Raw genomic sequence first — 576,716 nt, forward strand, 5'->3', positions numbered from 1 at the left:
CCCATGTTGTTCTGATTTGATGGGCATGGCTAATAGATGGCCTGACCAGAAACATCTTCTACTCTGATCACCACAAAAATGGAAGTCCTTGTTTTGATCCTTTTATGGAGAAGAGTCCTAGAAGAATTTTTCTGAAAACAAGAAGTGGGTGGAGTATGTTATACATCATTCACAGGTACTGACGATTAGCAAGGCCACATGAATCAGTTACGTGGTCTCTATACCTAAGAACATTCTGCAATGGAAGGATAAAGATTGATCTGGGGAGGGGAACAGGGATGTTAAAACAGTCAAGAGCCTCAAAGCTAAACAGTTCACCTTGGATCATCCCTGCATTCATCTCTTGGGAATGAGAATCCCAAATTAAGCCAGCTTTGAGATTTCTTGACAGCCATTGCCTCCCTCTAGGCATTTGGCTACACATGGAAGGAAGAAAACTGACAAGTCTTCATTCTGTTAATTATGTTATGAGAAGTTCTTATCAACAGTGCTACACTTCCAGAGGGAAACACTGGTGAAAGTTGAGATCTACAGTGTCTCTATAGGCTGACCATGGCAAGAACCATTTTGCTTAGCAAAGCCAAAGAATTCTGTTCCCATTCTTAAGAGTCAAAGTTTTCTGAAGCAAAAAAGATACTCTTAGCACTCATCCCTAAGAACCTAGGTTTCCTCAATTTGCATAGTTACCTGGCCCACTAACGTCTCCTCTCTAGACGTGCAAGTGACACCTGTCTCACAAAGTTTTGCATCTTCCAAGATTGGTACAAAGGATTTTGACCCACCTGTATGTACCTGAAACTCTCACTCGCTCTGCTACTCTCTCCTTCCTCCTCCTCCATGAGTCGGCTCCTTCCCCTCTCCAACTCTCTAAAACATTTATTTTTCTTTCCATCCAGCCATTTTCTAAAAATACTTCTCTACCTAGAAAATGGATCATTGGTACACATGAATGTCTCCCACAAACAAAATGCCATCACCTTTCCTGAATCCAGTTACACACTTGCCATCCCATCTGGACTTCATGAAGCCTGCAACCATGTCACCCCAGACACTCTCACCATCCTAGTCTGCTCTCACTTCCTCATGATGACGAGAGAGTTCCAGACCTCAGGCAGGCATTGCCTACCCCTGTCCTCCTTGGTCTCGACAGGACTGCCCAAAAGAAACATGACATGAACCATATCTGTAAATTTAAATTTTCTGATGGTCACATTCCAAACGTAAAAAGAAATGGGTAAGATTAACATAAGCAACACATCTCATTTAGCTCAAGGTATCCCAATTTAGGGGTCAACATGAATCAACAGAAGGAAATTGGGGCGCCTGTGGCTCAGTCAGTTAAACATCAAACTCTGGTTTCTGCTCAGATCATGATCTCACAGTTTTGTGAGTTGGAGCCCCATGTAGGGCTCTGCACTCGAAGTAAATATCTTGCTTGGGATTCTTTCTTTCTGCCTCAGCTCCCCGCCACCCCCCCCCCAACTTGCACTGTCTCTTTCACAAATAAATAAACTTAAAATTTTTTTTTAAAGGAGAGAGAGAAGAAAATCATTAGTGAGACGTTTTACATTCTTTCCCCACTTACTCCTCAGAGTCTGGTGTGTATTTTACCTTTACAGCATATTTGTTTGGATGTTTATGTTTTCGTAGGAATGTCTTGGCCTTTAGCTAAGTTTCATATAATCTGTAATGGAAAAGTAGATTCACACATCCAAGGTGTTCAAAACAGACAAAAGGTTTGCCAGTGACTGAATCAGTGTCAATTGTAAAATTTCAATTATTCAAAATTGAAAATTCAGACCTACCTTCAAGCATCCTCATTGCAGAGAACTTCAGGATCAAACGGTAGTGTGGCATTTTTCCTTGTTCACTAACGACACTTCCAAATATCAAATGCCCTCTTCTTGGAACTCATACCACCTTCTCCCCTCATGTTGCTTAGCACACCCTAGACGTCCCCCCACATCTGTCAGACGCTCACAGCTGGCTCCCGCTCTCGCTCTCCACCTCCATCCCTTCCACACAGGATCATCTCAGGGGTGTGTGATGTCCCAGCCCTCAGACTGTGCTGACCTCTGAATTCCAGTGACCTTCAGTTCTTTCCCATTTCTGCCGCTCACACCCACGGCTACCTTTGAGACTTTGTCATAACCCCAAACTAGTCCACATCTCAAGTCAAACACCCCACTCCGTGTCTCCACTCTAATTTTCTCGTCTACTCATTCCTCTGACTTTATAAAAACCTTCAGTCCCCAGAGGCTTCCCTTCCCTCCCAGTCCACCGCCATTACTTACTCCTGTCCTCAAAGGACATGGTGGGGGGTAAGAAACAGAATTCTGGAAAGCAGACTCCCTGAGGTTACTCCTAACCTCTGCCCCTTAAAGGCTATGTGCCCTTGGGCAAATTATTCAACCTCTGCACCTCCACCCTGCCCCTGTCTAAACTGAGGGCAACAACTCTGTCAAACTGGTTGTGTGACAACCAGTCTGGTAACTGCTTTATCAACTATAAAGCACTTAGCACCATGTGGTCATTATATACATTTGTTAAATAAATGTTTTCTTCCAAAAACAGTACCTTCCCCAGCACGCCCTTTGTCCTTCTGCCCCAGCTGCTGGGCTAAACCACACCCAGATCAACATGCTGTCTGCCTTCTTACTATCTATACTGTGGCAACTAAGTCCTACTGGGGAAACCGATAGCCTACTGCAAACTGGCGCCCCTACAAATGCTCTCTCAGACACCAGCATTACTGCTAGAGCAACTTACTTGTCTTAGGTCAGCCCCTGCTACCATCCCACAAGCCTAACAGGCTTTTCTCCACTAAGAACTAGAGGCTATGAAGGCCAGGGTAAGCACCAGCAAATCTCTAATGAGAAGCTTCTGGAAAACTGAACACTAGCCAGAAACTAACGGGTTTTTCTATTATTATGTTGCTTGACTTCAAACTGTAGTAGTAATGTTATAGAAAGATGTAAATGGCCTCTGCCCAGCCTAACTCCTATCTAGAGGGTCAAATTTGTCCCCTAGACTCAAGGAACTGGGATTTTAAAATCAAAAGGGAGAAGTGGGGGAGCAAAAGCAACTTGAAGAAGACTTGGAAATGAAGTTGAAGGAAGAAAGGAATGTCCTTACGACGAAAGAGAGGCACTTAGAGGCCAGACTGGGAAAATCCACTTTTAAACCAGCAGTGGGTAGGCTGAGTAATGGCCCTCAAGGATATCTGCGTGCAGAGCCCAAAAACCTGAAAGTATTCCTTAAGAAAATCTGCAGGGAGATTGAGGATTAAGGATATTGAAATGGGGAGAATATCCTGCATTATCTGGTGGGCCCCAAACATAATCAAAGGTGTCCGAAGAGGGAGGTAAGATGGAGATTTGATGTTGAAGGAGTTGTCGCAATAGAAACCAGAGATGAGAATTATGGGGAAAAGGGCATGCCAGCCAGGGAATGTCAAGGCAGCTTCCAGAAGCTAGAAAAGACAAGGAAATAGATCTTCCCTAGGGCCCGTAGAAGGAACCAGCCCTGCCATACCTTGACTTTAGCTCAGGGACACTGATTTTGGACTTCCAAACTACAGAACTCCAGCAGGAAAAAAATTCTGTTGTTTTAAGCCATCAACTTTGTAGTAACTTGTTATAGCAGCAGTAAGAACCTAACACACACGAGGCAGTGAAGAAAACCTCAGATGCTCTAGGAGCATTTCGAGGGGACAGGCATGGCATGTTCCATGAAGGGAACACACTCAGACTTGGTCATGAGGGCCTCTGCCCTGCTGCTCAGACCAGCGTACAAAGGAGACTCCTCAGGACAGCCCTTGCTCAGTGCAGCCCTGGGTTCATCAGTGCTTTGGAAGGAATCAGCCTGCTCAGAGGGGGTGGTGAGTAGGATTTGTTTGAAAAAAAGATGCTCTGGGTTTTCCCAGAATTCGTGGACTTTTCACAAATCTCTAAGTATTAGAGACCCCACAGAACCAAAATGGATGGGGTATGTTAGGAAAAGAAATCTCTGTATAGATCTGTTATGGGTTGAATTATGTTCCCTCAAAATTCACATGCAGTCCTAACACCAATACTTCAGAATGTGACCTTATTTGGAAATAGGGTTGCTCCAGTTGTCATCAGTTCAGGTGTCAGTGGAGTAGAATGAACCCCTACTCCCGTATGACCGGTGTCCTCATAAAAAAAGGAAAATCGGACACAGCAACTCACAAGAGAACACCATGTGAAGACTGGCATTCTGTCACGAGCCAAGGAACTACCAGAAACAAAGCGAGTGGCCTGGAACAGATCCTTTCCCCATCGCCTGCAGAGGGAGCATGGCCCTGCCCACACCCTGATCTTGGCTTTCTGACCTCCAGACTCATGAGACAATACATGTCTGTTACTTAAGTCACTCAGTTTGAGGTACTTTGTTATGGCAGCCATGATGGGCTCATACAGAACCCTGAAGGGACGGAAGCTTACTAAAGCTGCCTGCCAACGCTGGCCTGATGCAGAGCAAAGAAAAAACAGGCCGAAAGGAAGGAGCTGGATGCAAATGGTAAACCTCAGCTGGGTCGGCTTCCAAGGGAGCAACAAATTTATTTTTATGCCTGTCTTCTAAAACTGGAAGGTTACTTGTTTTCCACATAGAATGGTGCTATAAAGTTTCCTGTTAAAATAAATGTCTCTAAGTCAAAAGGTTCAGTGATTTAAACAAAAATATTAAGTATAACCATACAGGCAATACTTCAAATGTTTCTTTCTTTACTGCCTGTCTCTTTCAACAAGAATGTAAGCTTTTTAGAGGCAGGACTCTTGTCTGTCTTAGTTACTACTGTATTCCCAGTTCCTAGAGCAATGCTTGGCATGCAGTAGTTGCTCAATAAACATTGTTGAATTAAGTCTAAAAACAAAAACAAAAAACAGGGGCACCTGGGTGGCTCAGTCAGTGAAGCATCTGACTTCGGCTCAGGTCATAATCTCACGGTTTGTGGGTTTGAGCCCCGCATCAGGCTTTGTGTTGACAGCTCAGAGCCTGGAACCTGCTTCAGATTCTGTGTCTCCCTCTTCTCTCTGCCCTTCCCTGCTCTCGCTCGGTCTCTCTTTCAAAAAAATAAATGGTTAAAAAAAAATTAAAAAAAAAAAAAAAAAAAAAGAATGCCTGGGATCTCCTGAGGATGAAGACATTCAGAAAGGCTGGGACAGAGGACACCATGAGTAAATCATTCACATCTGTGCTTTACTGAAAAGTTCCTGGCAAAATACCTCACTTCCTATCATAGCACTTCTGTGTTCTTTGCCCACCTCCACTGAGAAAATGCTCTTACAAATTGCAGCATATCTGCTTCCACAAATTACTTATAGGTTTATAACCATTGCTCTAAGAATGAGAAAAAGAACAGTTTATACTAAGAATCAGAAAAGAATTTTAACTGAATGAGAGAAAAGTGACTTCCTAACCAGATGAGAGGCTTCTTAAAGAAGAAAGAGACTTTGAACATGTAGAACCCCATTCAGTTTTCACCTCAGATTCCTTCAAGTAGTTGTGGGTGCAAGCCTGGTGGACCGTTGAACCACGGATCAGCCCCAGGCCATCTGTGCTTACCGCCAGGCCCTCCCTTAGCTTGTGGGCTCACAGATAAAAGACGCTTCTTGTATCAAGAAGGGTCTCCACATCTTCCTTATCACTTATTTACAAAAACAGAAGCACTAAGTCATACCAACTCATCATCATTAGCCCAGAGGTACCATCCTTTAAAGGATCAGAGACAAGGAAAAACTCTTCATTATTGTCACCTTGATTTCTTAACAAAAGCATCATTAGACCAATCTTTGAAGGGACAAAGCTGAGGGAACTCAGGGAAATGGAAGTTTGATCGAGAGAAAATTTTAATATTGTCTTTGTTCCCTTCACTGTCTAACTCACTAGAAAATACTGTCTTGTCCTTTGGTATTTAAAACACGTTAATTCAGGTCCCTTTTCCCACACACCCCACACTCCAGGGGCTGTATTCCCAAGGTCACCACCAGCCCTCAAGTTCTTTTCCTTAGAGACCCTCCACCTCTTGTAGACATCCCTCTGACGGCTGTTTTCTTGGAAATTACTCATTTCCCCTTCAATTCCCCTGCAACTTTGACATTGCTACCACCCGTACAAAAAAATACAAAACACCCACTCACCCAAGTCATTAGCACATGCAGGGCAAGGCTCCAAGAGTTCCAAGGGGTTTGCAATGTGACAAAACAAACAAAAAATAATGTTAAAGTGAATATAAAAAAATCCCTGCTCTTAAAAGGGCTTGCCCACTCCTCTGTGGGAAGACCTCTTGGTCCACCCCTTCCAAGGCTCCAAGCTCCTACGCTGTGGCCTCACCACCCACCCCAACACAAGGTATGCGTCCTACAATGATCGATGATCCTACTTCTCCCAGCTTACAATTCCAGGGAATCACCTTCTTCCCCTAATGGCTCACAAAGGTTTTTCCAAATTGAGACAATGCCCTCCCTAAGATGCCTTCTGGTGCCAATTACTAAGAAGGTAAGTTTTCCACCCCAATACTGTTCAGATCTGGCTAAAACTGGCTCCTTATTTTTTTGTTTAATTCTGCCTGGTTCTCCTTATTTTTAAGAACCAATTAATGTGATTTGTTCCATTTTTTTTAGTTTACTGCTGCATTTGGCTCGAGTTCCTGCTTATAAATAAACCTACTCTGGTTCACCTACTCCATGCATTTTTGCTTTATATCATGTTTTGACAAATTCTGACAAAGTTAAAAAGGAATACGAAGCAACCAACTGCCTTTACTTCAAGCTTAAGAAGTTCAATTTTATTCTTGCTAATAACAACCCAGGAAATGGATGCTTACATGAATTTGAAAATCTTGTTTTTCTAAATACAATAAAAAGTTTTCATTCCTATTCAGAAGTAATTGTAGTGACAGAGTATATGAAGAATTTATATTGAGTTATTAAATGAGTAACAAAGGTATTTTCTTCCAATCCAGGAATAACCTATAAAGGATTTTACACATACTTAGACCCCCACAGCGCCTTTAAATTCATTTTGCCTCACGGAAAATTTTAAAAAGCAGGAAGGAGACAAGAAATATATATTTGTTAATATGTTTTGCTAATTTAACTCTTCCCTGATCTGTCCCACATCCCTCCAAGACCAGGAGCTCCTTCTATAAACTCTAGTCATCTAGAGTCATCTACTCATCTAGTTATGCGTGGGCATTTGAATTCTGGCTCTGCCATCTCTAGGCATACAACTCTGCTCAAGTTATTTAGCTCCCGTGAGACTCAGTTTCCCTATTCAAACCTTGAAGTTCTTGGAAAATTTATCCAAAATCTCAAAATAGGCAAAGGGATTACTAGATGTTCTTTCAGTGTGGTAGTGGATTGGCCTTTTTATTGTCTGGAATATTTTTCAACTCTGTAGGAGCAGAGTTTAACCTGCAAATTTTTATCTATTTATTTTTATTTTTTAATGTTTATTTATTTTTGAAAGAGAGAGAGTGAGTGAGGTAGGGGCAGAGAGATAGGTAGACACAGAATCCAAAGCAGCTGTCAGCACAGAGCCTGACATGGGACGGGAACTCACAAGCTATGAGATCATGACCTAAGCTGAAGTCGGATGCTTAACTGACTGAGCCACCCAGGCTCCTCCAAGTGATTACTTCTGTTAAGGCATAATTTCACATACATAATCTCATGAGTTTCATGCAAATGTAAAATGAACACATATCAAATATTGTAGTTAGCTCATTAATTAATGAAAGGACCATTAAGATGTTAACACTAGTTCAGAGAGCAGTTAAGAAGCTGGGTATTCTGAAGGTGGGTATTTTGTATGGGTTAAAACCCATAATATTGGTGGTTTTATCTTCCACTATATAGAAATTATTTGTGTCTTGGGAAAGAAAGTTTTCCTTGACCCTCTTAAAGTCCTGGCTGGGTCTGAAAATTAAACTGACAAAGGAGATTGACTGATTATCAGGAGAAAAGTAGACAAATTTTATCAAAATTTTAAAAAACATTTATTTATTTAGAGAGAGCATGCAAGCAAGGAGGGAGAGAGAGAGAAGAAAGAATGCCAAGAAGACTGTGGGCCGCCAGGGCACAGCCTGATGTGGGGCTCGAACTCATGAACTGAACTGTAAAATCATGATTTGAGCCAAAACCAAGAGTCAAACACTTAACTGAGTGAGCCATCCATGCATGTCTTACTAAATATTTACTAAAGGAAGCATCAGACTTTGGCTCAGGTCATGATTTCACAGTTTGTGGGTTCGAGCCCCACATTGGGCTCTGTGCTGACAGCTTAGAGCCTGGAGCCTGCTTCAGATTCTGTGTCTCCCTCTCTCTCTGCCCTCCCCCTACTCATGTGCTCTCTCGTGCCCTCTCTCTCTCACTCTCTTTCCCTCTCAAAAATCAACAAACACTAAAAAAAAAAAAAGAAAAGATAGAAAGTAATCACTTCTATCTATTTTGGTTATAAGAGGATTCAATGAAATGAAATTAATAACAGTTTACATTTTATTGATCACTTATTCTGGCCAGTACTGTTCCTAAACATGCACTTTACATGTACTAACCCATTTAATCCTCACCCTCCTGTATGGTAAGCATAATCTCAATTTATTTATTTATTTTTTTAATATATGAAATTTATTGTCAAATTGGTTTCCATACAACACCCAGTGCTCATCCCAAAAGGTGCCCTCCTCAATACCCATCACCCACCCTCCCCTCCCTCCCACCCCCCATCAACCCTCAGTTTGTTCTCAGTTTTTAACAGTCTCCTATGCTTTGGCTCTCTCCCACTCTAACCTCTTTTATAATCTCAATTTATACACAAAAATGTAACATAAAATAGTAGAGAAAGTCACCCAAGTTCGGGGGGCTAGTAAATGTTAGAACTGATGTACAAAGCCTTTACAGAAGGTAAGGAACCTGAGTACCTTCTACATGGTGATAGACTTCCTCTTCCTTTTCTAGGACCTAAGAAGCACCAGGACCTTAACATACAGCCTGTAAAGAGACTATGGTAGTCTGCAATCCCTTGCCAGCCAAGCATTTGCTGAGGAGTCAGTAGATTATTTGAGTGGGACCATCTTCCCGCCAGTCTCACAGCCAGACTATTCCCTCCAATCATCCTTCCTTCATATTCAGAACCACATCACCACCTCCAGGTGTCCCCCTAGTGTTCAGGAATACTCCTTCCTCTTGAACTCTGACACAGGTCTTTCAGATACTAAACTGACTGATGCTCATGGTTAAATTATTTTGGCCAGTGCCAGGATCCCTCTTGAAACAGTCTGGTCCTTTGAGGCTTGCAAGTAACTTATAAGAAGAAAAGAGAAGTCTGGAGATTGATCTTTAGGTCACGGTTCTTGTATAAGAAGATTCCCTCACAGCTCAAAAACCAGGTTATTTTGAACCAAGCTAACATGAAGGAAAGGGAGATAGAAAGACAAGACAAAAATCTCTTTCCCAAGGGCAGGACACCATCATAAGCACCCACACCAGGGGAAAGAAGAAATACAACATTACCGAAAGATAGAGAGAAAAAGGCTGGTTCTAGTAACCTTCACTTAGAATATTCTAGAGATCCTTTGCATTTTCTCATTGGTACCACATAGCATCTGTGCCTTGTCCCTAAGCAATGAAAGATCCTGACTTTTCTAGATATCTTGGTATCTGGTTCCTCACCTGTGCTCAGCATCAAAAGGCCTGAAGGAAAACCATGATTCCACGACTTTTGCACATCATCTGAGGCAAGTAAAATACTCCAAGTCTCAGTTCTCAGAGTCTAGCGCACAAAGCATCCAGGGTCCCTGAGACCCTGTCAGGTGGTCCATGAGGCTGAAATTTCTTAATTATATTTGCTTTTGACATCATTTGCTTTCTTCGTGGTTTGACATTTACAAATGCAGTGATAATTAAAACTGCTGGCATTTTAACACAAACCGAGGCAGGCAGCAGCCCCAACGTGCACTAAAGTTCACTGTATTCTTCAGGAGTATATATTCGCAGTTAAACCAAAACAAAACAAAAGTCTGTTGGGGGCGACTGGTGGCTCAGTCGGTTGAGCATCCGACTTTGGCTCAGGTCATGATCCCACAGTTCATGAGTTGGAGCCCCACGTTGGGCTCTGTGCTGACAGCTCAAAGCCTGAAGCCTGCTTTAGATTCTGTACCTCCCTCTCTCTTTGCCCCTCCCCTGCTCACATTCTGTCTCTCTCTCTCTTAAAAATAAATAAAACATTAAAAAAATTTTTTAAAGTCTGTTTCACTTAAAAATCTCAATGAATCAGTTAAAGAAATACCAATTTTATTCATCTCAACCCTGAGTACACATCTTTTTAATAAGCTCGTGTCAAAATAGGAAGTGCACATACAGCACTTCAGCTATCTTGGGGTAGTCTCTAGGACAGGCAATTGTAGGATTGTTCGAGTTTAGAACTGAACCACTTGGTTCAAGGAACATCTTACTTGAAGGAATGACTGACAGACAAACTGGTTGGTGGACATTTTTCCAAAAACAAATCAAGTATGCCTGTCATTTCAAGAAAAAGTAACAGTATTTGTTAGCAACAATACAGATACGAGCTCTCAAGCAAGAATTAGAATTTTAGGGGGTGCCTGGTGGCTCAGTTGGTTGAGTGTCTGACTCTTGATTCCGGCTCAGGTCAGGAACTCATGAAATCAAGCTTAGTTCTGTGCTGAGCATGGAACTTGCTTAAGGCTCTCTCTCCCCCACCCATGCTCACTACATGCTCTCTAAGAAAAAATAATAATAATAGAATTTTGAAAAATTTCTATCTACCACTATGATATGAACAGTTTCCAAATGCTTAAAAACTTCTGTGATAAGATGGATGGTGACATAAACATCTGTGATTTTCTGATACCATATAACAAAATGTGTCAGCATTGGGAAGACCTACATAACTTAGTGACCTAATATTTTCCAAATGACCAATGCATCATGCTATAAAATCATGTATGGAAAAATGATCCATCCAAAGTGCAAGATACAAATAACAATAATAAAAAATAAAAAGATAAAATAAGAAAAAACAAAGTGCAAGCTAGACCAATGGATTTTAATGTGCGGTGGAAAAAAAAATTCATTGATGTGTTCTCAGATTCTCTACTGCAACTCAATGTGAAGACACTACCTCTTACTATGGTTGAGTTGTGGGTGAACATCAAAGAAGAATATTCACAATTATCTGAAAAGACTAACAAAATAGTTGTCCTTTTTCCAAACAGATATTCAGGTAAGTTCAAATTTTCTTCATACGCTTCAACCAACACAACAGATTGCAACAGAGTACCATTCAGTTATCTCTCTTCAAGCCAGACATTATAGAGATTTGTAAAAACATAGAACAATGTCACTCTTCTCACTCAATTTTTTGTTTTGGATAAAGAGTTACTTTTCATAAAACACCTGTTATTCATGTTAACATGCAATGGATTTATTATTGTTATACTTAAATAAATATTGCAAGTATTTTAATTTCTATTATGATAAAGATGGATAGATAAAACAAAAGTTCTTTAAAATCCTCAGTAATATTTAATAGTGTAAAGGGACTGAGATGTAAATGTGGGAGAACTGCTCTCTAAGCAGGGGGTTGAGGTTAGCCATAGATGGCTCTGTTTGTTATGTAAGAGAGGACCTTCGCAGATGGAAGCCTGACATGGTCATATCCTGGAGCCTGCCTGTCGGCAGGGTCCTGTCCTTAAGTGAGGGAGTAAGAATACTTCCCATTCGTATCAGAAACTACCCTAACACAATCTCCTTATGTATCTACACCACATGCTTCTCTACCGCGAAGTGTATGCATCCTAGTGAATAAGAGCCATAACTTCAGAGGAGCCAAGCATGGAAGGTTTTTGTGGGTCTCGCATCCATGAAATACAGCCAGACCAACACTCAACCATCCTACACACCTAGAAAACTGATTGGAAGATTAACACAACAATCTGCACAACCTGAACCACAGAATTCAGCAGGTACGCAACACAAAGAACTGAACTTGGGGAGCAAGAAGCCCCAAAAGGTAGGGAACCCCACAAAAGGGCGGAGAGAGGACAGAGGCTGGGGAGGGGGAGATCATACAGGAAAAGCACCCCTCCCCAAAAGCAGCTGGAGAGAAAGTGGAAAATTGGAAGCAGCCGCAGGGACTAAACTAAAAAGGGAGAAAGGAGAAAGGAGAGGGTTTAAATCCCATTAAGACTGTAAACAAGGGGGAGCGCAAAGGCTGCAACTCCGCAGCTCAATACCTGGTGGTGCTCTGGTTGGAAAGGCGAATCCCCAGGAACAGAGTGGGGTCCAGGAGGTTCTCGGGCCACACGGGGAAAAGCGGTTCCACTGCTGGAAGGACATTTGGTAGAGACTGTTGAAGCCACCTGGTCCCAGCAGACCCCGGAAGGCAGCCACATTCGCTGGTGCTGGGGCAAGGTTGTTGAGGGTGAAGCCTGGTGCCAGATGTGGGTTGCGATTTTCCATGGTCCCTGAAACGCTGAGGCTACACAGTCTCGATTTTTTTGGGGGGCAGGCTGGCACCTGGCCGCAGTCTCAGGGCACAGGCAACAGCAGGATCCAGCAAGCGTTCCTAGGTGCAGCCGACATTCGGCCATTGCTCGGTGAGACCCTCCCGCAGAGGGGCAGAGTGGTCAAAGCCAAAGTCCTTCGGAAGTAAGGGGCCGGGGAAAACAGCCGCATCTGAGACAAAACTTGGGAGAGAGGTACTGCCTGGGGCCTGGTCAGGGAGAGTGAAAAGCGGGGAGTGGATGAGAGCTGAAGACGGAGGACCGGTATGCGACTGCTGATCTGGGAGAAAAGACTGGGTGGCTGAGTGACGCCATTTTTCACCGCTCCCGCGCATGCACACCAACAAGCACCGCAACAATCCACCTCAGTAGGCTAACAGCGCCCTCTAGGGGAGAGCGGAGCTGTTACACCGACCCCCCCCCAACTGGGCCAACTTCGATCTTCAAGAACACAAACCTCACCGCCGGCTTAATCTATGCACTATAAAGAGCTACATGGACTGACCTCTAGGGGAAACAAAGCAATTTCAGTCCTACTTCAATCTGTTAGCAGGCTCATCTCTTCAATTTTTTTTCCTCTCTTCCTCCTTTTTCTCTTTTACAATTCTTTTATTTTCTTGAATACAGAAAGAGAAAAAACTCATTTTTATTTTCAATTTTTATTAAAAATATTTGTCTTTAATTTTTATTACTATATTTTTTACTTTTGTGTAATTTTTTTCAAATTCTACTTTACTTCCATCATTTTATTTTAGTCTACTTCAATGTACTCACCTTTTCAAATTTTCAAACAATTTCCAGGTTTTTTCTGTTTCTTTCTTTCTTTTTCATTTCTTTTCATGTTCTTGAATGCAGAAAGAGAAAGACTTCATTTTTACTTTCAATTTCTTTTAAAAATATTTTTATTTAATTTTTATTACTATATTTTTTGCTTTTATGTAAATTTTTTCAAATTCTATCGTAGTCCCATCATTTTATTTCAGTCTACTACAGTGTATTCACTTTTTCAAACTCTCAAACGATTTCTTTTTTTGTCTTTTCCTTTTTTCTTTTTTTATCTTTTTTTCTCTTTTTCGTTTCTTTTCTTTTTTCTTAAATACAAAAAATGAAAAAATTCATATTTCTTTTTAATTTTTATTAAAAATATTTTTCTATAATTTTTTTCTACTATATTCTCTACTTTTGTGTATTTTAGTTTACTTTAGTGTATTCATTTTTTCAAATTCTCAAACGATTTCCTTTTTTTTTTCTCTCCCCCCCCTTTTTTCATTTGTTTGTTTGTTTGTTTCTCTAATCTGTCAAACCACTTTCTACACCCAGACCAAAACACACCTGGGATCTAGCATCATCTATTCAATTTTTGTGTGGGTGTGTTTTTAATTTTGAAATTTAATATTTTTTTATTTTTTTAATTTCAATTTTTCTACCTCATTAATTCCTTTTCTCCCTTCAAAATGACAAAACGAAGGAATTCACCCCAAAAGAAAGAGGATGAAGAAACGACAGGCAGGGATTTAACCAACACAGACACAAGCAAGATGTCTGAACCAGAATTTAGAATCACGACGATAAGAATACCGGCTACAGTCGAAAATAGATTAGAATCCCTTTCTGCAGAGATAAAAGAAGTAAAAAATAGCCAGAATGAAATTAAAAATGCTATAACTGAGCTGCATTCACGGATGGATGCAGCAGTGGCAAGGATGGACGAGGCAGAACAGAGAATCAGCCATAGAGAGGACAAACTTCTAGAGAGTAACGAAGCAGAAAAAAAGAGGGAGATTAAGGCAAACGAGCACGAGTTAAGAATTAGAGAAATCAGTGACTCATTAAAAAGGAACAACATGAGAATCATAGGGGTCCCAGAGGAGGAAGAGAGAGAAATAGGGGTAGAAGGTTTATGTGAGCGAATCATAGCAGAAAACTTTCCTAACCTGGGGAAAGACACAGACATCAAAATCCAGGAAGCACAGAGGACTCCCATTAGATTCAACAAAAACCAACCATCAACAAGGCATATCATAGTCAAATTCACAAAATACTCAGGCAAGGAGAGAATCATGAAAGCAGCAAGGAAAAAAGTCCCCAATCTGCAAGGGTAGACAGATCAGGTTTGCAGCAGACCTATTCACAGAAACCTGGCAGGCCAGAAAGGAGTGGCAGGATATATTTAGTGTGCTGAATCAGAAAAATATGCAGCCAACATCCTTTATCCAGCAAGGGTATCATTCAAAATAGAAGGAGAGAGACAAAGTTTCCCAGACAAACAAAACTTAAAGGAGTTTGTGACCACTAAACCAGCCCTGCAAGAAATATTAAGGGGGACTCTCTGAGGGGAAAAAGATGAAATTATATACATATATAAATAAATAAATACCAAAAGCAACAAAAGATTAGAAAGGACCAGAGAACACCACGAGAAACTCCAACTCTACAAGCATCATAATGGCAATAAATTGATATCTTTCAGTACTCACTCTAAACATCAATGGACTCGATGCTCCAATCAAAATACATAGGGTAACAGAATGGATAAGAAAACAAGACCCATCTATATGCTGTTTGCAAGAGACCCACTTTAGACCTAAAGACACCTACAGATTGAAAATAAGGGGATGGAGAAACGTCAATCATGCTAATGGTCAACAAAAGAAAGCTGGAGTAGTCACACTTATATCAGACAATCTAGACTTTAAAATAAAGACTGTATCAAGAGATGCAGAAGGGCATTATATCATAATCAAGGGTTCTATAGACCAAGAAGACCTAACAATTGTAAACATTTATGCACCAAATGTTGAACACCCAAATATTAATCAATTAATCACAAACATCAAGAAACTCATCGATAGTAATACCATAATAGTAGGAGACGTCAACACCCCACTCACAGCAATGGACAGATCATCTAATCAAAAAATCAACAAGGAAACAATGGCTTTGAATGACACATTGGACCAGATGGACTTAACAGATACATTTAGAACATTTCATCCTAAAGCAACAGAATATACATTCTTCTCCAGTGCACATGGAACGTTCTCCAGAATAGACCATATACTAGGACACAAATCAGCCCTAAGTAAGTACAAAAAGATTGAGATCATACCATGCATATTTTCAGACCACAATGCTATAAAACTCGAAATCAACCGCAAGAAAAAATTTGGAAAGGTAACAAATACTTGGAGACTGAAGAACATCCTATTAAAGAATGAATGGGCTAACCAAGCAGTTAAAGAAGAAATTAAAAAGTATATGGAAGTCAATGAAAATGATAGCACCACAACCCAAAACCTCTGGGACACACAGCAAAGGCGGTCATAAGAGGAAAGTATATAGCAATCCAGGCCTTCCTAAAGAAGGAAGAAAGATCTCAAATATGCAACTTAACCTTATGCCTCAAGGAGCTGGAAAAAGAACAGCAAACAAAACCCAACACCAGCAGAAGACAGGAAATAATAAAGATTAGGGCAGAAATTAATGCTATCAAAACCAAAAAAACAGTAGAACAGATCAATGAAACCGGAAGCTGGTTCTTTGAAAGAATTAACAAAATTGATAAACCACTAGCCAGTTTGATCCAGAAGAAAAAGGAAAGGACCCAAATAAGTAAAATCAAGAATGAAAGAGGAGAGATCACAACCAACCCAACAGAAATAAAAACAATAATAAGAAAATATTATGAGCAATTATATGCTAACAACATGGGCAATCTGGAAGAAATGGACAAATTCCTAGAAACATATATATTATCAAAACTGAAACAGGAAGAAATAGGAAATTTTAACAGACCCATAACCAGTGAGGAAATCGAATTAGTAATCAAAAATCTGCCAAAAAAACAAGAGTCCAGGGCCAGATGGCTTTCCAGAGGAATTCTACCAAACATTTAAGGAAGAGTTAACACCTATTCTCTTGAAACTGTTCCAAAAAATAGAAATGGAAGGAAAACTTCCAAACTCTTTCTATGAAGCCAGCATTACCCTGATTCCAAAACCAGACAGGGACCAACTAAAAAGGAGAACTATAGACCACTTTCCCTGATGAACATGGATGCAAAAATCCTCAACAAGATATTAGACAACCAGCTAATTATTCACCATTAAAAAAAATTATTAAATACATTTAAAAAATTATTCACCACGACCAAGTGGGATTTATACCTGGGATGCAGGGCTGGTTCAATATCCGCAAAACAATTAACGCGATTCATCACATCAATAAGAGAAAGGACAAGAACCATATAATCCTCTCAATAGATGCAGAGAAAGCATTTGACAAGATACAGCATCCTTTCTTGATAAAAACCCTCAAGAAAGTAGGGATAGAATGAGCATACCTTGAGATCATAAAAGCCATATACGAGTGACCCAATGCTAATATCATCCTCAATGGGGAAAAACTGAGAGCTTTGCCCCTAAGGTCAGGAACAAGACAGGGATGTCCACTCTCACCACTGTTATTCAACATAGTATTGGAAGTCTTAGCCTCAGCAATGAGACAACACAAAGAAATAAAAGGCATCCAAATTGGCCAGGAAGAGGTCAAACTTTCACTCTTTGCAGATGACATGATACTCTATATGGAAAACCCAAAAGATTCCACCAAAAAACCGCTAGAACTGATTCATGAATTCAGCAAAGTCACAGGATATAAAATCAATGCACAGAAATCAGTTGCATTCCTATACACCAACAATGAAGTGACAGAAGGAGAAATCAAGGAATCGATCCCATTTACAATTGCACAAAAAACCATAAAATACCTAGGAATAAATCTAACTAAAGAGGTGAATAATCTATACACTGAAAACTATAGAAAGTTGATGACAGAAATAGAAGACACAAAGAAATGGAAAAAGATTCCAGGCTCCTGGAGAGGAAGAACAAATATTGTTAAAATGTCGATACTACCCAAAGCAATCTACATATTCAATGCAATCCTTATCAAAGTAACACCAGAATTCTTCACAGAGCTAGAACAAATAATCCTAAAATTTGTATGGAACCAGAAAAGACCGCAAATAGCCAAAACAATCTTGAAAAAGAAAACCAAAGCTGGAGGCATCACAATCCCAGACTTCAAGCTATACTATAAAGCTGTAATCATTAAGACGGTATGGTACTGGCACACGAACAGACACTCAGATCAATGGAACAGAATAGATAACCCAGAAATGGACCCACAAACATATGGCCAATTAATCTTTGACAAAACAGGAAAGAATATCCAATGGAATAAAGACAGTCTCTTCAGCAAGTGGTGCTAGGAAAACTGGACAGAGACACGCAGAAGAAAGAACCTGGACCACTTTCTTACACCATACACAAAAATAAACTCAAAGGGGATGAAAGACCTCAATGTAAGACAGGAAGCCATAAAAATCCTCAAGGAGAAAGCAGGCAAAAACCTCTTTGATCTTGCCCGCAGCAACTTCTTACTCAACACTTCTCTGGAAGCAAGGGAAACAAAAGCAAAACTGAACTTCTGGGACCTCATCAAAATAAAAACCTTCTGCACAGCGAAGGAAACAATCAGCCAAACTAAAAGGCATCTGACAGAACGGGAGAAGATATTTGCAAATGATATATCAGATAAAGGGTTAGTATCCAAAATCTACAAGGAACTTATCAAACTTAACACCCAAAAAACAAATAATCCAGTGAAGAAATGGGAAAAGACATGAATAGACACTTCTCCAAAGAAGACATCCAGATGGACAACTGACACATGAAACAATGCTCAACGTCACTCATCATCATGGAAATACAAATCAAAACCACAATGAGAGGGGCGCCTGGGTGGCGCAGTCGGTTAAGCGTCCGACTTCAGCCAGGTCACGATCTCGCGGTCCGTGAGTTCGAGCCCCGCGTCAGGCTCTGGGCTGATGGCTCGGAGCCTGGAGCCTGTTTCCGATTCTGTGTCTCCCTCTCTCTCTGCCCCTCCCCCGTTCATGCTCTGTCTCTCTCTGTCCCAAAAACAAATAAAAAACGTTGAAAAAAAAAATTAAAAAAAAAAAAAAAAAAAAAAAAACCACAATGAGATACCACCTTATACCTGTCAGAATGTCTAACATTAACAACTCAGGCCACAACAGATGTTGGCAAGGATGTGGAGAAAGAGGATCTCTTTTGCATTGTTGGTGGGAATGCAAGCTGGTGCAGCCACTCTGGAAAACAGTATGGAGGTTTCTCAAAAAACTAAAAATAGAACTACCCTACGACCCAGCAATTGCACTACTAGGCATTTATCCAAGGGATACAGGTGTGCTGTTTTGAAGGGACACATGCACCCCTATGTTTATAGCAGCACTATCAACAATAGCCAAAGTGGGGCGCCTGGGTGGCTCAGTCAGTTAAGCGGCCGACTTCAGCTCAGGTCACGATCTCACGGTCTGTGAGTCCATGAGTTCGAGCCCCGCGTCGGGCTCTGGGCTGATGGCTCAGAGCCTGGAGCCTGCTTCCGATTCTGTGTCTCCCTCTCTCTCTGACCCTCCCCCGTTCGTGCTCTGTCTCTCTCTGTCTCAAAAATAAATAAACATTAAAAAAAAAAATTAAAAAAAAAAAAAAAACAATAGCCAAAGTATGGAAAGAGCTCAAATGTCCATTGATGGATGAATGGATACAGAAAATGTGGTATATACATACAATGGAGTATTACTCGGCAATCAAAAAGAATGAAATCTTGCCATTTGCAACTATGTGGATGGAACTGGAGGGTATTATGCTAAGTGAAATTAGTCAGTCAGAGAAAGACAAAAAGCATATGACTTCACTCATATGAAGACCTTAAGAGACAAAACAGATGAACATAAGGGAAGGGAAACAAAAATAATATAAGAACAGGGAGGGGGGGAAACAAAAGATACTCATAAATATGGAGAACAAACTGAGGGTTGCTGGAGGGTTTGTGGGAGGGGGGATGGGCCAAATGGGTAAGGGGCATTAAGGAATCTACTGAAATCATTGCTTTACTATATACTAACTAATTTGGATGTAAATGTTAAAAAATAAAAAATAAAGTTAAAAAAAAAAAAAGAACTTGTTCCCCAACCTCACTGATCCCATGGTGATACCTTGTCAAGACAGTATAACAAATGAGTGGACTGTACTGAACAGCCTTTTCATTTAGGACCCATTCAAGTACCCATTATGGAGCTGCCATAGCCAGGAAGGCATCACCATGCATGTTTGATTTCCTAGGTTTATCAGGAGCTATGAGAATAAAATCTGAGTTTCTGCTTTGATTTTACCACAGCTGGATATCATATCCTCATTTGTCTTTTATCTGGACAAATAAAATCAGTTCCATTCCTTAGTGCCAAACTGTCTCCCATAACATAATGGCCCTCATTTTTCTGACGGGACATAGAATCCCTGGCTACTAGTCTAAGGAAACTTCCCTTAGAAGCATTCTCTTTCCTACCTGAAAGCCTGTAAATACTTCATTAAAAAATCCGATCTGTTGGGCTAAATGTGTAAAGGGACGTTAAGGAATCTACTCCTGAAATCATTGTTGCACTGTATGCTAACTAATTTCGATGTAAACTAAAAAAAAATTAATTAATTAAGAAAAAAAAAAGACCCATAACTTCTACCCTTTAGTAGAGGGCGCCAAGGGGGACAGTCTGATATCCAAGCTAAGGGGATGGGGAGAAGGGGGAGGGCACCAAGGGGGACGTGGGAAGAAACAGCTGAAAGAATAAGAGACCACTAGGGAAGATTTTTCCAGACAGCCACAGCATAGTTTATGCTGCTAGAGCCCTGGCTGGAACACCATCACCTGGTCAAGAAGTGAGGGAGCTCCAGGTGGGAGAATGTCCTGACTTTTCCTCCACTTTCCTCAAGGGATCCTAGTTATAGGAAAATAGCTGGTGGCTGACTTCTAGTGTGTGCTGCCACCTTCTGGAAAAGGCATGAATTTCACCTCCACATTACCCCTTAGTGGAGCATAGATCACAACCCAACTTAGAGGTGAGTAAACTGAGCTTCTGAGAGGCTGGTCACTTAATCGGAACCAAGATCAACCTCTAATCTGTGTCTTCCAAGTCCAGTGTCACTTCCAGGCCCCTCACACATGATTAATATAATTTTTTTTTCTTGAAAGCACAAATCACATTCACAGTAGAATCACAGTAAAAGTAAATTAATATACTCGCTCTGAAATCACAGTCGGAGGCTGGCCCAGCATCCTTGGCTGGATTTCAGGGTCTGGCTGAGTTCTCTGAGTGGCTGACACCTTTAGCTAATCCAACTAGCTTTCATGGACTTGCTTCCTACCTCAGTGAAAAATATTCATTATTTGGATTCAGACACAGTCAGTAGAGACTTGCCATGTGGGCCTCTTTTCCCTTCAGGCCCACCTTAAATCTCTTACTCTCAGACTCAAACCCCCTTCCATCTCGATCTGGAAGCATCTAGGCCCCTGTTCACAATTTATCCTTTTTTTCTGGATTTTCCCTTCTCTGGCCTGAGATAGCACCCTTCTTCTCAAGATAGGAGGGCAATGTTGCCTCATCCTGGCAGACGTGGGAAGTGCACCCACTGCTCCACATCTGAGGAAGATGAGAAGGCCCCTGGAGAGCCACCCAGGTCCAACGAGCCTTCAGGGAAGTCACAGCACCAAGTCATGAGTACTGAGTTCACCGACATTGATGAAGAGAGTCAAGGAAAGAGAAGGCTCCATCACACCACCGACAAAGCCTCCACCTCCGGGACTTTATAATCTAACAGGGTAGGAGAGAGGATCGAGACTGGTAGTTTTGGGCCCTCACCATACATCAGAATCACTAGGCCCCACTGCCAGAGATGCTCATTCCATTACTGTGGATGGGACTCAGCCATCAGTACCTGTTTAAAGATGCTGGGTGTTTTTTTTTTTTTTTCCAATATATGAAGTTTATTGTCAAATTGGTTTCCATACAACACCCAGTGCTCATCCCAAAAGGTGCCCTCCTCGATACCCATCACCCACCCTCCCCTCCCTTCCACCCCCCATCAGCCCTCAGTTTGTTCTCAGTTTTTAAGAGTCTCTTATGCTTTGGCTCTCTTCCACTCTAACCTCTTTTCTTTTTCTTTCCCCTCCCCCATGGGTTTCTGTTAAGTTTCTCAGGATCCACATAAGAGTGAAACCATATGGTATCTGTCTTTCTCTGTATGGCTTATTTCACTTAGCATCACACTTTCCAGTTCCCTCCACGTTGTTACAAAGGGCCATATTTCGTTCTTTCTCATTGCCACGTAGTACTCCATTGTGTATATAAACCACAATTTCTTTATCCATTCATCAGTTGATGGACATTTAGGCTCTTTCCATAATTTGGCTATTGTTGAGAGGGCTGCTATAAACATTGACGTACAAGTGCCCCTATGATGCTGGGTGTTTCTAATGCAAAGCCAGGCCTCAGATCCATTGAACCAGACAAATGCAACCAGAATAAGAGAACATAATACTCACACCTAAGAAGGCGTCACTGCATGGCTGCCACAAGAAGATGCTAGACTGGTCAGGGCGGCTGGAACAGCTGGGGTTTACATTCCAGGAGAGCTTTTGTGAGGCCAGGGGGCAAAACCTGCTTTGAGGAGCTCTGAGGGTGTCCAGAGGGGGAAATAAGTCATGTGCCGGGGAAAGAAGAGACACAGCCGGGAGTCAGCGGGGTGCTGGTGGTCTCCCTGAGACCTCTTATTTGCAGTTGTTACAAGCTGACTGAAAAGATGACTGTGACAGAGGAAGACAAATACCATATGATTTCGCTCATATGTGGAATTTAACAAACACAACAGATTAACATAGGGGAAGGGAAGGAAAAATAAGGTAAAAACAGAGAGGGACCTAAGAGACTCTTAAGACCCTAAGAGACTCTTAAATACAGAGAACAAACTGGGTGGCTGGAGAGGGGAGTGGGTAGGGGGATGGGATAAATGGGTGATGGGCAGTAAGGAGGGCAGTGTCGGGATGAGCACTGGGTGTTGTATGTAAGTGATGAATCACTAAATTCTACTCCTGAAACCATGACTACACTATATGTTAAGTAACTTGGACCTAAATACAATTTTAAATATAATAAAATAAATAAATAAATAAAAAGACGACTATGAGCTATTTATCCCAGGTGAGCTCTTCTTTACCCTTCCTTTATTGATCTAAGGCTTTTCTAGAGTTCCAACTATAGCAACCCTCCCTAACTTGTTCACATCACAGTAGGTGGGGGAAGCCATTTTTCCACCTTCTGTCTTACCATTTTGTTCAAACTTGTTAGGTGTGGCGACTCAGTTGTTTGGAAATCAATATCCCTGAGCCCTTAAGTGGGCTTCTCTTGTGGCTTTTGCTCCAAAGCTCGATAGAGCCTCCCTGTATGTAAGGTAGGCTGAACGGGGTAGAGTTGGAGCATTACAAGTGGAAGCAGACCTAAGACCCACACCAGCTTTCGAATCAGCCTATGGCTATCCAAAGCCTTCCAACCTCTTGTTTCTCTGTCTGTCTTCCCTGCTGGGCTGCAAACACCTTGGGAAGTAGAACAGCCTTCCATTTCTTTCTTCTTTTGTGTCCCTGCTGCTTAGTGTCTAGACCTCCCAACTTCTAGTTCCCTGACTGGCCCAGGTCTTCAGCCTGTGGACCCCTGAAGGAAGGTGAGGCTTTCTCCAGCCTCCTTCATGCCAACCGTCTGCATACTCTGTCCTCAGACCCACCTCCTAAGCCTGAGTCTGATCCTGGCCTCATGGGGTAATCCCCAGAGATTAATGAAGTCCTCCAGGGAAAACTGTTCCTGGTCCTAAACATTAAATTATAGAAAACGTTGGTCCCTGATCCATTTTCAAGAGAATTACAAATTTAAAATATGCAAATAAAATCATGTCCTTGCTACATACATAAAGCTTGGTACTGTGAGTTTGTCAAAGAAGAGATTCTATAAAAATTTAACAGTCTCCTTCAAAGAAGTGAGAAATGCCTTTCCATGACAGGTGACTCTGAGAGATACTAAAGCAATTCTCTGAATTTTTTCTGAGATTTCCCCCTGAGCCTCAAAATCGGTAGAACCTGGTTTTCTCTTTGTATGAAACAGCAAGCTGAACATCTAACAGGCTGGAGTTATTTCAGACACGGAAATAAATAACCATCTCTCATCAGTTGTCTTTCCATTTCACATGGGTCTCAGTGGGCCAGTCTTTATTGAGCACCTACTGTGTACACATGATACATCTCTTTACCCACAATTCAGCACTTACTCGACTCCTATTATCTCCAGACAGAATTGAATTCTTTGAGAAGACCTGAGTTGTTCTCATAGTTCTTTCTGACTTTCCAAAGCTCAAAGCTAGCCTTGAGTAGTCCCCCAACACATGTTGATGAAGTCTAAGGCCTCCCTAAGACAGAATAAAAAAACACCCATTTCCCATTTGGTAATTTACGTGCAAAATAACAAAATGAGAGGATATTAATCATATGTGCTCGCAGGTATCATTAAAGCATCTCTGTGAGGCCAGATCTACCACAAGCAGTCATATGAGACAAAACCTTTATAACGGAAGTCAGGAAAAGCATAACGATGCCAGCCCACTCTTGGTTATGCTTCAAATCAGTAACCTCTCACTGGGACATACTGATGCCAGGTACACAGCTCCAGGTCTGGAGTGGGAGACATAAAAAAAAAAATCATTTTTAAAACAACATGGAAAGGACTGTCGAAGAGGCGTGTGCAAGGGCTATAGAAGCCAAAAGGGAGACTCATGGATCCTGAAAGAGCCAAGGAAGTCTTCACAGTGAGTTGACATCCGAGCTGTGGTGTGGAATGCATCAGGACTTACTAGGCAAGAAGCAGGGGAGAAGGCAACATATGTCAACAGAAGAACGCGGGGGCTCTCGCAAGAACAGGATGCATTCAGATCAGCTGGAGTAGGGTACATGGTGAGAAGTGAGGCATCCTCTAGCAAGCAGGGGAGGAAGCCAGCCCATGGAGGCTTTCAGACAAGATATCCTAGAATGAGCTTTGGTGCCCAGAAAGACCTCCCTGGCAGGAGTGTGGGGGATGAGCCAAAGAGAGAAGAATGTGGAGAAAAGGAGCAGGTACAGCTCTGTCCCTTTCTTCCTCTAGAAGACATGCGAACAGTGTCGTGAGGTGTCATGTTGTCATGGGGAAGCAGTGTTGACACAGCCTGGGGAAGTCAGACCTTCCTCATAAAGTCTGCACTTCAGCAGCCACCACATGGAACTCGATTCAAGACAAGGGACACTGCAGAGGCATTTGTCTCATTTCCATCTTGGCCATTCCTTGCGCACCAAATATGGTAAGACAAAATGTGATGGATTTATTGACAAATATCCTGTAGAGAAGACTCTAGTTTCTCAACACCCCGAAGTGCCAATACCTCCCTTGATGGTTTTGAAGTACGAGTGTCTGTAGCAGCTATTGTCACATTGTCTGACAAGGTGAGAATTTAACTCCTTCCAACGACAGAAAGGTATCTAAAGGCATTTGTCTCTGATCCTATAACCTGTGGCTACACAGTTGGGGCTCAAGTTTTGCAGCTCTGGTGATCAAGCCTGCATTGGAGGGAGATGAAAAACAGGGAGCAGAGCTGTAATTTCGGAAGAAGCAGCACTCTGCTCCCTATTCCCTTGCAGGTCTATGGAATTCCTTCCTTATCTTGTTTCTTTTTCTCCAGGGAAGAATAATCGAATTGGTCTGCAGTTTCTCCTTACTCCCTAAGGAACAACCCATTGTTGGGACACCTGGGTGGATCAGTCGGTTGAATGTCAGACTTCGGCTCAGGTCATGATCTCGCGGTTCACGACTTCAAGGCCCACATTGGGCTCACTGCTGTCAGCCTGTCAACGCAGAGCCCACTTCAGATCCTCTTTTCCCTTCTCTCTGCCCCTCCCCCAGCTACACTGTCCCCAAAATAAATATTAAAAAAAAGAAAAAAGAAAAACCAATTGCTCTGAAGGCAATTTTGAACCCTTCCGTATTTTAAATGATATCTCCTGTGAAACCCAAATAGACTTACCTGGTCTTTCGGCTTAACACCTTAGGGGTACAAAACTGAGTCAAGCCACCTCCTTTTGGAGAAAGGACTGCTGTTTTCTACTCATAGAGGCTGGAAAAAAAGAGGCATCTGCTGTCAGACAATGAGAACACACACAAGAAATCAGGGAGTCCCCTTGTCTCCTGGCAGTGGGGATCCCCTGTGCTGGGGGCTGGTTCCTCATGGACCCATCAGGCCTGCTGTCATTCCTGGTTTCTTGTCTGTCTTCCCCTCCGCATCTCAGGCAGTCTGAGTCTTACTCATCTCCTCACCAGCACTGCCTATCACCGTGAATGTCATGCCATCATAGGGATAACTTCAATCAAATGAGGGCTCACTCCATCCTGGAAATTGTGCCAATTGCTTCAGATACATACGAAGTTGTTTAATTTACTCAATATCCCATTTTACATATGTAAAACTAAAGTTCACAACGTTTATTCAACTTACTCAAAGTCACATGTCCAGGAAGGGTCAGCAGAAATTTGAGCTCGGTCCCTATGCCTCTTCCATTCACCATGCTACCTTGAAAGGGGAGAAATGCATCATGCGACAGCTTCAGCTCTTCCATGAATTCTCCAAAGTCCAATTTGTGTGTATGGACTGATGGACTTGCCAAATTACATTTTAAAGCAAACCCAAATGTCCATTTGATCTGCACTATAAATCAAAAATATATATATTTCCATTGGAAAAAGTTCTTCCGTAAGACCAAGGTGGACAGTTTTTAGCACAAGTGTAACAGACTGTTAGAACATGTTACTATTCAGAAGGAATAGAACAGAACTACCTTTACTGTAGAGTAATGGCCCCAGTACCTGGTCCCTCGGGTAAAAAGAGACGTGAAGATGTGAAATAGTTACAGCTGGGGCACCAGAACTAAAAATGCCACATTCAAAAGTGGATGGGAGACTATCATCATGTAGGATTTACATTAGTGGGTGATCAAAGTCTGTTTTTCTGCCTTTTAACCATGAACCCCTCTTCTGTCTCACATCCAGCCTTCTCAAACAAAAGACTAATGTTAGATTTAGGGGAAACATTTATGAGACAGTTATTGCTACTCTGAGTCCAGACATCCTGTCAGGGGTCTCTCACTTCAAGCCTAAGGAAAGAGACCACAATAAGACCACTTGGAGAGCCTGATATGTGTCTTCTAGTTTAGGGGACATTGTGACTCCCACATGGAAAATCTGGCTGACTGCTTCAAAGGCAGAGCAAAGGATGAGGGTGTTAGGCCACTGCACATTTGCCTGAACACATTCTTTTGGACTAGATGCAGGTGACTCACGTGAGGGAACCAATGGAAGGCTTCTTAGATTCTCTCCAAGATGGCTGCCTACAGAGGCAAGTAGTCCTGCGCAGAAAGATGCCAGGGGTCCCACCAAATGCCTCGGGCTGAGCAAGAGGAAGCAACCAACCACAGTGAGAACATCACCCTCACTAAAAGAAACTGCAGGTGAGAGATCACCAGCAGAAGCGGGAGAGGAAGAGGAGGTCTCTAAAGAGCCTAAAAAGTACAGCTAAGGAAAGCGTCCACCTTAAACATCCACCAGACCCGAGAACAAAATGCCAGTTCCTGACAGTGTTAGTCAAGTGTGAATTTTCCTGGCCTTTTCTTTTCACCCACCTCCTGCTACTGCCCTTGAGGGTCAGAAAGGGAGGTGAGCAATTTGGAGGAGAGGCAAAACTATGAGGCTGGGGAGAAGTGAAAGGGCAGCCCATAGCAAGCAACCCAGCTTCAGTGGGTCTTTGCAGGGGGAGAAAATCAAAATTTATTCTCTCACCATTGTGGAGGCCAGAAGTCCAAAACCAGTTTCACTGGACTGAAATCAAGGTATGAAGAAGGCCACAGTCCTACTGGAGGATCTAGGAGAGATTCTGCTCCTGACTCTTCCAGCTCCTGGTGGCTCTGTCTTCCTTGCCCCGTGGCCGCATCACCACTGTGTCTGTCTTCACGGTCACACTCCCTCTTCTCTTCTGAATAATAAAATCTCCCTCTGATTCTCTCTTACAAGGATATATGTGATTGCATTTTTGGCCCACCCTGATTATCAACGATAATTTCTCCATCTCAGAATCCTTACTTTAATCACATCTTTTGCCATATAAGGTGATATTCAACCTTTTGTCATACAAGGTAGTGTTCACAGGTTCAGGGGATTAAAATATCTCTTGAGGGCACATTATTCAGTCTACCATAGAGGGTCCAGGAAATTAATGTGTTTAGGGGTTAACACCTAATGAATAATGAAACAGAGCGTTTAAGTAACTTTCTTAGAATCACACAGCTGAGTAGTGGGTGAGTTAGGTCTTAAAGAAGCAAAGTCCCCTGACTTCTGGTCAAAAGCTTTACCTTCTACAATACACAGTGACAAATGCCATTGGAATCCTTTATATGCTATAGCTATTTTAAAGTTTTATTCAAGCATCTGATAACAGGTGGTTTTTTTGATGGAATTTATTTTTTTTATTTTATTTGTATTTTTACTTTTTAAATTTTATTTCAATCCAAGTTAGTTAACATACAGTGTAGTATTGGTTTCAGGAATAGAACTGAGTGATTCATCACTTCCATATAACACCAAGTACTCATCCCAACAAGGGTCCTCCTTAATGCCCATCACCCATTTAGCCCATCCCCCCACCCTCCTCTCCTCCAGCAACCTTCTTCAGTTTGTTCTCTGTATTTAAGAGTCTCTTATGGTTTGCCTCCCTCTCTGTTTTTACCTTATTTTTCCTCCCCTTCCCCTATGTTTATGTTAGGTTTCTTAAATTCCACATATGAGAGGGGCGCCTGGGTGGCTCAGTCGGTTAAGCAGCCGACTTCGGCTCAGGTCATGATCTCACGGTCCGTGAGTTCGAGCCCTGCGTCGGGCTCTGTGCTGACAGCTCAGGGCCTGGAGCCTGCTTCGGATTCTGTGTCTCCCTGTCTCTCTGACCTTCCCCCATTCATGCTCTGTCTCTCTCTGTCTCAAAAATAAATAAACGTTAAAAAAAATAATAAAAAAAAATAAAAAATAAATTCCACATATGAGAGAAATCATATGATATCTGTCTTTCTCTGACTGACTTATTTTGCTTAGCATTACACATTCGAGTTCCATCCATGTTGTTCCAAATGGCAAGACTTCATTCTTTTTGATCACTGAGTAATATTCCATTGTATAACAGTTTCCTTAAAGAAAATCTCCATTTGGAGGCTTCTAAGCAAAGATGAAAGAAAAAAGATGGCATCAGTCAGCTTACTCTCACCCATTCCCACTCCGGTATTGTTTAGGGACCTCACAGAGCAAACATGAGGTTTCTTTTCTGGAAGGAGAAGTGTTGGAGCCATGATAGATCACCGCCTGACAGTGGTCGTGAAGTCTAACTGTGCAGAAAGTGCTCAATGAGCCCCTATTTTGAGCAGAAACACGTCTAATTACTCACCATGAAATTACAGAGTAGAAGGGCCAGCATGCGATTGCTTCCAACCTTTTTCACCATTTAAGTGTAGCCAAGGCACTACAGGCACACTTCTGGGTGTGGCACTTGACTTTACTGCGCTTCACAGATAACTGCATTTTTTACAAAGTGAAGGTTTGCAGCAACCCTGCATCAAGCAAATCTACCCGCGCCATTTTTCCTCGCGAATTTGCTCGCTCTGTGTCACATGTTGTAAATTCTCACAACGTTTCAAACTTTTTCATTATTATTATTATATTTGTTATCCGTGATCAATGATTATGACTCACTGAAAACTCAGATGATGGTTAGCTTTTTATTAGCAGCAAAGTATTTTTAAATTAAGGAATGTACATTTTTGTAGACAAAACGGTATTACACACTTAATGGACTACATAAGATAGTGTAAACATAAATTTTATACGCTCTGGGAAGCCAACAAATTCATTTGACTTGCTTGATGGCAATATTCGCTTTGTTGCAGTGGCCTGGGACAAAATCCGCAGTATCTCCAGAGTATTCCTGTACTTGCTACGGGTCCTTGTGCCTTAAATGTGTGAGCTATGGGGGCGCCTGGGTGGCTCAGTCGGTTAAGCGTCCGACTTCAGCTCAGGTCATGATCTCACGGTCCGTGGGTTCGAGCCCCGCATCAGGCTCTGTGCTGACAGCTCAGAGCCTGGAGCCTGTTTCAGATTCTGTGTCTCCCTCTCTCTGACCCTCCCCCATTCATGCTCTGTCTCTCTCTGTCTCAAAAATAAATAAACGTTAAAAAAAAAAATTCCACATATGAGAGAAATCATATGATATCTGTCTTTCTCTGACTGACTTATTTTGCTTAGCATTACACATTCGAGTTCCATCCATGTTGTTCCAAATGGCAAGACTTCATTCTTTTTGATCACTGAGTAACATTCCATTGTATAACAGTTTCCTTAAAGAAAATCTCCATTTGGAGGCTTCTAAGCAAAGATGAAAGAAAAAAGATGGCATCAGTCAGCTTACTCTCACCCATTCCCACTCCGGTATTGTTTAGGGACCTCACAGAGCAAACATGAGGTTTCTTTTCTGGAAGGAGAAGTGTTGGAGCCATGATAGATCACCGCCTGACAGTGGTCGTGAAGTCTAACTGTGCAGAAAGTGCTCAATGAGCCCCTATTTTGAGCAGAAACACGTCTAATTACTCACCATGAAATTACAGAGTAGAAGGGCCAGCATGCGATTGCTTCCAACCTTTTTCACCATTTAAGTGTAGCCAAGGCACTACAGGCACACTTCTGGGTGTGGCACTTGACTTTACTGCGCTTCACAGATAACTGCATTTTTTACAAAGTGAAGGTTTGCAGCAACCCTGCATCAAGCAAATCTACCCGCGCCATTTTTCCTCGCGAATTTGCTCGCTCTGTGTCACATGTTGTAAATTCTCACAACGTTTCAAACTTTTTCATTATTATTATTATATTTGTTATCCGTGATCAATGATTATGACTCACTGAAAACTCAGATGATGGTTAGCTTTTTATTAGCAGCAAAGTATTTTTAAATTAAGGAATGTACATTTTTGTAGACAAAACAGTATTACACACTTAATGGACTACATAAGATAGTGTAAACATAAATTTTATACGCTCTGGAAAGCCAACAAATTCATTTGACTTGCTTGATGGCAATATTCGCTTTGTTGCAGTGGCCTGGGACAAAATCTGCAGTATCTCCAGAGTATTCCTGTACTTGCTACGGGTCCTTGTGCCTTAAATGTGTGAGCTATGGGGGCGCCTGGGTGGCTCAGTCGGTTAAGCGTCCGACTTCGACTCAGGTCATGATCTCACGGTCCGTGGGTTCGAGCCCCGCGTCAGGCTCTGTGCTGACAGCTCAGAGCCTGGAGCCTGTTTCAGATTCTGTGTCTCCTTCTCTCTGTGACCCTCCCCCGTTCACGCTCTGTCTCTGTCTCAAAAATAAATAAACGTTAAAAAATTAAAAAAAAAAATGTGTGAGCTATAGTCTGAACTGAAAGAAGGGAGGACTAGCCCAATTTGGTGAAGGATGAGGGCAATCACCAACATTTGGAGAAGTCCCCAAAATAACAGCTCGCTAAAACCTCTACTGGGCAGAATCTGTCCACCTCCATGTGTCCACAAGCCCAGGGTTGACATGGAGCCATGCTCTAGAGGTGGAACACAGCAAGCCATCAGTGGTGTCACAGAAATCCAAGAACCCAAGAAAATGGAGCATAGGCATCAGGTAGGTGGTGACAATAGAGGGGCTGGAGAGAGAACACATGGGAAAGAAAAGAGGTAGGACCACAGAGGAACCATGAGGTGGGAGTGGGTTACTGGTGATAATGGGAGAAAACAGATGACCTGGAATAGAACAAGATTCATAGAATGGTGCAGGGCTTGGCACATCATAAAAGAGTAGGAAGCTTCATTTCCCTTACAGTTTTTCATAGAGAGGCCCTGAGGAAAAGCCAAAGGCTGTTTAGATAACTTGAAAAGCTCTTGTCTTAGACATCAAGAGACCAGTGGGACTCACAATCTGTACTTATTTTAAAACCAGTGGCTGTCAACATGCTAAGTGCTAAAAGTATGTTCACTCCCCTTTGCCATATTACAGACCTGAAAATATTGAAGCTATAAGGGTGTTTCCACCTCTGCCACCCACTTAGTGTCAATTCAAAGGTGAAGCTGTTATAATTAGTCCTTTTCAAACGATCTTGACTTTCTTCTGCCATCTTCTAAAATCAGGAATACAAAATCTGTTGAAGGGGAACTTGCCTCTCTCAAGAAAACTTGTCAGCTAATTATATCCTTGATTTGAGCAAATCTTCGCTGCTTTCCTCTTTGTGAAATCAGCAAACTCACTCCTTCCCTTCCTGAGGGGCACATGGGGTGGTTACACTTCCTGGATTTCCTGCTCAACCCTGACCTCTGAGGTCTCCAGGCTGACTGTCTAACAAAAAAAAGAGAAAACTTTGCTTTTACCGATTTTGCACAGCTTCAGCCCAACATGAAAGCTGACACAAGGGACTTGACCCTCACACACAACCCAAAGTGTTTGACAACGGCAATAGAAAATGTCTGAGCTCACTTGAACCAGTGGGGCAACTCCCACTTCAATCCTGACCTCACTCATTTTATAGGAGCTACAAAGTCCTGCTTAATCTGGTTCCCCTGCCAATCTGCCCCATATCATTCTGTTTTCCATGACAGTTTCCAGCAAGGTTTCAGGTCAGAATGATGTTACCTTTCAAGAGCCACGCCGGGATTGTGATGCAGAGCCACTTCAGGCAGAAGACAATACCTGCTAACATTTTAGCCCAACCTCTGGATCATACATGGCAATCCTATCTGCTGCAAACACTGATGGAATTCATGGCTTGGCCGGCACTGCTGGGGAAGATTCTGAGGCTACAAAGCGCCTTAATGTAAAAGAACACCATGATAGATCAGCAGAGGCACAGCAGCACCCAGGGCCATATATTTGCCAACCCCGTTCAAGGTGGAGACATCAGTGACACAGTGTTTATTGGCCTGGTACGCAGACTTCTGGAAGCTCATCCCGGAACTGTGGTTGACCTCCTGTGATTTCAGACAATATCTCTTTGTTTCACTTCCTCCTGCAGGAAAACATTCTGTTGACAGTAATCCCTCTCAGGGGTGTTTGAAGGTGAACAGGTCTACTTAAAAGCACTTAGGGCTTTTTGAAAGAAAAGCACTACATAAATCCCAAGCAATAGTACCATCATTGTCTGGATTACTTATAAAAGAAATAAGTCTCTTAGGTCATTGAATTTCTTTGACTAGATTTCAGTCTGTGTGAGGTGGAAAAAATTGCTATCATACGTGGCTAAAACTAACTGAGCAAAAAGAATACTATATATAGGTTGAATTTATAGTTGAAGACTTTAACGTGCTCTGTCAATAGCATTTGGTCCAATCTCTGGCGTGCTGACAAACAGAAGACAGTAATACTGGACATGACCGCCTCAAGCACAAACAAGACATGGCTTTTTACTTTCATGCTGTGAGGCTAGCGGAACCTGGTGCTCCATCGTACGTCTCACTGGACCATCACTGTGGTCATCATCACTATTTCCAGCCACCCGAGTTAGCCCTGCACCCAAGGAATGGAGTCATTGGATTCACCAAAAACGTAATCCCATGGCTTAGCATTAGCCTCAAAGCAACAGATTTAGTAACTTCTGTAGCGGGCACCCGGGGCAGAAAACAAATATATCTGTAATGGCCTACAACGTGTGTCCCACAGGCTTTGGGCAGAACAAGAAGTAGGAACAATCTGCCTTAAAAATTCTATGTTATTAACACAGTGACAACAATGGAAAGTGAACACAAATAATGCAGCATTGGTGGCACAGTGAGCGGGAACCCCAGAATTAGACCGATGAAACCCGGATTCCTGTCCTTGCTCTGCTCTCTGCTGCTAGGCACCCCCGACCCATCACTTTACCTCTCTGTCTCCTCACTGGTATGAGAGGAAATTGGACTAGATGACCTCCAAGGCTCTTCCAATTCTAGGTTTCCAGTGAATCCATGATTCTAGTTGTAGGTACCCGACTAGCACAACAGTTAGCCTTCTGAAATCCACGTGATGCCTTTTCACCTTGACCGTATTCAGACATAACAGGTGCACATTTCTGAGTGTCAAGGCCACCTGGGGGAAGAAAGTATCAACACAGCCTCCAGGGCCTTCAGCCTTCATGGGGCAGGAGGCCACCCTGTCCTCTCTCCAGACACTGGAGCCAGTAAGACAGGAGCATTGTTCAGACACTGTCAAGGATGCCGATGAACAGGTGGGTCCACCTCTGCACTTTCCAGTGACATCCCAAACCCATGGGATTTGGAGAGATCCATGATACCAAGAGTTTCATGAACAGAAATAAGAAATTCAGAGACTGAGTACACCAGAGCCCCTTGGAAGTGAGAGGGCCCCTCTGTATACACTTTCTGTTCTTAAAAGGAATTCAATAGCGGGAGTTCCCCCTGACCATTCCCCCAATGGACTTCCACTCTCAAGGCTTAGAGCTTCCGGAAGGAAGAGAGCAGCCTCCATAAGTGGGCAGAGGCTCTCTGGCCTTCTGCTGAGGGAACAGCACAGGCACAGACACAGACATCATATCATGAATCTTAGAGATACCAGGGAAGACTTCTTTTGAAGCAAGGATCCACTTTGGCCACATTTACTGTCAGGACGCTGGGCCCAGAAGACAGCACCAGCCTTGGCATTGCACAGGTTAGGCTTCCTAAATAATAGCAGTGTAAATAAATTGAGATATCACTTAATTAAGCCTTTGTGCAGTGCTTCAGCACAAGTGGTCTCCAAAAAGTGAAACAACTATTTTGTAAACACCTTGTAACAAATGCCCCAAGTCAGCTGATCTACTTCCAACGTTAGAGAAGTTCGGTGGCTTTTCACCATTCTTTCTCATCCTGAAGAGCTCCCCTGAACTTTTGTTTTCAATCAAGAACCGAAGCTCTTTTCAACTGCTCCACCTTTGAGATGTTTTTTAATTTTGTTTTATGGGTTTTCACATTTGATTCTGAAAAAAATATTTTCTCGTGATCTTCCAAAGAACTTTCAGGGACTGCAGATGTGGATACAGGGCCATATAGTTAAAAAAAATTTTTTAATCTTTATTTATTTTTGAGAGAGAGACAGAGTGTGAGCTGGGGAGGAGCAGAGAGGGAGACACAGAATCCAAAGCAGACTCTAGGCCCTGAGCCATCAGCACAGAGGCTGACGTGGGGCTCAAACTCACAAACTATGAGATCATGACCTGAGCCAAAGTCGGACGCTCAACTGACTGAGCCACCCAGGCGCCCCATAGGGCCATATGGTTTAAAGGGCACTCCCCAATGACTAGCTCATAACCACACTCCAAAGTAGCAGACTCTGCTACAAATGCAGAATGACCCTCTGTGAGGCTTGGTGGCTTCACCCCGCCAAGCTGGATGCTTCCTTTGCTCTAAGGTTACCTTCTGAGAACTTCAACTCTCTTCCTGTCCCCTAAGGAAATCCTGGAATGGCTTTGCCAAGAAAGTCCCATACCAGCATTTATTTATACTTATTTCTGGAAGCTACAGGCTGAGAAGGAAGAGCTGTGCTCACGACCAATTTCCCTTTTGAAATAAGCGCACGATAATCACATGGACCTGGGGGCTCTGGCTGGCTCAGTCGGTAGAGCCTGCGATTCTTAATCTCTGGGTTGTAAATTCAAGCCCAGGTTAGGTGTAGAGATTACTTAAAAAAAAAAATCTTGAAAAAAATAACATAGACTTGACTGGCCATAGATATTGCTATAACTGTTTTTTGAAGAAGGATGGGAAAAAAATGTGAGTCAGCAAAACTACCTGAAACTTCTGTGTTACGGATAGGGTGGGCCAACTCTCAACCAAACTGCTGGGTGTTGGTGATGCCTCCATTCAGTTTTCTTGTGCCTTTCAACTCTCATATCTCCAGATAATGGGGGCCCTTCCTGCCCAATGAGGCCTCCACAGAGCTACCCATATTTTATCAAAATCTGAAAAAGAACCCAAATAATCCAAGCCCAGTGGGATGGCTTTTCTGATGTGTCAACTTGGCTGTGTTAAAGTCCCCGCTACTCAGTCAAACTTTAATCTAGGTGTTGCTGGGAAAGCATTTTTTGGATATAACTGAAGTCTCTAATCAATTGATCTTCCAATAAGGAAGATTATCCTGAAGAATCCAGGTGGATCTGACCAATCAGTTGAAAGGCCTTCAAAGCAGGACTAAGTCTTTCACAAAAAGAGAAGAAAGCTTCCTTTGTATAGTAGCATCAGCTCATGCTGTGGGTTCCAACTTGTCCAGGATCTTCCAGGCCCTGGGGTCCTGCCTGATGGATTTCAGACTTGTTCTGCCAGTTCCAATTACACTGGCTAATTTCTTGTAATAAGAAGATGAATAGATAGATAATTAGCTAATTGATAGATGATAGATACATAGATAGATAGATAATAGAAAGAGATGAATGAATGATAGATGAATAGATATACAGCTATGAAAAATATAGATACAAATATAGGGATAAACAGATATACAGATGCATAAATATATAGCTGTAAATCTCCTACATGTGGTTCTGCTTCCCTGGCTGAACTCCGACTAATACAGATTTTGGTACCAGGAGTGAGGTTTGCACACAGGAAGTCACGGTTCAACCCTGCCTTATATACTCAGGGCTCCCTGAGGTCCACAAATCTAAAACTTGCAATGAAATGAAACAAAAACAAAAGTGAGAATAAAGGAGAGGAGAACAGCCTCACATCATCATTTCTGGGACTTTGAAGCAAGATTGCAGTGATTTATATCAAGGCTAAATGATACTGTAAAGAGAAAGCAATTGCAAATCCAGTAGCTATTTTTCTCTAAGCCTCTAAATCCTAGAAATGTAGCATGCTCTCCTCCCAGGGGAGGAAAAAAAAAAGGCTGCTTTCATTACAATGCCAGTGAATCCCGTAATAATTGGCTGAATCCTGACAATTGAATCATTCCTCAGTTGAAGGAAAAGACACAGTCACAATCTGGAAGTTTCTATCATCCAGCAAATAAAAAGATCTGATGACTGAGTTTCCCTGGCTTCTGCTCATGCCTTTCTCCCAAACCTCCAACCCCAGAGCCCTCCTGCCTTTAGGTCTCAGGGCAGGAGTTTGGTTTATGTGTTCATGGTTCTGCCTCTCCATTCCCATAAAGGTGGCCAAATCCACTGTCCTGGAAGTGTTTCGGCTAACAGACATTTATTGACTCTTACTCAGTCCAGGTACTTCTCTGGGGGCTGAAGATAAGCTATTGCCATTAAGAGCTTGCTTTGTGGTTGGAGAAACGTTATTTTTTTTACTTTTAAAAAACGTATTTTTAAAAAAACGTATTTTTTTTACTTTTAAATATATTTTTGGGGTGCCTGGGTGGCGCAGTCAGTTAAGCATCCAACTTCAGCTCAGGTCATGATCTCACAGTTCGGGAGTTCGAGCCCCACGCTGGGCTCTGTGCTGACAGCTCAGAGTTCAGAGCCCAGAGCCTGCTTCGGATTCTGTGTCTCCTTCTCTCTGTGCCCCTCCCCCACTCGTGCTCTCTCTGTCTCTCTCTCTCTCTCAAAAATAAATAAACACTAAAAACTTTAAATGTATTTTTACCTTATTTCCTCATCTTACTTTAATATATGCCTGCTTTGGCCATAAGACCTGATTTTCTTAATGGGGTGTTGCAAACGTCATACAGAGACTTGAAAAGCATGGGCCTGTCAGGACTCACTCTCTTGCTACTCCTAAGGACCTGGGACTTCCAGCATGTGAAGACACCCAGACCCACCTACTGGATGACAGAAGACACTTAGCTAGTTGCCCCCGTGGTCCTGTCCAACAGTCTAACAACCACCACTTCCACCAGCTGAGGCCAGCTGAGCCAGCCGAGTCAGGCCCGGAAGAACCACTCAGTCAATCCACAGACTCCTGAGCTAAATAAGTGGTTGTTTTAAACCACTAAGCTGTTGGGGCATTTGTTAGATAGAAATGTTCACTGATATGTGGGGGCAGTGGATACTCACTTGTTACACTGGAGATGGGTCCTAGAAAATGTCATAAAGCCCGTGGTCTCCCTCAGTGTTCAGCTTTATCCACAGCTCCAGGACCATTCCCTGTTATTACTGACGTACTCCAGGGGTACTGGCAATATCTTACGGGTGGCTCACCTGACTTCCAATCAGCGGTACTGGAATCACCTGACTTCCAATCAGTCTTTGTTCTGGAATATCTTTTCAAGGATTTCTATTTAGTGCACAGCCTTGGGAGAGGCCCTTCAGAGCACACTGTAAAAGATTCGAGATCCCTAAGCTCAGAGGTCCTCTCCTGTGACACATCCCACTGCATGGGCAGGCATCACCGGGTCCTGTTTGTGTCACCCATGAAGGCTGGGGCTTGGGTGTGCAAAAAGTTGCCCATATGGCCACGTGTAATAAAGGCCTTTGTCTCCCCCTCGGGAGTCTCTGGTCTTTGCCAGCATCCATGACGCTGTGGCAGACAAACTTGTTAAATTACAAGAGGGCCAAATCTCAGACCTTTCTCAGTTCCTGAGAACCAACTAACCAAAATTCCCGTATATAAAACTATCAGCCAAACTCATATAGGGGATGCTGCTTAGTGCCTATAAAAGTCCATTTCTCTGCAAATGACCCTGGAAAAGCACATGATGTCCCTGTTCCCAGAAACTCCAGGGTAGGGACATCTGTACACATCCTTCTTGTTCTTTTAAGGGACATGGGATAGAAGTATGGGGCCAAATCCATTTTTCAAATCATTGGAGAAACAGGAAATGGTGGGCTAGATACAAATATAGTAAAAACATAGAGCTTTCAAGCCACGAGAAAATATAGCTGGTCTGCCCTCTTTCTGCTTTTGCTACCCACAACACCCAGCCCAGCCCAAGCACCCATCAGAAAGGAAGTTAACCTGAGCAGCCCTGTGCACACACTCCATCACTGGGGCGCAGGGATTCAGAAATCAATGAAGTCAGGGGTGCCTGGGTGGCTCAGTCAGTTGAATGACTTCGGCTCAGGTCATGATCTTGCGATTGGTGAGTTTGATCCCCAAAGTGGACTCTAGCTCAGAGCCTAGAGCCTGCTTCGAATTCTGTCTCCCTCTCTTTGCCCCTCCCCCGCTCGCTCACGCACGCTCTCACACACTCTCTCTCTCAAAAATAAACGCTAAAAAAAAAAAAAAATCTAACAACAACAACAAAAATAAATGAAGCCAAAATACTTTTTAAAGCCTTTGACATGACAGCCTGAGAAAAACAATTACAATTCTTGCTCCATTGGCTACCTACACAGAACTTTCCAGACATCCTAGCATTTTAACACCATTCAAAATTCCATTTTCAAGGCAAGAAAGATTATATTTGTTTCTAATCCCTCTGTCTTCAATGCAGCATTTCCACCAGGAAGCTGCATCTGCACATTTAACTCATTCTCAGGTTTATCAGATAAGCCACTGACCTTACTAGAATATGGGAAGGAGAAAGCTGATGTAGGAAAGATGCTGAAGCTCCTGGAAGAAACTACTTCCAGCATAAGTTAAATGCCCGCTGAGACGTCCTACAGATGAGCAGTTACCTAACCAGAGCACCTTAGCAGAGCTGAGCCCCTGAGATGAGCTTCCAGAGAATGTCCTCGTCTTTTGTTTCTGGGTAAATGGTTTGGGGAGCCATTATCTTTTCCCCCACAAGGCCCAGATTCTGCTGGACATGAGCCATCCACGTGCTCCAGCAGCTGTAGGGTACTACTCCTCCAAGTACGTGGAATGGTGGTTTTCTACCCTGACTGCTCAAGAGAAGCACCTGAGGACTTTTAAAAATAATACTGGTTCCTGTAGGCCCACCTCAGGCCAATTAAGTTAGAAACACAGGGAGAGCCAGGAATTAAAACCTTATTAGAACATAACACGAAGGTACAGTTCTAGGCATTTAAATATCAACTCCAATGACCTTACTCCCAGATTTGTTCCACTCTCGAAGGGAAGATAAAGTTTAGTTTTGAGATATTTATTTATTTACTTATTTAGCCTGAATTGGAGATCAGAACTCTCATTCATTCATTCATTCATTCATTATTTGTTGAGTACTTCGTAAATGGCAGGTACCATTTACCTCACAAGGGGTCACAATCCACAGGGGAAGACAAGAGAACCAGCAACTTTAATGCCTCAGAAGGGGAAATGCAGAATACTACAAGAATACAGCAGAGGCGCTCCCACTCTTCATTTGGGGGGCACATGTCTTTCTTTCTTCTGCCTACCTCAGTCCTTGTCCTCCTCACTTTCACGTCTGTAACTCCCAGTCATCACTCACTTGTGGCTATGGGGTCTGGGTCCTAAGGGAACCTTTAACCTTCATTTGCAATCCTTTTCCAAAGCTAGATGGCGCTTTTCATGAATCTTGTGAACACCTGAATGGCATTTTCCTCTCTGATTTGGAACAGAGGCTTCCAGAAAGAACAGGAAAAAACAAGTGACATTCCTAAACCCCAAGGTTACACGGAAATTCAGAAATGACACATTCCGAGTGGGTTTGAAGATAGTGAATGAGCTGACAAAATGGGTGCCTGGTACCATCTACATGGAGGAAGCAAATGCCACGGCAGAAACTTCTTTGGAAAAGTATCTTCCCAGAGCAGAGATGGATGCCAAGGAGCACACTGCAAAAATCAGAGAAAACAAGACCATGCTCAGATCTTGAACTACAAAATATTACTTATTCTTAGGAAATGGGTAGTAATGGAAAGTAACTATCTTCTTTCAGATTATCAGCGAGTATAATTTGCCTTTTTTTTTTTTCCATGCACTACCAAGCATCCTCCACAAAATGAGCCATACAGACCAACCTCTTTTCTGGGAATGCCGAATCCTGTAGTGCACCTTTTTCGGTTTTCTAGAATAAACACTACTGTGTGGGTCGTTCACGCTGTGCTGTGACTAAGACAGGAAAACTGGACTTGAATATCAGTTCCGTAGCTTGAAAGCTGGATGATTTCAGGAAAGTCATTCAACAGCTCTGGAAATGTACATCCCTGGTCTGTAGACTAAGGATGACGAGTACAGGATTGCTGCAGAGAATGAAGGAAATGATATGAGCAGAACCTTTAGTTCACCATCTGGCACACAGTAGATATTCAGGAAGAGGAGCTACCGGTCCCTCCATGATCCAAACCCACCCTGGGAAGGGGACATAACATAGCAACTTGGAATTTCTGGCTTCCTGCAAGCATGCCCTGTTGTTTCTCCTTATCTAACAAGTGAGAAAGCAAAAATCCTGCATTTAATAAACAGTATCTCACAGATCAGCACCGTGTGACTGGTTCTGAGCAGATACGGGACACTATCAGGAAGCTGACACGCCAAAGCCCAGCTCTCTCACACATTGTCGAATTGAAAGTGTCTGTAATATCCTGTTGCTACGCATCTATCTGGACTCTTCAACGTTAGCACTTTTAAGCCAAGTTTTCAGAAAACTCTGGTAGGCAAACGAAGAAAAATGCGACTTCCTCTCAAGTTCGACAAGGTTCTTCTAGTTCAAAGCCCTTTTCCAGAGTCAGGCGGGCCACTGTGAGCTGATAGAGAAGAGCAGGGAGGTGAGATGATGAGGCTAAGAACCCTTTAAGAAGCATCCAAGTCAAAGAGAAGAAGGGTCTGCTGTGGACACCCAAACGAGGGTGCATCTGGGGCCCGGGTCTGCTGGGCTTGGGGACGAGCAGGGACAGCTGTGTCAGACTGCAGGAGTTTTAAATGGCAAGCACTCACCTCCAGGGCCAGCATCCACTTCCTCAGTTCAACAGAATGGCTCTTCCCGATGCAGAAGGACCAACTAGGACCATTTACTGAGAGCCACTCTGACAGGGACTTCCAGTGGCTCACCGGCTTGCCAGAATTCTAGCTCCTTTGTGCTGAGTCTCCAAGTAAAATGGAGTCATCTGGACTTGTGTGGCAGGCATTGTGTGGAAGCAAAACTGGACCTGGGAAGCACCTTCTCATCATCTTTAATCTTAGCCTTTTCTTCTTTTGGCACCAGATAGGGAGTAGGTAAATGTAGATATTACTGTCTTCCTGACTTACCTCAATCAGTTGGCCACATCTGAAGCACTGAGCTAACTCTACATTTTCTTTTAAATTGGGACAGTACCTCAGAAATACATATGTAACGTCAAAATGATTTGCGGGCACTCAAGTAGTCTGCCATATTCTTGAGTCCCAAAAGTGAATATAAAAGGAAAATGAGGGATATTGAAGAACCTAGAAAAAGAAAGAATGCAAAGTCCTCATGTCTAACTGGTCCATTAATTTTAAGGAATGAAGGCTATAAATCATGAAAACAGATACATCTTACCATAAACATGTTATTTTAACTTAAAATACAGACATGCACAACACCTCACTAAGTCCTTCCCACTGGATATAGGTCTATTAATTAAAGCTTCCCATTGTCCTTTCTGCAAAAATAAAATAAAATAAAATAAAATAAAATAAAATAAAATAAAGTAAAATAAAAAAGACATATCACTCTGGTGGAGATTGCTGGCTCTTTACCCAAATTTATTTTCTCTCACTCCATAAGAAAGGGATTGGAGTTCACTGTGTTTCTGGCCCCAAACCATACATTTCCTGGTCTCTCTTGCAGTTAGGCATGACCACGTGACTGAGTTTGTGTCAATAGAGTGTCTGCAGAGACATCGAGGCTTTTCTCCATGCTCTCTTGCCTCTTCCAATTCCAGAACCTGTAACAGGTTTGCAACCACTTAGATAACAACAGACCTTAAGGGCACACAGGTCAAAATGATGAAAAAACTGGACTCCTGAATGCCTGCACAGACTTCCGTAGAATGCTAGGAAATGATCTAGAATGCTCACCATGGATTACTAGGTAAAAAAGCAAACAAGCACATAAAACTTGATCTTCTGTGAACCATGGAATTATTATGAAGCATCTTTGTTCACCAGCCTTAGTGTTGCCTCCACAGTTCAATCATCTGTGGTGTCCATTTCAATTTGTTAAGTTGGACTAAAAACGCAAAAAAATATATATATACAGGAAACACTCTGAGGGTAGAAACCATCATATTTTAATGGCTCTCCCTCCATTTTTTACAAATGTCTCACCACATCTTACTTGGCCTTTTTTAAAGTACTTATTTTTACCAAGTTTAGTTTTCAATTTAGTTTTCACAGAAACAGTTTGCTTCATTTTCATGCTTATATTTCAGCCTTTTAAAGTAATATTGGACTAAATTCTTTTTTTAAGTTTATTTGTTTCTGAGAGAGAGAGGGCAAGCAGGGGAGGGTCAGAGAGAGAGAGAGAGAGAAAGAGAGAGAGAGAGAGAGTGAGAGAGAGAGAGAGAGAGAGAGAGAGAATCCCAAGCAGGCTCCATGTTGTCAGCACAGAGCCCAATGTGAAGCTCAAACTCACCAACTGTGAGATCATGACCTGAGCCAAAATCAAGAGTCTGACGTTTAGCTGACTGAGCCACCCAGGTGCCCCTTGACTAAATTCTTAATCACATAACAACACAGCCGGCAGACACATGTTGTGGCCCATGCTGACCTTTGGTGTATCTGCCACTGCTTGAGTGCAAACCATCCTCCAACTCACATGTCTTGCCACCAGCCTTTCAGGCTGGGTTCTGCTCAGTGCCTTCCAGGCTCAGCTATAAGTCAGCCAAGCAGCTCTGTTTCTGGGAACAGTACAGTGTTGCCTGAGGCGAAAGGTGTCACTGGGCCATCATCCAGCAAACTACCTGGGCTTGTTCTAAGATCCCCAGTGTACAAACCCTCTTGAGGGCACGTGTCACATCGTTTGCATCCTGTGGTCCAAAGCAAGTCCCAAGGCCAGCCAAACTTCAAGGGCAGGGGAATGGATGTCACCTCTGGATGGAAGAAACTGCAGAGTCACGTTGCAAAGAGGCACAGATCCAGGAAGAGAGTTTATCGTGAACATGTTTTCTCAACAGTCTTTCACACTCAGTAAATGTACACCCGAGGGGTGGGAACAGAAGTGAACAAGAATACCTCCAGAGGACCCCACTAGCCAAGACTGTGCCAGTGGGTGCCAAGCATGTCAGTCAACATGATCTGCAGTCGGAATGAAGATCACTTGCTGTTCTAGGAAAACCATGACGGGGACACCATTAAAGAGACCTCCTGCTATTCTCAAAACTTGAGAAGCTTTCAGAGCAAGATGAACAGCTTTTGCCTTGCAAGTTACAAACACTCTAGGATAAGAATTATGTGGCAGAGAAAGCTGGTCGGTGCTCATTAAATGTCCCATGTGCATACTACATTTCCACACCTCCCTGCAGTTATAGTGGGGCCATGGGATTAGTTCCGGCTATGGACTATATCACTTCTGGGCTGAAACACTAGAAGCCAGTATGCCTCCTCAATTCCTCTTTTGCCTTTTAGCAGTGACCTTGAAATACACATAGACCAGATGGTAGAGCTGTAAGATTAAGGAGGGCCATCCAGTCTAGACTAAACTTCACCTGAGTGAGTAACAGCACTGTGCTGAGTCACACCACTGAGACTTCAGGATTTATCTTTAACATATGCAGGTCCATCCCGATTTAGTCAAACGGTAATGCTTGCTTGAAAATGCACAAGAACTCTTGGGAGGCCAAAATCATCAGTGGAGTGCATCCATGCTCCAGAATCAGAATTCAATGATTATATCATGGAGTTCTTAAAAGAGTGTCCCAGGAACACGGAATTACTATAGTGTTATGTCCCAAAAAGGAACTCATTGTTTTTAAGAGAGAGTTCTTTGACAAGATCCACATTTTCCAAGCGTCAGGAAAAAAAACTCAAAGACCATTGTATGAATGCCCAATGTCACCCCCAACTCTGGAGCCTTGGTGGGAGGAAAGGAGGTCAAGTCCCATGGTAGGTGTAAGGTATTCAGTGTGCCTATTTTTATTTTACTTGGAATAAAACTCATTACTCAGGACCACTGAACACTGACCCAATCTGTAGACCACCCACCATTCCCCCAAACGGAAGAGCAGGGAGGAGCCCCCTTTCACATGAAGAGACTGAGAGTAGGAAATACTCTAGTTGTACCACAGACCCTCTGACTAGGAACCTGACTCCACTCCAACCATCCTCTGAAGGGCATGCTATTCTCACATCCAGAGCTCTCTGACTATGAGTGGGAAACACCTTGATCAAACCCTGGAAACCAAAGTTCCAGATGCCACGTTCTGTGGAGAGTCTCAGGGAGGCAGACACTTCATTTGAGTCTAAGTGGGCTCTACTCCCTGGGATGCCTTTTGTCTCCTTGTAGGTGGAGAGAGATGGAGTGTCACCTTCAATATCATGATAATTAGCATTGTAAAGAGCAGCAGATAAATGTGTTTGTTCATACTGTATCATAACAGTACAACAGTTACAAGTATTCTGAACACTGAAACTAAACACACATTTAGAAACATGTGTAAGTCCTCAGGGGTTTGAGCTTCTTCCTCTGACACGACATCATTTGGGGTGATATCCCTCTAAATCTGTAATACCCTCCCAGCCTGACAAATCTGATGAAAATGGGGAAAAGGTCAACCATAACGTACACAGGTGAGGTGCTTGGGTGGCTCAAGCATCCGACTTTGGCTCAGGTCACGAGCTCACGGTTCATGGGTTCGAGCCCCACATCAGGCTCTCTGCTGGCATCTCAGAGCCTGGAGCCTGCTTCGGACTCTGTGTCTCCCTCTCTCTCTCTGCCTCTCCCCCACTCATGCTCTCTCTCTCTCTCTCTCTCTCTCTCAAAAATAAATGAACACTAAAATTTTTTTTTATAATGTACATAGGTTGACAGAGCTGTGCAATGAAAAAAAAGGGAACTAGTTGAGGAGGCTTGGCTTGGCTTAGAGGAGGATTAAACAGAGAAGATAATAACAAGCAAGTGAGGAGGCAAATGATCCAATTTTCATATGCTGAGAATCCACAGCCTAGACTCTTCTCTGACATGAGGCTCCATGATTGGCTCTAGAGCCCAACATCACAAATTGCACCTCAATTCTTCTTAAATTATAAGAAATGCTAGTGTCCCTTCTCCCAGGGATCATGACTGAAAATCCTAACTGGTCAAGCACAGGCAGTGGTGAATAAAACACAATTGAAGACCAGTAAGGCGCAGGCATAGATCAGTCCAGAGCCCTGCCAGCCTCAACCTCCAGGCGGCCCCCAATCAGCTGTCTTCCTTCACATATCTGGGCTCCACACTGGTGGCCCTTGTCCTGCTTCACCCAGCTCAAGCACATTCACTTTTTAAAAAATTTGTCTCATGCTCCTAGAAAAGGAAGTATCAAAACCATCTTTCAAATTGGAAGGGAAATAGGCCAGGTATGTTTTACCCTTTGGCATCCCCCTTGGCATGTCCAGCTCTCTGAGTATGTGGATTAGTGACTGGAGCCCTAAGGATCTGGAGGAAACGGAGGACCCTGAGAAGCCGGGGGACATTATCAGATTCCCCTGTCCAAATCCTTTCCACTCCTGAGAATCCAGTCTCGTATGAATTCTGTAAAGTTGCCTCAAACACCTTGCCTCAAACAAAGGACCAAGGGACCAAAGGACCTCATCGGAAGCTTTCTTTGGGCATTCATGATGTCTTGCCTCTTAAAAATGGTTTCTCGCGGGGCGCCTGGGTGGCTCAGTCGGTTAAGCGTCCGACTTTGGCTCAGGTCATGATCTCGCGGTCCATGAATTCAAGCCCCACATTGGGCTCTGTGCTGACCACTCAGAACCTGGAAACTGCGTCATATTCTGTGTCTCCCTCTCTCTCTGCTCCTCCTCTCTCTGGAGCTGTGCTCTATCTCTCTCTGTCTCTCAAAAAAAAAAAAAATTAAATGGTTTCTCTCTCAGACTTCAAACTCTGGGAAGGCAGGGCTCACACCTGTGTACTCTTTGGGTTCCTGGCAAAGCTGAGGATGGTGCCCTACACCTCACCAAGTAGGTCAGTGCAGGTAGCACAGGCCAGCCTGGAGGACAGGGGATGGAAGGGAAGGTGACACAGGAGAGATGCTGGGAGGATGAAAGGGAAGGAGATCCACGTTTAGAGCCCAGGAGTACACATGGCCAGACTCTATAATGCCAAGTGCACTACTGGGCAGGATTCTGACCCTGCCTCTGGGGACGTGCTGCCCTCCTGGGAAATCTGATAACATCTCCTCCACATTTTCTCACTTAACCACCCCGTTTACTTTCCTTTTTCCTACTGTAGGTACTATGGCCTCTGTATAGGATGAATAGCACTACTGCTACAGGTCACAAAATTAAATGAGTAAGTTACTGGATACCCACTCTGGGAGGCATTCTATGAAACTGCAGGTCATGGTGCTTCTAGGTTTTACCAACGGAGTGTGAAATAAAACAGGGAAATTCTGCAACCCGGGAAACGATCAAGTTCATTCCACATTACACTCAGAGATGATTTGTCATCACTCAAGTGAACACTGTCCTGGGACAAGCGCTCTTGTTTGTGAGTAAAAGCCATCAGATGCTCAATGTTGACAAGGGTACAGGGAAGACGGTAGATCTGAACACCGCTGGGGGCACTGCCACTAGAAAAAACCATTCATTTGATCATGTAATTCCAATCCTGAGGCTACATTCTTCGGCAAGAAATCAAAGAAGAAAAAATACATACATATTGTCGAACCATGTTCAATATCCTAAAATGGAAGCAACCCAAATGTCAGTAACAGAAAAATTATTTCAGAGCTTTGTGATGAGTTTGATTACAATGTATTATACATCCATAAGAAAAATTGTAGATATACAAAATATTTGTACATAATATTAGCTAAGAAAAGCAGACCTCAAAGTGTTAGGAGTAGTAGGGATAGGACTATGCAAAAATCTATGTGCATCTGAACAGGAACAGAAAGATAATATTCAAAGACAAAAGCAGATGTGTTAGGGTAATAGATTATTTTTAACTTAATACCAGTGAAAACAGGGGTGCTACTTGGCGGCATTCCACACCAAGAGAAGGAGAGGAGGAGTGAGAAGACTAAAGGCAGAAGAAAGACGGACTAGCCCAAGACAAGATTCACCAACAACATAGTTCATATTCTCAGAGCTGCACTTCATATTTGCCATCAAGTACTTTCACTAAGGGTAACAATTAGATCAGCTGTAATTTGAAAGCATGCTCGTGAATAGAAACTATTCAGAAAGATGCTCGTTCATGAATTCTTTCCTCTAACTCAATCCCATGCATGCTTGGCTGCATTAGATATTCATGGAGGGGGGAAAGTAATTTCAACTTAATGTAAAAATGTGTCTGGAGGGGGCCATCGGGCTGTGGCCCTGCCAGTTGACCAGCTGGGTGGAGCTGAGGGATGATTAAGGTTCCCCCGGGGCCCAGATTCTCAACACACAACATGAAGGGGCTGAACCACAGCTCTGAGGACCACTGGGCTGTGACATCCCATGAAACTGGGAACTCTTATCCCATCTTGGGGAACTTGATGCAGTGTATAGGTGCAGCTCTATGCTCGATTTAGCAAGGGCCACATGCTCCCCAAAGGAGAATTAGGCAGAGGATCTGCCTTTGGAGATCCATACCTCACTAGGGTAGCAGTTATCACCACCTATAGTCATTTGCTTTTGACTCATTTAATCTTCACCCTAGGATGTAGAAAATACAGTAAAACCTTGGTTTGCGAGCATAACTCATTCCAGAAACATGCATGTAATCCAAAGCACTTGTATATCAAAGCAAATTTCAAGAACCACTGGTGCAGTTGTGATCATGTGACATTCAGCACCACGTACTACTCATATTGCAAGACATCGCTTGTTTATCAAGTTAAAATTTATTAGAAATGTTTGCTCGTCGTATGGAACACTCACAGAACAAGTTACTCACAATCCACGGTTTTACTGTAGTATATACTCATTTTACAGATTACGAAGCTGAGGCAGTGAGAGGTTAATAATTCCTCAAGGCCACTCAGCTGACAAATGGCAGAGTCAGGACCCAATATCAGACAGTGTAGCTCCAAGTTGATTGCGATGGTCTAGACTATTCATCTGACACTCCCTTCACCAACTCTTCAACCAAGAGCTGAGAATTTTATAGGAGGGAAAAAAGTCTCAGACGTAGAATTTTCAAAGTATCCTGCCTAAGAATGGCTCAGAATCCTCCAGCCATTATCATCAGCCCACGTGTTACATAAGCCCTGATGGATCCTTGTGGATTAAGCAGATTTACAACTGTCTTCTGTGAGTCCAGCATTGAGAACATACCCCAGGGGATTTGGAATGAGACGAAAGGGCAGGTGGACAAGATCAAATACCATCCAGGGTGGGCCATCTCAGAACACACGCTTAAACAATGCGGTCCTCCTCAGCATCCAAGGGCCAGGCCTGGTTTTGCCAGAGTCCCAAATTTTCCCCTACCATTCCTAGTTCTTAGGGATCCTTCCTTCCTCTGAATCCACAGGGAGGGATTCTGCAAATACTTGTATGTACAAACAATATGATCTGTGAAATAATAGATTCAATGAAGGGAGAATTTGGTAAAGTACCTATTTGCTGGGTTTTGCTCATTTAGGCAACAGATCTTTTTGAAATATAATCTTTCCTTCCCTGATTATAGTGGTAATACATGTTCTTTATAGATATTTTAAATGATATGGTAAAATAGAGAGAGAAGAAAATAGGTAGCCACAATAGAACCAACCACAGTTAACCTTATTGTGAATATCTGCTCATCTTTTTTTCGATGTATCTTCATAAATTTTTAATACAAAATTGACAGATTATTCAATAGCCTGCTTTTATTCACTTAATAACACAGTGTCATATATAATGGCTATCTGAAATCATAAAGGAGTAGCATGATAAAAAATAAATATACAAAAAAACACAACTGACAGGGGATGCTTCTGCCTTGTAAGTAGGGGAGATTACATAATTTTTGGAGAAAATTATGCCTTTTGCAGAGACTGGTTGGAGAACTAGAAGGTCATATCAAACCCTCCCAATCCCTTCTGCATTACAAAAGAGCTTGAACCCAGAGGAGACAGATCCTTTGTGAGTCTTTGGATCTACAAGCAGAGGGCTAGAGTCACAGAAGGGGAAAGAGGTAGAACAATAATGTGGGGGTCTGGAGTGAGTTAAAGAAATTTTCAGGAGTCTACAGTGCTGCTAACATAACAGGAATACCCATCCCCAACCTTGAGTGGAGGCTGTTATATATCCAGCTGCCTTACCAGCATGGTTTGAGGACACTCCAAGAAAAGGGTGTCTGGGCTGCCACACAGCCTGAGTTTTGATAGAGCCAGAACTCACCACTGAGAACGCCCATAAGAATTGAACCATGGAAATTCATGAATCCCAGAGAGGATATTGACATCTCCACTGCCTGTCAGAAAGCTTAAGCCAAATTCACTTCCATCCCAATGGATTGGGAAGCCTCAGATGCCATGTAGGTTATATTGATATCCCATAATTTATTTATCCAATCTCCAAGTACTGTTCATTTAGACTACTTATGTTTTTTCACTTTTACCAATGAAATAATGATAAGCACTGTAGCAGAGACTGCTAGCTAGTCCCTAAAATCCACATCCTCCTCCTCTTCCTGGGCACACAACTTGACTACACTTCGTAGCTCCATGACAATTAGTTGTGGTCATGTGACAGAGTTATAGCAAATGGAACATGAGTGGAGGTGATATGGCATCTGTAGGCCAAGGCTTTTCAGTAATGGTGTCGTCATGCTTTCCCTTTCTCCTTCTTCCCACTAGTTGTAAAAGATGACAAGGTCCTAGGGAACAAAGGAGCCACAAGATGAAAGGATGTTGGATCCCCAAATTACTTCATGGAGGGGAGCCTTCTGCCAGTTTGGAATCCCATTCCAAACTGTTTCATGAGCAGGAAGGAGCCATTCTACATTTTGTGGCTTATCTGACACTAGATTATTAGCCTATCCTAACTATACAAACATCTATAAATAGAAATGCTTGTGCATCTATCTGATATTAGTTAGGATAGTCGCTAACTCATGTTCAAGTTTAGAACATTTGAAGGTATTTGATAAAACATTGCTAAATTGAACCTAGAATTCTGACTCTGATAAAATCATTTAAAGTCTGTCCAATTCCTATAACAATGTTTCAAATGGTTCTTCAACTCACCCCTTTATAAGGAAATTAAAATGTTGAGAATGACTGGACTTTCCCCCTGTATTAAGCACACTGCCTATTTACTTTACTACACACATTTAACCACAAAGAATAACATTTCATATTAGTTTTAATTCCTCCTCATTAGGAAACCACTTGGCACTCTTACTCTACATGGCACATCTCCATCCTCTTGTGCCCGTACATTGCTGTGATCCAGCACCATCGTGTCTGACCTAGAATGCATGCCTCTGACTTGAGAGCCTTTGATATCCAGCCATAATTTTTTATGCTTGTTTGTTCCAAGTGATTTTTTAAGTGCTTTTATGTATTGTCTATATAGGAATTCCTTTAGAGAAAAATAATTTTTAGTGGCTTAACTCATATGGGTAATTAGGTTCTAAAATCAGCCCTTAAAAGAAAAATCTTCAGGGGTGCCTGCATGGCTCAGTCGCTTAGAGGTCTGACTTCGGCTCAGGTAATGATCTCACGGCTCATGGGTTCGAGCCCCGTGTTTGGCTCTGTGCTGACAGCTTGGAACCTGGAGCCTGCTTTGGATTCTATGTCTCCCTCTCTCTCTGCTCCTGCCCCATTCGCTCTCTCTCTCTCTCTTTCAAAAATGAATAAACATTAAAATATATTTTTTAAAAAAAGAAAAGAGGAGAAAAGAAGAAAAAAGAGAAAAGAAAAGAAAAGAAAAGAAAGAAAAGAAAAACCTGCATATGTCCCAATCCTTGCAAATCTCACTGAATCACCTACAAATAAAAATGTAAGATTTGACATAGTCAACCCTGTACAGAATGAGTATGTAAAACAAAGGGTATATTGTATATAAGAATATATGGCATATAATATGGACTACCTGAGTCACATCTTTCTCAATTTTTGTTATTTTACTTTCCTTCTATACTTAAAATATTGACAGTTAAGGGTTTATTTTTTTCATGACTGCTTCTGAAGGCTGACCTCCCAGAAAAAGAGCTGCTGTTCTGCAGAGCCTTGAGAAAACTGGCTCAGGCCCACTGCTTGAGGCAGTATATCCTGGTCAAGCACAAGGTTTGGACTTCGGTTCACCATCTTGCCAGGATGGAGCTGAGGTGCCTTATCCTGCTATTAGCTGGCCACAAACATTCCAAGAGGTTTGGCCCATGGCCCCTCTCCCTACCACATCAGTGAAGAGCTAGTGATTCCCTGATCATGGAACTTAAAAGCCCACAGCTTTTTTTCCTCTCTCGAGCCTGATCCTGCCAGATCACCAGGCCCAACCTAGATGGTCAAGAGTAGACAGACACATTTTCTACTACTCCTGTCTGCATGTGTTTTCCCCTGTGAACACAGCTCCAGAAAATCTAGCATGTCTTGCTTGACCATTTGCTTTTGTTGGCATGAAAAGCATATACTTGAATTTGTAGAAGTTAAGATATGACTCTACTGTACTAGATTTCCTCTCTCACCTTGTCTTCATTTTTGTTAATGTGACGAATGACATTTAAAATTTTTTTTTTTTAACATTTATTTACTTTTGAGAGAGAGAGAGACAGAGAGTGAGTCGGGGAGGGGCAGAGAGAGAGGGAGACATAGAATCCGAAGCAGGCTCCAGGCTCCGAGCTGTCAACACAGAGCCCGACACGGGGCTTGAACTCACGAACCGTGAGATCACGACCTGAGCCTAAGTTGGGCACTCAACAAACTGAGCCACCCGCGTGCCCTATTATGATGAATGAACAACATTAATAGCTGTTCTAGTATTCAACCATCTTTGCATTTTTACGTTAAATGAAATCAGGTCATGAAAGCTCTAGCTACACATATAGGTATACATACATCATAAACTGTTGGATTTTCATTCATATCTGACTTCTTTAGTTTGGATCCCAAGATTATACTAATTTTATAAGGTGAATTAAGGAACATTTACCTTTTTGCACTCTTAAAGAATTGGTTCAAGCTTAGAATTATGTTCCACAAATATTTGGCAGAATTCACCTATAACACAGGTGGTTTAGGAGGACTGTAGAACTTTTACTACTGATTCCATTTCTGTAAGACTGTAGTCACTGCCACGGCATTCCCAGAAGCCTTAGGTGACAAGTTCTGTTCTCATCATTACCTGTCATTGTATATTTCCCAATCAGACTGTAAGCTCGTAAAGGAAGCAACCATGTCAGTCACATTAACCACTGTGTTTCCACTTCCTAGTACCAACTTGAAATATATTTGGTGAATGAATACACTGTTAAATAAAACACCAAGAGGATCTACCAAAAAGCTATTAGAAATACTAAAAATATTTAATAATATTAAGTTAGCCCATTACAAAAAAATTATGTAAAGCCTTCTTAAGTATCAGTATTTACTAGTTTAAAAATATCTTGGAATCCAAATTTCCACTTACATTCGCAACAACTACAAAGGGCCTAGGAACAAAATTAGGGAGAAGTATGAAGAAATTATAATAAAACTAAAAACATGTCTGAAGGACACAGAATATTTAAATAAATGAGCAGACATACACATTCTGAAAGCGGAGGGCCGTATCTTGTAAAGAGGTCAGTGCTCTCCAAATTAATCCACATGTTTAAGTTAACTTCAAGTGAAACATCCTAAAGAAGAAGAGACAAATTATAGAGGTTTATGAGACTTGAAAAAGTATGATAAAACCTGAGAATAGAAAAACGGATAAACGGGACAAAAAGAGAAAGCTCAGTGGAGGCAACAACGATAGCAGATAGGTACACAGCGCTTACTAGGTGCCAGATACTGTTCAACATGTTTTATGTATTTTATCCTTAAAACAACACTGGACGGTAAAGTACTATTATTACCTTAACCCCAGTAAGATAGAAAAACTGAAGCCAAGAAGTGGAATGGTGGAAGGGGCCAGGGGCCATATGTAGACCTTCATGTAATCTCTGTGTTTATATATCATGCTCGTGTCCTCCGCCCAGGCCAACGTCGCCAGCTGCTGTGAGATTAAAGCTCCCATCTCCTGGATGATAGTGGTCACCTGGGATGGTGGCGGTCATCCAGAGGTCCCACTTCTTATACAGGCTTCCAAGCACTCCTGCTCTCAGCCCCCACACTCCTCTAAGACACGGGACACCTCCAATCCCTAAAGTTTGCAGGGCTTCCAAGTTTACCGGCCTCCTCCTTTGCAGGCAACTTAGGTTTCGATGTTCTTCCCTTTGATTGATCTGTTAACATTTACCTTAATATTTTTCCATCTTCTAAAATGTCCATGAAAGTCTCATTCATTGTTGCCTCTAGGATTAAGTTTGTAGCTTTTGACTTTGTTGGTCTCTGCATTTTTTACTGAGGTGAAAAACTTGTATTTGCAATGTACCATGTGCATCCAGAAGCCTGCATATTAATTGATTGCAAGGAAGTTATCATGAAGAACACAAAGATTTATGTCGAATAACGTTTATTGTTTCATAATGTATAACGGCAACAAATGAGAACGGTCAAAATAGCTAACAATAAAGGGTTAATTCAAGAATTTTTGCTACCTCTGCGGTGACAGTGAACTGTTCCATTCAGATCTTCTTCAACACAATCTCCTGTGGGGGTAGCATAGTTGACCAGAAGCCTCCAGCTGTCATCCCTTTGGATCCACATCAGCGTTCATGTGGACGCCATGCTTCCTGCCCATTGCCCCCAGCCACTGAGTGAACATGGTGGGTGTGCTAGATCCAGGCCATGCTGGCCCAATACAAGAATGGCCCAATAGGCAACCTTTGCCCAGGTACGACTCCCCACCAGCCCGGGCAAGACCTTCCCAGAACTATGCTGCTCTTCCTACGCAAACCTTCCTTCCACTCTCCGTTCACACCCAGCCTTTCCTGCTCCTTCTCCCTTTGTCCTTCACAGGGACTGCTCTTGATACGCTCCCATACAGTGAGTCCTCCCTTGGCATCTGCTTCTTGGAGGGCCTGAACTGACAACATTCATCCGACAAATATTAGGGCAACTGTCAAATACTGTATTTGTAAGAAATACATAAGGATAGAAAAAATAGGATATGGTGCTGTCAAAAAATCCCAGTATCCCAAATGTATGTACAACATAATCCTAGTTTTTTTAAGTTTGTTTATTTATTTATTTAGAGAGAGACAGAGACAGTACAAGTGGGGGAGAGGCAGGGAGAGAGGGAGAGAGAGAGAATCCCAGGCAGGCTCCGCTCTGCCAGCACAGAGCCCGATGCAAGGCTTGAACTCATGAAAGCATGAGATCATGATCTGAGCTGAAACCAAGAGTTGGAAGCTTAACCGAGTGAGCCACCCAGGTGCCCCAATCCCAGTTTGGTTTTCATTTAAAAAAAGAAAAGAAAAAAGGACATACAGATATAGAGCAATAGGGGTGTGTGTGTGTGTGTGTGTGTGTGTGTGTAAAAATAAAATCTTTTACACATACACAACACTGAGAACGGTTACTTCCAGTTGAATGGATTATACGTGTTTGTTGCTGCTTCTACACCCTTTTCCTTTTATTTTCCAATGGTTCAATAATAATCATTATTACCTTTATAACCAGAAACAAAAATAAAGTGCGCACGTGTGTGCGCGCGTGCGCGCGCGCATACACACACACACACACACACACACACACACACACACACACACACACAAGTGCCCATACGCATTGTCAAGTCCCCCCGAAGTTGGACACCATCTGAACGGAGTGCAGTGGCTGGTGTCCTCTCTGGAGGTTAATGCACGGTAGCCAGGCACAGCTGAGTAGCAAGAAATACAGATTATAATGTCACTGCTAAACAGCTTCAAAACTGTGCTTGGCTGATTACAGATGTTTTGAAAATCCAGACTGCATTTAGGAGTCTTGATGGAGCGTCAGAAGAGAACAAAGCAGATGGAGTGCCAATCCTACCGGGCATTGCTTGCTTTAGCTTCATTATGTTTTAAAAGAATTTTCTACCAAGGCTGTATCTAACCAAGCTCCTTTATTTTTTATTTTATTGCTTATTCTGTGAGCAAGAGTGGTGTCTTACCGTCTTTGAAGGACAGATAACTTTCCTCCCCAGTCTGCAAAAAGTACATCAGGGAACAATAAGCTGACATGGCACACACACACTATGCCTCCACCTGGCCACCATCCAACTTGCCCTCTGTCCCTCCACCATGGAGCCACCTCTGCACTTGCTGTTCTTGAGGAACTCCAGGGAATCAAAATGTGAGAACAATGTGACAGCCACCAACACAACAGCATGAACTGACACTTATCAGACGACTCTTGGGCGCTAGTCAATGTTCTAAACACCTTCCATATATTAAATAGCTCATTTCAATCTTCATAGGAATCTTACAAAGAAGTACGGATAACATCCTTGTCTAACAGAGGAGGACGCACGGGGGTAGAGAGGTAAAGCAACTATCCCAGAGCCACAGTGTCAGTGTTTAGTGGAGCTGGAGTTTGAACACAGGAAGTCACAAAGGAGAAATAAAAGACCAAAATCCAAGTATGCAGCTCAGGTATACAGTGGCTGTCCTTGACGGAAATGAAAGTTGGACAATGCTAGATAAGCAGCACGGAAAGTGCGATTTCACTGGGGAGCAAATCAGTCAAAACAGACAAGAGGATATAAAAAAAAAAAAAAAAAAAAAAAAAGAAAGAACAAAAAACAAGGGAGGATGTCACGCAAAGGCCACTAAATGTGCACTGAAAGACAAACAGATAAAGTGATGCAGATGTGCACAAAGTGAATGGGCTGGGGGACAGCGGAACAAGTCAAAGCAGCCATTCCATGACGGAAAGGGCCATTGCAGAGGAAGGGAGTGAGCATGTGAAGACTGGGTAAAAGGGATACGAAATAAACAGAAATCAGCGACAGAGAGAGGGACTGTCAGCCAAGAGGAAGGAATGCAAATGCAGGGGTTCAGATATCTCCACTCTAGACAAGCAAGAGGCAAGTAAGGGGGAAGGAAGGGATTTGAGAGTGTTTTGCATCATTTCTTGTTATTTTAACCCTTGCATGATGCCTTCCTCAGCTGCCCTGCCAAACAGGGAGCGATGAACTCCTCCCTCAAGGCTGCTTCCATTAATGAAAGGACACCACGCCAGCCGCCCATGTCCCACGGTGCACTGAGTTAGGTTGGATGGTTGGTTTTCTGTATGTCCTTTATGTTTTTAGGGATTCCTGCCAGGAATAAGGTGTGCTTTCAGGTGAGGAGGTGCCATTTGAGAAGGGGATTCTCCTCTTGCAGAATTATTGCAGCCATAAAATAGAATCACATATGTAAAGGAGATATGTATGGGCTGGACACTTAGAATGTGTTCAATGCACAGTGGTCATGAGGAGGGGGTGTCTCCCTCCTATTCAGAAATAGTCGGGGTGCCTGGCTGGCTCAATTGGTGGAGCATGCAACTCTTGATCTCAGCACTGTAAGTTTGAGCCGCATGTTGGATGTAGAGATTACTTAAAAATAAAACCTGAAAAAAGAAAGTCAAGGGCTCCCCAGTGGAAAAGGACCCAAGTCCAGGCACGCTGGCCTGGCTGTGACAGCTCTCCATTGGCTAGCCCTTTACTTATCTGTTTGTATACCATTTTGTAACATTTGTAACAGAATTAATTCACAGCACTTACATCGTGGCAGCTTTAGTCCTCCTTAGAAATGCCCAAACGCCTCTGCAAGATTTACGAATTAAATGACACAGGTCCCCTTCATCACAGAGCTTATTCATAGATCACGGAAGTTTATCTACCAGTTCAGCCTTCCAGCTCCAGGTAGGCCAAATGAGGAAATATCTTAAAGCTGTATCCTCAAACATCAGTCAAGTTGGGATAAGACGAGATGACAGGCCTGGGTCATTGGAGAACAGCTTTCTGTTCAGCCAGTAGCACAATAGGAGGGAGACACTGGAGAATGCAAGGTCAAAGGAACAAGAAAGGAGAGTAAATGTCACATAATTTCAATTAGAAAAATGAAGCTGGCATACCGTGTTTTAAGATTGATGGCCATAAGTGGTCGGGCTTAAAAATACGTTAACTGCAGCGTGAGCAGGGCCCGCTTGGCAAAGTCTGAGGAATGCTAGAGCAAGTAAGAAGAAAGCTGTTCCTATATAACTAAGACTAAACATCACTTGGGTCTGTATTCCAGACACACAAATCTCATGTTTACCAATCACTTTGTTGGCTCAGTACAAAGAAGCTACTTTTATTTTATTTGTTTTTTGTTGGTTTTGCCCTTCTTCTGGCAGTTTCCTCCCCTGCATTCAGTCCACATCCTCATGATTTTAGCCCCAGTTCTAAATGGAGGCTTGAAGACTCAGAACACTACGTTCATTGGCCCCAGTGGCTGGTTCGGGGTTAAGTCTGTGACCTAGTAAGAACCAATGAGATATGACAAGACCTCTGCTGGGCAGCAAGAAAAAGGATCTTGGTTTTTTTCTACTGGAATTGCCGTAAGTAAGATAACACATACGTGGGGCTGCCCTGGAAGCCAACACTACAGAAAACAGTCAAGAAGTGGCAAGAAAGCAGATCCTCACAACACTGTCTGAGCCCTTGGATCAGACTATACCTGAAGCCAACATCTCCTAACAAAGTTAAACTAATCAATGAACTCCCATTTTTCTTAAGCCAGGTTGAATTGCGTTGAATCCTCAAAACCAAGAGAGTCTCAACCAATGGAGAAACAGTAGCTGAGGCTCAAAGAAACTTATCTCAGCCAGGGAGGTGGGATGGCCGCCAGACGGGGAGGGACTCTCGGATTCTCTGTACCTGTCCAGCATGTAAGAGCCTTAATTCAAAGGCTGTGCCTCACCAAAGAGAGAGATGGCATGGACTCCCAAAGCCCCAGGCAGCCCTTTGCTCACACCTGCTGGTAAATATCCAACTATTTTTGGATACAGGGAGGCATCAGGCAGCCAGGAGGGAAAGTTAGCTGTAGGAGGCCCTCTCTGTGGTTTCTGTCCCATAATCCTCACCATAGGATGCCCTCTTGCCCACTGTCCTCCAGCTCAATCCACCATCTCCAGTGGAACTGGTCTCACGGCTGTGCCCAGACCACATCAAGCAACCTCCTGACTCCACGGATGGACTCTTCCCCGCCTGGCTTCCTTTAGCTCCTCCTGTTCAGCCATCTACCTTGGCCCATATTCCATGACCTGGCTCAGATCTTTTCCATTTTCTCTGGCCACAACAACCCACGCTTGCACTCAGACTCCCTATCCCTGAAGGAGGACAATAATCTGTTAGAGATTTAGCTCTTAAAACATGTTATTAACATTGTTATGTTAATTATAATAATTGTAAGAGCCAATATTTGTGGAGCATTTTTAAAACTTATTTATTTTCAGAGAGAGAGAGAGAGAGAGAGAGAGAGAGCACAAGTAGGGGAGGGGCAGAGAGAGGGGGAGAAAGGGAGAATCCCAAGCGGGATCTGCATTGTCAGTACAGAGTCCAATGCAGGGCTCGAACTCAACGAACTGTGAAACATCACCTGAGCTGAAATCAAGAGTCAGATGCTTAACCAACTGAGCCACCCAGGTACCCCTGGAGTTCAATATATGTCAGGCGTTGCATAAGTCCTGTCCATGAATGGCCTCATTTAACCTTTGTGCACCCTTACGAGGAAGATAGTGTTCTAAAATATGTTTAGGCAACAAAGGCACAGGAAATTCAGTAACTTGCCCAATGTCATACAACTAGAAGGTGACAGAGCCATGTTTCCAACCTGAGCAGTTTGGTGGCCGAGCTGTCATTCTTTTTTGTTTTTTTAAATTTTTTTCTAATGTTTATTTTTGAGACAGAGAGAGACAGAGTGCAAGTGGGGGAGAGGCAGAGAGAGAGGGAGACACAGAATCCGAAGCAGGCTCCAGACTCTGAGCTGTCAGCATAGAGCCCGATGCGGAGCTCGAACCCACGGACTGTGAGATCATGACCTGAGCCAAAGTCGGACGCTTAACAACTGAGCCACCCAGGCACCTCTGAGCTGTCATTCTTAACAGCTACACTCCAGTGCTCTGAATGGTATCAAGATGAAGTAAAAGGATGGGTTATGGGAATGTGAGGACACTGCCCCAAAACTCTTCCACCCTGAACTGTAAATCCCCTCAGAGAAGTACATCTACAAGTAACAAAGGCAAAATACCTTTTTTTCCAAATTATCATTTTATCACTTGACATCTAGGAATGAGGCCTAAGAAAAACTGTGCTTTCCCCTAAACCTAAATACAGGTCTTGCCTACCGCCAGCCTGCCGCCCAAGTCTGAAGCAATGGTAACTTTGCCCCTGGGGAACTCGTGACAGAAGAGCCAGGGCTGGATTAGGACCATCTATCGTGGAACCAGGAACTATAAACTAGCATAGCCAGAATTCCAATTTTCCCCAACAGTCCTGGCTCCTAGCTGTCGCCCTGGCATAGATATGAATAATTTCATAATCTCCATAATCTTCGTAATTTGCTTTGGCCTATAGTGACTTGGTCGCTGCAGTTGGTCAGTGGCCTACCTATATGCCAAGTAACAGAGGGAGGGCATTGTATACTTCTTACCTTTCCCCGTATGACTACCTCTCTGACTCATGTCCCGGCTACGATCTATCTTCCTGGAGCTAGGGAGATGGCCTTCCAGACCTGTAGGGATAATTTCTCGAGCTTATCTCCAACAAGTTCTGAAATGAGTAAGAGCAGACATTAACTCAACAAGACAAAAGTCAAACTATATTAGTGAGCTTGGGTTGCTGTAACAAAATACTACAGACTGGGTGGCTTGAACAGCACATATTTATTTCTCACTGTCTGGAGGCTAGGAAGTCCCAGATCAAAATGCCGGCAGATTCAGTTCCAGTGAGAGACCTCATCCTGGCCTGTAGACAGCTGCCTCCTTGTGTCCTCACAAGAGAGAGCAAGAAAGAGCTCTGGGTCTCTTCTTATAAAGGCACGACTTCCCTCCTGAGGGGCTCCCGCCTTCAACCTCATCTAAACCTAATTATGTCCCAAAGCCTCCACCTCCAAATACCTCATGTTGTGGGGGGCGGGGCTCCAACACCCAGACTGGGGGAGAACACAAGCATTCAGTACATAACACAAAAAATTCACCCCAATTTCATTACCCATTTCAAACAGTATTTAGCCGTGCTTCCTTTCACTCAGATATTTGCTTAAATATCACCAGCTGTCCCTGACCAACCTTTCTAAAACACAAGCCACCAGCTTCAGCCTTTTTAATCCTCATACACAGCTTAATCTTTCTTTTTAGCAACCCTGCGTGTGTGTGTGTGTGTGTGTGTGTGTGTGTGTGTGTGTGTAAAAACTATTTCTGATGGTCTCCCCTTGTGAATATGTTCTGTAACAAGTGGTCCCCAGAGAAACCTACCTGAAATTTCAAGAGGTAAGCTACCCCACCTACTCTTGTCTCCCACTGACATTGTCAAATCTTCCGTCGGCCAACATGAAACTTCTTTTATTTAACTGTGTGGTCTTTCCTTAAAAAGGGAGCCCTGCTCCCACTAAGCAATGGGAAAATGAAATCTGTCCCAATCCGGGAAATTCAAACACAATGGTATTTTTTTTTAGTGACTGTTTGAAAATGTAGTCCTTCTTGGGTAAATATTCAAATTGAGGTACTTTTGCTATGGCTGCATTTCCAGCCGAAAGTGCTCCCTTGGATCAAACTCTACCTTACCACCTCCCTCCTCTGGTCCACCTCAAATCACCAGAAGATCCTGCCCCTGCCCATCACTGGGCAGCAATGGCTGCTGGGGGAAGGTGAGAGTCACTTATTTGATCAGTGGTTCAAGTTTGCTCCTGGCCTCACCCGACCTCCAACAGAAGACAGCCCCCTTGCTTCCAGAATCACCCGAGCCTCAGGAGAGAATTCCCCAGGCTCTGCTCTTGGTGGGGGGTGGCAAAGAGCCCCTCCCACACACTTGACCTCTGTCCTCCAGGAAGCTCACTTCTCTTTCTAGGAGAGGCTGCAACAGGAGGGGACCCACGGGCCACCCACAAACTCGGGCACCTTCTCCAGGCTGCTCCCTGGTTTGATCCACTGCTGTCCTCACCTAATCATCTGTGGGGTCTTTGATCTCAGAGATTTGAAGGGGCCGGTCATGAAAGAAGGAGGGCACACTTCATACTCTGTCTCAAGTACAGCCACAAAAAAATACCTTGTATGCAACACCATTTTCCTTACGTAACACGCAAAGGCCCACCACCTGTGAGGGAGTGTCGGTGTCTGGTTCCAATCATTCCTGATTTCTTCCCGCCTTGCTTCGATAATATTTTATCCTGTGGTGTTTGCTGTCTGCAGCGATGAGAAGACAGGAAGCGTACGGATCCTGATTTATCCTTCTCTGCGTGGATGCTGGAGTTGGAAGCCTGGCTTCAGAGCTTTGCTTTGCCACTTGCAGTGTGACCTTGAGCGAATCACTTAACTAGTTGTATGTCTTCTCTACAGAGGGGGTAGTCTCATGAAAAGTAAGTAACTTAATACATACAAAGCACTTTAGGACTGTCTCTGGCACAGAGGCACACAGTAAGTGCCAGGCCATAATTACTCACTGAACAAGGCTAGTCTCTGGACGTGAGGGCTGCTGCTGTGTCTGTAGAGGGTCCAAATGATTCAACCAATGTGCCACTCATCATCACTGCACCTCACCTGCAGGCTGTCCCCGCGTGGTCCAGGGGGATGACATTAGCGGCCTTTAGCAGGTCAGGAGGCCCAGCGACCTCAGAAGAGACTACCTGACTTGGGTCCCGAGATGATTGCTTTTCAGAAATTTGGCTTGACCGTTTTTAATTGCTCAGTCTTATTTTTTTCCCGTCAAAGAACAGACCTTCCTGGCTTGACAAGGAAGGTCACTGCTCACGAGGGGTTTTTCTGCATATGTGAACATCTGCTTCCAACAAACTCAGATCAGGCCATCTGCATAAATCACACAGACCTGGCAAGTGCAAAGGGAATGCGGGGCGACCTGAGCAGGATCCTTTACCTGTTGGAAGGAAGCACAGTTCTGGCATTGTGCCCTTCTGGGCATGGGCCTGGACAGTGGTGAAATGCAGACGGTCTCGGCGGGCAGAGACAAGCCAGGGAGCCGGAGCGGGCGGCCCTCCAGAGCCCAGGCCTGGCGGGCCACGTGTACACCCGCACACCATGGTGTGAACGCTGGCAAGGGTGGGCTCAGCAGCTGGAGAAAGAAGCACCTCTCCGTTGCTGGGAGTTTTTAACTTACAGACCCATGAAGCAGCCAGGGTGGGCTCTGGTGAGCCAGACTTTGTTTCAGACAACCCGTGATCACGCACAACCTTAGAGAGAGACTGCACATGTGCATAGGGATGGGCGTCCTGGGAGAGGATGTGTGGGAAGGCCGGGGGAAGGACAGCTCAGGGCAGAGTTTGAGAAGGCTGCGTGGCAGAAGAAGGAAGGCAGGGCTGGTGGCCTGGTGGGTCTGGGGAGGCAGGGGAGAGAGACCGTGGATGGAGAGCAAAGGGGGTGTGTGACATGGTGAAGGGCACGTCAGATGTCAGGCAGCCTGGTTAACACCACGGACAACAGTGACCATGTGACCTGGGGCAGACTGCATGGCCTTTCTAAGTCTATCTTCTCACCCAGAAAATGGAGGAAACTGCACTCTTCAGGGTATTGTGAGAATCAAATTAAATAGTACCACCGTCATAATTATTTTTGTTGTTGTTCATTGCTGGGTTATAATCGTGGATCTAGAGTGAAGAAAGGTATTCTTTAAGAGGACCACCTAGGCAGTGGCTCTCAAACTTAAGAGTCTAACTTTTATATAGTTTGTGCTCCAACAAGGGACCGGCTCCGAAAATGGGTTCTAGGGTGATGAGAGCCCTGTTGTGTTGGCCCAAGGTTCTCTCCCCTGGACCCCATGGCACTGACAACCCCCACCTCTGGGGCGCCTGGTGTTCTGGTAGCACCTGTTGGAATCGTACAGGAAGTTACAGAGGGGGTGGTGTGTAATTTGATATGATTTACAGGTATTAGACAAGAGTGACTTTGGACTCGGCATGTAAGACCGAAGAGACAGGGGAAGGGGCAGTAGAAATGAGAGACAAGGGAAAGGAAAGAGAGGAATAGCAGAAATATCCCAAACCTGCGTCATGAGGAGACTTTGAGTTGACTAGCCATGAGCCACAGCCAGCCAGTAGCACAGAATAAAACTCAGTCAAGTGTCCAGTCAGCCCCTGCAGCCTGTGGTAAAACCAGATTATATCTTCATTTTCATACCACATGGGGTTTCTTACAGGTCATTTTAAGTGGCTTATTGAGGGAAACAGCAACCCTAATGAAAGAATAGGTATCATATACATACGTCAGGACTCTGAAAGAAGTGTGGAAGGAGGTATGTCTTGTTACTTTTCTTCTAGCAAAAATGGAAAATTGTCATTTCTGATCATAAAAAGGCTGTCACAGGGTTTTATGTTCACGGGGGAGGCCACCCCAGAAAGGCTCGCCTAGGACTGCATTACCAGACTCTCCCACAGATGCTTGCCCCTGGGCACAGCTGTTAGGCTCCTGGTGAGCTGGGCCTGGGGGTACCCCACAGGACCACTTCCAGAGCAGGGACATCCTCGAGGGAGCGTGGTTGTCAGAAGCTCTTGTAGCCAGCGCGCTGGGTTGCAGAGCCCTCGCTGGCTACGGTGGTGAGTTTTCTCTTGAGGCCCCCATTGGCTGGACGTAGGTCCCAGTTCATTCTGCTTCTCATGGTGGAAGCTCGAATTCCCCAGAGCTATTTGTGGCAATTGTGTGGGCAGCTTGTCACTGTCTTCCTACCCCACAGCCCTTGTCCCCTGGTTTGCGCTCAGCTCCTCATTCTCGATTTTGACCCTTGTCTATAGCCCTCATCCAGATGTTTGGATTGGGAGCTCGCGGGTAAGAGTCTGAATCTGAACGCTGTCTCTGGTTCTTCTGCCCTGGGTGTGCTGGAGAGAAGCCATGCTGGTTTTGGTTCTTGGAAAGCAACGCTGTGCTCGGGGTCGTGGCCACCTGCAAGTGTGGCTGGGCTGCCCTAATGGAACTGCCGAGCTTTCTCCTTATGCTTTTGTCTATGGAGGAAGGGGTGCACGTGCTCCTACGATGAAGAAAGCTTGCCAAATACATTTGCTGGTCTTCTGATAATAGTAAGAAGTCTTTAGATCTCTCTTGCTAAAGAGAAAACAGCCAAGAGTTTTTAAATGCCAAAGTTGCACAGTCATAGAGTTATCTAAGAAATACTCCCTCTAAGTGAAGCAAAGTTGGATGAGTCTTACGGAAGAAGTCTAATTAAGTGCACACGATAAAGTTAGAATAGGCATCAGGACAGTGAGAAAGTGTCTCTGCTGTTCTGTGATGTTTTCTCTTTTACATATCTTTTTAAAATGTAGCACTCAGCAATACTTACATAGCATGGCTGTTTGCCTCAGAGAAAAAGGTATTAATTCAAAATTTTACAGTTCCGATTTGAATCTCACATATTAAAGTGCATTTCTAAGTAAGTATTCCAGTAGTCATAACCTTCCGTGCATTAGAAATAACTGGAAAGCATATTAAAAATACAGATAGTGAAGCACCACCCCCATAAATTCTGGGCCCAGGCATGTGTTCTGTTGGCATCTAGGACGTTTGAGAACCACCAGTCTGGTATCCCTCAAACTTTAAAGTGCACATGAATCACCTGGGGATCTTGTTAAAAAATACAGATTCTGACCCCATGGATCTGGGGTGAGGCCTGAAGTTCAGTAATTCTAACAAGCTCCCAGATGACGCTGATGCTCCTGAACCACACATCACCCTGTGGTGATGTGCAAAGACCATGGAACATGATACAGCCACTCATGTGATGGCAGCTGGGCCCAAACTGGAGTTAGGTAGAAAAAGAGAAAATTGCCAGACTCCTCAGGACTGGACTCCTAAGTCATGAAGTGATTAACAATGGATTTGATCATATATCACCTCAGCAGATCTACAAATAAACCACACAAGATTAGTATTATTATATTATCGTTTATGGATGAGAAAACCAAGACTCAGAAAGTCATACAGTAAGTGGGTGTATTGGTTTCCTATGGCTGCTTTACAAAAGACCACATGATCTTTAGGTTCTAGAAGTCAGAAGTCCTGAAATCAAGGCATTGGCCCTAGGGGACTCAAGGACAGAATCTGTTCCTTCTAAGGGGCTCTAGGACAGAATGTATTTTCTTTCATGTGCAGCTTCCAGAGGCCACCTGCATTCCTCAGTACACGATCCCATCTTCCAACTTTATTTTTTAAAATTTTTTTTTAATTTTTTTAACGTTTTTATTTATTTTTGCGACAGAGACAGAGCATGAACGGGGGAGGGGCAGAGAGAGAGGGAGACACAGAATCGGAAGCAGGGTCCAGGCTCTGAGCCATCAGCCCAGAGCCCGATGCGGGGCTCGAACTCACGGACAGCGAGATCGTGACCTGAGCTTAAGTCAGATGCTTAACCGACTGAGCCACCCAGGCACCCCCATTTTCCAACTTTAAAGCCAACATCTCTGACCCTTTTTCCTTCATTACATCTCCAACCACAGCTGGGAAAGCACTTCTGCTTTTAAGGACTCACTAACTATTGTGGGCCTATCTGAATACTACATGGCACTCTCAGGTCTCAAGGTGTGAAACTTCCATCACATCTGCAAAATCTCTCTTACTATGTAAATTAACACATGCGCAGTTTCCAGGGATTAGGGGACAGACATGTTTTGGGGGCTACTATTCTCCCTGTCACGGTAGGAAAACCAAGATTTGGAACCTGGAATCCAATTCAGATCTGATTCCAAAGTCCACGTTTCTTCCAGCACACAACTCAAAAAGCAGCCAAATTGAATGTTGTTGTTGTGTTTCCTGGAGACCGGATGAAGAATGGAGCACAGCCTGAATTCCATTATCATCTTAAAGTGAACTAAAATAGGGCTGAAGTGGATTTTGTTTATTGCACTTCATTTTGCATTCTCCTTAGACTCACTGAAGCCCAGTCCTTCTGTGCAACAGCAGTACCTTGGGAAAAGGCACAAATATCTATCGTTCCTACTCGTTATTTAACCTAACTAAAAAATAAGATGGAAACCAAGGGATATCTTTAAGATTTGGCAGTGAATTACGTATACTTCCAAGCAAGCACTTTGAAGCAAGATTAGTAAACGAGCCTCGAACACTCAACTCCCTGGCACAAAGCTTGATGACTACCGAGGGGCTCTGATCACCTCATCACTTAGACTCCCCACTGCCACAGCAGCCAGGCACTCCTGCCTACAGAGATTTAGCCCTGAAAACGAGCCAGAACTCACTCTATACTTCGTGAGTGCATGCAGAACTTGGCTTTATTTTGTGAGTAGCAATTCCACGCACTAAAGTAGGGCTTATAGTTTCTAGACACATCATCAGGACAGTATGAACACGGGAATATTTAAAGTGAGTTCTTTTCCACTCATCTGTTACAGGTTGAATTATGTCTCCCCGCCGAAAAAGGAACTGAAGTTCTAACCCCAAGTACCTCAGAATATAGTCTTAATTGAAAACGGGGTCATTGCAGATGACTGGTTTCCTCCTCAGAGGAAAGAGGCACAGGGGGAGGAGGCACCCAGGTGATGACAGAGGCAGAGATTGGAGTGACCCATCTATAAGACAAGGAACACCAAGCATGCAGCAAACAGAAGGTAGAGGAGGCAGGGAAGGACTCCTCCCTACAGGCTTCAGAAGGAAACCTACCACACCAACTCTTCAGTTTTGGACCTCTAGCTTCCAGAACTGTGAGAGAATCACCTGCTATCGACTGAAGTCCCCCAGTTTTGGGGTTTTGCTCTGTCAGCGCTGACAAAGTGATATATACCATCTCTTGGGATGTTACAACTTCTTCGTCTCACTTGACATAATGGCTTTATTTCAGAACAGGTGGATGGATATAGACCAAAGAGTGATCAGGATAGGACTTAAACACAAGAGAAGGGGTCCCAGAGAAGGACTTTAATTACAGCATGTTATCTAAACCACACCACAGAAATCTTGCCAGAACACTATACATCATAAAGTTCACAGGTGTTTCTAAGCCTGGTTTCAGGAAGCTCTAAAGTAACTTGAGAGCATGGGCCCAGGAGACAGCTCAGCGACGGGAGCCCACAGGCCGAAGAGGACCCGCTTGCGTGTAGAGCACCCACCATGCACCAAGTACAAACTTTTCCAGAATATTACTCCTCCCTTTTGTGAAGTGAAAACAAGCAAACAAACAAACATTTTTCTCTGACCTCCTGCAGAGGGTAGGAGGAGAGGAATGCCTAACACAAGCAGGTACAACTGTCCTCCCTCGTCCCACAAAGATGCTTGTCATCCCTAACATGCTCCTCCTTCTGAAGCAGGAACAGTGCCTCTCTCACTGCCTCCACCTGCCCGTCCTTCCGAGTTGCTTATTGACCTCTCCAGCTGCCACTGTTTTCACTGCAGTCCGTCGAATCCCCTCTTCACCGCTCCCTGGCCTTCCCCTATCTTCACTTCCTTCTTATCCATCTTAGGATCCACTGTGCATCACGTGGCCCACAATCAGGGCATCCTTGCACCAAACTTGCCTCAGTGGCTGCAGGGAAGCCGCGCGACATCGCTGGGGAGAGCCGCGCACCAGAGAGCTTAGTCTCCGTCTGAGTTCATCAATTCCTACTCATATCAGCCCTTAAATATTTATCTAATTACTCACTTCCCTCTCCTTTGACCATTACTACTGTGAAAAATGATTAGAGAAGACAATTTAGGTGACAGAGAAAAACTTTATTTAATATGAAGCATTCAAGTTCCAGAAGGGGGCACTGTCCCTTTCCAGGTACAGAGAAGTGCAAAATGGGGTGGAAGGCAGGAAGCGTTTACAGGATAATAAATAAGGAACAAGGAAGAGAAAAAACAGAAACTGAAGAAGGAACAAGGAAGTAGGCACAGAGCCCCGAGTTGGCTTGGTGTCTGGGCACTGGCTGAGTTGATATACTGTGTCTGGTCAAGCAGAGCATGTACAGGAACATTCATGAAAGCTTGCTGATTAAGCACCGCAGGCAGAAGCGCCTCCATCTTGGGGCTAGAAACTTATTTCAGTACCACTTTCATTCAAGCCACCATCATCTCTCTCCTAGACTAGCCATAATTTCTGCAGGCACTCATCAACTCCCTCCAACCGCACCGCCCCCCATGTGTTGCACTCCGGCAACGTTCAGGATTCTGGACTTGAAAATTGCAAATCTGTTCTTGTTACCCTTCCACTCTCCCTGGAATTCCTATTGTTCTTAGAATAATGACAGAATCTGAACTTGACCAACAAGACCAAAAGGGAGACAGATCCACTCCTGCCACGTGGGCCTTTCCATGCACTCCCTCCTTGATGCTGCCAAGGAACCTTTTCCTATGTTGCTCCTCTGACAAGAACACTCACTGTCATCCTACACGCCATGCCATGCAACCTCCACATTCTTCACGCCGCCCCTTCATCATCACCTTCACAGAGTGGCCCAGCTTTCCGTAACTCCTGAGGTTGGATCCACCTATCGGATGCTCTTAGAGTTCAAGCCACAGTTCCGTTGTTATATTTATTTGCGGGCTTATTTGATAGATGTCTTCCCCAGTAGACTGAAAATTCAAAACAAAACCAGGCTTATGTGTTTTTATCATTGTATCCTTAGCACCCAGCATACGTCATATTCAGGCACTCAATTATTTGTTCAATGAAAGCTGGATGAATATTTAATTTTCACGACCACCTGGAAAGGAAGCAATTATTCCCATTTTACAAATGAGAGAAATTAAGAAGCTCAGGGAAGTTAAATTACTTAAGTTGTAGATAATCAGAGACTCACCCAGGTTGTCTGATTTTTGGAAAGCTCATCTTCTTCCCTGTGTACTCTATTTCTCGTAATATCATACTTAAATGTCAGAAGATATTCTGTGCTGACACTGTCAGAGGAGCGATCAAAGGTAGCATCCCCGTGGTGCTAACTGAAGGTGAGAAAACCTTTACCACCCAAGAGCAATCGGCCTATATCAAAAGTGCAAGAATATTAGTATTTCCTCCGTATCAATAGTTCTTCCTCTAGTAATTCTGTTTTTTCATAATTGTAAGGAAATTTTAAGACATGTACACAAGAATTTGTGAATGATATTCACCACAGTACTAGGTTCAGATAATCAAATTTTGATACATCCTTACAGCGAATTTTTTATGCAGACACTAAATATGTATTTTTAAAGAATATTTAAATGAGGAGAAAATGGTTAAATAGAGCACTTCCTAATGAAAAGGGCAGCAGATTAACAAAAGGACACTGATATGATCCCAATTTGGGGGTATGTGTTTCTATCCACACATAGCAAAGAAAAAATACAGCAAAATGACAACTGCTTATCTCTAGGGAGTAAGATGATAGGCAATTGCTATTTCCTTCCATATACCTCAGTGTATTTTCAACTGTTTACCATGAGCACACACTGCTTTTATGACGAGGAAGAAAGTCGCTTTATTAAAAAGCAACGGACATGTAATTTGCTCAAAGCTTTCTCTGGTGTTTTACCAGCTTTTCAACTGCTATTTCTGAATTATTTCAGGGACAAAGTTGCTAGTCTTCTGGGGAATTTTGCTTGTCCTAACGTTCATCCTTTATATTTATGTAACAGAAGGGTGTATGGTGAGTACACTGGACCAAGTGCTCCAGCCCCACCACATAAAGGGCTCAGAAGTCATCACTCAGGGCCTTACAGCGAGACACTAGACAAACTGAAAAGCAGTGACTTTTCTTGGACTCGGCAGAGTCTACTCCTGCAGGGGGGTGAGGGGGTGAGGGGGGTGGGGGAGAGACTTTACAACAAGGCTTCGCCCTGAGGTCCTGAGAGAATGGCATTCCTCTCATTCCAGCACCTTCTCACCTTCCTGTCACCTCAGAGGGATGGGGAAGCTATAGAAGAAGAAACACAAGCACAGGTGGCAGGCCAGAGACTCAAGCTCACTAAGAGACTTGAGGTTTAATCCTAAGATTAGAGAAACTCTCTCCACACACCTGAGAACCACACACACCAAGAGGGCTCCAGTAAAATGGCGGATTGCTGCAAGACACAGGCTCTCTGTACGGAGGAGTACTTAGGGAAGTCCGAAGGAAGGAAATAAGAACCCCAGAATGTGAAGCCTTGGACATCAAGAGCTACAGCACACAGTAATCATAGCCTAACTCTTAGATGAACACAGATGGTCACACTAGACAAATGTTTATCTTAGTTCCTATTACCTAATACAGTATGTCCAGCTTTCAGTAAAAAATTACAAAGTGTGCTAAAAAGCAAACAAAACCCACAGATCAAGTTCTGTGATCCAGTAAAAAATTAGAGAACATCTCAAGCAAGCATCAAAATGAGACTCATATGTGACACAGAATTCTCAGACAAGAAACTTAAAATGACAATCATTAACATGTTGAAGACTCCAAAGGAAAAAGCAGCCAAAAAGTAGATGGGTAATTTAAGCATACAGATGGAAATTCTAAGAAAGAATAAAAAATGGGGCACCTGGGTGGCTGGCTCAGTTGGTTAAGCATCCAACTCTTGATTTCAGCTCAGGTCATGATCTCGTGGTTTGTGGATTTGAGCTTCACGCTGGGATCTGACCTGTCAGCATGGAGCCTACCGGGGATTCTCTCTCTCCCTCTCTCTGTCCCTCCCCCACTCTCTTTCTCTCAAAAATAAACAAACTTTCTTAAGAGAAAGAATCAAAAGTAAATGCTAGAAACTAAAAAGACATCCAGGAGTATCATATTCAACCTACAGAAAACCAAAGACAAAAATACCTTGAAGTCAGAGGGAAGGAGGGAGGGGAAACCATTTTACTTACAGAATCCCCATATAAAGAATAAGGAGAACAGTGGGATTCTCTTCAGAAACCATGGAAGCAAGGTGGCAATGAAGTGAAATATTTAAAACATTGAAACAAAAACCCCCACCAACTTAGAATCCTACATGCAGCAGAATACCTTCAAAATTTAAAGATGCTTTCTAAGACAAGCAAAAACTTGTCTGAGGGACAAACTGAGAGAATTCATCGCCTAAAGACCTATGCCCTGCAAAAAAAAAAAAAAAAAAAAAAAATGTTAAAAGAAAAATCACATACATCAGAAATTTGGGATTTCTGAAAGGATGGGGGCTGGAGAAGAAACAAAGATAAAATCAAATCTCTGATTTTTAAAATTCTTAATTGACCTATAAGGTAACTAATAATATCAGTGTATGGGTGATTATAGCATCTGGATTGAGTTAAACAAGTAATAGCAATATCCGAAGGGATGGGGGAGGGGTTGGGAATACTTTGCTCCAAGGTAGCTATACTATACACACTACACATGAAGAAGAGTGTTATATGAAGGTAGGCTTAGGTTAAAAATGTACAGTGTAAACCTGGGCAACCACTTATTATTATTTTTTAAATATATAATTGAAAGTACATTGGAAGAGACACCAGGGACCCAAGGCTGTATGCCTCAACTTCTGGGCCCATTTCTTCATCTGTGAAATAGTAAGGTTAAGATAGGTCATGTCTTCCTGATTCCCTTCCAGCTCTAAATTCTGTGACTAAAGGAAAAAAAAAAATAAATTAAAAAAAATAATAAATAGCCCACCTGCTTCCTATAAATCTATCTATGAGGAGTGATATCTACAAAGAGGAACTTTTATAAGTATAAAAGCCTGTTAAAATAATCAGTTCCCTAATCTATTACTTCGGTAAGTTTGGGTTTCCCTATTTCCATACTGTGAGTTGCCTTCAGCAGGCTTATCTGGTAAGTATTATAAAATATGTCACAGATGTTAGAAACTACTAGAATTAGCAGACAGGAAACTTACTATTGCTCACCTGGTTCAGCATTTCTCAATGCGTTGTGCCAGAAGTAAAGAACCCACCAGGCCGAAAGGAAAAGGCCATTTCATGGTATTGATTTCACTGCCTGAGACGGCATGAGGTATGTGCCTTTCAATCCAAAAAAGAAATAAACCAAGCTGCCTGCCTTGCCTAAACAGAACTCATGCTTCGTTTGTGATTACGTCCAGATCTGTCAATAGACTTTCTTGCTCTGGCTGGCTCTCAATACACTTCTGCGCTCGGTGTATGTGGTTATGAGCTACAACTTCCTGTCCATCAAAAAGTGTTGCTCTTCTGGATTACTGCTTAAATTGCAGAGTTCACTAAAAAGGAGTGGTGGGGAGGGGAGTCACTCTGGGCCAGCCTGGAGAGCCCTGGGAAAATGGCCTGCCCCTTCTGAAATGAGACAGTGATCTCGCTTCTGGTTCAAGCTACTGAGAAAAATGAAGAGCTCACTTCAAGGTCTACTCACAGTCTCATCTCCAGCCTTTTCTTCTCTAACCCCTGGCAATAAAAACCCCCAACTGGCAGACTTCTCGTCCTAAAGTCAATTTCCAAATTTAAAACCATGTGCCTGGTGCCAGACAGATATAAAGGTGCCAAGCCTCACTGGACTCATACCTGTTCTGGCAGTTACTTCCATTCCATTTCTGCCCTACTGGGAAATTAAAGTGGCATGAAAACCAATACTTCATTTTGAAGGGAAAGAGGGCCGGATGACCAGACATCGATACATTCCTCCCTGGATTAGACAGTTCTTCAAAGCACACTTGACTGAATCAATTCCAGCGGCCCAAATGAGCTGGCTGCAGGCATTAGCTGGAACTAGGAGCAAAATCTTGCTTGTTAAGATCTTTGGCTAATTGGGGACTCTACTTGTTACGGTAAGAAAGAATTCAAGAGAAAATGTAGCCAATGCGTCTCAGTTTTGAATTTTATCCAAGTGCTTCAGACCATAAGGAGTCCCTCAGGCCAGGAATTCAACTGCCCCAAAGTAAAGATGGAGAAATTCAGACTAATAGCTACAGCCCTGGGTATTAGGGTATTCACCCAAGGCCTCTAACACTCAACTCAGAAAACAGCACTGGCTGTGGAATAAGTTCAAACTTCCAGGGCTAGATGGATCAGTTTGCACACCCCTTCACGGAACGTCAGGATCTGTAGAATTTCGATGTGATTGGGACAGAGTGCATTTCTTAAGGAGAAAAAGGTGACCTTAAACTCCTCTTTCAGATGTCACAGTCTTATAGAGGTACCAAGATCAAAGCCTCACATTTCCAGAAATGATTATTACATTTTCTTTCCCCATTTTGCCAGCTGATAACGTACAAGTGCTTCTCATCCTAAACCAAACTAAAAGAAAACTCCCTAAAGTCTGGAATGGTTCTGCCTTTTAGGCCTAGAGCAAACATGATAAAGCATTTGTAAAGTAAAAAAAAAGAATTTTTTTTTTTTTTTTTTTTTTTTTTTTTGTCTCTTGGCAAACAGCTTACAAACTCAAATGAGAAATAGGAAGGCAGTGCTTGTCTTGATTTCTTCCTGTTCAGTGGTGTGTGAGTTCAGGTTATACTGGTATTCACTAAGATCTACATACCTCTCAAAAACAGGAGGAAGTGGAGGGGAAGAAAGAGAGAAAAAAAAAAAAAGGAAGGAGAAGTAGATGTTGGCTGACAGGTATGCCATAACAATAATGGATTTTCAGAACTTATAAAGGTTGATAAAACTCATACTAGGTTTAATATACCTTTTCCATAGCTCAGCCGCATGACCTCCCTAGGTTAAAATAAAATTGCAGAACCTTTTGTAAATGAAAAGGCAAGCTGGTAGTGGGTTAAGGACTCCAGGGCAAAAACAACCAACAAAAGAAGCAAAACCACCACTGGAAATTTCTAGGACTGTACGGTTCTCTTTGAAAACTTATCCTTATAATGGGGAGGCCTGGCTGTGACCATTCGTTATAATACGAATGGAGAGACAACCTGACGTTACATGCCTCAGAATGTGATGTCAGGGCAGGTATACAACATTAATGATGGAGTTTCATCGCCAACAAATGTTAATCTGAATCGAACTATGAGGAAACAATTAGAACACTAGACCATAATGGACATTCTACTAGACAACTGTTTGGGATTCTTCAAAAAGTCAATGGTATGTTAAAAGGAGTATTCTAGATTTAAAAATTGAACAGCCAAATGCAATGAATAAACATTCAATGGATCCTGGATCATATAATGAATGGGCAGCATATAAAAGACATCTTCGGGACATTAGGGAAAACTGGAATATGAACTGCTTATTAGACGTGATTGCATAACCCTTCTAATGTATTGGTGGATATGTAGAGAAATGCCCTTCTTAGAGGTACACTGGAGTATGGGGGAATGGAGTGTCTCTGACTTACTTTCATAAGGTTCAGCATAAGTATATATATACTATACATATGTGGGGGTGTGTATGGAGAGAATAAATGTGTTAAAATTAAACAATTTGGTGAATCCAGATAAAGGATATACTTGGTTTACTATATAAAGGATATACTTGATATACTACTGGTCATTATACTAGTCTCTCAATGCTTCTGTAGATTAAAATGTTTTTCCTAAAATTGAGGGAAGAAAGTATTTTTGTTTTTCATGAGAGACACCTCTGGTCTTTATCAGTTCTCCAAAAGCTTACAAATTTCTCTTTGTGTGGGATTTATAAGGTTTGTAGAACAGAAGACCACTACCCCCAATAGGTGAGCCTTACGTTTCAATTCATGGAATGAGGGATCAGTTGCGAGGCTGTCGAACTCCAATATTTCCAAAATTTCAGGGATGATAGCATGTCAGAGTCATTTCAAGTGCTTCTGAGCTTGACATCACAGGGTCCCGAGTCCAGCCTAGTGCCAGTGACTTCTCCATAACCTCACCAAACTACACTGTTTAAGAGTTTTTAAATAACTATCAAATTATACAGTGCCAGGATCATTCTTCTGTATCTGATCTCCCTGCCCTGCACTCCTGCTGCTCTAGGACATATGTTTCCATTAGATCCACTAATTTTTTTTTATATCATGTTGGCAAGTATGTGTTCCCACTGATTTATAAAATTTTAGTAAGGTAAATACCCTGTTCTAACTCCAGAATTCAGTGTAGCACCATGGCACAAAACAGGAACTCAACAAATACTAGTTGAATAAAGGAATCGGTAAATAAGGATCTACGGTGAAGCTTTTTCCAGGGAAGCAATAAGTGTGTTTAACATGTAAAGATGTGGTTTCTCTAAAATGACTGGTAGGAGACAGATGGACAAGGGACCACTTATCATGAAAACTTGAAAATGTCCTTGTTGGCCACACGGGCCTTTGTTAGAGGAGTGGGAGAAGTGTCTGGAACATAAAATAAATAGAAAAAAAGCTACGTTTATGGATGAGAAATGATCAGGAGCCACAGTTCAACCAGCAGCCTGGCTGAGAGGACTCATTTTGTCCAAATGTGTGCCTTAGGCTGCATTAATGAATAGACTTCTGTAAATTAACACGTGTATTTTATCTCTAATTGAACACTTAAAATTTCAAGATACATGATTTTTTTCTGACCTATTTTAAACATTTCCTACTTAATATTCCTTAAGTAATGTTACTTAGTGTTCCTACTTAAAGCCTATTTTAAACATTTCAGTTTTTTAAAAAAATGAACCAAACTCTTTCCCTGAGGTTAAGTTTTTAACTGTTTCTGCAAGGTAGCTATTTTAGTAAAATTTGCTATAACACTATAATGAAATCTGTCAGGAATTGGAAAGAGAAGTTATTTTACTATAAGTGAAAAGCTGGGGCACGTTTAGAATTTCTGGTAACGTTGGGAATAATGCCTTAAATGAAAATAATTACATCAACAAAAAAATTCTTCTTACATCAGTCCTGAGAACTGAGTAATAATGGTTAAGAATGATCACATTAAAGAAGCTTTTGGTCTTTAAATGAAAAGAGAAAGTGAAACAGTAGCTAGGATTTACTACACACAGTACCACCACCTACTAGGACAGGACCAACACCAGGGTCTGGAAGAAAACATCCCTTTCAAATCCACGGGGCAATTTTTACCAACTCATTTTTCATGGAGCAGGAAAAATAGTCAGACAAATCAAAGGTAGGTATCTTTGGAAAATTTAATTTGGACCATATTTTCTTTCTCTTGCTCAAAACACCAAGTAGTTCCGTACATTTTGGGTTCCACAGCTTACAAAGGGGCAGTGGGTTTCCTGCAGTTACATATACTGTACCCAACTTTCTATAGAAAGATCAGACATTTCCCAACCTTGCTTTGAGTATTTCCTAAAAAATGCTTTAAAGGTTTCTTACAATAAATGGCAAGTGAAACGGTAAGGCTTTATTTTCTCCTTTTTCCCCTTTTTTGGTACTGCGTGTTGGAGGAATAAGGAAGGAAGACTTGTCCTAACAGTGTGGTGCCCCGGGGGATCGTGACTGTGCGGAGGCGCGCCCTCACACTGCGGCTGCGCCCCCACGGGAGCCCTGCGGTGGGTAAGGACCTTGGGACCGGGTAGGGCAGGTAGGGCAGAGGGAGGGGGGGAGGGTAAGGGCAGCACAGAAGGGCGTGCGGGTGGCCGGCTGCTGTCGGCGCTCTCCCGGCCTCCGGGAGTAACAGAGGGGCAAGAGGTCTCCCCCGGGGCCACAGTACCACAGGTTCCCTTCCGCGGGCCTTACGAGATGCATTTAAACACTAAAGGTAATTTCTGAAAATAAAACGAGGAAAAAAAATCCCTTCACTAATTTTTGTATCCAATTACTAAAATGAAAATAAAAGCATTTGATAAAACACATATTCTACGTCAGATGAAAGCAAATCCCTTGCAAGATAACCTTAGTAATATATATTTGCACTATTTATATTTTTGTCCGGTGCACACCCTTCTTTAATTGCATCATCTGAACAGCTTTGCCATTTTTCAAACTTGCAGTTTCATTAGCTTAAAAAAGGGATACAGCAGCCAAATTAATACTAATTTTGGTTGCAGAAAAACAGCAGACATTAACCTTCATCTTCTCAAGCGTTAAGAGCACATGATTAAAAGGTAATCAAACGGTGTCTTCTCTTAACAGAAAACTAAGCAGCTAGTGTCATCAAATCTATATCTAGTAAACACGGGGCCCCTCTTAAATATAAAATTAAATTCTTTTGAGGAATAGGTTTGTGATTTTAGTTGTGCGGGATTTACATTTATTCACTCATTTTGGTAGTAAAAATGTATGGTCTTCACTTCTTTATAGGCATACACGAGGGAGTTCTTCATCCTCTCAGCAGGCTGGCACACACCAATGGCAGGCTGGGGTCCTTGGCTTGTTTCAGAAAGGGGAGGCAGCCACACGCCACTTGCTCTCAGAAGCCCTGCAAAAACTCCTGCAGCTGGGTGACGATCTCCGTGTCCACGGTCTCCATGAGGGACTGGAAGCCTTGCTCTCCCAGGAGCTCCTGCTGTGCCTTCAGCTTCTCGTAGATAAACTGCTGCAGCGACACTGTGTGCACCGGGTCCTTCAGAGCCAGCTATGGGACAGAGAGGAGCCACACTGCGTCAACGAGGCAAACACAACTCCCCCTTACACGGGACTACAAATCTCGTAGTCTCTTCCGCAGCCGCAGGACTGCTTCTGCCTCCCTTCTCACAAGAGATCCTCAAATAGTCACACTGTGCCAAAGTCTGCCGAAGGAAATTTCAATTTGTCTATCCTCGGTTCCCTAGGGCCTCTGAGCCTAAGTTGCCTGATTAGCCCAACTCTTCAACAGCGCAGGCTTCATCCATGTAAAGAACTGAAACCTGGTACAAAGTATTCTAGACAGAACATGCCGAAGAGCATTTCAACACAACTGTCCAGGGCTCCTCTGAGGAAGATAAGGTGCTACTGAGGCAGCTCAGGGAGGCCCTCGGGGCTGACAGAGGAAAGCGCCCTATCCTGGACGGCTCTGCTACTTACCTACGTGCTTCTGGTAACAGAGAGAGAGAGAGAGACAGAGACAGAAATAATAAAGAAAAACATTTATAAAACCAAAACAAGCACATACCCCTCCTCTCCCACTGGGATATTTGGAAAACAAAAGAAATACAATTGAAAATAACCCATCATTCTGCTTCCTAACAATAACAATCACAACAGAAAACACTGTGGCCTCCTTTGCTTTTCTGTGCACGTGATCCACAAAAACACAATATCACAATATATACAATTAGTGCTGCTCTTTGCATTTGTATATCACATGAAAATTCTACTCTAACACATTTTAAGAACTCTAAATCTATATATGTTATCATCTTTTTGGTTATAGGTGTGTTGAAATGATCATGGTATAGTTAAAATACAATTTTAACTAATTTTCCTGAATAACCTATCACAAGCACTGTTCCTCTACATATCAGATTACTCCCTTATGCCTTTTTCTATTTTAGAAGAATTACTAAAGGACACAGACGATTTTATGACTCCTGATACACATTATCAAGTTGTTTTTCCGACAGTTAGTACAAATGTAAAAGGTAAGAGAGTTTTCAGCTTGTGACATTGTTTTTACCACTGGTATTAATTACCATTATTTAAATGCTTTATAATTTAAGAAGTGAAAAATAATACACTCTACTTTAAGCTGTACATTTCTCCCATTATCAATAAAGGTGAACATCTGCAAGGCGTCAGTAAAATACATGAGTGTGTGTGCCCAATATGGCTGCACAGAAACTCTTGTCCTTCCTTACGGATATTCAATTTTAGGTAGATAAAACAGTTGAATCACATCTGCTGTTTGAGCAATTTAAAGAAATTTTAAAATAATGACCACAAATGGAAAATCTAACTGAGAGGCAGAGACATACATGGCATGAATTTGAAATGAGACCCCTTAGGGACCATTCCAGAGCTACATGATAAATCCAAGGCAAGGATACATTCAGTATTCATTGCAGGTGAAGAGGAGAAAAGAACTCTCAACACAAACCCCTGCCTTCACAAGCCTGAAGATATCACTGTACAAAAAGCACAGAAATTGAAGACGAACATTTAAAAGTAAATGTTCTCTTAAGCAAAATGCAGTTATGTTCGATATTATTTTCATTACTATGAAATAGATTTTTTTGCTAAAGAGGATGTGCACTTTGTTGAAATATCATGAACTATCTGTAACTAAAACCATCTGCTACAATATGAGGGAAACAGAGCTGAGCTGGAAATTAATGTTCAAATAAGTTACCCCAACTACTGAAATGAGCTTAGGAGAGTAGTTTAAATGCTGTTTCAATCTGCTATAAAAAACTGCAAACAGTTAATGTATCAAATCTCCACCCTTTAACTTTCAACTGACTAATAAAAAGGAAAACTACTGCCATACTAAATCCCACCAAGGCATCAGTATAGTATTTTTTAAAGTATATTGACCAGTCATGCAAAGATTAAAAAAACCATTAGTCTCTTTTGAAAGAAAAGTTGTTGAAGGGAGAAGGAAGGGAAAACAAAACACACAAGATCTCCAAATGCACATCTTTAAAAAATCTTAAAACAACCACCACAACAACTATTTTCTTCAGTTAAAAATATCATGTAAGCAAATAAATGTGTATTTTGGCTTGTGGTAGATAGTCATAAATCACAGGTATGAATACTTTCTTTTTTTGTTTTAATTTGTTTAATGCTTATTTATTTTTGAGAGAGACAGAAGAGAGTATGAGCAGGGAAGGGGGCAGAAAGAGAGGGGGACACAAAATCTGAAGCAGGCTCCAGGCTCCAAGCTGTCAGCACACAGCCAGATGAGGGGTTTGAACTCAAGAACCGCGAGATCATGACCTGAGCCAAAGTCAGATGCTTAACTGACTGAGCCACCCAGGTGCCCCAATACTTTCTTTTGAATAAGTTTTTTGAAATACATTAATAAAATGATTCTCTCGAGAAAAATCACTGCTGCATACCCACTAAAACTCCAGATATAATTTCTTTGAATGTTATAGTGCCATCAATAGAATTAAAAAACACTCGGGGCGCCTGGCTGGCTCAGTTGGTTAAGCGTCCGACTTCGGCTCAGGTCACGATCTCGCGGTCCGTGAGTTCGAGCCCCGCGTCGGGCTCTGTGCTGACCGCTCAGAGCCTGGAGCCTGTTTCAGATTCTGTGTCTCCTTCTCTCTCTGTGACCCTCCCCCGTTCATGCTCTGCCTCTCTCTGTCTCAAAAATAAATAAACGTTAAAAAAAAAATTAAAAAAAAACCACTAAAGTCACTAATTATCATTTTCACAACTGTTGCTTTTATACAGTTAATACATATATACTATATAAATAATGCCCGCATTACATAATAAACTCAATTATATGATTTAACGTGAAAAAATACAGAAAGCTTACATGTTCATCAGGTGGTATGCTCCTGAGAAAATAATTAGTTTTATAGTGTAATAAGCAAATTATAATTAGGAAGATAACTCTGCTGTTGGAAAACCACATTGCAAAAGTAGATGTGAAGTAGACTTCTAATTCCAAAATAAGAGTAAAATATTCTTCTAATTCTTTCAGGTAAGTACAACTAAAACTCCTGGACATTACGTGTGTGTGTGTGTGTGTGTGTGTGTGTGTGTGTGTGTGTGTGTGTGTGTGTGTGTGGAGACACCCAGAACTGAAGGAATGACACAGTACTGAGTCCCAGGCTTTCTTCTTGCATCATATACCCCAAATTTGGGCCTGAAGAAGCCAGCAACCTGGACATGGTAACAAACGTAGACCAAAAAAAGGTTCCAACAAAAAGCCTGCTCTCTACCCAAGGGACCAAAAAGCAAGACAGAAAACTTTAGATGATAACTAGTCTATTTCACTCAGCCCAACACCAAGACTAAACTATGGCCCCACCTCTACTCACACCAGGCTGTTAAAAGGATTCGAACCACCCATCCCCCAATAGCGTGTGTGTGGCGACACTCGGGGAGCTTGAACTCTCAGTTCCTCTCACGGGGAGAGGGGCCGAGTGGAGAACTTGGCTTTCTGCACCCACCTGACAGTAACAAAGTGGCACAGCCACTTCTGCCACAGCACTGTCAAAAGAAGGTGGCTAAAACAGAATCTGCAGTAAGATTCAGTCTAATAAAACCAAAAATATCCAGGTTTCAATAAAAAAAAAGTCATTCATAACTAAAGGAGGTATCAGAGGCAGAAGGGAAGTGGGTTTAATTATAAAAGGGCAAAATGAGGAGTCTTTGCAGCCACGGAAATGTTCCATATCCTGACTACTTTGGTTGTGATGTTACAGTTTTGCAAGATGTTATCACTGAGGGGTCATGGACAACAACACATCACAAACCAGAGTGAGCTCAGTATCTGGCAACCTCAGACACCAAGAATATATTGGGAGGCATGGAATTAATTTCCCAGAGGTGAAAGACCCAAACAGTTTGGTAATCCACATTCCCAAATTCAAACAAATTAATCACAGAAGAATCTTACAAATTCAGAAATTGTTTATTCTTTTTTGGAACACATCTAACAAGTGTGGTTATCTTTGCTCAGATGTACAAATATGAGAAGGTAAAAACCCTCTACAGAAAAAACAAAGCCAACAGTACTGAGGCCCAGCTGACAATACAGAAATACTGGGAGTAATGGGAAGAGACACAAAACTATTAAAAACGCAATTTTTATGAGACGCAATTTTTGGTACTCTGGACCACATCTTGCAACTAAGAGCCTTAGTGGAAAACCAGCGATATCTCAATAAAACCTGAAGTTTAGTTAGCAATAATATACCAATGTTGGTTTCCTAATTTTGACAAATGCACTCTGATGTAAGATGCTGACATTACGGAAAAGGAGTGAGGGGCACATGAGAAGGAAAGGTCTGTACTACCTCTGCTACTTTTCTGAAAACCTAAAACTCTTCCAAAATAAAAAGGGTGTCTGTCTTTATGCCAGTACCATACTGTTTTATTTACTTTGTGATAGATTTTGAAATCAGAAAGTGTGATGCCTCCAGCTTTATTCTTTTTCAAGACTGTTTTGGCCACTCAAGGTCTTTCCTGGTTCCTATGAATTTTAGAATTGTGTTTTCTATTCCTGTAAGACATGCCATTGGAATTTTTGACAGAGTGCACAGACTCTGAAAATTGCCTTGCGTAGTATGGAAATCTTAATATCTAGTGTTCCAAACCATGAATATGAGTATCTACTTGTGTCTTTAATGTCTTTCATCAACGTTTTGTAGTTTTCAAGGTACAAGTCTCTCACCTCCTTGAAGTGTATTATGTATGCTCAATTGTTATATTTATGTTAAATTTATGCTCAGCTATTGTATTCTTTCTGATGCAGTTCTAAGTGGGATGTGTTTTCTTAAGTTCCTTTTCAGATAGTTCATTTAGTACAGAAAATACAACTGAAGTTTTCATACTGACTTTGTATCCTGCAACCTTACTTAATTTATTAGCTCCAGCAATTTTTTTTAAATAGGTCTTTAGTGTTTTCTATACCTAAGATCACATCATCCGCAAAAAGGGACAGTTTTACTTCTACCTTAACATCTGGATTCTTTTTATTTCTTTTCCTTGCCTAATTGTTCTGACTAGGATTTCAGGTACCATGTTGGGTATACAGAGCAATAGACAGAACAGGAAGTTCACAAATAATTCCACACATATATAGTCAACTGATCTTCAACAAGGGCACCCAAAAGTAAACAATGAAAGGACAGTCTCTTCAACAAATGGTGTTGAGAAAAGTGGATAGCCAAATGAAAAAGAATGAAATCCTTCTCTTTCACCACACAAAAAATCAAGTCAAAATGAGTGAGACTTAAACATAAGACCTCGGACTCCTAGGAAAAAAACCCACAATTTTGGGAAAAGCTTCATGCCACTGGGCATAACAATGATTTCAAAAATATGACACTAAACGCACAGGCAACAAAAGGAAAACTGACAAGAGAGACTACAATAAACAAGTTTTATAATATATTTAAAAAGAGGTACTAAAAGGGGCACCTGGGTGGCTCAGTCAGTTAAGCATTTGACTTCAGCTCAGGTCATGATCTCATGGTTCATGGGTTTGAGCCCCGCATCGGGCTCTGTGCTGACAGCTCAGAGCCTGGAGCCTGCTTCGGATTCTGTGTGTGTGTGTCTCTCTCTCTCTCTCAAAAATAAAAAAAACATTAAAAAAAATTTAAAAATACAAATAAAATTAAAAAAGAGGTACTAAGAAGCTAAAAAAGTACATCCCTCTGTGGCCATCTGGTACGAGGACAACCTGCTCTGGATGCCTCAATTAACTTACCCAAGTGTTCAATTATAGAGCATCTAAATAGCAAGGCGGGCAAGTTCATTTCTGAAATGAGGAAAAAATGATGTCCCTAGGCTGTGAGTGACATTCAAGGTTGATTTTTCTGAAGTTAATGACAACAGGAGAACTGGCATACAGACTTCCAAATTCCTGGTTTTGTTCTCTTTCCATTACATCCATATGCCTAACCGCTCTCTCACCCTTCAAGGAAGGACATAATATTTAAATATTTCCATTAAAATGGTTAAGATAAAATTAGAACCCTTATAATAGATTTGTGATATTAGAAGATAATTACCCAGAATTCCTGACTCCAAGACAATGCCAAATAAATTAAGTACTAATATTCTGACTCACTTCAAAAGTCCATACATTGGATTTTAATAAGCAAGTAGTTTGGTACTCCTTGACTTTGAAATTATTACTTTAAGAAAGAATGGTTCTGGATGAACTGTGTATCAGATTCCTCTGTTGGTAATTATAGCTTTCTGACGTTTGCTTCAAACCATAAGGTAGTTAGTCTTTAGAGTTGGTACAAGATTTTAGCTCCTGTGGTGCTACTTACCAGAATGTCCATTTCTTATTCTTTGAGATTTTGATTCCTTAAAACGAAAAAACATTTCACTGCATTAATCAGCAATTTCACCCAGCAGGAATTTGATAGCTGAATCCTTTCTTTTTCTTAGGTCATGTGGCCTTTCATATTATTGTTCAGTTTATAAGCCTCCATAGACCCACGATAATTTTTTGGAAATTATTTACTGTAAAGTTATTTCGGTTGGAATTTTGCTAGAGAGAAAAAGTTTCCTACCCTAGAAAATTACAGAAGATTTTTGTAAGAATAGTGATATACTTTCCATGAAACCTGGTAGATTATGTATAACCACCCTAGCAACGCAACAGACCAAAAATCTTAAAGGAAAATTTGCCTATGACAATGTATTTAACCCTGTGGTCTTCAAATGTTCTTAGTTCGATTAAAATATCTTTGGCTTGAAATTCCCTTTTTTGACCTCTGTTTCATACAGGGAATTGTCAATTTCTGAAATACATCTACATCTAAATTTTTAGAATCTGTTGGATATAAACTCTCCTAACCAGTGGCTTACCAAGGAGTTTGAGTGCTGTAGATGCCAACCAGAGCCCATCTCATCAATAAGGCTCAACAATGCAAATTCAGTCACTAATTAAACCCAGTGTGCAATCCAAATTCCAAGGCAGCGAGTGAGATTTTATCATCCCTGCTGTAGCTGTCCATCGAGGAATTTAGACTACAATTTCTATTTGACGAACCTGTAAATAAAGGAGCTATTTTACATTGCTATGTCTAGAATGACTGAAACCCAGACGTCATGAGATAAAAGTAACAATGCATACATACATGTCTCAGGGACAAAAATGCAATTGCAATTTAGCAATTAGCTTATTACCGAGGTTTTCTGATATAATTATTTTTTCTCTCCATCAGTCCCAGACCATTACTAATTGGGTATTTTTACTCTAGTTTCAGTCTTACTTTGGTTACGCCTTCCAAGGTGCTTTAAATCTACAAAGTAAGCGTGAGCAAAACACACAATTTAATCAATGAGCCAAAGTAAATATGCCAAGCCCAGATATGAGCAACAGAACATCTTATTTCTTCACATTTGTTTCCGTAGGGAATGTTCCTCATCAGAGTGATTAAACAGCAATCAAAATATTCTATCTACATTTACTAAACTCCAACCGCAAACAGGGCATGTACTAGGCACAGACTAAACCTTTTATGTACATTTTTTTGTTAGTTTATGTTGAGAGAAAGAAAAAGTATGTGTGCAAGCGGGGGAGGGGCAAAGAGAGAGAGAGGGAGGGAGAGAATCTGAAGTAGGCTCTGCACTTTCATCCCCCAAAGCGGGGCTTGACCCCATGAAGCCTGAGATCATGACCTCAGCCAAAATCAAGAGTTGGATCCTTAAATGACTAAGCCAGCCAGGTGCCCCTTTACATAAGATTGTTTCATTTAAAACTCAAAATAAGAAATTCTAAAGAGAAAAGGAAACCCACAGCAATATAACTAAATATGTTTACAGAGTGTTTTTCACCCTTAGCAGCATACTGGGAACCATTTGTAGAATATTAAAAACTGCTGATGTCTAAGTCCCACTTCTAGAGATTCTGATGTAATTGGTTTCAGGCACTCGAATTTTTAAAAGCTCGTAAGAATCTGATACATATTTGAGTGAGGAAGAGTGCTAAAGAAAAATTTGGAAAAAACGGTTTTGAGGACTAAGATTTCAAGTAAACCCAACAAAAATCTCTATAGATATCTTCATATTCATTAACATAAATGCAAGTAACAGACTCAATAAAATACATGACACTTAAAAACTCTTTGGTACTTCCAAGCCCTACAGACTTGATTCCCATAGACCACCACCTACTTCTACATGCTCTTCAGGGCTTTCTTTCTCCTTTGGTTTCAATGAGACATTTTTGGGTTCCTTTTGCTTTAGTGTATGCAAAACAGAGAAAGTCAGGATCCTTTTTTTTTTTTTCCAAACTGTATGACTCCTTCACCATCCAAAAGTTTAATCCTCTTTTGAGCCTTACTTTTGACTCTAGAATTCCAAAGGATTCCCCAAATCACATAAAAATCCACACTATAAGGATTTGGACTTTGCCTGCTTTTCCTAACTGGTTTGCTAGTAACACCAACATACATTTACATGTTTATCATTTAATTGGTTACCTTGTTAAACTCTCTTCATAGCTGGTTTGTTGATTTTCCTGGACTTTTCTGGCATAAACATTCATTTAAATGACTAATGACTCGCCTTTTCTTTGCCAGTACTTAATACCTACACTCACTCAAATACACCCTTGCTTGTTCTCATCACATTGGCTAAAAATTCTATGTGACAGACTATCACTGAAAATTTTTATCCTGCTTCCTAGGTACCCAGATAGACCACAACTCCCAGTCAAGAGAATGTGAACAAAAAAGATGTGTCATAACCCATTCTTTTTCTCTCCAACTAGACAGAAGAATCATCAATATATCTGGGTCATCCCTGAATGACTCTGTGAATTACATACCCACTCATAATCTTCTTTTTGTACTTTCCCTGAGTAGGAAAAAAAACAACAACAAACTATTATATTGAGATTCCAGGGGTCTGTTCTAGAAGGTGGCACTCTCACTTTGATCATTCTCAACAGTGGTATGTTTGTGTTTAGTTTCAAACAGTCATTTAAAACATCACGTTAAAGTCATATTTTTTTTTTTAGGGATCCCTGGGTGGCTCAGTCCGTTAAGCATCCGACTCTTGGTTTGGCTCAGGTCATGATGTCACGTTTCGGGAGTTTGGGCCTGCTTGGGATTCTCTCTCTCCCTCTCTCTGCCCCTCCACTTGCTGTCTTTTGCTCTTTCTCAAAATAAATAAACATTAAAACATTGTTTTTAAAGAGTCCCATTACTCTATTCCTAATTCAGTAAGAGTTTTTACAGGAATAAATGGTGAATTTAATGCTGGGTTAAATTTGCTAATGGTAACTTACTTCTCTGCATCTATTTTCATAAATACAAAAATTTACTATTTTCTTTCTTCTGTTTATTATTTTCCTGACATTCCCACAGTTTTTTAAGTTCTATCTTTTCCTTAAAATGTGACAGCCCAAAAATAAGAAAAAAAGGACTGAAGGAAAAATGGGGAGAAAGAAAAAGGAAAAAGGGGAGAGGAGAGAGAGAGAGAAGATAAGCTGCTGCTGAAAGGATGTCATTAGCAATATTAAATGCATTAAACTACACATTTTTGTAAATTGATAGTACATTCTAGTAAAACCATTCAGAAAACGAGCAAATAAGAAACACTGTTAATGGAAAAATTTTTGCTTGTTTTTAGAAAAATGGGGAATCCACTTAAAACTTTTCTTTCATGATTTTTAATTGTTAACTTGTTTGGCAATTATATTTTATGAAAAACTTGTCCATTCTGACAAGATTTTCCACTGACTAGCCAGGAACTGCATGTATAATCCCTGAAGCTATATGTGACTTTTTACCTAATATTTTATATTTATGTTCACCCCCCCACACATACCTCCTCTTTATTCATATTTCATGAACATTTTAAAAAGGCATATTCTATTTATAGGATAGAATTTTTATTTACAGGAACTAAATTAAGCTTACTGGTAGTATTGTTCAGTTCTGTCATCATATACCCAGTAGGAGACCGTCTTAGGTTCAACTAAACCTAGAGATCACAAGACCACCACTGGCTATCCTTAGCACCAGTTTACTCAGAAGGCCAGAGGGATGATAAGATACCACAAAATGGTAATGTGTAGGAGAATAAGTTTTGTACCAATAAAAAAGTTATGACCATAGGTGTGTTTTTAGAATCCTATAAAAATATGCTGCCTTTTGAAATGAACCTTTACCTGTTTTATAAAAGCATTTCTCCTGTAAACCAATCATAGCAATAAATTAAGGACTATCTTCATGGAGTTATCTCTAACATTAAAAAAGATCAATTCTAATATATAACTAAATTAATAATAAATTCTATAGAAATAATAGAAATAAATAATAAATAGAAACATGTCCTCCTTCCGTTCACGTTATCATCAAAGTAAAAATGATTATATAACAAAGTGTAACAGAATGTTTAGGGGTGTGTGATCAGTATTCCTAAATTAAGAAACAGCAGCCTCCTAGACATATCTAAGTGTGTTAGTGCTCAGCACTGCCTTTGATTCTACTTCCTTTCCAGAAATGTCATCACTACTCCTGTTTGCCCGTTCTGTGAGACAATAGACTATAAAACCAAACATATTCTATAAGACATTGAGCCAATTATATGTAGTTTCCAGGTGATACAGAAAATGGAAAGAGGACAAAGAGAAATAGGAAAAACCAGATGAGATTTCTAGTTACAATTTAAATGTCACCTTGGATTACGTTTTCTGAATATCACTTATTTTTGCCTACACTGTTATTAAAGGTATTGAGAGATGCGAACATCACAAGTGTAAGCCAACCTCACACAGGACACACCTGCTTCCTTATGTCTCCTTATTGTTCCAACTGCCTATTTGGTTCCAAGAAGTGAGATCACTGAACACATCTTAGGAGAATCTCAAGTCTTTTGATAAAATGCTTCACAAGATCAAGCTATCAAATGAAAGGTTAAAAAGTTAAGTGCTATAAATAAGAAATGCTAAAAGGGAACCTGTAAAGGCAATAAAGTTTAATAACGAGTCAGTGCTCTCAATCTATTTCAAAAACTGGGATGATCACTTCATCAAATTGTAAACCATCAATAATTTATAAAAATGACAGAATATGATGGGAATGAATGAGGGCACAAAACTTGCCATCATGACCATCTGCTGATACAGCAAAATCATTCAAGAAATTGCAGTATTTTAAGACCTGCACTAACCCACTAGTTCTGGAAAGGGAAATACTGTTCTCTGTGGCTATTTAGCCTAAATTGACTAGAGTACTTGAAATGATTTCATGCATGATTTAAATAAACTATGTTGTGTATTTATTTGTGGAAGGAGGCCTGGTGCAAAACAAGGAACTCACAGCCGGTGCCTGTACTACTGAATGATACATAAAAGCCAAAAGGAAAACTAAACAAAACACCACCGTTGCACGAACAAAGATGTAACACACTGACAAATAATTAGAAAACACCACAATTCAAGCATTTCAAAATATCTGCCCCACTTTCACCAGTATAGTTTACTTAAATCTCAGAGAACTAAACCTATTAACGTTTAGATCACAAAAAATGAAATAAACGACAATCAGAACATCTACAACACCCGTGAGATTTAGAACTATAAATGAACATGTACCAATCTCTGAGGGTTACCTTTGGTTTTTGTTCAAGGAATACATCCATAGTGAAATAAGTACACGGAGAGCTTTAGAACCAATTACAAAGCAGTGAGTTAACATGGAGGTAACCAAATGCCAGATCTTTCCTGAATGAAGGTCACCCAAATCTCCAGTAGATAGCTCATGTTAACTGCTGACTTAAGGATTTAAGAAATTTGCTAACACTAACATCTAATTCGACAAAAAGTTAGTGAGAACCCATTTTGTACCATTCTAAGTGCAGGGATTCAAAGATAAAATAAATCATGGTCCTTGTAATGCTAAACGCAATGAAAGGGGGAGGTTAAGGTAAGATGAAAATTAGTGGTGCAACACTATTTTTTATATTAAATGGTAAAAGGGCTGCTGCATCACCTGCTTTTTGGAATGGGGTAGTTTGTGTGTGTGTGTGTGTGTGTGTGTGTGTGTGTGTGTGTGTGTGTGTGTGAGAGAGAGAGAGAGAGAGAGAGAGAGAGAGAGAGACACACACACGCAGGGGGAGATAAAGGGAGAATGTGTGGAGAGGCAAAGAGGACAGACAAGAAACAGAAGATACTTCTCTCAGTTACTCAGGTTTAAGGAAAGCTAGCTGGACATGTGGACATATCAAATGGCATCAGTAATCACTGAGTGGAAGCAGTTAATTTGTAGTGAAGTGAATGGGGAAGGGGGCTAAGATCCTGGAAATGGAAAATGCTATAAAATTCTCTTAAGTAGCAGCAAGCCCAGCAACACTGAAAGCTTGCCTCTTTCCCACCCTATCAGCGTGGCTACGCATGCTCACCAGCACTTGTCATTTCTTGTCTTTCTATTCTAGCCACCCTGACAGGTGGTGTCTTACTGTGGTTTTGCTTTGGTGACAACTTTCTGATGGCTGCCTATTCCTACCAAACAAAATCCAAATTCCTAGCTTCCTATGGTTGCCCTAACTACCACACATTTATTATTTTATAGTTCTATACATGAGGAGTCCAGAACCATCTCACAGGGCTAAAATCAAGGTGTGTCAGCAGGGCAGCTTTCCTTCCCGAAGGCTCTAGGGGAGAATCTGTTGTTTTGCTTTTTCCAGCTTCTAGGGGCTGTCTTCCTCTGTTTTCAAAGCAACAGCAACACCTAGATAATCTCCTTTACAATCACCTGATGAGCAACCTTAATTCTACTTTGCAACGTAACCAAACATATCCATAGGGGGATGTAACCTATTCACAGGACCTAGGGATTAGGACGTGGAATTCTTTGGGGGATGAAAGGGATTATAGTTCCCACCACACTTATCTGGCATATCGGGCCCTATACAACTTGGCCGCTATTTGGTACACAGTAGGTAACTACATCAATGTTTCTGAAGAGACACTCCTCCAACTACCCAATGTTCAGTGGAATAAAATGAATTATTACTCAGTTATGAGTACTGTAGGATGCTTAGCAGCATTCTTGGCTCCCACCCACTAAATTACAGTAGTACTTCTCAGCCTTGTGACAATAAAATATATCTTTAGACAATGCTCTAAGTCTCCTGGGGGGTGGGGGAATAAAATAACAATCACTTGAGAATCACTCTTCTACAAGGACCCACTGTTTGCATTAGAAGCAAATGTAACTGCGTGTAACTCGCACAAGGACATAAAGTAATTTTCACTGTAATGGGTTAGTAAAGAAACTCATTAGTCTCTTCATTGAAGTTTCTTCCAGGTCAGAAAAAAAGTGGTGGGGAAGAAATTAATTCAGCTTTAAGTTGAAAGAAAGTCTCAACACTTAAATAGTTTCTATAACAAAAGCCTTCTCCCTTTCTATTTGTTTTACTTTAAAGTGTTTTATTTTAAGGGGACAATCCAAGAAAAATTGGATGACTTATTCATAGGATATTCACATAGACTATCACATGTGAGATACAAAATAAGTATCAACTGATTTGTGCAAAAGCAGTATTAAGGTCTGTCACAGATCATTTCACCTTGCTTGGGTTCATGTAAAAATGAATGACAGTGGCTAGGAGAGGGGCGCCTGGGTTGCTCAGCTCAGGTCACGATCCCACAGTTCTTGAGATCGAGCCCAGTGTTGGGTTCTGCGCTGACAGTGTGGAGAAGTCTGTTTGGGATTCTCTCGCTCTCCCTCGCTTTCACCCTCCCCCCCCCAGGCTGTGCTCTTTCTTTCTCTCTCTCTCAAAATAAATAAAACTGAAAAAAAAAAAAATTGGCTAGGATATAGTGACATCCAAACCATTTAATAAGTAAATTCCTTAGTTTAATAAATCCCCTTTCAGCAGAAGTAATGTTTCATTTTTGAACATATCACTGTATACAGGAGAATTAAACTATTTTTAGATAGTTTTAAATTAATGGAAATAGACACGTTCTTTGATTTTCTTCATTTGACCCTGAATCACGGTAGTACACCCTAGCTTTTGATACAAGGTATGTCTTTTATTTCAGTTAGGCTGAGACCACAAAGAAGCAATTGTTTTCAATGCATGCTTGAAAGAACAAGGTGGAGTATTATGAGATTGATCTACAAAATATCCTAGAAGGAAAATAAACCTGCAATTCTTAGCATTAAAATAGCCAAAGTCTTAAGTCTCTGACTTTCAAACAATATGGTTTTTGGTGTTTTCTAATTAGCATTAACTCCCATTTTCAATTGAGATTTTTAAACAATTCTTTAATAAAAGTGTTCAGTTTATTTTAAAAATTATATAATGATAAATTTTCAAGTAAAATAACCTCAGAAACATCATTAATGTGTAAAAAATACACTGTTAAACTGGAGTAATTAAAATAGTAAGGTCAAGGGACTACAAATATGGATTTCTGAAATAAATCTAGGCAAATCTGGCATTGTACTATCTGACAAAGGTGGTATTTCAAAACAGCAGAAAAAAGATACACTTTTGATTAGTTTTGTGGCACAGGAGAGCTGTATCGAAGAACAATGGACACTCTCCTCCACTCCTTTATCAAAAACATTTCCACTTGGATTAAAGATTTAAATGAAATCAATAACACGAAATAAAAACATGAGAAATGATGTTCTTGAGCATGGGGTAGCGTTTCCATAAAAACCAGATAAAACAAAAGCAAAGTGAGAAAACAAAGTCAAAAGTGAACAAACTGCTGACGATTAAAGAAGATGACAACTACCACCACTGAAAACTCACTCACACAATGAAGCCCTCTCAAAGGGCAGTGCAAATCTACACTGTTTACGCCCAAAAGCTAACAGCTCATCTTTCCAAAAATGAGTCTGATGAAGTAGGTGTGGGGGTACGCGTGGGAGTGAGAAGCCCCCTGATAGCTCTAAGGGAATATCTGTGAAATGCAGGAGAGACCACAATGTGCAGAACTTTACCAGGACTCAGAAAACAGAAAAACTACCCTAAACCATGATACGCAAGACAAGCAATGTTTATCTTGCTCAGTCTTTTAAGACCACTCATTTAGGTCCATGCATTCCAAGCGAAGACAAGTGAGGAACTGACCTGACGGTCAGTTGGGACTTAAGGACTTAAAATTAAGACCACTGACTGTCCCTGTAACACGAATGGTTTGTAAATTCTGACCAATCCCTGACAAGACCATTCTAAGACTAACTCCAGCACTCTCAATCTGATAAAACCCCTCCATGATTTACCCACTGAGACACAACTTGTGGTGCCACCAAGTGTGCACTCACCCCTGCAACAACAAGCTCATCAGTTTAATTCTGCTCCTGGTTTAAAAAACAAAAAGCAAAAACCAAACTGAATGAAACACGGATGAAGAATGAAGGGCTGATTTCTGCATCTCTAATGAGCTTCTTCAGGTTTCTGATTATACTCTAAACTAGGTGGCATAAAACAACTAATTTTTAAATTTTGAGGAATTCTGTGGAGAAGAGTAAGAACAGATGGTCTCTTCTCCACGATCTATGGGCTTCACTTGAGAAGACTTGAAGGCTGGAGGGGAATGACACTCTCCTGGGGAATCATCTATAGCGTTACTCATTTGTGTGTCTAGCAGTTAATGTTCACTGCGTAAAACAAGACTCACATTCTCTTTGTGGACACTTGGTACCTGGGTTCCAAGAACAAATGTTTCTTGGGAACAAGGCAGAAGATAGATCTTATGATTTGACTCGGAGGGCAGAAAGCATCAGCAAGACTGACCAACTTCAAGGAAAGGAAATAGAGACCCAGAGAGCGTGCAAGTCACCCTGCCAAAACAGCATGTGGAATGGGACATACTATTATGGCCATTCTTGGAAAATACAATGTATCACAGAACTCTTACTTTAAAGCAAAAAACGAACAATCAAATAAAATTTCTAATAGAAAAACTGGGGTGAAGAAGGTAAGAAAGGAATATAAACAAACTATAAACATCTGGAAAATGCTCAGCCTTGTTCATAATTAGAAAAAGTACATTAAAAAACAAGTTACTGCTTTCTAGCATATTGTCCAGGGTGTTGAATAACTCATACCACCAATGGGCACATACTTTTAAATTCTTAGTTTTTCCTTAAAGTGAGAGCCTGGCTTTTGAGAAAATGTATGTCAAATACCCAAGTCTAAATCACCATGTTTCCCTGTCAGCCATTCTTCAATGTTCAAATGGTATTGCATGACAAAGACGGATGATTTAGCTCACAACTCTATTGCAAAAGTACTTTTCCTCATGACAACCGATGTCACAGAGAACATTCCCCTCGTGACACAGAAAGTATTTAAAAATGCATACTTGAGAGTGGTGATGTAATGAAACTGGTCATTTGTACTACTTCATCAAGAACATTCCTCAATGAAAATGGCTTTAAAAAACAAACAAAATGTGAGTATACGGTAGTAAAAAAGAGGCTGATTACTAGCATAGTTTGCTGCCATCGCCTTTACTGATGCTCAAGGGCCAGCTGTTATACCTGCCTTTGGGTGGGGAATGTTGTTTTTCCACAACCAGTGCAAATGCCCACACGATGACAAGAAAAATACTATCTTAGAATGGCAAATACTGTCATCACTCATAGTACTGATACATAATATCACTTATGAAATAAGAATACTCTTGGGGCACCTGGGTGGCTCAGTCGGTTAAGCGTCCAACTTCAATTCAGGTCACGATCTCATGGTCCGTGAGTTCGAGCCCCATGTTGGGCTCTGGGCTGACAGCTCAGAGCCTGGAGCCTGCTTTGGATTCTGTGTCTCCCTCTCTCTCTCTGCCCCTCCCCCGTTCATGCTCTGTCTCTCTCTGTCTCAAAGATAAATAAACGTTAAAAAAAAATTAAAAAAAAAAAAAAAAAAAGAATACTCTTGAGCCCCTAGTTGTTTGCAAACTACCTTTGGAAGTGCTGTTCAAGAACTGGGTACTGTATGCAAGCGATGAATCACTTAATTTTACACCTGAAACTAGTATTACACTGTATGGTAACTGGAATTTAAATTAAAAACTTGATAAAGAAAATTAAAAAAAAAGTGCTGCTCAAGAAACGCATATGATGGAGATCCATTCAATGGAATGTGATCAAATACAGCTACTCAAAGAAATGATGCAAATCTAAATGTATGCATATGGAAAAATGCTCATGCATTTACCACATTTAAAAATAATCAAGGGGCGCCTGGGTGGCTCAGTCGGTTGAGCATCCGACCTCGGCTCAGGTCATGATCTCACAGTTTTTGAGTTTGAGCCTCATGTCGGGCTCTATGTTGCCAGCTCGGAGCCTGCTTCTGATTCCATGCCTCCCTATCTCTCTGCTCCTCCCTTGTTCACGCTCTGTCTCTCTCTCTCTCTCAAAAATAAACATTAAAAATATTTTTTTAAATAATCAAGAAGCATAATCTTTAAAAAAAAAAGATTTTATTTTTAAGTAATCTCCACACCCAACATGGGCTTGAACTCACAACCCCAAGATCAAGAGTTGTGCAATCCACTGACTGAGCCAGCCAGGTGCCCCTTTAGTGTTTACTTATGAACTACATACAGATGTTTATATATGCAAATGTTTGGAAAGAAATATGTCAGTAAAAGGCTATCTTGGGGAAAGGGATTTCATATCATATAATTAATTTTGTGGTTTTTAAAAGAGTATAGGTTATTGTTAAAATTAAAAACAAAATCTTCAGGGTGCCTGGGTGGCTTAGTCTGTTGAGTGTTTGACTCTTGATTTTTGGCTCAGGTCATGATCCCATAGTTGTGGGAACGAGACCCGCCTGGGGCTCTGCGCTGAGTGTGGAGGCTACTTGAGATATTCTCTCTTCCTCCGCCCCTCTCCACTACTCTCACTCTAAAATTAAAACAAAACAAAACAAAAAAACACAAAACTTCAAAATAGGAACTTGCTACGCAGAAGGATTCTTTGTAAAGGCTCTTTAATTTCCCCTCCCTCAAAAGACAGGCTCCTTCTAAAAACATAATTAGCATTACTGATAATTTATTAATAAAAAGAAGAAGGAAAAAGGAGGAATAAAAGAAAGAAAATAGTCTCATGTTCACTGGAATGTTACCTAAGTTATTGAAAATGCATTCTCCGAAAGGAGGCCATATTCTTCATGGATAAACACGAAGACTTTACTTAGCGTTGAGTCTAATACCACACTGCCAAAATTTCCAAATGCACATTGGCAAAGTTACTTAACTATTTTTGATTAAGGTTTTTAGCAATAATTCAGGTAAATAAATTCAATTCAAGAAGCAATGAGGTTGCCTATTTTCTAAAACTCAAGAACAATATTGAGGTCAGCAAGCAATTAATCTGAAGTCTCATCTAAAAACAAAAACTCAGAAGCCATTACTTTATTTAGTTTCAAGGGCATTTTCAATGGCACTTTCTTTTCCAGCATCTTTTGATTGTGATTATGTAGCCTACTGTGAAAGATCTCAACCTCTGTATCTCAAACTATTTTTTTGATTAACATTTTAGCTTGATCACAGAAAGAACTGCTTTCTCAGGAGGATGCCTGGTTATCAATTTGTGTCTTTATTACATCTCTGTTGAATTATTTCAATTCATTGTTGCCCATCCTCTTGAACTGTTTTAATGTCATTTTCAAGCATACACTTTGTAAGAGCTGAATTACCTATTAAAACAGTGTATTACTAAGATTTGGGTAAGTTTAATGTTGATTTTGAGCATCTCACTTATAAGGAATGCTACGTTCAATCTACAATTTTGAAATATTTTATACAGATATCCTTAGGTAAAGTTATGTGCCTTAGGACAACCTTTTTTACATTTCAGCATCATCTGGAAATGAAGATAAGGATGCATTAACAACAGCATTAATAGGTAATTGAACTTAGAGAATGCAGACTCAGAGAGAAACATACATAAAAAGGAAATCCTCTCATTGTACGAAACCGGCTTTGTAATAAGCTAATGGTATTCAATGTCTGTAAAGAATATGTATTTATTACCAATCAATATACACCAGAAGATAGGTTCTGTGGGTATACATAATAGTAGAGGAAATACTAATTATAATGATCAATACTTTGGACATGGTGAGCATACAAAAATGTATGTTGAATAAACACAAAAGAGAAACCATCCATTTTGAAGAAGGTACTCTTGCCATTGTGTTGAAGTCAAGAGCAAACAGTTGCATAACTGCAGCAGGCAGGAATATAGTATTTGACAAAGAGTTAACAGAAGTGTTTTCAAGAGAATGCAGAAGGGTGAGGATCTGCACACAATTTTAATAAATTAGATCTTCTATAATCAGATTTGGCTGAAAATATGTGGGTGACAACCAACACAGAAGTGACAGCAAATAAGTCATATGGATAAAAATTACTTTAATAGTACAAATGCTTTCTTTGCAAAACCGGAAGCAATAATTTGTAATCAGAACTCTGCAAACTGCTATTTAATATTAAAATTTAAAAACTAAATTTCTACGAGGCAGGGGCACAAACACAAACTGTACTTCTTCATAACAGCTTCATGAGACATCAATAAAAACAGTCACAATTCACAACTGGGATCTACTTGATGTTCGTAAAAAATCAGTTCTTGAGTAGGACTGCTTTTTCCTACTATCGATCTACAGACTTTAAAGACCACTATGTATCAAAGGCTGAAGAAAAAACTGAAGTCATCTCAGCAATTCTGAAGTGAAAAAGGAATCACAGGGCAAAATGGAAGGGAACAAATGTGAGTACTTCTCCTTTGATGGTTATAAATAAAGCACTCATGCCTACCCTTTTGTGGCTTCATTCAAGCAGTAGCATGAAATACACCTAGTAGTGTAAGATAAATCTGACACTATCAGAGATTTTCTGTGGTCATCTACAATACTGTTATGGATTACGCAAATGCTCTATAAATACTCTGCATTAAGTAAAAAAAAAAAAAAAACAACAAAACACAAAAACAAACAAAAAAAACACCTAGAAGACAGAACGCTATCATCCACTGTCATCAAAATAAAATTTGATTAACTTTACAAATTAACTACTGAGTAAATACAAACAAAATAGTTTTTACTTTCAATTTTATTCTAAAAGATTCAGTAAAGAGAAAATTTTAAAAAGTTTTCTTTCAGTATTTTATTTTTTTTCACGTTTCAGAGCACAAGCGGGGAAAGGGCAGAGAGAGAGGGAGACACAGAATCTGAAGCAGACTCCAGGCTCTGAGCTGTCAGCAGAAAGCCCGACGCGGGGTTCGAACCCATGAACCATGAGATCATGACCTGAGCTGAAGTCAGATGCTTAACTGACTGAGCTACCCAGGTGCCCCGCTTTCAGTATTTTAAAGATGCTGTTCTGTTGTCAGCCCATCTGCATAGTTTCTGATGACAAGTTTGTTATCATTCTTATCTCTTATCCTCTCTATATAATGCATCTTTTTTTCCTCCCTGTTTTAAGATTTTCTCTTCAACACTGGATGTAAGTAGCAAGTTGATTGTGATATGCCTTGGTCTACAGTCTTTTTTCCTGTGCTTGGGGTTCTCTGAGTTTCTGGGACTTCTGAACTCATAGTTTTCATTAAGTTTGGAAAAATTCTGGCCATCATTTCTTCAAATATTTCTTTTGTTCTCCTTTTTGTCATGCGGGGACCTGTGTGACTTGTACATGAGGATGCTTGCACACGTCCTACACAGCTTACCTCCCTTCCTTTGTTGGGTTTTTTCCTGTTTCTTTTTGGAGAGTTTCTATTTCTGCATCTTCAAATTCACTCATCTTTTGTTTCCTAATACTTCATCTACATTAACCCCACCAGATATTACAGATTTTAATCGCTACAGGTTCATTTCACTTTTTAAAATATCTTTAACATTTCTATTTACCAGATTAATCTTTCCTCTAGCTTCTCAACTGAGGGAACACAGTTATAAAAACTGTTTTAATGATCTTTTCTACATTTCTACCATATGTATCTATTCTTGGGAAGTTATAAGTGATTGACTTTTCCCCCTCAGTAGGGAGACTTTCCAGCTTCTTTGCATGCCAGTAGGTTTTTACTGGATGCCAGGCATCATAAATTCTGCCCTATTAGATACTGGAAATTTTTCTAGATGACAGTCATGAGTTTTGTTCTAGGATGTGATTACATTGCTTGGTAACAGTTCAATCTTTTCAGATTTTGCTTTTACCTCTGTTTGGCAGGATCAGAACAATACCTAATATGGGGATAATTCTGTACCAACACGGACACACACTTGTGAACCCTCTACCTAATGCCCTATCATTCCTGAGGGTTTGCACTCTGACAACATTATCTATTCCTGGCTGTGTCAGCTCAGAATCCCGTTCCCCTCAAAATCCTTCCTAGAGGCTCTTTCCCTGGCCATGGGTAACTTCTACACTTCTATGTGCTGATCAGTACTCAGCTAAAGACTCAGAAGGGACCCTCCCAAGATCCCCCAAGTTCTAAGTGGGCTACTCCCTCCTCTTTGGTAATTCAAGCCACTCTGGCGTCTTCCAGCTTCATCTCCTCAAATCAGAGAGACCAGCAGGCTCCCTGTGCCCTCCCCCCGCCCCAAGTGGGCTCCCTGTGCCCCTCCTCTCCCTCCAGGTAGCAAACTGTGGCAACCAGAGGGTTTGCTTTCTGTTTCCCAGAGATCATTATGCTTCATACTCTAATTTGCAGTATCTTAAAAAAAAAGCTGTTTCACGTAATTTTGTCTTGCTTTCAGTGATTGTAGGTAGAAGGATCATTTCAAAGCCTGTATCTCCACCTTTGTAAGAAACAACCCCAATTTAACAAATTTACAATCTCAAAAAAACAAAGGAAATTATATCTCTTGTCTAAAGCATCCATGATGCGGGGCAAGGCTTCTCTCCTAAATCTGCCCTTCAGACCTCATCTTCGACTCTCTGTCTTCTTCCGACACATAATACTCAGTTCACACCAGCACTGTACCTGATGCATGCTCAATGATTTGTTCAAGAAAACAGATAAAATATGTATTAACCTGAGAGTCATCCTCTTACTTTTAGGACACAGAAAGCAAACTGGAAAGGAATCTTTGGAAACATTGGCTTGTGAAAAACATACTCTTGCTATGGAAACCATGAGCGATATATAAGAACAATTCTCAAGTGAATTGGAAAAAAAAAAAAAAAAAAAAGCAACAAGAATAATCCCAAGGTTCTCTTACTTTTGGGCACTATCTGTCTCCCTGGCCCCCTAAGCCCAACCTAACTATTTCTCTCGGCAGCCTACATTTCATTTGGCTCGTGGCACGGAAACACTATGCATAACCAACTAGCCAGACTTAAAAACAATTTGGTTCTAAGTGCTTCAGTGTTCGCTCACTATCTATTCGAGACAAAGAAAGCCTGTGGGCCAAGTGAAGGAAAATCAGGATGGGAAGACAACACATACTGCGTATCTGAAAAAAACCAAAGTTCCATATCTAAATCCTACAGGGAAAAGTAGTAGAAACAGTCAAGAGGTTATCTTCAATTGATCTTTTATTAGCCCCTAAACAAATCTTATAAAAGGTATACATCACCTCTTCCCCATAATGTACATCCTCACCCAAATCTGTGTACAATCTCAAGGTGTTTCTAAAACTCCCCTGGAAATCAATAGACAGGCTGAATTTTAGGTTAAAGATTTCCGCCTAAATAAATACAATACTGATCCTAAAATTTACCTCGTCTTCCAGCTTCTGAATTAATAGTTGTGAAACTAGGGACTTTGGATGTTCCCAAAGCCAAATGTACACTTGGCATTTTCCCAAGTCTTTATTTATACGTTGTTATTAGAACACTGTTTTTAGGGACTGATACTCGTATACCCTGAAACATTCCCCCCATCCCGAGGAAAGGTATGGTATAAATGCACATAAGGTCTTAAAAATCTCCAGTTTCTATTTATCACATAATTTTTGGCACTAATTACTCATAACAAATAATATTAAATACTGTCATTCCCTTAAAATATTACTTACAGATTACAAAGTAGCTTTTTACAAGATGTCCTGTCGGGCACATTGTTAAAGCAATAAAAAGCTTGAAAAGACTAAAAGCCACATGAACAACAACTTTGGATGAGGATCAGGTTAACGGCTAATAGTATTCTGGAGTGTTTCCTGGATTTTATATAAAGACCACCGATATGATGGACCACAACACACAGGATACACAGTTCTTGCCAGGATTAATTAGCTATAAAGTCAGTTAGGAAAATTATGCCTGCATGGTATTGCTGCTACTTTCCCATTGGTGCTAATAAGCTTCAAGAAGAGAAAGGAGACAGTAGGTTATGGATCTAGATTTGTTTTGGGAATGAAAAGAGGAGAGATTTCTGTCATCTTAAGGCAGAGGGAAACAGATCCGATGACACTACCCTCACTAACTTGAATAGGTGTCCAAGGACCCAAAGAAAATGGGTATATTTTAGAGTCAATCTCTTCAAATGAAAGGGAAAAAAAGGGGAAAAAAAAGTTCTAGTAGTATATTATACATAGTATGTTAAGGTGCTTTAAATATTACAGAGAATGCCTTAGTTTAAGAAACTTTAATATGTAATATAAAAAATGCTTACTCAACAAAGCTTTACAGAAATATACAAAGATATAAGCACATACACACACAAACATAAGTGACACATGTATCCTAATCTCAAGGAGATCACAGATGTGAGTTGCTAGGTTACATGAAACAGAAGATGGTATAAGCAGTTGACATGTACAGAGAAGATGCTAGGTAAATCCAGGAGAGGGAGAGATTACTTCTATACCTGGGCATGGGTGAGAAGGATGATCAGTGAGTAGAGACAGCGTCTCATGAGGAAAACAGTAAATAAGTAAGCTGAGGGAAGGGAAAGAGGATTAAGGGGCTACTCCACATGTAAGGACAAGTCTGAGAGCTCTGTAACAGAAGCAAGAAACCCTCTGATACTCATGGAGACAAGGCGTCTGGTTTAGGAGACAGAGCAGGGTGAAGAAAACAAGGCGCAAAAGGCTGGGTGGAATCACGATGTCTATAAAAGACGGTCAGGGAATTTCATTCCTATTACAGCGGTTCTCAACCCTGGCTGGACACCAAAATAACAAGTGAAGCTTTTAAGAAATACGTAAGCCTGATTTCTAGGCCCACAAACTTAGTAGGTCTAAAGTGGGGAGGCAAAGATTATGACTATGGCTTGTCCAAAGTTAGCAGCAGCAGAAAAACAAGAACATTTAGGTTAAAAGGTGGGAAAGTTAGTGAAAATAAGAGAAAGTTGATAAAAAGAGTGTGAAAATGAGAACAAATTACAGGACTCCAGATATAGGTACACCACAGAATTTTCAGGAGACATGGTATGGTGAAGAAGAAGAGGTTGTGATGGGAGAGGAATGTCAGAGTTCAGGATTTTGGATAAGGATCAGTTTCTAATTAGGATGAAGTCAAGAGGTAGCAAGAAAGCAGGGGTGAAAAGTGTCATGGAAGTGGCATGGTAAGAAAAAGCAAAAAGAAAGCTCTCTAAAGTCATAACCAGCCTGACAATGCAGGCAAGTTGAATAAGAGTATTTTCAACAATCCTATATTTACCTTGATTACTCAATGTGATAGGGCAAGGAATCTCAAAAGACAGTTCAGAAATACCAGTAAAATGATGCCTTAATTTCATATTACTTGCAAAATAAAGTGTTTTGTTTATAAATCATGAACTTCAAGATTACTGTTAGTTAACTAAGAAAAAAAATCATAGTACCTTATCAGTGACAGCCAAATACAATTCTTTTACTAGGTCTGTTGAGTTTTTCTAGAGGTAAATAAATGAGAGCAGGAAACAATCATCTGACTGATTCTTAGTGGTTAAAATCACACTAGGAAGGTTTACAACCTCCCAACTCAATCACTAGCCTAGGATGCCCTTCCAACATTCTATTTTGACTGAACATTTATGAAACAACATCACAGAGTATTTTCAAATGAAAATAAGGTAACTTTCCTTCTGGCAATGTGCTCCAAATTCTACTAAGTAAAAGTCTAAAGGAAAGCTGATGGATTTAATAGGCAAAGAGAAGTTCTGGGGGAAGAGGTGATGACAGGAGGAGCTGGAGGAAGAGAAAGGAGGGCAGGAAGGCAGAGGTGTAGTGCAGGCTGAGGTGGTCTGGTCTATCTACTCTGAGAAAGGGGAAAAACATGTTAGCTACCTATAAGGCTCTGATTTTCAGACAATTTCATTCCCATAGTGCAGCACTTCTGTCCCTTTCTGATCCAGTGCTATATCTGACAACAGCAGCACAGGAGACAATACTCACTTGAAGGCAATATACAAGGCCTATTCAGGATTTATGGTATTTGCCAGGAGACTTAGGGTCTGGATATGAATTTAGCAAATAAAATACAACCCAACCTAAAATACAATCAACTTGCTTAGATGTGCTACAGTCAAAGCGGAAAACTGTGATGCCAAGTTTGCCAATGTCATTCAGCCCACAGACACCTGATTGTATCCGAAATTCAGTTTGGCGAGACTGCAGATTCTGCTTGATTTATATAAGGTACAAGTTAAAATTTATTTAAAAAAAAAATTTTTTTTAATGTTTATTTATTTTAGAGACAGAAAGAGCACAAGCAAGGGAGAGGGGCAGAGAGAACTGGAGACAGAATCCGAAGCATGCTCCAGGCTCTGAGCTGTCAGCACAGAGCCTGACGCGGGGCTCGAACCCATGAACCGTGAGATCATGACCTGAGCCGAAGTCGAACACTTAACCAACTGAGCCACCCAGGTGCCCCAAGATACAAGTTAAAATTTAAAACTCTGATAGTCACATAAAAATTTGAGGCTATCAAAAGCTAAAGACTTGATTACAAACCAGTAAAAACGTCACGTGCAGAGCTCATTCAGCAAACAGCAACTTAAAAGTACAATGTGTTAAAATGATATTTTCACTGGTTTGTAATATGGCATACGTGTTTTCAATTCTAATATACTTCTTGAGACAAATAATGGAAAAACAATAGCTCATATTTTTGGACTAGAGGGAAGATAGTTCTAAATATTTCTTCTAAAATACATTAAGATATAAGATATATTCCCATACAGGGGGCTCCTGGGTGGCTCAGTTGGTTAAGTGTCCAATTCTTGATTTCAGCACAGGTCATGATCTCATGGTTCATGAGACTGAGCCTTGCATCGGCTCTGAGCTGACAGTGTGGAGCTTGCTTGGGATTCTTGATCTCCCTCTCTCTCTGCCCCTCCTCTGCTCTCTCCCTCTCTCAAAATAACATACTAAAAAAAAAAAAAAAAAAAAAAAGACATAGTCCCATAAGTGTACCTAAAGATGAAAAACAGATCAAACTCACTGCAAGTATAAATGATCTTAAAAAGTGTTGGTCAAGAGAAATGGTATTTCTCTTGAAAAAATTAATCAAATAGGAGGCCTGCAAACATCTATTAACACTAGGAAAAGAGAAAAAAGTTGTTGTCAAAGAAGTGAGAGGGACAAAACCCCAGCTACATTCTTTAACTGATTTATTAAAACAGGGTAAAAAATACTTCTTAGGAACACTATATATACAGAACTTCCAAGTTTCATGAACATGCTACAAATTTAGAAAACTACTGTAATATTTATTACTTAATCTAATAAACCTTCATAAACTTGACATTGTTAATATACATAAATAATTTCTTAAAGACTATAAGCTCCATTACCCTTAGGGTTTATATATTTTGTTCACTCCAATATCCTCAATTTCAAGAATAGTGTATTATGTAGTGGGCACTCAACAAGTACATAAAGATTTAATATTTAAATATAGTAAATACTCACTGTTACAAAATAATTACCATCTGTGTGAATTATCATTAATGCCCTCCCTGAAATTGGGCATTCCTCACAGTCATTTCTTTAGCTCTGGGTTACAGTTGTGTCAATAACTGCAAACTACGTTTAATTGTCAAAGTAAAGCAAATGTACAAATTAATTAACTACCTGTTTCCTAGCCACACCTACCACAAGACATGACAAACTATACTAACTCTACAGATCTAATTCCAATTCCAGTGACTTATGGTAGCTGAGCTGTATTTGAAGCTGGTAAATTTCCCCTCAAACGTGCAGTTCTCATGCATTCTGCAATTTTAGCAAAATGGTATGTGGGATTTCTGAAAACATTTAGAAAACCTACAGAAATTTTAGAAATCAAAATCATAAAGAATGCCTCAGGCTAGGAGTCAAGAAAGCTCAGTTCTAATTTCAGGCTTTACCTAAATTTGTAACTCTTGAGTAAGAGGTTACTTCTCTGTGGCCTGGTTTCCTCATCAGTATCTGGTCATTAAACTATTTTAAGGGTAAATAAGATGAGATTCTAAAACATTACTTCGGAAAAAAAGGATAATGTTATGTAGATACGGTATTACTATTATTACTTCAAAGTCACGTGAAACAATGATGTTTGGATAGACCGTTATTTGTGCTACTGCACTATCAGCACAGGTAAATGAGAAATTAGTGCAGTTTTAATAACGTTCAAACTTATTTATATTGACAAACTTATTCATATCAACTAAAGCATCTAGTAAGTATATTAGTAAGTATATATAAAATTAGATTATTACATACAGAAGCAGATCACCAAAGTATTTCTGGGGCTTAAACTGAGTAATACTAAACATGAAAGAATGATCAGAAATACCTCATTAACACAGGCTACTTACTATATATCAAATGCTTCCTTAATGCTTTCTTAGCCACTTCCATCAACTAGCCAGAAAACATTAATATGCTCAAAAACTTCAATTTGGAAAGTACACCTTACAAATGCCTAGTAAGTCACACATCACAGAAAAGAAATTATAAGCAACTTAAAATGCTAATGTACTAGCTTAATTTTTTTTAACTTTTTTTTTTTTTTTTAATGTTTACATACTTTTGAGAGAGACAGAGAGAAAGAGCTCAAGCAGGGAAGGGGCAGAGAGACAGAGAGACAGAGATACAGAATCTGAAGCAGGCTCCAGGCTGTAACTGTCAGCACAGAGCCCAGCGCAGGGCTGGAACCCACAAATGGCGAGATCATGACCAGAGCTGAAGTCGGACACTTAACCAACAGAGCCACCCAGGCACCCCTGTACTAGCTTAATTCTTTATGGAAGAGGTCACAAAATTGTCATTCTACTCCTAGAGCATACCAGATACAGAGAGACCTTAGAAATTAAATGAAATGCTTTGAGCTGCATTTGATCTTCTGTTAATTCCCCCCAAACAGGTAGTATAGACAGGAGATGAATGAAAGTGGACAAAATCAAAAAGTCTGGACAGCTTCATAGCTTTCCTGAATGGCAATTCCATCCTTATTTAAAACGAACCATGAGAGGGGCGCCTGGGTGGCTCAGTCGGTTAAGCGTCCGACTTCAGCCTGGGTCACGATCTCGCGGTCCGTGAGTTCGAGCCCCGCGTCGGGCTCTGGGCTGATGGCTCAGAGCCTGGAGCCTGCTTCCGATTCTGTCTCCCTCTCTCTCTGCCCCTCCCCCGTTCATGCTCTGTCTCTCTCTGTCTCAAAAATAAATAAACGTTAAAAAAATAAATTAAAAAATAAATTAAAAAAATAAAACGAACCATGAGAATGGTCATAATTCGATGTAAGCTGATCAACCACTTTCCTGAATTTCCATCACTGCCGGCTACCCTCTGCCAAAGCAGCTACTGAAATGGCAGACACCACATTTTAGGGACCACTTGAAGACAACAATGTCAGTTAATGAATCAAACTTTCAATCATGCAGTCTTGGAACCAAGCAGCTGTACTTTTTCTTCCTTGTAAGTAAATATTTTCACTTAATATGAAAAACCCTTTGACACTAGACTGGTTTTTCTTTTAAATAACAATTCAGAATCATTTACCAGCAAACACCTCCACTTTTTAAAATTATAACCAAGGGACATTTAGCTAGTTCTTAAAAGATTTCTTATGATAAACATAACACAGTCGAACAATATAGTTACTGAAAGAAAATGCATTATTTACACTTGTAACCCTGAAGATACAGTGCAACTAATATTGTTACTGAAAAGTTACTGAAAAATTCTCATGGTATTCACAATTAGACTTATTCAAGGCTAAGATATGTGATCCCAGCATTAACCATCAATGCTGTGGTATCCTCAGCATTAAGACTAAGATATAGCTTAGTCCACCTTAGTAGAGATGACAATATAAATCTACACTGAAAAGCTACTGTGACGACTGATTTCAAACAAAATCAAACATTTGAAAAAATAATGATTTTTCTGTAAATTATTACTGCCTATGATTAGAACAATAATGGTAAAATAATCAGCTCTCAAACAGTATTTAAAATCACAAAACTGAATCAAGGAACTTAAAGTGCTATTTCTGAAACTATGCTCTTACACTGCTCTTTAAGATAATGTTTCACTTGCCTTCAAAATCAAGTTAGGATTACAATTAGTACTATATGATGTTACTGAGGATTCCTACAGGATGAAAAACAGATCTGAGTAGATTAATGTGCTAAGAGTAGATCTACCAGACTACAGGATGTTAACAGAGTGTGCACAAAAGCTGACAAATGAACAGAAGCAGAATACCCATTACTCATTACAAGTTTAGAATCCTATGAAGGAAGACGTTATATTTTTCTGTAACACCAATTATATTTTTAATGCTTAAAATAGCGGAGGTGAGAAAAGAGAAAAGACAAACTGTTAGATGATACTGAAAGGCTATCGTCACCCTAATGAAAATGCCAAGTAAAACGGATTAAACCGTAGCACAGTTTAAAAGCAGGCTGTCAGAGCAGCGCAGCACCAGCTATACACTGAAGATGAAGCCCCTGAGGGTTAGTGTGGCGTAAGTAATTCGAGGAGGGAACATCGCAAGCAGCCTGAAATAATGACAGCTAAAATAATGAGACACCCCTAATTACTAGCTGTTCGGCATCATCCCATGTCCATTTCATATATTAATTTAGTTACTCTACTTTCGAGGGATATTAGCGTCGTTCTCAAGTACAAATGAGGAAAGAAGGCACAACAAGATTAATATTGGTGAGGCCAGGAGACTAGAATGGATTCCAAGAGGAAATGGGAAGAAGTTTACTTATGTAGCGATTTTTATATTCATGGGTCACAGTAAATATTTAGAAGTTCAAGATTATAAATAATTTTAAAGGCAAAATATTTTAGATGTTTCTGATTTATTTTCCTACCTAGCAGTTAATTTAAGGTAATTTTTATAAAGGCCTGTGATTATCTGAGAAAAAATTCATTGCGAAAATTCATGAAGCAATTTCAGTAATTCTCCTAAAAACAGAAGAACATGCATCACAAATGTGTCGAGGGTCACAGGTTTTCAGTAAGTGAAAGAGTAAATCTTCTGTTCTCCTAAGACAAGAAAAAGTGATTTCAGATTAACAGTTAAACTCTACTTCATGTACGAGGAGCAAAATTTATCTGTGTTAGGAGTACACTCCAAATTTCAAAGCTCAGCTTACATTAATTCTACAGTAAGGGATGGAAAAAGAGATCGAAAGGTGGATGAATGGACCAACAGACAGTTTCTTTCAGACCTAAAGAATGTGATAATATATAGCTCTCCCAAATTTTAAAAGCAGCTTTGGTAACTTACCATTTTTTTTCTCTTATCCTGTTCTGTGGGTGGTTCTTCATCTTCTGTTACTTTTGGTTCTTCAAGATGAGACATTAACATACAGCTACATTAAAAAAAATGTTTTAAATAAATAAAAAATGTCCATAACATGTTAAAACAAACCCTGAAAATCACTCAGAACATTGTTTCTGTGTCCGAAATCTGAGGAATAGCTAGATAAGTTAGATTCGTAATTTTAAAAAATATTTAACTGCACACAAAGACTTAACTACAAAAATACACCTCACTTTTAAAAAAAAAAGGGTCACACAAAAATACCGTAGAACATTTTACTTGAGAATTTAAGGTAGCAAGTTGCAAGGAATTTATATATACATGATTTTTAAACCATACGTCACTTGTCATAATAGCAGTAATTTAAACAATACCATCATTTAAACAATACTAATTATGCAATAAACTACTCTGCTCTTCAAGTGACATTACTATGCTATAAGGAACTTGCCCTTGATGGCACTTGTACATGCAGGACAGTTATAAATCATTTCATTTTGATTATCTGCACGACTGTTCTTCACCATTAACAGAGATAATAGAAATATAGTTTCCTATTCAGTTAATAGTTTCTCTCTTCCAGGGAGATAAGAAATAAATATTGTCTAGTGAATCAAACTGATGGAATAAACCTCACTGCTTCCTAATTTAGAATAGTACAATTCAGTAATTTATCAGTCATAGGTTTCTAACTAATAAACTGGGGCAAAGAAAGCTTGGTTTCTCTTCTATCTTGTAGTATGTACAGAAGAAACCTAATTCTTAACTCAGTTGTATAAATAGCCTTTAATTCAAGGTTAAAGACAAGTGCTGACACCAGAAACTTGATCAGGCTCACTCTTGCAGGGGACATGAGTCTCCCTTCCCATTCCTCACCACTAAAGAAAACAATTTTTGCAACAACTACCTATGACCCAGTCAGTGCACACCGGTACGATAAAATGGTAAGAACCTTAAACTGCAATCAGGAACAGCAAGAGCTTAATCTCTAACTCACTGACTGCATGGTCTTAACCTCTTGAAGCTGCAATGCTTTCATCCACCATGATATACTATGATGTAACACAACTAGTTGGCCAAGGAACCCTAGCACAAAGTGAGAAATTATGAATTATCCCAGCCCAAACACGATTCAGTTAAGTGAAATGTGTAGTAAACAATCTCAATCCCAGTTTGTATTTTAGAACTGAATAAAAAGGAGTTCCTATACTAGCTATTTTATGTCTGCTGCAGATCTGAATTCTAACTGCAATGAATGTGGATCTCCTTCCTTCATCATATTCCAAAATCTGCTCATTCACTTGTAGAGTAAAAAAATCTCAGGATGTCTGGGTGGCTCAGTTGCTTAAGTATCAGACTCTTGAGTTAGGCTCAGGTCATGATCTCACAGTTCTTGAGTTAGAGCCTGCATCAGGCTCTGCACGGACAGTGAGACCCTGCTTGGGATTCTCTCTCTCTCTCTGCCCCTCTTCCGCTGTCGAAATAAATGAACTTAAAAAAAAAAAAAATCTCTGCTCTCTCTTCTCTAAGTTAAATGATTTATCACATAAATAATGGAGTATATTCTGAATATAAATATACATTTACACATATATTTTCTCTCCACTGACTAAAAATTACTGAGAGGGCAGAATATTTTTCCTTTGCAATTCTGCAAACTGTATTCATTTGGGTCTCTGGAAGGTGTAAAGTGGGGAAAAAAAGTGAATCTGAAAAACCCAAAGATGAAATTCTTTCCTGCAGGAAAATTTCTAATTAAAAGTCAAATCTTATTTTTTTGACAAAGATTAAGGATAAGGAATCATGATTTATATAAAAGGCATGTGGGCCAAGAATGTAATAATAGTAATAAAATAGTAACAGTCTAAAATAGGGAAGACTAATATGAGAAAACAGGCAGCCAGCCACCTCTCACAGCGCCCACCCCCTCACTGAACAGATTCAGGCACTGTAGACCACTAAATCAGAAACTTTCCCGGTAAGAAACGCCAACCAATGAAATACAACCAATTATGTTAGCATGCAACATGGAACCCTTTAAATCATTTCTAATTTAAAAGGTACATGCAATAAAACAAACTCACTTAATCTAAGCAAACTCACTTGTAAAAAGTCACAATGAAACTCAAACTGACAATATTATTCAAGTGGTCTCTGGAGTAGACACTTTGGTTGATTATGTCTCCTTCCTAAAAGAACCCTGAATTTGTCCAGTATCTTCTTCTTCCATGCCACTAAATGCTTCGACATCACCATTTGCTTCAATAAAAGCTGATCCCAGAGCCAGTGCCTCCAGAAGCAATCACAGCAGTCCTATTCCCCTGGTCTTTCAATAGAAGCATGTTTAAAAAATTCTAGCCAATTCTACATGAAAATGCTGGCTGAATCCTGTCGTTCTTTTTACTTCCTAACTTTGGCAAGGGGGTGTCAATTTCATTTCCAAATGTGCCTAAAAATGAAGTATTTTTTCAGGAACAAAAGGGAAAGCACTCTCACCAAAGACAAGTAGAAGGCAAATCTCAAGCCTCAGTAATATATTTTCCTGGTTTAATGAATTATTTCCACTAAAATACAAACATATAAAGAAATGCAAAAGAATAAAACTGAACCACTATCTTATGCCAGACACAAGAATTAACCCAAAATGGATAAAAGACTTGAATGTTAAGACCGGAAGCCATAACTCCTAGAAGAAAATGTAAGTGGTAAGTAAGCTCCTTGACATCAGTCTTCGGATGATGACTCTCTTTGGAGCTAACTCCAAAACAAAGACAACAAAAGCAAAAACACACAATTGGAAGTCTACATCAAACTAAAAACAACATTCAGAGAGAGAACAGACTGGTGGTTGCCAGAGTTGGGAAAGCGGTGAGGGGTGGACCAAAATGGGTCACGGGGGTCAAATAACACAAACTTACAGTTACAAAATACCTGTCATCATTTCTTCCCAGTCCTTCCTCTACAATCTACCTCAAATTCGTATCAACAGTGCTCACCAGGAGTAGTACAACACTTACCTGAAGGGCTTCCCCATCTCCCAGGCAACATATTCACAATTTTTACAGGGCATATGACTCTCCTAGGTTCCTGTTTACCATGCAGGTTCTACTGCCTTAGCCCTAGGAATTTGGATATAATGGGTCTGGACTGGGGAAGGGAAGTGTGCTATCTTAACAAGCATCCCAGGATGTTTCACTGATCTAAGACCACTCACTTTGAGTCTTTCCATCCCTCCCAGTCATCCTCTACACTGCACTCAAGTGACCCTTCTGAAGTATACATCTGTTCTCAGCACTGCCAATGAACCTCCACTAACTACACAAGCTACTCTAAAATCCTTTTCAAGTTACTTTACTAGTTGGTTCTAATCCACTACATTTTCTCTGGAGTTATTCGCAGTTTCCCCAGAACCCTTCTTCACCTGTAGCTGGTACTGCTCCACAGGTCACCATTTCCCCTTCCAGGCAGGGAACGCTCTCAGGAAAGAGCCTCAGTGCTTCCTCACACAGTACACTGCCTGCCATAAACAAGTCTGAATAAAGAGATGAGGTGTCAACCAGGCTTCTTTACTGTGGACCAAAGGGCACCCAGGTATTTGGTTAAATATTATTCTGGGTGTTTCTAGATGAGATTAACACATGAATGTGGACACTGAGTAAAGCAGATTGCCCTCCCCAGTGTGGGTGGGCCTCAATCCATCACTTGAAGGCTTGAACAAAAAAAAAATGTCTAATCAAAAGAGAATTCAAACTCTCTTTTAGTTGGAACATCAGTCTTCTCTGGTTTTCTGACTTAGACTAGAACTTACAACACTGGCTCTCCTGCTTTTCAGGACTTTGGACTTGGACTGAAACTATACCATTAGCCCTCCTAGGTCTCTAGTTTGCCAAATGAGGATCTTGGGACTTCTCAGCCTCCAAAATCACATGAACCAATGCTTTATAATATTGATATTTATGTGATTCTAAGCATAGAACAATAAATGTAAGTCTCTCTGGCATTCTCTCTCTCCCTTTAATATATATTGGTTATGTCTATATGGAAAACCCCGACTAACATACTACTTGCAGAGGTGAAAAAAACAGGGTTTTCTTTCTTCCTTCTACTTTACTCTATACTGAGACTACAATGGGAATTCAACAGAACTAAAAATATCAAATAAAGTTGAATAAACTGTTCTGATAAACTGTTCCAATAAACAGGAAGGGAAGCTGGAGGCTAAGTTAGCTACAGAAGTAAATATTTCATGTTTCTCACGTGCCATTTTCTGAAAGTCTACTTATACCCTACAGTTGAATGAACTGTAATTTCTAGAACTCTATTTAATACACAGAATTACAGAATAGGAAGATTATCAGAGATCTTGTCTAACCTCTCTCAGAAACTTAGAAAAGTTAGGAAAACAGTTTCTACACTGTGCTTCCACATGCCAAATACCAGCCCCAGGGAAAAGGCAACGACCAGACAATTCTGGGGAAGAAAACAGGGGTTTTACATCCCAGCTACCCAGGCACCCCAGCCCTCAAGTCTAGGCCTTTCTAGTCTGGATCCCCATAACAGTGTCCTAGTCAGTCTGCCCTCCTTACGTTCAACACTTTCCTCTTCCAAACCAAAACCTTCTTCCTGGCTGAGTGGACATCTTGAGTCAGAACAGCATGATTCTAGTTTTGACAACTCCACTAAACTGCTGGGTCACTGCACTTTTCTGAGTCTCTGTAACCTAATCTTTAAAATAATGAAATTACACCAATTTCTAAACGTTATTCCTAACAACTTCCTGACCCTCATCCTTTCCATTTGCACCATTCTATCATAATGTCCACTTCCTATACCCTAAGTCCTATCCTTTCCTGAAGACTCTAACATACAGTGCCTTTTCCTTGTCTTCCTATTAAACCACAACCCAGAATTCTACTATTTTGTGTGCTTTATTCAAAACAGATATAATGGTCTTTACTCATTACCAGTGTTCCATTTTACACCCTCCCCCTAACTAAATTATATATTCCAAAGAGGACAAGGAACATTTGTTTATATCCTGAACACTTCATAAACAGTTGCAAACTTTGTCACATATTATGCATAAATATACAATATTTATAGTCATGTGGCATAAACCCTATGTTAACTTTAAAAAAACCTGCCTACACGCATGGTTTCTTATTTTGGTTGTGATCACAAAAGTTTGAACGTTCCACTTCATCTGAACTCCTACATTCTTGAAAGCAAGTTTACATGCCAAACCCATTATGTCTACGTATGTTGAATAAGATTCAACAACGTAGATTTGCTTTCCATGTTTTTCAACAAAATATTCAATGGCAACCGTTCCCATTACCTATAGATTGTTTATAAAGAACAAAGAAAACTGACTCAATATATTACTGACATAAAGTCTAGCGGTCTTAAAGCTCATTAAGTATTACTTATCATAAAACACATGCCCTTTATTAATAACAAGAAAAGGTATAGCAATTCTATTAACTTCAAAGGATACAATGAAATGAAATTTCCAATTTGTAGTTACATGAGAGTGTCAGCATTTGTGATAAAATGATTTTAACTATTCTCATAAAAAATTAATTTTAACCGTTCTCTTTTAAAACTGGTCGAGTACCAGATAACTCTAATATTTAAAGGTGCCAGGGGTACTTCTACCAGACAAATACAACAAATACAGGATGCTTTTCAATCATCTTTCCCTCATAACTTGCCTAATGGACAGGGGAACTTTGTTAGTTAAAAAAAAAAGGACATATTCAAAACATCTTAAAAAAAGGAATTTATATGCTAACATACACATAGATTATTTTTTAAAAACTTCATGCCACATCATGAACTGATTATTGGACCAAAGAAGTCCAATCTATCATTTCACTTTAACAAAGTAAAGCTGATCTCAAGATCAAACTAATTATAAGCAAAAGAAATCTACTTTTTCTTTTTTTTAATTTTTTTTTTTTTTAACATTTATTCATTTTTTGACAGACAGAGAGAGAGCGTGAGTCGGGGAGGGGCAGAGAGAGAGGGAGACACACAATCTGAGGCAGGCTCCAGGCTCCGAACTGCAAGCACAGAGCCTGATGCGGAGCTTGAACTCACAGATGTGAGATCATGACCTGAGCCGAAGTCAGACACTTAACCCAAGTAACCACCCCAAGTAACCCCCCCACTTTTTCTTTATGAAAGACAAAATTAAAAAGCTACCACACTGTGCTTATATAGTAGTAGTGAACAAAAATGATTCAGGATATAATTAATTACCACCCTCCTCAAGTTCAAGTACAATTAAATGATCCACCTACTCTTTGTAAGTTCCTGTTTCAGGATCTTCTGTCATGACATCATGTAAGCCTTCCACTGAGATGTTTATAATCCCACAGAATTTATCTTGGATGACACTAAAATAAGAGAAGAGCAAAACAAATTAAACTGGAGTATTTTAACCAGTAGTTATTTTTTCTTTTCTTTTCTTTTTTAATTATCCCTTTAAACATCAAGAGAAATTTTAGTAGTAAAATAAAAAAGGAAAGCAAACTTCCAAAATATTTCTTATAATAGAAAGGAGATAGGAAAAGATACACTTTAAAAAAGTATATATAAAAGAGATTTTTATTTATAAAAAGTATTTATAAAAGTATTTATAAAAAGTATAAATTATAAAAAGTATTTATAAAAGTATTATAAAAAGTATTTATAAAAGAGATGGGAAAGATATACTTTAATATTCTCTAACTTATTACAATAGTCCTATGCTGATTTTATAACTAAAAAGATAAAGATAACAAAAATGTTTAAGATTAAAAATCTCTTTTCTTCTGAAGACAATGCCAAGAAAAGACAAGCCATCGACTGGGAAAAAAGTATTTGTAAAACATATGATAAAGGATTTGAATCCAGAACATATAAAGGCCTCTAAAAGCTCAAGAAGACAACCACTCAATTTCAAAATTGGCAAAGACTTTCACAGACACTTCACTAGAGATATAAAGATGGCATACGAATACTTGAAAATATGTTCAGTGTTATTAGTCATCAAAGAAACGCAAATTAAAACCTCAGACATTTTGATTAAAAGTTAAATTAAGAAGAGCGACAATACCAAGTGCTGACAAAGATGAAAAACAATGTCATACACACATTGCTGCAAAGAATGAAAAAATGGTATCCATTTTAGAAACCACAATGGCAGTTTTTATAAAGTTAGCACACTCCATGCAAATCAGCAATCCATTCTTATGTATTTACCCAAGACCAAAACAAGTCCTTCAGATGTGAATGTAAACATTTATGGTAGGTTTATTCATAATAATTCCAACTACAAATGACCCAAATATCCATCAACTAGTGAATGGATAAACTGTAGGAAGCTTATTCAAAGAAAGTTGTCAGCAATAAAAATAAACTAAAGATACATGCAACAACTTGGATAAATCTCAAAAACATTATGCTAAGAGAATAAAAGACTCAAAATGCTACATATTATAGGACTCCATTTATGTGACTTTCTTGAAAGGTAAAATTATTTGTTCAGTGGTTGCTAGAGAAAGAGACACAAGGGAACTTTTTGGGGTGACAGGAGTGTTCTATATACAGTGTGTACAACTGTGAACACTTTAAAGCTTAAAGGAGTTTTACTCTGATACTGTATTTTTTTTTTTAATATTTTCTTGGTTTTTGTTTGTTTGTTTGAAAGGGAGAGTGTGAGCGAGCATGGAGAGGTGAAGCAGGCTCTACACCGAGCAAACAGCCAAGATGGGGCTTGATCTCACAACCCATGAGACCACGACCTGAGCCGAAAACAAGAATCAGATGCCCAACAGAATGAGCCACCCAGGTGCACCATATGTAACTATACTTTCTTTAATGATTCTGACTTTTAAATTTTTTTTAATGTTTATTTATTTTGAAGGAGAGAGAGAGCATGAGCAGGGGAGGGGCAAAGAGAGAGAGGGAGACATAGAATCTGAAGCTCCAGGCTCTAAGGTGCTAGCACAGAGCCTGACACAGGGCTCGAACTCGCCGTGAGATTGTGATTTGAGCCAAAGTTAGATGCTTAACCGACTGAGCCACCAGGCGTCCCTAATGAATCCAACTTTTAAAAGGGAGAAGTCCATAACCATCCACTGAAACACTCAATTATACTATTGGAATTTAAAACTAACTGAATAAATTCTAATGTTTATCACCAGGGAACTTCTACTATCATTTCTATAAGAGATATACCATGTTTCTCATTCTGCAGTAACATGAATGATTGCTTTAAATGTTCAGTAAAGTAGATACCAAGTAACCATATTTTGGGTCATGTTCCTGCCTTTGTAAAGTCAAATGTTTTATATGCACATTCAAATGGGATCAGATTTTAGACAAGTCAGCAGTCAAGCAAAAGTAATAACTAGCTGATGTCATTCTAAAAAAATTTTTTTTAATGTTTATTTATTTTTGAGAGAGACAGAGACAGAATGCAAGTGGGTTGGGGCAGAGAGAGAGGGAGGCACAGAATATGAAGCAGGCTCCAGGCTCCGAACTGTAAACACAGAGCCCGACGCGGGGCTCGAACTGATGAGCTGTGAGATCATGACCCGAGCCGAAGTCAGACGCTCAACCTACTGTGACACCCAGGCGCCCCTGATGTCATTCTAATACATTTTAACGTACATATTAACACCCTATTACAGGAGTATGTATTTTTTTAAGTCACTCTATTTCCGTCATATAAGAACTAAAAAAAAATCTCTCAAGAAAGACACATACAATATACCTTATTCAGTTCAGGGAACAACCCCTAGGGGAAAAAAACAAAACTAGAAAACGAAAATTGTGCCTAAAGTTTCACCCACTAACTGTGTGATCCGACTGCAGTTAATTCATTTCTCTAAGTATTGGTCTCCTTGTTTGCAAATGGAAGGCTGAACTCAAGGATGGCAGATACATGGAGGGAATATAGACATTTTCACTTCTGACTGCAGAGTAAATCACCCCTGATCCAATATAGAATGCTAATAAGGCAGGCAGGTTCTGAGATTCCTTTTTAACACAGGAGCATTCCAGAAAGCTAGCAACAACTGATTAGTTGAAAAAGACAAAAATCCTCCAGACTACAGCTTTCAAGCTTGTTTACCAGGCCTTTATGCCAGCATTATTGAGGGACAACCCATGCAAGCAGCTGCCTTCTCTACTCATATCACCTACAAGCATCAACCCCAACACGTTCTAGGAAAACTGGTAATTTTGCCAGAAAATGAAATGTAATTCTGAGTACTGTGTACTTTCTCAAAAGACTTAACATGAATTTTCCTAACAGATATCTCGCAATCTGAATGTGAACATGATCTACTGGTGGGTGGAGGTTAAGTAGGAGGGAGGGAATTGTAGAAGGAAGAGAAAAAAAAAATGGTATATATTTGACAACCAGCTCATATCATTATAGGTTTTACTGCAAATTATCATATTCATCAGTGATGATGTTACCAGCACAGGCACATGTTTCTGAGAAGAAGGCAGGAAGTTCTATCTCTGCCATAATTATAAAAAAAGTAATTAGCAATAGAGTGAATAAACGATATAGTTCTAGAGTACTGAGCCTCTGTGGACATGCACATTCACTACACGAGAGCATTCAAGGCTGAGGACAGAGCCTTCAAGGCTGATAATCACACTGCTGCATGAATAGGGTCAACTTCTGACTGTACAATTCTTGCCAAAAGGCATCACTTCACCTCTTTCTCATGAATGTTGAGTTTGTTTAGATGACACTCCTGGACCCAAAATGAAGCTTGAAAAGTTCTGAGAGAAATCTACAGAGTTCAGGAACCTGAGATTTAAGTGAAGCCAGGAGCTAGAAATAATCAATGACTGAGATAAAGAAGAAAATTAGAAGAATGGAAAATGATACCCATAGAAGAAGACTGGACAGAGCTCAGAAGATACAGGTCCAAACTCCGCTCAGCTTGCACGTGCTTATTCAGGCTTGGAGGAGAAGCCAGTCTGGCAATCAGTGGTGTTCACCCTCCCTATTCCCTCCGCTGTCCCCACCTGGATATCCAGCTCTACCAGCAGACTGTCTAGTAGGGTTAAGTGAAGTGAGGCAACCTCAGTCAGTGGGCAGTCACTTTTTTTTTTCACTGGAACTTGACTCGTTCTGCACAAAAAGGACACAAGAGGCAGAGACCTACGAATGGGAGGGGGATTAAATTCCAACAGACCAGGAAAACCATACTTGCACTGGAGTACCTATTAGGTGCCAAGATGGGGTGACCAGAGACTACAAGTTCAGAAAAGAGAAAAATGACTAAAGCCCAGAGTAGAAAGGTACACGGGCTGGCTCTGAATGGGAAGAGAGGACTCTCAAAAAGGTCTCTGCTGACTCTTAAAAACTGAGAACTGAGGGTTGATGGGGGGGTGGGAGGGAGGGGAGGGTGGGTGATGGGCATTGAGGAGGGCACCTTTTGGGATGAGCACTGGGTGTTGTATGGATACCAATTTGACAATAAACTTCATATATTGAAAAAAATAAAAATAAAAAAGGTCTCTGCTGTCAGTGGAGAGCCCACTTCAGATTCCCTGCTCCCTCTGCAATACCCCCACTCAAAAATAAACATTAAAAAAAAGAGAGAGAAAAGGAAGGACTGAAGAATGGAAATGGAAGTATCCATGCCGTGTCCTGGGGTCAGGAACAGAAATTATTTTACACAAAAATTGTTTTCAAAGCATTCAAGTTAAGAAACAAACAAACACATAAGATGTACTGCCATTACCACTCAAGAGTCAGTTTGGGAAAAGTACCCCAAATATTAGGGATAACAAAGAGCCAAAAGAGGCTTCCACTTACTGGCACGCAGAAGACATATTTATTTAAAAAAAAATAAGCATTAAGAAGTTATCATTTTTTTTCTCCTTTGTAATAAGCTGTTATAAAAACATGACCTCCAAATGCGTAAATGTAACATGTTAAAACAAAGCCTCTAAAATAGATTTCTTGGGATGCCTGGGTGGTTCAGTCGGTTAAGCATCGACTTCAGCTCAGATTATGATCTGGCGGTTCATGGGTTCAAACCCCGTGTCAGACTCTGTGCTGACAGCTCAGAGCCTGGAGCCTGCTTCAGATTCTGTGTCTCCCTCTTTCTGTACCCCTCCCCCTGCTCGTGCTCTGTCTCTCTCTCTCTCAAAAACGAATAAACATTAAAAAAAATATTTTTAATTAAAATATTTATTTTACCTACAGTATTTTTAAAAATCTTTGAATATTCATCAAATTGTCACTTTGCTTCGCTTTTTACTCACACAATACTCTCTCAGCCCTTGTCATTTACAAATTAAGAACAAATCTTATTTTTCCATACTAGACAATCTTTCTGAATTAAATGCTTTAAAATGTGATTAGACATTTAAAATAGAAACAAATCAAATGAGAGCTATAAGCCAGGAATGAAAGAAAAATAGGTTTGGAGGAGGAAAAGAAGGGAGAAAAAGGCACTGCACTCACTTAATCTTATACATATAACCTCTCTAGCAAAGGACAACAATTAGTTGGGTTTTTTTTTTTCCCCAGTGAAAAACAGCCGAGTTTTTTCTTTCCTCTGAGCTACACATTTAGTTATATTTAGCACTTCATAAGTATTCTTCTCAGTGTGCCATCGTCTAATGTCCTTTGTGCACATCATTCAAATGTAGTATCAAACCTAGCATATAATGTGGAAGAAGTGAAGGTAGCTAGAGTGAACCAGGTGTGTTTATTTATTTAAACATTTACTCATATTTGAGGGAGGGAGAGAGAGAGAGAGCAAGTGGGGGAGGGGCAGAGATAGGGAAACAGACAGAGGATCTGCTGTGAGCAGAGAGCCTGATATTGGGCTCGAAGTCATGAACCATGAGACTGTGACCAGAGCCAAAATCAAGAGTAGGCCAGTGAGTCACCCAGGAGCCTCACCATGTAATTTTAGATCTCACTCTGTTCTTAATCTCTTAAACCCGTGCTTACCAAGAAGGGACAGTTCACATGAACAAGGATGCAACAATCTAGACTCTTAAAAGAATAGCTAAACTCCATGCTAGTCTGTATACAGCTTCCACAGCACACCAGAAGAGCAGAAAAAACAATACTTAAGAGATTTTAAAAAATTAAAATGCTGACTCTGGACAAAACTTGACATCTTGCTATTATCACTAGGGCAGATATGAGAAGACTGGCTCAGTGAGTATTAATAAATAAAAGGTAGGCTTATACCAAGATACCAATTTATTTTCAAAACAAAATTAAAAAAAAAAAAAATAAGGACTCGAGTAAGTCATTTTACCCTAGCCGACCTTTCCTGGTGAATGGATCACCACAGTTAAGTAAACATTTTATGAGTCCCTAATTTATTTTATTAAACATTCATTTTAGTAAATGAATTCATTTTAGTAAACATTTTATGAGTCCCTAATATGTGTTAGACATCATGATAAGCACTGGAGATCGAAAAAATGGCTACCTCCAAGATTACGTAACATGAAAAAAAACAGTCTCCTCAAAAAGCGGAATTGGAAAATTGGACAACTACATGCAAAAGAATGAAACCGGGCCACTTCCTCACACCATGCCCAAAGATAAACTCAAAAGAGATTAAGGACCTAAATTTAAGACCTAAATCCATAAAAATCCTAGAGGAGAGCACAGGCAGTAGTATCTCTGACACCAACCAAAGCAACATTTTTCTAGATAAGTCTCCTGAGACAAGGGAAGCAAAAGCAAAAATAAACTAGTAGGACTACATCAAAATAAAAAGCTTCTGCACAGTGAAGGAAACAATCGACAAAACTAAAACCAACCCAATGGGAGAAGATATTTGCAAATAACATATCCAATAGAGGGTTAGTATACAAAATATATTAAGAACTTACATAACTCAACACCCAAAAAACAATCCAATTAAAAATGGGCAGAAAATGCGAACAGGCATTTCTCCAAAGAAGACATCCAGATGGCTAATAGATACATAAAAAGATGCTCAACATCAGTAATCATCAGGGAAATGCAAATCACAACCATAATGACATCATCACCTCATACCTGTCGGAATGGCTATAAAAAAACAACAACACATGAAACAACAAGTGTTAGTGAGAATGTGGAGAAAAAGGAACCCTTGTACACTGTTCATGGGAATGCAAACTGGCCCAGCCATGCGGCAAACAGTCTAGAGCTACCTCAAAAAATTAGAAACAGAATTACCATATGATCTGGTAATTACACTACTATTTACCCAAAGAATGTGAAACACTAATTCAGAATGATATATGCACCCAAATGTTGACCGTAGCATTATTTATAATAGCCAAATTATGAAGGCAACCCAAGTGTCCATCCATAGATGAATGGATAAAGAAGATGTGGTATATATACACAAAGGATTATTACCGAGCCATGAAAAAGAATGAAATCTTGCCTTTGGAAAAAAAATGGATGCATCTACAGAATATAACACTAAGTGAAATCAGTCAGAGGCAGATACCATATGATTTTACTTATGTGAAATTTAAGAAGCAAAACAAAACAAAGGAAAAATGAAAGAAACAACCCCAAAACCGGATTCTTAACTATAGAGAACTGGTGGTTACCAGAGGGGAGGTAGGTGGGTGGATGGGTGATATACGTGAAGGAGATCAGAGTATATTATCAAGATGAGCACTGAGTAATCTCTAAAATTGCTGAATCACTATAATGCACACTGGAGCCTATATGACAGTGTATGTTAACTATACTGGAATTAAAATTAAAAAAGAAAAAAAAGCTTTTGATATTGGGGGGGAAAAGATGGCTACTACAAGGAACTCAGAAACTAAAGGAAGCTTTTAACTTTAAAGGAAGCAGATAACTCTGAATGCTCACAGGGTCATGTGTTGCACATCTGAATGTTACCTGTCCTCTAATTCAGAGGAAAAGACTGAGAAAGGCTGTGCTGTAAGTGCAAAAGCTCATTATTGACTAACAGTCTGCAGGAAGGACAAAGAAATCAAGCAACAAATGAGATGTTCTTTTTTTTTAAATGTTTATTTATTTTGAGAAAAAGTGGATGTGCATGCGGGGGGGTAGGGAGGAGAGAGAGAGAGAGAGAGAGAGAGAGAGAGAGAGAGAGAGAGAGAGAAACCCAAGCAGGCTCCCCTCTGTCAGCTTGGAGCCCAATAGGGGCTCAAACTCACGAACCCATGAGATCATGACCTGAGCAGAAATCAAGTCAGAAGTTTAACTGAGCCCCCAGGTGCCCACCCTTTTTTCTTTTTAATCAAATTATGATATCCTCAGTGTCTTTCTCCATTTTACAGGTATCTCTGATTTATTAAGTCGCATTTATCTTGAGAGCATCCTGTCACATGGACAGACAGGGCTAAAGAAGCAGTGGCAAATTATCCCTCTCCAATTCTCATCACTGACCCCCAGAATCCTTATCACTCCCATCACTTGAGATCTTAACATTTTCAAGTTAACTCATTTTGCACTGATATCATTAGGATAGTTGCACCTCGTCAATAGAAAAACCCTAATTTTGATATAAATTTATTTTCATTTCACAACGTTAAGTGGGATCCAACTGATGTAACTCATTTATTATGATGACTTCAAGGAGGCAAATGCGTGCCTGCTATTACAGTCTCTTACATTTCATTCTTTCTCTTTAAGAACTTCAAGTTCTAATAAACCCGCCTTTCCCAAGTTATATTGCATTACTCCTCCTTCCGTGGCTTTCAGGCAGTTAAGTCATCATCTCCTGAATAGAAAAGCTGCTCAGAGATCTGCTTACTCCCTTCCTGCTCCTCACAAGGCTCTTCCTCCCTTTTCTATTCACCTTAATTTACACTTCCTTCTTCAGGAGGTCTTCCCTGGCCACTCTAACTCACTGTAAGTAAGCGCCTTGTCCTTGGAATTTCCAGTAGCATAAAACGTCTGCACGTCTCATTTACACACAACTCCTGTGCCATCTATTACTTTCTCCCAATGTCCTTTAATTTTTCATGCCTACATGTCTGCTCTAAGTTAACTGTAAGCAGAGCCCATGTGTTATATTTTTCTATGTCCCACAGGACATTATGCATAACGTGAACACTCAATAATCATGGGAATTGATGATCCCCCAAAGCTCAAGAACTGCCCTCCCCATTTTCTTTTGGCAATATTATTTTTACTTATCTTTTTTGGAAATTACAAGTATGGATAGTTGAGTTATAGATAACACATTACAATTAATTACACTAAACATGAAGCAGAAAAGAGAATAGACAGGGCTGTGTTGGAATCTATTTCTGAAACACTCATTTCAGAAAATGCAAAGAAAGGTTAACATCATGGGTGAAAGAGGAGAATGAAAGTAAAACCAAAGGGGATAAAGTATTAGTAACCTGAACGTTTTTTTCCTTTTTATTTGTCACAAATACTCTTCCTTTTCCTATTTCACATACTTGGTAGATACAGTAATTTATTCACACAGACACAAACTACAAATATACTCCAGAAAAGAAAACAGGCTTTTTTAAACATCCACTTGTTTTGTTCTTTAAGTGCATTATAAATGACGTTACACACATATAAACATTAAATAGAGGAGAGCATGAAAAACAGTATTAAATATTATTTGTTTAAAACAATTCCACATAGCTTTCAATAAACTCATCTTTTTCAGTGAAAGACACATGAGTAAAACTATAGTTCTTAATCTTGTCTTAGTATTTTCTAAAGCTATGGCATCTTAAGGCATTTTCTGGGTATATAAAAGTACCTGTAGAGTATGTGAATTGCAGGAACTTCACGCAGACTGATCTTTCTTTGCCTCTGAAAACTAATCGGTAACAACAACAAAAAAATCAATCCATCTTTTTATGTGTTTACTATGCTGGTTTAAGATTACTTCTATACTTTTGTGTTATTATGAACCCGACTACACGGGTTCAAAACACAGTCTTTGAAAAATGAAAGTTTTAATCCCCAAAGGTACAAAAGAAATTTATAATATTCATTTGATTACCCTAAACAACAAATATTAGACTTAATGAACAGTTTCTTTCTAACTAGCCAATTTTTATTAGCATCTTTGTATTGAGTATTTTATAGTTCTATTTTTCATTCAAATGATCTATTCATCATGGGCCATGTGTTTCAAACTCTGTTAAGTGATGGACTCCTATATCTCTATCATATCTTCATCCCCTTGGACCTTGCAAGAAAACAGGCATGCAGAAACACAAAATTATCAGTTACTTTTTCTGAATAGTTCTATAATCAAAATTTGATGATTTAATAGCTTTTCATAGAACGCCCAAGAAAAAAATAAACCAGAATCTTAGTCATTCTAGCATCTTCTCTGATCTAACCAGACCACAATTACACTATTTATCACACACAAATAATATTTGAAGTAATTCTTGCATTCTTATACCTTAAATACAGGGGGTCAAAGAAGCTATTAGGGTAATTTAAGAAACTCATAAACTTTAAGCTTTCAATAAGGCACAACTAAATAAAAAATTCTCCTAACTATACTTCTCTGGTAATAGTTTAATAGGATTAAGCAAAGAACAGCAGTTTATTGAAAGAAAAAGGCAAAAGAAGAAAGCCCTTACTAATCAGTCTTATCTCAGAATTTCTAGCACACTAAAGGATACAAAACTGGTGACTTTTATACTAAGGTTTTTTTCCTCTCTAGATATTTTCCAGGACCTAGCTGCAAATACTTTTGTCACTTAAATGGAAACATATATCCTTTCTACACAGCAATTCTCTACATGATCATGGAAAACAGTGTTAATAAATCTAGTTCCCTTGACAAATACTGGCAAGGAAATAGGATAAAAAATTCTTAGTGGAAATTCACGAAGTTATTTTAAAATGAAAGTTGGATTTTTACATCCAACAATAATCTTTACAAAAGCTTTTTATATTATAAATTATTCCAATTAATTTTTTGAGTGCACATATAGAAGCAAAACAAAAAGGCCCATTATCTTTAAGACAGTAAGAAATAACTATAATGATCTACATATGATGACATGAGAAGAAACTGCCACCTTCTGTGATTTTTCAAGAGAAAGACTATGCTTTGAAAAACAATATGCAATGACAACACTAAGTTTCCATAAAAAGATGATGACTGATGGTACAGAACTGTGTGGGAAAAACATCAGGCTAAAAACTCCCAGCAATGCTTCTTTTGGATGCTTATATGAGTCACTTGACAGAGCAGTTTTGGATTTTAAAAAAGGGGTATAAAATAATTTAATAGAGATTTCAGAATTATGTGGTTGGGGATATGACTGCCTATTGTAAATGCTAGACACTGTTAATGATAAAGCTATACAATATAATCATGAATACACACACACACACCCACACCTTCCAGACATGTGAAAAAAGCCAATGTGCTGTCATTAAAGTTATAAGAAAAGATATTTGTGGCTTGGAGTTAAATTCCTGCAAAAGTGCTGTATGCCACACAGCTCAGACCAAAATGAAGATAATGTGCACCAGAAAACTGATACGTGATCAAAAGAGGGCTTTGGTAACAAAAAGCAAGTAAAGGGATCCTTCTAACAAGGAACAAGAAGTCCAACAGGGCATGGTTAAGTGTCTGGGGGACCAATTTGGTAGGAAGGCCTAGCATTAAAGCTGTTTTTCAGAACCTTGTAAAAGGTTCCTCAGGGTTTTTTTTCTCCCATTTTTGCACCCCTTAAAAACAACTATAGCGTATTTTATTGTTATTGTTGTGATGCAGGAAAGATAACTGAGTAAAAATGCCCTAAGTACATGTGGGTCCTCCTCCATCTCAAAGCTTAAATACTTTGGTGTTTATGTAATTGAGAAGTTCAAGAAATGTCCACATATACGTCATGTTTCAAGGTTCTATTTCTTGATGTGAGTGGTGGCTACACAAGCGTGTCTACTCCTGTAGGTGCTTTATGTATCAATAAAAGTCTTAAAAAATGGGTGTGGGTAGTTTAAGGGCAAATATGTGTCATGTATTAACATTAGTGTCGGTGAGATATAATTAAGTTCTACGCTACTTAGAGCACCCCTAAAATAAAATATAAGACAATTGGAAAGAGAATAAAAATCTGTCCAACTTTTGCTGACTCAAGACACAGGTATGAGGAACAATGGATCAATAACATAACCCCAGAACTTCACGTATGAGAAAGTCGAGGACTTCACTGAGAGAAAAAAGGTGATGGAGAACAAAGAGGTATCCAAAAATCCTCTTTCCCAACTACCACTGAATTCTGCCCAATTCCTTCATTCCCTCACAATGTCCACCCTTACCCCTCCCCACCACTTAGTCTCCAGGTATCAACACTGGCCGCCCCTCACCTGCAGAAGCCCATGAGATACCTCAGTCTTCCTTGACTCCAGGTTCCCACTCCATCACCTGTGACCTTGATTTCCTGCCTACTCTTGAAGTGTCTTGTACTTACTGATCAAGTCCTCAAAGACAATCTAACACCAAATCTCTCTACTCTGATGCTAGGAGGGAATTGGGGGTAAGTTCCCAATTAAGTTCCTAGAAATGAGATTCATATTTCTGAACACACTGGAATTTTCAATGTATTCTCAAAGTACAGTACCATAAAAAATTGTAGTTGAGTTCTCTACTTCTCATTTGTTATGGGAGAGGGTTGAGGGGGGGAGCTTTTTTGGTATGCCTTACAACCTTGACCAACTTTTACAAAAGTCAATGGAAAAAATGGATCTGTACCTAAAACTATCCTTCTGAAACACAACAATTTTATTCTTGAGTGCTCTATTCAAAACACTTTAGTCAATGGTACATAAATATAGAAATCTTAAGAAAAGTTCCTTTAGCTGTATTAATTTAGAATATTACTTAGCTTTAACTTTGCTGTTTTGCTCCAGGTAGAGCTGCTTAAAATGTGAAATAATCAAATGCACAAATTATAGTGCTAGAAGTTTCTGTGCATGTATCACTTTGAATCAATTTTACATTAAATAAGTTTTTAAACAGTGTAAGAGTGTCATACACGCTAACATCTTTAAAAGGAAAAGCTGCTGACAGAAAGGAGAACTAGTACTTAATACATACCACTGTGCACAACCATAGTTCTATATATAAATTGATATTAACAATTTCTAGTTAAGCCTACATCAATTAGAAGTTACACATAAAAACAAAAACAAATTCTTGATAAAATTACTAAATTACTTTCTTTGATTTCGGGGAAATTTTGTTGTGAGGTCAAGAAAAATACGGTTTACAGATATTTCCTAACTTCATATAGCTACGTATGCTGCTTCTAACGTCTTCAAGAGGACGTGGTTTAGGTGGTGGGAAAGGGGAACATGGAAGGGTTTTTACCTTTAACTTTGAATATTCCATTAAAAGATTTTTTTAATGTTTTTAATGTTTGAGAGAGAATGAGTGAGCACAAGCAGGGGAGGGGCTGCGAGAGAGGGAGACAGAGGATCCGAAGTAGGGTCTGCAACTGACAGCACACACCATGGGACCATGACGGAAGCCAGAGTCGGATGCTCAACCAACTGAGCCACCCAGGCGCCCCTAGCTTTAATTATTTCCCTATTGTTTGAATTCTTCTTGTTTCCAAAGAGTATGTACTTTTAGTAATTAGTGAAAACAATCAGAGTTGTGGGAGTTGGGAGGACACAAACACAACAAAAGAGTATTATTAAAAACATTTTCAGGATGAAACATACCACACGCTCTTCTACAATGAAACAATTTATGTAAGAATAGATTTATTTAAAATGTATTCAGGTTTTCTGCTAAAATCACAGTCAAGGGCAAAACTTTATGCTAGGCAGGGAAAAGCAGAAGAGTGAAAACTCTTGGGGTGGCAGGGGCAGGGGCAGGGGAGGTGTGGCTGTAATTTCTCTGCAATCTCTAGTGCATCTCAAAACCATTCCTTAGATCCTTTTCTGCTTTTCAAGTATCTTACATCAGCAGCTCTCCAGTCGAGGTCTCCAGACCAGCAGTATCAGCAAACCTGTTAAACTGTACACTCAACAGGCCCCGCTCCAGACCTACTGCATCAAAAACTCTGGGAAGGGGGTGGGGGGCGGGGTGGGGTGGGGTGGGGTGAGGGACTACAATCTGTGCTTTAACAGCAGAGTTGATTCTGAGTTTGAGAAGCACCATGTGCAAGTACATTGGACAACGTAACACATTCTTATAGTTACTTCAGTTTCACAACACAAACTCAGTAATTATCACTTGATTTATACACTCCTGGATTGCTTCAGGCTAATTTCATATGCAAAGTATTAAATAATAAAAAATAGAAATCTGAGGGAAGAGGAAGGACAGCACAAACATGAAATACATAATGCTCAAGAGAAAAATTTTAAGATATATTTGTGGTTCAGGTCGCTGTTAAAAGATCAAGCATGGGCACTTAATATATGCCCAACATTCTGCAGAGCGCTACACAAGTAGAAATTAAGCTAATAAAGAAAAACATGACATAGTTTCCATGGCTTGAATTACCATCTATCTACACTAAAGGTTCTCAGTCAAGGCTACTAATGTCTCCTGGGGGCTCTTTCATCTTATTCTTCCTCACTTACCTGTCTCCCAAAATCATGGCCCAAATGGTTGATGTTACTGTTAAGAAAGTATCATATACTTCCGGTGTACGAGACAGATGGAAGTTTACAAATTACTGACCTTTACCAGACAGATCTCTCCTAATCTTCTACTTGCAGGATATTTCCACTTGGGAGACCAGATATGAACCTCAAATTCAATGTACCTAAAATCGACCTCATTATTCTGTCCCTGCCCATATCCCCACTCCTTTTCCTTCCTTTGCTCAGTAAATTTAACACAAAGAAAGCTAAGCCAAAAACTACCATCTTTGACATACCCATCACTTACCACCCCATAGCCAATCACCAAGGCAGTTCATCTTACTTCCAAAGTAGCTCCAGAACCCATCCGTCCTGTTTCCCACTATCGTGGCCCAGGCCTCTAGTACCTCTCCTCAGGATTGGTGATTCATATTCCTGCCCCATTAACCCTGCCTCTCGTCTCGTTGCTCCTTCCAGAAAGAACGTATTCTCCAAACAGTAAATCTGGTTATGCCACTCCACTGTTTAAAATCCTTCCATGGCTTCCTGCTGCCTTAAGGAAAAACGTGAAATTACAACATCCTTCATCATCTGATCTTTCTCTCCAACTGTAAATCTCACATCACCACTCACAACTCTGGCTATAGTGAATACAGTTAGTTGATGAAATGCAGGATTCTTTCTTTCTTCACCTCCTATGATATGATGTTACCTTTAAGTATTATTAAACTTTCTTCATTTCTATTTACCCTTCACGATCCAGTCGCAACGTCTCTTCTCTCATAAAGCTATCTCTCACCTCCACTTATGTTATATCCAACAGTACCCTGCAAATACAATACTTACCAACCTGTACAGAAACCATGTGTCTCCTCTAGATTTCAAGCTTTACCGAGAAGACAAACCATGCCTATGTCATTCACAATTAGCACCAGGCAGCAGTATAGCATGAAATTAAAAGCATGGGCTCTGGAATCAGACAGACCTAAAATGTGTCAAAAGCAGTGAGAGTTTGGACCGTTTCTTAAACTCAATCTCCCTAGGTTTCCTTACCTATAAAATGTACAACTACTTTAGAAGGATTATAAGTGATATGTGAAGTATTTGTTACCATAGTGCTTGGTACACAGAAATATTAGCTATTATTATTTCATATGGCAACTATTAAGGGAGATGTATGCTGAATGAATACAATATTCACAAATTATTAAAAACATGTATTTATTAATTCTAAGCTCATATAACTCATTATATTTCCAAGTAAAGTTTATATTCTATAAGGAGGCTTTAGTTTAATTCATGTCCACGGCACCAAAGTTTTCTTACAGCTAATAATAGGTTGAATTATAGAGCAGAATGTTCAAAGAGAATCACCTGTGCCTCAGTTTCAGGAACAATTTGTTTGTTAAGTCGAATCTGGTCCAAACCAGGGCTCTCTAAAGAATTTGGGGAAGTGTTACCAATCGGGGCAGTTACATTATACCTTGCTGACTGATAAAAGCTGTAGTATTCAAGTCTGTTCTCCCCTGAGTTTTCTGGTGCCTTTACTTTTTGTTTAACTTGAACAACTTTGTAGATCAAAAAAATGATTAAAACACAAGCTAAGATGAAAAATGCTAGCAAAATGTCAAAAGCCTCATTCAACTTTTCAATTTCTTGTGCACAAATAAGAGATGTTCTCCCTGACACAGAAGCAGCATCGATCGGTAGAGCACTGTTTTTTTCCGAGTTCAAGTTAACAGAAGTAGTAAGCTGTATTTGCACAGGCAGCACTGCAGTAGCCTCTAATGGATTACCAAAGGTATTCTCTTGAAAGAATCTACTGGCAGGAGAAGTACGACTTCGTTCCCAGAGAGTAACACTCTCGGTATTTTCCAAATGTTTCTCATTTGTGGTTATTTTATGCCAGGCCATCATTAACGTTGTAGTCTTGTGATGAATATGAAGAGATTTTACAGCCCAAGCTCTGGATACATTTGTCGAAGATGTAACACAATTTGTAAACTCAGTCCATTTAATGGAGTGCAGTGCTCTGCCGCGCAGGGATAGGGGATTCTGACACGAGATGTTCAGCGTAATGGCTGAAGACGCTAGCCAGTCCCGAAGGCCCAAGAGTTTGCAGTTACATTCCCAAGGATTAGAATTTGCCTGCAGATGAGTCAGTGAAGACAATGGCTTAAGGACCCTTGGATGTAAGTCTGTAAGATTATTAAATGACAGATTAAGGATCTTCAGAGACGCTCCCATGTTTTCAAAAGTATCATTATCAATACTGATTATTCTGTTTCTATCTAACTTCAGGTAAATTAAATTCTTTAACAAGCTAAATGTGTCGGAATTTAAATTTTCTAAATTATTATGACTTAAGATCAAATGTTTAAGATTATTAATTCCACTAAACCCATCCCTAGTAACATTTTTAATTCTTGAATTTTTCAGGAGGAGATACTCCAAGTTGACAAGTCCTTTAAATGCAAAGGGCTGTATGGCTTCAATGTGGTTATGAGACAAAGAAAGTCTTTTAAGGCTTTTAAGTACTTCAAAAGCATTTGATGGTACTCTTGTTAAATTATTACCTCCTAGATACAAACAATCCAGGTTTCCAAGATGCTGAAAGCCTAAGTCTGATATCCTCAAAATTTTATTATTTGATAAATCAAGTATCCGAAGAGCAATCATACCAACAAAGGTACCACGCCCCAGGACAGTGATGCGATTCCTTTGTAGATTTAAGTACTGAACTGAAACTAAATCATTAAATACTCCTCTTGGAACAAAAAATATTTGATTAGACTGTAAATATAAATTACGAAGACTGGAAAGTCCCTCAAATATTCCAGGATCCAAGCGTTTCATAAAATTATTATTTAGATATAGAAAATATAGATGCCTCAAATGAACAAAAGCTTTTGGATATACATAAACAATGCCAGAGTTATCCAAATACAACGCTACAAGAGAATGAAGTCCTGTTAAATCACTGTCATTTACATGAGATATATTGTTTCCACTCAGGTACAGAAAAACTGTACTTTCAGGAAAATTCTTAGGAATACTTGAAAGGCCTAAGTTACGGCAGTTAATCTGTCTCCCAGTGCAGAGCTGGCAAATGGACGAACATCCAAGAATCTCTTTATGGAATAATAATACAAGATAACAGGTAACAAGTAGAATAAGTCGTAGGCAAGGCAGAGAAAAATGTAATCCACACATAGCCCTGTTCTTGGTTTTTCTGTTCATATCAGAATTGGCTATAAAAAAAGAAGGTAAAACTTTAAATCATCAAAAAGTTCTCCAAATCAAAGTTTTACAATACTAAAAAGGCTGTATCTTGCTTATTTTTATTAACATCAGCCAATAATACTAGGTATCATAAATCCTACTATGGTGATAGCATAAAATAATGAGTTTGGACTGGGTTCTAGAATTAATACCTCCAGGCCATTAACCTACTGCTTGACAAAATGGTAATTCAAATTGAACAAACTGCAAAATGTTTGCTAAGCCAATTTAAAATATTATAATTAACAATAACAAAAATAACAAATGGTGACGTAAGGATAATGGTCAATATGTCCCTTTTCAAATTAAGGTAATATCAATTAAATAACATTATAATTTACGAAAATACAAATTCATTACAAAACAACAAAACTACAGCTTTTCACAAAATCAAATTACTTTTTGTTTCAGCTAAAAGTTCATATTTAAATAAATAATCTTACCAAGAACAGGAAATTCATATTATTGACACCCGGCTGATTCAAGTAAAGGTTTGCTTTCTAAATCTGAAGAGCGACATTTCTAAGCTCCATCTCTTTCTGTGGCACTGTTGACCTCCCCCCACTCCACTGTTTTTTTTTTTTTTTAAGTCACAGTTTGCTCAGGAAACACCACTCTTCACATGGGTTCCTCCAGAGTCAGTGAGTAAAACAAGTTACCATGGATACAGGAAACTGAGAGAGAGGAAGTAATTTTATCTATGTTTCAAAGGTATTGTTGAAAGAAAATCTCAGGAACTTATTTTTTTCAGAAACCATTAATTTGAGATTTACTAATGTACATACCTAAACATCTTAGAATTAAAAAAATGTTTTTTAAAAGGATATCTGAAAATTGTAAATATTCAAAATGAACAAACTTCAGGCATTAGCAACAGATAGCTACTGAGTAGGAAAAGTGAGTTAAGATGTAAACAGACTAACATAATTTTGGTGAATTTAGCATAAAATATTTACACTGTTTTGAATACATATTACAGACTTCAACTTTTATTCCTTTAAAAAAAACAGGTAGCAAAAACAATTAAGCAATTTAGAATGGTGAACACAAATGTCCTTACACTAACCTCTGTGCTCTTCCTTTTTAATTTTTCAAAGAGATTTTTGGGTATAAAGAATAGTGAATACCACCAACTAGCATCTTAATTTATTAAGGTATATGCCTTGCATTGAAAAATGATATAAAGTTGCATACCAAATTACTGGCAAAGATTACCTTTGGCAAGAAAAGTTGGGGAAATTGAAAGAAGCCGTTTAATGACTTTTCAACTACACACACACACACACACACACACACACACAAAACACACACACACCCCTGAAATAGTGTGAATCTTTTACAGTAAAAATCTATGTATACTGTAATATTTTAAGGTAATGATTTAAAGAGTTAACTATAGGAGCACCTCGGTGGCTCAGTCAGTTCAGTGTACAACTTCAGCTCAGGTCATGATCTTGCGGTTTGTGAGTTGGAGCCCTGGGTTCGGCTCTGTGCTGACAGCTTACAGCCTGAAGCCTGCTTCAGATTTTGTTTCCCTCTCTCTCTGCCCATCCCCGGCTTGCACTCTGTCTCTTTCTTTCTCTCTCTCTCTCTCAAAAATAAATAAACATGAAAAAAAAAATTAAATATAAAGAATTAAGTATAAATTGTTTATATTATTTGTTTAGTCATTAATTTTCCATAAAGCTCATTGTTTAGATTTTCTAATTCTGTCATTAATATTACCAATGCTCTGACGATACAGTTCAAAAATCAGTAGTAATAGTTGTCAACTCTAACTCCCTTTTGATACTAGACCATCTTTCAGATCAAGACAATTACTTCATATAATAATATGAATTATTTCCATATTAAATATATACCTAATAGTGTGGATAGATAGGTAGATAGTATATACTATAATAGGGAATATAAATATATACTATAATCGGGAAAGATAGGATAAAATAGGCAGAGAGGGAAAGGTTAGGACCTGAGGCCCCTGGGTGGGAAAAAACACATATTTTGGAACAATGCTGGAAGCGGTTTACCACAGCAAACCCCTAAGGGTGTAAGGTCCCTCTTAAGAATATAACCTGGTCCCCTCAGGTTCCCCTCAGGAATTTAACAATAAAAATACTTAGCTAAACCATAAAACTTACGTTATACATGGGACAATATGACCAGTCTAACTCCTTACACAATGGAGCCGAGCCAATCAGGAATGGACATCCCAGTGCCTAGAGTTATCCAGCTAGCACGGACAGAATCTGAGAATGAACGAGGTGGAAGAAAACGGGGTGCTGACCAGAACCTTATAAAACAAAGACCCTTGCCTGTAGATGTGGGTTATTCACCTTTGAATGTCCCCTCCCTGTAGAACTTTCCTATTATTCTTCCTTTCTGAGCTTATACTCTAATAAACTTTGCCTGCTGCTCATCTTGTGTCCACCTCTTCATTCTTTGAAGTGACAAAACAACGGACGCCAGGAATTGAGGTAAAAAATCCTGTAACAATACTGGGTAACAGATTTTTTCTCAAAATGATTTACATTTCTCACAACTATCTTTTGTGGCTGGCTATTGTTATTGCTATTGAGTGGATAAAGCAATTAGAAAACCACCACCAAAAATTCCAAATGACAGAGAGATGACACGAATTAGAGGTAAAGATGGAATAAGAGCTAGATTTCTCAAGTCTGCTTCGTGTTTAGTATTTTCCAAAACACGCAAAGTACAATGAGGTACATCTATCTCATGGTGTTTTCAATTGCGTCATACAACTTAAAGAGTTAGGATGGGATTCAGGACACCATATCCCAAAATACAGCACCCTGACATACTAAATATTCTAAACTGAAGGAGTATGAGAAAAAGGGAGAAGCAAGAAGGACTCTCTGTGACCTTCCCTACACCCAGTCACACCCCATTATCATCTGTCCTTCACTCTTGGAGGAGGTCATGAAAACTTCATTTGAGAGGTGCCCTCCACTATGGTGGGAGAAAAGGAGCATCCTTATCTCCAAAGACAAAGGGAACTGTGATAAGAATCCAAACAAACAGGCCTTGCAAAATTTCCATTTTGCTACACTTACTTCATACCCGGTGCCCTATCATTATCTTTCCACAACTTTCCACTCTGCATCAAATCTAGCATAAAAACACATAGGTTTAACAAATCCCTCGGGATCTTCATTTCCTTTCGAAGGCTTCCGTGTCATGAAAAACTTAAATTTGTATGCTTTTCTCCTGTTATCTTGTCTTTGTCAGTTTAATTTTCAAATGCAGCCACAGAGTATGAGACAATGGAGGAAAACTTTTTCCTCTCCTACAGTTTGGAAGAAGTCAGAGAAATGGTCCATCGACATCAAAGAAAAATTTAGAGGAAAAATTACAAGGTAATAAGATCAGAACATTAATTAATTTTTGTCCTCCATTCCAGAAATATCCAAAGCAGACAAAACTATTTATTCTTATTAGGTCTTAGAAATAAAATGCAAATTACACACTAAATAAAAGTGACAAAATAAAATACATTTTGTATTTCTCATATTGTACAAACTGAGATAAACTTAAAGTGACTACAACCAATAATAACTCTAAACAATACATCATAGGTCTCAGGATGATATCCAGCAAAAATCTAATATCCAGAAAAACAAAGTTTATAGCCTTTCTGTTCATAGGGGCTGCAGCTGTTAGAAACAAGTGATCACACCTACAGAAGAACGCAGAAATCAAAACCTCACAAAAGGGTGATAGAGTAACAGAATTCAGAGACCTCCTCATCTTACTTGGTATTGAGCACATCACTAATTAATGGCAAAACTGGCCACTAAAGTTTTAGATTAGAACTCAACTTTCCCAGCTTCCCACTGCACTTACTGGAAGGTATATTTCCCCCTACTTTAATTAGTATTATTTCACAGCCAATTCATATTGTTAAGGTAATTTAAAATCTTCTCATTAGCTGTCAATCCTCTGGTGAAATCTTCATATCATCTCCAAGGGATAATAATCCTCCCCAATCTGAACTGCGACATTTGATTTTGCTCTAGAATAATACATCAAAATGGGTCCTCATATTCCTTTTCTGATTCCTAGTGATTTTCATTAGAACTATTGCTGACCGGGACACTCAGCCTCCTAAAAGGGCTTCCTCCTTTTTCCCCCCAGGAAATTGACTCAATGAATGATTTTTCCTCTCACACCTCTTGTAGAACCTTCATTAATACTGCCTTCAAATAACCTCCTACTTCAGGTATCAGTACAAATCTATTTTCTTTTCCATTTAGAAATTCCATTACAAGAAGGCATAAATAAAAGAACAATTATTCTATTACCATCTTTTCAATATATAACCACCTATATTATGTAGCTACTGATCTTATGGATCTTAAAAGTTCTGGTCTTATACATCATATAGATCTTAAAAGTTACTGCTTTGGTGACAGATTAAATGAGGATGCTGAGAGGTAATGTTATCAAAGACAATTTCCAAGTTTCTGACATGAGTAACTGGGTGTTCAGAAGTGTCCAATATCAAGCAGAGCACAGTGAATTGGTTACACTATCCCCATGAAATATATCCAATTCAGTAAATTACTGAGAGCCCACTAATGTGTCAAACATTGTGCTAGACTCTAAGGGTACTGAAGATAAACAACATCTGGTCCCTGATCTGAAGGAGCTCAAAGGGGTCCTATAAGACAATGAATGTTCAGTTGACATACTCGTTATAATAATACCATGTAGGCTATTCTGTAAGCAAGTACCCTATGTCTGGTGTTAAGCAGAAAAAAAAAACACAGTAACAACAAAAACGTGTACAACATTATCATCACCATAGGCAGAATTGATTTACTGAGTATATACCACTTCCTAGGCATTGGTCTAAGTATTTTACGTGTATCAGATCACTTAACACACAAAACAATCCAACAGTTTAGCTCTATTTTATAGGTAAGGATAGAAATGTGTCAAATACCTTGTGCAAGGTCACACAGTGAATCCAAAAGCCAGGATTCACATCCACCCAGTGTGGTCCCAGGGCCTGGACCTTAAGCCTTTCACTGTATGTTCTCAACACATGGGCCTAACCTCCAAAAAGCCCAGGAGGTGAGATATGTAAAATGCAAGCATAGAAGCAGAGTACACAACAATGAATGTATGATTCAGTAAAAACATTTCAAGAAGGCAGAAATCACCTGTAGGCAGAGAAAGTGGAAGGAGTTTCACAAATAAAAAAAATGGAAGACAAATAAAAAATGTCAAAGGATGGCAAAGATTTCAGGTAAGGCAACCAAACTGGGGCCCTTTTACCACCTATAATTCTACCCTCTTTCTCTAGTTTCCTTTCAACCTATAGCCTCTACTCTAAACCTTTTGCCATGACTTGTAATAAATATGGGGGTTTAAGGGCTCCATCACCAATGAGTGCTAACTGAAGTAGCACATGCTGCTGTCTGGCTGCACATTCAACGATTATTGTAAATGTCTCGCAAATACAAACTGAGGATCAACTCTATACAACCACTGCATAAAGATGGGCCAATGAAAGCTTCTTCCTGGCTGAAAGCCTGCCAATTTCTGAAAGGTGAAATGGAGGCAACAGCAATGACGAATGAACAAGAAAAATGAAGAGTGTCGGCAGGCATCACATGGAAACAACATGAATGGAAGAAAGCCTCACACAATAAATGATGGACAGCTTCAGGAAAGCCTAAATTGCTACCTTCACACACTTGGTCAAAATAACTGATAGTAATAAAATTAGTATTAGCAGTATTAATAGATAAGATTAGAGCAATGATTGAAAGACTAATATTTCACCACTTACCATTTAACACTCCTATGCCTTCAACATTTTAATGGGCACGGTATATACAATGTCCAATTTAGCCTCCAAATAACCCAGAGCTGCCGGTTAGTACTACTGCCGCACAGGAGACATGAAAAAAATTAAGAACCAGAAAGCGAAAACGGGTCCGACGTCACATCAACAGTAGGTGGAGCAAACACCTAACCCAAATTTAGCTTTCCTCTCCATCACACCATGTCTTTTTCTCTCTGAAACTGCTGTATGGAGTGAAAGCAGTTCAAGGAAAGAATCCGCCAAAGTACGATGCTCCTCAAGCGACAGAGGTATACTGGCTGCACAAGGAACACCAGGAAGTACACAGGACTCGTGACTGTACTCCTTTTGTCCCCTTGCTGGAGCTAGTGCTCTGGGACAATTATTTTCCTTTAAGGCTTCAGCCACTTTGAGGGCCTGCACCCAATAGCTCATTCTCATTCACAAACTTCTCTTAATCTCATTCTAAAACAGTTTGAGATCCTGCACCTTTAGAGTCCTCTTATTTGACTATAGTTTGGTCTCTTGCGAGTGATGTTTAAAATAAGTTTACTGCTATACAATGGTTGCTGATCAGTTAAGAGTACTGAGTGTGAGATGAGGGCCACCTTATGAAACCGGTTTGTCAGAAACCTTTAATTTGTAGACAGGGCACTGGTCCTAGATACAGAAGATATGGAGAGTGTAGTCCCATATTCACAAGCATTCAAGAGCTTTCCCTAGTAGTTAGGACAGGAAACAGAAGACACAAAGAGTCCTTCTAAGGCGCAAGGGTACACTGACCAGCACGCCCACCAGCACCCTCAAGGTGCAGTGGCACCTATCACCACTGCACAGCAGGGTGCTCCAGCACATAATCAGAATTTTAAAAATACTGCTGAATGTTTGTTTTATCAGTACCGCAGGCTTTATATCAGGAAAGGAAGGTGGGGGCATTTTACTTCTGCTACGTTTTAAGAGTAAAGTGGATTTTTACTGGAAACAAAAACCAAAATGGACTATTTCCATTCAAATTCTAAGGTAAGGGGACAAAAACACTTCAAAATACTTTATAAAGGGTGGATATTTTGGGGGTAAGAAGGGAGGGACAAAGGGATTTCGAAGCACTGACAGAAAAACAAATTCACGTTTAGCTTTAAAAAAGAAGTTTTTAAAAGGATTATAACCCTTCAACAACAACAACAAAATCAGCAAGCCCAGGAATAAGTCATTTACCTCTTTTTTCTCAAAACTGCTTTGTATACAGATAAAGGCAGTGAACCTGCGATTATGGCATCCATCGTTCATCTTCCTAAACCACCGTATCTACATCCTCCAACTTCTGCTAGATTACAGCTAACAAAATTCAGTTTATGAATATTAATCAGCTCAAAAGTAGATATCTTATTCAATTTATGTCTGCAAAGGAAACCAGCCTATAAATTCACAGCAAGACCCAAAAAAATACATATGCACAGCCTAGTCAAATTACAAAATCATTAAAAGCTGCATCACAGAGGGGTTTTCCCAGATGAAATGAAATGATCATAACCAGTCATTACTACAAACTATACTGGATTGCATACAAAGGAAAACATTCATAAGCCAAAGATTATTTTTTGAAAAGCCAAGGGTATCTATCCCATTTGTAAACCATATAGTCAAAGGGAAGACAGGGAGTAGAACCTCACCAGGCAAGGTCCTGAAATTCCCAAGTACTCTTACACATGTTTTATTTTCCTTATCTAACAATGAGAGAGAAGTAAAGAGTCACCAATTCAATACATCCTATAACGATTGCTCATTTTATGTTCGACTCTGACAATATAAAATTTCTAAACAACGTTCCCAGTGACACCTTACTGCCCTTTGCACAAACTTCTATATGTATTGAGATAATACACACTACGTTAGAAATCAGTTCAAGCAAATCTTGACGAAAAAATTAATAATAAGAGCAACCATCACTCGCACACACACACAAAATGAAAACCCTACACTTTAAGTTCCACAAGGGTAAGGACTGCATCTGTTTTGCTCCTCACGGTAATCTCACCGTCTAGCATTGCAGAGATGTTCAGTTAAGTATTTCATGGAAAGGGAGGGAGAATAATCATTCAACTCTAAGGGCTAGAGTTATCACTAAGGGTGCTTTTTGCCAGTCCCACTGTGAACTTAGTGTAATATGTACACCTGAAATACCACTGCTTGATCATCAATTTCACACAAGAAGTAGAGGAAAAGTATGTTTCCCATCAGTTAGTCTTCTCAAATTGGCCTCTCTTATCTGGACTGTAGAGTTTGACACAGACACTTACACAGCTTTTCTGTTGCAACAGAGACAATGTAACTTTAACTGGTAACTTGACTTCCCATAATAGCTCAACCTACTATCAGGAACCCATTTATAAAATCAGACCTATACAATGTATAGGAATCTGGTGTTTTAATTACCTATCACTCAAAATAAATACATAAATAAATAAGTAAAATTACCCATCACTCTAATCCAGCCCAATAGAATGAGCAATCCATTAGCAACTGAGATTTTGATTAATCAACTTTAGAAACAATCAATCTTGAAGACTCTCATCTTTTTGAAATTGACACAGATAATTAGTATAAACAAACATGTCCACTAATAGCTTTTCATTTCAAAATTAACTAGCATTACAATGAAAACAATTAACGATGCACAAAGATTTTCAGCATTTATTTAATGTTTGTTAAATGGCTTAGCATTTAATTATACTCTTTGTATATCATATGCATATTTTAATTGTAGCACTACAGAACAGTATAAATTATCTTATTCATTATATAAACTGGTTTTCAGAGAGACTCACTTCTCCCAAGTGTTAGAATGAAACCTTAATCCCAAATCCCACAATCTCACACTACCGCTTTTCTGAATTTATAAAAACATATTTAATGCTCAAATGACTAATTTAAATGTTAAATATACATCCTTTTCAAAGTAAATACATCTAGATTCATTTTATACTCTTGGAAAGGGTATTGACAGGCAGATAACAAAATTTATATATACAATTAATTTAACACATTAAAATATTCCTAAGCAGCTCCATTCAAAGAACCCCTAATTTGCAACAACACAACAAATCTACAAATCTACAAACTTTCCTTTTTAAGTCTGCTAAATTAGGTGTGCTAATAGGGCAAAAGTGAAGAATGATCTATCTACCTCAAATAGTACTTTATACAGTGACCAAAAAGTATGCTACACTTCCTACCAGGACTGACAAACTGAGAAATCAAATTAGCCCAATTTTTCAGGCACAAACATTCTTTGGAAGTTCAGAAAAATGTTATTTAGTTGGGAGAAAAAAAGGCCCATGACTGTAGTGTAAGTATTACATTCATTCTTCATTCATTCAATAAACTTACTGTGTACCCCTTAAGGTGTTAAAAGCATGGTGTTAAGAACAAAAGTTGATTCATACTCAGTGTATTAATCATGGGTTATTTTCTGTATGCTGATGGTTTGACGGATGCGATCTTGATGACCCTGGAAAGAATGCCCCTCCCAGGGCTAGCCAATTCCTAGAGATAGTAAATGACTGCCTTCCGACATACATTTCATACGCAAACCATCTGATCCAGAGCCCATACTCCACTACTTCTTTCATCAGGCTCTTACACTTAGAGCCACTATCCCCCTGCTCTAATCACCAAAGAGCCAGGTAACACACAAATGGCAAAAGTGCCTACACCCTAGAGCCTACTGAAATTATTTAAACTAGCCCATCCTAAACTTCCCATCCTAAACCTCCTCGCCCTCGCTTTCCCATTCCTTCCCATGGAAACCACAAGAAAGGTTCATGCCCACATTGTCCCCCGACTCCCTGTGCCTCCAGACCAACCTGGTGCTTCCCTGTGGTTCTGTGTGGTGTGGAGTGCATCCTCCCCTTGGGAACTGCTAAAGACAAACCATCTTTCAATGGCCATTTCCCCTGATCTGATGGCCTCACCATATCTAAATAAAAATAAAACCTGCACTTTACTTAAAGCACTCAGGACCTACTAACAATACACTCATATTTAGTAATGTCTCCTGGACCAATAAATGATTGAATAAGCAAAGCATGAATGCTGGCAACAAACAGGCAAGCAAACACTAGAACGCAATTTCAAGACCTGAATCCTAGCATTTTCAGCATGTGACAAGTTGGGCAGGACTGAAATGGATTTTTAAAAAATCCCCACAAGACAATGAGTAGCTTATCTTTAACAGTATTGTTTAGCAATACTGTTAGATGGAAACTATTAACTGCATGATTCATTGCAGAGAAGAAAAGTGAACGGTACCTTGCAGGCCTGTCTTTCTAGGATGTATGTTCTACTCTCCACCCAGCTCTGTCCTTACTACCCTCACCGCCCTTGCTCTAAGGCCTTGAGCTGGGGGGATGACAGAATCAAGACTGTAAAAGAATACAGGCTTCCTTATGGGAGTGATGAAAATGTTCTAAAATCAACTATGGTGATGGTTGCAGGACTCCGTGAAAAATTCTAAAAACGACCGAGTTGTACCCTTTATGTGGGTGAATTGTATGGTCTATGGATTACATGTCAATAAAGTTGTTACACCCCACCCCCCCACACACGTTTCTAAGACATTTTTCTTGGGAAAGACAAAAAACTGAGAACTGATTTTCACTATAGAAAAGCTACTGAGATCTTAGGCCAACGATTTGCAAATAAAAGAAAATACTATAAAGTATTAAAAAAATATATGACCTAGAAGTAAAAAAGAAAAACACATCCTATTTTAAGGGATGAAAATAAAATTCTATAAAGTTAAATACTCATTTAGAAATGGTCAGTTTAAGCCAAATATAACTCAGGTAAAGCAACATGTCTACAACTTAAAAACTGTAAACTGCCTTCAATTTAAGTATGTTTAAACTACCAAAATAGTACTCTTTGGAAACTGTTACCTTGATTCAACTAGTCTAACGTTTTAAAAGTCGTAAAATGACTTATCTTAGAAACTGTATTAAAGTTTTCTTAAATAATTAATGTTCAAGTATAGATATTATATATACTATTTTTGAGATAAACGAGAATTATGGAGAGGTACCAAGTATCAAATCCAAGCAGATTTAGTAAATCTGATACTCAGAGGAGTATATTATAAAGGCAATTTCTCCCGGAAAGCAAGCTATCATACCTACAAACCACGCAGCTTTGCCAATCTCTTTAATTATTCAACTAGCTTATGTTAAATATTCCCCATTGGTGACTTCCTTAAATCTAAAAATAAAAGTCAAAATTCTTGCAATACTTGCTCTCAAAGAACACTTACATCTGAAATGCTTAGAATCGCATTATAAAAACGTGTCTTTGAAGGTGGAAGATGAATTGCTATTTTAGAGAAGACAGTCAAAGTGAAGTTTGATTATTCTCATTTCCAAGTAGTAGTTTTGTTTAATCTATGACTTTGGAAGAAAATTTTTTGGAAAATATTAAAGGAGATATATGTAAATAATGTTATGGTCATATAAAAATGAAATGAAGAAAATACTGCCTCCTCTACATATAAATATGACCCTAAGAAAGGCAGGATATTCAAACCTGGAATTATTCCAGCTAAAGAAAGGAAGAGGGAAACAAAAACGACTCAAGACAACTGCACTGCATAAGTTTAAAAAAAAAAAAAAAAAAAAAGATTGCACTATGTTAAGAAGGTGATCAAGACAATAGAACAAGAATGTACACAGCAGATATCCTTAAGCTGGGGATAAGGCAGAGTACTATAAAACATCATCAAGCAGAAAGTAACATTCCTTAGAACATATGTCACTGATACACATTTTAAAAATGAATTAATGAACAGGAATACAGACACTCAATAGACCTGAAAATGTACTTAATTAAAAATGAGTGCACGTACACACAGAGACTTAGGCTTCTTGAACTCTTTCCTGCAGTAAATGGATGAATAGGTGAGAAAAGAAGAGAGAAAGAAAGGAAAGAAATAAGAACAGCTAGCCTCATCTATCCAAATAGTCTGACCTTACATATATAAACTCATTTAATCTTTACAATACTCTCACTAGGAACGTATCTGCATTTTAAAAACAAGGAAATGTAGGCACAGGTAAGTCAAGTAAGATGGTCATGGTCATCAGCAAGTCACTACTAGCAATGAGATTTCAATGTAGTTCCGAAGTCTATAGTTTTTACCAAATTTCTCAACCAGAACTAGATTAGGGTAAAGGAGAGTTTAACAGTTTCCCAAATGGTCATTCTTGAAAGCAGTGATTCTAAACTGGAGGTTAGAGGTTCACTGGTATCTTTCTGCATTTAATGTGTGTTATCTCTAATCTACCCTCAAGAATTTCAGTACTTGGTTAGAGAAAACTCTAACATGCTTTATTAACCTTAATATTTTTTCCATTCATTAATTTATTCAACAAATGTTTACAGTGTTGGCTACTGTCCAAGACGAGGTTCTTTAACACTTCCATGTTAAAGGCCTAAATACTCTCAAGTCACTGTTCTCCAGTAAGAAAGGAAAACAGAAGTAGAAACACAGGTAGCTGGAATTTGGTCTTCAGAAATCAGTAAGATACCACTCAATTTCAGAGTGAGGAAATATGTTGGTCTTGTGCATGTCCGCCTAAGAAAGAGCACCACCCTGTATTTAAAGGAGCAAGTCCTGGCATCCAGTGGGGCCAGCTCAAAATCTGCCTTATGTTATGTTATGCCACATGCCACACACAAGGAAAGTTAGTTTACATCTTCAGGTTATTTCTTTGCTCTATAAAAAGAAAATATTCATGCCTATACCTCAGGACTGTATTAAAAATTGAATGAGATGTAAATGTGAGGGGCGCCTGGGTGGCTCAGTCGGTTGGGCGTCCGACTTCAGCTCAGGTCATGATCTCGTGGTCCGTGAGTTCGAGCCCCGCGTCAGGCTCTGGGCTGATGGCTCAGAGCCTGGAGCCTGCTTCCGATTCTGTGTCTCCCTCTCTCTCTGCCCCTCCCCCGTTCATGCTCTGTCTCTCTCTGTCTCAAAAATGAATAAACGTTAAAAAAAAAAAAAAAAAAATTGAATGAGATGTAAATGTGAAACATGTGGCAATATATAAAGACATAAAGCATTACAGTATGTGTTCAATAATTATCTATTGCTATGGTGTTAGGACAAAACAACTACCTGTGGGCTTATTTCAAACTACCGTATCAGAAATAAACAACACCTGCTAAGTGGATTTATTTCAGTTATTTATAGGATTTAGTTTATCCTAACTTATCATTAGGATACAAGTGTTCTTAAAGTTCCCTAAGACATAATGATCTAGTTTATTATTCTCACACAAAATCAATTTTAAGGCCTGCTTTACACCTTTAAAATTAAAAGTACAAAAAAACCAGGGGTGCCTGGGTATTTCAGTCAGTTAAGGGTCCAACTCTTGATTTCGGCCCAGGCCATAATCTCCCAGTTTGTGACTTTTGAGCCCCACATTGGGCAATGCGCTGACAGTGTGGAGCCTGCTTGGGATTCTCTCTCTCCCTCTCTCTCTGTCCCTCCCCTGCTGTGCTCTCCCTCCCTCTCTCTCTAAGTAAAAAAATTTTCAAATAAATAGAGAGAGAGAGAGAGAGAGAGAGAGAGAGAGAGAGAGAGAGAGAAAGAAAGAAAGAAAGAAAGAAAGAAAGAAAGAAAGAAAGAAAGAAAGAAAGAAGCAAGCAGGTAATGCCAAACTCCACAATGACAAGGGGTAAAAACAAAAAAAACTGATAGTGGTGTTTAACGTCCAAATCAAAGGATTTTATATTTGCTGTATGGAAATGGAAGTTTTAACAAAGTGTGTAAACTATAACAAAATGACTTTAGCTATGCAAAGAGAAAAAAGAAATTGCAACCTTCTTTAGAGATAATCCACAATAAGTAACAACAAATTATGTAACATTCTTTTGAATTACCAGGAGGATACTTTATAAAGTGCTACTGACATAATTTTACACGTTGACCTTATACAAAAAAGAGGACCTAAAATAAGTAATAAAATCTGATTATAAAAAAAAGAAAATTCAGACAAAAGTGACATAAATTATGAAATGAACATGACCAAGTTGAAGTGAAGTGCCCACCGCTCCCATTCACATCTTTTTTAGATCTAGACCAACACTTGTCCCATCACGGTCTACTAACAAAATTAGCACACATATATATAATACAACACTGCCCAGCAACATGCAGCAATACCAAAGGCCAAAGATAGTGCTAATATTTTGATGCTTTAAAGAAACAAAAGTATTAAAAAGCATTTCCTCACCTATTATCAGATGGCAGAAGAGAAAGCAAAGCCAAAGCTGAAAGTTTTCTTCTTTCAGGCTGCGTAATGTTGTCCATTCGATCAACCCACATTTCAATCATATTTCCCAAAAGCTGATCCATCTGAAAAAAAGAGCAGGAGGCATCTTAAAATAGGTGAAATGCTATTTACTCGTGCAGCACTACTGTTAAAGGCTAAGACCTCACAAGGTGTGGTTAAAGTTCAACTCCAGCAAACGACAGAACTGAAATACAAGAATTTGGGGCAAGCCTGGAGCTGGAACGGAATAATTTGAGCAAACCGGAAAATGACTCTCATTAATCTTGAGAGCCAACTTATTCCGAGATCTAAATAGATTTAGATTTTAGTAATTTCATTTAATAAATCACCAATCCAATACACTCCTGGCGCACTAAAAAAGTACACTCATTTTTCAAAATTGTCAACTTGTACTTAGGTTATAGTTATTCACTTGGGTGATTAGATGTTTAAATATTTAAAGCGTAATTTGCTGGACTGATTTGTTGCTACTTTTAGAGGAAAGGATAGGTTGTAACCTCAACCTGCAGTATTTCAAAGAAAAATAAATCAGTTTCCAGGACATTTATATGCTACATTAAAAATAATCAACATAATACAGAATTGCTAAGTGTGCTGGTTAATTGTACCTTTCAACTCCGCCAGGCTAAGGTGTCCAATTGTCTGGTCAAATACTAGTCTAGATGTTACTGTCAAAGCAGTTTATAGATATGATTAACATGTACCAAGAGTTGACTTTAAAGAAAAGAGAGATTACCCTAGACAATGTGGATTGGGCTTCATTCAATCAGGGGAATTTCCCCTTAAGAGCAAAACTTAAGGTTTCCCAGAAAAGAAGAAATCCTGCCTCAAGACTATAACCCAGAAATCCTATTTCAATTTTCAGCCTTTCCTAAAAAATTAGGACTCACCAGCGCCTACAATCAAGTGAGCCAATTCCTTAGAATCACTCCCTCCCTGCCTCCTCCCCCTCCATTGTCTCATATTCTCTCTCATCCTTGTGTGTGTGATGTGTATACATGCACACACATCTCTCTCCACACAAAAGATTCTCTTTTTTCTGGAGAACGTTGACTCAAAGTGTTAGAACCTATCAAGGAAAACACAACCAACTGTACTGATCATAGTGACTGAAAGTCAATCTCAGGGTTTGCTTATAAACACTTGTCCACTTACAGTACTTTTGAAAAAATGCAATTACTATCAACATCTCTACTTCATGGATTTGGGGAATATAAAATCAACCTTAAGCTCCCACACTGTTCTTCTTATATGCCTCTACATGTTTTCCTAGAAATATTTCAACTTTGTACAAGTAATAAAGTCAAGGAAACACATGTTCAAGACAATTACTTATATTTGAGTTCTGCTAACTGTGTGCTGCATCCTAGGATGCAATGAAGTCACAAAAGGCTTATAATTATTCAGAGACACAGAGAAATATCTGTCAGATACCACAGGAATTCTTCTTTATGATGACTTTCTATCTTTGGGAAGTACTACTCAGAAATCCAGGTAAAACAAAACGAAGTTGCAGGTGTCCAATCTGACTCCAAAGTTTGAGAATCTGAGTGGTGCCCAATAAGCATACATATTCCATTAGTAAGTAATTGTGGCAATTTAAGAATGAAATAAATATATTATTCTTTCTTTAGACTTATATATTGTTTTTCAGTTAACTACTAAATTATTAGGACTAAAGTACATATTAAGCTGCATGGAGCCAACCAGTTAATAAAAGAAACCATGAGGTATTTTTATTTCTTCTGGCTTATGAGCACTGTGAAAATATTATAGACACACTAAGGGCGCCATGAACCATGACAATTTGGTAACTTCTGATATATATCACTTGTCTTCAAGTCACATTTAATTTGGAAACAAATGGTAGAGAGGCTCTCTAGACTTCCTACAATTAATACCTAGTAAGCAAGATTTAAAAAATAAACCATAACCATTGTAAAAGCAAATATCAAGTTAACATTGAAATGTAATGTATACAACTAAAACTACAATAAAGTATCTGGTTGGAATAAGGATGCAATCAGCAAAGACAGATGTCTCCGTAGTCTATACATTTATTTCCTTGATTACAAAAATAATTAACAGCACAAAACAGTGAATGTGTGGGGACTTTAATTAAATAAGCAATTCGAACACAGGGGCTCAGCAAGCTTTTTCTGTAAAGGGACAGTTAGTAAATATTTAAGGCTTTGTGGACCTTACTGTCTCAGTCATAAATATTCAACTCTCAACATTAGTCGTAAACAATATGTAAAGAAATGCACATGGATGTATTCCAGTACAAAATTTTGGAAAACTTCCATGTGTCAGTAAACACTACTATTCTTTTTTCAACCATTAAGAAATATAAAACCCATTCTTTTTCTTTGTTTATTTGTTTATTTTCAGAGAGAAAGAGAGACAGTGTAAGCAGGAGAAAGACAGAAAGGCAGAAAGAATCCCAAGCAGGCTCTGAGCTGTCAGCACAGAGCCTGACATGTGGCTCAATCCCACGAACTGTGAGATCATGACCTAAATCGAATCCAAGAGTTGGATGCTTAACCAACTAAGCCACCCAGTTTATAGACATCCCTATAAAAACCATCCTTAACTCATAGACTTTACAATAACAAGCAGCAGACTGAATCTGGGCCATAGGCCATACATAGTCTGCTGACCCTGTGAACACATCAATAGAGCCAAAACAAGGATGAAGCAAAAAAAGTGTGTGGGGTCAAAATTTAAGGAGGTGCTCACTCTCAGCACCTCACTTGCCTCATCCAAACCTGGCCCTGATGATAAATGCGTAGTTCCCAATACTATAGGAATACCTAAGAAAGACCCAACTAAAGCTTAGGAGACTAAGGCAAAGTTACCTAGAGAAGCTTAGTTTTTTGTTTGTTTTTTTTTTTTTAAGTTTATTTATTTTGAGATAGAGAGAGTGTGTGAGCTGGGAAAGGGGAGAGAGAGAGAGAGAGGGAGAGAGAGAGGGAGAGAGAGAGGGAGAGAGAGAGGGAGAGAGAGAGGGAGAGAGAATATGAATCCCAAGCAGGTTCCACAATGTTAACACAGACCTCAGCGTGCAGCTCAAACCCATGAACTGTGAGATCAGAATCTGAGCTCAAACCAAGAGGTGAATGCTTAACCAAATGAACCACCCGGGAACCCCTAGAGGATTTTAGTTTTAAGGCAGAAGGAAACAAGATGAAGAATCAAGCTAAGGAAGGTGAGAAACTGGGACGGGGTGTTTGAGGGAGAGGGAATGAAGAGCCTGTAGGCAAGTACTCTGGAGCAAGAGGAAGGTAAGTGCTCTCAAGAAAGTGAAAAGTGATCTGCGCAGTGAATAGCTGATCATGAAGTTCCAAAAGGAGGCTAAGGGATGAAGCTAAAGGAGTCAAGAACTAGATTATGGTAAGCTTTTGTAGGCAAACCTATCCTGGAAGCATACAGACATTTTATTTTCATAATGTAGTATTATCAATTAGTACTGAACATAGGCATTTGTTGGACTCCCCCCTCCCCTAAATCCCACAATGAAAGTAAAGAAATATAAAAAGCAAAGGATTAATCCCATAGAGTCCAAGAGGAGAAACTACACTAGGTAAAGACAGCAACAGTGTTTGGAGGATGGCCGGTGCATGAAACAATCTTAAGTGACTGGGCAGAACAGCAAAGCCTGAAGCCAAGCTGCCTGCCAAGGAAATAACAATAATGTAAGCAGATGTGGTCCTCAGAATCCTGCAATCATCATGCCTCAAAGAAGGCAGAGGTGAGGCACAGAGCTCAAGACAGGAAAACTGGCTGAGAATATGTATAAGAAACAATCAGAACCTTGTAGATCCCCTTTCCCACTCCTGAAATAATTCAGAGACACAAAATCTGAACAATTAAAATCAGAGAAGCTCCAACTCAAGAAACCAAGAAGAGAGGAAGGCAAGGTGAGGTATAAAGTCAGAGAATTTAAATGAAAATCTAGATGCTGAATGGTGAAACATTCTCACCAGCAAAGCCCTTTCCCCCACCCTGACTTCCACAACAGTTGTTCATACTAAAAGAGAGGCTATCCCTCAGGAGAAAAAAACAAAAAAACAAAAAAAACAACAAACAAACAAACAAAAAAAACCCACCTACAAATACTGTGACTTTCTAGTAAATTTCCCTAGACCACGCAATATCCCCAAAGTTCTAAGCTCTAAATTAGGTGATTAGTCTAAAAAGTTTTCATCATTCATTCAATATAAACAAGTAACCCTGAGAGACTTTGCACAACAAATGCTTAGAAGAAAAAGTACTCTAATGGTGGCTTCTGCAATAAACCCAGTTCCTTTCCCAAAGATACGCTATCATTCTTAGTTTAACTTGGCCTACTCTACTATCTCATACTGTTCTCAAGTGTTGAGAAGAGACAAACCTATCTCCAAAACCCTTGCTTGCTTCAAAGCTATCTGGATTTACTGGAATTCATTTGCCTAGCCCTAATTAATTCCTGCATGTATTTTTGATGTTCTTCAAAACTGCTTAGAGTCAAAAGCAGCCATCTGAACTGGAATACTATTTTATTCACTTTCATTCCCTTCGTCTCTACGCTCAAACATGATGGCTTGACATGTTTTTGTTGAATTCTTTGAGGAAAAACAAATGCCCTCTTCGTCATGAAAAATGAAAAGAGAAAAGATAAGAAGGGTTCCATAAAAGGCTTACGCTCTAAATACCAGGAATGAAAGAAGTCTGAACCAATAATAACAGCTCTTTCCTCAATCTTTCACACTGTCAACGGGCTCCAACAGTCCCAGCAATAGCCACTGTTTGTGATTTCTCTTTAATATGAAATTTAACACCATGGAGGTGGCCTTTTCTTCTCATCTATTTTTTTTAAATGATGATTACTTGAGATAACATGGAAACATAGATAGGAAATTACAGAAAATTTTCTGTACGACTTTTTAATGCACCGTGTTAAAAAAAACAAAACAAACAAAAAAAAAAACCACAGTAAAAAAAGCTTCCCCACGTTGGATTTGACAATGATTTCTCGAATATGGCAGAAAGGCATAGGCAATAAAAGGAAAAGAAAGGCAAACTGGACTTCTTGAAAACTAAAAATTTTGTGTAGCAAAAGACGCTATCAGCAAAGTAACAAGGCAACCCACAGAACAGGATAAAATATTTGCAAATCATTTATCTGGAATTAATATCTAAAACACATAATATCTAGGAATTAATATCTAGAACACATAAATAATTCCTCAAACTCAACAACAAAACACAATCTGATTGAATGAAGGGCAAAGAACTTGACTAGACATTTCTTCAAAGAAGAAAAACACAAATGGGCAATGAGCATATGAAGAGACAGTCTACATCACTATTCATCAGTCTACATCACTATTTATTCACAAATACACGGAGATACCACCTCACACACATTAAGGTGAACACTCTCAAAACAACAACAACAACAAAACAGAAACAACAAGTGTTGGCAAACACTGGAACCCTTGTGCACAGTGGGCAGGAATTTGAAATGGCACAGTTGCTGGGGAAAAGAGTATGGTGGTTCCTCACAAAATTAAAAATAGAATTACCATATGGCCCGGGGATTCCACTTTCAGGATACCAATCCAAAATAAGTGAAAACAGTGACTTCGAGAGGTAAGTGTAAAGCCATGTTCATAGTAGCTTTATTCACAGTAGCTAAATTGTGGAAGTAACCCAAGCATGAACAGATAAGCAAAATGTGGCATACACATACATTGGAATATCTTTCAGCCTTAAAAAGAAAGTAAAATCTGACCTATGTTACAACAAGGAAATTATGCTCAGTGATGTAAGTTAGTCACAAAAAGGCAAATACTTTATGATTCCATTTACATGAGGTACTTAAGAGTAGTCAAAATCACAGGCATAGAAAGTGTAATGGTGGTTGCCAGCAGCTAGGAGAGTTATGGTTTAACGGGTGTAGAGGTTCAAGTTTTATAAGACTGGAAGAGTTATAAAGATGGATGGTGCTGATGATTGTACAACATTATGAATATATTTAATACCACTGAACGATACACTTAAAAATCACTGAGGGTAAATTTTATATGTATTTTATCACACACAAAAAAGGAAAAAAAATGTAGTAGACAGCTCTCTTCTCGCAGCACAATGAACACATCTCTAACATAGTGCTCACACTATTATTGTGAAATTACCCATTTAAGTATTCTCTCCCTTAAGATTACTCTAAGCTTGTCAAAACAAATGTCTCCAGTGTGTAGTGTAAAAGTGTCTGATCCAGGATGGATAGGAGGCAGTGTAGAGTGTTCACTGAGAGATGAGGCTCCAAAGTTAGGTTGCTGGAGTATACACAGCAACTCCATCACTTACTAGTTGTGTAAAATTAAGCAAGCTCGTAAATTTCTGGAAGCCTCGGATTTCTTATATGAGACATGGAAATAAAAATACTATTATTTCAATAGGTTGTTGTAAGGATTTAATATAATACATGACACTTATATTGTTGTTAAATATACTGTTATTTTAAAAATCACTCAACAAATTTTGCTGAACTGAACTAAATAAACTCCTTTAACTGTTTTAATATTATCCCATCACAGCTAAATTTAATGAAGGTAATGAAAAATCTTACATATCTATTCATCTAAACAAAGGCTAGGAGTTCTAATGATATTTAGATATTATCTAGTGATAATATCTAAATGAAATTCTGGAAAAGCCATATACATTCTCAAATTTGCACTTCCTTGATCTAGATTTCCTTTAAAAAGTGGAAATAACACATCTGTTATTCTTTGTTTTATTTCACAGAGATTTTACAAATTGCCTCCATTCTAAAGACATCGTTCAAGTACTTTCCACATTCTGGATCTTACAAATCTGAAAAGATTAAGGACCTAAAACACAAAAACCATATTTTAACATAATGTATATAGTCTCAAGGAACCAACTCACTTAAGAACCTTATTCCATACTTGCCCTGGTGGCTGGTTTCAGTTACAGATTTTTTTTAGTAAGCTTTTGCTGATAACCTTATTTCCCACAATAATTACGAAGAAAACTCACTGCATGACATTGCAAGAGAGCAAATAATTTTATGTCAAGTATTTCTGCTTCAAGTATGAATAAATAAAAATTGCAACCATAAACAAATGAAAATTCCATCCTATGGCTAAGCAGAATACAAGTGTCTATTATGAAGAGAACAAGGGTAAATTTCAGTTGCCATTCACAGATTCCTTTTTCCTTCTTCTTCAAAATTACAGGTATAATGTAAGTTATTAAAAATTTTAAATATAAAATTTTAAATACTACAAGACTTTTATAGAATTATTTCACCAAATTATTTCCAATCCTTATTTGAATTAAGACTGAATTTCTTTAATTTAACTAAACTGATTCTTACCTCTTGATTAAATTTATGTGCCATCTCATTAAGAAGCGAAGAAAAAAAACTAGTATTTTGTAGCAGGACTCGACCCATAACTCCAAGATATGTTGACATCACGACAGGATACCTCTGTAAAAATAAATGACAGCACACATAAAATTATGTCAGGAGTATAGGTAGGAGTCAAAATTAGGTAGGAGTATAAATAAGAACAATTACAGACACAGTAACAGTCAACAGGGATATACAATAACATTCTACATCAAAATCCCTTCTTTAGGATAAAGTGCCAGTATTATCTGAGTTTGAAGTAACTTACTAAATATATGTCATACAAGGTCAAATAAATGTGTTACATATATGTTATATGGATTATAAACAGAAACACAGAAAGAATATTTACCGATGGCTTATTTATTCATATTACTGTGAATACTCCAAAAGTACATAGTTACATGGATCAACTTAAAAGAGTGACTTCAAAAAAAAAAGCATTATTTGCATATATTTAATAAGTGCTACAACTAGCACTGTTCTTTTCCATTCCTCTGCTTCAAATCTTTGTGGATGAATACACATGCATATGAATAAGAGACATACGTTTAAAAAAAAAAAGCTATACTTTGTGGAGAAGGAAAATGCAAAGTTGGATAACTACCCTGAAAATTACTTGATATACTTCAAAACACTCCAATTATAAGAAAAGGTCTCTGTTTATCTGTAATAATAAAGAAAAAGTATTTTTCCAACGAAGAAGGAAAATAAAAGTAGATGGCTCAGGCAGTTAAGCATCCGACTCTTGGTTTTGGCTCAGATCATGATCTTGCAGCTCCGTGGGCTTGAGCCCCACGTCAGGCTCTGTGCTGGCAGTGTGGAGCCTGCTGGAGAGTCTCTTTCTCTCCCTCTGTCTCTGCCCCTCCCCCACTCATGCGCGCACGCTCTCTCTCTCTCTCACACACATAAATACATACATACATACATAAAACTTAAAGAAAAAAAGTAGAATCCTAGAATCCAATACTACTACTCTTAGAAGCTTAAGGAAAATCTTACCTCTCCTTCTATAATACCTCTGAAAACACAGGGTAGAATTGGTTGAAACATTTGTGGGCCTAATACTGGGTTCACTTTAAGGGCGTTTTCCACAACCTAAAAATCAGAAAGACATACTGGTAATACTTAATAATGCAAGTAAATGCTTCATGCAAATACAGGTAAAGAAAACAATGAATTAAAGAACACACACTAAATCTCAGAATACACAAACACATATGATATATTCAATATTCCAACACTAGATGCACTTTTACAATCCATTAAAAATCGATTTGATAAAAAAAGTGATATAAGGTGTATAATATATAGACATAGCTATACATATCACATAGAATAATTAATCACATTCTAATAACAGATATCATTCTGTTAATGTATCACATTTGCATTATAAAAAACCCTTACAAAACGTCACACCAACAGAGGCAGCAAAAGGCATTTCCTAAGTGTTTGCTTTTTTGTAGTAATTAAGACAGTATGGCACTGGCACAACAACAGACACATAAATCAGTGGAAGAGAACAGAAAGCACAGAAATAAACCCATAATTATATGGTCAATTAATCTTCAACAAAGGAGGCAAGAATATGCAATGGGAAAAAGACTGTCTCTTCAACAAATGGTACTGGGAAAACTCAACAGCTACATGCAAAAGAATGAAACTGGATCATTTTCTTACACCATATACAGAAACAAACTCAAAATGGATTAAAGACCTAAATGTGAGATCCAAAACGATAAAATTCCTGGAAGAAACATAGGCAGTAATGTCTTAGACGTCTGCTGTAGAAACACTTGAGTCTCCTTTGGTGAGGGAAACAAAAGCAAAATGCAAGCATTGGAACTACACCAAAATAAAAAGGTTTTGCACAGCAAAGGAAACCATCAACAACAAAAAGACAATCTACCAAGTGTAAGAAGATAATTGCAAATAATGTATCTGAAACGGGATTAATATCCAAGACATATAAATAACAGACAATGCAATACCACCACCACCCCCAAAAAACAAATAATCTGATTAAAATGAGATGACAAATAGGTATTTTTCCAAAGAAGACATATACATTGCCAACAGACACATGAAAAGATGTTCAGTATCACTCATCATCAGGGAAATAAAAATTAAAACCAAAATGAGGTATCATGTCACACCCAAAAAATGGCTAAAATAACTGAGGATGTGGGGAAAAAGGAACCCTGTTGCACAGTTGGTGGGATTGCAAACAGGTGCAGCCGTGTGGAAAACAGTATGGAGCGACCTCAAACAATTATAACTAGAAGTACCTTATGATTCAGTAACCCATTACTAGCTATTTACCCAAAGAAAATGAAAACACTAATTCAAAAAGACATACGCTTTATTCTATGTTTATTCTAGCATTATCTCCAATAGCCAAGATACAGAAGCAACTCAAGTGGCCATCCACAGATGAAAAGATAAAAAGGATGTGGTACAGATATACAATGGAATATTACTCAGCCATAAAAAAGAATGAACTCTTGCCATTTGCAACAACACAGATGGATCTAGAGGGTATTATGCTATATGAAATAAGTCAGTGAGAGAAAGACAAATACCATATGATTGCACTCGTGTGGAATTTATGCAACAAAATAGTTTACAAAGAAAAAAAGAGACAAGCCAAAAAAATAGTCTTAAATACAGAGAACTGGTGGTTACCAGAGGTGGTAGGTGGGAAGGTGTGTGATATAGGGTGAAGGGGATTAAGAGTACACTTTTCATGCTGAGAACAGAGTCATGTGCAGAACTACTAGATCATTATATTATATACCTAAATAATGTATGTTAATTATTTTTAAAAGTATTGGCTTTTAAGCGAGAAAAGGGAAGTTAATAAAAACTATACTCACTCTCCAAAGGTGAATCCACCTTCCAAGTTTATCAATAAATTAGACAAAAAAGGCTTGTTGCATACATACTGTATATTTATTAAGTGAGAAATAATCTTATTTCATTTATAATATAATTATGTAAGTTACCAATCATCAACACTGATTGTTACAGGTGAAAATTTTGAAGTGTGAGTGAAATGGGTTCCCTCTATAACAAAGATAGGTAGCATGAAATTCAAAGTAGAGTGAGATTTTTTGTTTGTTTACTTTTGTTATATTTTTTAGGGAGCAAGAAGGGCAATAGTCAGGAAACAGCAATGAGGACCAAGAAGGAATTTCCCATGCTTATAGTACCACTGCTGGAGAGGTAAGAATGAAACCAGACACCATTTGAGAGGTTTGTGGGCAGGTAGTAGACTCAAGGCAGAGCCAAGCTGCCCTTAAAACTTGTAGCATTATTTCTCAAGCATGATGACTGACATTCTGAGTGGGATAAGGATTTACTGTTCAGGACTACTCCATGCATTGAGGAGCTTTTAGCATCTCTGGTTTCTGTTCATTATCTGCCAAGAGCATACTCCAAACACGATCACAATCAAATACATCTCCATGCATTTTGAAACATTGTCAGGATTAGCAAATAGTACCCATGGATGCTCTAATTTTGAGCAAGAAGTAAAGGGAATGTCCAAAGAAAAGTTTAAAAATACAAAAACTCTGTGGGCCAAGCAATATTCTATCTACTAAGAGATATAGGATAAAAGATATCACAGCTCCTGATTAAAAGCAACCAGAGATGAAATTCTGAAGATAATTCAATCTAACCACAATAAAGTGTATTTAAAAAAAAAGAGAGAGATTTGGAATAAAGATGGGGAAATATGTAGATAAACTAGTAAACTGAGAGAATCTCAGAGGTAGATGCTACCACCAAGTCTCTACTTTAGCTATGAATGGAAAATAAATCATCTGCTGATGTTAGACAAACATTTAACTTCATTCCCTCCTGATACTCTGCTATGATTACAGTACAAGGATTTTAAAGGGAGGGAGCATAATTTTAAAAGGACCACGGGATGAGAGATGAACACTGGAAGACACAAAGAAGAAATTAAAAAAGTAATTGACTTATCAGGTCACAAAGAGCTAAAAACCTAAGGTTGCAATGGACAGAGTGGAGAAGCAACTTAATTTACACCATCTATCTTCTTGCTACCTCTCATCAAAACCCACAGAAATTAGCAGAATCTCCTTTGGAAAATAGAGTATAGAAAAAGCTAAAACTAAGACTGACTGAAAGTCTATTTATGGAACAGATTGCCCGATATTCCCAAATCTGCACATCTTGGGCAACTGACCATCTCTCTCCCCATGGAAGACAGTGTATTATCTTGAAAGGCTCTAAAAGAGTTTCCAGACTAGGAGACCCCAGTAGTGCCTAGTACAATAAATTAAAATCAACTGACATCAAGGCACATCATTGTAAAATCTCGGGATACCGGGAACAAGAAGCAGCTACAAGCCTGGGGCAGAAGAGGAAGGCCGGGGAGTGAGGATAGCTCTGGAAGAGACTTCATCAAGAAAATTAAAGTAATAAAATACCCGATGGGTCAAAGCATCTGAATGTATTGAGCAGAAACTACTGGCAAAGAAAGTAGTGCATATAAAAAATTACACCAAAAAAATTATTAATTCCAAAGATTACAGAAGCGTGTGCAGAAAAGGAGTATCATCACACATTTAGATCGTTATGATTTTCAAAGTATAAATTCACTTAAATGTATCATTCAGTACAAACCAGCCGTCAGTATGCATTTTCTTTATATATAAAGACAGTTACTATTGTATAAAGGACGCACAAATATTTCAGGACTAAAATGGAATCTTTGTATTCAAAAAGGTTAGGAACCATAGCTATGGAAGATGAGGTTGTTTCTGAAAAATTATGTACCAAAATGCTATTATGAGACTTGGAGCAGGGATTGTGAAACAGAATCAAAAGAAAATTTAAAAAATAGAACTGATAAGATTTAGAAAACCAATTGAACAAGTTAACCAAAGGTGAAAAAGTCTGGAATTAATCCTAGTTTTCATGTTTGACCAATGGTACAATTGTGGTCCTGCTAATAATAATGAGGTTTTATTGTGGACATGATGAACCTGAGAAGTGAAAATCCATGGAATGGTCCTTTTTAACTTCCACACATGATATTTCACAGTCCACTTTCCAAGTAAGATAAAGCAGTTTTGACTTAAAAGCCACAGAGCTCGAATTATGACTATTTCCACTGAAGAAGGCACCTCTATAAACCTAGGATCAAAATCCTTCCGAACATTTTGATCAGCAGCACTGCCTTCCATTCTAAAAAAAATTTGAAAAATCCATCTAATGATTTCAGGGGTAATAAACAATTCTGTATATATCAAGTGAAATGCAGGTACACACAGATGGCCAAACAGAAGAAAATAACTCTAAAGACAACTAAAGTAATCAAAGATACTTTAAAATAAGGTAATATACAGATATTAATAGAATTTAAATCATAACTTACTCTTCTTAGGAGGGGAATCATTATGTTCTCAGGAATTCTAGCTTGTGTGATGTGTTTTAATCAGTTCAGTTTTATTCTGATGCTCAAACTGTCCCATCATTAGCCAAGTAGGAGCTCCTTCAAATTGATTCCTGTATCCTTTTCATAGACTCCCACCTTCTCTTCCTTCTGACACAAAGAGATCTCTCCATTTTATCTTGAGTATCTCTTGTCTCAACTCTGGAGCCAACCAGCAGGAAACAACATTTACAGGCCACAATCTATGTTCTATGATTCTATGCCACAATCTATGCCACTGGATTAACACTGCTTCTAGGTCTTTCCCTTAGACAGCTTTAAGAAATATTTTCTCTTCCAAAAAGTATACACCATAAATTCACCAACTCCAGCTAAGATTATAGTGTTTGACATAAATTCTTTGATTTTGTATTTCCATCTTTCTCTTACAGTGAAAAATCTCAGATTGTAATAACATTAACTTGTTTCTTACTAATAAATACAAGATTCTACATATATACTTACAGGTTTCAAAATAACCATACTAATAATTACTAATGACAATAACACTGTTGAATGCAATTTATAATTTCCGAGTGTTTCTTTTTGGTCTAATATTGTATCCCACCAGGGATACACATGTAAAATAGTATGTACTAAAGTTACTTGAAATATTCTTCTCAGATGGCTATGGCACCAACATAATAATAGATGCAAATGTTTTACCTGTTTTTGATCTTTAGGAACTACTTCTGCTTTATTATTTTAAATCCTGTAAAGCATCTATTTGACTCCAAAACCTAAAGCAAACAACAGGCATACAACCTGAAAGATCTACCTTTTACCCTCTCTCCCTCTTCCCACTCCATAACCACCTTTATTAATTTGGTTTATTTGTCCATTGTTCTGTATGTTGTACTCTTGAAACAAGAAAATTCCAGACACTAGTCGTCGCTTATAATCTCAAAATCATTTGAACACTATTATACAGAGGTCATCTTCATTCCTTTTTAAGCTGCACAGTACTTTTCCATGTGGTTTAATAAGCTGGTGTACCTCCAATCATCTAATTACCTATTACTAATTATTTTTTATCATTCTGCTATTATAAATTGAACTTCTACACTTTGGTTTTAATCCATCCCTTTTCTGAATATACTTGGAACAGACTATATTTTTTAAATCTGTCAAAAAAATGCAGGCTTTTAGCTGGTATCTTCCACTCAAACCATTTTCTTGTTTTAGGCTTACACTGCAAACACAGTGGTTAAAGGCATGGATCCTGAAGTCAGAATGCCTATGTTTATATTACAGATCCAATACTTAGTAGGTGTGTGACCTTGGACAAAGTATTTACCTCTTTGTGATTTAATTTCTCATCTGTAAAATGGGGAAAAAAACCAGTACTATCATCATAAGTTTATGTGAGGACTGTTATGTGCTTAGCAATGTGTAGTATATATGTTAATATTACATCTATTATTATTATTATTATTATTACAGAATAAATTATACCTTAAAAATATTTGTGCCATCTTAAGTCTTACTACAGTGAATGAAAGCAACATGACTCATTACTGGTTGATAAGACCATGACAAGAGAGTTTCTAAACTCAAAATGATATGTACTCATATAGACAAATTTCAAATTAAAGAGAGGTTAGTAATTCAAATTTGAGTATTTTTAGAATTGTATTCACCTAGATAACTTGTTCTGAGTCACAAAATATAATAAAGTCTATTTTTGCTCTTAACCATTTGCTTCTAAAGCAGGTATACTTGTCTCTCTAGCCAATTTTTGTAACATTATAATTTTCTGCTTCAAAGAATAAAGCAGCTACTTCTAGATAGTGTCAGAAATTAGTGTAACAGTGACATTTAGCCAAAAATGTATTAAAAATGTTATATGGCTTACTATATTAAGAAACAGTATCTTAGAGATATTAAAAATGAAAATAATGAGCTAATATTAAATATTATTATAGCTTTACTGGAACTCTGAGAATAGGAAAATGACAAAAATTTTGAGAACTCTCTCAGTTTTCAGGTACAGGCATAAAAGCACCATTGTCCTAAAATATTCCTTCATTTAAAAAACACAAAGAATTTATTCCTAGTTGCCAAACTCCTAGTATTTATCGTCAATTAAATAAGATCTAGCCTCTGAGATTTCAAATAAAATACACAGGTTTAGTTATAGCAATGTTTACACAAAAATAGTGTTAAATGTTGTATGAGATGGCCAATTTTTAATTCAAGTACTCATATCCTATCAAGGAACTCCTGTCGCTGTATGTCCGAAGAAACTGGTTTAATCTTTAACTTTTGTTAAATGGTACAAATATTTTAAATTTTTTTTTTCAACGTTTTTTATTTATTTTTGTGACAGAGAGAGACAGACAGAGCATGAACGGGGGAGGGGCAGAGAGAGGGAGACACAGAATCGGAAACAGGCTCCAGGCTCTGAGCCATCAGCCCAGAGCCCGACGCGGGGCTCGAACTCACGGACCGCGAGATCGTGACCTGGCTGAAGTCGGACGCTTAACCGACTGCGCCACCCAGGCGCCCCAATGGTACAAATATTTTAACGTACACTTGCATGATAACTGATTTGTGCTGAATTACTAAATCAAATATTATTAGGTACAATTAAGAAACAATGATATCAGGGGCACATGGATGGCTCAGTCAATTGCTGGGCGTCCGATTTCAGCTCAGGTCATGATCTCACAGTTCCTGAGTTCCAGCTCCGTGTCAGGCTCTGTGCTGACAGCTCAGAGCCTGGATCCTGCTTCAGATTCTGTGTCTCCCTCTCTCTTTGCTCTTGTCCCACTTGCGCTCTCTCTCTCAAAAATAAACATTAAAAAAAATTTTGTTAATAAAAAAACCAACAGTGATATCACCTTTCACATGAAAGGAAAAAGGAGAGGCAAAGAAATTTTTTTCTAGTAAATTTGGTAATTTCCACAATAAAAATTTTTTAAAAGACTATGCTACTATTTTGGAAAGCCAGAAAGAATTAAATAAAATTAATTTCAAAGAGCCAGCTGAGATATATAATTCTTGATAAAAAATGAAGCTTTATCATTGTGTAAATAGCCTTAGTTTTGAAGTTTTAACTAATGTATTTTTTACTTTAAATAAACACTTATTTAGAAGAAATGTTCAATAGAAGAGGTGGAATAACTTGGTTTGTTTTGGTTTTCTTACAGCCAAAAATCTTAACCAAATGAATTATATGGCCTACAAGTATGGTAGCCTAACTTTCTCCGAAGGGAGATATCGGACGAGTACTTAATTATATAATTAGGTAAAAATAGCCAACACTTATACTACCTGATTACATGGTAGGCACTGTGGTGAGTTCTTCACACATGTACGCTCATGTGATCCTCCTCTCAACTCTAGGATACAGGTAGTTTTCCTGCCCATTTTCAAGACGGAAAGTGAGGAACACAGTAACCTGCTCACCTTCCACAGCTGTGAAGGAGCAGGGCCAATATTCCAACCCTGGCAAGTTTCACTTCAATCTGGAGTCTCACCCACCATGCTAGACCGCTTTAATTATATTATTTCGTTAAGAATAGAATTAAAAATAGTCAACATTCCCCTTATGACACATCCTAAAAATCTGCATCATTTTTCAAATGAATTTCACAATACCCATTCCATATGGCTCAGAACAATTTGTCCTTCAGAAATTATTAATACCACGACAAAGCAGGAAAAAGCAAAAACATTCCAATTCAAATTTTTTGGGAGGTGTTTAAAACTAAGAAACAACTTCTTTTCTTAACCACTTAAAATATATCCATTAAAATTTAGCACAGAGGACTTCAGATAATGCAGTTACGAATTATTAAAATTTCATGTGGCACAACTCCTTACATTAACAAATGAGAGAAGTTAGGCCCAGAATATACTCCAGATGGATGTGCAAAGCACAGGCCAAGAGGGAATGTTGGTATGTTTCAGTTGGTATTTCTGCTGGACATAGGGATAATCACTGTGCAATCCTTAACGTAAGAATTATGGATTCCCTTGCTTCCAAAACACACTGTATGCATTCAGAGAAAAGAGAATACATAATTTATTGAAGTTAGGACCATGGAAAAGCTTAGTCTCCTAGAGGAGAAAGATAGATACACGCACACACACACTCCGAGAGAGAGAGAGAGAGAGAGAGAGAGAGAGAGAGAGAGAAAGAGAGAGAGAGAGAGAGAGAGAGAGAAATCTATAAAGATACCATCAAAATGAGAAGGCAATTTCCTTTCAAATTTCTTTCACTCCTATATTGCCAGTCATTTTTTCCTCAGGTAGAATTAAGGCCCAGTGTTGACTTTTTTTTTTTTTTTTTTTTTAAATATCTTCTAGTTCTAGGGAAGAAATTATCACCCAGGCAAAAGATGAGGCTAGGATTACCTAAGACAGATGAAGTTTCTCAGTAAAATTATATATTGCTGCTACATCAGTTTGGTAAGGGCATAAATGCATTAAAAATTCGCAAGAACATTTTTGTACACAACATGTCCAGTGTTACTTAAAATCTTTGCAGCTGAGGGGCGCCTGGGTGGCGCAGTCGGTTAAGCGTCCGACTTCAGCCAGGTCACGATCTCGCGGTCCGTGAGTTCGAGCCCCGCGTCAGGCTCTGGGCTGATGGCTCGGAGCCTGGAGCCTGTTTCCGATTCTGTGTCTCCCTCTCTCTCTGCCCCTCCCCCGTTCATGCTCTGTCTCTCTCTGTCCCAAAAAAAAAAAAATAAATAAAAAATAAATAAATAAATAAATAAATAAAATCTTTGCAGCTGAGAGAATCCTTTGAAAGTAGTGGGAGTGAGGACTGAGAAAACACATGGCAGCAGACCAGGCCTCAGGCATCCAGGGTCTCTATAAGCCACAGATTCCTATAATTACCCCTTCAGAGCCCCATGCTTCTTTTCCAACTGTGGCTCACATTCTCACCCTTTAACCCTATACTAAAAAAGAAAATAAATATGAAATTAAAACCAGAGTTCTGCCATATTTTTGTTCTATTTGCCCTATTTTTATTTTACAACATTATCTTGGCTTTCAGTTTCTATAGTGATTTCAAATCCAGAGCAGCAAAAATTGGACAGTGCGATGAAGAAAATAATGTGTTTGATAAAGGGACTTTGTGTGAAGAATCAGAATTAACCAAAGATCTTCTTATTTCAACTCCTGTTAAAAGCCTTTCTATAGTATAAGAATTCTCTTAAAGCCTAAAGACATTGTTCTAATATATAAATGAACCATTCGTATCTATTTTAACATCAGCAATGTGTAATTCATTTAAGAATGGTCAGATGAATAATACTCATAGCCCCCCACCCTGCCAGAAAGTACAAATATACACATCATCTTGCAATTATATCTCTGCCTCAAGAGTGACAGGCATCAGGCAGCTCTAACCTTGTCTCTTCTTTGACTGAAAACACCAAGGTCACACGTCAGTTTGCTACACTTCTCACCTAATATTATTATCTACATCTTCTATTATTGCCATTTTGCCAACTCTCTCAGAAAACAAACTCCTGCCCCCCCCCCCCCCCCTTAAGCTAATCTTTCCACAAACGCTCTAGATTCGAAATCCCAATCCCTTCTATCATCTGGAGCCATCCTTCCTTCTATTGGGTCACTTTCATCTACAAAACACTCAGGTCAAGTTCTCCTTGCTGCATCTCCACACACAAAAGACATCTTTTTAACAGTAAATGTTACAGGTTGAATTGCTCCTGCCAAAAAAATACGTTCTAATCCTAGGCACCTGTGAATGTGACCTTAGTTGGAAACAGGGTCTTTGCAGATATAAATAGGTTAAGATGATACAATTAGGATAGACCCATAATCCATTATGACTGGTATTCTTACTAGAAGAGAAAAAAGAGATATAAGGAGAATGTCAAGTGACAATGGAAGGCAGAGATTGAAATGATGCATGCACTAACTAAGGAAGCCAAAGATTGTTGGCAATCACCAAAAGCTAAGACAAAAACATGGAACATACTCTCTCCCAGAGTCCAGAGAGAACATGGCCACGCCAACATCTTGATTTTAGACTTCTGGTACGTAGAACCCTATGAGAAACGTAATTACTATTATACGTTGACTTCTATTGTTGTAAGTCACCCACACTGTGGTACTTTGTTATAGTGGCCCTGGGAAATATATATAGTCCTTAATGATATGATCCGGTACCTCCCTTGTCTGATCATCTGATAAGTGAAACCCTCAGTACTACGGCATAGGACACCTTCCAATTTATAGTTACTATATGTTTTAAATACCACCATTATCTTCACCTTCAATAGACAATCATCACAGTATTTTCTCTGTTCTTAGTCTTTCTCACTTCTTTGTGTTATTTAACTTGGTATTTGTCTAATTCATCCTAACCTAGGTTGCCATAATTTGCAAATAAAAAAACTGTGTTTTATCTGGAAACCATAACCTCTACTAAACTTTTGAGATACCTCTAATGCAAAGCCACTATTTAAATAACACTGAATAGGGACTGTTTTGTTTACTTGCCACTCCCCTCCAACAAAATGAGTTAAAAGCAGAAACTGTTTTCCTATCACCTATGCCTAGTAGAAGAAAGCAATAAATACCAATACCAAGGGTTGGCACACTATGCCCATGAACCATAACCCTATCAATAAAGCATTACTGGAATACAGCCACACTTATTCAATTACATATCATTTATAACTGCTTTCAATTCTATAATGGCAGATACAAATAGTTGAGACAAAGACTCTATGGGCCCACAAACCCTAAAACATTTACTATCTGGTACTTTACAGAAAGTTTGCTGACCCACTTGGTGAATAAATGAAAATCACCAAAGATATCAAATGCAACCAATATGAAAGTAAAATCAATAAGCATATTAACATGGATATCTGGAGTTTTATAAGTGCGTGTATACAATAAATGTCTGAAGAACACTTTAAATATTATGATGCTTCAGTAAATTCACACTGATAATTACTCTTATTCGATGCATAGCAGCTATCACAGTGGTTAATACAGAGGATTTTACCATCTGCACATTTACCCGCTTAGTACGCCCCCACCATTTACACTGTGGATTAGTATGACAATTACTTTCATTAGTTACATACAGCTGACTCTCGAACAACATGGGTTTGAAGTGTGCAGTTCCACTTTTATGCAGATTTTTTCAGTACAGTAAATGCATTTTCTCATGTCTTTTCATTTTATCTCATATGATTTCCATAATAACATTTTTTCTCTGCCTTACTTTAAGAATACAGTATATAATACAGATAAACTTAAAACACACTTGTTAATGGATTATTTACATAAGCTTTTGGTTAACAGCAGGGTTTATTAGAAGTTTATGGGGACTCAGAAGTTAAACCTGGATTTTCAAATGTGCAGAGCATCACGAACTTAAGCCTCTGCCTTATTCAAGGGTCAATTGTACCTTTCTTAAAATGGACCTCTTTGAGCAAACACTTTTTATTTCACTGGGGGGAAATCATATAGTTTTTAGGACCTAAATAAATGCCATGGTTTCCATACAATAAATCATACTTTGTTATGATAATTAACACTTCACCTAACCATCTCGCATATCTGACCGTATCTGATCTAGAACACAGCTAAGAAATGAGGGGGATAAAAAGGGGATATACATTCTTGTGAAGTACAAACAGAGCACATGTGAACGTTATGTATATACACACACATACATGTACATGTAAAGATATATTTCACTATATATTTATAAACACATCTATATATTTATAAACACATATGTGTTTATAAATATATATATTTCACTATATATTTATAAACACATATGTGTTTATAAATATATATATTTGAAACTAGTTATATCTTAAGTACATAAATATATACAACTCGGAGCCTGTTCTTAATTATACAAAATTATATGCAACGTACAAAGATCTTTAACCTGGAAAGATATAAGGCATAAAGATTAACTCAGTTTATTTTTAAAGTTTTTTTTTTTTTTAATTGAGGTATAACTGACATAGAACATACATTACTTTCAGGTATACAACACAATGATTTGATATTCATTGTAAATTATACACAATCTATACAAGTTAGTAGTGTAACTATGATAGCCAACACAAATTAAAAGTTCTAAATTATAATAATAAAATTTCTTCCTAAAAGTAGGCTAACCAACTGGAGCAGTGAGACGTATCACATGACACCGATATATGTTTACAATTCATAAACATTTTAAAGCCTTGCTACACAAAGTAAGGTTTCAGAATGGGGGAGGAGGAATGGGCCTTGATTAAGGTCCCATCAGCAGGGACCTTGTCAGAAACGTGGAATCTGCATTTTAACAACATCCTCAGGAGATCTGTATGCACATTCAAGTTTGAGATCCCTGGTTCAGAGAAATTAAATAACTTTAAAAGAAAAAACTGTCTAGTACTCTTGCCAATCATCCAAACCCAAATGAAGGTCCAATTTTGCAAAATACAGATGGAAAACTTACAATATTCATTTAACAGAGGACAATACCTTGAGCACTTGAACTTGACCTTCAGTAGTAATTTCCTTTAGCAGCTCACAAAAGGATTGACATAGACCTACTGCGTATGTCTGAAATTCAATCAGAAGTCAAAATATACATATGAATACATTTGCAGTATTAAAAAAGGCAAAAATTCAATGTGGAACTATCACCTATTTGTGCATTATATACTTAAGGTCTAATCATATAAAGTTTCAATTAGAACTCTTAAGAAGGAAAAGCTTAGAAAATAAAAATACAGTTCACTGCTTTACTGATTTTTACAGAAATATAAGGATACATTTATCTGCATCCTATCTGCCTTACAGGGCTTACAAAGTTTTTTTCTCTCTTTAAAGTAATAGAGCGATCTTTAAAATTTGTAAAAGGTACCTCTTGATTTCAAATGAGCAACAATCAAATAACTACATAAATTTTTACAACGCAGAAACTACTAAACCATACCTGTAGAAATTCTGTTGATGATAAAAAGATATAACCATTGATGATCTTAAAGCAGGTTCTGAGGTTTTCTGAACTTAGTTCTGCCAATAAATTTATTTGAAAAAGAAAAAATTAATTCAATGTTCACAGTTTAAATGAAACAATTTATTTAGAACTAAGTTATATACCCTTCTTTACAAATCTTTTCTGAGTGCTATTCAGACTACTAAGATATAGATAGCTATCTAAAAACTGACATCAACCTATACCTGAGTACTTTCTCATACACCTCCACTAGTTAAAACAATTCAGAAAAAGATATTAAGGACCAGGCTTTTTTTCCCTTCAGAAAAGAATTATGTAACCAAATGAACCAACCTTTTGTTTCAAACTACATTTCTACTGCTAGTGCCCTACTTATGGAAAGAGTCCCTGTTACACTCCAAAAACTTAAACCATTTAGATAATTCTCAATCCTTGATCATCTTCAAATCTCCTCCCCTATAAGAACTTACACATAAAAGATGTTCTTAAAATGTAACTACCAGGGGCACCTGGGTGACTTAGTCCATTAAGCGTCTAACTCTTGATTTCAGTTCAGGTCATGATCTCAGTTAATGGGTTCAAGCCCCACATTGGGCTCCACACTGATGGCATTGAGGCTGCTTGGATTCTCTCTCTCCCCCGCTCTCAGTCCCTACCCTGCTCATGCAAGCTCTCTCAAAATAAATAAATTTAAAAAACTGTAACTACCAGAATAGCACAAGGATATTGTGTTTTAGCTATTCGAGTAGAAAGCTATTTTATTAAAATTGTATATCATCAAATGTTCATAGTGTTATTTTACATCTTATCACGTATAATACAACAGACTACAGATCTTATGTATATAACTATACAGATCAAAACATGACCCCAAAATCTACATTTAACATCTGCCATTCTTTGTTGCTAATATTTTCAAAATTCTACTTATAATACGATTAAAAAAGATTTTTTTTTCTGACAAAATATTGGCCTAGGCTCTGGCACTCAATTAATTCCCATCCTAGCAAAGTGAGAAGACATTCTATTTGGATGAGAACTTCCCATGTACTTTCAAAAGTATCGGACCATCTTACTTCCAGCTCAAAACGTCTTTTAAAGGCACATTCAGTACATACTTTAGGATTCAACAGACCAGTTTAAAATGAAAAAAGTGGAAGGGACAGAGATGGATGAAATTGTTACCATACTAATGAAAAGACATAGAAATAATAAAAGCTATCATCTAAATATTTTTCACGTAAGATGACAAAATCTCTGGATAAAGGAGCACGCCTTTATATTGGATAAAGCTGTTGTTGTTGTTGTTGTTTTTCAAAGTTTATTTATTTTGAGAGAGAGAATGTGGGAGCAGAGGAGGGGCATAGAGAGAGGGAGAGAGAGAACCCCAAGCAGTCTCTGAGCTATCAACACAGAGCCCAACATGGGGCTCGAACTCACAAACGGTGATATTATGAACTGAGCTAAAACCTAGAGTAGGATGCTTAAGCGACTGAGCCACTCAAGGCACCCCTGGATAAAATAATTCTTACAAGAAATTCATTGTCTTTTTCTCCTCAAGGAGAAAGTCAAGTCTGGACTTGGGCACACTGTTTAGCAGACCAACACTGAAAAAGAGATGGGCAATGATTACAAGTAAGGCAGAAAGGTCTTGCTTAAATAAGAGCTTAAAAAGGCCACAGTACAGGCACATCAGGGAATGTAATTTCTAAATCACTGACATCTAAAATCTTATCAATATATACCATGAAGGGAACAATATTTAAGAAGGATTAATTTCCAAAACCACAGTGTCCATCTCTTCTTGCAGACACTTTAAACACTATTCCTGGGTGCATCTAGAGAGGCAAACACTCAAGTGACTAGTTCACTTCATACTGTTTTCCATGCCTCTATCATGCCAAGGTTAGCTTTGACTGAATTTTCTAGGACATGCTATTATCAGCAAGTATTAAATACTGACATTAAAAATACACTTAAAATTAATAAATTTATCTAGTTTAAAGTATAACGAATGTTATTCATTATATCCATGAGTTCCTACGGACACTCTGAAGAAAAATTACTGTCCAGTCTAATATCAGAAGGAGCTATGCTTTAAGGTGGCTCAGTCAGTTAAGCATCCAACGCTTGCTTTCAGCTCAGGTCACCATCTCATGGTTTGTGAGTTCGAGCCTCGTGTCAGGCTCTGTGCTCACCGTGTCAGAGCCGATTTCAGATCCTCCGTCTCCCCCTTTCTAGCCCTCTCCCACTGCTCTTTCCCTCCCTCACTCTCAAAAATAAAGGTTAAAAAAATTTTTTTTAATAAAAAAAAAGAGCCATACTTCAACCATGCAAGAGATCGTATTTATTTTATTTGTTTTATTTTATATATATATAGAGAGAGAGAGCACACCCGAGGAGAGAGGAGCAAATGGAGAGAGAGAATCCCAAGCAAGGCTCAATCCCAAAACCTTGGGATTATGACCTGAGATGAAATCAAGAGTTGGAAACTCAACCGACTGAGTCACCCAGGTGCCCTGTATTTACTTTCAGACCCTGTGAATAATTTAAATCAAATGCTATCAAGCAGGGGCTACTGCCCTCCCAGGAGATACATGGCAAGGGCTGGAAACTCTGGTTGTTACAACTGTCTAGTGGAATGAGGTTAAGGAGGCAACTAACCTTCCTACAATGCACATGACAGCACCTCAAAGCAAAAAATGACCTGACCCAAAATGTCAACAGTGTCCACACTGAAAACGCCTAACTTAAGTGGTCAAGTGTTTCTCTCATAGCTTGTGAATGAAATCAGAGGCAAATCTCTGACCCATAGTATCTAATTGTGCTATGTCTATATATGATTTGTATCTATTAGTCTAATTATAATTTATACTCTGCAAATCCTTTTTTTTACCCCCTCTATTCTTTTCCTCCTGTAATCTGCACCTTCATGTTATGTTTTATTTATTTTCTTAAAGTCTCTGTAATAGGACAAAGAGAACAAATTACTGAATAATGTTAATAAAATTGAGTAGAAAACTCTAACCATACTACTTAATGTTTATGTTTGGAAATGTGACTATCACAATTTCTTTTTATTTCAAGTTGTGATAATATATGAGGGCTAAAATGTGTAAAAGAGCCTACATTATCATGAAGTTAGAGAGGGAAAAGTCCCTTCCAAATTAGAAAGCAAGTTACCAGCAGAAAAATTTGATGGGTCAAGGAACATTAGTTTGACATTTATGGTAACATGGACAAGAGCCAGTCAGATATGTATCTTGTAAGTAATGAGAATACTAAGTTAACACTATAAAATAGATTTAAAGGATTTTAAAAACAAGCCTTTAGAACTACATTATCTGAATTACTTTTAATTATAGCCTCTGGTTCTACTTTAAATTCCTCTGATTCTACATATATTTAGGAAAAAGGATATAAAATGAATTTTAGCCCTGGATTTATTTACACTTAATTAACATATCTTAAAAACCATTAACTTAAACATCTAATAATATTCAATATTGTTGGTTTTATGGATTTTAAACGAAAATGAGAAAATTCCTGCCAATAGCTTTATTTCTACTTATAAAAATGTAACAGCTATCATATTGACTAAGTAACTTTTTAAAAATCACAGATATTGGAGCGCCTGGGTGGCTCAGTCAGTTGAGCATCCGACTTTGGCTCAGGTCATGATCTCGCAGTTTGTGAGTTCGAGCCCCGAACTGAGCTCTGTGCTGACAGCTCGGAGACTGGAGCCTGCTTCGGATTCTGTGTCTCCCTCTCTCTGCCCCTTCCCCGCTCATGCTCTGTCTTACTCTGTCTCTCAAAGATGAATAAACGTTAAAAAAATTTTTTTTAAATAAATAAAAATCACAGATATAAAAAGAAAGAATGTGTTTTCACTGATAAGATAAGCAAGTTTTCTTTTGATCTGTATTCTTAAATGATTAAAATTAATACTCTGGTTGGACTTCAAAGTAAATTTTAAACCTCATATAAAAGAATGTATACGCAAAATGCTGTATGTGGAAATTAGTTTTACAATACTCAAAAAAAAGTTAACACTGATGTCAAGGTTACTAAACGTGTAAACATGATTTCTTCATATTACCAAACCAAATATACATACCATAATACATAAAACAAATTACACATAATGTTTGCTTTCAAAGAGAAAAGCAGGGAATAAACTAATTCAAAAGCATCTATATCATCTATATTCACTGCTACTATCTGTAAAATACAGAATTTTTAAAACTTTTGAAAATTAAAAAAGTTTACATCAAATATCAATATCACAAGGATGAAATCTCACTAGTTCTTTTTTAAACAATGTTTACTCATTTTCAGAGAGAGGGCGTGCGTTTGTGGGGGAGGAACAGAGAGTGCATGTATGAGTACTCTTGGTGGGTGGGGAAGAGCAACAGATAGGGAGGGGGAGGGGGAGGGGGAGGGGGAGAGGGAGAGGGAGAGGGAGAGGGAGGGAGGGAGGGAGGGAGGGAGGGACAGAGAGAGAGAGAGAGAGAGAGAGAGAGAGAGTGGGGGGGGGTGGGGGAGAGAATATCCGAAGAAGGCTCAGTGCTGTCAGCACTGAACTCAAGGCAGGGCTTGATCTCACCAATAGTGAGATCATGATCTGAGCTGAAATCAAGAGTCAGATGCTTAACCGCCTAAGCCACCCAGGTGCTCTACAATTTCACTAGTTTTTGATCCAGTTAAGTAACAAATCCTAAAAAGGTTGGTTAGCTTTTCTTTTAAAACAACAGTAATATTAACAGTAACACATATAATTGCAAAATACTTAAATAATCTTTAGTATGTGCCAGAGAATGTTCTTAACACATAGAAGTCCTTACTGATTTGGAAAGACTATGCATCAACTACAAAGCTTTCTATGGTAAACTGTACCATAGTGTTTACCTAAATCTACACTCAAAATACTGTCATAAAATCACAGTAGGGTTAGTCAATGCTTTTATGTCTCTTTTTCCAGTGTACCAACCCTTCTCCTGCTATACTGTAAAGGTCAGGTATGCTGAATTTGGGGTCAAAGAACACAGGTAAAGTGAAATCACTGTGACTACCCACTTTGTCGTGAACAGGAGTCAGCCATTTTTACTTAAGAAGATATCCATAAAGGAAAATGTCTGAATCCTGTTCATGACAACGTTGATAATGGCTCCAGTTGAGGTTTCTATTCCTCGGTCAAATATAAAGAACAACTGTGGATTACCCAGAATGGCACTGTATGTGGTCTCCAAGTTAGGAAGAATAGAACTAAAAGGCCTCTGCCAGAGTTAAGGGAAATGAAAGGATTCCCACTCTATTTCTCTGTGGTGTCTTAAAGACAGACACAACTTTTCTTACAAGACTAGCAATAAGTGGTCTATTGACACAGTCTTCATCTTTGGGAATTTTTTCAACATTTTTATAAGGACACTTTATGATAAATGGCAAGTGGCTCTTTAATGGAAAACAATGGGTATTTTGGTATTATTTGAGATTTATATGAAGAACAGGATAACAGAAGATCTCAGAAAAAAACACAAAGGACTAGTTATATTATCTGCCCACTAATACCACCCAGCAAATGAGATGTTTTCTAATCAGTTTTAATAGTGTTTTAATCCACATTTGTTGATACTTTCAAAAAGTTTATCTACTTTTCCAGTGCATCATTGTACCTCAATATTTCTGCCTCTAATAAAACTGCTCACTACAAATAAGTTCCCAGAAAAAAGTCTTCAGATATTGCCATAAATGCCCTCTCCTGACAATATTCAGTTAGTGTATACAAAGTTCTAATGAAGGAATTAAAGATGCTTGAAGAATACTATGAATGGAAAAAAATTTTTACATTTTATAAATAAATGATAGTATTTTACAGACTGGAAAAGAACCAGAAAGGTGACTAAATAGCACCGTATATAATCCTTGTATTACTCCATGAGTTGATGTGGATGAAACTCGACTGTATTATGCTAACTGAAGTCAGTCAGTCAGAGAAAGACAAATATCATATGATTTCACTCACATGTGGAATTTAAGAAAAAATACAGATGATATGTGGGGAAGGGAAGGAAAAATAAAATAAGATAAAAACAGAGAGGCAAACCCTAAAAGACTCTTAAATACAGAAAACTGAGGGTTGCTGGAGGGGAGATGGGTGGGCAGATGGTCTAGACAGGTGATGGGCATTAAGGTCGGCAGTTGTGACAAGCACCGAGTGTCATATGTAAGTGATGAATCACTAAATTCTACTCCTGAAACCAATACTACACCGAATGTTAACCAACCTGAATTTAAATGAAATCTTGGAAAGAAAAAAAATGTGAATCTCCAATGATTAAAATCCCTCACGAAGTAAAATCTCCATGAACAATTATTCATTTTTTCAATGTAAAATACTACATACTTGTGAATGGTAGTGATATCTAACAGAAAAGTATTTATTTCCTTGAGAATTATCATCATAATCCATGTTCAGATTGAAAAACAGAACAACAATTAGATCTCATCCAAGGTGGCTGAAAGAAACTAAGGCCCCATTCCTTGCAGAGTGTCCAGTTCCCCTATCCCATGTGCCACAAGTGATGCTCCAGGAACATCAAGCTTCGGGATAGGGTGCCTGGGTGCTCAGTTTAGCATCCAACTCTTGATTTCGACTCAGGTCATGATCTCACTGTTTGTGAGCTAGAGCCCCACGAATGGCTCTGCACCGACAGCTCAGAGCCTGCTCAGGATTCTCTCTCTCCCTCTCATTCTGCCCCTCCCCTGCTCGCATGCTCTCTCTCTCACAAAATAAACCTTAAAAGACAAAAAGAACACTAAGCTTCATGATGTCACATCTCTATACATAAGTAACACATCAACAAACAATAAATATTTGCCAGTAGTTAACAGTCTTCACATTGTTGCTTCCTTAGGCTAAATTAGAAACACGTATGGGGGCTCAGTCAGTTAAGCATCCAACTCTTGGTTTCAGCTCAAGTCATGATTTCACGGTTCATGAGTTCAAGCCCCACACTGGGCTCTGTGCTGGAAGCTGGGAGCCTGCTTGAGATTCTCTTTCTCCCTGTCTCTGCCCTCCCAACTCACACTGTCTCTCTCTCAAAGTAAATTTAAGAATTAAAAAAAAGAAAAAAAAATATTTACAGAGCTCCTTTGTGATAGCATAAATCTGATAGCATAAAATCACTTTGTAAAACAAACTGGATGAAACCACGGTATACAGATGCAGTTTTATAATATTGTCTTTTAAATACTTTATAGAATCTGCTATGAAACACAGAAATTTTAACAAAGTTAAAACTAAACACAGAATTAGATTTCCAAGAAGACTTTTTTTAGTGATTTAGTAAATTTAGTGTTCACTCTTCACAAAGTAGAAATGGTTTTACAAAGTTATGTAGGAAAAAAAATCCACAAACTATTAAAACACTATTAAACTTGTGAGTATCAGGAACTTGTGTAAAATGGAAGGTATAATTTAAAGTCACCCAAGGGGCGCCTGGGTGGCTCAGTCGGTTAAGCGGCCGACTACGGCTCAGGTCGTGATCTCGCGGTCTGTGAGTTCGAGCTCCGCGTCGGGCTCTGTGCTGACAGCTCAGAGCCTGGAGCCTGTTTCAGATTCTGTGTCTCCCTCTCTCTGACCCTCCCCTGTTCATGCTCTGTCTTTCTCTGTCTCAAAAATAAATAAACGTTAAAAAAAAAAAAAAATTTAAAGTCACCCAATAAGGCCCCAAAGGAGGGCTGCATTCAAAAACAGTATTAAGTTTACATTTTAATACATACCAAGAAGGGGGGACATATTCTGAAATATGCGAAGCAACTCCGGTGTAACACATGGGCTGTTTTCCAAAGTCACTAACCTAGGAAGAAAAAACAAATAGCTGAATCTCTTTCTATAGCCATTAAGCTCTTAACAATACAACTTACTAAAAAACTGTCCCATCTAAAGGAAGAAAGAAAAATGAACAATACAGCAAGTTACAAAAGTTATCTTTCTGTATCAAATGAAAAACGTATCTACACATCGCACATTATTATTTTCTATATACACAGCAAAAATAGTAAGGGAAGTAACTACATATTAAAATATTTACAACTACAAAATGTCTTTACAATAAAATTTTAATGATACAGCAAAAGCATGATTATTATGGAATGGTCAAGGAAACATAAAATTGTCTTGTTCTTTTTATATTGTTCTGTCACATGTAACTGATGTGCCCTTTCAACAAGACACTGGGCAATATGAAAGAATAAATCTATAAAAAATAAAATATATATGGGTTGTGGTTTATCACCTAAGTGTGCATTTGGTTTACTTCCTCACCCCTCACCCAAAGAAGTTAAAGGAGAAAAAAAACCATGATTGTCACAATAGTTGCAAGAAAGGAGTAGGAGGGGATCCTATTCAAAATCTAACATTCATTATAAAAACGCTTATCCTATTACAAACAGAAAGTAAATCCTTAATCTGGTAAGAGAGGACCTATCCAACACTCAAAGAAAACACACCTAATGATATGTTGAAGCCGTTCTCTGGAAAAACAGAATCACATCTCAAAAAATTTCTTCTATTACCTTGCCTACCTTCCCATCTACTGAGTGTATATATGGACGGTTCCTCACATGATATGCCAACTAAGTTAATAAGACACAAGGGTGAGAAGAGAAAGTTAAATAGGCTTTATTTACAACAGGTGTGACAGACAGAAAAGAGAGAAAGAATTCATGAAGTATTTTAATCACTAAGCGACTTCAACAAGGATGCTGTAAATATCAATACACTGCATACAAAAATGAACTCAGTTTCTACACTCAAAACAAATACTTAAGATTTAAATAGATGTTGGGGCACCTGGGTGCCTTAGTCAGTTGAGTGTCCGACTCTTGCTTTCAGCTGGGGTCATGATCTCCCAGTTTTGTGAGTTTGAGCCCTCTGTCGGGCTCTGTGCTGGCAGCTCAGAGCCTGCTTGGGATTCTCTCTCTCCCTCTCTCTGACTCTCCCCCACTTGCAGGGTCTCTGTCTCTCTCAAATAAAGTAAAACTTAAAAACAAAATAAAAATATTTAAATAGATGTTATTATAAGAAACACTAATACAAAAATCTAGCATCATAATCATGTCAATTCTCTCCCCCACTTACAGTGTTTCTGTCTCTCTCAAATAAAACTTAGAAACAAAGTATTTAAATAGATGTTATTTTAAGAATCACTGATACAAACATCTAGCATCATAATGATGTCAATTCTCTCTAAACTGTTATAGAGAATCAATAAAACTTCAACTCTCCATAGACTTTCCCCTAGAAATTAGGAAGATGGATTCTAAAATGATTTAGAAGGCAAATGACCAAGAATAAACAAGAAATTTATCAAGAAAAAAAACATATGGCGGGGGGGGGGGGGGGCACTTGCTTTATGACTCACTCTAAAACTAATGTATTTAATATAAAAAGAATACCACAAGAAACAGACCCACTCATTTATGACAGAGGCGGTTCCTAGGTTAAGAAAGGTTGGAAAACTCAGGCATTGGTGGGAAGCTACTGGGCCTCTACCCCACACAAAATACAGAAATTAATTCCAGTATTTATATGAGAAGTGTAAGTCTTTATTTTATAAGATGTTAGCAGTACATACTTATAGCTTTAGGTTTAAGAAAGACTACAGAAAAAGATGAATAGGACTACATTAAAGTTAACAATTACTCTATGTCAAAAGATGTCTCAAAATTGTCAAAATCTAAGTCACATGGTGGGAGAAAACTGTTTCTAATATATATATAAGTGAAAAGGGAACAGTATTCAAAGGAATATACAAAAGAGGTTAGAAAGAGAAAAACATATAGAACAAACGAACAAGCGATCCAGAGGATACAAAAATTGGCAATAAACTTGACTATTAAAAGTATAAAAAGATATTGTACCCAACCAGTAATCAAATCACAGCCAAAATTACAAATGCAAATTATAAGCAAAACAAGGTACAATTTTACCCCTACCATATTACCAGGATTTTCAGTCTGACCTAATAAATACTGGCAAAGCTATAAAAAAGTGAAAACTCTTGCACACTGCTGACAGGATGAAGTTGGTATCAAGACTTGGAAAGTAAGTATTATTATCTGAACTAGTGAAATATGTCTATGTGCACACACCTATGACCTCATGAATAAGGCCTCATACATCTGCATACTTTTTCATGTACAAAAATGTTCAGGGTGCATTATCTGAACATCCGACAAAATGGCATATGAGTAAACGAACTGTTACATTCACACCATTAAACTCAGCAATATGGGTGAATCTTAGAACAGGGAGCTAAAAAAATTAAGTTAGAACACCTATTGTAAAATTTATATGAAGGTAAGATACATTGTGTAGAGTCACATACAAACGTGATTGTAAAAACAGCAAGCCACAAGAAAATAAACCAAGGAATGAAAACAAAAAATACTGGTACACCGGCTCATCCCTGCAATGAAAACAGGAGAATCCAACAAACATCCCACACCATGGGCTTCACAGACATTCTTACTCTCCCACAGCTTCACCAGGGTACAGAAAATGGATTTTCATTTTATGTAAGTTATAAATAATTACAAACAATATGACTTCCCTATTACTTTGTATCTATGAATTATTTCACAAATCTTAAATGTCAAAATTAGGAAGAAGAAGGGGGACATAGAAGAAAGCAGCCACCCACAAAATGAAGTACAGGCCACACACACAAGCAGTGGTAGCTTTAGATACTTTGATCAACAAGAAGAGGATTTGATTCCATGATTCCATTTCTCAAGAATAAAATGAAAGAAAAGATTTTTAAAATTCTTTCCTATTCCCCTTTAAAACAAAAATGAAACCGAAAGAAAAACCATAATCCAGTCATGATATTTCAGTGAGAAAACAATTGATGGGCATCTTCTAAATCTCAGAATACGTTTGAAGCTCTGTCACTGGGCCCAAATTAAGACTCCATGTGACTCTTTCCCTCCCACTGTCATTATCTTAGTAAAAAGAGCATTCAGGTCATTGTCACTCTCACTACCTACCTATGCTAGCTTCCCAAATACAAGCCATACTATTCTAAAAAGGAAGAAATCTTGGGGCGCCTAGGTGGCTCAGTTGGTCGAGCGTACAATTCTTGGTTTTGGCTCAAGTCATGATCTCACGGTTTGTGGGTTACAGCCCCATGTGGAGCGTGCTTGGGATTCTCTCTTTCTTCCTCTCTCTCTGGCTATCCCCCGCTCATACTCTCTCAAAATAAATAAACTTAAAAACAAAAAGGCAAAAAAATCTTGCAGAGTTTAAAGTACTTAAAAGTACTATGACATGGCGACCACTCCAGATTAAACAAGTGAATGCTAAGAAAGGAAAGAAAGAGAAACAAAGTCAAGGCACTAATGGAAAGTTAAGGGACAAGTTATGCTGATGAATAACTAGACAAAGTTGTATATACCAACATCTTTAGCTAGAGAAATGTAAATTTTAATGTTACCCCTCTAAATAAAATACAGAAAACAAAGAGCATGAAGTAAAAACACAGGCATAGCAATTCAACAAATAAATATAAGAGCATGAAAATTCTTTTGAGGCAAAGCCTCTCTGGTTAAGTGAAATACAAAATATAAAAATTTTCTCTGTATAGGAGATACAACTAAAGTTCTAATAGAAAAGCTAAAATGTAAAAGTTGAACAAAAAAAATCAAATCTAAACAAAATAAACCATATGACAATATTAGTATCAAAATTTAAATGCAAAACAATTAAAAGGTGAAAAATTAATCAATACATACATGTATCAAATGACACTTCATAATATTTTAAATTTTAAATACTGTGTTTTATTTGTTAAATTCTTTAAAACAATATAGAAAAATACCAAAACTCTGTGCAGTGAATAATAATTTTATTTCTAGCATTCAAGTATAAAAAGAAATAGAAATAAAAAGGGACACTGACACAAAGCAAACTAAGTAGATATTTTAATAAATCACTGTCAAGATTAAGAAGTGAAACACTGATTTGAACCATACAACCTATTAGTTAGAAAGAATAGATATATATAAAGTCTGCATCTTTAATATCATCACTATTTGAGACTGTTACAAAAAGACAGCCTCAAGTCATTAAAATTCTTAGTAACTTAAAAATTGTACAAGTGACAGGTTGTATTTACAATGCAATAAATCCATACCTGAATCATGTACTTTAATATCAGCAAAAAATAAATGAGGTTGCGTCAAAGAAGACATTAAAAAACTCTAATGCTACTACCAAAATAACAAGACTTAAGGGAAATAGGCCATTACAATGGAAGGCAAATTCATAGCTTTAAATGTTTTAGCACTTAAGAAAAGGTAATGAAGTAACTATTTTTTTATAGCTTTAAAAAATACACCCAGTTAAGGGTAGGAAGTAGAAAATATGAAGCAGCAGTAAAGTAACAAAGGGCAGAAACAGAGAACTCATAAAATGCAACATGTAGTTCTTTCATATTAATAAGAAGAAAAATCTCTAATATACTTTTTTTTTTTACATCTCTAATTTTTATTGGGAAAGAGAGTAGCCATTTTCATAACAAAGCCTATCAGAAACATCCACCAGCTTTGCCCAATGTATTTTCATTACATTCAGAGTATGCAATACCTGATGCATACTCTATTCTAGTTGGTAAGGCATGTGTTGAACCTAATTATGGTACTGGGCCCAAAGCACAGAATGTTTCTCTTGGTTACCTTTTACTTATCTTGTCAGTTACCTTTTAATTATGAATCCGTACTAGCATATAAAGTGCTGCTTCTACATCTTTGCCTGACTAATATATGTACTTTAAAAGAGATAATAAATATACTTTAAAAAGAGATAAATCAAAAATAAGACTACAAGTAACAGAGATAAAGCACATACCTGTATGTTTTGTTTTTTTTTTTTTTTATTAGTATCTTAAGGGAGGAAGTACCAAAATTAACAGACATGGAAAATCAAAACTAAAGTATGGACAAACTAACACCTAAGAAACAACCTGAAAATATTACCAAACTGTGAATAACTTCCCAGCCACTGCCATGAGTCCATTTCCAGTTCCCTTTTCTACTCAATTTTCAAATCATCCAAAGAATAGTTACCATATCACAGAGATCATTCCAGTATGGAAAAAAACCCACGTTTTTTAAAATAGTGAATTGGTAAAACACACATGACACTGATATGAAATCAGACAGTATCACAAAATATGGACAAGAGATCTTAAGAGTTCAGGAAAAAATAAAATCTGATAAAATACCACAGAACAACAGAAAAGACTTGTATAATATATCAAAAGTAGAATTCACCCTAGCAAGAAAAGTTTATCTCAGAAGTCAGCTCTTTAAAAAGAGAGATTTTGAGGTTTTAAGATGCTAATCTCCTGAGTAGATGGCAAAAGGCAGTCACATCAGTTGTTGTTGTTGTTGTTGTTTTTTAATGATGAAGACCATATTACATTTAATGGCATATAGCCCACGCTTATTGTGGACCAGCATCCATTACCTGATCTTACTTCCTTTAACAAAGAACAAAACGAAAACAAAAAAACTGTTAATGCAAGGTTTGTTCAAATTCTACTTAAAAATATTTTATAGTAATAGGTTTATTATATTAGGAAAGAAGATGAAAAATTATTGAGCCAAATCTCAGAATATTAAGTCAAATGACAAAAACAAACTTTAAGTAGAAAAAGAGGAAATGATAAATATAAGACCAGAAACTAACAAATAGGTAACAAAAATACAACAAAGAGAAAGCCAAAGGGTGGTTGTTTGAGAAGATTAGTAACACTGGCAAATCTCTAGCAAGCTGGATCAAGAGGGATGGGGGGAGGGGAACATGGGGGAAAAAACACATAATCACTCTAAAAAGTTTTCCTTTGTGTATGGGACCTCAAACATCTCCTACTACTAATTATCCCCTAGTAAGTTCAAATTCCTATTCTCCAAGATAACTATTTAAATCTTTTTTCTCCACAAATCCCTCTATCCTCTATGTACTTCCATTTCAGCCAATAATATTAAAGTGATGACTATGCTTCATATTTGAGAAAACAGAATCTATTAGACCCAACCCCTTCCTATCACATCCCACTATAATACAAAAATCCATCTTCCTGCCTCCAGTTAAAATGGATGAAGTATCACTGATGTTACTTAAAACCAAAACCAACAAACAGCTACATATGCTAAATCGCATCCCTTCTTGCCTCCAATTAGTCGTTCTCTGGAACCTCATCCATCCCTCTAGACTCTGCATTCCCCACACCAGCCAACTGCTGCCCTATTTCGACATTCCTCTTCATTGTTAAGTGCTCCCAATGTTGTCACAGTCTGTAATTACTTAATTTCAATTCTACTCAGTTCTTACTACTTTACTGAAACCTTTGCTATCATCTCCATGTGGCCAAATTCACTTCTTTGTACGATTCTACCTAGAATAATCAGCAACGTTTGACGTACCTGACCACTCTTTCAGGAAATATTCTTTCTTGGCTTGGTTTTCCTCCTCTTATCAACAGACAGCTCTACTCTGTCACCCTTGATGGCGCCCCCCATGTGACCTCACAAATGCCTTAAGTTCCTTGGGATTCTGCTAGGAGCAGAATGTTCCACATCTGCCCTTCCTTCTTAGGCAACTTTACAGACTCTCATATGCAAAGAGCTAACCATTTAACACACATTATCTCATCCTCACGACCATGTGGGGTAGGAATTATACTTCCTAATTTTACAGATTAAGAAAGTCAGGCTCATAGATGATGATTACATACCTCATGCAGTGGCATAATTGGGACTGGCACCTATATCTGATTCAAAAAATGAGTTCTAACTCAGTATACTCTAGTTTAATTTAAAGAATCTAAGCTATTAAGCATTTGAGCTAAAAAAAACAACAACAAAAAAACAAAAAAAGAGAGAGAGAAAAGAAAGAAAAAAGGTATTCTAATAATTTCATTTTGTTTACATAAACTAAAGGCTAAGAAAACAATAGATAACAACAGAGCAATGTACATTTATTACTGCCTGTTCATGTAATCCTTAAAAAATTTATATACCTTTAATAAACACATTAATATGCTAAGTCTATAATGCTGTTAAGTATCAGAGACTATCTCTTTACTGTAAGTAATACTTTTAATTTTTCTAATAGTCAACATCATATATTGTCTACATATTTATAGAAAAGTATGTGTCTGACACTAGTCAGAGACTAGTGTCTTTTTTTTTTTTTTTTTTAATGTTTATTTATTTTTGAGACAGAGAGAGACAGAGCATGAACAGGGGAGGGGCGGAGAGAGAGGGAGACACAGAATCTGAAACAGGCTCCAGGCTCTGAGCTGTCAGCACAGAGCCCGACGCGGGGCTCAAACTCACGGACCGTGAGATCATGACCTGAGCCGAAGTCGGATGCTTAACCGACCGAGCCACCCAGGCGCCCCCAGAGACTAGTGTCTTAATTTGTAATCTAGAGTAGGCATTGGCCAGCTAGAGTTCATGGGTCATATTCAACCCACACTCAATTTCTATAAATGATGTTTTACTGGAACACAACCATTTTACATATTGTCTGTGACCACTCTCATGCTAAAACAGCAGAGGTCAATAGTCAAGACATCACACAGCCTGGAAAGCCTAAAATATCTACTATCTGCCCCTTTACAGAAAAAATTTGCCAACATCTGATCTCGAGTAATCCATCCTGTACACACAAAAATACATGAATATATATTTTCAACACATGCTAATTTATGATAAAACCACCCAAAGTCATTTAGGTTCCAACAACACAACCTAGAAAATATCAGAAAGTTAACTTGTAAATCGAGTATCTACCTAACATTTTAAAATCATTCATGTAGTATTCTGCTACAGATCATTAATTTGTAATTTGCACCAAAGACAGTTTCTAAAAAATAAAAAAAAATGTTCATTCCTAAACATCTAAGAAAAACTAAGGCAAGAAGGAAAGGAAGGAGAGAAGGAAGAAAAAAGGAAACCAGAAATGTTCATTTTTTCCATGCTTAATTATTGTGATTTTCTTTTTTAATTTCAATAGTCAGTTTATATATTACAATGTTGGAGCCTTTCCTGTATTATAATTGACCTGCAGAAATTTGCTGTCATCAGTAAGATAAGCTTAGTAAAGCCAAAGGATTTTCTAGCACAGTTCCTTACACAGTGGGCAGTCAATAAAGGTCTGCAGCAGTGAGCTGCCTCAGAAACAGAGTTTTTCTTTTTTAACTTTTAACACGACACACTACTCACTTGGCAAAATAATTAGTCAAGGCCAAGAAGCCTCAGCATTTGGGGCTGAGATATATTATCTGAGTATGTAATAGGTGAAGTAGCAAGAGGCTGAAAAATGAGTCAACATCCCCCAAAACATCTCATTTAACAGGCTGCAAGTTTTAAGTCATTTTTAGTTTTGAAGTTTTATTGAACTCTCCCCATTTTACATTTCAAATTCCAAAGGTTAAAGGCAGCTGAGTCGTTACTGAAATTTCCCCTTTCAACTTTGACTACTATGAGCCTATACTGAGCGACAGCTGCCAAGAATAGATGGAACTATGATGTTACCCAATTCAGGGAAAACGGTTTTATGTTTCTGTTTTTAAATACTGGGTTTTCAAGGCCTGTTACATGACCTTTGCTTTATTGGCATGAGAGTAGGGAAGGCCAGGAAAAAAAAAAAAAAAAAATCCAGGGAATCAAATTTTTCCTCTTACCATAATTCTAAACCATCTTCCAGAAGATAAACATGTGGAGGCTGGGAAACATCTGTACTCAGTTGGATAACTGGGAGCAGGAAAGGGTACAGGTTCTTGCTGTCTGCTCCTAATCCCTAAGGGAAGTATAAATAAAACTTAACGTAAGACACTCTAAGATCCCACCCCCACCAAAAAATAACCTATCGTATAAAAATGTCCTAAAATGAGCTGATAAAAAATAAATCCAAGATTTTCTGGGATGGTCCTAACTATAAGCACTACTAAAACAAGGTTAGTTCTGTTTACAATTGAACAGCAAGTAGCAAAAAAATACTATTCAATTGCCCAGTGGTAGTAGAATCATATACACCAATGGTATAAACATCTGTTTTAAGAGATTCCATATGTATCTTCCCCTCTGACTACTAAAGTGGTACTAACACTGCTATATTAAATTCCATAAATTATCTCACCTAAGTAATCTAAAATGAACCCAATCAAAATGTTCATTAGTAAGATAATTACATCATAGTACATTCATATTCCAGAATAGAGACTAGCCAATGAAAAAGTATTAGGCATGGAATAAAAACAATCTCAAAAATAATTACAAACTGGATTTAAAAGTACAGAAGAAGTGTGTATATAACAACTGCAAAAACCCAAGAATTTTTAAACATACCTACCACATGCAAAGAGATATACACATAAAAATGTTTCTTTGGAGTATACAGAAAAAATTAACACTAATTAAATATGGGAAGGGGGAAAGGATGCTGAAAGAATGTAAAAATTATTTTTTTCTTAAGCTTTGTTTTAAAAAAATGCACAAAATTTTTTTAATGAACAATTTTTGCTAGTATTTTTAATGACCCAAAAAATGGAGGAAGAAGAGGGGGGTTTATCTAAAATTCTAGTTTACCTAATTATTGTTTTATGGTGATTGACTCAGTGTATCACACTAAGTCCAAGCACTCTGAAAGGAAACATAAAGGATAAGAAGCCAATTTTTAATCCATAATAATCTCTGTAATCTGACAAACACAGAAAGGAAACCAATAAATATCAAACATCTCCTCATTTAGGAAGTAATTCAAATATCAATAGCTAATGGTAGAATACCTTTATGTTAAGCAAAACAAAATCCGTATGTATACATCTTCTGATGCCATATATATACTGAGTTCAATCTTTATTAGTGGGACAGATACCTAAATGGAAATGCATAAAGCTTATCCTTAAGTTTGGTTCTTTCTAAAACTAAAAATCAGTTGAAAGACCTTATTAAAGATCTTTTTAAAGGAAGATAGTTATTAAAATGTCACACTTAATAAAGTAGTACACTGTGTCTTAAAATTAAGTTCAATTTCACTCTCTGTAGTTCAATCTTTAATACAACAACAAAAGAAAAGGAACATTAAACTAGTCAAGTTCATTTTGATTATTAAGTAGACTTAAAATTTCCTAGAAAAATTAAAATCTATCTACTTACTTAGTGCACATCCCAAGAAGCATGAGATGCTAGCTTTCGCAAAACTAAAGCCTCTGCTAAACATGTAAGACTCTCGGCCAAAGCCTGAAGACATTTACCTTTGTAGTCTAATGGCCTGAAGAATGTGTGCAATCCCAGATATACAACTTTAAATGTGAACATTCTCTCAGCCCACAGTCATAACTACAAGACATTGTCTACAACATTATGAAAAAAAATCACATAACACATTTTCTACAACAGTATGAAAGCTCAAAATTAAATTCATCAGTTATTAAAATGATCAGAAATGCTTCAAGAAGCAGAAATCTTATTGTATAATAATTACATAAGACAGAAGGGAAAATGAGGTGAAGGGTATTCTGTACTATCTTTGCAACAGTCAGTGAATTTATAAGGTTATTATTATTTTTTAGGTTAAGGGAAAAAAAGAATAAAACCCCCTAAATATTGGCATTTCACAGGATAACGTATTTGACTGCCTTCTCCTGTGTCATGTGCATGCGGAAAATGTCCCAAAATATTATCTCCAAACACAGATCTCTGAACTCCAGACACTGAATAACTACAGGACATCATCACCCAGAAGTCATCTCAAACTCTTTAAGGTGACCACTGAACCAATTCAGTCTTCCAAAAAACAGTTCCTGTCCGGCCTTTCCAAACTCAAGTGACCTGTACGACTACCTATTTAGTGGTAAACAGTCTCTCATCCTCCTCCTAGTTCCTGTTCCTACTCACCGCACATCTCAACAATCCTTTATTCTACTATTTTTCAAATCTTTCCCCTTCTTTCCATGCATTTTACTTCAGAACTGCATCATCTATTTTCATGGTTAACAGAAAACGTACCAACCACTTCCCCTGACCTTAGTTTTACTCCATTCCAAACCCTGTCTCCACTGGCACCCTGATTACCTTACTAAAATAAAAATGTTAACACTCCTTGCTCTGAACTTGAAGAGATGTTCTTGTGGCCTTCCTGACCAGGCCCCTATAACCATGTTCTGTACTATGCTCCGGCCACACCATACAACTCAGTATTATCAATCACAATGTTAAAATCTGGAGGAAGCGGACAGATTTAACGCATGCATTTACTACTCTTCTCTGCCAGGATCCACTTAAAGAATATAGGCGGATGTGTTTAAAAGATCCATAACCATAAGTACAAAGATAACGTAAGAAAAGATAAGGACTGAAAAGACAAGCAGTAACTTAGCAAACTTAGAAAACCAAGCTCAAAGTCAGCTGTAAGAAAAGGTCAAGAAGCAACTTGATTTACATTACAGAAACTCCAAAAGACACAGGAACTGGTAGCACCAGGTACTTTGGGAAGGGTGACGTTCAAGGTCAGGTATTAAAACTAAGAGGGCCTCTAGAGTTTTACAAAGCAGCATGATGCCAAGATCTCATCCAAGTCCACAAACAACTGGTCCCGTTTGATTCTCTGATAACGTAAAACAAATTATCTCAAGACAAGGAGATACCCGGTAATGAAAAGCAGGGATACATTAAAAAAAAAAGGGAGATGTAACATGCAAGAGACAGGAAAATGAAAGATCTTTTACTAAGAAAAGACATCAAAAACAAGGATGGTTCCCCTACAAAACTACCCAGCTAGATTATATCCAAAAGGAAAAATTTGCAATTTACTACTGTAAATGTAAGTTCCCCATACATTTTCAACTCTCTCCATTAGCGTTTTTGTTTTTTTGTTTGTTTTTTTAAGTAGGCTTCTGGTCCAGCCTGGAGCCCAGTGCAGGGCATGAACTCATGACCCGGAGATCAAGACCTGAGCTGAGATCAAGAGTCAGACACTTAACCAACTGAGCCACACAGGAACCCCCCAATTAGCTTTTTAGTGCCCTAAATTTATATTGACAAAATGTTGATGATTCTGGAAGTTGGGTGATAGTTACCTAAAGACGGATTATATTGTTCTTCCTTTTGTGTATGCTTCAAATTTTTCACAACTTAAAAAGTAATAACAAAAGCAGGCAATCAAGGATCAAGAGATGATCTCTTCAACCAGAGACTACTAGTCTGGGTTCCCAGAGCTTAAAAAATGAAAACAAAAACATACAAATAAACTATTATCTCCCTCTCAAATCTGAAAAGCCCAAAGATGGCAGTGTTTTCTATAAAATGAACCTTAACAATAACCCTTAGTATAATTTTCTCAAATGACTGAAAAACACATTTTAAGCTATAATCTCAACTTTATATTAAACGTCGTATGCTTTCTTCAAGAAGGCGATGAACACTTGGCTGGAACCCTGCACCTCTGGCCTAAACAAATACAGAGTGCGAATGGATCGCAATGGAAGGAAAAGGCCCTATCCACTCCAAACATTCCGAGCAGGTTACTGTGGCTTCCTCAGACTTCCTGAGGTAATCCTACCTAAGGAGACAGAGAAGCTGGGTTTTTTCACACCTCCCTCACAAAACTCTCAAAAGGAGTCTAATAAGAACACATTTTGGCAAAGATGTAACACAAAAGAGGTGGGATCACAGTTTGTTCTGTTATTTCTGAGGGCAATCTCAGGACAGTCAGTAACCTTATCCTAACCTTTGTACCCTTTTCTATAAAAGGGACATAATCTTCGCAAGAGATCACAACAATTAAATAGTAGATAAGAAGAGATGCTACATGAGAGACTTATTAAAAAGAAGGTGCTTTCACAGGAATTTTGTATCACTATTCATTTATTTGAAACTGCCTTACGTAGGATTTTTTAACTATAAAATTCATCCATAAGGTTTACTGAAAGAAAAAAAATTGCATTTCAAAAAAAGGATGTCTGAGAAAGGTTTTTTAAAAACTTGTGTTCACGTGTTTTTCCCCCCCTATTTTTAACTTATTCAAAAAATGGAGAGTGGTAACTATCAACTCAGAGCTCTCTCCATTGGACAATCTATCACAATTTGGGGCAAGGCCAGTAAAACTGAGTTGAGCATACCTGGATGCAGATATTAGACTTGGCATTAAAATCTTACCTTTCTGTCCTCTCGCCGTCAGACTGTAAGTCACTGTAACAGTTCAAATGACAACTACAGCCTGTTCATCACTCTCTGAAATCTGAGATTCCTCTCTACCTGCTGCACAACCCTGACACCTCAAAGTCACGAGGACAAAAACCATATTCACTCCTTCCCTCAAAAGTAACTCACCTGATTGTCTACCTTCTCACTTTATGAAAGAGTAAAATTTTGATTTTAGATCACAAAAAAAGGGTGAAAATGAAGAGCAAGTTTATACAGAAAAGCTCTGAATACCAAGCAAAGTGCATGGAAAGTATAACAGACTGCACAAATCATGAGCCTATCACCATGAGAGACCACTTCATCTAATGAAAGAAACGTCTTTAAAAAGGAGAGAGTATTTCCTACATGTCAAAAAATGTCCGAAGCCAACACACTAAAGTAGTTTTTAAAACTGTTTAAGATAATTTATGAAAAAGACATAACTGGGAGGCCTTTCACTACCATTAAAATAAAGCACATGAAAACAATGAAAAATTTGTAAAAAGGAAAAAAAAAGCAAAAACCCAGAATCTTAAGCACAGAGAACTGGTGGTGGCCAGAGGGGAGGTGAGGGAGAGGATCGGTGAAATACAAAAAAGGGATTAATGGGTACAAAACTCCATTTATATAATAAAGAGGCCTCAGGGATGAGAGGTACAGCACAGGGAATACAGTTAATAATACTCTAATAACACTGTATGGTGACAAGGGGCATCTATACCCCTTGTGGTGAACACTGAGTAACGTACAGGACGGTCCGATCAACTGTTGTACACATGGAGCTAACAGAACACTGTATGTTAATCAGACTTCAATAAAAAAAAGAAATATACTAAATTCAGAAAGTGGAAAGTAACTTACCTGAACAAGATGAATAAGTGTTGTCAGAATAGCACATCTCAACATATTGTGTTCTTCGCTCTGCTTCCAAAGAAGAGGCAAATACTGTACCAAACATCCTACATACGGTCGTATCTATCACAACAGAAGGAAGGGAAGCAAAAGACTGTATTAGGAAAGAAGGCAATTTCCTTCAAGACACAATGACAGAACATTATTAAGTCCCAGGAAGGAAGTATTTAATATTTTCTAGATGAAATATATTATGCATCTATCTTTTTAAAAATAAATCAGAGACATAAAGCTCTACGGTTATTATTTTTCAAGAATTTAAAATAAGTACCAAATTTACTGCATGAAATAAAATTTAGGAAAACAACATAATGTAGCCAGTTATCGAGAGCTTAACAGAACACATTATTATACCCTAGTTCTTTTTTAATGAAACAGCTTACCTAACTGGAAATTACACTGTTTTAAAAAGTCAGCATTTACTCATACATTCAACAATTATCTGATGGCATCCTCCAGTAACAGGCCCTGAGGACAAGGCACCAGAAAGAAAAGAATGTAAAGGTACACTTACAAACCCTTACAATGAAAAAAGTATAATTATAAAGGTGTACAGGAGGTATAATGAAAACACAGAAGAAAATCCTTTAAAAAATTTTTTAATGTTTATTTATTTTTGAGAGAGAGAAAGAGACAAACATCAGAGTGTGAGTGAGCAGGGCAGGGGCAAAGAGAGAGGGAGACACAGAGTGTGAAGCAGGCTCCAGGCTCTGAGCTGTGAGTACAGAGCATGATTCGGGGCTCAAACTCACAAACCAAGAGATCATGATCTGAGCTGAAGTCAGACGCTTAACTGACTGAGCCACCCAGGCAACCCAAGAAAATCCTTCTTAAAAGATATGATTCTTAAAACCACGTGGATTAAGCTAACCAGTTTTAAAAATTAAAAATAAAAATATTTCTTTAAAAATAAGCCCTGAGAGACAGCACAGCTTGACAGTGAGTTTCTTAAAAAATAAAAGGGATCTACACTGAAGCTGGACCGCGCTCCAGTGTCTCAGTTGGTTTATGGTCATTGTATTGGGAATTGCTCTGATGAAGAGTAGGCTCATGACAAACAGAAATACTACACCTTCACAACTTCAGCAATAGCTATTTCAATCCCACGTATTAAAACTAAAAATTACTCCCAGAAAAATGAGATTCCCATTTTTGCTTACAAAATGCCACACACTAAACAGGGAGAAAAGGTGTAGAATCTGTTGCCCCTGGGGATGCGAGGAAGGTTACAAAAGACAAGTTAAGTATTTGCCCAAATATTTAAGCGAAATAAAACTGAAAAAATATTACAAGCCTATTTATTATATATCACCTTATCTTCAAATTTTTAATTACACTATTATTTATTGAGCACTTAATCTTGCTAAGTGTTCTTTATCTCAGAGATCACTCCAATTAGCTTATAAAACAGACCAACTAGTACGTAAAAACACAGGTTTTAAAGTACCTAGCTCATTCATACTTAACTGAAAACAATGTATAACAGCATGTTCTACTGACATGGAAAATAAACCAATTTTGGTTTTAATATTCAAGTGAGAACACTTTCCAAGGAAGGGCACAAAGGGAGTACATTCGAAAGTCAGAAAATATTTACATCCCAAACGTAGCTGTACACTGGAATTGATGATATTCTAAATTTAAATTATTGCTTCAAAAATGAATTTCAATAATCACCCAGAGTTACTGTTGCAAAAGATAGCCCCCCAAAACAAGGGTGCAGAGCTGGAGATCAAAAAACAGTGAGGGGGCGCCTGGGTGGCTCAGTAGGTTAGGCATCCCACTCTTGATTTCAGCTCAGGCATGATCTCACAATTCATGTCATGTTCTGGGCACTGACAGCACAGAACCTGCTTGGGATTCTCTCTCTGCACCCCCCCCCCCCCCCCGCCGCCCCCCGCTCACACTCTCTTTCTCTCTCAAAATAAATAAAATAAATAAACTTTAAGAAAACAGAGGGAGAACATGAGAGCGAAATATGTTCCCTGAGGCTGAAAGGGAGGAGGTTAAAAAGTATGTTATTGGGAAAACTGAGAAAATCTTATATGGACTTGATATTAGATAATAATATTACATTAATGTAAGTTTCCTGAGTCTAATCATGGTTATGTTAAGAAGAGAAGTCTAATATTCTGGGACAAAGTGCCATGATGCTTGAAACTAAAATTCAAAGAGTTTAACAACAAGAATTTGTATATGCACACAGATAAAAAAAAGAGAAAATTCAGTAAAAATTAAAAACTTAAAGAACTAGGTGAAGGATATATGGGTGTTGATGTCTTGTAACTTTTCTGTACATTCAAAATATTTCAATGAAAAGACTTAAGGAAAAATATTGCTCATATACAATCCTGAAAATGATTACCATCTATGGGCTATTTCGGTAGGCCAATATCAATTATTTGGTCAACACCTAAAAAATCACATGGAATTAGCAATGTTTACTAGACACTGGGCTAAATAACAACCCTATAAAACATTAAACTATCAGCTTAACACAAATGAGATGAAAAAGTACACCAAATACACTCATCTTTTGGCACCTATACTCAAAAAGAAAAGAAAATAGAATATGAGTTAAGTCATCATATACAGGGAGGTATCCACTTTCCTTCGTAACACATTACTGAAAATCAAGTATGTGACAGCCTAAGAAATGTTCTAAGAAGATATTCCATACATGGGGACTTTAAAAAGTAAGTACCAATGACACCTCGTCTTTTAGATATAATTTTCATAAAATATTTAATACTTCACACAGGCCCTTTAATTTTGTTCTTTTTCTTCAGAAATGCAGAAGTTCAAAGACTATCTGCCTGACATCCAAACCTGATGATTACCTATTTCTTCTGTGTATTTACTGGATTGCCACAATGGAATAATTTATCAACTACTTTTTCAAAAAGTAGAGAAAATATAATCTTTAAATAATTGTACATTATATTATAAAAATGGTGACACTTCACTGAATCTTCAAAATTAAACCATTATGTGTTATCTTACTGTTTGTTGTTAAGATGGCTCAAACTGTCTGTAACCCAAGGGGCAAAAATCAAATTAGCATATGAAAGACAGGTGAATGATATATAAGCGGTAGGACTGTTCAAAGGTTAACATAGGAAATTTAAAGAATCAGACTACTGAAAATACTTTTCATGATGATTTCCTGATTTCTGAAAACACAAAATACTACTGGATTAACTCTATCTATTTACTGGTGACAGAGTCACCTGAGTTGCTTAGGCTATCTGTGTTCTAAAAAGTGCATATGGATTAAAAACACAAAAGCACTTTTAAAATTACTAAGCATGAAGGGACACCTGGGTAGCTCAGTCAGTTTAGTGTCCAACTCTTGGTTTCATCTCAGGTCATAATCTCATGGTTCACGGGTTCAAGCCCCACGTGAGGCTCAGCAGTGACAGTACAGAGCCTGACAGGGATTCTCTCTCTCTCCTACCCTCTGCCATTCCCCCACACTTGCGCACACACAAGCACACACTCTCTGTCTCAAAATAAATAATAAATAAATTTTATTTATAAATATAAATATTTATATTTTAATAAAGTATAATAAATATTTATAACTTATTTATAAATAAATTAATTAAATTTAAATAAACTTTAAATTTTACTAAGCATGAGGAATTTCAACCTAGGATTAAAAAGATTAGAGATTTGGGAGGATGTAGGTAAGAAAATTCATTTCCACAGAAAGAAATCTTTAATACATTTCTGTTAGCGAGATGGTATCTAAATAAGATTACAAAAAATGGTCATATCTTGTTTCTACAATTTTTTAATGAACGATAATTTACTGCATTTGTATAATGATCTAAAGCATACTGCATATGTGTAATAATTTCATACTTAAGACACCTGTGAGTCAAGTGATTTCAGAATTATCTTTATTATTTTAGACACAACGGAGCACCTGGGTGGCTCGACTAGTTAAGCATCTGACTTCGGCTCAGATTATTATCTCACCACTCCGTGAGTTCAAACCCCACATCAAACTCTGTGCTGACAGCTCAGAGCCTGGAGCCTGCTTCAGATTCTGTGTTTCCCTCTCTCTCTACCCCTCCCCTGCGCACACGTGCGCTCTCTCTCTGTCTCTCAGTAATAAACATTAAAATGTATATATATATATGTACACACATAAGGACACAAACTTAAAGACCTTCCCCAAACGACACAGGAGACACAGGCACTTGAAAGGAGTTTAAAAGAGTCTCAATTAACTATCTGGATGATCAAAATCTCTCAGTATTCTTTATAAACAAGTATCAAAATGAAACAACGTAACTAACGTAATAAGAATCCCAAACACTAAGGAAATTGTAAGGTAACACTATTTTTAGACACTCGAACCCAGAACTGCTCAAAGTGGTTAACAGTGACTCAAAACTGCCGCTGGAGCTGCATGCTGACTGTGAAGGCTGGTAATACCACAAAGATGTATGTACTTTGACAAGTTCCTTAAAATCTCAAACTGTTCGAGATGATAAATTCCAACCCTCACCCAAAGGTTTTTGTGAGGATTAAATGAGAAATATATGCAAATTATTTAGCACGGAAGTTGGTAACTTAGTATTATTCAGTAATTGATAGCAATTCTCATCAATTACTTTAGAACAAGCTCAAGCAATCAGAATTCACTAAAAGACACAGGAACAAACTCCAAATCTGTGGACATGAATTCAGTTATCTTTCCCTAGTAACTCACAGATTTACTTCAGTACTTTTCAAACAAGGATATGAAGTGGGGAACTAGGATATGAGAAACCACAAGGATAATTAATTATAAGGTAGTTTCTTGGATTATTAGTTTTTCACACAAATTAGGAGACATAGGGAAGCTGAATAACTAACTTTACATTTAATATCTGTTGAGAACTTTACATATCATTTTTATATTAAGCTAAACATGGACATAATGTGGACCAAACTGCAAAACACATTAAATTTTGAAGGTAAATATAACCGACCTCTGAAAATAGCTGCATTTGCTGACACACTTGTGGCTATGTCCTCAAACACACTGAATTTTAAGAAGTATTATTAAATATAAACTGGATCTACTAAGACAGATAAAATTCTGCATTCTGAACCCCTCTACATTACTGATCCCATTTTAAAATTTTTATATTTTAGATTTTAATATTCTCAAGTCATTTTTTAAATTTTTTTTTTTTAATGTTTATTTATTTTTGGGACAGAGAGAGACAGAGCATGAACGGGGGAGGGGCAGAGAGAGAGAGGGAGACAAAGAATCCGAAGCAGGCTCCAGGCTCTGAGCCATCAGCCCAGAGCCTGACGCGGGGCTCGAACTCACGGACCACGAGATCATGACCTGAGCCGAAGTCGGACGCTTAACCGACTGAGCCACCCAGGCGCCCCTCTCAAGTCATTTTTTTAAAATGCAAGTACACATGTCAATATAAGCGAAATCACAACCGTATAGGTTATAAGCATTTTAATGTGTTAACTTTTAAACAATGTAGATAAAGCAAAGCTATTACTGCAATCCTACATACACTCCACTCACCTGACATTGAATGTTTTACATTAAAATTACCTGTATATTGACTCTTTCAATCACACAGGAAAGGACATGCAAAACATGCATCTTTGTGTCACATTCTGTAACTTGCTGCAGCAGCTGAAAAAGTAGTGTGAACATGGTTTCCAAATACTGCAGGTAAACAGAAAAAAAACAAAGGGTTATAAGAGAAATAGAAACATCTTCACAAACTGAAATAACAAAATTAAATCATAATGTCAAAGCAATAAATAAGAGATCAGCAACCAGAACTCCAGCATTACCTAAAGAAAGCTGAAATTGTTCAAGTTGCCAACATTTAGGAATCGCATTCTTTTTTTGGGGGGGGTGAGGGGGATTTTCTTTTCTTTATTGTTCCTTAATTGGTCCATTTTAGAATTAAACTCATCCACAAAGTGAATCATGTTTTCAGTGGAAAACCATGTGTAAATTTTGTGTTTAAATTTTATATCGCTAAACTAAGCTGCTAACGTTGTCTGGTCAGTGTCCTTGTGTGCCTGTTGCCAATCACAAGATACTTTGTTTTGCAAAGTCTACTCATTGAAACAAAAGAAATACCAGTAAGTATACTCGCATACCAGCTCTCTGATGTGGCCCTTAAGATACGCTGCATGGAGATCTCACTTTCCATAGATATATATCTGTTATTCAAAGAATGACCGAATATTTATTATTAGGAAATAGGAAACAAATATCCATGTCTGGCCGTTAACGCCTAGATTACAAAATGACAGTAGGGATTAATAGGTCACAGAATGCCACATACTTAAATAAAACACACATCTGATCTTTCAGATAGTTCATTTTTAAGCAGATTTCTAAAACATATTTATTTCATCCCAAAATACCTAATGATTCTTTTCCTAATGAAAATCCTCTCTACAAGTTTGTCCATGTACGACCTCCACAAGAAGTACACACAGACACTTTATCATGTAACTTTCTTCTTGCCTAGTCTTCCTAAGAATAAATACTACCGCCATAGTCTTATTAACATATTTAACAAGTGCTTACTGAGTACCTGTTAAGTGAAACACCATGTGGGCTTCTGGGAATTAAATGAAGGGTAAAAAGATTGGTGTTCTATTCAAGTAATTTACAATCTAATGCAGGATACAGGCATATATACACAAAGAAATAGTTGAGGACTATAAGTAACAGACACAGATAAAACGAAGTTACTAGATGTTTTGTAATTGGAAAAAAGGTTAAAAAAAAAAAAAAAAAGTTTAACAGTCACCTCCAAAACAGTTAAGATAGCTAAAAAAAAAAAAAAAAAGCAGAATATAAGTAAACAGTTATGAATTAAAAAATTACCAATAAAGGTAGTAAACTTCCAAAATCATCTTAATGTACTTTTAAATTTGGCTTCAATAAGTATCACATACATATAATTTCATTTATAAAATAACACTTAATTTGCAAAAGACATAGCAGATTGTGATCAATCTTAAAAATATTCTCACCGGCAGAAACTGATCTGTTCTAAATTCAAAATCATCAACAGGTAAAGAGCAGTTAAGGAATACTGAGGATGTATGAGGTTAATCAGAATAAAATAGATCTAAAACCCAAATATGATACTCAAAAACTATATTTTAAGCGATCTAACAAATTTCACAAAAAAATCAGTTACTTAAAAGTGTTAAAATTCTTCACAATGAAATATTTTTTATTTTAAAGATTTTATTATTAAGTAATCTCTACACCCAACATGGGACTGGAACTCACAACCCTGAGATCAAAAGTCACACACTCCACTGTCTGAGCCAGCCAGGCACCCCATCACAATGAAGTATTTTTAAATTCTTTAAAGGATATTTAACTTCAGTGTTGTCGCTGTTTCAATACGGACCTAAAAGAAAGTACATCATGAGATTTTAATAATTCTGAAACTACTAAATATCATTAATATCAAATGGCAGGAAATTTATTCCAAATCACTTTTACTTTTTGCTAATATTAAAGTCACAGAGGTTATTAACATCTAGAAATAAAAGAATATCCCTCTTATTTTGCAACAAGACTTGAAAAAGTCAACTAGTGTCCATTCCCACCCTTCTCAGTTTCTCATAATTTGTTTCAACAGTCTTTAATCCAGGGGGTGCTTCCAGGAAAATGGATAATTTGCTCTAAGTGTGAGACAAGGGTGGGACTAAGAGAAGAGTACAAAGGTGCTGCCACACGGGGAGAGAAGGCTGAGATCACAGATGAGAGATAGGCAAATGGGTGAGGCTGGTGAAGCTGGCAGATGTTTGGTGAAGAGGAAGGGAGGAGAAAATGGAAAGAGGAGGGAGAAGGAAGAACACACATTCCCATCTGCAACCACAATTACAGGAAATCCGTGAAATATCCAAAGATCTATTTTGAGATTTTCTAAACTCCAAAGTTCACAAATACACAAAGATTTGTACAGGTTCCTGACACTTCCAAATCTTAATTTCTTTGTGTGTCAGCATGTTATGCGGGCAAATCACACCACAACAGCATCATCCCTATCGCTCTCTTTCAAGGGTTATCAGAGGGAAAATCCTCTGATTTCCCTCTTTCAATCCCCTTGAAAGAGGGAAATCCTCTTTCAAGGATTTGGTCAGCTAAACTGGCACAGGCTACGATACCCAGAGTTTCCACAAAACATAACATGAACTCAAGCCATGACTACATTCTATATCTAGTTAAATGTTTCAACTAAAGGAAAGAAATTCACTCAATATGCATTATACTCCCCCAGATCAAATGACAATGTGAAAATGTCAGGCAACTATCAGAGATAGAGATGTACTCCACCCAGTGGCCTTGGATACTATAAAATTTATGGAGTCCTATTTGAGAAGTTGCTTTCTCCAGTAACTGCATTATATATTTTTGTAAAGATTTAGCCTTTTTAAAATTCAGTTATTCATTCATTTATTTATTAATTTTGGGGGAGGGGCACAAGTAAACAAGGGGCAGAGAGAGAGAGAGAGAGAGAGGGAGAGAGAGAGGATTCCATACAGGTTCCACATTGTCCACGTAGAACTCGAAGTGGCTCGAGCTTGCCTGAAATGTGGCTTGACTGAACTCATGGACCGTGAGATCATGAGCGGAGCCGAAGTCAGATGCTTAATTGACTGAGCCACCCAGGTGCCCCCGGTGCACCTGCACTATCTCTACTCTGTTGCAGCCAGTCTTGTGATGACGTGGTTATAAGATTAGGAAACCACATAGATAACCGTAGTTGCTCAGGATTAAATCTATCCCAACCCTGTAAAAGCACTCAAGCAAGATAATGTAGATAATGAAAGCCAGAGAACATTTAGATTCAGCAGTATCTATATAAGCACATGCATATATACACACATGAACACATCTACACATATGTACATATCTACATGTTTGTATACTGCCGTGTACATAAATATGTGTATAAAGTATCCTCCCACATTAGCCAGCATTTCTCACAAGTTGAAATTAAAGATCTTATATACACTAGAAGGCCAAAGTGTGCAACCTTAACTTGGTACCTTACTAAACAAAGTCTTAAGAAGTATCAACAAAATATCGGTGGCAGGATCAAACAAGTGTAGAAGATGTAAAACTGAGATGAAATCACCAGAAGATACACAGGAAAAGGGCAAAAGCTGAACCTACAGCAGCATTCCCTCTAAGAGTATTCCTTAGATATTAGTGTATGTGTCATCTTGGATAGTCACTATTCAAATGTATGTTTCAAAGGTTCTCCTCAGTCCTAAAGCAAAGAGGACTACTGGAATATTTAGCCCAGTGTTTTCCAAACTTATCCAGCCATGAAACCCTTTTTCTCCAGTAATACTTATTGGGATGTAATTAATGTTCCACTCTTAAAGTGCAGAATTAAATTTCTCTTATTTCTTTCTGAACAGATACCTCAAAAATGAGTAAAAGATTCAAAAAATTTCTCGATTTCCCTAAGAAAACTTAAGTGAAATTTAATCCTTTTGTAACACTTTCATAAAACATTTAATGTCTTCTGTCTGATACCTCTAAGAGCAAATGTTTCCAAGTGGGAAAAGAAAAACTTTAACCTATAAATACTTTAAAGGTATTACAAAAGTAAACTCATTCCAGCAAACAGTAATCTAAAGTTTTATTTATTTTTTTTAAATTTTTTTTAACGTTTATTTATTTTTGAGACAGAGAGAGACAAAGCATGAACAGGGGAGGGTCAGAGAGAGGGAGACACAGAATCTGAAACAGGCTCCAGGCTCTGAGCTGTCAGCACAGAGCCCCACGCGGGGCTCGAACTCACGGACGGCGAGATCATGACCTGAGCTGAAGTCGGCCGCTTAACCGACTGAGCCACCCAGGTGCCCCTAAACAGTTTTATTAATAAACTTTTAAGAATTTAGACATGGTAAAATAAAACTGGATTCCCTTGTAACTTCCCATGTTTAAACTATTTAATAGTTACAGCATTATATTTAGAGTAAATTCCCAACTATTTACACAAAGTAGATAATGGCCAAGTGACAAATCCAAATAACAGTTCTATCTGCCTTTGGAATACATTGAGCTTCTACAATGGGTTTATTTATTTATTTATTTATTTTTAATTGGGAGAGCAATAGAGAAAGAGAGAATCTTAAGCAGGCTCCACACACAGTGCAGAGCCCAATCCGGGGCTTGATCCCACAACACTGGGATCATGGCCTGAGCTGAAACCAAGAGCTAGATGCTCACCCGACTGAACCACCCAGGAGCGCCGACAGGTTTACCTTTCTAATTATGTTTTCCTTCACAGAACATTATTTTTCTGACCCTCTCTGACTCTTCAAAAAAAAAAAAGAAAAAAGAATATTATGTCAACACTTATTATAAAGGAAACAATTCCAAAGGCTAAAACACACACACACACACACACACACCAAAAATCCCTTCAAAAATGAGAGACAAAGAAAAAATTAACAGTCAAGATGAACTAGATGGTGGTACCTCAAGTATGAGAATGACAAAATCCATACTGAATAAGAAAAAAAAAATATGTAAGCTAAAAAAGAATCTTTAAAAAAAAATGTCATCTGACTCTACAAAACTAGAATTTAGTTAAACGTCTTTTCACTGACTCTTCGTGATAAGGGTAAATAATAATCAAAGAACTTCCCTCCCTTAAGTCAAACTGCTCGCCAAGGAATAACTACAAGAGTGAAAGGTTACCAACATGCTAAATCTATAAACTATTCCTGAATATGAAGCTTAACATAAATTAAACTTATAAAAAATAGTCTTAAAACATTTAAGGAACATACCACTAAGTCTTGATCTTGAAGCAAGTTACAAATTGCCTCATATAACATGGGTCTTAAGTCAGACTTGAATTTCACAGAAATCCACTGACCGATGAGCCAAATCACCCTGCGTCGCAATGGCTTATATCTGAATAGGGAAAAATCATGAAATTAAAATGGTAAATATTCTACAAAGTATATTTCATTTAGTGTATTTTATCATTTAAATTTAAAATATAGTAAGGAAGCAATCTGTATTGTTTATATAAAAACTTAAAAGCCACTTCTAAATGTACCACAGTACACGTACTACAAAACCACCTAAGCTCTCAAATTTAAGTATCCTCAAAAATAATGATATTTTTAAAGTTGTAAACCATTTTCAGTAACATTATACACATTTCTTTATGATCATCTTTTCTAAAGGAAATGAAGGCTCTTTAAAGCAAGAAAAAAAAACCCACAAAGCTATAAACAATTATGTTTAAGAATTCTACCCATAAAGTCTCTTACTGATACTATATAAATTTTAGTGGCGAGATGCTGTTTTGTGCATAAATGGAATAAGCTAATGAAGATTCCACATTTTTTAGAAAATTATAAAATTTTAAGATGACCAAGCACATAGAAAGAACTGCTCATTAAAGTTGAAAAATAGTTGCTTAAGTATTCCCTGCCCTCAAAACGTTTACAACTCACCTAAAGGAATTAAAGAATGTAAAGCTATATACTAGGATTTCAGAAAAGGAAGAGAAAGGAGTGGGTGGGGGAAATGGGATCTGAATAGCCTTTAAGCTAAACAATACTTGGGTAGAAAATCGAGAAGATGCTATTTGAAGGGACGGGGACTGTTTAAACGAAGTCACAGAGGTGGAAGTAAACAAGACTTGTATACAGTGTAATGGAGGAACCATAGACCCATCAATTTTGAACTGAGATCTCCGAGACTGCTACAGTCAACATTCTATTCCGGATACACAGAAGGAAGCTTAGAAAGGTCAAATTCTAAGTTCACTTAGATCACAGTCACTTCTGGGCACAGTTAAAATTAGAAGTTAGTTTATTCCCCAAAATATGGTCCCTGGACCAGCAGCATCATTATCCTGGAAGCGTGACAGAATCATACAATCTGACCCAGACCCTAAAATATAACCTATATCAGGACGTGCATCTCAACAAGATCACCAACAGATTCATACGCATGTTTGAGAAATACTGGTCTAGATCAGCTCAGTCCAGAAGAAATATAATGTAAGTAAATATGTGATTTTACATTTTTTATTACCCACATTAAAATAAGTAAAAAGTAAAATTTTCATATTTTTATTTATCTCAATACATCCAAAATACGATCATTTCAACATCAATACATATTTTACACTCCCCAGGTTTTCAATTTAAAGTCATTTCATCACTTTTATTAAATTCATTTCAACTATTCATTAGCCATATGTAGCAGGTACTGTACCTGACAACACAGATCTAGAGTAAATAGCCTCTAGGCTTTAAGGAAAATCAAAGCACACATGTGTCTTTCTACTGAAGGCTTTCTCTAGATCAAAGGTTCACTAACTTCCTGTGGGCAGAGTCACAATACATCTTATTCACCATACACTTTAAGGGGCATAGCAAATTCATGGCAAACTGAAAATATTCAATGACTGAATAAATGATTAACTCAACCAATAAATAGCTACTTATTGGGCAAAATTACTTTTTAAAAAAAATGTTTATTTCGAGAGAAAGCGAAAGCAGGAAAGGAGCGAGAGAGAGGATAGACAGAATCCCAAGCAGGCTCCACGCTGCCAGTACAGAGCCTGACTTGGGGCTTGGCTCGATCTCATGAACTGTGAGATCATGAGCTGAGCCAAAATCAACATGGAAGCCTTAACCGACTGAGCCACCCAGCCACCCATGGTCAAAATTACTTTTAAAGCATCTCCAACTCTACAGTTCTATGGCTCTCAAGATTTATAAAATGAGCCATACGTGGATGTCTTCTATTCATTCATTATTGTAGTTAAAAAACGCTATCTGATCTAAGACTACATGCGACACATTCTGATAGGCACCGCATCTACAGAAATAAATCAGAAGAAAAAAATTACTGAAACTATGAGAGTCCTTTTCCCTTACATTTTGGTCACTCGGTACCTAAAATCAAGTAGTCAAGTACTTAAATGTATATGAAACCTAAGAACTGGGAAAAGTCCTACTAAGTGTCAGGTCTGTCCTACTCAATGAGGCAACACAACACAGCCCTAATGTGTGTCCAAATTCTTTCCGCCATGGTGTCCCTTCGTCCTATCCACCCCCTTCCAGACCTGCAGCATGCTGTGTGGTCCCAAGACAGTCAGTCACTTTTCAGGGCTACCCCTTGTGCTAGACTACTAGTCACACCAGGCTCAGCTCAGGCTAAGTATCCCACTGGCTTTCTTTTGTACACATTTTCTTCCTACATTTCAGCGACCTCCATCTTCCCTTACCTTTGCATAAAATTTCCTCCTGCAAAGTATCTTATCTAACAACAAACATTTCATACTTGTTACAATTCACATGTGAAGTAAAATAACATAACTGTCTTTATTTTTCTTAGCTGTAAACAGCACGTCTTTTTTTACACTTGATACTACCAGCTAAGTCATAACTTTTTAAAAATTTTATGCAATTTTAATGTCTTGTCTTCATCAGAAAATTAAAAAGTAAAATAAGTATATCATAAACACCAAATTTTATACTTGCCTATTGTGAATGACTTGTAATTCTGGAAGAAGTTGGTTTTTAAACCACTGATCAAAATCAACACTGTCAAACAGCTCATAAGCTGCTAATCCAACAGCATTATACACTACAAAGAAGATTTGAGAAAAAAAAAAATTTAATTTCAGATGCTGGGCCAAATGTTAAGTATCCTATGTAAGAAACTAATCCTTAGGAACTACTTTAAAACATGTAATATACTAATAAGGGAAAATTTACAATGTTAATCAGACAAATCACTTAAATAGCAATTTCAGAAAGATTAAAGTTTCTTTAGACACTTTTTCCTAAACAGCCCTTAGTGCTTTCAAACAGAAAATTGCATTCAATTAAAACTATTCAAATCAAATTATAAAAATTAAAAAGCAACATCTGCTTCCAAAGGGTCACAGTATTTTATGATCTGGTCCCTACATACCTACCTCTCTCCATCCTCATCTCTCAGCACAAACCGTTAGGCTTTATGTTCCGTTCTGTTTAAACCAAAATACTCCCAGTTCAAAACTTAACTGCATTTGCTCCCTTTCTCTTCAAGTTTTTGTACATACTGCTCCTTCTGCCTGGAACTCTCTTCTCACACAGGCCCCCTCCCCTTGCTAACTCCCACTGATCCTGGTGTTCTCGCATTACACTTCTTTAGGAGCCTTTCCCTAGGCATACCAAAACTCCTTTTGGTCTTCCAATGTACTACTTAACTGCTACCTATTTTAGAATTAATCAACTGGTACTATGTTATAATCAACTGTCTGCTTATCTCCCCCACCACACAGTTCCTAAATTGTAGGTACCCCTGTATCCCAACCTCCCAGAGTAACACCTGCCACAAACTAGACATACCAAACATTTATTACTCAAGAAATGTTTTAACATCACTTTAGTTTAACATACCAGCATCTTTGATTAATAGTGCATTCATATCTTCCACATTAGTGGGCCCTGTGAAAATAAGTTTTAACAAGGGTAAATCAAACTAATTTTTAAAAGATATTTGATTTCAACTCAATTTGCTAGTTTCCCATTTCAGTTAAGTACAAACAATTTCATGATATTAAATATACATGGACATGTAAATGGAAAGCCTAAGTTTTTAATCATCATGGAGAACACAGGTACAAGATGTAAAACCTTATTACAATTTTAAAAATCATTATAACATATTTGAAAAATGTTATGTCAGCAACATTCTAGCAAAGTACATGCCACAAATTGCTAACTAACACGTAATACCTTATTACACCCTGATTAAAAAAAAAAAACAAAAAAAAAAACCTCTTAAAAGAAAGAATAAAAAGATGAATCCCACAAAAGAAAAATTTTTAAAAAGAACAAGCACAAGGGTACCTGGGTGGCTCAGTGGTTAAGAATCTGACTTCAGCTTAGGTCATGATCTCGCAGTTTGTGGATTTGAGCCCCCTATCGGGCTCTGTTCACAGCTCAGACAGAACCTGGAGCCTGCTTCAGATTCTGTGTCTCCCTCTCTCTCTGTCCCTCCCCCACCCATACTCTATGTGTCTCTCAAAAAAATAAACATTAAAAAAAAAAAAAAAAACAAGCACAGGCTATTCACCCAAGCAGCTCGAAATAAGTCAGATCATTACAGTGTATTAAAGGATGACAACACAACGAAAAGTGCAAACAGAAACAGGAGAGCCATCATATAAAGTGGAACCTTCAGAATAAAAAGGTGGCAGTCTCTGGGGCACCTGGGTGGCTCAGTCTTAAGGTTAAGCATCCAACTCAATTTCAGCTCAGGTCATGATCTCATGGTTTGTGAGTTGAAGCCCCACATTGAGCTCTGCACTGACAGCATGGTGCCCACTTGGAATTCTCTCTCTTCCCCTCGCTCTCCCTGCCCCTCCCCCACTCTCTCTCTCAAAATAAAAAAATAAGCATTAAAAAAATTTTTAAAAAGTTGGCAGTCTCACACTATTGTCCAGAAAGGAGTGTGTGATGGTTAAGCCATGAAAAGCAGTTTACTTAGTAAGTCTATTGCTCTAGGATACAAAGATTTTGAACAAGTTTATCAAAGCACTCTTCTGCTGTTAAGTATGAATTCTTAAGCTCACCAGGCTAATACGCTGGAATAAATACAGCCCTAAATAAGCAAACTGCTCCACAACTAGGAAGAAAACTAAACTTAGTAATCACTGAAAACCTTACGAGCATCCAACAACTTATCAGAGGGTAACCTAAATAACTTATCCACTTTACTACAGTGGTTTAAACAAATAATAATAAATGCATGGGTGAAAATGGAAATGACATTCTCAACTCAACAAAAAAAAGTAACTTAAGCAGTCTAAATACCATCAAATTTAAGAATTTAGTTCATAACTATACCTTAGAAATCAATCCATATGAAAATACAATAACACTCAAATTCAAAACCTGACTGAGAGTGTTCTTGCTTAAATTATAAACCAAGGGAAAAAAACTATCTATTAGGTTTCTGAGAGAACAAAAGCCTGAAAAGTGAGCTACTCTCGCACAACTACAAACAAGATCAGGCATCTCCTTCCCTATGGCAGCTTCTCTTGCTGTTATTTCCTTGTATAATCACCTACTCAATCCTTCATCCCTTACAATGTGATTCCTGCCCCAACAATTCAAATAATCTTTTGTCTCAGGGGATTTTACTGCCTTCTGCCTCTTCTATCACTGGCCATTTCTAGTAACATGCTCTTCTATCCAGGATTCACCCCCATACTGTTTCTTACATCTTTGCATTAGTTTTTTACCTGGCTTTTTTGTAGGACCTTCACCTCTTCCTATGCCTAAAGGTGAAAATCTCAGTGTTCAGTCTTTAAACTTGCTTTTCTTCTCCCAAGCCTCCTTATACACACACTCCAAAAGGAAAACTCTATCTCTAACCACTACTAACAACTGTCTCCCTGTCATTAAGATTCTAAAGTTCAGGATCATGTCTGACCACTTTCCCTTGCTCAGTAGTCAATTAGGTGCCAAAAGTCAATCAACAAACAGTTACTGAGTGTACTAGGCACTGGGAATTATGTGTGAACAAGACAGATATGATCAGTGCCCTCGTCCTGGAATTTACTATATAGCAGAGAAGTCAAAAATGATAAATCGCAGTTAATAATTAAGTAATTACTTGTGTAGCTGCAAACAAAGATCAAATAACAAAATTTTCCCATCATCATTCTCTCTTAAATCCATTACCTTCTTTCCATTCCCACTACCACCATTCTGAGTCTAACATTTGTTACTCTCATCTTTTTTCCCCACTGCTTTCCACAGCACGCTCCAGGTAGACTATTTCCCCATCCAATATACTTGACCATGTAAAGCACTATTCCGCTTCTGAGGCTAGTGTGTTTATGAGAACAAAATCCAACTATCACGTTCAATGCCTATCTCAAGGTTGCCTTCGTCAGTTGCCCATTCTTGTTCTCCGTCCTGAAAGCCATCCAACAGAAAAGAACACATTGCGGGAAACATGGATGGCTCAGTTGGTGAAGTGTCTGACTCGTGACTTCGGCTCAGGCCATGATCTCATGGTTTGTGGATTAGAGCCCCACAGATTCTCCCTCTCCCTCTCTGCCTCTCCCCTATTCTCTCTCTCTCTCTCAAAATGAATAAACTTTAAAAAAAAAAGAAAAGAAAAGAAAAGAAAAAACAAAAGAACACATTCGGGTCTTTCTCAGATTTCTATTATATGGTGTAGGAAATAGTGCATTGCACATAGCAGGCATTCAAACTATTTTAAGTCAACATGCATTAATAGATAAAGTATCATAAAATATGCCTCACCTTGAAGTGTTTGCATCATTTCTAGAAGTACAGGAGTAAGAGTCTGATTATATTCATGGAATATATCTATAAATAGTACTTCAGTGCAAGGCTAGAGAGGAAAAAAACCAAATTTCCAGTGACAACAATGGTATATTGTACTGATTAATTCTACAATAAAGAAAAGAATACCCATTCTTAAAATCCTAAAACTCCAAAAATGTTTCCAATTTCTGGTATCTTTACATAAAGATTACAATTTTTATAAATATACTGCGGGGGGGTGGGGGGGACTCAAAATTTAATTTGATTCCTAACATAGAAAAAGTTTATTTCGCTATTTGAATCATTTAGCATTACGTATTCAAAAAGTAAAACTACAAAGAGAAAAAAAACATTTTTAATTAACAACTCCTTAAATTAAAAAAGCAATCTGAAGCCACATTCACTTGCAGATTCAGTGCTGTAACGGACTACCCAGGAATTAATACATTAAAAATTATAAATTTTGTTAGCAATGACATAACCACAACTCATGAGTTCAATTCACTACACAGAATAGCATTCCTTTTAACAGACACAAACAGTAACAGAAGTCAATGTTAAGTATATAAAAAGAATGATTCTTTTTGGTTCTTAAAAGTACTGAATCACTACATGTTTCATGATATAAAAGAATTACACATTTTGAAGGTACTATGCTTTATGTTTTAGAAGAAATCTTCTATACATACTGAAGCATGTACAGATGAAATGATATGTCACCTCAAATACTTGCTTTAAAATAATCCAACTGGGGTTGGGGGTTTACTTATATGAAACAAGACTAGCCATGAGTTGATGACGAATAAATGAAGTTTGGGATACAAAGTTTAAAAAAATTAAAGTGGTTAATTTTTTTTTTAATTTTAAAGCACTAATAATTTTTCTAATAATCTCTCTGGTTTTCCATGTAACCTTATATAACTAAAAACATTTACATTTTTAGAAAAATTAAAAAATCATGTAAATTATATAAACACAAGTTTTCATTAAAAAAATAGTTCAAAGACTACATTTGATAAAATTTTCTCAAATGTTGGCCATACCAATAATGCATGCTTAGAAAGCGTTCTAAAATTAAAAACTGTAGGCTGGTCTCTGAGAATCACACCAGGTGGTATAAGAAACAATGTATCAAAAAAAGCTTTAGAATTACTGAAATACTTAGGAGAGGGAAAAAATCATTCCAGCCAAAAAGACAGTTTTCATTTTCAAAAACATTTATTTCTGCAGTGACAATTATTTTCCAATCAGTATGACTGTAAAATAAAGAAAAATTCTGTTTCCAACCCCCAACTTAACAACAAAAAAATTCAGGTTAAAATTCATAATTTAATTAAGTACTTTCCTCTCAATTTGTCTAGTTTAATGCTTGGAATCATCAATAGAATATCATTCTCTACTAAGAGTTACAGAAATATTAAGCATATTTTTGCACAATATTTTAAGCAGGAAATTGACAATATTTTCCTGTCAATTTTTCTTTCCATCAATACTTACCCTCAAACTGTATTTCCAAGAATCTCCCCCTGTTTCTTCCACTGCTGTAATTAAAAATATGACCAATGATGCTCTCCAGAAATGCAATAATGATGTTTCCAAAATCAAGGTTTGGAATATCAAGATTTTAAATAACCAGTCTATTCCCATGAGTGGTTTTAAACATTTTACCGAAAGCAAATCCTTGGGAACACAACACCTTACACATATTTATTATACACTACAGATCATATCTGTGAATATCAGTGTCCTATCAAGTGCTGACATAGCATTTGCACTTTCATTAAAAATTCTGTATGCAGGAAAGCTCAAAATGTTTGTCACTTTCAAAGTATCTGATATCATCTGATTGTACATAGTATAAGCATTCAAATACAGCTATAATCCTGGTATTATTTCATCTCAATAATTTTTTTCAATGTTTTGTAAATTAAAATAGTCACATTTTCCAAAAATTCCCAATATTTAAAGAAAAATTTTCAAAAAATAAAATACTTTAGGGGACTTTTACAGATAGAGGAATTCAGTGATTCATATTACATTACTATATATACTACCCAAAGAAAGCAATATGAAACAGAATATTTTAGCTAAGAGAAAAAGCAAAAACACAAAAGGATACACTGTAATGCTGTATTTTCTAAATGAAATAAATTTATTTTTACATAACAAAAAGAGGGAGAGGTCTTCCAAAATGTTTAAGGCATTCTTAAATTATTAGGGAACACGAACAGAACTACATAAAGTCACCCAAAGGGATGAAAAAAGGTTAAAATTTAGCCTATGTTTGACCATGGCCGAAGTAATTTGCACATAGGCACTTTACAGACACACACCAGGTACTTTATTTATTAAGCAGACAATTTCTTGATTTTCTGTAGGAATGACTCAGATATATTTATTCTATTACTAAAATTCAAAGAGATAAAAAAGATCTCCTGGAAAAATATTTTAATCATCAAAAGACTCATTTTAAATTAAAATTTAAATAGGTGATCCATTCAGCAATTCAGAAATTTTCCAAATTTATTTTTTGAAATAAAAATTTCTACAAATAAAGTATAAGATGGGATGAATCACACACCTGATAATTGAGACAGGAGGTGTTTTTGATTTAAACTATATGATATGTTCATAGGAACATCTAACAATTTTAAAAGGTCTATTTCTGGAGAAAACTCCACATATTTGAAAAAATCATTTTCTGCTTTTGTTCCAATGGATAATAAAGAGAGGATATATTAATTTTTAAAAGCCATGATTCTCAGAACAAAAGTTTTATATTAAAAATACAGTGTTATATATATCACTCAAAGAGACGATATGTATTTAGGAAAGGGGGAGAAAAGCCATGGGAAAACCGAAAAACTGATTCTTACTAAAGCCTTCTGGGTCTTCTTCCCACATTGTCAGTTCTTCCTCAGTTAACAGAAAATAATGAGAGACTAATCTTCTACATATCTCTGTCAAAGTGGGATATGTAAAGAATGCCATCTTGATCTTATGTGCTTCTAAAGTTTCAGGACTGCTGTCTAGAAAACATAAAATTTCCAAGTTAATCATACAAACATTTTACCAAAATTGGATTATGTAACTAAATGAATTAAAAATATACCCTTGGGGGAAAAGAGCAAGTGGTGTACGGATTTTCATTTTTATCAAGGGCAAATTTCAAAGACAATTCTTATTTGCCCCCCACACACATCATCTTGTAGCCATCCTCTCACTACAGCCTGTACATTACCATGCTGTATTAACACACCACAGTGCAGTGACTTATATACATACATCTCTAAGATAATTTCTCATTCATCTTGTATATACACACACAAATGAATTCCGTGTCTAGAAGTAAACTCACTTCATATCAAGTCAGAGAAAAATTTTAATTGTGCAAATAAGTACAACATTAACTGCAATGGTTACTGGAGTAATTAATCCTAAACCGGCAGGCTTCAACTGCTCTTTGTGCTACAAAAGATAGTTACTAAGTGCATTATATGGCCTTTAAAGCTGGCACTCACATATTAAAGTCTCTAACACTCATCTCTATTTCATGTGCCAGCAACATTTTGTTTTTCAGACTTAAATAAGATTTCAAAAAAAAGCATAAAAATACCAATTATTTCACATATAAAATAAAGAAATAATAATCATTAAAAAAAAAAAAAAAAAACTACCAGTAAGGCATTACCTTCAAAATTTTTGGATGGCTTATAAGCATAATTTTTTACAATCATCTTAATAAGATTCATGCATTGAACAATGAATCGCTCAAATGTAACGCCTTCACCAACTTCTGTAAATACATAGCTTACAGAAAATTCCAGTGATCTCTGAATTAGAGGAGTAAATGAAAACGGATGCTGATCCAAGAAGTCCAAAAGCTATAAAGAAAAAAAATTAAAGTGTATTTACCCCAAATTCATATAGGAATATAATTATCCATAAGTACATCTTATAACTTGCTAATATACATCTGTAAAGTTTTGAACCTTGGTCACAAGTCCACATACATGCAGTTTTGCACGTAATACACATGTAATTGATTTCTTTGGGTATATCATATAATGTGGATTATGTCAAATTACATCTCATGACAGGTATTTCTATTACTTCTACTAGAGGGTCCAAAACAGACCCACTTCATAGTTAATTAAGAATGGGTAAATATGAAACAAAAATTCTAAGTATATAAAAGATAAGACTTTAAAAAGTATTAAGAGGGACGCCTGGGTGGCTCAGTCAGTTAAACGTCCGACTTCGGCTCAGGTCATGATCTCACGGTCCGTGGGTTTGAGCCCCGCGTCGGGCTCTGTGCTGACAGGTCAGAGCCTGGAGTCTGTTTCAGATTCTGTGTCTCCCTCTTTCTCTGACCCTCCCCTGTTCATGCTCTCTGTCTCAAAAATAAATAAATGTTAAAAAATAAAAATTAAAAAAAAAAGTAGTAAGAGCAAGAAATTAAAAAATTATCCTGCCTTTCCTGCATGAATTGTATTTCGATTCAACTTATCAAATAAGTTGATGAGTCAGATCTCTTCTCCACAGAATTTCTGCTAATAAATGCAAATACAATAGAATGTCATCATTCTGTAATCCCTTACCAAAAAACAGATCTAGGCCATGATCATGAACAGCTTCTAAAATAATAGGGGAAAAGCTGCTGGGGAACTTTAAAGAGCTCCCTCATCATTTTAAACAACTCAACATTGTACCTCCTGATGTGATGCAATACAAGATATACACAGCACCACCCGTGGAGTATTCTTGCTGTCCTCGCCCTCCTCCATGAAATAAAGCTCAATATGATCAAGCCTCTACAAATTTACAAGAAATATTGGAGGAGGAGGGGTAGAGAGACAAAGGAACATGGTAAGTAACATATTAGGATGCAAGAAGCCAAATTCAAAACATGAAAATCCTACAAGGAAATTACCTATTACCTCAACAAATAGCAACGAAAAAAAAAAATGGAAAGAGAACTTGGACACTATCAAATCCTGATTCAAACAAAAGAACTATAAAAATTTTGAGAAAAACCAAAATAATGACTAAATATTTAGATGATAACAAAAAGTCACTCCTACTTCTTACATTGTGTTAGATTCTTTTTTTAAACCCCTTATCACTTAAAGACAAATATTCAAGAATTTACAGATAATACTAATATGGTATCTGAGATCTGCTTTTAAGAAACCAGCAAGGAGGGGAGAGAGATAAAACAGTTCATAATTCCTGAAGCTAAGTGATGACTTCATGGGGACTCAAAGTCACTCAATTCTACTTGGAGGTATGTTTGAAAGTTCCAATTTTTAAAGTTTTAATCAAGTCAGAGATTATAAATATGAAAACTTTATAAATAAAATTATTCATCAACACCACACAGCCCCACTAATCACATGATGTCATTTTACTTTGCTTTGTATTTTTTTAACTTAAAATACCTGAGTCAATTTTATACTGGATCTTGGAAGATTAGGTGGACTTTTGCTGTTGAGGCTAGTTAGAACATAACTTGGAAACAAGGAGAACTGAAACCAAAGGTAACTGCTACTTAACCACAGCAATAAGAACAGCTCATTTCTACTTTTTTTCTCCCCTCCCAGGGAACAGACAACAGGCTACAAATTTACATACTGCTGTCTTCAACAACCTGTTTTAGTTCAATGCAGTTCTCAAACCAGGTCTTCCTGATTGCTACAACCCAACTATATATACTTCTCCCAACCATCCTCAGCCCAAAATTTCAGAAACATCAGTTTCTATAAAATTTAGTTTTATCAGAAATTTAGACACATTGCCTAGCACAGTGTACTCATATAATTCTATTCAAAAGGTGTTTGATATTAATGATGACAATGTCTTTATGAATATAATAACTTCCTGATAATATACTGCCTGCTATATATGATCTATTTCCTGATTAGCTACACTGTTATCTTCTTTATCTCTGCTTTCATCCAGTAGGCTTGAGAATAATAAGCTTCAGAAGACTCAACCTCTCTACTATTTATTAGGTTTGTGGTTTTATTATTTTTTTTCATCAAAGTGACTTATACTGATATAGCATATAAAACTTAATTATTACATTCATTCTAAATACTTAGGGGCGCCTGGGTGGCTTGGTCGGTTAAGCATCTGACTTCGGCTCAGGTCATGATCTCACGGTCCGTGAGTTCCAGCCCCGCATCGGGCTCTGTGCTGACGGCTCAGAGCCTGGAGCCTGTTTCAGATTCTGTGTCTCCCTCTCTCTCTCTGCCCCTCCCCTGTTCATGCTCTCTCTCTGTCTCAAAAATAAATAAACGTTAAAAAAAAAATTAAAAAAAAAAATAATAAATACTTCAAGATACCATTTTTTTAGCTTTGCTGTAGTCAGAAAATAAGGTACTTTACACTAAAGTGAGAATGCATGCTTATGTCATTTTCCTTATCAAATCTGAGTTATGTATATTTTATGTAAGAAAACATACTTAAGGTAAAAAGAAAACTTACCACTTTAGTAAAAAGAATGATGGTCTTTTCCAGTCTGTCTCTACATACATTATCTGTACCTATACTTCTACCTGTTAAAAATACAATCCAAATACTAGTACAAGTTTATAATACTCCATAAATTCACAATCAAAACAATGGCAAAACTTGCTGGAAAAATACGGTCAGGCATGTTTTCACCTATTTTGCATTATAAATCCTGTACTGTGCTTTCCCAACTCTAAAAAATTAATCATAAAACTAAAGTTCTTAAAAAGCATTACCAATGTTTATAGTTTTCACACACAGTAATTTGTAGTGCCATGTTCACAAAATTAATCCTAAAATACAAACTAAGTCCGTGTTAAAGGAAAAGGATAGTAGCAATTTTAATCTGTGAATAGCTTATCATATTCTCAAAATTTAAATTAGTTATAGTTGAAATATTTTTCAAGCAAAGTAAAAACGAAGTACTGAAAGATTAAAATACTCATTATTTTTCCTAGATCTTCTGACAATTTTCTTTGGAAAATTTGCCTAGCATAATTAATTTTGTACATTCAGAACACTGTCCACTAGCCCATTAACTGCTCTATAAACAAATTCTTTCTATTCATCTCATCATTTACGTTAGTCTCTCCTGGGAAGACTCCTACTCTTCCCTCTGCATCTCCACAAGGTAACCAAAGAAAATGACTTTTATTAAAATGAATTACTTTACGTAAGTTGTCTTAATCATCTTCGCATGCACAATACCCAGAACAGTGTCTAGAAATAGACTCAACAATGCTTTTACTGAGAATTACTGACATCAAATAATCAACAACTCCCTAAAAGTGAGTACACTAAAGTATCTTCTCAGAGTATTAAATCTTCAAATACATACATATATACAGGATGTACACATGTGTATGTGGGCATGCAAGCACATGGGTGTGTATTTTGTGTCTGTAGGTGTGTTTATCCTCAACAAAGGTGTTCACAACCACAAGGAGGAGAAAAGGTTAACAATAAGACCACAGTATAACACAACACAAATATAGATGTTAAATTCTCTTGTGTGGGGTAGTGAATTAGAGAGGGTCCTAAAGAGAAGCCAATGAAAATTCTGAACCAGAGATCTGCAAAATTAAAGTACCCCTTAAGGTAGTAATTTATATAATACATATATGTAAAATGTACTGAAAGAAACAAAACTGGGTGACTCACTCAGTTTAGCGTCTAACTTCAGTTCAGGTCATTATGAGGCAGTTTGTGAGTCTGAGCCCCATATTGAACTCAATGCTGTTAGCACGGAGCCCACTTCAGATCCTCTGTCCTGCTCTCTCTGCCCCTCCCCAGCTCACACTCACTCACTCCCTCTCAAAAATAAATGAACATTAAGAAAAAATTAAAAAAAAAAAAAAAAAGAATCTATACAAAGTCTAAACAGCATGTGGCAGAGGAGCTACATTTAATAAGTATTTGTTAAATATATGACTGTTGTACATGTTTGCATGGAAAAGAGCAATAGCAGTAAAAGCACCTACAAAGAATGGACACAAAACAGAATTTTAAAAAGTTTCCTCAATACTCAGGACAAGACAGATGTATCAAGACAAAGATGAGCTCCAATTTAACTTCAGAGAATTAACCATCAAGACACAAGATTTTAGCCTCTCTCCAGATTTCTTAGCGCAGAGCAGAAGCAATCCATGAATAAAGATTCTACAAGTAAAATCTACTGTCAAAGAAGTACTTACTGCATTCCAGAAATTGTTTCAGACGGTCAAATATTCCATGTAAAAAACCCTAGGAAAGATTTTTTTAATGTCTCAATTTATCATCGTAAACATCTCCCTTATACTTTTTACAAGACTATTAAGATTTATATCATTTTAATAAGTTAAAATTATATAAAGTAAAAAACATTCTATTACTATAAACAAACCTTTCAAAGAAAATAGAACATTTCATCTCCCAAAGTCTCATTTCAGTTACCTAAATCACTTTACAATAAAACATTATTTATTATTTTATTTCTAAGTAATCTCTATTCTCCTGTTTTTCCATCTTCACAGCTCATATAATCTCGACATACTGTTTGTGTAATATGTGCCTCCTCCCACTACAATGTTCACTCTCTGAGAACTGGAACTTGTCTGTGTTTATTGCTCTACCCCAGAAACCAGAAGCAGTATTCAGGAACAGTAAGTACGCAGTATGTGGATAAATGGTACCAATTACTGAAAGGAGAGGTTCTGAAGTTCAAGTATTAAATATTATACTTAATATATAAATTATAAATTAAATATAATTATATAATAATTAAATATATTAGCTTTCAGATATAAGACAAGTATCACCATTTGTCATCTGGTAAAAATCTAAACAACCCTTATTTGTTAATAGGTATTTAAGAAATATTATAAAAATTTTACAGATATAAAGGGATAGTAAGAAACAACTTCATTAAAATTTTTAAGGGGCGCCCAGGTGGTTCAGTCGATTAAGCAACTGACTTCAGCTCAGGTCATGATCTCTCAGACTATGAGTTGGGAGCCCCACGTAGGGTTCTGTGCTGACAGCCTGGAGCCTGCTTCAGATTCTATGTCTCCCTCTCCCTATGCCCCCCTCTCCTGCCCAACTCTCTCAAAAATGAATAAACAGGTTTTTTTTTTTTTTAATTTTTAAGAATTTAAAAATCTCAGACTTTCTGGCTCCATAGATTTTGGTGTATAAACATCATACAAGATGTCACATGTTCTTTCAACAAACAGGATGGTCCACCTTTTTGTCACAAAATAACCACATGATAAAGGCCTTAATTACAAATGACTAGAATAGAATGTTATTTCCTCTTTGTTCTTAGAGATACATTCTTCATTCATTCATTCTTCAGTTTGAGACCATTTAACTAGGATATCATCATCTGAAGACTGAGAAAGAGATTTCACTTGGAGAATTTCACCGTCACACTTAGGGTCTAGAATGCTGCTCTCAGTCTGTCTGAAAGCATCCATCTTCTGACTCATGTAAAAATTATGAAACCTCTTTCTCTTGTCAATTTTCTTCTCTGCCACGTGGACAGGAAATGAATTTTGAATTCTCAGTGTGTTACACAAAAGCTGAAGGTACAATAAAAAGACAGTGCTTCCAGTCTTCTTTTATTCCTTCTTGAAAGATGGAATGCAATGCACAACACAGTAAGAAAACTACAGGATGACAATTTCACTACCGCTTCATCCTCTGGCAATTTCATCATTCTTCCACTTGCACAGTATTTCAATCTTTTTAACCACAATTGAGAATAATTGAAAAATATTAGGTAAAAAATAATAATAAATCCTAAGATGATAAAAGAGCAAAAGGTTTCATTATAGGAAGAATAAGATCATCGAGATTCCATACACATTTTAAATTTATACAGTAGTCCAATGGTCCCTTAAAGTAATGACAACATAGAAGGAATTTTATTCTATTACTTTTAAATAAAATTAGTTTATCAATAGGGGTACTCCGAAGAAAGTAGTAAACTATAAAAGCCATCAATTTTAGTAAGCTGAAGAAGAGAAAGAGGAATTTACAAAATCAGAGAGAGCTGACTAATTTGTAGTACAAATAAGTTTATGATTTATTCTGTTTATATAATAACAGAATAAGAACTCAAGTTAATCATTAAATGGTAATTTACAGAGTGCTTTAATTAGCTGAAACTAGTTACAAAAATCATTACCTCTATTACTCCCCACAACATTCAGTAAGGTAGGTAGTATATTTCATTTCCATATTACAAAAGAAGAAAGGGAGTACCAGGTAAGATAAGAAAATAGCTGGAGGCCATGCTAACCAGGAAAAGGCCAAGTCAAAATTCAAATCCAAGTTTATCTGCCTCCAGAAATCAAAATCTCACCACTATCATACAGTGCTTCTAAAGCATCTTTTAAGTTCCATCTGATTTTTAAGATGTTTATGTTCCATCTTATTTTTAAGATGTTTATGTTATTTGAAAAACCATCCTTAACTTGTTAAAATTCTATCTTGTTTCCAACTACTCAGTATAACCTTAACTGCTACAAGACAACATTTATAACAGAGTGAAAGTTGATACAGTTTCAGCAGACAGAAGAAAGACTCCTAAGAGAAAGCCAAAAGGCTCACAAAACACTGATAGTTTTCAATGAAAACCACTATTCCAATTTATGGTAATGTGATTCAAATCAACAATTCATTTTTACTAAAAAACAAAAAGAACCCTGATGAAATCATCAATATTTTGGTTAACATAATTTTATGACACTCAGAATATTACATACAAAAATAATTACTGAGCCATGTGACCTAATGTTTCTACTATATAATATATTCACTCATTTTAAAAATAACTATTGAGTTTTATTACTGGCAGAGACTGTTCCAAGCTCTGGGATGAACAGTGAGTGAAATATATATGTACACATACGCATATCCATCCAAGTGTTCATTCCAGCATCATTTACCAACAATTAAAAACTGGAAACAACCTACATATCCACCAACAGATAAGTGGGCAAGTAATTTACAGGAATCCTATATTAATGTTATAATTTAAAGAAAAAATTTGCTCGCTGACAGTAAATGCATGGATTTACCAAAGAATCATTAAAAACATAACATATAATATTACTGACATAAGAAAACTATCATACTAAGTGTAGGAAAAAGCAAGTGAAGAAACAGCATATGGGTACCTTTTACAGAATACTGAGGAAGAGAGAAAAGCATAAAATGTCTTAACGTATACTTACAAATTTTACCAAGATCTCTGATAGCAAGTTTTCAAATGATTATTTCCTTACTTTTTAACTTTAAAAAAAGCATGTAAACCCTTTTACAGAACAAAATAGCACACTGAATGATTCAAATTACCAGCTTTTAAATTCTTTTAACGGTAAAATCATTACTGCAATCTAAATCTGATATACAAAACATACTAAAGATTTAAAACAAACAAACAAGTAACTCGAGTCAAATAGAGTAGGTCAGACCCAAAGACCAATTCGATGTACTTTTTTCAAACTTCCTGTTCAGTACCCCCAAAGCAATCCACAGAAAGCAACATTTTAGCGAACATGAACTTTCCTGAGAAAACTAACATAGATCTGGGTAAATATATAATATAGTATCATTTTGTTTTGGGATAAACATATACAGCTATATATTTTTGTATACAGAAAAAGCAGATGATGCTATACCAACCATGAATATAATCACAAATGTTGGGCTTATCAAGAGGGCTTTCCCTTCTTGGATATATTTTTCAGTTGACTGCAAAGAGCATGGATGTATGTTATGATTGAAGAAAAAAACTCATTTTAAATATATAACATCAGATGAAGAGAAATATCAAGGATATAAATATCCACAATGGAACTGGAAATTTGTTAATAGCATTCAAATTCAAGAGGTTCACCCAAATTCAAATTGAAATGAACACTCTCAATGTATCATCATGGCCCTTGAGAACTGTCCTAGGCCTATTTCCTTCTCTTCACAAAGGAGCTGCTTTGATATACTGAAAAAAGGCCACAAGTCAAAAAAGGTATAGTGTAACATATACAAATGGTAAACGGTCACTTTATAAAAACTTACAAATCAATGCCAAGTAAAAAGAACAAGCTTTAAAACACTGAGGAAAATACCAAGCACTTTCCCAAAGCCACAATCAGCAACTTCTTTCACTTACCATCACCTCCATATTCTTATGAGGTTCCACAAATCCATTAACAGTTAATTTACGCAGCACTGAAAAGTAAAATTGAGCTTTACTGCATCTGATTTTCTCACATTTTATCCTATTAAAATCATAATCATAATAAAGACTCAGAATCACAAAGCCTCATTAAGACTGGGGGTTAATCTAACTTAATCCTTTCATATAATAGATAAAGAAAAGTAATCCCTGGTCACTGGTTCATTTCCAGGTAGGCAAGCTGGAATGACAGCCAAGTTTTTTTTAACTCAAAAGCTGAGTTCTTCTCACTTATCTTAACTACTTAAGTTTCTAAAACTATATTGCAACATTTAACTTCTCTAATTATAAGTATTTCTCACCTGAAATAACCCCTAGAGGTTGAAACTGAGATGGTCATCTCTATTCCGCAACCTTGAAAATAGGTCTCAACAGTGACCAAAATGCTTCATTTAGTTTTAGGCTACATTAATGAAAATACCGTATCACCTAAAAGGGATATAAAAACTCAACTATTTCTAAATCCGGAATAGACTACAGTGCTCAAGTATAAGCATCACATTTTATGTGTAACTGGTGTACACAAGGAGACGAGCAGGATAAACAAATGGAAGTCAGATCTAGATTTAAAAAGCTAGCTCCAAGGTCTACCACTACATTCTTTTGAACAACTTTTCTAGATCTCACATTGCTCGTCTGTAAACTGGTTAACAAGTGCTACTTCACAGCGTTATTAAAGGATTCAAGAGTAAAACACTCAGCACAAATCAGTAACACAAAATGATGGCAGCATGAGACTACAAAATTCTAAGCCACATCATTTTAGGAAAACACAGACACCACCGTGATCTTTACAACTCAGAGTTAGTGTTCATGAGGTGCAGCCTAAAGGCAGTATATTAAAAATAGGTTTAGAATTCAACTCTCTATAGAATCATCAGTTTCACACATCCAATTATATACAACTCAAAAGTTACATCATCACAAAAGGAGAAAATAGAATTCATAATGAGTCCCTTATTCTGCATTCACTCGTTCCCACAAAAGAACTTGGTCCACATCACCTGAGAAGGTCCTCTCTTCTCCAGTCATCACGTCGTTAACTTCTATTTACCCTAGGATGATTCTTTCTCAAGGAAGTCCTTTCTGACCATGTTGCCAGTTATCATGACATTCTAAGACCACTGTCGCGAGTGACTTTACATGTATTTGTATGACCATTTTATTATGCCTGTCTACCCAGTGTCAAACACCTAATTTATTTATTGAATGAAATAATGAATATATGCATGTCTAAAAGATACTAAATGCACACAGGTATAAATTCAGATTATATATAACAAAAACTGTAGTCTTAAGCATTGCTCAAGGCACAGAAATTTACAGCTAGGCAGAACAAATATTTTAAAGGAAAATACTATGGGATTGTAACAGGTTAGGATACCTTAAAAAGGGTGAGGTGTATATCTAAGACCCTGAGATAGGGAAGTAATGAAAAGCTAAAAAGCAGGCTAATGGAGAGTAGGGCTGCATCCCTTTTGTCAGGAAGTACACTTTGAAATCACTAAGGCAAGAAAATCAACTGAAAGCACTCATGAAAATTCCTTAATCATCAAACACAAAACTGACACAAGTTTTGTATTTATGACCTTATACCAGTTTCTCTAGTTCTTTCTGGATAAATGTTTCTCTCTAGACCCTTTTAATTTCTTCTCCAGAATGGTCACAAAACCATCTCCACTCACTTGTGTAATGAACCACCAGTACAATGAACTGTATTTGTCAATAGTCCCTTAAAATAGTCCCACTTTTGTCTACAAAGTTCACCAGAATGTGCCGACAACCTGAAGTCTGTACATCCACTGTCTAGTTAACATACGTGATGCAGGAGAACAGTACCAAGAGTGTACAACAGCATCCTAAGGTACTAAGGGAGTAGGATAAAAGGGTTTACAAGTAAAGCAAAAGGATTCGAAATGAGCCACAGTAAGAGAACTAAAGGCAGCCTGAGATCAAACTGAAAGAAGAGCTCAAACTAAAAGAGCGTAAGCAGAAGAGGAGAGACTGGAAGACAGATAAAGAGCCAAAACAGTGTTTTACCAAGGAAAAGAATCTCAGAATACCTTCATCAAGATAAATAGTTCAGGGCAAGTAAAATGAAGATTTATGCTAAGAGAATACCTACAAGCAAAGCACAGGATAACCGAGGATAACAGGATAACTGATGACACACGGTCAAGCACCGTTGAAAACCCAGGTGGGCCTGAGATCAAACAAGAAAGACAGAAGCTGAGTTCTCAGGGCAGAGCTGGGACATAGCATTCAACTAATGCTTGAAGTTTAGTAAAGTTAACATGACAATGATAAGGGCAGAACGGGTTTCTACCCAGAAAGAGAAGTTTAAAGCAGAAGCAAGGTTTCTACCCAGACAGAGAAGTTTAAAGCAGAAGCAAAAAGAAGTACAATTATTTGAAAGGTATGTGTCCAGAGCCATGAGACCTCAGTAATGTGAATATAATAGAAAACTATCCCACACTTTTACAAATTAGAGAGAAAGCTATTCTCACAAAAGAAAAACCAACCACAAGTAACACCTTGTCTGTGAGGGAGAGATTAACCCCTCATTCTCCCAGGGCAAATGAGAGCAGAAAATCCACCAGAGGAACTATTTGGTGACTCTTCTGAGATAGGTCATTTCCGAAATGAACATGTCAAATTGAACAGTACCTTTCAATGACAGCAGAGTTCGTTCTAATGAACTTAGAACTGCAGCTTCATTCCCAGAAGAAACTTGTTGAAGGAATGTGTCTGTATGGTGATTCCACAGAGAGCAGGCAAAATTATAAATTCCAGAAGCTAACTGCAAAGAAATATCAACAAATTCACAAAAAATATTGATTTCAGTAACCAATTAGCTCTATATAGTAATACATTTCAGTTTTAACCCTGAACACACATTTTCAGTAAGATGTGAAACAGTTAAGTCACTTATCACATTTCAAACTGTATTAAGCCAAACACACAGCAGCAAGGACCATTTGCTGGCTGCTGGTATGAACACACATACACACACCTTAACAGACTCGTTCTTCTCAAACCACTAGTCTCATGCCTGCATTGCAGCCTGACATTTTCTTTTTTTCTGGCTGGCTCGGTTGGAAGAGCATGCGACTCTGATCTCAGGGCCATGAGTTCAAGCCCCACAATGGGTATCCAGATTAGTTAAATAATTTAAAAAAAACTTTATAACACTGACAGACTATCAGTGAGAACAGCAGATAAAACAATATACTAAGAAACAGAAAAGATTTCGGTGTCCTGCCAGTTCTACCCATGTGGTTTGGGGGCATTTAAAAGCCAGGAACATACAAGCCACAATGCTTATCATGCTGCTTTCTGATTTTGTACTGGTATTTAAAACATCTGACTCACACTGGGATGCAGTTGGCCTCTGCCTCCCAAGTTGAGGCAGAACCATTTCTAATGGCATCCTGTATTATTTTTTTTCCAGAAGGTCTAAGAGTAATCCAACTGAGTCTACATGGACATTTACTTTAAACAAAAATGAGATGAAAGTACTTATGACTAGTTATCATTAGCACACTTCGGAAAAGTTTTTCTCAATCCAGACAAGTCTATCATTTCCACTCAATACTGGATTTGTGATAAGATTAGGCATCAGAAACCAGTCAGGAATGTAATCCTGCAAACAAAATAATACTTCCATGAAAAAAACAAATTCCGTTTCTGTTATTTTAATTCAGTAATTTTTTTGTTTTATTTATTTATTTTTGGAGAGCGAGCGAGCATGTGGGCATGCAAGCAGGGGAGGGGCAGAAAGAGGAGAGACAGAATCCCAAGCAGGCTCCACCCTAAGCACAGAGCACAACATGGGGCTTGATCCACAACCCTGAGATCACGATCTGAGCTGTTGAGAGTTGGACACTTAACCAAGTGAGCCACCCAGGTGCCCCTTAATTCAGTCATTTTAATGACTTGCGTGTGCTTACAGGTATAGGCAAAGAGCTCTGTCAAATCTCCCTAGTGATTTTGCATGTACCAACAAAGGCCACACAAAGGCTTGAACCCCAAAGAGGATTATCAGCACAACATATTACAATCCTCCTGAAAAACAAGAAATGGAAGGCTTATAAGGAACTGCTACAAGAGCATCTCCTGCTCACCTCCCTATCTCCTCAGTTAAGCTGTCATAAAACAGCTTCTCACCTCCTAGGTTCTGGTAAGATGTAGAGTTTTCTAACCCATTTCTCTCAAACACAGCTGTAGAAAATGAAACCAGTTATGGTCTAGAACTGGCTCCTCAGCAATGGTGCATCCCACAATTTGCACCTGAGTCATTCGCCCATATTGCTTTGGTCATTCTTTTTGGTGTGTATCAAAAGCCACAGGGAGTTGGTGGTACCAATCTCTGACTCCTTTTCTCTAAGTAACAAACTGACTGAATCTAAAAGAGGTCCTATCTTCACCAACTGATCAGTCAGGGCTAGCAGTTGGCCCACCCTTGCCTTGTGTACATGCTCGACAACAGGTACGACAACGACTACTTATTAAGTAACTTCAACATATTCTCAAGTAATCAAAATATTTAATCCCAATATTTCTTGATCGCCAAAATACAGTAGTGATAATTACCTCACCATATTACAGCACAAGCAGCAGTATCATAAAAAATTAAGGATCTGGGGTGCCTGGGTGGCTCAGTCAGTTGAGCGTCCGACTTCGGCTCAGGTCATGATCTCACGGTCCGTGAGTTCGAGCCCCGCATCAGGCTCTGTGCTGACCGCTCAGAGCCTGGAGCCTGTTTCAGATTCTGTGTCTCCCTCTCTCTCTGCCCCTCCCCCGTTCATGCTCGGTCTCTCTCTGTCTCAAAAATAAATAAACGTTAAAAATTAAAAAAAAAAATTAAGGATCTAAAACTGACATCATCTCATGAAACACTGCTATGACAGAGAAGTAAATAATCAGAAGGGATATAAGCTGAAAACCAAAATCAAAAATTTGTCAGATTTTCTAACTATAATGAACTTCAGTATTTTTCTTAGTAAATCGAATCCTTTCTGAAAACATGAGGCTAAAATATATGCCTAAGAATCAGAAAATACATCTTTTTGATTTTTATTACACTTGCTGTGTAATTGTAAGTTAGAGCATCATATACTTTTCCAAACATATAAATCATCAAAGTATTTATCTGCCAGAATAAAGTGAAAGAAAACAAAGAGATTTAGAGATAGGAAAAGGGTAGGAATTGTACATAGATCTGAAAGTAAAGCTTTAAGGTAAATTTCTTAAGGTAGCAAATATTTCAACCAGGTTAACTGAAGTCTATAGCCTTGTCTATAATTTTTACATCCGTTTTATACTCTCTTTAGTAAATAAAATCTAACGGGTGCCTTTCCCAAATTCCAAATACGAAAACAGTAGCATTCTAAACCAACCTCTTGCTTACAAATTATTTTCTAGTCTCCTTCACATCTCTATTTTTCTTGTTTGTTTAACATTTATTTATTTTTGAGAGAGAGAGACAAAGCATGAGTGGGGAAGGGGCACAGAGAGAGGGAGACACAGCTGGCTGGCTCCAGATGCTGTGTCTCCCTATCTGTTCCTCCCCTGCTCAGACTGCCTCTTTCCCTCCCCAAAATAGGGATTAAAACAAAAAAAATGTTTAATGTGCAGGACTGTCTATACAAAAAAAATTTTCTATCACTGTTATGTGAAGTCACTTGAACTCTTTTCTGTTTCATAAAAAACAAGTATTTATGCAGATCATGTTAACTATATGATAAAAATAACAAAGCTAACATTATAACTTAGACATTCAGACATTTCAACATTCAGACATTTACTGAACCCTACTCTGCACTAGGCAATGCTCTTGGTTTACCTTCATCACCTTATTTAACCATCAACTCCTACAAAGTAGGTATTATCCCCATTTTACAATAAGAAAACTGAGGTACAAAAAGATGAAGTAAACTTGCACAAGAGCAAAGAGCATAAATAATTAAGAGGAAGAGGAAGGAATGAAACCAAAGAAGGTGCTCAGAGCTTATTACCTTTTTAATAGCTATGTTCTAATATCTCTTAATACCCATATAGGCAGAGTCAATAGAGTATATCCTATTTTCCAAAAGTTATATAACAATTCAATAATGGTAGAATGTTATTGTCATAACAAAAAGGAAAAAAATCCCCAAATTCACTAAGATCAATAATGCTCTTAATATGGATACAATAAATTGTGTGAATCAGAATCTCACCTAAGGTTCTTCTACAAATCTCACCCTTTCTACACCACTCAACAGAAAAACATGTACTTTTGTTCCATTATTTACATGGAATACCTAATACAAACTGAACATTCTTCTTATATATTTTTTATATACATATAAAATTTGGAGCAAGTTCCATTCATTAATCCTAAGAGTCATGGGGCCTTCTAATTCTCAATGCCCTCCTCAAACAGTACATGCCAGACTCCAGAAAGAAAATAGTAAATGAACCATTCCCTAGTTCCTTAAAAATAAGCTTAAGCTTGAGCAAAAAAGTTGACCAAATGGAATCTGACACCAGCTCAAGAAAAAAATATATAACGAAAGGCACCTGGGTAGCTCAGTCATTTAAGTGTCCAACTCTTGATTTGGGTTCAGGTCATGATCTCAGTTCATGGGATCAAGCCCTGCATCAGGTTCTGTGATAACAGCAAGGAGCTGACTTGAGATCCTCTCTCCCTCTCTCTCTGCCCCTTCCTGGCTCAAACGCGTGCGCTGTCCCTCTCTCTCAAAATAAACAAACATATATCATATATATATGATAACCTGTCAGCCTAAACCATCAGCATATTTTCAAACTGTGACCCTATTCGAGAGGTCCACTGCTTGGGAGTGCATCAAATGGAACACAACCCAAGGAAGTGTTGAAAGTAATGAATTCTATATCACTTGTTACAAGTAAGAAGACAGGGAGATGGCTCTCAAAGAACTCGGTCCCTGTGGGGTTAGTGCAGGAAGCCTTTATTCAGTGTATCAAGGGCAGTGGCAGGGAGCTCCCATACGCACCTTGGTTCAAGTACACATGCACAGCATGTCGACATGCTTGCTAGTGCATATATCCCATGTTCAAAAAATGGGAGAAAACTCTGCCCATAGGAGACCTTAGTATTATAATGAACTAAATGTAACTTCAGGACAACTCCGAAGGGCTTCTGTGCAGGTCCTCAGCTCCAACCCAGCTCAAACTGACTCATGTAAGGGGCTATCAGGGGAGATACACAAAGCAAGGAGCTCTCAGATCCAACACCCAGTTGGGAGTCTCCTTGGCTAGAACTGCTGGTTTGGCAAAACAGAACACATTTCTTCCCTGCTTTTGTTCCTTCCCCTCCTTCCTTCTACTGTTAACTTTTAGCCCTCTTTGAGTAACTTCTCCTTGCATCTTAGCTAGCAAAAACACGTCAGATTTATTTTTAAAGGTGTTTTATAAGAACAATAGCAAAATGGCATAACTATTTTACTGTTATAATTTTTTCAGGCACTACTTCTTATTACCAGGAGAATATCCCTTTACAGAATGCTACCACCTGCATATGCACAATGTAAATTACAATATACATACCAAACATAAAATCCTCCCCACTCACACCCAACACAAAAAACAAAATATACCACAGAACAACTGTGAATACTGAACCAAAGGTTCTCAATGTCAGAAAAGTAAACAAAAGGAAGTATTTCATCATGGTAGAATCAAAGTCATCCTAATAAAATTCTATGTTGCTCCATAAAATCATCCTCTTTTCCTTTTTTAAACATGTGTAAGAAAGTTGCGTAACTCAGAATATCCAAAGTTCTACCATTCTGCCTTAAGAAACTTTCAACAACGTTTGGAATTTGCATCCCCATTTCTAAAAAAATAATGCCATAAGGTTTTTAGATATTAAGGACACAGATCTTTATTTATTAATTCTTCCTTCTTTCTAGCCCTGAAAAGTTAATAGTATGAAAGTGCCCCTTTAAATCGTCATAAAATATGAAAAGCACCTAAGTAGCTTTGGCACACAGCGCGTATTGCTGAATGAAGCCATACAGCATTGAAGGCACAAATCAAGAAAAAACCAGTAGTATATGGGGAAAACTTTTAATCAATATTCTCCTTTGTCTTATGTTCCAGGTCTGGAGCTAAGCACGTGGTTAAGGGCATTAGGCATCTATCAAAGCTCTATTCAAGATTCTTTTTAACTAGCCTACAAAAAAAAAGGTCTCTACACAGAGATGGCTGAAATGAAGAGGCAGCAATGGCACTACCCTCTCAGCCCAACAGTAAAAGGACAAAGACAGATAATTAAGAAAGAGACCAAAAGAACTTGGGAAGAAACACTGTCAGCTATCCTACACACTCAAGCTTCTACCTGCTCCAGAAAACACCAACTGATGTATGCTTATAGAAGGCTCAGTGGGAAAAGGGGAAAAAATGAAATAGGTGAAATAAAAAATATTTCTTCTACATTTTCTTCTCAAAAATACAGAGGCAGAAGGGAGACAATTCAGTAAGACAATATGAAAATAAGCTATTTAATGAAACATTTTAGGTACTGGTTTACAAGATCCATCAATACTTGCATTTTCTTTTCCTAAACCACAAGAAACAGCGCCACCCAATGGCTGCTGAGTGATTTTAACTGATAAGTCCCAAGACTTGATTCCTTGAATGTCAAAAGGGAACCATTACAGGACGTTTGATTTCTTCTGGCATTTAAAATATTCTTATGCTTGTTTACCCTCAAGACCACTGTTCTAACAACTTTCCCGCAAGAAAAATTAGCCTGAAAAACTTTAAAAATCAATGTCTTGTAATTAATCACCAATAGTGGGGCACAAAATATTACCCATAATCTAATAGTGGTAAAACCTGCTTAACCTCATTCTAATCAATAAGGTGTAAAATCAACAGATACATAATGTACAACATCCTGTAAGACATTTGAACGAAATCTTTTACCGAGTGGCATGGAAAAAAAAAAGGGGGAAGGAAATGAATATTATTCTAAATTAAAACACACTTAGGAGACAACCAAATGTATCCACCTCAGTCATTCTTCTGGCTCAAACCAACCACTTGTTAAACTATATTTGAGAACAATGTAGAAAATGTGCTGAAAGTATCAAATGGTATTAAATCACTATTTTTACTTTTCTTAGGTTGGTAAAAGTTAAATGATAATAAACAAAATAATCTTTTTACAGATGAATACTCAAGTATTTCATAATAAAATCTCATGAAATCTTTAAATTACTTTAAAATACCTTAGGATAAAAGTGATAAAACAAAAATGACACAATGCAAACTGCTACATCTTGGTGATGGGTACATGACAATTTATATTAAGTATTTCATAACAAGAAATTTTAAAAACACCTGTATGTTCTCAATGACAAAAAAGGTAGTTATTTTGGTAGTCATTTTTTCTTTAATATAAGGCTTAAATAAAAATTTGCTTCCATTTACTCATGATATAGATAGATATATATATATATATATATACATATATATATGTGTGTGTGTGTGTGTGTGTGTGTATATATATATCTATATATCTATATATATATATCTATATATATATATCTATCTCAAATTACCAAAATGTTTCACAACATAAACTCTGGTGGGTACAAGATCTATCTACCTCAAAAACAATTTCCAATCGAACTGCCAATGTCTCAACTGATACCTATTCACTGTCACTGAAGGACATTCCTAAAGACCAGTAACACGTGTTACCTACATATCTTTTAGCAAACTCTCATTTTCCTTTTGTTCTCAAACACGCCACCGGTATAACTGAGGCCCACAAGGGTCGCTGTGACCCATCTTACAGATCCCTAAAGTCCTCTAATCCTAACACAGCCACAAACCTGTCTTCTGCCACTGGTGCCTACATGATGCTCTCATGTATCCAAAGTATCACAATTCGTTAGGAGTGAAGAAAAGGTGAAACTACCCTCCCTCCCCATTTGGGACCTTATCTTTGTTCACAGCTGTGTCTCAGGCATCCAATACAATGGATTTGTCAGATGGACAAAGCAAAGAACACTACTTCAAGAGCAACTTATAAAGACTTCAGCAATAAATTTTTTGAGTTTTTATTCTCCTTTTTACGAGCCCCTTTTCCTAGGAGTCAGGTAAGAGATTGTGTACTACAGAAAGGATAAGCACCATGCTATACTAAAATTCTCCCTGGAGCGCCTGGGTGGCTCAGTCTGTTAAGCGGCTGACTCCACTTCAGCTCAGGTCACAATCTGATCGTGCATGAGTTTAAGTCCAGCATTGGGCTCTGCACTGTCAGGGCAAAGCCTACTTGGGATTCCCTCTCTCTGTCTCTCTCTGCCCCTCTCCTGATCATTTTCTCCCTCTCTCCCCCTCACTCCTCAAAATATATAAAATAAAATTCTCCTGTTCAGTGTTCAGCACACAGTTTTTTGTTTTTTGTTTTGTTTTTGATCAAGCTAGTCCTGTTGAGTCTCTCCTCCCTTAAAAGTTCCCACCAAAAGGAGCACCTGGGTGCTCAGTCCTTTAAGCATTCAACTCTTGATTTCTGTTCAAGTCATTTCACAGTTCATGACCTTGAGTCTCAAGTTGGGCTCCATGCTGACAGCACAGAGCCTGCTTGGGATTCTCTCTCCCTCTCTCTTCCTGATCCTCCCCTGCTTGCACTCTCTCTCAAAAATGAATAAACTTAAAAAAAAAAAGTTCCCACCAATAGGTTCTTTCCCTCCCATTACTGTAACAATAGAGACATAACATTCTCAAATCCTCACACAAGTTCATAGCAGCAGAAATGACCCTTTATAAAAGTTGGAGCCATTCTTTAAATAACATGTTTTTAAAAGCCAATATAAAATTTGGCAGAGCAAGAGACAAGATCTAGAATTAACATGGCATTTGGTGGGACAATTAAAATTACCCAAACAAAACTAAAAACAAGCTATTTCACCTATCCGAGGACTTAAAAACACAATAAGTAAATTTTACTACAGTATAATATCCTAAAGTGGCACCCAGGTAGTCTCACATTGGACATTCATAATTTCCACTGTTTGGAAATTTCCCCCAGGGATCACATCATGAAGTGAGAGGTTTCTAAGGACTAAGTGTGAAAGACTGTGACACTTGGCTGAGCATTCTTATACTAATCAATCCATCTCAAAGTAGTCACGTGGTTCCATTTTGTTAACTTATTTAGAAAACACAGTAACTCATCAAGAAGACTATTCTTTTTTATTTTCCTTCCAGAACAAACTTTTATTCCTTTCTCTTGCTTCAGCTTGTTTTTCACACTTTTTACGAGCATAGCTACTCATTTTCTTTTACTCTCACATTCATGGGCTCAGTCAATTGTATACACATAGCATAAGCACATACACAGTCATGTGATCTTCTCCTGACGCAACATAGACCACAATTCTGAGGAAGCACTTTTTTTAAATTTTTTTTCAAGAACAGAATTTAGTGATTCATCGCTTACATATACCATCCAAGTGCTCATCCCAACAAGTGAGGGAAGACTATTCTGAAGTACAACTGACCTATGAACAACATGACAGGGCCAACTCCCACCGCCACACTCAGTCAAAATTTTATGAGTAACTTTTGACGTCCCCCCAAACCTAACTACTAACAGCCTATTGTTGGCCAGAAGCCTTATCAGCAACATGAACAGTTGAGTAACATGTGTATTTTGTACTTTATATGTATTATATACTACTCTTACAATAAATTAAGTTAGAAAAAAGAGAATGTTACTACGAAAGCCATAGGGAAAATACATTTATAAAACTTTACTGTAAAAATTTATCTGTATAAACAGATCCACACAATTCAAACCTGTGTTGTTAGAGAATCAACTATATTTGGTAACCCGGTTTCACCTCGTCTCAGTTCTGTTTTACCCTCATCATGAAAACAATACACACGCTGTTTAGTGGGAATTTATTTATCATTAACCCTTGAGTTTTTAAAAAGTCTAAGTTTTAGCTTTGACCACATAAACAACCTAAGAGAGTGTTTAGTTTTCTTCTGTAGCAGATTTTAATAGCCTACTAAATGACTTTTAAGAGTTTGTATATTAGGACTTTCCCAGTGAACACCACAAGACTATCCATGTCTTTCATCTCCCTCAGTACTGGACGTATCTCTTGTACATGATAAGCAATCAATTATCTGTTCAATGACCCTTAAGCAGAAAAATTTTAAGATTAATTCCTAACTTCCAGCCTAGAAAGATTCCTAACAAAAACAAATTATGGAAAACGTCCTTTTTAGAGATTCATGCAGAAGTACTTTTCAATGGAAGGACAGGTCAGGATTTGCTCCAGCAAATTAAACTACTGGGGCACTTGGGTGGCTCAGTCAGCTGGGCGTCCCAACTTTGGCTCTGGTCACGACCTCATGGTCCAAGCCCCACATCAGGCTCCATGATGACAGTGCAGAGCCTGCTTGGGACGAAACTAAGTGTACAAAGGTCTTGGCTTCTAGACCAAAACAGTGATTAAAAACACTAACATCTGTATTTAAATCAGGCTGTAACTCAGATTTTCATCTCAAAACTTTCATGGTGCTTATACAGATTAACCTAGAGTAATAGAGATAATAAATTCATAGAATTACACAACTTTAGAACTGAAAGGCTTTTAAAGAATCACCAAGTTTAAGTATCTTGCTCAAAATCCCAAAGCTGTTCAGTACAGAAAAGTATTCTACACTGGAAAACATTTCTTCTCACACCTGTTAACCTGTTCACTTGTCTTCTAACAACAAGTACAATATATTGCTGCTTTCAAAAGATCTTTTCCTCTTTTTAAGTTTCGATTGCTTCCTTTACCACAGCATATAATTTTACAAGTTACACATCATGTCTACAAAATATTATTTGGTTAAAACATTTATAATTACATTAGAATAACTATTTGTACCTTAAGTTTCCTTGTTTTCATAGACTCCAGATTTTGATTTTAACAGTACTTTATATCAACATTTTTATATTCAAGTTTCTGTGAAAAGCATACTGTTTATAAAAAACAAAATCTTGTGTGTGTCAAATCAAGCTCAATTTTGTTACTGCAAAACAATTTTCTCTCAACTGCTGATTTTCTAATATGTCACCCCTGAAAAGAGCATAAATTATTTTAATGTGAAAGAAAAACAGAATATAGAAATTGTTGGCACACAAAGAGAAGCAGGCTGCACTTTTAAGTGCACACTGCAATACTGTGCTATAGCAACTAGCTCAGCTATGAACTTACATTTTATTTATTTCTGTAGGAAACTAATTTAGTACATGAAGACCATCTTAGCATTATAGTAAAAGTATTATTAAAGAAAACTTTCCTACCTTTAGATTACCTAAATAACATTATTAACTAGCAAAGTTCCTTTTTTTTCTTAAATGTTTTTTAATGTTTAATTATTTTTAAGAGAAAGAAAGAGCATGAATGCGGGAGGGGCAGAGAGAGGGAGACACAGAATCTGAAGCAGGCTCCAGGTTCTGAGCTGTCAGCACAGAACCCCCCCACCCCCCAGACCCCGCACATGGGGCCCAAACTCACTCATGCTCCACGTTTCCAGGTTTGGCTACTTCAATCTAAACTGAAGGCGTTAAGCTGAATTTTTTTCCAGGTATCTTAAGTTTTTGCATATTTTCCAAAACTCCTGCTCTTTTAAGTTTTGCACTGTGCCACTTTGAAACCTAGAAGGTATGTAGAACAAGTCTCCTCTTCTATATATTCATTTAACATTTATTGAGCACCACCCACTCATATGCATTCTTCTGAACTTGACAGGAAGACTGTAACAATAAAGGTTTACATTCCTCTCTCATGAAACTCATAGTGTAGGGGATCTAAGAAAGATAAGTCAACAACTGAAAGTCAGCACTATGGAACTGATACTATGCTGAAAGTACACACAAGATGCCAGGTAGACCTATACTTTACTGCATATACAGTAGAAACAGCCTCATACTACAAGTAAATGAGCCAAGAAAGTTGAAAGGGTGAGAAAGCTAAGTCAAACAGGCTATTCAGAATACAGCCTCTGATTAGGCACAATTTGTAAAATAAATGAGCATGACTTTAGGGGGGAAAAAATACAATTTGTAGAGACTGCTTAAGCTGAATATAAATTATACCTAAAACTAAACTCGGTATGAGAGTACAACTCGGGAAAGTTGAACTATGAATTGAGACTTTACAGAAGGGTACTCTTTGACAAAATAACTGTAACAATCTTTAGACACTTGATTTCGGAAAACAGCAAATATGAAAGTTAAGTGGAAAGGTGTAAGATGAGGATAAAGGTGAGAAAAATCAGCAAGAAATTCACAGAAAAACCTAAGAGGATAAACAGTCCAGTTTTTAAATCCTAGTCGGCTTTTGGGGCACCTGGGGGGCTCAGTTGGTTAAGTGTTCAACTCCTGATTTCAGCCCAGGTCACGATCTCATGGTTCATGGGATCTAGCGCTGCCTTGGGTTCTGCACAGACAGCACACAGCCTGCTTGGGATTCTCTTTCTCTCTCTCTGCCCATCCCCAAATAGTGTGTGTGTATGTGTGTGTGTGCACGCTCTCTCTCTCAAAATAAATGAAAATAAACTTTTTTAAAAAAATCCTAGTTGGCTATCAAGCAAAAGCAACAATGATCTAAAAAGCAATCTTCGGGGCGCCTGGGTGGCTCAGTCGGTTGAGCGTCCGACTTCGGCTCAGGTCATGATCTCACGGTCTGTGAGTTCGAGCCCCACGTCGGGCTCTGTGCTGACAGCTCAGAGCCTGGAGCCCATTTCAGATTCTGTGTCTCCCTCTCTCTCTGCCCCTCCCCTGTTCATGCTCTGTCTCTCTCTGTCTCGAAAATAAATAAACATTTTAAAAAAATTAAAAAAAAAAATAAAAAGCAATCTTCAACAAACACAATTTCTCTTATATTCAACATCCTGGAATAAATCTAAGATTGGCTATTTAAAACCACTAGGTTAAAACTAAAGAGAACCAGGGCACCTGGGTGGCTCAGTCTCTTAAGCATGTGACTTCAGCTCAGGTCATGATCTCTCAGTTTGGGAGTTCAAGCACCACATCGGGCTCTGTGCAGACAGCTTAGAGACAGGTGCCTGCTTCAGAATCTTTGCCTTTCTCTCTGTCCCCCCGCCTCAAAAATAAACAAACACTAAAAAAAAATTTTTTTTTTAAAGAAAGTATAGGGAACCTAATGGAATTCTGGCTTAAACTTTGATGTACGTAGGAATCACCTGAGGAGCCTGTTAAAAATGCAGATTCCCAAATTATATGGTCAAAGTGAGGCTTACAAAAGGCAAAAATACTATGAGAGTCACCAGTGTTACAAGGTGCAGTCCAAAACAGGTTGAACAGCATGAAAATCACTACTTTAGTAAGGTGAAAACAGTCAAATACAAAAATGTCAAAGTAAGTGAATGAAAAAAGCAAAGTCTTTTCAACAAATGGTGTTAAAACAACCAATGAAGGGCTCTCACCCACCAGTTATGTCAAACTCCCTCCCTATATCTGACCTACATCCATCAATTACCCAAGCAAGTCAAAATTTTAACTTTCTGAATTTCAGCTCTATCCCTCATAAATGCTCCCTTTTACCGCAGCTTCTTTTTCCCATGTGAACTTCAATACCCTCAAAACAGTCTCTGCCTTCAGACTGTTCTCTACCAACCAATACCCCGCTTCTGGCAACCTAGCCATCTTATGGGTCGCATCACTATCCAGTTTAAAATCTTTCAGATGTTATCTATTATTCTAAACTTTCTAAGGTCAAATGGAAAGAATTCATAATCTTTCGATACAATAGAGAAGTAAAATTACAAACATTTCTACACAAGTAGTTTTCATAATCAAAATTAACTATGTTAAATCACTTACATCATAAAACAATTTCCTATCAGCAGCCAGACGTTTGGAAGCCAGAGTCTTGGTAACATGATAGAAGGTAAGTAATGCTCTGTGCTGTCGAAGATCATCTTGGACTTTCACAGATTCTATAAGAGTGGGAATGAGTTCAGGCCACTGTCTAGGACAGTCCAATCTAGCAACTTTTGCAATCAGCACTGCAATCTGAGTTGCAATCTAAAGGGAAACAAAGTAGTCATCAGAAACACACGTATATAATCAAAGCAACAGATAAGGAATGCATTCACAGTTGAAAATTACCTTCTGGTCAGTTATACATTTGACAAAAGTGAATACAATTTCACTGAAAACTTCTTACTTAAGACAGTGGTTCACCAAGTATGGTCTATGAATCCCTTGAAGAGGGGAAGGGGGCTAAGACCCTTTCAGGGATCTGCAAGGTCTCTCTTTAATTTATCCCTGTGATGCTAGATGTTCTTCATGTAACTTTTCCTAAAATAATACTTGGCAACAGAGTATAGGAAGCAGCAGATATGAAAATCTAGATGTTTTCTTTTAAATATCCAGACACTATGGAGATAAACAATAATGCAAAACAATGCCACTCTTCTCCTTAAATATGTATTTGTTGGGGGAAACAACTATGCTTCATTTTTTTTTAATTCTATTTATGTTAACAAGTAATGGTTTTATTAATATTAAAAAATTTGTGTCAATTGATAACAGTAAATATCAAGATATAATGTGCCGTTTTATTTTAGCAGAATAAAGAAGTTATAAGACCACAAGTTTGAGAATCACTGACCTAAAAGTAGAAATGAACATCAAATATTATGTTTGTAAATAATGACATTTGTACAAATCAGTGTTTCCCAAATGCTGGCTGACAGAACATATTAAGCAATGGTTTATCACAAACCCCTCCCAACCATCTCCTGCCCCAGTGAGAAATACTTCTTTAATCCCAATCTTCCCTCACCTCCTTCAAGGGACTACAAAGCAGAGAACTAAGATCACTGTAGAACAGACTGAGATAGAACTGGATTAGATACATCACAAAATCCAGTGAGGCTAAATATTCAAATTAAAATAATTAAGTGTAATAAATAGTAACTTGTAAAAATTTACGAATTTTTGAATCCACATGCAAAACATTCTTACACGCAAAATCTCACTGTAAAGGGAAGAAAGAAATGGAACTGAATAATCTATTACAGTATATAGGGAGAAGTGAAAATGTCATGGGTGTCGGGAATAGACAAGATATACTGTAGTTTAAAAAAAGGAGGGGAATGGGGTGCCTGGGTGGTCTGAGCATCCATCCAATTTCCCCTCAGGTCATGATCTTATGGGTTCAGGTTTGTGAGTTTAGACCCTGCACTGAGCTTGCTGCTGAGAGCACAGAGCCTGCTTCAGATCCTCTGTCCCTTGCTCTCTCTGCCCCTACCCTGCTCGCTCACTCTCTCAAATATGAATAAACATTCAAATAAAATTTTAAAAATGAGGTAGAGAATAACAAATCATCAAAATTAATTTCTATGCAATAAGACTAGAAATATATAGAGACTTGCTTTCAATACTGTATTTCTTAAAATGACTTCTGAATTTTAAAACAGCCAAATATAACAAAAATTCTTGACAGCTAGAAATTAACCTCAAAATTTAAAACCCACAAATATTACAAATAGACATGATAAAATTGCATTTTTCCTGCCAAAAAACAAAATTAGTTCGGAAACGAAGTAGAAAGTAGGGGAACAGAAAGCATACTTAGTATTCATTTTCTCACTAACCTGGTTTACTGGTTCGTTGAAGTTGGTGATTAGCCCTGCACGCAACGTAGATTTCTCCTCCTCTGAGAGAGCACTGTAAAAAGATTAATTCATTATGCAAGAGGATGCTACCTAACAATAAACAAAGGTAGCACTACTTTGAATTTTAACAATAAAAAGCCTTTCAAAAAAGAGGCCACTCATTAGTTTTGGTAAATAAATAGAATTATTGCCATTACTTGTATATTGACACATCAAGTAATTCCTAAGTGTAAAGCTCCTTCACAAGTGAATACAAAGTACAAAATAGTAAGCAACAGGAAATAAGACAAATCCAGAATGACAAATGTGGTACTGTGACATCTGCTTCATTAATATAAAAATAGTTGCCTAAAAAAAATTAATGGTTTCTTAAAAAAAAAAAAAAGTGTGTATGAATAAATATTAGCCTTCCACTGACTTCTTTTATAAAATCTGAGTGAGGTTATTCTATAGGGGAAGGGATCAGGAATCAGAGGATATTTGCAATTCAAGACTTATTAGAAATCAACTAGTTTAGGGGGCCTTGGAGGCCCCCTGCTGTATCAGCGCAGAGCCTGCTTAAGAGCCTCTGTCCACCTCTCTCTGCCCCTCCCACGCCTGCACATGTTCTCTCTCTCAAAAATAAACATTAAAAAAAATCAACTAATTTATAATTTTTCATTTTACACCTCCAGGAAGGATAAAAACAATACTAACAATTCTGCCTGCAAATGAGTTAGTAAACTACAAGAGCAAAAGACCAGGATGGAGAATATTCACTATTAGAGTATACACATTTTGATTTCTGAAATATATGAATGTATTGTTTATTTAAAAATTACATTTTAAAGCCCCCATATTAAGGTTTTCCATTATGGCTATGATAGAGTAGATGGTATCAGATGAATCATCCCAGTAAGATCAGCTATAAAAGTGCTACACAACTTTTTGTTTTTTAAGTATTAAGGCATCTCTCTGTTACGAGTAGAACTGTGTCCCTCCAAAAAGATATGTTCAAGCCTTAACCCCAAGTATCTCTGAATGTGACCTTATTTTAAAACTGGACACTTGCTGATGTAATCAAGTCAGAATGAGGTCATAACAAATTAGGGTGGGCCCTGATCCAATGACTGGTGGTGCCCTTTACAAGGAAAGGAAAACGTGGACAGACACGGAACAAACACGTGAAAAGGCGGCCATGTGATGATGGAGGCAGAGATTGGGATTACAACTGCAAGCCAAAAACCCCTAACGATTGCAGGCCACAAACAGAGACTAAAAAGAGACAAGGAAAGATTTTTCCCTAGGACCTTCAGAATGAGCAAAGCCTTGACAAGCATCTTCACCTTAGACTTCTAGCCTCCTGAACTGCGGGACAACACAATTCTGTTGTTGTAAGCTACCCAGTTTCTGGTAGTTAGTTATGGCAGACTGAAGAAACTAATGCAGCATCTAAAACAATGTAGGCAGCCATGACTTGAAAGATGAAGGTCTAGAAAAAAGGGAGAGGAACTGTGATGAACCAGAACATTTCCCCTGGAGCTATCTGCCCATAAAAAATCAAAGCAGGAACTACACGACTAATGAGCTAAGAGATTTCACTAAGTCTCAAGTGCTGAAAAGGCAAAAACTGACGCTCAGGGCGAACCAGTAAGGCAATACTTTGGTAAACACCCAAAGATTGCAGCTGAAACCCGAAGAAGGCTAAAAATTAGGATTAAGAGTAAACCAGAAAGATGGGGTGCCTGGGAGGCTCAGGTGGTTAAGGGTTTAACTTCGGCTCAGGTCATGATCTCGCGGTTCATTGATTTGAGCCCCGCATGGGGCTCTGTGTTGACAGCTCAGAGCCTGGAGCCTTCTTCAGATTCTGTGTCTCCCTCTCTCTCTCTCTGACCCTCCCCTGCTGGCTCTCAAAATAAATAAAAACATATAAAAAAAAATTAAAAAAAAAAAAAGTAAACCAAAAAGAGATCACCCTCAACTAAGTCAAGGTTGAAGTCATATTCTATTTGCCTGCCTGGAAAAAATTAAAATTTTCTCTAAAGAAAAATAACAAAATTCCAAGCCTCTCCAATTTTCCCTCAACAATGCTTAGCATTCAGTCAAAAACTGACTATGTATACTACAAACCAGGTAAAAGTTATTAAAATCAAAACACAAATAAAAATAGGAGACACAAGGGTGTCTGGGTGGCTCAGTCGGTTAAGCATCCGACTTCGGCTCAGGTCATGATCTCATGATCCATGAGTTTGAGCCCCGCGTCGGAATCTGTGCTGAAAGCTCAGAGTCTGGAGCCTGCTTCCGATTCTGTGTCTCCCTCTCTCTCTGCCCCTCCCATACTTGTGCTCTGTCTCTGTCTCTCTCAAAAAAAAAATAAAATGTAAAAAAAAGATACACAGGGCACATGGGTGGCTCAGTTAAGCATGCAACTCTTGATCTCAGCTCAGGTCTTGACCTCAGAGTACTGAGTTCAGGTCCCACAGTGGGCGCCATGCCAAAACAAAAGAAAAAAAACGAAAAAAAAAAAAGGAAAAAAGAAAAAACAAACAAAAACACCACACACACAGGAAATACAGACATTGTAATTATCAAAATCACACTTTAAAAAAATTATGAATTTGTTCATCAAAATTGGTGAAAACTGTACTATTTCACCACAGAGCTGGAATTCATTTAAAAACAAAAAACAAAAATAGGGGTGCCTGGGGGGCACAGTAGGTTAAGTGTCTAACTCGGTTTCAGCTTAGGTCATGATCTCAGTCTGTGGGTTTGAGGCCCAGAGCCTGCTTGGGATTTTCTCTCTCTCTCCCTCTGTCTCTGCCCCTCCCCTGCCCATGCTCTCTCTCTCTCTCTCAAAATAAATAAACTTCAAAAACAATGTTTTAAAAAATACCAAAGGAAAATCCTAGAATTGACTTTTTAAAAAATAGCAAAATAAAGGTAACAAACTTAAAGATAAGTCAGCAGAAAATATCCAGATTAAAATATAATGAGGAAAAATGGACTTCTAGAGGCACCTAACTGGCTCTGTCTGTAGAGCATGCAACTCTTCATCTCTGGGCCCTAAGTTCAATCCCTACCATGGGCGCAGAGCTTACTTTAAAAAAAAAAAAAAGAAGAAGAGAAGAAAAAAAACTAGATTTCTAGTTTCAAGGTGTTCACTGACAGATGTGCACCAAAAAACTGCTAAAGGCAATTCTTTGGCTGAAAACAAATGGATCCAGATGGAAGCCCAATACCACCGAAAGGAAGAACACTAGAAAGATAAATGTAAAGCACTACTGCTGCTGGCTTTTCAGGGAAAGATGGCGGAGAAGGAGAATCCTAAATCATCTTCCCACACATACAACGAGATAACACCCACATTTGTGTAAATAATCCAGAAAACGGCCCCAAGAATGGCAGAACAGACTCTTCACAGCTAAATGTAGACAAGAGGCAATACTGAAGAGGGCAGGCTGGGCAGAGGCGCGGTCAAGAGCAAAAGAGACCTGCAGGACTGTCCTAAGGAGGGAAGGATGAGATAGGCACAGAAAGGGAAGAGGAGCAAACCCCCACACCAGGTACCCCAGGCATGAAGGACACACACAGGTACACAAAGGGAGGACCAATCCCTGTGACATGTGGCTTAAAAACCAAAGAGGCTGCATAATCAGTGAGGCTTACCCCTGGAACATTAAAAATCATTGGGCAAGCTCTGGGAAAGCTGGGAAGGTAGGAGTCCCTGCCCTTGAAGAGACAGCACAACAAACAGCAAGCAAAGAGGCAGCAGTCTGAAAAACATGGGAAAGAGATTTGTTTACTACTCTCAAAGCCTGTGCTGGAGAGGCAGGGAGCTTTGGGAGACTTCTCCAAAAACAAAGGAGCTATCAGGCACCCTTTCCCTCCCCTAACCACAGCCTAGAAATGCAGACAAATGATGGAACCAGTCAGCACCAACGCTCTTCACCTAGCCTGTTAACAGTGTGCCCCACTCCGGTATTCTCCTGAGGATCTGCCCCGTACAATACCTCGTTGGCTAGAGCCATACAAAGCAGTGCCACAAGCCGGGTAGTGTGCACACAGCCCCAAAACGGGCCAGAATACTCCAAAGGGGCTCCCACCATTGAAAGAGAGAGGATGCAGAAACATCTATCACGCAAACGGATGTCAAAAGAAAGCCAAAATAGCCAAGGTTATATCAGACATAATAAACTTTAAAACAAAAAGATGAACCAAGAGAAAAGAAAGACACCATACAATAATAATGGGAAAGGGGCACCTGGGTGGCTCAGGTCATGATGTCATGGTTCATGGGCTCAAGCCCCACATCAGGCTCTGTGCTCACAGCTCAGAGCCTGGAGTCTGCCTTCCGATTCTGTGTCTCCCTCTCTCTCTGCCCTTCCGTCATTTGCACTCTGTCTCTCTGTCTCTCTCTCTCTCTCTCTCTCAAAAATAAACATTAAAAAGTTTTTAAAAAAATGGGAAAAATCAAACAAGAAGATATAATAATAGTAAATATTTACGCACACAACATACAGGTACCCAAATACATAAAACAGTTAATAACAAACATAAAAGAACTAATCCATAATAACACAATAATAATAAAGGACTTTAATATCTCATTTACATCAATGGACAGATCATCTAAACAGAACATCAGCAAGAAGAAGAGAGGAATTTAACAGATATAGTCAGAACATTCCATCCTTAAACAGGAGAATCCACATTCTTTACAAGTGCAAACAGAACATTCTGTAGAATAGATTACGCATTAGCCCTTAAAAAAAAAACCTCAACAAATTAAGACTATAATCATTCCACACATATGACCACAATGATATGAAACTAGAAGTCATTCACAAGATAGAAGTCATTCACAAGAAAAAATCTGGCAAGATCACAAATACATGGAGGTTAAATAACAAGCTACTAAACAATGAATGGGGCAACCAGGAAATAAAAAAATAAAAAAAAAATACAAGGAAACAAATGAAAACACAATGGTCCAAAATCTCTGGGATGCAGCAAAAGTGGTTCTAAGAGGGAAGTTAAGAGCAAAACAGCTCAATCACAAGAGCAGGGTGCATACAACACACACAGGAGTTATCACTGAGGCGCCATGTTGTGGTGAATGGGAAAGTGCACTACAGGATCTCTTCTTCATTAAGCCACGACTTTCAAAATCAGGAGGGGTGGCTGACTTTTCCTAACACACAGGAACAGATACAGAGAGTCTGACAAAATGAAGACACAGAGGAATGTGTCCCAAATGAAAGAACAGGACACAATCATAGCAAGAGAGCTAAAGGAAATGGAGGTAAGTAATATGCCCGATAGGACAATTTAAAGTAATGATCATAGCTACTCACTGGACTTGACAAGAGGGAACGGCTTCAGTGGTCTTAACAAAGAGACAGAAAACAAAAAAGAAACAATCAGAGATGAACAACTCAATAACTTAAAATAAAGATTCAATGGATGCAGTAAATAGATTAGAGGAAGCAGAAGAATGGAGGACAGAGTAGTGAAAAGTAAGTAATCAAGTTGAACAAGAGAAAAAAAAATACGAAATGAAAATGGAGTAAGGGAATTTAGCAACACCATCAAGCATAATAACATTCACATTACAGGGATCCCAGAAGGAGAACAGAGAGAAAAGAAAGCAGAAAATGTACATGAAGAAATAGCTGAAACTTCCCAAATCTAGAGAAACACACCCAAACCCAGGAGGCAAAGAAAGCTCCCAAAAAAAACAACCCAAAGTGGTCCACACCAAGACAAGTAGTAATTAAAATGACAAAAAATAGTGATGAAAGATTTGCAAAAGCAGCAAGAAAAAACAGTTACATACAAGGGAAACCCCACAAGGCTATAATCGGGATTTTTCAACAAACTCTGTAGGCCAGCACAAAGTGGCATGATATATTCAAAATGCTGAAAGAAAAGGGGGGAAAAAAAACTACAACCAAGAATACTGTATCCAATAAGGCTGTCACACAGATCAGGAGAGAGAAAGTGTTTCACTGACAAACCAAATTTACAGGAATTCATGACCACTACAACCAGCCCTACAAGAAATGTTAAAGGGGATCCTTGTAGTTAAAAAAAAAAAAAAAAAAAAAAAAAGACCATAAGTAGGAGTAAGAAAAGTAGGAAGCACAATAAAAGGGTGTAAAGTATGACACCATATACAAAGAATGTGGAAGAGAGAGTAGTAAAGAAAGGGTTCAAACTTAAGCAACCATCAACTTAATATACACTGCTATCTGCAGATGTCATATGTAAATCTAATGGCAACCACAAGTCAAAAAATTGGAATAGATATGCAAAAAATAAAGAGAAAGAAAACAAGTACATCACTAAAGAAAGCCATCAAACTGTGAGAGAAAGGAGCTAGAGAAAAAAGGACTAGAGAAGAACTACAAAAGCGACCACAAAACAGGTAACAAAATGGCAGTAAGTATAGACCTATCAATAAATACTCTGAATGCAAACGGAAAAAATACTCCAATCAAAAGACATGGCGTGACAGAATGGATAAAAAAGCAAGATCCGTCTATACACTGCCTATCAGAGACTAATTTCAGACCTGAAGACAAATGTAGATGGAAAGTAAAGGGATGGAAAAGCAGGTATCATGCAAATGAGTGCCAAAGAAAATGGGGGTAGCAATACTTACATCACACAAAATAGACTCTAAGACAAACACTGTAACAAGAGACAAAGAAGGACACTAGGTAACCTTAAAGGGAACAATCCAACAAGATAGTGCACATGGAACACATCTCCAGAACATATCACCTATTAGGCCACAAAACAAGCCTCAACAAATTCAAAAGGACTCAACTCATACCGTGCAACTTTTCTGACTACAATGCTATGAAACAAGAAATCAATCACATGAAAAAAAATCGAGAAAGAACACAAATACAGGGGGTTAAACAACATACACTAAACCATGAATGGGTCAACCAAAAAAATCAAGGATGAAATTTAAAAAATACAGAGACATATGAAAATGAAAAGCCCTTGACCCAAAATCTTTGAGATACAGCAATAGCTGTTCTAAGAGTGAAGTTTATAGCCACACAGGCCTACCTCAAGACACAAGAAAATCTCAAATAAACAACCTACCTTTATACCTAGAGAAAGAACATAACAAAATCCAAAACCAGTAGAAGGAAGGAAAAAATAAACACTTGGGCAGAAATCAATCAAACAGAAACTAAAAAAAAAACAATAGAACAGATCAATGAAACCAGGAACTGGTTCTTTCAAAAGATCAACAAAATTGACAAACCTTTAGCTAGACCAAAAAAGAAAAGAAAAAAAAAAAAAAGAGAGAGAGAGAGAGAGAGAGAGGACTCAAAATCATAAATGAAAGAGGAGAAATAACAACCAACACCACAGAAACATAAAGTATTATAAGAGAATATTATGAAAAAATACATGACAACAAAACGGACAACTTATGAGAAATGGATAAATTCCTAAAAATATAGAACCTCCCAAAAGTGAATCAGGAATACAAAATTTTTTGAAGACCAATTACCAGGAATGAAATTAAATCAGTAGTCAAAAACCTCCCAACAAGCAAAAGTCCAGGACCAGACGGTTTCATAGGCAAATTCTAGCAAACATTTAAAGGTAAACATCAAATTTAACATATTAAAGTCAATACCTATTCTTATCAAACTATTTCAAAAAAGAGAGGAGGGAAAGTTTCCAAATTCAGCCTATGGGGCCAGGAGTACAGATAACAAAATCAGATAAAGATAATACAAAAAACTACAACAGGCCAATACCTCTGATGCTTACAAGAGGACTATTTTATTTTAACGTTTATTTATTATTGAGAGACAGAGAGCGTGAGCAGGGGAGGAACCGAGAGACGGGGAGACACAGAATCTGAAACAGGCTCCAGGTTCCGAGTTGTCGGCACAGGGCCCGATGCGGGGCTCTAACTCACGGACCGTGAGATCATGACCTGAGCCTAAGTCGGATGCTCAACCGACTAAGCCATCCAGGTGCCCCACAAAAGGACTATTTTTAAAAACAACAACAAAGATTGGGCACCTGGGTGGCTCAGTCGGTTGAGCATCCGACTTCCGCGCAGGTCACGATCTCACAGGTCATGAGTTCAAGCTCCACACAGGGCTCCGTGCCAACAGCTCAGAACCTGGAGCCTGCTTCAGATTCTGTGTCTCCCTCTCTCTCCGACCCTCTCCCATTTCCCACTCTGTCTCTCACTCAAAAAATATAAATAAGCATTAAAAAAAAGGCTTTAGGGGCTCCTGGGTGGCTCAGTCGGTTAAGCGTCCGACTTCAGCTCAGGTCATGATCTCGCAGTCCGTGAGTTCGAGCCCCGCGTGGGGCTCTGGGCTGATGGCTCAGAGCCTGGAGCCTGCTTCTCCCTCTCTCTCTGCCCCTCCCCTGTTCATGCTCTGTCTCTCTCTGTCTCAAAAATAAATAAACGTTAAAAAAAAAAAATTAAAAAAAATAAAAAATAAAACATAAAAAAATTTAAAAAAGGCTTTAAATAGAACAAAGAAATTGAAAGAAAAAAGCAGAACAAGATGTACCATGCAACCATAAGACGGTTGATGTACCTCTATTAAAATCAGACAAACTATGCTGGATGCCACATACATTACTAGAAACAAAGAGGAACATTTCATGATTAGGACAAGGTCAATTCAACAAAAATGTAAAAACATTTAACTTGTATGATCCTAATAATATAGTCCCTGTACATATACAGCAAAAACAGAATGTAAAGAAGAAATGGCCAAATCCTTAATCCTATTTGGAGATAACATATCTGTCTCAGAAAATGATGAAAAAAGCAACAACAAAATCAATAAGGATATAGAAAATGTGAATAGCATAACTGACCAATTATGGCAAAACACACATATAACAGGCACACATATAACATTTCAGGCACACATATAACATTTAACACAGAACAATATACTGAGATTGTAACACAAGACAGCACATTTCCAAGGATGAAATCGGTAACAAAAGAATAACTAAAAAGCCCCACATCCTGGAAATCAGGAAATATACTTCTAATTAACCCATGGGTATAAAAAGAAATCACAAGAGGAATTCTAAAATCTTATCAACTGAGTGGTAATAAAACTGAATTAAAGCTAAGATTACAAGAAAACACCTAATGTTTTAAATGCATATATAAGGAAAACTAAAAGTGAATTATCTATGCTTCCATTTCAAAAAGCTAGAAACCAGCAAGTTAAATCGGAAAAAGTAAAGAAAGTAGTAACAACTAAAGCAAAGACAGAAAGGCCACAGGACAAAGAGAGAATCCAAAAACAGATCCTTATATATGAACAGCACATACAAGGGAACCACTGAAATGTGTTAGAGAAGGAATACCGGCTGCAGCCTCACTCCGCATACACACCTAACAAAGAAATCACTTCCAGACAGATAATCCACCTAAGTGTAAAACAGAAAACAATGCTTCTAGCAGAAAGTGCAGAATATTTTCATAATCTTGGACTAAGCAAACATTTTATAATAGGCTCCAAAAAAATATAAAAATAACTAAGTTGAACCTCATTAAAATTAAGAATTTCTCCTCAAAAAACACAAGAAAGTGAAAAGGCACATGACAGAGAGAAAATATTTCCAATGTGTATTTTCTTTTTTTTTTTTATTTTTTTATTTTTTTTTTAACATTTATTTATTTTTGAGACAGAGAGAGACAGAGCATGAACGGGGGAGGATCAGAGAGAGAGGGAGGGAGGGAGACACAGAATCTGAAACAGGCTCCAGGCTCTGAGCGGTCAGCACAGAGCCCGATGCAGGGCTTGAACTCATGGACCGGACCGTGCGATCATGACCTGAGCTGAAGTCGGACACTTAACCGACTGAGCCACCCAGGCGCCCCTCCAATGTGTATTTTCAACAAAAGTCCAAAACCTATGAAGTCCCAGAAATCAGTAAGATAACCCATTTTTTTGCACAATGGCAGCCCTTTATAAAAGCAGGATATTCAAATGGCTAATAAGTATATGAAAAAGATATTCATTGTTGATCAGAAAAATGAAAAATTTACCAAAATGACAGGTAAGACCAAATGTGCTAATGAGCAGCAAATGTCAACAGTGATATGCCCCTGTGGAAATGTAAATTAGTATGAACCTTTGAAAACAAATTGATGGTATTTACTACAGCTGAACACACATTTGACTACACATGACCAAAAAATGCACTTATGTGCAATAAGATATGCAGAAGAGTTTTCAAGAAGCATTACTATTAATAGACAAAAACTAGGAACAACCTTAACGCCCAACAGCAGCAGAACAAATAGATATGCTATGTTCCTAACATGGAATATTTTCCTCCTACATATGAGAAAACTTTTCAGGCAATTACATGGGTAAATCTCACAAATGTAAAAATGAATGAAAGACACACAAAACAACATAGTATAAGATTTCCATTTGTGGAACTTCAGAAACAGGTAAGGTTAATGTATGGTTAAGAGATGTCAAATGTTGCTGGGGAGGGGTGCACAGGTGACCGCGAGGCAGGAGGAAGGCTTCTGGGCGCTACTAATGTTCCACCTACTTGCAAGTGCTAGTTACATGGATGTGGTCCCATTATAAATATTAAAACTGTACCCTTCATTTGTGCACTTTCTCAGTTATGTTGTATATTGTACTTCAATAACAGTCTCTATAAACCTTAACTATGACCAGGTGAGTAAACAAATGAGAAAACAAGATTAAGATAAACATTCAGGTGAAAAAGAGTCAAAGCCTAATGCAAGTCTAGGCTTTCCCATGAAAAATGATCTCTTTAATCCTTTTATGATTGTGTTGTACTTCCAACTTAGATATTAACCTGGAGAAAACTCATGTCTTTAGCAATTCTCCACTAATGGTTAACACTGCACCTTTAATTTCATGCACATGCTATCATTAGATGAATTCAGATTAGTTTCCAAGCACAAACTGCATAGTATCTAATTAATTAGGACCCAGTTAAAGTTGAATTATATACAGTAATGATCTGTAAGTTCAAACTGATGCTCATTCCGTGAAAATAGCGGTAGGGGCAGGAACTATATAAGATGAAACTTAGAGAAGAACACACACAAGCAGATGTTTTAAGTGTGTTAAATTTAAATGAGTTCTATAACTGAGTGTTGCTCCCTTGCTGCGTTTCTGAGTACATTCTTACCATCCTTGCTCCCTCCCCACATTCATCTCCATTCCAGGGTATATCTCAATCTATACTAAAAGAAAAAGCTTCGGATTTAAGTACCTAATACCATATATCCCCTTTAACTTTTCATATTTAAACTAAATTCCCATTTTTAATTCTTTATGTGAATGTATGATCTGAAATATTGAATCTACCTTTAATTCTACCTTCCAAAATTGTCATTGGTAACCATATTCTTCATATTAACTGGTAAAACAGAATGAATTTTCAGAGCTATCTAAAATTTAATTGGACAGAGCAATAGAAAGGTGTGCAGTGCTGCAATGGTTCCAGTAAATCAATAATACACAATTCCTCATCACTACTTCATTTCTCTCAAAATTATGAATTCTAAAGAGAAATGTTTATTTTATATTACAGTATCCTTAGTGCAGCCTTACAATACTCTAGTTGTTTTGGAGTGCCTGGGTGCCTCAGTCGGTTAAGTGTCTGACTTCGGCTCAGGTTATGATCTCATGGCTCATGAGTTTGAGCCCAGCATTGGGCTCTGGGCTGACAGCTCAGAGCCTGGAGCCTGCTTCAGATTCTGTGTCTCCCTATCTCTCTGTCCCTCCCCGGCTCACGCTCTCCCTTTCTCTCTCAAAAATAAACATCAAAAAAAATTTCTTTAAATATTCTAATTGCTTCTAATATTATTCAAGAGCCTATTCTATACGCACCTTGAAGTACTCTGACAAGTTTATTTTTTTAAGGACTTATGAATATAAAGAACATAAAGAGCTATAGTGCCATCTACTGGGGAACAAAGACTAAGTTACTTCTTTAGCAAAGTTCACTCTATTTTATCAAATGAATTCAAGGGTCATGTCTATATTTAATTTCCATCTATTACATAACATATAATTAACTATCAAGAGATATCTTTTCACTTAACCATCTGTAGAGCAGTTACAACTCAATCTGAGGGGATGACAAATGGCTACGACCCTATTCCCACCACAAAGGCAATTATGCAGAAGACTTGGAAGGTAAAATGACCTGGGATTTCCTTCTCAGTAACTTTTTTTCATAATCCTAACCTCATACTTCTCTTAAAAAAAAAAAAAAACAAAAAAACTTTGCAACCTAAGTCATTCACTTAGCATTTTTGTGCCCATAAAATTAGATACCCTCAAAAGCAAAAGACAGCAAGAAATCCACAGCCTCCCTCTTAAATAAAAATAACTCGGGGAGAAAAGCAGTAATAGGAATACTGACATATAGAACCCTTTACTTCTTCAGTAGTTAACACATTTTTCTTTTAAATATCAAATGCTTTAAGAAAGTGAATGTCATCCTACACAGGGACCATGCTGACCTTCCTTGCACTGTTCTAACTTAATGTGTGTGCTGAAGCAAGCACAAATGCATTCTTCCACATAAAGAATAAAGATTAAGAGGAACATCTGTATACTGCCCCGAATCTGGAAAGGATTACATGGGCCAGGGAGAGTGACAGAACTTACTGAGGTGCTACACGTCTCCAATAACGATCAATTCCATTCTTAAAATATAGCACAGCAAGCCACCTTACATTTATATCCAGAGTGTGGTTTGTAAAAATATTCTGTAAAAAAAACAAAAACCAAAGCATTAAAATGAACATGTCATAAGTTAAAGTATAATTACTTTACCCATAGTGAAATATGGATAACACTTTAAATGTTTCACTTAAGTGTTATCGCTACAGAGAACATGTTTTCTAAATCTCTATGAGCTCCAGAGTTCATGTAAGAAAGCACACGTGGTAGAAGTATGTTCATTTTTAAGCTGAGTAATAAATATTTGGGATCCATTTAGTCTACTTTTAGATGTCTGAAAATTTTCCTAATAAAAAATTAAACTCAGAAAAAAAGAAACCTAATTATATACCACAACCTACACACAAAACACTGAAATAAATATCTTCTCAATTAAAAAAAAAAGTAGACCCACCAAAGCATACATTCAAAGATTCTAAGGAGTCAAAGCCCCTGCATTATCAGCACATGCTATGAAAGGAGTTATTTCAAAGTATTCTCTTATCAAAATAATCAAGCTTACAAATAAATGTGACAGAACATTAATTCAAGTACAGACAGTCCTTGCTTTGCAGAGCTGCAGGAGATCATAAAAATGACTGTGCAAATAAAGCATGCAACAAGGTCTTAATGATCAAGGAGAAAATTATAACTGTTCTGTGACCTTTATACATTTTTACCAAAAACATTACTAAAATTAACAAAAATTCATAACTAACACTTGTATATGGAAATAAAAATACAACAAATGTTAACACTAAGACATCACAAACACAGAATTAAAGTGTTTTATTTCTTTTTTTTTAATGTTTATTTATTTTTGAGAGAGAGATGGAGAAAGAGCAAGCAGGGGAGGGGCAGACAGAGAGGGAGACAGAGAATCCAAAGCAGGCCCCCACTACTGTCAGCATAGAGCCCGATGCAGGGCTTGAACTCACAAACCATGAAGAGTGTGACCTGAGCCGAATGCTCAGGATGCTCAACCGACTGAGCCACCCAGGTGCCCATAAAGCGTTTTGTTTCTTTATAAAAAACTTATCTAGGTTAGTGGTTACATAGGGGAAATGAGGAGTATCTTAACTGACTGAAATTGCACTACACTTCAGACCAAAAACTACTCAAATTCCCAAAGTTGAACTCCTAAACACAACCTTGTGTGGGAAAACCTCAAAACCAAAAGCAATGATGTGGACATATGTTCCTTACTACAGAAAAACATCACATGTAAACTATAAAAAACAGGTATGTTTTTAGAAATATCCCATTTTTAGAAAACCACGTACATACCAGAAATAAAATTTACAAAGAGAGTTGTGTAATGTCCATTTATTCCTTAATACCCCGACAACTAAGACAGAGACCCTCTTTTAGGTCTCCTTTGCAAAAGAAAGAATGGACTTCACCACCACATTAATCGCATTCGATTTTAACACTTTACATGTCTGCCTTCCACAAAAGACAGAGTCATAAATACCTGAGGAGCAAATGAACAAATGGATGGAAATAATGTGGAAAGTTGGTGGCTATCTGCCTGTCTCGCCTAAACTTCGCGAACCAAGAAAAGTCAAGCTGCAGGTGTCAATCCAAGTAGAAATATTCCTGAAGTACTTTGAAGAACAAGACAGGAACACAAGTCTGAAGATCAGGAATGCAAATTTTCCACCTCCAAACTAGAAAGAACAGCTAAGGCAACAAGAGATTAAAAGTACCAAGACAGTGAGTTCAGGGAAAATTAAAAAATTCCTGCCTGTAACTTAATTTCTCCATCTGTTATAATCTATCCCATCTAAAAGAAATTTTAGTATCCCTCTAAGAAGAAAAGTAGAGCTAGTAAATATGAAAACAAAAGGCTTAGGCACTTAAAAGTAACAATTCATAACTGCACAAGAAGCAAACAGTTAATCAGCAAGCTACTGTTTTTTTTAAGGTCTGGGAGTAACCCAAATTAGAAATACCACAAGTGTTTTATATTTTGACCTGAAAAAACACAAGGCTAATTATCCAGTATATTCATTTAAATAAACATATGAAGAATAAAGATACTCAGAAATATTCTGTACCCAAATTTTACAAACGTGACAGTAGGGTTATCCAAAAAAGGATAGAATATTATCTTCAGTATCTTTAAAAAGCAATCTGTTTTTATTTTTTAATCAATGTTTTTTACCTTTTTTCCACTGGGCCAAACACCCAACTTTCACTTATATTCAGAATATCAACTATGATTCTAGGTATGACTAGTATCTACCTAAGTTTAACAAGTAACTCAAGCATTTTAGCCATGAAATCAAGAATATGTATGTCAACTTTCATAATCTTCTATTTTTATAAGATACAGTAAAGAAGGGGTGCTTGGGTGGCTCAGCCAGTTGAGTATCCGACTCTTGATTCTGGGCTCAGGTCATGATTCCAGGGTCATGGGATCAAGCCCCATGTCTGGCTCTACACTGGGCATGTAGCCTGCTTAAGATTCTCCTTCCTTTCCTTTTTCCTTTCCTTTCCTTTTCCTTTTCTTCCTTCTTTTCTTTCTTTCCTTCCCTTTTCTTCCTTCTTTCCTTTCTTTCTCTGTTCTCTCTCTCTCTTTCCCCCCACCCACTCCACCTTTCTCCCCACCCTACCTGTTCATGCTCTCAAAAAAAAAAAAAAAAAGATATGGTGAAGAGTTTGTTCGGCATTTACAACCAAGTCTCAAAACTGGATCAAATTGTGATCCAATTGGCAGCCTTACTGCCCTTGCCAAATGCAAAAAACACTCATCAGAGTTGCGAAATTTTCATAAGAAGGAAAAGAATAAAGAAGACTGTCAATACAAAAAAAGACATTCTTTTATTCTGGCATTCAGAAAATAATTTTTACAAACCAAAGCTTTGAACTCCTAGAAAAGTTTAGTTAAAGCATATATTGCTAATTATTAGACTATTTTCCATAACACCCATAAGATCAAATGTGTCAAGAAAATGAAATTTTTAGATGGGGAAAAGAAAACCATGTTTTAAAGCAATGCAGTGAGTAAGGGCCCCCGGGTGGCTCAGTCAGTAGAGCATCCTACTCTTGATCTTGGTTCAGGTCATGATCTCACAGTCCCTGAGATCAAGCCCCACAGCCAGCTCTGCACTGACAGCATGGAGCCTGCTTGGGATTCTCTCTCTCCCCCTCCCCCAAGCTTTCTGTCAAAATAAATAAATAAGCAATAAAAAAAAAATAATAATAAAGCAACACACTGAGCAAAGACTTATGCTGCAGTAGAGAGACTGAACAACTGTGACAACATCAATTAACTGGGGCAAGAATAAAGACAAAACATGAAAGTGTACTGTCTACAGTCCTGAAGTCAGCATGAACATGCTAAAACAGAGTATCAGCAGTGTCCTGCCTTCTGAGCAGACATTACCAATACCCTGTTCAGTTATCTATTCAACAATCAACAAACATTTCAACACTCTCAAGTGCCATGCCCTGAATTAATAAATGGCAGTGGCAATGACAGGCAAACATCTGGATCAGTTTCACTAAAGTAAACCACCAGTACAAGTAGATTCTGAGAACAATTAAATGAATGGTGTCTCGTTTTATTAAAAATAGTAATCAACTATTTTACAACAACTTACCAATAACACTGAATAGAAACCTGGCTGTGTCTCCCACTGTTTCAGTTGCTCCTCTGCTGGTTTTAATACAGCAGTATCCTGACTGGTGGCCTGTGTTAAGACCTGAAGAACAACAGTGCTGGCACTATTGAGATCCATGGACACCTGGTAAAGATAAGTTAACATATGTGAATCAACATTATACATAAAAAATCAACAGTAACATAAGTGGAGAAAAAGGTTCAATGATCTGAATTATTCCTGTACTTCATTCACCTACCCTCGCATGTTTCTGCTGGATTTCTAACTTAGAATTTTGGTAATTCAACTAACTTCTGCTTAAATCAACTTATTTCTGAAGGAAACTGTCTTCAATGTCCCATTAGTAGAAGGTAATAGTAAATTGCAAATAAGAAACCCACACACAAAAACCAAAGAACTAAATTCTGATTAAATATCACGGTCTGCCTAAGGCTAAGTATAATACCTTCCTAGTTTTTAAAAGAAGAATATTAAGTGTTATAAGAATTTACCACTTTATCCCTACTAAGACCAAAGTTAGAAAAATGAAAAAGAAATTTATTCTTTGACTTATTGCTAAGTACCTCATAACATCATCTTATATTCCATCAATAACACGTGTTCAAAGTATTTTCTAAAATTTAAAAGACAAAGGTATATTCAAGAAATACTGTGGGGGAAAAAATGAACTAAATCAATAAACATAAAATATAATATAAAAATATAAACCTTAAGGACTGGATCATCTAATCCTATACCAAATATCTGAAGCCATTCTAAAAATACATTTAGCAATTTATTGATAGTTTTCTAAGCATTGTTTCTAATCACCCCCGAAACAGTGTACAATTGTATACTGACCCAAGTACGTATAATTGTACACAAAATGCTTATATGAAGCATGTACACAAAATGCTTATATGAAGCAATTTTCAAAAAATTGAAAGCTAAAAACAGAAAATAAATCTCAAAGCAAAAGTGACTGAGAATCAGCCTTGTGATTGTAATTCTATCTAAAACTGAAGACTGTTCCAGATAGTAAAAGTATGAAGGTCATTAACCCATAAACACAGCCAAAGCAACCAATTCCTAAGAGTTGTAATTAAACTGCAAAGACTAATGAAAAGGAGGATCCAAATGCTGACTCAACAAGAAATGGCACAAAATATTAAACTTTTCAAGGAAAACTTACAATTTTTTAAATTTTTTTTAATGTTTATTTATTTTTGACAGAGAAAGAGAGAGAGAGAGATTGAGACAGAGCATGAGTGGGGGAGGGGCAGAGAGAGAGAGAGGGAGACACAGAATCTGAAGCAGGCTTGAGGCTCAGGGCTGTCAGCACAGGGCCTGACGTGGGGCTCAAACTCACAGACTGAGATCATGACCTAAGCTGAAGTTGGATGCTCCACTGACTGAGCCACCCAGGCGCCCCAGGAAAACCAACAATTTTAAAGCCTGTGTGAGTAAAGCAGGGCTAGGATACGATAAGTGGAACACAAAATACTACCAATTAGCAACGGAAGTAAACTCAAATTTTAAATTAGTAGTCTGTTCTGGTCTGTACTTTAGAACTGACTAGGATGCCTTGTAAATATATATTGCCTCCCTCCCTAACCTGGAGTTCCTTGAACAATGTAAGTCTCTGTGTTCATTATCACCTGAAAACAAGTGAATGGATTTTCACTCAATTTAGAGGGCTTGTTGGTAATGTATGATTTCAAAAACAGGCTATCTCAGAGAAATTTACTTTATGGAGACCTTAGAAGATATTTTCAAGAGACGGGCAGTATGTTTTTCTAAGAGAAATACAATACAAGGCACAAAAGCAAGTCATGTATGCAATTTTACATTTTCTAGCAACCACATTAAGAAGTGAAAAGATGTGGAATTATTTTTAATATTATATTTAACTGGATATATCCCAAACATTACCATTTTAACATATAATCAATATTTTGAAAAAACTAATTTTGATATTTTACGCTTTTCTTAATAGTAAGTCTACAAAGTCCTGTGTACTTTACACTTAAAGCACATCGTATTTTGAACTAGCCACCTTTCAAGTACTCAATAGCCGCATGTGGCTAGTGGCTACTGTATTTGGGTAACTTTGAAAAGCCCTACTTTAGAAATACCAGCATCACCTCACAGAAATAAAAATTCTCAAGTCTCTCTCCAAACTTCCATCATGAAAATAGGGGCTGGGGGTCAAAAATGAGTGCCTTAGTAGTAAGTTCTCTAGGTAAATCTTATCACTGCCAAAGTATGAGAAATACAACTTTTGAACATCTACAACTGAGGTACACCTGAAAATCCAGCTCTGCAGCAACTCAGTGGATGTCAAAATGTACAGTAGTTTCGATCATACATTCCTATAAAAGAAGAACAGACCAGCATTGATCTGTAGTTCTCACAAGGAATTGTTTAGGGTATGGAAAACACTAAATTCAGTGATTCTCCCCCAATTAATGGAAGAGCACCTGGCTAAAATAAACATTTTTCTTTCTTTTTTTAAATTTTTTTTAATGTTTATTTTTGAGACAGAGACAGGGCATGAGTAGGGCAGGGGCAGAGAGAGAGGGAGACACAGAATCTGAACTGAAGCAGGCTACAGGCTCTGAGATGTCAGCACACAGCCCGACATGGGACCCAAACTCATGAACCTCAAGATCATGACCTGAGCCAAAGTCAGGCACTCAACCAAAGGACCCACACAGGCATCTCAAAATAAAAATTTTTCTTAAAAAGAGCCAGTATCTGGGTCGCCTAGGTGACTCAGTTGATTTAAGTGTCCAACTCTTGGTTTCAGCGCAGGTCATGATTTCAGTTTGTGAGATCAAGCTCTGCATTGGGCTCTGTACTAACAGCATGGAGCCTGCTTGGGATTCTCTCTCCTCCTCTTTCTCTGCCCCATATATATATATATGCCAAGCATTGTACTAAGTGCTTTCTTTATTATTTATTCCTAGTAATAAATCTATGTAGTAGATATCTTTATCCCCATTTTCTAATTTTTCTAATGTTTATTTTTGAGAGAGAAAGAGAGAGAGAGAGACAGAGCATGAGCGAGGGAAGGAGCAGAGAGAGAGGGAGGCACAGAATCCGAAGCAGGCTCCAAGCTCTGAGCTGTCAGCACAGAGCCCAATGCGGGGCTCAAACCCACGAACCGTGAGATCATGACCTGAGCTGAAGTCAGATGCTTAACCAACTAAGCCACCCAGGCTCCCCAATTATCCCCATATTTTAGGTAAAAAACTAAAGGATTAGAGACCTTACCTTTCCAAGGCCACAATCTACTAAACAGCAGTGCTTGAACTTGAACACCAAAGCCAATGGTCTTAATCAGTATCTAATACTGTCTACCTCCAAGGACAAAACTGACAACTTTGTAGTACCAGGAGCCCAACAAGATACAGGATATATGCTTTATTGGTATCTGGTGAATAAAGGTAAGTGATCAATTTTGAACAAAAGAGTACTTTACACTGTAACACATGACAGCTAATTAATGGATTTATTCAATAAAACTGCTGAAAGCCTGCTATGTACCAGGCACTGTTCTAGGTGCTGAGAATAAAATAGTGCAGCAAACAAAATAGTGTCCCTAACTTCAGGCTGCATACATTCCAATGGAAAAAGGTATTTCTGTGAAAGAAAGAGAGGGAGGGAGGGAGAGAGGGAGGAAGGAGTAATATGAAGAAAATACAATCATGTTAAATATCGACCATTGGGGCGCCTGGGTGGCGCAGTCAGTTAAGCGTCCGACTTCAGCCAGGTCACAATCTCGCGGCCCGTGAGTTTGAGCCCCGCGTCAGGCTCTGGGCTGATGGCTCGGAGCCTGGAGCCTGCTTCCGATTCTGTGTCTCCCTCTCTCTCTGCCCCTCCCCCGTTCATGCTCTGTCTCTCTCTGTCCCAAAAATAAAATGAAAAACGTTGAAAAAAAAAAAAAATTTAAATATCGACCATAAATGAATGTGTTATTTTATATTTTTATTTTTTAGAGAGAGAGTGAGTGTGCATGTGCACAAGTGGGTGAGAGAGGGAGAGAGAAAGAATCTTAAGCAGGCTCCACGCTCAGCACAGAGTCCAATGCGGTCAATCCCACCACCCTGGGATCATGACCTGAGCTGATATTAAAAGTCGGACACTCAAACAACTGAGCCACCCAGGTGCCTCTGAATGTGTTACTTTAGATTGGGTCTTCAGGGAAGGCTTCTCTTAAGTGACATTTAAAAGAGACGTGAAAGACAAGAGACCCAGGCAGGCAAAGATCTGAAAGCAGGGCTCCAGACAGACAGGGAAAACAAATGAAAACAAGGCCTTAAGATCAGAAACAAACTTAAGAAGGCCAATACGATTGACACTTAATGAGAAAAGGAGAAAATGGAACCAGATGAGGTTGAAGAAGCAGACAGGAACAGATCATGTGTGACCTTGCAGGAGAAAAAAAAAAAAGTCTGGACTTGTACATCTGTACCAACAAAGTCACTGGAAGAATAGGTGAATATATGAATATAATAACAGAGAAAAACAGGGTGCCTAGGTGGCTCAGTTGGTTAAGCATCTGACTTAGGCCCAGGTCATGATCCCACAACTCTTGAGTTCAAGCCCCACATGAGGCTCTGTGCTAACAGCTCAGAGGTTGGAGCCTCTTCAGATTGCGTCTCCCTCTCTCTCTGCCCCTTCCCTGCTTACTCACACTCTCTTTCTCTCTCTCAAGAATAAACGTTAAAAAAAAAAAAAAAATTCAAAAAATTCAAAAATAACAGAGAAAAGGTTCTGGCAGAACTCATCTCCACCCAACTCAAAAAAGAAAAAGGCCATGTCCCTAGGTGAGCTGGTGACTGATAGACATCCTCACTCTAAAGGTCTGTTTGTTTCTACATTGTACTCAGCAAATTATCTATGGCTGGAACTATTCTGTTTCTCAACAGTTGTTCTTTCACTTACTGGTTTTAGCATTTTGGGAACTACTACTTGAAAAATAAAATCACTGACTAATGTCAGCCTCCAGAGCAATTCTTACCTACAGCAAAGACAGTGCAGAGTGTTCACACACACATACACAGCTTCACACTTGTCTGGACCTTCAGAGCAAGGCAATCCTTAAGCCTATGTACTTGTATCTTTTATGCTTCACTTTACCATCACCATTCACCTGTTCTGCTGGAAGCTGCTAGAGTTTCCATCCCTATCTCCCTCCAGTAGCTTGCTCCATTCAGGTCTTCCACAGAAGTATATACTCTGTCCTTCCTCCCCCTGCTTTTGAACTTTGTTCCCAAGAAGCCCATATAGTCTGGGACAAAGAGCTCAGTTCATATACTTCTGGAGAACCAATTTTGTGCCACGCACTATAATAGTTGTTAGGTTAAGAATCAAAAAGGGTCTCTTTCTCTACCCAAATTCTGGGAGATACTGAGGTGTGAAGCAGAGAGAACTATTCTAATCACTAAAACAAACTGTAAAGGGGCACCTGGGTGGCTCAATAGGTTAAGTGTCAGACTTCAGCTCAGGTCATGATTTCGCAGTTCACGAGTTTGAGCCCCACATCGGGCTCTGTGCCAACAGCTCAGAGCCTGGAGCCTGCTTCAGATTCTGTGTCTCCCTCTCTCTCTGCCCCTCCCCCACTCATCCTCTGTCTCTCTCTCTCTCTCAAAAATGAATAAAAAAATTTTTTTAACTGTAAAAACTAAGATTCTAGAATACCAGTTGGAATCCAGTGTATTTCCTCCACACAAACAATATTATGAATGGTTTATTTCATGGGCAAAAGGCTTTTAGGCCTGAGAAACCACCATTCAGAACTTCTGCTAGAAAGATTACAAAGTGCTAATTAACTTTTAAAGGAAGCTTTAAAAAGCAATCACTTCCTAAATTGCAGATTAAATGCATCATCAAAAATAACAATTCAGGAATGACAGACCTATAATGGATTATTTAAAATACCACAACGCTAAAGCCTATTAAACTTTTTTAAAGATGCCATAACAAGCCTATAAAAGCAAATCTGGCATGTGGATTAATATCACTGTTTTATAAGAGGAAGGACTTAGAGTTATCAACAGAGTTATCCAGGGTCAGGTAGCAAACTAGTATATGGCAGAGTGAGGCCTGATAACCAAGTCTTTAGAACACAAGCTCTTCCTACTGTAACATAAAATGCACTCACCACACCACCCTACTCCCGAACACCTACAAACACACCGTGTTCTCACCTAATAGGTTCCTGGAGAAACTGTCAAAAAGATTCCTGAATCCCTAATAATTTAAAAGGATCACGTTTTCTATGTAGGAAATATTAACAGAGTACTCAATTGTAGAATTCATTTGAAAGGATAGCAATGGTGACAAAGAACGGGGAATAATGTAGTGAGACCTTCAAACATAACACTACAGAAATAAACTTTTATTTGAATAAAAGATAGGTGACTACCAGAGCACCTGGCCAGCTCAGTCAGTAGAGCATGCAACTCTTGATCGAAGGGTTGTGGAGTTCAAGCCCATGTTGGGTGCAGAGATTACATAAAAATAAAATCTTTAAAAAGATGACCACTGATGACTGGTGGTCAGGTTAGAGGGTGGTACACACAGCAAACTACACTTCAATACCCTTTTTTGGAATTAGAATACAGAAATTAATAGGGTTGCTACTGTTACTGCCACCTGGTAATGATCCAGACACATAGCTCATCTCCATAAAAAAAAAAAAAAAAAAAAAAAAATCTGAAGACTTGACGGTAAATAGCAAAAGATGAAAAGGGAAGAAGGGGAGGGGGGGAGGGAGGGAGGGAGGGAGGCAGGTGGAAGGAATAGGGAGAGACAAATACTACGTTGCGGGAAGAGCTAAAGGCATGTCTCCAAGAACTTGAAAGAATCTTCCTGGAGACCATCACCAGATAAGCCTGAAAGCCCGGGAAGCAAGTCCCTCCCTCACAGTGGAAGCACAGGTGTGTCTCTGCAGTACAGATGTCCATACAGAGTGAAAGAAATCTTCTAACCGTATTAAAAGAATGGATGCCTCGGTTTCCTAATTAATAATGTACACAATACGGAGTGGCTGGATGACTCAGTCAACTAAGCATCCAACTCTTGATTTCAGCTCAGGTCTTGAGTTCAAGCCCCACACTGGGCGCAAAGCCTACTTAAAAAAATAAAAACATAATGCACACAATGAGGCTGCTCTGATTTTCATTACTGCACATAACTTCAAATTCATAAGCAAGAAAGATAGTGCTTCTGAGTACTGTATTAGCTCTGAACTCAACTATAGAAGGGAATTATTAAAAATCTAAACGCAAATTCTTTTTCCCTAAGAACAATAATAGGAAAAGAGAAGGTGCAAATTAAAAGGGGAGGCATTTCAATCTTCTCACTATTTTACAATTTAGTCAATTCAATTCATTCATCACTGAACTTGTTGTAGTCTTTGATACTTTTAAGTCTAAATAACCTGGAAATAAGTGACCAAGAGCCTAAAAATACTCATACCCTATAAATGGACTTTCTAGGCCCATTCCTGGAAGTTACTTTCCAAATCCTGGAAAAACCCAAAATCCAAAGACATACAGATGTGCCTACAGTTGGGAACTTTCTAGTTTTCATTAAAAGAAACAATTAGATAAGGGAAAACTCAGCACCTCTGCCTGCCAACAACAAACAGATTTCCCTGGCCTGCAGTGACCTTCACTGCAGCCATAACCATAGGCTATAGGCTGTCCCATTATCTGTATCTGTCCTTAGTTTGAAAACATGCCACACAAACAATAACTCCACGCCACTATTAAATATTAAAGCTGTAAGTGAAATGACTTAGAAAAAAAATACAATAAAAATTGAAGAAAAATTTCAAAAACAAAAAAGCCTCCCTCAATGAAATAATTTACTGAGGCATGGCTCAACAAAGGATGCTAAAACCATTAGATGAAAGAACGACAAATTAAGAACAGAATATTCCCAGTATGTTCAAATACCACCCACCAATGACTTGCTAAATTCAGTGAACAAACAGACCTTTAAAATGAAGAGATCTGTCAGTCACCAGCTCAACCAAAAGAACAAACTTAGTATCAACAACAGCTGCACAACTTGACCTTAAGTGCCTCCTGATGTGATGCAATTAGTATACAACCTTACTTCTAAAATACCAAATATCATCAGCCTTAATTAACCAAGACTCTAGACCCAACTTCCAGTTGGAAAGAGCCAAAAGAGAGAGAAATGGTGAAAGGGTGACACTACCCAACTTCAAGACTTAGTGTTAATGCTACAGTAATCAAGACAGCGTGGTACTAGCAAAAAACAAAGAGATCACTCCAACAGCTCAGAGTGCCCAGAAATAGACCCCTCAACTGACCTTTAACAAAGAAGCAAAGGCAATACAATGGAGCAAAGGCAGTGTCTTCAACAAATGGTGCCAGAACAACTAGATGGCCACATTCAAAAAAACTAATCCAGACAGACGTTAATTAAACCCCTTCACAAAAATTAACTCAAAATGCATCAAAGACTTAACCATAAAACACAAAACTATAAAACTCCTGGAAGAGAACATAGAAGAAAATCTAAATGGGTTTTCTAAGGTACAGTGATGTCTTTTTAGATTCAACACCCAAGACAGAATCCATGAAAGAAATAACTAAGAAGCTCGACTTCATTAAAATTAAAAACTTCTGGGGGCGCCTGGGTGGCTCAGTTGGTTAAGCGGCCGACTTCCGCTCAGGTCATGATCTCACAGTCCGTGGGTTCGGGCCCCGCGTCGGGCTCTGTGCTGACAGCTCAGAGCCTGGAGCCTGTTTCAGATTCTGTGTCTCCCTCTCTCTGACCCTCCCCCGTTCATGCTCTGTCTCTCTCTGTCTCAAAAATGAATAAACGTTAAAAAAAAAAATTAAAAAAAAAAAAAAATTAAAAACTTCTGCTCTGCAAAAGCCAATATCAAAAGAGTATGAAGACAAGCCAGAAACTGGGAGAAAATATTTCCAAAAGACATACCTGATTAAAAAACAAAAAAACAAAAAACTGTTATCCAAAATATACAAAGAATTATTCAAACTCAACAATAAAAAAAGAATCCAATTTCGAGAACAAAGACCTTAACAGACACTTCACCAAAGAAGATAAACAGATAGCAAATAAGCATATGAAAAGATGTTCATCATGTGTCACCTGGGAAATGCAAATTGAAACAATAAGATACACATCATATGTCACCTATGAAATGACAATTAAAACAACAGTAAGATAACACTACACACCTATTACAATGTCAAAATCTAGAACAATGATAATACCAAATGCCAAGCAAGGATGTAGAGCAACAGGAACTCTCAGACACTATTGGAAAGAATGCAAAATATCCTTGGGAGACAATTTAATAGTTTCTTACAAAAGTAAACATACTCTTACTACACAATGCAGTGATTGTGCTTTTTGGTATTTACCCAAAGAAGATCAAACTATGCACAAGGGGCACCTCGGTGGCGCATTCGGTTAAACGTCACTTTGACTCAGGTCGTGATCTCACAGTCCAAAGCCCCACATTGGGTTCTCTGCTGTCAGTGTGAAGTCTGGTCCAGATCCTCTGTCTCCCTCTCTCTGCCCCTCCCTTGCTTGCCTTCACGTGCGCATGCACACACTTTCTCAAAAATAAACATTAAAAAATAAAAGAAAACTATGTCCACAAAAACCTGCACATAAGCTTTATTCTAACTGCCAAAACTTAGAAGCAACAAAGACATCCTTCAGTAGGTGAACAGATAAACTATGGTACATCCAGACAACAGATTACTGAGTGCTAAAAAGAAATTATCAAGCCATGAAAAAATATGAAGGAAACTTAAACACACATTACTCAGTGCAAGAAGCCAATCCAAGAAGGCTGCATACTATAAGACTTCAACTATATAACATTATGGTAAAGTCAAAACTGATATAAAAGATCAGTTGAGTGGGAGGAGAGATGAACAGGTAGATCACAGATTTTTAAGATGGAGAAAATACTCTATATTATAATGATGGATAGATGTCATTATAACATTTGTCCAAACACACTGAATGCACAACACCAAGAGTGAACCCTTAAGGGAACTACACGCTTTGAGTGATTATGATGTGTCAATGTAGGTTCATCCTGGTAAAAAAAAAAAAAAAACTGCACCATTATGGTGAATGATGTTTTAAAAAAAAAAAAAAAAAATTATGGTGAGGGATGTTGGTAATGGAGATTGTGTACGTGTGTGGACAGAGTCTATTGGAAATCTATGTACCTGCCTCTCAATTTAGTGTAAACCTAAAACTGTTTTAAAAAAAAATATATAAAAAAAGCAAAAGTTTTGAATATACAGTTCTACAAAGATGAACAGATGGTCAATAAGCATATGAAAAGATGCCTAAATTATTAGCCATTAGAGAAATGCAAATCAAAACCACTACTATGACTAAAAACAAAAAGACATAATAAAAGATACTGGTGAAGATGTTGAAAAAGTGGAACCCTCATTCTTTGCTAGTGAGAATGTAAAATGGTGCAGCCACTTCGGAAAAGTCAGGGTCTAAAAATGTTAAACACAGAGTTAGTATATGAAAAAAAATTCTACCTCTAGGTATATATACCCAAAAGAAATGAAGATTTAGGTCTACATTTGTTGTACACTACAAAAACGTGACCAGCAATATCGTAATAGCAAAAAGTGAAAACAACTCAATGTCGTATTCCATCCAATAGAATAGTATTTGGCAATTAATAAGAATGAAATCCTGCAACATGCTACAACACAAATGAACCCTGATTCATTTGACCTGCTAGGTCAAAGAAGCCAGTCACAAAGACTGCAAGGTGTCTCTTTTAATGACATGCCCAAAATAAGCAAATTTATAAAGATAAAAGGTATATAAGTGGTTGCCTAGGGCCAGAGGATTGGGGGAAAAGGTGGAGCGATTGCTGATGGGGATATGGTTACTATTTGGGTTGATAAAAATGTCCTAAAATTGATTGTAGTGATAGTCACACAACTCTGTGAATACACTAAAAACAACTGAATTATACACTTCCAGTGGGTGAACTGTATGGTCTGTGCATTACACCTTAATAAAGCTGTTTCTTTTAAGTGCCCTACGTAAATGCCAAATCAGCAAGAAACAAGGAAGTTACTAAATAAATGAAAAATACGTGGCTGGACTATCAACAACCATAACTGATGTTAATTCAGATCAGGGAACACCACTATTTCAAAAAATTAAAGCAAGATAAAAGGACCTAAGATTTTTGACACAAACCAAGGAGGTAGCAAAGACACTAGCTTCATTCAAATCCATACTGCACCATTCGGATTCATTTACACTTCTCAACAGAGGTCAGTTCAGTTTGAACAAGAAAAGTCTTCCCTGTGCACATGTTATAGGCTGTTTAGCATCCTTGTATACTGTATGTTAATAACACTTCCTAGAAATGGTTTTGACTAGATATGCTTCCATATATGTCCAAATACCATCAAGTTTAAATCACCAAGGCTATTAAAGCATTCCCCATGAGACCTCATGCTAGACTGTCAAAGACTGATCTATTTTGGAATAAGAGATATGAAACAGAACATACATAACACGGAAAAGAGAAGATATTTGTCTGCTTTCTCTTCTCTGATAAAATATCTCATGTAATTAAGAATTTTAAAGGACCTACAAATTCCTGCTTGGTGACAGACACTACAAGTAAGCTTAAACCCTTCTAAACCAGTCAGGACTTAAAAATACTCTCTTTTAGGGGCGCCTGGGGGTCTCAGTAGGTTAAGTGTCCTACTGTTGGTTTCAGCTCAGGTCATGATCTCACGGTTTGTGAGTTCGAGGCCCCCGCTGGGCTCTGTGTTAACAGCGCGGAGACTGCTTGGGGTCTCTCTTGTGAGAGTCTAGCCTAAAGAGTCACTGCATTTATAAAAATTCATTCATTAAAACATGTATGGAATGCATACCAGTAATGTCTCCACCGTTCGGAACTATGACACATTTTATCATTAAAATAATGTTTTCAAACATTAAAATAATTTTTTATCATCTTGGAGCTATGCATATCAGTTCTCTAAATAGTAAATATAGCTGACCCTCAAACAATGCTTAAATGTTTTGACTCCCCCAAAATTTAATAGCTTGCTGATGAGAAGCCTTAACAATAAACTGTTGAATAAAACACATTTTGTATGTCATATTGTATATATTATATACTATATCCTTACAGTGAAATAAGCTAAAGAAAAATATTAAGGACAAGAAAATACATTTATAGTACTATAATGTATCAAAAAATACACACACACCTGAAAACGGACCCACAGATTTCAAAGCCATTTGATCAAGGGTCAACTGCACATCTGATTTAAGCATTTTATTTTACTGACCAAGATACTGTGTCTCAAAGAGATTAAGAAGATAAACTGTGACTTCTCTTAAGTCCCAGGTTCATTAGTGACATTTCTAGAACTAGAAAGAAGTCTACTACCCCAGCCTAATACTCCACGGACTACCACATTTTCCTTTTGATCCGTGTTGTCCATTGATACCTCAAGTGAAATTAACAGATTTTTTTTTTATAAAGTTCTAAACTTGAGAACCGGAATACATCAAAACTATCGCTCATTTTCCTGGTAAATTATACTACATCAAAAGTTGAAAACCAAAATTAATGGAGTTAACAAAAATATCATTGGCAATATTAACAAAATAAAAATTAGAAGATATTTTAAATGACTAAACAATGATAGATTACATAGAACATACAGGAAACTTTTGTGAATCAACAAGAAATACAAAAGAAAACTGGACAAAGCATATAGACAATTCACAGAAAAAGTCAAATGGGTTATATATACCAGAAAAGATGCTACCTCACTAGTTATCAGGAATTTTTATTTTTTTTATTTAAAAAAAAATTTTTTTTAATGTTTATTTTTGACAGAGACAGAGACAGGGACAGAATGCGAGTGGGTTAGGGGCAGAGAGAGAGGGAGACACAGAAGCAGAAGCAGGCTCCAGGCTCTGAGCTGTCAGCACAGAGCCCGACGCGGGGCTCGAACTCACGAGCTGTGAGATCATGACCTGGGCCAAAGTCGGACGCTCAACCGACTGAGCCACCCAGGCGCCCCAGGAATTTTTAAAAAAACAGATATATTACTTTACAATAATCAGACTGGTGGGGGCACCTGGCTGGCTCAGTCGGAAGAACATGCGACTGTGACTGGCAACATTAGTCAGACTGGCAAAAATTAAAAAGTCCCCAAAATATTCAACGTTAGCCTGTGGAAGAGAGACCCTTATGCTTGCTAAGAGTATATATACATTGGTACAACTACTCTGGAGAGCAATCCTGCCATCTCTAAAAAACCTAAATGTGTATGTGTATGCGTGCGTGTGTGTGTGTGTGTGTGTGTGTGTGTGTGTGTGTGTGTATCCTACAACCAAACAGGTTTTATCCTTTGGCCCAGCAATCGCACACTTGGTGCTATAACCAAAGAAACTCCTATACAGGCTTATAAGAGCAGACAAGGATAAGGGCATTGATCCTGGGAGTTGTCTATAGTAAGAAAGAGACAACATGGGTCCATCTTCAGTGGAATAGATACATCAAATCTATCTTATAGATTTTGCTCCCTCTGACTAGAAAACTCTTGCCTCTAAGTACCTGCATGTTTTGCTCTTTAACTTCAATTCAGTCTTTGCTCAAGTTGTTGACTCATCAAGTTGGTTGTTGCTGACCACCCAATCTAAAGTATCTTACCCTCTTAAGTTCAACCCAGAATCTCTCTTTTCTGGATATCTTTCTTAATTTCTCTGCATGACACTTTTTACTATTTGACATTCTAATATCTATGTGTTTACTGTACAGACTCCCTCAATTAAAACTTAAGGTCCAGACACCAGGAACTTCCTTTGTTCAAAGATGTATCACCAGAATCTAAAAATGCACCTGGCACATATGAAAGTGATGAATAAATATTTGTTAAATAAATGAATTCAATTACTAAATCCCAATCTCTGCATACAGTTGTGTAAAGTCTCAAATCTGAACCCATCTCTGACTTTTCAAGCCCATTCAAACTAACCTCCAGAGTATGTAACATCCCACTTTGTTTCAACTCTCTGGTAATTCTTGTTTTTTTTTTTTCCAATGTTTATTTATTTTTGAAACAGAGAGAGACCAAGCACAAGCAGAGAAGGGGCAGAGAAAAAGAGAGACACAGACTCTGAAGCAGGCTCCAGGCTGCTGTCAGCACAGAGCCCCACCCAGGGCTCGAACTCACGAACCTTGAGATCATGACCCGAGCTGACGTCGGATGCTCTGCCGACTAAGCCACCCCGGCTCCCGTAAACTCTCTGGTAGTTCAACTTGCATTCATGGTACTCAACAAGGAAGCAGCTTCTAATGGCCAGGCATTACTCTGAGAGATAAAGAATGAATAAAAGAGTCGGGCGCCTGGGTGGCTCAGTTAAGCGTCCAGCTTTGGCTCAGGTCATTATCTCACCACTCATGAATTCAAGCCCCCCATCAGGCTCTCTGCCGTCAGCACGGAGCTCCTTTCAGATCCTCTGTCCCCCTCTCTCTTTGCCTCTCCCCGCGTGTGCATGCACTCTCCTTCTCTCTCAAAAATAAAATTAAACATAATACATACATACATACAAACATAAATAGTCTTTGAGCTCCAGTTCAAAAATGATGACTGCAGCTGGGTCCCAGGTTTCAGGGTTGCTAGAACGATCCAGGGCACAGCTACAGCAATCCATGTCAAGTAGCACCCACAGCAGGGAGAGCTCCACTCACTACTTTATAGCACTCTCATACGTAAAAGTGAGCATGCTGAACATCTTCCTGAAGTTGATCACGGAGAGCTCGAGAGATCCGAGTTCATCACCTACCCACAACTCCGCATCAAGTCCAAGTCCTTTTCCAGGGGGAGTTCTTTTCCAAGTCCTACTCCAGGGGAGTATGATTACTCTATCCTTTAACCCTCATGTGAATCCACTCCTGACTGGCTATGAGGATGAATAAAGAGAACCTGGACCACTACCCAGCAGGGACCACAGCAGCGGTTTGGACCATGACTCCGCACATGGACCAGAAGTATACGGGACGTTAAGTGCACCTTCCTTACTTGCCTCAAATGATGACCAGTATACTGATCTTCCATCCCTTTGGTTACGGCAGGATATAACTTAAATAAATAACTTAGATTAGTCCACAAACAAACAAACAAACAAGAGAGTCTTTGCTTTCCAGTCTTAAGAGAAAAAAAGACAACAAAGCTGTTTTGGAAACACCTAAGAGAAAGACCTAACTCAGCCTAAACAGGTTGGGGAAAGCTTGGTGAGGCAGGAAAGGGGGACAAGATAGCATTTGTGCTGGGTCATGAAAGATGAGTAGGAGTTATCCAAATGAGTAGGTTGTATGTATTGTCAAAAAGGTGATAGGTATATTCTAGGCAGAATACATACAACGTACTGATGTCTCAACTTTAAAAAACATTTAAACACTTTTGAAGAATTGCAAATAGTTCAGCATGACAGAATCATGTGAGGCAGGAAACAGAAGATGAAAGCAAAAAGCAAGCAAGGTCCAAATCACTAAGGTCCTTATTTCCTAAATTTGGTAGTATGGATTTTAATCTGAAAGCCTGCATGGCAGAAGAACACTACAATCTGTCTACAAAACAAGAAAGGGTTTAGAGGGATTATATCCATTCTCAGATTCAAAGAAATTATTTACAATGCTTACACCAAAGTCCACATACTAATGATAATCCGAACCAAGGTAGTAACTGGCAAGGAAAAATAGATGAAAGACGTAGAAGATTTGGTAAATGACTGGGGGCAGGGTGGTACATAAGGGTAATTAGAGGGTAGAGTTAAGACTTGGGGCATCTCCAACTGACTGGCAGGCATGGATCATAGGAGGAAGAGAAGCAACTTCAGAAAGAGTGATAGATCTAATTTTTTACCTGAACTTTATATATCTTAAGACAACCACATAACGTGTCACAGTTGGAGGGTAATCTGTGCTAAAGAGACAGAGATCTGCTAGTTATCAAAATAAAGTCAATAGTTGAAGTCATCAGAGGTAAGACCATTTAAGAGCAGGTAGAGGCAGAAGAGAGAAGACCGTGCGTCACTGGTCAACATTGGTCAAAGACAGAAAACTGCACCAAGGAAAGACTGGCCAACATACATGGAAATAAGGAGACCACAGTGTCACAGAAGCATAAGAGAATTTCAAAGAGAAATGTCAACATGTCAAATGATGACACGGATTCCATTAGATTTCACCACAAAGCGATCAATGGTGGCCAAATTCAGGGACTTGGACTGCTAGACTTCAATATATTGGGGAGGGAGGAGGTGGAGAAAATTAATATAGGTAACTTTTCCAGAAACTTAAAGGAAATAATTACAGATGAAACTGAAGAGGAATCTAGAGTGAGAGTGTATTTAAAGGAATTTTTTTTAAACCCTAATAAGTTAGTGCCCATTCAAAGTAAAACAGGACCAACCAAATGTTATGGACTGAATGCATTCCCCCAAAATTCACATGTTGGAGCCCTCACTTCCAGGACTCTCAGAATTGGAGATAAGATTTTTAAAGAAGTGATTAAGTTAAAATGAGGTCATTAGAGTAGAGCCCTAATCTAATGCAAGTGATGTCCTAATAAGAAAGAGATACCAGAGATTCTAGTGCACAAAGCAGGTGGTTACCTCTAAGTCAAGGAGAGAGCCTCAGAGGAAATCACTCCTGCTGGAACCCTGATGTTGGCCTTTCAGCTTCGAGAACTGTGAGAAAATAATTTTCCATTGTTTAAGCCACTCAGCCTGTGGTACTGTTACAGCAGCCCTGGAAAAACAACATAATACACCAAGGAAACACTGTCCCTGAGGAGAAAAAACTCAGAGCACAGGAGAGATGACCAGGTAGAAGTAGACATGTTTGCAAGTGCAAGAGGACAAAAAACAGTAACCAATGCCACCAATGTATTTCATTTCCTCTGTCACGTAAATATTTTTTAGTGTTTATTCACTTTTTGAGAGACAGAGACAGAGTGTGAGCAGGGCAGGGGCAGAGAGAGAGGGAGCCGAGCAGGCTCCAGACTCCGAGCTGTCAGCACAGAGCCCGACGTGGGGCTTCAACTCACAGACCGTGAGATCATGACCTGAGCCAAAATCAGATGTGTAACCGACTGCGCCACCCAGGTGCCCCCCTCTGTCATGCAGAAGTGACATTATCCAGGAAAGAATAAGGAGGGAATGTGGTGGGTTCATAACCACCATAGGAAACAGCAGTTTCTAGAGAAACACAGAATTATTGGACTGCTTGCCCATCACTCAGTAAATGTTTGTTGTGGAATGGATTCCTAGCTCTCATTCACGAAAGCTTTAGTTCCATTTTAAAATGGCAATAAATAGCAAAAGAAAAGCGTTCGAGTAAGTCTGAACCCGGGTTATGAACATCAGGCAAGTTACTTACCACTGCCAGGTCTGTTTCTTCAACCAGATGAATCAGACTCAATAAGCAGCAAAGGATTACCTCAGATCAAAATAAATGCTCTAATTTTACATAGCTTTACCCATGACCTCAGTCTTCCAACTCTTCCCAACCAAAGTAGGGTGTCTCAAGTTTTAACATAAATTCCTATCATCTGGAAAGCTTGTTAAGATGCAGGTTCTGATTCATTAGGTTTAGGGTTAAGCTTAAGCTTGGGCATTCTGAGCAAACACTGACGTGATGCCATACATCATACTCAGAGTAGGAACGGTGCAGAACACTGATCCAACTCAAGCTCTACAAAGCTTATAATTGTGGGCTTATCTGTAATCAGCCTGATATTTAGAAAACAAAAACAAAGATGTTCCAGACTCACACCTGCACTAAGTATGTCTTGCCATTCCCTAAAACACTCTGAAATTAACTTGATGATAGTCATCATTTGGTACAGATAGGATTAGCACAGAAATGAATAATACTGGAATCAGTAACACCGTATTAGGAGAAGCAAGATTAAATACCAATGCACAGAAAATGGGGAAGGGGATTAAGAGGTACAAATTCCTAGTTATAAAGTAAGTCACAGAGATGAAAAGTACAGTGCAGGAAATATAGTCAATAATACTGTAACAACACTGTATATTGACAGTAACGACACTTATCATGGGAAGCACAGCATAAGGTATAGAAGTGTTGAATCAGCATGAACTGATCAGAACACCACATGAACCAATGTAACACTGTATGTCAACGATACTTCAACAAGAACAATATAAATACACACCATGCACACATATATGCACATACACACAACACAATGGTCAAAATCCATCTAACCATGTTATCTTTCTCAAAACATGAATATTTTTATTTCTAGAAAAACATTTAGCTCTAGACAAGTCTGTATATTCTAACTGCCACATGCCTACAAGGGTTCTTTTGCATTCTGGATTCTGAATACTAACATTCAATGTCATAAAATTTAAAGATTTTTATACTAATTACCAAATAATCTTCATGCATTTGTTTAGAACCTCCAATCCTATTACCACAACTAAATTCATCTGTGATGAGAATTTTCTTTTGCTTCAGGAAGCGTAACTAGGACAGAGACAGCCCAGCTGACCTAGGGCTATAATATATGGCCACAAACCATTGCTCTAATTAAACTGTTTCTACTATTCCCTGTACTAGGTTATAGGAGGGAAAAAATTCCACAATCGTATCACAACCAACAAGGATTTTCATTCTAATTTCATAGCAATCTTCAGTGATGCAAGACGGAAGAAAAGGTGTCATGCAATGGAAGCCTTACAGTCACTCTACCCTTAACCTGAAGCCTCTATACTGAAAAGAGAAGTTTAAAATAACATTAAAACGGAGGCATGAGCTCTCTAACCAACACACACACCAAAAAAAAAAAAAAAAAAAAAAAAAAAAAAAAAAAAAAAAGAAAGAAAAAAATAATTAGGTCTGTAAACTGCTCTTTCTTACCCTATACTGAAGAATAACCAATTCTCAAAAGCACTACACCACTACAAACGAGCTCGCTCACACTCGGGTGGGGAGAAGGTATGTCCATTGCAATCTTGTCACCTGCAGGCAATTTACCACTCCTACCTAATTTACTCAAATCACTTTCAACTAATAATACTTCCCTCATTCACCACTATGTAACAACAGAATAAAAAAGAATGACAAATGCAATGGGCCTCAAAATAGTTTTGCTGAATCACAAATACCCTCAATATAAAGCTGCAGAAGTCGCTGAGCTTGAGCATTGGCGGCCATACCTCAGCAAGCGGCTCCTCGGAAAATGTGTTAACTTCCTGCACCTGTTCATTAAAGGCAAGGAAGGGTCTAATGTTTAGAGCTTTCACAGCATTGCTATTAGCAGCAATGTGCTGTGTGCACTAACAACATACAGTGGCTTTCTACTAAAACTGACCACGTTCTCTCAAAATGGGCATCACCTATGCCCCAAGGGCAAATACACCACCCTGGCCCGCAACCGCAGCCACAATGGGCACCCTATGCTCTCCTCATCTTGGCACCCAGCCCGTCTTCCTGCACCCCCATTCCTCCTCGACCAAGCCTCCCCCTCCCAGGGCTGACTCGGCCAGGCCCCAGCTGCAAGTAGTTCCTAGGGTTACGCAGAGAGCCAAGCCTGCAGGCCGCTCTCGCCGCGTTTCTGCTCTCTCTCCTCTCCGACTAGCCCAACGTTCTTCCCTCGCCTCTCCCGTCTCCGCTGCCCAGCCCACTCCTCCCTTCCACTCGCGCGCTCTGCAGCTCTCAGGCCTCACCGTTTGGTTCGGTCCGGAATACCCCGGCTCTCCCGCTTCCAGTCCCCAACACGAAGCGAAGTCGGTTGGTCCCGCGCCTCACGCTTCCAGTCCACACGCCGCCGCCTACTGATGCCGAAAGCGGCTTCTAGGAACGCGCCATGTTCAGCGTCGCGGCTCCAAACGACGCGGACGCAGGAATACTGCGTCACAGACACCCGGAACGCGTGGAATTGGCAAAGAGAGAAGGCGATAGGAGAACTGCACAAGAGGAGGGAGGTGCTTCCCCTTCGAAACTGAAGGCGCCCGGGGGCTAAAGCAGCTATCTGCGCTTGCGCATTACAGAGCGTGGCGCCTGGAGTCAGCCGGATTTGTAACCATGGAAACGTTAACCCCGCGTAGCCCAATTCCCAGGACAAATCGCTGTCTCCTGGTTTGATTGAAGCCTGCTTGAATCGGAACCATTTTCCCTTCCCCGTTCCGGATATCGGTTCTAAACTGCATTGTTTTCCGAGTGCGTCTCAGCGTTAATGAGTTATTAAAATAATCTTACTCCCATTGGTCAAACCTCCCGTGAATATTTTTTTTCAAGTCCTAAATTTGCTGGGCGCTCTACTCCAGAACGATAGCAGGAGTGGAAGTATAGTTCTGCCTGCCTCTGTTACTAGCTAGTGACCTAAGTTTTCTTTACTTTTTTTAAAGTTTTTATTTTTATTTATTTTCTGAGAGAGAGAGAGAGGAAGACAGAATCCCAAGTAGGCTCCGCACTGTTCAGCAGAGCCGGATCCCAGACTCCCAACTCAGGGACGGTGAACCAAAATCAAGAGTCTAAGGCTCAACAGACTTGAGCCACCTAGGCGCCCCCTCTAAGGTTTCCTTAGAAAGAGAAGTTGTAAAGACATGGTTGAGGGTTCATAAACATTAATAATAAAAAATAATAGTAAACATTTACTGAACATTTAGAATGTGCCAGGTACAATTCTAAAATCTTAACATGATCATGTATTTTAATCCTCAAAACAATCTGTGAGGTGCTATTATGCTACTGTTATAGGTGAAGAAACTGAAGCACAGAGAAGTCAGGTAATCTGCCTAAAGTCACACAGCTAGTAAGGGACATTGTTAGGATTTGAATCAATCATAAGACCTACATTACAAGGATGTTCACATTAGGGCTGTTTTTAAAGTAAAAATACAGTATTATCTAAATAACCACCAAGAAAGGAATGCCTAATCATGATACATGCATATATAATAAATTACAAATTGGCCAATATAAATTATGTTGCCATGTTTTTGTTGCATGCTAAAACATTCACAATGCATTGGGAAAAGAGTGGTTTACAAAAAATTAGGTTAAGTATAGCCCCATTTTTATATGGGGCCAAAAATAAAATAAATAAATATATGCCAAAATGTTAACAAGGTTTGTCACTAGTTGAATGGTAATGTGGACATGTTTCATTTATTTATTTGTTTTGCTTGATTGTATCTGCTGATTTTACTTAAGGTAATACTTGTCAAGTTTTAAATGTGCATAGAATCACATGGATCTTGTTAAAATACAGATCCTGATTCAGTTGGTTTGAGGTGAGTCTTCATTTCTAATGAGTTTCCAGTTAATGCCAATGCTACTGGTCCAAAGATCACACAATGAATAACAAGTTTATTAGGAATATGCAATAAATATGTGTGTATGTGTATAAATATACATATGAAACCTAATTTGAATTAAAATGAAGAAATTGCTTTAGAAGAATGGATCTTTTCTGGGGAGCCTGGACAGCTCGGTCAGATAACCATGACTCAGGTCATGATCTTGAAGTTTGTGAGTTCGAGTCCTGCACTGGGCTGTCTGCTGTCACCATAGAGCCCCCTCCCCCCCACCCCACCAGCCCTTTCCCTAATCACGCCTTCTCTCAAAAATAAACATTTTTTTAAAAATTTTTTAAATTATACATATATATATATATATATATATATATATGAAATGGGATAATGGATCCTTTGGAAATTTAATAAAAGGTATAACTTAGAAAAATGCACACATACAAATTTTGCCTACAACTCCCAGACTCCCAATAAAATGCACTTGGGAAGTCCTAGCTTCAACTGTTATGAATGTAAAACCTACTCACATACTATGTACAAGAGAAATATGTACACCTAGATAAATAACCTCATATTATTGCATTTCATTGCTATGTCCTTATATTCTCAGATTCTTTAGAGGAAAGGGCAAACAAATAATTAAATCATCATTGGGTCTGTTCAGAATATATTTGAAATATAAATATAAATTCAGTGTTTTCCCCCCTAAATACCTGAGAACTGAAGAGAAAGAAGAAAGTTGAGGAAGCAAATGCTAAATTAAAGAAACACTGGCTTACTCACCTCTCAATCTCAAGTAGTTTCCAAGATGCAAATAAGTGTAACAACAATGCAACTCATTTTGCATCAATAATTACAACTAACTACTACCAAATATTTCCTATGTGCCAGTTCTAAGTGTCTTTTAAGTGTCTGACATTGAACTGTAGACATTTCACATAATTTATTTTATTGATTTTCATCCTACCCTATATGGAGAGTATCCTTTTCCTTATTTTACAGATTAGATGATGGGAATTTGTCATTTGTCTAGGTTCAAATTCTGGAGGAAACCAGAATCAAATTTAGATATATGCATTATAGTTGGTAGGATAAAAGGATATCCACATCCTAATAACCCAAAACTTGTGCATATATTAGTTTTCATGGCAAAAGGTACTTTGCAGATATGGCTAAATTAAGAATCTTGAGATGGAAAGATTATTTTGCATTATCCTGTGGGCCTAATGTAGTCATAATGGTGCTTTATAAGAGGGAGGGAGGAGTGTCAGGGAGAGATGTGACCATGGAAGCAGAGTTGGGAGTGATATGAAGCCATGAGTAAAGGAATACAGGCAGTCTAGAGAAGCTGGAAAAGTCAAAGAAACAGATTCTCCCTTGCAGCCTGTGGAAGAAACTCAGTCCTGCAGAGGATTTCAGACTTCTGACCTTCAGAATTCTAACATAATGAATTTGTGTTGTTTTAAACTAGTTTGTGGCAATTTTTTACAGCAGCAATAGAAAACTACCACATGGGGGCGCCTGGGTGTCTCAGTCAGTTAAGTAGTTAAGCCCCTGACTTTTGGCTCAGGTCGTGATCTCACAGCTAGGCTCCTGAGCTGGAGCCCCACATTGGGCCCTGCACTGACTGCTCAGAGCCTGGAACCTGCTTCAGATTCTGTGTCTCCCTCGCTCTCTGCCCCTCCCCCGCTCACACTTTGTCTCTGTCTCTCAAAAATAAACAAACATTAAAAATTTTTAAAAATGGGGCAGCTGGGTGGCTCAGTTGGTTAAGTGTCCACCTTCGGCTCAGGTCACGAACTCACGGTTCGTGGGTGTGAGCCCCATGTCAGGCTCTGTGCTGACAGCTTGGAGCCTGGAGCCTGCTTCGGATTCTGGGTCTCCCTCTCTCTCTGCCCCTCACCTGCTCATACTCTGTCTCTGTCTCTCAAATAAACCTTAAAAAAAAAAATTCAAAAACAAATAAACGTTAAAAATTAAAAAAAAAAAAAAAAAAAAAAAAATGAGGCGCCTGAGTGGCTCAGTCGGTTAATCGGCATACTTCAGCCCAGGACATGATCTCACAGTTTGTGAGTTCCAGTCCCATATCAGGCTCTGTGTTGACAGCTCGGAGCCTGGAGCCTGCTTCAGATTCTGTTTCCCTCTCTCTCTGCCTCTTCCCTGCTCATGGTCTCTCTCTCAAAAATAAATAAACATTAAGAAATAAATAAATAAAAATTTAAAAGAAAACTAACACATGTTCCAAGTCATAGGCTTTCCAGTGTGCTACATTTGAGCTAATAATGCAACTTGTGTGAAATTAGGTCTTGGGCAACTCTGTTATTTTAAGATAGCTCTCATTACATGCTTATCAAAAAACTCATCAATGCTAACCAGGTTAGGAAAATAAGTCTTCGGGAAACTAATTGATCTGCCCTTGGTAATAATATTAATATTTGTAGCAGATTCAGTTTTATGAGTTTTTAAAAACTTGAAACAATATAAATGTCTTTTTCTTAATTTTTTTAAGTTTATTTTTTATTTTGAGAGATAGTAAGAGTGGGGGAGGGGCAGAGAGAGAGGGAGACACAGAATATATATAAATATATGTATATATATATTTGACGATCAAAAAAAATAAAATCTTGCCATTTGCAACAATGTGGATGGAACTAGAATGTATTATGCTAAGTGAAATAAGTCACAAATATCATATGATTTCACTCACATGTGGAATTTAAGAAACAAAACAGATGAACATCCAGGGGAAGGGAAGGAAAAATAAAATAAGATAAAGACAGAGATGGAGGCAAACCATAAGAGATTCTTAACTATAGAGAACAAACTGAGGTTGCCGGAGGGGTGTTGGGGGGATGGGATAAATGGGTGATGGGCGTTAAAGTCACTTGTTGGGATGAGCTTTGGGTGTTACAGGTAAGTCATGAATCACTAAATTCTACTCCTGAAACCATTATTACACTATATATTAACTAACTTGGATCTAAATAAAATTAAACAAAGAAAAATAATAAATTTCTAGTTTGGAAAAGGAAATGTAAGAACATCTTCTACGTATAGTTCTTTTTTCAGTGAAATGGGCATTTTTTTCCTACTGGTAAGAACAAAAACTGATTCAATTGTTTTAGAAAATAATTTGTTGGGGCCCTTAAGTGACTCAGTTGAGCATCTAACCCTTTTTTTTTTTTAATGTTTATTTATTTATTTTTTAATTTATTTATTGAGAGAGAGCGAGCACACATGTGGGGGTGGGGAGAGGAGAGGGAGAGAGAATCCCAAGCAGGCTCCATGCTGTCAGCTCAGAGCCTGATGCAGGGCTTGAACTCACAAACCATGAGATCATGGCCTGAACTGAAATCAAGAGGCGGGTGCTCAACTAACTGAGCCACCCAGGCACCCCAGGACTGTTTGACTCTTGATTTTGGCTCAGGTCATATCCCAGGGTTGTGGGATCGAACCCCGCATTGGGCTCCGTGCAGAGCATGGAGCCTGGTTAAGATTCTCTCTCTTCCTCTGTCCCTCTCTCTTGCTCACATGCACTCTCTCTATCTCAAATAAATAATGATAAGAAGAAAGTAATTTGTTAATATATACCCAGAGATTTAAATGTCCATACAGTTTGACAAAATAATTCCATTCGTGGAAATCTGTAATAGGGAAATTATCAAAAGACAGAAAATATTTTTCACGTATGTACTAAAGTGTGCATGACTCTTTTTTTACAACAATGGTATGAGAATGATTTAGTAAACTCTTACACATTCACAAGAGGAAATCTTCCTCAGCATCTTTGGATACTGGTGATCAATACTGTACAACCTGGGAAAGTGCTTTTCATGTTACTGTATTTTATCAAAAAATAACAGTAAACTGTATGACTTCAATTATGTTATGTGTTGCTAAAACAACAGAAGAAAGCAGGGAATGTCAAAATGTTCAGAGGTTATCCTAGCATGGAGAGATTATAGGTAAATTTTTCATCTTCTTCCTAGTTTCTGTATCTTCCAAGATTTTTCCAAGTTAAATTTTTGGTTTTGTTATCTTGTTTACAATGTATTTTGTTATGTTGTTTACAACGTATTTTGTTTATCATGAATCTTAGATCAAATTGTTATTAAAAAGTAAAATTGATTTAGATTGTTGAAGTAAAATTATAAAAGTACAAAATTATAAAAATGTAAAAGTATATTAGATTGTTATTAAAAAGTAAAATTGTATTCGAGCGCCTGGGTGGCTCAGTCAGTTAAGTGTCTGACTTTGGCTCAGGTCATGATCTCATGGTTCGTGAGTTCAAGCCCTGTGTCAGGCTCTGTGCTGACAGCTCAGAGCCTGGGGCCGGCTTTGGATTCTTTGTCTACCTATCTCTGTGCATCTCTCCTGCTTGCGCTCTGTCTCTCAAAAATGAATAAACATTTAAAAAAAAATTTTTTTTAAGGAAAATTGGATTTAGAATGACTCAGTATGCTTTACTTCCCTGATCTCCCACAAGTGATGAGAGCAAATGACTCGAATGTTCACATTCAGCTGAAACTACAGACCAACGGAGCTCACAGATGTAGGCAGGTGTCCTGTTGTGGGATGGGCACAGGCTTCCACTTCCTCCTCTGCTGCTTACTACCTGAAGGACCCCAAGCAAGTACCTTTAATCTCAGTGAGACTCAGTTTCTTCCTATGTAAAATAGGGTAATCATGCTTGCCCTAACAAACTTCCCAGGGTTTCACTGAAAATTAAATTGTGTGAAAAGCACTTCAAAATCCATAAAACAGAATATAAAAATATATAACTGTAGATCTTAAAATAAAATATATAACAGGCTCTATTATAATTCACAAGTAGAATTCTTAGTACGATAATAATTTATTTTTGTTATATTTGTAAAACTTCAAAAAACTTCATTTTGTAACATGATACATACTATTTTATGGGGAGGATATGAAAAAATTTATCTGACAGACACTTTGGGGAGAAACAATTATTAGATATTAGATATTCAGTGACAATGTTTAGACTCCTGCTGATAATAAACAGAGGCCATAATTGTGTTTCTTAATTACTTTTCTTAATTTAAGATAGCATTTATAATGATCTGAAAAAAAGTTAAGAGTATGTTTATAGAAGAATCTTGCCCATAATATTCAAGGTATATTAACTTCTTTCAGCCAAATTTCATTATACTTTTCTGTTAAGATTTAAACAGCCTAGTAGAAATTAAGACACTAGGTACTTTTTTGAAATTGTCCAGCTTTGTAAGGTAGAATTTTATTTACCATTGAGATTTGAATATTGGCACAATAATAATAATGTTCATTGTTCTAATGAAATTGAACAATTGATATTATTAGATTTCAATTTGTTTTCTGTCCAAGCGAATTATACTCCTTTTTCATAAGAACACAGTAGATGTTAATGAATGTGTTAAAAGTGTGAAATTCAAACATTCTTAATGTTTTTACTTTTCTCTTTACTTTTTTTTAATGTATATTATTTTTGAGAAAGACAGATTGCAAGTGGGGGAGGAGCACAGAAAGAAAGAGATAGAATCTCCAGGCTCCAAACTGTCTGCACAGAGCCCAAAGTGGGTCTGAAACTCAAGAACTGTGAGATCATGACCTGAATCAAAGCAGGCCGCTTAACTGACTGAGCCACCCTGGCGCTCCTATGACTTTTCAATACATTAAAAGTCTACAAGGAAATATATTTTACACAGGAAAATGCTTACCTTTTATTGTTATTCCTTATTGTATTCCCTGGCACATTTAAAATGTTATCATTTCAGGCATGCTGGTAAACTTAAGAAAGCCTCTTCTACCAAAGCAACTGCGATTATAATTCTTTTTCAACATTTTTAAATTTATCTTTGAGAGAGAGAGAGACACAGCACAAGCAGGGGAGGGGCAGAGAGAGAGACACACAGAACGTGTGCTGAGCTGTCAGCACAGAGCCGGATGTGGGGCTCGAACTCACAAACCACGAGATCATGACCTGAGATGAGGATGGATGCTCAACTAATTGAGCCACCCAGGCGCCTCGATTATAATTCTTTTTCCAGTTATGACACATTATATCAAAAAAAAAAATAAAATAAAATAAAAATGGCAATGAATCCATTGTGCAACTCCAAATTGAAAAATAAGTATTTTTAATTAACAATGGAGATAAACATGAACCAGAAAAGCATAAGATTATATAATTCAAAGCCATTCGTGGCTGCAAAGATAACTCAAATACATTCCAGCATCAATTTCCAATTCTCATTTCTTTAATGCAGCTCATAACCCAGTGTCACACAACTTCCTAGGATTCATGGATCCATGGTGAAACCCATTTTGTCTCACTTCTGAATGCCGCCTTGAAACTAACAGAAAAAAAAAAAGATGATGTCATATGGCCATTTTATTTATGTAATTATGTAATAAGGGGACCCCTGTGCTTATGATGGTAGCCCTCCCCATCCTCTTTCATTTCTGTAGAAATTCCTCAACATACTTTATTTTATTGCAGAAAGCAATAAATCCTTACCTTTGGTGTACATCAGACTTTCCTGGAGGGTTTGTTAAAAATGCATTTGCCAGGGCCCAATCCTATTCTGATCCAGAATGTTCAAGGTGGGGCTTGGAAATGTAAATTTTCATTATGGGCTATATTAGTTTGCTTGGGCTGCCATAGAAAATACCACTAGAAAAGTTGGGGGGCTTAAAGAATAGAAATATAGGGGCACCTGGGTGGCTCAATCGGATGAGGGTCTGACTTCAACTCAGGTCATGATCTTGTGGTGTGAGTTCAAGCTCCACATCGGGCGATGCCATCAGCCTATCAGTGTGGAACCCACTTCTTCGGATCCTCTGTCCCCCTCTCTCCTCCTCCTCCCTTGCACTCCCTCCCTGCAAAAACAAAAATGTATTTTTCACAGTTCTGGAAGCCAGAAATCCAAGATCAAGGTGTCAGCACGGTTGGTTTCGCCTAAGGCCTCTCTCCTTGGCTTATAGATAGCCACCATGTGCACAGAAGGTCATTTCTCTGTGCACACATGACCCTGGTATCTGTGTATACAGATGTGTATATAAACGTCTGTGTATACAGATGTGTATACAAACGTCCTTTTAAAAGGATACCAGTTGTTGGATTAGGGCCCAGCTTAGTGATCTCATTCCTGCTTGATCATCTCTTTGAAGGTCCTATCTCCAAATATAGATACATTCTGAGGTACGAGAGATTAGGGCTTTAACATATGAATTTTGGGAGGATACAATTCAGCCCATAACATGTGCCCTAGTGTTTCTGATGCAGGTGGTCGAAGATTCATATTTAGACAAACACTAATTTAGACTCTAGGCAAAGTAACTGTGCACAGTCACCTCCGTCCCTTTGTTTTCTGTGGCTTAAAAGATGTAGCCTCTTCTAGGAGGGTCTTGCTATTTTACGCCTAAAAAAATAGCATTTGGCTATCATTTGGTTTTCCATCCTTATGGTCTACCCTATTTACTCTTTAGCAAAAGCAAACGGGGGACTTCCTTTTTGCAGAATCCTAAACTATGAAAACAGGGATTCCGTCTAGGACACAGACTCACCCATGAGTTTAATGCTAAACCACTTTTTTTTTTCCAACTGGTAGAGCTATCTCCCCACTGCAAAATTTCAAGCTCTCCCTGGCCTATCCATATGAATTCTCCTAGCAAAACCTGCACCCCTCTTTCTTTCTAGCATACCATTGTAGTTACCTTCACAGTATCTCCTACCTTCAAGCTTTCCTCACTCACTGTCCTGCAGTTAGTTGTAGCAGAAACGGCCAGAGTGTGAGATGTACTGTGAGTCACTTTTAGATTTGTGCCCGAAGGTCTCTGATCAAATTATCCCCATCATGGGAGTCTTGCCACACCATGCTATATAAAATAACCTCTCCCACCCACCCTGTTGATCTTTATCTAGCTCCTCTGCCTTGCTTTTTTCCCCCGCATGTTCATCACCACCTTCAGAATGTCTGTTTTCCCCCCACTAGAGGGTAAGCTCTGCTTTGTTTTGCTCACGGCTGTATCCCCAGAGTGCAGAACAGTAACCCAGGAAAATGAGCATGTCCTTGAGGTGATCTTGCATTTCTTTTGTGAAGTAAAAGGCAGGGCCTTCTGCTGAAAGGGAACTGGGGAGGTGGTAGGCAAGCGGGCCTGAGAAGAATTCAGGTTTGAAGATCTTTTATGGAGAATGGGAAAGGATTAGAGGAAATTCAAAAGCACTGGCTGGGCAGGGTTCAAAACCCAGCTAAAAGTGGAGCCCATGAATATCTCCTACCTATGGTACTGTGTGATGTCCCACAATTCTCACAGCCTAGAGAGGAGGAGAAAATGCAAAATGGTTACTTTGATTCTACCAATACTCCTTGGCGTAACATTTTCGGCCATTTGCAGTAAGCCCCTATTTACGTTTCCTATTAATTCCTCAGCTATACCACGTTTCTTTTTCTCCCTTAAACTCGTTTATATCTTCGCTTTGTGAGTATGGTTTCCTCTGAATTCCCAAATTTCCCCTTGCTAATTTTTGTCTTTCAAGACTCCACTCAAATATTGTATTTTGAAAATGTTCCTCACTGTGCTATGATCATACCTTTTTTTTTTTACAAATACACAATCTTTGGAATACAGATGCATCTGTCATTTACTGTGTGAACTTGAGCAAGGTATTAATTTTCTTAAAGGTAAGCTTTTTTTTTTTTTTTTTTTTAGCTTGTTAGAACAAGTTGGAGAGGAGCAGAGAGAGAGAATCCGCAGCAGGGCAGAGCTGGATTCAGGGCTGTATCCCATTAACCCTGAGATCATGACCTGAGCCTACCGAAATCAAGAGTCAGGCACTTAATCGCCTGGCCCACCCAGGTGCCCCAAGATAATAAACATTTTTATCCTTCATCGTCCTCATCTGTAAAATGGATATAATGATAAGACCTATTTCAGAGACTTGTTTGAAAAGATTAAATAATGTACCCAAAATATCTGGCATGTAATTGAACAGCAAATGGTGTTATTATTGTAATAACTTGCATGTCTCCCTCTCTTGACAGAAGGTTCCCTAAAAGCAGAGATCACGTCGCTTTTTATTCCTAATAGTTGACGCAGTACCTGGAATAATGTAGATTCTCCAGAATTGTGTAATAAATTAATCATTAATGAAATGTCATAAGTAGTTGAAGATGCTACTAAGGTTATGAGTTTTTTACTGAATTAGAATAACAGCAAAGGGAGGCCAACGCTGGGGAACGCACACGTGTTAATTTAGCAAGGAAGAGGCAGCGCTGGTAATTCAAACCGTTTCTTCAAGAAAATAGAGTACACACAAAAAAATAAAAAACGTGGCCAAACAGACGTGGACTTTGTACGCATGGAGCTTACAGTCAGATACACCGTACTACAACAATACTCAATCCATACTTATTACATTTACAGCGTTTCGGACTTTCTGCCTCTCGCTCCCAATAGAATAGACTGAGAAGAGCGGTTTCCTGTATAAACTTTGAATCTCCAGCACCCAGTAGAGTTTAATAGTTGGAGCCCGATAAACATTTAGGTAATTAATGAATGGCACAAAAAGGGAGCAAAGCAACTAGACGCCGTAGCTCAACAAGAGATTTGTTAACATTCTCGGAGCTCCCCTCCACAACCCAAGAGGCGAACTCGCTCGCCCTAAGAGCAAGCTCCTTAAGCCGAGATCTTAGGTTTCCCACCCCAGAATTTGCTGGGAAACAGGAGGGAGGCGCATGACGGAAAGACACCTTTTTTGGATTTCAGGGATCCAGGACCTGGCTTGAGGGAAACATCCACAATCCTAAAGGCCTCGCGTAATTTAAACCTCCTCCACAACATGGAGATCACCACCCCAAAACTTACTTGACCAACTCCGCGCAGTTAGGCGAGAGACCCGCTTCGATTCTAAACTAGCCAATCCTAACTGCCAGAATCGGCGGCGCGGTGTCTTCTGGGATCTGTAGTTTCTCGAGTTTAGGATTTCCGCCTGCTCATGACTACAATTCCCGGCGACCACTGGGCTCAAGGTCATTTCCCCTTTCTTGGGGCGGGGCCCAGGGCGAACAGGGGCCGGGCCCTCCCCCATCCCCCACGTGGCGGGGAGTGGTCCAGGCACTCCTAGGGTGGCAAGTTCCCACGTGTAGTACGGGGTAGCCGGGTTTGGTCCTCTCTGATCTGCAAGGCCTGTAGGTCCGCGCCCGAGGTGATGCCAAAGATCAAGCCGGGGACGAGCGGCCGCCGCCGCGATCGACTTAAACAGAGCCGGGAGCTGAAGAGCGCCGGAGGTGGGGACAGCCGGGAAGGGGCTATGCTCAGGTCCGATCACCGGGCAAGACATAGTCGGGGGCGCGGGCCCTGATCTGGGCCGGGACTGTGAGGCCGGTGGCGCGGCGCTCTTGGATCGACGGCCGCAGGCCTTGCGCAGCCTCTGGCTTCCTTTCCTGCAGAAGGGGTGGACTTGAACAGGGTGTCACCTAGGCTCCTAGCATGACGTTTGGTGCCTCTGGTTGGCGCAGACACCTTCCCCCAACCACCCTGCATTCTTCTCTAGGACGGTCTAATGTCTACTTTTCGTCGGGAAATTAAGGCTCTTCCGTGTTTTCTTCCAGGACTCATGTTCAACACGGGGATTGGGCAACATATTTTGAAAAATCCTCTCATTGTTAACAGTATTATCGATAAGGTGGGTGTGGAAGAGGAAAATGAGAGTTGTGGGCTTATTGATTTTGTTCTTAGGAGTACTAAAGCGCACAGAGGATGTCTGTCACAAAACAATTGTTCTGTAAATACTTGTGGAATGAATCGAAGAACTGTCTAGGATTCACAGACTGTCTTTGGCATGATTTGCTTTGTTCTGTAGGTCTGGGTTTCTCCTGCCTCCAAATTCTTTCTGTAGATTATTTACCTCATAGGTAGACATATGGACTTGTTCAGTTCCACATTAGTATTATTACTCTATGCCTAATCACTTTTTCTAGACACCGTCTATCAATTTTTGTTTACTCCAGAGCCTAAAAAGATGTTTTAATGACAGCTTGGGAAGTTTTTTTTCCCCCAAAGAACCTTATATGGTACAATCCAGTGCCTCCTTTATGAGTTATGGATGTTCTCTTACTATTCTGGATGATTGAATACTAGAACATGAAATTTATGTGGTACAGGATATTTTCACGGTTACAAAGGAAGCATCCTAGAGCTGTAGAGAGAGCATTATGTATTTAGAGAATCTCATCTTGACTTAGTGTCATTTGCAAAACGAAGGCCTAATGTTTTAACCTTTTTGGCTCATGGATTTCCTTTGAGCGTCTGATGAAAGGTGTGTACCCAGGACACTGCAGCTTTGTACATACAAACACCCAGGTTTGTGTACAATTTCTAAGTATTCCTATCCCTGAAACTATACTGAGTTGAAAATTGAGAAATGCTGGTACAACATGCTACAATTCTCAGGCGAGCTCTTCATATATAGTCCTTTCTTGTTTGAACGTGCTGATAGTGACAGAGTTGGTGAAAAGATGCTGTTGGAATCATTTGTAAGATAGCAAACAGAAAGCCATTCCCAGAAAGAATAGCTATTCCTGCTTTTCTGATTCCTAACTGTTTTCTGACTCCTAACTGCCCCAACTTAAAACAGGTGATAGAGGGGCACCTGGGTGACTCAGTCAGTTAAGCATCCAACTTCAGCTCAAGTCATGATCACACAGTTCATGGGTTCGAGCCCCGCATCGGGCTCTGTGCTGACAGAGCCTGGAGCCTGCTTTGGATTCTGTCTCTCTCTCTCTCTCTCTCTCACTGCTCCTCCCCTGCTTGTGCTCTCTGTCTCTCAAAAATGAATAAACATTAAAAAAAAAAACAACAGATGATAGATTTCCACTTGCACCTAACGTTAAAGAGAAAATTTTGTTAAGCACATAGATCATGAAGGACTCATAACAGTGGATCAGAATAAGATCTCTTAACCATATGCTTTTAAGCAAAGATAGGTATAAATTAAATGATGTGTTCATATGTGCTAGTAAAGCTAACGTGGTCGTGCTTGCTCGTAGGCTGCCTTAAGACCAACTGATGTGGTGCTGGAAGTTGGACCTGGAACTGGCAATATGACTGTAAAGTTGCTAGAAAAGGCAAAAAAGGTAAAAAGGGAATTTTGTGTTTTGGTATCAGAAATCATTATGTCGGCAAGCTCACCTGGTTTACAAATAGAAATCTATTTTTAATTAATTGCTGTTATTTTAACAGCAACCCTTGATCCTTTGCTAAAAGCTTTATCTTTAAAAATATGGGCAACGGGCGCCTGGGTAGTTCAGTCAGTTAAGCATCCAATTCTTGATATCCACTGAGGTCATGATCTTGTGGTTCGTGAGATCGCACATTGGGCTCTGCACTGATAATGTGGGACCTACATGGGATTCTCTCTTTCCCTCTCTCTCTGCCCCTACCTTGCTCAGTCTCTCTCAAAATTAATTAATTAAAAAATACATATGCAGGATGTAGGCAAGATGAGTGAAAGTGGTCAAAAGATACAAACTTCCAGGTATAAAAAGAGTAAGTCCTAGAAATGCAATGTACAGCAGGTCACTATAATTAATAACATGCATTGTATATATAATATATATATATAAATGTTTTTAATATTTAATTTTGAGAGAGAGAGACTGAGTGTGAGCAGGGGAGGGGCAGAGAGAGAGGGAGGCACAGAATCTGAAGCAGGCTTCAGGCCCTGAGCTGTCAGCACAGAGCCCAGTGCAGGGCTTGAAATCATGAACTGTGAGATCATGACCCGAGCCGAAGTTGGACGCTCAACCGACTGAGTCACTCAGGTGCCCATATATATATATATATGTATATATATATACATATATATATATATATGTGTGTGTGTGTGTGTGTGTATAATGTTTGTTTGTTTATTTATTTATTTATTTTGAGAGAAAGAGAGCGCACAGGGGAGGGTCAGAGAGAGGGAGAGAGAGAGAGAATGAATCCCAAGCAGGCTCTGCACTGTCAGCACAGAGGTCAGCATGGGGCTCCAACTCACCAACCAGGAGATCCTGACCTGATCTGAAATCAAGAGTCAGACACTTAACTGACTAAGCCACCCAGGCGCTCCTTTTGTTGTATGTATATTTTAAAGTCACTAAGAGAGTAGATCTTTTTTTTTTTCTTAATTGTTTTCTTTAACATTTATTCATTTTTGGGAGAGACAAGAGCACAAGTGAGGGAGGGGTGGAGAGAGAGGGAGACACAGAATCGAAAACAGGCTCCAGGCTCTGAGCTGTCAGCACAAAGTCCGATGCAGGGCTCAAACCCATGAATAGTGAGATCGTGACCTGAGCCGAAGTCAGATGCTACATCGACTGAACCATCCAGGTACCCCAAAGAGAGTAGATCTTAAAAGTTCTCATTACAAGACAAAATTTTAACTGTGTGTGTGGTAATGGATGCTAACTAGACTTTTTCAAAATATATACATACTGTGCAATATAGATATAGGCTATGCTATACACCTGAAATTAATAGAATGTTATATGTCAACCATATCTCAATTTAAAAAAATGGATTACAAAAAAAAGTATGGGATATATCAGTCAGGAAAATAGAACCCATGTTAGATATTTCAATACAGGGTATTTAATAGAGGGAATTAGTTACAAAGTTGTTAGGTGACTAAAAGAATAAAATGGAAACACTGAAGTAACCCAAAAATAATAATTACAAAGAGTAGCTACCGCCTCTAGGCTCCAGGGGACAAAGCAAGGAGGCTGGAGTATTGGGTGCTAGAGGAGCAGATCTGAAGAGCTGAAGCATGAGTCTCTGAGATTGGGATACTGCCTGGCTGCTGCTGGTACCTTCTGTGTCTCAGTTTCCAATTAAATGCATCCAAAATTTCAAAGTGGGGTTAAGGGAACCAGTACACATTAGTGAAATACCCACAGGCCAGCAACAGCCAGAGAGTTACTATCCAGAGGCCTCAAGGGGCACAAGGAGGGAACTGTGTTACCAGAGCCCAGTAAGAAGGGGAGCCGTTGAACAGGTGCCACTCAGAGTCTACTTATCTCAATGGTGGGGGTTTTTTTGTTTGAAATAGTAGAGTATAAATGAAGGAATATTAATGGTAGAATTGGGAAAAAAATTTAATTCCTCTTAATCATGTAAGAGTTATGACTGAGATAACAAGATTTACGCTCCATAATTTACCCCCAAATACCGTTTTTTGTTTTGTGTTGTGTTGTTTTTTAACATAGGTAATTGCCTGTGAACTTGACCCAAGACTAGTAGCTGAACTTCACAAAAGAGTTCAGGGCACGTGAGTATGCAAGTTAGAATTAGAGTGCATTTCAATCTTGTGAAACACTATCTTTTTTAATTGCTTTTTTCCTTATTATTAGGCCTCTGGCCAGCAAACTTCAAGTACTGGTGGGTGATGTGTTGAAAACAGATTTGCCATTCTTTGATGCCTGTGTGGCAAATTTGCCATATCAGGTATGTGTCCAAATTGTTGGGAACATTATACAAACATACTTCTGTGGTGTGTCTTTCTCAGAAGTAACTCGTGAACTCTCTTACAGATCTCTTCCCCCTTTGTCTTCAAGCTGTTGCTGCACCGACCTTTTTTCAGGTTTGTGACAAAAGACCAAAATTACCGCCATATCTTGGGCCAAAGATGAAACACAGCCAAAGATGAAAGTCAATTCAATTAAAAAACTGTTGGAGAATCAAGAATGTGTTCTGTAGAAAGTATCTATTTGTATGGAGGTCTTTGTTTCCTTTTTATTCAGTTGACATAGTTATTTGGGGGAGGTGTGGTATAAATCCCGCTTCTGAGACCAGGCAGCCCTTCCCTGTTTTCTAATACTCTTTCCATTAGTCCAGGTCAGACTTCTTTTATTACCTTATGTCTAGACAATTGCAGTGGTCTCCTGACTGGTCTCTAGCACGATATGTAACAGGGGTTTTCAAATTCCAAGTCAAAAACCCTTTAGTAGTTTAAATTTCTTGAGTCATGACTGTCATTTTTTAAATCACATGGCATAGAGTATATCAGAGAGCATGCATTGCATGTGGCCCAGGTGATTATAATTTTATGAAACTTTTGCTTGAGTTACATAAAAACACATATAATACAGATAGTTGTGGCGTGGCCTGCAATGTCAAAGGTATTTCCTGGTCTGATTCATTGTCAAAAAAATTTGAAAGTCAAAGCCCAGCTTTGAAGGTGCTCTTCTCCAGTTCAAGAGCCTCCGAAAAGCCTCCCCATTGCTTGCCGAATAAAAAGCCCACGTTCCTTACCTGTTATATCCGGAGGACGCCAACGTCACAATCTGTCTCTCCTGCCTCTCCTTCCATAAGGGTGTTTGCTACCCTATAAATACCACTGGGCTCCTGAGCCAATTTTGTTAGTTTGGGTTTTGTTTTCTTAGCAAGGGTAATGGACTCGGGCTTATCTGAAATACTTTCTCATCTGATCGCCGAAGGCTTACATACGCAAGGATTGAAGGTGCAGCCATTATAAAAAGAAAAGCCAGAACGATCATTTTATGGTAATAAAGCTAAATCTGAAACTGTTCTGCCTTCTCAGCAGCTGAATGAATTCTCATTAACCACAGATCTTGCACTGCTATTTCCCACCTAAGACAATTAATTGAAGTTAAGATACGTTTACAGTTAAAAGTGACCATTTTCCTTACTCTTTTCTACTACTGTCTCTTCAGATGTGCTGTACTTATGTTTCAAAGAGAATTTGCTCTCCGACTAGTTGCAAAGCCTGGAGATAAATTATACTGCAGACTATCTATCAATACACAGCTGTTAGCACGTGTGGACCATCTGATGAAAGTAAGTGACTGTTAGTGAAATAATATGGCTTACCTCATCCTTGAGCATCTAGTTGTGCCTTCTGTGAGGAAAGCATATTTAATCACGAATTTAAAACTGTATTTGAAAAAAAAGGAGGGAGGTGCCTGGCTGCCTCAGTTGGTTGAGTGTCTGGCTCTTGATTTCGGCTCAGGTCATGGTCCCTGGGTCATGAGATTGAGCTCTGCATCAAGCTCCGTGCTGAGAGTGGAGCCTGCTTAAGCCTCTCTCCCTCTCCCCCTTCCTTGCTCCTGTGGGTGCATGCACATGTGCTCTCTCGCTCTCAAAAAAAACAAAAACAAAAAAAACAAACAAGCAGTTTTTGAGAGGATTCCTTATTTTCTGATTAATAGGTTGGAAAGAACAATTTCAGGCCACCACCAAAGGTGGAATCCAGTGTCGTAAGAATAGAACCCAAGAATCCACCACCACCTATCAATTTTCAGGTGAGATTAAAATACTAGGTCATTCAATAAAGTTGGAAAAAAGACCAAGCTGGGAGATGTGGGTCTCTAGCAGCAGAAAATATTGAGTCAACCTAAATGTCCAAGCAGGAAAATGCTAATTATGACATCTGTGTAATTGAGTAGATGGAATAATTGGATGTAAGATCATTATGAAAAGCACAAAAAAGCGTGGAAAATGTTTGCAAAAAGTGCAGATTAGAATGCTATTGCAGGGGTGCCTGCCTGGTGGCTCAGTTAAGCCCCTGGCTCTTTATCTCGGATCAGGTCATGGTCTCATGGTTCATGGGATTGAGCCCCATCCTAGGCTCTGCATTGACAACTTGGAGCCTGCTTGGGATTCTCTCTCCCTGTCTCTCTGCTGCCCCTCTCCTGCACGTTCTCTGCCTTTCAGAAAAAAAAAAAATAGAATGCCAGTGCATAATTGCATACTAAAGAGTATAACTATGGAAAACCTGTATCTATTCGACTTATTCAAATAAAAATTTGAACAAGATAGAAAACAAGATAAAATAAAAATAGTTGGATTTGAGTAATCTTCTGGGTAGCAGTTTTTAATCAAAATTCATGTTTCTGCAATTAAGTAGTTAGATCACTGGATGTAAAACCATACTGCGGTCGGCTTGGATAAAAACATGATTTCTTGTGTGGTCAGTAACCAGTGGTAAATGGACTGGTTAGTTACCTCTTCTGGGTCGTTTAGGGATGTTGCATAGGCTATATTCTAAATCCTATTTGGAATCATGTTTTTTGAAAATGGTACTTTGATTTTAATAAATGTCACATTCTTTATTCAGATGTGGAATAATTTTTTTTTTATTTTTAAAATTGAGGATAAAATAGTGAAGTGCACAAAAGTGCAAAAATCAAGTACATATCTTATTTTACACATGTCAATTAGATCAAAATACAGAACTTCAGAAGGTTCTTTTCAGTTTTATATATTAAAAGACAATACCTAGAAGACATAGGCAAGGTTTGATATTTTATAACAAATGATCCATTTTCTGTTTCAGGAATGGGATGGCCTAGTAAGGATCACCTTTGTTAGGAAGAACAAGACACTGTCTGCGGCATTTAAGTGAGAATTTTTCTCATTTATGATATATGAAGGACTATTGCTGTAGAAACTAAGTATTAGAATTTGGTAACAGATACCTGAACAGATATCCTAAAGTGTAAAGATTATCCGTGTCCAGATATACTTTACCTTTTACACTAACTTGGTACTCTGGGAGGCAGGAAAATTTAACAAAGAACGTTCCTAGGAATTTGGAATTAGATCAGGTTTTTTGGCAAAACGGAAAAAAAAAAAAAAAACCAAAAACTGACCACACATCTGTCTCATTTTTCCTTGGAAAAATGGGGGTAGTGGGTCCTTTCCACACCTATGAAAAATTGATGCAATTTTATTAACTTGGAAAAAATTCTGTAAGAGCAATTTGAGGCCTAAAGGAAAAAAAGAGGTTCTGAAAGCTGTAATTTCACTCTTTTTTTCTTTTTGAGGTGATGTTTTGTGGAGAGTCTAGAACTCCTTTAAGAATTTCAAAAAGGGGCCCCTGGGTGGCTCAATTAGCCATCCAACTCCTGATTGCAGCTCTGGTCGTGACCTCATGGTTCATGAGATCTAGCTCAGCATCGGGCTGCCACTGACCGCATGGGACCTACTTGGGAAACTTTACCTTTTAAATATAACCAGTTTGTGGTTGTTTCACAAGTTTAAATATTAACACCTTTTTTAGTCCCTTAATTTTACCATGTGGAACATAGATTTAAATTTATAATAAACTGAAAGGAAATTATTTATAATCTCTGATTTTGGAGTAATAGTGATATCACTTCCTTTATATTATAGGTCAAGTGCAGTGCAACAGCTTTTGGAAAAAAACTACAGAATTCACTGTTCGGTCCATAATATTGTAAGCAAAAAAAGTTTCTGTGGTCTCTTCGGTTTCGATTTGCTGTGTTTCAAAATGCCCCTCTACTTCTTACTCCTTTTCATCGCTAGCTTACTAATTTTGCACATTCCATGCGATCCTTAAAAGTGATATTAAACTAACACAACCTTAATATTGAACCCTAATGTCAGTATTGCAGTATATTCTTGGACCAGAGCTGAGCAGCCTGGATTACACCACTAAGCTTAACTGTACAGTTGTTCTTAGACATAAAAAGAGATTCAGTTGACTCGTAATTTTATTAAAGCTTTAGGCATGCGTAGTTTGCTTGGCTCAAATTATGTACCATTTGCTATACTCTGAATTGTGATCATTCCTTGTTTGTTGCTCACGTAGCAATTCCAGATTTAAAGTTACCATTCTGTGACTTTTTTTTTTAAATCCAGAAATTGGCATAATTAGAATAAAGTATAGGCTAAGTAGATTTTTGGTTATGAGCCTCTTTATCTGTGCAGCATTTTCTTTAACCAATGTTGTATGTGGGTAAGCCCACCTACACATAACTATATAGTAATTATGTGATGTTTGATAATTTTTTAATTCAAATTAAACAGCAGAAAGATAAAACCAAATTTCCATTGTATTTTTGGACTCAGATCTTTTATATAGCTTAATATATTGCTACCTTCAGTTTCTCTTCTTATGGACAAAGTCATAAAACATCTGCCTGGGTAGGAAAACATTAAACTGGGTTAAGAAAAATATTTGGAGAAAAAAATGTGTGGTATGAAATATTTAATATTCTCAAAGGTTGGAGGTTATCTCTTTGAGAAAATTTGGCTGGTAAAATTAAATTTGTGCCAAGAAAATGTGAGATTATTTTTAAAGGAATAACATCTGCTTTAAAATTTAGTTTGTAGCTTGATTTATTTTGTGACATAAAGTACCTTAATCCTGAAACTGACCATCCAGAATTTTTAAGAAAAGGGGGAGTATACATGAGTAACTCATTCAGTTTTCTGAGTATCTGGTATGCACTGAAGAACCACCGCATAACTGGTGGTCCGAGTCTTATTAACTGTACAAATAGGCTTTTCAAACTGTCGTAAGCAGATAAAGGTGACTATTTTATCAGTTACTGAGCTAAACAAACAAAAGAGTCAATGTGACTTCATTAAAGATATGTTGTTCATTTATTCTGAATCTTATATTGATAGATAATACCAGAAGATTTCAGCATAGCAGATAAAATACAGCAAATCCTAACCAGCACAGGTTTTAGTGACAAGCGGGCCCGTTCCATGGACATAGATGACTTTATCAGGTAATTACATTTTTCTTTTTTCCTAAGGTGTTTACATTTCTTTACTGTGACACCCTCAGATTAGAGATTTAAAGGCTTTTAAGCGGTATAAGGTGCTACCTGGAGTTATTGCATAGCACTTCCATGGCATGGAATAGTATTTGGTGTAGAAGATGGAGGCTAGTTAGTTGCAGCAGAATGAACATTTTAAGAACAGTAATAAAGAACAGTCCGAGCCTGGAGATAGCCTCTGTGTCAATGTGTGTTGTGGTGTGTGTGCTCCTCCCCTTCAGCCTCTTCCCCCAACTCCCATTCATAGTTCATCTTAATGTGTGTCTTCATAGTAGCCTGGAAGGTAGAAGAAGCATAATGGATATAGTCGCATCTCATTCTTTTTCTCTGATGGGAATAGCTATTGTTAAAACAGATCCTACACATGAAATAATGCCAGTTTACAATCATACCTGGTTTTCATTTCTAACCAACCGGTTTAATAAAATAGTTACTTGTTTTGTAGACGGAGGCAAGTTCTACACACCTAAAATAAAAGAAGGGTGTCATAATTATCTGGGCAATGCAGACAAAACTTTGTTTTCCTTAAACAAGTAAGTGGTATGAAAGCAAAATAAGGCTTCAGTTACCCAGGTAGTTATTAACCTATACTCACAGTTTTCAATCACTAAAACTGATTTCCTAACTAATAAACCATCACTTACTGCACAGTTTTTGCCTATTTTAGCCGATTCATATTTAAAATTTCCATGTTCTAGGAGGTGAATAAAAAATGAGGATAGATTGTTACCAAAGGAATTGGTTTGACTTTTCTGAGCTGGAAACAGTTCTATATAACTAAGACAAATGGGGTTTATATTTTACATCGACAGGCTAGCAGAACTACTGAGTCTTTATCAGGGGTTAGTCATAGGAGTTGAAATTATTCATAAGAACCGATCTTCCATTTTCAGACATTCGAATCCATCTTGAACTGTCACCATCCTGAAAATAATCTCAGGTCTAAAGAAATATTTCATCTTATTTTCTTTCATTCTCACCAAATTTCTTCAAGGTTATTAAGCATATGCAGTTTGCTAACTAGGATCCAATAAATACATTGGTATCCAGAGAAAAGCAATGTGTCAGTACTTAATTTGAGCCTTAGTAATAGTGAGCCCAGAGAGGAAAAATGGACATGGATGATTAGCCATTCATCTCTCTTCAGTCTCCAGTTCCAAATAGCTTCACAAGTGCCAGTGAGCTCTTATGCCTGGATAGTGGAGGTCTAAGATAATTTGGTTAAATTCACCATGACTTAAGACATACAGGCTGTGACAAAAGAGGCACCAAAATGATGTGATTTTTAACCAATATATATCTTAGAAATTTAATTGAAGAATAAAGTTTCTTTAATGACTGGTGTTAGGAGTGGGTGGGTTTCAGAGGTTTGATGTGTTTGTTTTAGAATTCATGGTACAGGAACTATGCATTGTTATAGGTTATAAATTATCTTTTCAATACCATCTCATTTTGGTTTCTTTTTTCAGATTGCTACATGGATTCAACGCAGAAGGTATACATTTTTCTTAGGTATCTGGAAAAGAGAATTTTCAAGCCCAAGAAAAAGAAACCGCAATTATACATTTCTAACAGAGAAGATAAACTATGCTTTTGCTCCACTGGAACACTATGTGCTTGACTAGTTTTGATTTAATACTACCACTGTCACCATTTATTACTCTGAAGTTTTATGGTAGTAAGTCAATTCTAAGTACCCAAGGTTTTTTTTGGGTTTTTTTTTTTTTTGTTTTTTTGTTTTGGTGTTTTTAATATTTAACATAGGGCAGGGTCCAGTCTCTACACGGTAATCTTTAAGAGCCGCAGGCACGCACAACTTTACACTTAAACTTATTTCTAACAGTTTATTGTATAAAGATGTTACTCTTCTATTTTCTGTTATATATTACCATGAGGGCCTCTGTAGGCCTTTGTCCCTCAAACAGTCAGACAGTTAACATATGCTTAACTCAAGTTACATATTCCCCGTATGATTTCTTTTTATTCATGTGCACAATAAAACACTTGTTTCTTATTTTGCTTCTCTCATTTTTTCTGTTCATCTTATACACCTTCTATCTCTGCCCACACCTTTAAGCTGTCCTGTAGCATCATAAGCTACTTCACAGTTCTGGATAAGCGTTGAGTCTGCTACTGCCACCGTGTGGTGGTGCCGGGCACATTACTTCCAGGCATGATTTCGTCAACTGTGATAACAGGACGCTCAACTAGGATGAAATCAACTATAAGATAGTATGGTTTTTTTCTTGGGGAAAGCCACTGGTTTAACGAAATTCTAAAGGTTTTTATAAATCAAAACTGGCTATGAGGTTAAAATTCCGCCCTTCAACTTACTTAAAACAAAAAAAATCTTAACCAGCCATTTTCCCAGTACTACAGGCTCCCAGTATTCACATGACTTACGGAAAATTAAAAGTTCCAGTACCTTTTCACATACTGTTCTAAGCTATTTTTAAAATGTTTTTGTTTTAAAATGTCAGGTTGAGAATTTTAATAGATACCATAAACAAGTCTTAATTAGCTACTATGTTTAAATCATTATTAATGTCCTGTAATAATTACAGTAGCTGATAATTTATATGAGGAAATTAACAAAAATATCTTAATAATTGGCTTTTTAAAAACCTAACTTAATAGAAAGATTGCTTCCAAATTATTTTAACAAAGGTACACTGAGTAAACCTAGAAGGGAAGTTGTTTGCCTCAACAGATTTTTTTGGAAATCTGGATTCAGAGTGATATAGTAAAACATTCCTATATAAATGCTTTTTAATAGGAATATCAGCTTTCAAAAAGTCTGAGAAAGTCAAGAATGTTTAATCCAGATCCAAAAAATTTTTCTTTAAATAATACTGCATCAAGCCACTTTTGTTACATAAATATTAAATATACCTCAAGAGCAGGGTTTTATTATCACAAAACTACTTACTTTGCAAAATTCATTTGTACCATCTCTATCCTTACAGGAAAATTTTAAGAATTAATTCAGCTTTCCCTCTTACTTCCTCTTCCCTCATGAACTGACTTTTAGTCCCTTTTCTGACCTTCAGTTTTCCCTATCTGTAAAACTGAAGGATTGGATTATGACCACCAACATCTTTTCCGGTATCAATTTTCTATAGACCTTGATCACTTATCAGAATGAAGCCATTATAGTATAAGGCAACATATTTGAACATAAGGAGACCTTCCAGAGATCGTACCCATCTTACTTAATTAATAAATTAAGATGAATCTGCTGTGCTTTAAAATGAGCAAGTTCACATCTCTATTGTCCTCTGAAGTTTGGTTAGCCTCAAAAACTACCTTTTTAAGCAGCTGCTGCAAGGTCCACAGTAACTGCTCCATTCTTTCTCTTCTCTTTGAAAAAACACAAATAGAACGTTATCTTACAACTGCAAGAAAACCTGAGTCCCTTCCAAAACAAAGGTGATTGTTCTGAAGTAAATTATCTCTAAAACTCATTCCATAGATATCATTTATTAATAAGCACATTGTGAAAATCTACATTTGTTCTAGATTTCAAGTTTACAGAGGAGCATTTCACCATGGTGTAGGATTTCCCACAACTACTCTCTGGTTTCTATGAACAATGAAGTAGGGAATCTGGCTCATGTGACTCTCTATTCATAGCTTCCCTTTGGCCCAAATGAATGAGCATTAGTTCCTTACAGTAAATCAAAACAAGACATCCTTGGGAGACTTTTTGTTGTTAATCTACTCCTGGACTCTATCCTAGGAACTAAGGGAAAACTCCTAGAGAGATATATAAATCTTTTAACAAAATATTTACATGAAAAGTGGCCAGTTTTCTTCCTTGGAGTAGCAATCTGTAAAAATAGTGCCACCATTTAAAAAGCAGCATACCCTAGACCAATTTATTGGTGAGGATTTGGTGATTCTCACCAAATAATGATGAAATATCACATAGTAGGTAACAGATGGGGCTTGGGTTAGATCGATCTGCCTTTTAAGGCAAAGTCAACTCTTTTTTTAGCTTAATTCTTTTTCAAGGGAGTGATGTACTGTCTACACTTGGCTTAAACTAACAGTTCTATTATGGACTACTTTCAGTGTACATGTAAATATTCATGCATCAGAAGCCAATTTCCTTTACCAGTACATTTAAAAGGTACATTTTGGGGTGCTAATGGACACTTTAACTTAAGTAATGGTATTGGTAAGGATCAAATTGCACTATTAGTCCTGTTAATACCACACTGGAACACACACTGCATATATATATGTATTATCCTAAGATAAAACTCTTCTCAGAATTTCATTACTTTTTATTATACACCAACTAGTTTATATTTTAGTTCTTTACAAAGAAAATGCTAAGAAAATTATAACCACATTATATGGTTGTAAAATCATAATTCCAGATTTCTTTACATATAAGATGGAATGGTCCAGCAGCTATGTCCACTGTCACAGACTTTAGTTCCATTCAATGATATGGCACATCCTGCAAAATTAACTAGTCACACACAAAAAATGTCTCAAATACAGTAAAAATGTACACACAATAAAGGTAATTTACAATGACAATTAAGGAATGTAATTTATCTTGGCTGTGCTTCAGAAATTGAGGGTCAAAAGCCTTAGTCAAGGCACAAAGCAGGAAGAGGTGAGCACAGCTGTCTCTAGGAGTGGGCAAGGTATGTACAATCACTGATGAGGTATGCATGCACTCAAAGGATTTAAAACTGCTCAGTCTTGCTACGAAAATTCAACCGAGTTAAAAGGAAATGCTGTGGCTTCCCCCTACTATTCACCTCTGGATCAAGTCCACAATCTCACTTCATCATACAGAAAATAAAATTGGCAAGGATCTCCAAAAGTAAATCACTTTGGGTAAATGAAACAAAATGCTTCACTATTCCCAATCTTGGTTGTGCCTCGTGGACTAGAAGCATTTTGTAGACAAAGGAGTGTTTCACAAAATTGAAATGTCATTCAGGTGAAGGGACAAGACATTTTCCACAGACACTTAAAATTTCAAACTTTCAAATGGCCCTTAACAGCTGAACCACTGTATGTTACAGTAATGTGGGTTCTGGGGATCCTCTAGCAGCAAAGGCTGATTTAAAGGGCACGGGGTCTCTTCGGGTTGATTTGCTTGCTGGCCTGTTCTTCTTCTTGTAGAGCTGCACGAAAAGATTTCACTTTATCTTGGAAAAAAGAAAAGAACAAGAGAGTAAGTACTGCATCGCATGCAATACAGTATATAATTTCATGGGTCCTATCAAGTCAGCTGTCTTACTTCATAACATTAACTAACGATCTTTCCTTTTGTTCTTTGCTGTCCAGAAACTCAGAACTAAATACAATAGTCAACTATAGCAACAGTTTCATTATCCACAGATTCATGAAATTATGTTTTTTTCTATACCTTGACCTTTTTTGATCTGCTTGGTACATTTTACAGTGTTCAATTTTAGTTTATCTGAATTCCTTTTGGAGTGTAGACAGGCTAGATATGTGTGTGCTAAATGTGTATAGTCATGTCTAAAAGAACACTGAGTCTTTTTGTTTTTCAGTACTCAGTACTGAAGCCCCAACGTGGGGCTCAAAGTCACAACCCTGAGATCAAGAGTCACATGCTCTACTGACTGTACCAGCCAGGCACCCTTCAGTCTTATTAAACTATAGACATTTCTTTCCTCAATATATTAAGAAGGTTCTATACCCAATGCCTACTTTACTCAATTAAGCTATGAAATTTCAAAAGCTGTTTGAATTTTTAAAAAGAAATGTTATTTTGTACTGGAAAGGGAGACAGGGGCGGGGGATTATAGCACAATACATTTTTTGGTCTTACAATTCTGTTTTACTCTTATGTATTAACTCAGAGTCACATAAGAATAGGAAATAGGTAAACTGACAGGCAAATAACAGCTGTGAAGATGAGAAATATCTCATCTCCTTTCTTTAACTGCAGGTGATGTTTCCCACCAACCCCCCCCCCCCATCTGATAATATCTAGACATTTCTGTTTGTTTCAACTGGGGTAGTGACCACAGTCCTCTTGTCAACAGAGACCAAAGACACTGGTAAGCACTGTACAATGCAGATGATAGCTCCCTGAACAATTACCCAACTTAAAATGCACTAACAGCACAAAGGTGATAGTCTTTAGAAGAAAAGATTCAAGTTGGAATCTCAATTTCTTTCCCCCCTTCAGAAGTACAGGGGTATTTAAAAATTTAACTCTTTTGAAATTTAGAAAGGAATTTAAGGACTTCTGGATCTCATACCCGCTAAGACAAAGATAAAAGCTCTCATACTTCTTATACACCAAAATTATCTCTGAAGGGCAAAAGAATTTTTTTTTTAAGAAAGGACTGAATAATACAATAGACAGTAATTTCTTCAAAGTTATGGATATGCTTGATATACATAAATACTGAAAAAATTAAGGAAGTCAAGTGAATTGAATACCACATATTACAGAGAAAAAAATTAGAATTATGATCTGTTCGGAACAGATAAGCTGCTTGTGAATTCTGACAGATTAGAAAAATGATCAAAACACTTTAAATCAAAGCTTGAGTATGAAGAACATGAAAAACAAAAATAAATTTTAGAAATCCTACATTTTTACAATTCTGAATTGGGTAAATGGTCACTGCTGACTCTTTATAGATTATGTAAATAACCAACTTCACAAAGACCCTACTTTAAAAACTTAGCCAGTCTGGTGCTAAAAACTAGCTATTTCAATTGGGTCTCACTCTGCATTTCACACACACATGCACAGATGTCCATTCGCATATAAATGGAGACAACTAATTTGCCAATGCCTAAGAAATAAGCACATACAATAAATGCATTTCTGAAGCTACAGATAACCTAATTATAAAAAGCCAAGAAGACAAGGCATGTGGGTAAGTCACATGCTTCCCTCATTAGCAAAGCAGAAAGAATAGTTGCTGAAAGGTCTTGAGTTGCTCAAGGTCTTGAAACCTTCCCCCTGATGCTTTAAAACAAGTGTTCAAAGGAAAAACATGACACGGATGCACAGAAAAGAGATGAACGCAGATAGGAGGCTGGAGAAGAGATGGCCCTGAAAAGACGTAATCTAAGCAAAAGCATTCTGAAAAGCACTGGCCGATCAAACTAAAAATCTGAATGAGTGTATAAAATTTACAAATTTGTTAAAATACATTTCCCTCTTTAATCATAATATGCTCTTATCTTTACAAATGCCTAAAGAGAAAAGAGAACTAAAGAACACTTGAAATGATATTCCATGTTTTTAGAAAAAAAAAAACAGAATGATTGGTTTGTCTTTAAATACCTCTGGAAATGTATTAACGGTGCCCATAATTTTTATTTCAGATGTCCTCTTGCAATATGAAATCCTCTACTAATTATATTCAAATATTAAGTAGACGTAAAACACCAAAATGAAAAAGGAATTACCCCGCAGCTCAGTTAAAATGTCTATTTTTTGCTCAAGAATAGCTTCAAGTTGAGTAGCATATGAATCTACATCATAATCTACTTCTTCAGTCATCTCTAGGAGAGCCTTTTCATCTTCTAACCATCGAATAGATTCCTAAAAGGACAAAAATTCAACAATCCAATAAGCCTCTCTGTAAGACAAAGACCAATTAAAAACGTTGGCATATGTTAAATATCATCAAACATACTGAAGATGGAATTCTTTAAAACTAGAGAATTTAGTAAGTATAAAACATCTTTATTTACAGAATAAAATTAAGAAATATTTCCTTAAATTCAAACACAAACACAAATATGATAAGCCAAGCAAGAGAACTTCATTTTTCTTTTACTGTGCCCTGGGTAAGGGTGTGAATCAAACACGTAAGTATCAGTGAGCACATTAATTCTCAAAATTTTAGTAGCTATCCCTAAAATTGGGGGAAAATGGGTATAACAAAGCTATGAGCAATCAAATGAGGTCTATGGTAGCCTAGAACTTGTAAATCATCTAGCATTTACATCCCCATTTGTGGCCTCACAGTGGTTAAACACCAGCTCTTCAAAATTATTTTAACTATAAGGGACAGCCAATTTTAGAAGAGTCAAAGAAACCACTAAATAGTAGCTACTTACTATTCACACATGCTTTAAGGAAACCCTTCATTCTTAAGTGATTTTAGATAATGTGGAATTTAGGAGTTTCATTTCCTAGCAATGTAATGAATCATACTGATTATTAACAAGTTCAGATCATTCTGAATTAAAGAGTTTTGGGATATAAAAATGGGCACTTTCTAGCTTTCAATGCAATTTAATGGCTAATTATAACTGGACTGTGTATCGTAAGAATTAGCTAATGTAGGTATCTATTAGAAAACTATACATGTATCAGTTTAAATATATATACACACACACACCCACAATTTTTTTCTTTTTCCTTAGCTATCTACTTACTTTTTTAAAATAAAACCCTATTTTAAGAAATGGCAGATCACAGTATGGAGGAACAATAAATGGAATTGTAAAAAGAATACTGGACTGAAACTCAAAACATCCAGTTCTGCCAAAGAGCAAAGAACTTTTTAGATTTCACCATAAAATGGCAGAGTGGGAAACGATGGTCCTTTTTTTTGACAGACACCTTGCTCCAAAAGGACACAAATTTCTTAAATTACAAGTGTCCTTTCTTGATTTAATCTAAACATCTAGGCCTTTAAATAGATTCTCACAGTAAGAGTTTGACTAAAACTGTTAACAGTTTCAATGCATGTACATCCTATTCTCAACTTATAAAATTAATAGTTCACTTATATTTTAAGCCTTTCATCCAGGTGCTCAAATGGTCTACAGCTGAGTCATGTTAATATCTCTTCAACATCAGAGAAAGAACACAGGTCAAAAGAAAGACTGAGCTATTGTTCACTTTTTTCTCAGAACATATTTATAGTTTCCATAATGATATCCAAACTTTATCTACGCTTCCTTGTAAGTATCACCCTCTAGGATATTTTCTTGTTAAAAAGGCAGTAGGGGGATCAAGAGGGAAATCATAAAGTAAACGTGCTTTTAACTGGCTGAACACAATGGGATGAATACGTCAGGAGTTGCTGTGACAGGCAAGGATTTAACACCCCTTACTCATCTGCCACTGACAGTAACCCTACCTCTCCTAAAGCAATCAAAGAAAGGTATTTCCTCAACTACTCTGATAACCCTTAGAAGTTTTTCTTACTGCTGTCAAATAAACTGACCTAACAAGAGAGAAAAGGATAGTGGAGGGAAGAAGTTCAACCCTTCTCTAAAAATGGACAACTAAAGAAAGCAAATAAAACAGAACAGTAGTAAATAAACCAGATTCTTTCACCATAGTGCAAAATAAACATTGTAACCATCAATCATTGTGTTCAAAATATCCTGTGTCATATATCCCCAAAATACACATAAATACAATAAGTAAATTTTTAGATTGGTGTGATATTCGAAGTATTATGAAAGTTTTTAGTTAATTTCCCTACAGAAACATTTTGATGTAAGGTCCTGTCTTAACTTTACCTGGAACACTGCCCTGTGATCTTCTACAACTTGTTCTTCCATTTCTACCATTTGTGAGACGGCTTCGTGGAAAGTAAACAACTGGGGGGAAACCTCTTCTTCCTTAAGATGAACAGTTTTAAAAATTAGGACTTTACATTTTAAATGTTACAAAAAAATAGTTTTTCTAGGTCACTTATAAAAATGCCATTTAAAAATTGAGGAGGTTTGAAAGATAAAGACTATGAAAATATAATATAAAAAGCAAAGCCACAATAAGATATCCCATATTTAAGCATATTAAGTAAGAGATAATTTTCATTTAGCACAGACTTTACTGCAGAATTACCCTAAAAAGGCAATCTCTTTTGGAATAGCGCAACTTTTCAAAAATATTTATTGAAAGCAATAAAGATGCTGAAATATTTCTTCAATATTGTTTAATTTTCACTAACAGTTTAAATCATATGTATGTCTTATACATCTTTCCACCAGAAAAGAGATTTCAAGATAATGTCTTTCATGACTGTGACTATCAAATTAGTGTTTTGGAAGGTCTCAACTCTTACTCAGTCTTAATTTCTGAGTTACACCATATAACGTGCTTCCAGTTTTTAGAGAAATCTTAACTGACAAATGACAACTTTACCTCATCAACAAAAAATCCACATACATGAATATAACATATTCCTATTGTGGTCCTACATCAAGTGAAAACTTCTCTAGCCTCGCCTTCTTTGTGAGCTTCTTTCCCAACCCCAATGTCTAATGATTTATTTCCTCAAAATGTGGCTTTAGGGAGAAGATTTACTTAAAATCACTTTATAAACTGTAAGTAGAAAAAGCAATGTTTTTCAAACAAAATACACAATTCTAAACATACGTACACATTTTGGTTAAATATTATAAAGAGACATGTGACTCTTTCATCGTATGCTACCATCACTACAAGTTTATACATTCAAGTTAGCCAATGACCTTTTTATCTTCTCTTTGGGAAACAGGCATCTGTTTTCATTAAGACATTCAGGCATTATTCTTTCCCTCACTCCCTCTCTCTCTCCAATAAACACACTCAACCAACTTTACTCATTTTACCTGCCCACCTCCCTTTAAAGCCCAGAATGTCTTCTTTCCTTTGCTTTAAAATATTGTTCAAGTTCCTATCATTTCCCTGCAGTCTTAGAAGACTTTTCTGTTTGTGCAACTATTTCTGGAATTCTAATGCACTTTATTATCTTCTAGTTTGTGTACTTGTGTTGGTTTTATCTCTAAGGCAAGTCTTAGACACTATCCCATTTTAATTTACCTTGTTAAAACTTAACATGCACATGAACCAATACTTAACTAAAAACTAATTCTGAGCCACCTCAAGGTAGTTTCCCAGGGGTGGCAAAATTCAAAGTTTCCTAGGGGTGGCAAAACTCACACACTCTCAAATATGGAGGAGACTGCAAGAACTCATGATATTATGCTTAAAAACCTCTGGATCAGTTCTCGTCATCTAGCCAGCGTCTCCAAATTATTAAGTCCTACAAAGACCCAACCCAAGAGATGTAAGAATAAAACAGAAAAGGTCTGCTACAGAGGGGGCCCATCTTGTTCTGGCTTTCTACATCCGTAAAAGGCACCATATCTAAGTACAATACATGGTTTGTGTTAAGAATTCTAAAAGCAACTATACTTTTGCTTCAAAACTTTTGGAGATGGGGGATAGACTAAGGTCAGAATCTCATTTTCAGTTCTTTATTTTCTATGGTTCAAAGTTTAGAACTCTTACTTTTAAACCAGTTTCTCAATTTTGGCACCACTGACATTTGGGGTTCGAGGGAAGACTGTCTTATACCTTGTACGATGTTTAATAGCATCCCTGACCTCTACCCACTAGATGTGACAACTAAAAATGTCTCCACACATTTTTCCCTAGGGGGTCAAGTCACTCCTGGTTGAGGACCACTACATTAAGCCCTTCATTATTAACAGACAATAATTTGGAACAACATAACAAAAAGTAGTATGCCCATTTGTTGCTCTAGAATATTGTGGACTTGAGTTAAAAAGCATAAAAACGTTAACTTAAAGTTATATAATTTCCAAAGAGTATTTTATTATTGCGGCTAGCAATACATTTAGTGGACCTAAGATTTGGCTCTCACATAAGAAAGATGGAGATTTCAGTTGTGGCTTTAGCACTTACTATATGTATGATCTTAGTTGACTTCCTTCACCTTTTAGAAAATCAGTTAAAAAGCAGATAATTATGGTACCTATCACATCAAATTCTAAGGATTACATCAGATAATAAATAAAATGCTTACCAAATGTAAGTCATGTAGTAAGAAATTAGTAAATGCCACTTTTTATCATGAAAAAATATTACTATAAGATTCTGAGAAAAAAGGGTAGAAAACTATATAATTTTTAAAAATGAAGTTTTAAAAAATTATTTAAAACATAATTTTAAAATATTTAAATAATTAAAATTCTTTAAAAGTTAATTATGTAAACTTTCACATCTCACATAAAGGAATCCCCTCAATATGTTAAAGTAATTATGTGAAACTGTGTGTTGCGCTTTTTTGTTACTTTTTAATATACCTCGTAGTCCTTATAAAATGGGGGATATAATTTTTTGAGTAATCGGGAATCATATGTTAAATTATGAAATGTCACTAGACATTTCAAACATATAGAATACAACCATATTTAACAAATGTTATTAGCATTTTTCCATGTTTGACTTCTGATACAGCCCATGGTATCCTTCTAATATACATGCATGTGTCCGAGTTAATTTTGTTTTTAAGCTGTATGTATAATATATGGTATGCATAATTCTTAAATTTGCTTTTTTCCCTGTGTTAGTTTTAAAATCCCCGAACTTTAATATTGATATAAAATCTGAAAAAAATTATAGTTTATATCAGAGGTCAACAAACTTTGTTTTAAGCTTATTTATTTTGAGAGAGACAGAGAAAGTGTGAGAAGAGAGGCAGAGAGAGAGGGGGAGAGAGGATCCCAAGCAGGCTCCAAGCTGCCAGGGCAGAGCCCAATGCAGGGCTCAAACCCATGAAACCCATGACATGAGCAGAAATCAAGAGTCAGTCAAGAGTCAGTAGCTTACTGACCAGCCACCCAGGCACCCCAGGAGTCTGCAAACTTTTTCCAGGGCCAGACAGTACCTATTTTGGGCCTTTGAGCGTTATAGTCTTTGTCACTGCTTTTGTACTAAGAAAGCAGCCAGTCAACTTGTAAATGAATAAGCACTGGCCACAATTAAGTAAAACTTTATTTGTAAAAAACAGATGGCTGGCCCAGAGGCTGTCAGTCTGCTGACCCCTGACTTAGACAGTAGTTTTCAATTATTAAGTTCTGCTACTGATGAAACGAACTAAAAACAGATAGTTATAACTATGTTGTCACTCACATTTTGCTCACAAAGAAGTTTTAGATCATCTCTCTGAGGGGAACTCCCTACACCCCACTGTGCCTCTAAGTCATCAATCTGATTGGGTGGATGGTGCATTATTGGACGGACATCACCAGCAGCAGTTGGATCCACAGTCAATTCTTTCACCCTATAAACACATAAGAAGTACCTAAAATTAACAAAGACACATGCAGAGGAACAAGAAAATGCCAACCTATTCAATAAAAAGGGAATTCATTTAAACATGTTAAGACTGATGATGTCAGCTTTCCAGATCAAGTTTACCTGAAATCTGCAGGAAGACCAAAGGGATGTTTGGCTATTTAACTTTCAGAATTTACTGCGGTAACTTTACAATTATTTCAAATATAGTTATTGTACGGAATAAATGATAATTAGCTAATAAAAAGAAACTTTTTGCAATTGAATTATATAAACAGAAAAATGTACTTTTAATAAATGGATTACTGCCAAAATCAGAGAATACACTTTGCATACTTTTTAGTTGTTATAATGCTCTATTAAAAGAGCTACATGTGAAATAATATTTCTTTTGTATCAAGATTGTAAGTTATAAACTTCTATCATTTAAAAAAACGTTTACCGATTACACTTCAATTTACACAGTGGGAGGGTACATGTTCTAAATCAAGAGGATCCTTGTTATTTCCTTGGAGACAAGGAAATTTATAAGAACATAGGAAATAAAGGTAAACTTCTCACTTTAAATGAGACAGTTTATCTCTCAACTGTAAATATGCAAAGATGACATCATCCTTAAAAATATGAGGGGAAATAGGAAGCCTGAATTCTACATCAATACTTTAAAGCAAATAAATTAATAAAGTACACAAAAATGAAGATCATGCAGTACAACCACCACCTGCCAAATGAAATGAAAATGAAAAATAAAATGGCTCAGAACAAAAGAAGTATAAATGAAATATTTATATGTAATGCAATTCAAAAGAAACTATTATAATAAATATCTTATGCATAGAAGGGAAGTAGACCTGGTAATCGAAGGAGAAAAGTCGTCATACTCATAAGAAGGAGAGAGATCGGGGCGACTGCCACTACCCTGTGAGAAGGGAATGTCTGATGGACTAATTCCAAACTCCTTTACTCTGCAGCACCAAAACAGCAACAAATTAAAAGAAAATGCTCTTATACAGACAGCAATGCACATTTCAAGTTTTCATTCAGTATTCAGTTTAATTCATTTAGAAAAAGAGATCAACATTGTTTTGACTTATTGCATCCAGAATAATGAAAAAATAATCAATTTTAAGGTTTTGAGTCTCTCTGTCCTATTGACTACTTAATCAAATTTCCTTGTGCAGTCAATACCACAAATATTATATCAGCATTAACAAGCCCTCAATACTCTTGCAGTCTTTTAAAACAGAACACAAGAGGATTAAGTCCTAATGGCATCCACTGTTTGTAATGAATTAACTTCTTTCTCATGCTAATAGAATGGTATTAGCTATAACCCATCCTTGGTACAAACTGAGAGAGCAGTCATTCAAATAATCTTTTGTGTTTGGTTCAGATGAAGAACCCTGGTTAAGAAAAAGCCTATTTAGAAGCACCTGGGTGGCTTAAGTAGTTGAGTGCCCCACTCGATTTCAGCTCAGGCCATGATCTCACAGTTTGTGAGATCAAGCCCAATGTCAGGCTCTGCACTGATGGTGTGGAGCCTGCTTGGGATTCTTTTTCCCTCTCCCTGCCCCTTCCCTGATCACATACACACTCTCCCTCTCTCTCTCTCTCTCAAATAAACTTAAAAAAACTTAAAAAAAAAAAAAAAAAGGCTATTTAGCAATGGAATTTAAATTGCTTTTGTTAATGTCTCTAATGGTTATATTTAACCAAATTACAGCTTTTCTGACCCCATCTTTGTTATTCCCTATGTCCCCTTCAGGCCAATCCCATTTCATAACAGTAAGCAATATTTATTAAGTACTTCGTACATGTTAGATACTACGATTAGTAAATTTTAGTCACTTTATTATTTAATTCTTACAACAATCTTGCGATACTATTTTTGCCATTTCAGAGATGAGACACTGGTTCATAAATAAAGTATCTTACCCAAGGTTATTCAATGAGACTGTGGCATAAGTGAGGTTCAAACCTAGCTCTGAGTACAAACATTATGTTATTTAAAAATCCAATATACTAACCATCTGTTTTTTTCATTATTTCTTTTAGGTTTCATCTAAATCATGTCATAACATAACTGTCATAAACAGTCACACAGATCAAACTAATAATATCATGTAGATGAAACTAACTATTTCTTCTATTTACAATCTTCCTTTAACCTATTGGTAATGTCTGATGTCAAAGGTTCAATATGGGATTCTGCTGCCCTTCATCCTTTATGGTCACTTTGGAAAACTTATTTACAAAAAAGACTGACTAAATTTCTAACTGTGACGTAACTCTTTTTGTTCCCAATTCCATTTAGGATTCTTTCATTTAGGATTCTTTCAGAATCTCCTAATTTAGATTACCCTAATGGCCTAATATTTTCCTCTACTCCAAGACCTCTTGCCCAACTCAAACAGGAAATATTCTATGCAGGAATCATATTCCTCAAATGAGCTATCAAGGGAGGTTGAAAGTCTTTATTCCTAGAGATTTAGAAAGAAAAGACAGAATTATTTGTCCCAGGTGGTTAGTCACGTTGCAGATAAATTACACTACAGGATAACAAATTAAAACATTTACTAGAACCTAAATGAACTAGAGACATGGCCAGATATAACATTTTCACCTTAGGGAGAGTCCTGTGCAGTTTGAAGTCTGAAGACATGGAGATTTTTGTTTGTTTTAATCCTACAACATGGTAATATTCTGCTATACTAAGCTGTTTCTCATCTCTCCCATGAACACTTTTGAAATAAGAAGCATTTAAAATTAATGATTAAAACCCTACATACTACAAGTGTTCATTATAAAAATCAATTAAAAGGACTATAAATGTTTGCAGTTCAGAGCCTATAATTTAAAGTTTTTAAGGGCTTACATTCAGGAATAATAATCCATTATATTTTTAAAAGAAGTTATTTTATCTTACTACCTTTTTATAAAATGTCAACAGGCTTATATTTTCCAACAGTTTTTACCATCATTTTGAAAAATCTCTTCAGTTGAAACAAGAGTTACAAGTTACAAGAACAAAGAACAAAAGAACAAGAAAAGAACAAAGAAAAAGAACAAAACAAGTTACAAAAGAACAAAGGGTATGATTCCATTTATGTAATGTTCAAATATAGATAGCTACCTATGTATATTTTCACGGATACAGTCACAGGCAGTTAAACAATTTTTAAAAAGAAAGAAAAACCAGAAAATTAGGCCACAGAAATCAAGACAATGTCTATCTTGGGGTAGAGGTTAATGGATTTGGACATGTTATTCAAGATTTGTAATCAGGAGGGAACATATGAGGAACTTTCTGGAGAGGTAGAGACATTCTATTTCAACCTGATGATAAGAATTTTCATTTTATAAATATTTATTAGATTATTCACTTATGTTTTTGGCCCTTTTCTGTGTACATACTTCCCATTTTTAAAAAAGATTAAAAACAAAATTTCCATAGCAATTAAAATAAAGAAACGGGACAAATACTTGTGGTTCAGCAAAATTCAAAGAATGTCCACAGTAGAAATGGAATACAAAAAGGAATCTGATCTCTAAAAATTAAAATCACAAATGCAATATGTGATAATAGAAATTTAAAACTATATAGTCATTTTTTCAAAACAAGAGCAATGGGAGGAATTTATGAAACAAATATAAATATGCCCATCATAATCCAAAGTTCCAAGGGCATTTCATGACTATAAAGAATAAATTGATTAAAGTCTATAATGCTTTCTGTCCTTTCATTTGTAATAATGCCATTGCCCATTAAAGTATGTAACACTAATTACATGAATAATAAAATGTAACTCATATAGAACATCAGAAAGAAATGTGCTATCATTACTTACTCAACCTCTAGATTCCACCATGTAAAACACTTAATATTGTCAGAAATACTTTTTAGCATACAGAAAAAACAATTTCAGAAACACAGACCAAACCGGTCCCCTCAGACTCACCTAATACGAAAAATTTGCGTGACTTAGATGTTGTAAAATAATATGAAATATAACTTGGTGAAACAGAAAAATGTAATCATGTTCTTGAAAGAAAGACTAATTCTACTAAAGATCCAAATCTCTTTCCAAATTACAAATTTCCATTTACTTTCAGAACTTGACCAAAGGATTCTACATACCATCTTAATGTACATGCAAAAAATTTTTAAAAACCGAGAGAAAAATGTAATACAATTTATCCCATCAGATATTAAGTCAAACTAAATACTGCTCTACTCCCCTCAAATTTGAAACTGAATAACTATTTTTCATACCTATTTGCATATCTTAATGTATTAAGAGTATTTTCACAAGATGCCATTCCTGGAGAGATTGTGGCAATCTACGGGAGAAAAATGCAAAGGTAAAGAAAATGTTATAAATGATGAAGACAATAATATCAACATATAGCTCATTAAGATCTAATCTTAAAATAGTTATTAAACAAAGAAAACACTTATGATATCTAAACTCCAAAATAATTTGCTATATCACACCCATAATCAGATGATAATTATAAACCATATAAAATACAAACAACTCTCTGAAAGTACTAGAAAAATAATTTACATCAGGCAGAAAATGGAGGTCAACACCTAGAAAGGAATAGCACTGAGTGTTCCCATCCTCCCTCCCCACCTCCACACATCAGCTTTTCCACCCAAGGGCAAGCCCTGCTGCTCCCACACAGGGCAACTACAACTGCATTAGAAACTTGACATTTCACAGGTTAAATTAAAAGACAGAGTTTGGGGGCGCCTGGGTGGCTCAGTCGGTTAAGTGGCCAACTTTGGCTCAGGTCATGATCTCGCGGTCCGTGAGTTCGAGCCCCACGTTGGGCTCTGTGCTGACAGCTCAGAGCCTGGAGCCTGTTTCAGATTCTGTGTCTCCCTCTCTCTGACCCTCCCCCGTTCATGCTCTGTCTCTCCCTGTCTCAAAAATAAATAAATGTTAAAAAAAAAAAATTTTTTTTTTAATTAAAAAAAAAAAAAAAAAAGACAGAGTTTGGGGGCGCCTGGGTGGCTCAGTCGGTTAAGCGTCCAACTCCAGCCCGGGTCACGATCTCGCAGTCGGTGAGTTCGAGCCCCGCGTCGGGCTCTGGGCTGATGGCTCAGAGCCTGGAGCCTGCTTCCGATTCTGTCTCCCTCTCTCTCTGCCCCTCCCCCGTTCATGCTCTGTCTCTCTGTGTCTCAAAAATAAACGTTAAAAAAAAAATTTTTTTTTTAAAAAAGACAGAGTTTGGAGGTAGAACTATAGCAGCTAGAAAGTGACTTTGTCCCAGAAGAGGGAGATAACCATGCAGGGAGGTAATCTTGATACCCAGAAATTCTTCATATAAACTGCCCCAAATCTCTGGCTGACCCGTGACGCAGGCATACACAAGGCTTACACTAAGCAACATAGCTAAGTCTAAAAGAACTAAACAGGTTTCTATTTCATTTGATGCCCCCAAGCAGGGGAGACAAGAATTTGAAGTTCAAGTAAGTTCACTTCTGGCTAAAACAACAAAAAACTCAATAATCTTTAGAAGATATGAATATCCAGAGTGTTCATTAAGGTATTTATTCATAGTGAAAATGATAGAACCCAAAATTACTAGACATACTAAGAAACAGAAAAGTGTGCCTCATACTCAAGGAAAATAAAAATCAATGAAGACCAACCTCAAGAAGACTCAGATGTTGGAATTAGTAGAATGCATTATAACTGCAATATAATCCTCTCTATCAGACTGGCAGGGACCACATCTTAAGTATCACTGTATCTCTCACAATAGAAGGATTTAAATGTTTGTTATTAATGTGCATTATAATCTTTCCACAGATAGTGTGAGTTATTCATTATTCAGAATTAAAACAAAACAAACAAAAATAAACTTACCATGCAGGTACGAGAATTTTCACCTATGAATGAATCTCTTAACACCTGAGTGAGTTTACTTGCTCTGAAAGGAGTATGAGGTTTATTTCTACCTAAGGCTCTGATGCACTCCTGCCAATTAAGAAAGCAAGTTTCACAGGTTAGGCTTCTTATAAAGAGTAATCTTAACTAATATATTTAAAAGATCTTTTACTATAACCCTAACATTTAACATCTGATCAGCTCTGGAAACCCTACTAACAGGTTTACAGCACAGCACAGTAAAGATGGTCCCATAAATCTTAATTCAAGAAAATAAAATTAAACAACAACAACAATAAAGTACTTATCATTCCAAAAGATTCTTCTGGAGACTATGATTACTATTTAGAAGTAATAGACAATAGGATAAAAAGCTAAACTTTGAAAGTGGCACTACAAAAGAAAAAACATAATGTTTTTGTAGTCTTTTCAATCCTTCCTTTTGTAGTCAAGGAACGGATGTAACACTCCCCCTCTCTCTCACTGAAAGTCATTCCACATTTTCCTGACATTATTTCTTAGCTGAGTTTTGTGGTTCCTTGCCTTCTTCTAAGACAGTATGACTGACTAAAGCCCTATGGAACCTCCCTAAGTAGGCTCAAAATTGGTCCTCTATTCACTCTAAAAAAAAAAAAAAAGAGTATGTGTAAAGAAAATTTCTGAGCACAATATAAATCTAGAACTGTAAACATAAGTAAATTTTGATAACTTCTCTTATTTATTAGATGTTACAAGTGCTGTCATTTTGTAGATACTCAAAATTAAAGTCAAAAGCAAGACTTTTCACAATTAAATGCATTTTATTTACCTTGAGTGCTAAAAGGCTTTTATTAATTTCAGCACCTTCAAGCCTGGTTTGCCTGTCTGCACTGGAAGTATCAGCTCCTCGTTCATTTCCAGCCAAGTCAATGAGAGAAAATTTGCCATGTAGTTTTCCTTTCCTTCTAAGAATGATCTGAAACACTGCATGGCTCCGAGATGAATGTGCATTTGCAGATGTTTGACCGGATGTCCTACAATGTGATTAAGGATATTTTACATACAAAAACCCTTTTAGTTCATGCTTCAAACCAGACTATTTTCACTAAAAAGCAAGAAAAAACTATCCAGTTCTCATCATTTAAATACAAATGAAGACAATCTGAGTTACAACACTTCGATACAACTGGATTCATACAATTTAATCTGGCACACTTCTAGTATACTTGTAGTATGATTATCAACATAGTAGATGTCACTCAGAGTTACAAGTAACAGTAAAAGTTTTTATGAACAAATTTTTACTGCCAAGAGGCACTGAATAACACCTTTGCTTTGTTTAGAAACCCCAAGTATCTAAAACTAATTAAGAAATTAAGTTGTCCTTAATTAAAATGAGTTACCTGCAACTATTGCCTATGTCAATAAGTTTCAGTACGTCTTCAACACACTTGACTTCCCGTTCCTGTAATCCCACCACTTGAACCTGCTGTTTTCCATCTTCCAGCACTCTTAATTTTGTTTTCCTGTTTAGCAAGTCAAACACCTATTTCAAAAAAATCCAAATCAGAAAACTAGCCTCGAAGAAAAAAAGAATCAGTGTCCAAAAAATCAGAGTCCAAAAAATTTCAGAAAATTACAGTAATTAGAATAATTCTCAATACTGAAAAGTTGAGCATTTCAAAGGGAATTTTTAAAAACCTCAAAAAATGTTAACATAATATTCTAACATATATAAAAATGTGGTGGCAAGGGTTGCACAACATGAATGTACTTAAGGCCACTGAACCTGTACACAAAAAAATGGTTAAAATGTTAAATCTTATGTTATGCATGTTAAACCACAATTTAACACTCCTCCCCCTCCCCCTCCAAATCAGAGTCTTAAGTTTCCACTTACCTTTCCACTGTAAATTTCAAAAAAGGTTGCATATACTTGAAGTTCTAATTTCTTATAGTTTGGCTTCTTTAACATTAAAAAGACATCTCGAGCTATCAAGAATTTCACATGGAGAAAATTGTTAAAATGTTACAAATACTATCTTTGAAAAGCAATTCAAATTTTCTGTACTTAGAGAAAATCAGTTAATCTTTACCTAGAATGACAAGATCAATAATAACAATAAAGACTAAAGTGAACATTATTTTACAAAAAAATAGTAATAGTTTTTTGACATTTAGGGTCTAGATGCCATTCTCTTTCATGTTCAGTAAAAGAATGCTACTATTATCTTTATAAATAACATAAAATTATAGGGGGTCATAGTAAGATTATTTCCACAACCACACCAAACAGAAGCTTTTCACAAATCAACTATCTAACAACAAATACTAAGCTCTAACAACATGCCAGATTAAAATGACACAAATATCAAGATTTCTGTCCAAAACACTTAATCTCACAATTCTTTTCAAGCAGTCTGACAACCTAAAACTGACATAGTATACGGTAAGTTTAGCTTTATGGTTATCCTTCAAGTCCTGAACAATATTTCCATGTTTTATTTCAAAGCCATTTGAATAATATTCAAGAATATTACAAATGATATGCAAAAAAAGAGTTACCTGCTAACGCATAAATTCCTTTAGAACAATCTTGGTTCTTTCCTGAAAAGTCACCTCCCATAGTCTACATGTTAAAAAGGAAATAAAAAATAGTAGACATTTTCCAGAAATAAATCTTAAAAAAAAAATAGGTCTTAGAATTAAGCTATAAGGAAAATAAACAAGCTTCATACCAGGATGGAACTATAATGAATTACTTACATGAGTTTTTCCACTTCCAGTCTGCCCATAAGCAAAGCATGTAGCCATTCCCCTTTCGAATATAGTTTCAACTAGTGGTCTAGCTGTAAACCTTAGAAATAAAATATACTAGTCAGAATGTGCTGTCAATATTTAAATTAAATAAATAAAATATCAAGTCTTATTAATAAACAAAATCATTTTAACAAATCAATGTGCTCAAATGTCAGACTACAACTAAGCCCACTGATACGTTAAAAATTTTAAATAATTCCTCTTAATATTGCTGAAAGCTCTTTAAAGCATAATTTCAAGCAATTCCATAATAAACAATGGTCACAATAATGGATAGAAAAAAAAATGACAGTAGCTAAGCTTGGATATATATATATATATATATATATATATGACAATATGAAAGTTTTAAAAAATAAACAAAATATCAAAATATTAGGCAGACAAGTAACATTTATACAAAGAAAAGCAAAAACATTTTAAAAGAAACCAAATCAAGAGAGTGATAATCTCAACAGAGAAAAACTAAAAGGGAAAAAAAACTACAAAACTATCTTAAGACCATCTACCCAAGCAGAAAGTGACAGGATTTCCTTGAATATGGCTAAGTAAATATAAATTATATTTGTAAGACACTGAGTTTGGAGTTGATAGTCTTAGTTCGGGAAAAGTATGCCAAAATTATTATGGTTTGAGTTATTTTTCAAATATATTATTGTAATCATTGTTTAGGTTTCAAAATAATGTATGTGGAACACTTTACACAGTTGCTCAATTATTTTTAAGACAAAACTGAAAAAGGTATAGAATAAAAGGGAGTAAGATAAAAAGGGCAAACCAAAGTAGAAAATGGGTCTGCAGAGTGATTAGACAAAAAAAAGGCCTAACTTGCACTCCCTCAAAGTTAAAGAAAGGGGATAGCATCAATATTGGTAAATTTAAGAAGCACAAATATAAGGTAAAAAGGAATGGTTACTAAATCTAGAATATTCAGAGAAAAATATCTTACAATTACAAAGTCAAACAGACATTTTATGAAACAGGAGTGGAAGTAGAGAAAGAAGTGAGGGGTGAGGAGAGGACTATTCTCAGAAAGGTAAAAAATAGATAATTTATACTTATAGCTCCCTTATAAAACAAATTTTTCATAATACTATTTAGCGTTCACAGGTTCTTTAATTTCCTCCTCTTTGCAACTGAACTTCTAGTTTACTGGCTTAGGACCAATAAAGTTGGTTTCAATAATATTTCATTTATAAGTCTTCAATTCTTAGGACTCTTTTAATTCTTAAATTTTGTTTTCCAGCCCTATTTATAAAATGAAAGAACAATGAAAAAGCATTCAAGGGGCGCCTGGGTTGCCCAGTCGGTTAAGCGTCTGACTCCTGGTTTGGGCTCAGTTCATGAATCTCAAGGTTCATGGGTCTCAGGCTCTGTGCAGCAGGGAGCCTCTTTAGGATATTCTCTCTCCCACTCTCTCTCTCTCTCTGCCCCTCCCCTGCTCATGCTCTCTCGCTCTCAAAATAAATAAATAAACTAAAAAACATTCAAGTAACTGCCAAGACAGCTCTATATACACTGAAAGAACACTGCTCTTAAAAGTGACCTGTTACCATTAGAAGGCAGTGTTTACAAACCATATATGAAAATCTAAATTTGGCCTAATAATTTGGGATATCAATGTATAATACTTCCAAGTTTGAGTTGTAAGTTGAATATGTGAACGTGTGTGTGTGTGTGTGTGTATGTGTGTGTGTGTGTGTGTGTGTGTGTGGAGGGAAATGTATCTAGCCAATAATAAAAACCATGATTTCAGGTGAGCATTACAAAGAACAAGTATTAATATATTCATCATTGTTTTTCTTTAAAGTTTATTCATTTTGAGAGAGAGAGTGCGCATATGCGAGCACACACACGGGGGAGGGGTACAGGGAGGGAGACAGCGCTGACAGCAGAGCCTGATGTAGGGCTTGAACTCACGAACCGTGAGATTTTTTTTTGTAATGTTTATTTATTTTTGAGAGAGAGAGAGACAGAGGGCAAGCGAGGGAGGGAAAGAGAGAGAGGGAGACAGAGAATCCAAAGCAGGCTCCATGCTCTGAGCCAGCAGAGAGCCCAACACAGGGCTTGAACTCACAAACCATGAGATCATGACCTGAGCCGAAGTCGGACGCTTAACCAAATGAGCCACCAAGACACCCCTGGAACCATGAGATCTTGACCTGAGCCAAAAGCAAGTCAGAGCCTTAACCAGCTAAGTCACCCAGGTGCCCTTCATTATTATTTTTATTATGTAACCTTGTTTAAGCTCAGAATAAAAAAAAAGCATACTATATTTTTTGAGAGATATGCCAAGATCAATTAAGTTTCAGGGTGGTGATAGATACACAGTGTAAGAACAAAACTGTTATTTAAAACAAATTTACCTACCTGTAAACCATTTCATTAGGAGCTGAGTCATCAAAGGCATAGTCAAAACGAAATGTTTGGTTTTCTAGGTACCTTGTTAAATCTACTTTTTGTTTTGGTTCATGTACCATCACAACATCTTTACTAGGGATTGTGATTACATCAAGATCTTTCATTTGAGTTTCTAAAAGAATAAATGAAAATGAATGCCCAGTAATTTTCACAGCATTAGGATGTACAAATGTAAGCAAAAAGAAATGTAATTGAAGTATTAAGTTCTATAAATACAAAAATTTCAGAAATATGCCATTCAACATATTCATATTTCAACAACCAAGTAAAAATAATGTAAATTTCTGTGAAGCCAAAACCAAAAATGGCAATGATTCATAGAGCAGTAACAAATCAAGAGATCTAACCATAGAAATCTGCGTAATGATTATGTACAAATAAAATGACTTATATTAAACTCTTCTGAACCAATTTAATTTCTGCTATCATCAAAACAAATTACAAATTAGGCAAAATCAACCTCTTATTAAGAGTTCAAAAAGCATCATACCTTTTTTATTGAGTGGTCGTTTTCTTACACAAACACATATTCTATGTTCATCAATCTAGAAATAAAATATTTTGTTTCAATGTTTATCAGTGTTATAAAACACTAAAAAAGTCAGTTATGCACTATTTCCTACAGAGGCTCTAGAAATTGATGTATAGCATAAATAGGATAAATAAGTTTAAAACACAAAATGGCAAGTACAAATTTTAATAGTTAAGAGACAATGATCTCTAAAATTCTGAGCATAATGGAAAGTTGCTTATTTTTTTATTTGGTAAACAGTAAACAACCTTGTAGAGGACACTTTGTAGCATTAGGCTCACGTTAAGAAGCTGCCTTACTCACTACAAGATATGCTACATATAACAAAGGCATAATTTCCCACCAAGTGATGTATTTTCGTGTTGATTAAAAGGAAAGTTGTTGACAAAAATAACTAACTATAGACACAATTCTCAGAATATTAGTGAGCAAAATAACTTCAACAATTTTATAATAGGTCGATTCTTATACATATTTTTCATAAAATTTATGCTCCCAGTACTTGCCTGTTAATAATAATTAAATCCGTAACACGGGGATTAGCAAAGTATGGCCTGCAGGCCTAATCCAGGCCACTACCGGCTTTTGTAAAATTTTAATGAGACAGTTATATGTTTAGGTATTGTCTATGGCTCCTTTTGTACTACAAAGGTAAAATTGAGTAGTTGTGACAAAGACCATTTGGTTCACAAAGCCAAATTCTTTACTATCAGGGTCTTTGAAGGAAAAGTTTGCCAATCCCTGCCCCAAAGTAGGAGTTTCAGATGTAGTAGGTTAAAGGGGTAGCAAGGACTAAAATATATGGGACAAAAATATTATGAATAACAACTCTATGAAATCCTAAACAATACATCAGCCTGACAAAAATGTATTTTACGTACCCAAGGTATTCTGTACAGGCCAGGTCAGATGGATTATCTCCTAAGTATTAATGACTCACAAACTATTCCCTGTCCAAAAAATTCTCATTCTTCAACAGGAAAGTAGTTGAGTAGTAAGAAAATGAGAATTTATTTCAAGTGCTAGGTTTCTGGACTGGTACAGTTCTTAACAACCATATTTACTGTTAAAAGCCAGACTAACATTTATTTAAAAATAACAAATTAACTAATAGCAAATTGGTAGGACAGCGGGATCTATAGCCCAAGAGGAAATAAGCTTGGAACCGGGATAGAAGTTTAAGTGACAGTCAAAAAGGAGAATGGGTCTTCTGGCATCATTCCTTTAACTGTTGTTCTGCCCTACCAAAGATAGAGAGGATTTGCTCTGAAAAGGACATCTCTATGGGAAGCCTGTCTGATAAATCAAATTATGAGAGATAAGCACAAATGTGGATGATTTCTTGATTTTCTCCTTAAAATATGGGGAATATGCACCCATAAAGAGAGAAAAAAACTACATAGCTAAATCCAATATTAATTAAGTGGTTATCAAATTTTTTTTTCTTTTACAGCATAAAAAATTCCATAGCAATAGTTTATAACGAATCTTACAGGATCTGCTGTTGTTAATGGTCTATAATCCAAACTTCCTCTAAAATCTCTGATCATACACATAATTTCATAATTTGGGTTTGTAGCATCAACATCCTGTAAGACAAGAGAATTCATCATTTATTATAATTACATTAATTATATTGTTGCATTTATGTTAAATACAGTTTGCAAATTAAAATTAAATTAGCAGATTGTGTCATTTGTTATAGCCAAGCTGAAACTCAAACTAGCATGATATAAATTAGTTTCAGAGTTTAGGATTAATAACATGCCCAAGAATCACCTTCTTATTACATACACAATTCTGATAGTCTAATGCATTGTGTTAACTCTAAACCAAACACTCCACATTAAAGCCACTGTGAACTCTTTCAAAATCATGTTACATATAACTTAATCATCCCAGAAAATTAAACAAAAGAGAAATAGTGCTCATCTTAAACATCAATAAAGAAGTCTAAAAAACTCTAAATTTCTAAAAAACTGAAATTCTAGAAAAATTCATTTAATCAGCTTTTTCTTCCCAATACTGAATCCAGTGTTTCAATAAAGTAGAAATACGGATTCATTTATGCTCATTTTCTGTTTTTGTTGACTCTCAACAAAAAAAAAAAAGAAAGAAAGAAACCCTAAAGGTGGTAAAAACCACCTCAGAACTTAAAGGAATCAAAACACAAAATTTTTTTCAACTTTTAAAATTTAAATTACTGAATGTGTTGACTGCAGTCAATAAGTTACTAAACATTCTAAAAAGTCAGATTTTTATCATGCACCAGGTACAGATTTGCTTTGAATATAAATTTCAAAACTGTTAATTAAAATTACTTTCAATTAACTTTCTTTTAGGAAATGGTAACAACTATGTCAACTGAAAAACTGAATGTAAAGTGAAAATTAAGAAATCACAATGTGAAAATATTATGAGGTTCCCACAGGAAACACTAGGTGGCATCTGTGCTAAGTGTCAGTAGGTCCATCTGTATTGTGTTTTATTTATTTCAAAACCAAATGATCATTCTCAGATTACTTTAAGTTAGAACCTGATTTATTAAAAATGCTGAATTTTATATTGGTTTTATAATCCCACAACACAACATCTTTATAATTTAAGGGCATTTGAACATACCCCTGAATAAAGAAACAATCCTGATGCTCGTTTTTTTGTTTTTGTTTTTTTTTAATATTTTAATGTTTCTTTATTTTGGAGAGAGAGAGAGAGAGAGAGACAGACAGAAAAGACAGAGCGTAAGCAGGGGAGGGGGAGAGAGAGAAGGAGACACAGAATCGGAAGCAGGCTCCAGGCTCCGAGTTGTCAGCACAGAGCCTGAAGCAGGGCTTGAACTCATGGACCGTGAGATCATGACCTGAGGGGGAAGTCAGATTCTTAACCAACTGAGCTACCCAGGCGCACCAATCCTAATATTTTATTAGAGGAAACAAGTTCTAAGAATAAATTATAATATTAGCACAATAAAAGAGTTATGGGTATAGTAACGGAATTTGCAGCAGATGAACACCTGCAGAGAGATGAAAGACCAGTCTTCTATGTAATTTTTCCATTGTTAGTAAACAGTTTTGTTACCATCCAAAGGGAATGTGAGAGACACAAGAGATAGGCTTTCAATATCTAGTATAAATCAAAATACAAGGAATTTCCGCTTTCCTTGTGATATGCTGAATTCATCAACCATGGAAAAATACTAAAATTTTGTAGTAAAATTGTCTACTTTATAATCATCTACTTTAATTAGATATTCTTCTGCATGTATTTTTAGATCATTTTAGAAAACCAAAATATATTATTCTTGAAAGGTATAATGGCTGCATTTGAATTCAGTAACACAATGAATTATTATTCAAAATGGGACAAAACATGAAAAGTACATGTAGCAAAAATGCTGTAACATATTTTCATAAGAATTTATATTATTTCTCATCAGTTTAACAATCAATTAATATACTGAAAACTTTAAATGAACGCCTCCACTACTTTTTCACAAGCATCTCACGTTCACTAACACAGTCTAAATCTTCAGTTCATGCATAAACAAAATATGATTCTGTTACAAACCTGGGCTCTTTTTTCTCTAAGTTCTTGCTGCTGTAGTCTCCTTTTTTCTCGTTTTTCTTGTAATTTTTCTACTTCTTTCACACAATTAGATTTTCTACGTGCTGAAAGAAAAAAGATGAGCTGTAGAAGCAGAGCTTTCTTTTTATAGTACTGAACTTACATGCAAAAATTTTACATATAATCAATCTCACCACATAACACCAAAAAAAAGGTACACACTGACAAAGCATGCCTATAACAACTACGTGAACTTTATTATGAGCTGCTTTAATGAAACCAGGAACAGGACAATATACAAATGGTCAAGAAAAATGACTTTAACATATTGATACATGTCATCTCTTGGTTTACAATCACAGATGTTTGAATTGAAAAGATCGAGGAGCATAAGAATTTCTTCCATAACATCTGTTGAATTATCATCTGACCAGAATTTTAAATTCAAAGCAACTGAGATATTGGTATAATTTTACATTTAGAAATTCTCCAAAATATACATTTAAACACCCAATTAACAGACTAAACTAACAGGAAAAAAATTTTTCCACAGTGGTAAAATGAAATCTGCAATCGTTTGTAGTTAAACTTTACCATTTGGAGACTTTAAAGATGACCAAGAGAGAATACATGTATGCCTAAAATAACTGAATCCTTGATACATGATTTACATACAAGGGGGTCCAAATTCCTTTTTTGCAGCTTGAACTGGAGATATATCTGAAACACTACCATTCTGTTGTGCGGAGGAAGACTGCTCAGGAAGCTGACTAGGCCGTGCACGTGCAGAACCAACCACTGTAAATGAAACAATTTTTAAATTCAGAACAGAAAATTAGTAAAGATGAACCCTAGTAAAAGGAACAGAGAGACCTCAAAAGAACAGATACTTAAGAGGTACATTAGTCAACTCTCAGATTTTCTACTTATGTGGGTATAAATAAAGTATGGAACAATCAGTTCTGTTCAATAATCTAACAAGCCAAGAAGTTTTTCACAGGAATGTGTGTGGACTTCGGTCCCACCAATGTAATTTAAGCTACAAAACTCAATCTGAGGGGCGCCTGGGTGGCTCAGTTCGTTAAGTGTCAGACTTTGGCTCAGGTCATGATTTCACTGTTCGTGAGCTCGAGCCCTGCGTCGGTCTCTGTGCTGAGTGTGGAGCCTGCTTGGGATTTTCTCCCTTTCTCTCTGCCTCTCCTCCACCTGCACTCCCCATTCTCTCTCTCAAAATAAATAAATATATTTTAAAAAAAGAAACAACTCATTCTGAATAATTTATATAAAAACTAAAGCCAAGCTTAACTCTTAATAATCATTTAAATAATGTAAGTGTATAAAATATAAATTTTAAATTTAAATGCACTGTCATTTTGAAAAATTTACCCAATTCTGTACATAAAGTTTTAAAAAAAGCCCTTCAACCCTGCCTGTAATTCCAAATCCCACTCTCTGCTCCTCAAATATGCAAATCTTCAGCAAAGAATTTCCCAATGATTATGTTACAAAAGTGAAAAAATAAATATAAAGTAAAATATGAATATCACATTTCACATAGCCAATATAAATTTTCACAAGACTCAAAGGAAGGATAGGTTTAAAGTGTAAGACTTTGCCTCTACCTCCAATCTCTCTTCTAATACCTATGCCTGTCCTTCACATACAGAGAAATTATCACTGCTAGAAATGACAATTGTGAATTGCTGAAAAGAAAAGAAATTAACTGTGTTTTACATTTCCGGGCTGAAAATATATGGAATACCTGCAATTAACTACAAATTGTACCTATTCAACTTTTCTTTAACTGACTCCCAAGTTACCCATGACTCTTTTTGGAAGACTGTTAGCCAAAAAGTCACATTAAAATGTGAAGATTAGATTTACTCTTGTGAAATCAATTAACTGACTACTTCCCCATTCCTTTCTTTCTCATGATAACTCTTCTCAAATCTGAAAAGTTACTGGGTAAAGAGATGAATCAAAAAATGCACAGATTTGGAGTTTCACATTCATCATGTACCTTTATAAATCGTTTTTCATATTATTGACATTATTATATTAGGGAATTTCTGATAGCCAATCTTCAAATTAGCCATGTAAAGTTTAAATGAATAATAATGTCAAGGGTGATATTAACTTTCGACTTACCTTGTCAGGGTCATACTAAAAAGTTAATAGGAAAAATTAATAGAGAAATGTTTACTTTACCTCTGTTATCTCTTGGAGGAGGGTCATTCTTAATAGAAGCCACAGTCCGTCGATTCTATACAACAAAAAAATGTTCATTTACTTTCTCTCTTTACTCCTCAGATTGTATCATAATTTCAGCTTTCTTTAATTAAATGAAAGTAGGTGAATATAAAATATTATAAAATTAGGGGCGCCTGGGTGGCTCAGTTGGTTAAGCGTCCGACTTCCGCTCAGGTCATGATCTCACGGCTCATGAGTTCAAGCCCCATGTCAGGCTCTGTGCTGACAGCTCAGAGCCTGGAGCCTGCTTCAGATTCTGTGTCACCTCGCTCTCTCGCTTTGTCTCGCACTCTGTCTCTCTCAAAAATAAAATAAAAACATTAAAAAAATTTTTAAAAAATATGTTATGAAACTAAATGGAAAAAAACTATCATCTGCTAATAAATTACTACACTAATGCTAGCAATATTCAAGTTTCTTCATATGAGTATTGGCCACCACCTCCCCACAAAAAGCAATATTCAGGAATTAGTATGAGATGGACACTGTTAATATTAATTCATTCAACCTTCACAACAACCCTATGAGGTAATTAATTACTATTATTCTGGTTTCATGAGAAAACTGAAGCAAGGTGAAGTTAAGCAATTTCAGTAAAAGGTATAGTTGCAGTCATCATGCTACAACCATGTAATACATTTCAAAAGCATGTATTACATTTCATCTTTGGATGTGGGAGTAATCAATAAAATACCAGTTTTAGACAACTTACAATCTACTGTTAAACATCAAAATACCATGAAATGCTCACTGTCATTTCTTTTTTTCTCTCATTTCTACTAAAAGATTTCATTGGACTCTCAAAGACTCGCAACACTGCATACACTAGAGCAGCAAATTTTTGATCCTATTATTTATTTACCAAGACTTCATTTTAGTCACCTGAAAAGAAAGATATCAAATAATGTTGTGGTTCTCAAAGCTAGAGAGAACATTTGCAAATTTAAATCAGATGGGTACTAATAAAAGGATATTGATTCTAGGGCCTCACTTTAGATAAAATGAATCGCTGAAAGTGGGCTAAGCATCAGTATTTTAAAAAATTCTCCAAGTGATTTTAATGCACAGCAAAGGCTGCTAATGACATACTAAGAAGGATCAACTATAAAGATCCTTCAAGGCTGTGAAGTCAAATATGAAAAACAGTCCATCTACAAGTCATAACTAAAGACCTCTAAGCAGTGACACTCAATATCCTAGTTAAATTACATGAACTGAAAATCTGCCTTATGTTCATATGCAGAACTTAAAAAGTAGAATGTTTTGTTGATAATGTTAAGCTCCCATCACACTACATTTGGATGCTTTTGTATATCTTCCTTTCAAGATACCAAATTCCTATAGGGTTAAAGTTATACCTGTACATGACAAAATCAACAAATACTTTTTGAAACCTCAAGATGAAGAACTACAGATTAAACAACGGTGTGAGCGACCTGGTTTAAAAAGAGTTGCATTTTGATATACAATTTTAATAGTGAGAAATTTCAATAGGAAGGACGAGTATTACCTTTTAAAATAATAAAAACGACATGGCTTTTATTTTTGTAAAGATAAAACTCTCAGGGAGGATATACAGCATGGTTTTAAAGTTCATCTTTACAGATAACACAGTAGTTAAACTACATTCTATCATTTCCCATCCTTATCTAATGAACATAAGCAGCAGAATCACTACTTCAAAAGACTAGTGGAGTGGGAATTTATTATGAAAAATCAACATTCCTTCTTTATCTAAGTCATATGTATCATTCAACAAATATGGACAGCAAATGGTTTTGACATCCATATCTCCTGAGAAGCTACTAGTCTTAGGAAAAATCCTAATCAGGAAAGGAATTCCTAGGATTTTACCTAATGATGATCATTAACTGTTAACTGGACAACCTCGATCCTTCAAAGGATGTAAGCATATACAGGACATGAAGATGGCAGAAATATTACAGTTTGTTTTTTTAAATTTAGCAAACTAATACTTAAAACATACTCTTCACAGACTGTCATTTCAAACCAGACTCTCAGCCCACACACCCACCCACCCGTGCTCTGAATTTTCATCACTAACCTTTACAATTTTGTTTACTTTGGCTGAGGATGCTGGAGGTGGAGGTGTTTCTGGACTGGGTTCAATTTCTTCATCAGGTACAAGGTCAGGGTTAAGTGAAAAGATGCTCTCGAGATCAATCTGTTTTAAAAAATGCATATATTTTGAGAGTAAATTTTGACATTATTTTACGAATTTATACAGAGAGACTAATTGTTAAATGATTTTGGCCTCATGAATAGTACTGCCTTGAAAACTATATTATCTACAATTACAACCCACATATATTTAAAGAATCTGTATTCAAACAGCATTTTGTGGGCACCTGGGTGGCTCAGCTGGTTAAGAGTCCGACTTCAGCTCAAGTCATGATCTCGAGGTTCGTGAGTTCGAGCCCCACGTCGGGCTCTGTGCTGACAGCTCAGAGCCTGGAGCCTGCTTCAATTCTGTGTCTCTCTCTCTCTCTCTCTCTCTCTCTCTCTCTCTGCCCCTCCCCTGCTTGTGCTTGCTCTCTCTCAAAAATAAATAAACATTAAATTTGTTTTAAAAGACAGCATTTTGTGGTCTTGATTATATGTCCCATCACTTACAATATTGAAGAGGAACCTACCAATCTTTGAGTGAAATTTTTTAATCATTTTTAAGTTTTTCAAGCAATGATAAAGAATACACGCACTATGTAAAAAATTATATACTCTCTGTTTTGTCTTAAACTTTTTAATGTTTTATTTATGAGACGGAACATGAGCAGGGGAGGGGCAGACAGAGAGGGAGACACAGAATCCAAAACAGGCTCCAGGCTCCGAGCTATCAGCACAGAGCCCGACATGGGGCTCAAACCCATGAACCACGAGATCGTGACCTGAGCCGAAGGTGGACACTTAACCAACTGAGCCACCCAGGAGCCTCTGTTTTGTTTTATATTTGGAACCTTGATTGTGGGACCAGAAATAAAATTTAAACCAGTGATTGGGGCGCTTGGCTGGCTCAGTCAGTAAAGTATGCAACTCTTGGATCTTGGGGTTGTAGGCTCGAGCCACATGTTGGGTGTAGAGATTATTTAAAACTATAATCAAAAAAAATTTATGGGTGTCTGGATGGCTCAGTCAGTTGAGCGTCTCTTAATTTTGGCTAAGGTCAGGATCCCAGGATCGTGGGATTAAGTCCGGCATTGGGCTCCACACTGAGCATGGAGCCTGCTTAGGCCTCCCTCCCTCCCACCCTCCTTCCCTCTCTCACTCTCTCTCTCCCCCTTCCTCCCATCCTCCACTCCCCTCTGCCTCTGCCCCCTCCCCTGCTCCTACTCTCTCAAAAAAAATAAATAAAAAATTAACCCAGTGATCATACCTCTTTGCCTTTTGTATCTCCATTTTCTATCCATTCAACAGTTACACTTTCATTATCTTCATTTAAAGATGTTACCATTGCTTGATGTATTCGGCCTAAGTGGGAATAAAACATACATTTTTAAGATGTCATAAATTATGGTAATAAATTATGGTAAGAAAACGACACTACTTTTCGTACAAGGGATTTCCAGACTCTCAGGATTTGTGAATAAACTTTGTCTATGGGATCATAGATGTGCTGTTAAGACCAGAAACTCGAGAAATTGGTTTAGACTGAAAGTTTATTTTCAACATACATTAAAAATGGTTACACAGTGGGAGAGAATGCCTGAAATTTTATATACTTCTAATCATTAAAAAATTTCTTTACTATGTGATGATACTGACTATAAAACACAAAAAAAATTCAGAGAGCACTTTTTAATACTATACTAATATAAAACACTTTGTATGTAAAAATCACTATCATATACTGGACAAAGTGACATTGTTTTTAAAATATTGAGAAAAGGATTCTAAGTCCAAAAAGGTTGGAAAATGTAATCTAAAATGTTCTGTTTCTTCATGCTGCCCATCTAAATCCATTCTACACCTTACTTTCTTTGACAGTTCTACTACTTACCATTTGTAGAGACAGGGTGTCCTATGTAACGTATTAAACTTGTTTTCCCTCTCTTAGCAGACTGTGGATCTTACTTGTTAATAACCACAGAACTAAGTCATTATTTTTAATTATTATAGAATATTCCATTATGTTTATTACAACTTATTTAATATCTATTCATGGTACTTAGGTTGTATGCAATTTTTTACTATTATAAACAATGCAATGAATACTACTGCACGTGTATTATTTTACACTTGTCAGATTATTTCTTTGGGACAAATTCCTAGAAGCAGATCAAGATTTTAGATGCGTGTGTGTGTGTGTGTGCGTGTGTACTTCTTACTTACTTGTCTTCATCTTACCCACCCATTTGATTATTCTTCAAGGAAGGACAGAAACTATGTTACAGATGTGCATTTTTATATTATTTAATAGGTTTCATATGTATTTCCTGAATGAAATCCTTGGGGGCATTTATAATTTACCTTAATACAGTTTATACCTCTTTAAATATCTTTAAAAAAAAACCAGATATACAGTATATGAAACAATGTTATTGTAAAAATAAGGCATTTACTGAGATTAGTGGACATTAGACAATCGGGTATTAAGGGTAGACAGAAATGATGAACTGGAAAATACTGAGAAGATTCAAGGGAGAGGCTTAAAAAGGGGAAAATGAGACAACATTCACTACCAATGTGATTGGACAGAAATTAGGTAAACAACCAACAGAAGTGGTATGTGTCAGTCGGGTCCTCCAGGAAGATGTTCAAGGACAAGAATTTTATTATGAAAGATAAAAGCTGGGCGGGGGGGGGGGGGAGTAAAACACGACTGAGGATGGAAAACTTTCAGACTCAAATGGATCTAAAATCAGTGAAGGAAAGGGGATATAAAACAGGATTGAGCAGACAGAGCCTCAGACCCTGACAAAGATCTGACAATGTGCTGGAAAACCCAGTAGAGTACTCCAAAGCAAAGACTGCCCACTAGAACAGTCCAACACTGGGACAAAATGGAAACACCCTAGAACCCACACCATGCTCAGTCAGTGGCAGGAGGTTTCCTAGGAAACACAAGGCCTCAACTCAAATCTTAGGAGCCTAAATTAACAGCTAGAGGCTGTCAGCTAAATGTACTCCCTGGAGCTGAAGGAACAGTAAGAAGTTTCTTAAAGAGAGACCCAAGCAGTACATCTACAAAGCTGCTACAGGTTATGAAAAAGAGAGGAGTGCCTGGGTGGCTCAGTGGGTTAAGCGTCCAACTCTTCATTTCAGCTCAGGTCATGATCTCACAGTTCATGAGTTCAAGCCCCACATAAGGCTCTGCACTGCTTGGGATTCTCTTCCCCTCTGTCTGCCCCACCCCACTTGAGCTCTCTTTCTCAAAATAAATAAATAAACAAACTTAAAAAAGAAAAAGAGAAACGGAGTTTAATTGGTAGTGGAAGTGAAGAGTGGACCCCAGAGAGCCATGAGCTGCCCTGATGGTCTCCATTATAATCTAGGAGGAATCCCCACTGCTGCATCAAGCCCCACATTCAACACCATCTCCACAACATAATTAGTGAATCTGAGACCCAGCAGCTACTAGGTCTCAAAGTAGTGAAACCCAGCCTCAAAACAGTAATACCCATGAGTACGAACAGGGTTACTACAACAAAGAAGATATATTTAAATACCACAAATACTAACTTTCAGCAGGAAATGAAGAGGCTGTAGCTGAGATTGTTGAAGAGTAGAGACAGGGGGTCTCCATGCAATTACCAACAGAAGTACCACAATAATGAGAATGAGGAAGTACCACAATAATGAGAATGAGGAAGTGTATCATGTTGCAAAAGCAAGACCAATACCACATTCCTGTTAGGCATCTACTACAATATTCCAACTTACCTTGGGAACGAAGAGTGGACTATAGGACCTAAAGAACTACAGGTCACACAATCTCACAGGGACCTTAATTTCCAAAGACAGACTACAGAAATCAGACAGACTACAGAAAGAGGATAAAGAAAATCAAGATTCTCTTTTGAAAACCCATTATCAGCAGTCCTCAATAGCTGTACCTCCAGAAGTTCACTTACAAATGCAGAAAGCCTTAGGCCACAAGTAAATGAGAGTCAAAAGCAGCTAATTCACCAGTTGAGACTAAGCTCTAGAGGTTTAAGAAGACAGAAATGTTGAGAAAGGATAAACTGTTCGCTTATCTCTACCAGGGTCCAGTTTACTCATCTAATAGGAACAAAGAAATATGAAATTCCAATAAGAAGAAATTAATAAAGACTAGAGCTGAATGAATGAATCAAATCTCAAGTGTATGCTTTTTGGTCAGTGGATGAGATAACCAGAAATATCTGCAGGATGGGGTTTTGATTATGTTTAACAAAAGTTGCCTCTAAAAAATGTTTTAAGTCTAACTTTATCCAATATACCTTTAAAGGTTTTTTTAAAAAATGTTTTACATATAGCTCAAGTGAGATACTCAAATTTCTTATTTTTAATTGTAATAAAAATCATAATTTGATTTTTTTCTGAAGTCAAATAGTACACACTTGTTAAGTAATATAATAAAAAGAGGGATAAATATATACAACATTTTTCAAGGGAAAGAAATCATTATGATTATCACTAAATCAAAAACAAGTATTTTATCCTAATAGGGATAGTTGTTAATAGGGATCATGTGCAGTTGTTGATACAGATAAGGAACTACAGCTCAGAGACCAATCAGAATTTGAAGTATCTTTCCTTAGAACCTGGTACAATCTTCCCACATAGCCCCTCTAACACCATCACCATTCTCTGGTTTGAGAAAATTCCTGTATTCCATCATCACTAATTCATTGCCCTTTGACTCTCTGATTCCCCATTTACTTTACTATAAATTATATCATATACACTTCTACATTCAAAAAAAAAAGGTAACACACCTGTGTATTCACTACCAGCCAGGTTAGAAAACAATACCTTTGAGGGGGGCCTGGCTGGTTCAGTCAGTGGAGCATGAGACTTGATAGAGTTGTACGTTTGAGCCCCACAATGGGTGGAGAGATTACTCAACAATAAAATCTTTAAGGGGCGCCCGAGTGGCTCAGTCAGTTAAGCGTCTGACTTCAGCTCAGGTCATGATCCCACAGTTCGAGGGTTTGAGCCCCCCAATGGGCTCTGTGCTGACAGCTCAGAGTCTGGAGCCTGCTTAGATTCTGTGTATCTCTCTCTCTCTGCCCTCCCCCACTTGTGTGCTCTCTCTCCTCTTTCTCAAAAATAAATAAACCTTAAAAATTTTTTTTAATAAAATCTTGAAAAAAAAAAGGAACAATACCTTTGAAACTCCATATGCCCCCCTCCCTAAGTGAATCTCCCTTTCCCTTCTTCCCCCACCACCAGCAGTAATCATTATCCTAATATCTGAGAGTCATACTGTGGCTTTTCTTTAAAGTTTTACCACCTATACATGTAACACAAAAGTACCTGAACAGCTTGCTTGTTTTTAAACTGTGTAAATGGAGTGACACTACTTTAAACCTTGCTTCTGGTACACACTAGTTTTCCAAGATTCATTTATGCTGTTGTAAATTAATTCACTTATTTTCACTACATACGAATATGCCAAAAACTTATCTACTCTGTTGACAAACATGTGTTTTCATATATTTGGTATTAGAAACAATGGTGTTATAGGCATTCTTATACATGCGTACCGATACAAATAAGCAAGAATTTCTCTCGGAAGTGCAAGAAACAGAATACACACATACGTATCTTTTCTAGTTAGTGCCACCATGTTTCCCAGAATGACTATACCTGCAATGATTTGCAATCCTACTAACAATGACTTCACATCCACTATGATCATATTGTGGTTCTAATTTCTCTGATTTAATGAGGCTGTGCCTATTTGTGTGTTTGTTGGCCACCATACATTTTGACTGTTTTTTTCTTCCCACTTCTCTGCAAATTCTCCATATATTTTGGTATCAATCTTCTGTTAAATATGTTGCAAATATTTTCTCCAAATTTAAGGCTCATCTTTTACTTTCTTTATGATGTTTTTTGATGAATTTCAAGACGATAATTTTAATGTAAATATACAGGTTTCAATTACGGCTTTTTACATTCTAAAATTCTTCCTGAGACTCGGGTCATTAAGAAAGTTTCTGACATTTTCTTCCACAGTTTCACAAAGTCTAAAAGTTATACTCAAGACTGCAACCTACTGTCATTTTGATTTTTGTGTATGGTAACACAATTCCCAACTCCCCCAACCCCACCATGAAAACCAAATTATCCCAGTGCCATTTCCTGGAAGGCTCTTCCTTCCCTGACTTATCTGCACTATGACTCGTCAAATTTCAAGCAAACATGCATCAGCCTATTTCTTTATCCTTGAACCAAAATTACACAGTCGTACTGTTACAGCTTTGCAATAAGTCTTGCTAGCTGGTAAAAGAAGCGTCCCCACCTAATTGCTCTTTAAGAGTTTCTTTGATCTTCTTAGCCTTTTGCATGTCTGTATAAATTATAGAATCAGCTTGTCAAAATCCAAAAATCAAATAACCTAATAATTTAAAAAACCACCTGTCAGGATTCTAGTTGGAATTACATTAAGAATTTTGTGCTGGATCTTTACATCATTGACTAAGAGTAATAGCTGCCAGCAGTCTTCCTTTCTCATTCCAACCTTATTCTGGAACAGTTTAAAATTAGAATTATTTGAACCCTGAGTATCTGGTTAAAACCATCTTGGTCTAGGGTTTTATTTGTGAAAAGATTCAATTTTCCTAACCATTTTAAGATTATTGTAGTTTTCTATTTGTGACTTTTGATAATTATACTTTTTTCTGGGAGACAATTATTTAAGTTTTCACATTTTGGGCATAAAGTTGTTCATAATTATGTTGAATGTCTGTGGCAATCTGTAACAATCACTTTTTCATTAATAATTTTTCATCATTCTTTCTTGGTAAATCTTGTATCAGATTTGTCAGTTTTATCTCTTCCAGGAACAACACCTGGTTTTGTTGAGCCCTTTTACTGTGTTATTAAATACTTAATTACCGTTCTTAACATTAATCTTTCCTGTAACTTACTTCGGACACATTTTGCTGCATCATTTTTTTCTCAAATTCTTAAGATGGATGCTTTGCTTGTTCATCTTTATCCTTTTTTTTCCCTGATGAGCAATTAAAGCTACACATTTCTCTCCAAGAACTGCTTTAGCAGCATCTTATAAATTTTTGTATTTAGTATTTTTGTTATGGGAGTTGAAACTATTTTCTAATTTTATGATTCTTTGACTCATGAGTTTTCTAGAAGTGTTTTCCAAATTCCAAACACATGCAAGTTTTCTCTACATATCCTGTTAAAGATTTCCAAAGATAAGGCACCTGACCGATGAGAATAAATAATGCCAGAAATAACTGGTATGATTTCCCAGTGCACAGGGGCTAAGTGTCAGCCCTGTATTTCTACCTTAATCATATTGGACTGCCTCCCTTGGAGAAAATTTTCTATAAACCTAGCTCCAGGGAGCTCCTATATAAAAAGGAGCCATACCAGTCTCTGTCTTCAAACAGGGAACTTGTGGGTTTTTTTTAAATCTCCCTATCTTCCTACAGGAATCAACTTTTGCCATCCTTGCCTGCAGAGCCCCACCATCCCTTAGTATTTCTGATCCATTTCTACTCCATCGTGGTATCTTGTTCTTGAGCTCAGCTATGTCTTTCTGTTTTCTCTGATGTATGTGGGTCAGAAGAATGCCAATATATAAACTTTACTGTTTTGATCAGAAGTCCCAATCCATCATTAATTCTTTATGTCAAATTCATAAAAAAATGGGAGTCAGATTTGAAAACTTTAGGTTCACACTATCATATAAAATTACTCTTATATGAATTAATTATACCTGTTACAATCTCAAAACTCAAGATATTTAGAAGTTTTCAACTTTATTTCAACTACTTGTAAAGATAAATTACAGTGTAGAAAATATCATCTTTTGAGAGCAAAGGATAATACTTGGGAAGAGTTTTGGAAAGTAAAAGCAAATCCTGCAGAACCTCTCTCTCCCCATTCCCTGTAGAATACTTCCTCGTGTTTAATACTCAAACTTCACAAAACATACCTCTCTCTCAATGCAAGATACTTTGACCAATGTTTATACAGAAGAATTTATATTTATATTTATCTATGCCAAAACTCAATTCACATTTTAAACAAAAGAGTATGCTAGAAAAGTTGAGTTACATTCCAAATATAATTGATAGACGGTCAGAATCACGTATTAAAAAGCATGTCAAGTATCAAAATGATACAAAATGTAGGCACAGAATGATGCTTGCATCATACACGTTATGAGCCATTTTCTGACAGTGTGTGCTCGTCCCAAATATATTTCAAGTCTCTCATATTTACTACTCCTTGTTTTGCTTAGTGTTGAACAACTCCCAAAATATTTAAGAAAATGTTGAAAGAGCATGGGCAAAATGCAATTATAATGAAAGAAAAGTTTTTACTGCATATAAAACTGATTTGTTACCCTTAATACTTATTATTTGTGCAACATGATAGTTTTTACTGATATGTAGATGATTTTATAGTGTCAGTTGCATTTATGAAATAGTTTGGGGAATGTGAGTCAACGATGAACACTGTAATTGTTTCCCACTTAAAATAAAGGCAAATAGGAGCACCTGGGTGGCTCAGTCGGTTAAGTGTCTGACTCCTGATTTTGGCTCAGGTCATGATCTCATGGGATTCCTGAGTTCCAACCCCAAGTCAGTCCCTGCTTGGGATTCTCTCTCTCTCTCCATCCCCCTCTGCCCTTCCTCTGCTAGTGTGCATGCTGTATCTCAAAATAAATAAATAAACATTTTTAAAAATTAAAATATAAAATAAAAACAAAGGCAAATGGACTCTCACTTAACATTTTCACACACAACATAATTTTCAACAGATTCAACAGATTACAGACCTTAAATGTGTATGTTTAAAAACAGGATCCTAAGTTTCTGCTACTGAGAACTAACAGATTTTTATTTTTATTTTTATTTATTTTTTTTTTTTTTAAACTTTTTTTTTCAACGTTTATTTATTTTTGGGACAGAGAGAGACAGAGCATGAACGGGGGAGGGGCAGAGAGAGAGGGAGACACAGAATCGGAAACAGGCTCCAGGCTCTGAGCCATCAGCCCAGAGCCTGACGCGGGGCTCAAACCCACGGACCGCGAGATCGTGACCTGGCTGAAGTCGGACGCCCAACCGACTGCGCCACCCAGGCGCCCCACTAACAGATTTTTAAATATAATTAAATCATATGATAAATATAATTAAATCATGATAATTAAGAAAAAATCACAAGATCTATATTTGACCATTTTTAACCTAAAAAGGCTAATTTAATATGGTTCAACCCCAAAGAAATATATATTTCACCCCAAATTTAGATGTTAGGATAATTTACAAAACTATTAACTGCTAAATCAAAGAATATAAATACACAAAATATTTTGAAATCACAACCTTTACTTCAAAGCCATTTTATGTTTAGTTCATTTTTAGAAATATTTTTGCATCATTGAAAGTCTCAACTTTTTGTTTGGTAAAATCATAGAGAAAACAGTTCAGATCTCAACTTTTAAAAATATTAGTAGGGGTGCCTGGGTGGCTCAGTCGGTTAAGCATCCGACTTCAGCCCAGGTGATGATCTCATGGTTGGTGAGTTCGAGGCCTATGCCAGGCTCGGTGCTGACAGCTCAGAGCCTGGAGCCTGCTTTAGATTCTGTGTCTCCCTCTCTCTCTCTGCCCCTCCCCCACTCCCACGTGCCCCCCGCGCGTGCGCTCGCTCTCTCTCTCTCTCTCTGTCTCTCTCTCTCAAAACCAAACATTACATTTAAAAATAAAAAATAAAAATAAAAATATTAGTAAACATTAAGACAAATTACTTTTTAAAAATCACTGAATAGAGAACACCAGAACTTAAGTCACCTTTGCGCCAGTGAACAAAAGTAACATATAGATTCTTCTAATCTTTAAAATTAAGGTGGTTACTTAAGATTGCTATTAGTACTATTTAGCTTGCCATAAAATTTCATATATTTATTGAGCTGTCAAAAACAAGTCTTACATGTTGACAATTGCCTTTTGGTCTCTGAAAACAGGATCCTATTATATGTTCCTTAGTTCACAGCTGAATTCACAGCAGCTGCGAGGCTAAGAAATGCCAGCAACCAATTAGGCTGGCATAAACCTTGTCTAGCATATAAAGTATAATTTGGTTGCAAATGCAGCAGACAAGAGCCAAAATAAAACAGTCAAGAATACTAATAAAATATCATTACAAGTATTTACAAGACTGAATATTTAAAATGGTAATATTTAAAATATATGTATTTTATTAAAAGGACACAATGGTAGAATGTTAGGAAAAACACGAAAAAGCAACAACCAATTCTTTTCAGACCCACTCTGTTTTTGTTTTTTTAAGTTTATTTATTTAGAGAAAGACAGACCGAGCATCATAGGGGCAGAGAGAGAGGGAGAGTGAAATCCAAGCAGGCTCCGTGCAGGGCTCAATCTCACAAAGTGTGAGATCATGACCTGAGCCAAAATCAAGAGTGGATTCTCAACTTACTGAGCTACCCAGGCATCCCACCACTAAATTTAAATATACAGTCTCTCTACTGCATCTTTTCTTATAAAACCTCTAGTAACCTTCCCAATTTTCAATCAGAATACCACTGCATAATATGACAGGCTCTTTTTTTCTTGACTACTTTTCCTTATTTACTTTGATGTCTATTTATTTATTTTGAGAGAGAAAGAGAACGAACAAGAGGGGTGGGGGCAGAGAGAAGGAGAGACAAAAATCCCAAACAGGCTCCGCACCATCAGTACAGAGCCCGATGTGGAGCTCAAACTCACGAACCATGAGATCATGACCTGAGATCAAGAGTCAGATGCTTCAATGACTGCACCACCTAGGTGCCCCTCTTTTCTCTTGACCTTCAAAGAAGCAGTAATGAGGGGAGACCAGGCTGGCTCAGTTGGTAGAGCACTGTGACTCTTGGATCTTGGAGTCTTGAGTTCAAGCAGCACATTGGGCATAGAGCTTACTTAAAAAAAAAAAAAAAATGGTAATGAAATCTAGTTCTCTCCTTTTGTACCCTTGCAAGCAGAGACAGAGAGGAAAAGCAACCATAAATACCCATTTTCAGAATAAAGAAGTATTACTCTGAATTATGAAATCGCACCTTCAGAACAGCGCCTGACAGAATAATGTTTCCAGAGGGTGAGTAAAATACGCACACTTACTCAAAATAGTTGGTAATAGATATGTGAAAGGAGCACTTTTGGGCGCCTGGGTGGCTTAGTCAGTTAAGTGTCCAGCTTCAACTCAGGTCACGATCTCACAGTTTTTGAGTTCAGGCCCCGCGTCAGACTCTCCGCTGTCAGCCTGTCAGCGTGGTGCCTGCTTCGGATCCTGTCTCCCTCTCTCTCTGCCCCTCCCTAGCTTGCACTCTATCAAAAAAAAAAAAAAAAAAAAAAGCACTTTCTTCCAACTCAGTTCCTAACAAAAGAGAATCGTGATAAATTATCTTAAAATACACTGACCTCAAACTTTGGTGACTTCAATCATATAACTGATGAAAACAAAAGATCTCTCATTCTTCTTAAATAAATTTGATATAAAATATTGATTCCAGTACAATAAATCAAGTGTACATTTAGTTACAGGAACCAAATAGCAGTGTAGAATGCATATTCGTAAACTTGAGTGCATCTTTCCAAGTAGAATCAAAGCAAAACAGGTTATATTAGCTTTCATTGTCTTAGGTTTGTTTTACAGCTGTCTTTTAAAATAGACATTCCTTTTTTTCAGCTTACTTTAATTTAGACAGTAAAAGGATGCTCTGTCAAGAATATGAAAAAAAATTCACCTCTTTCTTAAGTTTACAATATAATTTTCTGACATTATAATAGTGAAATTGGAAAAAGTTGGGAAAATGGAGACTGCCAAAATGCTGCTTTAAAACAGACTAAATATGACAATCAAAGGACACTACTAAAGCATTAGTTAGAAAATAAACATTAATTACACAGTAATATTCATACATCATTTATCTTGCCAACTATCTCAAAGTTGCTTATAATTTATTATTTACATTCTCTCCAACAGAAAATGCCAATCTGTTCCTAGATGTCCCTCACAGTGAACAAGGACAGTAAATAAGTAAATGAGGACAGAAAAGAATATGGACATTTGTCAGATGATTACAGCAGATCCAGCAGAAGTCAAACTCTCAAACTCTGATATCCAGGTTTTGTTAACTAATCTAAACAGTGATGAAAAGAATTCTTAATGAGGACTATCTAAGCGTCACACCTTCTTCAATAGCTTTGCTGAAACAAGGAGCCATTAGAGAAGGATACAAATAATGCCTCAGCTGACACTGGTAACAGTGCTGTTGCTGTCCAGTAAATCCCTGGGGAATGTGACTTTGCCAAACATAGAGATCTTTTTGTTTTGGTTTATCACATTTTAAGATGTTACTGTTTACAACTAAATTGAAAAGTTCTAGCATTTCTCTTCTTCGACTTTAAAGCATAAAGCTAGAATTTTGATACTAGAAGAGAAAATTGGGAATGATATGGCTAAGAATTTTCATGAAGAAAATACAACTTAATATATGGGACAAACTTCATATTGTACACAAACTACCAATTTTCCAATTCTTACCTCATCTACCCATTGTTTTGAAGAGGGATATGAAAATTCAATACTGCTCAGTTTCTCCGGGGTGAAGGAAAATGTCAGATCTTGTTGGGGTATTTTTTTGTGATGAATGAACCACACTGCACACTAACAATTTGCGCAGATTTGTCATTTAGAAGAACCACTGCGCGCCCTTTTAGGAAAGTTGATTTTTAACTCACACAGGTAGGAAGAAAAACATCATAAATGGGCCAAGATGCCATTTAAAAGTATTAAATCACCGTAGTTTCCTGATATTACTTTGCATATTTGGGGTTGGGGGAAAGATGATTAAAAATTGTTCAAAAACACTAGTAAAGGGAACATAAAAACAGAATTTCTAAAAAAAAAAAAAAAAAAATCCCCCAAACACAAAATAGCATTTAAAAAACTTCACAAAGTTTATTAACTAAGTAATTCAACACATTCTAATTATAAAGTCATTCTTTATACCTACATTCCTTTGGGTTTTAGAATACCCATATTGTATCTTTCTTTCCTCATTTGTTTAGAATAAAAGATCCGCTATCTCAAATACCACAGTTTTACAACCAGTGTTGTTAAAAAAAAAACACATATTGCTGATAGTCCAAAGATTTGAAGAAATGCCTTTCACAGATGTTCGGCTAGATGCATTGAGCAATGCTATCTAATTGCTCCGTAGCTTAAATTCTTATTTACTCAAAAGGGAATTCTATAGCAATACAGCTGTGCTATTTTGTGAACTTTTCACAGCGACATGTAGATATATTATCTTCTCTTATCTTAAACACATCCTAATAAGACACACGGATCTTTTGGAAAGTTTTCAACAGCAGTAACCCAGGTAATGTAATCTTTATTACCAGAATTTAAATAGCACTCATAAAATTGCCAAAAACATTATAAAATGTTCAACTATTTCAACTGGTTTTCAGCTACCCTCCTATTATTTCATTAGGAAATTTAAGGCCTGAAGTCAGTTGACTGACCGCAATAGTGTTTTGTAAAAGTTGCAGATATGTTAATGAGGACACCAAGCCAACTGATGACACCAGAATCTTTCAAAAAAACCTCTCACTGATAAAGAGAACAAGCAATCTGAATATTCTACTGAGATGAATCTTACCATTTATCACTTAAAAGAGAAACTTGCTACTGTCTATAGAAACAATAACATATGCCAACACAAATAAGAAAAAATCCCTAGTATTCAAAATCTACCCTGTCTACCCTTCCTATTGTCCAGGATGACAGGACAGAAAGTTTCCCTGGAAGCCCTAAAGAGTGTTACAAACACATCGTGATATTCAAAAACACATATTCTAAAAAAACATTTTCACTAGAAAATAAAATCTCTGGACACTGCCTACCAAGCCAAATAATGATACCTACATTTAAACATTCAGGGGAGCCTGCGAGCATGACTTCGGCTCAGGTCATGATCTCACAGTTCATGAGTTCAATCCCCGCATCATGAGGCTTTGTGCTGACAGCTCAGAGCCTAGAGCCTGCTTCAGATTCTGTCTCACTCTCTCTGCCCCTCCCCTGCTTGCACTCGGTCTCTCTCTCTCTCAAAAATAAGTAAAATTAAAAAAATTTTTTTTATTTAAAAAAAAACACATTCAAAACAAAATTGCTACAGACATAGATGAAATCTTCCCTGGAAATGCTGAATCTGTAGTCATACAAGTGCAATGTCAACCAGCCATCACTAAAAATCAATTAGTTTAACTTTAAAGGGGTCACATTCTGAACCACTAAACAAAAATGCATTCCTTCGTGCATTATTCTATTGCTTGAATAGCAGTCCAAATTCAGAACATTTACCCATAACTCCTTTGTTACGGACCGAATTGCGCCTCCCTGCAAATTCATATGTTGGAGTCCTAACCCCCAATAGGATGGTGTTTGGAGATGAGGCTTTGGAAGTTAGATGAAGTCTTGAGGGTGGAACTCTCATGAGGGGATTAGTGGCTTTCCAAGAGGAACAGGGAGATGCTCTCTCCGCCAAGTGAGGACATAATAAAAAGGAGGCCATCCGCAAGACAGGAAGAGGGCTCTTATCGGGAACCCAATCAACCAGCCCCTTTATCTTGATTGGACTCTCCAGCTTCCAGAACTGTGAGAAATAAATGTCTGTTGTTTACAAGCCACTTGGACTACAGTACTTTGTTATAGCATCCAGAATAGACTAAAACGTTCTCTTTCAAATGATATTGACCATGATTTAAAAAAAAAAAAAAAAAAAAAAAAAAGGATCAAAGATACGGCATGTTCCCTGCCCTATGCCAAAATCTCAATCCCTGACTGCAATGTCACTACTTCTTCCAGAAACTGATTACTACAATCTCTGCTCCACCCTACCTATTGAAGACTATGATGATAGAGGCTCTGAGCCACGGATATTTCTATTTTCAATGCCAAGCCAATGTGGATTAAGAAAATAAGTGATCACTACTTTAAGCCCTTTTACCACTAGGGTAAAATGTGAAATACCAAATGTAGTGTGGCTAGAACAAAAAGTGTGCAAAGAAAAATAAAGCCATAGAAGCACATTATGGACAGGGGCTAAAGTCAGACTATGAGTTGGTTTTATACATATTTTTGAGGTACCTATTGGACATCTAGTGGAGGTATAGTGTGTCCGTGTATACGGTATATATCTGATATACTGAGGATGGTCTAGGCTAAAGATAAAAGCTTGAACTCTGTCAGCATACAGATCATGCATTCTCAACAGGGGTGATAGTGCTCCCAAGAAAGCAAAAACTGGCTCTTTGGAAGGGGGCATCTTAAATATTACAATGGCCTGTAGCCCTCCGAAGGGATATAGTACATAAACAGAATATATACGGCATTAAAACTTCATGGGGGGGTATGATTAGGAGAAAAACGTCTAAAATAGCACTTTGAAGGAGGGCAATAATTAAAGAAGTTTTGGAAAACAATGATACGGTATTTAAGGCAATGAAAGTGGATGTGATCACCAAGAGAATTTGGATGGAAAACGTGGTCTTCAATGTACAGAAGTGAGGGAGATGAAAAACCAGCAAAAAGGATGAAGAAGTTGCATGAGGAAATTAAGAAAAATCAGGAACACAGAGTTCTGAAAGGTGAGTGAAGAATGCATTTCAGAAAAGAGAGAGTAAATCAACAGCATCAACTGTTGTTAATGTATCAGGTAAACTAAGAGCAATGCCTAAATGTCAAAGTGAGATTGACATTTTTTTTAAGATGACAGAAGTAACAGCCTTCCAATGGTGATGAAAATAATTCAGGAGAGAAGAAGTGGTAAGTTTGGGCAGGTGAAAAGGGAATAGGATCTAGTATACACGTGGAAAAAAACGGCCTAAAACAGAACAGAAAGAGTTGATTCATGGAAAAATATGGAAGAGAGTTACACGTGCAGATACTGGTACTTGGGTACATATAGTAGACTTGCAGAAGCTCTTTACTGGGAGTGCCTGGGTGGCCGAGTCGGTTGGGCATCTGAATCTTGATTTCGGCTCAGGTCCTGATCTTAGGGTCGTGGGATGGAGCCCAGGGTCAGGCTCTGCGCTGGGCATGGAGCCTGTTTAAGATTCTCTCTCTCCCTCTCCCTCTTTCCCTCCCCCACTCATGCACATGCACACACATGTGCTCGCTCTCTCTCTCTCAAAAAAAGTTATTTTCTGAATCCTTGTATTTCTCAGTGGTGAAATGGCAAGCAAGGTCATCGGCTTAGAGTATGGGTGAGTAAATAAACACTAAGGATTTTATGACAAAAGTGGGCCAGGAAAGAGTGAATGGACTAGAGATATGATTGCTCATTCAAAAAAAAAAAAAAAAAAGCAACCATGAATTTAAATTGTGGTCAGTCAGCACAAATGTGATTTTCTCCCCCTCCAGTCAATTTCAGACAATCAAGAAAGGACAAAGAGGTATAAAATATACATGAGGGAGAGAGAATGATCTGCCAATCAACAGAGGGGGTAAGGGAGCTGAAGATATACAAACGAGGCAGTGCTTATAAAAAAGTTAAGTAAGGACATGAAGGGAATAAGGAACAAAAACAATAAGGAACAATAAAAAAAAGTAGTAGGATTATAAATCCTGGTGGGGTCAAAAGATTAGCGAAATCAGGATATTAGAAGGAAGGAATATGCTGGAAAGACTTGAGTGGTAAGTGAAAAAACGGTACATGCCTAAAGCGGAGATTATGGAGATATTGCAGGGAGATAGTTTTATAGGTATATAGTAAGTGGGCTAAGGCCAAGAGCAAGATCACTGAAAGGAAGCGAAGAAGTTCAAAGAACTGAGAGGCCAGGGTACTGGAGGCATCACCTATACGTGAATGCTGCAATTACCAAGAAATATGATTGGAATCGGATAGGAGACAGTAACAGTGAATCAGAAGCAAAAATCTTTATGACATTAGGAAAGTTGGCAAAGTCTTAGGTTCCTATCTTAGGAAACCAAGTATATGGGTGTTTCCATTAACAAAGGTAAGGAATAGAGGAAACACAGAAATATGGTGATAAAAGGCAATGGATTCCATTTTTAATGAGTTTAATTTGAAATACTGGCAGGAAATCCACGTGATAATATCTAGATGTAAGACCTGAAACTGAAGAGAAAAGATATGGTCTCAAAAGACATGTTTAAAAAATTTTATCTTAAAAATTTTAGTTGTTATGAAAAATTACAAACGTATACAATACATTTATCAACACCAAATGCCCTTCATTCAGTTTCATTAATGTATAACACATGGTCAATCCTATTGCCATTCCTCCCACCACCACAAATGGATTATTTCGAAGCAAATCTGAGATATCATCCATATTTACTGCAACATTTAGAGGTAACAATTTTATAGGTTTTTCATACTCTCCTTTTTTAAAAGAAATCCATTCTAATGCATTTATTTTTCTTCTCTTCCCAGATGTTTTAGTATAGCTGGAAGGGTTTTAAATAAAATGAATCCCATGCACAGATCTGTTTTAAAGTAATTAAGGAGAAAGGATCATGAAAGAAACCAAAACAAATCATCTTTACCATAGTTCAAGTTTAAACTCTACGTCCCGAATATGTCTTTATGTCTGGTTTTAAGTCATGCTTACTATGATTTCTCTAAATCCAAGACACACAATATACTTACATGCACACCTACACACATAATAGTCAACTTCCAGCAACATTCAATTCTGGTAACAAAGACAGCCAACTTCAAGACTAGGATTTCCTTACTTATCCTCTATCAATATCCTCTCTCACACTGCAGTGCTGTTTTTCACAAATGCTAAATTAATTTGTTCTCTATTTTGAAAGGTCAAGAATGAGTGTTAAGAGCAGAAAAGAATACATGCAAATATTTTAGGTGATATAGGTCACGGAAAGAACTATAAAAGGACATAAAAGCAGATCACACCTTAGATTAGGCAAATAATTTCTTAGAACAACAAAAGCACATGCAACAAAAGATGAATAAACCGGACTTCATCAAAATTAACAACTCCTGGGGCCGTTTCATTTTGTTGATGGTTTCCTTTGCTGTACAGAAGCTTTTTAATGTAGTCTCACTTATTTTTGCATTTATTGCCTAAAAAGGTTATGACACGTAAGTTCTAGCTCAATTAAAAAAAAGAAAAGTAGATCACAGTAACTAGGGAAAACGCAGAGAAATAGAAGACCAATGATAAAACACTGGGAAACACCAATATTTAAGAGGGAGACAAAGAACAAAAACATAGAAAAGAGATTAAGAAGAATAGATCAAGAAGTAAGAAGAAAACTCAGATAACGTAGTACAATCAAGTCCAGGAAAACAATTTAAAAAGGAGGAGTTGGGGGCGCCTGGGTGGCTCAGTCAGTTGAGCTTCTGATTTTGGCTCAGGTCATGATCTCACGCTCTGTGAGTTCAAGCCCCACGTTGGGCTCTGTGCTGACAGCTCAGAGCCTGGAGCCTGCTTCAGATTCTGTGTCTCCCTCTCTCTCTGACCCTCCCCCGTTCATGCTCTGTCTCTCTCTGTCTCAAAAATAAATCATCATTAAAAAATAATGAAAAAATAATAAAAAAGTAAAAAGTAGGAGTTGACAAAAAGTACTACAATTGACAAAAAATATGAAAAATGCTCACCTTTACTAGTAACAATGCAAATTTAAATAAAACTCCTCCCTGTTGCCTATGAAGTTTTTTAAAAAAAACTTTACTGAGATATAATTTACATAATATACCATGTATCTATTTAAAGTATACAATTTAATGGTTTTTAGCATTTGTAATATTTTAATCACTTCAAAAAGACACCTCCTATACTGTCGCCATCACTTCCCCATTCTTCCAACAACCCCCTCCCCATAATAAGCAACCACTAATCTACCTTCTGTCTCTATAGATTTCCCATTCTAGACATTTCATATAAATGAAATCATATAATGTGGTCCTTTGGACTGGCAACTTCCACTAAGCATGAAGGTTTTTCTTTTTTTTTTAATGTTTATTTATTTTCAGAGAGAGAGCGCAAGCAGGTGAGGGGCAGGCACAGGAAGAGAGAGAAAATCGCAAGCAAGCTCCCCATGTCAGGGCAGAGCCTGATGAGGGACTCGATCTCACAAATCGTGAGACTATGACTTGAGCCAAGATCAAAAGTTGAACGCTTAACCGACTGAGCCACCCAGGCATCCCAAGCATAATGTTTTCAACGTCTTGTCTATGTTGGAATATACCATTATACGAATAAACCACAATTTGTTTTTCATCATTTGATGGCCACTGGGGTTTTCACCTTTTGGCTATTATGAATAATGTTATAAACATTAATGTACATGTTGTCATATAGACAGATATTTCCCTTTCTCTTGGGTATATTCCTAGACTATAGCATTTTTTGTTTTATTTTTTAAAGACTTTTTGTGTGTGTGTGTGAGAGAGAGAGCACACAAGTGCTTGGAGGGGGGAGGGGAGGAGGAGGGAGAAGAAGAGAATCTTAAACAGGCTCCACCAGTGCAGAGTCAAACCGAATACAGGGCTTGATCTCACGACCATGAGATCATGACCTGAGCCCAAATCAAGAATCACATGCTTAACCAACTGAGCCACCCAGGCACCCAAGACTTATTCTTTTTTTTTCTTTCTTTTTTTTTTTTTTTTTTTTTTTTTTAGAGCAGCCTGAGGTACACAGCAAAATTAAGCAGAAGATAGGATTTTCAAAATACTCTGTGCCCTCACATATGCATAACCTAACTCATCATCAACATCCCCTGCCAGGGTAGTACATTTGTTATAACTGATATCTGCAATGACACAACACCCAAAGCCCATTATGATTCAATTTTGGTGTACAATCTATAGGTTTGAACAAGTGTATACTGACATGTATCCACCATTATAATACCATACCCAGTATTTTCACTGCCCTAAACATCCTAACTTCTGACTACTCATCCGTCCCCCCACTCATAACCCATAAAACCCTGAAAAGGTTTTTAAAAACCTAAATTATCGAGGATGTAAGCTCATGGCTAATCTAATTCATTGCTGGTGTTAAGTTCATTAAGTTCATAACTCACTCAGTCAATACTCAATGAATGCCTGCTATGTGCCAAGTACCATACCTGACACTAAATTTCTAATAGAGAATCACAAAGACCTGTATACTTACAAAGGGTGACAAATTTTATTACGAAAAAATAAAGTGTACTGAGAAATAATAAGAAGAGAGATCAAATTTTGATTATGAGAGTTACAAAAGACCCCTTTGACAAATGCAGAAATAATGTTTAAGATGAAAACGAAAAGCCACAATTAAGCAGAGTGGGGGACAAAACATCTGAGGTGAAGGGAACACTTTGTGCAAAAGCTCTGAGGTAAGAAAAGTCACTAAATGAAAGCCAGTGAGGGTCAACAATGGGAGCAAGGAGGTAAGTGGATAAGGTGACACATGAAAGGTAAGAGCATGATCACATAAAGCCTTGAAAGGTCATGTTAAGGATCACCTGATCCATGTTCTCCAAAATCCTGACCTACTGATAATCTTTCCTTGCTCTTTATTTTCAGCCTCTTCTCATCCCTCTAGCTTCTTCCCTTCAACAAATATGCTGATGTGATTTCTCTCCATTAATAAAAGAACAAATTATTAAGGGGCATAGCCATGCATCTTCCACTTCCTCCGTATGAATGAAAGCTCCATGTGGAGACATATTTTTGGTCTTCCTCCCCACCCCACTGTTTTATACTCAAAAACTAGTACATTGCCTAAAATACTCAAAACATATTGGTTGAATAAACAAATAATACACATACTTTCACCCAACCACCCTTCCAGGCAAAAGCTGATGTTTTGGACAGTAAAAGAACAGAGACGTAAGTGGCTTTAAGAGGTTCAGTTCCTTGATCTAGCCTCAAATAACGAGGCAATCTACTTAAGTGAGTTAACCAACTACAAATGAACAGAAACACAGGCAAGTAATTTCATTAACACATTTATTTCACTGTGTTCAGAGTCTGAAAAAAAAATTCCCATTTATTTAGTAGGACTGCTCAAGTTTATTAGGTTAAAAACCATAATGTTTATTTTTCAAAACTTTTAATTAAAAACATCACCTTCTTCTCATTATCGGATATAACATGACATCTTGTTTTTCTATACTAGCTATCATAACACTAGAACTTAAATGTTTTTCATTATATGTCTGGACCTCATAAACACTTTATAAATTAAGTATATTATCTTTTCTGGGCCATTTAACATCAAAAGAAAACATTCTACACACACAGTCCTAATTCTATAATCCAAGCTAGCAAATCTCCAAAAGGTATGTTGTACAGTGTGTGGACAAGGGTATGAAGCAAGGGGCACTTGTGCAGTTAAGAAGGTAAATTCGCATTTTCTCTCTAGAAGTAAATTGTCAAGATCTTTCAAAATTAAAAATATTATTTTTAAAAATTTTCCAACACAGCAATTCTATTTCTAGAACCTTATCCTACAGATAAAGGCATCAATATGCAAAAAATGTCAAAAGTTCAAAATTATTCACTACAGTATATTGCCTGTGTAAGAACTACAGAGTGGGCACAATTTGAATTGTGTTATATTTAACCAATAAGAAATTGGTTATTATTAACCAACTACACACACACACACACGCACACACACACACTCTACATATAGGCACAAATTCACAAATATTTGCTTGAAAATGCAAAACAAATCCATGCACACATATACAAGAACCTGGAAATACCAGTTATCTCCTGGGAGAAGACTTAGGTGGCTAGGAGGCAGCGATATAATAGACTTTCCAGTATATATCCTTTGCAGCTTAATTATTAACCACAGGACTATATTATTATTCAAAACAGGTAATTAAATTAAAAAAAAACAAGTTGAAAGTGTACATTAAAAGCAATGACACATACCTCTTGACACTGAAGATGAACACAAATCAATTTTTTTCCAGAATGTCAAAATTAAATAGAGCAGTGAGAGAAGAGCAGAGTTATAAGTTCATTTAATCATTGGTTCAAAAAATAGATAATTTACTAAGCATGAACAAGCACTGTCCCAGGCACCAAGGATACAATGCAACTTGAGTCTGACCAAAGACAATTAAACAAATATAATCCCATGAGTGTTTTTATGAGTAAACAGAAGGGACTGGGAGACCACAAAGCAGGGGACCTATCCTAGTCTATGAATCAAGGAAGAAGGGAATGTTTAATAGAGACAAAAAAGAGCAACAGCAGTGGATTCAGTAGGCAGAAGTGTAGTATTCTAATAAGAGTTCAGTGTGTCTGGAATGCCTCAAGTAAGTTGCAAAAAATCAGACTGGAGAGGGAGGTGATTGTTCAGGGTCTACAGTAAACTATGCTAAAGTTGGGCTTTAGCCAAAGGGCAACAGACACACAGCGTGTGACAAAGTTTTAAGCAACAGAAAGTTTTAAGCAAGCAATCGGGGGCCAAATTTGTAGGTTTGAAAGGTTACTCTGAAACAGTAATCAACCAAAGGTGGAGATAACAATTAGAAATTTGTTGCGATGGCTCAGGCAAGACATAATGCTAGCCTCACAAAGTTATAGTGGAAGGATGGAAAAAGTATATGGATTGAAGAGGTACCTGAGCTGTTATATATTAAGAGAAACTGATGATAGGACATGACACTGGGAAACACCAAGGAGTCTAGGAAGACATCTAGGGTTTTGAGTTGGGCAGTGGGTGATGGGTTCAATTTTGGACATGATGAATTTGGACATGTATGTATGAGACAGCCATGTGGAGATATTTATTAATCCATCAGATACACAAAGAATCTGTAGCCAGCCAGGGCTGAGGAGAAGCATTTAGTCCACCCAGAGTGAGATTACTGTGTGAGAAGTACTACAAGGCTAGGATCAAGCCCTGAAGAACATCAACATTTAGAAAATGAACAAGGGCGTCTGCGCGCTTCAGTCTGACTCTTGGTTTTGGCTCAGGTCATGACCTTATGGTCTGTGAGAAGGAGCCTCGCATTGGGCTCCAAGGTGAGCGTGGAGCCTGCTTGAGATTGTCTCTCTCTCCATCTGTCCCTCTCCCCTGCTTGCACCTGCTCTAAAATAAACTTTCTAAAAAGTTAATTAAAAAAAAGAAAATGAATGGGGCGCCTGGGTGGCTCAGTCAGTTAAGCGGCCGACTTCGGCTCAGGTCATGATCTCACGGTCCGTGAGTTCGAGCCCCACGTCGGGCTCTGTGCTGACAGCTCAGAGCCTGGAGCCTGCTTCTGATTCTGTGTCTCCCTCTCTCTCTGACCCTCCCTTGTTCATGCTCTGTCTCTGTCTCAAAAATAAACATTAAAAAAAAAATTAAAAAAAAAAAAGAAAATGAAGAGAGAAAGAAGCACCTACAAAGATTGAGAAGTAAGAGTAGGCGGGGTAGGAAGGAAACAAAAAAATTAGTTAAGGAATGGCTCTTAATGAAACCCAAAAGAGTATGTGAGGTTAAAAGCAATGAATTGTTCTTAATAAAAGTGTACCCTCCTCAAAAAAAGGTATACCCCAAAAATCAAACCAAGAAAATACCCATATTTAGGGTCATGTTGTAACCAACTCTCAATATCAGCTTTGGATGGCAGGGAGTGGAAAATGTAAAAATTCAACCCATACATTACCCCAAAGACAATTTCAAACAACAGTTTTATAAAAAATAAAGATCACTGAACCTAGACAAGCCCCCAAATCCATCAATTATGCCAACGGACTCCTAGCAAGTTGCTATAATCTCTTGTATTTTCCTGACAATATAGCTGCTCATCTAATAAGAAACATTCTTTCAAATGAAGTATATGCTCTTGTCTAAAATTCTGAAAGTCATGAGAACAAGGACGGCTGAAACTCATGCAATGGCAAAGAGTCTGGCAAAAGCCAAAATTTCGTTTTCAAAAAAAAAAATCATAAAACCACCGAGCACCTGCACTGAGTGCAACAGCGATTTAACAGTTGGCTATAACTGACACAGTAGTCTTTACTAGGGAGAAGTCCTATTTCTATTCCCTCAAAGGCATCAGATGAAGGAACACAAATGGTCATGCAGCAGATGCTAGATGGATTAATAAAAAACACCTGAAGGCAATCTACACCACAGAAAAATGAAAGCATTTTTAAATTAATGACTTCCAATGCCTGGAACATCCATAGTACACAAAGAACTCTTATACAGAATTAGTGTAGAGGACTTTAGAGGCAGACAACCTATGTTCTAATCTAATCTCCTATTTGCTACTTACTTTATGTATGACCTTATTCCTTTTTTTATGTTTATTTATTTTGAGAGAGAGCGAGAGAGAGAGAGAGACACTGCAAGCATATGCGCAAGCATGTGTGCACACACGAGCGAGGGAGGGGCAGAGAGAAGGAGAGACAGAATCTCAAGCAGGCTCCACACCATCAGCGCAGAGCCTGATGTGGGACTCAAACTCACTAAGTGCAAGATCATGACCTGAGCCGAGATTGAGTCAGACACTTAACCAACTGAGCCACCCGGGCATCCCTATGTATGACCCTAGACAAGTTAATTTCCTTAATGTAAAAATATCAGCACGTTTTGACCAACAGCAGTATTTTATCAGAGTTGTCTGTGATTAAATTCTTAAAACTTAACCTCACTAACTAGGGCCTTTAATTTGCTCTCCATTCCTAAAACTCATGTATAGGTAAGTCACTATATCCGTTTCTCTTTAATCCATAGCAAACTAAAATAATAACCCTTCCCCCCTCAAAAGTTTAATGCTGCTTGCACTCCAACTCACTTTCCATGAGATGAGACATTAGACCTCATGTATTTATCCTACAAGAGGAATTCCCTATTTTATAAATAGAACAGCTGTTTAAATTATTTAAGTTCAACCCTGGCTCCCCTCAAGAATGAAGCTCTAGCTCTAGACACACTGCTTGGACATCTGTCACAGCATTTGAACTTAAACTCATAATGTCCATGGGTCAAGCATATCTGAATTCTCCCACTGCACTACAGCTCATTTTAAAAATTGTGTTAGCAAACCATCAATCTCTCACATTGGCCAACAGATGAAGTGTAACAAAAATAAAAAGCAAAAGTTAACCTTAAATGCAACCCTAAAGGGTTGACCCTCATTCTTAACATTTTTTAGAGCAGTTTTAGGGTGATAGCAAAATTGAGCAGAAAGGTACAGATTCTCCATGTACCCCTGTTCCCACATATCCACACCCTCCCAAATCATCAACAGCCCACACTGGATACACTTGTTACAATGGATGAACCTACACCGACACATCAATAATACTCAAAGTTCGTAATTAGGGTTTGTTCTTGGTGTCATGTGTTCTGTGGGTTTTGACCAATGTATAACATGTATCTACCATTATAGTATCACAGAGAATGATTCCACTGCCCTAAAAATCCAATAGGCCCTATTTATCCCTCAGTTATTTCTCTTTAAGTCCTAAACTGCAATAGCAGTTAAGAGATTCTTTTTTTTTTTTTTTAATTTTTATTTTATTTGAGGAAGGGAGGGAGAGAGGGAGGGAGGGAGGGAAAGACAGAGTGAATGAGAGGGGGAGGGACAAAGAGAGAGGGAACAGAGGATCCCAAGCAGGCTCCATGCTGACAGCAGAGAGCCCCATGTGGGGCTTGAAATCACAAACCCGGAGATCATGACCTGATTCTAAGTGAGACGCTCAACTGACTGAGCCACCCAAGCACCCCGCAGTTAAGAGATTCCAAATGCTGAAATGACATTCAGAATATCGAGGATGAAAAGTAAGGCAAAAGCCAGAGCAGAAAAAAATAGGGCAAAAATAAGAGCAAAGGAAAAGTAAAGGAGAGCAGCTACCTTTCGAGAATTAAAACCCTTCATCCATTAAAGAGCCGAAGCCAGATCCTTTAAGTGTTGTTTTTCCTTCCCATTCCCTGCCAGGAATTCTAAGAGGGTTTTGACTAATATACTATAACAGACTCTTCTTAAGTAGGCAAAGCAGTTAGTTATAGCTTAAGTAAATTCCTGCTCTACATATAAACATTTATTGGAAGTGACTCATACCTTAGACTCATTTTAAAGATACTAGCTGCAAAAACTATAAACAGCCTGATTTGGATGCTCTCTTTGATATTAAATTGTACACAGGCTCTACAGTCCTCTACAAAATATTCATGAGTAGGATTAGCTTGATTAAACAGAACTGAAGAGATTTTATAACCTACACTCAGACTTTCCAAATGTTAAGTCCATTCCTTTCAACACATCTGGTCTTTACTCAGCACAAGTGATATACCACCATATAACATCAATTCTTTTTGCAGGCTGCTAGATTTCATCTGTTCCTTAATCATTGCTCACCCTCCTAGAATGATGCAATCTTATCCTTGCTAGCTCTCATTTTCAGTATTACTCTACCTCTAATCTATCACTAATCACGAGCTAACTCCTATTACTGCTCTTAGGAGATTAAGTCCTACCATAGTTTCCAAGTGTCCTAGAAATTAATTCCAAGAAGCATTACCTTACCTTTGTTTCCAAGTCTTTAATAAAGTGCCCCAGATTACTTGTCCTTCCTTATTTTCCTCATCTATCACCCTCCCTTCTGCCTGTTTTAAATGCCTTTACCTCACAGCCCTCCACTTCCAGCTCAGGAACTTCTCACATGCTGCACATTACATGCCTGGAATGCCTCCTTCTCTCCAAGGCAATCTACTGGTCATCTTCTTCCCACCATTTAAACTTCACTCTCCATGAAATTTTGTCAGATCATCATTAGGAAATGCTACTTTTGCTAAAATAACAGATCACAACCCTGGGTGCACACTGAAATCACCTTTATGTGTGAAGTTAAGTTTCATCAATGTATGAGGTGTTTTAAAATAAAATACTGATTCTCAGGCTCCATATCAAACCAATTAAAACAGAATCTCTATGCAAAGGGCCAGGATAATGGTGTTGATGGGTGGGGGTTTGTTTTTTATGTTTGGCTGTTTTTAATTTCAATGTCCCAAGGTGAATTCTGTGAGTAGCCAAGGTTGTGACACCACTATGCAGAGTCTACCCAGTTTAGAAACAGCTCCCACAACCACATTTATCCAATGGGTTAAATATATGTAAATCTATCACATCCCACCCCACTAAAATACCCTTACCACATTGTCCTGACCAATGTATATAGTATAAATATATGAAATTGCCCTTCATAAGCCTTAAACACTTCCAAGTAATTTATACACTCTGGGCATAGAGTTCCTCTTCAATAAAATGGGTAAAATACTATCTGCCTTGCAGGGCTGTCATAAAAATCAAGCAAGATACTGGATATTAACACATTTAGGAAAGCAAATGACTTTATAAAGGGTGCAAATGTTAAAACCCTTCAGATATCAAAAGTGACACCTGGATTCAATTTTTAAGAAAGAAACAGAATTCACATGGCAGTATGGAAGATACAAGGTATCTGGAAGACACTGATAGCCGCTGAATGAGAGTTATAATCAAAAAGGAGTCTTTGTACAGTGTAGACACTTAGCTGATCCTGTCTTTCCTTTAAAAATTTTTATGTAAGTGAAATCTGGTTAAAATTAATAGCAAAACCAATAAAAAATCTGGAGAAGTCTCTGAAATTAAGTAAAATACACAGCTCAGGGAGGTATCTGATTCTCATAGTCCCCTGGCCACACTGTGTAGGGAGGTTACTTCCAAATTACATATAAGCACTAGCAGCTGCTCCATCAGTTTTCATGCTCTTGTTCCCTAATCTCTGTGTTTATAAGCACCCCAACCCAGAATTCCAAAATCAGTGGCTCCTCCACCAGAAATTTAAAACTGAATAAATCTTATTCCTTTAGATATCAAAACAAAAGTAAAAAGTCATAAAGTTAAAACTCAGATGGGTATTAGAGAACAGAAAATAGGCCAGTAATGACAAATAATGCCAATTTCAATAAAGTGGCAGGAGCTACCAAGACTGGTGGAACTTTATTAAGAAGAATTCTGAGGATCAATATGAACTTACCAGGAAAGCACACCATAAGGGATAATGGATATTAGTCTTGCACAGAGGAGGTGAAAGGGATAACATATATGACATCTATTTTCCACAAGACTCATAACTTAGAGTCCAAATAAAGAGCCTAAACCTAAAAAGGGAAGTGGTAATAATGCACACACAGAACAGCATACTTCTATCAGTCCTAATCACACCATACATCAATCATTTATTTACTGCTTTTGAAGGCAGGAACTGTGTATTTTTTGTATCTCCAACACCTATCAGAATACCTGATACATAATGAGCTATTAATAAAAATGTATTTGATAAATCAGTAGGAAAAGAGAAAACTATGAGACACACTGTTTTGTGATATGACATAATCACTCAGTCTATATACCGAAACATTCTCACGCTCTAGTAAATGCCCACCTGAACTACAAGCTTGGTTGTAGTGGATAATGAGAAAAACAAGTAGCACCAAACTGAGAGAGCCCAAGGACTAGATTTATAAGCACAACTTTAAAAAGGGACACCTCCCCACTCATTTTACTCCCAGTTACAAAAGTTAACCTAAGGTTAACCAACAATGAAACGATACTGTATTTTGAGGAGGTTTTGTTTTTGTTTTGTTTTTTTTTTAATGTGTATTTTTGAGAGAGACAGAGACTGAGAGCGAAGCAGGGAGGGACAGAGAGGGAGACACAAAATCTGAAGCAGGCTCCAGGCTCAGAGCTGTCAGCACAGAACTAGACACAGGCCTCAAACCCACAAACCATGAGATCATGACCTGAGCCAAAGTTGGACGTTTAACTGACTGAGCCACCAGGCACCCCTGGAGGAGGTTTTTAAAGACAAATCCCAATGACCATGAACTTGAATTTATTTACCTCTCCATATAAGTACATGGCACAGTAGCCACTGCATGTAATCAAGGGCTTGATTGTTTAACATGGTGAGGTTCTAACTTCTATTTTCACTTAGGCAATATAATACCATTTTTATTACTTTAATCAAAAGAGGTAGTATGTGATGGGAGGGTAACCTATAACCTGTATTTACTCCACAGCTGGACCAGAAGAGTGAAAATTAATTGTACTCAAGGCTTAAGAATTGTATGTATTCTTAAACTCAGAAGAATGATCTCAAAACAAATAAACTCCTTAAAAGATTATTTTAGGTTACAGGGCAGAGGTGTTAAAAGCAAAATAGATGGCTGAATCCAAGAATTAAGCTTTGCAAAAGATTAACGTAATATAGGGGTGTCTGGGTGGCTCAGTTGATTGGGCATCTGACTTCAACTCAGGTCATGCTCTCACAGTTTGTGGGTTTGAGCCCCGCATCAGGCTCTGTGCTGACAGCTGGGAGCCTGGGGCCTGCTTTGTGGAGTCTGTGTCTCCCTCTCTCTCTGTTCCTCCCCAACTTGTCCTCTGTCTTTCTCTCTCTCAAAAATAAGTAAGCATTAAAAAATATTAAAGAAACAAAGTAACTTAATGACAAGTACACTTGTGCCTAGGAAGAATGGGTCTGGATGATCTCTCAAGGAACCCCTCTCTGGATTTTCCACTCACGCCTCCTTCCCTATTGAAACAAGACAAACGCTTAACTGACTCTGCTATTTTCTAGACTTTAAAAAAATTATAACATATAAAACAAGTTGACACGTAAGTTTTCCCCGGGGTCCCCAAATTTGTGTCATAAGAATCAAGTGACTAAGCAATGAACCTGGGATTCTGTAGTAATTCTGGAAGCAACAAGTGACTAACTACTGAAAGGGATTTTAAAGCCTTAGAGTGATGAATTTTCATCCTTATAGTCAATAAAATATCAGAATTCAATCTGATCTCACCAATTCGGAAAGTTTAATTCAATGTAAGTTTTCTGAGCCTCTCTGGTAATAGTAGAAAAAAATTTACTTACTACAGGAGCTTTTAACATCTCAAAAAAAAAAAAAAAAAAAAAAACCCACCAAAGTACAAAGTATACAACTTCCTACCATTATCCAAAAACATCTGTCCCACTAAAAAGAAAAGCAGGAGTGAAAGAACCGAGGGTTTGGTTCAGGCTATGTCCCTAATTAATTAACATGTGATCTTGGCCAAAAAAAAAAAAAAAATCCAACCTTAGATTCTATGCCTGTAAAACGATAAATCTACCAGCTTCCACACTGCTTATTACATCATAGGGTTTCTAGTGAAGATCCAATTAGATAACCTGTTTGGAAAACTATGAAGGCCTAACAGACACATATATGGAACCATTATCATGCTAGCTACCATGTAAAAGGAAACTATTAATCCGCAAATTCCCCCATTCCACCCACTCCACAGAGCCACAAAATTGTACCTAAAGAACAACCATATTGCTGTGTTGTTCATCTTTATTACCTACCTTCACACAGTCCATTCTCCAAAAGTCTATATAATGACATGTAAAGATGAACTAGCAGAAGAATAAACGTGGCAAAGTAGATACAAGAATTAGGCCATTTAAAATCTTTCCTAAATAAAGAGTGCCTGCCCTAAACTCCATGATTCCCAACAAATCCTCTGAAATCTTTAATTTCATGATTTCAGATGCTTAATTAAAGCATTCTTTTCCTTAACGTTTAATTAAGACACAGGAATATTTTTCATCTTTGTGACTTTCTATTTACTATACCATCATCACTTTTTACCAGATCATTCCAACTGGGCTTAACACTGCTCCCTAGTGCTTTTCCTATGACTGAGAAGCAATTTCCTACATATCCTTATTGGGCTGCAGAAAGCTGTGTATGGTTCCTAAATAACTGAATTCTCCCTTAACTGTCACAGTTCTCAGTTCTTGACAGATAGTCTGGTTTCTATGCTGTGCAAGACAGGTTCCTGGCTGCCACTATAAGTTGTATGAATATAGCTAGACAAGTCACTTGTGGTGACTTGGGACTCTGCTTCCATATTTATAAAAGTGATAACTACATTAACTTCAAGGATCTTTCAGGTTGATCTTTCTCTTCAGATCAAATACATCAATGCTGTGACTAAGGGACCCCCAGAGAACAATCCCTTCATAGTTGCAGCTTCCAAATATTCAAAACATTTCTCGTTTCTCCCCTAGTCCTCAAAGGATAATCACAGCTACTTCAAAGAGATAAGAGATATTTTAACAGTATAATTAAAACCTACAGTTTTAGAGTCACTGGATTCTAGAAGGGAATCGAATCAGAGGATAACTGAAAGCCACATACAAAAAAAATAGATTACACATGAATGTCCTATTTCCAAAAATTAGTCTAATTTCTTACCAGGTTATCTCCTGTGGTGGGGATCAATCTCAGTACACCTAACTTCTGTCATTTCTAACTTAAAATACCAGAAATGTCAAATTAGCTTTAGTACATCACTCAATTGCAGTCAATTCCGGGGATGCTGAATTAAGAGGCCTGAACAGAGTTGGGGGAGGGGAGCAGAATAGGGATGTGGTAGCAAAGGAAGAGCCTCGATGGAAGGGTTTCACTTCCAGGTAAGATTTCACCCAAATAGTTAACTTATATAATGTTTGAAAACCAGAAATCCAGTAACGAATGATCCACTCAAAAACTATATGCAAGAACCTTTGCTAGGCACATAGAGGAGATCCACAGATAAATTCAGGGAATTGAAGAGACTATTAGTAAGTATTCTAATCCAGTAACACCTGACTTTGCTTGACATGGATGTGAGTAGCCTGCCATCCCTCAACTGGATTCTCTACAGCACCTGGTCTCCAGTGTAGTCTGAAAACACAGTATTAAAAGAAATATATCCAAACATCAATACTTAGGAAATATGCTGCCTCATGATACAGAATGACTTAGGAATTCAGAGGCTGACTATCCAGGGACTAACTCCCCATCTGGCTTTAGCAATCAGTGAAGACTTACTGGGATTAGTTTTGAACAGGGTCTTGAAAGATAAGAATGAATCTGTTTTAATTTACCTGTTGGCCCTCAGAATATATGTTTTATTTATATATGAGCATCACTTATTGGAGAAGCATGCTCTGAAATAAGGGCAAGGATCACCATCAGGAAGCATGCAGAACATCAAGTTACCAGTTAACTGCAGTCTGCAACAGCCCTTCTTCACTCATGTGATTTCCATGGTCTCAGGCATCACATTAGTGCTCATCCAACTACAAAGTTTATTTTTGTTACAATAACCACTAGTGTTTTATCTTATACAGATGTGCTATAGACGTGGGAGGAAACAGAACAGCTTCTTTAAAGTGAAAAAGGAAAACATGCAGGGAGTCTCCCAGAGACTTCCTTCTGTGAAATACCACCATCCAATGCAAATGGCTATTCCCTTCCAGTTGTCTAATTTTACCTTCCTCCAATTCCATCTTGCACCTGATGAGCATAAATGACTATACGCTGGGATAATACACATTGCGATGATTTCCGTTATGACCTCATGGGGAAACTGCTTTGAAATGTGACTTTAGATTATTAACACTTACATAAACACAAAGCTCTTAGACATGTCTGGGTTTCAGGTAAATGCAAAAGGTAAATGTTGAAAGATTAGTAAAAGTCTCTATCCTAGAACCCTACAAGAACCAAAATTGTTTCCATTAAAACTTTTAAACAAAAAAAATTTTAAAAATAAAAATACAAAGCTTTGGAATGCCATATGACCCTTTTTAAATATATATTTTGTAGTAACACCTACAATCACAAAGGCTTAGAATGTAAAGAACTTTACACATTTTATTGCACCCTCCAATTTTAAATAATATGCAAATCCTACTTTTGTTGTAATACAGTGCACCCTCATTCATTCTAAAAAAGAAATGACAGTAACAGCACTGTTAACGGACAGTTATTTGAAAAGAAAATGCAAAGAAAGCCCAACCCAAATAAAGGACACATCGCCTTCCCACTAGTGTTACTGGTAACTTCTAAAGCTCTAAGCGGTGTAATTTACCTTTTCACATACAGGGTAATGATGCTTCTGGTTGTTAAGGCAAATTATCTCAAATACGAGGGAAAAAAACCCATTAGCTATATAGAGCCTACCAATATATCACACAAAGTAACAGCAAAGTCAGTCTAGCTTCACATAACTTGGTCAAACTTGCTAGAAACCAAGAGGGGGTGAATGTGACAGCAACCTTACTACTGGCTAGACTAGAGAATAATAAGCCATAAATAAAGGCTTATGAGCAAAAGGGAAATAGAGTCAAGAACACCACACATCTCCATTACACATCTCTAGCTCCTTTCAATATTCGCACTGAAAGAAAATTTTACTTCTCTCTCCATGAGTGTTTTTCTCCTTTACAATATAAATTATTTCCAAGCCTGGCTGGCACCTCACTCCACACCCCAAGCCAATGACACAAAACATTTTTTCCAATTAGAACCTATAGAGAGATACATAAGCCCAAGGATTTTTTTTTTCTTTTGAATTAGGCATGTATGTTCACCTCATCTAACACTTTCCTCTTGGCTACCTCTCTAGAGAGTGTGAAAATATCAACATCCGGTGGCCCACCCCCACCCTCTCAGTAATGCATCGCAGAGCTTAGGCTCATCCCTCTCCTTCCCTTTCAGTCTCATCACCTCTGAGAAGCTCATCGAACACCACGTCCCACTGCTCCCCCCCACATATTCATGGCCGAGCACGACGTTCTCGGCATCCTTCTTCCAAGGAAAGGACTAGCAAAAAAATGAAAGGCATGCTCGAGAAGCGAAAGCCGAAGAAGCCTGCCCAGCTTCGGGGCTGGCCTTTCCCCACCCGCCTCGGACCGGTAGTCGGTTCTCTAAACCCTGAAACCAATGGTCTCCACGCTCTCCCCACCCCCAACCCCCTCAGAGATACTGCCGGAAAATGAAAAGGCCCGGGTGAAACGCGAGGCTGGGTGCTCCCTACAGAAGCCCGTTGGCCCCGGCCCCCCGGGCTGGAGTCCCCGGGGAGAATGGAGATCGCGCGAAGAGCGCCGCCCCCCCCTCCCCCCGCCAGTCCCGGGACCCTCCGCCTCACCCGCTCGAACCCCAGAGATGGGCCCGCGACACCCAGGCCCTTTGCCGGCAACCCCTCCCCGCCCCCCGCACTGCAGCGGCACCCGGGGCGGACCCCACGCCGGCCTCACTCGCACACACGCCACACACAAAAGCGCCGCGGCCGCCGCCTTCCCGCCCCCACAGCCCGGCGGAGCAATCAATGAGGCGACCGACCCCGCGTCCCCTCCGTGAACGCTCGAATGCGGGGCCCGACCGGCAGGGGCGGCGGCGAGGCTCACCATCGCTCCGCTTGATCTCCACGTAAATCCCGATCTGTATCTTGCCGAAGTTGGCCGTTGCCATCACCTCATCTGGAGCAGCGGCGGCGGGCCGAGGGAGGGGGACGGGAGGGCGGAAAAGGCGGGGAGGGGGCGGGGTAGGTGTGGGAGGGGGAGCGGTTGCCCGCGGCCGCGCCGGCCCGGGCGACAGCGTGAACGCGAGACGGGGCCGCGAGGAGCAGCGGCGGGGAAGCAGGCGGAGGCCCCGGGCTTGCAGGCCGGCGGGAGGACGCGCGCGCCGGGGCGTCGGGGTGAAGCGAGGGCCGGGGCCGTCAGGCGGCGCGGGGGAGAGTGGGAGGGCCCGCGCCGCCCGCCCAGGAGCCGACGCTGGGGAGGCGGGGCGCCGCGCGCCTGCGCAGAGCGCACCTCCCGCGTCTCTTCCTCCTTGGCCAGCCTTTCCCTGCTGCCTCCAGGCGCCCACAGCGCAGCTTTGCGGCCGGGTGGGAGGGCGTCGGCCTTGGCTTGGCCGGTCCTGGAAGCGGAGCGCGCGCGGCGCGGTCTCCGAAGAGCCAGGATCGAGTTTGATTTCGGCGCGCGGCCTGGAAGAGGCGGGAACCCGTGTGCTAGTGCCTTCCCGTCTCTCTGGCTTCCATGACTTGGCCCCGTGGCCGGAATGAATTAAGGGCCCTGTGGTTTCTGGGCTTTCTGAGTGTATTGTAGGGCTGAGGGATGTGAATTTAGGGACCGGCCATTGACAGCACGGGCGTAAGTGTATCATCTGAGTGTCATCTGTATGGCCACGTAGAGGTGGCTGACCCAAGTAAGGTTTCCCATCTAGTTATGGTAAAGGGGAAGAAAAACCTTTGCGGTGTCACCCACCCTAAATCAGAATGAAGATCCGCTTCTTCATGGCCTTGCCTTATAAGCTAGCTCATCGCCGTTCAAAAATAAACCCAGCCGCCTTGACTATTCCCCTTATGGTGCATCCGAAGCAGGTGTCCAGTCTCTGCTGTGGGTAGGATTCAAGACTTTATTTGCTCTGGCCAATAAAGCCAATAACTATAATTCAAGGACAGAGGGCAGACACAGAAGGTTGACTAAGGAATGTGCCTTTTCTGCAGAGTCACTTGACTAGTCTGACCACATCAACATGTGAAGAGAAAGACTCCCCACCCTGGGAGAGCACGAAGGCTATGTGGACCTGGGATAAAGAAATTGTTTGCAGCACCGCGTACAAACCTCCAACCTGTGACTTTAGCGTCTAGTGTTGGGACGTGTTATGGAGGAAAACACACTTGCCTTACTTTCTCAAGTCATTGTTAATCTCTCTGTAATAATAACAAAATATACAGTTTAAAACTCTTTTAACTGGAAGCTGAATATGTATGTTAAGTGCCTATGTGCATATATGCACATACCTAGAATTTTCAACCAATGTAAATAATCAGGTTAAATAGACCCTAAAGTTTCTTAACTTCATTTTAAAGTAGGAGTAATTTCTATGAAAAAATAATAATACTGGGTAGACAACTTAGAAAATAATATCTGCTTTAACATTCCAAAAATGGCATTACTGTATATCTCACTTCAGGACCTCTGTTTCAAAATAAGCTGACCAAATCAAGATTTGGTTGTTTTTTGTTCTTTGTGTTAAATAATCTTAAGAGTGGTATCTGAACTCTTTGGGTTCTGTCTAGTAGAACTCATTCTCTGATGTCTCAATGACTGAGGTGTAAAACACCTATTTATTTGCTTGCAAATGCTTTACAGAATGCAAAGGAATCAAGCTATCCAGCTTTTAAATTTAAAATTGCTTCATAAAATATGTTTTATCATGGTTGCTGACACATACCTCGTACCCTGTGGGTTATGTAATTAAGAAGTCTAAACCTTTAATCCATATACAAAGGTATTTTAAAAATAGGTACATCATCCTGCTCCATAAAAAAAAAAAAATGTATGAGACATGCCACATGTTGAATATAAAAACTTTTACTTTGTAGGTCATATCCAAAAGGCTTATGTTTTTTGGTACATCCCAGCATATGTATTTACCAAGACTTGCATCTTGGGCTTTGTGTGAAAGTAGCCTCCTAAAGAACAGTCATAAATAAATGCAACATAGCTACGTTTCCATAGACATCCTAGATCAAGAATTCTGACTCTGGCTCAGGCATAAGCAAAATCTATAACCCTAATGAGACCAGTAACTGGCACATGGTAGACACTGACATTGGTTCAATAAGTTGACTTGTTAAACTGCTCTGAATCTCTTACCTCTTAGAACAACCTGGAAAAGTGTTCTCTCAACTGCAGAACGTTTTCGTGATGGTCAAATAAAATCACAAAACATGACAGTGCTTTGACATTTATAAAGTACAATACAAGTTTAAAAAAACACATAGTAAGACCATCCTATAAAAAATAAACCACTACTCTACTATGATCCTCAAGTCACTAATTAGAATTTTATGTCCAGTGATATAAAGTTAAACACAGTTGGCATCGGCTCTCACCTTCATCACCTCACATTTGGCAGGAGAGCAAGAGCTTTATAGATCTGTCTATACTCTTTTACCCACTCCAGTCCATCCTACCTTAACTGGCAGAGTAACTTGCTCAAAAATCATTTCTGTCAAGTCATAACCTAACAAGAGTGGCTGCTGTTGACCTATTCTACCCGAGTTGATAAACTTTTTTTTAAAAAGTCCAGCGAAAGCAATCTCCTTCTTATGCTTGGATTTCTTTTAAAAATTTCTCTGCCTTGGGGTCATTAGTACACACACCTTAAGAGATTATTCTAAGAAAGAGGCTCTTAAACTAGTGAGTTTTGAAGTGGCAGCCAGCACTCACCTTAGCCAGTTACCTGCTCCTTTGTTGGAAGAGCAGAGGCACAACTTGGCTCCAGTTTTAGCTTAGATTATCCGTACTTGATTACATCTTACTTGAAATGTCCCGTTCAATATTTGCATCTATACTCAGTTATTTCCACAGTTTGCGGATGTAGGATCAAATGGAGAAAACAGGTAGTGTTGGCAGAAACTGTCTTTGATTTTGGGGCTGTCCACTTTTGCCCAAAACTTTCTTGTAGACTTTTTGGTTGTCAGTGATTCTCATTCCCCTGAATTTACTCAGATTTAAATTATAATTAAACTGGTGTAACTTCATTGTAACTCATTTTAGTCCTTATGAATACATTAAAAAACACCTGGGAGATATAAATCCCAATTTTACCTGCTCTAAAATATCATCGACTCTTTTCTTCTCCACTGGATTTCTCTCCACTGCCTGCAAACATGTTCAGGCAATTTTCGGGGGGGGGGGGCAGGAATCTTCTCTTGATCCTTCACTTCCTATGAAATTCCATTCTATTTTTCACTTTCCCTCCCCCGCCAAATTCTCAAATGAGTGCTCTAAATACCCACTGCCTTCATTCCCCATCACTCATTTATTTCCTAAGCCCTAAATCTGGATTCAATCCTCTACTGAATTGTATTTTTTTTAAGTCAACAATTACCTTCTAATTACCTCACTCAGTGGATATTACTATCTTTATTTACCTTGAACTCTTTGAAGAATGGTCTACCTACTTTCTTCCCTACAACACCTTGCGCATTCCTGCCTGTTTCTGCTCCTCTGGTAAATGACTTACCCTTCTCTTTTCTTTCCATTTAAAGCCTTTCCATCTGGCATGGCACAGTGGAAGTCCCCCCTTCTTTATGGAGCTTTCTCTTCTCAATCTAATCTATAATGACTCTCCTATCTGGGTGATTCTCCCCTAGTCATCATCAGAAGGACCTGAGAAACACTTTAAACAAATACAGAGCACAAACTTTACTCTAGGGCCTTATGGTTTAAAATCTCCAGTGGGGACCTCAATGTGGCGCACTTTGTAAATCTCATCAGAAGATACTGAGGTGTAAGTGCAACTGGTTGAGATCTATTGATTATCCTGAATCCCCATAATTTAGTATTTTCTGTACATTGACCATTTAGGGACTATGTACTGAATTGATTTTATTATTTTCCTAGTTCACCTTCTTCATTATAATTCTTGTGCTTATACTCTTTGCTAGTGTATTGCATTGGATTAATGGTAAGCTGTTGGTGGACAGCTAATGTACAAAACCTTTTGAGGTCCATATTCAACTCAGTCTATATAGAAATATCACATAATATGGTGTCATATTCAATTATTGTCTACATTGAGATATTCCTAATCTTTATACTTATTATTGTAATTTTTGCTTTAATTTCAATTTACATGACTAATCCCTCTCAAACAAAGGAAGTATCGTGGCTTTCCCTTATACCAGATTTTCAGTAATTTGGTAAGTATGAACTCGGAAATAACAGGGAGTCTTTTCACCATTTGTAGTAAAGTTAAAAGTTTTTTATATTAATAAAAATTAATGCAGGAACTTAATAAAGTCTTATATATCACAGAGCATTGGTGATATAAACCAAAATGATTAATGGTGTGCTACTCATCCTCATTACATAGTTTAAAAAACTATGAGCAGTGTTAGTTTTCTCAGTGTATTCAGTCCAAATCAAGCACAACTGGAAAAAATGGATTTCACTGAAATAGTTCTTGTTGTTAAAAAAGAACACTTGACTTTTTTTCATAATGCTTTAAGCAAATTTATAGAAGGCAAAGTTTCCAATAAATATTAAGCCCCAAAACATGTCTTATTTTCCTAACCTTTGTTAATATACACTACTTTTGATGGCTGTTTGAATTTCTTGTTTAAATTGAAAATGTATGTTGTATACCATCAGTGGAGCATAGCTAGGACAGAGTGAATATATTTTCCAACTGTGGAAATACATTAAAGACATCTTTACATCATATTTCTTTAATGTTTATTTCTGAGAGAGAGAGAGAGAGAGAACAAGCAGGGGAGGACAGAGACAGAGAAAGACACAGAATCTGAAGCAGGCTCCAGGCTCTGAGCTGAGCCAGACTCCAGGCTTGAACCCACGAACTGTGAGATCATGACCTGATCCAAAGTTGGATACTTAACTGAATGAGCCACCCAGGCACCCCTACATTGTCGATTTAATTTTCTGTTAAGAGATTTTTTTTGGTTTGATTCATTTGTTAGGACTATTTCAGTGTGTTTTATAATGTATAAACACTTGTAATTTTTAATAGCTACATAATATTTCATATATTTCTAAATCATTTTCTGCTTATACATTCATTGTATTGTTGGGCTGTCTTCAGTATTTTACAGATATAAAATTCTCAATGTGAACATCTGTGTAAAACTTTTTCGTTGTGGGCAAATTCCTCTAAATGAAAATATCAGGTACAAAAGTGATTACTTAAAATGCAAAAGAGACAATATCATCAACTTCCTAGAATAAAATCTAAATTCTTTTTTTTTTTTTCATTTTAGAGAGAGAATGAATGAGGGAAAGGGGCAGAGGGAGGGAGAGAGAGAGAGAGAGAAAGAGAGAGAAAGAGAATCTCAAGGAGGCTCCACGCTCGACACAGAGCCCAATGCAGGGCTCGATCCCATGACCCCAGGATCATAACCTGACCCAAAATCAAGAGTTGGATGCCCAACCAAGTGAGCCACCCAGGCGCCCCTAGAATAAAATCTGAATTCTTTACAGAGCTGTATGTGATCTAGCTCTGGCTATGTCTCCAACCTTATCTAGTACTATTCTCTAGCTCACTCTGTTCCAGTCCCACTGGGTTTCTATTTATCACTTAAAAATATCAAGTTCTTACCCAGATCAAAATTGAGGCTTTTACTCAACTTTTCATTTGACTGGTTCTTCTAATCTTTCGGCTCTCAGTCACAAATCACCTCCTGAAAAAAGTCTTCTTAACCTTACCCTACCCCAACTTTACTGTCATATCACCCTATTTCTTACCACAACCTGCAATTACCTTGCTCCATTATTTATTTTTTGTCTGTCCCCTCCCCCACTCTAAAGTAAGCTCCTTGGAGGCAGGAACCTTATCTAATATTCTTCAGTATATTTTTGGCACATAGAACAGTACCTAAAACACAGATGTTCAGCAACTATTTGTTGAATAAACGAAGGGAAAATTTGATAACTGCATTATATATCGTCAAATGTATAGCCTTTGATTTGATAGTCTTTTCTCCTCGTGAATGATCTAAGTTGGTATTTCCTCATGGGTATAACCCAGAAAATCAATATTTAATATGTCATTCTTCTAAACCTAAGAAATCTCTAGTAGATATAGATTATCACATATATAATAAGTGCTCATAAAATTGTTTTTAATACCAAAGAGAGTATAAAGTAAAATGAGAAGGAAAGCCCCCCTTCCCTCCAAGTTCCTTGGCCTGGGAGGAGCCCCTGTTAATACCATAATAATCTATTAATCCTCAAATTGTATCAGGCACAAAATTCATGTGGTTGATTGTTAGGCAGAGTCTAGGGTCCTGTCACCAGAGACTGTGATTTTGTAGGTCTAGTATAGTAGATGAGTAGTACATCTAATATGATCTAGTAGATAGTACATATAAAAGACATCAAGAATAGAAACTGGTTACATATGAAACATGGATCATAAAGGACAGTGGTATGTGCACTTTTCTGATTCTTAAGAAGGGAGGATACTGTCGGGGCACCTGGGTGGCTCAGTCAGTTAAGTGCCCGACTCTTGATTTCGGTTCAGGTCGTGATTTCAGTGTTCGTGGGATTGAGCCCCCCCGCCCCCCGCCCCATTGGGCTCTCCGCTCACGGCCTGGAGCCCACTTGGAATTCTCCCTCTCTCCTCCTGCCCCTCTCCTGCTCTCTCTCCCTCTCAAAATAAATAAATAAACATTAACAATTTTTTATAAAAAGAATGGAGGACAATGTGATTACCAGATGTCGGAATGTTTCTGGTGTACAATTACAGAAAGTAAAAAGTAGTCTCTACAAAAATGTAGTTTGGGAAACAATAGCCAGGCAAAATGGAAGTCAAAGAATAAAAAGATAACTGATAATTTAGAGAAATATATTAAAGAATACAGCCTCAGAAGACAAGATTTTGTTGGAATTATTATTCATGTTTACTCACTAATGACATTTAGATAACCTTTACTAACTCTTAAGGCAAATGGTGAAAAAGCAGGAACTTGCCCAGGAGAAGAAAGCCCCCGGAAAATACAGAAATAAATCCTCTGGCTGACTCCATGAGTGTTCAGTTGATCTAGTTCATGTTTTTACTGTAGTGCTGACTTCAAAGGAAACTCCCTGAAACTTCACAAATACTGACTTCTTTCAGAAGCTGGTAATATGAAGCAAAACAAAGTTTCCAACAACTCAGTTGTGATGAATTGTACTTGAGAACAGACAGTTCCTGTTAGAAGTAACCGTACCCTATCATGTAACCCAGCAAGCTGTCCTGGATCACCACACTTGAGAATTTCAGGTTTGTTTTTTCTAAGTTTTCTATTCTAAGGAAAGTCACTCTTTACAATGACCATCTCTTTGGAACAGAAATCACAGGCCTTACCTGTGAAATAGGTATCATAATATTCAGAGGGGTGTGTGTGTTTGTGTGTGTGTGTGTTTGTGAATGTGTGTGTGTGTAAGAGAGAGAGAGAGAGAGATAGAGAGAGAGAGAGACAGAGAGAGACATTAATTAATATAAATTATAAAAGGAATGATTTATACTCCATAAAAATGACAACTGGAAAGCTTGGGTGGCTTAGTAGGTTGAGCTTCTGACTTTGGCTCAGGTGATTTCACCGTTCATGGGTTTGTGCCTCATATCCAGCTCTGTGCTGACAGCTCAGAGCCTGGAATCTGCTTCAGATTCTGTGTCTCCCTCTCTCTCTGCCCCTCCACTTCTCATGCTTTGTTTCCCTCTCTCTCTCTCTCTCTCTCTCTCTCTCTCTCAAAAATAAACATTAAAAATTTTTTAAATGCACAACCATTTTTTTTCTTATTGGATGATATAAATATGTAATAACTAGTGAATCTGCTGCCCAAGAACTCTTTCCAATCTGTTTTTGGAATTGAGAGTCCTAAAGATTGAATATCTGCAAAATTCTCTTTGAGAATTATTCACTTATTCAACAAATATTTACTGAATGTCTGCTATGTGCCAGGCATCGTTGTAGGTGTGTGGGATATATCAGTGCACAAAACTGAGATCCCTGTCCTTGTGCTACTGCTATCTTACATCCTACTAAGGGAGAGAGAGAGAAAAAAACATAATAAATAGATACATAAATAACTGATATAGCATATTAGAGAATGGTAAGCATAGGGAAAAAGGAAACAAGTAGAGCAGGATGACAAGGATCAGGAATGTTGGTGGGCAAGATAGTCTAGGAGAGTAGGCAGGGCCAGGCTCATTGAGGTCATGAGTTTTGAACAAAAATCAGAAGGACATGAAGGAGCTCAGTTCTGTGACTGGGAGGGGGGCTGGCGAGGAGTACTGCAGCCTTAGTGGGCAGCTACACAAAGGCCTGTCTGGTTGGTATGGGGAGGAACAGGAGTGGGCAGAGGGGGTCAAGCTGTGATCCAGCCCCAATAATAGCTGTGGCCAGAGTTATCTTGAATTAGGCCAAAATGACCAGGTCTTTATATTCCCACAGTGATGTGTCACTGGATGTGGGCCACCTTGGAATGGCTGTGAACTTGAACAAGGTAGCTCTCATCAGCTGAGGGGTTTGAGAGCAGTGGGCTGTCTATTGACATCATTCCCAGCAGCGTTTATTAAAGGAACCGCTGGGAAGTATACCTCAGCATCAATCCCAGGGTGGGGGTGGGGGGTCCTCATTCCCAAGGTCACCTGTGGTCCACGAGGGCTGCTTCAGCATGATTTCAGCATTCCAACCTCCTGGAAGAAGGGAAAGAAGTAAAAGGGAACATCCTTGTGGTTGCATGCACTACTTCTGCTCACAGTTTATTGCTAGAATCTAATCATATTGCCATCCCTAGCTTCAAGAGAAACTGGGTTATAGGTTTTATATTTTATTTTATTCTTGGTGGTCTAGGATAGCAAACAAACAAAAGGATACCGAAGTATAATAGTCTCTACTACTATCATATTCCCCATCTTTGTTGGGAAGAGAGTGTGGCTTCAACACACATGACTACAAATGAAATGCAGTCCTATGAGCTCACTCAGGATTTGGTACTTTGAAGCATTGGGGAATTGAGAGATAGTACAGAAACAACATTCTCTTGAAGAGCTTATAGCAAAGAAGCCTTCAGGGGAGAAGGATAACCAGCAATTATACAGATGAGGTGTAGAACCTGTGAAGTTTGGAAACTGACGTGATCAGATTTGTGTCTACAAGCTGGTAGGGTTTGGAATCAGTCAAGTGGCATTAAGGCAGCATAAACTACTATGGAACTGATTCCTTCTTGAAGTTCTCCCTTGTCTTGCCTCTTCTGAGTGTTCTGTCTTCTTCACTGGCTTTTCTTTCCAATTCTTGACCCTTTAATGTTCTGCCTGGGTTCTGCCCTAAGTCCTCTTCTCTTCTCATACTCAATTACACTGTATTCTTTCCTTTGTTGGGAATATGATGATCTTCAAACCCAGAAATATGTCCATCTGAACATCACCATTTTATTGAATAGGATAAATGTGATGGAGTACAAACATTAAAGATTTTATTTTTCTCCCTTCTCTGTCTTCAGTTGTGCTATATCAGCTCTCCCTTAGTAGGTAGGTTCTTCCTAATGTGTCAAAAATATCCCACAGCTTGCTGGACACTTTTGGTTGAGTCCACTTAAAACTCTAATCACATCCTTACTTTTCCACCAGCCAAGGCTTGACCCAGGGACAAAGGAACTTCAGAGTCAGTTCTTTTACTCTTTCTCCCCTTTCTCTCCTAATTCACTGGATTGGAGATCACTAGGAAGAAAGATAGAATTTTCTGTGGAAGACCTTTGGCTCTGTCTAGTCCTGTTCTCTATAGCTGGATTCTGCCAAGGTTATGGCCTCTGCCTTGTAGATGGTGAGTGAGGTTTTTACTTGTTACTTCTCAGAGTCACCTTGGCCCCCTCTGATGCTAAGGACCTCTTTCAGACTCTTCTCCACTTAATGTTTCTGTCTCTCCCAACTGTGGGAGCTAGTTTTGCAAGCCCTGTAAGGCTATTGTCTCTGTGTCTGTTAATACATTGGGAGGGGAAAATGGATGTCAAGTGAGAAGGATGATTAAGGGCAGCATGGAATCCATAAGCTTGAGAAGCAACTCCACAAGGACAGACAGAAACCTGTCTCTGACCTTGCTTCTGACCTTGGTGATAAGGGTATCTTGCAAAGGCTGGGGCTCATCAGCACAGAGCTAAACACACTCACGGGGACCGGAAGTAGGAGGAACTGAAGGAGGATCCACGGGAAGATTGAGCAGTTGTAGACCCTGCAAATCTCTCAAGAATCTTCCCTGTGGCCCACTGTACCTGGAAACATACAAGAAAGTAAATTCTGGGAAACGTTCCACCTTGCCAGGATGATAAATTAAAAAGTCATCACGCACTGGATAATCCATATTAGGCAAGGTGGTCTCATTGGTGAGATGACATATGCACAGCAACTGAAGCGAGAGAATGGGTCAAGAGAATAAATGAAAGATAACCAAGATATGCAGAGGCTGTAAGGCCATAACATCAGGATGGAAGATTCTGGAGAAGAGACAAACACAAGACAAATAAAGGGCAAGATCCAGGTAAGTGTCAGGAATAGTTGTAACTAAGGCCTTAACATGACCATGGCTCTATTCCTGATATTCTGTTTCTCTCTGTGTCAACTTCATGCTTTTTAAGACTGGTTTTCTCCACCTCGTGGAAACATGGTCACTGATAGCATTTAAATTACACATCTTATTAGTTCAGCCACCAGAGAGAAATGGTCTACGTGTTTTCTGTGACAGTTCATCAAAACATTAGGAGGAAATTAGTTATTGGCCTAACTTGGGTAAGTTGCCCATCCCTGGACCAATTATGGAGTCCAAAAGGATGTGGTATGGTATTATCTGTTCCTGCATAACAAATTACTCCAAACTTTAGCAACTTTAAACAACAGCGAGCATTTTTTATCTCACAGTTTCTGTGCAACCAGAACTTAGGAGCAGCTTAGCTAGGTGGGTCTATCTTAGGCTGGAGCTGGGGAAGTCTCTGATGAAGCTGCAGTCAAGATATCAGCTACAGCTGCAGGCATCTGAAGACTTGACCAGGCTGAAGGATCACTTCCAAGGGGACTCATTTACATGCCTGCTAAGTTACTGCCAGCTGTTGGCAGGAGGCCTCAGTTCCACATCACGTGGACATCTTCACAGAGCTGCCTCATTGTTCTCACGGCAACGCATCTGGCTTACCCCAGAGTGAGTACTCCAAAGGAGCAAGACAGAAGCTGTAATATTTTTTTTCTGTAAAAAAATTTTATGTTTAAAATTATTTTAATTTGCGGGAGAGTATAATTGCTATACACATTATAAAGCTCAAATACTTTCTCTGATCGAGATATGGAAGTCATACTCTGTTTTTCTTTACTATTCTAATTATTACCCAGGTAAGCCCTAACTAGTGTAGGAGGAGATGACACAAGTGTGGGAAAGCAGGAGGTGAGGCTCACTGGAGGTCAGCTGCGGAGCCACATACAGGGCACTCGAACTGGCACAACCTGTGTTAGGATTCTAGACTTTGCAGCCAGAGTGGAAATGGAATATAAATGCGTGTGAGAACATTCAACTCCCTTGAGTGAAGGAATTACTACTATACGCATGAAGAAGGTAAAAGAGAAGTTTCTAGAAAAATTGGGGGAAGATTGCTGGGGGAAAAACTATTGTCTGTTACTAGTGAGAGTGTTAGTAATTCCCTTGTTCATACCTTGCTCATACCTTGCACTTCTTTGGTACCTCTTGGTACTACATCTCAATTGTTCATTTACAAATATTTCACTTTTACTAGATTATAAGATCTCTTCCTTCATATTTCAGTCTATATCACCAAGTACATTGTCTGGCACCAGGCAGACAACCAAAAATGTGTGAACTCAACTGAACTCAACAGACAGAGGATATGAACAAAGCTCTTAAATAATTAAGAGCATGTTTAAGGTGAACACAAACTTAACATCAAATCTCAAACTAGAAGGTGCTTCCCGACACTTGAAAGACATATCCTTTAGATGAAATGAATTAAAGACTGATGAAATTTGTACCTTCAAAAGGTAGAACAAGGTAAAGTATAAATAATTTATATGTTAAATATTAAATAAAGAAAAGTGTCTTAAATAAATATTAGTTAGGACTCATATTTGTTGGTGCAAGAAACAGATGCCCAATGACACAAGCTTAACAATAAAAACAAAAAGTAGATTTATTGGAAAATAATTGGAGCAATTAATGGAATCCAAGAGGTGCCTGATCCTCAAGAACACAAGCACTAGCTGGAGCACAAAAGGAAACTCAGAAATTCTTCTCCTTGGGACCTGTATCTCTGCCCCTCTTACCACATCTCCTTTACTTTCTCAGGGCAGACCAGCTTTCTTGTTTGCAGTCTACATGTCAGTAGGAACAGTTCCCAAGTTAGCGTATGTAGTGTAGCCACTTATGTTTGCTCCTCTCAGTTCCAGTTTTAGAATTTCTGAGGAAGGAATCAATAGGCCTGTTTAAGGCCAAGTGCCCTCAAGACCAACTGATCATGCCTGGGAACAACGTCACGTTACAGGAATATTGCAAAACCTTCTGCAACCTTACAAATTGGACAAAGGGGTGACAGTAATTCCTGGAAAATAGTTTCTGGGTAGACAAAATCATAGGTATGTGCGCAACGATGATTTAGATAAGGGATGACATATTCATTATAAAACATGAAGGTTGTTCAAGATCCAACAATAGTTCCTGGGGTTTGATAAGAAATCACAAGATAGTCTCAATGGCACTGTAAGAAATTACTGGTTGGAATCTTGGTCCAAGACAAGGTGGCATTTCTCATGCTCTAGTCATTTTATCGCAGTATCATCATGGCTATAGTGAAAGCACTGTCTTCATCGCTACATCTAATGAAAAGGGTTTAATTAAGATTTTAATTTCCTTTGCTGACATGTTGAGGAAGTCTTCAGAAAAGATCAACTACAGATTACAGCTTTAACTATAGTGTTTAGCCATAAAGGAGGATTCAGATGGCTTTTGTAACACCTACCTCCTTGTAGGACTTTAGTGACAACAGTAGACTTGCTAATAGCTAACTTCGGCATCGGGGAGTTTAATGCTTATATTTAAACTCAAATGTCTTCTGACACTACCTACTCTTTTTGTCTAGTGTACTTTGGCAAAAAAGACAGTGTTCTCTAAAAGGTGTAAAAACTTCCATTACAAATGTTGTTATTATGGTAAAATAGAAAACTTAAAACTACTGAATGTGGAGGCATAGAAGATTATGTTCCTGATCTAGTTTTTAGAAGGAATAGAAATCACGGTCAGAGTGAAGTTATCTCTGCAAAACGTTACCATCCTCGTCTGGGCTGCTATAACAAAATGGCAGAGACTGGGTAGCTTATAAACAACAGACATTTGTTGTCTCACAGTTCTGAAGGCTGGGGAGTCCAAGATTAAGGTGCTGGCAGATTCAGTCGATAGCTGGTAAGAGCTGACTTCTTAGATGGCTGTCTTTTTGCTGTAAACTCTCATGGCAGAAGGGGCATGGGAGCTTTCTCTGGTCTCTCTCATAAGGACAGTGATTCCATTTATGAGGGCTCTGCCTTTGTAACCTACCTAATAACCTCCCAAAGACCCCCTCTCGTAATACCATCTCCTAGTACCATCACCTTGTAGGTCAGGATTTCAACATATGAATTTGGGCAGAACACAGACATTCAATGCACAGTAGTTACTATTACACAAATGGCTTCTAAGCAGCAGGGATGTTGTATGTGTGTCTTGAGGGTGGTGGGGAGACTGGGAAGAATGAAGAGTATTCTTAGATCCCTTTTTCAAATCTGCCAATTCCAAACATTCTATTTTACTCCTTATCATAGTCTATATTCACCACTGCTTTTGGGCTACAGAGTAGGGGAGGGGCAAAGGGAGAAGGAGAAGGAGAGGGAGAGAGAGAATCCCAAGCAGGCTCACACCGTCAGCACAGAGCTCGATGTGGGGTTCGATCTCACGAACCGTGAGATCATGACCTGAGCCCAAATGAAGAGTGGGATGCCTAACCGACTGAGCCCCCTACATTCACCACTTGTTAGATGGCACCACTGAAGTCAGCATTGCAACCAGGGAAACATGATCTCAACAACATGAGTGTTCTCTGCTCCTTTTTGCCTTTGTGTGGTCTGAGGTAGGAGGAAGCATAAACCAATCTCCTCCACTGCCTGTTGGATTGGCTTGCTCATTTCCCCCCTGGCTTCCAAGTTCCCTGGTTTCAGGCTTTTTCGCATTGCTGACTATGACTTACGCTCTCAGTTCTTTCCATCAAGGTCTACCTTCATCTGCAGTCTTGTCATTCATTCATTTGGTTTCCACTTTGATTTCAAGTGTTGATGTAATAATGATCGTCTCAAACTCATCAATGCCAACATTTATAGTCAATTATAATTATGCTTCTATTTCCTTTTTTTAAAGTATTTATTTATTTATTTTGAAAGCCAGAGGAGAAGGGAGAGTATGCACGCATGTGAGAGAGAGAGAAAGAGCAGGGAAGGGGCAAACAAGAGAGGGAAAGAGAGAATCCCAAACAGGCTTCATAGTGTCAGTGTGGAGCTCAACGTGGTCCTCAAACTCACAAACCCTGAGATCATGACAGGAGCAGAAATCAAAAGTAGGACACTTAACTGACTCAGCCACCCAGGTGCCCCGATTCTATTTCCTTTAGATAATCAATGGTCAACTCCTAAAACTGAGTTCCAGAAATTTTGGCAGAATTACATTTTTTTTCTATCTTCTTTTTCTTTTTTGAACCTTCATTATCAAAATGTCACACATTTTATAAAATCTGTGTGTTCTCTCCACTTGTGAATATAATATTTAAAAATGAATGATAGACAAAGTAAGTGTACTCTAAGCTTCTGGGTAATTACCCCACCCGGTGTCTAGAGTCTAGATGAGAAAAATTATAAAGCTTTTGTCAGTCACATAGAGGGACAGACAACCAAAAAGGAGGTAGGACCATTAAATTCTGTAAGACTCTACACAAAGATGGGGAGACAGAGTCCCAGACAAAACTAGAATTCACTTGTTTGGACCTGCCCAGCATTAGTCATTTGTCAGCCTGATTATACAGTAATCAAAAGCTTAGCAGTAACAAATTACATAGTGTTAAGAAATCCTTCAAATGGATTTGTCCCTAAATTCATGGCTTTCGTTGTGTCATTATTTTTGTAGCATTTATGTTGTGGTTTAAATTAATACTTCACTATGTTCTATGTTTCCTTTTTAAGCATGTTCCCCCAAATCCCTCCAAAACACTTTCTGAGTTAAGAGTTTGCCCATGGAACAAAGTGAGTTCTACACAACATTTGCTAAATGAATGAAGATTAAATGGGACAAAATTTTAGCTCCTTTAATCCAAGGGCGCTTAACTTTTTTTGTGTCCAGACCCTTCTGGCGGCCTAATGAAGCCTATGGACCCTTCTCAGGATAGTGTTTTTAATGCTCAAAATAAAATAAATAAGATTACAAAGGAAATCAAATATATTGAAGAAACAAAGTATTGTATTTTTGAAAACTGAGATAAAATAGCACATAAGTTTCTTTATCAACCCATTAAATTAAATGATCATGCCCAATAACTACCATATTTTCAAAGTCGTGATGAATATAATGATACATTGAGATATCTGTAACAACTGTAATGAGATATGAAAGTATCTGAAATTTCTATTGGTGACAGTGTCTGTGCTAAGGTTTCTACCCCCATATGTTGCCGGCATCTGTTCCATGACCCTGGGTTTGTGTCCTTTGTTTTTTGGGCCCCAAGGCAACTCTACTTGTGCGCAGTCTCTCAAAGTCTCTCCTAAAGATAACCTTTCAGACTTCTGCTTTTTGCTTTTCATTTCCTATAAGCAATTCTCAAAAAGTCCCGTATTCCCAGTCTCTCAAGAGGAAAAAGTGACACTTGTCACTGGCCACTGACATCTTAATAGAAAATGTAGAGGGGTCAGTAGGTAGCAAATACATTTTAAGGTGAAGCTTGTAACAAACTCTTTTATCTAAGACCTGACCCCAGTTTAAATATTAAAGATATTCCCAGGGTTCAATTCTAAGCAGTCCTCATTTTTCTCTATAATCTTTAATAATGCCCAGGCTTGGTTTTCCTAGGTTCTTCATTTCACTCTCTGCTTCCTTCTTTGGAGAGCTGGCTCCTGCATTTTATGTTGTCTTTCTCTTGGTCTGAAGACTATCGTGAATAGTCAGTGTGATGGTTAATTTTATGTGTGAGCTTGGCCAGGCTATGGTATCCAGCTGTTTGATCAAACACCAGGCTAGATGTTGCTGTGATGGTATGTTTAAGGTGTGATTAACATTTAAATCAGTACACTTTGAATAAAGCAGATTATTCTCTATGATGTGGGTGGGCCTCGTCCAGCTGGTTGAAGGCCGGAAAAGAAAAGACTGAGGTCCTCCCAGGAGGAAGGAATTCAGCCTCCAGACTGCCTTATGGATTCTTGTCAGGGTCTCTAGCTGCTGGTCTGCTCTACAGATTTCACTCCTGCCAGCCTCCACAACTGTGTGAGCCAATTCCTTAAACTATCTCTCTGTCTTTCCATCCTAATGGTTCTGTTTCTCTGGACAACCTTATTCAGATTCATTGCTCTTTATTTGGGCTTCTCCTACCCTTATGGGATTTGGACCTTTCCCCACCAATACCTATATCTCCCTGATCTAAACATGACTTTTGTCATTTCTTGGATTATTGCACACTTTATTTTCCAGCAGCCCTTGCTGGCATCAGTCTGAAGCAGCATCAATATTCTCCTAACCTTCTCCCATTATTTTTGATTCTCCTCTGTCTTCTTCTCAGCCTGAGCTGGTGAGGTCCCAGAAAGTCTTCTGCCTGAGTCTGGTTATGAGAAGAATTTTGTTGCTTCTAAATATACCTCTCAATGCTCTCAATATGTCATTAATCCTAACTACTAGAACAGGGATATTTTCTCTGGTAAATGAACAGATTCATAATCTGATTTTCAATCTGTTTCTTATGAATTGATTAGTAGGAGGCAGTCATCTAGGACTAGCGCATTTATGATTGAAGTAATGCAACGGACTTTCCAAAACCGACGAGGTTGAGGGCCATGGCGAATTCGGTAAAGGCACTTATGTTAGTTTCCTAGAGCAGCTGTACCAAATTACCTCAAATTTGGTGGCTTAAAACACCAGAAATGTATCCTCTCATAGTTCAAGAGGCCCAAAGTCCAAAATCCAGCACTTCTGTCCAGAGGCTTTAAGGACGAGCACTTCTTTGCCTCTTCTGGCTTCTGGTGATTATTGGCATTCCTTAGCTCCCTCTGCTTGGGGTCCCATCACTGCAATCTTTGCTTCCGTCTTTACACCCTTATCTTCTGTGTATCTATGTCGAATTTCCCTCTGTATTTATCATGCGTTGGCATTTAGAGCCCACCCATACAATCCAAGGCGATGTTGTCCTAAGGCAGCATTCACAGGTTCTGAAGATTAGGGTGTGGACAGACCTTTGGGGAGCCTTTTTCCAACCTACCACACACAGCATCCTTTTGCAACAGCCACCTCCCTCTTTGACTTCTTTTTAACTGCAAGAGTACTTTCTCATAAAAGTTCTATCTGCAAAATGCAGGCTGAGTTTTTCAAAACGGGTCAATATAACATGGAAAATACACATGCCACAGAATGGGGCTGGAGAAATACCCTATCAAGTCAAAAGTTTTACCTCCACATTCTAAGCAGATTTCTTTGCAGGTTTTATGATACAAGGCAGAGATTTGATAAGAAACTGACCCTGAGAAAGCTTGCCATACCAAATGCATCAAAACAAGGCCAAAGGGCGCACCTAGGTGGCTCAGTCTGTTAAGCGTCTGACTCTTGATTTCAACTCAGATCATGTTCTCCCGGTTTGTGAGATTGAGCCCCATGTTGGGCTCTGCACTCACAGTGTAGAACCTGCTTGGGATTCTCTCTCCCCCCTCCTCTCTGCCCTTCCTCTGCTCTCTTTCTCTCTTTCAAAATAAATACATAAACATTAAAGACCAAAAAAAGGTCCAAAAACCAAGAGTGCCCATCATTGACTTCTGGTGACCCTAATTATTCACAAGATCATGAAATCCAAATGTATAATTTCAGGTCCAAGATGAAATCAATGCTCTAGTAACATAATGTTTGTAACACTATCAATATGTTGGCTAGAAGTGCAAGAAAGAACTCAGAACTAGTTGTGATTGATTAACACTTGGCAAAAGAATTGACATTTACCGCGTGAAAAATACCATTTGTATGAATATGTGTGATTATATTCAATGAAAGTTATGGCTTTGCCTTGAATCATTACTTTGCATGTGAAAATCTGATTTCTGTATCCCACTTTTACTGACTGATGCCTGTACTAGTGAATGCTCATATTCTTGGGTTGTGTGTATTAGTTCCCTCTTCAATTTTGGGGAGAAAGTTATTTTTCCATGTACAGGGTTTCCCTAGAAGATTGCTTTGGCTATTAGAGGGTGCTGTTGGCCAAGACCCTGAGAAAGCATGAAAATTTTTTTCTGATAGTAAAAGCAATAGCACTCTAGCAAGTATTACTAGTGAGAAAATGCTCTGACTAAGCCTTCACAGATGTTCACCCTTTTTTTTTTTTTTGGCTGTTATTTTGGGTTCACATTATCAGCAGGAACCAGAAGTATGATTCTCTCTTGACCCTCAATTTTAGCAGGAAATGTACATTGAAGAAGCATATGGATGGAGGAAATAGGATTACAAAATACCAGCAGCAGCAGTGTAATCAACGCGCTCAACAGAAGATATTTTCTTATTTTAAAGTATCCCTGAGTCTTTATTTCAATCCTACAGCAAAATTGCATTCTCAAACTTCTTGGTTTAGAGAAGACTCAAAGGGTGGTCTGTGTTGCCCAGGCTTTCTCAGCACACAATATAAGACACTGTGTAGGAGAAAATACATTCTACATTAGGCCAAGTGACTTCCCTACTAGTTAAAGAATGAGATGAACTATATTTCTCCTTTGAAGCAGATTAGACTTTGTTGTCAAGCATGATGGTTATCTTTAAACCTCGTGCACATGTTCTTCAATATTTTATTTCTAACGTTACCTGAATTTGTATTTAAGAGTGTTTTTCCTACAGTACAACTCATTTTTATAACTCTCAGAACATCAAAAAACTTTGAAATGATAAAAGCAAAGAAATACTTCTTGTTCTCTTCTTTTTAATTTTTTCCTGCATCAAAAGTCCTTTGGATTTTTTTTCTTGACTTTATCTGAAGGTAATATGCACACTCAAGTACTAAAGAGAATTGTTGTAAATGTGTCTGCATTTGTGGTTTCAATCAAAAGAAAGAGACCTCTGAAAAAAGATTACAGTATTCTAAATTTTCTTGCCAAGAAGAAACATTGTATGAATTCCAAATTCATGTTAGTTACCTACTACAAAAGCCTTATCAAGCTAAATATCTTGTGAATCTGTATCTATATCCCATCTGTATATCTATATCTATATAACATTTGGTGTATTGACAGACTCTTATCTGTTACATCAGCAATTCAAATTTATGCTTATATTTAAGCTACCCAGCATGCCAACTAAAGGGTTAGTACTGTCATTTTGGTTTAATGTACGAGGTGATGTTCATGGTTTGGAATAGGGATAGCAGAATTTCATGGATGTCAACATGCTCAGATGATTAACTCCTCAAAAAAAAAGATTCTGGGTAACTATTACATTAGGTAGACATGATAAGTTTATAAGATTGTAATCCACAGTTATTGTTATGAATCTTTCTAGCACTCTCTCCAATATAAAAATAATATACCCAGGAATCAGGAGACTAAATAGTATACTAGGAAGAGTATGGGCTCCCCTGGTAAGGGCAACAAAAGCAAAATTAAACTATTGGGGCTATACCAAAATAAAAAAGCTTTTGCACAGTGAGGGAAACCATCAAAAAGCAATCTACTGAATGGGAGAAGATATTTGCAAGCGAAATATTCAATAAGGGGTTAATATCCAAAATACACAAAGAACTCAATCCACCCCCAAATAATCCAATTAAAAATGGACAGAGGACCTAAACAGTAGTTTTCCAAAGAAGATATACAGATGGCCGACACATGAAAAGATGCTCAACATCACTAGTCATCAGGGAAATGCAAATTAAAACCACAATGAGTTATCACTTTATACCTGTCAGAAAGGCTAAAGTAAAAAACACAAGAAATAACACATTTTGGCAAGGACATAGAAAATAAGGAATACTCGTACACTGTTGGTGGGAATACAAACTGGTGTAGCCATTGTAGAAAACAGTTTGGAGGTTCCTCAAACAATTAAAAATAGAAATACCAGGGGTTCCTGGGTGGCTTAGTTGGTTAAGTGTCTGACTCTCGATCTCAGCTCAGGTCATGATCTCACGGTTCGTGGGATCAAGCCCCATGTCGGGCTCTGTGCTTATAGCACAGAGCCCGCTTGGGGTTCTGTCTCTCTCTGCCCCACCCCACCCCCCTCTCAAAATAAAGAAATAAGCTTAAAAAAATAGAAATACCATATTCCACTACTTGATATTTAACCCCCAAAATGAAAACACTAATTCAAAAAGATATATGCACCCCTATGTTAATTAATAGCAGCATTTTTTACAATAGACAAGATGTACAAGCAACCCAAGTGCCCATCCATACATGAAATGGATAAAGAAGATGTAGTATGTACACACACACACACACACACACACACCCAAAAGAATATTACTCAGCTATGAAATGGAACAATATCTTGCCATTTGGGACGACATGGAAGGACCTGGAAGGTATAATGCTAAGTGAAATAAATCAGACAGAAAAAGGAAAATATCAAATTATTTCACTCATATGTGGAATTTAGGAAACAAATGAACAAAGAAAAAAAGAAACAAACAAAAACCCTGGACTCTTTAATATAGAGAACTGATGGTCACCAGAGGGGAGGTGGGTGGAGGGGATGGGTGAAATAGATAAAGAGGATTAAGAGCACACTATCATGATGAGCACTGAGAAATGTAGGGGCGCCTGGGTGGCTCAGTCGGTTCAGTGTCCGACTTCGGCTCAGGTCATGATCACGCGGTTTGTGAGTTCGAGCCCCACGTCGGGCTCTGTGCTGACAGCTTGTGGATTCTGTGTCTCCCTCTCTCTCTTCCCCTCCCCTGCTCATGCTCTATCTCTCTGTCTCTCAATAATAAATAAATGTTAAAAAAATTGAAAGAAATGTATAGAATTGTTGAATCATTATATTGTACACTGGAAACTAATATAATACTGTATGTTAATTATAATTGACCATAAAAATAAAAATAATGCATTATAGAAATGAAACAAAAGTGAGAAGTAGAAACATATTATGAAATAAAAAGGAGAATTTAAAATACATCATGAGATTCACAAGGGAGCTAAGTATGGAATATAATAATAGGGGTTAGTATGTTTTACAAAGAAGATAGGATATGACAGTCCTTCAATACACATACTCCTTGGAACAACTGGAGTAGATATTCCTCCAAGATTCCTTTGCTAAATAAACTGGATCTCATTTTATGGAAAAATCCACGTCTAGTCATTATTGCATCTGTTTTCAATGTTCAAGTTAGTAAAATATTTATTTTCTATTACTTTTTTATTAAAATTTCTTTTAATGTTTTCATTTATTTTTGAGAGAAAGAGAGACAGAGTGTGAGTGGGGGAGGGGCAGAGAGAGAGGGATTCACAGAATCCAAAGCAGGCTCCAGGCTCTAAACTGTCAGCACCGAGCCCCATGCGGAGCTCGAACCCATGAACCACGAGATCATGACCTGAGCCAAAGTCAGATGCTTAACCGACTGAACCACCCAAGGGTCCCTATTTTCTATTATCTTAAAGAAAACAAAGAATGAAACATTAAAAAAAAAAAAAAAGGACATAGACTTTGGAGTCAGACAAACTTGAATTTGAACTACAGATCTGTCTCTTTTTTTCTGTCTCTTGGTAAGTTAATGTTCATGAGCCTCTATTTCGCCCATTTTTAAATTAGAGATAGTATCAGCTTTTGTAAATTAAGAAAATACGTGTAGGGGCGCCTGGGTGGCTCAGTCGGTTAAGCGTCTGACTTAAGCTCAGGTCATGATCTCCCAGTTGGTGAGTTGGAGCTCCGGGTCGTACTCTGTGCTGACAGCTCAGAGCCTGGAGCCTGCCTTGGATTCTGTGTCTCCCTCTCTCTCTGCCCTTTCTCCACTCGTGTTCTGTCTCTCTCACTCTCAAAAATAAATAATAAAACAGTAAAAAGAATTTACAGGAAAATATGTGTAAAAAGCTTATCAGTGTACTTGATAATATTTTCCTTCTTTTTAAATAGCTTAATTAAATTAAACAACTTTAGATATAGTCTAATAAAGCAAATGTCCCTTCTGTACATACTATAGTCATTAAAATAAACAGATACCTAGAAAGAAATGGTTGGGTGTATTAGCAATTAGGCAGGGATCTCTGAGTAACTTAACCTTTCTTTAAAAATAGTGTAATATAAATACAACATTAGTGGTATAACAATGGTAATAGGCATTTATTGACATAATAATGTCAACAATAGACATAATAGACTATGGTCCATACATTTTGTTATATGCACTATTATTCAATCCTTACAACGATTTCATGAGGCAAATACTATGATTATCCCCATTTTAGGATGGTTCAGTAGCTTGCTCAGGGTCACACAGTTATTAGTCAGCAGGGCTGGGAAGTGAACTCCATTCTATATGACTTCAACTTGTGGCAGTGATAATAGAAGAGGATGAGCTGAATAGCTACTAAGAGTTACAATGCTCTCTACTTCCTGGCTGTTTGGATGAGGGTCTCAGGGAAAAATTAGGGTCAAAGCAAGTAAGTAGATCACTAGTGGTGCACTTCTAAGTAGAAGAGTCGCCAGTAACTTACAACGTTAACCTAAACCCCCCAAAAGCATTTACTGCAAGGTTCCAGGGCTGACCCATAGAACCCAAAGCCAGGAATGCAGCTGATACAGGAACAGAGAAAGTATTTCCTTCTCTTCTCTGAACATCTGTTTCATTTGTCTCTGGGCAGATGGGCTTCCTTGGCTTCCAACTCACATAGAACAATTCATGGCTGGCTCACGGCTCCCAAATTTGCATATTTCAGGTTCAGCTACATAGAGAAACATTCTCTCTTTCTCTTCTAATTCTAAGGGAATCAAGCTGACCCAGTTGGAGTCAGGTGCCCCCCATCCAAGAAACTGTCGCCAGGGTTGCAGAGTTACATAACACAAACTTGGCCTCTGTGAAATAATCCATGGCAAGGGATCAATCCCCAGAGAAGGGGGTCTAGGCAGACAACTCCATGTGTGGCCATCAAAGCATCTTTCACTAAGAGGAAATGCCCAGGGTTCTAGGCAGTGGTCCTGTCAAGGAGGCAGTGAACTAGGCCCTTTGCTCTGGAAATGTTTATCTTATGGGAAAAAGTTTGTGAGTATTGATGGTGAGTTGCAAATGGTTTCATAATTCAAGTCTTTCTGCCTTGAAGATGTCCTTTGGTATAGAACCCACAGTGCGTTCTTGGGTATTGACAGTAATTACCTCTTCATGTCATCAAAGATAGATAATGTCCATCTTGCATGATCCACCCCCCCCCCCCCAAATCTACCTTGACTCTAGAAAGTTTTAAGTTTAAATAGCAGAGTGCTGTGGTGTAATGGGGTACTCACAATGTTCGTTTTGGGAGAAAACTTAATGGGTGTGGCAGCTGTAAAAACCTGCCATTTTATAGTTGTAAGCATTTTTTACTTACTAAAGGTTGAGACTTAACCTTACCTGTGGAACGGAGAGTTCCTTCATTTTGGGGAAAATAACATTGCAAAGCAAATTAGGTTCTTTTCCAACGTTCTTGGGGAAGAGACTTCAAGCAGAGAAGTCATTTGGGCAGAGATACATCTAACAAAGCAGCGCTATTTAGTAAATAAATTAGGAAACTTAGGTCTCCACCAATGATATTTCCCTTAGAAATGAGATTTAGCCCTCCATTCTGGCCTCTTTAGGTTAGCTACTCTCTGCAAGGTGAGAAATCCCCAAGGCCAAGGGGACATGCCAAGTTGGAGCCTGTTTTCCCACTTCCTGACTGCACTGTGGGCATCAAGGACCCCTTAATTCCCTGCTCAAACATCCACATCCCTTTGCAAGCCTCTTCACTGAGTCTGATTTCTTGAGAATACTCTGAGGCACAGAGGTGCAAGGACAGAGCTTAAATGAGTGACCACTTGTGAGACCTTGTGCTTAGGGATGGAGCTGAGTAGAAGCAGAAGAGGGGTGGGCCCAGGAGTTCCATTTGTACCCTTGCTCTGGGCACCACAAATGTTAGGGGTGGGCTGCCCTCCGAGGATTAGTTCTCAAACCTTACACAGAAGAATCACTGGAAGGGTTGGTTTAACATACACACTCCCTGGGCCTTGTCACCAGAGATCCTCATACAATTGGGTCTGGCATCGGGTCCAAAAATCCGTGTTTTAACAAGTCCCCCAGGGACTCACATGATAGCAAACACTTCTTTTGAAAATTTCATCTTCTTCAATCTGAATTTAGAAGCTCTGTGCTCATTTATTTTTTCTTGTTCTTGTAGAGATAGTGTGTACATGTGTATATGTTTTCTTATTGAAGAATTTCCCCTCGGGATGCCGGCAGTAAGAACCTTCCAAAATTACAGGGAATATACTGAGGGCTGACATGTGCACTTCTTGCTGGGGGAGAGACCTAGGGCAGCCTCAGCTGGCACAGGTTGGTGAAGGCAGCACTGAGGCTGTGGTGTTAGGACACGAGTATATGGATGGTGGGAAATGTGACAACGGTGGACAATGAGAGTTCTGATGTCTTTTGGAGGCTGTGGCATAAAAACAGTACCTCCCTGAAGAGAATGGATCATCTAGGGAAGATAGACTCATGTCAGTATATGAGGGCTTGGAAGGTGAGCCTTGGGTTGGGGCACAAGAAAATCTCCTGTTCTCTCTTTTGAACTTGACTTTTTGCCCTGGGGCTGTGGAAATATTTAGATCATTCTTGGATGTAGAAGTCAGGTGGCCCCCACACAGGAAATGGGTGGCGTACTCTTGGGATTGCATCCCCGTAGTCTCTATTTGCCACTTCGAAGAAGTGGTAAAAGAATTCATTAGGCTGCTTTTCCCTTTCATTCTTCCTAAACTTAGGGAATTAGGTAAGGAGGAAATTGGTGTCCTCTTTTCCTGGGGTCAGAGCACTGGTAGGGAGGACCCTTCAGTGCCCAGGAGAGTGTCCAGTCTCCAGAGGTCACTATCACTGAGGTGGTAGCATGGTGGAAGACAAAGTGGTCAAGGCTAGCGCTTGAGCAATTACGGTGAGGTGTCATGCGCTTTTTGCAAATTGGTGTGATCTTATCAAGCAATCACAGACTGGGACCAGGGACTTTGGGTCACATTCATGGCCTTTTTGAATGTTTCTTGGCATTTTTATGCGAAGACCACATTATGATGGGAAAAACATGAAGGGTCCATGTGGAACTCTGAAAAGGGCAATTCCTGGAGGCACTTCCTGGAGGCACAGCCCAACGCTTTTTCTATCATGCAAAAGAAATGTTCAAATGACACACTTTGCTGTTGGGAATAGTATGGTTAGAAACTCATTCCCAGAGGTAGAGATGCGACAGAAAGTACAGGAAGGTTTTCAGGGTTGTTTATGACCATAAAATGGTGCTTGATGAGGAAGATAAAAAGGAAAGGGGGCAGAAACTGAAGTCTGGGTAACACGTTCAAAATGTCGTTAATGAAACAGTCTGCAGTTATTTAAAAGGGAATTAAGACCTGAGGGTCTGAAAAGTCCTCAATATTTGAAACAATGGGGGATTTTTTGGAAGTCATAAGATCATAAGGAATTCAAACTTATCTGATAATTTAAGCTGGTTGGATAAGTTTAGGAACCAACAGGATGTGAAGGTAAAATCTGACCATAAACTGAGGCTCACCTCAACAACATTCACTGGATTAGTTTTGGAAGTGGAACTGTGTTCCTATTATAAATCGTCTTAAAGAGGTAACTGTCCTCTTTGCTTGGGTAAAAAATTATTAACTTTTAAACCCAGGAAGATACAGAAATAATACAATGATAAACCATAAACCTATACTTGATTATTTAAATTCAAGAACAAGTTTAGTGGGGCACCTGGGTGGCTCAGCTGGTTAAATATCCAACTCTTGATTTTGGTTCAGGTCATGATCTCGTGGTTCCTGAGTTTGAGCCCCATGTTGGGCTCAGTGCTGACAACACAGAGCCTGCTTGGGACTCTTTCTCTCTCTCTCTCCCTCTTTCTCTCTGTCCCTCCCCACCCCCCAAATAAATAAATAAACTTAAAAAAAAAGAACAAGTTTAGTAACTAGACTTGCATTCAATATACAATATACTTCGTATATTGTTCGTATTTTAGGCTTAAGAGGATTTGATCTTCTAAATTTAAAGGTCTGGTTTATTAGGTATATAAAATTGCTTATAATAAAGATTTTATTTATACTGACTGGTCAGGCGATGTAAGCATTTATTATTGTAATTTAGGATGTCTGAGAGAATCTGATTGATTAAATGTACAAATAGGTAAATATTTACAAGACGGTGAGCTGTCAAATGTAAGAGATATTTGAGGATTAATCAAAGTACAAGTGATTGTTCCAAGATGATATAAAAATGTATAAGGAAAAACAGACTTAAAAGTCCTATTCTAATAAATTGAATATTACTCAAAATACAATTATAAATATGCTTTTCTGTACACAAAAGCCCCCCTCAAATAACAAAAGCTTACTTGGACGTTGTGTAGTGCAAACTCTGGCTCCACTACTCCCTGGCACATGACTTTGAGCAGGTTACTCAATCTCTCTGTTCTTCTTTCCTCATTGTAACATGGAGCTGATATTAGTATTCTCTCAGGGAGTTGAACGAGATGTAGTGAGAAGATATATGCAAAGCACTTCGTGTTTAGCACATGCTAGGTGCTCAATAATTGAATATCATTCTAATACTATCAATTTTAAGATTTAGAAATTAGTGTGCAGTAAATTTTAAGATTTAAAAATCAGTGTGCAATAAATAACCATACATCATTGCTGGGATGCTGGAAGGAGTTTTGGTTAAAGGCCTTAGAGATGGAGCGGCTCAGAGGACTGTGGTCTCCAGCACTTGATTCTTGTCCTCAGCAGTTACCTGGCTTTTGAAAATCAACTATTAAAAAAATTTTTTTCCCTTGAATAGTTTAAAATCATCTGTGCTGTAATAACAAATTTCCTAAAAGAAAGGCACAGAAAAATGGCTCTACATGGGCATTTACACATGGTGGTGATGGGGTTACTATAAGCAAACCTGCAAAACATAAGAATAAAAAAACATTTGACTTCACAGCAAAGATAAGGATTGTTGCTATGTTCACCTACATTCACATGATGGCAATAATTTGGTTCAAACATGTGATTACTATAGTAAATTATACAGACACGTATGGAAATTATGCTTGTGACAGTCAATTGTTCTGATTTCTTAAGAGATGTGGGCAAGCTGTGTTCCTCCTCACCCTCTCCTATACAAGAGGGATAGAGATTGAGCAGAAATGAACTTGAGAAATAAAAAGCCACATCCTACCTTCTACCCACATCAAAAATTGTTGCACTACTAGAGATTGGGACTGTATGGGAGAGGAAGATACGTTACTATCAGATATTAAATCACAAGTTCAGCTTACTATTTGTAATTGTGAATACTGCACTGCAACTCAGGAAGAAATTGAAGCTCGAAATTAAGCTCGAAAAAGGTGAGAATACAGTTAGCATAAATCTGTGGTTAAAACATCCATGGAATGTGGGAATCACTAAGTCTTGTTGATTGCAGCTTCTTATTTTAAATTAGCAGCCCATCTGTTACTACAAAATCATAGAATCAGATGACACTTCACCTGCTTCAAGTCTCTTACCTCCTTCTTAAACTGCTTCTCAATGAGACCCATTTAATTTTGCTTTTCATAAAGATTCCCAGGAAGAGATTCTATGACTTCCCTTGTTAGTGCTTCCATAGCCGTCAGCCCACATAACCAGGAAATCTTTCCTGGTGTCTCTTAGGAAATCCCCTTGAAATTAATGAGTAACCAAATCTTGCTCCTGAGTGGGAGGGAAAGATAATTGAATAGGAGTCTGCTAAACCAAAGGTGAATGGGGACCCAGTTCGTTAGTTCATGTCTGAGCTTCCAGAAGGGATGAGGCAAGTTCTGCAGGTGAATCACAGAGAGAGGTGATCGGTTCCTGGCCCACCCCTTCGTTTTAGGGAGAGTCTGGTGGAACTGTGCCAGACAGTACCACTATAGAAAACAAACAGAACCTCAGTTCACTTCAGAAACCCTTAGAAATTTGTAGAGAGCCGTGTATGTAGTATTTACTGTTTAAAAAATTGCACTGTACAAAGATTTTAAGGGATATACACAAACATATTTATTTACTCAATTTTCGATAAATGCTTTAAAATTATAACATGTGGTTCAAAAAAAGAGGGCTTATTAAAAACTCAGGTTGTTGAGTCAGTGTTGGGGATAGATGGGACTGTTTTAGAAATGGCTGGGGTGACCTAGTGACATCATATGTCATGGCCATTAAGGCAAGGAAAATAAGAAAAAATTCCAGTGCATTTCTAAATTTTTTAAAAATTTGTTTTGACGTTTATTTATTTTTGAAGGAGAGAGAGACAGAGCATGATGGGGGAGGGGCAGAGAGAGAGGGAGACGCAGAATCCCAAGGAGGCTCCAGGCTCTGAGCTGTCAGCACAGAGCCTGACACGGGGCTTGAACCCACAAACCACGAGATCATGACCTGAGCTGAAGTTGGAGGCTTAACCGACTAAGCCACCCAGGCACCCCATATTTCTAAATTTTTTTAATGTTTATTTATTTTTGAGAGAGAGAGAGACAGACAGACAGACAGACAGAGTGTGAGTGGGGGAGGGACAAAAAGGGAGGAAGACACAGAATCCGAAGCAGGCTCAAGACTGTCAGCACAGAGCCCGAGGCAGGGCTCTAACTGATGGACCACGAGATCATGACCTGAGCCTAAGTCGGACTCTTAACAGACTTGAGTCACCCAGGGGCCCTCCAATGCATTTCTAAATGGAAGCTACTTAAGAAAAAAAAGTCAGATATGAAGAGAGATTGAAAATCAAGTTAAATTCAGGTTAGATGACTCCTAGTAATGGGGTTAGTGGCAAAGAAGCTATTTAAACACTCAAAAGAAGGTCCAAGAGAATTGTTGGAGTTTCTAAGCTGGGGCTCAGGGAACAATGAAATGGTCAAGATCAGAAAAATTGGGGGGCAGACAGCTGTTCTAGTAAAGAATCCTAGAACAAGGCCAAGAGATTGGGGATTTGAGCAGGATTGGTCAAAGCAGGGTTTGGGGACAGGGTGAAGAAAACAGATGGGCAAGATATAAGTTATTATCAGCATAACCCTACTTCAAACTCCAAGTTCAGGTTGTAGTACTAGGAGAAGCAGTGAAGACAGTACCCCAAAATCTCCAAGTGGCAGCAAATCAGCACAGATCCAGACAAGCAGGTGAGGGCTGCTCTTGGTCCTTAAGAGCATTTTGGGGTACACTGGTAAAAACTACCCTTTCTTATAGGAGATGGGGTTTAGTGTCAGGTCTTGAGGTTTGGTGGACGGATCATAGGCTGGTTGTCAGCCCACATCAACTGAGGCTCACGTGCACACAAATGCACAACGTGGCTCCACAAGAATGGTTACACCAGCATATCTCAGGTTCTTATCTCAGGACCCTACTCTATTACCACTGACTCAGAGTTTTGGGAGGAAGTTCCTGGAATTGTATTTGTTCCTTAAACTTAAAAAAAATGAGGGGCGCCTGGGTGGCTCAGTCGGTTGGGTGTCTTACTTCAGCTCAGGTCATGATCTCACGGTTTGCGAGTTCGAGCCCAGCATCAGGCTCTGTGCTGACAGCTTGGAGCCTGGAGCCTGCTTCAGATTCTGTGTCTCCTTCTCTCTCTGCCCCTGCCCCACTCAGGCGCTGTCCGTCGGTCTCTCTCAAATATAAATAAACATCTAAAAAATAAATAAATAGATAAATAAATAAATAAATAAACATCTAAAAAAACTTTAAAAAATTACATATATAAAAATTATATCTATATAAATTATATTTTTATATGTATTTTAAATATTTTAATACATTTCATTTTATGTATAACAAATATACATATATACATACATACAATGTATAATGTGTGTGTATACATATAAATATATGTTTTTTGGAGGCAAAAGTAGTAACTGCCTATAGAAACAAAAATCAAACAAAAGTATGCATGAAGAAAAAACGTGACCGCCTACCTTTCCCTTTTGACCCCACTCCCGATTCCCCAGGATTAAGCACTCTTTATAGATTTTCTTTGTATCCAGAAAAATGTATCCATGTTATCTCTATTTGGTCTCATATGAGACAAAAATTATGAAGTAATATTCACCAAGTTCCCCTATACATTCCCCACTCCCCCATCATGAAAAAAGTCTTTGCCTCCTTGGAAACCAGGGGCTTGGTTGGAGAGGTGAAAAAAATGAGTTAGAAGAGATGCAACTTAGAGGAGCTTGAGATGTCCGTATCAATGTGGATCCTGGCAGGAAACAGATGGCACACTCACGCTGGGTCACTGAGAAGAGCTTCATTAAGGGACTGTTCACAAAGGACTGAGCAGAGTTTCAAGAAACTAACAAGAGATGCCGAAGTACCCCAGGGTTAATGACAACTGGGAGCTGTTGACCTCCACTGAGCTTCGTGGGGCAAGGTGTGCAGCTGCCAGAACCCATGTTGAAAACTCCCCAAAGAGGGATCCAAGGGGAAGAATAGCTTGACCTCACTCTCTTCCCTTTCTTCTACTTCCTCCCAAGGCTCCCCACTGGCCCCACCCATCAGGAAACCAGAAGGCAATTCCATTTCAGTCAGCCTTCCAGGACACGGGACAGGATAGCATAGGGGGCTCGAGGGGTGGTTGGAGGGTAGCCAGCACATGTTTCTGAAAATGCACATCTTAAGAGGCAGGAGGAAGAATGGAAAAACTGCCAGGGCACTGTATAAAAAGAACAAAAGCATTTGGGGTATTTAGAGAAAGCAGGACAGCCTGGAGTTCTGTCACTGCACTGCTGGTATATGTATGTCACGTGCATGTGCATGTGTTCTATCTATGATCTTAAACCCAATGGACTCTTCACACTTTTGTGTGATCACTAAATGAGTATTTTAAGGCCACTGAAGTTATTATTTCTTCGAAAAGGCACTAAATGAAGGAATGAAGACTGCAGTACTCAGTGAGTGCATACTAAACCTTGGGCATGTACTGAGTACTTCATGGACATTATCTTCATTGTTTTTCCCAACAACTCTATGAAACAGGTACTATCCTCATTCTCATATCACCAAAAAAGACATCATGGCTGAGAGAATCTAAATAAGTTGCCCAAAGTCACAAGGAAGTGGTAGAGATTGGGGTCTGAACTCCGGGTCTGTGCAATTCCCCAAACCCAGGCACTGAGACCTTATGCTGCACACAGGACATATCCACTACTTTCCAGTCTTGCCTTGGTCATTTTCCTTCACAGTTCCAGCGGCAGGGTCTGGAGTTTCCCTCGTTAGTTATGCAAACAGCAAAGCTGGTTACACAATAAAGGAAAGAAGGGCAATTCTGGCACTAATTTTAGGGCAAACCACAGATGTCTTTGATGTTTGCATTGTACATGAGAACAGAGCCAGTGATCTGACAGCTGCTGGCAGCCCTGATCAAATATGCAGAATATTAAGGCAGCTTTATCTCAGCCCCTAATTACAGCTGGCACAGAGGAAATTTATTTTGCAAGGGAGGAGATGTCAAATGGTATAAATGCAATATATAACCAACTATGATTGCTTCATTCTACTTTCTCAGGGCTGCCCAATTGCAAAGCATTTTCTACAAAACATTTATTAAATGACATTCCTCTCAACCTGTGTAATCCAAACTTTGTTTTAGACGTTACTGAGCAGCTCAGTTGTTTTAGATATTATTGAACAGCTCGATTGCTTTATTGTCTCATACTTAAATTTGTTTTCCTCTTTTCCTTCAGATATAAACTATATCCGGCACTTAATTCCAAAACCAAATGTAATTATAACCTTCTTGTCTAGTCCAGGTTTTTACACCCACATAACCAATATCATAGGAGCATAACTTAATGTCTTTTTATCATCAGAACTTGTTTCATATTTGTAAGGTCAGAGAAATGGCCTCGTAATGCGGATATAGAGCAAAGAACAAACAGTTGGCTACTTCAGCTACCCCTGGTCATAGCTGGATGAAGCTCTGCTTCCCACGTTTGGCCAAAGGCACTGCAAGCCACGTGGGGTTTAAACAAATGCACGCTGCCCAGATGCCCTTGTTGCCCAGCAATGGCAGAGCTCTCCAGCTGTTTGCTCCTTCAGGGTCTGCCTCAGCTAGAGAGACCACCTCCCGAAGCCGTGCCCTTCCAGGGACAGCACGTATCCAGGGACTGAGTGGGACAGGATAGAAAGGCGCAGGCATTTCCACCTGCTGTGAGACTTCCTCCCTCTGTTCCACCTTCCTTCCTTTCCTTCCTGTCAGGGTGGATCTCTCATGAACATCTCACACTCAATTCCTTCTCGGCATCCCGTGGCATCTGCGACACCATATAAAGTCAGTCACTTTAAAGCAGTTCTGCTTTTTGAGAGGAATGATCTTTTACCCATCATCTTGAGATTAGAATATATGTGGAGTTAAAGTCCAGTGATTACGTTGGTATGAAATTGCCACACTAAAGTTTATCGATTAATTATATACCAGAAAGTTAATTTTTTCTCTGCACACTGAAATGCATTGCTAAAGCAAGAAGCACTTTTCCCTGTTTAAAAGCCTTTCTTGATTCCAATGTATCTGACACTCTAAAATTCCATCTCTCCTTGAGCCCTTTTCCTTATTGCATTTCAAAGAAAAGATATACTGTTTTTCTTTCTACCTTTTTGGCTACTCCTGTATTATCCGTGCGTATTGCCCTTGGCGGTGGACCCCAAGATTCTATCCTTGGCCTTTGTTCTTCCACATTTCCTCACTTTTCCTAGGTGACCCCATTACATGTACCCATATCTGCTCATATGCTGGCCAGGTCCAGTTTTGGAGCTTACAGTTCACACTGTGCTCTGAGCTGTGGAGTCATAGAGTTTCTCAAACAAGAACATTCCCAAGTGGAATGTTTTATCTCCACATCCTTCTCCCAAACACCCCAAAATGAAAATAACCAACAGTGGTAGTCCGTTTATCCTCCAGTAGTCCTGTATTCACAAATAGTACTGCTACTCATCTTAGTCTGAAATTGGAGAGACAACCTAGATAACTTCTTCCTCTCACTAATTCCCCATATCCAAGCAGCTCCAAGACCTTAGATTCCCACTCCTGAACAGACTGATTAATCTCATCTCTTTCCACTGTCTCTATCTCTTCTTCCATGGGTGACTTAAAGTCTCTAGTGTCATTCTATAACCCTTCTTCTTAAACTCATCTTTTTTTTCCCCCTCTACCATCTGATCATGCTATATTACTGTTTAAAATCTTCCCACGGCTCCCAGGTTAGCATACTAGGCCCCTAATGATACGGACCTTGTCTATGCAGTCTCGTTGTCAGTCATTATTCAAGGTCTACCATGAGCCCTGGGCATAAAGGCGTTAGGCAGAGCGATGTGCCTTAGCAAGACATGGTTCCCTCTACCCTCTGTATGAAGACCCTTTCTGTTCCCCTTCGTCCCCTCTTCAACAAGCTCTTCATCATCCTTCAACACTCAGCTTCTGGGGTGCCTGGGTGGCTCAGTTGGTTAAGCGTCTGACTTTGGGTCAGGTCATGATCTCACACTCTGTGGGTCTGAGCCCCACATCGGACTGTGCTGACAACGCAGAGCCTGGAGCCTGCTTCAGATTCTGTGTCTCCCTCTCTCTCTGCCCCTCCCTCACTTGTGATCTCTCTCTCTCTCTCCCAAAAATAGACATGAAAGAAAGAAAGAAAGAAAGAAAGAAAGAAAGAAAGAAAGAAAACAACAATGCAGCTCCCACTGAGATTGTCTTTGAAAAAAATCTTCCCAGAATCCACTCCTCTGGCATCTGAGCACATACCTATCAAGACATTTATTGTAACGTGAAGGAACTTGTTCCCTCAAAGGGGTCAACAAAACTCCTGAGAACAGGGGTTCTACCTTACAGGACCTTATATCAGGATGTATAGCATAGTGCCTATTGCAAAGTGGGCTTCATAATGTGTTTGTGAGATGAATGGAAATGAAATTGTACAAAAATGTAATTATTTGCCAATAATATAGAATTGTAATGGTTTATTTCTAAAATGCACATACACATGTTGGCATTTTGCCATCTAGATCCTTTGCACATTTTAGAAAAGATTTTTATCGTTATATAGCACACATACACAGATTAACCTTTACATTGGCTTTTACTTTAAAAATTATAACAAAATTTTTTATATAATTTTATAATATAGTGTTTATTATATACACATATTTTATACACTATAAAATTACTTCCATATAATATACAATATAATATTTCTAATATAAATTATTTTATATATTTGTTTTATATTTTAATATAAACTTCTATAGCTATAGAGCATGTGTTGTCAAAATATTTGTGTCTAGATTATACAATTTTATAATTGTACCATATATTATATAAAAATTGTATTATTTTATATTACATCTAAAATTATTTTAATATAATTTTAAAAGGAAAAACCATGTAGATGTTGCTAATGAAGACTTTTGAGGAAGTGTAGTATTTTTCATGGAGTAGCTGACACCGGTTTCTGCCTCTTCAAACTGTCAACATATGGGTAAATAACAATCTGCTGAGTTTGAAAAATTAGTTATAATCTATTTCACATAATGCATGCAAAGCACAGCAGGCAATGGCCCATAATTGAAGGATTAGTGTGGGGCCTTAGGGTGGTGTTTAAAATTCACAGACTGACAGAATGTTACACCCCATATGGACCCAGAATATTCTCATCAGGGACTTTCCGGTGCTCCCTTTCCTCCTGCAGACTACTATGTGTACTGTGTACCAGGAGAGAGAGAGGGAGAGGGAGAGAGAGAGAGAGAGAGAGAGAGAGAGAGAGAGAGAGACAGACTCCACTGACCATCACAGCAGCAAGAGATCTTCCCTGGTGATAGAGCAAGCAGGAGGCTCAAAGTACCTTGGAAGAATCTGGACTGGGCCTGAAATGGATTAGATATGTAAAGCCACTTAGGTCAGTTCTAATTTTTCTGCGATCGAAGGCACACTGCAGCTTTTCTTGTCTCAGGCCTGCACCGTGCATCGTGCTGAAATTGCTCTGTGCACACTGCTCCTTTCAGATCTTAATGGCTTGCCAGCGTGGAAGAAGAGGCTGCCCATGTGACTGGCATCTCTGATACCTCTTCCCTGACTTTGCTGCTGTCTTTCCTCCGTCCTATCTGCCTGGATCCGTACCATTTCCCTTCAACTTCTGCGCCTGCTTTTTATTTTCAGTTGTGGCTTTCCTCTCCTGTTCTTGGGGCCGTAGGATACTCTCTGAATCTCCCCCAGCTCTCACTGGTCTAAACCTAACCAGCACGGGCTGGCTGGCAAGTAGGAGAAAAGCAACTCTTGCACTAGTCTATGTGGTACTCTCTGCTTCCAGACAGGGGTGCAGTGTTTTTATGAACTGTCTCATTTGCATGAAATGCCTGAACAAAGCGGTGATTTGGCAAGCCTGGAGTCACACACTGGGGCTCATAGCAACTTGCGTCTACTGGCAGCATGAGGGTTAGAAACACTTCCTTGCCAAGTGGTTTTGAATCAGCTACAAGTGGGGGAAGCTGTGAGTCTGGATTCCCTGTGCTGAGGGGGGACAAGCCTTTTGATATTTGTGAAGTGTCAAATCCTTTGTTTAGAGAGCAACAGATACACACATACATACAGTGGGGAAAAAAAAAAGGGTTTCTTGATTACTTACTAGGCTTTATGCTATTATTAGTAGAATGTCTGAATTTCCAAGTAAAGCTTATTAGTCACCTCTCAGATATCTTTGCAAAATGAAGCTAAACCATGGTTTAAACAATTAAAAATAGCACATATCTGCAGTGATTTACAGCTGAACCAGGAATGAATTTAGTGTTTTTTAAAAGGAATAATTGACTAAAATTTAAATTAATCTGTTTTCCCTAAAAACCTGGAATAATAGAAAGACACGGTATGAGTTACACTGGGTGTGTATCAGGGTGGAGGTGGGTCTACACTGGGAATGAGATTTCCTGGAGGAAATCTACAAAACGGGCCAAGCACGCATGGATTGCGTGACTTCATTTAGCTGGAGGAACACTGAGCATCATGCTGATCTCAGCTGCCATCCCCTAGGAGAAATGATCTCCCTTTTCTTGGCACAGCTATGGCACTGAAAGTCTCTTCCACCCTTTGACACTTAGCTTACACTATCCTGAAATAATACCTCTTTTAGAAATGTTTTATCTTTTCATTAGAACAGTTATCTTTTTATGTGTCTGACTTACCTAGGATGTCCATCCATTCCAGGCTGTCTGAGACATTTCTGCTTTATGCCTGTTGCCAGAGGAGAATGATTAATATTGCTCCTTTTCCCTTTCAAAAGTGTCCTGTTTTGGATGATCCCTTATAAAGGTACCCTAGTCTCATCCCAACTAAATTGAAAGCTCCTGTATCAGTCAAGGTCCTAACAAGAAACAGCACACTCTACTGGGATTTTGGAGAGATCTTAATGAAAGGATTATCTACCAAAGCGTGGGCAGGGCAGGACAATCAACAAAGGAAGCAGAGATCCCGCCTGAGAGGACAAAGGGAGAAAATGATGTTATGGGAGCCCAGGGGAGAAGTAGGGCCTTGAGGGGTGACTCTAGAGACGCCAGTCCTGGAGGGACTCAAACAATCAGACTGGTCAAGGAAGGGAAGCAATTCCTACAACTCTGTCCTGCCACCACTGGTCTCCTGAGTGTGAGACCACTCAGGAAAGTGGTTCTATTGGCTGAACTCAAATGGGAGCCAGAAGGCAAAGGAGCCCTAGTGAGAAAGTTGGAAGGTGTTAGCTTCCCTTGGAGAAAGGCAGAGAAGACAGAAAATGGAGGGGGTCAGGAAGTAGGGAGTTGGTGGGGGTGGCAAACAGAGAATACAGCTCCTAAAATGGCATCTCTTTGCTTCAAGTCCGTTAAAAAATATCTGTGGATACATGCGTGTAAAATGTTGCAGAAAAGGCCATGATCACCAAGACTTGGCAACTACTTCAGAGAATATGCTGTATGAGCTGGGGGACCAAGAAATAAACATGAACTGAACTACAGGACTGCAGGTATGTAAAGGTTATATACAACAATATAAAAAAGGTGTTTAACTGAGGTTGCTGGAGGATGTGTTGGGTGAGGGACATTAAGGAGGGCACTTGTTGGGATGAGCACTGGGTGTTATATGGAAGTGATGAATCACTAAATTCTACTCCTGAAATCAAAAAATTAAAAAAAAAATAAAGTATTTAGCAGTATATGGGGGTTGTCAGATTAATGATATACACCCTAGATGTTTAAGTGGTTCAAAGGATAAAAGATCACAATGAGCTGGAAAAAAATGAAAAAGGACTTATCCTTTTTCACTGGAATGTTTCCAGTGGCACTGAAATAAAAGCCAACTTGACATTGGCAAAAAGGAGAGGTAAGCCTTCTTTGGGTGAGCAGTGGCACGAAAAAGAGCACAAGCGTCAATGTGAAACACATCATCCCCTGGTAGGTGAGCCAGAGACCCTTCTGAGATTTAAAAAAAACTTTTTTTTTTTTTTTTTTACATTTTGTTGTTTTTGAGAGACAGAGAGAGACAGAGCACAAGTGGATGAGGGGCAGAGAAAGAATGAGACACAGAATCCGAAGCAGGCTCCGGGCTCGGAGCTCTCAGCACAGAGCCTGACGTGGGGCTCGAACTCACAAACCGTGAGATGATGACATCATGACCTGAGCCGAAGTCGGACGTTCAACCGACTGAGCCCCGCAGGTAGCCCTGACCCTTCTGAGATTTTAAAATATTCCCAAACTGTCCCAGGCAATTAGCTATGGAAGTGTCGGAAGGGAGTTAATTTGTAAGAGGCAAGACTTGCAAGTGGTCATTTATTCACTCCTTCAACAAACATTTACTGAAGGCTTGGGATGTGTAAGGCATTCCTGTGGATCCACTGGTGGTAAGTAAGATGTGATCCCTTCTCTTGAAGAAAGGAAGTGGAAAAGGCAGCCAAGGAAGCAAGCCACTATTTTGGTGATTGTAGAGGCGAGCAGATGATATGTGAGTACATAGGAGATCATCTAAATGAGACTCAGGCAGAGGAAGGGGCGGCTTAAGGAAGACTCCCTAGAGGCGGTAACAGAATCTGAGCTATGTGGAGTGCACAGAAGTTTAACAATTGTGTATTCATTTACTCATGTCCATCCTGCTGCATTTCTAAAGAAAGAAATAAGATGGCTAGCTTAAGAAATACACAAAACAGAGCCCAGAAATAAACTCACATTTATATGGTCAATTACTCTATAACAAAGGAGGCAGAATATGCAATGGGGAAAAACAGGGCTAGGAAATCTGGACAGCTACATGCAAAAGAATGAAACTGGACCATTTTTTTTTTTTTATATATCACCACACACATAAATAAACTCAAAATGAATTAAAGACCTAAATGTATGACTTGAAACCATAAAACTCCTAGAAGAAAGCATAGGCAGTAATCTTTTTGACACAGGCCGTAGCAACATTTTTCTAGATATGTCCCCTCAGGCAAGGGAAACTAATGCAGAAATAAACTACCGGGATTACACACACACACACACACACACACACAAAACTTCTGTATAGTAACAGAACTCATCAATAAAACAAAAAGGCAACCCACTCAATGGGAGAAGATTTGCAAATGATACGAGGGTTAATATCCAAAATACACAAAGATTTTATACAACTGAACACCAAAAAACCCCAAATAATCTGATCAAAAACGGCCAGAGGCCCTGAATAAACATTTCTCCAAAGAAGATGGCCAAGAGACATATGGAAAGATGCTCAACATCAGTCATCAGGGAAATGCAAATCAAAACCATAAATGAGATATTACCTTATACTGGTCAGATTGGCTAGACTCAAAAATGATAATAAATAACAAGTGTTGGTTAGGATGTAGAGAAAAAGGAACCCTTGGGCACTGTCAGTAGAAATGTAAATTGGTGCAGCCACTATAGAAAAACGTATGGAGCTTCCTCAAAAAATTAAAAATAGAAATACCATATGATCCAGTAATTCCCCAAATACTAGGTATTTGCCCCAAGAAAATAAAAGCACTAATTTGAAAATTTATTTGCACCCCTATGTTTATAGCAGCATTATTTACAATAGACAAGATAAGGAAGCAGCCCAAGTGTCCAATGATAGATGAATGGATAAAGAAGATGTGCTGTGGGGCACCTGGGTAGCTCAGTCAGTTGGGTGTCCGACTTTGGCTCAGGTCATGATCTCACAGCTCGTGGGTTCAAGCCCCGTGTCAGGATCTGTGCTGACAGCTCAGAGCCTGGAGCCTGCTTCGGATTCTGTGTTTCCCTCTCTCTCTCTCCCCCTCCTCCACTCATGCTCTGTCTCAAAATAAATTCTCTGTCTCAAAAATAAATAAACATTAAAAAAAAAAGCTTCCGACACTTATTAAAAAAAAAAAAAAAAGATTCCACACATATACATACAATGGAATACTACTGAGCCATAAAAAAATGAGATCTTGCCATTTGGGACAACATGAATGGATCTAGAGGGTATTTTGCTAAGTGAAATAAGTCAGACAAAGACAAGTACTGTATGATTTCCCTCATATGTGGAATCTAAAAAACAAAACAAACAAACAAAGAAATAATCCAAGAAACAGATTCCTAAAAACACAGAACAAACTGGTGATTGCCAGCGGGAACGTGGGTGGGAGAGATGAGATAAACAAAGGGGATTTTTTTTTTCCATTTATAAAATAGATAAGTCACTGGGCTGAAAACGACAACACAGGGAATGTAGTCAGTAATATTGTAGGGGCACCTGGGTGGCTCAGTTGGTTAAGCATCTGACTGGTTCAGGTCATATCCCATGGTTTGTGAATTTAAGCCCCGTGTCAGGTTCTCTGCTGTCAGTGTGGAGCCTGTTTCGGATCTTCTGTCTCCATCTCTCTCTGCCCTTTGCTCATGCTCTCTCTCTCAAAAATAAATAAACATTAAAAAAATATTGTAATAACGTATGGTGACAGGTGATGACCACATATACAGTGATGTAAAATATGGAATTTACTCACATATACAGTGAGTAAAATATGGAATTGTTGAATCACTATATAGCAGACCTGCAACTAATATAACACTGTGTATTAATTCTACTTCAATTAAAGACAACATTGAAATAAAAAAGAAAACAACTTCCTTAATTTTAGGTTTGTCTAAAACAAACCTATGACAAATAATATATTAATATACATGTATGGAAAGCTTTTCTCCGGGAAGCAGAGCCCAGCCTTAACCACTTCCATGCAGCACTATAGTTGAGATATCACATGGAAAAGAAAGCAGCAAAAAAAAATAGGAGGTATGAAGATCAACTTTGAAGCAATGCAACGGTCATTATATGTGTAGAATATTATTGTATACACAGAACATCCACCATAATCCAAAAGCAATTACAACTAATAAGCACATTAAGGCATAGTTACCCGATAGAGAATCAAGATACAAAATCAGCTTGGATACTCTGAGCAAGGAACAAGGAGAAAATGAAAATGAATGACAAATGCCAGACTAGGAAACAAGTATTCACAACAGAAAATAACCAACAAAGGATTCGTTTATAGAATTAAAAAAAGATTCTTCATCCTTAAAGAAGCCCGGCACACCCACTCTGCCACCTCAGGAACCCAGGGCTGAGCCACAGTGTCTCCCTTGCCCGGGCCCAGGTCAGTGGGGTCCATTGGCTACTTGCTGTCAGGCCCACAGGCTGAGGGCAGCCAATGGCTGCTGTATGCTGTGACTGGGCTGGTGTGGGCCCAGACCCAAGCTCACTGGGCACGTGGAGCTTGGCATCAGGTTGGCCCAGGTCGGCGTATAGGGGGCCAGCCAAGGGGCCCCATGGCTCATACGAGAAATTAAAACAAAAAACCTCTTCAGATCAATATAAGAAAACACAAAGACCCAACAGAAAAGTGAGCACGGAATATAAAGGGGAAAACGGTGAGGAGGCTGATAAGCATTCCCTGCGAAGAAATTCACCTTAGGCAGGCAATTGTAAGCTCAGGTGACAGGATCTCTGCAGGGTGGTGGGAGGGAGGGATTCCAGGAGGCAGAACCACAAGGGCTGTACCACTATCCCAGGCTGTGAGAAAGATCCGGGGACCAGGAATACTGGGCAGCTCTGGAGGTCCCACCTCAGCCCCTGCCCTCACTCCCAAACCAGTACAGACAGCCCCATGCAACCGACAGCATGACAGAGAGGACCCTGACGGGACAGAAAAACAAAAGAAAAAAAGAAACACCCAAAGGTGAATATAAAGAAAATTAGGTAGAACCTGGAGGGAACTTATCCGCCCTTCATTTATATGGTCATATATGATTTCAGAGCAGCCTCACAAGGTTGCCGTTTTATCCTCATTCATTGATGAGGAAGCCGAGTCTTTGTGGTTAAAACACCTGGCCCAAAGCACACAGTCTTCACAGGTTGGTTTGAATCCAGAGCCTGTCATTTCCGATACAAGAGATGTGCTTGTGGCCGGCAAGTGCTTCACAGTGTAGGAAAGGATAGTTGTGCACTTTGAAAGACTGAAGAGTGACATACCAAAAGGGACTGGAAAAGGTGGTCCAAGCAAGAGCACCCGTATTCTAAGGAAGAGAGCTGTGTGAGGGCATGGTGTGTTGGAAGGATAGCAAAGAGCTCATTATAACAGGGAGTGCTAAGAGGAGCCAGGATAGGAGTGCCTGGGGGGCTCAGTTGGTTAAGCATCCAACTCTCTATTTTGGCTCAGGTTATGATCTCACAGTTTGTGGGTTCAAAGCCCACGTCAGCCTCTGCATTGACAGCGTGGGGCCTGCTTGGGATTCTCTCTCTCTCTCTCTCTCTCTCTCCCTGTCCCTCCCCCATGCTCTGTCTCCTCTCTCTTTCTCAAAATAAAGAAATAAAGAAATAAATAATAAATAACTTTAAAAAAAGAAAAAGAGGAGCCATGAGATGTGAGTCTGGAGAGGTAAGTGAGGGCCAAATTTGAAGGGCTTTCTATATCCCTTCACCTGAAGGAGGTGGAAGCTATGGAGAGAGAAAGCAGGGAGTGACATGACCAGATGAGAATCTGAAAAAGCACTGCAATGTGGAAAGTCTGGGTCAGGACAAGAATAGAGGCAGGGAGACTTGCTGCCGTTACAGGGCAGGTGGGTGGGTGGTAGGAATGGGAAAGGAAAGGATTAGAATTGGGAGCAATTATGGAGAAAGCATCGAACAAAAGGGCTTACCAAGATTTGGGAGGAAAGGAGACAAATTCTTACTTGAGCAGCTAGGGGTGATGGCACTCATGAGAAAGGGATCCTGAGAAAGGGATCCTTCTCACTCATGAGAAGAGCTAGTTTGGAGTCTGAGGGGTGATGAGTTCAGATAATGATTGCCAAGGGCAGCTAATAAAGAAACTGAGCTTACCTCTTATGCTTTCCTGTTCTGTCTAGTTGATTACTTCATTGTAGCCTTATGAAAAATATGGTGGCCTCAGAGAAAATATTCCTTGTCAATAAAAGTTAAAAGTATTTACATATTTTGATAGGGCTTACCACTTTTACTGCAAAGTTAATATAGATGCAGAAGATTTAGAAAATACAGACAAGCAAAAAAAATTGTTACCCAAATACAATCTTAAAATGACTTGTAATACCTTGCTGTATGTACCTACAGCTTTTCCCCCTAGTATGTATGTGTATATATGTACACATATATGTAAGACCATATTTTCCAAGAAGCTTGAGTAATATTCTCATGGCCATATCTTGCACATTTTTCAATAATATTAATAATTCTATAAGATCATTTTGGAGACTGCATGGCATTACATTTATGAATGTGCTGTATTTTATTGAACTGTGTTCCTGCTGTGGACATTTGGGCTGTGTCTAATTTTTTATCACTATAAATGTAGCATTAAAGTAGTTTGAATTTAAATTTACTAATTAACCTTTGGTTTTTCATAGCCCAATTTAGATCATGAAATCAAGTTTGGGCACGCTGTGTTTTTATAAAATGGTTGTACAAAGAACAGTTGTTTTAAAAGTGCTCTGAAAGAATGGCTAAAATCAAAAACACAGGAAACAAGTGTTGGCAAGGATGTGAAGAAAAACGACCCTCACGCACTGATGGTGAGAATACAAACTGATGCAGCCACTGTGGAGAACAGTATGGAGGTTCCTCAAAAATCTAAAACTAGAACTACCTTATGATCCAGCAATTGCACTACTAGGTATTTACCCAAAGGATATAAAAACACTAATTCTAAAGGATACATGCACCCCTATGTTTGTTGTAGCATTATTTACAATAACCAAATTATGGAAGCATCCCCAAGTGTCCATGGACCCATGAATGGATAAAGAGGATGTGCTATATATACACACACACAATGGAATGTTATCCAGCCATAAAACACATAAAATCTTGCCATTTGCAACAACATGGATAGATCTAGAAACTATAATGCAAAGTGAAGTGTCAGAGAAATACAAATACTATGATTTCACTCATATATGGAATTTAAGAAAAAACAATGGAGGAGAGAGAGAGAGAGAGAGAGAGAGAGAGAGACCAAGAAACAGACTCTTAACTACAGACTACAAACTAATGGTTCCCAGAGGGGAGGTGGTTGGGGGGATGGGTAAATAGGTGATGAGGATTAAAGAGCACACTTATCATGATGAGCACTGAGCAATGCATAGAATTTTTGAATCACTATATTATACACTTGAAAGTAATAGAACACTGTATGTTAACTGTACTAGAATTAAAATTAAAAAAACTTTTAAAAAGTACTCTGAAAGAAATACATACTTTTCTCTAATTCTCAGGTATGAAAACAAATGGACATAAATGCATATTGGAGAAAAATTAATTAAAAGGAAATTGATATGGTTATTAGAAAGGAAGTAGGATGAAAACTATTTTTGAGTTGAGTCACCCTCTATTTTGGGGGAGGACAGAGATCACATTTCCTAATGGGATTACTTTGATTTAATGACTTTATCAATGTCTCCCCAAGGAGCATAAAAATGTGATCGACTCTCCAAAATGATCTAGGAATTGATCAGCCTTGTGAATAATCGCAACCTAATTAAGTCCAACTTCCTTTTGATTGTATACAATGAATCCGGTACATACATTTAAAAAATGTTTTGCTCAACTTAGAAGCAATGCTTGGGGCTAGAATACATATTTTAGACTCCCCTTTTTTGACTGACCATTGCCTCTTCCTCAGAACTCTTAACAAATATACTCTGTGCTAGGTGCCCCTGTCAGAACTCCAGTACTCAAATAGCTGAAATTCTTCTTCCCTAGCGAAGATGCTATGGAGTATTGGGAAGAGATATTTCTGGCTTGTCTGGACAAGGCTAGATTCTTGATACTAGCACATAAGGGATATAGCAGGCCAGGGATAAAGGCGTGGTCTCTGTCCAGACAATAGAATGCATGGATTCCCCCAAAGTGTTTGGAAAATCACCCAGAGTTGTGAACTCCAAAAAATCTTGGCTGGAGGTAGATACATCTCAAGAGTCCCAACCCCTTTCCTGTTGCAAATATTTTCTATTCTAAAATAAAACAAATAGATAACATAACCTAATCCCATACATAATTTTAAAAGATGGTGATGTTAATGTAACATACAGGTGAACTTAAGAAAGTTATTTATAATAAAGAAATAAGCATTTTAGCCAGATTCTTGCACGTACACATGGAATAATCATAACTGTGACAACTAGAAATGCAGACTGACACTGGAATGCGTTAATGACTCAAATACCACATGTGGCATCACCATTGGTGATGTGATTTTCCAAAATGGTAAGAAGTGCTGGGTGAAGTTACTAAGTGACACACACCCTATCTTCCCTGCATTTATATAGTAATGGCATTCCTAGAAAATATGGTGCATTTAAAGCTATTAAAAAAGACTGTGTTTTATGTATAAAAAATAAAATTAGTCTGATGTCATTGTACACATGGTTCTCAGACATAGGAGTGACATTCAAAGCTTGTCTCTGATAGGAGAAAGCTCTTGGTTTGCCTGACTGACGCACGTATCATTGGATTTCTCTAATCCCAAAGTCCTGGCCAGTTGTGCAAACCAAAACATCCACAAAATTCCAAAATGTTCTCTTAGGGCAGTATATTTCCCGTTGCTCCCCCAACCATTGCTTTAACATATTCTGACTCTTTTTGACCTAGAAGGATTTGCCTCTGGGGTGGAGAGAACAAGGTAAACCTGAATTACATCATGATGTTTTCAAATTGTGGTAAAATAGACATATAATAAAATCTATAATTTTAACCAAATCTGAGCATACAGTTCAGTGGTATTAAATACATTCACATTGCTGTGCAGCCATTACTAGCAATCATCTCCATAACATTTTGATCTTTTCTTCCCAATACTTTTTTAAAAGAAATCATGTAGTATGTTTTATTTCTGGTTTTCTTAGGTCTTTCCAATGGCATCTACCTTGGGCATCAGTCTGTCTCTTGACTCTGATCTGGCCAGATTTGTGACTCAGCTTTCTGTCAAGTTGGCCAAGTGTTGACCTCTGCTTATGCTGACCACCCTTCTACCCCCGTCACGTGGTATCTACCCATCTTCCCATTCTCACAGGCCTTCACCCTCCGGAGCTCGGCAGCTGTGATAAAGGCTGAGTAACCCTGTAACTCCTCATAAATCTGTATTCCAGAATATTCACCTCTCCCTTGGTACATCATTTTACATTGGTTTAGGAATTTTAGTCCTCATATTCAGCCTTCCATTCCTGCTTTATTTGTCTACACCTGCCTCTCTGCAATCTTATGCTATTAGGCTTCATAGTTGTTAGAAGAGGCAACTGGGAGGGGTATAAAAGGCATAAGACTTAGAATCAAAGATATGAGTATAATTTCAGTTCTGCCCTGTACTAGCTAGTTGACCAAGTATGAGAGCCCTCACCACTCTGAGGCTTGATTTCCTCATCTGAAAACCAGAGGGCTGGTCACTAGATAAACTCCAGCTTTAAAAACATAAGCTTATAGGGGTGCCTGGATGGCTCAGTCGGTTGAGCATCCGACTTCGGCTCAGTTCATGATCTTGCGGTTCGTGAGTTCGAGCCCCACATTGGGCTCTGTGCTGACAGCTCAGAGCCTGCAGCCCGCTTTGGATTCTATCTCCCTCTCTCTCTGCCCCTCCCCTGCTCACGCTCTGTCTCTCACTGTCTCAAAAATAAATAAACATTCAAAAAATAAAAAAAATAAATACATAAGCTTATAAATTAATTTCTTATAAAAGATAGTATCTACCTACTTCATAGGACATTCATGTCAGATGTAAGTGAAATCATAAAGGTATAAATTATTAAGTAGCTCTAACTGTAATAAAAGATGGTTCATACATGCCTTTTTAATGATAAAATAGACAATGAAACATACAATTAATTGGGATTCTAAAAACATAAGGTTGGATAAGACCACCTACAAACTCAGGCATGATTTGCTTTATTTAGTAGGGATCTGGTTCTCAATAAATATATGTGAAAAGAATGTGCTCTAGAAAAGGCATACAAAAATCTCAATTTTCAGGTATTTAGGAGACCATTAATTCAGATATTTAGCAGGAAGCTAAGCTTGGAAACCCACAAGGAAGGCCTGGAGTGTCAGCACACGCATGACGTTGATTGGTGCCTGGTGGTGGGAGAGCACAGCTTATCTCGATTGGCCTTGAAGATATTATCCTAAAGTCGGCCCGAGAGTGATATTTTTCTATGAAAGGAGAGGCTACCCCCCAAAGCAGCTGTGATAGGAGAGCTGAAGTGTAATATATTACTGGACGTCCTGTTCCCATTTACAGAGCCCTTCAAGTGTTTGAGGCTGCTTGATTAACTCGTGGCTGTGCTGAGCAACATCAGAGCTGGAGGCAAAAGGAATATACGCCATACACTGTGTGTAACTGTATACATTGTTTTATGCATTTTAAAAACTGGTTAATGTCTTTAATGAAAATATCACCAATGAGTTGGCTTCCATTAAAGCCAGGAAAGGAAAATTATCATTAATTCTATTTTTGGTATAAATAAAATATAAACTTAAAATACTGAAAATTTTTAATATGTCTACTTTTCAACTTTTCAATATTTCTTAACTAATGTTCTGAAAAAAACTTGTATGTGTACAAGGTGTACTTACATAGTTCTTACTGTAATTTAACATTAAAACAAACACAAAAACATGCATTCTGGGGGGCACATTTTTCCTTTTGCTCTGGGCTCCAAAATGGCTTGGCATAACACTGTCAGCTCTTGTTTTTATTGAAAATTTTGTTATTCTGTTCAACATAGATGTTTTGTATTAATTTAGATTCTTCAAAATATTGTGTTACTCAGTGTGGAGTTTCCTCAAAAAATTAAAAATAGATCTACCCTCTGACCCAGCAATAGCACTGCTAGGCATTTACGCAAGGGATACAGGAGTACTGATGCATAGGGGCACTTGTACCCCAGAGTTTATAGCAGCACTTTCAACAATAGCCAAATGATGGAAAGAGCCCAAGTGTCCATCAACTGATGAATGGATAAAGAAGTTGTGGTTTATACATACAATGGAATACTACTTGGCGATGAGAAAGAATGAAATCCTGCCATTTGCAGCAACGTGGGTAGAACCGGAAGGTGTTATGCTGAGTGAAATAAGTTAGAGAAAGACAGATATCATATGGCTTCACTCATATGGGGATCTTGAGAAACTTAACACAAGACCATGGGGGTAAGGGATGGGGGAAAAACGTAGTTAACAGAGAGGGAGGGAGGCGAACTCTAAGAGACTCTTAAGTACAGAGACCAAACTGAGGGTTGATGGGGGGTGGGGGAGAGGGGAACATGGGTGATGGGCACTGAGGAGGGCAATTGTTGGGATGAGCACTTGGTGTTGTATGGAAGCCAATTTGACAATAAATTATATTAAAAAATTAAAAAATAAAAAATAAAAAAATAAAATATTGTGCTATAATATTATTTATCTTCATTACTGATTTTTTGTGTTCCCTTAAATTTTGGGCCTGAGGTGAGTTCTTCAGTTGTTTCCCCCAGTCCTGGCCTTGGTCCCAACCCCCAATCCCACATATCTCACTATATAGTAGATATAATACAAGAACTATGGGAGAGATAGGTGTGCTCACTATGCTGGAGAAGACATTTAAAACCACAATTCCCTGCCCCCTCCCACCCCCATCCAAGTTAGTCACGGAAGCAACATGTCATAGATGGGGGAAAACAAGAGCTTTAAGGGTTAGACAGATTTGGAATCGAATCCTGGCTTGCTTCCTTTACCAGTCAGTGCAATTACTTAAACCAGTGTGAGCCGGTTTTCTAATCTTTAAAAGGAACAATTTTTTTAGTGAGAGTTACATGAAATAACTTACATGAAGCATCTAGACTTGACAAATGTTAACTTGTCCCCTTCTCCATCTCAAGGATAGTTAATTGACTCACCCTTTTTGAGTTACCCAAAGACATGCTCCCCAAAACGCCAGCGTCTGGATTTGCACCCAGGTGTGGTGAGTGAAACTCCTGCGCTGTTCTCACTAAATCATGCTCATTAATTCTAGCTGCTGCAAGCCTGCCTCTTTCTAGGGATGCATTTCCTATTTAAACGGCCCAGGAGAATTTGGATTAGTAGCTCAGAAACAAAGGTGGGGATGATGAGCCTTCAGCCCCTTGGAAACAACAAATAGCAACACATATATGAGTTACATCTCCTCTTTCTAATTCTACAAATGCTTTTCAGCAAGATATAGGATTCCCAAAAGATTGAAGGGAGGCAAGGAACTTGAACAGTTTTTCTTTCCTTTTAAAAAAAAATTTTTTTTGATGTTTTATTTATTTTTGACAGAGAGAGAGAGAGAAAGAGAAAGAGCATGAGCGGGGGAGGGACAGACAGAAGGAGACACAGAATCTGAAGCAAGCAAGCTCCAGGCTCCAAGTTGTCAGTACAGAGGCCGACACGGGGCTTGAACCCACAAACCATGAGATCATGACCTGAGCCGAAGTCGGACACTTAACCAACTGAGCCACCCAGGTGCCCCTGAACAGTTTTTCAATATACGAGACAGTTTGAAAATAGGAATTGGATATGTTTATTAATTGGACGCATTTGGGTACATTCCTTCTGATGATTTAGATTTTATTTCATTTTGAAGGCTACTTGGGCAGAAAAAATAGACATTTTCTCAGTGATGGTGGAGAGCCTGTACATCTCCCTGAGAGGTGATTAGGTGTGTTTACTATAAAGCTTTGCATGAATCTATTTGGGACATATTTATAATTAAAAATACTTTATAATAAGTAATCTACATGTCCAACAATAAAAGAATGGTTATAGGAATTATGGCATACCATAGACTAATATGCTACCATTAAAAATGGTATTTTCAATGATTTTGGGAAACAGGCTCATAATAAATTGTAAAATGAAAAAAAACCTGGGATGGAAAACTGTAAAGTATGAATGTCACTTCATAAAAATAAAGAAGGGGTGTCTGAGTGGCTCAGCTGGTTAAGCATCTGACTTCGGCTCAGGTCATGATCTTGCAGTTTGTTAGTTCAGTCCTGCATCGGGCTCTGTGCAGACAGCTCAGAGTCTGGAGCCTGCTTGGGATTCTGTGTCTCCTCCAGTCTCTGCCCCTCCCATGCTCATGCTCTGTCTCTCTCTGTCTCTCAATAATAAATAAAAGTTAAAAAAAATATATTCACACATGCAGCAAAAACTAAAATATCAAAATATTAGTGATTAATGATGGAATTATAGGTAATGTTTAATTTTTAAAAATTCTTTTTTTAATGTTTATTTTTTATTTTTGAGAGAGAGAGAGAGCAAGAGAGAGAGAGAGAGAGAGAGAGAAAGAGAATGGGAGAAGGGCAGAGAGAGAGGGAGCCAGAGAATCCTAAGCAGGCTCCATGCTGTCAGCACAAAGCCCGACATGGGACTTGAACTCACAAACTGTGAGATCATGACCTGAGTGGAAATCAAGAGTCAGATGCTCAACTCCCTGAGTCACCCTGGTGCCCCTAATTTTTAAACATTCTTAAACAGATTTTCTATTGATAAAAAAAATTTAAACATGATTTTTATGGCAGCCTTTAAGTGACATCCAAAGTAGACCAGCCCAATTTTGCCACCATATGCAGAGAGCCGGTGAGAGAATAGGAGCTGTTTTGCAGAGAGTAGGAGTTGCAGAGTCACAGAAAGGGCTAGCAGCCTTTAAGTCTTGGTTTTGGGTCCTTCCTCAGACTTAGTAACATGGCTATCCTTTTTGTGGGTTCGTGATTCAATCCTTTCTTGGATTCCATGAACTAATCACCTGTTTTTGTTTTCCTAATTGAGTTAGGTTTCTGGAACTAATGAGAGAGTAACTAATGAAGAATCTTGCATGCCTAAATAGCCCAGGAACGTGATGACTTTTAACAGAGATGTTATCCGACTTCTTCAGGTGTTTTCTGCCTGAAAGTCAAGGTTCTCCATTTCTAACACTATGAAATACTGATGTATTGAATTCCCTCACATTGAATAGGAAAAAATTTGCTTGCAGAAAATATGACTGTATTTGTATGAGTGCAGGCAGGTCTCATACATCTGAACTTTTTACTTATTTGCTGTTTGTTTCATTTATGTTATCTTCTAACTTTCAATCATAGCTGCCAAAACCTAAAAAAAAATAAAAATAAAACTATGGAAGAAATAAATTTTTCTTCGGTGATCACACCCTCACCAGGTGTCAGGCATTGAGCTAGGTGCTAGGTCATAAGTGTGAAGAAGTCTAAATCCCATTCTTCAAGGAATTTGTAATCTAGTGGGAGAAGAAAGAAATTAACAGGCAACTGAAATATAGTGGCTTAAGTATTCTGCCATGTAAAACTGTGGGTCACTTAAGCAGTGTAGACGGAAAAGAGGTTTCCCCAGAAGAGGTGACATATAAACTGAGACCTGAAGATACACAGATCTAGCCAGCTATACAGATGTGTGCCTAGGGAGTGGAGGGGGCAGGCCTTCTAGACTGAGGCAAAAACATGTCAGAAAGCCCTAGAAAGAAGAGAGACTGGAATTTCATATAGCCCAGAATGTCTAGATTACAGATTACAAGGATCACATTAGAGTAATAAATAGGGGCTAGTTCAAGAAGTGCCTTTTGTGCCACAGAGAAGCATTTGGCTTTAGACTAAGGGCAATGAGGAAGAGGTTTTGAGCAGGAGGGTAAGAAAAATCAGATGTGAGATTTTAAAAACGCTTAGAAGTCCACTTCTAAGACTTCTAAGAAGCCTGTGATGTAATACCGGTTTAAAATGATGGTGGCCTCCTTGCCCAAGATGGTGGCCATAGAGATGGAGAGGAATGGATGAGGTCAAGAGAAATTGAGGGTGAAATTGTGAGACCTGGGTCATGAATTGGAGGCGAGGAAGAGAGAGTCAAAGATGCTATTCAGGGGTCTGGTTTAGGTGCTTTGCTGGTTGGAGGTGCTGCTCACTGATGGATGATGGGGTGCTTGCTGAGTGAAAGAGGCCTGTAGAACAACAGGGCAGATGTCCATCAGGAGGCTGGATATCTGGAAGTGGTGCTCCGTGGGAAGATATGGTGGTTGGAGAGTTGGCTGAATATAGTTAATAATTGAAACTGCGGGTAAGATTACTCAGGGGGAATGGATATTACCAAAGGAGAATATGTTGTGTAAGAAAGTCACAGGGTTCCTGGTGGCTCAGTCCAGTAGGGGTCCAACTCTTGATTTTGGCTCAGGTCACGATCTCAAAGTTTGTGGGAGCGACCCCTGTGTGGGGCTTTGCGCTGACAGTGCGGAGCCTGCTTGGGATTCTCTCTCTCCCTCTCTCTCTGCCCCTCCCTCTCTCTCTCTCAAAATAAATAAACAAACTTAAAAAAAAAAAAGAAAGAAAATCACAGGAGTGAGGACGAACCTCTGGGAAACCTCAATAATGAAAGACGCCATTTTTCATAGCCCTTCCAAGCGAGCAGCTGGTCTCTGGATCTTCACACTAAGACACAGGCGTGGCTGCTGGATTGTCACACATCTTGTGAATGAAGCACGTATCACAACAAAAATGGGAAATCTGCAACGAGAAAGAAAAAACAATTTCTGAGTGTCCCGTCACCCTAAATGCTGACCCTGCACCTATTTGTTTTCTTGTGCTCATCTTGATTTCTCCACGGAGCTCATAATCAATGCTGAGTCATTCTTGGAGCACTGGGGGTCCCCAGGATTCATCTTTGGCTTTTGTTTCCATGAAAAGGTGAGAGTTACTGTCATGCTTGAGGCAAACACATGCCGAGTTTGAGGGGCCACAGACATTTTAGCTTCAGGAAGAGCCTTATGGACCTCCTCCCCCAATCAAGAGCTCAGAGTGTATGAGATTGATTTCAGGAGGAATATTAATATTTGAGATTCCTGGTAGCAGTCTGAAAAGTTTTCATATTTCAGGCCCCTTCAGTCTGTTATTTCTTGGGCTTGTTTTGAAAAGCAGAGCTCAAACTTATTTTTCAGAAAGGGCAGAATTAAAATTCAGCAGATTGTTCATGCTGTGTAAATAAACCCCTCTCCAGAAAGTGAAGTAATCCTTTTCCTCGGGGAGTATAGAACTACTTAGAATTACTTATTGCTGTCCTCACATGCAAAGCTCAGGCTTTGTGGCACCTTGGCTTTCTTGCAGGAGGAAATCAGTAGCTGTTACCTTAATGTATGTCATATAAGTTCATTTCAAAAAGATTTTTTTAATGTTTATTTATCTTTCAGAGAGAGAGAGAGAGAGAGAGAGACAGATATACAGAGACAGAGAGACAGAGCATGAGTAGGGGAAGGGCAGAGAAAGAGGGAGACACAGAATCCAAAGCAGGCTCCAGGCTCTGAGCTGTCAGCACAGAGCCCGACATGGAGCTTGAACTCATGAACTGTGAGATCGTGACCTGAACTGAAGTTAGACACTTAACCGACTGGGCCACCCGGGTGCCCCAATATATGTTCATTTTTTACTACTACATTTGAGTGTTTTGGGATTTGTAAATAAGTGTTTCTTGACGTATGGTCTCTCTAAAGCAAATGCAAAAAATGCCATGATCTTGATGGATCACATGGATCCACGAGGGAACAGGATATGTGGTTAGACTACTAAAGACAGCAAGTACTATAGCAAATATTGTCATTCAATAATCAACCAACAACAAATGAGGTTTCTTGTTATTTTGTGTCCCTTCCCTCCTTGTTTCTTATAGTCCAAGGATTCCAAATTCTCGTCTATGTTATCATGTGAGGGCCTAAGTTGGTCAAGAATAGCATTTTTTAATACACTTTTCTTCTGAACAACATGGTATTCTCCTGTTTTGTTCTGATCTGTTAATATGATACTACTTTATATAGGAAAAAATAGGAAAACACCCTGCCTTCTATTTTTTGACATTTGTCAGATTTTAGTGGGATGCTTTCAACAAAGAGCTGATGTAACTCAGTTAGTTTTGACCTTCCTGAACATGTGGGAATGTCATCCTCAAGGCCAGCAGACTCTGGCCATAATGTACGCTTGGAAACTGAATCATCACATGCTCTCAGTGACAATAATTATTCTCATGGGAATAATGCAATAATTAAAGATTGCATTGCATGGTCAGGGATATTTGGCTAACTACCCGACAATATTATTAAAGAAAAGATATGACAGTGTAAGTTTCTAAACAAATTTGAAAAAATATTAATATTTTTCTCTAGCTTCTATAAAATGGGCCTATTGTATTGTTACTTTGATTACACTGGGGACCCTAATTATATATAAAATGTACTCATAGAACATGAAAATGTAACTCCAATGTGATGTAAATTTGCTCTAAAACTAATATACTGGTGATAATACACATTAAACATTTAACTAACAACAATTTTCCTTTTTTTTTTTTTTTCAGAATAGAAGAGCTTTTTGGTGGCACTTTGGAAGGCTCAGATTTCTTAAAAACATCTGTCTAGGGAAATTTGAACTAATTTCTCTTTTATTTCCCTTTCGTAAAAATTCCCATTAGTAAGCAAATGCATTCAAAACCATTCCCTTGATCTTATAACTGTATTTTATAAAAATATCCTCAAGTTTTTCCTTTTGTCCTATAGGCTGAAAGTGCTACAGTGGAGTGTCTGAATGGCACACAGGAGCGAAGGCAGCTGGGACATTAGGGCTGGTCAAGTTTGGCGAGGGGCCGCTAGGCTGCCCTTCGAGTGGTGCAGCAGACACACGGGGTGGGGGTTTGGCTTCATCCTTTTTGTTTCTGACCCTGTTTTCAAGGACATATTATAAAAAGTGAAGACTTCTTGAATTTATTAAAAACTATAATGGAAATTAAAAAATGATTTTAAAATGCTAATTTTATTATCAAAATCACAGTATGGCACTTTTCTCTCCAAAAACCAGGCCATTCCAGCAAAGCAACTCATCCACCCCAAATTCAGTCACACCACATCCTTACATTTCCGCCAGCACCTTGTGGTCGTTATCAGTTCAAAGTCATGCTGAGAACATAAACATCCGGTCCTAAGTATGGGTAGGGACCCATTGAGTTTATCTGATATAACCTTCCTGAGGCTGTCTTCTTCCACAGACATTTAGTCAAGTCACAAGAGAATTTAATTTTGTCTCTTTCCTTATCTCTTCTCTGACTGACCTATATATTTTGGAGAAAAATTTGACATATATCATGACTATAATATATTGAGCACTTACTATATGACAGGCGTGGTGCTAAGTATATTATATGTGTAGCTGCACTTAATCCCCATACAAGTGAGGAAACTGTAGGCTCACCAAAATTCAGCAACTTGCCCAAGATCAGTCAACTAGTAAGTGATGAGGCTGAGATTCGAACTCAAGTCTATTTCACCGAGAGTCTATGCTAATAACTTCTGTGCAATATGATCTTCCTATTTGGCCCATGTTCTTGTCTGGGTACCTTAATATTTTCATGAGGCACCTCTGGCTGCTGAGATGTCTCTCCCTTCTCTGGCAACTCATGCTTGGGACCTTGTCTATTCTTCTGCACATTCAAACTTATCCTCACCATTCAGCAAATTTTATTGAATACTTCTTTGTGCAAGAAAGGCACTCTCAAACCACAGTTCTCCCAGGGGAAACCAAAGCCTCCTTAGAGACAATGTTCTAATCTGGACTGCTATGGAAGAAACTTAAAAAGCCCTTGTTCCCCCTACCCCCCACCCCCAACTCTATTCTTGGATGGGTTTGGGTCTCTAGTTGATTCAGAAATTCTTCATCCTCATTTAGACTCTCTAAGGGAGTGGCTCATTCCAGCAGAGCCCAACCTCATTCTGCCCATAGCAGGCTTCCCTCTGGGCCCCACATCCCCCCACAAGGCTTGTAGCAAGACTGGACAGCTGTGGGGCCCACTGTGTGTAAGGGCATGCATAGATGTCCCCAGACAGGATGTGTTCTCATCCTCTGAAAAACCCAATGGCTGCTTCCTTGCTTTGGCCACATTCTTTGGCTAAATAAACCTGCTGGGTACAACTAAGACATTCTGTGTCCTGAAATTGGGAGTGGTTTTGAAAAGTGACCTCAACTATTAGATTCCAAAGCTCTATGCTTCCATGCCCACTTCCAGTTATATGTAGCAGTCTTCCCCTCTATTTTTCCCTCCATCTATGTGCAAACACATTGTATCCTATTTGTATTCAACATGGCTCAAATTTCAAGTACTATTCGTTAGGGATATTGATCCCTAAATACATGTAGATTCTTCTGTCTACATATTCAGATATTGAGCGCACAGTTTCTTCTATTATTAATGTCTTGCATTAGTGTAGTATATTTGTTATAATTGATGAACCAATATTGATACATTATTATTAAACAGAATCCTTAGTTTACATTAGGGTTCAGACTTAGTGTACTGTTCTGTGGGTTCTGACACGTCTATGACGTCAAGTACCCACCATTACAATATCATACAGAATAGTTTGACTGCCCTAAAAGTACTCTGTTCTCCACTTATTCATCCCTGACCTCCTGGCAACCACTGATCTTTTTCCTGTCTTTATACTTTTACCTTTTCTATAACATCATATAATTGGCCAAGTTGACTTTGATCTTCACAACAACCCTGTGGCTACGTAATGTTTATTACTTCATGATAGAGGAGATACATTCAGCGAGGTGAAGTGATGTATTTGAGGTCCCACAAACTGAGGCCGCCAAAGCCGGGACCAGAACCAGCCAACAGCAGGGACAGTGGCTGATCTCAGAAAGGGGCTAATTGCCGAGGACACAGACTGTGAGCCCCCAGGGGGCCTCTTAGCTCAGGCATTTTATTTTCTAATGGTAGGCAGAAGGAAGAAGACTGCACATCTTCAAAGGAAACTGGATGTCTGATATTTGTTAGATGAGACTCCGAGGTGACTTCAGAGATAATGGGTCCAGTGCCCTGTAATTAAGAAGGAAGGCCGGTCCCTGCCAGTCTGACTCAGAAGGCTCACTGAGTCATCCTGTTTGTCCTCTCTGCTGCTATTTATGGGCTTCCCAGTTGCTGATATTTGTTGGTTAAATGCTCACACAACCAGTCTCGCCTAAAGCAGTGTCTCTTATGGGGTGTTGAGAATAAATAGGGTGACAGGTGTTGTGAGAGAGCCATTTTTAAGAATCCTTAGTAGCGGATTCCTTTTTTAAAGCTCTCTATGCTTAAAATACAACTATTCCAAAAGAAAACGAAGACTGGGACCCTTTCTGCAGAGAGCTGCAGAATGCTAAGACTTTGTGGGGGTGCTGGCTCTGGCAGAGGGGCAGGTCAGCATTATTGAAGCTGTTGATGTGGACAGCTCAGGAAATCAGGGGAATGAGACAATGAGAGAAAAAGACTGGAACGCCATCACTTAGGCAACTTAGGCATATGTATCACCAGAAAGAGACGACAATAACAACAGAACCCTCATAGGCCATATTAGTCTGAGTCTGGGGGTGGACAAAGGACTCATGCAGCTGGAGGGACCCAAGAAAGATTAATGCAGGGACTCTACCAAGGGGTGGGCAGGATGAAGAGAAACATCTTAGAGCTAGCAACTGCAGGGACACATTAACACCCACAGGCTTAAAGAGGAAAGGGGTCGGGGCAGCTACAAGAACCCAGAGGGAGCTGTAGTTGAGCAGAAAGCTGCCTGACTCCTTTGGGTCATTGGTAGAGAAAGGCAGAGCCATAGGGAGAGAGCTGGGGAATGAATAAACCACCCTGTTTTCCTTCATTCTTTCATCTCCTGCTAATGACTCCCATTGGACAGACTTCCGAATGAGACACAGACCCATGGAACCCATATGATGCAATCCATGAAAGTCAGTGTCCTGGGCCACCAGGCAGGCTGCACAAGGGTGGAGAGAGGACCTGGAGGGCTAAACACCAAACATCTTCAACTACAGGGAAGAGGGTTGGTGTTAGATTTTGTTGAAATCTGTTTTCTTTAGTTTGTATTAATAGTAAAGATACCCAGTGCAGTGGAAAGTGGAGCCACATGAGAGACTTGAGTCCTGATGACAATGTTTGTGCCCCTGGATCCAACCTTACCTGAGGCTAGTATATCCTTCTGGATTTTTCAGTTATAGGATCCAATAAGCATCCTTTTTTGCTTTAAGTTAAAAAAAGAGTAAAGGTATTGATTCATTAAAATATTAACTTGAAATGTATGAAACATGCAGTTAAACCCCACACACCCCTTGGCCCTTGAAAATTCTGAAGTGCCTTTTTAGAAGGGTGTGTCTCTCCCAAACCCCAGATGAAAACTACTCCTGAGGAACCTGGGAGGCTCAGTTGGCTGAACGTCCAGCATTTGATTTAGGTTCAGGTCATGATCTCACGGTTGATGAGACTGAGCCCCATGTTGGACTCTGTGCTGACAGTGCGGAGCCTGCTTGGGATTCTCTCTCCTTCTCTCTCTGCCCCTCCCCAACTCATGTATGTGCATGCACACACACTCTCTCTCTCAAAATAAATAAATAAACATTTAAAAAACAAAAGAAGACAAAACAAAAGCAAATTCCTAAGAAACAAGGCACGGGCAGGTTGTGTTAAAGTTGAGTGTCTATGGAAAGCTCAGCTAAAAAGCCATTGAACAGTTGTAATAATAAAAGGAGGACCCCAGTCTGCAACTGGATTTAATATTTTCTCAGTTTGCACCTGGACTTATCTTAAATCTTTCCAACAGTTCATCCAACAAACGTGTACTGTGCACCAGCTTTATGACTGCAAGAGGGCCTATACTGGGCTGATCGAAGCAGACACCATTGGTAGGACTGGTGGTGAGAAAAAGCCTCTGAATTGGTGATTCTTGAGCAGACACGTAAAAGAAATGAGGAAGGAGCCAGCCACGAAGATCTGGAGGGAAGAGCTAGAGGAAAGAGCAAACTTAAATTTCCAAAGGTTTACTTGAAGAACAGGAAGGGTGGAGGGCCAAGGGTTGATGCCACCAGAAGGGTTGCCAGGCACCCATTCAGACAGGACCTTGTAGGCCACGATAAGAAATTTTTATTTTATTCTGAGAGTAGTAGGTAGTATATTAGAAGGCTCTGAGCCTTCTAGCAGGTGAGTGAGCTGACAGAATTTATTTTTTAAAAGATTACTCTAGCTGCTATGTGGAGAGTTGACTCCAGGGAAAATGAAGGGGGGGACACTGGTTTGAAGGCCAATGCAATGGTGTTGCTAAGGGATGATGGCGGTGTGTAGAGGTGGACAGAAGGCAGTTCGGTGTCAGAGTCCCAGCTAGGTGGGTGGCATGGATGCACTTATGTGGATACTTACACTTGCATTTTTAATCAAGGATGACTTAATTTTTCTTTTAAAAAATTTTTTTCATGTTTATTTTTGAGAGAGACAGAGCACGAGTAGGGGAGGTCCAGAGAGCGAAGGAGACAGAATCTGAAGCAGGCTCCAGGCTCCGAGCTGTTAGCACAGAGCCCACCAACCATGAGATCATGACCTGAGGCCGAAGTCGGAAGTTTAACCAATTGAGCCCACCCAGGTGCCTCAAGGATGACTTAATTTTCTAAAGATTTTCTTTTCTGGTAGGAGTTCAAGGAAATTCCACCAGTTAAGAAGTGCTTAATTACTGTTGTGTAACTTTTCTGGTCTCAAAGTCATTCAAGAAACTTATTAAAAAGACAGATTTCCCAGTCTCATACCCTAAACATTCTGATTCTACCCAGCCTAGAGATCTGCATTTCATGACTCAGACTTAGAGAACTACCCGTTAAGGATTTAGCACCACCGCCTAGTAGTGACTATTTGAAATAAGGATTTAGCAGCACCGTCTAGTGGTGACTATTTGAAATTGCAGATGTAAGAAATTCAAAGTTCAGTACTTTGAATTCTTCATATCCATTTGTTACGGGCAAGGTAACAATCTTTTATGTTCATAATAGAGGTACTCTCATGGGAGTCACCAAACTGGGGTGGAAACTCCTTCAGCGGTTATCTGGAGAAAACTCTCAGACGTATTAAGATAAAAAAGAATTGAAACTTTGTAAGCAGTAATTAATTGGTTGTTATGAAGTCAGAGAGCAGAACTGGCTCTGAACCCGCAGCCCAGCTGATTATTAGAGTTCTATAAGATTAGAGTAATTGCAACCGTGGAGATAAAATAATAAGAGTGGCATTTTCCAAAAGTTATAGGAAGCCAACACTCAGGCAGCAGAGCTTAGTTGCATCAGCCATGGAAGAAGGGCAATACCATCCCCAGGGGTATGTGTTTCTTTTAACCACTGCTCTAACCAGACATGGGTGGGTTCTTATTAAGAATTTTGTCAGTTGGTCATTTTGGATTGGAAACTGCCCCTCTAGAGTCCAGCCAAGTCTAGCTCACCTCGCCACGGTTGCATCTTTGTTTACCTGCTCAGATATCTGTCTTCCCTGGATGTTCCAGGGAGTGGGACAGAGGGCAGCTCAGTGTTTGAGAGCTCCAGCCCTGTGAGAAAATATTCCAAAGGGAAGTCTGTATGGGAGTACTGGCTCTACACTCAGGTTGGCTGGAAGAAATTTCCAGCCTCATAGTTTATTTGTTGGTTTGTTTACTTGTTTCTTTGTAATGGTTATTCTCAGAACTCTCCATGCACATTCATTCATTCTGCCTTTCCATTTCCGCCCCCATGTTTTCTCTCACTCAACACAGGATCGTATTTGAATTAGAAGATCTTTTAGTATACATTTCTTACATTCTAGACAAGGCAACTGAGATGTGAGCAGAATGACTGCTTCCAAGGCTAAAGGGGAGCTAGGGTCCAGGACCACTCATGGTGGCGCCATAGAGCTCATAGGCCAGTGTGACCTGGGACCGACCAGTCCCTTAACATCTGCTTGGCCTGTCCTTCCTCCACCCCTACACATGCTCCCTCACTTCTGCATGTGTGTGCATGCACACACACACACACACACACACACAAAGTCTCTTTCAGTTTTCTTCCTGCCAACCCCCTTCCCCCCCTTCCCATCTTGCCAAGTCAGCAAAATACGAAAAATTAGGGAAGTCGAAACTTCAAAAGAATTTTTAAACAAAAAAACCCAGATGAAGCCTCAGCTTTTTAACCTTCACCAACTATATTATGCAATGTTTATTCTGTTACCTCATCTTGATTTATTTTTGTGGGTTAAACCTCTCAAAAAAAAATAAACAAAAGGTTTATTTGTTAGAATCCAAGACAGAAGAACCTGAACAAGGAAATAGAAGACAAAAGGAAAGGTGAGCCGAAAGATTGCATAACTAATTGAAGGAACATAATACAAATCTGGACATGCCCACATGTATTTTTCCATTTAGAAACAAACCTAGTAAAACAGTGGTGAGTTCACCGATTTTTTCTTTGCTTGCCTGGCTCAGTAGTACATCTGGAGTAAAGGCCTGCCCTCTAGTGGTGCCTGTGGAAATGTGCATGTACAGGTGCCCAACGCAGAGCTGAGGGTGTTTAAGGATATGTGCTTGAAAAACTTAATATTAGAAGGAATGCTTCTGCTGCTTTCCATTAAATACAGCAGGTGGAGACACACACTGGAAAACTGGGACACAGTAAACCTTGTCTCCATCTGGCTGTTAGAAGATTGCTAGGCACTCAGAGCTGTTGAAACTAAGCTTGACAAAAATTTATTTGTGATGCTTCATAGGTCCTGCTTCTCAATTCTTGAAAACTGTTAAGATTGGGAGATTTTGAGCAAATACCACTTTTAAATCCAATGCTCCCCTCCCCCACCAAACACACACCATTCATCCATATTAAATACTTACTTAGTGCACAGATTTGGGAGGAGGTGCTGCAAAGTTTAATGAGACACAGATCCCCACCTTCAAATTCACCCTGTGGTTGTGAGAGAAGATATATTTAGACATAATTATAATATATGGCAGTGATACAAACAGAGAATGAATATAATATTATCGTATATTGGTTATATAATTACTATGCATTGATTTTATTATATAATTAGATATTATACATTAATAACTTTTAACTTGACCAAAGGCAACCATCTTTAGGCTTAACAGTAACTCCGGGGAGGCCTAATATGGTAATTCTGCCCAGTAGCGTTCATGACTTACAGACCCCACTGATGACCTCTCATGGATGTTTTCTAGTGTGACAAACTCAGAAAGCTACAGCACCAGAGTAAAATTAGGGAGAAACAGAAGGGGAGGTAACCATGGAACTGGTCAGAAGCAGAAGCAGAGAGCTCTAGAGAAAGAGAGAAGCTGAACTGTGAGTATGGCCTCGACAAAGGAAGAAAGAGCCAAAGGTCCCTTCTCGCAGGAGGAGCCTGTTTTTACTGTTACTTCCTTGACAGTGTTCCAGGGCTCCCTGGAGCTGGACTGTGTCACTGCTTGGCTGATGCCTGTGCCTCTTACACGTCCTTATAACACCCACACCACTTGAGCTCAGCTGAGACTGTGATTCTGCAATACAAAACGTCTAGGTCCTTCAGTTCTGAAGTGGCCCAGAGAGGGAGTGAGGAGGTGTGGCTAGAAGGGCAGACTCAGCAGATGCTTCACCAGGAGGTGATGCCCAAGCAGAGTTTTGAGGTACAAGTAGGAGCTTTCCAGAAAGACAGATGTGGAGGGTGTTCCAAGGGTTCAGGATTCATTCCAGTACTGAACATGACCAGTGGTAAAACTTTAATTTCCTGGCTCTCCTTCCAGTGCAGTGGCCAGAAATTCTCTCTTTGGGAACCTGGGCTGTGAGAGAGGGCAGTGGGAAAGGGGAATTTTCTCTCATGGAGGCTCTAAGTCCTGAAGCCTGGTGGTCCTGCTCATATGCTGGCTTTAAATATTAGCATATTCTTCTCATCTGGAATATCCATACCTTTAAGAGTATGAAGTCCTGGGCCAGGAGACAGTGGGAAACTACAGGACGATGAATCTCCTTGGGGTGTCATTATTACAGACGACTAGGGAGGAGAAAAGTATGCAGTTTTTACAATCTTTAAGTTTTTGTCATATACGAATCCTTGTAAGCAGACTTTTCCATGTTGCCTTAATTTTATTTTTGCACTAACTTGCATAAAAGCTTATGATCCAGCACAGAATTTTACCCAAAGAAACACAGTTTTCCTTGTAATAGTAATTACGATGTTATTTCTATTTAAAAATAAACTTTGATCCCGTATGAAGTGGTAGGCAAAATTTGTACATCTCTTAGAGACAAAGCACAAGAGTTTCGTGAAGTTTCTGCTCCAAGCTGTGGCCTTCAGACCAACTGGATGTACTTTGCTCTGACCTGAAGTGAGTGTCATGGAAAAGCTGGAGAAACACTTTTATAGGCTGTCGCAACCTTAAATGGTTGTCCACACCGTTTAAGTTCTACCCATTAAAAATTCAAGTAGTTTGAATTGTTTTAAACTGTGGTGAAAAACACATGATACAAAATTTACCGTCTTCATCATTTAAAAAACAATTTTTTTTACCCTTCATTTTTGAGAGATAGAGAGACAAAGCACAAGCAGGGGAGGGGCAGAGAGAGAGGGAGACACAGAATCTGAAGCAGCTCCAGGCTCTGAGCTGTCAACACAGAGCTCGATGTGGGGCTCGAACTCACGAACTATGAGATCATGACCTGAGCTGAAGTCGGACACTTAACAGACTGAACCACGCAGGCGCCCCTATTTACTGTCTTCGTCACTTTGTACAGTTCATTAGTCGTAAGTAGTCTTTGCTGTGGGACAGAGCTCTAGAACTTTTCCTCATGTAGGACTGAAACTCTATACCCATTAAACAAGTCCCTATTTCGCCCTCCACCCCAGCCCCTGGAAAACACCATTCTACTTTCTGTTTCTATGAGTTTGCCTACTTTCCATTCCTCAGATGGTGGAATCATACAGTATTTGTCTTTTTGTGCCTGGCTTATTTCACTCAGTGTAATGTCCTCCAGGTTCATCCATGCGGTAGCAAGTGACAGGACTTCCTTCTTTTTCAAGACTGAATAATCTAACAACATACATATAGAGGGAGACCATAGTTTGTTTACCCATTCATCTGTCTATGGACACTTGGGTTGTTTCAACCTCTTGGTTCCTGTGAATAATGCTGCTGTGAATGTGAGTGTGCAAATATCTCTTCAAGACCCTGCTTTCAATTTTTGGGGGGGTATATATTCTGAAGTGGGATTACTGGATCATATGCTAATTTTATTTTATTTTTATTAAAAATTTTTTTTTAACGCTTATTTAGTTTTGAGAGACAGAGCATGAGCAGGGGAGAGACAGAGAGAGAGGGAGACACAGAATCCGAAGCAGGACCCAGGCTCTGAGCTGTCAGCCCAGAGCCTGGCGCGGGGCTCGAACCCACAAACCATGAGATCACAACCTGAGACAAAGTTGGATGCTTAACTGACTGAGCTACCCAGGTGCCCCTTGCTAATGCTACTTTTAATTTTTTTTATTAACAGGTTTTAAACAAATGCTTATTTATTTTGAGAGAGAGAGGGATAGAGAACAAGTGGGGGAGGGGCAGAGAGACAGGCAGAGCAAGAATCCTAAGCAAGCTCCACGCTGTCAGCACAGAGCCCGAAGCAGGGCTTGATCCCAGACACCATGAGATCATGACCTGAACCGAAACCAAGAGTTGGATGCCTCACCAAGTGAGCCACCCAGGCACCCCTCTCTTTTTAATTTTTGAAAGCAACTGCCATACAGTTTTCCACAGTGGTTGTACAGTGTGCAGGGCTTTCAATTTCTCCACATCCTCACCAACACTTGGTGTTTTCTGCTTCCTTGGTTGTTGTTCTTTGATAGTAGCCATCCTAATGGGTGTGAGGTGACAGGTAGGTTGCTCTGAAAGTACAAATTCCCCTGGAGGCCGTAAGGGTATCTGTGAACTTTTATGCCCTCTAGTAAACTTTGACCTTAGCAAGCACCTGAAGTTATTCACTAAGTACATGGTATTCTGATGTAGGAGATGTTAGAACCCTAGAAGAAGATCTTAGATCTCCTCAGAAATGATAAAGCGTTAAAACTAGAAGCCCAAGGAGTGGGGGCTCCCTGAGAATTTCCACATCGGATATTTTTCTCTCTGTTGTTTTGATTCTCAGGACTTTTTTCTCAAATGAATACACTTTCATCAGAATTATCCCAACATTTCTGAGAAGATCATCAAGAAATTATTATTATTTAAAAAAAATTTTTTAACGTTTATTTATTTTTGAGAGAGAGAGTCAGAGCGTGAGTGGCAGAGGGGCAGAGAGAGAGGGAGACATAGAATCTGAAGCAGACTCCAGGCTCCGAGCCATCAGTACAGAGCCTGACGCAGGGCTCGAACTCAGGAACCATGAGATCATGACCTGAGTCGAAGTCGGATGCTCAACTGACTGAGCCACCCAGGTGTCCCGATCATCAAGAAATTATTTTCCAGAAATAACTCTTTTGAGATAATTTAATCCTTTGCCTTTTTTAAATGAGCAGTCAAATAATTTGTACTATTTTTTATTTTACTGAAATAATTTGGATTTCTTTCGATGATCACATTTTGTACTTATATTAAAATTTCCCAACTCTGGCTTCAGCAACTGTGAGTTTTCTTTTGTGATCATTTTCTTCCAAGTCTAATTTTCCTGGGTCAGGTTTTGCAGGTACAATTTTTGACAAGAAGATTTGATTCTTTAGTCACTTTTAAAAGTCAATAACAAATTTTGTCATGTGCAGTTTTTGCCTTTGTCAGTTTTATTTCGTGTTATTTCTGTAAAATGTGATTTTAACTGGATCAATTTTTGTAGTTTTGGACAATTACTGAAACATTGTAGTTTTTGAGAATTACTGAAACAATGAGATTCTTCAGTTTGGTTTTTGTCAATATTAAATTTAGCACATACAGTTTGGCTCTTCTAAGTTTAAATCTGTGTTGATTATTTATATGATGTCTAATTTTTTCCTGGTAACCAGCTCAAAACATACTTGAAATGAAACGACCAAGGTTGCAACATCTTGTTTTCCTCTAAAATTGTTCTGATTAGAAAATTCAAAACGGAGTACCAACACGTCCCCATGGAAGCACGGGTTTCATGGGTAAACCACTGGTCTAGTAGTGAGCAATTGTCGTGTTGGTTCTTGCTCTGTCACTTACCATCCTGTGTCTACAGGCCAACAGCCCTCATCTAAAAGCGAAGTGATTTAAATATATGATTTCTGAATCTCCTTGCAACTCTGGTGGTCAATGATTTAAATTCTTACCTGGAGAGGTGGCCCTATTTGACCCTTACTTTGCTTCTTGATTCCCACTGCCCTCCCTCCCCTACCAGCCAGTACTTCCTGACAACCTGCCAGTCTGTGCTCCCTCAGACCTGGGCAAGTGTCTCCGACTTGGCCCACATACTTGAGATTTTTGTTCCTACTCAGTCTTGGCTCTTGACCTGCTCAGAGCTGTACCGTTATTAGGCTTTCTGAGCTCAATCCATGCTCTTTCTGATTGAGCTCCTGTCAACTTAGGCTCGAAGCAGCCTTTCTTTAATTCTGACCTCCATGTGTGTAGAAGTTACAAGATCATCAGTAGCCATACTGAGTCTTGTCTTTCCCTGTCCCTACTCTGGTGGTCTTACTCCTACTCTCTTTTACTGTCAGGCATGGAGCGGAACCATTGGCTTATGTGGATGCGGTTTAGGGTAGACCTTCCTTGGGGTAGGGGCCGTAGGATGGGGCTCAAGGCCATTCTAGGCAGTTAGCAGAGATAGGATAGCCCATACCAGGTTTCTTATATCAGGATCCTAGCAGGAAAATGAAAGACCGCTCTCATGAATGCGAATATTGACAAAGGTTAGTAAAGGGACTACTTACACAGGTGTGGACAGTATGTAAGGAATCCATAAAGGACAGGGCAGTACCAATGGATTCAGTTATGACTCCTGAGCTCAAAAAGACATAGGAAGGGCCAGTTACTGGAGCCTGGAAGGAGAGAATCACACAGAACCCTTCTGCAAAGAAGGAGCCAGAGGCAGGAACTCCAAAACTCCTCCTCTTCCCTCCCTCTTATCTCCTGTCGGGAATTCCTAACTGGCAGAATAGGGCTGGAGTCAGAGGGCAAGGGAGTCCTTTGCTGACCCCCCGACAGGTCAGTGTTCCCAGGCAGAGGCTAGAGTGAGAAGAGAGGAGAGTGACAGTGGCACAGGCTGCTCCTCTTACCCGCTCACACATGGCCCAGTGAAATCATCACCCCAAAGAGGAGCATCCAGAGAAGACTTCAAGGGAAAGGGGTCAGCATACCTGTTTCATCTTGGGTGCAGAATGAGTCAAACTGACGTAAGCTTTGTTAATTCCAGTCGATGTCACTGTTGATGGCACCTCTCTCCCTGACACCTGCTTTCTGAGCCACGGCTCTGGTCCTGCAGTGACTCCTGGTCCACGGAAGCCTGGGCTGGACTGATGAGCTTGCTGAGCTGGTCCCTGGGAAGACTGTGAGGGGATGGTACGGTGAGGGCTTTGGGGAGGGTGTGATGGAAGCCCATGGATATCTGGGTGGGTGAATGGAGTTCTAAGAACAGAGGAAAGTGGTGGGGAGAGAGTATTGGAGGAGTGCCAACGGCTCGCCTGGTCAAGAGGCAGACCTGGGCTTACACAGAAGGCATGATGGTGGGATCAGTGTTTAGAGAGCACTCTGATGTGCTTTATGTAAGAGAAGGCCACCTATATTGCCTGAGATATGGGGTACAGACGGAGATGCCGCTGGCACTGCGGTGGAGGGGAGGGGGTGCCATGGGCACACACTTCCTGCAGAATCCTGTAGCACAGAGTTTTGCCACTAAATGCCACATTTCTGCTGTGAACACCTTTGCAAATGGCTGCTTTTCACCTCAGCTCAACTTGTAGACAGGGAGGGAAAGAGAGAGAGAAAAGAAGAAGAGGACAGAGAGACTGGTCGTCAAGTCACTTGCCTGTAGATGAGTTGGATTTAGTGCTCATTTCTGATTGAACCCGTGATTGTTTGTAGGTGGCTGGGTGGGGAGGGGCGCCCCCCAGGCAGTGGGAGCAGTACAGACTGGGGACTGAGCGGGAACTTAGAAGCATGTCTGTTACAATCACGTTTTGCTTCTTGTCAGCGATGCAGTATGTATTTAACATATTTCCCTGGGAATATTAAAATTCAGTATAATGTAAGCCAGTGGCAAGTAATCTTTTGTTCATTATGCATGCTGGGCAGTGCCTGCAATGAGAGAAGGGGCTTGGCCAGGAGGGGGAAGAGCGATCACAAAGCTGTGTGAGATGACCTCACCTCACTTACTTCCAGGTGTGGCATCCACCTTGACCAGCATCATGGGTGCCAAGAATTCACAAGAAGGGAGAAAAAGGGAGGTGGGAAGAGAAGAGAATGGACAGGAGAGAGATGTAACTGCTCCAAGTAAGCTCCTTCTAGGAAGAATTCTATTGTCAAGTTATTCCCTGAGGGCCCAAGTTCTCTGCGAAGCATGGAGCACTTGCTTTTTTGCCCCTTTCCTACTGCTTTCCTTCCCCAATTCTTCCCTATGAAAAAAGTCTGTTAATTTTGTATTACAAACAAAGATATTCCTTTTTTCTCGAGTACTCTGTAATTGCATAGAAATGTGTATCATTTCCTCTCCATAATTTTGAGCATATTTTTGAAGACGGTGACATATACTGAGTCTTTAAGAACAAAACAATTCAATTTAAAACTCACTGAATGACAGCAATCAAAGTTCTGAAGTGATGCTGTTCGCTTCAGCACCGGTTCGAAATGTCATTAGAAAACTGACATATAGCGGGTTGTTATGGCAACTAGAATAGCAGAGTTTATAACATCACTGTAATTAATGTTATCCAAACGTTATTAATCTTTCAACATCACTGACATCCTCTGAAGGAACGGTAGTTCTGGCCCTCTTAGGATTTTTCAGTAGTGTTATCTGTTACAGCTTCCTTCACATTTTATTTTCTTTCCAAATAGATCTTGCTCTGACTGCTTTAGTGAAATTAGCTATTGTTTTGATTCCTTTACTCATTCTAATTCCACTGCTATTTTTTTTTCAACGTTTTTTTTTTTTTTTTTAATTTATTTTTGGGACAGAGAGAGACAGAGCATGAACGGGGGAGGGGCAGAGAGAGAGGGAGACACAGAATCGGAAACAGGCTCCAGGCTCCGAGCCATCAGTCCAGAGCCTGATGCGGGGCTCGAACTCACGGACCGCGAGATCGTGACCTGGCTGAAGTCGGACGCTTAACCGACTGCGCCACCCAGGCGCCCCTCCACTGCTATTTTTTGATAAAGCTTGCAATAACAGGGGAAAAAAAAGGAATCACAACTAAAAACAGGAACAAAGTCTAAAGGGGGAAAGATTTATGTATTTAAATGTGGAGGACCTGAGAAAAATATTTAACTATTTTGCACACAGGTATTTAGTATTGATTCACATTTGTATAGCAGTTTATAATTTTTAAAGCAGTTTTACATATATTATTTAATATAACAACCTTGAGAGGGCAAGTAATATTTTTTGGGTGCCTACTATGTGACAGTTAAATGTGATCTGTATACATGAATGTTTTAGATCTCACAACAAATCTGCAAGGTGGGTGTGGTTTAAAAACATGCTTTCACAACTCGACAACAAGAATCAAAAACTTGATTAAAAAATGGGCATACTTCAAATATCCATCGATGATGAATGGATGAAGATGTGGTATACACACACACACACACACAATGGAGTATTAGTCAGCAAACAAGAAGAATGAAATCTTGCCTTTTGCAACTACGTGGATGGAACTAGAATGTATTATGCTAAGTGGAATTAGTCAGAGAAAGAAGTCAGTCAGAGAATTTCTCATTTCCTATGAGAAATTTAAGATACAAAACAGATGAACATAAAGGAAGGGAAGCAAAACTAATATAAAAACAGGGAGGTGGACAAAACACAAGAGACTCTTAAATATAGAGAACAAACAGAGGGTTACTGGAGGGGTTGTGGGGAGCGGGGGGGAATGGGCTGAATGGGTATGGGGCATTAAAGAATCTACTCCTGAAATCATTGTTGCACTATATGTTAACTACTTGGATGTAAATTTAAAAATAAATAAATTAATTAGAACAAAACAAAACAAAAATGGGCAGACTTGAAAAAACATTTCTCCAAGGGTGATATACAGAAATCCTTGACAAATATATGAAAATATGCTCAACATCACTAGTTATTAGAGATATGCAAATAAAAACTACAAGATATCCCCTCACATCCACATCCATTATAATATATATATATATTATATATATATCCACATATATATATATATCCATATATATATCCACAACATTATAATAATAGGATGTTTATTATAAAATAAAACAAAAAAATAACAAGTATTGGGAGGATGTGTAGAAACTGGAATGCTTATGTACTTAGGTGAAACTATAAAATGGTGCAGCCACTAGGGAAAACAGGATTATGGTTACTCAAACAATCGTGTTCCAGCAAACCCACTCCTTTTTTTTTTTTTTAATGTTTATTTTTGAGAGAGACAGAAAGAGACAGTATGTGAGCAGGGGAGGGACAGAGAGAGGGAGACACAGACTCCGAAGCAGGCTTCAGGCTCTGAGCTATCAACACAGAGCCCGACGTGGGGCTCAAACTCATGAACCGTGAGATCATGACCTGAGCCCAAGTCAGCTGCCCAACCGACTGAGCCACCCAGGCGCCCCTCAGCAATCCCACTTCAAAGGTACATATCCAAAAGAAGTAAAAGCAGAGTCTTGTTAAAAATGTTTATTATTATTAAAATGATAATTATGTCAAGTTAGTTAACATATAATGTAGTATTGGTTTAGAATTTAGTGGTTCATCACTTACATATGATACCCAGTGCTCGTCCCAACAAGTGTCCTCCTTAGTGCCCATCACCCATTTAGTCTATCTACCACCCATCTCCCTTCCAGCAACCCTCAGTTTGTTGTCTGTATTTAAGAGAATCTTATGGTTTGCCTCCCTCTGTGTTTTTCTTATTTTATTTTTCCTTCCCTTCCCTTCCACTATGTTCATCTGTTTTGTTTTTTAATTCCACATATGAGTGAAATCATATATTTGTCTTTCTCTGAATGACTTATTTGGCTTAGCATGATACATTCTAGTTCCATCCACGTTGTTGCAAATTTTATACTTTTTAAAAAAAAATTTTTTTTTAAACATTTATTTATTTTTGAGACAGAGAGAGACAGAGCATGAATGGGGGAGGGGCAGAGAGAGAGGGAGACACAGAATTGGAAGCAGGCTCCAGGCTCTGAGCCATCAGCCCAGAGCCCGACACAGGGCTCGAACTCACGGACCGCGAGATTGTGACCTGAGTCAAAGTCGGACGCTCAACTGACTGAGCCACCCAGGCGCCCCGCAAATTTTATACTTTTTGATCACCGAGTACTATTCCATTAAACACACACACACACACAAATATACATACCACATCTTCTTTATTCATTCATTAGTCGATGGACATTTGGTCTCTCTCCGTAATTTGGCCATTGTTCATAGCACTGCTATAAACATTGGGGTGCATGTGACCCTTGAATCAGCATATTTGTATCCTTTGGATAAAGGCCAATGACTTCTAAGATGAGATCAAAGGGGATATTGCTATTTCTGCCTTATTCTCTCTCTCTCTCTCTCTCTCTCGGGGGGTGGGGAAGGTGCATCCTCTAATCCCAGTCAAGCCTTTATGTGACTGTCACCCTGGCTAATATCTTGAGTGCAAGCTCATGAGAGACCTTGAACCTCAAAGCACCCAACTAAGCTGACTTAGAAAGTGATTACACAGAAACTGAGATACTAAATGTTTATACTATTGTTAAACCACTGAATTTGGGGATTATTCATCACACAGCAATATATAACTACTACAATAAATATTTTCCATTAATCTGAAGCAGTGAAGATCTCTGGTGTGTTAGGAGGGCTCCTCACGCTTTTGGTGTCGATTTGTGATTTTGATGATGTGTCTGCAGTCTATTCTGAAAGAGGATCTGGGTCAGAATCAGACGAGGGCCTTGTGTGAATTACCTGCAACCCCAGGCTTAGGAATGATATCTAGAAACTGGCTGTCCTGTAACCTGGGGGCTGCTGGATTTCTTTGAGTCCCTTTATTTTCTCTCTTTGTGCGGCATCAAGAAATATGAATGCCCAAGAGGTATTCTCATTGAAAGTTCAAGCACATGTGAGCCAGTGAGTTTAGATATCAGAGGTCATATCCCAATCTTATACTATATTCAAAGAAAGTTTTTATTCTTTGTGGAAAAAAAAGTGAAAGGGCAAAATAGCAATACGTCTGAGAAACATCCGAAAGGCCAACAAGAAAGACAAACTCAACATCATCTTGAGGTTGAAAAAAATAGCAGTTCATCCAGGAGTGTCATTTGGGAAGAGTTTCTCCCCTGTTAGACTACATAAATTTTATCCTATCCCCTTCAGTGTAGGAATCAAGCTATAAATTGTGGAGAGTGAGACAAAGAGGCAATGCTACTCTGGCTGCCTGAAGATTTGTATTGCTTCTTAGAAGTTGGAAATGCCTATGGATATCACCTTCTATTGTTTTAAACAAAGTTCTTTTCAAATGAATGAACTTGTTCTCCTGCCCATATTTATGAACTCTTTAGGTAGGAACAGGAGCTTTCTCGGATTTAGAATTTGTAATGTAGGCTTGTTTTTAAAAAATAAAACAAAGACAAAATAATACGAGATAAAGATTTGCAATGCTTAAAAAAGAAAGGAAATCGAAGCCCTCAGAAATTTAGTTTTATTTACGCAGTTCACATACCAAGAATGAGGGAGCCTAAGGCTATGAACCTAGATTTTTCTGCTTCTCAAATCTACACTTGCTTTCTACAACACAAGGGAATTATTACCCTCATTTTAGAGATGAGGAAGTTGATTCTGGGAGAGGTTAAGTAACTTGCCCGTGGTTTTCCTGCTGGTTAGTACCAGAACTCAGATCATAAGTCTTAGTCCAATACTCTTTTGCATGACATCTTATTGCTTTTCTGTTTAGATAATGTATTTTGTAAAGCTCTTGAGATATAAATATGAATAAGGTAATCAAGTAGAAAATATCCCAGCATTGAGGAAACATGTTAGGTACATAAATTAGGATTGGCTTCTTAGGTTTCTGGTTAAAGATTTCAAATTTTAAATGAGATGGTGGCTTAAAAATTTTTTCCACAAAGTCATTAAACCATTGAGAAAATAACTATTTGTTACAGCCAAAACACACAATAATGTCTTGTTTTTGTTTACCACGTTACATTTTCAGAGCACCTTTATGCATACCAGTCCATGTGGCCTCTTTGTCCTACAGGGACCCAGTACTGATTGTGCATTAAACATGGTCACGCCTCTAGAGTGGGCATCAACATTCTGTAGTAAAGTGTCCAAGGGGACTGCAAAGAAAATAGAGTGGCAAACAGGGGGTTTCCGCTGAGGCCCTGGGCAGACAAACTGCAGAACAGACAGCCGACCTTGCTATATCCCTCCAACCTCCCGATGCCCCCTGTTTCACAGGCCCCATAGGAACCAGGGCTCTCCTGTTTTCCTGGAGCATGCCGACCCATGTTGAGCTCTTGCTCCAAAACTTTTCTCCATCTTTTCCAATCATAACTTATTTTCCTTTAAGCAGAAAATAAGTAATCATGTATTTTTTTGCCTCTTTTTCATAAAAGTGTAGTCCATTTCCAGCTGATGAAGGAAAGATCTTTTTTTATAGAAGAATGCAAGCTAAAAAATAGAGAAGGGGAAATTGAATTAGAAAATCTCCATTTTGCAATCCCTGATGAAAAACTGAATGCTAAGATGATTAAGTGAAAGGTTGTTGGGGAACTGGATGTTCTCGAGGCGTCAAAGTGACTCCCCACAGAAGATTTTCCAGTTGCAAATGGAGAACCATGCCTTGGGAGTGGAGATATCCAGTCATCACTACCTTAACCAAGTGGTCAAGTTTCTGGTCTCAATAGTGGGAAAACAGCCCTCTTTGTCCCTAATATGATGCAATATGAGTTGCACGGTGTCATTCATGAAGTATCCTTGTTAGAAATATTTCACCTGATCCTAATCAAACCTTTGGATCTAACTTACAGTTTATAAGAAACTCAGGAGACAGAAACCAAATTAAACAACATGAGGAAGAAATAATAAGACAAATCTAAAATGTGGCTCAGTCTATAAAACAACTGACTCAATTTCTTCTAAAGATCAATGTCATTAAAATAAAAAGCCTGGGAGAGACTGCTCCAAATCAAGAGAGACTAAAAGGACATATTAGTCCTTGATTGGATCCTTGTTGAAAAAAACAAACACGGGGTGCCCGGGGGGCTTTGTTGGTTAAGTGTCCAACTTTGGCTCAGGTCATGATCTCATGGTTTGTGGGTTTGAGCCCTGTGTTGGGCTCTGTGCCCAGAGACTGGAGCTTGCTTCAGATTCTGTCTCCCTCTCTCTCTCTGCCCCTCCCCTGCTCATGCTCTCTTTCTCTCAAAAATTAATAAACTTTGAAACAAATTAAAAAAAACCAAACTATATAAAATATCTTAGGGACAATTAGAGAAATCTGAACATGCTCAGGGATTAGACAATATCAGGAAATTACTATTAATTTTATTATGTGTGTACTGATTATCGATGTATTGCCTCAGCTCCAAATCACCCTTTAGTAATTGCTCTGCAATACTGGACTGGACTCCTTAAGGATTTCTTCTTTAGAGTAAGCACAATATTAAATTTGCCAATACAGGACACAGGAAGACCCTTGCAGGAAGAAGGGGGGCTTCTCCTTGTGATTTCAGAATGTTGCATTTTGTTTTTGTTCCGCTTCTCCAGTGGTAAGTGGTGGATGTATGCCTGGGGACATCTTGTCGTACAGTGCCTCCGCTGTGTGCCCACACTATACAGTCTCTTGGTGACCTTGCATGGCAGTTCAGACTCTGTGACCATCTTGATAAGACTTTCCCAATAAGGACACTGTGTGATCCAGACCTCGTCCCTGCACAGGCATCCAGCTTTCACCACACACCTGCTCTCCAGCGTGGGCCCTTGGAGCGCTGAGGGTGGTTTATTGTTTGCTCGGGGATGTGGACCAGTTCTGGCCTGGGAAATCCAACAGACTTCCTCTCATCCTTTGGCTGTATAACCACATCTTCTCTAATGAGGTCTGAGCCCTGCCATGTTTAAACCCCTTTTACAGGTTGGTTCTTTTTTCTGAGTTGGTTAATATGTGTTGTAACTAAAAACTCTGATAGATACACTTGTTTCTTGCTTTTTGATGTCGCTTCCTTCAAAATCTCATCATCTGAGGTCACTCCCTTTCATACTCCACCAGTGGAAACCACTGCCCTGTTCCCTTTACAATTTTATAGCAGCAGCATCCACTGAAGCTTGTTGCTGCTGTCAACTGACTTCCAGAATCACTTTTGTATCCAACCCCCTGCTTTTAGTCCCTAAAACTTCTATGTTCTCATTGGTGAACCACCATACTTTTCTCAACTTCAGAGGCCTTTGTTAGGAAATAGTTTTGAGCAAATCAACAAGGTGCTGATGTGGGAGGAACAGGTCCGGAGCTTGCTCTGAAATGTCAGGCGTCGAGCTAAAAGCTAATACTCCTCATCAGCATTAGTGTTAAAACTCAACCAACAGAGCTAAAGCCAGGGAAAGGTGGTATGAAAGGGAATTTAGAAACCTGGCCAGTAATAAAAAGATGGATGGGTCGGCAGTTAGCAGCGGTGTTCATGACCGAGGTCTGAGAGAGAGAGGTGATAATATGCACAACACCACCACCGTGAAGTTGGAGTAGGCTCATTCTATTGACTTAATAATTTATCAGTAACATTTGTTATTCTGTTATCCTCTGAAATGTTTAGCAATAAAGCCCCTTAGAGACCCTCAAAAGAAATTATGCCTATTTAACAGCAGAGGCCAGGGAAAGAAATTTCAAGAATATACTTTCGTTCGTTGAAGGGGAGAAACTCAGGTAGAAAAGCTGATGGAAATGGAACAGGTCCCAGTGGAGAGCACGGGGAACTGTCCTCATGTTTGGAAGCGTAGTCTGTGGTGCACAATTGAGGGGGACTTTGACATTATAATTTCGTCTGTCCCTCCAGGCAACGAACCACAGGCATATTCCCTCTGTGGGCTTTTTCCTTGTTCAGATCTGTTCAAGCCCCAGGAACTCCTCTCTTCTCCCCAACACAATGTCCCTATCTTCCGTATCTTCCATAGATATCTTCCTCATCTTCTGTAGATTCATGTCCCATTTCCTGAACCTTTTCTTTACCTTGATAATGACTTTTAGTCTCTTGATTCCTCTCTTTTTTTCCTCTTTATTGTGCTTCTTTGGCATTTACACGTTTCCCCTACCAAATCTTATTTGGAAGGTTCATCGTTTTGGAGCTACTTTAAGTCTGCTGATTTTTATCTGCTTGTCACCCATACTGAACTTCATCCTTGAGTTATTCCTATTGTCTACTTTCAGTTAATATTTTTGCACCGATGGTAGTTGGTAAAAAAGACATGAAAACATAATAACATAATAATCTGTTTGGCCCTTCTCTTTCGGACGTTTTCTGTGTGTATATTTACCTACACACATGGCATTTTTAATTTATGTTTAGAGAATTTTTTTAATAAAATGGGATGTTATATCCATTGCTCTTTTTTTCCCCCTTAAGAATATCTCCTGAGCATCTTTCCCTGTCATTACATGTATACTCCTTCATTCTTTCTTGAACAGCTGCATAGTATTTCATCGTATGAATGACTGTACTTTGTTTTCCCAATTTCATATTTAGGTTGCTTCTAGGTTTTTGCTAATTCAAACAAAGCTGCAATAAATAATTCTGTACATATATCCTTTTTCGCACCTGTGTTTTTCTGCAGGATAATTTCCCAGTAGTGGAATTGCTAGTTTAATTGATCTGTGCATTTTAAATGGGGAGAGATGCTACTCTATTGCTCTCCAAAAAAATGTTATCTCAATTTATGCTGTTACCAAGTATGAATGTGAGCAAGGTTCTGCTCTAAATTAATGCTAGCCTTACCTGGGCTCTCAATGCACCTGGGTGTTCCTACTATTCATTTTTCACTGGTTCTCTATTTTATTGCCCAGATAACACTGCCAGGCCCCTTATATTTCTGAGCCCGTTAGTTTAATCCCGTCTTTCTGATCTTAGGAACTGACTGACCTTCTCTTCTGCGGTCTTCAATGTGACTGCCATTCATTCTCTTGCTCGCTGCCCCATGATCTTGAGACTGCTGCTGCAGTTCCATTGTGTCTGCATTAGGGAAAAGGTGGGGGGTTGCCCATGGCATCTCTCCCTTTTGTCAGGCCCTGGTAGATAGCCCCTTACATCTTTTTTTAAGGATAACTGGCTCTCATGGAGATTTCTACTGCAAAAAGAAATCGAGATATTTAGGATTTGCTTAAGTGGAACAAAATTGTCACAAATATGTGCCCAATATTGATTTATTGCTTGAGCTCAGACATGCTGCCGCCCAGAATAAAATGAAGGTTCCGTTAGTATGGAAGAAGGGGAGAAAGGATATTGAGTAGTAATCCTCAGTATTTGCCAACAATATGTATTTCCTCAATACATATTTGTTGGATGCATAGCATAAGAATAGGTCAGCAACCTGTCACCACACTGAACTGAAAAGAAATCCCTGATTTATCACTTAGTTATTCAAAGTCACAATTTGGCTCTAAGTTACGAATGTTGGCTATCTACATGCAGAACTGTGTTTGTGTCCTGATGGGGGCCACAGAGTACATATCCCAGGGCTGAGTGACATTTTGTTCTCATTTGAATTCAAATCAATTTTGTCATCTCTGAGGGGCAGATGTTACACGTCAAACAAGTGACAGATTGCAGCTTTAATTTAAACAGCAAGATTTGGTTTATAATATACTTATATTTATTGGAGAAAAAAAATCCAGTGATGTCACTCAAGTATTTTCTGGACTAAAGTAAAATGTTTTTTTAATGATGAAGAAGGCAAGGGACACCTGGATACTCACAGGTCCAATAAAGGAATGGAGATGGTGGTGATAGGCACTGAACACTGGATTCGGAACAGAACTAGTGACAGTTTAGGGGCTAAGGTAGTGGGAGAAGCTCAGAGAAGAAAATCATCGTGGTAAGAGAGTGAGGACATGGAAAGAGGGAGAAGAGAGGTCGGGGTGTGGGTGGTGTGGGTAGAAAGTGGCACTCGTGTTCCCCTGGCCCTTAGCCACATCTTGAATCTGGTGGTTTGCCCTTGTAACCTGGTTGATTCCCGCTTCAGTTGAACAAGTAGTCGTGTCTGAGATTGAGAGTTACATCAGGAAGGAGAATCAGAACACCTGAAGTAGCAGTCTCTAACTTTGAGCAGCATGTCCTTTGATTTCATCTTTTCCTTCCTTATTGAGGCTGAAACAGGCCCAGTAAAATGCATGCAGTGCTTTAATACTAAGTGCACAGTCTGGTGAATTTCCACATACGCCATCAACCTTGGGAGCTGCTTCCTAGGCTAAGAGGCAGAATTCTCCTTTGAGTCCTAGAGTCACAAAGAAGTTCATCAGGACTGAGCTCTGGTAACCAGCGGATTTTACCTTTTTGAAATAACTATAAGAGAACTCACAAACTCAAAACACGGCTAGGAGGTCTAAGGAAATGAGTGAAATGGATGAGATAGACACTGTCATGATGAACTGAAAGCGAAATTGGGCTTCTAAGTTTTTGCTCTTAGAAATACTTCCTGTGAATCGTTTTGTAACTCAAGTTATTTTTCTCATTTTACGAGATTTCCTTAGGACAGATCTCAAAGGGTACACTTACAAGATTATAAAAAAAAGTAAAATCATTCTAAAAACTTTTAATGTACACTGTCAAATTTGTTTACTAAAAAGCGACTGTGGCAGCCATGGGAACGTGCCCACTGGCCTCCAAACACCGAGGGCATGGTTGACCAGCAGTCTATCCATGGCCACGCCTCCACGGGCTGCTCCCAGCCAATGAGCCACCGCCAGAGAGATGCTAAAGCAAGCCTGCTCTGGGAGACTGAGGGACACCTCCGAGGGCCGCCACTGGCCAGAAGACCTCCCACTGTCTTGCTGACCCTTCACGTAGGCAATTCTTGTATGCTTCATCCAGGCCTGTTTTGTGCTTCCCTAAAGACCCATACACATACTTACATTTGTTTCCATTATTTCTCCAAGTAGGGACGCCTGGGTGGCTCGGTCTGTTGAGCCTCTCTGATTCGTGATCTTGGCTCAGGTCAAACTCAAAACTCGCGGTTTGTGAGTTCCGGCTCCGTGTTGGGCTCTCCACTGACAGTGTAGAGCCTGTTTGGGATTCTCTCTCTCCCTCTCTCTCTCTCTGCCTCTCCCGCTCCCTCTCTCAAAAGAAATAAACTTAAAAAAATGTTATTTCCCCGAGTAATCTACATGAGTGAGTTTTTGCTTCTGCTTTGTCAGCGTTCAATAGTTTTCAAATCATTGCTACTTTGAAATATGAAGAGAAGTGGTTCCCTTTAATTTGCATTTTTAAATAGCAAAGTTTTACATTTTTGTCACATGTCTTCAGTCATGTGGATGACCTTACCTGTAAATTTTCCTTGAGGAGTCCAAGGAGTCATAGCGCTCACTTTGAAAGGGCCACCTTTTGGGAGGTGTGGTCTCCATTGGCTGTCCTGTACTGCAGTTACTGGCACTCCCAGGGGTGCAACCAGCTGCACCCTCACAGAACACTGATGCGTGACTGCAGGGTGAGCTCCGGGCCGAGGGACAGGGAGACAGCCCAGTCAGCTCCTCTTGCAAAATATAAAGAGCTAATCATGTGTTCCAGCACATGGTCCCTCGTGGCCTCTCTCCTGTGGGAAGGAGAAGAGACTAATGTTTATAGAGCACCTACTGTGTGCCAGGTACTTCCTTTCTTGATTAATCTTACATAGGAGGTATCATTTTCAGAATTTTACATATGAGGAATATTATGTTCAGAGAGTTGCCCAAGTTACACTTAAGGGCAAAAACGAGACAGACCGAAGTTTGAAGTTGCCCATATTCTTTCACTACATCAAACTTCTGAGGCTTCTTTGACCTCAAACATTTTGCATCACTCCTATGGTTTTTCTACATTCTGCATTGTATTGCACAGCTATCTGCTTACCTAGACTGTAAGTTCATATCCTCAGTAAATAATCATGAGTGATGCTCATGATGACTTAGGTTGACTTTCCAGAATTCAGGTTCGTTGAAGAACCGACCATAGCTCCCTCTTAAAAGTGGACACTGGTAGTTAAAAGTGGAGATGTGTACCACCCATTTATCAATGCTTACAAAGGATCTCTTCCAAAATGAGATTAAGGAGAAAACAAAGCCAAAACCTTGTCTCCAAAAACAAACAACCAACCTCCCACAAACCAGCAAGAAGTAAAGCAGAAACGCAAGTCCTTAGACAAATATGACCATTAAAAAAAATAAAATATTATACTATTCAACTCTCAAACCAGTGGATCTCAAGGACAAAGGAACCAAGTTCTTCAATGTGGAACCTCACTTATGTTTACGTTCACGAAAAGGCACACTTACCTGGCCTTGTCTCTTCCCTGTTTGAATATCTGAATGCTCTAAGCTTCTGTTCTCCCGCCCATGCGCCCTCAGTATCGTGTGATGAGTTAATAAGGAGAAAATATTACTGCATTCTCAGCCTTCATGTCCCTAATAAAACCTATATTTTAAAGCTATTATGGAACTTTGCACAGAATCCAGGTTTAAAGACAAATTAAATACATAAAAAACTAAGCGAGACAGCAAAGTTGAGTTACCTGAGAAACAACTCCTAAATTTATCTCTTCGGTAAGGAACATAAGATAAAAACATCAAAAAACTTGCTACGCTTTTGCTTTCAATTTTACTCTAGGCCTTATTCAATAACACTTTTGGCAAGACACGTACATGTATAATTTAAAGCTATCCTGATCAGAATGTGTTATAATCACTTGACAATGTAAAAAAAAAAAAAAAGGTCTTGTGGCTACTGTAATGAAGCTAATGTTTCTGCCAGTTTCAGGAGAGTGGTTTAGGTTACGGGGCACTGAGGTTTTACTTTGTCTTGAGCACAAGTAATCAGAGTTGGGGATGGTGGAGACTACAGGCTACGCTCAAGCTTTATGCTGCCTGACTCCACCCTTACCGTACCCCCAACTCTTCATTTCGTAACAGCAGCTCTTAGCTAGGGGCCTCAGCTGAGGTGGTCAGTGGACCACTCTGCCTAACTACCCCCTCTTGAGATTTTTCTTCTTCGATTCCCCCTCTACGGACATGCTGTTGCTGAGGACAGCTGTCATCTTTGCTTTTGTCTAACCCTGTCCGCTAACCCACCTAACCCTTCATTGAGTCCCACCTCCTGTGCTATCTTCAGCTTCTATCCCTTTTCTCTGGGAATCTCATGCCTCACTTGTCCTCATGGTCAGAGCTGCTGTAATGAAATAGGATAAGGAAAAAAGATAATCTGGTTTTCTTTCTTTTCTTAAAGTTTATTTATTTATTTTGAGAGAAACAGAGACAGAGCAAGTGGGGGAGGGGCAGAGAGAGGGAGAGAGAATTCCAAGCAGGTTCCACACTGTCGGCGCAGACCGACTTGGGGCTCGAACTCATGAAACTGTAAGATCAAGACCTGAGCCGAAACCAAGAGTCAGATGCTTAACCGACTGAGCCACCCAGGCACCTCTGGTTTTCTCTAGAAACTGGATGAATCTTAATTTCTCCTCTGCATGAAAGAACAGTATATAATTTGTTGCCTTAATATGACTTGGTGAGGGGTGAAATTAGTGAAGAGGGACAGGTGTTACAAAAAATTGTGAATCCTAGAGGTTCTCGCCTTGGCCACTAGACCAGGTCCGGTTCTGAGTATTTGACCAAGTGCCTTCTCTCTCCAAATCACATGCGTGGCATTTTCTTCTTTGGGGATTTTCCGAAAGTGAAAGCAATCATCTCAATCACTGTCATTCAAACACGATGGGATATGAAGATGGTTGTTACAAGAGTTACGCCAGCTGGGCCAAGCAAATGTAGCTGGCATGCTGTACACACATGATATGTGGATTGTGATCAGAATACAACTTATTTTTTTCCTTTCCTACTGCTTCTCTAAACTCTGTTCAGTGGGGAATAATCTTCCCCTAAAATTACCAAACCAGTGATTTTTCTACTCACTCGTAAGTACCCTACAGTTACTTTAAGTCACAAGCAGAGATGGGTTTTACAATGGGAATGTCCTGGTCAGTGACAGCAAAACTCCATACCTACCGATGGTCTTCCTCTTCTTTCCTCAGCCAGACCTGTTTCTCCCTGGAAGTCCTCAGTGTGGTCCTTCAGCTCTCCATCTTCTGGCATGGGCCCTACTCCTTTCTCTAGGCAGGGAAGCTCAGGAAGCCAGGGACTCCTTGGTGTAGCAAAGTTCTGAGTTGGCTGATGGGGGGGGGGGACTCTGTGCCCTCTAGACCCAGTAGGTGGTCAGTGCTGGCATCCCTGTGTAGGCCTTGCAGATGATTACTACAGATTCTTGTTTCTCTTTGTGGCTTTTCAGAGGGTGTCCTGATGGGTGTCTCTCTCCAGTTCTCTTTACCTAGAAACGGGCACCTTTCTTTCAGGTGATTTCCTGTGACTCCTTTCCTTAATTATTGGATATTGGGTGCTAAGTTTCTGGCCTCTTCTTGAGAGCTCTTACCCTCCAGCTGGCTCTATTGGACAAAAAGCTTATACTGGCTCTTCTCCACCTGGGTATTGTTGGTCTTAAAAACCAAACTGCCAGTTATTCTACCAGCAAAAGATGCGTTTATTCGGGAATGGCAGAGAATTGCAATCTGGGACAAGCAAGCTACCATAAAACCACAGCCACCTCCAGAGAACACAGGAGAGGACCGCTGTTTTGTAGAAGAAAGGGGGAAGTTGAGAAGACTGTTATAAACAAAAAAGTCCATTGGAGTAAACTGGGAGTTGGAAGTATAGTGACATCCCATTGGGTGAGTTGTGACAGTCTCTTATGGGTGGGGCCGTTGTGGGGGATAGGTGGGGAAGGGAGCAAGTAAGCCTCTCCTTCCTACAGGGTAGTAAAGCAGGATCCACATGCAAGGTCCATCTATTCCTATTGGGTCTGCAATTGAGGATGAGTGGTAGGGCCATAAGTCTCCCTGCTAAAACTTTCTACTCCATTTTAGCAAGGTTTCCCATTATTAATCTTCGCAATTCCTCCTTTTTGATTAAGACTTTTCTTTGAAAGTATTGCTGAACAAATAGTCTCTTTATATTTAGTGGTTTGGTTCCTCAGTGCCAGGAAGGACCTTCACTGGTTGTCATGTCCTATGGTAGAGTGAAAGCGCACAGTAGTTGGAAACCACTTCAAGCCACATTTGAGAAACAAGGAAACTTAGGAGGGAGAAACTCTCAGGCACTTCCCATCTAAAGTTTACATCTTTACTTGGGGCACCTGGGTGGCTCAGTGAGTTGTCTGACTTTGGCTCAGTTCATGATCTCGCAGTTCCTGAGTTCGATCCCCATGTCAGGCTCTGTGCTTACAGCTCAGAGCCTGGAATCTGCTTCAGATTCTGTGTCTCCCTCTCTCGCTGCCCCTCCCCTGCTTGCACTGTGTCTCTCTCTCAAAAATAAACATTAAAAAAAATAAAAAAAAAATAAAGTCTACCTCTTCTCAAGGTCATGAGTGTTGGAGGTCATCTCAAACCACTGAGCCACCATCACCTTACTGGGTACGTTGTTTTTAAAAAGTTCAACGTTGGGAGGCCTGGGTGGCTCAGTTGGTTGAGTGTCCGACTTTGGCTCAGGTTATGATCTCACAGTTCGTGGGTTCGAGCCCCATGTCGGGCTCTGTGTTGACAGCTCAGAGCCTGGAGCCTGCTTCGGATTCTGTGCCTCCTTCTCTCTCTGTTCCTCCCCTGCTCACGCTCTGTCTCTGTTTCTCTCTCAAAAATAAATAAAGACTAAAAAAAATTAAAAAAAAATAAAAAAAGTTCAACATCAACAAAATATAAAATTTGAAATAATTATATAAAACAGAAGTAAAATTAACAATTCCAAGTTATATGATATGGTTATACGATATAAACCAAAACTCTAGGCCCGAAACTAGGCAACTGAAGTATTTGTTGGCACTTATTTTGACTTAGGGAAGAAAGTTATCCCTATGAAGATATACCTGGAGTTATACATGCCTCCTGGAAGTCTCAGCTTGAAGTAGTCAGGAAAACAGAATTGTGGATACTGCAAGAATTCACAGAAAGAATTAACAGTGCATTTTGGAAGATACAGTACAGATATAAACATGAAGCAATAGCTAATGAACTTTTGCAAAATGTAAAACTTCAAAGATGGTTTAAAACAGTATTGCTCTGTCATGGGCTCCTGGGTGGCTCAGTCAGTTGAGTGTCCAACTCTTGATTTTGGATCAGGTGATGATCCCTGGTCATAGGATTGAGCCCATGTCAGGCTCCGTGCCCAGCATGAAGCCTGCTTGGGATTTTTTCTCTTTCTCCCTTTGTCCATCTCCTCTGCCCATGCATGCTCTCTAGCTCTCTCACTCACTCTCTCAAACAAACAAACAAACAAACAAACAAACAAACAAACAGTATTGCACTGTCAAAAGAACTCTTTGGAACCAAATGTGTTATTGGTAATAGAGACTATAAGGATGCGCATTCAGAGACCATGAATTGGGTAAGAATCCAGTCAGTTAATAATCCAGTTCAGATGAAAGAAAACTTGTGAATTCTAAGCCTTCTAACCCTTCAGAAAAAGCAAGTAAAAAATTGATTTGTCCTGGGATCATGATGAGGCTATTTCCAAAAGGCCATAATCAAAAGATGAGTTTCCCCCCGTTTTGCAAGGACTTGAGAAATGTGGACAAGAGCCTTGTCTTTCCATGAAAGAGAGAGAAGAAGCAAATGTGAGAAAAAGGTATACAGATCTGGTCCGGACATCTTGGAAAAGTGGTCTTGTCAGATGTCATCTGCCTCAATTCCAGTAAATCTTTACTTTTGGGTCATCAGATGGTGTGCAGATCTAGTCAGGATTTGGTGCTTTCTTTAGATGTGTCACGTGAATGCAACAGTCTGTTCCCTGGAGTTTGGGAGCACAAGTGTTGGTCTGCAGTTCCTGATAAGGGCCTTTTCAGGAAGGCTAGAAAGTGTTTTCGGGGATGTCTTTTCCAACAGATGAAAAACCCAGGTTGCAAGCTGTGATGCATAAAGTTGTTGTCTCCTGGGAGTTCACTGGGAAAAGACTGCTCTACCAAAGCATGGTTAGTTTTAATGGAAACAGTTAGGCCTTTACACCACTGAAGAATATCTTCTTTCATCAACTGTGAGTCAGACAAGGCAGGAACCAAATGCATTGGACATCCTGTGAGTATCTCAAAGGATGAGAGAGTATGAGTTCCCAGCAGTAACGCTTTAGGCCAATGTGTTGCTTGAGGCCAAGGCATTTGGAAAGTCTCTACAAATTTTGCCCGTTGAGTCTTAATAATGCTGTTAGTGTGTGTGACTGAGAACCAGAGATAATATGTCTAATGGAAGTGTTGTAAACTGGCCAAATAGGTCAGAATTGTTGAAGCACCTGTCCAGTAAAATGAGTTCCCTGATCACTATGAAGTTCAAGGGCAGGTAGGGATAATCTTTTCTAACACTGCCCTATCTATAAGAAAAAGCTTTGGTCTAAGAAGAAAACATACAAACTATGACTCAAGCATATTTATCCATGAGAGGAGAAAGTATGAAATCCATTTGTATGAACTGGTTTCCCTGGGTTATACTTTGGACAGGTGGGAAAGCAAGGTAGGCACTTTTTGCAGCTTTATTAACTTTTCTCCACCAATATGAATGTTATCACTGAATATCAATATGAATGTTGGTTCATGAATGTTATCATTTTGTCGGTGGTTTAATGTGTGTACAGTTCCTGAGTATTGAGAATTTTAGAATTTCTGGTAGGGCCAGATTGTTATTTGGTCCAAACCAGAGTTCTCTTTTTATCAAGCCAACAATTATGAGATTTCCAATAGTGTTTTTCTTTCTCTTGTGTCAATTTTTTGGTATTTCGTCAACTTTTCCAAAATTATCATCTGGGAGAACATCCTTTTGGACCATGACAGAAGTTTGGCTATTAGTTTCCTTGAGAGCAGAATTTTTGTGGAAATTTCATCAAGGTGGATTACTTTGGCCTCAACGAAGTTCACTCTGGAATGCCCTGGAACTTTATTAGCTAGAGCAGCCAACAAGAGTATGGCATCTAATAAATTTTGGACATAGAAACAATTTTTAGTTTTTATTGTCATTGGAGGTAAAGATCCCTCATTGTTTCCATAATATTCCAGTGTCATGAACTACATACACCAAACGTGTACCAACTATTGGGGTAAGTGTTTGTGGTTTTACCCTCGGCTAAGGCACAAGCTTGAGTAAAAACTCAGCCTGTTAGATTAAAGTAGTCAAAACGTAAAGATGTTGTTTCAATCACTTCAAAGTGAGTTGCAATAGCATAGCCAGCACTATATTTATCATTTTCATCCTTTAAATAAGAACCATCAGTAAACCATGAAAATCTGCATTGGTTAAAGGAATTTCCTGTATATTGTCTTGGGGATTTTAAAGGTAACCCGTCAGCATTAAGCACTGGTGAGAGGTTTTGTCTGGATCCAAATGTGGTCCTTGTTTCAAAATTATACACTCTAAGCATCTAACCTAAGTTTGATCAAACTTCAAATTCTCTTTGGACAACTTTGTGTCTTTTAAGGTAAAAAATTTTAACGGGTGGATGCTATCTTCCTGAGAAGAGGTTTGAAAAAGGGGAGCAGAGAAGCAAGTCATCTGTGTATTGCAACAAAGTGGAGCCTGATGAAAAGGTTATAGCATCCAGATCAGTTTCTAAGGTTTGTGAAAAGTAAGGACCCTATGAGAAACCCTAGGGCATTGATGTCCAGGTGTATTCCCGTTCTTCCCAAGTTAAAGCGAAAAGATATTGGCTATTCATACCAACTAGAATACTAAAAATGCACTGCATAGATCAATTACAGTGAAAAACTTGTCTTTTGTGCAAAGGGATGTTGGTAGTACATAGGGGTTGGGAACAACAGAGAGTGACAAGGCATAACAGTGTGCTTTATTGCTTGGAGGCTCTGGACAAAATTCCATCCTTGGCCATTTGGTTTTTTACAGATAAAAGAGAGGTATTACAGGGACTAGTAATGAGGCTCTGAGTCTTGACATGCTTCTTTATTTATAGGGTATTGATTAATACTGCAGAAAGGTTTTGAGAGATCTGTTTGAAACTTGGTGTGAGGTACATTCAGGATTCTGCCAATATCAATTGAATATTTTGCATAAAGAGGATGGTACCTGATCCAAGAGGAAGAAATGACCAGTGTCCCAGACTCAGCTATAGAGCTGTTAGAGACAGAGCATAGAGAAGATGCGAAAGGGTCATTTATTTCCCCTGGTTGGCTCTTTTGATTACTATTGTCAAATTCTAGAATTATTTCCCCCTTTTGGGAGAAAGAAATTCTGGCATGATATTTTTCTAACAAATCTCAGCCCAATAAATACATACAGGCAGAATAACCAAGGAGAAAATGGTGTGTATCTCTCAAAAGGCCTAGACAAAAGGGAATAGTTTCAGAGATGGGAATCTACTGAGATTTATTAGAGACCCCCACTCTTTGAACAGTTTTAATACTCCAGTGTGGGGGCTGCTTTACAGCAGTGGGCTTGAGCACCAAGAGTGTAGCTCAGATGTCAAGAAGGACACAGAGAGATTCATTTCCAACCTGGAGAGCTGAGCTCATTGAGACGGAGTACTGAGAATGGCCCCTGTAGTTTCTTGGGGTCCTGACATTGGGAATTTGGGAGGACACTGGAAAGACTGACTAGGGGGGCAGAGGCAACTGGAGGCTTAAATTTGTAATAATTTTTTTTTAAGTCCCTGGCTCTTTGCAATAGTAGCATGAACTAGATTTTTAGTTTTGTTTAGGGGGTCTTCATTTGCTGGAGTTGAAAACTTCATTTGTTAGAGAATTTTAGTGGTCTTTGTTTTAGGTGCCTCATCTAGGATGTGAGTGAGCTGGTTTGCCATATTAAATAAATCTGGAACAGTGGTTTCCCATTCCATACTGGTTCTTTTAATTACAAGAGAAAGATCCTGGGGCACCTGGGTGACTCAGTTGGTTAATCATTTGACTTGATTTCAGCTCAGGTCATGATCTCATGACCACGTGGGGCTCTGTGCTGACAGCATGGAGCCTGCTTGAGATTCTCTCCCTCTCCCTCTCTCTCTGTCCCTCTCCAGCTCTGTACTCTCTCTCTTTCCTTCAAAGTAAATAAACTTAAAAAAAGAGAGAAAGATCCCAGTTCAGCCTGTTAATAAAGATAGAATAAACAAGCTCCCTTTTGCGAGCAAGCCTGAATTTTGTTTCAATCAGCATGCTTGGGAAAAGCTCTGGTAATTGCTCAGTGGAGATTTCCAGAGAGTGTTTTAGCATCTTGACAAAAGTTAGGGGTTTTCTTCTCTAAATCCCCTTCAAGATGTTCCCTTCCAGCTAGTTTCATCCAGTGTTTGGCCTGGTTGTCACCAAAAGCATGAGGGCTAATTGATGTACATCTGAGAAACCAAACTGGTAAGTGTGAATAGTTGTTAAATTCTTCAGCAAATCTATGGAGGTCCTTAATCACTCAGGAAACTCTTTAACTATGGCTTGTAGTTTGGCCTTAGTCCTGGAAACATAAGAAACGAGGCTTATAGATCCTCAGAAGACTTAACTTTAAAGAGGCAGGTTTTAACAGGTTTAGGAGAGGAGGGTGCAGGGAGAGATATGGAGGAAAAGGGAAATTCAGCAGAGGGAATAGAGGAAAATGGTGTTGCAGGTGGGGCCTGAGCACAAGGTACCCGCCATGTGTCTGTAGACAAATAAAATGGGGAAGGGAAAAAAAGAGGACCCAGAAGCCATTTTGACTCCTTTTGATTCTTTATTTGCCTCAGTTGATTTAGAAATTATATTTTGCAAAGAGGCAACCTTGGAACCCTGAAAGCATTTGGAAGCTTCCAGGTACCATTTAAAATAGGTGTCTCATTCAGTGTTTTTGTTTGTTTTAGAACTGTGGCTTTCTAATTTAATTTTGGGTAAAACAATTTTGGGGAGACCAAAAGTTCTCTATAATGGCCATCGAAGTTCTAAATTCCTTTCGGTTAAGTCAATTCACCTAATGATAAATGCACATGCAGAGGGACCATAGTATTTGAATATAAAACCAAGTAGAGTAGGGACACTTGGGTAGCTTAGTTGGTTAAGCATCTGATTTCGTCTCAGGTCATGATCTTGCAGTTCATGAGTTAGAGCTCCGCATCGGGCTCTGTACTGACAGCTCAAAGCCTGAAGCCTGCTTCAGATTCTGTGTCTCCCTCTCCCTCTCTCTCTCTCTGCCTCTCCCCCACTCTTGCTCTCTCTCTCTCAAGAATAAACACTATAAAAAAAAAAAAAACCAAGCAGAATACCAATGAGTGGGGAGGGACACTGAAAACATTTTGATGACTGAAATCCTGTTTCTGAGAGGTTTTTTTTTTCTAGACCAAAGGGAAAAACTCCAAAACATCACTTTCAACAGGAACAGCAGGTTCCAGAATGAACCTGACCAAAGGCCAGCACAGTTCCATCAGGAACTGTGGATGGACGGCTGGCACAGTACCAATAGCTACAATCCAGTACTGACAAGGAGTGACACTGAAGGCCAAACGAGTACTCTCAGAGAGAAAAACAAGAACAAAACCTTAAAAGGGGTCCTGAACAAATCCTGAGGAGCTCACACACCAAGCATGGACCTCAAAGTCCAGGAGAAAACTTACTGTCAAACCCCAAAGTTGTCAAGAAAGCAATGAACCCACTTGGCTCTGTGGGTACAGTCATATGTTTGCTCACCAGCCTCAGAGTTGTTGTTGGGGGGGGGGTGGTCTTTTCTGGATGCCATCTCTGATCATCAAGTAAAATTAACCAGAAAAATAAAACTTCTAGTTATTGTCCCAGCAAAAAATGAGCTTATTCAGGAAGCGCAGAGAATTTCAACCCAAAACAAGCTACAGCAAAACCATACCCAAGTCCAGAGAACGTAGGAGAGGTCAGCTCTTTTGTAGATCAAAAACGGAAGTTAGGAAGGCTGTTATAAACAACAAGCGCATTGCAGTAAACTGGGAGTTGGAAGTATAGTGGTTTCTCATTGGCTGAGTTGTGACAATGTGCTATGGGTGGGGTTGTTGCAGGGGAAAGGTGGAGCAAGGAGGAAGTAAGCCTCCCTTCTTTCTGTGGGGTAGTAAAGTAGTATCCACATTGAAGTTCCATCTTTTCCTTTTGAGTCTTCAATTGAGGACAAGTGGTAAAGTGACAGCTCCGCTTGCTGAATCTTTTGACTCCGGTTTAGTGAGGTGTCTTCCCATTGCCAAAAAGCCTTTCCCGGAACCCCCATGAAACGAGTGGGTCAGTCAGTCAGCCCTTCTACTCTGTAGGTGGAAGCCGACCAGGTGTCCAAGGTGACTCCATGGTCCACACTAGCTTTATCAGATTCTGTCACCAGTTGTCGGTGTCACCCAATTCAGAGAACACATTTCCAAGCTCTATGGGAGTTTCCCTTGAAGCCTTTCTCTCTCCTTGAAGTAGAAGGTTATACTTCTCATTTCTTTCCTGAAGGGGGAGCTGGGACTCACAGCAAGATAAGTTCTATCTTCAAAGAAATCTTTTTATCAAACTCATTAATCCCTTTCTCTGATCCCCTTCTATATCTGTGATGTCACTGATGGGTCTGCTATTAGGATTCTCCAGAGAAACAGTCAATGGGATTAGAACACACACACACACACACACACACACACACACACACACACAATCTAGGATGAGCACTCCAGCTCTTCCTCCCTTCAATGACGTCAGGAAGCATCGTGGTCTGAAGGCGCTCTCAGCCTTCCTCGGCTCTCCGTTTTTTTCTCAGGACATTTCCTCTAATAAAATTCTTTCTTGTTTAATCCACTCTTGGCATCTGCTTCTCTAAAGACCCACACAAAGATAGTTATATTTGTTTCTACTTATTCCTCCAAGTAATCTACAAGAGCATTTTGCTTCATCTTTGTCAGCATTTGATAGTTTCAAACTCTACTACTTTGAAAAATGCAGAGAATGTGAAAAGAGAAGCCTCGAGATCCTACTGCAGGGAGGATAAGATGATTTCCTGCATTTCAGATAGGAAACATTTTCCTTTGGAATTTTGTTTATAAATATCGCCCATATTCTAATTTATTTATTGTTAGCATCAAATCCTATTTCAGGTACATTATGGTTACGTGCTATTATGTGGTTGGTTTGAGGTTCTAAGTACCTGGATGATATTCTTTTGGGAAAACATTTGAAATTCCAAACAGTTGGCTCATAACTACCTACGTATGCACACTCTAAGCTGGGGGTGGCCTGTATTTATATATAGTCTATAAATATGGTAGAGTATAAAACGTAGGGAAGACATCAATATCATAACAAGCTAAAGGGAAAAAAATGAAGTGTGATCACTGAGATACTTCCTAGCAGCAACTTGATATGCCAGTGAATTTCTAGTTGTTTAAGTAGAGAGACATTTTATTTAAGCAAAATCTTACAGAGACCTAGTGTGTAAAATAGATAAAAAGCAACAGTGCTTTGGCTTCAGTAAAGATAGAGGTTGGAGCTGGTATACTCGGTCCACCCTAGCAGTATGACAGCTGCGGGAGAGCTCCATGGAACCTCTGGTCTACAGAGCACGTATGAAACCACTGTTAAATAGCACTCTGTGTCTTGGGTTGCTAAGTAAATCCAATAGTCCTGCTTAAACATATCCTGGATGTTATGGAAGCAGGGCGGGCACTAGCCAGAAATGAAACAAATATGTGTATTTTTTGTTTTAATTCTAGCACAATTAACATACAGTATTATGTTAGTTTCAGTTGTACAACTCAGTGCTCATCATGGTAAGTGTACTTTTAATCCCCTTCACCTATTTCATCCCATCCCTCTGGTCACCTCCCCATGGGTCTGTTTCCTAGCAAAAAGTCTGTTTTTTTGGTTTGTCTATTTTTTTTTGTTGTTTTGTTTCTTAAATTCCACACATGAGTGAAATCGTATGGTATTTGTCTTTCTCTGACTTATTTCACTTAGCATTATAATCTCTAGATCCATCCATGTTGTTGCAAATGGCAAGATTTCATCCTTTTTTATGGCTGAGAACATTCCATTGAATATATACATATACCACATCATCCATTCATTTATGGATGTACTTCCACATCTTGGCTATTGTAAATAATTGTAAATAATGTTGCAATGAACATAGGGATGCATATACCTTTTTGAATTAGTGTTTTTGTATTCTTTGGGTAGATACCCAGTAGTGCAATTGCTGCATTATATGGCAATTCTATTTTTAAATTTTTAAGGAAACTCCGTACTATTTTCCACAGTGGCTGTACTACTTTGCATTCCCACCAACAACGCACAGGGATTCCTTTTTCCCCACATCCTCACCAGCATGTGTTGTTTCTTGTATTTCTGATTTTAATCATTCTGACAGGTGTGAGGTGGTATCTTATAGATTTGCATTTCTCTGATAATGGCTGATACTGAGTATCTTTTCATATGTTTCTTGGCCATCTGTATGTCCTTGAAGAAATGTCTGTTTGTGTATTCTGCCTATTTTAATCGGATTATTTTTTATTTATTTACTTTTTTGGGTGCTGAGTTGTATAAGTTGTGTACATATTTTGGATATGTCATTTGTAAATATCTTCTCCCTTTCAGTAGTTTGACCTTTAGCATTGTTGATTGTTTCTTTGCTGTGCAGAAGCTTTTTTTTTCTTTTTTAATGTAGTCCCAATAATTTACTTTTGCTTTTGTTTCCCTTGCCTCAGGAGATATATTTAGAAAAATGTTGCTATGGGCAGTGTCAGAGACATTACTGCCTGTGCTCTCTTTTACGATTTTAATGATTTCAGGTCTCACATTTAGGTCTTTTTTTGAGGGGAGGTGCAGAGAGAGGGAGAGAGAGAGAATCCCAAGAAGGGCTTGAACTCACGAACCATGAGGTCATGATCTGAGCCGAAACCAAGAGTCATATGCTTAACCACCCAGGCACCCCTCACATTTAGGTCTTAAATCCATTTTGAGTTTATTTTTGTGTATGGTGTAAGAAAGTGGTCTAGCTTCATTTATATGCATGTAGCTGTTCAGTTTTCCCAACACCATTTGTATTGAAGACAATATCTTTTTCCCATTGCATATTTTTGCCTCCTTTGTCAAAGATTAATTAGCCATATAATTGTGGGTTTGTTTCTGGATTTTCTATTCTGTTCCATTGATCTACACGTTTATTTTTGTGTCAAGTATCATACTATTTGATTACTACTGCTTTGACGTGTGTCTTGAAATCTGGGTTTGTGATACCTCCAGGTTTGTTTTTCTTTTCCAAGATTGCTTTACCTATTCAGGATTTTTTGTGGTTCCATACAAATTTTAGGATTGTTCTAGTTCTATGAAAAATGCTGTTGGTATTTTGATAGGTATTGCATACAATCTGTAGACTGCCTTGGATAGTAGGGACATTTTAACAATATTTGTTCTCTCAATCCATGAGTATGGAATATTTTTCCATTTGTTTGTGTCCCCTTCTGTTTCTTTTATCAGTGTTTTATAGTTTTCAGAGTACAGGTCTTTCATCTCCTTGGTTAAGTTTATTCCTAGATATTTTCTTATTTTTGGTGCAATTGTAAATGGAACTGTTTTCTTAATTATTTCTCTTTCTGCTACTTCATTATTAGTGTAAAGAAATGCAACAAATTTATGTCTATTGATTTCATATTCTGTGACCTTACTGAATTCATTTATGAGTTGTAATAGTTTTTTTTTCTTTAGTGGAGTCTTTAGGGTTTTCTACATATAGTATCATGCCATCTGCAAATAATGAAAACTTGATTTCTTTCTTACCAATTTGGATGCCTTTTATTTCTTTTTCTTGTCTGATTGCTGTGGCTAGGACTTCCAGTATTATGTTGAATAGAAGTGGTAAGAGTGGATATCCTTGTCTTGTTCCTGATCCTAGGAGAAAAACTCTAGGTTTTTCACCACTGAATATGGTAATATTTTAAACATATTATAACTAATCTGTGAATTCTTCCTAAATCAGATGCCATATGTTGCCCTCTTAGCCTTTAGAGTCATTTATTGCTTTTCCCTGCTCAGTATTGTTACTCAGCAGGTAAATCCCTGCAGGCTATAGTTTCTCAGATTCCTGTGACAACTGGTTTCTGTTGGGTTTGGCCAACAGGAAGTCAAGGCAGGAGATTGTAGACAGAGAGAGAAGGGGAAGGCAGGGTATTTCTCCTCCATTCTCCCCAGCCCCAGCCCTCCCACTCATCCCCTCCTGACCTTAGGTGATATCCCTATCAGGGATTAACAGGGACTCTGCCTCCTTAGGGGCTCCAGCTTCCCTAGACTGGTCTGCTATGGGTTTAGCCTCCACTGATAACAAAAAACTAAGAACCATTTATGATAGAAAAATCTTAAAACTGAGAAAAGTCTGTATATTGACTTAGGGATTTTCCCCCTGAGAATTGGAAAGGGGAAGAAACATCATTTGAAGCACTGTTTGAAAATCATGGCCCCACTAAAACAAATTTAATATTTAGACTCTAAGAGTCTTTGGATTATAAGACAAGTCTGTGTTGAGGATCATTCCAGTTGGAATCTGGGGCCATTTTGAATCTCTCTCCATAGTAGCAGTGGTCTGGAGAGGAATAAGTGACCCTACTGGGCTCCTTTAGCCCTTTCTCTGTCATCCAGAATTTCCCTACCTGGGAAATAGAGAACATAATGATTCTCTGAAGGGTTTATAGTATTTGAGTATTCTACACTTACTTTTCTCCTGTTTTATATATGGGATCTATATTAATTTGATCTCTCCATTCTGGAAAGAGCAGGGACTATAACACATTTAGCTTAATGTCTCAAGATGCTGAGAGCTTTTAAGGAGAAGGTATAAAGGGATTGGTCTTCCTGAGCAAACAGGTGCAAACAAAAGGCAAAGATGGTAGCCATTAGGTGAGAAAGGACTTTTTCCTCCTCTTTCATATACAATCTTTATTCTGAATGTCATTTGTGAAGTTGACTAGAAAGACCATGGGCTAGCTCCTTTGCCATCAATAAAATCTGCTAAAATTCTGTGAAATGGACTTCTCTTTATCTACCTGTAATTTAACCCAAGATCTCAAAGGCTCACATCTGTTGAGCAGGTAGTCCTGGCCTTCATAATAAAAGGTTTTATACATTTTCAAAAAACCTACTTTGGGACTAGACATCATCTTGTTTATATCTAACTGGTGAAAATTAGAGGAAAAATTCTCTTAATTTTGGTAAGAAAGACCAAATCTAAGCTGCTGGCATCATTCTTGCCTGCGTCGTGTTGCCATAATCTAGGTTCACATCCCTGTGAATCTGTGGCTCAGTACCTGAACCAAGGAGAATGAAGCTTGTGACTAAGGTAGGCACCTTCTCTCCACTAGTATCAGCATGTGGAATCTGAAATGATCTGTGGACCTGGGCGTGGGGTGTGCTGCGGCCTGTTTGCTTACCTCCACCGTCTGTCCTAGGCCTGGCTAGCATTCTGCTCTCTTTCCATGTGGCTACCCTGACTGTCTGTTGAAATCAGAGCCCTACCCTAAGTTCAGCATTTTGTACAGGGCTGGACTTAAAGTCTTGCCTGCTCTCTCTTCCTGCCTGAGTTCCTCCTTCAACCAGATGAACAACTTTCCTGCTTATTCCCAAAGCAAGATGCTGCTCTACACCTAGAAACCAGGGTGCACTGCTGACCTGAGGTGCCTACTTTCCAGATTCCAATCCACAACTCACTTCCATGGGTATCAGTTCTACCTGGGACATCACAATGTGGACCATTGGCCCTTCTTCTGGGGACTCATCCTATAACCTAGTCAGTAGTTCTCTTGTAGCCCCAGCCTCAGTCATTACTACTCTCTTGCTGACTGAGATTAGCTTCTCAGCATAGATTCCCAGGGTAACACCACCTCATGCTTGACAAATGAGCACTGATATCCAGGTAGTCAAAAAGAGATATAATATTCAGGTCTATTTGCACCAATAGCAACTTATGTATGTAAATACAGTCTAAATGTGTGTGTATACATTTTAAAATGGAAATCCCATTTTTTTCCTGATAGAATGAGATTATTATAAAAAAGTCACAGAGGCTGTATAAGCTCTCCCTGCCACAAGGGATCCCTTGATTAATAATGTTAACCATTTATAGTGATATAATTCTCCCGGACCATTTTTATGGAAGTGTAAATTTAAATATCTATTATTCATATTTAAATATATAACATATATTTAAAACAGAAATTGGATTATAATTTTCTGTAATCTGCTTTTCATTTTAACTTTATCATTTGTTGTTAGACATCAGTCTGCCCTCATTTTATTCATTTTTTTTTTAGTGTTTATTTTTGAAAGAAAGAGCACGAGTGGGGGAGGGGCAGAGAGAGAGGGAGACAAAGAATCCAAAGCAGGCTTCAGGCTTTGAGCTGTCAGCAGATAGCCTGATGAGGGGCTCGAACCCATGGACCGTGAGATCATGACCTGAGCCGAAGTCGGACACTTAACCGACTAAGTCACCCAGGAATCCCCAGCCTGCCCTCATTTTAAATCTGGACTCAGTTTGGCTCAACTTCAGAATATTCTGTGATTTAAGTACAAAGGAATAATTCTTCCTCCTTTTTTATAGTCTTTTGGGGGGCATGTTTGTTAAATTATTTATAGTGATAGATTTTACAGAAATAGATGTTTTTCATTGAGACCATCAAAACCTTCAGTGCTTTAATGATTCTGCTGATTAAGTGGAAAACACATGAAGGCATGTCAACCTGCCAAGCAAAAGAAAATGTTATCTCTCCCTAATGTAAATGGATTATATAAAGGCCCCATCTCCCACAGCATCAAGTTAGGGTGTTTCATGCTCTAAAGACCAGGTAGGTATTACCTTGCACAGTTCTTGTAGAATGCTGGACTTTCAAGACGAAGAACCAAATTTTAAAACTGTCATAAATCTGAGCCTGGCTTTCAGAAGGCAAGAATGCTATTTTTAGTGTGTCTGGATTGCGGTCTTTCCCTTTGGTACTTGATGATGACTGCACAGTAAGAATGAAAAATGAAACTTCTGGAGATTGGATAGCTAAGGAGATTGAAAATAACACCCAGACAGTGGAGCCTTTGGGTCACTAATTTGAATTCAGTTCAGATCAGTGATGACTACAAATTGTTCTGTCTGATGGCAGTGAGGCTTGCAGGAGATACATTCCTCATCCTTATCTGTGTTAATTATGTCTCTGTGTTTGTTGGAGCCAGGAATGCAGGTTTTAGATTGTAATCCCCTAGAGGACAGGGACCGTATCTGCATAATGCACTTTCCACACCCTCACTTAACATGATTGGTGATTAGATCATTTTGATTAGGCAGATGAAGAAGTAAGTGCTCTTTCTGAGGTGAGCTGGCTGGTGTGAAGTTGTGACAATCGAGCATTCCTGTGAAATATGAGAGTGACATCCCTTTCAGTTTGTTCTGGGTGGCCTTGGAAAGAGTTTAGTCTCACACAATGACAAATGATCTCCTTTTATAGTCCTGTCAGCAAACATTGCAGCTCAGACCCTGAAATTTAAAGACTCATCTCTTTTCCTTTTTTCTGATTTGCCCACATCTATTGGGGTTTAGCTCAACACCCACCATTTCCGTGGTCCTCCTTGATCACTTTCGCACACCTCGATCATCACACATTATTATGAATTCCATCTATTTTGACTCTTAACTGCTATCCTCCACTGATAGTAATCTTTTTTGTGAATGTGTCCTATCTCCCTATATAGAGGCAAACTTTTTGAGGGTCAAGATCATATCTTACATCTTTTTGTAACCTCCCCAGCTGCTAGTACAATGTTTGCAACAGTAGGTGTTAGTATTTGTAGATTCTGTTAATAACACTGTTAAAAATTTGAATAAAAGTCTTACAGAAAAGTTTGCATGGTTTTTTTTGGGTTAGTTTTTTAATGTTAGATTTTATTATATGAGCTATGCTTCGTTTCCAGCTCTTTTAATATCATGTTACCAGTGTTGTGGACGTGATACCCATACAGTCATACAGGTTGTATCCTGTAAAACTTTAGAGGGGCCTATTCACATAAACAATGATTGTGGTGATTGCCTCTGATGGTTCTGAAAAAATGGAAGTCAAAGAATGATAGCATTAGTGCTTCAAAATAAAACGTATATAAAACATGTGTTACTAACTAAAATAGTCTAGACAGGTAAGAGTAAATAAATCACTAAGGTTTAAATCTTTTTATTTTATTTTAGAGAGAGAGAGAGAGAGCATAAGCTAGATACAGGGTGGGGGTGGGAAGCAGGGAGAGAGAGAGAGAATCTTAAGCAGGCTCCGTGCTCAGTGCAGAGCCTGATGTAGGGCTCTATCCCATGACCCTGAAATCACGATCTGAGCCAAAATCAAGAGTTGGGCACTTAACCAACTGAGCCCCTCAGGTGCTCCATTAAGGTGTGATTCTTAACACACTTGTTTTGGACCAAAAAGAAATATGATGGGGACAACATTTTTTAACAAGTGAATATTTCCACTACTTCTGTCCCCCTTTGCCCATTCCAGAAGGATTTTTTTTTTCCTTGAAGGTTCAGTTTATTTCCATTATTAGCCTTCTACATAGAGTTTGACTTTTGTCAATCCAGTTCTGTGGCTTTTGTGAGGCAGAATCAGAAGACTATTGAGACAGACGGGGCTAGAGAGCAGGGAGGACAAGGGAAGGAAAAACAACCCAGGGGCCTGACTGTTGGGCTGGATAGGAGATTGAAAGAATAAGAAGCTCTAGTCCAGGGTAGAATGGCGGGGGGGGGGGGGGGGGGGGGGGGAGGAGAGAGAGAGGAGTGGGCAAAGTGTTTCAGGAAGTGCTGCAGAGTGGATATGATGTGGATTCCCTTTAATGCTTGCATGTTGGGATAGGCTAGGTTCTGGGTGTAGTTGCAAGTTACAAACTACTAAATCTCCTTGGCTTAACACAACAAAAGTTCATTTCCTGCTCAAAGGCTGGTACAGGTCCCAGGGACTCTCCTGGGCAGGAGTCCTCCATACTGTGACTCAGTGGCCCCATCTGCTTTAATCTCATGGCTCTGCTGTCATAAGAATGGAGGGAGGGGAAAGAGGGCATGGAGCCCTTACAACCAGTCTTGCAAGCTTCAGCCAGGTAGGGACTTAGGCTCATAGCCAAGCTCCTAAAACTGGCCCCGTGGTCTGCACAACTGCAAAGGGGCTTGAAAGCTGTCTTCCATGAGCCTGGAAGATGAGAATCATGGATAGGTAAGCTCTGCTAATATCTGCCGTGGGCTGTTTTGGGTTGTGCAAAATATGGGGATTGCTTTTACTTTTGGTGGCTGGACAGTATCTCTTACAGGTGATACCTCTCAGAGACTGGGTCACAAAGGGCCTTAGAATTTATTTGGCTTACACAGAAAGAGGAAACTATATGTAATAAAGCATTCTTAAGAGTTTCTGAAAAACACAGTAAGTAGTTGTCATCCTGCTAAGTATTGTAAGAGGTTTTAGAAGTTTTTGCCTGCTTGCTATCTCTCTCTTTTTTTCCTTTCGTGAGAAAATACCCACAAATACAATTACTCCCATGACTTATTCAGAGGAAGTTTTAAATTTGGTTTTATTTCCTTTGCTTCCTTGATACCCACTTTATTAGGCATCTTAAGATAGAGAAAAGGTTATAAATTCCCCTCAGCATCATTAAAAAGAAGCCTGTCCAGAACGACATAAATGTGATGGTCATTCATGATTCCTTCGAGCTTTATGACTCTACCAAGAAAATAAAAAATCTATACTGCAAATCCATAGGAGAAGCAAAGCTGGCAGGCTGTGCCTAATGTGATTTCTTAGCAAGTATATTTCAGAAGAGGACAAAAGAATATAGAAATGTGTACGATTTTTTTTTTTTTTTTTGAAAAACAGGAGGATAAGTTAGGAAACAATTTTCAACCTTTCTGCAATTTTCTCAACAGGAGCAACTATATTTTAGGAGAGAGCTTCTGATTATTTGTGTCTTGACAACATTTCAACAATTTCAACAGGTGATACATACCATTAACGACAACAAAAAACCTGGTTGCTGTAAATGAGAGCGAGAGAAGGCACGACTGAATACTTCAGTACGCAATTACATTTTCTGCATAATTAGCCATAAATTGAGCATCCAAACATAGATGCATGCGTAATTAATTATGACTTATTTAAAAGCACTCGGGTTGTGACACTTTGTTCTTCATTGCCTGCAAATCAAATTACTGAAGTTTTCATTTCATTTCAAAATAATTTTGCCTGCTTTATTATTTTTTTTAAATTTCAACTGAGATAGAGAGTTGATTACACATAAATAACTGATTCAGTAAGGGATCAGCGAAGGAAGGGTAGGGAGGAATGCTATTTGGAGGCAAAAGATTGTAGAGCATTAGCAGAACTCATTCGGAAGGTGGCGGGGGCAAGTCAAGGCTGGGGGTGGGCATGCCTGAAGGATGGAAGATTTTCTCAGTGTTTTTGATTATGTTATCCTGGCCAAGAAAAGATACCATGTCAAGAGAAATAATACAGATGAAGTAAGTCTAACGATGAAGTGATCTGGAGCTGAAGCTAACACTGCCATCATTTAAAACACGTTTGGATGAAACATCCTGTCAACTAATGAATATTTTATTGTTAGGATATTTAGATCATGTGGATCCTAGAGTGTGTCTCTTTTCTAACAGAGTCCAATCATTATCTGAGGAAAATTGAGATACATTGCCTGGATACATGAGTTGTATACACGACTGCCTTTTCTCAAATGCTGTGTGATAACACCTCGAGAACTATGTCTACTGCAAGGGCTTTTGCCTGTTGGCAAGTGCCTTTTCTGGCACCATCAGCCATGAAAGCTGAGCAATTTATACCTGCCAGCCTTCTTCATCAATAGCCATCAGAACGGTGCTTCTTAACCTTTCCCATTAAGTATCCCTAATAATGCGGACATTAAATTGATACCTTTGGAAATCTGGGGCCATATTCCCACCACACCCCCTTAGAAAATGGGAAAATTCTGTATTAAAAATTCATGTGACTTTTCAAACTCTATATTTACGTCTGTTTTAACATAAAGAATAACATTTTAAGTAAGAAGCTGTGGGAAAACATAAACATGTTTTCCACCTAACCCTGGGATTAATGAGTGAGATTCTTTGCCAGGGAGTCTCTCCACTGGGGAGAACCAAGATGAGCACTGGAGATCTAGCACAGCACGGCAGTTGTGGTGTCCATTTAATTTCTTTTATCTTAATATTCCGATAACCCAAACTCATAAATATCAGGATATAAATATCTGCAGACTTTTCAGAGTTTTATAAGCTGTGTCGACACTGCCCCAGAGGAGGTTCAGGGCATTTTCATGCAACTGTTGGTAAAATCTCCCTAATTGTATCTTCTCACTGAGGGCTGGTCAAGGCACTCCCGCAATGCGGCAGGCTGCAAGCGTCTGACCCATTTTTACCACCTCACTGAATACAGCAAGAAAATCAAGGGGCAGTTGCACTGGGGTGAGGCATTCTTGGTGAACAGTGCCTACTGCTTTAGTCAGACTGTGTAATGCTTTTGATGCACCTCACCATTCCCCCAGGATTTTGTCACAGATGTGATGCTATCGGTATGAATCCGGTATTCCCTGCCGTCTCGCGGCCCCTGCATCACTCTCCCCCCCGCTGTCCTCCTGGCCCCCGTCAAATAACAGCTTCTGCTTTTTTACTGAATTATTTATTTATTATTTATATTTATATTCAAATTAGTTAACATACACCAACAGGTTCAGTTGTTTAAAAATCACATTATGGGGGGGTGCCTGGGTGGCTCAGTTGGTTGGGCCTCCGACTTCGGCTCAGGTCATGAGGCTCAGGTCATGATCTCACGGTCCGTGAGTTTGAGCCCCGCGTGGGGCTCTGTGCTGACAGCTCAGAGCCTGGAGCCTGTTTCAGATTCTGTGTCTCCCTCTCTCTCTGCCCCTCCCCTGTTCATGCTCTATCTCTTTCTGTCTCAAAAATAAATAAACATTAAAAAAATTTTTTTAAAAATCACATTATGGGGGTGCCTGGGTGGCTCAGTTGGTTGGGCGACTGACTTCAGCTCAGGTCATGATCTCACAGCTTGTGAGTTCGAGCCCCGCATCGGGCTCTGCGCTGACGGCTCAGAGCCTGGAGCCTGCTTCGGATTCTGTGTCTCCCTCTCTCTCTGCCCCTAACCGCTCGCATTCTGTCTCTGTCTCTTTCAAAAATAAATAAACATTAAAAAATAAATTTAAAAAAATCACATTATGGAGTTGGAAGTTTCTTCACCAGGTAGATTGATAGGAATATCATGACGCACACTGAAAATCAGCACAGGCCTTCTTCATGATAAATATAAGGAAAAAGAAAACAACAACTGTGGGGCAAAAATCCCTTTATCTTCGTCCTTTCTTTGAACGGTGAGGTAAAAAGGACTGGGTTAACCTTAGCTCCTCAGTCAGTTGGTTAAATGTATTTGGGTCACATCAAAGCTTGTAAAACAATGGAGGTCTTTGACGGGGGCACTTTTTCTAAACGTCCCCTTCCTCCCTCAGGCGCATCCAGACATTTCTGAAGTGGAGGATTCTCTGTCACGTACTCCTATTAATGGGCTTTATGGGAACAAGGGTTAGTGTCCATCTCTGCTTTGCCTCAAAGGAAGCTTCCCAGATGAGTCTTTCGGGTTCTGGTGACGCCTTGGTTGGGGCGAGCTCCCCCTTCTCTTCCTCACCCACACTCTTGGTATCCACACCTCCCTTCTTCAGTTCTGGAGGGTTACAGATGCCCAGGAATCTCGGGTGATTATCTTCAATTACTGGGTGAGCTCACCTTGATGACCCTTCTTCCCTTCGTTCTGGTCCACAAGACAGACTGCCCTTTTATCTTCCCCACTTTGAAAACTCTGGGGACTCCCCCTTTTCCGATTGTAATCCCTCCTCTGCCTGCTGCCCTCCTGCCTCCCCCTTCCTCTATCTACTCTTTAACCGGAAAGGATTTATGCACAGGCTTTGCTTGGTCCTATTCTCAGGATAGCACCTTCTTTGAGTTTTGTTCTTTCTCCATTTTGGCCAGAAGATGAAAAAAAAAATGGCCTTGAGTATTGCTGAGAAAGTAGAAGGGAATAGAACCTATACAGATTAAGATTTCAAGATATAATCCAACCACCTTACAGGTTTTCCGCATATTTCTCCTGTCAATGTTAAGGTGACTTTGAAACTGACTTTGAAGGAAGCCTCTAGCAAATCTTTGTTTGAAAATGCTTTCATGGTCTCACCATTAGCCCATGCTTCTCTTGATCTGCAGCCTCTCTCAATATCCTGGCACTCATCTGAACAGTTTGAAAATCCCTGGAGAAGCTTTTTAGGGCTCCTTGGAGCTCTGAAAAAATGGTCCTTGATTTTTGTCTTTGGGATAGGAAGAACACTGCTCTTTTTTGCCCTTGGTTCGTTTTCTAGAAGGAATAATTTTGTGGCAGGTCCTTATGCTACAGGGTATTAGTTTCCCTATACTTAGGGTGAAAATATAGGCCACCTCTCTTCACTAAATTAGACGCCCTGTATTGGCAAGGGACTTTTAAAATTGCTAATGGGGAGGAAAATTTTTCAGAGGAATGACAGGGAGGAAGGCTTCTGAGTCAGAGCCAACAGTTGAAGGACTGATCTCGAGCCTCTTGCCTGCCTTGGTGCAGAGTCTGTGCATCTCCAAAGGGAAGATCTTGGATGCCTGGATCTGGACAAGGGCAAGGCAGCATCAAGGTCTGCCTTTAATAATAAGAGCCCTTCACACCCTGTTGATTCAAATCAAAGGGATCCACATCCGTTTTCACATCTCACTGATTATTTTGTATATGGTACTGCATGTTCATTTAGGCTCAAAATTGCATCCATATATTTCTGGCTTTCCATGATCTCTTTTGCTCCATTTGCTCTTCTGAAATATTTCCAATTATTTGGGTGCCCAATTGTTCGTGAAGTGGTCGCTCAGTGTGTGCCGAAAAGGCATTTTTCGAAAAAAAGATTTATCATCATCATCGTGTCATATGCTGATTTCAAAAAGACCCGACCATTTAAGCTCATTGAGGTATTCAGTGGTTTCCCTCTTTCCAAACTTTGAAACAATCTTTCTTTCGAATCTTTTAGTGATTTTTCTTTTGTGGTTGATGAGGAAGACCTCAACCGGTGAGTTGCAATAAGAGAGTATGATATCAGGTCAGCGGGTACCAAGGGACCTTGAATGGAGGAAGTAGATTCAGGGACAACTAAATCTTTAGTTCATAAACCAAGAGATTCAAGTGTTCTTTGGTGATGAGAATTAATGAGAATTAATGAGAATAATGAGATTAGTTAATATCTTCTTCAGCCTCTTGTTACAGTCTTCAGACATCCCGTGTTTTCTTATACAATAAACAGGACTTGAAAATAACTTGCAATGCCTCATTCTCAGAGCAAAATGTGGTCAGATTCACCTTAGGTGATATGTAGGATCTGTGGTATTTCATATTGGTCTGATCAGTTGATGCTGGTCACAAGGGGAGGCCCCAGGTGATAGCACTCACCTCAAAATATCTAGCAAAGCTTGGATTGTGCAGTGCTCGGTGCTACTGCTAGGACAGAGTGCCTTAGTGCAAACTGTAAAAAACCTACTTCTTTGGGCAGATGAATTACAAAAAAATCACTCATTCTTCAGGGTGGATTCACCCCCTCCCAGAGGTTGGGCTGGATTTTAGCCCCAAGTACCTTTGTGCAGTGGTCTAGGGCACATGCTTTGAGGGTCCCAGTTGGTGGTCCTGGCAAGAGCGTTGCAGCAATGACAAGATGCCACGAGCAGAGAGGAGGCCAGAAGCACAATGGGCCAGAAAGAGGGGAGGAGGGAATAATAACAGATTCTTCCTGGTGCTAGTCCCGGGTACTGAGAGAGTTGGAGGAAGTTGAAACTGGGAGGGTGTTGTGAACCACGGAAATGAGCAAAGTGCTCTTCCTCCTCTAAGACTTGCTTGGACTGCCAGTTTTGGAACCTGAAAGGAGACGTCCATTCCTTTGCGCCCACGTTGTCCACGTCTGTCCTCTTAACTTTCCCCAGGCCTAAAGGGTCATGGCTATGGAATGCAATCACATTCTTTTAACATTAGACCCTATTTATGCTTCAAATTATAGATTCAGGCAAGTAAAAATCTAAGTTATGTTTGAGGTGTCTTCTCTATGTTCTTTCTCCTGTAGCACTCTATCTATGTCCTTATATTCTTGAACTTCCCCGTCCCTCTCCCACCCAGTTCAGGGCCCACCCCCTGCCAAACCTCCCTGATTTCCTCCAGCTCCATGCAGACATCTCTGAACATCCATTACACTCTCATCTGCACCAGAGATTTACTGTCCTCAAGCTATTTTATGTGTTTAAATGTTTCTCTTCCAGAAGACTGTCTGTTTTCTGAGGGCGGGGGCTGCATTTCTGTAACTGCACTCACATCTCTGATGTGTCTTGCAAACAGGAAGTGCTCGCTAAACTTTAAGGCTCCTGGTTTGGCTAATGCTCCAGTCACCTGTTTTCACTTGCAACCTCAGGAAGCCTTCAGTGAGGCACAGCTCACTCAAACTGTGGGTGTGGCACAGCATCCTGGTCGGCCAGCAGTCTACCTGGAATGTATATGAGTCCCACCTCTCCCAGCAAGGCAGGAAGTGATCTTGAAGTGGGTGGGATGTGAGGTCCTTGACCAGATCTCTGACTGGAGAGGGCACAATGGGGCTGAGGAAAAGTTCCTTCATTGTAGTCCTTACCAGAATCAACTGTAAGTTGAGGTATTTATGAGCCACTAACTGAATGCTCCTGCTCTTAGGGGGAAGACAGAAAGCAGCCTCAATGAAGGTCACCTGCTTCGTCTGTTCTCTTTCAGGACCTATCCCTCATGGTGCAAGGTGCCTGTCTCAGAGAATGAAGTGCTTATGTGGTGAGTGTACCCTGGGGAAGGGGGTGCCCAAGAGCTCTCCTTCCTTTACCATGACATCGTTTCTGGACAAGCTCCTGGCTACTGAGACAAGGTTACATGGATCAGTGGGAGAAGGCAGGATCAGAACCCAGAACCTCCAAATCCAAGACCTTGTGGGACTCCAGTTCATTCCTTTCTAAATATAAAGCTGAAGTAATTACTGATCAAATGTGCCACTGAGATGAATAATGAAAAGCTAATAATTGTTTTCCTTCCCTTTTAAAGAAACACACCACACTCAGACACCCGTTTACAGATATTTTCAGTTAAAATGTCACACAATATTTGTTATACCAGCAGGAGAATGGAAATTGAGTTGGCAGTGAAGCGTTGCAGTGACAACTGTTACCTTGGAAACTGTAGTAAGCAATCATAATTACAATTAGCAAGACTCGCACAATGTATACATAAATATTCACGTGCCAGAGAGGAGCATCACGTACACCAGGCAGCAGAGCAAACGGAGGGACCGTCACTTCTTTCTCTTTGACATGTCCTTGAAGAGATGTAGCTTTTGTTAGCTTTTTGCAACTTCTTCGCACTTAGGTAAACATATTTCCTTATGTGCTGGTTTTGGGGTTTGTAACATAATAACCCCGTTGGACACGGAGCGGATTACTTGGAAGCTTCAACTGACCCTTAGCCGAGGTATGACCAGTCCTAAATGGACTTTTAAGCAAATCTCGATCTCAGAAGAAAATAAGGCAATTGTAAATAATAAATGGTGCTGTAGCACAATTACGAGGGTGCTCTAGGGAAAAGCGCTGCGGCCCAGAAGGAGTGGTTAAAACGTGATTTAATCATCCACTGCAACTCGACTCCTGGTTTCCTCTTTATTGCCATGGAAGTGTCCCTTTTGATTCAGACTTCTCTGTCAAATCGCGAAAGACGTCAGAGAGTGCATGAGTGATAGAATTGTTTTCACTCAGACACACCAGGGCTGTCCTAGCCTCTGAATTTTTTCATGACTAAGGGAGAAAAGGCAGTTAAGTCAACAGCGTATGTGTGTCTGTATTTCTGCACACTTGTGGGAACAAAGCTTTGAAGGTAAATAAATCTTAGCAAAACCAGTGGTTTTTTTTTCAGGGCCAGAGGGCACACCAAAAACTCTTCTTCTGTACACGGCAGAGTTTTCTGTTCAGCTTGTCTGAGCATGTTGGCTGCCTGGGGCTTTCCGGATAAATACACTTTGCAAGTAGTTGCCATGATGTGAGGGGCAAAGAGGAGAAGAAATGCTGACGTGCTTCCCTGGAGAGTGGAGGTCTTGACCTGAGCTTGAAAGAAGTCTGCTAAAATGAATAGAAGAAAGTGACCTTGGCATAGATGCCAAAATAATTGGATGAACTCACATTCCAGGCAGCAGCCTCCATATGGAGCAACAGGGAAGGATGGTCAAAGCGAGGACAGTGGATGCCTGGCAAACTGTCTTCCCTCTCTGGATCACATCAAATCCTGAATGTGGGCTTTCCACAGGAGCCCTGTTCTCTTGGCAAAGATGCCAAGTCATATGCTGTGCTTCCCTCTGACCCACAAGTTATGAGGTCATGCCTGCTGTCTGGATGATTCTGGTCTTTAGGAGCTAGACCAGAAGTCAGCCGTGGTGCTGACCCTCTTCCTCCTAATGTCACCAACCCTCCGCAATCTTAGGCTGCCTGTGTCAGAGAATAAAAGGTCACTGGCATTATGAAGGATCCCGGCAGTCATAACCAAGTTACAAAAGTGACAAGTGAAATGTGTTTGGTTCCCCCATCGTAATTCAATGCAAGGCAGGGAAAGAAACTTGTTTCAGTTACAATGAAAACTTCATCTACTACTCTCTGCTTTCACTTGAGTTGTAATTGCTTATTTGAAGCCCAATACTGTGCTAAGTTCTCTACATGAGACAAAAAGAAAGATGTCAGGATTTCTTCCTTTATTTATTATTATTTAGTAGTAGTAGTAGTATTTAAACAATTTATTAATGCTTATTTATTTTTGAGAGAGAGAGAGAGAGAGAGAGAGAGAGCACAAGGAGCAGAGAGAGAGGGAAACACAGAATCTGAAGCAGGCTCTAGGCTCTAAGCTGTCAGCACAGAGCCCAATGTGAGGCTCGAACTCATGAACCCCAAGATCATGACCTGAGCTAAAATCGATGCTTCACTGACTGAGCCACCCAGGCACCCCACGTTTTCTTCCTTTAAAAGAACTTATGATCTAGTTGGGCTGAAGGGCTTAGGAAACCCAAATAATTAGTAAAGCAAATTGTATCTACCAACTATCGTTTAGTGTGAAAGTGTTTAGCAAGAAAGAGATTGGTAAGGTCTGAGATAATTGAGAAAAACATCACGAAGGTGGCACTTGGAAAAGGCCTTGCACATTGTGGAACTGGCAGAGATAGACAGTGTGTGTAGGGTAGAGAGTGCCAGGAGGAAGCCTGTTGAGCAGAGCCACGGGGATTACTACAGCAGAGCTCATGACTGCCACCATTTTAACAGTGTGCTGGTCTATGGGAATAATGTTCCAAATGGTGTCTGAGTTTTGCTCTCTAAAGCTCTTTCCTGTTGGAAATCTCTACCCTGAGCACTCACCTGTTCTGCTCTGAATTTAAGTAATTTGACCCTTTCAACCTCCCTTATACCTTGATTTTCCTATTATTCCCCCCCCCCCGAATGGGGGGGGGAACAACACCCCCTTTATTAATGTAAGAATATAGTAATTAACTATACAGTTGATGAACATAGGCTACTGGTGTAGAAACATGATTAGTCCTTAAATATGGCCCCAAGGTGGGGCACATGGGTGGCTCAGTTGGTTAAGTATCCCACTTTGGCTCAGGTTACAATCTCATGGTTTGTGAGTTTGAACCCACATCAAGCCTGCGAGCCTGCTTCGGAGCTTCTGTCTCCCTCTCTCTCTGCCCCTATCCCATGCATGTACGCACGTGTATGTGTGTGTGCGTGCATGCATGTGCACACGGGTGCTCTCTCAAAAATAAATAAACATTAAAAAAAAACCCTGGGACTTAAAATAATGGCCCTAAGGCAATATAAAAGATAACCATCTGGTAAATAACACTAGGCTGCCACGTCCTTAGTCACTTATCATTTTATAAATTATATTATTAAAGAAATACATGCATGTGGTAAAAAGAAAAATCACACAGAAGAATTCATGATGAAAAGCAACACTCTTTCAACCTTCTTTTCTCTATCCCAATCCAGCCTCCAGAAGCAACCTCTTATGCTCATGCCTTTGAGTTCAAGCCTTCTAATAATTACCTCCATACCTCTAAATAATATGCTTCCATTTCTTGATTTTTTAAAAAAGCTTTAGGCAATATATGTTGACTCTCAGCCATGAAAGACCAAGACTTAGCTCATTTGTATTGCACCCCACCTTTCCACTCCTGCAGTGTTTGATCTTTATATTGTTTACTTTTGAGTTATTTTATTAGATAACTTTGTGATATTAGGTATTATATTTATGTCTCTCTGATTCCCACTTTATCCTCTTTATTACATTTCTCTATTCCACCCCTCCCTTGCCAACTCCCACCTCATCCCAGCCACGTCTTCACTTTTACATTTTCAAGATGGTTAACATTTACATCTGTTCTGAAACCATAATTAACTTTTATGAGCTTTTGCTATAGATTGAAAATCAAAGAACAGCACTGACATTATTATAACTGTGTGAAGATTGCTCACTGCAAAGCCAAGTTGTATGTTAGGATTGCATTTCCTTCTTTATGAGCTCAATGAAATGTCCTCTGGACTACTCAAGATACAATGGCTGTAGCTTCAAGGTCAAAAGGTTTTCTCTTGCCTTACATTGCTACAATTGCTTGAAATTGTAGAAGGCTTTGCAAGTGAACCATGAATTTCTGAAACATCTTTTGATTGTTGCTTCTGTTAGCTTTTTTTCCCTGGAGTTTCTAATGGACTCATTGCCCATTCATATTGAAAAGACAAGGACTAAGTAGGTGATATAGGTCTCCTCTGCTCTATACATGAACACCTTCAGCTTGATCACAGTGTACAGGTCTGGGGTCCATCAATGGCAGGTTTTGCTCTGGGGTAAGCAGGTCAGGACCCCCTACCTCAGGTCAAAATGAGGAGAGTGTATCTCTGAGCAGAAACATCCAACACAGAATCTTGGCTTCTCCCAATCAATATTTATTCAGTTTCCTTAAAGAGGAGCCCTCCAGAATTTTTGTCAGGGATGCTGGGCTGTGTGTAGCAAGAGAGAAGAAGAGGGAGATGGTACTCCCTGACACAACTGTTTTGTGTATAGATGTTCAAAGAATCCTCTGTTAGCCCAATGTATGACCATGCCCTGCCATCTTAAATGTCAACTCTAGGCTCTGAGGCTTACAGGGAAGCCTCGGGGAAGATCTCTGCAATCTCCTAAATTAGATGTTTTGGAATGTGGTTCCGTGTGTCTGTTTCATCTATTGGCATGTCCCCTTCCTCTTTTCATCTTCTAGAAATTTGTTTGAAATGTCTCATCCCCTGATTATCCACTTTCCCATTCTTTTCAGGGGTTCAGAAAATGCATGGCTATAAAACTCACTCAACCCTCTTGAACAGGTCGTACTTCTGTTCATGGAACCGCTTTTATCCCTTTATCTCTAAAACATTTAAGTCTTCATATTAGTTTTCCATCGCTGCTGTAATAAATTACCCAAACATAGTGGCATAACACAAGTTTATTCTCTGACACTTTCGGAGGCCAAGATCTGAAATGAGTTTTGCAGGGCTAAAACAAAGGTGTGAAATCAAGGGCTGTTCCTACTGCAGGATCCAGGAGACAATCTGTTCCTTGGCTCTTCTACTTTCTGGTGGCTGTGGCATTCCTTAGCTCTTGGCTACATCTTCTGCCAACTTCTCGCTTCCATTGTCACATCCACAGCTACTTCTTCTATAGTCAAATCTCCCTCTGCCTTCCTCTTACAAGGACACTGTGATTACATTTAAGGCCTGCCTAGGTAATCTAGGATAATCTCCCTGTCTCAAGACTCTTAATTTAATCACATCTGCCAAGTCCCTTCTGCCGTATACATAACATTCATAGGTTCTGGGAATAAAGACTTGGATATCTTGGGGGGCCAGCTCTCCCTCTTTTGTTACCACATACATCCAGCCAGTGATTGAGTGCCATGGATTGATTGCTACATTGGCTCTCAACTCTGAACGCACGTTAGAATTCCCTGGAGAGTTTTAAAAAATATCATGGTCTTGGCTCCATTTTGCGGCTAAGAGAATTCAAAGTTCCAGGGAGTTAGAGCTACATGTTATTATTATTATTCTTAAAAAAATTTTTATGTTGGTAAAATTTCCTACTTGTCAAAAAGGTGCAAGAAGCCATGCTGCACCATTTTCTTTATCATTCTCTCAATTTTTTTCTGAATCTTTTGAGAGTGAGTCCTTTATCCCTACAAGTCCTTCAGTATGTACTTCCTAAAATTCATAATATTCTCTGGGGAGCCTGGGTGGCTCAGGTAGTTAAGCATCCCAATTTCAGCTCAGGTCATGATCTCATGCTTCTTGGGTTCGAGCCCCAGGTCCAACTCTGAGCTGACAGCACAGAGCCTGCTTTGGATCCTCTCTGCCTCCCTCTTTTTCTGCCCCTCCCTAGCTCTCTCTCTCTCATAAATAAATAAACATTAAAAAAAAAAAGAATATTCTCTTTCATGACCATAGTGGCATTACCCGAATAAGGGATTTAACATAGACACAATGCAGTTTGCTCTGCCTGCCCTCCACCCCCGGGGAATATATGTGATGATATCAGGAGTGCAAACCTCCTTTTTATTGTTTCCACTTGCCTAGAAAAGTTTTGCTCGTTCCTTTCTTTTCAGCTTTTGTGAATTCCTTTGTATTGCATTTCCTGAGTAGAGCATGTACTTGGGTCTTGCTTTGTGAGCCAGATAGAGAATCTTTTAACAAGTGAATTAGGGTTTATTATACATATTTACCGATACAGTTGATGGTCTCAACTCTGCCATATTATTTTGTGTTATTATTATTATGTTTATGTTTATGTTAGATTTGCTGTTTCTCTATACAATTTGTTTTCATTCGTTTCAAAACTATTTTGGTATTTAGGATGATAAATAGTTTTGTTTCAGAAATTATTTTTGAACTTACATCTTTTTTATTTAATTTTTTTAACATTTATTAATTTTTGAGAGACAGAAAACGAGTAGGGGAGGGGCAGAGAGAGATGGAGACACAGAATTTGAAGCAGGCTCCAGCTATGAGCTGTCATCACAGACCCTGATGTAGGGCTCGAACATGCTAACCACGAGATCATGACCTGAGCTGAAATCAGATGCTTAACTGAGATACCCAGGTGCCCCTTTGTACTTATACCTTTAAGAAATTGCTCCTAGTGACACCCTTTAGGGTGGCTACTATTAAAAACCCAGAACACCGTAAGTGTTGGCAGGGATATGGAGAAGTTGTGCATTGTTGGTGGGACTGTGAAAGGGTGCAACGACTCTGAAAAACAGTGTGGAAGCCGCTAAAAAAATTAAAAATTGAACAACCATATGATCCAGAATTCCCACTTCTGGGTATATACCCACAAGAACTGAAAGGAAGGTCTTGAATAGATATTTACATAACCATGTTCATGGCAGTACCACTCATGATAGGTAAGAGATGGAAGCAACCCAAACATTCTGACTATTGAATGGATGAACAAGATGTGATATGCCTGACATTCAATGGAATACTACTATGTACTCTTAAAAAAGTTGAAATTCTGTTACATGCTGTAACATGGGTGAACTATGATGCATTATGCCAGGTGAGATAAGCCAGTCACAAAAGGACAAGGACTATGTAATTCACTTATCTGAGGTATGCAAAGCAGTCAAATTCATAGATGTAGCAGGTAGAATGGTGGTTACCAGGGGCTGGATAGCTGTTGTTCAATGGCTATGGAATTACAGTTCTGCAAGACGAAAGGGTTCTAAAGATCTGTTTCACAAGAAGGTAAATGTACTTCACACAAGCGAACTGCAAACTTAAACATACTTAAGATGGCAAACTTTATATATGTTTTTATCATAATAAAAAATGCCCTTAGCTCTCCATTTTTAATTAACTCTTTATATCTGGTTTCTTTTTAGCGTAAGCGTTAAAGGGTACCTTTGATACCCATGTACTGTGTATACCAGAGTCAGTGAATTTATGTATCATTAGTTCTAAATCTATCTCCTGGTGATTCTATTATGCAGAGAGAGCTTTGAGTCACTAGGCAGCTCTCCCATCCACCCCTTCCCTTCCAGTCTGACATCACCATTCTATTCCAGCTTTCCTCCCTCCTCACATGCTATAAATTTCCTTATCTGGCTTCTCCCAGACTGCCTGTTCAATCTCCCTAAATACTATACCCAGAGTAATCTCACAAAAGTTCCACTTTGTGTCAGGCTCTCCACTTTTTAAAAAAATTTTTTTTTTTAACATTTATTTATTTCTGAGAGAAACAGAGACAGAGTGCGAGCAGGGAAGGGCAGAGAGAGAGGGAGACACAGAATCCGAAGCAGGCTCCAGGCTCTGAGCTGTCAACATAGAGCCCGATGTGGGGCTTGAACTCACAAACTGTGAGATCATGACCTGAGCCAAAGTCCTGAGCAGACGGAGACACCCAGGCGCCCCCAGGCTCTCCACTCTTAAGGTCATCAATGCTTCTTTTGCATTGCCTCATACTTGAAATAGGTGAATTGATGTGGGTCCCAGTAGGGTCATTTATCAGTTATGTGACCTCTGTTAAGTATTGTAAGGTGCTGACATAGTTACTGGATCATAACAAGTGTTCAATAAACATCCTTCCATTCTTCCTTTGTTAAGGTCTGGTTTCCTATTGATCCTGTCTGCCCACTCACTCCCTTGATCCACTCTCCCGATCTCCCCCACCAAATGGCACAGCCGTCTTTGGGTTTTAAAACCAGACTTATCTTTTAAGACCAAGTTCAAGTCCCACCTCTTGCCTAACCACTTCAGCAAGAAATGAACCTATTTCCTTGAATACCCATGGCACTCTCTTTAACACGTGGAACCTTTCAGTGACAGTTCGTGCTCTGCCTTTTTACACCAGTGTAAATAAAGTTAGTTAAATGACAAGAGAAACACAAGGGCAGGTGAGGAAAGGAGCAGACTGAGTACTCCCTGTCAGAGAACTGAGGAATGACATCATTTGCTTTGAAAACATGTGGCCTTGCTTGAATGATTAATGGTACCATATCAGAGGGATATCCCCTTAGATTGTGTGGCAAGTTACACACTGTACAAACCTGTTATACTGAAAGCTCATTGAAGGCAGGGTCTGTCTCCTAAGCATCTCTGTACTTGATACAACATTGTTGGAAAGCAATACATATTTCTTCCGTAATGGGGTCCATCTATCTAATATAGCTGACTATTATTGAAAGCTTATTATCTACTTGTTCTAAGTGCTTTTCATTAAATCCTCACAATAACCATGTGAAGTAGATCCTATTATTAGCTTCATTTTGCCACTATTATTAGGCTTTGAAACTGAGGTTCAGAGCAGTCAAGTAGCTTGACCAAGTTTGTGCAGCGAGTACGGGACAGAGGCTGAGGTGGGGTATGAATTCGAAAGGTCTGGCTTTAGAATTCATGCTGCCCCTCCTGCTACTGCCTGTCATTGATGGACTAACAAAATACAGTCATTTAATTATATGCCTGCACACTGTAATTGTTCATATTTTGTTCCAAGATATAGACCATATTGATATTTTCTGTTTCACCAAATTTCTAAGCAAATGAATGTCAGTGATCCCCTCAGGGCTGACCAGGTGGACTGGCGTGTGCTTTGGGGTCAGCTCTTCTGCATTTTAAAGCTGACCCTGCCACCTACTTGATGTGTGGCCTTGAACAAGTCACTTAACCTTTCTTGTTTCTCATCTTCGACTTCTATCATTGGACATTTACATAGGATTTGTTGCCATAGTAATGGAAAATCATACTGACCTATCTCTCAGGAGTGAGTGTCATGGGGATTAACTAATTTACAGCTGTGAAGAGCTCTCAACATATGAACTGCTAAACAACAGTGAGATCGTAAAGAGAATTTAACACACCATCGGTTTGTGGAGCGTACCCATTTGGTGCCCATCATTATATGTTTAACTATTAGCATTACTACTCATAATAAACTTTTATGAGGTACTTTAGGTGGTTGAAGTGTTTTTATGAGAGCTAATTAGTTGTTCCAACCAGCTCTATGAGGTAGGTCAGTACTTTTATCATCCCTGTTTTGGAGATTACATTAAATTCGTGCATGCATCATTTAAAAATCTTAAACTTTTAGGTATTTGGAAGCAATCTGTGAGTGGAGACAATTCCCATATAGCTATCACACCTAACGCAAAGCTCCAGTGGTAGGGCACTGGGGGAGTACATTCCATTTGTGGTACCCAACATGAAACATTGGCAAGCCTTTTTATTTTTAATTGTTTGACGTTTACACATTAGCTATGTGGCAGTTCTTGTGCTGGGTTCTTTTGCGTGTCAGTCAGGATAGATATAAGAAAATAGAGCCCAATTTAGGTATTTCAAAGAAGTTTAATACAAGAAATTGGTTATATATGTTTTGGATGGGTTATAAAAACAAACGGGAGGATTATGTGCTGGGGGAACAATTAGAAAGAAGAGGTCATTCCCTGAAACTAGTAGCTTCAGGAATCAGTCCTACTTCCAGGGCTAGGGGAACAAAAGAGAGAAGATCAAGGTGACGGAGTCCTGGAGCCCACCTGCTAATGGACTAGGACCACAGAAAAGCTAATGGGGAGAAGCCCCATTGTAGGAGCTAGAACTACAGAAGGAAACAGCCACTTCCAGAGATGCTGGCAAACCAAGAAAGTAGAACGGCTTCTCCTCTGCTTCTACCCTCTGATATCAGACCTGCGCTTGCTACTGGCAGAAACTAATAGGAAGTCACTGGTGAAGGAGTCTGAGAGCAGTGGGCTATAGGTTTCTAGCTCTAGCCTCACGCAGCTAAATGGGGAGGGTGGGTGCACAACTGAGAAAGAGCAGGTAAGTAACTGGCCTGTCTTATAAGTTCACTATGGTTTTCCTTGAACTCAGAGGGATTCAGAAACTTGCCACAAGGCCTTTATACCAGCAAGTGGTGGACATATGATTCAAACTCAGGTTTGCAAGTTTCAAGTGATCTGATGCATGTTCCTGGGGCGACATGTGCCCTCTCTCAGTCTTAGTGTGCCCTCCTTCCCAATGGGGCTCCAGTGGCAGATGGTAAGAAGGCTTATCTTCACCTGTCTTCAAGGGTGGAATGAGGATCAAATCAAATCACGTATGTAAAAATACTTGGTTGTTGCTAATGCAACCCAAAAAAGCAGACTAGTGTTATTATTTCTGAATAATGTTTGCGAAAATATTTGTGAACATAAATCCAAGATTAAGATGATATTGCTCTTCCCTTAGAATATATTTGGAGCATCTTACATTGAGATTGTGGTTCAAAATTGAGGGCTTGGGAGGACCATCTTTCAGCTGATGGTTGCTGTTCTTGTTGGATTCAAATGGAGCTTACCCAATGGGTTAAGAAATTACTTGAAGCTTCTAATTTATTCTGATAGGCTTCTGAAAAATGTTTCCAGGTTTCAGTAATACAACTCTTATTTTAAAATAAGTATTGTTACATGATTAATAATCCTGTAGTGTAGAAAGGGAACTGAGATATAATACATGTTCATGAAATAGTTGGTTAGAAACAAATAATGGATGTTCAGTCTCCTGACATCCACTCTATGAGTGGGCATGGTGGTAGATCAGAAGGAACATTTTTGACTGGGTAAACTGAGGCCAGTCATTTACCTCCCTGAACCTTCATTTCTTCATTACTAAAATAGGAGTGCTTGTCCTCCTAGTTAGGGTGTGAGTTTGAGAATTGATTGTGATGATGTGTACTAAAGTGTTTGGTAAAATTTAAAGTGTTGTACCAATGTCAAGGACGACCGCCAAGTTGTCTTGCTGCTTCCTGAACCATACAAAAATATGGCTTTTGCAAACATTGAGGGATCCTTATGAGGAAACAAGACTCTGTACCATCCTATCATCCGTCATTCCCCAAAGTCATGAACTGTACTTAATGTTTATGCCCACCCTTCCCCATCAGAGACAATGAAATCACTCTTACAGACTGTTGTTTTCCCAAGTAACAGCCTTATCATTTGTATTGCTCTGAGGAAAGCTGTGTTGGAATCACTGGCCCCAAACCCCTGCTTTTCATCAATCTCTTTTTGGCTGCAGAACCCCGTGGAGAGAGACAATATCCAAATTGCTTTCAATCCAATAACTCACCCCAGACAACAATAAAAACAATGACAGCAAATCTAAACCCCAAACACTGGATGTTAAGTGACTCATGAATTGGAAGGTGAGCAATCATTTGCAGGAATTCTTGTACCACCTTTGATCTGTTTGTTTAACATGCCGGGCTGCAGTTGTCATTTCTGGGAGCCGTTTCATTTGGTGGAACTGGTCCAACTATTTTCCTCTCTGTACGCTCCAAACCATGATCCTCCCTTTGATTGAGCTGGACCGGCAGGGATTCAAGCTCTGCTACTTCTCCCTTCCCATGTGGCCACAGAGGCCACTCAAGGCCAGAGGTACATTTTTAAGTGAGGTCTAGTGCTGGGTCTGCTTCACTTTGGACAGATCCCAGAGTCCAGAGTCCATTCTCCTTTCCAGATTGATATCTTGGCCAACAGCTGATATATTTCCTTCTGTTTAGTGGTCCTAATGTGACTGGAAGAGGGATCCACAAAACCATGTGATTCCTGATTTCCTGGGCATCCCCTTTCATGTCTGTGAACCTTACATACGGATGCTCTATTATGCAACAATGATAGAGCATGCATTTGTATCGACCAGAGCAGAGTGATGAACAATAATGGCCCCATTAAATTCCACCCTCAATAATTCATGGACTGGGAAGGAGCTGCAGGAGAGACTAGTTCGACTTCAACTTCTCAATGCCACAGATCCTTCAAAACCAATTTGTGGGTAAATACTACAAGTCTCCAAAATTAGTGTGCTTACTAAAAAGGCAACTATACCCAAAGGAAGCCTTTCTGTTTGAATTTAATTGATTTAAAATTAGCATTCCTTTTCTTTTGATGGCTGAACTCTTGTTTACTGGGAAAACATTTGTAGCAAAACACATAGTGCATGTGTACCTGGGCATTGATATCCTCAATGGCAAATACTCCCCACCACAGTGCCTAGATACATATTTGTCTCAGAGACCTGAACCACTCTCAGGGAACCATTCAAGTCTCCCAAGGAAATGCTCTCTTTACTTGACAAGAACGATGCTGATGTTTAAAATCACCTTTCAGAACAGTCCTACGGATATTCCTTGGCCTCTCAAGCTACTGAACATGTGGAAAACAGCAGAAAAGAATTTGTTAAGAAAGTGTTACTGTTAAGCTGTATTGGTTTCTCTTTTCTTTCCTTGATTTTTGAAAGGATGGAAAATAAGGGAAGATGAGGTGATTGGTTGTCTAACGAGGACTATTTGTTTGGAAATAGACTTTTGTTATTGCTGTAATCCCTTTGCTGCTTCTTCAATTGAAAGAAGGAGAAGATTCTCCAGGGAATTCATAGCATGCAGAGGATTCTATGAAATGGGTGATGGATGCACATGATCATTTGAAATAAAAGTACTAATTTACCTTAGGGTTCCTATTCCTCTAACAGTTTAAACACAAGTGTGTGTGTGCATATGTATGTGGGTGCATATATACCTATATATGTATCTCTATGTAAATATTTACACATAAGTTGTTTTTTTTTTTTTATAAATGTGTTGCTTTTTCATTGTGGAAAATAAGAGGAAACAGAAAGGATAAAATAAATGTCAGCCTTAGTCTTAGCACCCGGAGGTAATGTTTTAACATTTATTCTAAGTATACCTAAAACCTACAGTGTAATATTTTAGTAAAAAAGGAATCATATGGGATATGTTACATAATTTAAAATTCACTTTTATTCACTTATGGTATTAAGTGTGTATTTCCATGGTCCATGCTCCATATTATTATCCTAATAGCTTTACAGAATTTCATCAAGTGATATATCAGTCCCCTATTGTTAAACATTTACAGTACTTCCAGTTTTTCCAAATTCGAATGTTATGGTAAATATCCTGGAAGCTACAGGTTGACTTTTTAGGATGAATGACTAAGAAGAGAATGTCTGAGTCAAGGGATATGCAGAATTTTTAGGCTTTTGATACATATTGTTAAATTTCCACACGTAAAGGTTGTGCCAATCTTATTTTATCATGGGAAATGTAAGGGAGTGGTTATTTCTCCATATTTTTACCAACACTAAGCATTAAAATCTATCTTTTCAGCCTTATGGGAAATACAGAGTGAGGGATAGACCAACAATACCTGATGTAACACTAACAAGAATGCTAACAATGTCTCTTATGGACTGAATTGTCTCCTCGCCCCACCCCACCCCCATCCGTATGCTGAAGTCCTAAGTTCCAATGTGAGCATTTGGAGATATGGCCTTTAAGGCGGCAATTAAGGTTAAATGAGGTTATAAGGGTGGGGTCCTAATGCTATAAGGATTGGTGTCATTAAGAAAAGAGGAAGAGACACCAGAGAGCTTGCATTCTTTCTCTCCATGAGAACATAGTGAAAAGATGGCCATCTGGAAGCCAGGACTCACCAGACACCAACTCTGCTGGCACCTTGATCTTGGACTTCTAGCCTTCAGAACTGTGAAAAAAATTAATTTCTGTTGTTTACACCACCTAGCCTAAGTTATTTTGTTATGGTAGTACCTGTGTAGATTCTTGGCAAGACTCAGGCATTCAGTGTGGCCAGAGGCTACACCAGAGAATATTATTAAAGCACAAAATTAGCAGAGTGGAAATACTGACTTTGGAGGCTTTGAGATAATATAGATGGAAGCACAAGTCTGAGCTAGTGGGGCTGCTATCAAGGTGGGCACAAGAACAAGTGTAGCCTGTCACAAGCTGAGAGCCACACAGGTACATCTGATTCATTCATTCATTCATTCATTCATTCATTCATTCATACATTTCAAATAGAGCTAAAAAGGGTTCCTGCCTGTACAGCAGCTAAACTGAGGGCTTTTCCTTTTATTTTCTCCTGATATTCTGGATCCCCTTGCGTAAGAAAAAACATATATAAACTAACATAATATCTACATTTTCCTGATGTCAGGAAGCATGTATAAGCTAATTGGTGTTTTAGAAACACTTTATAGCAGGACAGATTGTAACCCATTCTGTGACCTCAGTTTCCTCAATTATAACTTAAGAGGTTTGGAATAAATGGGTGGGTTTTAAAATCTGTGCACTGAGTAATACCTAAGGCCACATCCTCCTGTCCTCTCCTCTCCAGTGGTAGAGGTGGGGCTGTGGGGAGGGGGCCCAGTGTGACAGAAATCTAGCTGGGATGTGGTACCTCCTGCTCCTTGTCTTATTAGAACAGCTCTTGTTTTTAGTTGTTATATATGACTTTATTTGACGAAAGTGTGTGTTATGGACTGAACATTTTTGTCCCCCCTGCCAAATTCACATGTTGAAATCTTCACCCCTAAAGTGATGGTATTAGGAGGTGGGACCTTTGTGGGGGTGAGTAGGTCATGAAGTTGGAGCCCTTAGAAATGGGTAGTGCCCTTGTAACAGGAGCCTGGAGAGCTCTCTTGCTCTCTTCCCACCTTTTGAGGGTACCATGAAAAGGGAGAAGGGGGCAGTCTGCAAGCTGGAAGAGGGCCATCCCCAGAACTCAACTATGCTGGCATCTTGAGCTTGAACTTTTAGGCCCTAGAAGTGTGAAAAACCAATGCCTGTTGTTTATAAGCCACCAAGTCTTGGTACTTCATTATAGCAGCCTGAAATGACCGAGACAAAGTCCTTCACCTTCAAAGGTATGGGAGTCTTAGAACAGGGTGGTTATTAAGTTCCCTTCCAACTATAGTTCTGTGACCTCTGAAATTGGCTTATTACCTGTGTAGGACTTTGCACATTTTATAAACACTCTTTAGTATATATTCTCATCCACTGCACACATTTGCTCCTTTATGTAGTAAGGACATGTATCATCACTCTCATTTCATATATTTGGAAACACTAAGTGACTTCCCAAGGTCACAGAGCTAGATAGAACCAGACCTTAATCTAAAGTCTTCTGACACAAAGCTTCCTCTTTCCCTGCCACTCCTGTGAGAAGGAGCTAAGAGCTAAGAGAAGGGGTGAGGAAAATAAGGAAATGAGTCATAATCCTAATATTTAAAAGTGTAACTAAGAAGTATAATAAGTTACATGCATTTTAACTTTTTTTAGGATAACTTTGTAAGATTATTTTCCTATTTATCATTCTTGTTTATCTTAAAAGAGTCATGCTTTTTGGACATAAGGTCTAGAATGGCCATTAATATGAATCTAGTGAGTTTGAATAAAAGGCCAGCATTTTAGGAATTGCAGATAAACACAGAACTACCAGTCAGCATACCCTACTTACAAATAAGGAGCCTAATAGAAAAGGTTTCCTCTGCTTTTAATTTATAAACTTACAGGTAAGAACTGGCAAATGTTGCCTCTTCCTCTTTTCCAGTCTGTAATATTCTCTTTACATTCAGTAACAAATCATGATTTCTTTTCTTTGGTTCCATCAACTCTTTCTCTTTCTTTCTTTCTTTCTTTCTTTCTTTCTTTCTTTCTTTCTTTCTTTCTTTCTTTCTTCTGTCCTACAGTATTGTTTGTGGATCCTGGCTCCTTAGCTCTATGATAGTTAAATAGCCATGCCCAGTGGCCTATAAAAGGTTATTCCAGCACTGTTTTGGACAACCTTCTGGGATCCTCCTTGATTTGCTCCAAATTGGCTTCCTTTCTACTGTGGACTCTACCTGGCTCCTGAGCCAAGTCTTCTTCTCCTGCTCACCAGCAGTGTTTGGATTTGGCTTTTGGCCCCCATTCCCTGGCTTTGACTCTTGGCATTTCTTGAGGCCTTGGCTTGGTCTCCCCATTCTGACTCTTCATGTTCCAGACACCCTCTAGTAGATAGATGTCTAACCCCTATCCTTCTGCCCCTGGAGATCACCCTTGGGCACTGGCTCATTGTCAAGATGTCCTGGTCCCCTACATGGGCTACGAAGAAGGTGGACAGTGACAATGTAACCAATGAGGATGTGTTTCTTTTTTCTTCTTCTTCTTTTTTTTTTAACTTTTTTGTAATGTTTACTTATTTTTGAGAGACAGAGAGAGAGACACACATAGCATGAGCAGGGTAGGGGCAGAGAGAAAGGGAGACACAGAATCCAAAGCAGGCTTCAGGCTCTGAGCTGTCAGCATAGAGTCAAATGTGGGGCTTGAACCTACAAACTGCGAGATCATGACCTGAGCCGAAGTCAGATACTTAACCGACTGAGCCACCCAGGCACCCCAGAGGATGTTTTTCTTAACATCATTCTTATGCGTCTCAGAGTAATCTTAAATCAACAGTAACAACCATAATAAAACTAACATCTGATCCTCTCGGAATCCACACTCTGTGCCAGGCATATGGTATGCTAAATATTGATATGGGTAATCTCCTGTTGCGTTTTTCTTACTTCCTCAAGTCTACTGCATGTTGCTTGGGGCCAGGGTCATGTCTTACACAGGTAACCACTATAATGTAATGGAACTGATGGTCTTGTGTACCTATTAGCCTCCTCACTTTATAACATGCAGTACTTTTCTGAGTGATGTGTTAAGTTTAAAAGAGAGAGGGAAAATATTGCATATAAGCTTGACATAGGTCTTGGAGTTTCCATCATCTTTTATTTCATGAAGTATAAAGTTTATCTAATTTCAAAGGATCCACCCTTCTATTGTCATTTAAAAAGACTCTTTTCTGGGGCACCTGGTTGGCTCAGTTGGAGCGTTTAACTCTTGATCTCGAGGTTGTGAGTTCAAGCCCCACATTGGGTGTAGAGATTGCTTAAAAGTAAAATCTTGAGGGGAACCTGGGTGGCACAGTTGGTTGAGTGTCCCACTTCAGCTTAGGTCATGATCTCCCGTGTGTGAGTTCGGGCCCCACATTGGGCTCACTGCTGTCAGTGCAGAACCCGCTTTGGATCCTCTGTTCCCCTCTCTCTACCTGTGCCTCACGTGTGCTCTCTCAGAAGAAAATTAACATTAAAAAAATAAAATCTTAAAAATAAAGTAAAATAAATAAAAAGACTCTTTTCCCATCTCTACTTATACCCCATATGAACTGACTGGAAAAACTTCCATAATCCTCCACCACAGTCTTCTAGTCCGGGGTCCGGTCTGTTCACTGCTGAAAAATGGCTATCTTTGACCTAAAATCTCAGGCTGTAGCAGTGCCTGGCTGGCTCAGTCAGTGGTGCACGTGACTTGATTTTGGGGTTCTAAGTTCGAGCTCTATCTTGTGTGTAGAGAGTACCCAAAAAAAATCTTAATAAAAATCACAGGTTGTATAGGTTGTTATCTGAAAGTGCCTCTTACGTGTTGCTTTCCTGGTTTCGGACGTAAGATAATGGTACTTCAGGGTCCGTAACATTACTTAGCTGCAGGAATGACTGCTGTCCTTTTATTTAAACTCTGTTGAGCCTCATGACAACCCACTATACACAGAATCATTCATCTCTGTCTCTGACTATGTCCCTCTCTGCCCTTAGCCTCTGCCTTCTGTCTCTCTTCCTCTCTCTTTCACCTCTTGAACACATCCCCCCATCCTGGCTGCAAAGAACGCAAAGAAGAAATGAGAATCCAGCTCTCATTTGGCATTTCTCTGGAACACTTGGTAGGTAGTGTAGCGTATGTCTCAGAGACAGACATACCTTTCCCCTTTCATGACAGATTTGGAATACAAATAATCAAAGAAGGCTTTCCTCCATTCAGCTGAGAAAGCAGTAGCCTGAGGCCAAATATATCTTCTGATTTTATAGATGCACAAACCCACAAGAGCTGAATGAGAAGGAACTTACAAGAAAAAGAAGATGATCAAATTGCTTCAGGCTCTCTGCTTGATAACTTTAAGGTGCTGAGTATGTGCACCCATTTGCGCAACTGATTCGATGGTTTCCCCTTATGACATTGTAATCATCATGATTATAATAATTTACATATGTGTAGTTCTTTCCAGTCTTTAAAGCCTTTTTATATCCACAATCTTACCAGATCTTCACAACAAACTTGGGAAGATGCATTTGCCAGAAGATTGGCCTTTTCCTGCCCCTGCCCCTCCACACCGTGGGTGAGAGTAACCAGCCTTAACTCAGCAAAGTCTCAGTGAATCGCTTTGGTAAACAAAGGGTTAGACCCAACAAACCAAGCTTGGATTTGCCACCTTTCAGATCCAGGGGGCATTAGTGAGAGCTCCCTATTTCACCATGAACATTTTTCTCCAGCTTATTTTTATTATTACACTTGATCTTAGCCAAAAGGTGGAGAAGCGATAACCTTGTTTTCATTACTAATTATAAGTCCTGCCTTAACAATCATCAGCACTTCTCTGGCTTTGGGAGACTTCAAGCATTCACAGCTTCATTCCTCCAGAGGACTACAGACAAGGCTGATGGTGGCTGGGGCAATTCCACTGGTTTTCTTTCCTATCTCCAACCTTGTAGTCCCAGGTCCCTATGTGACCTGTAATTATTAGTCACAGAACCCCAAACTCTTCACAGTTCCTACTCTCCCATATGTACAGTGGTATATTCCCCTCTTGTCTAGCCCTATGACACAAATACAGCAACTACTACTTCTCAGTTAGAGATGAGGAAATCGTGTGAGGGGATTACAACATTTGTTCATAGAGCTGGTTTGGTGGAGACAGGAACAGTCCTCAGATCCTCTAACTTCCAAATTAGTTATCTTTCCTGGTAGAGAATATATGCTGATGCCCCTTTGAAAAAGTTTTCAGAAACAGGCACAATTCCAGTATTTTTTTTTCTAAAAAATTGCTCATTACTTTGCCATTTCATAAAGTCACTTCAGCTGTACTTTATGGTCCTTTAGAGTCAATGTGAAAGTGCATTTACCATTAGACCTTCTTTCCGGTCCATAAGCCTCTTCTCTAAGACATATCTCCTTCATGGTAGGGGTGAATCCTGACAGCCACGTTTATAGTCCATGGTCTTTCCTTCTTTTCGTGGCTGCCTAGAAAACAGGGGAGACAATGCAGGATGGAGCAAACTCTCTCTCCTGGAAATGTGGGATCAGAATGAATGGATACCAGGTATTCAGTTTTATGGGTCATTTGAACCAAGGACAATCAAGCTCTCGGGCCATGGCCCCCAGGTTTGGACACACAACCACGAAGCAGAGATGATAGAGAGAAGGAAAAAGCTGGTATAAAGCAAGCAGAAAGACTAGACAGCACATGGCGCCGGGGGAACAGAGCTAGGCAGGCAGCAAGGACGGCTGCCTGACTTCTTCACTGCTTTTTCATTCACAGCTCCAGAAAAACAAGCAGCTCAGCCCCCAGCGTCACTCCTGCCCTGGGATTGTATGAGACACTCCAGGATTCTTCCCCATCAGTTCCGTTTTTCGTTAAGTTAAAGAGGGTTTCTAATATTTGCCATCAAAGGGCTTTAACACAGATGTTCAGAGAACTACTTTCTGGAATTATTTGCTCCCCGCATTTCCATCATTGGAAATCGAGATAGATTACCTATAAATCAGATATATAAAATCATCTTCTCCAGCCAGTGCTACGGGTGTGCACACACTCGGCCGCACAAATCCCCAGGTACACATGCCCACAAGTGTGTGGCCGGCAGACAGCCTTCCGTGGCCCTGATGGCCTCACCTTTCTCCTCACCCTGAAGCTCCCGGTGAACAGAGCAGCATCCAGCCTGATACTTGGATACTTTCTCCTCCTTGCCACTCCTCTCATAATTCCCCTGTGTAGGCTCACTTCCTTTCTCCTCTCTGTCCTGTCACTCATTGTTTGCTAATGACTAGGTTGCTGGCAAAGTGAAGTGCAGCGAGCCTGGCCTTCACAAGGGAAAGACGGAAAAGACGCATGTTTTCTAGAGAATAAAAACATTATTTGCTAAGAAGCACGCTCCAGCACTGAATATTTCTCTTTCAAAGTCCTGCTGGGCTCCTTCTGTCTCTTAGAGTCTGCGCTTTCCTTTGTCACTTCCCAGATGGAGACTGGCAGGGCCACTTTATTCAGGCACAGGGCTCCTCAAAGGTGGTGTGGGCTCTCAGAGATTCTATGATCTTGAGGAAGCAAAATATTGGAGTACTTAACAATCATCAGAAAATAACAAGTTTTTCTACAGAAAGCTAGAAATTAGCAAAAAAAAAAAAAGCTGGGTTCTCTCAGCTATTTGCTCGGAAGAAAGTTTCCTGAATCTGTTGAATGAACTTACCCTTGTCTTAGATTTATTATCTGTCCCAGAGAAGGACAGCATCCCTCTCAATAACCTCCCTGCTCACCTGGGTAATGGTGCACCCACCTGCCTTATTCTAGAGCATTTAAAAGCCAGCGAGCTGGAACCAACTCTCTGAAGCCAGACCTCATCCTGTCCTTAGAGAGAATAATTCTGGAAACATCGACAACAATGCCGATTATTCAGTTATTATTCACCATATAGCAAGCAGTCTTTTTTTTTTTTTTTTTTTGCTTTTAGTGACCCTGATTTATTTATTTATTTTTCAATATATGAAATTTATTGTCAGATTGGTTTCCATACAACACCCAGTACTCATCCCAAAAGGTAGCAAGCAGTCTTCAAAGACCCAGTGAAAACCCTGCTAGGTTTGCACAGTCCTTCTTCTAAATGCTTCTCCACCAGAAGAGGGCGTGCGTCTCTGATTTTTCCTCCCCTGTAAAACTAAGCAAAAACCTAGGAGAGCCAAAGGCTTTTAGAGCTACACTTTCTCTACACATAAATAACAACACAACAACAAAAAGTTCATCTGTTGAGGACAGTCAAAAGAAATATTAGTAAATGCAAACCAGGCAGTGAGCGCAGAACACTTTTCTGGGTATTCATGTCACAACAGCTTCTGGTAACCATAGTTCTTATGCGGCTTCTTCAGCTTTAGACACGAAGTGACAAAAAAATGCAGCCAGGGCCTCTTGCTAGTAAGGAGCAATGGGTAATATATTTGTTTGTATTATGGGATTGCAGTTCTACTAGAAGGAACACTTGACATTTTGATGAGTGTCTCCAGGGAGAAAAGGTACTAACTTCAGAACTTAGTTTTAATTATACTAAGGAGATTACATTATTCAAAAGCATCCCACTGGTAAGGTGCAACATTTCCTGGAACAGTTTAGTGGAAAATGCCACATTAATCAGTTCAATATTTCACTCAGAAGGCTTAATGATGGGAGAAGTTTAAAGTACCGTAGCACGATAATGCAGAAGGGAAGGAAAAAAAGAATGTTCACTTAGAGGAAAAGGCTGAAACAGTTGTCAGTCCCTCTTGTGCCTTTCCCCATTAAAAGCTGGCTGGCTATGTTAGAAACACAGTAGGGATCAACGTGTGGGACCCACCATCCCTGAAATGGAACGGGAAAAGGTAGCAAACACAAGGTGAGAGAGTAAGTCCTCTGCCCAGGCATTTAATCTCTGCTCCTTAGTTAACTGGTCCAGGTTGGTGATGAGTGGCCACTCCCTTCCTCCCCACACAGCGCCCAGACAACAGATCTTTGTAAATGTGTGGTAGTTGATATTAAAGCAAGAGGGTCACAGTGAAATTCTGGAGTGCTTTGTCTTCTTATTCCCCTTCTTTCCACCAACTCATATTTTCATTACCTTCAAGATTCACCTATGAAATGTGAATGAGAATCTAGCCTGAAAGCCAGAAAGGGTTGCACTTACCAGGTGAGCTCTTGGCGGAAAGGTGGCCCACACTTATCGGTTGAGAGACTGAGTGAAGAAGATTGGAAAGTCAATCCAGATCTTAATGTTTGTAAACATACAAACCAGCTTTATGGTTAGTCAATTAGAGGGACAATAATAAAAAAGAATCAGGATCCACTGTTCTTATGGGGCAGTAGTCCAGCAGACAGGTGTGGGAGCTTTGGTGGCTTCGGATCAACCAGTAAGGGGCAAAAGTTAGGAGGCAGACACAGTCACTGTTGGTGTGTACTTGTTAACACTTTTTGTGCAGTTATTACATTAATTTCTTTCTGTGTGGCATGCTCCACAAAGAAGCCAAAAGGTCTTGGAATGAACACTAAAAATCAATACTAAAATAGCAAAGCTACATTGTCTAGAATGTATACCATGTGACATTTCCCTGCCCCATTTTCTTTTCTCTATTCCTGAGCAAGTGCTATAAGGGATTTTGCTATGAGCGTGCTGTGGGCTCCTTCCCGTAGGAGAGTCATCGTCATTTTTATCTTCCAGGCTCTCCACTTCTGTGTGACACTTTTCTTCCCTCTACAGGTTACCTTCTTTCTTTCCAGAGCAGGTCCCCGTGTACCTTTACTTTCTATATTTCCTTCTCCATGTATCCTCCACACATCCTCTGTTGAGGGAATCTAACCTTAGTGCGTTCTGAAGGAGTACTTTATACTTTTCCGAATTCAGGAATTCCCAAGCTTTGGTACTAGCATTATCCCATTCATGCCTTATTCTTATTTTGCTCCTGTGATCTTAAGGTGAAATATATTTATTGGAAAAATGAAATGAACTTGAATTTTGTTTTAAGATGTGTACAAGAGCCCACGAGATTTTTTTAAACAACCTTCGAGGGAAGGAATAAGGATTCTTTTTTCTGCCATTAAAATTACAACTGGGGTCAAGATAGCAAGGGTCGCAAGGCTGATACTCAACACACATGCTTGACGGAGATACAGGCAGGAGTATTCTCTCTCCTAAGGAGGGGGTCCCATCACTGTCTTGAAGGTATTGGAAAGTCATGGTTGGATGTTTCTATTTTTGTTTTGCTTTATTTACTATCACACAAAGTCCTTTGTCTGGTTGTGGGCTAATTCTTTGGATTGGATTGACTGCAGCGTCTTTGATTAGCTCGTTTTGGGCTCCTCATTTATTTCTTCTTGGAAGCCCTGGGGCCCAGTCTTGCCCAGGAGCAGGGATGCTGAAATCCATAGGATTATCATGCATTTCCTTGTCCTGATTGCTGTTTTCCAGTTGTAGGATTCCAGGTGCCGTTCCACTTCTCAAGATGTACCTGACTCCATCTGTGGGTTTTTACTGAATACATTTTCTAAGCTCTCATAACCATACCCTAATCTTAACAAGAGGTTGGAAAGGCATGGAAGATTGTTTCTGTAACAAAATTAGAAAAGAGAATCCTAAATACTAAATTACTTAGTGATCACTGGATATGGTGTTATCAGGCTATATAGTCAGTACGACTTGAAATATGGAGTGCTCACTAACTATTAGAAAAAGATGCAATTCAACGGCACATGCTGGCATGAAATCTTCATTGCTGGTTTAGAATAGCTGACTTTTCATTTGACACAAAGATTCCAGTGGGAGAAGAAGAAAAAGGCCAACGCACTCACACACCACGCAGAAGAGGGACTGGGTTTTAATCCTGTAACAGTCTCTCACAAGCCCCTGTTCTGCAATCCCTTTTTATGACGTTATGAATCATTCCTGGCTTTTGACAAGAACCGGAGCTGGCTGCTGGCCTGACCTCCTCCTGTGCTGATGTCTCTTCTTTTATTGCTTTTTCATCTCTTGTGATGTGATTTCACTACTATCATAATAACAATCATTTACCAAGCCTTGTTATCTGCCTCTTACTGGGCTGTGCCCATCTCTTCCTAAAAACTGAAGCTTGGAGAGCCCTGGCCTTCCAAAGCATTTTTTTCCATGGTTTGGGGCTTCAGAAAGTTCTATTTGATTCACACTATATGCATTAACCCTGCCTGGCTCCATCTGTTCTTTCTTTTTTCAACATCCAAACTGATTCTATTGTTTGATTTCTGTGGAATCAGACATCTGCCTGTTACAAATACTCTTATCCTCATTGCGAACAACCATCTTTTACGTGATGAATAATTCAAGAGAATAAAAAATATTTGAGGTTGTGTATCTTTTTATAACTTCTGTCCATTTAAAATCTACAAAACGCTACATTTACAACTGCCCTTTAACGTTCTTTATAATTGTCATGCCAGTGATGGTTGAATTACTTCTTTTGCTAAGACTTCAGAAATTGCAAAATTAGCAAGGAGTGTGCCTATGATTCTTGATCTCACCATATTTCAGAATCACCTGGAAACATTTGCAAACTCAAGCCACACCTCCGAAGATTCTGATTCAAACGGGTCTGGGGCTCGCACAACTTCTTAGAGTAATTGTGAGAGCCACCACAGGGGAATATCGGGCACTGACTAGCTTCCAATACATGTCATTAGGGAGCCACATATCTTAGAACTGGTTCTTTTTGTCTTTCTCTGATGTATCTTCTAGGCTTTAATTACAGGATGTGGTTGGCTTAATGTTGTATCTTAATACCGCGCTCTCCAAATCATGAGTTTTAAGTTGTTTTAATCATAACAATCATAGCAATATAGCCCAGCAATCATCACAAGAATTCGCATTTTATCTAGAAAACGGGTTCTACCTCAGTTTGGAGCATATGTTAAAATGTTAAGAATACATACATGTTATGACCCAGCAGTTGCATTTCGAAGAATCTTTCTTGCAGAAATACTTGTACATGTGTATGAGGATTTTCACAGGCTCATTGAGAGACACGGCAAAAACCCAATCAACAACAAACACTAAAAACCAAAACGACTATCACTGGGGCAGTGGTTTAAATGAAATTTGGAGCTTTGTGCAATGAAAGAATAGACAGTTGGTAAAAATGAGTTCTGTGTTCTGTCTTGGAAAGGTGTGTGTGATGTATTTAGAAGACTGTAAACAGTATGGTCCTCCCCATCTCCCCCCTCTTGCTTTGTGTGAAAAGAATAGCCCTGTGTGTGTGTGTGTCTGTGTGTGTGTGTGTGCATGTGTAAGTACAGAAAAGTGTGGAATGATAAAGAAGTCTCCATCTTGTTAACTGGGCTTTTTCTGGGGAGTGTGATGAAGCAATGGGGTAAAGAAAAGCTTTCACTATATTAATTTATCATTTCACAATATTGCTTCAACAAGCACACGTTTCTGTTGAGAGTCCATTCCCTTGCACTTGTCTGGACCAAGCCAATCAGCCCTCAAAACGGCCTGTGGGCAGCCTAAGCAGCAGCCCCACCCCTGGAGGCCAGCGCTGAATGTGAGCTAGCCAGCAAGGCCCTGACCTGGGTCAGCAGGGTGCACAGGGAATGGGGCAGGGGCTGGCATGGCCCCGAGGTGGGCCCTCGGAGGCGGAGGCGAGAGGCAAGGACTTCAGGAACTAAACTGCAGGTGGCATCTCAAAGCTGGGCAGCCCTCGGTCGACGCCACACCCAAGTTCCCTCAGGGAACTAACACCAAGAGGAGACTGGCTCTATCAGTTTCAGGTCTTCTAGTTAGTTCTCATTCCGTCCCACTGCCCAGTTTCCCAGTTTTCATGGAGGCTCACTATGTGGCAGGCCCTCCAAGTGCTTTATGTATACTATTTCAACTATTATATTATATGTTATTTCAATGATTACTTCTCACAAGAACCTATGAGGCAGGTAATGTTATCACCCTCCTACCTTAGGAAACAGAGGCACAGAAAGATAAGGACCTTGTTCCAAATTACATGACTAATAAGTGTCAAAGCTAGGATTTAAAACGCACGGAATTATCACTCTGCTCTGTCCTCCGGTGTATGTCAAACCCTTCTTACCTCCACCCACCCTCTCTTTTTTGAAGTTATAAAGCAGTTAGAGAAGACAAAATGAAGTACCTCTAATGAATGCACAACTCCTTTAGGAGAAAAATGTCTTAGAATTTAAGGTTAATAACACCATGATTTTAAAAGTAAGATTTTCATGGGAGCAATCTATAAAAATATATCCAGGCATATCCATTTTCCAAAATTATAAGTTTTCATTGTCCTTTGCTTTGATAATGTTTTCGTGGTGTTCCACTAAAAACTGCCTGTCAGAATTTGCATGCATAATTTAGGAAGCAGCAGGGCACAGGGGTAAAAATGGATTTGAGCTGGACTTCTGGGTCTGAATCTTGGCTTTACCACTCGTATGCTGTGTAACCTCAGGCATGTTATTTAATGTCTCTGTGCTTCCATTTCCTGCTCTGTACATTTCTTCTGTAAAATAGTACCTGTCTCTAAAGGTTGTTACGACAAGTGAATGAGTGATATTGCTAAGTACTTCAAATGGTGTGTGGCACATGGTAAGAGCCATAAATGTATTTGTTAAATAATTAAAATCTTTAAGAATAAAGTACAGCATAACCAAACTATGTAGAGTCTAACCTACTATCTTTTTAAGGGGGAGGAAAAGATGAAAAAAAAAACCCTTACTTCTCGAACTTCTCTGGCAGCGAGCAAAAGCTGGTACCAGATACAGCCTTTCAAATCTTCAGGTAAGTAAAAATCGCCTTCTAACTCCAGGAGATGATCATGACTTCCTAGATACGGATTCTGGGTCCACAGAGAGCCGGGCTAAATAACAAAGGGGAAACAGTCCCCAGAAACAGCATGCCTTCAGCAAGGTCCTGGGGCTCTGGGGCTGGGGGCTTGGGGACTTTGGAAGTTGATAATCTCTCAGAGTTGTTAATGCAGCTCTTAGCCTTGAGACTTTTTTTTGCTTTCACACTACACGTGTCTGTGTTTTTCTATTTCAACCTTCAACTCATTTCCTCTGAATCTCATACTTTAGGACCTAACCCTGGGTTTCTTTTGTTTCACATTCTTAGAGTTGGCATTATGGTTTCAGTGTCTTTAGGGCATTAAAATCTATGTTTCACCATAACAAACAGGAGCAAAGCTTAAGATTTCGAGCTGAAATTCTTTGCAGCCTTTCGCCTATTGATGTTTGCAGTTTCAGTTTGCTCTAATTCTCCCCGGTGGTGCAAAGAGGCATGAACTCAACCCTCACCCACACGTGCTGAACCGCCACCACCTTTTGCTGCCGAGAAAACGGAATGGATCGTGAGGGCAGAGACTAGCTCCTTTTTAACACTAGGCAGAGTTGCGGGGGTGGGCGGAAATACAATACCTAAATTTTGGCTTTTTCTGTTATTACTGCTACTGTCATCGCTCTGCTGTTAGTAAGAGGCTCCTTGAGAGGGAAGGAAGGGCAATGGCTACATGAAAACGGTGAAGCCACACACACACACACACACACACACACACACACACGGAATTTGCAAAACCCTTCGGGATCCCTCAAACTGCAAAGGAGCTATAAATTGTAAAAGAGCATCTTTAATAATGGTACTTTTATGATTGTAAATAGCAACAAATAAAATCAAGCTGCTGGCTTTCTGAGCTTTTACTGGACTCCCCTAAACAACTAGCTAGCGGTGCTCTTCCTCTCCTTTCTGTCGATTGCTCATCTGGTATTCTCTAACATGTATCTCTGCAATTGCCATAAGCAAATCATTTAACCCACAGGAATCATCCTGAGAAGGTGATGTCAGTGCAAACAGAGCAGGGCCCTACAGACCAGCCAAGCACAAACACCCAAAGAAAAGGCTTTGCAGAAAGGAAGTGCTATATCAATAGCAAATACCTTCGCTAATTGACAATAACAATACGCGTGCAGAGCCTGAAGCCTGTAAGGAGCTGTGTGTCAGAGTGCTCCAGACAAAACGAGCCAGGCCAGTCGCAACTGGAGAGCGGAGTTCTGAGCTTTGTCAGCAGGACTGCCCTCCTCAAGGACCCATTTCACCTCCCTTGTGGTATCTTGACAAGCTCTAGCGAGGGTGTTGACAGGTGGTTTATGGTCTTACATTCGGGTAGGTGCTAAAAACAGGTCTGTCTTCACTTGGTAAGATTACTGAGTATACTAATTAAATCATAATGGAAAATACAGAAAAAGCATGTCCCTGAGATAATTGCTGCAGCCTGTTTTTTTCTCACCTTCAGGTCCATTGAAGACTTCCCTTACCATTCGCCTTCTAACATTCAGTGTGACAAAGCAGAATGTTTGCGGTGTGAGGAAGGCAGCAAGCTTGGCTTGGGAGTTGAGTGAATCTCTGGGTCTGAATCCTGGCTTCATGGCTTACTGGTTGGATAATCTGGGGAACGTTAGGATACTTTCCTGCGCCCCAGTTCCCTCTGTGAATCGCCTACCTTGTAATTATATGCAAGCATGAAATGAATAGGACAGGTAAAAATCTAGAATAGTGCCTGGCACATGGAAGCATTCATCAAAGATTATGTGCTTCTTATACCCATTTTGGATGATGTGAGAGGTGTTGTGAAGTGCCCCACGTGGATACAACCTACTTTACCAGCTTCGAAGTAGGATGTAAAACCACATCTCTTTTTAGGATTCCAATTAAACGGCTTGAGCCATCTCACACATTTGAATGGCTGGCTCCCCTGGTTCTACCCTCTTGGGATGATTTCTGGGAGCTTAGGCGTCCTATCTTGCTGCTGTATCTGAAGTTCAGGCATGACTCCTAAGAGTGACAGCAAGCTGCATCCTCCCCTGGAAACTCATTTCTGCTTGGGTTAATGCATCCTCAAGCTGCAGACCCGATGACACAGTAAAATCTGGGAAATCAAAGGCCTCATCATTCCTGGGATGACAGGATGGGAATGTCTGGGGAAAGTGGCTGATATGTCAAACACTGGAGCAGTCCTCCTAGGGTGCTTCTTCAAGGTCTGAGGAAAGATCATCTTCCACCCCCTGTTAAAGACTGGCCAGAGGAATCTCATATCAAAGTTGAACAGGTGGTCTGACTTGAAGACTTTTTTTTTTTAATTCACCCACACAGCTACTTCCCCAGAGCACAATATCAGTCCAGAATCACTCTTCCTTTGACTTGTTTCCTTCATGCAGGGGCTGGTCCCCTGACTCAGTCTCTTGCTACTCCCATGCTGTCTTTACTTCATTGCTCTCCTTGTCTTGTCACTGAGCCTTGATTGGGGGCACTCCTGACAGGTGTTGGTAATTTTGAACCTCCTGGAGGAAAGTTGAGGGTCTCACCCCCTTACTTTAAGAAAATGTATCACCTCATACAAATCTGCCCACTTCTCCCCAGCTCTGAATGCCGACAGTTTTTTTTTTTTTAATCAGGAAAAAGAAGAGTTCTGCCCTACCACATACCCTGCCATTGTCTTATTTTCAAGTCTCTGCTTTGCTTGATAATTGTTTTTACAGATTATCAGTAGTGAGGGAATGTGCTGAGAGCTGTCAACAAAGTGTCAAGGAGAATGACTGAATACCACCTATCATTTCCTTGTGACCTTTATTTGATTGTGCATTTGAACAACTTTACTTTCTCAAGAGAAGGTAAAGAGGAAAAATATTTTTCAGGAAGAGGAAACATCTTTATCTACTACAAATAGCTATGGAACACTACTACAGTATTTTAAGTCTATTTTAAGATAAATGGAATATTTTGAATGTTTCCCAGTGTAGGAAAACCCACATGGAGAAAAATAGACATTATTCACTCACTCTTGGATGGAGTGTTTTTACAAGAGCCTAAAGCCATTTAAGTCATGTCTTGGAGATTCATTTAGCTCTTGCTGTGTAATTCTACCCCCACATTTAGTATCTTGAAACAACAATTGTTTTATTATCTTTCATGATGCTACGGGTTGAATGAGCTCAGTTGGGAGGTTTCTGCCCTATATGATGGCAGCTGGGGCTGCTGTCTTCTGGGGGCTCAGGTGAGCTGTAACCTCCAGGATGCTTACTCTCATTCATGACTAGCCCTTGATGCTAGTGGTGCTGGTGTTTGGCTGGGAGCTCCCCTGGGGTCGTCTACCATAAGGGCTTGGTTCTCTCCCATGTGGCCTCTCCATGGGTCTTGGGATCATCACAGCATGGTACCTGGGTTCCCAGAGGGAGTGTTCCAAGGGAGCAAGCCCCAATGTGCAAGTACTTATTAAGCCTCTGCTTGTATATTGTATGCCAAAATCCCAGTGACCAGAGCCATTGACCTGGCCAAGCCCAGAATGTGTTTCGGGGTAACTCAAGGGGATGAATACTTGTAGTTTCATGTTGAGGTTCACCAGAGTAATAGTTGGCCACCCCCAGAAACTCCTGTGAAGTGTAAGGGAGCAAAATGGCAGTCCTAGAATCGTGGAGTTCATAGGGACCTTAGAGACTTTACAGTTCAGAGACGAGAACCCAGACAAGGTCATTTACTTACTCCAAGCCAGAACCCAAACCTGATTGTTCATTGTAAAAATGGTTTTGAGTCGGGCTCTGTGATGGTTCTACCTATCTCCACATGCAGGTCCAGCCTCTGGCCTCGCAGAGCTCGCGGTCTAGGGGGCAAGTCTGCAGATGAGACGCCCTAACACACAACACCACATTTTAACCATGGTACTCTACAGCCTTCCCATTGCTAATTAAGTGTGTAATGACTATATTAAAGTTCGTTTCAGGTTCTAATTTATGACACAGTAGTTATATTTTATTGTACACTTTATGGTACACTGGAGTCCCTGAATAATCAATGTGTCCTCCCTCCAATCTTGCCTGGTTTATAATACTTGGAGAAAATTTTATTATTTTAAACAATTATAAGGATTTATGGCTCTTGAATCTTTGCTTTTGTGAAATATTTTTGTTCATGTCTACTGTTTACATGAAGCCAAGTCCTTTGTCAGGAATACAGCCTCTAATTATGACATTGTTCCTGTGGGAAAATGTAATTTGCTTTTCAATGATCCACTTTATGACATGGTCTCCAGGAATGTGCTGTTCTGCAATAAAAAGCAAGTAGAGACTGCATAGTCTTGTAACTTCTTGCCAATTGCCTGGCACAGTAGGACCAGTGTTTATAAAGCAGTCCTAATTTTTTTGTTGACAAGTGAAATCTGAACTGGGAAATAATGACAGATTTCACTGAGATGGAGTGGGGAGGATGGATAAGGAAGCAAAATAGGAAACAAGAAGGTTCTATGGTTTTTCTCTATAGTCATCCTGTCAGCAACCAAATCCTGTCATTCAGGGTCTCTCATTTTGGTTCTTTCTTCCCAGGGATAAAATGGCGGTTACAGGATGAGTGACCCATGCAGTCAGAAGGGACATCTAGGGCTGTGCTGGGTTCCTGTTGGCATGGGAACATCCTTTCTCAAGGCCTCGTCCTGCCTTTTCTGAGAGGAATTTCCCCATTCCTTTGCTGAGGGATAACGTACAGCGACTTCCATTTAACATGTGCTTGCAGAGGACAGGTATTAACTAAAGTAGAATATTTTTGATGGAAAGCTTCCTAACCATGAGGTACAGCAACTGAGACCAGATCCAGTCAGCTGTTCTATTCTTCATGGATGCTCTAATCTTTTTGATTTTGCCTTTCCAAGGCTACTGCCTATCTCCCTTTCTATAACCCTTAGCCACTTGGCCCAAAGCAGAGCCCAGATCGTGTCTCATGACTAAAAAACAAACACTGCACTGAAAAGTAAGGGATAACAGAAGAAATTATAATACAGATTCCCCAACTCTTTAACTTTGAATCCTAGATTTGAATCCTTCTGGAGTCCAGAGGCCAAGACCTCCCACAGGATCCATATCGGGCCTCTCTCCTCAGCTCCTGGTCTGCAACCTTTTTGCAGGGGCCTGATTACCACCCTTCATTAAGACAGACTTTAGGGGTGCCTGGGTGGTGAGGTCAGGTAACCGTCTGACTCTTGATCTTGGCTCAGATCATGATCTCACAGTTTGTGAGTTCGAGCCCCACGTCGGCTAATGTTGTGAAGACTGCTTAGGATTCTGTCTCTTCTCTGCCCCTCCTCTGCTTGTGGGCGTTTTCTCTCCCTCTCTCAAAATAAATAAATAAACTTCAAAAAATTTTTAAAAAGTCAGACTTTAGCTATCTTCTGTATCTGAAGTATAAGCCACAGCATATGAGCCCCAATAAGAGATGGTCAAAGAAGGTCCACATTCCTTCTCATAAATATATTCCCCCATATTCATAATCTGTTGGGATAAATTCTACCCACAATAAAACAATCTTTTGTATAGTTGAGCTGGATATTTTTGGAGGATTAGGTTTTAAAGTGAGTGTGTAAGGTGGGCTGCCTGGGTGTCTCAGTCGGTTAGGCGTCTGACTTCAGCTCAGGTTATGATCCCATGATTTGCGAGTTTGAGCCCCACAGTGAGCTCTGTGCTGACAGCTCAGAGCCTGGAGCCTGCTTCTGATTCTATGTCTCCCTCTCTCTCTCTGCCCTCCCCTGTTCACACTCTGTCCCTCTCTGTCTCAAAAATAAATAAACAAAACAAACAAACAAATAAATAAATAAAAAAAATAAAGTCAGTATGTAAGGCAAAATCTGGGTAAGAAATTAACTTTGGATCACTTGGGTGGCTCAGTTGGTTAAACATCCGACTTCAGCTCAGGTCATGATCTCATGTTTTGTGGGTTCCAGCCCCGCGTGGGGCTCTGTGCTGACAGCCCGGAGTCTGGAGCCTGCTTCAGGTTCTGTGTCTCCCTCTCTCTCTGTCCCTCCTGCACTCGTGTTTTGTCTGTCTGTCTGTCTGTCTGTCTCTCTCTTAAAAATGAACAAAGATTAAAAAAAAAAAGAAATTAACATTGAAAACTACTTGGCAGAGAGCCACACTGCAAACAGCAGCACCTTTCTCAGGAAGCCTGGCAGAACCTGGCTGGCCCTTCTAGTCTGGAACAGGTCACCATCCCCTCAGCAGAACACCACATGAAGTAGCTGTTCTGGGTTTAAGGTTGATTTTAACTTCGCCATTCCGCTTCCTGCAGTGAGTAGTTCATGCTGCTTATGGCACAGGGGCTGGGAATCATGTAGTCTCAGCTCCTACCCACTCCCGAGGCAGAAGCGTCCACACTTCTGAACTAGTTTCTCACTCTCTCTCTGTGTCCCTTTCTCCCTCCTTCCCTGTCTAGGTGCCTACAGGTAGAGTTCTATGAATTTCATGCAAGCCTGATATGATGGCCTCAATGTTATTTTGCAAAGCAATTTAGCATCTCACTGTGAGGAACTCTGTAGTTCTAGAAATACTATATTTAGGTTTATCTATTCAGGATCAAAAAGCCCATTAAAGTGCACCGTTTTCCCTTCAAAACATAGGAGAACTATACTCTCAAAGGTAAATTCAAACCACAGTCTGTAGAGAAAGGCAAAGCCTGCTGGCAGCTTTGAAATATGGCCCCTTTTCACACTCTGGCTTTTGGCCATGGAGATGTGGGCAGAGACCAGCTCCTATCCCATCCAGAGTACCTCGTACAGCCCCATTTCCCCACAATGTTACTACTTGGAAACCCTGATCCTTCCCTTCATTCTGTCCCACACGTGTTTCACATAAACTTGGCTCTGAACCTTCATGCAGACCCTTTGATCTGCTTGGAGTGCTTCTCCTGTCCAGTCCCTCAACCCTTTCCCTGCTCCTCCAACAAGCCTTCTAACCTCCAACTCCTAGATCAGGAACCCTTGAGCCACTCTTGGCCACAGCCTTTGCTGTCCCCCCATCTCGGTGATTGTACTGTAAGATGTCTTTATGTTTAGGAATGTTACGTGTGCCAGACACTCTTCTAAGAATTATTGATTTATTAACATATTTGCTCCTCACCACAAACTTATAAGGTTGGTACTATAATTATCCCCATTTTAGAGATGAGCAAACTGAGCACAGACAGTTATGTACATTGCCCGAGGTCACGTGGCTAGTTAATGATAGAGCCAGGAGTCAGATCCAGAAGGTATGGTGCCGAAGTCTGCACTTTCAAAGATTTTGTGTTTTTTAAGTAATATGTACCCCCAACTTGGGGTTTGAATTTACAACCCTGAGATTAAGAGTTGCATGCTCTACCAACTGAGCTGGCTAGGCACCCCTAAAGCCTGTATTTTCAATCACTGTGTTCTACTGTCTCCCATTTGGTACTAACGCATGGACTCTATTTCTACCTGTCTTTTTTGTTTGTTTGTTTGTTTGTTTATTCATTTTTGAGAGAGAGGGGGGAGAGAGCGTGGCGGGGGAGGGCAGAGAGAGATGGGGACAGAGTTTCAGAAGCGGGCTCTGTGCTAATGACAGAGCCTGATGTCGGGCTCAAACTCAAGAACCATGAGATCATGATCTAAGCTGAAATTGGACCCTTAGCTGAATGAGCCACCAGGTGCGACTCTACCTTTTTCTTTCTTTCTTTTTTTTTTTTAATGTTTATTTATTCTGAGAGAGAGAGAGAGAGAGAGAGAGAGCACGAGCAGGGGAGGGGCAGAGAGAGGGAGCACAGAATCCAAAGCAGGCTCCAGGCTCTGAGCTGTCAGCTCAGAGCCCTATGTGGGGCTTCAACTCGTGAACCTTGAGATCATGACCTGAGACAAAGTAGGACCCTTAACTGACTGAGCCACCCAAGTGCCCCTCTACCTGTCTTTTTATATGGTACTCCCTTTCTCTTACTTTGTTTATAACCTCCTTCAGAGCAGGAATCATTATAAATTATATTTTTAAAATTATATAATAATATATAATAATTATTTAATAATTACACATAATTATTATATACATATATATGTATGTATATATATATTTCCATAGTACTAAGGATTGTGTCCTGCATCAAATAGTAACTTGATAAATACTTGCAGGGCAATAAAATGACAAAAGCCAAAATATAGATCTTTATAAATTATATGATTTTCTAGATGAGTTTTAGGCTTACTAAAAGACTTGCGGTATTTGTCATGAGCGGAGCAATAACAACTTACAGAATACTTGAATAGGATTTGATTCTTAAGACACTCCTGTGAGGTGGGTGGAACAGATGCAGTATTATGCCTATTTTACAGCTAGGAAAACTGAGGCAGACACAAATGTGCCTCCATCACATTTAATGATGAGATGGACCCACGGCCGGAGGCTCCTGATTTCTGGTCCCATAATATTGCACTTCAGATTTGGCTAAGCTTCGCTCAATCAAATGCAGGCCATGTTTTGGCTCCGGTTGTGCACATTGATAAAACTAGAGGTTCTATTGGAAATGCGTATCGGTGGTAATGCCGTGGGGCAAGGGAAGGGAAGGACCCATGCCAATCACACATTGGACTCAGTCTAAGAGGAGGACGATACCCTCATAATGATCATGAAGATAGGTTTCAATTAGTGCTATGTTATCCAATGGTACTTGCATCCACTGTTGAAAATCAAGAGGTGGTCAACAGGTAAGTACCAAAAAATATAGGAAATAATTTTGGAGAAAGAAAAAAAACAAAGGAGGAGTCCGTTATAGGGAGATTTCCAGAACGCAAATCAGAGATTTTTTTTTTTTCCCCCCTTCGGAAGGATAAGGTAAAAAAGAGGAAATATGTGTTCTAACAAGTGAAAATTCAAATCAGAGCCAGAATTTGGGCTGGCAGGCCCTGTTTGGAAACTCCTTTTGTTTATAATGTAGGTTTTTCCCCTTTATGAAGCAGATGCTTATACGCGCATTACCAGCACTGTCAATAATACTGTAACATTTGCCTTCTATCCCTTTGTTGCTCGGGGAGCATGTGGGTTTCGGCACATTTAGCTTTGCCATTTACTTCACAAATCGCAGCTGTGTAGTGCTACAACTAAGTCGATTTTACTGAGAATAAAAATTGAAAAAAAAAACTTCTCCTAACAACCTTTCCAGTAATCGTAGGCCTGAAATACTTTGGAGTATTTTTTTTTTTAACAACTTGGTTTCAGTACAATGATGCTTCAATAAGAATCTTCCTGCAAATTTAATTCAAAAGGGAAAGCTTTGTTGTTATTAAACACAATGGCAGTTTGTACATCTCCACATCATTATGTTGCTTCTCATTATGGTAATTCATTTGCTTCTGCTTTGTATGGATATCAAATAAAAATCACTTTCGCTCCTGGCAAGTGATTGACATTACGGAGACACTCTGGGAGCCCGGCTAAGCGGTGCTTGGTGTCATAGCAAACACAATTAGCAAAATGGCATCCAGAGTGGCTTTATGGAGTTGCCCTGTGGTGAGTCTCTGCATTTTCTATTTAGCAGGGCTGCAGGTTACTAGGCTGTGCCATACGCCATCTCTATTTTCGTCTTTGTATCGTTTTCTATGCAAGGGGAGCAGCGTGAGGACTTGGTGTGAATTTTGCTTTCTCTTTTTTTTTATCTGAAGGGCTCTTCCTCAGCATTTGCCAGGCTTCAAGAGTATTCTGCCTTCATAGGAGACCACATTGCTCTAAAGAAGGGTCAGTGACAGTGGTGCCTGGGTGGCTCAGTCAGTTAAGCCTCTGACTTTGGCTCAGGTCACGATCTCACAGTTTGTGAGTTCGAGCCCCACATCGGGCTCTGTGCTGACAGCTCGGAGCCTGGAGCCTACTTCGGATTCTGTGTCTCCTTCTCTCTCTACCTTTCCCCAACTTGTGCTCTGTCTCTCCCTGTCTCTCAATAAATAAATATTAAAAAAAAGAGAGAGAAGGGTCAGTGACAGCACCACCAAATGTGCACTCTGGTATCCCTGTGAGTTTTTTGTGTTTGTTTTTTTTTCCTACTGCTCTCTTTTGCCACTTGTCAGCTACTTGAGAGGTATTTAGTTTTGTATGAAATTAAAAAAAAAAACAACTTTAAAGGTCACCATTGTGTTTTCACTCCTATGTGGATCCTGAGAAACTTAACAGAAGACCATGGGGGAGGGGAAGAAAAAATGGTTAGAGAGGGAGGGAGCCAAAACATAACAGACTCCTCAAAACTGAGAACAAACTGAGGGTTGATGGGGGGTGGGAGGGAGCGGTGGGTGGGTGATGCGTACTGAGGAGGACACCTGTTGGGATGAGCACTGGGTGTTGTATGGAAACCAATTTGACAATAAATTTCATAATAAAAAAAAGAAAATACACACACAAAAAAGGTCACCATTAATTACCTTTGTATTGGAAAATAAAATAATTCACACTCTTCTGTGGACAAATTTGAGGTGGGGCCTCAATTCTGGCTTTAGGTACCTCAGTCAGCGATTAGTCTACATGGGATGGACCGCACCAGCTGCCTCTTTGAGCTCAGAGACAGACATGGCTTTTGGCTGAAGCATGAAGAGAAAGAGGGTGTGGATTTAGTTGGAGTGCCCTCCAGACCAACATAACTCGCACTATGATGGAGGCCTTTTTGGAAGGGCCACGTAGGTCTCAAAAACCCAGCATAGTGTGGGAGGAGGAGAGGTGGTAACTTCATCTGTCCTTTGGTCCCATGCGATGGAAAGACTGCCAGATTTATGCCTCTGGATGCTCTTTTCCCCCAACTCTCTCTTCCTTTGTACACAGCCCTCTCTTTGGAATTTCCTGATCTAGTGTCTCTAGCCCCTTTCTGGAGTCATTTTCACTCCTCTTCCGTAGGGGAGAATGTTCAGTCCCGTCTGCTCAACATCTTTTATATCTCACGCAGCTGAGAGCCTCAGGCTTTGGTTGGATGGATAATTTCTTCCTTATTTGGTCATTGTCAGCTGCCCAGAGGTGGGATGTTGGCCCCTGCCCCATGAATTGAGGGTACTGTGTTTCCAATTTATTTTCCCCATGAGCAACAGCTTCCTCACTAGTTTTCCTAAGAATCCAGCCCAACTTGCCAAGTGTAGCATTGATGTTTTTGATGTTCTTGCTGTTTAGCCTTATATGAAGAAAGCATATTTTTCTTGTTAGCATGACTCTGACCTTTTTCACTTTAAAATCACAACCCCTGGCTTTCTGGTGCTAAGAAACATTTGACATTTTCATGGTTTATTTAACAAGGGTCACCATACTATCTCAAAATGGCTTTCTCTTCCCCATCCAATAGTACCAGCGCTGATCACATTATTTATTATTTCAAATCTTCCTTCACCTCCAATGGGGAATTACATGCATCATTCCAGTTTATCAAATGATACTGGCGACAACTTTCAAACTTCAGTATAAAAATGAAAACGAAACGTGGGACTGGCGTAGGAGGGAAACTCTTTATCCCCAAAGTTCTCCTATCTTCATTGGTAGGGAAATCTATGAAATGAATTGCATGTTTCCAAGGGACAGAAGTCTAAGGATTGAAGATAGTTTTTTATTTTTCTTACTTCAAGATCACACAATTCTGGATAGCCCTGCATGCAGTTCTTGCCACCATTCTGACTTTTGAAGCTCTTCTGTATTGGGGGCAGGGGTATCCCTATGCTGAGAAGAAGGAAGTGTCTAGCAGATGATTCTGGACATAGAGAGCAGTCCGCACTCGAGGCCTCCTGTTGCTAAGAGCAATGTGGCACTGATTCGGAGCTAAGGCAGTTTCTTTTTTGGTTACTTTGAAACATTATTTGTCAATTGTAAAGAAAAAAAAAGTAAAAATGTATATAAAGCAGTCTTGTGAAAAAACTTTAATAGGAATTAAAATTTTCATATGCATGCAGATTGTACCTATCACATCCATCCATTTCTCTCTGTGCCCAGGGCATCTCCAATCTCCACTTACTTTCACTGCCCCCAAACTAGTTGAGGTCATCACCGTCCCTTCCCTGGATTACTGACTTTAGTCTTTCCCCTCAAATATTTTTCTCATGTGTCTTTTACAGAGACCATTCTAAGAAGAATATTGGATCAAGGTACATACTTCCTTAAAATCCTTTAAGCTCTGTGCTTGTTCTTAAGATGAATTCCAAACTTTTTGGAATGAAATAATTCCTGAGGTCATGGGAGCAGAAAACCTGTCTACTCACCATATGTCTTTGAGCCCAGCATGCTGACTATGAAAGAGTAGGACTTGGTAAATTTTTAGCCACCTCTTCAAGGTAACTTTAGTCCTCTTGGGTGGCTCCCTTATAGGAAGTGACTCAAGCATCCGGGCCATTTGTATCCGGAAAATTCAATTTGTACAGCCACTGTGGCAGAGGAAAAGAGAGGCACTATCTCAGCCGAGAAGAGCACACAGAGAGCCCACTGGCCGGACTAGAGCTATAGTTCTAGCCTAACTACAAGGGAATCTAGGAAGTATTATCATCTTGCTTGCTCAGCAAGAGAAAAATGAAGTAGAACGAGGGGACTATGCAGCATTGTGACTGTTACAGGGTTAATTAAGAGTGAATAACCCAGACTTTGGGAAATGCGCAGTCTGTATTGTGATAGCCTGATCTAAACCACAGAGGTTGGATTTCAACCTGTGAGTGGGTGTGAATGATTCCCCTAAAGACCTGGCTGTTTCCACCCTCAGTCATGCTTGTGAAAGAAGAATGGGCCTTGAATTTGGGGTAGGAAAGGACCATTTTCACTCTTGGAGTCAGGATTAGGAGCCTATGACTATGGGGTAAAGTGGCCTAGAGACCCCAACAAAGGGGGCAGAGAGTAGAGTACAGTATGAGTCCATCTCACTATTACCCTGAAGTCATCTGGGAGCAGGCAGGTACTCTGACAGGCAGGTAGGGCTAGTGAGCTCTAGGAGTGGCAACAACAATGGAAGAATAGATCACTCCGAGTACTCACTTCTATATGTGCTGAACTTTTGCTCTATCTTTGTCCAACACCACTGACTTATCTTAGCTGTGCCTTTAAGGCAGTTGGAGAGAACCATGCCCACACTTGGATCACACCTGTGCTGAGTGTGCAGTCTGGGGTGGTACATTCTGTGATGACACAGGAGACATGAAAGCTCTGGTGATGTAGAGTTTGCATCACAGAGTGGGAAAAGGCACCAATAATTATTAGCATAGATTTATAAAACATGGATGAATGCTCTAAAGAGTCCCAGTGGTAACTTGGTCTGGGGGATAACCTATAGAAAGTTCTGCCTTCCTTTCCCTGTGGCATTCGAGAGCCTGGGGTCAGGTTCATGGTTAAGACATGAAAAGAAATCTCACCTTATTTGGTGACTTAGTTGGTAAAGCAGGACACTGAAGTGACCAATACAGTGAACATGAGAAGAGTACTTCACAGTCAGTGCTGACATACATTAGCCCTGACTTTTCTCCTCTGATAATAGAAATTACACTTAGCAAAACAGATAGAAGAGCACTTGGCAAGAAAAGCTAAATTATGTTATTCATCATCGTTAATAATAAATAGTAACCACAACAATAACAACGACAGCAAAGTCGCCAATGACAATAATAGACAAGGCAAACTTATGTGTTCTGGATATTTTCTGGATGCCCACTTCTCTTATTTTAATCTTTGTTTTGCTTTTAAAATTATCCCACTCATTTTAGTGTCAACTTTAGGTGCCACATTCATCTACTTGGAAAGCCTGTAGCCTTGGCCAAAAGTGTCATTTGATATGTTTGATATACTCAGCTCCGCATCAGTAATCTATTTGCAAAATTGTCCAATTTGAAAGTGACACATTTGATTCACTTGACTTTCCTTTTTCCAGCACAGGAAAATTTGAAGGAATTCAAGAGGTGCTGGGCACCAGTCACCAAGGAGAAAGGACAATAAAGGGATGTGTAAAGTACTCAAGAGAAAATTGTGTGTCATTAGTTGAACAAAATAAAGAGCCCTGTGAAGTTGAACTTCTCCAAGTACAAGACAATGACATCTGGAGGGGAATGGAATCTTTTAAAGTTTTTGATGTTAAACAGCTGACTCAAGTCTTTCAACTTTTTAACATAATTTATTCTAATTACTTAAGTATGTCTATTCATTATAAAAAATTTAAGAGTACACTTAACTCAAAAATATAGAAAACAAACAAACAAACAAAATAATTACTCATAATCCTACCATCAAAGGGAACTATTAATTCTTACGTATAATTCTTACCATTCTTTTTGCAGTGTGTATATAAATTGTTATTGCCATTATTACAAAATGGAAATAATTTTTTACCTACATTGGAAATCCTTAGAGTAAGAAGCATGATTACAGGTTGAACTCCCACTGCAAATTCATGATCTAATATTTTTTGATACCCACTGAATTTCTCTAGTGCAAGGCATTACCAAACATAAAGGAGACCTAGATTTAGCCTCAAAAACTTATTAGGATCTGAGGAAGGAGTTAAGGCAGATAAACGTTCAGTTAGATCAAGGAGTACTTACTGAAAAATTGTAACATGACCAGCACTGCATCAGGAAACAAGCTGTGGATACCAATGAGTAAATGCCTGGATCCTGCCTTCAGAGCACGTATAGTTTTATGGAAGACAAGGGATGCAACTTACACACGATACAGTAAGTAAAGATCCTAATCGATCATTACAAACAATAAGTACCTTAAAAGTTCAGGTGGGGAAAATAGTAAGTACCTCGGGAATTCAGATGAGGGAGCAATCATCCCTGGCTGAGCCATAAGGAGCACTTTATTGGAGAGGTAATTCGTGAGCTGGATTCTTTTAGGATGGAAGAGATTTGGAAAGAAAACCATGGCTAAGGTTACAGAGCACCTCCACCAAATGCTCCCAGCAGCCTAACGGGAGCTACGGACCAGGAGGATGGGGGGAGAATGGGCTAGTGGGGATGGTGAGAGCCTATGGGGGAAGTAGGTTCTGTCAGGGTGGTCCAAGGTCAACATTTCTTCTGAATTGTCCACCCCTAGGTTCCAGAGGAATGGGTTTCTTTCTCGAACTTGAATCCCAGAAGTTTTAACTACTGAACCTTTTCAATACAGTCTTATTTCTCAAAAGGAACAGAATTATTTTCTTTCAGAATATTTCATGGACTTACAGAGACCCACAAGAAACCACGAGGATCAATGAAGTCTGGTCCCATAAATTACTTTTGAAATTGCAATATTTCTTCTCCTTTCTTATATAAGTTAATTCCAGTAAAAGGAAAAGCTAGTAGGACTCAGGGTTCAGAAACTTTCTTCAGCTGATTCCTAAGGCACACTCACACCAACGTAAACATGTGATGAGAACACATTACAGGAACTCGTAGAATGAACTGTAAGAGCACAGATGTCAGATTCTGTCACCGTTCAGCCGTGTGACCTTGGATAAGTTACTTCATGCCTTGGAGTTTCAGCTTCCTTATCTGCACCACAGGGAAAAAGATTCCCCCTGCCTGGGGTTAGTGTGAGGATGAAATGAAATATATAGCCACCGGTAGCAACTACTATTACAGACAGAGAATACATGAGCTGACTTCCTCACAGCCTGCTCCTGGGTTACTTGAGGATTAGAACTGGCTTGAACTTGTAGCAATTTATGTTGCAAACTCCACTAGAGCAGTGTTTTAAAATGGTGACTGGGCCAATGTAAACACAGGAATTGATGTATCCTCTTAATGACTAAGCATTAAGCTCTTCAGCATAAACACCCTGAATTCATAACCCATTAGACAGCCGAGGAAACTCAACCACCTTCAAGGCACTTTTTTTTTTTTTATCTTTTAGCATGAGAAGCATTTCTTTTTCATCTTCAGTATTATAATAGGAAGACATTTTGAGGTTATATTCCAATGAGAATTTAGAGAAAATATTTGTTTATGCTGCAGATTAAGGAAAGATAAAAGGAGTGTCTATGAAATACTAGATTATTTTTTTGGAAATTTAGAAACTCAGTGGGTGTTATTGTTCAGATGGAAGACTGGTCCACCAAGGCAGAGGTGGACTGCAGGATTCTGAGTTTGAATTTGTTTGCCTGGATATAATCTGTATCACTACCAAGTCCTGCAAAAATAGGGCTAACTCCCATTTGTCTTTGGCGGGGGCGCTTCTCTGCTCTCCCCAACCTTGGTTTAGGGACCTCTCCTATGTGTCTTTACAGCATTTAATCCCTTAGTGTTCCCCTTTGCACATTTATCAAAGCTAAATAGTGAGAGTGTGGCTGAACAGTACAAACTGTTTATACATTTATACTCTACTTAGTATAAAAGTGCTTTTAGTAAAAGAAGGATTCTACTCTCCCCCAAGCCCCAGGTACCTCTCAGCTTTTAGTAACATGTAACTTCTGCTCAAAAATAGGTAAGATCAAAATGTTCCAGGCAGTTTCATCAAGCCTTATTCCTTATTCCTTCCGAAGTTGGCCTCAGAGTCTGACAGCGGTACGGGTTCCAGATGGTCCGTAGAATTCAAGTAAATCATAAAACGTATGTTTGAAAGTGTGTTTTATGGACCTCAGGCAGAAATCCTTTGGCCAGACCAAGTCTGATGATTTGGATTTCTCTTACTCCACTGCTGATTAAATGCTACTCATTTATCACCTACTGCAGTGGGAATAGGAGAGGTGTTTCCAAGGGTCTCCAGAGCATCTCTGTCTTCCCTGTGGGTCTGTGGGTTCCATGAAGGCAAGGGACACACCTTGCTCTCCTGGATGCTCTGAGCCTAGTATGATGCCCATCTCACAGGAGGTGCTCACAAGTATTTACTGAATAGAAGAATGGAGGACTCATCAGTAAGGGGCGGGGTGGGCCTTTAAGCCTGAGCCCAAATTGTTAGAAGCTGAGAGCTGGCTCTCTCTTCTTTTAGGTTACGAAAGGCTCAGCCTCAGGATACTATCATCACTCAGTCGCTTCTCCAAGGAGGGCAGGACGTCTGTCTGCCCTGCCCAGAAAGTGTTGGCCAAAAAACTCTTTAATGCTACTGACAAAAACACTGAATGATTCCTTCTACATCAGAACTGTAATTTAGGTTTAAGATCTTCTGAGACTGTATGTAAAATGTCTGTTTTTCCTTTTTCCCCTAGAGCAGTGGTGCTTAATTTTTATCAGATTCTCAGATTCTATGACCCACAAGAGGCTAAGAATAATTGCTCCAGAGCCCTTCGAAAAATGGGCTCAGAGGGATCCCTTTTGATATGGTCACCAAGTAAAAAACAGTGAAGATGCCACTGTTGGAATATTTTATTTTCCTCCGCGGAGCAGGGGCCATCTCTGTGCCTGGTAATGTTTTCCTTGCTGAAGAGAGGTCTGGTGGAGGCAAATCACATTTCTTCTTCATTTTATAATAGAGATCAATGGTCTGCTTACCTGTCCTGCCCCACTTCCCCCCTTCTAGTAGCTTCCCTCCTCAAAATTTAGAAACAGGATTCTTGTTTTACCATATAGAAGCTGATGCTTCAGCAACTTGCCTACCCTTTCTAAGGCTTAGTTTTTTTCATATCTTAATATAATCTTCCTCTCCTCTCTTAGCACAATGTTCTTAGCTCACAGCATTGCTCATTCATTCATTTATTCACTATGGAGACCCCACTATGTCCCAGGTGGTATTCTACTGGTAAATGGAATAGACAAGAAGGAAACATTCCAGAGGAAAGAGTCAGATGATGAACAAATAGGAAAACAGGATATTAGTCAGTGATGAGCACTATGTAAAGAATTCAAATGGAAGGATAGAGAGGGACTGGGTAGCTAGTTTAGACTGAGCCATCATAGAATTCTTCTCTGAGGAGTGACATTTAGGGTCTGAAGATCAAAGAAGCGGGAGTAGCAATTGCCACAGTCCCCAGGCAGGCATGGGCTTCATGTGTCTGCAGAATGCCAGTGTGTGTGGCTGACAGGATCCCAGAGGTCAGCGGGCTTGGCTTTGAAAGTCACTGTAAGGAGCTTGGAATGGATTTTAGGTACAGTGGGAGCCTTTTGGAAGTGTTTTAAGCAGGGGAGTGATGTGCTCTAAAATATTTTGTAAAAGATCATTCCAGCTGCTGTGTGGAGAATAAATTGCAAAGACCTAAGGATGAAAGCAAGGAAACTAATCAGAAGGCTACTCCGGAAGGCCAAGCTATGAATGATGGTGGTCTGGACCAGAGTGGAGGTGCACAGATGCGGAGCTGTGGACACTGTAGGTATGTGTGCACGGCACTAAAGCCCATGTCTGATGCACAGGGAGCCTTCAATAAACTTCAGCTATTATCCTCCTCATCATTATTGCTACTGGCTTGGTAAGATGAAATGGGACCAAGCAATGGGTCAGCCGAACACTTGTTTTAAGAATATTACTCAATTTAGAGCAAATTAGGTAGGACGGACAAAATCTTACTTGTATGCAGAGATTCCATTAATGTTACTTTCCTGACTGGGTCTTAGATGCCATGTTTTCACTATTTTTCTCTCTGTATTCTAAGATGAAATCCATCATTTGCTTCTTTCAAGACACAATGTTTAGTCATTTTGTAGTGAAAGAATCCTGATTATCTTCAAATGACAGATGCGAAACAGTGAATTCTAAGTTGTGTGGAAGACGTAATATATTGCAATGCTCTGGAATTTATTATGAGCAAGGAGTTGGAAAAAATTAGGGAGTTAACATTCAGGAAGAAAGGAAAACTTTAAAAATGACACAGATAGATTAATATATTTATGCATCCATGTCATGCAGTCTGATGCCAGGAAAGCCAAATGAAGAAGTAATGTTCTGAAAACAACTCACAATTACCAAGACTACTAAGCTTGGAGTCAGAGAAAAATGAAGACTAGTTACTTTCATACATATATAGTTGCTATGGGGTTACTTAAAGTTATGAGAGAGAGAGAGAGAGAGAGAGAGAGAGAGAGGGAGAAAGAGAGATGATGATGATGATGATGATGATGATGATGATGAAGTATTCTTTTTCCCCCTTTTTAGAGATGAGTCCTTGGATCTATGCTTTAACAAATGCACAAACCTTTTCAGCCTACCTTTGGCAAGCAAACTTGTATTTGCAAGCCAAATTATTCTGAGACACAGAAGTCTTAAATGAAAGACAGACAGCGTTGCAATCCCTTAAGGTCATGCTAATCTCTTCAAATGTTAGAATTCACTAGAGTAAGGTGGGCTTTTCAGCTAACTGACCCCATCACTTTAGGGTAATCCCTGTGATGAGTATAAGTGTAGCAACACATTCAAAGAAAAACACAAGGCTCTAAGTGATCTTCTACTAGGCCAGAGAGAGTTTGCTTTCAAGATGTGGACACCAATACTCTCTGAGCAGTGCGTTTCTACATATAGCAAAGTCCTTATTCAGGTTTACTGAGTACCCACAGTGGCACAATAATTTTGTCAGTAAACTTTTGTTACCTTCACAATTCTTCTCTTTTCTTTTTTTTGTTGGGGTGGGGGTGTTCCACATGATAAAAATGAACTTGTCTATCATTAGTATTACACAGAGATAGTTCTATCATTAGAGATACCCCTTTTAAATTCAACAACAAAAAATCGTCTAAAATACAAACCAAGAAGTACTCCCAAAACTATAGTCTGTAGATCACCATTTCTCCCAGGCATCACCTGAAAGAAATCTTAGACATACTGCCTGTTGTATTCCCTCTCAGATCTGCTTGAGCCCTCACATTAAGCCCATTCTGCCATTATGTGGTGTGACCTCTTCAAGGTCAAGGACACAGTCTCATTAAAACAATATGAGAAAGTTAGCTGAACAAGTACAGAACAAGAGCTGCAGTTTGTCCCCAGGTTGGAATTGATATTTGTTATTTCCTTCCTCTAACACCCATTCTAGATTTCCTTTACCCTTGACCATCACGTCTGTCACTTTAGATTGCTTACCTGATGGAATAACCCAGACCTTTATCTCTGAGAGTCTGATATCCTGGTTATCATGCCTTTGTTAGGTCATGATTTCTATCATTTCCCATTCCCCATTACCATCAGGAATGGAAGCACCAACAGAAAACTCAGTGAATCTCCCCAGTTTCAGGCATATTCCTCCTTGACTCCATCATGCAACAGCAACCCTAGCTGATAGCTAGGGATAGCTGATAGCAACCTCATGATAATTAAGAAATATTTCTCCTAACAATACAGGGACCCCTTCCTTTGATTGCTGATCCACAGGCATGAAGAGCTCTGCATGACTAGTTGGCAGCTGTGGGTGTAGGTTCAGTGGATCCCTTACCTTACCATGTTCCTTGGTAGAAAGGTAGTCTCACTGGGAACCAGGACCTCTAATCCAGAAGAACCTAAGTTGTAGGAACTGGAAGTATAAATAGGAAGTGATCTATTAGGAGTGATTATGACAAGGACCAATTCTACTTCCATCCCTTTTTCCCCAGATCCATGTATTTTAGCTACCGTGTATCAACTGTTGCTCAGCACATCTGAAAGAGCTCCCCAACCTAGAGGATTTTGTCTTTGAACTACTGTCTTATCTGAATCTTTAATAGGTCATTCCAACATTCCGTCATATATGCTGCTTCTGCATGAGTTTGACTTATGGTAGAACAAATGGACCCTTTGGTCATGTGCCTTTTCCAGTGGCATACATACTGTGCTGCAAAATTTGTCCCTTCATCAAAAGCAATGTCATGCAGGATCCCATGAAGGTAAATCAGGAATTCTAAAAGCCCTCAGACAGTGGACAGGGAAGGCAAACATATATAGAGGAGATTTCATTTCTGCTCTCTCCAGGATGGAATGTCTCAAGACTTGGAGAGTGGCACTAAACTCTGTAATTTTAACTAAGGTGTGGGATTGCTTCCAATTTAAGCTCTATATTTAATTGATTAATTTGGGTATTGTTTTATAACTCTTGGATGCTCACAATGTGTTCAGCTTTTACATTTTATGGAAAAATATTTACACTGCACGATAGATTTATGTCCCGAACACACAGGCTCCAACGATGAGATGAGTGCACTCACGTATTTTGTGCATTTTATATTTGTGAGGGTCCTGTTTTTACATAAAGTCACCCTAGGACATAGAAGTTCTGGTGAGCGTACAACAAAGAATTTGTTTTATTGTTGTCTGGTGGAACTAATTAAATACATGGATGGACAAACAAGTCAAATCAGTATGCTCTCGTAATTCATATAAGAAATCCCAAGAGAATGAGAATACTGATGTCTTAATTGCTATCAATCACCCTAGCTCTCCCAGATCTAGGTAAATAACAAGCATAATGCAACTTTTTTGGCACATTGTTCTTAGACTGATGACCTACATTTTTTTTTTTTTTGTATTGGGGAAAGAATTCATATTCCTATGTCTATAAATAACCCAAAACTTAGTATTAAGTGGATCCATTCTATAGGCACAAAAATAAGAAAGAGATGCTGAAAATAACATGGCATCCAGGATTCAACCTGAGCAACTCAAGATGCGGGCTCCCAGCAGAGATCTGCAACCCAGAGAGACCTATGTGGACAGGCACATGCACGTTCCTTTTCACATGGGAGGGGAAATGGGTGCTGATTTAAAGACATACAACGCCACCTTTAGTTCCTCTCTGAATCCACTTTTGGGAGACTGGATGTATGAAAAGTGTTCTTTAAATTAGGAAGTTCCAAGTTTTCGTGTGATTACATTGAAGACTTTACGGTAGAATGTGAGGACAGACTTATGGAGATGCAGTGGTATTTCTGCTGGCTGCTTGCTCCAAACCAATTACATTAACCTCTCTGTTCTTCTGTTTCCTCATCTGTAAGATGAGGACAATAATAAGAACCTTCCTTACCATATGGTTGTAAGGACTTAATAAATGAATACATGTATAGTATTTAGAATATCACCATGCTCATAATAAGCATTCGGTAAGTGTTATCTGCCATCACCACCACTATCATCATGATTATTATCCTTATCTCATCCCTCCCTGGTATGAAAGTAAATTGAACTTTAATAAATATGACTCCATTCACTTGTACTCCAACAAACTGAAGGAGTTCAGATGGCCTAAAGTGGTCAAGATTTCCAAAAACTTAATTTTCTAATTACTAATTTTCCTGTGTACTTTTCTTGATGTTATTTCTGAGAGAAGGTGTTATGGGTTGAAGTGTGTCCTTAGAAGAGATGCTGAAATCCTGACTACTTGTATCTCAGAACATAATCTTACTTGGAAATAGGGTCGTGGCAGATGTAATTACTTAAGATGAGTCATGCTAGAGCAGGGTGGGCCTCTAATCCAATGTGACCGAGTCCTTAGAAGCAGAGGGGAATTTGGACACAGGAATGCATAGAAGGAAGATGATATGAAGACACACTAGACAAGATGGTCATGTGATGACGGAGGCACAGATTGAAATGATGTATCTCCAAGCCAAGCGATAACAAGGATTCCTGGCAAATATGGAAGCTAGAAGAGGCCCAAAGGATTATCTCCTACAAGTTTCAGGGGGAGCATGAACTTGCTGATATCTTGATTTTGGACTTCAAGCCTCCAAAACTGTGAAACAATAAATTCTGTTGTTTTAAGCTGACCAGTTGGTGGTACTTTGTTACAGCAACTGTAGGAAACAAAAGGGGGTGGGAAAAAAATACATTTGAGGGGATAACACATCATTTGGACTTAACCAAACAGGTCACTGGAAGCTTAAGGTGATGTTCAAATGTTGAAGTTGCCACTTTATGCATTCTCTGGCTGTTTGACAAAATCCTACCAATCTAATCTTTTTTCCCCCTTATTCTAATCTATATACAAGATCTGGTTTCTGTAGGAAGACTTTTCTTGCCATTGTATGAGTGCTAGGCTTATGGACCTACATTCTTTCCAATCAGACATTTGAATAAATCTCCTAAAATTCTGTGTCAAACCAGTTTGTTCGTTCATTCATTCATTCATTCATTCATGTTTGTTTTGTTTTACATCAGGGCCAGGTGCCAAAGCAACAAGTAGCCTTGTTTAGATTGCCCAGAGTCACAACCATTCCTGCTCCTGCGAGTCTTTTTTTTTTTAATTTTTTTAACATTTATTTATTTTTGAGAGACAGAGAGAAACAGAGTGCAAGTGAGGGAGGGGCAGAGAGAGATACACACACAGAATCCAAAGCAGGCTTCAGGCTCTGAGCTGTCAGCACAGAGCCCCATGTGGGGCTCAAACCCATGGACTGCGAGATCATGACCTGAGCCGAAGTCAGATGCCCAACCGACTGAGCCATCCAGGTGCCCCTCCTGTGGGTCTTTAGAAAAGAGGACACTCCTGGTCCTTTGTGCTATGTGCCCACCATGATTTTTCCTCTCCTTGCTCACATCTTCAATATCATGTGATTATTTTCAGAACAAAGGCAGCCTCTCTTTGCTGTAGGTATCAGCTTGATTCCGTCGTCCCCCATATTTATGCCATTTTCCTACTTTTAAAAACAGCTATTGGACACATATCATTTGTCAGAGCGAGTCTAATCTTTCCAGTTCTCATTTCACATCCAGGGTGACCAGGCCGAGGCCGAGATTTGTTTTCAAATACTTTTTTTTTCCCCTGATGACCTGGAAAATCCTTCCAGAATTACAAATAAGTCCTATTTTTACCTTGCACAAATGACCATAGTGTCAAATTCAAAATTTCACAGATGCCTAAAAATTAGCAAAGAAGAAGTCAAACGTTTACTTTTCACAGACAACATGATACTCTACATGGAAAACCTGAAAGACTCCACCAAAAAGCTGCTAGAACTGATACACGAATTCAGCAAAATTGCAGGATACAAAATCAATGTAAAGAAATCGGTTGCATTTCTACACACAAATAGTGAAGCAACAGAAAGAGAAATCAAGAAATCAATCCCATTTACAACTGCACCAAGAACCATGAAATACCTAGAAGTAAACCTAATCAAAGACATAAAAGATCTGTATGCTGAAAACTATGAAGAAAATTGAAGACGACACAAAGAAATGGAAAAACATTCCATGCTCATGGGTTGGAAGAATAAATATTGTGAAAATGTCAATACTACCCAAAGCAGTCTACACATTCAATGCAATCCCAATCAAAATTGCACCGGCAGTCTTCTCAAAGCTAGAACAAGCAATTCTAAAATTTGTATGGAACCACAAAAGACCCTGAATAGCTAAAGTAATGTTGAAAAAGAAAACCAAAGCGAGAGGTATCACAATCCCAGACTTTAGCCTCAACTACAAAGCTGTAATCATCAAGACAGTATGGTATTGGCACAGAAAGAGACACATAGACCAATGGAATAGAATAGACAACCCATAAAAGGACCCACAAATGTATGACCAAGTAATCTTTGACAAAGCAGGAAAGAGTATCCAATGGAAAAAAGACAGTCTCTTTAGCAAGTGGTGCTGGGAGAACTGGACAGCAACATGCAGAAGAATGAAACCGGACCACTTTCTTATACCATACACAAAAATAAACTCAAAATGGATGAAAGACCTAAATGTGAGACAGGAAACCATCAAAATCCTAGAGGAGACAACAGGCAACAACCTCTTTGACCACTGCAGCAATTTCTTGTTTGACATGTCTCCAAAGGCAAGGGAATTAAAAGCAAAAATGAACTATTGGGACCTCATCAAGACAAAAAGCTTCTGCACTGCAAAGGAAATAATCGACAAAACTAAAAGGCAACTGACAGAATGGGAAAAGATATTTTCAAATGACATATCAGAAAAAGGGTTAGTAGCCAAAATCTATAAAGAACTTACCAAACTCAATACCTGAAAAACAAATAATTCAGTGAAGAAATGGGCAGAAGACATGAATAGACACTTTTCCAAAGAAGACATCCAGGTGGTCAATAGACACAAGAAAAGATGCTCAACATCAGTCATCATCAGGGAAATGCAAATCAAAACCACACCGAGATATCACCTCACTCCAGTTAGAGTGGCTAAAATTAACAACTCAGGAAACAACAGATGTGGAGAAACAGGAACCCTCTTGCACTGTTGGTGGGAATGCAAACTGGTGCAGCCACTCTGAAAAACAGTTTGGAGGTTCCTTAAAAAATTAAAAATAGAACTACCCTATGACCCAGCAATAGCACTACTAGTAATTTATCCAAAGGATACAGGAATGCTGATGCATAGGTGCACATGTACTTCAATGTTTATAGTAGTTCTTTCAACAACAGCCAAATTATGGAAAGAGCCTAAATGTCCAACAACTGATGAATGGGTAAAGAAGATGTGGTTTATACATACAATGGAATACTACTTGGCAATGAGAAAGAATGAAATCTGGCCCCATTTGCAGCCAGATTTGGATGGAATTGGAGGGTATTATGCTAAGTGAAATAAGTCAGTCAGAGAAAGACAAATATCATATGGTTTTCACTCATATGTGGAACTTGAGAAACTTAACAGAAGACCACAGGGGAAGGGAAGGGGAAAAATAAACATAAACAGAGAGGGAGGGAGGCAAACCATAAGAGACTCTTAATTACAGAGAACAAACTGAGGGTTGATGCGGGGTGGGGGAGAGGGGAAAACGGGTGATGGGCATTGAGGAGGGCACTTGTTGGGATGAGAGCTGGGTATTGTATCTAAACGATGAATCACAGGAATCTATCCCCCAAATCAAGAGCACGCTGTACACACTGTATGTTAGCCAATTTGACAATAAATTATATTAAAGGTAAAAAATAAAGTAACATTAAATAAAATACAGAAAATAAAGGTATGTGTGTTGAAAAGAATGTTAAGTAAAAATAGAACAGCCTTCATGGGACCCTCTTGCACTGTTGGTGGGAATGCAAATTGGTGCAGCCACTCTGGAAAACAGTGTGGAGGTTCCTCAAAAAATTAAAAATAGACCTACCCTATGACCCAGCAATAGCACTGCTAGGCATTTACCCAAGGGATACAGGAGTACTGATGCATAGGGGCACTTGTACCCCAATGTTTATAGCAGCACTCTCTACAATAGCCAAATTATGGAAAGAGCCTAAATGTCCATCAACTGATGAATGGATAAAGAAATTGTGGTTTATATACACAATGCAGTACTACGTGGCAATGAGAAAGAATGAAATATGGCCCTTTGTAGCAACGTGGATGGAACTGGAGAGTGTTATGCTAAGTGAAATAAGCCATACAGAGAAAGACAGATACCATATGGTTTCACTCTTAGGTGGATTCTGAGAAACTTAACAGAAACCCATGGGGGAGGGGAAGGAAAAAAAAAAAGAGGTTAGAGTGGGAGAGAGCCAAAGCATAAGAGACTGTTAAAAACTGAGAACAAACTGAGGTTTGATGGGGGGTGGGAGGGAGGGGAGGGTGGGTGATGGGTATTGAGGAGGGCACCTTTTGGGATGAGCACTGGGTGCTGTATGGAAACCAATTTGACCACAAATTTCATATATTGAAAAAAAAAAAGAACAGCCCTCATGGGGATGAAAGGTATATCATACGGAATACAGTCAATGATACTGTGATAATGGGTGATGACAGATGGCAGCTATACTGGGGGAGAGCAGAGCATAATGTATAGAGATGTTGAATCACTATGTTGTATGCCTGATACTAATGTAACATTGTGTGTCAACTATACTTCAATAAAAAAATAAAAACATTCACAGATGCCTAACCTGAAGGTAAAAGAAAAGGCAAAGTTTATAAAAGTATCTGTAACTCATTAGCTAATTTTCTTCCCTTGTATCATAATTACTACCCCTCAGTTCTACAGGATGATAAAGCTTTGTTCAAGTGAGCAGGCACGTGTGTGTGTGTGTGTGTGTGTGTGGTTTTCATGCCTATTTCCAAAAATACTTTCTTCAGAAAACTTGAGGTAAGCATTACATTGTTTTCATCAGTAAAAAAAGGACTACCTGTCCTCCAGATTCCACTATGCTATCTTGTATGTTAAATACAAAAGTAGCTTAAAAATATGTCGTGTGCTTTTTCAGAGGTCTCAAGCAAGGGCATGAACAAATGCACGTGCCTATGCATCGATCAGGATCCTGCTTGGATATTTTTAAAACAGAACTGTTAGAGTAGCTTTAGTTTCTTCTGGTCCTTAATTAAATCTTGATTAAAATCGGTGCTGCAGTTGTAGAATAGGAAGCAGTCCTTCCTTTCTCTGCTGTAGGTAACATCACTTGATTGCTTCAGACAGTTAAAGGTGCTCTGGTAGTAGAAGGACAACAAGATTAATGGGCAAGCATTTCCATAGTAACAGCAAAGCACTCTGGGAGACAGAGCCACTTGGGGGCGGAGCTACACACACACACACACACACACACACACACACACACACACACACACGTCAGGATCTCGGTTCCCATGGCAACAGCAGCGTGTAGGGTGGGGATGAAGAGGCTAGAAAACTTAGCAAAGGTCCATTTAGTGGAGACAATGTATAATCAGAGCTGTCATCTATTTTAAAACCCAAAGTTAAATAAATCAAATTTGAGACCACAAGCTGATGCAAAACATTTAAAATACACTGTATATCCACTGAAAGTTTCTGAAGCATAAGCACAGAGTTCAAGAACTATCCAATTGTGACGACGTGTTAGTTAAAAGAAATCCAATTACCAAGATTTTTGTCCCAGAGTAGTTGCAGAAAATTACACAATTAGAGCAATTTTTCTCAGCTGCTCCACTACAGGAAACTCAAGTAATTATAAAAAAAATTGTGTAAAATAGTTTTTACAACTGTAAGTTAGAATTTGGCTTTCTGTACGAGAAATTCTGTTTTTCTCTGCAGATAACCATCTCAACCAAAAGTTGAAGACAGACAGCAGTGAAAAGAGAAAGCAATAGCTGAAAGAAGAAGAAAGAATGGAGCGAAGGATGAGTGAACTACTGAATGACTCAGAAGAAGCTGAAAAACATCTAGAAAGACCTAAAACCCAGCATTCCAGTAAAAGAAGTAAAAGACGTCTGGCACAAAATCGTGTTACTCCTGCTTTTATTAACCTCAGAGTTAAAGACTTTGAACGTCTCCTGTGACTCACTCAAAATTATAATGTATTCAGGGATCTCACTATCCACTTAAGAATAAGCATTATTTTCTACACACGTCTTCTGAATCAGGCCCACACTGGTGAGAGGGAAGGTTGGAAATTATCTGGTAAATTGGGGATAGGTTAATGACTAATCAAGTCCATTAAGGCAAATCTTTATTAAGATTTGTATCTGCTCTTTATTAAGAATACTTGTTACCTGGAAGTATTTACTCCGACTTGACTGTTAACTATGAATTTGGAAAACAGATATTAATGATTCAACCCAGTTCTTTTCTTGGGCTGTTTGGTCTCTAAATGAATTTTGTGTGCATTAGGATTTGGGTGCCAAATGTCATTTAAGCATGTGAAAGATCTGGCCCCAGTGTCTCAGAGAAGAGTGATACCTGTTGCTAAGTCTCCACCATCTGGAAAAGAAGGTTTGCTACCAGGAATCTCTAAGGGATTGTCTTCTTGGCATCGGCACCATAATCTAGGGGCTGTCCTCCTCCCCTATCATCCACTCAGGTAGCATTACTGTTCTGTGTTCCCGATTTCCTATCTGGAGTTGACTGATCTAAGAATGGATACCTCAATCTAATTTGGCTAGTCACATTCATTACCCGGGATTTTGAGATTTTGGATTCAGAGTCAGTCTCTCACCAGTGACTAAAGCTGCAAGATGTAGAACTCTGGAACTGTTTGTTAGTGACCGTATTTTTTGTCATATGGATACAAGCTGAAGAGAAATGCATAAAAGTATCAGAAAAGAGCAGGGGCAAGAAGTGGTGACTTGATTTACATGTTATACAGCCCCCAGTCTCGTTGTTTCTGAAGTCCAGTAGGATCTGCATTTCCTGTAACTTGATTGTATCTGCCAAGTAAATCTTCCTTCCCCACTTTTTTTTTTTTTTTTTGCTCAAGCTAGCTCAAACTGGGTTTCTACCTCTTGCAACTCAGACTCCTAACTAATGTAACAGCTTGTCCCCAAATGCTTTAAAAAACATGATAAAAGGAAAAAAGTGGAACAATTACTTAGATAGACAACACATTCTGGGAAATAAAGCAGGGACACAAAAAGCAATGGGTGACGTTTTACTGTACATGCAATTCACTGGTTTGTGAGAAAGGAAAGGGGTCTCAGAAACCACTATGACCAGAAAATCATCAGAAGAAATAATACCAGCTGGGGTAAAAATGCAATGAAAATCAGAAGGTGGCATCCTTTCTACCTGTAGAGGATAATAAGAATCCGAGCTGAAATCCTAGTGGAAGCTTTTTGCTTCATGTTGCCCACTGTAAGATGTGCTAGGTAGGGTCTTTAAAATTTCAAGGAGCATTTACACAGGAGACCAGTCCAACATCTAGGTAACAGGAACTCTCAAAAGAGAGAACAGAGAACATAGAGGGAGAGCTATGATTCAAGAGAATTCCTTTGGACTGTTAGACCGGAGTTTCCAGGATGAATGGGCTCACTGAAAGCCCAGAACAATAGATGAATATAGACTTTCACCAGAACATATTACTGGAATATTCAGAACACTGGGAACAAAGAGAGAATCTTACAGATTTCTAGAGAGGAGGAACAGAAGCAGATGTTATGCCAAGCATCAGGAATCAGAATTTCTTAGTTAACTCAAGAGCAACTGTGTTGGAGCACTGCCTTCAAAACTATTTCCAACCTAGAATCTATATCGAGCCCAACTAACAATCAAAAAGAAGTGCAGAATGAATATATTTTAGATATGAAAGATCTTAAAAATGTAAGATACTTTCTGAGGAAACTGTTGAGGGAGGTATTCTACTCAGAAAAGGAATTAAACTAAGTGAGAGGAATACATGGGAAAAGGGAATAAGATGGCAAAGGTATGAGTATGAGGGATCCCAGATGACAGCTGTGCACCAGGTTTTGAGGGCCACTAGTCAACATGAAAGCATTTCCCAAATTGGTTACCCTGGTTCTAGGTCCATAGCTACCCTTCTCTCCAGAATGAAAAGACAGGTGTAGTGACGGTCAGTAGAACTGTATTAGTTATCTACTAATACAGTTTATGTAACAGATTAACACAAACACAGTGTCCTCAAACCAGATACATTTACCATCTTCCAGTTCCCCGGGGGTTTGGAGTCCAGATACAGCTTTGCGATGTGCTCTACTTAGGGTCTCACAAAGCTATAATCAAGGTATTAGCTATGGCTGCATTCTTTTCTAGAACTAGGGGTCTGATATAGTTGTTGGCAGCTCATGTGGTTGTTGGCAGCTCATGTGGTTGTTGGCAGATTTTAGTTCCTTGGGGTGAGGCCCAGTTTTCTTGCTGATTGTCATTTGGGGCCACTTTTAGCTCCTAGCCACCTGCGGTTCCCTACCATGCCCTCTTACAACATGGCAGCCTACTTTTTAAAAACCTACAGGAGACACTCAGAGGAAGATGGAGCCTTTTATAATGCCATCTATTCAAGGGAGTGGCTATCCCATCACCTTTTCCACATTCTATGAGCTAGAAGTAAATCACAGATTCTGTCTACCCTCAAGGGGGTACATGACTCAAGAGGGGTCACCTTAGGGTGTGTTTGCCACAGGAACTATTATTTTAACTGGCTAGATATATAGTGATGATGGCACATGACTGAGATTGAATGATAAGGCGATAAAGAAGCATTTTCCAACATGAATGGTCACATTGAAGTCAGGTGTTCTTCTAATTAACATATGGATAAGAACTTTCAGATGGCTGCAATGTGGGGGGAAAAATCTACCCAAATATGAGGAATTATATATAGCTATGTCCTTTCATTGAACATTATGTCTGTGATAATCACCGTGTTGTCTACCATAGGAGAAACTCATCATTGTATACTTCTGTATAGTATTCCATTGCATAGACTATTTATGGATATACCACACTGATACATTCTACTGTTCACAAATGTTTAAGATGTTTCTAGTTTTTTGCTTTTATGAATTCTGCTGTTTATTAACACCTTTGTGTGTGCATTTTGGTACACCTATACAACTGCTTAATCTGATAGTAAGATATACATAAAAATTTATAAAAAAATAACATCTAATGGTGAAATACTGAAAGCTTCTCCTCTGAGAGCAGGAATGAAGTAAGGATGTAGGGTACCACTTGAACATTTTACAAGTGATTCTAGGCAATATAAATGCCTAGAAAAATATCTAAAAAGTAAAAGGATCAGAGAGGAAGAAATTTAACTGTCATTATTTTCAGACTACATAATTTGTATATGGAAATTCAGAAAGTACAAATAAGCTATTATAACTAATAAGTGAATTTACTAAGGTCAATATATAAGGTCAGTTGTATTTATGCTGGCAACAAACAATTAACATGTCTAATGTTATAAATAAGTCAAACAAAGAATGGATAGGACTTCTACACAAAATCTACTAAATATGCTGAGATAAATACAATCTAAATCAATTCAGAGATATACCTTATTCATGGGTTTAAAGATTCAGTATTGTTAAGACATCAGTTCTTACCATTTGACCTATAGGTTCAGTACAACCCCTATCAGAGTCCTAGGGGGTTGGGTTTGAAGTGCTCGCAAGCTGATTCTAAAGCTTATATGGACATTCAAAGGGTCAAGAATAGCAAAGAGATACTCAGCAAAAAACAAAGTTGGAGCACATATACTACCAGACTTCAAAACATGTTAGAAAACTATAGTAATTAAGTTAGTGGATGGTAAAGGCATGAGGGTGAACCAATAGATGAGTGAAGACAATACAGAGTCCAGAAATAGAACCACACACATACAGTCACTTAATTTAGGGCCAGGGCACTATTGTAATTCAGTGGGGGAAAAGAATGTCACTGCAATAACAGATACTAGAAACTAGATGTTCATGTAGGGGAAAAGATGAAAATTGACCCCTTTCTCATACTGTGCACAAAAATTAATTTGAGGTGGATCATAGATTGGAAAATGAAAGCTAAAACAATTAAGGTTTCAGAAGAAATTACAGGAAGACATGGCTGGGGCAGGCAGATGTCTTAGAACAAAATGCATTAAGTATAAAAAAAAGATAAATTGGACTTCATTAAGAACTTCTGCTCATCAAAAGCCAACACTAAAACACAAAAAAGCAAGCCAAAGAACAGGAGATAACTGCAACACATATACGCAGTGAAGGACTCATTCCTACTATAGAACAAGCACTCCTACAAATAAATGGCTGATATTTCTATCAGAAAATGAGAAAGAGTTGAACAGGCACTTCATCCAAAAGATGCCTTAATGGTGACTGAGAATATGAAAAGGTGCTTATCATTACAAATTAAAAAAGTGTTTAACATAATTACAAATTAAAACTACAAACAAAACATACACCAGGAACACTAACACAAAGCAAAACAAAACAAACAAGCCAACAAAACATCAGTGACAGCTCCAAGTACTGGTGAGGCTGCTAGTGGGAGTGCAAAGTTGTACAAACTTGGAAACCTCATGGGTAGTGTCTAATAAAATATATGAGGGACACCCCAGTGGCTCAGTTGGTTAAGTGTTCAACTCTTGACTGTGGCTCAGGTCATGATCTTGTGGTTCATGAGTTCGGGCCCACATTGGGCTTTGTGCTGACAGGACAGAGCCTACTTGGGATTCCATCTCTTCCTCTCTCCCTCTGCCCCTTCCCTTCTTGCTCTCTCATTCTCTCAAAATAAATAAATAAACATTAAAAAAATATGAATACCTAGCAACCCAGAAACTTCACTCATAGGAATAAACCCAACAAAAATATGCTCAGCAAAATATTCTGAATTTCATCAAACTAATAGAAGGTTTGTTTTTATCCATTAAAAGGCTAATCCATAGATCTAATCAATAAAATCACTGCTGTCTAGGGGTGGTGTGTGTAAAGGGCCATGGACAGCCTTGTGTGTATTCAGAGAAAACCTCTCCTCGTGGGAGCTGGGTATGGGCAAAAGCCTCTCTCTGTAACACTCACCTGCTGGTTAAAGCTGGTGGGGAGTCATCATACCATCCTGCTTCCCGTTGTGTATGCATGTGTTTGCTTTGCTACCTTATTTGCAGTTTCCTAGATTCAGTTCCCTCTTTAGGGCCTAAGCTCTTGCTTCTCATGCCCCCTTCATAACCATCAAGCGCTCAGTTGTGAGCGTGGCTTTGCTGCTGCTAGACGCCATCTTGCCCTCAAAATATTTTGTCCCTCTGTGACTCTAAGGAGAAAAACTTCCCATTCAGAAGTGAGCTCCGAAGTGGAGGATGTAGTCAAGTGGATTAGCAAGAACCTGCAGGGGCCCTAAGTAACTGCACTCCACTTCAAAGACCATTTGCCCACAGAGCCCTCCTTTCACTCATGGCCTTGCATCTAAAGATTATGCTCCCCTAGAATATTCTGAAGTGGCTACTGAAGAATCTTGTGAAGTCAAGACACAAAGAGCCATTCTGTTCTCAGAAATGCCTACATTTATACGCCTGTGAGTCTCGCACTTACATATTATATCTCCTGCTCTCTATCCTGCTGATTTCAATCCGGCGGGACTGCCACATGTCTTTGTGCTCTGTACCGCACATGTGCATATGGCGCATGCTAAATATAAATGCTGTTTGGCAGGATCCTTTTTTTTCTCTTCCTTTGTTTCTGAAAATGTAGGGAAGAAAATGTGTAATGTGTGCCCTCTCCAAAAGGAGAGAGACTTTCAGGAAGTGGAATTATCTTGACAACAAGCTATACATTTTACCTATCATGTCAGCCATGGCGGTAGGGGCAGCAGTGCCTGCCCTCTGCTTTGTCAAATCAGGGCTGCTGAGCTGCTTTGCACACTCTCTTCAACAGAGGTCAGGCAACTTCCTAAACTGCTGAACCATTTGACTGAGCTTCCAGGGGCTTGTTTCCGAATCTTGCCAGGGCCTTTCTCTACTCGTGTACTCAAATTAGGCCAGTTTGTGCCATAATAACGAACAACTCAAAGCTCTCCGTGGCACCACGTAATAGATCTTTTATTTTCTATTCATGCTCTATGTCCCGTGTCAGCTGGCTGTTGGGATCTGTTCATCACAATCACCCAGGCCCAGGAGGATGGAGGTTTTCTCTTGAAATGTGTCTCCACCATCACTGGAGGAGGCCAGGGGTCAAGAATGTGGCAAGTCACACTCAGGCTGTGAGGGCTTCCCCTGGAAGTGACACACGTCACTTGTGCTCTCTGTTTATTGCACAGAGCAAGTCCCATGCTTTGCCTGACTTCAGAGAAGAGCAGGGAGGTATACCCTACATGTACCTGACGGCAGAGAGCTGTAAGTATTTTGCGACCAGCACTAATGGCTATCATGTCTCCTGCCAGAAATATGAAAAGAGTGGACAATTGCTCATGCTGTCACTGAGGTGCCCAGGTACTTTCTAGGTGCGCCAATGGTGCTGTTGAGGGAAGAGAGCAAGGTACAACAGGATTAAAGGTATTCTGTGACACAGCACTTAGATTTTTGTAGTCGTAAAGAGACTTGCATTAGGGATAGTGAAGCAAGAGACAGAGCACACAGATGCTTGCTCCACTTTCAATTTTGGGAGCCAGGCCAAGGTCAGACACACACAGTCGCCTCCGGAGTGGAACAAACGTGCAAACCGGTAAAATGCTGCTGGAGCCTTTAGAAGCTGACCTGCTTCCGGCTCCCTCTGCCAGGCTTCCCAGCATCCCCGTGGGCTCTGCCTGCTCTGACTTCTTTTGCTGGTGGCGGGGACCCTTAGCAAAGCTGTGATTGCAGGGAGTGTGGCTTGTTAGGTCTTAAGGACTGTGGAAAGTCCCAGAGCCACTTAGCAGGTGAAGACTCATGACTGCGCTCGTGCCAGCTTCGAGGGCCTAACATCTCTGGACTGACTGCGGCGAGCAGAGGACAAACCCGAAGGAGGAAATCAGATTCAGAGGGCAGTCGAGAGGGCTCTGCCTGGTGACACTGATCATAGCTGGCAGGGGGGCCACCTGAGGGAGGGCAGCCAGCCTGCTGCTCCTTGTGGCCCCTGCCCCCGACAGATCACCCTGTGTGTCCGTGGAGGAGAGCTAAAGAGAAGAGCAGCTGGGCTCTCTGGAGAACCCGAGGGGAGGCAGTGAGACCGGTTCGACTGTCCACGACTGAGTGGCACAACGTGAATCGCAGGCAATTTTTAGCAGGATTCTGCTAATGAATGTGGAACCGAGGGACTGGCAGCTCCATTTCCTCTGGTATTAACATTTTTTACTTGATTTTAATGAGGAAAATGAGATTCTTCTCAGTTTCCTATCACTGAACCCGGTTTGGGAGGGTATGACATTTAACAACAGTGCTTTGAAAAATATTAAGCATTATACAAATATGAGGAATTGTTGCTGTCATTACTCTGATGAGGCACACATGCAGCTTTGAATCAGCCTTAATATTGAGGGGATATTGAAGGGATTAGGAGGGGCTCTGTAACTCCTGGGTAGCGATCAAGCTGGCCTTCATAAAAAGGGCCAGCTAATCTGGCCACATTAAATCCATTTCGAGAAGCTAAATACCCAAACTCTGAGTCAATAAACTACAAACGCAGACATAGATCATAAAACTTGATCGTTTCACATCAGACGCAACAGTCTCATAAATTATAAAATATGTCAGGCGATTCATCCTCATTCGAGACAGCAACTTGATTACCTCGTGGGTAAAAGGGAGGAATGGCTCTGGGCAGGAGAAGTGGTCCCAAATTTCTCAATGTGTGCACGTGGCCAGTCAAGTGCAAGGGGAACGGCCATTCTGTGGTGGACTTGGGATAATTCAAGAGAAAATGTTGCAGGTTTCCTCTAATCAGCCCCCCAAAGCTTTGAGAAACTAGAGTTCAGTGTTACTGATTTGGATGAATTGGGAGTTAAGGTCAGCATGAAGTCGTGATGATTTGAATTACAAACTGTTTTGAAAGATCTCCACTTGCATTGTTTTCCAAGTATGACGAAATGCAAAACCGATGGATAGGTGGGTGGGGACAAACACGGGTCCATCCAAGCCTGCTTAATTACCCTAATTATTGTTTGCATGCAAATGACACCACTCTACAACAGTTCATTCTTGTAATAAGTCTACTGCTGGCCTTTTTTTTTTTTTTAAATAAGATTAAAATTTTTTTAATGTTTATTTTTGAGAAAGAGAGAGAGAGAGAGGAAGAGGAAAAGAGAGGAAGACAGAGGATCTGAAGCAGGCTCTGTGCTGACAGCAGACATCCTGATGTGGGGCTTGAACTCACAAACCGTGACATCATGACCTGAGCTGAAGTCAGATGCTTGACCGACTGAGCCACCCAGGCACCTCTTATTTTTTTAAGCATAAACTCATTTAGGAAGTCTTTTTTCTATTGTTCAGAAGAAAGCATCAGCCCTGTTGAGGGGGATACGCCCCCAGTTATGATGTGCCTGTACAGGATGACAGCCCTCAGGAGGCTTGCACACCGACTCACTGTCCTGTGTGCAGTGGGCAGAGGTGGCACGGCTTTGAGGAATGCAAAACTGCCCACTTGCTGGATAACAAAGCCACATATTGATTTGTTAAAGAAAACACCTCGTAATCACCTAAATCTTCTGTAGACATTGTCTCCTCCCCTGCAAATTGATCCAGGGGAGTTCTAGGCAACAAGGTAGAGTTATATAAGGCTCTTACTGATAGGCTTTATCCTTCCAACTTTTGTTGCATTGCATGGCCCTTCCTTTCCCTCTGTACTCTCTTGACTTGCCTCTCAAGCAAATACATAGCAAGACTTCAAGTCCCGCGAGGGCAAAGCTCATGAGCATTTTGCTCTCCCGCAAGGGCAAAGCTCATGAGCATTTTGCTCTCCTCTGTAATTGTTTGTCCTTTCAGGTGTCTGTGGCAGAGGAATGCCTCAGTACATGATTGCTATGTGAGTGAATCAATGTATTGGTTAGCTATAAGGGCTGATAAACAAATGCACGTTAAGCAATAAATATTGACAGTGGATTAATGCCTTGGGAAATATAAAGGGCATCATCCTTAAACCCGGGGGAATGAATTCTGCTTTGGATTTTTTGTAAAGGTTATATTTTTAGTAATCTCTATACCCAACAAGAGACCTGAACTCACAATGTCAAATTCAAGAGTCACATGCTCCACGAACTGAGCCAGCCAGGCACCCCTGTGCTTGGGGTTTTAGACAGTGGAAAGGGTAGGTGAATACCTTCACCCTGGGTGGGTGACTGTTGATTCTGGTCATGTAGGTACAAGCTTTCTGTAAAAATAACAGCAACAGGGGCACCTGGGTGGCTCAGTTGGTTAAGCATCCAACTCTTAATTTCAGCTCAGGTCAAGATCTCATGGTCTGTGAGTTCAAGCCCCACTTTAGGCTCTGTGCTGACAGCGTGGAGCCTCCTGGGGATTCTCTCTCCCTCTCTCTCTGCCCCTTCCCCACTCACATGTGTATAATAAATGAACTTTAAAAACATCTATCAGCAACAGCAACTACTACTACCACTAGTTATTAAGAACCTACTATGTGTCAAATCTGTGATATACTAGCACTTCATGTGATCATCACAGTAAGAACTTGAAGTAGTTATTATCTTTCTTTTATAGAGTGGGAAATTGACCTTGAGGAAAGTTAAGTACTTGCTCAAAGTCTCAGTGAATCAGTAGGCGTTTAAAGTACCATATTCTGATTGATTCAAAATCAGTGTTCTTTCCATGTTACTTCCAGATCTATTCTTTCTATAGCTGGAATTTAATAAACATTTGCTCAGGGGGGCGCCTGGGTGGCTCAGTCGGTTAAACATCTGACTTCAGCTCAGGTCATGAACTCACGGTCCGTGAGTTCGAGCCCTGCATCGGGCTCTGTGCTGACAGCTTACAGCCTGGAGCCTGCCTCAAATTTTATGTCTCCCTCTCTCTCTGCTCCTCCCCCACTCATGCTCTGTCTCTCTCTCCTTCAAAAATAAATAAAAACATTAAAAAAATTAAAAACAAAATGTTTGCTCAAATGAGTGCCCCTTTAGTCTGCTCCATCTGAGATCCCAGGAAAATCCCAAATATTCTAATTCTATGATTATCATTATGATCAACTTGCATTTACCAAACATCTATTACAAGCAAGGCACTAAGTTCTAGAACAAACAGGTGTTTATACTGGCTTCATAACCCACTCCTGTCCCCAAATCTAGATTCTGTGTAATTTCTTTCCTATCTGCAAATACTGCTCTTTAAACGTATAATACTTTTCATAGGAATCAACTTGGAAATCAGAAGCATTCTTTTTTAGGCCATATCCAGATATTATGGTTATTGTAGCCATACCCCATGGTCCTTGTTATCAAAGAATTTGCAATTCACTTAGAGACATGGCATTTATGTTTATAAATAAACAACAATGTAAATGCACTTCTGACATACCCAAATTAGGGTGCAAACCACAAATACCACCAGAGTTCAGAGAACAGAGAGCTTAATGGACTAGAGCTTAAGAGGCTGAGGGTTTTCACAGTGGAAATGATAATAGAAATGCAGAGAAGGTATGACAGAAGGTATGACAGACCTTGTTCCCAACATCCGCATTCACTGGACAGTTTTCACTGAATTTTGGCTGCAGACCTGGCCACAAAAGCCCCTTATATGGCAATTCTTTTTGCCTCAAATTCTCTTTGATGTTAAATATATAAATCATTGTGCACGTGATTTATAAAAAGGAAAGTGAATTTCTTCAGCTGGTGGAATTCATAATTGCAGGATACTGGAGAATTAAAAGCTCTCTAGCTAGCTGGACCAGAGACCTGGACAGAATTTTCACTAATAATAAATTAGCAATAACACACCAATATAGAGAGAATCAAAGGTCAATCTTTCAGTTGAAACTGTTAAGAGAATGTACTTTAGGAGGAATTTTCTAGCCATGTAAATATCTGGAATATTCACCAAAATGTTGGTACTTTCTTTTTTAAAAAAATTGCCTCTATTCTCCCCTTTGCTTTGTCTGCGGGGACCTGGCCTGAAATGAATGTATTGTAGATCTCCCCAGATTTTTATTTTGTTTTAAATAAAGTACCTTCTATTGGGCAAGATAATGCAGGGTGTCATGTATTTTGCTATTGATAATAGAGAAGTTTTCTGGGAGTTCCAGGACCTATATTTGAGTCCGACCTTTCTGAATGTGCGCCCTATGGAGCATTAATCTCACAACCTACTTTGCACTTGAATGGGTTCCATGCTCACTTAAGTTTGGGAAACGTCCTTCCCTTGAAAGTTTGCAATCATTGCACAGTAGCATATGCACAGACTCTGGTAAGTCCTGTTGTACAGAAACCTTTCAAACTTAACTCAGCTCCGTGTTTCTTAAAGTCGTCTGACTATAAGCAATCTCTGTTCACTCCTCCACTCTTCCCCCCACAAGGAGACATCTGTTACACTCAAGGATCAGTCAGGACTCCTGAACATGGAAACCACACTAGCTATTTTTTGGGGGTTTTTTTTTGGGATATAAAGTAATATAAGAAATTGGTAACAGGTGTTGCAGTACTAAAAAAAAAAAAAAAAAGGAAAAGAAAAGGAGAACACTGAGAGATCCCAGAGATAATAACCTCACAAGAAGGGAAGAGGTTGGGGTTATCAAAACTTGGAAACTCAGAAGCGGCGCCTTGCAGAGCTGGCACTGAGCAGGGCGCATCATCCAACTGCTACATTAGTTCAGGACCTTGAAGGCAGAGCTCCTGACACCCAGGAGCTTAGGAAGCTGGGGTTCAGCTACTGGTCTTGCTGAGTGGCATGTGACAAGGGTGATTCTGAAAGTACAGAAAGAAGCCACACATGGGACACACTCACAGCTAGAACTAACCTCCGCTGACTGGGTGAAGGGTCACAGATGGAACAATAATGACAGGCAGCAAGCAGGCCAACAGGAAGGAGCAAATGCCTTCTCCTTCCTCCTGCCTTCCAATTTCTCTCTAGCACCTCATTATTGGCAGGAACTAACATGCGGCCAACCGACAAAGGAGAAATATGGTTTGAGCAGTCCCTACCTCAGTACAGCAATGGGGGTGTGGAACTCAAATAATAATAATAATAATAATAATAATAATAATAACAATAATACATATTATACAATAATATGATGGCTTAATATTTGTCACAGTCCTTTTCTTTAGCTACTGAGTGCACATATACAGACTTCTACACATATTTGAACTCAGATGAACAACAATAACAAAGTTATGCTTTAGCCTAATGAGATGCAAATATCCTTTTTATGAATAAAGATGTTCCCACTCTCCCAAAGAGGGGGCCACAAAGTCCTGACAGTCACTGTCTCCACTTCTGGGAAATGTTAATTCTTTCTCAAATTCAGACATGAGCCCATCAGAATATTTCCTCACTAAAGACTAAATTATAGGGATACCTGGGTGGCTCAGTCGGTTAAATGCCTGACTCTTGACTTCAGCTCAGGTCATGATGTCACAGTTTGTGAGATCAAGCCCCACGTTGGCTTCCATGTTGACAGTGCAGAACCTGCTTGCGATTTTCTCTCTCCTCTCTCTCTGTGGCCCAACCCCCGTTGTCACACACATATATACTCTCTCCGAATAAACTTTAAAAAAAAAGACTAAGTTATAAAGTTTTCCACCACCAATAATCTTAAAATTTTTTTAATGTTTATTTATTTCTTTTTGAGCAAGAGAGAGAGAGGAAGGGAGAGCGAGAGAGGGAGGAAGGGACAGGGAGAGAGAGAATGGGCAGGGGAGGGGCAGAAACAGAGGGAGACATGGAATCCAATAGAGCCTGACATGGGGCTCGAAATCACAAACCATGGGATCATGATCTGAGCTGAAGTCAGACACTTAACTGTCTGAGTCACCCAGGCTCCCCTTACCACCAATAATCTTTATGGAAAATAATGAAGATAATGAAGCAGAAAGGGAAATATAAATGTGCTTAGAAACATCTGAAAACTTATTGGAAAGTTTGTTAGGAAATAATATAGTTTTAACTACAACTGTTTAATTTTCTTTCAGGTTGACTTAGACATCAAACTTCCAGGTCTTATTCGAGGGCAGTTATTCATAAGCTGGAGTAAAGCAGAGAGCTGCCATTTCATGGGTGAGTTTAAGCTGTGTGGACAACCGGTATACAGAATTCATTTTGGTCACTTTTTTTTTTTTTTTTTTTTGGCCTCATTCCTGTCCCAACTTTTTTAGGTACGAAGTACCTACTATTGATTAAGTGCATTTAAAATCTAGCATCTCAGGCTTCCAGTTATGGAATGGATATGTCACAAGAACCTAAGGCACAGCACAAGGAATATGGTTATTGATACTGTGATAGCACTGTGTGATGATACATAGTGTCTACACTTGTGGTGAGCACAGGATACCGTATAGAGAAGTTGAACCACTGTGTTGTACATGTGAAACCAATGTAACATTGTGTGTCAACTATAGTCAAAGAAAAAACATTTTATCTAGTGTGTGCCTAAATACCTCACAGTTACCTCATTAATGATTGGTCCTGAGTCCCAAGTTAGAGATTTCCAATGGTGGCACTAGCTATACAAAGAACCCTGGCAACAGACTTTGCAAAATGGAGTCTGTTGCGTTATCTGGGTGCCATAATGTAGTTTATAACATTGGAGGCAGCAGCAGCTTTTAAAAATGTGAAATGTAACCTTTTGAGCACACCCTGTGCTCCCACAGTGTTCTTTATCATAGGACTTTTAGGGGATTACATGGAACTCAGTCATCCATCAGACTCTCATCACGGTTCATGGCTATTGGCCAGGAGGCCTTGGTTTGGTTATCTGAGCAAGTAGGTTTGGACAGAAGTTCTAGATCATGGGTTCCTTTCAACTTTCTACCACAGATTGTCCATCAAGAGTTCTTGTCTTCACTGGGCCACTTTCTTAGGCACTACAGCGAAGTGTTTTGGTCCTCTTAAACTTTTTTTGTGTTCTTAGAGATTAAAAGGCTAGTGGAACAAATTGTAGACAGAAAGAATAAGTTTCTTTTTTTGAAACTCTGATCTCTCATTTTGAGACTTCATTCTCTGTCCATAATTTCCTTTGGAGGTACTCAGTACTTTGGCCATGTTCATGAAAGAAACGTATCAAAAGAAATGACATATACACTTATTCATTAATTCAGTTCATGAGTCTGTTTTTCTCACTTTTTTTTCCACCGCTGTTGAATTAACAATATACTCTGCACTCACTACATGCTTGGTCTTGTGTGGGGCACTGGAAATACAGTGATGAACAGGGCAACGTCCCTACCTAGTTGGAGGAGACAGACAATAGCCAGGTGTATTGCATAGTGGTGAAGGATATGGACTAAATCAAGAGGGTGAGGGTGTTAGGGATGTGTGTGACTTCTCATATGGTGACAGGAAAGAGTCCTCTGAGGAGCGCAATCTAAAGTGAGATGTGGAGCATGAGAAGGAACCAGCCATGTGAGGATCTGGGATGAATGCTCCCACCAGAAGGAAGCAGATGCAAAGGCTCGAGGGTGGAGTGTGCTCCTCCCACCCAACAGGCTCCATGCTCTGAGCTGACACTCATAAGAAGCTCCTCTATAAGCCCATGTGAGAAGGATGGATGGGAGAAGGCTGGGCAATAATCCTCCGGTCACCTGTGAATGCCTGCAGATGTAATTGGCGCTTCTTACTGACAGATGTGTTATAAGTGCTCTATATACATGCTGGGGACTGGGAGATTTTCTTGAAATTTCCCCCCATAGTCAAATTTTTCAAGAACTAAAAATAACAAATTGGCAATCTACCCACACGTGTTCTTTTGTAGCATCCAAGGACACTACCATAGCGTGATGGATAATATTATGAGCTGTCTCAGTTATTTGATGAGTTGTGTTATAAAAGTGAAGCAGGTTTCATCTTGGTGAAATGCTTAGTGGAGGGAACAGTATTTCCAGTCTCACTATCTAGTTACTTTTTTTTTTTCTGTTTTTCAATTCTGTTTTTTTTCTTCATGAACAAGTAAGTGCAAACAACATACTCTCTTAGAATGAACAAGGATCTCTGTTTGCCTTTTACTACCATACAAGAGGGAGGGGTAGAGGCAAAGGGGTTGTGATGACCAGTTTCTCAATCCTGGAACACAGGCTAATGTGAAGAATGAATGTTGATGGGATGTTATGTGGCTGATGGAAAGAGATCCTGTAATAGCCAACTTCCTTTTGGTCCCATCCCCACCCCATGAGGTCTCAAAGGCATAGACCAAAAGGCCAGGTGAACACATGATTTTTATTACTCCTAAAGTGTTCAACCGAATGCTGATATGGTCCTCTGGAGACCTAGACTCAACAACATATTAACCTCCTTGCTTCTCATTGCACTTTGTTTCCATTCAGCTGCAACAAGGCCATCCTTCTTATCTATTAGCTAAATCTGGAGGCAGAACACACAAGTTAGGGTGAGTGGTCTTCTTGGGGCTTCTTCCTTAGGCCTAAACCCAAACCTTTGTAGTTATTACTCTGTTGGTAAGAAAGGTCCAAGCAATGGGGAAAGAGAAAGAACCATTTCTACAAAAGGGTCCAGTGTAGAGCTAGTCCAGTCTGCTCAGTCCATGCCTCTTCCAGGTGGACCACTTCCTGGTAGCAGACTGGTCCACCTCACCAATCCAGCAGAGGCAGATTCACTTCCACATTAGCACAGCTTGATCTTTAGTGACCTTACCTCCAGCAGCTTGTGCCCTTTCTAAATAAATGTTCACTTTCATCTCTAATTTTAAATGTCTTTTCTTAAGGAATGCTCTTCAAAATGTTTGAGATTTAGGTCCTACCAAGCTGGGGCCTGCTCCTACATAACAGTGTGGCTGCCACAGGAAGCCACTTAAGTCCAGTCCTTCGAAGACATGTAGGCACTGGGAGGAAAGAGTGGGCAGTGGGTATAGAATTAAAATATCTGCAACACCAGGGCCTCGGGACTAGGTGATTCTATTTTCGCATATTTTAGAAAGCCTAATGTAGGGAAGGATGAATACTTATAAAAACAGTATAGCGAACTTTTGTGTACCTTTCATCCAGATTCCCCAATTGTTATTTGTTATTACACACACACACACACACACACACACACACACACACACACTTGTTTTGCTTCATCCACTTGAGAGTGGGTACCAGACAAATGACCCATTACCCCTAAATACTGCAGTGTAGATGTATTAAACAAGAGACATCCTCTAATAAAACTACATTGTTCCCATCAAAGTCAGGAAATCAATACTGATTTTATGCAAATGTATAATTCAGAGAGCCCATTACAATTTTGCCCATTTTCACAATAGTGTACTTTATACAATGAGAGTCCAAATAAGAATCACATGTTGCCTTGGGTTGTCACCTCTTTTTAGCTTATTTAAGCTGGGGATAGTTCTTCAGTGTTTCCTGGCCCTTCAAGCCTTCATAATTTTGAAGGTCCAAGCCAGTTATTTTGTAGAATGTCCCTAATTTCAATTTGTCTACATGACGCTAATTTGTTCTATTATTGGTAATGTGAACTCTTTTCATTTGGCTAAGGTATTATCTGCCAGGTATTTCTGCTGTGAAATTAATGAGTGCTTCATGGGGTGCTACCGAGAGACTGCGTAAATATCTTGTTCCTTGTCAGTTTTGCACTCACTAGTTTAAGTATTCATCCACAATTCCTGCCTAAATCAATTATTACCACCAAATAAAAATTTTTCTAATTTGTTCTACATTTACTAGTTGATAATATACTTCAGACTTTTTTCTTTATCCTATTTTCTTATTTATTTATATTTGTATGGATCCATGGATCCCTATTTTGTTCAATGTGTTATAATCCAATACTATATGTTATAATGCTCAATTTGCCCCAGATTTGGCTAGTAGGAGTTTCCTATATCCTTTTAAAATGTCCCTATTACTCTTTGAGCACTTCTTTACATCCTGGCCCAAGATGTTCTAGGCTTATCTGTACCTGCTTTGTTCCAGCCCTGCAACCAACCATTTCTCCAAGGATCCTTGGTTCCTTTTAGTGGAAAGTGGTATTTAAAAACCAAGTTATGGGAACTAGTGTGCTCATTGCTATGGGGGTGCTGCTTCTAGACCCTCTCAAGAGAAAGCTAACACACACACACACACACACACACACACACACATACACACCTATCTCCACCCCCACCCCTATAGTCATTTCTACATTTTTCTATCCATATACACTAAAAACGTTAGTTTATATAGATACCTCCAGTTGCCATCTGACATCTAATAGTTTATTCTGGCCTTCCCCTTGCCCATATTTGAAGACAGTAAGTGTCCTGATCCTATTATTCTCAATCATGTATTCTCTCAGTCCCTTGTATATAATTAACCTCCAGATCACAGATGCCATCTCCTTAGCCCTATATTACTGACTCATGCCAGCTGAGAATTACCATCCTCACTATAGATGAGTTGAGAGTTGAGAGTTCCCCTGCCCCAGTCCTAGTGGCTCTTAGACCAAGAGCTACCCTTCCCCTGACCCTGGTTGTTCACTGGTTTAAAGTTCTCCACTGGCCCTGCATGTGGTTGACACCAACCCTGGCTGCATGTGTGCCAGGAGTTCTCTTTAGCTTCTGTGATGCATCTAACAAGTATTGAGATGTCTCCTACCTAGATAGCCCTTTGTGTGCTGCCTGAAAATTCTCCATGGTCTTGTTAGCTTCCTGGTTAAGGGTAACACCCCAGACCCAGAAGTGTGTTAACACATGTTGCTTGAACACTGGACAGAGATTCAGTAACTGAAACTAAACAGTGAATTAGGGGAATCTAACCAAGATGTTGTTAAGGTATCCACCCTTTAGGGGTCAGGGAAGGGAGAATCAACAGATTATGGTTGAAGGTAATTATGATAGAGAAATAAAATCAATTTGTGTTTAAATCCTGTGCTAGACACTTGTCTGCTTGCTTGTAGACGTATTCTCCAACTCTTCCTCTGTTACATATCATAGGCAGGTACATATCCCAGACTTCCTTGACACCTGGCTTCCAGCTAAGTTTGTCCAATGGGAGGTAATGACAAGAGATGGGAGAGCAGGTGGAAGAAGCCAGGGTAACTTCCTCTTTCCCTTCTACTGTCAGGAGTATTTCCATTAGTGACTATTTCTCCTCCATGACCCTAGCTTTTGTCTGAAAGATTTGTCATGGTTCTGGATTCTTCCAGGTCAACTGGAATTGGGTTCCAATAACATGACCTTCTCCCTTTATTCTAGAAGCCCAAGAGTGGTAGTGGCTTCCTGCTATTCCTAATTTCTTGATCACCTCCTTTTTGGTTCTCAGTGCTTTCATCACCATGTGACCAATTCCCTGAATTTCTTTCCTTCTGCTTTAAATACCTGTAGTGTTTTATGTTTCCCTAATAACCCAGAAAATAGCCCAACAAGTCCACTCCCCTTAATAAATGAGTTACATAGGCCTGGAGCTGTTGTAGCCAACTTTTTCCCATTTGGAGAAAGTCTGTCTGAGGATGAAACCAACACAAAAGAAAATAGAACCAACAGCATCAAGAAATCGACTTGGGGGTGCCAGCGTGGCTCAGCCGGTTAAGCGTCCTACTCTTAATTTTGGCTCAGGTTATGATCTCACAGGTTCATGAGTTTGAGCCTTCTGAAGTGCGGAGACCACTTGGGATTCTCCCTCTCCCTCTCTCTGCCTCTCCCCTGCTCACACACTGTCTCTCAAAATAAATACACTAAAAAAAAAAAAAAGAGAAATAGACTATGGATAAACCCTTAATCAACCATTACCTGAAGCCAAAATGACCCATGGACGTTCCGGTTACTTAAACCAATCAAACCACCTTTCACTTTAGTCACAATTATTACATCTCCATTTAGGTATCTTGACTGTCAAATTGATTACAAATTATAGGCCATTTTCCCTTTCATCTATGTAGGCGACTCAGGCTCCATTTCAAACTGCATTTCCTGAAGGAACATATCTCATTGTATGATTTACTTATTTGTATTCTTAAAAGAAGAGATTTTCTTACAGCCTCTCCCTTTTATTGGCCTTTCTGTCTTGTAGTGTGTGATTCCCCTTTTCTTTTCTGAGCTGCCACATTCTGACAGGGTCTCATATATCCACTACATCAGTGGAAGGGACAAAATAAAAAATTTATGTCATCCACATGACAGACCTGAAAAACTAGCCTCTCATTTAAATATTGCAAAAAATTGAGTTATATGCCACATCAGTGACAGGAGAATGGGGCTCTTAATCTATGTGAAAGGAAATTGGATTCAAGTTGTTTTATCTCTTGCAGATGTTCAACATTATTTTTGTCAGCTAGTAGTTAAGTTGAAGAGAGACATCTTTCTCAGAATAGAAACATAAAATAATAATGTCCTCCAGCATCATCTCATCATGTTAAGCCATGAGATGGATTATATCCTGATGTGAAAAGATGCAAATGATACTGAGTTTTGAAGTATTTGTTGGGAGAGGAAAGGAGACTGAAGTTTTGTTCCACAGTAGACTGCTTCTCCATGAAAAGATAAAGAATCCCAGAGAATCTTTGTTTAAAAAAGCAGGGAGGCAGGTAGTCTAAGCCACAGTTTCCTAGGAGATTTATTTTGGACAAGAATTCAGTAAAGATTTGGGTTTAAAATGTCCCTGCAGAAAGTTGGCACTAGCATGGGTGAAGACCAAATGTCCTCGGAGGCCAAGGTCCAAGTGTGTGGCTTAGATCTACCCTAATCTTGCTCATGACACCAGGTGTACAAGACTTCCTGGTATGAGTTGGTCATGGGTGTGCTGTGGCCTCTGGCCTTCTTCAGACTTTTCAGTAACTGGCTTCTCTCTCCTGACATAGGTCTATCCATCATGCCCTGTGGCCCTCAGTTCTCTTACCTGAATCATCACATGCCTTTCATCTGCAAGTTCAGCCTTACCCTAAGTTAATCCACATAGGTCAGGAAGATATCTTAGCAGCCCAGACCACTAAAATCTATGATGAGGTGCGCTGCCTGAGAAATATTAACTGGTAGGCTAGGGAGGCATTATAGAGCACTCCTGAGCTTTGGAATGGTGCCTTCTCCTAAAGAGAGAAGGTTGCTCTCTCAGGTCCCCTATCTGATACTGTACTGCCAAATTAATAGTGGGACCCCAATCAAATTAGGTGGGTCCCTGAGATCTCAGAGAAGGATGATGGATTCTGCTTTCTCTACCAGCCTCCACAGCTGTTTTCAGAGGACCAGGCATAGTTCTGGGTAGATGTCTTCAGGCCCCAGTCTGCCTTGTCCAGCCTTGCCTCGCCACCCTGCTTCTCTCCATGTTCAGGCATTGCTGGTGTATCTGCAAGCCACACCTCTGATTAATGACAGTTTTGACATGTGCCTCAGGACTTTGGATCCTCCATGGATTATATACAACATTAGAACATAATTAACACAGGACTGCAGTATACTTTCATCTTAACTCTCACTCTTCATTAACACATTTTTAAATGTTACTATGGCTGGACTTGGAATATATATTATAAATAGCAATTTTACAGTAACAATAAACCAATAATAGTAACCTAACTTATGTACAGATTTTGTGCTAAAAACTTTACAGTCATTATTTAATTCAACACTGCAGAATGATATTTATTTCATTAGTTTTCAAATGAGGAGAGAGTCTCCATATGATATAGAATTAGGATTCCAATCTAAGTCTGTTTGATGTTAAAGTCTGTTCTTTTAGTCATGATATTATCCTGACTCACTTACACACTGGGCATGTAATTTTTATTTTTATTTTTTATGATAATTCATAGTATGAAGGCAATCTCACTATTGGCTACAATGAGTATATTGGGTTTCTACTTTGTTTACAGGAGGGAATGGGACAGGAGGTGGCAATGAAAACAAAAAATGTTGTATTCCACAGTGGCAGTTTAAAGACCTAAAAAATACAACAAAAATACCTCATGTATTATCCAGTGCGTGTGTGCTCATGCGCACACACCCACACCCACACTCCTCATATGTTTATACATACGTGAAGGATTTTGAAGGCTTGTAATATGCTGGGTGCCTTATTTAAATTATCTGCTGTTTTAGATTCAGGTTTCCCAGGGAGCAGAGCAGAGTCTGAGGAAGGAATAAAGTACTGATAATTTGTTTTGAGGTACAAACCCAGAGCAGCAAAAGTGAAGACTGAGTAAAGTAAGGCAAGACAAGATGGGAAGCAATGCAAAGTTACTAACGTTGACTAGTGAGTGCTTTGTAAGGAGCACAGAAAGACAGGGCAGACCACTTGGCAGGTGTATTTGCAAAAGTATTGAGGGTTTTCTGGAAAGGCTATAGAAAAATCATACCTCAAAGCAGTTAATTGGAGCAGAAGTGGGGTGATGAATTTTCCTACATCCCTCCTATCTCTTTTTCTATTGGTTAACATTTGTCCAATGGAGAGTTAATTTCTGCGCACTTCAGCAGCTGCCAGAACGTAAGATCCTAGGCCTTGTGCTTTGTTTCATTCAGATCTGGAAATGGCAGGAAGACTGAGCAACTCCAGGCATGTGGCTGGTTGGCCCAACTGTGTAGAGATGGCCAACAAGGAGGCTCCCCCAGAGCAAGTAATTGGTTGGCCATCCATGGGAGGCTAGCAGGCAGAAGGTGTCTAAGGAGGTGCATAATGCTGTGGTTGATGTATCTACTTATAATTTACAACAACCCTGAGGGTGAGTATTATGTTTCTCACTTTACAGCTGAAGAAACAGGCAAATTTTCCCAAGATCTCATAACAGTGCTCAGTCAAGCCAGAGTTTGAATCCAAATTAGTTTACTTTCAAATTTTCTGCTGTGTCCAGTGCCCTACTTGTATTCTCCTGTGTGCTTTAATTTAAAGTAGAAAAAAAAATAGTCGATGAAAGTAATACAAAGTTCTTGTGGAAAACACTGAAAACACAAACCACGAAATAATCATCCATAATCTTAGACCCAGAGATAATCATTAAACTAAAATCTTTTTAGTTTTTTGATAGTATTTTTATCTTTTAAATGTTCTGTGATATTTATGTGTTCTGTGATATTTATGCATAGTTGAGGTGATGATGTGAATACAGTAGCTTACGTTTTTGTCATTGATCAATATATCAGAAGCAGTATCTCTGTCAATATAAACTTTTATGATTGCAGAAAAGTACCTGCATATAGCATAATATACTGTGGAAGCAGCAGGTCTATGATCCGTTCTCTCAATTTACTTGCTTGGGTGGGGAGGACATGCGGGTTCCTAAAGAAGAGAGATGGCAGGTAAAGTAGTCTGATCTTGTAAACATACTAATGCTAGTTCTCTCGACAAATAAAAATGATTTTTGTTGGCAGGAGAGTCCTTATCCATGGAATGCTTTTAGCAGAATGTACTTTGCTGTCTAGAACTTCTTAGGTAAACAAATCTGGAATCTAAGGATTTATGGGGCATAGCTCTCTGGAAAATATCATGCAAATTATGTAAATATCTAAGTATAAAATGGAGATGCTTCAGATGTTTCCAGTACTAAGCAGCAAGGATAAGCGAGGTTGCTTCATATCTTTCTCAGTGACTTCATCCGTTATCTTGGGCCAGAGCACCTCTGACGCAGGAAGACAAAGACCCAGGGAGTACGACTAGGGGTTGTGGACCCCTCCCACCTGAACCTGTACCTGTACCTTTTCATTACTTGTATCTTTGAAATTGTTAGTAAAACTTGCAACTTGGTAAGATCTCTGATGTGTGTCAGTATCATTTGGCAATGTGATCTTATTGTGCCTTGTGCTATCTCAATTCATAAGCATTGCCTCATTGATGACATTTTAATCATAGGGTAATATTTTCTACCTTTAAATTCTACCTCAACACAAAACTCTGATCAAATTATTGTCTGTGTTTTATTCCATTTCTTTTGAATGATTCCAAAAGGACTTTGCTATCGTATACTTTTTAACAAAGAGAAAAGAGAAAAAAAGGGGAGGAAGAAGTAGGAGCAGAAGGAATTTTATCAGACCCTTCTGCAAGCCAAGGATCTTTCTTCACTGTTGGGTCACTGTTGCTGCCGCAATTTTTCCATTTCTAGTACTTGCCCTAGAAACCCCACCTCTAGCCTCCTGGAAAGCCCAACCAAGCTCTCCTTGCTTCTTCCTGTAGTGATGAACTCTTGCCCCACTCCCTGAGAAATCTCAAACATCTTGCTTCTGCAGGAAGATACATTTCTGGCATTCCAAATTCAAACTGGTGGTTTTAAAGATTAACTAGGGTTCTTAATTCAGAATTCATGAGGAGAATTTGGGGGGAGAGGATTAGTGAATTTGGACAAGACAAATTTACCCTTTATATTTACTGATCTTTAACCGAATTTGTCATCAATTTCAATTTTTTTTTAATGTTTACTTATTTCTGAGAGAGACAGGGTGTGAGTGGGGGAGGGGCAGAGAGTGAGGGAGACAGAATCTGAAGCAGGCTTCAGGCTCTGAGCTATCAGCACTGAGCCCAGCATGGGGCTTGAACTCAGACACCGTGAGATCATGACCTGAGCCAAAGTTGGACGCTCAACCGATGGAGCCACCCAGGTGCCCCATCAATTTCAATTTTAAATGTAAGCAAAAATGAAAAACAAAACAACTCCTCCAAAAGCACCTGATTGAAGCAAGTTACATTGGAGTGAGCTTTCCCTTACCAGGAACTTTGCGAGGTTTCTCTCCTAATTTGTTTCCCTATTATTTAAAAAAGGATGGTCCCTTGTTCCCTTTATTTATTCACATTTTTCTGTGGGGAGGAATAATACCTGAAGTAGTAGAAGAATACTTGTCTGGAGATCACTCAGTCTAGGTTCTTACTTTTTCTCTGGTTATTGGCAAATTAACGGGTTGCACTCAATGGTCTTCATCCCTATCCACTTAGCTTTCAGGGAAATTTTTTTTTTAATGTTTTATTCTTTATTTTTGAGAGAGACAGAGAGACAGACCTTGAGCAGGGGAGGGGCAGAGAGAGAGGCACACACACACACACTCACACACACACACACACACACAGAATCCAAAGCAAGTTCCAAGCTCTGATCTGTCAGGACAGAGCCTGACATAGGGCTCGCTCAAACTCCCATAACTCACAGACCAGGAGATCATGACCTGAGCTAAAGTCAGACGCTTAACCTACTGAGCCACCCAGGCAATCCAACTTTCGGGGAATTTTTTTTATGTTAGATGGGAAATGCCATTCAATAGTGAAATGTTTTATTTCTAGTGAGAAAGTTATAATATTCCCTTTACCCCTTATAATTCCAATGCATTGACTGAACTAGAAAACTGACTATGAGAAGCATGGCATATGATCCTTTTTCCTCCATGTCCCCCAACCTTTCTAGATTGTACCTGTAGGCAATGCAAGCTGGTCATGGAAAAATTCCAATTAGTCAATAGCTTATAAGTGAAGGAAATTCAGAGATATAGGGAGAGAGAGAGAGCTGGGGAATCCTTTGAACTGTGGGAGCCAATGTTCATCAACAAGATACCCCTAATCCAGTATCAGAGGGCTCTAGCATGGTTACCTCATTGACTTGGTGTAGAAGTAACTTCTCTCATGCCTCCAACAGTAGACACTAGCTGATGTGGACAGAGCATGATGCCTACACATATACATTTCTCAATGTAAGTCTGATTTCATACTTTTTTTTTACTCCTAAAAAGAGGAGCTAAAACTGTGTAAAGGTAGTTTTATATGTTGCTGAGATCTGTTGGAAATGAGGAGGGAATACTGAAACCATGGGCCATAGGAATTGTTTTCACTGCCTTCATTCTTCTCCTGTGTTATGTACCTTGACATTTAGGTTAATCACCCACAAATACAGTTCTCAGTATTCTCTTTATTTTTATTTATTTATTTATAACATTTATTCATTTTTGAGAGACAGAGCACAAGTGGGAGAGGGGCAGAGAGAGAGGGAGACATGGAATCTGAAGCAGGCTTCAGGCTCTGAGCTGTCAGGACAGAGACTGATGTGGGGCTTGAACCCATGAATCATAAGATCATGACCCAGGCTGAAATCAGATGCTTAACCAACTGAGCCACCCAGACACTCCTCAGTATTCTCTTTAAAGACCTCCATGAATGGTCTAAACTCTAGGTTGAGGGAGGATGCCAAAGGTAAGGTGAAGAAGAGAGCAATGCCCAGTGGATGTTCCTGTCCACATGAAGTTGAGGGGAGAAGTGCCCCAAAGCACAGGAAATAAAGATTTAGCACAGGTGTGTATGATTTATACCATACTTTTTCAGCAAAATCACATGTGATGTTTTAATATAGAACCACCCAGCCATTCAAAGATTCAAAGATGAGTGATAATCAGAATGGAGCTGTATGGATAGACCCTGTAATAATAATAATAATAATAATAATAATAATAATAATAATAATAGATGAGGAAATAGAGAAACAATTTTTTTTTAATTTTTTAGATGTTTGTTTATGTTGAGAGAGAAAGATAGAGAGCGAGCAGGGGAGGGGCAGAGAAAGAGAGGGACACAGAATCCCAAGCAGGCTCTGTAGCTGTTGGCACAGAGCCCAGTGGTGGGGCTCAAACCCACACACTATGAGATCATGACCTGAGCTGAAACCAAGTAGGACACTTAACTGATTGAGCCACCCAGGTGCCCTGAGAAATATTTTTTTAAAAACATGTTATTTTGAGAGAGACAGAGAGAGCGCGAGAGCGCATGCACAAGAAGGTAAAGGGCAGAGAGAGAGGAAGAGAGAGAATCCCAAGCAGGCTCTGTGCTATCAGCGTGGAGCCAGACATGGGCTTGATTCCAAAACTGCAAGATCATGACCTGAGCCAAAATCAAGAATTGGACGCTTAACCAACTGAGGCACCTAAGGGCTCCGAGAAAAAAATTTTTTAAAAAGTTAATGTAAAACATACTGCAGGAAGCGTTGCCTATAGAACTGGAGAAAGGGTGCAGAGAAACTGTTCCCGGAGTCTCAAAGACGTTTCCTATAACAAAAATTATAGCCAGAGAAAAAGATTTCAAAGAGGTAACAGAAAGGCTCCCCCCAAAATTAAATGGCAATGGAAAAGGATAAAAAATGAACTAAGAGAAGTGTTAGAGAACAACAATACAGAAAGAACAAATGTGACTGAAAAGATAGTTGTGTAGATAGTGGCAGATTTGACAACAGCACCCAGCATGAAATAGAAAAGAACAATAGCATAACAAAAGATTATAGACAAGGTACTGGATATGGAAGAAAAACCAAGGAGATCCAATATATACTAACTGACATTTCTGAGAAAAAGAACGAACAGATGGAAGAGACATGATTTCAGTAATATAAAAGAAAACAGTTTCCGTCAATTAAAGCTTGAATCGGCACACTGAAGGCTAATGGCATGATCCAGTAAAGCTTGGCACAACAGAGTCAACACCAAGCCATACCCGTAAAAAAGTCACGGAATCTGAGGTAAAGAAAGATTTAAATGGACATGAAGAAAAGAAATTAAGGGGGAACATTTGCCCATTTGCCCGACTTCAGACTTGTACATGGCAATGTTCAATGCTAAAAGACGGTGAAGGAATGCCAACAAAGTTCTAAATAAAACAAGTGTTACTAAATCATTTACTAACTGCAAGTTCAAATCTAAGGCCATAGATATTCTCAATAATCCAAGTACTTAAGCAATACAGGAAATAAGAGTCCTTGGAAAAAATAAATTCAACGGACCAAGAGATGATGAAAAACAAATGTAATCAGTTTGTTGAATGGGTTGATCTTTAAATAGCCAAACTGAATATTTTTATTCACATTCTCCAGCCTTCAAACCCTCCCAGGCAAATCTTCCCTTTTTGTTCTTATAATAATACCTTAGCTTTATCTAATCACTTTCCGGTGATTTCAAGGATTCGAACTCCAATGAAGCTTCTATCTCATATTCAATTTAACTCTTATTTTGTTTTTCACTCTGAGGTTGAGCAGCTGTGGCAGAGGAGGGGTACCAGTATATGCCACTTCTAAGTATGCCTCTTTGGCATATGAATTATTTTGAGTGAAATACAATGGAAAAACCATAGACTCGGAAAAACTATTTACCTCCCCTTAACCGTCTAAAAACAGAGCACAAATTTTCCCTTTGGTAAAAGAAATTTAAACTTATAAAGAAAATTTCCATTTGTAAAGATGTCGCTATACAAGGAAGAGAGCTACTCTCAGAGACAACGCTTATCACCTGTCCTATCTATATAACAAAACAAACCTTATTAATCATATATTTCCTTCTGAAAGAGAACTTCAACTCCCTCCTTTTTGACCTTGGGCCTGTACATTCCAATTGATTATGTTCTTCTTTCCAATTTATCTCGTAATTTGGGCAGAAGACCCTACTGGTCCAAGCGTCTTGTAATGGGAACTGAAACTACTTCCTCAAGCAATAGGTACTGCCGTGATGACCAGCAGGACCCCATGTGATTGACCCCAAGACAATGATCAAGCTGACCTTTACCACCCACCTGCAGTATGAACCTAAAGGAATTTTCAGCATTTGAGAAATGTTCAGTCTTTGAGATGTTAGTCTGCTGTCTTCCTGGCGATAGCTTCACTGAAATAAATTCCTGTCTTGTTACACCACTGCTCATTTCTCCATGTCTGGATTTTATCAGTGGCTAAACCTGGTTTGTTTGGGACCCCTGGAGCTGGGTGCTCTTACACTGCCGCATCTTGGTTACATTCCTATAACTCCCCCTCCTCCCACCAGAGAAGCTCAAAACCCTTCTCTTCTTTTTTTTCTTTATTTTTGAGAAAGAGAGAGAGAGAGAGAGAGAGAGCGAGCATGGGCAGGGGAGGGGCAGAAAGAGAGGAAGACAGAGGCTTCCAAAGCAGTCTCTGTGCTGACGGAGATTCTGACACAGGGCGTGAACCCATGAACTGTGAGATCATGACCTGAGCTGAATTTGGACAGTTAACCAACTGAGCCCCCCAGAAGCCCCCCAAACCCCCTTTTCTTGTGTTTAGCATAAGATAGGATATAACCCTTGGTCATCTGGCCACCTCCTTGAGCTACATTTTGCTTTGTGGGTTTCTATGTGTAGTATATAGTTAAAACTATTTTTCCTTTTGTTAATTTGTTTTTGATTGGTTTTATTTGTGTGTTCCAGGCCTTAAATCTAAGAGAGCGGAGCAACAAAGAGTTTTCCTCCTCTACGCAGACATCCTTCTGTGTTCCCTCTGCCTTCCCTTGTCTCCCTTCCTCACACCCTCTTTTTTCTGAGTGCCATTCTCCTCTATTGCCCTGTGGTGAGAGGAGAGATGGGTAAAAAGGGGTGAACAGCACTTTGGTGGTGGCTTGGGGTGTTTTTTAGGTTGTTATTGATTCTCATTCACTCTGCCTTACAGAAGTCCACAAGCTGGTGTTCTCAAGAAATGCATGTTTGAGTTCTTTGGGGGTCCTTCTAGGACTTCTTTCTTGCCAGTCAAGCAACTGGTGCTTTGGCAAGATCTCTGACTCGAACTCAGCTCCTATCTGCCGTGGACTCTTCCGTAGTCTCCTGCTGCTGAGATTCTCTTGCCAGGCAGGCTGTCTCCTTAGCTGGTATACTACTGAAGTGGCTCAACCAGGCTAGCTTGTGGGGACCCAACCCTCAGAAGACTCACGCATCTGGCCTTAAAATATCTAGAATACAGGCTGTTTCAATGACACCCGTACTCTCTGCCTTATTTTTTTCCCACAGGTTTTTTGGGCCAGTCTCAGTGAGGCACAGAGTAGATTAGCCAGTGTGTGATTGCCCAAAGAGGAATGAGTGGCCTGAGACTTTTGTTTTTTCACAAATCTCTACTAGTGATTCTTACATTGTCCTTCATTTCAGGTCACTGTGTGTGTATGTGTATGTGTGCGTGTGTGTTTGTGGGGGAAGAAAGAGGAGAAAGAGCACAGCACAATCCCTCTTACCATGCCCCACTAGCTTCCTTGAGTTCGTTTCTTCTGCATATGTAGGTTGGAGTAGGAGGTGATAACAGGATTGGGATTGCCATGCATCTTTAACGTTCTGGAGAGCATGTTTTGGGTTCCCTGGAACTTCTCTCTAGAATATGGAGGTACTTATTCTACAGTTTGGAGGCTTTATTTCCTATTCTGGAGGAGGCCAATTGAACATCTGCTTCATGAACTCAGGAATGAATTAAGAAGCTGTGGTCCAGGACATGGGGTGAATCTGGATTTATTTTAATAGTTAACTAATTGTCAGAATTATACTTAAAGAACAAAATGTGTTTTAAACTTTGAAAACATAAAAATCATGGCTAACTGATATTGGGAGTTGGAAGGAGGAAATGTCGAAGAAATTGTCAATTCCTAAAAATCTTTCATGGCAAGGGATAAATAGATACCATTCAAAATTGAATTATATGGTTAAAAATTATGCTTTCAATCTATCAGTATTTTTCCTCTTGATTCTATTTTTTCTTTGAACCTTAGAGTCATTGCTCTCACCCAGAAGTGATTTTCGGCCACCTTCCCAGGGGCATTTGACCTGGTCTGGAGACATTTTTGGTTTCCTGCTGGGGAAGGAGGATGTTTCTACTGGTGTCTGAAATCCAGGAGAGGATTAATGGCTCACCAAAGTCATATGAAAATTACTTTAAATTGAAACCCTCTGAACTATCAACAGCCACAAAAAGAAACATTACCTACCCTTCAGCAGAGCCTCCAGAAAATAGAGCTTCCACAGATCCTCCTCTGAAGTTCCCCATTTGGGAGAAAACTGACCCTTAGCACCAGGAAGTTTAAACTCAATTGTTGGGGCACCTGGGTGGCTCAGTTGGTTAAGTGTCTGACTTTGGCTCAGGACATGGTCTCACGGTTCTTGGGTTCAAGCCATGCATCGGACTCTGTACTGACAGCTCTGAGCCTGGAGCCTGCTTTGGATTCTGTGTCTCCCTCTCTCTGCCTCCCCCCTCCCCCACACTCTGTTTCTCACTCACTCTCAAAAATAAACCTAAAAAAATTTTTTTTAAATAAAAGAAAATAAACTCAACTGTCCATGAGCATCAAAAAAGCCTGACAGATTCTTCCATACTTTTCCATTGGTGCCCAACCCCCTCTGCCTTTTTGTTAAGATCATTTATAATCTTTACCTCTGGCTCTTCAGTGAGCTACTCATTACTAGTGTTCCCAAATGCCTGTGTAAATAAACCCAACCTCTTCTCCTGTCAATCTATTTTCAGTTAATTTGTAGGCTCCCAAACATTTAAAGGTAGGTGAGTAAAGTAAAAGTTTTCCTCTCAACACCTGCAGTGCACGGGCCCGCCCCCAACAACAAAAAGATACATTTAAAAAATTAAATTGATTTGTTGAAGAGAACGGTTTTTCTAAAGTTTAGTAATTTATCCTATATTGCCACAGTTTTATTGTGGCTGTTAAAGTGAAGTAAAATAAAACTGAACCCTTAAAAAATATATAGCTCCTATATTATGATTCTGGTTTTATAGAATTTCCCCTATTTCTTCTATCTATATGTGTCCAAACAGAGATGTTTGGAAAGGTGTTCACAGTATGATTAATGATGGGTGTTTCTAGGTAGTGGGGTTTGAAGGTTTTTTTTCTTGTTTCTCTTCTTTTTCCTTAATCACTTGGAAGTTTATTTTTCAATGATGATGAATATAATGTTTACAAAAACAATGGTTTTTTTCTCTTCTTTCCCACAAGAAAAGCAACCGCAACAATAACAAAACCTTTTCAGTGTATCTCAGGAGATAGATGGCTCAGGAGAAAAGTCCCTTGTCCATACTAAAATGACACAAATATCAGTAACTGAGGCCGACAATGCATGTGTCTGCTCAGTAGAAGAATATCTTGGATGCTGCTTGAAATGACCTTTCTTGGCTGAAAGGAGCAGGTGAGTCCTCTCTTAACCTCCTCATTCTTGCTCTCTCTCCTCCATTTTCAGGAGCAAAAGCGCATCAAAAAATAATATCTCTGAATATTCTTTAATAAAACTTTTCCTCCTTTACATGCCATTCAGGTGTTAATCTGTTTGTGTCCAGGGGATTGTCTCATTGTATTACATTCTCACTATGTGGGTTCTGATCCGGCCTCGGCACGTGTAATGGAGACGCACCGTAGAGTGGAGGGTGGGAAGGGGCCTCTCTTGCCCAGTTCCCGCCCTCTTTCATGGAGGAACAAAGCTCTTTCATCCCTACATCTTCTATGTGCATAAAAGTTGCAAGAATTATTTTATCCCTAAAGGATTTCCTTGAATAATTTCCACCTACTGCATGAAACAATGGTCCCTTTTCACTTTTAAAAGGACGAAAGAGATAAGTAAATCTCCTTTTTTTTTTTTTTTTTTTTTTTATGGGCACCAAAGTAAAGCATATGTGCTCTATTTGGAGAATGCAGATGCCTCAAGCTGTGGCATTTCTTTCTCCAGCTCTCAGCAAGTGGCCATTTAGGCTTAATTGCTCCTCACAGCACAGTCCAATTAAGAACGGGCATCAGCAGGGTAAGGGCTATTTGTTAATCCATAAAAGGTATGAGAGACAGCACTTGTTTTGCCTGCGGTTTTTATTCACATGTTTGGGTGAAAATCTAAACAGCTGGAACTCTCAGCAAGTGATATGTGTATGTATTTAATCTGTTGGTTATGGGCAAGATGAGGGTATGAACGTATTTCAGGAAAACCCAACTTTTCTTTCCCATACCAAGGAGAGCTTTGTCAAGATATTGCTGAAGCCTACCAAAGCCCTAGTAGGGGGCAGGGCTGGATTAGAGGAGAAACCTCTGCACCAAGGGGGTTTCTATACAACATGAAGATGGCCTTTGTCCCTGGGAGAATGATTTCCCTATTAAAGCACAGAATTCTAGCAGAACATATTGTCGGTTGTTTTTAGCATTTGTTTTTAATTTTTTTGAGAAATTGCTTTCTGTACATCACTGTGATGTGATACAGGGAGAAATGCCATTCTACACTGGGGACAGGATAAACTGACAAGAGATGGGAAGTGTGGAGTGACGACGTGCCTCTTGCAATTGGATGCAAATAGGCAAACATGGGGAGAAGCATATACATTATGGCATCGTTAACTATTCTCCGCTAGCTGAAACGTGTCCACACTTCCTTCCGCTTGAAAAAGAATCTGACGGGCGCCAGCCAGGCTGAAGGGCACACTTGTCTGTCGCAAGTCTAGAGGCTTTGATTTTCAGAGAAGGGGTAGAACACACCCTGAGTGACCTGCCCATTAAGCGGCTCATGAAACCCTGGGGCCATGTGATGAGATAGGTTGTCTAGAAAAATCAGACGTAAGTAGCCTTGGGAATCTGGGGAGGTAGGAAGAAAGGACATTTGATAGCTTTGCCTTCCCACAGCAGCGTGAGATTGGGTGCCAAACACCTTCCACCAACAGGTTGGTTAAGCTTTGAAGACAGGCAGAACTATCAGTCCACTTCCTTGTCTCTTCCTCCCCAATTTCTCTCTTTCCTAAGCCCAACTCCTGGGGGATTCTGCTCCTTTCATAGCATGTGTGGCCTCCTTGACCTCTGTCTGCAAGCACAGAGAGAAAAAGGAAGACCTTGAGCCATTATCCACGCATCTGGATGTTCAGCAGTCCATCAACCTGCAATGCGAGGGCTAGAGTTTTTTTGTTGTCCAGGTAAATGAAAGCCTCCTTTTCCCCCTTTGGTTTTGTTTTTACCTTGTTGTCAACGTTAACCCAACATAGCTCTGAGGAGTGAAACCTTTGCTGACTTCAGGACCATATCTACCACCATATTAAGGATTCCTCTCTGGAAAATGCCCTCACCCACCTGCCTTTCAGTCTGTATCCTGGTGGGCTGCTGGCTTCAGGTAATGATATTTACCAGGCTCATTGAAATGTCACACTTAGGACTGAGCCGTGTAAATTATTATTGTGCTCATGTTATATTGTAAAGATAAAGGTCAGATCCGAGCTCAGATTTACTCACACCCACGATGCATTTCTGAGAGGAGAAAAATAAGCTATTGGATCTTTTGGTTAAAAGTATACACAAATGAAGGGAGGATTGTTTTTGTTTGGTTTGGTTTGGTTTTTGTTTTTCAACAAAGGAAAAAGAAATAACAAAACCAGTAGGTTTTGGAACTAATAAAAGAAGAAATAATCTAAGGTATATAAGGGCTACCTTCAATTTTCTGCATTTTTCTGACAGTCCTCCTGACAGGAAGACTAAGGAAAACTACAGAGAATTGATCATTACACAGTGAGTGAGTAGGTTACCATCTCTCACACAGGACACAGATGGCCTTCTAATTCCACAAGGGAAGTTGTTTTGTGGCAGGAAAGCCTTCACTGAAGCTGAGCACCTTTGTGCACAATCACAGCGTACGTGGCTTTTATCTTGAACTGAAGATTCAGAGAGCAGGATTACTAACTCTTACTAGACCCCATTAGCCCTAAACCCAAGGAGGCAGCTCAGTGAGAGGGAATGGTGCCTGGTGATATTAAGGGCTGAGGTTGGTCCTCTGGTGTGGATGGAAAGTCAGTGCTGGGCAGCATGAAGTGCATGTTGCTGGTCTTTGCTGCATCCATAGCTCTCTGAATAAATCATGGGCTGAGTGTTGTTAGCTGTCAGCACTTAATAAAAAGTCCCAGACCATCTACATCAAATGATTTTTCTTCCCGTAAAATTTGGCTTCTGAGCTTTGAAAGGATCTACTAGGCTCACTCCTGTCTGTCTGCCTCGCTCAACCTTTCAAGGACTATCCTAGCATGGAGAATGAATGTTGGAAGGGAGTAGTCTTCCACACTATCTTTTACTTGCCTCTCTCAATTCTGTGATTTCCCCTTCTCCCCTTTTTCTTTCTTCCTCCTCCTCCTCTTCATACTTCTCTATTGAATCTCAGTGTCTTTACTTTAAAATGTCCCTCTTCCTATATTGTTTTACAGCTCCCTATATTCTCTTACAGGTTTTTTTTTTGTTATTTATTAACTTATGCATAGTAATTACGATGACAATCTCTTACATGCTTATTTTGTGGTTGGCACTGTGTTGGACATAAAGGGATAGCTGTGTTGAAAATCATTAAAGCAGTTGCTAATATTTGTTATTTTAGTAGGAAGAAGAAAAAATATGATTGTGTTTTTAAAATTTTATAAATAATACACAATTAGGAACTAGTAAATGCATATTCAGGTCTGCCCTCCATTATTACACCCGTAGAGAATATGACCTGATTTACTTTCACATTTATTTTTACTATTTCTTGCTTGTCCTTCCCAGCACTTACAAAAAAAAAAAATGGAGAAAAATGTCTATCTAAGTCTCTGATATCAAGTTTTCTTTGGTTCTACCTAAAAAAAATACAACCATTATTTGTGAAAACAGTAATTGCTGCTGCTTACAGCTTTCTCTGAATGAAACAATTTGTCTTTAAGGGAAACAGAATCAGGTAATAGGAAGCAGGCATCTCACTCCAGAGGAGAGAGCCAGGGGGAACTCCACCTGACACTTCTCTCTCTCAGTCTGGCCATTTCCTTCTTCATTCCACCCCCCACCCCCCATGTTTTACTATTCTGCCCTAGATGGAGTGTTTTTGACCTATCAAAGAGCTCACAATCCCTTTCAAGAGACATGAGCAGTAAGTTGGAATCACAGCAGTACTGTGGTTTCTTTACTCTGAACTGTGAGGCTTAGTTTCAAACCAGAAGGTAACAGATAAGAACTGCTAAGTGTAAGTCATTTGCAAATCATCTTTCCTTCAACAAGCATTTATTGGGTGACAGCTTTTCCAGGCACTGTCTTAGGCACTGGGATATATGAGGGAACAAAACAAACCAAGATACTTGGGCTTGTGGGTCTCAGGTTCTAGGAAAGAGAAACAATACATAATAAATCTGATAAAGACGTTCATTATCCAGTTGCCAAAAATTAAAAATTTTCCTTTTCCTCTATCCATCTTAGGTTCATTGGTTAGGATTGTGTAAATTAGACTGACAAAAGATACATTAAGAAGAGGAAAAAATAAACAGACGTTTATGAACATGTGCATCACCTGTACACATAGGAGTATTTGGTGACAAGTACCTCAAAAGGATAGTTAGAACTCAGGCTTGTATTGCATCTTAACAAAAGAACAAGACATTTTTGGTGAAGTGATAAGAAAGGAAAAGGACTTTGAGCTTTAGGTTAGCAAATTGTCAAAAGATAAATAGAAGGGGTAACTAATGGAAGACAAAGGCTAGTTAGTGAAGTTTGTTAGGCAAGTTCCTCTGGTGCCATCTCTGGGCTGCTAAGAGTGTAGAGTTGTCTCTGGTGATTAACTTCTGTCACTCCTGGTATGTGGGGGGGTGCACATCTTTATAAATTTATGCCCTGCTATGAGAAATAATGAAAACCTGCCATTTGCAGCAACATGAATGCAACTGGAGGGTATTATGCTAAGTAAAATAAATGAGTCAGAGAAAGACAGATATCATATGTTTTGACTCATATGTGGAACTTGAAAAACTTAAGACCATGGGCGAAGGGAAGGGGAAAAAATAGTTACAAACAGAGAAGGAAGAAGACAAACCATAAGAGACTCTTAAATACAGAGAACAAACTGAAGGTTGATGGGGAGGCGGGGGAGAGGGGAAAATGGGTGAAGGGCATTGAGGAGGGCACTTACTGGGATGAGCACTGGGTGTTGTATATAAGTTATGAATCATGGAAATCTACTGCCAAAGCCAAGAGCACACTGTATATACACTGTATGTTAGCCAACTTGACAATAAATTATATTTAAAAAAAATTTATGCCCTGCTTAGGCAAATAGTGGGAGGACAGAGAGCTTTTCTTACATTTCCTTCTTCTCAAAATTACCTTCAGCTTTAAAAAATCCTTATGCCAAAATAGCATATTTTGGGGTGTTATATTCTGCCACACTTCACAGACTGTTAGAAGACTATGAGTACAATGGAAAGAAAGAAAAGAAAGAGCAAAATAAGTATCAGAAGTATGCCAGTGTTGCAAAGTTGGCCTCATTGAGAAGATGACACTGGACAGATTCCCTTCATATGTAGACCCCACAAATGCTCACAACAATGTTAGGAGAGCTAGGCCACAGTCAGCTTTGCTATAGATTACTTCACATAGCATGTGTTGGCGGGGGGGGAAGAAGCTGCTGTCTAATAAAAGGAGTTACCAAGAGAAGAACACAAAAAGGACTGCAGATTTTGCCTATTTCCTCCTGGTGCGAGAAAGGGTTTGTAGACAGATCAGAGGCTTTACAACATACTGGGGATGCAGTGTTCTCTACTTCTTAATGCAACTTTGACAGAACTTCTTTTGGTTGATGCCTCATTTCTGAACCACTAGGTGGTATCCACAGAAAACCATAGCTTTAATTTAGAGATGCCAGTGCAAAAGTATGTTGCGGAGCTCCTACAAAGAGTTTTTGTTCAATCCATTTGAGGTCTGTGAGTGTTGGGGTCTATGCGTGTGTACGTTTCTGTGTATGTGAACAGAACTGGTCATTTCTTGTTAGCAAAAGATGCTATCTCTGTGCAAGTTTCTGTAGCCTTTATTTTATTTTATATAGATAATGACTGGTAATCACTGCCTTCTTCATATATTCAGTTACGTTAATAATTAGCATTTGTAATATTTCTAAACTGTGAAACTCATTTTACATGTCTCTTTTTGTACTGTCTAGAGTAAGTCTCTTAAAATTGTTTGGTCTTTCAGAGCATTTCTAATGGAGACTGACTATTTAATTCCCTTCTTTGAGGGAACTTGGAGTCTGATAAGTAATACGTCAGAAATGATTATGGAAAAGCAAACCATGAATGTGTCCCAAAAGAATAAGCATGTCTTTGGGAAATGAAAAGAATCTCCTGAATTTCCATCCTGTCACATGTTAAATTGGGAGCCATTTAGATGAGATCACACCCTCTGTGGTGTCCAAGTTGGGTGTTTGAAAACAGGCTGTCCCCCCATTTCTTCTGAATGTGCTGGTGAGAGTGCCTACTGTTCTCTAATACACTTTTTGTGTGGTTTGGCTGGGGGTGGGGTGCATTGCTAGAGGATCGGCAATGGGCCAGTGGCAACTGTCTTTTTTAGAATAATACTAGATCTTCAGGGGATCAGGCTGTGGGACAAAATGCGGAGCCACACTTTTGCTTAGACGGAGCTAAGTGTTGGGGTGGCAGGGTGGGGGGTGGTATGGGAGGGTGAACAGACACTCTTCCTGCCTGAGGAAAAATGAGGAGCTAGTGTGGAAAGGTCTGAGCTCCTTTCAAATTCGTAAGGAGAAGTCACCAGAAGCTGCAAAAGGAGAATCAGGAACTGTGAAGATCCAGTTTTGTCCCCCAACATACCTCTTGTTGTCAGAAGCAAGCATTACCTTGCTGAGTGCTCATCTGTGCTGTTCAAGTTAGCCAGCCAGCCTCTGTGCCCAAGCCTTAGATTCTAAACTCTGAGTTGGAATTCCTGCTCCACCCCTCACTGTGTGGTTTGGGTCAAGGGCCTTCACTCACTAGGTCTCTATTTCCAACTAGAAAGTAAAGATAATACTCTACGTCCACAACAAGAAATTGTGAGAGTTCTGTGCTTTGCAGGGGAAAGGAATTCACTAATACTTAATTCCTCTTGCTATAACCCATGTAGAGAAAAATAAGGACTCTTGGGAAGATTGTTATTTACAAGGAAATTTTTTAAAAAATTATATGGGTTGAAACACAAATATAACACACTCTTGATTTTTGCTGCCTCCATCTGAAGAACACATTTGATTAAAATCATTAAAGGGCCAGAAGCGACTTCAAACATTTTCTTTTTCTGATGGGTATGTTACTTGAACAATAAAGCTTAGAGAAAGTTCTGGATTATAACATGTTATTTGGGGCTAGAATGAAGATTGATGTCAAGTTTTCATTCTGCCTTTCTAATTTAACAGTCTGTGTCATTTGTACCCAGGCATGTAATAAAGGACTTAGTGACGATGAAAATAGTACATTTATTATTTATGTATTTTCTTATAATATTATTTCTTTGAGCAGTGCTGAGGTAGTCTGCTTGGCTCTCATTTGTTTAAAAAAAAAAAAGAATCACATTTTACTCAATGTAAATTATCCCAGGGCTGATGATCAAGAAAATAGATCATTCAGCTCCTTTACTCCTTTATTTTCCTTGACTCCTTAATTTCAGAGAGATTTTGCTGTTTATTAGTGCCTCTATCAGAGAAAGGACAGAGACAATAGAAGAAAAGGAAGCAGGGTTCACCATATAATTACCTGTTAGTTAATGAGGAATAGGGTTCCATGAGGGAGGAATAGAGATTGTATCAAATAAAGAGAAAACTGTGGATTCTTCATTGAAATGGGTTTCCTTACACATCACTGACAATTTCTCATACCGGCCATCTTGGCACCTCAAGCTTCTTAAGGTAAGTAGGTAAGTACTGAATAAATCTGTACTGCCACTTGTGGCTGGCTGACTTCCAAGATGGCCCCAGTTGACTCCCACCTCCTTATATTGACACTCTGTGTAATTCCATCCCCTGGAATAACTTGCTTCTAACCAATAAAATACTACAAAAGTGAAAGTAATGGTGTCACTTTCATGATTAGGTTTCAAAGACTGACTTCCAGAAAGGCAGAATCTCTTCACTGCCTCCTCATCTTGCATGCTTTGATTTAGCAAGCTGCCATACTGGAGAGGACTAATGTGGCAAGAAATTAAGTGTGGTCTCTGGCTAAGAGCCAGAGAGAAACTGAGGTCTTCAGTCCAACAGCCTATAAGGAAAGAATCCAGCCAACAACCATGCAAACTTGGAAGTGGATCCCTCTCTAGTCAAGTCTTCAGCTAGTCACAGGAAGACACACACAGGTAAATAAGAAGAGTCTGCTTTCTCTCACCCTGGCAGGTGCAGGAAATGTGGGTTCTGGAAGGCATAGCAAAAGCAACTCAAACCCTTTTCTAGGAAAAGTATGGAGCAGACCTAGACATGAGACATTTGAGAGCTACGAAGAAAGGTGCAGGAGTTTAAAACCCCAAAATAAACTATTTGAACTATGAATAAGCTTGAAGTTTTCACTATCAATATGGAGAAAGGAAGAGTCAGGGAAGTAGAAGGAATGAGACACAAATGGAAACCCCAACAGAGGTCTCCCATGCAGATGGGAAAGAATCTGCTTTGTAGACTAGTTGAAAATAAGCCCAGAAGGGTTAGGATGAAGTACAAGAATGCACTTTCTCATGCCCAGAGATAGACCTTGATCAGATGAAGCAATGAGCTAAAAGTGGAAAATTTGGGGCGCTGGGGTGGCTCAGTCAGTTAAGTGTCTGACTCTTGGTTTCGGCTCAGGTCATGATCTCACAGTTATGTGAATTCCAGCCCCTCAAGGGGTTCTGTGCTTCTGTGGGGAAGCTGCTTGGGATTCTCTCTCTCCCTCTGTCTCTGCCCCTTCCCCGCTCATGCTATCTCTTTCTCTCTCAAAAATAAATTAAAAAAAAAAAAAAAAAAAAGAAAACTGGAAAGTTTATGAGAAAGACTCCCAACTCAACTTATATATTTACCTGAATTGTACTCTAAGTTGGGGATTTTATTTAACTGTGATTCATGTTCTTTAAAAGATTGATGCTTAATGGGTCACCTGGGTGGCTTAGTCAGTTAAGCATCTGACTTTGGCTCAGGGCATGATCTCACTGATGGTGAGTTTGATGGGTTCAAGCCCCACATCAGGCTCTGTGCTGACAGCTCAGAGCCTGGAGCCTGGTTCGGATTCTGTGTCTCCCTCTTCCTGCCCCTCCCCTGCTCACACTCTGTCTCTCTCTGTCTCTCTCAAAAATAAATTAACATTAAAAAAACAAAAGATTGATGCTTAAAACACATTTTAAGAACAGGAAGTGTTTTTAAAATTCAAAAGTTATAAATTCTACCTTCTATTCTTGTCCCCAGGCACTCAGGTCACTTCCCCAGAGACAACCAAAATTAACAGTTTCTTGTATCCTTCTAGAGACACAATAAATATATACAAGTAAAAATACGGATTAACCTTTTAAAGTGCCCTTTAAAAATTGAAATGGTAGCTTACCATATACACTGTTTGGTACCTTGATTTGTTCCCTCTCTTGGCAATACATTTTATATCTCCTATCAGTACATAAAAAATTCTTTATTCTTGTTTATAGTTGTACAGTATTGCATTGTATTAGTATTCCATTTTTTACTTAGTCATTTACTTACTGAGAGATACTTAGGTAATTGTCAATCTTTTGCTATTATAAGCAATTCTAAAATTAATACATTTTTGTATAGATCATTTTGCACATGTATAGTTATCTGTGGGATAAATTGATGGAGGTGATATTCCGGACTAAAGAGTACATCTATGAATAATTTTGACAGATTTGCTACCAAATTATTCTCTGTAGAGCTTATACCAAGTTACACTCTAATGAGCAATGTATGAGAATGCCTGTTTTTTACACTTGCACTAATAGTGTATGCCAGTAAACTATTTGATCTTTATCTCAGTGATTAGCAAAAATGAGTTCAGTGTAGTTTAAATTTTTCTTTTGTTGGGGCGCTTGGGTGGCCCAGTCGGTTGGACGGCCGGCTTCGGCTCAGGTCATGATCTTACGGTCCGTGAGTTCGAGCCCCGCATTGGGCTCTGTGCTGACAGCTCAGAGCCTGGAGCCTGTTTCAGATTCTGTGTCTCCCTCTCTCTGACCCTCCCCCGTTCATGTTCTGTCTCTCTCTGTCTCAAAAATAAATAAACATTAAAAAAAATAAATTTTTCTTTGATTACATGGATGTCTTTATGTTTAAAAGCCATATGTGTTTTTTTTCTGTGACTTGACTATGCACATCCTTTCCCCTTTTATCTATATGACTGTTAACTTTTATCTATTATTTGTAGCATTTCTTCATGTGTTAGGAAAACTAGCTATGACCTACGAAGAGTTTTCCTAGTTAGCTGCCTGTCATATCATTTTCCTGGCTGTAGGCTGTAATGCCAAAAAATTTTTTAATTGCTGTGGTTGAATTGAACAATCTCTTCTTGAAGGCATCTGGATTTTGTCATGCTTCTAAAATCTGTCCCGTGAAGACGTGAAAAACAAAAACAAAAAACCCTTTGTGTTTTCTTCTAGTACATCTATGGCTTTATTTTTTAACATCTAAATATTTGTTCCATCTGGAATTTATCTTTTTTTCTTTTTTTTTTTAATGTTTATTTTTGAGACAGAGAGAGACAGAGCATGAACGGGGGAGGGTCAGAGAGAGAGGGAGACACAGAATCCGAAGCAGGCTCCAGGCTCTGAGCCGTCAGCCCAGAGCCCGAAGCGGGGCTCGAACTCATGGACCGCGAGATCGTGACCTGAGCCAAAGTCGGTCGCTTAACCAACTGAGCCACCCAGGCGCCCCTGGAATTTATCTTTAACGTGTGAGGTGTAGATCCAAGTTTATTTTATTTCTCCAGATGTCTTCTCAGTTGTGCCAACACCATTTATTGAGCAATCCATCTATTTACACCAGAGTTGAAATGCCATTTTTATCAAAATCTGTTCGTTTGATTTTTCCTAGGCAAGTCCTTTTATTATCCTATATTTATAATCTGTTCAAAAAATCTAATAAATAAAAAAAAATCCCCGAATACTTTGGCTTGTTTACTTTTCCATCTGAACTTTAACACCATCTTACCTAATTTGTAAGAACCACTCTATTAGTAATTTCACAAAAATTGCAGTATATTCACATGATACCTTAGGGAGAAGTGACATCATTATGATGTGATACCTTTCTTTCCAAGAACATGGTTTTCTTTTGTGCCTCTTAAAGTATGAGTGTTTCTACATAGATCTTATACATTTCTTGTGTGTCACTATGTTAATGGGGTGTTTTCTTTTATTTCTTCTAACTGATATTATCTGTACATTTGGGCACTGTTATTTCTCTATATTAGTTTTATACCTCCTGATAGTTCCCATTTTGTAAGATAATTTTTCAGTTGCTTCTCTTGGATTTTCTAGGTAGAGAAACATATTTTTGTAATAATGATAGTTTTCCCCCTCTTTTTCCAACTTTTATATAGTTACCCTTTTGTCTGTGTTCACCAGTGGCCCCCCCCCCCCCCCAATAAATAGTTTTGATGGTGGAAAACACTTCATTTGTGACACTGGGGACTGGGAATGTCCTTGGGTTTCCCATTAAAGAGGATGTTGGCCCTTGGTTTGACTGTGACAAAACATAACAATTTATCCCATTTTATTAGTCACTTTTAAAAATCAAGAATGGATGTTGGCCTTTATGCTTTTTCAAAGAATTTATGCAATTATTTTTTCCTTATATTTACTAATGTGGTGAATTATATTCATAATATAATTAATATTTAAGATAAACAGAATAACGCCCCCCAATGATATCTACCTCCTAATCCCTGGAACCTGAGAATGTCACTTTATATGGGACTGCAGAAGTGATTTAGCTTCTTGAGATGGGGATATTATCCTGGGTTATCTGAGTGGCCCTAGGTATAATTACAAGTATTTCTATAAAAGGGAGGCTGAGGGAGATTTGATGCAGAACAAGCTAATGTGACACTGAATCAAGATGTTATGTTTTTCAGGTGGAGTTAGGGGCCATGAGCCAAGGAAAGCAAGGAACGCAGCTCTAGAATCTGGAAAAGTTGGGAAATGATTCTCCCCCAGAGCCTGCAGAGGGAGTTTAGACCTGCTGACACATTGATGTTGCCCCAGTAAAACTGATTTCAGACTTGTGGCCTCCTAGAGTATAAGAGGATACATGTGTATTGTTAAGCCACCATGGCTATGGTACTTTGTTATAGCAACTGTAGGAGATGAATACAATATTCTACATAATTCAGTTATTGATTCTATCTTATAAAGCCTTTTTCTGATGTTTTATTCTTTTAAAATTTTTTTAATGTTTATTTTTGACAGAGAGAGAGACAGAGACAAAGCATGAGTGGGGGAGAGGCAGAGAGAGGGAGACACAGAATCCGAAGCAGGTTCCAGGCTCCAAGCTGTCAGCAAAGAGCCAGACGCGGGGCTCAACCTCACGAACCGTGAGATCATGACCCGAGATGAAGTCGGATGCTCAACCAACTGAGCCACCCAGGTGCCCCACCCTATGATGTTTTAATAAATCAACCATATCTGTTAAACATTTAGGTCTTTATGAGAGGCAGTATTATTTTGTGATTGTGAGTATAGCTTTTGGAGTCAGAAAGCCTACCTTACCACCTACTAGCTATGTCTTTTACTCTCTAAAGATTCAAAATGTTTAACCTCTCTGTGCATTAGTCTTCTAATCTGTAAAACGGAATGATAATAGAACCTTACTTAATAGACTTGCTATAGAAGATTAAGTGAAAAAAAAATAATGTAAGGCACTTAGAGTAGTGCCTGGAATGTAATAGATGTTTGCTCTCTAAGTGTTTGTTCTCATTACTGTTACCCTGTTTCTTTAACATAATGCTCAGATATAATTGCAATCCTGACGACAGAACATGTTCCTCTTAGGAAACAGACATGCTCATGAATATCAGTCACACTGTGTTCTATAGGGTCTTCCCTTTGCACAGTTCCCTACTAGGGGAGATCTGGCATGGGCTGTCTCCTTTCCTCTAGCCAGTTGGGTCCCTTGACTGTTTCCGTTATTGACTGCTGTGAAACAAAGCACCCCAAAACAGTGGTGTAAAGCAACAGTGATTTATTATTTCCTACAATTCTGTAGGTTGCCCGGGCTCAGGTGGTGGTTTCCTGCTGGTGTAGGCGGAGGTCACTCAAGAGGCTGTACTCCGCTGGGAGCTTAGCTGAGGCTGACTGTCCAAGATGGCCTCTTGTCCTCCAGGACCTCCCTCCATGTGGCCTCTCACTCTTCAGCAATCTAGCTTGAGATTTTTCAAGCCATTTCAAGACATCAAAAGCAGGAACTCCGAGATTCTTAATGACAGTATTACTTCTAACACAGTCTCTTGGTTAGGGAAGTCATAGGCCAGCTCAGACTCAAGAGGAAAAGAAATATTGATGGCAGTGTTGGAGACTATATATCACATGGCACAGCCCACTGTTTTGTGTATAGGATACTTGGAGGGATAGCAATCAAAAGACTCGAACCTAGGGACGCCTAGGTGGCTCAGTAGGTCGAGCGTCTTATTTCAGCTCAGGTCATGGTCTCGTGGTTTGTGGGTTTGAGCCCCATGCTGGGTTCTGTTGTTGATAGCACAGAGCCTACTTTGGATTCTCGGTCTCCCTCTTTCTCTTCCCCTCCCCTGCTCTCTCTCTCTCTCTCAAAAATAAATACACATAAAAAAATTAAAAAGTCTTGAGCCCAGGCATCTTCTGCAGTGCCCACACCTCCCAGGGGAAACTCACCTATCTCCCTGCCAGAGTGAGTCCTGAGAATGCTGCCATTTGTCCTCTCAATTTTTTTTTACACTCCAGCAGCTTCAGGTGCTCTGCAACCCTGGGGTTCCAGAGGGAGACCCTCAACAGTCCTCAGTGTAGTGTAGGGGGTTACTGTGTGGCCAACTCTGTAGATGTGAGTGATTTGAGTGATTTTTCTTGGTGTTTCTCTCCTTCCCATGCTTTGAGGAGGGACTCATCACTGTTCTCCCCTCCCTGGAGATCAACGCAGTGGTGATGGACAATCACCATCTGAAGACAAACTGACTAACTAATGGCTGGGGAAAATACATGACACCATGTAACTTTCCATTTATTTCCCTCCCTGTCTCCTCTTTACCAGAAGTCCCTTAACAGAGTCATCCAGAATTACAAAATGTGAAAGCTGGATTCACCCTAAAGATAGTCCAGTTCAGCGACTTCCAACTATGCTTGCCAGACTATTTTAGATTTTACTACCCACCTCCCACAATATAAGAGCAACAACAGGGAGGGAGCCAGAAGGCTTTCAACAACTCTCTCCTCCAACCTTTACGTGTTTCACAGGTGGGCTTTCCATGTAGATTTTGTTTAAACAAGAGTTTCACTGTTAATACCAGTTTGAAATCTGTGAGAACAAGACTCAGTGAGGTTAAGTCACCTGTTCCGGCAGAGCTAGATGGGGAAGCAGTGGACCCCGGGTGTTTCCTGGGGTGGCTGTGTACAGAGAGTGCGGAATATTCCCCTGGAGATGTAAGATGGTGTAGTGGATGATGTTTACCAGATCTCTGCAGGATTTATGGAATTGGAAGGAATAGGAAGATGAGCTGCATGGGTGTGGGGTGTGGCAGCCTCAAGGGGCACTTGTGATGTCAAACAGGGTCACAAAACTGCCTTTGAGAAGAATGGAACCTGGAAACTGTACAAACTGCCTTCCATGTTTTGATAACTAGGGTGTCTACATTTTCCTTCTCCCTCTTACCTAGTTCTCAGACTTCCCCTTAAATTTTGCACAAGCATTTAAAGAGTCAAGGTTTGAAGGGGCATCAGCATTTTCACCTTCCTGCACCAGTCACAGGAGGGTCCTTGGTGCCCCCAGGAACTTGGACAACTAGTGGCTAACCCAGAGTGAGAAGCCAAGTCTCCAGACTCCCATTACAGCACCTTTTCTATGAAACTTCTCCTTTATAAGGAAGCCAGCACAATTATGCTTATCCATATACAAAGGACACATGCAAGGAACTTGTCTTCCCACTGCCTCATTTTCTTTATTCAAATAAATCAAGAATATAGTTTCTCTTTCTTCCAGCTGCTATGAGGCTTGCTGATATAGTGTGTATGACCCTTTGGATAAAGGCATAATGTAAAATAAAATTGTATTAATAAGATATTGCTAATATTAATCAATATGAAATGCAGTAGTATTCTGGGGCGAGGAAGTCAAGAAAGAATGCAGTAAACTCTTCTGGGATCTGTAAGACCAGACACTTTCCAATGCTTCCTGGTAAATACTAGCCTAGAAAACGGTCCCCCAAAGTGCAGTAAAGCATGCAACTCTAATGTTTGTGTTATTTGGAAATTATGCCTTGGAAAACTACAGCAGATCTCTTCCATCTTGTGAACACTGAGAGATGTGAAATTTCATGTAATTATCCAGTTAGAATGGAAGCTACATCACATTCTGTGCACCATGTGATAACTGCTTAAACAGGTCAGGGTCTTTATATTCTTAGTCTACAGGCCATGTTGTAACAGAACTTCTCAACGTGTCTGACAGATGGGAAACAGGTCATTTGACCCTCGATGTCCAGTCTTTGGTTCATATAACCTAACAACATGAGATTATTACTTGTGTATTTTATACAAGTCTGCAATAAAGACCCCAGCTCCAAGGGAAACAATCAAAATTTTGTTTTTTATATTCTTCCATTTGGCTGTAAGAATCTTACATTGATAGATGTTCACTCATTAAGCCAAGAGAACATGGTTATATTATTTTCATCTTGCAAAGTGAGCTGCTAAGCTATATGGGGGTCGGGCAACTTCTCTGTATTTACGTAAACAATGGGTAGAAAAGGGAATCAAGCCAGTTATCCTGATTTGCTAGATTTCCCGATCTTTCAAAAAGCACAGAAACTTTTGAAATTTAACTCGGACCCCACTAAGCCCCAGAGCCACATATGTTCTATGTGTCTCTCTTTTCCCTTGTCTATCAGATTCTATTCATTGGACATTCATTTTCTGGGACTGGCAGCACAGTCTAAGAAAAACCAATGAGCTAACTGAAACTGAAACCAAAGCCAAAAAGACCACTATATGGCTACTGAGCCCAGATGTCAGCTTCTGATTTATGAATAAAGCTCTAAAGACCTGAAGAGAACATCTACCTCCTACCTTGTAAGCTATCACACTTAAAAGGAAGCATAATGCCCCCTCCAATCCTGAAGACGAGTTAAATAAACATCTCCGGGAAAGGGGGTGGAGCCGTGTTCTTTCTGCCTCCTTCCCTCTTTGATTTCTACCTTCCCTACGGTCCCTCCCTTTTTGACTCCTTACACATGTTGTTCTCCTCCACCAGTCCTTCAGGTCCTGCTAGTCCTTGGGGTTATGCCCTAGTCCCTCCTCTTATCACCACCCTCCACTCTCTCCGTGGGTGGTTTTGTCCATGTCCCTGCTTCAGTTACCATAAAGATTTCAACAATACCAAAAGCTGGGTTGCCTTGCCTTAACAACTCCACAAAGCTGTATCTTGGGGGCCCTCAGTTGGACATATCACAAAGTGAGCACATCATGTTCTCCATTCCTCACCTCCTCTGCCTACCTTTCACTCCCACTCCAGACTCTCTTACCTATCATAATAAAAAGCATCATCACTTGGTTTAATCAGCTCCAAACTGGGGACCAACCTTAACTCTTTCTCCTCCACTACTTGCCACATCTAATCCATTGCAAAGCCAATTTTACAACCTATACATCTCTACCATCTGGCCACCTTGATTCATCTCCACTGTGACCTTCCTAACCTAAGCTACTGGTCTTGTACTTTGCTGCCTCCAGCCATCCCCACACATGTTATTGGGGGATGATAGAATGAAGTGAACACCCAGAAGATAAAAATTCTGGTTTCGGCTCTGTTACTTACTGGTTGTGTGAACTAAGGCATGACCTCCCAAGGACCTACTTGTCTCTGCTATTATAGTGGGAATAAATAACAATTTCCCTTCTAAAAGGTGGGGGCTCAGCCAGGTGATCTCTAGAAAACACTCTCAGTTTTTTATTTCTTTTTTTTTTTTTTAATTTTTTTTTCAACGTTTTTTTATTTATTTTTGGGACAGAGAGAGACAGAGCATGAACGGGGGAGGGGCAGAGAGAGAGGGAGACACAGAATCGGAAACAGGCTCCAGGCTCCGAGCCATCAGCCCAGAGCCTGACGCGGGGCTCGAACTCACGGACTGCGAGATCGTGACCTGGCTGAAGTCGGACGCTTAACCGACTGCGCCACCCAGGCGTCCCAACACTCTCAGTTTTAAGAGCTGCAATTCTATGCAAAATCTCAAATGTAGTCACATTGAAGTAAGAGCTACATACAAATCAAATCCAAACAATATCGCTAGAAATCCAACAACGATGGCATTCTGGGAAAGACATTTTTCATACTTTTGGGCCACTAAGTGCCTTTTAAAGATTCTGTGTTTCAGGGTTTCCCATCTTTTGATTCCCACAACTGGAAACAGATGGGACAAACTCAATTTCTCAGGCTTCTCAACCTGGAGCTAGGACACACTCATGTTACCCAACCCCTGTGAAACATACCTCTTTTGAGATTTAAGCTTATAAAAAGGTAACAGGAAGACAGGGTGGCCATTCTGGCAAGGAGAGCAGAGAGTCATTCCTCTTCTAGAGGCAGCACTGGTAATAGCAGATTGCTAGCTTTACCACAACTCGGCTCAGGGGCTCCAGCAGAGAGGCTCTGCCTGTGCCAGTGGCAAGAGGGCCCTTGTATGAGGAGTCTGATGGCTTGATTTGGGCATGATTTATGGCTTCATAGCCCCCAAGCTGGTTCTCTGAACTTCCTGGAGACTGTGAAGACTACCTAACGTTCTTTAACAAATTACATCTTTGTTTAAACAAGCTATGAGGTCTCTGTTATTTGCAGCCCCAAAGGAATGCTGTTCCTTACTGCTCAAGTCTCGGTTAGAGCCTTGTTCTCTCTGGGAAGTCTTCCTTGACCCCCTAGATTACACTAAATCTGTCACGTGCTCCTAGGGTACATGGTACTTTTTCTCTTCTAGCAGGTATCATGTTTGTAGAGGTGTTTTAAATTACTTGTCTCTCCTGCTCTACTGTAAGCTCTACAATGGCTGGGCTGTGTCTGCTTTGTCCCTTCCTATCTCCCCAGCACCTAACATATTGGGTAGCAAGAGATGTTAGCTTGAATCAAATTACTGACATCTAAATGATTCATGCTGTAGTTAAAAACTAATTTTCTTCATTTTTCCCTTATTAGAGGTGAAAAATAGCTGCTCATCATCCTCATTTTTTCCCCCTTAAGATTAAAGGGTAAACTGGACCAATGTGGAGCTTACTAGAACTTTTGGGTATTGGGTATTGATTCATTACCAAGCCTTCTTGAGTTCTCAAAGTTGCTGATTTCTTTGTCATTTCTACTTTCAAACACAAAGATAGTATTTTTGAGACAAATAGGACTAGATTAGTTATTCATGCTGCACTCAAAAGGTAAGAAAGTATATAAGCCCACAAGGACAAAGAGAAGGATGTCCTCAGCATATGAAGAAGGTGCCAGATATGGCAGGGCAAGGGAAATCAGAGTCCATGGTGTTTATGGGGATATGGACCAGAAAGGATCAGCCTCCTTCCCTACATCATGGCAATGTCAGGCATAATAGATGGTGAGGATAAGATGTAGGCAGTGGTGTGCTCAATATTTTACAAACAGCTCTCTGAAAAAGAATGGTAGAATGAAAGAATGGAAGGAAGGAAGAAAGGAAGGAAGGAGAAAGCAAATCCCAGTTTACAGCATTTATTGACTTTCTTGGTACAGGTACACCATCATGGTCAATTTGAAGCTATCAACAAGCCATCATTGAATGCGGGATTCATTGAGAAGGAATGTGCATGATTGGCTCTTTGGCTGGCAGGAGCTGGTTCTGGCACATCATTGAGTAGGGGGCCAAAAATAGAAAGACTGGTCCAACTTTAGTGTAAAGAGAGGTCAGTGCTCAAAATCTATCCCACATTCCGTACAAAGAAGGTCACAGCTAGGAGTCCACCATCTTTCCCCACCCCCACCACACACACACGGGACTTAGAAAACAGAATGGGCTCAGAGATTTAACTCCACACCTTAAGGAGATCCACCACTAAGGAAATAAAATCAGAAATAGTCATAGAAGTCAGTACTAAAACATAAGCAATTTACCTAAAAGAAGTGAGGAAAAGAGAAATAGAGGAGGAAAGAGCAAATGGGATAAAACAATATCAAGATAAGATTTTAATCCAGCCATTTTAATAATTAAGTTAAATGTAAATGAATCAAAACACACCAATTAAATTTTTAAAAATGAAAACGCCAGGGGCGCTGAGTGGCTCAGTTGGTTGGGCGTCGGACTTTGGCTCAGGTCATGATCTTACCATTCATGAGTTCAAGCCCCACGTCAGGCTCTGGGCCGACAGCCCTAAGCCTGGAGCCTGCTTCAGAGTCTGTGTCTTCCTCTCTCTCTGCCCCTCCCCTGCTCACACTCTGTTTCTCTCTCTCTCTGAGAAATAAAGACATATAAAATTAAAAAAAAAAAAAAATGAAAACCCCAGTATTTCTATTGCACTAGCTACGTTTCAAGCGCTCAACAGTTACGCGTGACTTAGTGGCTACTATACTGGACAGTAGAGATATAGAAATTTCTGTCATCATTCAAAATTCTAATGAAAAGTGCTGCTCTAAAGAGTGACTAACTCCGAATGAACCAGGAAGATGGAGTAGTCCAGGAGCAGGATTCAGTAATGATAACATGTGGATTCCAGATGGTGCTAGGAAACTAGTGAGACAATTGTAATTTTCAAGGATAACAAAAAGTTGATCAGGAAAGTAAATGCAGTCATAGTACACCTGAATGTGGAGTTAACAGTGTTTAAGCATCAACACTGGTAAGTGATTTATTCTAAAGTGGTGGATAATTATACTGGGAGGATGGGAGAGAGGAGAGGTGACAAGTGATGCGAGAGAGCTAACCCTCATCTATGGTGAGAAGAAACTACTAGATAACAAGTAACATAGATAAAAGTAGTGTATACATATTTCTGGGAATGCAGAGGAGACTAGCATGGGGAGTGAAGGAGTTTTCCTATGGGGAATTCAACATGAGGTGGGATGGGATAGGGTAGAAAATTGCTGTTTGTCATAGGCCTTTGGGGGTATTTGATTTTTTAAATATATATGCATATATTAGCTGGATAAAATAAAATACTTGCACAAAAAACCCAGACAGAATCTAACTGTTGTCTAGCCTTTCCATATTTCATCATGACATTCAAGTAGCTAATGGGACCACTGCAATTCACAGAGCCTCTGTGTTATAATGCCGTCCATTTAATGTTTATCGTACATAAGCTTAAATATATAAAATGATAAATATATAAAATATATTATAAAGAAGGAAGGGACACATTCTGAAAGTACGAAGGAGGATTTATATGCAGAGAAGACGGACAATAGGTCCCAGGAATATGAAAGAAGACAAGGCAGACAAGGTAGCCTGCTTGGGATTCTTTCTCTTTGTCTCTGCCCCTCCCCCACTCTCTCTCTCTCTCTCTCTCTCTCTCTCTCTCTGTTTCTCTCTCTCTCTCAGAATAAAGAAACAAAACAATTTAAAAAAAAAAGAAGGGGAAACAATATAACATAAAACGTATTGGAGGTTGTGAAAGGTCACATCATTTGTCAATAGACATATGAAGTGAGTAAGCAAGACAGATACAAATTTCAAGCGGAAAGAACTGTGGAACTGCGGTGTCTTGACTGGGATACTCGACAGGCTGTGGAAATTACGAATTGTACCCCCTTCCTTGCCTTCCACACTGGGATCCCAATCATGAATCAGAATCACTGCAGACTCCTACTCCATCATTACCCCTCCTTCACCACCCTCAGTTGATCCATTGCACAGTCCTATTCACTGAAATTCTGAAGTAAGTCTCAAGTCTTTCCATCTGACTTAGTCAGGAGTGGGGCTCTTTGGTGCACTGCCACCTGTGAGCCCTCTTCAGCAGTGGGTGGGGGCACTGCTGCTACCCAGCCCACATCAGCATCCCCCACTGCTGTGTCCCAACTGCTCCGGTAAGGTGTGTTCTACACCCTCCAAGGAGCCTCTTGCTTTAGTTTTTGGAATGTAAGGTCAAACATTTTCATGTTGTTTAGTTACCCCATTTCTTTCTTCCTCTTTGTTGTGTCCTCTGCCCGTTTTCAAAACGTGAACTATTTTTTAAAATATTTAATAATATATGTATTCATATTTCAACTTTCTCTTTAGAAGCAAATAATTGAAGAGGTGCCTGGGCGGCCCAGTGGGTTAAGCATCCGACTTCGGCTCAGGTCATGATCTCGCGATTTGTGAGTTTGAGCCCCGCATTGGGCTCTGGGCTGACAGCCCGGAGCCTGGAGCCTGCTTCGGATTCTGTCTCTGTCTCTCTGCCCCTCCCCTGTTAGTGCTCTCTCTCTCTCGCTCACTCTCCCCACCCCCCTCTCTCTCTAATATAAAATTTAAAAAAGTAAAAAAATTTTAAATAAAAAAATCAAATAATTTAATATTTCTTTTCATATTTCAAGTTACTCTTAGAAGCAATAAAATGTGGATGAAAATAATGAAATAACCCTGCCAAAGCATTAACTATCACCCCAAGGTAGAGTTTCCCTAGAAGTTATCTCCATAAAGTAAGTAAAGTTTGCCTTTAGGATATGAGTGCTGAACCATGTTATCATCAGTGTGAATTATTATTGTTCCTAAATAACAATGAAAACGGCCAAAAGACAGCTTAGAAAGGAAAGTAGGAAAAAAAGAAATGTGGCCTCACACCTCTCACCCTTTTGCTCCATCCAGATCCTGGTGTTAAACTTTCCCAGAGAATGCCAGATTCTCTGACATGTTTCTTTTATATCCCTAATTATTGGCATTAGAATAAAACTTATACGTCACTATTATTACCACTCAAAATATATCACTGAGAATATGAACACTGCTGTTTGTATTTTTACATGAGCGGGGCGGGGGGGGTGAGAAATTTCTAGGGATTCTATTTATATTTTTAAAATTTCATTAGACAATCATTAAGGGAAAAAGAATATCCTTTGGTTTATAGTAAAAAAAAAAAATTTGAACTGTGTATCCTCTCTCCAATCCGTTTGACACAAAAAGATACAAAACTTGCACTCCCTTTCGAATTCAAGCCCATTTCCTCAGGATAGATAAAAATCATGGTGAATTACATTTCCACCACCTGGAAATACTCCAGATTCTTGATGCTCTGACTTCTCCCCTGTTGCCTGTCAATTGCTAGTGAGGACTGGAGACCAACTGCTCCTAGAAGGTGGGCCTGTGTGTTTTATTCGAGTTCCTGTCTGTCCTGTTAGGTTAAAGCTAATCTGTATCACTTTCCATTTTCAGCCTCCAACTATATCCGTAGCTGCAGTGACATTTTTACACAAGGAAAGATATATGCTGCCCATCTGTCATGTAAGGACATAATGTAGCTAAACCATCTCCCCTGTCTCTTACCACATGGGGAGTGATGAAGACACAAAGGGCTGGGAGAATGGAGGGCAAGAGATCCTTATTTCTATAATGTGCTCTTAAGAAAACAAACATCAGGTGAGCCACCATCAACAGATCGCAGAAGCACCTCTGCAAGAAGTGGACACGGGCTTGCAGAACCTTTGGCCTCTGTTTTGAAAGGCTGAGCTCATCAGTCGTCACTGTTTTGTGCCTGACTTAGTGGATCAGGGACATCTCCCTAGGACAGTGGGCAGTGTAGTGGAGAAGGGGCCTGGGCACTGACTGACTAGGGAACAGAGGGGAAATGTCTTCATTTTATCAAATAGTGGCTTACACGTCTCTTAAAAACAAACAAACAAACAAACAAAAAACCCCAAAGCATTCTATAAGTAGGGTCTCACATAGCACATTTTTTCCAGAAAG

General features: G+C 39.1%; 5 protein-coding genes and 1 long non-coding RNA gene across 12 annotated transcripts; 2 read left to right on the forward strand and 4 right to left on the reverse strand.

Moving 5' to 3' along the window:
- Positions 1-77,748: 77,748 nt before the first annotated feature.
- Positions 77,749-274,437, reverse strand: IPO11 (importin 11). The gene is made up of 30 exons (XM_019414324.2): positions 274,259-274,437; positions 254,447-254,590; positions 250,785-250,885; positions 238,090-238,162; positions 236,309-236,512; positions 223,087-223,219; positions 220,354-220,412; positions 216,392-216,440; positions 214,671-214,741; positions 211,873-212,065; positions 211,058-211,210; positions 209,679-209,722; positions 208,158-208,248; positions 205,275-205,322; positions 204,369-204,474; positions 201,648-201,774; positions 198,205-198,238; positions 197,850-197,890; positions 196,399-196,515; positions 190,773-190,886; positions 185,411-185,526; positions 176,436-176,512; positions 168,630-168,709; positions 168,173-168,253; positions 155,215-155,310; positions 154,177-154,290; positions 146,727-146,848; positions 115,066-115,161; positions 108,725-108,809; positions 77,749-78,106 (listed from the first exon to the last, which is right to left on the reverse strand). The coding sequence occupies exons 2-30, from the start codon at positions 254,582-254,584 to the stop codon at positions 77,942-77,944; spliced, it is 2,928 nt and encodes a 975-aa protein (XP_019269869.1). The 5' UTR covers positions 254,585-254,590; positions 274,259-274,437; the 3' UTR covers positions 77,749-77,941.
- On the reverse strand, positions 124,131-133,513 carry LRRC70 (leucine rich repeat containing 70). Of its 2 annotated transcripts, none has more exons than XM_019414322.2 (2): positions 133,055-133,505; positions 124,131-132,580 (listed from the first exon to the last, which is right to left on the reverse strand). In XM_019414322.2, the coding sequence occupies exon 2, from the start codon at positions 132,567-132,569 to the stop codon at positions 130,674-130,676; it is 1,896 nt and encodes a 631-aa protein (XP_019269867.2). In that variant the 5' UTR covers positions 132,570-132,580; positions 133,055-133,505; the 3' UTR covers positions 124,131-130,673. The 2 variants fall into 2 exon arrangements, 1 of the variants encoding a protein (XP_019269867.2); XR_002071337.1 differs by having other exon boundaries at positions 131,417-131,527; positions 133,055-133,513.
- LOC128778389 (cytochrome c oxidase subunit 6A1, mitochondrial-like) lies at positions 269,139-269,474 on the forward strand. Its single transcript, XM_053907677.1, has one exon. It carries the CDS (start codon positions 269,139-269,141, stop codon positions 269,472-269,474), a length of 336 nt encoding a protein of 111 aa, XP_053763652.1.
- A 7,516-nt stretch (positions 274,438-281,953) lies between the features above and the next one.
- On the reverse strand, positions 281,954-285,805 carry LOC128778303 (uncharacterized). Its single transcript, XR_008423844.1, has 3 exons — positions 285,712-285,805; positions 282,366-282,727; positions 281,954-282,201 (listed from the first exon to the last, which is right to left on the reverse strand). It is a non-coding gene; the product is annotated as an uncharacterized LOC128778303 (long non-coding RNA).
- Positions 285,806-285,890: 85 nt separating this feature from the next.
- On the forward strand, positions 285,891-297,457 carry DIMT1 (DIM1 rRNA methyltransferase and ribosome maturation factor). Of its 3 annotated transcripts, none has more exons than XM_019414320.2 (12): positions 285,891-286,137; positions 286,462-286,535; positions 287,899-287,985; positions 290,098-290,159; positions 290,242-290,335; positions 290,422-290,471; positions 291,565-291,688; positions 292,060-292,152; positions 293,187-293,251; positions 294,026-294,089; positions 295,286-295,392; positions 296,913-297,457. In XM_019414320.2, exons 1-12 carry the CDS (start codon positions 286,059-286,061, stop codon positions 296,953-296,955), a joined length of 942 nt encoding a protein of 313 aa, XP_019269865.2. In that variant the 5' UTR covers positions 285,891-286,058; the 3' UTR covers positions 296,956-297,457. The 3 variants fall into 3 exon arrangements, with proteins under 3 accessions (XP_019269865.2, XP_019269866.2, XP_053763311.1); XM_019414321.2 differs by having other exon boundaries at positions 285,893-286,119; positions 286,460-286,535; XM_053907336.1 differs by lacking the exon at positions 286,462-286,535 and having other exon boundaries at positions 285,893-286,137.
- KIF2A (kinesin family member 2A) lies at positions 295,239-362,784 on the reverse strand. Of its 4 annotated transcripts, none has more exons than XM_019414317.2 (21): positions 362,454-362,784; positions 329,376-329,470; positions 328,050-328,169; positions 325,943-325,997; positions 324,467-324,532; positions 323,738-323,838; positions 321,664-321,759; positions 320,129-320,183; positions 319,588-319,750; positions 317,164-317,254; positions 316,963-317,026; positions 316,298-316,389; positions 315,801-315,943; positions 315,227-315,431; positions 314,398-314,508; positions 312,792-312,859; positions 309,370-309,483; positions 308,354-308,504; positions 304,948-305,049; positions 302,872-303,007; positions 295,239-300,617 (listed from the first exon to the last, which is right to left on the reverse strand). In XM_019414317.2, the coding sequence occupies exons 1-21, from the start codon at positions 362,515-362,517 to the stop codon at positions 300,532-300,534; spliced, it is 2,178 nt and encodes a 725-aa protein (XP_019269862.1). In that variant the 5' UTR covers positions 362,518-362,784; the 3' UTR covers positions 295,239-300,531. The 4 variants fall into 4 exon arrangements, with proteins under 4 accessions (XP_019269862.1, XP_019269861.1, XP_019269864.1 ...); XM_019414316.2 differs by having other exon boundaries at positions 324,410-324,532; XM_019414319.2 differs by lacking the exon at positions 309,370-309,483 and having other exon boundaries at positions 362,454-362,783.
- Between the last annotated feature and the right edge of the window lie 213,932 nt (positions 362,785-576,716).

This window comes from Panthera pardus, unplaced genomic scaffold (genome assembly GCF_024362965.1).
Source record: "Panthera pardus isolate Hobbes unplaced genomic scaffold, ASM2436296v1 HiC_scaffold_2, whole genome shotgun sequence".
Taxonomy (NCBI): Eukaryota; Metazoa; Chordata; class Mammalia; order Carnivora; family Felidae; genus Panthera; species Panthera pardus.

Excerpts from the sequence above, each read along its gene's own strand:
- LRRC70 (XM_019414322.2), bottom strand. The coding sequence starts at position 132,569 with ATGAACAGAAAAACCAAGAACAGGGCTATGTGTGGATTACATTTTTCT.
- IPO11 (XM_019414324.2), bottom strand. The coding sequence starts at position 254,584 with ATGGATCTCAATAGTGCCAGCACTGTTGTTCTTCAGGTCTTAACACAG. Across the intron at positions 168,254-168,629 it reads CATCAACAGAATTTCTACAG|ACATACGCAGTAGGTCTATG; the intron begins GTATGGTTTAGT and ends ATTGAATTTCAG. Across the intron at positions 108,810-115,065 it reads GAAACAGGAACTTACAAAGA|CTGTATGTTAATGTCTCATC; the intron begins GTAGGTGGATCA and ends TTTTTAATGTAG.
- LOC128778389 (XM_053907677.1), top strand. The coding sequence starts at position 269,139 with ATGATGACTGCAGCTGGGTCCCAGGTTTCAGGGTTGCTAGAACGATCC.
- DIMT1 (XM_019414320.2), top strand. The coding sequence starts at position 286,059 with ATGCCAAAGATCAAGCCGGGGACGAGCGGCCGCCGCCGCGATCGACTT. Across the intron at positions 287,986-290,097 it reads TGCTAGAAAAGGCAAAAAAG|GTAATTGCCTGTGAACTTGA; the intron begins GTAAAAAGGGAA and ends TTTTTAACATAG. Across the intron at positions 290,160-290,241 it reads CACAAAAGAGTTCAGGGCAC|GCCTCTGGCCAGCAAACTTC; the intron begins GTGAGTATGCAA and ends CCTTATTATTAG.
- KIF2A (XM_019414316.2), bottom strand. The coding sequence starts at position 362,517 with ATGGCAACGGCCAACTTCGGCAAGATACAGATCGGGATTTACGTGGAG. Across the intron at positions 328,170-329,375 it reads GAGATACAAAAGGCAAAGAG|ATTGATCTCGAGAGCATCTT; the intron begins GTATGATCACTG and ends TTTTTAAAACAG. Across the intron at positions 308,505-309,369 it reads TTTTCTCCTTCGATTACCAG|GGTGAAAGAATTGACTGTGG; the intron begins GTCTACTTCCCT and ends ATGTGTTTATAG.